Source organism: Hemitrygon akajei, chromosome 27, assembly GCF_048418815.1.
Source record: "Hemitrygon akajei chromosome 27, sHemAka1.3, whole genome shotgun sequence".
In the NCBI taxonomy this organism is placed as follows: Eukaryota; Metazoa; Chordata; class Chondrichthyes; order Myliobatiformes; family Dasyatidae; genus Hemitrygon; species Hemitrygon akajei.
The window spans coordinates 18,870,740-19,421,193 of record NC_133150.1 but is presented as its reverse complement, the minus strand read 5'-3'; the positions used below and the strand labels follow the sequence as shown (position 1 = coordinate 19,421,193).

Below are 550,454 nucleotides of genomic sequence, written 5' to 3'. Positions count from 1 at the left end.
ACACTGCAATTTGAATAAAACGCTGTCTCTATGTATAAAAGTGCTGCTCTGTCTATAGATGAGAGTAAGTAATTTAAAGTAATAATTTATTAGCTTTCATGGTGTGGCGTATAAAGATTGACAGCTGCTTTGGATACAAAGCTGTAACTCAGTAGAAGCACCTCCAAAGCCATCTCAGTTCTCCATGAGTTGGATCAAGTTTGGCAAGATCCCAGAATAGAACAGCAGCCTTTAATTTGAAGTGAATGTTAATGACAGCTGGTAGCTGAGTTACGATGCCACTTAAGAAAGGGTATGATTGATGGCTGTGCCAATTGTGAAGCTCAGTAATACTGCAGGGTTTACAGAAGAGTATTGAAGGTTGTTTGCAGTTATTTAGTATACAGTATTTAGTTTGGTAGCAAAGCGTGTGGGATCCATGATTTATTTGAACCTCTGAAGACTGTTAGAACATCACCAGCATGTTTTTATTATTTTGCCTGCTCAATATGATCCTTTATATTGACTATCAGTCCCTTGTTAAAAAGCTAAGCAAATGATAAGTTTCCAGATATTTCCCTCTGTCTGCTATGACACTGAGAATGATATTGAAAGTGCATTATTACATTGTAAGAACTGTGTTCTGCCAGTCAATAGAGAAGCTCTGGTGCAATGTATAATCTATGGATGGATCTTTTGTATATTCAGAAGGGAGCAGGGTGATTTAGTTATATCATCAAATGCAACATCCTTCAAACGAAACTTCAGACCATTGAAATGTGCTGTATAATCCATGTGCTTGCAATATGTTTACAGAATTGGTTTTAAATTATTGTGTTAATAATGTGCTAATTGCTCTTTGCACAGTCATTCATTTTGTAAAGTGCATTAGTGGATTGTTTTAGCACTTAGTAAGTTCACTAATAACTCTATCTGGCAGAAATTAGAATTGCACATTGCAGAGAGCGCCCTCCTGGCTCATCATCCTTGCAGGACCACTGATACGAAATACAAACCCAACCCAACTAAATTATTACGAACACAGTTTTTGAAATTGCATTTCGATGCTTTGTTTATTGATTCTGCGCACATACATTTGTTAGTCTCCAGAAGTTACGTCACTCAAGTACATTCATTTGCTGCAGACTGAAAGAAATTAACTAAAGGCAAAAATACTGTTGGACATTTGAGCTTCCAAGCATCGCCAGGGGGTAGTTGTCAACACAATCTGACTTTTCTTTTGTGGTATTAACATATTTAAAAGTAGTCTAAACTTCATTGATTTCTCTCTTAAACCTGTGGCTCTGAACCCCAAAATGATTGGAAAACTGCGGTTTCTGAAATAAATATGAATTTTATTTTTGTTGATTGCATTTCATTGAATCTTTATGTGTTGGTTCAAAAACATTATCCTTAGGTCCAAAATTGACTGATCAATCCATGTAACTGTATTTGTATGAAAATACAAGCATTGGATCCTAAAGTACCTATTTATATGTTCAAATTGCACAGGAAGACATTTTAGCCTGGAAATACATTCTATTTGATTGTATTCAACAAATGAATACAATCCCTGTTATCAGCAATTTTAACCTAAACAAGCTTCAAGAAGCTTTGAGAATGCTCTGCAAGAAAACGCTCCCTCATCAGTTAGCATAACAAAGAAGCAGTTTTACTTTTGACAAACAAAGAAGCCACTTTGATTAACATATGCAGTACATACACAAGGCAGGTGAAGGCCGAGGTCTCTGAGCTTCTTATTGAGCCTGGAGGGAATTATGGTGTTGAATGCTGAACTGTAGTCCAAGAACAACATTCTCACATAAGCATCCCTCTTCTCCAAAGTGTAAGCACAATGTGTAGAGCTGTGGGTATGGTTGGTTGTGTCGGCAGGTAAATTATAGGGAGTCCAATGTGGGCAGCCTGCTGCAGATGTGGTCCTTGACCAGCCTCTCAAAGCATTTGCTTATTATTGAGGTGAGTGCAACTGGATGCCAGTCGTTCAGACATGTTACTTTGGTCTTTTTGGGTACAGGAACAAGGGTGGATGTTTTGAAGTAGGAGGGCACTGTACACTTACGATGCTCCTTGAAAGGAAATAGGAACTGCAAATTCAAAGCAGTAGCAAATACTGCAAAAATTATTAACATGTATTTAAACCTATAAATAAAATGATTCCTTTATCTAAGTACAGTGAAACAATTTTCATCCACACTTTTAGAGTGTACGTTAGTAGTCCACTACACACTACCTCATTGCTTTTTCACCTCTCAGTGAGACGGATGCAGTGTCTCAACATCAGGCTAAATGTCACTGAGGTTCTCACGTTCAGTAATTTCCAGTCTGTTTCGTTGCTTTGAAAGGAGTTGGGCGACTGCACTGAAACGGTGCTGTTATGTTTTGCAACTTCAAATGATTAAATTAATTAAAAGGAAAGCACAGAAGTGTAAAATGTGAATCTCAATTCATGTTTACTTTAAGTGAGGAGCACAAATATCACATGGTACCGTGACGACGTATGCAACTCATGTATTTATACATACAACCTAGAATGAATTATTTAATTGAAAACAAATGCTTAATCCACTAATGTATATACAAAATTACTCAAATGTTACTGAAATATTGAATATGCAGCACTCCTCCCTGCTTAGCGATAAACCCCAAATCAATAGAGAATGTATCTTAACTAAATACACAGTATTTTATACAACTACTATATACAGATATGTAGAATAGTAAATTTTAAATTTTCCCATTCAGGCCTAAGGATTTAATCACTGTGGAGGATTTCTTACTCTTTTGGGATAACATCTTTGACCAAGCAGGTCACTCTGCTTGGCAGGTGAGACCTGAGGCTGTGGTGCAACCTCAGGCTCTAGGGCCTCCTCCATGGTGGTTGTAGGAGTTGACTCTGAGACTGCAGGAAGTGGTTCAGACAGCTGTGGACACCTTTCTTTCTCTTTTTCTTCTTTCTGGTTTGTACACCTTGATCTTCATTTAGTTCACTGGAGTATTCTTCTATTAATCCTTCTATTGTTCCCTTTATGATCTGATATCTCCTCTTGGTTTCATTATTGCCAGCATCCTCTGCTTTTGTATCTCCATTGACTCTTCCTTTCTTTTTGGCTTTCCACTCATTCAGCTGGGCTTTGTCCTTTAGATCTACTTTTATAAGCAGCTTTTTGTTTCCCACTCGAAGTTCAAGGGATAACCTTAATGCCTGCAGAGCAGATTCTGGTTCTTTATCCTCACAAAAACCAAATGCTTGCAACTTTCCTGAAGCTCCTTGAATTCTCTTCAAGCTTAAAACCAAGCCACATTTTGCAAATAACTGCTTGATTAACATATCAGAAGCTTTCTCAGATATGCTCCCTGCAAAAACTGTTGTAGTCAGACCACTGTTTTCATTACATTCATGCTTTCCCTGAGCAGCATGGCCCTTCCTTCATCCAATATGCTTTCCAACCAGAGGTATAGAGGTTGGCACCAACTCCGGTTTGCCCTCTGTTGGGTAACAGTTCATGGCGTACAGCATGGAGACAGCTGTGGTATCATCCAGCACCTTTCTTAATTTACCTTCAGTTGACTTTATTGCAGGGGGTCTGATATGCAAGTGGTTGACGGATCTCCAATCAAGTTGTAGTTGTAACATCTCCACAGTTTTGGTCCTCCTGTTTTTACCACAAACAAGCCCAATGTAGCTTGTTGGTTGCTGTTAAAAAGGCCGTTCCCACCGGAGTTATCTTTTCTCCAGTATAAGTTTTTAGTTGGATACCTGCAGGCTTCAGTTTAGAATGTTTGAAATGCCTTTTGAACTCACTTTGTGGACTGATGGAAACAGCTGAACCAGTAATTAATTTGCCGTTCCCTTCTGGTGTAAGCCATATTGCTTGACTTTGGGCAGTTTTTACATTCTAAATCTCGAGGCTACACAGTCCTGTGTCACTCTCAATCGGATTTTTCATCAGAATTGTGCAGGTTGCTGCTCTTTTTGAAACCGCAACTTGACTTTTTTAAAATCTTTTCCTCTTCTCTGTGCAGTCCATTTACTTTTGACGGCCCAAAATACTCTTTGTATGTGTCCTACGTTGTTGCATGTTTGATGAGTTTCGCCCTTAACCCTGCGTTAGTCTGGTGTATGTGAGCCCCTGCCAAAATGGTAACACAATTTGTTCATCCAGGCTGGTTTCTAATTAGGTGTTGCAATTTTGTTCATGCTCACATTCATTCCTGACTGCAACTCAATTATGTCTCTAGCTGCTGTTTCGATTGATACAGCTATTTTAACTGCTCTTTTAAATGCAAGCTGTGCTTCAGTTAGGAGCCATTTTTGAATGCTTTCTTGTAAGATTCCACAAATGAAACAATCTCTCTGTGCATTATCAAGCCCATTACGAATTGACAATGCTTGGAAAATCTCTTCAACTCAGCCACTTATGAGGAAATGGACCCCCCTTCATTCTGATTCTGTTCATGAAGCCTAAAGTGTTCTGCCTTCTACAATGGTTTCTGTTTTAAAAGTTCCTGCATTACTTTCACAATATCAACAAAGCTCATTTCTGCTGATTTATTTACAGCAGTTAAACTATGAAGCAAACTTTATGCCTTTAAACCCAGTGCTGTGAGCAAAATTGGTACTTGATTCTCATTGGCTATTTCATTTGTTGGAGGGGACCATGAAATAGCGGATAAACTGAAGAAGTATTTTTCATCGGGCTTCACTGTGGAAGACACTAACAGTATGGTGGAAGTTCCAGGAGTCAGGGCATGAGGTGTGTGAAGTTATAACTAGAGAGACTGTTCTTGAGAAAATGAAAGTCACCTGAACCGGGTGGTGTACACCCCAGAGTTCTGAAAAAGCTGGCTGAAGAGATTGTGGAGGAATTAGTGATGATCTTTCAAGAATCATTAGATTCTGGAATGGTTCTGGAAGACTGGAAAATTGCAACTATCACTCCACTCTTCAAGAAGGGGGAGAGACAGAAGAAAGGAAGCTATAGGGCTTTTAGTCTTATCTCAGTAGTTGGGAAGATTTGGACTCCAAGTACCCTGAGACCTTATTAAGGATGAGGTCTCAGGGTACTTGGGGGCACATAATAAAACAGGCTTAAGACAGCATGGTTTCCTCAAGGGAAAATCTTGTCTGACAAATGTAACAAGCAGGATAGACAAAGGTGAATTGGTTGATGTTGTGCACTTGGATTTTCAGAAGTCCTTTGACACATGCATTACAGGAAAGATTCTAGACTGGTAAAGCCGAGGCAAAAAGAGGGAATACATGAAACCTTTCCCGTCTGGCTGCCGGTGACTAGTAGTGTTCCACAGGGGTCTGTGTTGGGACCGATACTTTTTACATTGTATGTCAATAATTTGAATGATTGAATTGATGGCTATTTTGTAAAGTTTGCAGATGGTATGAAGATAGGTGGAGGGGCAGATAGCTCTGAGGAAGTAGAGAGGCTGCAGAAGGACCTAGACAGATTAGGAGAATAGGCAAAGAATTGGCAGATGGAATACAGTGTCAGGAAGTGTATGGTCGTGCACTTTGGTAGAAGAAATGAAAGGGTTGACTACTTTCTAAACAGAGAGAAAATCCAAAAAGCTGAGGTGCACATGGACTGGGAGTCCTTGTGCAGGATTCTCAAAAGGTTAATTTGCAGGTTGAGTCTGTGGTGGGGAGGGCAAATGCAATGCCAGTAGTCATTTCAAGAGGACTAGAATATAAAGGCAAGGATGTAATATTGAGATTTTATAAAGGACTGGTGAGGCCTCATGTTGTGCTGAAACTGGAGAGGGTTCAGAGGAGGTCCACAAAAACAATTCCAGGATTAAACGGTTTGTCATCTGAAGACCATTTGGTGGCTCTGGGCCTGTATTCACTGGAATTCAGAAGAATGAGGGGTGACCTCATTGAAACCTATCGAATGGTGAAAGGCCTTGATAGAGTGGATGCAGAGAGGAAGTTTACTATGATGGGAGTGTCTAAGGGCAGAGGACACAGCGTCAGAATAGAGGGGCATCCTTTTTGAATAGAGATGAGGAGGAATTTATTTCACCAAAAGTCCTTATGGGACTGATACTTTTTACATTACAATGTCAATAATTTGAATGATGGAATAGATGGCTTTTTTGTAAAGTTTGCAGATGATATGAGGATAGGTGGAGGGGCAGATAGTTTTGAGGAAGTAGAGAGGCTACAGAAGGACCTAGACAGATTAAAGTCTAAGTCTGTATGTATATTTAAGAAGGATATGGGGAAGAGGCAAGAGATTGGGGCTGAGAGGAAAATTGGATCAGCCATGATGAAATGGTGGAGCAGACTTGATGGGCCAAATGGCCTAGTTTTGCTCCTCTGTCTTATGATCTTATGGCCTAAAATACAGTTGAACTAGTTTAGTATACATGAGCCAGTTTCCACTGAGTTATTGAGTGCATTTATCTTTCTGTTGTAGCCAGCCATTTCTGCTTTTCTCATGATTATTATCTCCCAGTACTTACTGTTCAAGAACCTGTGAATTATTCTGTTTTCTGCCTTTTTCTTAACCCAATTGACTCTGCACATGTTGTGCTGTGCTGTGTTTTGAAATTGACCTTCCCTCGCTGCGCTTGTTAAAAAACTCAAATGCATACTGCACTTCAACAGGTCGGTAACCGTCTCAGGTTTACTTTAAAAATACCTCAAGCACTGCAATCAATAAAGGGGAAAGTTATGATGTCATCATTATTCTGTCTGTGCAACTACATACCGATTAAATAAAACCCACGCACGTTGTGCTAAGGGGAGTCATTGCTCTAAAAGAAATAGATCCGTACATTACAATCATAGTTCAAGGAAAGCCTGCCTCTCTGCCCGAAAGTGCATAAACTGGGACAGCGGTAGTTCAGTTGGGCTGTGGGATAGAGAAACGTGGAAACTAATTTTTTGCAGCCAAATTCTGGCGGTGGACGATATAGGGTATGCAAATAATTAGGGCTTAGAAATTTTTAAATGAGCAACAAATGCTCTGTATCTTCCTACCATCAAAGAAGCACCATCAGTTGCCCAAGCCATTCTCTTTTCCAGTGGCATACTGATATAGCTCTTAATGTCTTCAAATATAGTTTCACCTCTGTTATCTGTTTGAAGCTTTTGAGCAGAAAGCATTTTCGACACTAGCCTGATCATCATTCAAAAACCTATCATCGGAAGTGCTCACCGTATAATCAGTGATTTGGGAATGGATGTGAGCTCTCCTGGAGAGTGTGAATGGTTTGTGCGTGGTTGAGTGGGAGCGGTGATAATGAATGCAGTGCCACACCCCCCATACACATACACAAAGCTGCTTTGCTACCTCGTTTGTACCATCTAGCATATTTTCCCATTCACTTCATTCAGGGTTCCATTTAAATGACATGTATTAACTTTTATTTATATATTTTATTAATATTCCATTAAAACAGTAAATTGTCATGGCCTATTCGGAAACTCCTGTGTTTCCTGCAAAATTTGGCGTGGTCTCCTGTGAAATAGTGAACAGCAACAATGCATGGGCCAGGCCCGGAAATAACATGATTTCTTCAGTTCCGCTTTCTCATGATATGTCAAGTACTGAACTGTCATGTTGCTTTTCAACAACTGTAATGCGCTTCAACCAAAGTCTAAGAGAATGGTGGGTTAGCGAGAGATGGGGGTGCTTACGTGGCCATAGCAATCAATTGTGAGGCACTTTCATGCTTATAAGAAGCAATAACTTTGTTAAATTAGGTCTGTAATCCCCCCGCTGTCCCCACTTGCTACCGAGCTACCCCCACACTGCCACCTTTGTCTTTGTTACTCTCTCAGAAACTCCCACCGCTTCCAGGGGAACCACTGCTCTGGAGAGATTTAGATAGATGCTCTGCATCTGGTGATTCCCCAAACCAGAATCTCCACACTTGGTGCCAGACTGCTACCTACCAGTGCCCGGTGTAGGTTTTGTGACGTGTATTGCTCCTACCTTGTCTGCACATCCTTCACATTGCCGGTTCTGAGGTATCCTGTAGGGCGTTTGGCATAATGATACACAATGTCCTCTTTAATCAGCATTATCAACTCCCTCCATTTCTTCCTCCACTCTCCCTGTTTCTCTCACTCCATATTCTCAGCTTTTGCCGAGAAACCCGTGGGGCTTCCAAAAACATAGGTCTCCTCAATATGAGTAAAATGCTGCTCTTTCAAGAGCCATTCTCCTTTATGTGTGGACTTCCTGTACCTCCATGGTCTGATCTTCTGCCCCTGCATACCACCCCTTATCACACTTTCCCATGCAATCACAGAAGGTGTGATACCTGCATTTTCATCCATTTTCACCAACCAGAGACTCAAACCATCTGCTTAGGTGACTGACTTTCATTTATTCCAATTGTATTGCATTCTATGTTCAGAATTTGACCTCAGAGAAATCAAATGCAGTTTGGGTTATTGCTTTATGCTGCATCTGCACTCAGTCCACAGCAGTGACTCTGAGCTTTTTAATATAATTGATGTTTAGCGTGGTTAATGGGGAGTCAATCAAGTGGGCTGCTTTGTCCTAGATGCTGAAGGACCTCCTGAAAGTTACTGGAATTGGACTCAACACACAAAGTGCTGGAGGAACTCAGCAGGTCAGGCAGCATCTATGAAAATGTCAATGTTTTGACCCTTCGTCAATCCTGAAAGACCCAAAATGTCCATAGATGCTGCCTGACTTGCTGAGTTTCCCCAGCACTTTGTGTGTTTAGCCTTGGATTTCAAGTATCTGAAGATTTTCCCTTGTTTGTGGAGACGGACGCATCCAGGCAAGTGGAGAGTTTTCCATCTCACTCCTACCTTATAGATAGGGAAAGACCTTGGGGTGCTTTGAAGTTTGGACACATTATAGGGTACTTAGAATACTTTATAGCAATGGCATTTATGTGGGTGGTTTCAATGCATTTCTAGTCAATGGTGAATATTAATAATGATGGAATTGTGTAATTTCTTCTGCCAGTACTCAGTGATCTGGGGATTCTCAGTCCTGGAGCAGAATTCCTATACTCATTTCCTTGTAGGTTCTTCTAATAGATTCAACCCCCTCACCCCACCCACCGCACCACCAACCACTCACCACTACATCTCACCCTTCTAGCACATGGAACCTCCATCCTACCTTCCATCTCATTCACCAGGACTTTCATATCTATTTAAATCAGAGATTTCCAACCCTTTCTTTACGCCATGGGTCAATACCATTAAGCAGGTTTGTGAAGCCCTGATTTTAATCAATCTTGGTGTTTGCTGATGGGGCTGCTGTTTTAGCACAAGGAAACAGTGTAACCAATGGAAATAGTTAAATAATGACCTTACCTTGCAGTCCTACTAGATTGTTGCAGCAGATTGAATACCATGACGTTCCCAAAGAGTGCCCAAATATGACCACCCCCAAGGCCAACATGGTCTGACTTCTGAAAATGGTCTCAAAAGAACAAAGCAAGTTTACAGGTCAGAACCATGACTGATGAAAGAACATGCCCAGTTAATTTTTTTGAGTGATGGAAAACACCCTGGTCATGAAAAAATTAGTTTCATTTGGATAATGCCAAAACATCATGCAAATGGATTTTTAGGCAACGATATGTAGATCAATTTTCTTAAATCTCAAGGTGGAAACTGGTTCAGTTAAAATTTCCCCTTACTGTTTGCTACTACACTATTCCTCACTGGGATATTTACTCTAAATATTCAAACAACAAGCTCTGCGCTAGTCCCAAAGTGCTCGTCATATTATATCTTAATAAATGACTGCAGTAACTAATTCTTTGGCCCATAGCAATAATTTGGTTAGCTCCATGAGAGATTAATAAACGTAAGCATTGAAACATAGGACTTCGCGTAGTGTGCAGTTTTGGTCACTGAATTACAGGAAGAATATTAATAAGGTTGAAAGAGTGCAGAGAAAGATTACAAGGATGTTGCCGGGACTTGAGAAACTGAGTTACAGAGAAAGGTTGAATAGGTTAGGACTTTATTCCCTGGAGCGTAGAAGAATGAGGGGAGACTTGATAGAGGTATATAAAATTATGATGGGTATAGATAGAGTGAACACAAGCAGGCTTTTTCCACTGAGGCGAGGGGAGAAAAAAACCAGAGGACGTGGGTTAAGGGTGAAGGGAGAAAAGTTTAAAGGGAACATTAGGGGGGCTTCTTCACACAGAGAGTGGTGGGAGTGTGGAATGAGCTGCCAGATGAAGTGGTAAATGCCAGCTCACTTTTAACATTTAAGAAAAACTTGGACAGGTATATGAATGAGAGGGGTTTAGAGGGATATGGGTCAGGTGCAGGTCAGTGGGATTAGGCAGAAAAATGGTTTAGCACAGCCAAGAAGGGCCAAAAGGCCTGTTTCTGTACTGTGATATTCTATGGTTCTATGGTTCTAGTATAGTGGCTAGTGTTACATTATTACACTGCCAGTGACCTGGAATTTCCAAATTCCATTCTTGTCTAACAATCCAGGATGCCACAATACTGTAGCAGTTAGTGTGACTTTATTACAGCTTTCTGACATCAATTCTGTGCCATCTGTAAGAAATTTGTATGTTCTGCCTGTGACCGATGGGTTTCCTCAGGCTGTTCTAGATTCCTTCCATGGCCCAAAGATGTACAGGTTGCTAGGTTAATTGGTCATATGGGTGCATTTAGGTGGTGTGGGCTCGTTGGGCCTGGAGGGCCTGTTACACCATGTTGTATCTCTAAATATAAATAAATAAACAGCTTGTGTGTGTTGTGAAACTTTGCTGTAGCTGGGTAATAGGTTTCTCTCTTGTAGAAAATAGTTGTTAGAGAAGAATATTTTGTTTGGTACAAAGAGGCGCTGTTTCTGCTCATGGGACAATGCAGCTTGGTGTTCTGTTGCGACAGAAAAGGCACACGTTGAATGGCACAGCAATTGTTATTAGGGCCAATCCATGGAAGATTCTCTCACGCATGAGTCACAAAGCATTATGCACAATAGTCTTTGCACATTTAGCATGGCCATGGCTATTTCCATTGTTATGCTGGAGTGAACTGGTGACTGAGTGAGTGGTAAGTCACGGATAGTGCGACAGGAGTGACCAGACGATGGGGGGTGGGGGGGGGGGCGGGGGTTGACCATCAGTAATGGAAAGACATGAGAACCTTGAGGATTGGGTGGGAGACTGGTGCTGAAACATGCTTGAGGGGAAAGTTGTTATGGTAATTAGTGTTCCAAGGAGGCTTTGGTATCATGGTCGTGCTGAGGTACAGTATTAGCAGATGTCCAAAGGTGACCTGCAACAAAAGGTGGTTTCAAAGACTGGACTTTCCATTTATAGTCCTGGTCAAAAAGGTACCATCAATTCTAGCCTCATATATGTTGTGACATCCAATGGCTGCCTGAATTGACTAAGGCTGGATGTGGGATGTGCAATGCAATTTTCTACAAGTGGCCTCCAAATATATATCACATGTCAATGGATGCCACTGCAATATTTAAGTGTTATTCCGTACACTCAGAGAATGCGGTCGCAGTCTTGCAAACTCTATTAGCCACACCATGAATGCATGCCTGATTTTGGCAATGACTGCTCTGAGAAATTTTATCAGGTAGCTGAAATACAAGCTGCACTTTTCAAGAGGACCACCAGCATTTTTAATGAAGTTGAATGAGTAGTCCTTTAAAGAATGGGATTAATTCACTTTCTCAGCCTGGCCATTAGGGGGAGACAAAGAATGAAGGATGAATGCTGGTCAGCAAGCAGGAGATGGTGAATCTCCAAGATGTATTGATCGAGGATTGAAAAGGTTCAAAGTACATTTATTATCGAAGTATTTATACAGTATACAACCCTGAGGTTCGCCTTCAGCAACGAAACAAAGAAAACCATGGAGCTGTTTAAAGGAAAACATCAACCCCACCCCCCCAACCTGCAAAAAGACAAATCGCACAAATGGCAACAAAAAACGTCAAACCCCCCCACCCCCCCACTCCCACAAAGGTGGCAAAGTTCAGTAGTAATTCATTGATACATTTGTCAGTATCAGCAAGATATATTGAGCGGCATTTTGACTATAAAGAAAATAATGAAAGTAACTAAAAACTGGAAAATACTTTGTGTGTGAAAAGCAAATAATCCATTAAAAATTATCAGCCAGTATATAAAGTGTAGATTGTGGACAAACTGTAGATTTAAGGACAATCACAAAAAGTTTTAATCACGCTACTAACCATTGTTTTACCAAGGAAGGTTTCCATGACAACCTTTAGCAGTGCATGTTGTAATCTGTGCTCATAGTTGCCGTCGTTAGTCAGTCAGATTACCCACGAGGAGATACTGTGCTATATAATCTTATTGCTTCCAGCATGGAAATTCACTCATTACCAGGCCAAACTGGATTATGACATAGAGATTGGGTCCCTTGATTCATGGCCCACCTGGCAAAAGGAAATCACAAGAGCCACACCTACGCATGTCAGATTTTTCGATTGATTATTCAAGCAGATCTCCTGTTAATCAAGCAGTTGAAAATTACCACCTACATTTGGAAATAAAGGAAAAGTCAAAAGACAGAGCAACCACAAGGAAGATCATGAAAAATACCCCATACTATGCAAGCATCCTGTCAGTAACCCCATCTTGTGCTTTTAAAAAATATATTTATTTATTGAGATATGGCGCAGATTAGGCCCTTCGAGCAAGGCTCCTCAGCCATCCCCCAACTTAATTCCAAGATAATCATGGCAGAATTTACTATAACCAATTTACCTACCAACCAGAATGTCTTTGGACTGTGGGAGGAAACCGGAGCACTTGGAGGAAACCCATGTGGTCACAGAGAGAATGTACAAACTCCTTACAGCCAGCGACAGAAATCTGAAATAGAACATCTTATTCTTGATAGACATGCAGGATTGGAGCTACGTACAATACAGCAGAAGATGCAAACTTCCAAAACCTACCCACTGGTGCCTTCTACATCTGTCAAAAGGAGAAAAAAGATGAAAAAGTGGGACATGAAGTACAAAGGGACTACACATCTGCACATTACTTCAAGTATACTGTTCTTATCTTTATTGAAATACTTTATAAATAGTCATGCTGTAAAAAATTAATAACTTCTCATGTAAAATGTATGTTAAGAAAAAACAATAATGCAGATGTGGAAATCTTGAAATAAAATTAGAAAATTCTGGTAATGCGTAGTGGATTGGGCAGAAGCTGAGGCATCACAAGGACATTGGCTAGACAGATCAGTGAAGACCAATCAGCTTTTCATTCATGGGGCTTCCCCCCCGCCCCCCAGGAAATTCAGTAACACATGGACTTTCAGGCATCACTGTGGACTTTACAGGGTTATGTAGTGTCATTAGTTATGTTAGCAAATGGACAGTCTAGACTCCTAGAAGCCTTGCAGGTTCTCTGGACCTCATGAATTGAGAAAGCATTGATTCCATCCTAATGAACACATGGTTAATGTATACTAAGTTTTATGAGAATGTATCGAGCTGTTCTATACTATCTGTACATTGTGGAGTCACAAATTCTTATTATGAAAGAAAGATGAGGGGTGATTTGATAAAGGTGTGTAAGATGATAAGAGGCATAGATAGAGTAGACAGCCAGTGCCTTTTTTCCCCCAGCATGGCTAAAATAAGAGGGTATAATTTTAAGGTGATTGGAACTAAGTATGGGGGTGAGGTACAGATGACAGAGATAGGATTTTTTTACCCAGAGAGTGGTGGGTGTGTGGAATGTGCTGCCAGTGGTAGCGTTAGAAGCAGATCCATTAGGGATATTTAAAAGACTCTTAGATAGGCATATGGCTGAATGAAAAATAGAGGGCAAAGTGGGAGTGTAGCATTAGATTGATCTCCAAGATTGATCTTGGATTTGGTTAAAATGTCAGCATAACACCATAGGCAGAAGGGCCTGTGCTGTTCTCTGTTCTCTGTTCCGTGTTCTATAATCTAAACGGCGGAGACTCATAAGATTTCCTGTACTAAATGAATGCTGACAACATTGTAGAGTCAGCTATTTAATAATTCTCTTTCTATTTCTTTTGTAGACATTTAAAAATTTTTCTAATGGTTTGTGGATGTCCCTAGCAAGGCCAATATATTTTTTTTGTCCATTAACTCCCCTTGAACTCACTGAAAAGGCCATTTCAGAAGGGAGTTAAGAGTCAATTATTTAGCTGTAGATCTGGGATCATACGTTAGATAAATCAAGTCAGGGTGTTAGTCTTTCATTTTAAAGAAAGAGAATGATTCAGATGAATCGGTATTGCAGATGCTACTGGTGTCACTATTTCTTCATTGAAGATTTATATAATAAGTTAACTAAAAGTAAATTACCCAGCAATCAGTTATTGGATATGACCCACCCTCCCGTTACTACTCTGGGAATACAATCACTATACTGTTTTACATCGTATGATATGAGACAGGAAATGGTAATTGCAGCTTCTATGACAGAGTGGTGAATCCCACAGTCTTGAATTCCCTTTCATCATGCTGCGGAGATGTTGAAACATGTCGGAAAAATGTGCGCTGGATCTACCTTTTCAATAATACATTCCGCTATATTTAACAGTGGTTCACTATAATCTCTCCGTGGGACTATGCTGGGTGGCAGAGCTTCAAGAAGGGTCACAACCACCTCTTAAGGTCATTTAAGGATGGTCAATAATTATAGTCTTGCTAGCGATACTTGAATCCAGAATATGATTAAAAATAATTAATGATTTTGCCTTGGTGAAACTTGACCCATTGAAATAAATGTTGAACAAACTCTCTGTAAGGATTACACAAACAAAACGTACCATTATTGCCAGCTTTATCAATGTACTAATCAAATCAGATTACCTGGGGGGGTGAAAATAGCTTTGAGATGTAGGAAAACAACTCCATCAATTTAATGACACTTATCAACCAGCAGCCAAATATCTGCATACTTGAAGATAACATTTATAGATGAAAACTATTGTCACGTCAAAATACTTTTGGAATTATCTGGTCAGTACGTATTTAGTAGATAAAAGTTCCCCAACCTGAAAACCCCATGTATATAAACCAACCAACTGCAGATTATTTCCATTTAAGAAATGTTTTACTTTACTGTCTGACCACAGTATGGTTGCTCCTTACGCACAGATAGTGTACTCAAAAATCTGGTTTTTCAAGTTTGCTGCTCTGCTGCATTAAGAACACATGGTTCAAAGGTGCAGTACTTTGCTTCGCATGTGTCATCTTTTGAATAGTGCAGTCTTGGCATATTCCCAAATGCTTTTCACTCAACACATTGAAGTTTCCTCCACAGACTATGTATAAAAGAGTATGACTGCATTCTGAATGACTTATTGAAATAGGGCTGTTTAAGAAAATTGCTCATCTGTAAACCCTTAAGGGAATAATTGTTACATGTTCCCACAATGATTTTGTCAACATCTGAATAGCTTATGATTTATGATTTATTATGAACTCACAAAACTGAAGTTAATATTATAAATGCCAGTGTGTGATATGTGTAAAATTGCTGCGGTTAGTGCAATTGCTTTACAGTGCCGGTGATCATCAATCCAGGTTCGATCCCACCACAGTCTGTAAGGAGCTACTGCGTTCTCTCTGTGACTGCATGGGTTTCCTCCGGGTGCTCCGGTTTCCTCCCACATTGCAAAGTTGTTCGTTAGTTACGCTGGCCCCTAAGTATTGCAACACCTGTGAACTGCCCCCCCCCCCCCCACCCAATCTTTGGGCAGTATTGATCATTGACTTCAATTGAAGTCAAATAAGGCTAATCTTTATGTCTTTAAATACTCTTTTAGTGGTCTTTTGGTAACAAGACACAAGATTTAAACTCATTTCTGGGCTTCCGCAGGAATAAAGCAACCACAGAGACTTAGATACACTTACAGGAAATTTAACAATTCAGAAAAAGAACCATCTGGTGGTCTGCCTTTAGAGGCGCAGTTCATTTTGTAAGCAGCTCATTTGTGTGAGCATCACTTCCTGTACATAAACTGCCTATTACATCATTTCCTGCATGGGTTAATTTGAATTTAGAATTGAAGTACACATGGTAGAAAGACTTCAATCTGCATCCACTCTTCATTTGCCCTTTAACAGCAGTATTTACGAGCATTGAGCTTTTTAAATATTGGTAAACATTTAGTAGATATACTTTGAAGGAAGTATTATGTTTATCATTTATCACTAAGCTATCGATGCTCTGCAAATTCTCTCTGGTCTATATAGCACAGTTATGGAATGTTGCATTTGTTTATTACTTTGGTTAACAATGATTGTGAAAATCGATAGTATTAGTATCTCACACAAAATGATTGGGGAACTCAGCAGGTCAGGCAGCATCTATGGAAAAGAGTCAACCATCGATGTTTCGGGCTGAGACCCTTCTTTAGGACTGAGAAGGAAGGGAGAAGATGCCAGAATGAAGAGGTGGGTGGGGAGGGGAAAGAGGCTAGCTGGAAGATGATATGTGAAGCCAGATGGGTGGGAAAGGTTAAAGCTAGCCTCTTCCTTCTCACCCCACCCTTTTATTCTAACATCTTCCCCCTTCCACCTCAGTCCTGAAGAAGGGTCTCGGCCCGAAATGTCGACTGTTTATTCTTTTCCATAGATGCTACCTGACCTGCTGAGTCAGGACTGCATTTTGTGTGTGTTGCTTTGGATTTCCAGCATCTGCAGACTTCCTTCTGTTTGTGATAGTGTTAGTATATTCAGGCATCTCATGATTCTGTATTGAATCTAATACATGGTTTCATGTAACTTTCTGCAGTTTCATGTTTTTCTTATTAAAACTCCTGGAGAAAACTTACAACTTGGGTGATTTTTGAGAATGTGGTTAACTCCCTGTCTAGCTTTGTACACACACATTGTAAAGGCAGTAGACCTAGAAAATAATTAAATACACAAAGTCAAGTTTTTAATTATTTTAAATACATTTAGTGTAAAAATATATAAACTGGAAGTGACTCATTTATTTCTACCTCATCCTAATATTTATTTAAATATATTTTCCCTCTGGCAGTGAAAAATTATTATATGTCTTTCTCCCCATGTCCTTAATCTATGAATTATAACTTGTACAATAACTCAAATAACTACTGGAAAATTGAAAGGAGTATTTATTTGTTTGTAGATCTTTAAACTCAGAAATATTCAGCAACTTTAGTGGCATTGTATTAAAGTATCAATGATATTTTAAGTAGTTTTAAAGTGTGGTTATACAAAGCTGATGCATTCTTTCTGACATGTAACCAAATAGTAGCAAATGATTTACAAATTAATTTATTGAAGTGTTCCTAAGTTACAGTGCACTTAAATAATTTCCGATGTGATGTTAAGAAAAGGTTTGTGGTTTCATAAAACATAAAAACTGCAATTAACAAGGCTGGAATTCTTGTAAATGAAATAAGACAGCAGAGTAATTCAACATCTTAATTGAAAAAATGTACAAATTTAATGAAGTGCTGATGATTTCATGAAAGGCCATTTGACCCCCATGCTGCTTTCAAGCAGAGTAAACCAATTAGTCCAATTCCCCTTCATTTTATGTCGCTCTGGAAGTTATTTTCTTTCTTCGGCTCACAGGCCAACCAACTCCATCTTTTCTGATCGTTTTTCCACTTAATCTTATTTGGGGGTTATTTCTTCCTCCCCTGTCTCCCCCCCCCCCCCCCCCCACCATCTTATTCAGATTCTCCCCTTCCTTTCCAGTCCTGAAGGAGGATCTCGGCCTGAAACATTCACTGTTCACTCTTTTCCATAGATGCTGCCTGGCCTGCTGAGTTCCTCCAGCATGTGTTGCGGTAACCAATGTAACTACCAGTAATCTCTATGTAAACCCTCATTTCTTTCGTTTTAGGATCTGCAGCACAACTGATTTAGCTCTCGAAATCCAGTGGATGAAATGGCCACAGCTTGTGGACAAAGTACACTTGCAGATGTTTAAGCAGACAAAGGCCCAATTACAAAGGCCTATAGGTGTAATTGGATCCAGTGCTGGAGGACTTTGCATGAATTGGTGAAAAGTCTTGCATGCAACCTTGGTTTAACATGCTTTTTGATATGCAAAGCATTTCGAGCCAATCATTCTCCTGAAGATTAAACTATCTGTAATTGCAAACGCACACATGTTTACTGTGAAGCAGCTGTTAAAATGACACTGCAGGCCATATCTGCTTTAATTTCATTCATTCCAGGGGAAAGTGTGACTCTGGGAACAAAATGAAAAGCAGGAACATACGCTCAGTGGCCATTTTATTAGGTACACTTGTACACCTGAGCATTAATACAAATACCAAATCAGCCAATCATGAGGTAGTAACTCAATGCAAAAAAAGCATTCAGACCAGATTCACTGCTCCCGGAGGAAGTTGCCTGCATTTGACTGCGTGCGCTCTTCCCCATCCCCACTTTCTTGAAGCTGTCAGGGGACGGTGCTGCTGTCTTGGGTCTTGGGAATGATTTAATCAATGGTTTGTGGATTGGACAACTCTGTAGTTCATGTTATGGTATATTTCTGGTTTCTGGTTACTTCTATTTTGTATGATTTTGATTGGAGCAGGATGGCTCTGCGGCCTCCAGTCAACGAATGACATAGCGCTAAATTGAACTGAACTGAACTGAACTAAACTAAATATTCAATGTCTCAGTGACTCTTTAGTTTGATAATGCTGGAGGAACTCACATGGTCAGGCAGCATCTATGAAAATGAATAAATAGTTGACGTTACGGGCTAAGACCCTTCTTCAGGACTGAAAAAGAAGGTAGAAGATGCCAGAATAAAAAAGGTGGGGGGAAGGGATGGAGAATAGCTAAAAGGTGACAGGTGAAGTCAGGTGGGTCGAAGAGGTAAAGGGCAGGCGAAGGAGGAATGTGATAGGAGAGGAGAGTGGAGTGTAGGAGACTAGGAAGGAGGAGTGGACCCATTGGGAGGTGATAGGCTGGTGAGAAGAGGCCGGAGTGGAGATTAGAAGTTTGCATCAGAAGGAGAAGTCAATATTCAGGCCACCAGGTGGGAGGCTTCGCAGACAGAATATAAGGTGTTGCTCTTCCACCTTGAGAAGGTTCTCATCTTGTTACAGAGGAGGCTATGGATTGACATGTTGGAACAGGAATGGGAATTAAAATGTTCTGATTTTGGCAGATGGAGTGGAGGTGCTCGATGAAGCAGTCTCCCAATTTACAGCGGGTCTCACCAGTGTAGAGGAGGCTGCGTCTGGACACAATAGACAATCCCAGCAGGTGACGTGTTGCCTCACTTGGAAGGACTGTTTGGGGTCCTGAATGGAGTTGAATCAGCAGGTGTAGTACTTTGGCTACTTGCAGGGTAAAGTGCCCGGAGGGAGATTAGTGGGGAGGGACAAATAGACACAGAGGGAGCGATCCCTGTGGAAAGCGGAGAGAGGGGGGAGGTAAAGATGTGCTTTGTGGTAGGGTCCTTTTGGAGATGGTGGAAGTTGCAGAAGATGCTGTGTTGGATGTGGAGGCTTATGGGGCAGTAGTTAAGGACAAGAGAAATTCTATCACTGTTAAGTCAGCAGGAAGTTGGGAAGAATGTGGACGCTCGGGAAATAGAGGAGAAGCTGGTGAGGGCAGCATCTATAGTGGAGGAAGGGAAATCCTGTTCTTGAAGGAGAACAGGGAAAGGGAGGCTACATCTTGGGAACAGATGTGACAAGGCAAAAGAACAAATAAAAGGGAATGACATTTTTCCATCAGACAGGGTGGTAAGAGGTATAGTTTAAATAACTGTGGGAATTGGAAGGTTTATAAAAGATGCTGGTTGACAGTTTGTCTCCTGAGATGGAGGCAGAGAGATCAAGAAAAGGGAGGAAAGTATCAGAAATGGACCAAGGGAATTTAAGGGCAGCGTGGAAGTTAGGGGCAAGGTTGATCAAAATGACGAGCTCAGCATAGGTGCATGAAACAGCATCAATGCAGACATCAATGTAATGGAGGAAGGGTTGGGGAGCATTACCAGGGAAGGCTTGGAACATGGACTGGTTCTACATAATTGATAAAGAGTCAGGCATAGCTGGGACCTTGCAGGCGCTTTTTCAGATTCTCTGTTTTTCACTCTTTTTTTTTGCTGTTTGCATGATTTGTTCATTTTTTGTGCATTGGGTATTCGATGTTTTCTTTGAACAAGTTCCGTGGTGTTTCTTTGTGTTGTGGCTGTCTGTAAGAAGATGAATCTCACTGCATACATACTTTGATAATAAATGTACTTTGAATCTTTGAAACATCAGAATGGGGAAGAAATGTGATATAAGTGATTTTGCCAGTAGAATGTTGTTGGTACCAGAGAGGGTGATCTGATCATCTGAGAAACTGCTGATCTACTGGGATTTTCCTGCTCAACGTTCCTAGATTTTAAATCTCTGCTGCTTTGCAGCCATACCCACCCCTGGGAAAGGCTTCGGGAGCGCACCCTGAGGAAGAATTCCAGAGTTGGGGTCCCTCCAAACCTTTTTTTATGCCATGGACCAATACTATTAAGAAAGGGGTCCATGGACCCCAAATTGGGAACCCCTGCTCTAGAGCTTACAGAGAATAGTGTGAGAAACAAAAAAAAAATCCAGTGAGCGACATTCCCGTGGGTGAAAACACAGCAATGGGAAAGGTCAGAGGAGAATAACCAGACTGGTTCAAACTGACAGGAAGGCAACAGTAACTCTAACCAACAGTGGTATGCAGCCGAGCATCTCGTGAACACACAACTTGTCGAACGTTGAAGTGCGTGCGCTACAGCAGCAGAAGACCACGCACACTCAGTGTACTTGCACTTCCTCGAGGACTTGAGATGGAGTTCCTTTCAGCTGAACTGAAAACAGTCCCCAATGTGACTTGTTCAGGATTCAAGGTTCATGATTCTTTAAAGTCATTTCCACTAAATAAGTGTAAAAAAGAACAAAATACAAAAAGATAAAGAACACAATACGTATAAATACATGAGGGAGCTTGTATACACAGATTGATTGTATGGGACGCTATTGTGTCTGTATGTAAGCTGACTGACAGGGAAAGAGTAAAGTAGTGGTGGGTGATGTGGAATCTGCTGAGATTGCAGGGCTTGGCAATGAAAATACTGAAAAGATGAAAAATAGATTCGGCTAATTGGAAGGCAATGCTTGCTGAGCTTGTTCAAGACTCACGTGTGTCTCAATAGTCAGTCTAAGATCTGGAAGGCATCAGGCGTTGTTGCACTCTATAGCTAGATAAAGACTCCTCAGATGTTCAGGACTCAGAGGTAATTTCCTTCCTTCAGTCCAAGCATTATCCTGAACTGAGTCCCACCTATTCTGGAAAAACAAATCACCCCAGACAAGCTGGTCTCCCAGCATTTGGGCTATGCATCATCCAGATGAATCAATTCATTGAAGGTGGCTTGGAGAAGGACCATTGGTTGAGTTCTTAGCAACATATGGCATGTTCAATTGACAGGTTCCTAATGTTATCCAAGCCGGGGGTGGTGATGGGGATAAGCTCCCACCAACTATAAAGTACTCCAAGTAACGTGCGCCACTAACAGCCTCTGACAACCATCCAACTCTTGGTCTTTCACGTATGCCTTAGCTACTAGGCCTGGCGGAACTGTTTCTACGGACAAGAGAAGGGGCAAAGGTGGACCACTGGTGCCTCAAAACTATTTGCTTCGGGCAGGTGGGGCTCGTCATCCTTGGTGGCAGCTCGCCTCGGAGAAGGAAAGCTCTGAATTTAAACCTGCGCTGCCTTGCGACTGTACCCACCCATGGGAAAGGCCTCGGGAGTAAACCCCGAGGAAGAATTCCGGAGCCGGGGTCCCGAAGGCATTTTGATGTTGTTTACAACTTCACTCTGGCAACCTCTGCGACAGCACTGATGCCAATCTGTATCAGCACTTTCCCTTCCCTCCGACTACATCAGTGACATGGAGAGGGAGAACCTACTGCGTGAGCAACAGCCGCTTCTTCAAATCTTCCCACCCAGGCGTGTGCCCTGGAGAGGACACAGTCCACCAGAGGGGCAAACCCACGACCCCCTGGGATCGACGGGTGCCTACTAATTGACAGAAGTTGCTTTGGAAAGCATATGACATTATAAGACACAATTGCATAGTACATGGTAGACAGGCAATTGTGGAAAAATAGCATTCTTAAATCAAAGTCAGAGCTAGGTGTATTCACTACTATTTATAAGGAAGTCTATTAATATTGCTGTTTTTCAAATGTTTACAAGCCTGACCAATGCATCTAAAAACAAGTAACTTTACTTATACAGATCTGGTATTAGCTGCAGCGGTGGAGGAATCTACTCAAATCCAGTACAAGTTAGCAGCTGCACTGGTCAGGATAACTGACTACTATGTTGGTGATCAAATCCCAACAATTCATAGTCTGACTTCCCAAAGTGAAAGACAGCAGCTTTCCAAAAGCCAGAGAGGGCTGTCTGAAAGAAAAAAGGCACTAATGTGCAAAGTTTTAGAGATAAATGCTATACTTTTTGATGTCTATAATATCTGATGTCACCCCTGTTCCAAGTGATCTGAAAGACACCAGCTCTGTCCAAAAGCATTCTTGTTTTAGACGAAGAGCATCCTTCATTGTGCAAAGAGATAGCTGCAGGCATTGCTGCAAAACGAAATCATATCTCACCAAGAGAGATTGCTGATGTCATGCATGTCTCGTCATTATCCGTAAGCAAAATGTTGCCAGCTGTTGGACATAACATTCACCCCTTCAAAATGAGAGCACAGTGCATGACTGTGGAATCATTAAACTCGTCCTATAGCTGCAATGATTGCAGGTAGATGGCAATGCCAAGGCTTACATTATGTCAAGGATCTGAATCTCTGTTTATTGCACTTTCCTACTACTTGTCAAGAGATTCCTATGTGAAAGAAAGAAATATGAGGCTGTTCACTTGATGTGACTAAATATCTGTCCTGCTTACTCATTTATTTTCGGAGCTCCTCTTTCACCTGAGAGATTGAAAACAGCAGGACCAGGTGTCAGCGAGAAGCAATAGCTTCTGCAGAAAAGCAAGACAACACAGGCATCAGATCCATTTGTTGCAAGCCAGGGGACATGTCACGCTTCTGCCATTGATAATTAATTGTTTCCTCGGCAATGTCAATTTTTGCAATGACTTAAAATGAAACTCGAAGTCTCATGAGCGATTTCTCTTTGCTGAATGATTATGGACACTTTTGACCCCTAATACATCATCATAGGCACAGGATGCCAATTTGATGAATGTGTTTTATGAGCAGAATATAGTAGCCGTGCTATTACTCGAGTCGAGTATGACGTTCTGCAAAGCAGTTGTCTATTGGTGGTTCCTCAGATGGGTGTAGAGGCCAATGCACGAACCACATAACCAGAACCACATTGAAGGTTGATTCCCTTAATGGAGAACACCAGTATATGATTGTTTAACGTGGGGAGGCTGCTGCACGGACTGCCTATATATTGTCCTTGAGATCAGGGTCCAGTAGCATGCAGAGCAAGACAACTGGGGTCCCTTCACTACTTCAACCTTCCTTTGCTGCCATTATGATGCATCATCATCTCCTGCCAGCTCCACCATTGAGGTCTTGGTCGGATAGGAGCAATACACTCTGCTGCTGTAGCTATAGAAACTGTTTAGCTTCATCACTGGAAACAGAGAGACTGCAGATGCTGGAATCTGGAACAACAGTCTGCTAGAGGAACTCAGCAGGTGGTGCAGCATCCTCTCATGATAACATGGGACTCGCTGTGAGATGGCTTTACCAGATCGATTGCACTTCATTTGATGACCTTCACTGCACATTCAATGAAACTATAACACTATATTCTTCAGACTGTTATTGTTCTACATTTATGTGTGGAATGACTTGTCTAGGCAGCATGCAAACAAAGATTTTCACAGCATCTGGTTACACTTGACAATAATAAATCAAATACCAATTACCAATATGCTGGGGGAGAGGATTTGTTGCTGTTTCGGGTCCCAAAGCAGGGTTTTCCTTTCCCAAGCAGTGACAATTCCTTTCCCCTCCAACAGATCCAGCTGAGTTCCTGCAGCAGACTGTTTACAGCTCCAGCCACTACCAGTGATTGGCTGCAGTCAAACAGGTTTAACCAACAAAAACTGTTTGTCTCCAGGAAGCCAAAATTCCTTTTTAATTAGAATCAGTGATTCATTAGAATAACCTTTGTTACTCCAATTTCTCTAACTAATCAGATCTAGTCTAGATCTAATTAATACCAATTAGATCTAGACTTATTTAAAAGTTTACAGACTAAACTTCCCTTTTTACTTATCCCTAGTTAGTTAGAAAACCAAATATATTTCCTATTCTCAAGTATTATAGTTAACTTCAGTTTCAGGCAAGTTTAAATTCTAATTCAAAAATTATATATACACAGTTTAACACCCTTCATGCCAATTCTCCAACATCACAATTCTTAAACAAAGTAAATCTCAACAGTAACTTATCAAAGTCTTTGCAAAAATAATCAGTTCTTGCAGTGAATAAAATTCTGATTTTTAGAATGAAAATAAACTTATACATCTAACCGCATTAAATCCTCCGTATCATTACATATTTCGTTCCCGTGCTGGTTCGTCATCTTGGGTGGCTCGCCATCTTGGTTTGTTGGAATGAAATAGTTGATCATTCATGGAAAGTCAATTCACAAACTTGTGCAAAACTTGACCAAATGCCTTGGTATGATTTTGCAGAACTATTTCCCAACCTCACGGTAGGGATTTTGTACCCTGGTCTCTGCTGATAATGTCTCGTTACAGCTGTAGTTTCAATAAATTTTTTATTAGCATTGTCTCTCCTCCAGGGGTTTCACCCTGAGGGTTTCAAGTTAGTAAGGTTAAGATACACACCAATTCCACTCTTAACAGTTCATGTCTTCAACTTCTAATCATTGCTGCGTTTCTCTCCTTGTCCGTCCTGTGTCCAGCCTGCCCCTCCCTTGCATAGTGTTTGTTTTCAAATACTCCATTTTTAAAAAATCGGTAAACCTCGTTTACATCTTTCCACAGGTAGAACTTACTAACATTACAGCTTTGGATTTAATAAACCTGGTTTACACGCAACCACCCGAACATTGAGAAGGTGGTGATCCTACTTTGATGCAAAGCACAGAGTTATTAATTGGAACACTTATGGGCACATGTATCTAGTTCATGGTGCCCTGCCTTAATAACAGCTGACCACACCGACAGATTTGAGTGCCCGGAATATTGTTTGCCCTGAAGTGAAATCAATGTTGACAGAAATGGGAGACATGACAAAGATCTATTGCAGCCAGTTGGGGAGGTCTAGTGATGACAAAGCTGGGGGGAAAAATGGCCTTGACTTACAAAGAAAGTGGATGTGGTATGAGAATGTCGCTGAAGTTCTTCCCTCTGCATTCCATAGATCTCAGTGAAGATGAGGTCAGAAATCCTCTTCACTGGAGAGGTCCAGAAATGATGTTGTGTTTCTGAAGACTCTTGGGTACAGGCCTTCCACTGATCAGACAACCCATCTGAAATTAAAGAAGAAAATTGTTTGAAACACCCAGCAGGCCAAGACAGTGTCTGTGGAAAGAAAAACAGAGTTCAGAGATCACCTAGGCTGTTCATGTACCATGTGGTCAGCCAAGGAAAACTAATACCACCGGCAGTGGAGTGATGCCAGTGGTGTTGCTAATGAGGACACCATGAGATTAATATCTCAGTAGCCATCTTGGTGCAAAATGGCCCTCACTTTTGGCTGTAGTGCCTTATACGGCACATTTAATTACCTGCTTCAATGTTTTGATGTACATGTGACAAATAAGTCTAATCTTTAAAACATTTATATTGACATATTGAATCAAATACTTTCATATGCGGCAGGTCTTTTCACTTGGGCTTTGAAATGCAGCAAAAACACCTGCTGGTGTTCAAGACACTTGTCCTTCTGCTGCAACACAGGAATTCCTCACAGGAATCATTGTGAGCCCAACCAGGAATGTAGACCTTCAAGGAAAGGGGAAGCCTGGCCTCAATGCTAATTGAAGTGACAATTTTAATTTGACTTCCGTTAGAGATATTGTTTGGATGATGAAGATAGATATATCATTAGTCCTAAATTACACTGCTGATCCCTACCGAACATGTGAACTTGACCATCAAGAAGGACTACAACATCAAGCCTGTCATTGAATTGAATTTATTTCTTACATCCTTCTCGTACATGAGGAATAAAAATCTTTACGTCATGTCTCCATCTGAATGTGCCAGGTGCAATCATCATAATTTATAATCATTTATAATAAATAGAAAAGTCAACATAATATAGAGTATCAGAACATCATCACATGCACTATCCTGTTTGGAATACCCTGTTGTCTCTTCATCATTGCTAGAGCTAAACTTTGCAACATGGCATCATTTCACTGCAATGTTTTGATATTTTGATGTACATGTAACAAATAAATCTAATCTTCAGAACTTTAAAAGAATGCTACTGCTACAAGAGGTGGTTCAGCAATATATTTGCAATGAAACAACATTGAGCAATTAATACTGGGCTCACTAGAGATGCCCACTTTCTGATTTTGCATTCAAAGTCTTTCAAGATGGTTTCGCCAGCTGGTCTGATCTTTGTCAGGATATCTACCTTAGACAGACAGACATACTTTATTGATCCTGAGGGGAAATTGGGTTTCGTTACAGCCGCACCAACCAAGAATAGTGAAGAAATATAGCAATATAAAACCATAAATAATTAAATAATAATAAGTTAATCATGCCAAGTGGAAATAAGTCCAGGACCAGCCTATTGGCTCAGGGTGTCTGACACTCCAAGGGAGGAGTTGTAAAGTTTGATGGCCACAGGTAGGAATGACTTCCTATGATGCTCGGTGTTACATCTCAGTTCCACTGAGAAGCAGGATCTGCCCCAGGCACTGCTCCAGCCAAGTTTATCCCACTTCTTGCAGAACCTGTTAAGAACCATTTCATTAGAAGCATCCACTTTTGTGCATGATCACTCAGATACATAACTCCTGAAATTGATTGCATATGGAATCTGTGTACGACAGCATTAAAAGCTAAAGAATAATATTCCTTAATGCAAGACACCATGTCATGTACATACAAATTCAGTCTCGCATAGTGCTGAAAGAAGCTGGAAAAGGTTGAGCATACAGCATTGCTTTCAGTCTGTAACTATATGTGGGATATGATTCACAACAAGATTATTTCAATTAAAAATGTTGGTTTAAAAAGTTTAACTCACTCAGCTGAACATGGATGTATTTAAAAATAACATTTTAATAACATTGTCAATCTACTACTGGAGATTAAAACAAGCTCAAATTACCACAAGTGATTTTACGATATAGGTATAAAATCATTTCCTTGTTATTTTTGGATACAGCAGTTATTTTAAACAGTGTAATTGAAAAATAAAGTTGAAAGTAACACACACAAAATGCTGGAGAACTCACCAGGCCAGGTAGCATCTATGGAGAGGAAGAAAGAGCCAACGATTTGATCTGAGACCCGTCATCAGGTCCTAAAGTATTTTGTGTGCATGCTCTTGATTGAAAGAAAGTTAACTTTTTATTCATCTCCAGTGCCCATTTTTTTAAAAAAACTGCCTAAAATCCCACAAGTGAGTGCAATTATCAGAGTGCCTTGTGAACACAATGAAACCCAAGGCTGTGAAATGGACATGTTTGAGTGATGGGACAGCTTCCAGTTTTTAGTTATTCAGCTAGCAGGACTATCTTTGGAAAGAGTTCAATTTCTTCACTCATCAGTCACTCTCAAAGATCTAAACCTTGACATAAGGCTTTTGGAAGCTTTTGAACACAAATCTTTAATGCTGTAAGTCAAACACAGCTCTATTTAATGACAATAATATGTATTTTTTGATAATTTGGAGAATAAAGTGGGGTGCAGCTAATTTTCATTTTCCTCTTTTTTTAACCCTGGTACTTGTTTATGCATCAGTTTTTTTTTGTTTCACTTAATAGTTTAGTAATTTTCTCTCTGGCCTCCTTTAATGTTACATATTTTCTGTACCTCTGGTTGACATGTTTTCTAACTCTCCTTCACTAGTTGTTCTTATCTTGTAAATCTATACCAGTTTTGGCTAGCCAGCTGCTGACTTGGTTTTCCTCTGCCCTATCAGTTTTCTTTCTTCCTCCATCTACAGAAACATCCTTTAAGTCATCTAAACTGCTTCCTGCTTTTAAATACTGCTTTCTATTTTCCAAACTTATCACTCCTGAAATAATATATTGGTATTTTGAGCTCTTATTTTTAACTAAGCTGCAGATGTGCATTTTGAATGATAAACTGCTCTTGCTCAGACAATACTGTACTTGCCTCATTTATCTTTAAAATCAATATAAGTCTGGTAACTTAACACTGATCAACTCTACACTACCACCCTGTCCACTAATTTTCCATTTCACAGTTTACACCCTAATATATTGTCAACAACAACAATTTTGATGTGAGCAAAAAAATTTGAAGTTGTTTATGGAAATATAATCAGCAAAAAAAAATTCCACAAACTTACACAAAGAGGTGCTGGGCTGAATCATGCTGGTAAATAGCAGAAGTTCTTTTGTGAACAACCGCAATTTAATTGACCAAATGGCAGAAATTTGCGCTATCAGCTCAAGAGGATACAAGGGTACAAGCTTTGAACTATTTGACAAATCCTAACGGGTGTGGTTGCATGTCCTATGGGGGCATTAGAGGAAAAAGAAATCATTGGGAGGGGGCGGCAAGCGGCACCCAAACTTGAGGCACAAGGCTTGACCAAATGTGTCTACTCACTGCCACTGTCAACATTTGATAGACATTCCCAGTTGATGTTAACTTTTTATTTTAATTTAGCCCCGTTAATGAGGGATAAATGCATACAGCATGATCCCTATGAGTCTGAAGGCAGTGAAGCCTTGAATTCTAATCCTGCTAAGGAACAGAAACTACAGAAAGTACGTCAATACAATGTTACATACCTGGCGTATGGTTTTATTCCATCCCCATCAGATCAGCAACATCCCATGTGTCTTATTTGTAATACTGTATTGTCAAATGAAGCCATGAAACCATCAAGATTGCAGGAACACTTCCGTAAAAGACACTCTGAAAAGGCTACTTATGGTATTACTCAGTTCCAGAAGTTGAAAGAAGCATTTGAAAAGCATTGTACATTCGAGTCATTTGCCAGGAAAGCTATAGTGTGGAAAATCTCACACAATTGGTGAAAGATTAATGATGCCTGCTGTATCAGACGTGCACACCACTATTCTCAAAATGGATACCAGTATTTTATAATCAAATCTTCTGAGTAATAATTCCGTAGCTCGTTGCATTGACAGAATGAGGGAATTCACTGAGTATCAACTATGCACAGAGCTATAAAAAACAGGATAGAACTGAAAGAGTCAACTGTGTGAGACAATGAGGCATTGCTAATGGCATATGTACAGTTTATCAAAAACAGATATGTTTATGAAGAGATTTTCTTCTGTAAAAAGTTAAAATCAAATATCAATGGGGAATCAATCTACGACAAGCTCAAAATATATATTGAGGATAAAAGTATTCCGATTAGGAACATGATTTCTTGTGCAACAGATGGAGCACCACATATGACAGGTCGCCATGCTGGTTTAGTGGCAATTATAAGAAAAGAAATTCCTAGTCTATTTGCAATTCATTGTGTAATTCATCATCAATATGTTACAGCCAAAAACTTCAGCCAGTGACTTTTTTCAAGCATGACTCTTATGATATCTGCTGTCAACAAAATTAAAGCTTATCCATTAATTAGCAGAATATTTTGCCGGTTATGCCAAGATAACAGTGCTGAGTTTGAACACTTGCTTCTTCACACTGAAGTGCGTTGGCTTTCAAAAGGCTGCCGTTTCAAATGATTCCTTGATCTTTTTAACGCCGTGGTTGAATTTTTGCTCTAAGTCGACAAGAGGTTGGGAAACAAGGTTGAACTTCTATGTGGAGATGTGGCACACTTAGCTGATCTGTATGACAAAAGAAAAATTCTAAATATGAAACTGCAAGGTGAGAGTTTCAATTTAATCCAGGCAAAACTAGTAGTGTCCACTTATATCAGAAAGTTGGAAATATACAAGCAAAACATTGGAAGAAGAATGTTTCCACAGTTTCCCTGCATGGAATGTATGGCACTCTCTTTCACAGAAGGTGATTTGCAAGAGTACTGCTAACACCAGCAGTCTTTGAAGAAGGATTTTTGGAATTGATTCAAGAATTTGAATAATCTACAAATTCCAGACTAGGGTAATTAACCTATTTCTTTGCAAGGCGGAAGAACAGAAAGAGAGCTTGAAAGAAGAACTTTAACAAAATTCAGAATGATGAAGAAGCAAAAATGCTTTTCAAAAATGTTGGCTTTTCTGATCTGTGACTACACTCTCATATGAAGTTTTGTGGTCTTTGGAGAAGAGCCAAACTGCCTTTCATACCATTTCCATCCTCTTAACTTTTTCTTGACAGAGGCTTCAGTGCAGTGAATCACATACCAGTAACTGCTTGGAAATTAATATTTGTGGGGACTTAAGGCTTTTGTTGTGACAACCTGAACCGTATAGTTCAGCTTTTGCTAAGAACGATAAAGCTCAAGGAACACATGGATATCAAAGCTGCTGTACAGTGCGCAGGTACTGTGTAAGCTAGGTTTGAAGACAAATAAAATATTAAAACAGAATCATTTTTCTTATGTAGCATATGGTAGACATGTTTTTACACTATGGGGGCACTGGTAAGTATATTGTGCCTAAGATGGGCATTGGCAAGTATGAAGGTGCTTTAGGGGGGCATTTGCGAAGTATGAAAGTTCTTAAGGGGGACATTGGGATAAAAAAAGTTTGGAAACACAGTTCTAGATGGTATGGTCTCCTTTGATCTCTGCTTGAAGTCCAATAGTGGAGCAAAAAGTGAGATTGCACCTGACTTACACTGTGGAACCAGTTCACAGATCTTGCACCAAATTGCATAAGGAAGAAAATAAAGAATAACTTGCATTGCTTTTCCCCATTATTTGTGAGTTTTCCACTAATTCTAATCATTTAAATTCAGATAACATTTAAAGAAAAAACAAGAATGGTCAGAAGCATTCCAAATCAACTTTGTGAGATAGCAAATTGGGGCTTGGTTATACTTAATGGATGGGACAAGCTCTATCTCACTCTCAGGACCCACTTTTGTCTACTGGGATCCTAGTGTGTCACAACCATGAACTCAGCAGCGCAGAGGATACGGCAATTGCGTGTCAGCTAATTATTATTTAATTGTGATAGTATTTAACTCCATACTTGTCGTCGTAGTGCTTGTCGAGACTTGGACAGAGCACAGCAATGCTTCACTGCCTGTTTGCTTTTGGCCTTCCCTGAGAAATTGGACTTTTGAGTCAACTGACTTCGAAGACTAGCGGTAATCGTTTAATGTTTAGATTTTCTTTTCAGCCACAGTGTAGGCTTTGTTTCCCACTTGAGAGTTTTAGTTAACGGCCCTTTTTGGCCCAGCATTTATTGTTTAATTTCCCCTTAACACTGTTCGCAATAAAGTTTGTGAAATATTGACCTGCTTCAGTGTCTCTCACTCTGCACTTGGGCCATGTCCGAACCTGGTAACACGGTGCCTCTGGAGACATCACTGTCAGCTCCAGGATGGCCTTGACCATTAGGGACAGCATGGAGTCCAAATGACAAGTGTTGACTCACCAAAATCCAAACCACTGGGGCAGGACTGAAGATGCTCGAAAAATGAATGTGAGTGATAAGAAATAGGAGTGAGATTTAGGAAGGACTCCAGGGAATCTGATGTGGCTACCAAAGCTAAGCATGAACGAACACGAGGAAATCTGCAGATGCTGGAAATTCAAGCAACACACACAAAATGCTGGTGGAACACAGCAGGCCAGGCAGCATCTGAAGGAAAAAGCAAAGTCGACATTTCGGGCCGAGACCCTTCGTCAGGACTAACTGAAATAAAAGATAGTAAGAGATTTGAAAGTAGGAGGGGAGGGGGGAATCCGAAATGATAGGAGAAGACTGGAGGGGGTGGGATGAAGCTGAGAGCCGGAAAGGTGATTGGCAAAAGGGATACAGAGCTGGAGAAGGGAAAGGATCATGGGATGGGAGGCCTAGGGAGAAAGAACGGGGGAGGGGAGCACTGGAGGGAGATGGAGAACTGACAAAGAGTGATGGGCAGAGAGAGAGAGAAAAAAGGGGGGGAAATAAATAAATCAGAGATGGGGTAAGAAGGGGAGGAGGGGCATTAATGGAAGTTAGAGGAGTCAATGTTCATGCCATCAGTTTGGAGGCTACCCAAACGGTATATAAGGTGTTGTTCCTCCAACCAGAGTGCATGAAGCCAGATTCAGAGATATTGGAGGATAAAAGGGCATTGTGATAGCAGATTTTGACAAAAAGAGTATGTGAAGCAGCACATTCAAAATCAAAGATATGTTGTTCATGTGAGTAAACAGAAAAAGGGACGATGAGGAATTGAGATTTTTTTGCAAGTAAGGGTAACGAAAGTAGAAAGTTCAAACTTATTTAAGTATTTGTCCTCAAGAGCGCCCGGAGAAACCCATACAGACACAGGGACAATGTATAATTCATGATTCATTCCAGTCACTGGCTCTGTGAGACAGCAGCTCTACTGAATGCACCACTATCTCTGATTCTTTCAACCATGCCATCACTTATCACTCAGGCTATTTATCATTGCTCAAATATTTTGTTCTCTCCAGCCCTTTCCATTCCGCTTGTTTTAAACTTGTTTTAATTTCTCACTTTTCCCATTTCTGATACAAGGTCTCCTCCAAAGATGCTGCCTCACCTACCTTGGACTTCCTGAAATTTCTCTTTTATATTTTTGAGTTTAGCGTGTTTCATCTTGTAAGAGCTCAATGATATATCTTCAATACATAGAGCATGCAGCAGTGCTTAATCAGATACATGTCTTTTATACTTGAGCTCCAGGTTCTTTTTAATACCAGATCCTAAGGTCAGTTGAATTCTTAGAATTGTTATTTATCTCAAGATTAGCAGTTCTTTTTTAATTGCACAATTCTCCATTCTGGGGAGAGGCTAGGCTGTCAGTTTTAGAAAAGCCATTGAACCTTACTGAAGTTTTTGTTATTAATTTCCAAATTGTTACTGTTTTAAAAATACTTCAGGTAATCGGGGAAATCATGACGTATCTGTACTGATTCAAAGCCTTTACATAGATGATGAATGAAATTTGGCATGTGCCCTTTGACCTCATCAATTTCATTAATGCAGGAGAGAAAGCAACCTGTCTAGATTGGAATGGCAACTGCTCTGCCTGAGACTGAACATGGTTCAGCACATCACAGAAACCAGCTTCCCTTTCGTGGTTTCTCTTCTCACTGCCTCAGTAAAGCGGTAAGGATAACCAAAGACCCCGTCCATTCTGGTCAGTTTCTCTTTCCTCCAACAAGATACAAAAATCTAAAAGGATGTACCAACACACTCAAGAAAAACTTCCATGCAACTGTTATAAAACACTTGAAAAGTCCTAAGTACAATGGTTTTAATAATAAAGTTAGTTTCAATGATAAAAATGGTTTTGCACTGTTTCTGTATTAATTTGATGACAGAAAATCTCTGTGCAATATGCAGTGGATAATGCCACTCATCAAGTTGCACTGATCAGCAGCATCGTTTGGTGCAATTCTTTCCCCATTTTCCGAACCACAGGGGTGTGCATCAATAATTCTAAGAAATCTTGAACAGTTTCACAGGCACAATTTACATCTAACTAGTATAAACTTGCCACTGAATATTTAACGATGTAGGTCAACAGAGCATCCCCCGAGAACCTGCTTAATGGTTGGGATCACTCTGTCAAATTGCCAGGCAGCTATTATTAGACTCATACATAAATGTCACAATGACCCTCAAGAATATCATAGCAGGGCTAAGCAGCAAGTCTGATCAAGCCTCTTCAAAGTCATTCCAGAATCCCTCCTCGTGATAACAACTGGACCTGTTCAAAACTTTAGGAATTAACTTTTGTGTACTCCTTGACAAATTTTCTCTTGTAGTAGTGGTGAAAGGAATAACAGAGATACTTCTGCTGTCTCTAGGCCTGTACTTGAAGGTCAAGAAATGATCTTATAGGAACCTGAAGGACTCTGAAAGGCCTGGACAGAGTGAATGTGGAGAGGATGTTTCCACATTCTAGAATCAAGAATCCAAGGGCACAATCTCACATGAAAGGGATGTCCCTTTAAACTGAGGAAGAATTTCTTCAGCCAAAAGGTGATGAGCTTGTGGAATTTGTTGTCAAAGAGGGCCACGGAGGCCAAGTCATTGGGTGTATTTAAGGCAGAGATTGAGAGGTTCTTGATTGATAAGGAGGTTAAAGGTTACAGGGAGAATATGGTTGAAAAATAATCAGATTTGATTGAATGGTGGACTAAATGGCTGAAATGAATGGATTCTGCTCCTATATCATTCAGGTTGGCATTTCAGCAGGACTGGAAAGAAAGAGGGGTGAGAACATCATGAAAACTGGGAGGAAGGGGTAAATCCAGATGAAGTGGGGAGTGATAATTTCCAGTGACCACTCCCCTCAGTCACTTTTCTTTTTTGCACCTGCCCCTATTACCCTATCCTTTTCCCATCCCCCAACCTCTGGATCTACCCCAATATTCCTCTGGATGGCTTCTCTCCTCACCTTCTTCTCTTTATTCCATGTTTCACTGACCTCTCCTATTAGCTTCCATCTTCTTCAACCCCTTCTCACTTCCACCTATCACCTCCCAGGTTCTTACATCATTCCCACTCTCCCCTTCTCTCACCTGCCCATCAACCTCCTCACCTGGGTCAACCTATCACCTGTCGCTTTTTGCTCCACCCCTTCCTCTCACCTTGTTATGATATCTTCCCCCTTGTTTTCCAGCCCAGTGCTAATATCAAACAATTGACATAATTAAAACGGACATTTCAGTAAATCACAAACAAGGGAAAATCTGCAGATGCTGGAAATCCGAGTAACACACAGAAAATGCTGGAGGAACTTAGCAGGCCAGACAACATCCATGGAAAAAGTACACTCTGTTTGAATAAATCTACCAGTTAGCTGTCCAATCAAATCAAGGTTAAAACAACTCCAATAAAATGTGCTTTGCTTATTATTCAAATGAGCTGGCTTGAAGACTGAACTGGTTAAAAGGGTCTCCTGGATCCCAAATGGCAAGGACTATGAAATGGAGACATTTGCTTGCCTACTCATAGTCACCTGGATGGATCTGCACCCGTACAAGAAATGTGCGATAATTGCCAACTGTTTAAACTAGCATGCTCATTAAATAGTTTGAGATATTCCTGACATCCAGAAACATACATGGAATCATAGAGTAATGCAGTAATATAGGCCCTTCAGCCCATCTCCTCCATGCTGACCTGGTGCCCACCAAGCTATTCCCATTTGCCCACATTTGGCTCATTTCCCTCTGAATCCCCCTTTCTAACTATTTAACCACTATCTTTCAAGTATTTCCCCTCCCTCGACTGCTTCTTCTGGTAGCTCATTGCACATACGCACCACCCTCAGTGTGAAGAAGTTGCCCCCTAGTCCTTTTTAAATATTTCACCTCCCACCTTAAATCTATGCCCTTTAGTTTTCTCATCCCTTACCCTGGGAAGAGTATGTGCATTGATACCCCCCCCCCCCATGACTTTATGCACATTAGTACATTACCGAATTACATTACATCTAAAATTTTATGAACCTGCAGATAGTTAATATATGAAATACAAAGTAAATAAAGTTACATTAACCAGAATATATCTCAGTTTTCCTTTACATGAAGATTAGTAACCTCATTTATTTGATTGGAGCTGAGGGAGAACAGGGAGCTGGTTGAGTAGCCAGTGAAGAAATACATTTGACTCCTCAGCTCAGCTTCCGGAGCAGCACATTAGGTAGATGTGTATCTTAGCAACCGAACATATCTGACTCTCCCACTACAACGTACAGAAGGAGCAGTCAGGATTACCTCACCATGCACACTGGAATTTTCTGATAGCTTTCCCTGGACCTGGCTGTCAACACATTCCAGCCTAATAATGCAAGCGATTATTGAAAACCAGTAGCTTCTTTATTCTTCACATTATTCAAAGAGTCCCAAGTGGAAGTAACACACACAAAATGCTGGTGGAACAGGCCAGGCAGCATCCATAGGGAGAAGTGCTGTCGACATTTCGGGCCGAGACCCTTCGTCAGGTCTAACTGAAAGAAAAGGTAGTAAGAGATTTGGAAGTAGGAGGGGGAGGGAGAAATGCAAAATGATAGGAGAAGACCGGAGCGGTTGGGGTGAAGCTGAGAGCCAGACAGGTGATTGGCAAAAGGGATACAGAGCTGGAGAAGGGAAAGGATCATGGGATGGGAGGCCTAGGGAGAAAGAAAGAGGGAGGGGAGCACCAGAGAGAGATGGAGAACAGGCAGAGTGATGGGCAGAGAGAGAGAGAAAAAAGAGGGGGAAGAGAACTAAATATATCAGGGATGGGGTAAGAAGGGGAGGAGGGGCATTAATGGAAGTTAGAGAAGTCAATGTTCATGCCATCAGGTTGGAGGCTACCCAACCAGTATATAAGGTGTTGTTCCTCCAACCTGAGTGTGGCTTCATCTTCACAGTAGAGGAGGCCATGGATAATCATATCAGAATGGGATGCTGCCTGGCCTGCTGCGTTCCACCAGCATTTTGTGTGTGTTGCTTGAATATCCAGCATCTGCAGATTTCCTCGTGTTTGCCTAAGTGGAAGTGGTGCCTTCCATGTAGTACAATTTACCTTATGAGCTGGTCCCATTTTCCTGCATTTGGGATGTGCCCCTCAAAATGATTTCTATCAATGTACTTGTCCAACTTTCTTCTCGAGTCATAGTGTCAGAAACAGGCCCTTTGGCCCATCTAGTGCATTTAAACTGCCTACTCCCACTGACTTTCACCTGGACAACTGCCCTCCAAAGCCCGAATATCCACGTATTGTACCTACTCAAACTTGACTGACAGCTCATTCCACACTCTCATGGCCCTCTGAGTGAAGAAGTTTCCCCTCATGCGCCCCTTAAACTTTTCACCTTTCACCCTTAACCCATGACCTCTGGTTATATTCCCAGCTAACCTCAGTGGAAAAAGCCTGCTTGCATTTACCCTAACTGTACCCCTCATAATTCTGTATACCTCTATCAATCTCATCTTAATCTTTTATGTTTTAAGGAAAACCGATTCAATCTTTCCTCACAGGTCAGTACCTCCAGACCTGGCAACATCCTTGTAAATTTTCTCTGTACTCTTTCAAACTTATTTACTGTACATCTTTCATGTAGGTAGGTGACCAAAACTGCACATAATATTCCAAATTAGGCCTCACTAATGTATTATACAACTTCAACATAACATCCCATCTCTTGTACTCATTACTTTGATTTATGAAGCCCGATATGCCAAAAGCTTTCTTTACAAATCTATCTACCCATGATGCCTCTTTCAGTGAATTGTGGACCGATATTCCCAGAGCTTTTGTTCTACCACAATCCTCAGTACCCTACTGTTCACTGTGTAAGTCCTACTGGTTCCTATCGAAGGGAAACATCTCGTACCTGCCTGCCATAAATTCCATCCATCTGCCATTTTTCAGCCCATCTTCCCTGATGATCCAGATCTGTCTGCAAGCTGTGATAGCTTTCCACTACATACCCAACCTTGGTGTCATTCACAAATTTGCTGATCCAGTTAACCACATTATCATCTAGATTGTTGATATAGATAGCAAGCAAAATGGGCCCAGCACCAATCCTTGCAGTATACCACTAGTCATACGCCTCAGTTAGAGAGGCAACCATTTACTATAAATCTCTGGCTCCTCCCCAAAGCCAATATCTAATCCAATTTACTACCTCATCTTGAACGCTGAAAGACCTAACTTCTTGACCAAACTCCCATGTATGACCTTGTCAAATGCCTTGCTAAAGTCCATGTAGACAACACGCACTGCCTTCATCCACTTCCCTGGTAAATTCCTCCGAAAACTCTGTAAGATTGGTTAGGCATGAATTAGCATGCACAAAGCTATGCTGAGTATCCTTAATCAGTCCATCTCTATCCAAATACTTACATATCTGGTCCATTAGAATTCCTTTCAATAACTTTCGCACAACTGATGTTGGATTCAGTGGCCTATAATTTTCTGGTGTATGTTTAGATCCTTCCTTAAATAGCTCCAACAATGGCTATCCTCCAATCCTCTGGTACCTCTCCTGTTGCTAAGGATGTTTTAAATATCTCTGCTAGGACCCTGGCAATTTTTGCACTTCCCTCCCATCAGGTCCGAGGGATCATCTTGTCAGACCCAAATTCCACCCTGATTTGCCTCAGGACAGCAGACACCTCCTCCTCTGTAATCCCTATAGGGACCATGATGTTGATGCCCCTTTGCCTCACTTTTATAGATTCTGTGTCCATCTCCTGAATAAATACCAGTTTTGTCCCTTGCAATCCTTTTGCTCTTAACGTATCTGTAGAAACCCTAAGGATTCTCTTTCACCTTGTCTGCTAGAGCAGCTTCATACCTTCTGATTTCTTTCTTAAGTGTTCTCTTGCATTTCTTATACTCCATAAGCACCTTATTTGTTCCTATCTGCCTACACCAGCTGTGGGCCTCCTTTATTCTCTTAACAAGGGCTTCAATATCTCTTGAAAACCAAGGTTCCCTACCCTTGTTATCATTACTTTTTATTCTGACAGACACGTACAAGATTTGTACTCTCAAAATTTCACTTTTGAAGGCCTCCCACTTATCAAGAAAGCAGAATGTTCTAATCCACATTTACCATATCCTCTCTGATACCATCAAAATTGGCCTTTCTCCAGTTTAGAATCTCAATCTGCAGACTTGACCAATCTTTTTGCATATTTATTTTGAAATTAATTGCATTGTGATTACCAGATGCAAAGTGTTCCCCTACACAAACCTTTGTCACCTGCCCTGCCTCATTCCCTAATAGCAGATCCAGTATCACACTCTCTCGCTGGGACTTCTACGTACTGATTAAGGAAACTTTCCTGAACACATTTAACAAACTCTATCCCATCTCATCCTTTTACAGTATGGGAGTGCAGTCAATATATGGAATGTTAAAATCAACTACTTTAACAACATTATGTTTCTTGCAATAGTCTGTGATCTGCCCACAAATTTGTTCATCTAAATCCCTCTGACTGTTGGGTGGTTTGTAATATAGTCTCATTAATATAGTCATACCTTTCTTACTTCTCATTTGTACCATAATGCCTCACTAGATGAGTTCTCCAGTCTGTCCTGACAGACAATTTCCATGACATTTTCCTTGACTAGTAATGCCACCCATCCTCCTTTAATCCCTCCCACTTTGTCACATCTAAAATAACGGAATCCCAGAATGTTAAGCTTCCAGTCCTGCCCCTCCTTCAACCAAGTTGCACTAATGGCTACAATATCATAATTCCAGGTGTTGATCCCTGTCCTGAGCTCATCGCCTTTCCTATGATACTTCTTGCATTGAACTATACGCAGCTCAGAACACTAGTTGCAGGATACTCCACCTTTTGATTCCTGACTTTGTTTGACGTCTTACTAACATCTGCCTCCACAACCTCTCCTCCTGACTGTTCTGGCACACTGGTTCCCAACCCCTGCAACTCTAGTTTAAATCCCACCATGCAGCTTTAGGAAATCTTCCCACTAGGGTATTAGTCCCCTTCCAGTTCAGGTGCAAACCATCTCTTCTGTACAGGTCACACCTTCCCTGGAAGAGAGTCCAATGATCCAGAAATCTTATGCCCACCCTCACACACCAACTCCTAAATCATGCATTAAACTATAATCTTCCTATTCTGGCTCACCAGCACGTGGCATGGGTAGCAATCCTGAGATCACAATCCTGGAGGTTCTGCCCTTTAATTTAGCACTTCCCTGAACTCCCTATGTAGAACCTCATCCCTCTTCCCACCCATGTCATTGGAACCTACGTGGACCACAACTTCTGGCTGTTCACACTCCCACTTAAGAATTCTGAGGACTGGATCTGAAATGTCCCAGACCCAGGCAGCTGTGAGACAACATACTATTCCATCCCATAAGCTCCTTCCTGCTCTAACTAACAGATCCCCCTTCACCTCAGCTCACCTCTTCTCTCCCCCTCTCTTCTGAGTCACATAGTCAGACTCAGCACCAGAGACCCGACTGCTGTGATTTTCCTCTGCTAGTTCAGCCCTCCCAACGGTATCCAAAGTGATATACCTGTTGTTGAGGGGGATGGCTACAGGGGTAATCTGCATGGGTTCTTTAACCCCTTTGCCCTTCCTGACTGTTACCAACTTTTCTGAGTCCTGCACCTTGGTTGTATCTGCTTCTCTATGTGTCCTCTTTATCACCCCTTCAGCCTCCCAAATGATCCGGAGTTCATCCAGTTCCAGCTCCAATTCCTTCTCGCAGCTGTAGTTGTCAGGAGCACTGCAAGTCTCCCTGCCTTCCCACATCTCACCCAAAGGAGCATTCCACTACCCTGCCTGGCATGTCCCCTGTTCTAACTGAGCAAATGCAAAGGAATCTACCTAAGGTTTTTCTTTCTGCTTTCTCTGACTGAAGCCTTGTAGAGCTAAAGCCTCAAAAGCTCCACGCTGACTCTGTCCCCTCCAACGACGGCCTCTCTGCTTGTTGCTGCCTTACTTTAGTTTGTTTTTGCTAATCAATCCCGAATGCTGATTGGCTACTGGTCAAAGCATCAAACAGGCTGCTGTGAGTCGCTGCCTTTAATACTCGATCAGTGAACCTGAGTGAATTATGTCTTCTCAAGCTTCTGATCTCTCCAATTTAGCCCTTGTGATTGTGCCCACCTCTGCCATCCCCTCAGGTAATGCATTCAAAATTCCTGAACACCTCTAGATGAAAATGTTGCCCCTTAGTCTTCCTTCAAATCTTTCCATTCTCACCTTAAATTTAAGTGCTCCAGCTTTCGATTTCTCTACCCTGGGAAAAATACTTTGATTATGCATCTTATGTATGCTCCTTGTGATTTTATTTATCTCTATAAGATCACACACAGCTGTGAGTCAGGGAAGAAATCTCCATCTTATATAGTCTCCCCTTATAACACAAGCCCTCCAGTCCTAGTAATGATCTTATGAACCCCGTCTACCCCTACAAAATAGAGTGCTTGGAGGCACATGATAAAATAGGCCAAAATCAGCACGGTTTCCTTAAAGCAGAACCTTGCCTGACTAATCTGTCGGAATTCCTTGAGGAAATAACAAATAGGATAGACAAAGGAGAATTGGTTCTTTTTGTGTACTTGAATTTTCAGAAGGCCTTTGACAAGTTTCCGCACAGGAGGCTGTTTAGCTAGATAAGAGCTTACGGTATTACAGGAATGACAATAGCCTGGATAGAGCATTGGCGGACTGGCTGGAGGAAACGAATAAGAATAAAGGGAGCCTTTTCTGATTGGTTGCTAGGGGTGTTCCGCAGGTGTCAGTGTTGGGACCACTTCTTTTTATGTTGTGTGCCAATGATATGGATGATGGAATTGATGACTTTGTGTCCAAGTTTGCAAATGATTTAAAGATGGGTGGATGGGCAGGTAGTGTTGAGGAAGCAAGAAGGCTGCAGAAGCACTTATGGAGATTAGGGGAACGGGCAAAGAAGTGGCAGATTGAATACAGTGGAGGGAACTGTCTTGTCATGCACTTTGGTAGAAGGAAGAAAAGCATAAACAATTTTCCAAACAGGAAGAAAATTCAAAAATCCGAGGTGCAAAGGGACTTGGGTGTCCTCATATAGGATTCACTAAAGGTTAACTTGCGGGTTGAGTTGATGGTGAGGAAGGCAATTTGGAGAGGACTAGAACATAAAAACAATGATATAATGCTCCGGGTTTATAAAGCACTGGTGAAGCCTCACTTGGAATATTGTGAGCAGTTTTGGGCCCTTTATCTAAGAAAGTGTGCACTGACTTTGGAGAGGAGTCAAAGAATGCTGAGGAAAATAATTCCAGGAATGAATGGCTTATCATATGAGGAGCATTTGATGGGACTGGGACTGAGCCTGTACTTGCTGGATTTAGGAGAATGGGGTGGGGGGGGGGGGGATCTCATTGAAACCTTTTAAATGTTGAAATGTCTCGATAGAATGGATGTGGAGAGGATGAGTGAGGGAGTCTAGGGCCAGAGGGCACAACCTCAGAATAGAGGGATGTCCATTTAGAACAGAAAGGAAGAGGGATTTCTTTTGCCAGAAGGTGATAAATCTAAGGAATTTGTTGCTAGAGGTTGCTGTAGAGGCTATGTCATTGGATATATTTAAGGCGGGGCTGATAGATTCTTTCCCTCTCTACCCCTCTCCGCTTTTTGCAGGAATCGTTCCCTCCGCGACTGCCTGGTCCACACATCCCTCCCCACAGATCTCCCACCTGGTACTTATCCCTGCAAGTGTAAGTGCTACACCTGTCCCTACACCTCCTCTCTTACCACCATTCAGGGCCCCAAACAGTCCTTCCAGGTGAGGCAACACTTCACTTGTGAGTCTGTTGGGGTCATCTATTGCATCTGGTGCTCCCAGAGTGGCCTCCTCTACATCGGCGAGACCCGACGCAGATTGGGGGACCGCTTCATCAAGCACCTACGCTCCGTCCACCACAACAGACAGGATCTCCCAGTTGCCACCCACTTCAATTCTGCTTCACAATCCCATTCAGATATGTCCATATACGGCCTCCTCTACTGCCATTGTTACGCACGTGGCCCCCTCCTTTTTGAGAATCGCAGGATCGCTATTGATTCGAGTCAGGAGACCCAGGAAATGAGAGAAAGCCATGCAGAATCCACAAAGAGTTTGGAATGTGTCCTGGCCTCCGAAAGGCGGAACCATTGATAACGGCTATTGTCTCTTGGAGACGGAATTGTGTATTGAATCCTGTACGATGCATTGAAGCCCCCAGGCAATGAACCAAGGGGGGGGGGGGGGTTGGTGGAGGGATTGCATCATCCCACCCTGATTGACATCTGAGACCCTGTGAGTCAGGATAAAAGAGGGTCTGTGGGCACAGCCCCTTCAGACGCACCAGAAGAAACGCTAGCGATCCCGTAATAGCGAAAGCCGGTGGGAAGACCACGTGCGTCCTTTTCCATTTGCCCCAGAATCGATGGGCCTTTACCACGGAAGAACGGTTTTTAGATAACAACGGGGAAATCAACTCCCAACAACTCTCGAAGGATTGACATCATAAAAGGAATGGGCAAGTTTTAACCCGTCTTTCTCTCCAACCAAAAAGCTGCAGCTTGAATGAACTTGAGTGACTTTTATATTTCCATCAGACAATACATTATCCCCTAGACAACGATAGAGCTATTTCTTATTGATTATTATTATACCCGCGCTTTTAGATTTAGTATTGACGACGTATATTATCTGTATGTTTGCATTGATATTATTTTTGTGTATTTTTATCAATAAATACTGTTAAAAATAGTACCATCAGACTTCAACGGACCTCTCTATCTTTGCTGGTAAGTGACCCAGTTACGGGGTACGTAACACCATGATGAGGCCAAACTCATGTTGGAGGAGCAACACCTCATATACCGTCTGGGTAGTCTCCAGCCCCTTGGTATGAACATCGAATTCTTCAACTTCCGGTAATTCCCTCCCTCTCTCTTCCACCATCCCACTTTCACTCTGCCTCCTCTTCTAGCTGCCTATCACCTCTCTCATGATTCTGCCTTCTTCTACTACCCATAGTGCTTTCCCCTTACATTCCTTCTTCATCTCTCCAGCCTATCCCCTCCCTGCTTCTTTCCCTTGATCTTTCCTCTGATTGGTTTTTCACCTGGCACCTTCCATCCTCCCCCCACCTTCTTTATAGGGCCCCTGCCCCCTCCTTCTTCAGTCCTGACAAAGGGTCTCGGCCCGAAACATTGACTGCTCGTTTCAACGGATGCTGCCCGACCTGCTGAGTTCATCCAGTTTTTGTACGTATAGATTCTTGATAAGCCTGGTCATGAAAAGGTACAGGGAGAAGGTAGGAGAATGGGGTTGAGAGGGAAATGAATCAGTTGAGATCAAATGGCGGAGCAGTCTCAATGTACCGAATAGCCTAATTCTGCACCTCTGCCTGATGGTCTTATGGTCTTGCCACAGGGCATGGACATAATGCAGAGCTGGACTGAGAAGAGGCAGATTGATTTCAGTCCAGAAAAGTGTGAAGTGATAAATTTTGAAAGGTTGAATTTGAAGGCTGAACACAAGGTTAATGGCAGAATTCTCAGCAGGAGGGAGGAAAGAGGGATCATGGCATCCAAGTGCATAGATCCCTCAGAGTTACTGTGCAAGATGATAGGGTAGCTAAGAAGGTGTATGGTTTAGGCCTTCAACAGTTGTGGGACTGAGTTCAAGAGGAGCGAGGTAATGTTGCAGCTCTATTAAACTCTGGTTAGACTACACTTGGAGTATTGTTCCTTTCTGGTCACCTCAGAATAGGATGTGGAAGCTTGAGAGAAGGTGCGGAAGAGATTTACCAGGATGCTGCCAGGATTAAAGAGCATGTCTTATGAGGATAGGTTGAGTGAGCTAGAGCTTTTCTCTTTGGAGTGAAGGAGGGGAGGGTGAACAAGATGATAAGGGGCATAGACGGAGAGACCAGCCATCACTTTTCTCCCATGGCGGCAATGGCTAATAATAGAGAACATCCTATTAAGGTGAGTGAAGAAAAGTTTAGGGAAAACGGCAGGACTAGATTTTCTACTCAGGGAGTGACAAGTGGCTGGTATGCATTGCCCAGGATGGTGGTACAGGCTAATACATTGGTGACATTCTGCACTCTTAGACAGGTACATAGATGAAAGAAAAATGGAGGGTTGTGGGCTGTGTGGGAGGGAGGGATTAGATTGATTGTGCAGGATGGTAAAAGGCTGGTACAACATCATAAGCTAAAGGGGCCCTACTGTGCTGTACTCTTCTATGTTCTACATTTTCCCCACCTTTAACAATATCCTTCCTATGGCTTTCATTACGGGCTTCTTTGTCCTTTAAATGAATGGCCTTGAAGATCACGTGTCAGGTATAATCTGGTTCGGGTTTAACAGGTTAATTCCCCAGGGTAAATGCTGAGAAATTCACCACCATCTTAGTACATTTTCGGGACCTCTGTGAGGTCCAGGGCAGAGCCTAAACTTGCTGCAGTTTCAGAATCCCGGCATGTCCATGGATGACTTGAACATGAGGATAAATGCTGACAGTTTCATAGGGCCCGTGAAGGCCACATTTTTTTTCTTTTCCTGCAGCTCTAATGTGATGTCAGCGGGGCTGGTGGCAAACTGCACAACTCTTTTTCCACTGACTGCCCCACTGGGGTTCCAGTCTTGAGCTTACATCCTTTCCTAAGAATACACAGCTCGACATAAACTTAGGAGCAAGACATTGCCCAGCCTGCTGAATGGTTCCTGTATCTCATTTCAGAAAGTTTCCCTCCACCAGTTTTACTTCACGAGATCATCAGTTAGACACTAATCACATTCTACTGATCCCATCAGCTCTACAATGAACCACTTTTAAGCTTTCTTTGATCAGCTCAGTAAAGAATCAAGTCTGCATCTGAATGGGCCAGGGTTGGGTTTCAATACACATGTGGTGTTCCAGCATGTTTAATCCTCCAGCACAGTTCAAATTCTTTGAAATGATCCACAGGTGTAATTGAAAAAGAAGTCACTCACTTACCTTCTGCAGAACAATAATTATAGACATGGCTGAGGTCACTGCAGTTCTTTTAACTGAAATACAAGGTGCATATTTCCTGTGGTCAAATCAAACAGTGAGGAAAGATGTCGCCTGAAACTTTTCAGGTCCACTAAGATAATTTATTTTGCTGACACTAAACAGATGGTTCAAGCGGCTGATAATAGAAGCTATGCTAGGCAGAGATTGCTTGGGGCAGAATGACTTATGGGCACTATTTTATGAGAGAACGTTCTTGGCACAGAATTGTTTGAAATGTTAACTTGTAAAACTTGCTACACTGCGCCAGACTGGGTAGGAGGAATTTATTGGCTGTGATTTGAAGCCAGGAATTTTACTGAAGACTGTGCAGATCCTTACCAAAGGGAGACAGATGCAGCGGTGTTTCAGAAGAGCTGATCCAAGAGATTTGTTAGGGTAATGAAGAAATTTGAAAAACAGATTTATAATACCATAAGACCATAAAACATAGGAGCAGAATTAGGCCATTTGACCCATTGAGTCTGCTCCCCCATTCCATCATGGGTGATTTATTATCCCTCTCAATCCTATTCTCCTGCCTTCTCCCCATAACCTTTGATGCCCTTACTAATCAAGAACATATTAACTTTCATTTTAAATATACTCAATGACTTGGCCTCCATAGCTGTCTGTGACACTGAATTTTGAAGATTCACCAACTTCTGGCTGAAGAAATTCCTCCTCTGTTCTAAAGGGTCATTTGTCTGTTTTGAGGTTGTGCCCTCTGTCCAAGACTCCTCCACTACAGGAAACATACTCTCCACACCCACTCTATGAGTGGGGGCTGCAATTAGTGCGGGGCCAATAAAAAGAACAAAGTTGTAAGTGGAGCAGCCATTGTTGGAGTGGGCCAGTGTTCAAGTGGGTCAAACTTGGGCAAGCAGAGGCGTGAGTTCTGACTAAGTTTCTAGTAAGCTTTATTTTGTTAGTACATAGCTAGTGCACTGAGAATGGGTCCGAAGGTAGTGTTATGTACTTTGTGTGAGATGTAAGAACTTTGGGAGACCTCCAGTCTCCCTGATAGCTACATCTGTATGGCGTGCACCGAACTGGAACTCCTCAGACACCGTGTTAAGGAACTGGAACTGCAGCTGGATGACGATTGGCTCAGACGGGAGACTGAGGAAGTGACAGATCGGAGCTCCAGGGAGGTGGTCACCCCTAAGTTGCAGGAGGCAGGTACTATACCTGGGTGACTGTCAGGAGAGCGAAAGGGAATAGGCAGCCAGTGCAGAGTAACATCGAAAGGACAGACAAGTAGCAGAGGGGGAAAGGTGAAATAGGATTAGAAGCTGTAGAATCCTTATGGGTAGAGTTAAGAAACTGCAAGGGTACAAAGACCCTGATGAGAGTTACATTGCTGTTGTTCCCTTCTGCTCCCTGTAGCACATCGGGCGGAAACCTTGCCGTTTCATTAGCATCTGTCTGCATTTTTTACGAGGCCGAGTTTCTAGCTCGAAGCTTAACTCAGCACGAATGGAAAGCGTCCACGGTCAGATGGACTCAAACCCAGGACCACTCGTCTCAAAGTCCGGCGTGGATGCCACTGGCCAGCCATGGGAGTTATATGCAGGCCTCCGGACAGTAGCAAGGATGTGAGCTAAAAATTACAGCGGTAGATTGAAAAGGCATGTAAAATGGACGATGTTGCGATAATCGTGGGGGATTTCAATATACAGGCAGATTGGTTGGTGATGGATCTCAAGAGAAGGAATATGTAGAATACCTACAAGATGGCTTTTTTTTTAGAGCAGTTTGTGGTAGAGCCTTTGAGGAGAAAGGCCACTCTGGATTGAGTTGTTGTGTAATGATGCAGATTTGATGAGGGAGCTTAAGGCGAAGGAACTGTTAGGAGAGTGTGATGATAATATTGTGGTGCTCTGTGGGGGGGGGGGGCGCAGCAGGTGATCTGCAGCACGCCCCAGCATTCCGTGCAGCCAGTGCTACTTATTGTTCTTGTTTTAAAATGTACTCATGGGATTATGGTCCAATGTTCAAGCTCATTTGTTGTAACATTCTAGCTTGGGTGATACAGTTATTTGCTAGTGCATTTGTGGGTCACCCTGACTGTAACCAGGGTGTGTGATAATCACCTCCCCTGTCTGTATGAGACATAGCAGTTCTCTCTCTGGGTCATCATGCCTGGTCTGTTTTTGTGCTTATCAGAATAAAAATGGAAGTTGACATAAACGAGATGTTCTCGTCGGTCATCATGGACCAAATGCTCACCATATTGGTGTCATGAGTGGGATCAGAAAATGATGGGGAGATTGAATTGGATGGAGCACTTGAAAACCAGGGGAATAAGTCAAGGGACAAAGCAGCATACTTCCCCCGCAGCCACCCCGGTCAGGGCTCCTGAAGAAGGGATGCTGACCTGGGAACTGAGCATCATCCCTTCCCAGGGAATCACAACAGAGTGAGCATACCCAGGCTCTCCAACCCAAGGAATGCAGCAGAGCACGCCAACCACCTCCCTTGTGACTCACGCTGGGTAACCGAAAATGTCACAGCCATGGATGATGCACAACATGGCAGGCACCAGCAAAACTGCCAGAGTGAAAGGAAGACCAAACAAACTTTCTACATTCAAAATTTCATTTTTGGAATCTCCCCCCCCCCCCCCCACTTTACAAATATACTTTTGCCAGAAAACAGCATGCCCCAGTCCTTTCTGATATCATCGTAATTGACTTCGCTCCAATTTAGAATCTCAACTTAAGTTGCATTTGTCCTTGACAAAAGACAAACTTAGCATGGGTAAAACTAACACATATTTATTTACAGAAACTGGCTCCAGCTCAACATAAGCACATGTGACCAGCACACCAATATCACTTCTGGTTCGGGGTAAATCACCCACAGTGCACGCTGGGAACTACAGTTCTTTAATATGTACAGATATATTAACACATTTTCCTTGTTTATAGAAAAAACAGACACAATACTATGTCCTTATAAGCCTTCAAGGCACAATCATGCTTTCCAACAAAGATATTTGCATACTCTTCAATTGTAGTGAGCAGATATGGTCCTTTATTCATTCATCTACTTTCGATCCTTCTCTGTGGTGGTTTAATTATCCTTTTTGGTCTGCTATTTGTTTCCGCAGATGTATTGCTTTTATTTGCTGTATTCAGTCTCTGATCAACACATTCATTTCTTTGACATCCTTCTGCCAAGATCCCACCTGTTCATCTCCATTCTTGTTCTTGCTGTGTGACTATAATTGGCTCCACATGCCTCGTAATGGATCTCTGAACTACATCCATGTGTTCACTGAGTCTTTGAACAAGTTCCATCTGATTTGGTCTCAATTCACAGAACTCCTTCTGTTGATCTCGGTGTGTGAAGCTCAGCTAAATATTGGTCAAAGCTACCACCTTCTTTCTGGTCACGGGAAAGTAACTTGCATCTTTCAAAAGTGATGTTTTCACTTGGGACAAATTACTCCTCAAATGTCAAGGCTGTCTCATCAATGTATAAACTGTTATAGATGTCCAAACATCTTGCTATTTCAAGTGGAAAGATAGATGCTTTCAAGTTTTCATCTACACCTCCAGCTCTATTCGCTGCTAAATACATATTGAATCAATGTTTGAAATGCTTCTGGTTATCAGTTAGATTGCTGGTAAACATAGGAGATCCATTGCAAGGATTTTCAGCAACTCACACCTTAAACTGTTGGTGAATTTCTGGACATAATGTGCTCTGTTGCCTCGCTGGCCAATTTCACTTGCTGCACCTTCCCCTTCCCCCCCACCGCCCTGGTTGCAGCTAACATCTCTTTCTCAGTAGCAGACGATATTCATTTATGCCCCATGTTTAGACCTCAGGCTGACATCTGACACTATATTATGTTTGCTCTTGATAAAAGTCAAACTTAGCATGGGTAAAACTAACACACATTTATTTCTAGAAATGGCTCCAGCTTGACATGAGTGCGTGCAACCTGCTCGCCAACATCACTCCCAGTTCTGGGTGAACTGCCTGCAATGCACACTGGGAATTGCTGTTCTTTATTATGGTCACATCTAATAACACAGACCTTTCACAATATTTACTTCGAAACTAATGGGATTTGAACACTAGGTCCAAAGTGTTTCCCTACACAAACTTTTGTCACCTGCCCTGTCTTATTCCCTAATAGCAGGTCAAGTATTACAACTCTCTCTCGTTGGGACTTCTACATACTGATTAAAGAAACTTTCATTAATATATTTGTCAAACTCTGTCCCATCTAGTCCCTTTACAGTATGGGAGAACCAGTCAATATGTGGAAAGTTACAATCACCTACTATAAAAGCTTTATGTTTCTTGCAACAGTCTGCGATGTCACTTCAAATTTGTTCTTCTAAATTCCCAGGACCATTGGATGTTCTGTAAAATAGCCCCATTAACGTGGTCACACTTTTCTTATATCTCAGTTCCACCCATAATGCCTCACTGGATGAGTTCTCCAGTCTGTCTTGACTGAGCACTGCCGTGACATTTCCCCTGACTAGTATCGCCACCCCCTCCTACTTTAATCACTCCGGTTCTGTCTCGAGATGTAGAAATTTCTTTTAATCAAATGGTGCTGAATCTGTGGAAGCTATTGCCATAGACATTGGGTATACTTAAGGTGGAATTTGATATGTTCTTAATTCATCAATGCTTCAACGGTTATGGGGAGAAGGCAGGAGAACGGGTATGAAAGGGATAATAAATCAGCCACGATGGAATGGTAGAGTGGACTCCATGGGCCAAATAGCCTAATTCTGCTCCTAATCTTATGGTCTTATACCTTGGCCCTTCAATATTCAATAGTTTTCAATGAGATCCCCCCTCATTCTTCTAAACTCCAGTGAGTACAGGCCCAGAGTTATTCTGTTGTTTGATAGAGTAAAAAATTCTGTATCAGTTTATCAATGATTGTTCAAAGAGCTGGAGTTGAGACTTTACTGATGTTGATGACGTTGACTCAGGCCTGAGAGGCCGGCATCAGGCATTCTCATGCCTTACAAGGCGCGGAACGAGAGACTGTGTGGCACACCACCCCTCACACAGACATTTTGCAGTATTTTTTTCTTTATTTTACGAGGTCGAGTTGCGAGCTCAACACTCAACCCGGCACGGATGGAAAACTCGGGAACGGCCCGACTGGATTCGAACCTGAGGAACCTCCGTTCCGGAGTCCGGCGCTGATGTCACTGCACCACCAGCCGACATCACTGATAATGACACTTTATTGTCTGTAAATTCATTTTGGATCAGTTATACAGCCATGTTTTCCACATTTTCTTGCATCAAGTACATTGGATGTCAATCTCACTCCCACTTCTTTTCTTGCAAGCCATTCTCTGTAATATGCCGTTCAACTCTCCCAGAATCTCCTGATTAGTCACTCAACCAACGCCTTAACCACTTGACCACGCGCCACATCCATTCAATCATGGCTAATCCTTTTTTCCCCTCCTCAGCTCCACTCCCCGGCCTTCTCACCATAACCTTTAATGCCATGTCCAATCAGGAACCTATCAAGCTCTGTCAAGCACATGGTTGAAATGGATAGGAAATTCAGGGTGTGAGCTGAACAAGAACATGGATAATACTTTATTCCTAGGCAACAGCAAGCAAGGAGGTCATGCAGCTGCCCCCGTGCTCTTCTCACACATGACTGCACGGCCAAACACCTCAGTAATCACATTGTCAAGTTTGCCAATGACACAACAGTGGTGGGGCTCATCACCAACAACAATAAGACGGCCTTCAGAGAGGAGGTGGAAGTGCTCGAGGCCTGGTGCCAGGCAAATAACCTTTCTCAATGTCATCAAGACAAAGGAAATAGATATCAACTTGCTGAGAACTCACACCACTCACACCCTTCTTTATATCAGCGGCATAGCCATGGAAACTGCGAGCAGTTTCAAACTCCTGGAAGTGCACATCTTATCTTAATATGTTTTTTGTGTGCTGCATTAAATCTGGAGTAAAAAAATACTTAGTTCTTTACATTTTTGTATTGTAAATTACATTAAACAACTCTGAATGTGGATGTAACTTGTAGATATATATGCTTTATTCTGTCTAAAATGTCTATAGTAACATTTTAACCATAAGTGATCAATCTTCTGAAATCCCTGGAGATGTGATCAGCAGCATAAAAGAGTTCTATTCTCCCTTATGAACTTGTTCTAAAGGTACTAAGAGATTGATAGGACTCACAACAATTAAACCAACAGAAGATTGTAAACAGTTTGCACATTATTTTAGATGTATTGGTACATCTATTAGACTGGGAATACATTTTAATTAATTTTAAACAGGATTTTGTTCTAAATATCAAAACCTCTGGCTGTGAGAATATGCACCCTTGCGATACATTTTAGAAATACACTTTCTAAAAAAATCTCTAATATTAAAAACCCTGAAGAAAGCTTCTTGCTCAGGTTTTTAAACTCCCTGCCTCACTTGGTACGTGAGTTAGTAGACCACCCACCATTCTATGCCCATCCTATCTATGTGTTTTCTAACCATCTGTAAGAGCAAGGCCTCTGCCAGTCTGGGTCGAACATGGCTGTCTAGATACACAAGCCAGGGCAATACGATATGGAGAGCAAGCTGTTGCCCGTGTAGGAAGCTCCCCCTCTCCACGCATCTGATGAACCCAAAGGAACGGCAGAAACCAATATAGTTTTGGTACCGGCAGCGTGGCAGGTGTTGCGGCTCATCTGCCAGAACGTCTCAGATAATCCATCAAACTTACTCCTCTGCAATAATTCCTCATGGATATGTATCATTGCACAATTTCTCCTGCTGATACACTGAAATATTTTTGGAATTGGTTTATTATTGTCAAAAGTACTGAGATAGAGTGAAAAATTTGTCTTGCATACTTTTCAGACAGATTAATTACATAGTGCAGTGAGTTAGAACAACATAACAAAAAGATTGCAGAACAAGGTGTAGCAGGTACGGAAGAAGTGTAGTGTAGGTAAACAATAAACTGAGGATCAGTTAGACTGATGTCAAAAGTCCACCTTATCCGACGAGGGAACCATTTAATAGGTATCCGCCGTAGACCTGCTTTGTCAGTAGGCAAATTGCAGTGAGTCAAGGTTGTCTGTAAGGTTTGCATGACAAGCTTCTCAAAAATTTCATGATGGTAGGTGTCAGGTCCACAGGGTGGGAGCGGTTTAGACACATTACCTTGTTTTCCTTCGGTACAGACTTGATAGTATGTCTTGTATGTGCCTCAGGGTATTGAAATGTAGTTTGGCAGTTAGAATGGTGACAAACTGAAAGGCCATTTTTCTGGCTTTAGAAAAAGGTGTATTAGGAATCATCATGGAATTATAAAATTCTGCATTTACCTGATCATCGTCAGTTACTCAGTATCGTGCAATGAAGGCAAAATGTATACCGTGCCTTGTGTGGATACCGCAACATCAGGCTCCTAATTAGTAAGGCCTCTTAAAGTAGTAGGAGCATGCATGATTAAATGCCATCGCATTGGAGGGCCATTGAACGCTCCCATGAATTAGCTGAAGAATTTATTGGCAGCTGGGCTAAGACATGGCCCTTGGCTTTGCCAATTGGCAAAGCTGTGAATGATCAGACTATCATGTCAGTATGCGAGTTAAGTCGGAAGTCTAGACTGGGAGTAAATTGTCAAATGTCAAAACGACAATATCTTGTTTGTTTTTATGGAGCACATGGTTGAAATGGATAGGAAATTCAGGGTGTGAGCTGAACAAGAACATGGATAATACTTTACTCCTAGGCAACAGCAAGCAAGGAGGTCATGCAGCTGCCCCCGTGCTCTTCTCACACATGACTGCACGGCCAAACACCTCAGTAATCACATTGTCAAGTTTGCCAATGACACGACAGTGGTGGGGCTCATCACCAACAACAATAAGACGGCCTTCAGAGAGGAGGTGGAAGTGCTCGAGGCCTGGTGCCAGGCAAATAACCTTTCTCAATGTCATCAAGACAAAGGAAATAGATATCAGCTTGCTGAGAACTCACACCACTCACACCCTTCTTTATATCAGCGGCATAGCCATGGAAACTGCGAGCAGTTTCAAACTCCTGGAAGTGCACATCTCGCACAATCTGTCACGGTCCCAGAACACATTCTGCCCAATCAGGGAAGCTTACCAACACCTCTACTTTCTAAGAAGGCTGAAGAGAGCTGGACATCATCCTCATGTCCTACAGATGCGCAATAAAGAGCAGCTTAACATGCTGCATCTGTGCATGGCACAGAAGCTGCACTGTGGCGGACAGGAAAGTTCAACAATGGGTGGTCAAAATGGCCCAATGCATCACCAGCACCAGCCTGCCCACCTAAACGGACATATGAACAGAGAGGTGCTGGCAGAGGGCCAGCGACGTCGTGAAGGGTCCCACCTACACTGCCCGTGGATTGTTCGTCCCGCTCTCATCAGGGAGGAAGCTACGTAGCATCGACACCAGGACCACCAGATTCAAAAACAATTACTTCCCCAAGCAGTAAGGCTGATTAACACCTCCACCCACTAACCCACCCCTCCACCACCGCCTTATGTACAGACTGCCCTGTGCCTAGCATCACTTTATGGGCATGCAATCGATCTTTGTATATAAGCTATCTTATGTGATTTATTGTGATATTTTGTTATTATTGTGTCTTTTACCTTATTATATTTTTTGTGTGCTGCATTAAATCTGGAGTAAAAAATTACTTAGTTCTTTACATTTTTGTATTGGAAATGACATTAAACAATCTTTATATTGGAAATTAATCTTGAATGTGGATGTAACTTGTAGATATATGAGGGCTGATTGATAAGTTTGTGGCCTAAGGTAGAAGGAGTCAATTTTAGAAAACCTAGCACTTTTATTTTTCAACATTTTCCCCTCCTACATTTACACACTTAGTCCAGCAGTCGTGGAGCATACGGATCTTGGACCTCCAGAAAGTGTCCACCACATTGGTGATTGATAAGTTTGTGGCCTAAGGTAGAAGGAGATGATTTATACAGCTCTTGTTACATGCACATGCAGTTCAACTCTTTGAGTGATTAGGCAGAAAGTTTGAAGTTAATAACTCATGTTAATAACTGACCGGGGTGATTGGTAAGTTTATGGCCTAAAGTAGAATGAGATGAGGTAGAAAAAAGTTTTCTAAAATTGACTCCTTCTACCTTAGACCGCGAACTTATCAATCACCCCTTGTATATGTATTTTTCTGTCTAAAATGACTATTCTAACATTTTAACCATAAGTGATCAATCATCTGAAAACCCTCGAGATGTGATCAGCAGTAGTATAACAGTTCTATTCTCCCTTATGAACTTGCTCTAAAGGTACTAAGAGATTGATAGGACTCACAACAATTAAACTAACAGAAAATTATAAACAGTTTACACATTATTTTAGATGTATTGGTACATCTATTAGACTGGGAATACATTTTAATTAATTTTAAACAGGATTTTGTTCTAAATATCAACACCTCCAGCTGTGAGAATATGCACCCAGCTGATACATTTTAGAAATACAATTTCCAAAAATTTCTTTAATATTACACACAAGGAGATTTCTGTTGTACATGATAATAAAACACATGGATTGAGGGTCAGTCCCGTTCGGTTTGTGCTGACCATGCCAGGTTGCACATCCACGTTCTTCCTGACTTCCTGCTGCTTTCTGCTCATCTCTTACCTTGGATGCCCCCCCCTTATCCGCCACTCCCAGAGTTCCATGACCGCAATGAAGTGATATGAAAAGTGGTCAAAAGCAGATTGGCACCAGCAAAATCTTCTCTGCAGAAGTTGGAACTAGCTTCCAGAATTCAAACAGTAGGCGACAGAAGGCCCTGACAAACAGCGTCAATGTAGATCACTAACCATCCTTTCCAGAACATGGACTAATGTTAGCAGGGAGCGTAAATGTGCTTTGATCAAGACTTGACAAGGATGAAACAAAAGGAAGAGAATTAGTTTTACTATTAGAAAGAACTCCTAGCTGACTGGAATATGTGCAGCCTCATGTGCGTGATTACTGCTTCCTTCACTGGTGAGTGCGTCCCGTCTCTGTGGCAGAGTCTGCTGCTGTGACAGGGCCTTCCTCCCTATGCTCAGCTCCTGAGGCCCCAGAGGCTTGTGCCCACTGGAAATCCTGGATAGCAGACTTGTGCAGGATGTTCTGGGCCATACCCCTCCTAAATAATGAGGTACTGGACCCTGCCCCACACCTGGGAAGATGCCACGCAGAGTAGACCAGGGACACATCTACCAGGCGTGGAGGAAGGGAATGTTGGTGACTGGAGTAAGTGGGTGGGGTGAGGAATATGTCACCGGCATGAGCTGGGAAACATGGAACACTGGGTGAATCTTCATAGATGATGATAGACCCAGCCTATAGGAAGCTCTGTTGATTGCATTATGAATGGACCCATTTAGCGTGGGGCCCACTTTCGACTCTTTACTCTCAATGGAAGATCTCTAGATGCCAACCAGTCTTTTTCCTTGGCTTGATCGGCCTTGCCTGTGATCAGCTTGTTGGGCACGTAGACAGATCTGCTCTCGGAGTGTCAGGGCACTGAAGCAGGGACCCAATCACAGACCAAGTACTGTGCGCATATTTACTGAGAAGCAGATCCTGAGGGGCAAACAAAGTCAGCGTCAAAGTTCAGGCGGAGATCAAAAATTCCAGAGAAATCCAAAAACCAGAATCAGGAAACAGGCAGAGTCAATATTCAGACAGTGTGCTGCCTTTATGGCAGTTATTTAGTTTATAATATTTTCGCTTAGTAGATAGATAGATAGATAGATACTTTATTCACCCCCATGGGGAAATTCAACTTTTTTTCCAATGTCCCATACACTTGTTGTAGCAAAACTAATAACATACAATACTTAACTCAGTAAAAAAATATGATATGCATCTAAATCACTATCTCAAAAAGCATTAATAATAGCTTTTAAAAAGTTCTTAAGTCCTGGCGGTTGAATTGTAAAGCCTAATGGCATTGGGGAGTATTGACCTCTTCATCCTGTCTGAGGAGCATTGCATCGATAGTAACCTGTCGCTGAAACTGCTTCTCTGTCTCTGGATGGTGCTATGTAGAGGATGTTCAGAGTTTTCCATAATTGACCGTAGCCTACTCAGCGCCCTTCACTCAGCTACCGATGTTAAACTCTCCAGTACTTTGCCCACGACAGAGCCTGCCTTCCTTACCAGCTTATTAAGACGTGAGGCGTCCCTCTTCTTAATGCTTCCTCCCCAACACGCCACCACAAAGAAGAGGGCGCTCTCCACAACTGACCTATAGAACATCTTCAGCATCTCACTACAGACATTGAATGACGCCAACCTTCTAAGGAAGTACAGTCGACTCTGTGCCTTCCTGCACAAGGCATCTGTGTTGGCAGTCCAGTCTAGCTTCTCGTCTAACTGTACTCCCAGATACTTGTAGGTCTTAACCTGCTCCACACATTCTCCATTAATGATCACTGGCTCCATATGAGGCCTAGATCTCCTAAAGTCCACCACCATCTCCTTGGCCTTTGTGATATTGAGACGCAGGTAGTTTGAGTTGCACCATATCACAAAGTCCTGTATCAGTTTCCTATACTCCTCCTCCTGTCCATTCCTGACACACCCCACTATGGCAGTGTCATCAGCGAACTTTTGCACATGGCAGGACTCCGAGTTATATTGGAAGTCTGATGTGTACAGGGTGAACAGGACCAGAGAGAGTATGGTTCCCTGCGGCGCTCCTGTGCTGCTGACCACCGTGTCAGACCTGCAGTCTCCCAACCGCACATACTGAGGTCTATCTGTCAAGTAGTCCACTATCCAATCCACCATGTGAGAGTCTACTCCCATCTCCGTTAGTTTGTGCCTTAATATCTTGGGCTGGATGGTGTTAAAGGCACTAGAGAAGTCAAGGAATGTAATCCTCACAGCACAACTGGCCCCATCTAGGTGAGAGAGTGATTTGTGCAGCAAATACATGATAGCATCCTCCACTCCCACCTTCTCCTTATACGCAAACTGAAGAGGATCCTGGGCGTGCCTGGTTTGTGGCCTCAGATTCTGTATTATCAGCCGCTCCATGGTCTTCATCACGTGCGACGTCAAGGCAACAGGTCTGAAGTCATTCAACTCCTTTGGTTGTGGTTTCTTCGGTACCGGGACAATACAGGATGTTTTCCACTGTCTGGGTACTCTTCTCTGCTCCAGGCTCATGTTGAAGATGCGCTGTAGTGGTTCTCCCAGCTCAGTCGCACAGGCCCTCAGTAATCGTGGGGAAACTCCATCCGGTCCAGCTGCCTTGCTGGTACAGATCTTCCTCAGTTGACCTTCCACCTGTGCAGCCGTAATCCTGGGCATGGGCAAGGTCTCCTGTGAGTGGCTATTTTCCTGTGAGGGAAGTAAGCCTGGTGTGGATTTCTGCGGTGAGGATGAGATTGAGCTGTCGAACCTGTTGAAGAAGTTGTTCAGCTGGTTCGCTTTCTCCACATCTCCACTTATGTTCGCCCCCCGCTTTGCACCGCATCCGGTGATGATCTTCATCCCATCCCACACCTCCTTCATGCTTTTTTTCTGCAGCTTTTGTTCTAGCTTCCTCCTATACTGCTCCTTTGCCCCCCTTATCTGTACTCTGAGTTCCTTCTGAACTCTTTTAAGCTCCAACTGATCACCATCTTTAAAGGCCCTCTTCTTCTGGTTTAGGAGGCCTTTGATGTGACTAGTGATCCAGGGCTTATTATTGGGATAGCAGCGAACAGTTCTAACAGGGACAACGGCATCCACACAAAAGTTAATATAGTCCGTTGTGCATTCAGTGACCTCCTCAACGCCCCCACAGAGCCCCCCTTGCAGTACATCCCAGTTAGTAGTACCGAAACAGTCTCTCAGGGCCTGTTCAGCTTCAGGAGTCCACTTCCTAAAAGAGCGTGTGATAGTGGGATGCCTCATCACAATTGATTTATATCTGGGCTGTAACAAAACCAGGTTGTGATCAGCTTTCCCCAATGAAGGCAGTGGGGATGCACTATATGCCTCCTCTACGTTTGCATACAGTAGGTCAATAGTCCTATTACCCCTGGTGTAGCAATCCACGTACTGGGAGAAAGCAGGTAGTGTCTTGTCCAAAGTCACATGGTTGAAGTCCCCTGTAATTATCACCAGTGCCTCAGGGTGCTGTGTCTGAAGCCTAGCAACAGCGGAGCTGATGACGTCACACGCTACCGTTGCGTCGGCACGCAGCGAGACATACACATTCACAACAATGACGCTTGCGAATTCTCGCGGCAGGTAATATGGCCTCATACTCACGGCGATCAGCTCAATATCTCTTTCGTTGTTAGCATTTTTTAGTTAAAGTTAGGATTGTTTAAGTAAATTCATTTGTCTGTAATATATCGCGGCTGCGATGACGTCACATCCGGTTTCGCCGCGTCTTGTGGGAAAATACCGGTTTGGGATAAACGCAAGGGTGGGGGGCGCTCACATGTGGCAGTTCAGCGTGAGTAAGGTTGTTCTCTACGCACCAGAGACACAGTGAAAGCAACGCTGTAAGTCATCAGATAATCAATACGTTGAATTAAAATGTTAACGCTGATTCTGTTAAAAGTAACGACGGTTGATAAGGTTTATGTTTTCGTTAGTTAAAGAGTCGGGATAGTTTGTGTTGAAGTGTATTTAAAGCAGTCAATGGAGCAGGTAGATTCTGACTGTATGCTGCACTTTAATGTAATGTAGTTATTGTAGTTTTACCTTTGCAAGTATTCACGATGTAAATGTGATATTTAGAAAGAAACAAACACTGTACCAATCTTGTATTGTTTTATCAACAGTTTTCACCATACGTTAATGTGAAGAGTGAACAGTAAATGGTTAATCTTACTGCGACCTTGTTTTCATTGACTACGGTTTACCTCGACGTTTAATTCGGGTTCCGTCACACCCGAGCGAGAACGTTACAGACAGAGAGAGAGTACAGATACGGATGCTGGAAAGGCTTAGGAAAACTCACTGGCATAATCTGGCAACAAACAGGTGAAAACACAGGACTGAAATACACTGAGCAATAAACAGAGAGGCAGATGATAGGTGGAGCACAATGAGTCAGAAGTGACAGCCACACTGTTAATAATGAGAAACAGGTGAGAGGCAGAGTACTCAGTAATACAGGGGCTGGAATAGAGCAGGAGCAGGGGCAGGGGAAGGGGCAGGAGCACGAGCACGAGCGCATGGGGCATGAAAACAAACAAGAGCACATGGCAATACAAAACCACAGACTGACGGCTAAGGGGCAAACACACAAAAAGACAAAGTTCAACTGGAGGTACTGACATGGAGTGCCTGTAGGAACCCATTGATCCAAGTGTTTTGTCGAGAGAGCCAGGGAAGGCCAAGCACCAGCGGCAGTTCAGGTAAATGAATCAGATAGAAGGAGAGCTGTTCCCAATGGTTGCCCTCTTGGCAGAAGTGGACGGGGTCTTGCGTGTGCCCAGAAGCCTATACTTCTCTCTTCACTGTTGAATTGGATCTCCCATCTTGGAGCCTTAGAGATATCCATGTCGCTCCTGGCTGCCACAGAGTCAAGGAATACCAGAAGTTTATGGGTCAGAGACCCCCACGGCAGGAAAACTGGGAGCATTACTCAATTAGGGGAAGGTGCTTGCAGGGAGAATTGGCCTGTCAGAATTCCCCTTCTGACTGATGTGTCTCCTCTTTTACTGGGCACTTGGGAGATAATGCACAGGAACGTCCTGGAAAGCCACAGGAAAGACAGCAACTTGTTCTTATGCACTGATCTCATTTCTCCTGAGAAAGGTGTAGGCCCCCCACCTGCACGGGCTCTACCATGGACTGTGCACTGGGTGATGAGAAAGGGAATGAAGACAGACGCTGACCTGATGAGTCAGAGGCCCGGGACGTTCTCTCTCTGTGCCGCTCTGCTGCCAGTTATCTATTCAAATGACCTGATTTATCAGGTTATCCAAGCTGTCCTGTTCATCATGTGCTATGATCTCATGCCAGATCTCTCTGTGCTCACCCAACGCAGGAAAGCAGTGATGAGACATCTTTCATTACACTCCATCTCAACTTGGAGAGTGCAGAACTTTACTGCATAGTCTCTCACTGGCTCTCTCTCCTGGCGCATGTCCAGCAGTTGGTGGCAGCCCCCTGACTCGGTGCTGGAAGGTCAAGCACTCTTGAACTCAACTAAAAGTTGCTGGAAGAACTACACTGCAGGAGGACCTTGTTCACATAAGCCATTGACAGGCCGAGTGGGGGTCCGTGTAAGACATTTGCTGCAAAAGCCAGTTTCAAGTCAAGTCAAGTTACTTTTTATTGTCATTTTGACCATAACTGCTGGTACAGTACACAGTAAGAACAAGGCAGCATTTTTCAGGACCATGGTGCTACATGAAACAATACAAAAACTACACTGAACTACATAAAAACAACACAGGAAAAAAACTACACGAGACTACAGACCTACCCAGGACTGCACAAAGTGCACAAAACAGTGCAGGCATTACAATAAATTATAAACAAGACAATAGGCACAGTAGAGGGCAGTAAGTTGATGTCAGTCCAGACTCTGGGTATTGAGAAGTTTGATGGCTTGGGGGAAGAAACTGTTACATAGTCTGGTTGTGAGAGCCCAAATGCTTCGGTGCCTTTTCCCAGATGGCAGGAGGGAGAAGAGTTTGTATGAGGGGTGCGTGGGGTCCTTCATAATGCTGTTTGCTTTGCAGATGCAGTGTGTAGTGTAAATATCTGTAATGGCGGGAAGAGAGACCCCGATGTTCTTCTCAGCTGACCTCGCTATCCTGTGCAGGGTCTTGTGATCCGAGATGGTGCAATTTCCGAACCAGGCAGTGATGCAGCTGCTCAGGATGCTCTCAATACAACCCCTGTAGAATGTGATGAGGATGGAGGATGGGAGATGGACTTTCCTCAGCCTTCGCAGAAAGTAGAGACGCTGCTGGGCTTTGGAGCTGGTGTTGAGGGACCAGGTGAGATTCTCCATCAGGTGAACACCAAGAAATTTGGTGCTCTTAACGATCTCTACCGAGGAGTGTGGTTGCTCCGTGCCCGCCTGAAGTCAACAACCATCTCATTTGTTTTGTGGCTTATGTAGTTTATGTGCATCATCACTGAATTGAGACTGGTGGGCTTGGAAAGTCAGCTCCCAGTGGGTAATACAGTTTCAGGGTCACTGTAGAATCTGCCTTGTAGAGGAATGCTCAGTTCAGATTTGGGAGCAGCCAGGAGAATCAGGGCATTAACAGCTGAGGCTGATGATATTGCAATGGAGGAGCATGGGGGAGTTGCCAGTGCTGGAAGTGGGGTGGCCTGGCAGAGAACTGCTGAATGGCGACAGTGGGAGCAATAATGACTGCCACCTGATTCTGACTGTTCGTCTGGAGAGACTGATCTTTCTTTGTAAGTGCTGAGATTGTTCTTCCAGCTTGGACTGTGCTTGCTGCTGTCAGAGTAGTTGTCACACTGTGAGAGCCATTTCTGCTAACTCAGTCTTCACTGACTTTAACTCCTCCCCCACCTGACGAACAAAATTCACCTTCGACCTGCTCTGCTGCTCTCAGAGTAGTCACACTCTGAGAGCCATTTCTGCCATTGACTTTAACTTCTCCCCCACCTGACCAATGAAATTCAGGACTGATTTCAGCTGTTCTCACTCCGCTGGGCCCATTTTAATGATAAAACCTTGCTGAAAGGAATTTGATGATGGTCCAAGAGCAGTGGGAGAGGCACAGACACGGAATGAACAGTTAACTGAATTTTAATAAGAACTGTACAGAACAAAGAAAGATAATAAACATTAGACTAATGGGGTTACTAATTAAAAACACTCAAACTAACTACAATCCGTGACGCAAAAGCAGTAACCTAGAATTAAATTAATTTTGTCTGTCTAAATCACTAATTTTCTTTCCGGGAATGTTGATGATGGTAAGCAAGGAACATTGTCTTCGCTGTGCTTTGATCGAGACTTAGGCAAGCTGAAACAAATGAAAGGGAGTTCAGTACAATTACAAAGAAACCCTAATTGGCTGGAATGTACGCACATTCTCGCATGTGTGGTTGTCATCTTTCAGCTTCTTTCTGGCCTGTGAGAGCATCCAGACTCTGTGGTAGTGTCCTTAGTTGTGACAGGCCCCATAGCTAATGAAGTAACAATGAACAAGAAGTAGTTGTGAGCATAGGAATAATTTATGAGGACACATCAAATCAACAGTATGTGTAGCATGGTATTGCATTCTAATTGGAAAGAAAACATGAGAAGCAGGGAATAGTACTACTGAGGTTTAAGAATGCTGATACAGAGTGATACAGGGTGCCCAGGTGTGGAGACCAATCTATATTTGGTAGTCTACATGAGGTATTTAAACTTGAGTCATGGGGACATCTGTTTTTACTTGTTTAATTGTTCATCTTTCACTGTCACTGCTGAAATATTTGGGCATCTGCCACTAAAAGCAATGGCATAAGATATTTTTCTTGCTACTGGTTCGATCAGTTTGCATTTTTACCATTGCAGCGGAGGGTATGGGTTCTCTGAATAAAGTTATCAGTTCTAGAATACTCCTATGCGTTATTCAGATCAAGAAATACTCCAGCCTCTTGGGTGCTGCAGACTGCCTGCTAATATTCTAGACACTTAAAAAACCTGTCTATGCATATTTTGAATGTAGTGCAATCGGATATTATTTTAAAAGACACGAGGCAGAATGGCTGCTATTGGACTGCACGCCCACTTCTGAACCAATGATTGCCAGACAATGTCAGCTAAACAATTTCAACTTAGTTAATTGTAAAATCTGCTGTTCCAAATCTGTTTTGAAGCCATTAGAAAGTTGCAGAGGTCTATCTAGTTCATTGAGCCATACAGTTATACAGCCGCCCTCCACCCCAAACTCGCCCATGCCTCTCTGAGGAAGTCCGATTTGCCCGTATTTGTCCCATGTCCCTTTAAGCATTTTTGATCCATATAGCTGTCCAAACATTGTGATTGTACCTGCCTCTACCGCTTCCTCTGGCAGCTCATTCCACACATCCATCACCCATTGAGTGGAAAGGTAGCCCCTCAGAACCCTTTTAAATCTTCCCCTTCTCACTTTAAATCTACATCCTCTAGTTTTAGACCTCCCTACCCTCAGAATAATACTGTGATCTTATCTATACCCAATCATCTTTCTTTATACCTCTCAACTTCCTACGTTCCAGGGAAATAAGTCTGAGCCTATTAAGCCACTCTATGTAACTCAAGCCCTACAGTCCCAGTAACAACCCTATGAAACTGCACCCTTTACTGCTTATGTCTTTATGCTATTAATGTCCTTATAGGGAGGAAATCCACCATTGTGTCTTTAAATAAGTCAAGATCCAGAACGATGGATTTGATTTTGAAGAGCCACTGGCTTCAACAAGGAACATTCATAAAAACATCAAAATAAAACAAAACTCCTGACTTTGCCATAGCCACTAGATTTGCACAAGGAAAAATCATACAAAGTCAAGATGGTCCGACAAAATTCTGCTCAGCTACATCTGGTACTTAGGTTAAGAGAGGAATATGCTCACAACACTTCCTCAAGAGCAATTGGGGTGGGAAATAAATGCTATCTTGAGACCATTAGGCCACAAGCCATAGGAGCAGAATTAGGGCATCTGGCCTATTGAGTCTGCTCCACCATTCAGTCATGGCTGATTTATTATCCCTCACAATCCAATTCTCCTGTCTTCTCCCTGTAACCTTTGATGCTGTCATTAATCAAGAACCTATCAACCTCGGCTTTAAATATACTCAATGACTTAGCCTCAAATTTGTCTGTGCAATGAATTCCACATATTTACCACCCTCTAGCTCAAGAAATTTCTCCTTATCTCTGTTTTATAGGGATGTCCTTCTATTCTGACACTACTCCCTCTGGTCTTAGACTCTCCCACTATTGGAAATGTTCTCTCAACATCCACCCTACTTATGCCTTTCAATAGTTGATAGGTTTCAATAAGATACTCCTCATTCTTCTAAAAAATGCTCCACATACATTAATCTTTTCATTCCTGCAGTTATTCTTGCGAACATACTTCAGACCTTCTCCAATGCCAGCTTTTCTCTTCAATGAGGGGCCCAAATCTGCTCACAATACTCCAAATTTCTCATGACCAATGCCCCATAAAGCCTCAACATTACATGCTGGTTTTTTTATTCTCACAATGCTAACATTACATTTGCTTTCCTTACTACAAACTCAAATTGCTAGGTAATCTTTAGAGAATCCTGCATGTGGATCCCAGGTTCCTTTGCACTTTCAGATTTTCGGATTTACATGGCCAGATCCTATAAATGAAGAAGTTCTAAAGCTGTAAGTAACAATAACTTGAAGGAAGTCTCTTCAGGCTTCAATAAAATATTATCTTTCATGTGTTAAGCTCTGCTGCAAACATATTTATTTTCTAAAAAAAGAAAATGCACAGATAACCAGTCTCTTCATCGATAATCAGGATTGTCTAGACCGGAAAGAAACAATTTCTGTTGCTGACATGTTTTATTTTTATCTTAGTTCTATTCTGCCAATTCAAATAGTTCACCACCCAACAAACCAAACAATTGAATTATTAATCTTCTACGTTACCTGAGAATAAACTGCCTAAGCATGATTCATAAATCAATCTATTTACCTTGTGCAATACTGAAAAATACCTATATTCTCTGCAGAAATAACCTTGGGCCAACCCTTCCTACCATTAATACCAAACCAAAGGAAATGCATGATTCAGACACGATTAAGTAGATTGTTTTATACTGGGAAAATATTCTGTTGCTTCAAATGAGCAAGAATGGTTAAGGCATTGGATTTTTTTAACTTTACTTATATACTGCTTTTTTATTTTCTCACCTTTTGTTTGATCTTTATGAAAAAAGAATTTAATTAAATGGAAACCATTCAGTCTCTCAAGGCTGTTCCAGGAAACAAATAGTGAATGTCTGACCAATACCTTAATTTAATTTATATACTTTAACCCCTGATACCATTGATCATAAACAAAAATGTCAATATTAGTCTTTAGGATTGCAGTTAAGCAAGTTGTATCACATCTGCCGTGGAACCTGAATTTCAGATTCTGGAACCAAAGTTATCGATCTCCTTCTCCTTTATACATTTGCCAAACATTAGCTTGTTCTGCCATTTCAATAACAGAAGAACAGAAGATTCTGAAGAATTTTTGGGTTCGTTCGTGGTGATCTTAACCCTCCAAATTACATCTATTTCCACCTTGGTACCTCAGGAGTTTAGAAGGTCAGAAATTGTGATTGCCTGAACTGTCAGAACCCTCATTTTCAAACATTTGAAGTAGCACATTTTTCCTATTTGTTACTAATGGGAAGGAAGTCGCTCATAGATAAGTGCAAAAATGAGGTAAAAAGTGTGGCCACTTCTCTCTGCATACTCCCTTTCCTCTCCACCTTTTACACTGACCTGAAGCACTGCATCAAACTCTTGAGCAGCAATTTCAACAGCCCAGTGTGGGTGAACTTCTATGATTCAAGGGCAGATCTACAAGTTTCACTAGTTGAACACTAGAAAGTCCAAATCTTTTAGTTCATTTTGAGCACATGGTTTCAAAAATTACCCTGCTTGTTATGCTTATGTATCCAGTAACAAAGTAATAGTTGCATCCATTATAGATAGATAGATAGATAGATAGATAGATACTTTATTCATCCCCATGGGGAAATTCAACTTTTTTTCCAATGTCCCATACACTTGTTGTAGCAAAACTAATTACATACAATACTTAACTCAGTAAAAAAAATATGATATGCATCTAAATCACTATCTCAAAAAGCATTAATAATAGCTTTTAAAAAATTCTTAAGTCCTGGCGGTTGAATTGTAAAGCCTAATTGCATTGGGGAGTATTGACCTCTTCATCCTGTCTGAGGAGCATTGCATCGATAGTAACCTGTCGCTGAAACTGCTTCTCTGTCTCTGGATGGTGCTATGTAGAGGATGTTCAGAGTTTTCCATAATTGGCCGTAGCCTACTCAGCGCCCTTCGCTCAGCTACCGATGTTAAACTCTCCAGTACTTTGCCCACGACAGAGCCCGCCTTCCTTACCAGCTTATTAAGACGTGAGGCGTCCCTCTTCTTAATGTTTAATAAACATTAAAGGTTTCCTCTGCAAATGAGAACACGCTGTGCTTGTGAGTGCACATCATGACCAGAGGTATTTTTACCTGTTGCTGAAATGCACTAGAAATTAAGATGAATGACCATGGTTAAATGCATGACAGAGATTTTGGTTTCGTAATTCATTTGTTTAGATCCAATTGTGTAACTTTGTTCAAATTCTTGAAGGATCTGAGCAAAATGAACTGGTGAAATGCCCAATTGTAGTAGAATCAGGAGCCACAAAACACAGATAAGAAAGTAACGTCAAGAAGGCAACATCCATCATAAAAGAGCTACACCATCTTCTCACAGCTACCACCAGGCAGGAGATACAAAAGCTTGAAGCCCTACAATACCATTTGTTTCTTGAATTAACTGGGATAATCCTAATCATTACAGTTTAGCAACACCGTGACTAATTTGATCATTTTGCATTAAAAATGACTTCTAAAAATTCCAACTGTGTTTTTTTTCTTGTGAAAATTGTGTATAAGTTATATTTAGTTAATGTTTTCCTTGTGAATGCTGCTTATACGATGCTATGCCTCTGATGCTACTGCAAGTAAGTTCTTCATTGCACTGATGCATACTTGTATATACAATAATTATGTAATTAAATAATTATGTATGTAAGACAAAGTTGAATAGATTTTTGCATAGTATGTCAGGGTCCGATCCAGAACCACGTTCCGGGTTTTGATCCGGTCCGGGGGCTCCGGACTCCGGGTCCTGCAGTTGTCCCTCCCGTCACCCGTGATCTAGTTAGGACCCTCCTGGTTCAAGGAGACACACCTGTAACTCATTGAGCTGCAGGTGTTTATAAGGGGCCTTGGGACTGGGACCAGATGGGTGGTCGTTTTGTTCTGTTTCCCCGCCGGCTCCGAACTCGTCCCTGCATTCTGTTGTCCTGCCCGGGCTCAGACCTATTCTTCAGCATGCTTCTCTGCCCGTACCAGTACTGCCAGGTTGGTCCGCTCCCCCACCTTTCTTCCCATGCGCTGGTCCCGCTTCTCCGCTCGGTTTTGTGTTTCGCGCGGTTGCGCCGTCTGCCGGCCGTTTCCGAATTTTCCCGTTGTCGTGGCTGTTGTGTTGGTCAACCTGGACCTATGCCTGTTCCTACTCCTTGCCCCTGTCGGGCACGTCTGGCCGACCTGCCTCGGCCCAGCAGTGGTTCGGCCTGTTCCTATCCCTTGCCTTCATCGGGCGGCTCTGGCCGATGGGCCGTGGCCCAGCGGGGGTTCTGCCCCCTCCTTCTCTTCCGCCCGAACTCTGGGATAGTGCCTGCACCCGCCTAGGTGTCCGCGTCATGCCCAGGCCTCCGGTGTTTCCGCCTGGGAGGCGCCCCTACCCGGGATACATGCGGCCTGCCCAGGGAGGGCTCTCTGCTAGCCTATCGCCACCTAGACCTGTCTGTCTGCCTGCCTGAACCTCAAGGACCTGCCTGACTGAACCCGGGGACCTGTCTACCTGCCTGCCTGAACCCGGGGACCTGTCTACCTGCCTGCCTGAACCCGGGGACCTGTCTACCTGAACCCGGGGACCTGTCTACCTGCCTGCCTGAACCTGGGGACCTGTCTACCTGCCTGCCTGAACCCGGGGACCTGTCTACCTGAACCCGGGGACCTGTCTACCTGCCTGCCTGAACCCGGGGACCTGTCTACCTGCCTGCCTGAACCTCGAGGACCTGCCTGCCTGAACCTCGAGGACCTGCCTGCCTGAACCTCGAGGACCTGTCTGCCTGAACCTGGACTTCGGGAGCCGCTCCGCTCTGACTGCCTGAACTCTATCTGCCTGAACCCCAGCTACCCTTAAGTGCCATGGCATCCCCATCCTGTCCTCCCCCTAGTACTTCAGTGCCTGTGTCCTGTGTTTGGGTCCATCCGGCCCCTCTTGACATAGTAGGGAAATTAAGGGTTACAGGGAAAAGGCAGGTAGGTGGAGAGGAGCCTATGGCCAGATCAACTATGATCTTATTGAATGGCAGAGCAGGCTCGACGGGCCAGATGGCCGACTCCTGCTCCTATTTCTTATGTTCTTATGTTGTAATAAATTTGTCTTTGACTTTTTGCCTTTAGAGGTGATTGACAAAAGAATCAGGCTGAAAAGAAACTTTCTTATGCAGTGATCAGTGATGATCAGAAATCCACCGACTGAATAAGTAATACAGACCGTTTTGGTTAATGCTCATAAAAGGAAATTCGATAGTTAATCTGCAGTCAGAGAAAAAGAACTGTGGAACAGGACTGACTTGATTGCTCTTTCAGGGAGGTGGTGTGGTTATAATAGGCCAAACACCTGCTTTCCATGCAGCAAGAAATTATTTACTTTGATTATGAAAATCAAAGATAAGTTAACAAGTAGCTTTTAAACTATACTCCAGAAATATTCAAATATTTAACTTCTCTAGAAACTTAAACAAGGAAAAAAACTTCTGCTTCACAATTCTTCTTTACTATGATTGCAAATTTGATTCAAGCTGTTAGGTACACCTCAGAATGAGGTTAAATCTTGATCCTGTAGTGCAAATTAAAACAATAGGGTGTTTGAAAGCTGGAACACATTAATACTTGTGTTTTTAAAAAAAACTGATATATGATTAGTTGCTATTCTTAACTGGGCCTGCATTGAACGACTTGTAAACCAAATACACTTATGCAATATCTGGTTTGAAAAATAAGATCAACATTCCTGATTATTGTAAATAAAAGGCTATAACATGCCTTCACACATTCACATAATCACTCAGTGGCCACTTTATTAGGTACACCTGTACACCTGCTCATGCAATATCTAATGAGCCAACATGTGGCGGCAACTTAATGCACAGGAGCATGCAGACATGGTCAAGAGGTTCAGTTGTTGTTCAGAGCAGACACCAGAATGGGAAAGAAATGTGATCTAAGTACATTTGATGGTAGAATATTTGTTGATGCCAAACAGGGTGGCTTGAGTATCTCAGAAGCTACTGATCTTCTTGGATTTCCTCTTGTTAATAACAGGGGTCAGAGGAGAGTGGCCAGATTGATTCAAACTGACAGGAAGGCGCCAATAACTGAAATAATCGTTTGTTACAACAGTGGTGTGCGGAAGAGCAACTCTGAATGCACAGCACATCTAACCTTGAAGTGGGTGGGCTAAAGAGGCAGAAGACTATGAACGTACACTCCGTGACCACATTAATTGGTACTTAATGCAGTGATCACTGAGAATGTTTGTTGCAATATTCCTTCTCTGACTTACTTTAGGTCCATTCAAACATTTTTGATGTTGAGTTTCAGGGTCTCTCAATTTAAATAAACATTCCCATTCATTTATACTTATAATTTGATAATTTAGCAATTATCAAAATACTTCCTTCTTCAGGCTATGCTACTAAAACTCTTACAATGTCTGTCGTAATCTGAAACCTTGTGTGTCTTGGTTTCTCACAACGCATTCTGACAATTGGTACTAGTTTATGTAACTGCTTTTGGTCTGGCAAAGGGTATCACTACTAGGCTTTTGGATTAAGTGGGAGCCTGATAAACTCATGGTTATAAAGCATAAGGATCATATTAATAGGTGTTATAATTTTAAAGCACTAGATCCTTTTTCTTATTAATAGGTGTTAGGAACATAGGTTATGACCAAAGAGAAAATGGCTGGAGTCACGAAGTACTTTCGTGCAAGGGTGTTTATCAGGTGCGCCAAAAATCAAACTTGCAAAAAATAGTGAAAATTAGCAAAAATAATGAAAAGGAAAGTGCCAATAAATCCAAAAACATATCTACAGGAAAATACAAAATTAGCTCTGTATTATTCTTGACCGGTGTGAACTTCTGGCAGTCCCTATCTCTCTCTTACACTGAGGGCCATGAGCTCCTTTTATTGGGTACTAGGACAGATCATCTTTAACTACTAGCAAAGTTAACTTAAGACTACACATGAATTAGCATACGGTGCACCCTGCAATTTAGTTACAAGCATATTGCAAAATAAGCAGGAGAGTCTGCATTAAATTCAAACAACATACATACATTTTGCAAATCCCCATTAATAAAAAAAATGGAGTACTCTGCCATGCATGGGGGGTGGGTGGGGGGGGGGGGGTTGAAAGACATCATAAAGCCAACCCAAGTGCATGAGGTCAGTTTAGGAGCCAGTGGATACCACAGCACTGCAGGGAGACGATAGTGTAAAATAACAGAATGCTCAGTTAAGTAGAAATAAAGAATGAAATTAAACTAAACTTTGGAGTTTGACCTGTCTGTAGAGTGTGGAGGGAAACAGTAGATTAATTATGAGAATATACCCGGGAAGACATTCACCGAATGACAGCGGGGTGACGAGGCGATGTTTATGTGTGATTAAATGTGTGTGTGTAAGGAGCGTGGTTACTGAGTGCTCTCTGTCACACGAGGGGGAAGGAAAGTGCTTGTTGGGGGTCTTGACACGAAACACTGACTGTTTATTCCTCTCCATAGCTGCTGCCTGACCTGCCGATGTTCTTCAGCAATTTATATGCATCGCTCTGGACTTCCAGCATCTGCTGAATCTCTTGGGTTTATGATGAGTATGAGGGGAGCTTGTGCAGCCACTCTCCTGTCATGCAGGTGAAAGGATGCTTCCGACATCTGAGATCTATGTCATTATTGGACTGTACTTCATATTGGTTTCCTTCAGGTTTTCCAGCATTCTCTTTCTTGTGGGGGGTTTGGGGGTTTTGATACTACTGTCACTGTTTTTTTTTACTGCAAGTGAGGTCAGGGATTGTTATGGTCACTTTTTTATCTCTGCAAATGGGGATTGTTACTGTCACTGTTTTTTTCTGTGGGGAAGGGGGATTTTGATGGTATTGTTGCTGTTCTTTTCAATGGGGGGGGTTTGGGATGCGAGTTTTGTTTATGTTGTTTATCGCGCTGGGGTTGGGAGATGTCTTTTCTTTCATCAGCCCTATGGTCTTTTTGTATTTTGTGGCTATCTAGAGAGGACAAATATCAGTGTTGTATTGTACGTGTTTACCTTGACAATGAAATTAACCTTTGAACCTGTCTGTATAATCATCAGCATGACCTTGTTGCTCCTAATGACCTGCTTTTCATGTTGCCAAATGTGGAATCATGCATGAACAAGCAGAACTAGGGAAGATTTTAGAAGTAATAGTCATTAAAATATACTCCTTGATTTATATAAGATGTGAATGATGCAAATCCAAAACTTCAGCTAAAATATGCGTTTTTATTCAAGGAATAAAGGTGTAATGCGCAGAAAATGGTCATATGTTCATATGAACTGACTACTGATAACTATATAGAACCAGATGAAGTGTTTCAGCCAAAAGATGAACTATTCATTTTCCTACCCTAAATGCTACCTGACCCACTGAGTTCTCCATTGTTTCGTGATGTTGATATAGAATCATTTACTAGATTTTGCCAGTGATTTATCAGTGGTCAGTTTTTGAAGAAATTGAACAGGTCTTAACATTTAAAAGCTTTTGAAAAGTTTCTTATTGTTAACGTTGCAATTAATAAAAGCTAACAATCCTCCTGAAGACTGGGATCCAGCTGAATTAGCAGAAACTTTCCATAGTGACCATCTTAGCCAACAGGCAAAAGTTCTTTCTGTGAGTTTCCACTGCTTTGCATTTTAAGCACTATTAAAGAGTTTTGAAGCTTATATTTCACTAGCAGAATATTATGTAGGAATGGCTTGGAGGATTATAAATGAATTTTTCTAAAACCTGCCAGTCCACTTGAAATTAGAGCTAGATATGGTCATGTATTTCCTTTCCACTGCACTGTCACTCTTATACATTTCTCTTGTGTGCTTCAAATCATGTAAAATACAAGTCTTAACACAAAATGGAAGTGTTGCAAGAAAATAATTTCCCATTGATCTCAAAAAACAGTCATGAATGAGATGAAAGCTTTTCTGACTTCCAGGTGGCTGAAATACGTAATCCATAAAGAATTACTTCTAATCAACTTTGCATCATTGATAAATTCACTTTATGTGTCTGCCCTTGGAACTGTGCTGAAAGGAAGTTTTAGGAAGGAAAGTTGTTCAAACTAGTGACCTTAAGTCAGCTGCATACACACAGCTTCAATAAACTCCAGTTCCGCAAAGACAATGTTTTCCACCAGTTAAGAATAATTAGGTGAAACTGTCACAACCATGGATTCGGCAGCATAGCAGATATGGCAATTGTGCTCGTGATTAAGCACGTGTCAGCTAATTATTATTTAATTGTGACAGTAATTAACTCCATTCATTCTGTCATAGTATTTGTCACAGCAACAGAACACAGCAACACTTCGCTGCCTGCGTGCACTCCGCTTTGCCTGAGAAATTGGACTGTCTAGTCAACTGACTCTGAAGACTAGTGGTGTTCATTTTACTCTTAGTTGTTGTTTTCAGCTGCAGAGTAGGCTTTGTTTTCCATCTGAGAGTTTTAGTTAATGGTCCTTTTTGGCCCAGCATTTATTATTTTCTTTTCCCCTTTAACTCTGCTCGCATTAAAGTCTGTGAACTATCAGAATCAGAATCAGAATCTGACTTATTATCACTGGATGTGACGTGAAATTTGTTAACTTAGCAGCAGCAGTTCATTACAATACATAATCTAGCAGAGAGAAAGAAAATAATAGTAAATAAAATAAAAATCATAGTAATAATATATAAACAAGTAAATCAATTATGTATATTGAATAGATTTAAAAAACATGCAAAAACAGAAATATTGTATACTTTTAAAAAAAGTGAGGTAGTGTCCAAAGATTCAAAGTCCATCGAGGAATGGGATGGCAGAGGGGAAGAAGCTGTTCTTGAATTGCTGAGTGTGTGCCTTCAGGCTTCTGTACCTTCTACTTGATTTCAGTGAGAAAAGGGCATGCCCTCGCTGCTGGAGGTACTTAATAATGGATGCTGCCTTTCTGAGACACCGCTCCCTAAAGGTGTCCCGGGTACTTTGTAGGCTAGTACCCAAGATGGAGCTGACTAGATTTACAACCTTCTGCAGCCTCTTTCAGTCCTATGTATTAGCCCCTCCATACAGGACAGTGATGCAGCCTGTCAGAATGCTCATCACGATACATTCTACCAACCTGCTTCTACCAACTGAGATCCTATTGACCTGCTTCAGTGTCTCTCACTCTGCACTTGGGCCATATCTGCACTGGGTGACAAAAAACCTAGTGCAAGAAGACCAAATCCTGCTGGGGAACGTTGACATTGTGTTACAATCATCCAAGACAGAAGTCTGAGACTTACTTGTTCAGATTTATTTATTTCTCTAATTATTTAGTGATACAACATGGAGTAGGCCATTCTGACCCTTTGAACCAGGTCACCTCCGAAACCCCAGACAAACCCAATAACCCTAACCTAATCACAGGACAATTGACAATAACCAACTAACCTACACAGTATGTCTTTGGACAGTGAGAGGAAATCAGAGAACCTGGAGAAAATTCTCAGAATCCATGACTCCTTACAGAATGGTGTTGGAATTGTACTCCAATCTCCGGAACGCCCTGAGCTGTAATAGCGCCATGGTAACTGCTACGCCACCACGGCACCCAAGATCCAGATAACTGAATTTCCATTTATCAGTCTATTTCTTAGCTTGTGAAACCAATGGGTAAGTGTGCCTTCAGTTGTTTAGAACACGTTCCACCTGTGAATCTCAAATAAAATGAAGTCTGAAATAGGGAAAATTCTGCTGTATGTATTTCATTTAGAGCCATGTCTTAGATCAAGAGATTGTAAATATCAATTTACCGTTCTGAGAAATAAGCGAGACATAGGTTAGCAATTTATTTAGCTGAATTGTCTAGCGTAGATAGTGAAAACAGTACTAAAATATTCCTAATACTATTGGTATCAGTTTTGAGGTCTCAGCTGTTTATGTTGAAATGATCAAAAAGTAGAGTTGAGGGAGGGAGTGTCGCACATTTGCCTGCTGATTTTAACAATGCGAGATATGTAAAGGAAATGCAATGCACTCAGCATAGGATTCTGTATTCTTAATGAAAGAAGGATAGGATGTTATTATGTAAATAATACAAGATTGTTTGGAATAGCATATTGAGATCTAGACCTGCCTTATAGCAGAAGACATTCTTGAGTTTAACACTTGGTTTATGAATAGTGAAGTACTGGGTCTCAGATCTCACCATTGTGAAACTGATGCTGTGGCAGGAAGCAAACTCTTTAAACACCATGACCAACACAGTCCTGGTTTAGGTTCTTATGCAGCGCTTCAGTGGAAATCAGGATCAGTTCCCCGAAGGCTTTGAAAATCATGAGGGGACAAGAGAAGATCAGGAAATTAGGAGAGGGATGAAGGGCTGGGGAGCCTGGTTATTGGAATTTGGTGCTGAAATGAGGCTCAGCCACTGGGCCACGCCATGGATATTGGAGGCTGGGAATCCTGGATTGGAAGCTGTAATAATTTTAGTAACTACTCCTTATTTTAAGTTACAATGACACTTTAACCGCATATGTAAATGAGTAAAGTCTGACTTTTATTATGGATGGAGGGGAATGAAGTCACCCTTTCTCTGCCCTGTACAAATAATGTGTAAAACATGGCCAGGGTTTCTGCTCTACATTTCTCTATAAAATAAAGTTTTAAAAAAAGCTGGGTGAGGTTTTGAGAAACAAAACTTGCGGGTTTTAATCTTAATATTAAAGTGCTTTCCTCTGGAGAAATTTCTGAGAATCATTTGCTTCAGTAGTTGACTCTGTATCTTCCAAGTAATAATGTAATTACAGGATAATGAGTATCGAGCACATATTGCTTCATGTTTGCATGAGCAGGACTTGATAAGCAGCTGGTCTTTACCTACCCTTATTTGAATGAGCTGGTATATATTGATCTTCAGTTGAAAGTCCTGCAGGAAGTTAGAGATTAGATGAAGGATGGAATCAGAATCTGATTTATTATCATATATTGTATGTCATGTAATTTGTTGTTTTGTAGGAGCAGTACAGTGTAATGCATAAAAGATCTATAGTTACAATTAAATATATATATATATATATATATATATATATATATATATATATATATATATATTTAAATATCGATATTATATTGTATATTATATATAAAATTAAATTAGTGCAAAAACAGAGCAAAAGTAATGAGGAAGAGTACATAGATCCATTACGCATTGATGGGTGAGGGCATGTCCCGGATGGTGCGTGTCCTTAATGATGGATATCGCCTTTTTGAATATGTTCTCAATGCTGCAGGTGGGGGGCGGACTAGTCCCTAATAATCGATTCCAGCAACTTCCCAACTGTGAATGTCTCTTTCTGCTGCCTCCCACCCTTCTTTGAATAACGGAGTAACATTTGCAATTTTCCAGTCATCCGGTACAATGCCAGAATCTATTGATTTTTGAAAGATCATTGTTAATGCCTCCACAAACTCTCCAGCTAACTCCTTCAGAACCTGAGCATGCACTCCATCAGGTCCAGGAGATTAATCCACCCTCAGACCATTAAGCTTCTGGAGCCCTTTCTCAGTTGTAATTTTCACTGCACAAATTTCACTTTCCTGACACTCTTGAATGTCCGGTATACTGCAGATGCCTCCCACTGTGAAGACTGATGCAAAATATGCATTCAGTTCCTCTGCCATCTCTGTGTCTCTCATTACAATATCTCCAGTGTCATTTTCTATTGGTTCTATATCTACCCTCGACTCTCTCTTACCCCTTATATATTTAAAAAAGCTTTTAGTATCTTCTTTGATATTAGTCGCCAGCTTCCTTTCATAATTCATCTTTTCCTTCCTAATGACCTTCTTAGTTTCCTTCTGCAAGTTTTTAAAAGCTTCCCAATCCTCTATCTTCCCACTATCTCTGGCTTCCTTGTATATGCCCACTCTTTTGCTTTTACTTTGGCTCTGACTTCACTTGTCAGCCACGGTAGTGTTCTTCTTCCATTTGAAAATTTCTTCTTATTTGGAATATATCTGTCTTGCACTTTCCTCGTTTTTTGCAGAAACTCCAACCATTGCTGCTCTGCTGTCCTTCCTGCTAGTGTCTCTTTCCAGTCAACTTTGGCCAATTCCCCTCTCAAGCCATTGTAATTTCCTTTATTCCACTGAAATAGCAGCACATTGGATTTTAGTTTCTCCCTCTCAATTTTCAAAGTGAACTCGATCATATTGTGATCACTGTTCCCTAAGGGTTCCTTAACCTTAAGCTCTCTTATCACCTCTGGATCATTGCGCAACACCCAATCCAGCACAGCCGATCCCTTAGTGGGCTCAACAACAAGATGTTCTAAAAAGCCATCCCTTAGGCATTCTACAAATTCTCTCTCTTGAGGTCCAGTACTGGCTTGGTTTTCCCAATCCACTTTCATGTTAAAATCCCAAACAATTATCATGCCATTGCCCTTCTGACACACCTTTTCTATCTCCTGCTGTAATTTGTAATACACATCGCAGCTGCTGTTTGGAGGCCTGTGTACAATTGCCATCAGGTCCTATTACCCTTGCCATTTCTTAACCCAACCCATAGAGGCTCCACACCTTCTATGTCATCCCTTTCTAATGATCTAATACTACTTCATTTTTTTTTGTAATTTGAATTTTTATTATTATTTATTCTTATTTTACAAAGCAGCACAGCATATTATAGAGCAGATACAGTACAGCATATTTATACAGCCATCCCATGACAGGAAAACATATAAAACTAAGAAACAGAAAAAAAACCTTCTATTTTAAGTTTAAATTAACATACAACCAAAATTGATCCCACGTGCCTCGCACTTTTCTCTCACTGTTAATTCTTCCCAACATGCGTTCATATGATGAAATCTTAACCATTTCCTCAGTCCATTCCCTCACAGTGGGACATCTGGGTTTTTTCCAGTTTTGCAATATAATTCTTGCAGCTGTGATGAGACCCACCTTTAAAATAGTAAATGTGTCATTGTTTACATTAGGTATCATTGTCCTATCACCCAGGAGACAAAGCCGTGGGCACAAGGGCAGTGTAGGACCCGACTAATCCCCCAACAAATCAAGAACTTTACACCAAAATGGACGAACCATGGAACACTCCCAAATCATGTGAAAATATGTGCCCGCCTCATTTTTACATTTCCAGCATAAATGATTATCAACAATCCCCATTTTGTAGAGTCTGGTTGGTGTCCAATAATATCTGTGCACTATCTTATACTGAATAAATTTCCCCCTCGCTTCCCTAATAAGTCTACCCACATTTGAAAAAATATTTGACCACTCATTATCTTCAATATCGCTTCCAAGATCCTTCGGCCATACTGCTTTGAGATTGTTATACGGCTCACCCACAGAGTGCTTGGTGAAAATAATCAGTTTAGGCTGAGATCGTGCAGCTTTTGACAGAATGTGGAATAAAGTGCAGTTAGAAAATGGCCGAGCGTTATAATGAGGTAAATGGTGAGGTCGAGAGTCAACCCTGTCACACTAGGGGATCCATTCAATATTTTCTAAGAGTGGGATATCTGTTCTTGTGTCTGGAGGCATGTACTTTTGATCTTCTGCCCAATGGGAGAGGAGAGAAGAGAGACTTTCTAGGGTGGGTGGGGTATGTGTGAATGCTGGCTGCTTTATTGAGGCAGAGATAAGTGTAGACATAGTGATGGGGGAGTGGGGGGGTTTATTTCCTGTGATGTGCTGAGCAGTGTCCACAACTCTCTGCAGTTTCTTGCGGTCAGGGGCAGAGTAGTTACCACATTCTTTCGTCTATGTTCTCACTCGTCAACTGCCTCCGTTCACTCATTGACTAGATAACCTCATTTAAGCTTATACCCCCCAGTCACCCGAGTTTAACCCAGTCAGAGATATCTCCCCAACCCTCCCTGCAGTTTTATAAGGTTCTTTTGTCTCCTTTTTGGTTGTGGTGAAGTGTCCTTGACCTGAAATGTTAGATCTATTTCTCTTTCTGACCTGCTGATTATTTCCAGCATTTTCTATTTTTGTTTTACATTTCCAACCTCTGCTGTTATTTTTGATGGTCATGGAAAACACTGTTAATTGTTTAATAAATCCACCAGACTAGGAAAGCAAGTAACTCCAGAGGGATAAAGCAGGAATTTACAGCAGACGAGTACGTGGATCGAAGGGTTTTCAAGGATTACAGGCCAAATGTGGGTAGATGAGACCTCATAGCCAGCAGAGCTGAAGGGACAGTTTTATGCTCGATGTATAAATGATTCCATGGCTCTGCAGCCTAACCAGTTTTATAAAGAAGCAACTGATGCACCATCAATAACTCTCTGAGACGTGAGGTGAGATATTGGCTTTTATTGACTGGAAGAAAGAACAAGCAGCAATTGACCACCATATTACATCCTGGAGACTGAGAGGCAGGGCTCAGGCTCCAATTGCCTTTATACCGGGGTCCGTGGGAAGAGCCACGGTCAGTGGGAGGAGCCACAGGAGCAGTTAGCGGGGGGGGGGGTGTGTCCAGACAGGTATATGTAGTTCACCACAGCAACATAAACTCCTGACTCATAAAGTCAATGTCTCGACCAATAAAGGCATGCTGCTTTTACCACAATATCAACCAGTGCAGCCATTTTCAGGGAGCTGTGGAATAGGAGCTCAAGATCCCTCCCTACATCGACACTGTTGAGGGACTTTCCATCAAAAGTGCACTGTCCCTTTGGATTTGATCTCTCAAAGTGCAACCTTCACACTTGGCCAGAATAAACTCCATTTTGCATTTCTCCGCCCATCTATGACCTGCTGTATTCTTTGGCAATCTTCTACCCTATCCACTATACCACCAATTTATTTGTTACACCTCTCCGTATTTCTGAGTTACAGCATTTGATGGAGTAATTCCCTAAAACTATCTTGGTGAAAGTCGCACAAACACTGGTCACTTTAAATTAATCAACTGTTTTCCAGTAGGCCTGGAAACGTTCTATATTAATGGTAACTCAAAATAATTAATTGATTACATTAATTTAGCAGTTTTTGCCCATAAAAATATGTTTGTACATTATATCGTTTTGAAATATTTTCAGACTCAACCCAATTCTGCTTTACTCTTGCTGACGCAATGTCTGGAATCTGTACACAATCTGCAGCATTGCAGAACAGAAAATGCATAATTAGAAAATAAATTCTGGGTATTAGCGAAGTTTATAATTTCCTTCATGAAATCTGTGTGAGGATGATCTGGGACTCTGCATTATGATGTATATTGCAGAAAGGGTTCTGTGTCCTCAGTGAATAAGTGCATTGTCCTCACAAGCTATTAAGTTTTCAAGCTCTCTTTTGGATTAGCCGGAACAAATTTTTGGATGATACAAGTGGATTGAGCAAGCCAGGGTTGTGTAAAAACAATCAAGCTTCTTTTGCCTCTAATAACGTGTCAGTCTTGGTTGTTGGAGCATTCAAACACTGTTGATAAAGACAGAACCAGATTTCCCTTGCTTTACAGAAGAGGACACATTTCATTTGTATCGACATGTTTTTGACACTGGGAGGCTTCCAAACAAATTTATCCTGAACTGGATGGCAGGATTAATAGATTGAACTGAATAAAGTCAGGCCACAGGAAATTATTATCACTCTGGTATCTGTGGAAAAAGTGGGGCTAATGTAGATCAATAAGCAATGCTACAAACGGAAAGTCATGCACCAGTACGTGCACTCAATGGTCACTTTATTAGATACCTCCGGCTGGTCTAGCCCATCGACCTCAGGGTTCAATGTGTTGTGTGTTCAGGGATGCTCCTCTGCACAGCACTGCGGTAACGTGTACATATCTGAGTCACTGCCACCTTCCTACCAGATTGAACCAGTCTGGCCATTCTTCTAGAGTCCCAGGCTAGCACAGAAAGAAGCCTATCAGCCCATCCACACTATGCTAAAGCTGAAGCTGCCTATTCCCATTGACCTGCCCTCGGACCATAGCCCTCCATACCACACCTATCCGCATTTCTCTTTAATGTTGAAATTGACCCTCCATCCACCACTTGCACTGACAACTTGTTCCACACTCTCACCACCCTCTGGGTGAAGAAGTTCCCTATCATCCTCCCCTTAAACATTTCAACTTTCACCCTTAATACATGACCTCTAGTTGTAGTCCCACCCAACCTCAGTGGAAAAAGCCTGCTTGCATTTACCCTATCTATACCCCTCATAATTTTGTATAACTCTATCAAATATCCTCTCAATCTCCTACATTCTGAGGAATAAAGTCCTAACCTATCCAACCTTACCTATAACACAGATCCCCAGCTCCCAGTAATATCCTTGTAAATTTTCTTTGCACTCTTTCAATCCTATTTACATCTTTCCTATGGTAGGTGACCAAAACTGCACACAATACTCCAAATTCAGCCTCACTAACATCTTATACAACTTCAAAGTAGCATCCCAAAATCCTGTACTCAGTGCTTTGGTCTATAAAGGCAATTCTGTCATGGTCCGGTCCGTTAACTACTCATTTCAGTTAATTTCCTTTTCCCCATGTTCCACTGGGCTCCTTGATTAGGGCACCTGATCCTCATTCAAACCATCAGCATAAAAACTCCAGCTTTCATCTACTCACTGCTGGTTTGTCACCTGGGCAGAGCAGCTGTGCTTGTTCCGAGTCTGGGTTAAGTTCTGAGTCAAGTCAAGAGCCTGCCATCTGCTGTTCCTGGGTCGAGTCGAGAGCCTGCTGTCCAGCTGAGTTTTGCTGCTTCCTGTGCTACCCAGAGTCAAGATACGAATGGACTGTTGTTGTTTGTTTCTGTTGTCCTGTGTCCAGCTGAGTATTGCTGGCCGTTTATTGCTGTTCTGAGCCGCAATATGAATTGTCAGTTGTTATTTGTTTTTGTCGTCCCGTTTCCAGCTGAGTAGGTCCAGTTGTTTTGCCACTACTCTGAGTTGGGAATTCTGTCTTTTCGTGTCTAGCTGGAGATTGCTGGCTGTTTGCCGCTCCTCTGAGCCAAGATGCGAATCGTCTGTCTTTGTTTGGTGTTGTCGTCTCTGGTGTTCCAAGTTCCCGTCCAGTCAGGGCTCCAAGTTCCCGTCCGGCCAGGGCCCCGGGTTCCCGTCCGGTCCAAGTCCGTCTCCATCTCAAGTCTCCGTGCCAGTGTCCTGCACCACGGTCCACTTCCAGTCGCTCCAGCAGCCTCCTTGCAACAAATTGTGTCTGAAGCTTTCCTTATGACCCTATCTTCCTGGCTCTAAGAATAAGGGACTAGATATACAAATATTTGGATAGGCAGGGACTGATTAGGGCTTGTGAACATAGCTTTGTGCATAGCAAGTAGTGTCTAACCAATCTTACAGAGTTTTTCCTGCAAGTTACCAGGAAGGTGTGATGCCATTTTCTAGGAATAGTGGATCTGTATTCCCAGTTACCTCTGTTCTACCGCACTCCTCGGTGCCCTACCACTCTGCATTTAAGACCTACCCTGGTTGGTCCAGCCCATTTTCCCTCAGTGCCCTATCATTCGCTGTGTAAGTCCTACCCTGGTTTGTTTTTCCAAAATGAGACAGCTCACTGCAAGGTTTGATAGTCTTTCTCACTGCCTACACTCACCAGTGTTGGCGTCATCTGCAAATTTGCTGATCCCTTTCACCAGATTATAACATTAATGCCTTGTATATGAAACACCCTGGGTCCCTTGTCTGCATGAATCTAGGGAAGACAACATCCAGCCCCACCAAATTAATGAGATTGAGGTGTGCTTGATCCCACCCCAAACCCCAATTTGTGTGGATGCTGTGTCATTTCTATCCTGTTACAAATTAATGTCACAATATAACAGACAGTACACTGTATATGATTCAAGGAATTATATCTATGAATCTTAACTAAAGGGTTAGTAAAGAATAGCAAAAAGAAAATGGCCCATTCTAATTAAACAGTCAAATGTGCACAAGTTGGATCTCATCTTCAACTTCCCTGTCACTCACGCGCTGGGCCTTTGGCCAATGTGAAAGTACACTCCATCTTCCGAACGTCGCTCGCAATCCATCTCGAACAAGCGGGTCTCCCACCGGATCGTATGCTATGACCAGTTCTCCCCAGCGTCTTCTCTGTTCATCTCCTCTCGAACAAAAGCCCCAAGCCCAACCTTATCGTCCCTCACCAGAGAAACCTCCCCTTAATCCGACCATCCTAACTGGATGGTACACATTTCTCCTCATCTCTTATCTTCAACAGTAACCCAAACAAGCTGAAAACAGAACAGTCTCATACAGAACTGCCAAAATGAAATACATAACACAAAAAATATGAACTAGGGCATTACACATAATATTACTTTATTTATGTTTCACTCAATGTGAAATAAAGGGAAACATCATTCAGCAAATGCTGATCTTAAATAGGGGGGCTGGTTGTTATGAAACTGTCCTGCTTGCCGCAAGATGAATCTAACAGAAATGATCTTACTGAACACACATTTTCTGCAGAGACTGGAGGAAGCATTTTCTTTTGCACAATGCGGTGTGGAAGGAGTAGAAATAGTGAATGGTGTCCAAGCTGTGGTCAGAGTAAAATCAGACAAGAAGGATAAAATGAATCATCATATGATAAACGCAGCCTGTACAACATCACTACGAGCATATCTGAACAGAAATTTATAACAAACAGAAAGAGAGAGAGTGGACACTGACAACGCAAAACTAAGTTGCAAACGTGCCTTTATATCTACATTGTACCATGTTGTCCTGTCCTGCAAATATGCCAAGGTATTGTTTCTGAATATGGCCCTCAGGGTAGTGCTGTTGAAGGAATTGTTGATGTTGACCGGCCAGTCAGAGGAACTACTGTTGTGTGAACATCCAAGGCAGCAACATGGCACAGCTTCTGTGATGGCACCTCCCAAACTGGTGTTCCCTACCTTACAATAGGGGTAAGGTCAGCAGAGGAACGGAAATGACATTAGCTGCGTGTTCTCCTAGAGATCACACCCATTATCTCATATAGAGAGAAAGAAATCCTTGGCTATCCCATATTCTATCATTGGCTCAGAGTTATGGAAATCTCAAGCGGACAGCTTATTGTCATGATCTACAGATTACTTAAGACCTCAGAAATTTTAAAGAGATTTTTAAAAATGTCATATATCATTGTAAAAACTATTATATTACCAACACAATTTAAATTTTCCCCTAGATTTATATTTTCTCATTACACATTCATAAAGTTCACTGTGTGTGATGGGGGTAATTTGTTGGGATTGCAAATATAATTTCCTTCATTATTAGTGGGTAGAATTGATCTATTATCTTTGATGAGAGATGTTGAGATGATAAGAGATGTTGCCTTTTTGAGGCATCGCCTCCTGCAGATACAAGCAATGATGGGGATGGATGTGCCCATGAAGTATTGGGCAGAGTCCACTACTCTCTGCAGTTTTGTAGGCTTCTGCACATTTGAATTGCAAATAGGTAAATTTATTACCAACGTGCATACATGTCACCATATACAAACCTAAACTTCAGTTTCTTGTAGGCATTCACAGTAGATACAAAAACATATAATAGAATTAATGAAAATGTACATACAAACAATTGTTCCTCTACCTAACTGTTTGCAATACTATTCAAGATCCACCTGCCTGCTTTCTCCTATTGTCTTGTAATTTTCTCCCCTCATATCATCCTTTTTGAATACTATAATCAGAGCTTCTCAGATTTATAACAAAGAACAAAAAATTGCCCTGTGGCTCGATTGGCAATTATATTAAATTATGCTCTCTGGATACCAATCTCAATTTGTTTTGCAGATAAAATGCAGGCATAGTGGGAAGGAGGTTAATCTTTAGTCAATGGCAAGTACAATAAAAATAAAACTGAATAACTAAGTAATATTGTGTACATATGTTTTACAGTCCTTGAAAGTCAATCTATAGGTTTTGACAAGATGAATTCCTTCAGCGACATAAGTATGTTTTTTTGAATGAGTATGCTGACGTAAGAACATGTAATCAGGAGAAACTTCGAGGCAGTTCCTTCTATTTTGATGAAGCACACCACAGAAATTTGACAGGTTGATGAAAACTTTATTTACATATCTTTTTGCTAAGGGTATTGTTCGGACTTACTTAGAAAAGCAGTTAAGCCTTTCAAGAAGAAACTTGTTTTGAAGGAGGTATATTGATGTCGTTTGATCAATTAAAAAATAAATATAAAATATCAAATAACACTCTTTTCTGTTATTTTCAATTAAAAGCTTATTTACAAGAAAAGCTGGGTCAAACAATGTTGATGCCAAAGCCTAGTGAAATAGAAATATTAATTCAGAAAGGAAAAATTTAAAAAATTACATCTTGTATGTATAATTTGATTCAAAAACAGATAATTAAATCAGGAATTCATAAATCAAGACAAAAATGGGAATTTGATTTGAATGTTAAAATTGATGGAAAAAAACTGGTCAAGATTATGTTCTGATAGTATGAGAAATACAATAAATGTTCGACTTAGATTAATACAATATAATTTTTTACATCAATTATATATAACACCACAGAAAATAAATAGATTAAATTCAAATATGTCTGACCAATGTTTTCGATGTAATCAAGAAATTGGTACTTTTTTACATTCTACTTGGTCTTGTTTTAAAATTCAACCATTTTGGATAAATTTAAGACTTTTATTGGAACAAATTACTGGAGTACAACTCCCACATAGTCCAGTATTATTTTTATTAGGAGACATTGAAGGGACAATACCAAAACTTAAATTGAATAAGTATCAGAAAAAATTTATAAAAATTGCATTGGCAGTAGCCAAAAAAGTTATTGCAGTTACTTGGAAATCTGATTTATATTTAACTATGGATCATTGGAATAATGAAATACATAGTTGTATTCCACTTGAAAAAATTACATACAATCTAAGAAATGAATATGATATATTTTTGAAAATTTGGTTCCCATACTTACAAAAGAGAGGATTAAATACATAGGTCCTTTGAAGATAAAATTGTAAAGTAATTGGGGAAAGTAAAAATAAATATTAAAATTACTTTGAACTCTATGGAGCATGTGGGGAATCCTCCGATATCCAGGCAATCTTTCTCTTCTTTCCTTTTTTTCTTTCTTTAGATAAGGGTTAAGGGGGGGGGGGAGGGTTAATATTATTTTTCTTACTATTTTATCATCACATTTATTCTTTGTAATTTTCTAAAATTTAATAAATAAATAATAATTTTAAAAAAGAAGAAACTAAGACTGTGTTGAAGGTGTCCATTTCCAGGTAAAATTCCAGTTAAATGACTGTAAACCTTTAGCCTGCAGTGAATACCTAATAGGGCAGCTTAGTATCACAATAGAACACGGGGAACAGGATCATGAGTGTTTATACAGAAGTTAAATAATGCATTGCCTTTTGTGCTGGATTGCACAATTGCCTAAAACTGGTGATAAACCTAAAGACTAGCCAACTGCCAATGCAGTAACATATTGATTCTACTTGTATTAGCAGAGCATGAAGTACAGAATCAGAGATGTTATCTTTATTCTAGCAAATAGCTAGAATTTCTAGGAGCAGTTTGGAAAGTACAGCATACATACTTGCCAAAGAGGAAGAAGCATTCTAAAGGCAGGATGATACAACTGTGGCTGACAAGTGAAGTTAAAGCCAACATAAAAACCAAATATAATAAAACAAAAAATAGTGGGTATTTAAAGAATTGGGAAACTTTCAAAAACCAACAGATGTTTATAAAAAAGGCAATGATAGAATACAAAGTTAAGCTATTAAATAATATTAAAGAGGGTACCAGAAGTTTCTTCTGATATACAAGTGTAAAAGAGAGGTGATGAGTATATATTGGACTGTTGGAAAATGATGCTGTAGACGTAGTAATAGGGGACAAGGAAATGGCCAATGAACTGTATAAGTCTTTAGTGTCTTCACTGTGGACTAGCATGGATAAAGCAGTGGGTGATTGACAGGAGGCCAAGCGTTGGAATAAAGCAAACCTATTCTCGTTGACTGCTGGAGACTAGTGGTGTTCCACAGGGGTCTATGATGTGAACTGCTTCTTTTTATATTATATGTCAATGACTTGGATGATACAAAGGTAGTTAGAGGGGCAATTAGTTTTGAGGAAGTAGAGACAGTACAGAAGGACTTAGACAGGTCAAGAGAATGGACAAAAGTGGCAAATGGAAACAGTGTTTGGAAGTGTATGGTCATGCACTTTGGGTAGAGGAAATAAGTGCACAGATTATTTTCTAAATGGAAAGAAAATTCAAAAGTCTGAGGTGCAAAGGGACTTGAGAGTCTTGTGCAGGATTCCCTAAAGGTTAATTTGCAAGTTGAGACATTGGTGAAAAAGGCAAATGCCATGCTTGCATTTAGTTCAAGAAGACTAGAATATAAAAACAAGGATGTGATGTTGAGTCTTTATAAAGTATTGGTGAGGCCTCACGTATTGTGAGAAGTTTTGGGCCACTTATCCAAGAAAGGGTGTGCTGACATTGGGAGAGTTCAAAGAAGGTTCACAATAATGATTCTGGACTGAAAGGCTTAACCTCTACTCACTGGAATTCAGAAGAATGAGGAGTGACCTAATTGAAAGGCCTCTAGCAAGTGGGTGTGGAGAGGATGTTTCCTATGGTGGGGGCATCTAAGACCAGAGGACAGAGCCTCAGAATAGAGATGCATTCTTTTAGAACGGAGGAGAGGAGGAATTCCTTTCATCAGAGAGTGGAGAATCCGTGGAATTTGTTGTCCCAGGTGGTTATGGAAGACTTGTCATTACGTATATTTAAGACAAGAGGCTGCTTGATTTTTGATTAATCAGGGCATGAAGGGATGTGGGGAAAAGGCAGGAGATTGAGACTGAGAGGGAAAGTGGATTAGCCATGATAAAATGGCATTACAGACTTGATGTGCCCAATGGCCTAATTCTGCTCTTGAGGTCTTTTGGTATTAACCTCTATAAAAACACTGGTAACAGCACAACAAATTTGCAAATGTGCATACAGTACCTATAAAAAGTATTCATTGTCACCCCTCCGGAAGATTTCATGTTTTATTGTTTTACTACGTTGAATCACAGCAGATTTAATTTGGCTTTTGTGACACAAATCAACAGAAAAAGATTCTTTCATGTCAAAGTTAAAACAGATCCTTCCAAAGTGAACTAAATTAATTACAAATATAAAACACGAAATAATTGATTGCAGAAGTATTCACCCTCTTTAATATAACACACCAAATCATCACTGGTGAGCCAGTTGGTTTTAGAAGCCACATATTAATTAAATGGTGATCCGTTTTTGGAGACCTGTGTACACTCAAGGACAATCAAAGTGTTTCAATTGATTGTAGTAAAAATACCCCTGTATCTGGGAGGTCCAACTGCTGGTGAGTCAGTATCCTGGCAAAAACTACACCAGGAAGACAAAAGAACACCCTAAGCTTCTCCACAAAAAGGTTATTGAAAAGCACAAGTCAGGAGATGGATACTTGAAAATTTCCAAGTCACTGAATATCCCTTGGAGTACAGTTAAGCTAATCATCAAGAAATGGAAAGAATATGGCACAGCTGTAAATCTGCCTAGAAATGGCTGTCTTCAAAAACTGAGTGACCGTGCAAGAAGGAGACTAGTGAGGGAGGCCACGAAGAGACCTATGACAACTCTGGAGGAGTTACAAGCTTCAGTGGCTGAGATGGGAGAGACCGTTGCCCGGGGGCTTCACCAGTCGCAGCTTTATGAGAGAGTGGCAAAGAGAGAGCCAGTGTTGAAAAAAAACTCACATGAAATCCCATCTAGAGTTTGCCAGAAGGCATATAGGAGACTCTGAATTCAGCTGGAAAAAGGTTCTATGGTCTGATGAAACCAAAATTGAGCTTTATGGCCATCAGACTAAATGCTATATTTGGTGTAAGCCAGTAACTGTTGGCCTCTATTTTTTCAAGCTCCATGTACCTGTCCAGGAGTCTCTCAAAAGACCCTATTGTATCCACCTCCACCACGGTTGCTGGCAGCCCATTCCATGCACTCACCACACTCTGCGTAAAAAAAACTTACCCCTGACTTCGCCTCTGTACCTACTCCCAAGCAACTTAAAACTGTGCCTTCTCGTGTAAGTCATTTCAGTCCTGGGAAAAAGCCTCTGACTATCCACATCATCAATGCCTCTCATCATCTTATACACATCTATCAGGTCACCTCTCATCCTCCGTCACGCCAAGGTGAAAAGGCTGAGTTCACTCAACCTATTCTCATAAGACATCCTCCACAATCCAGGCAACATCCTTGTAAATCTCCCCTGCACCATTTCTATGGCTTCCACATTCTTCCTGTAGTGAGGCGATCAGAACTGAGCACAGTACTTCAAGTGGGATCTGACCAGGCCCTATAAAGCTGTAACATTACCTCTCGGCTCTTGAACTCAATCCGATGGTCGATGAAGGCCAATACACCGTATTCCTTCTTAACCACAGAGTCAACCTGTGCAGCAGCTTTGAGTCTCCTCTGGACTTGGACCCCAAGATCCCTCTGATCCTCCACACTGCCAAGAGTCTTACCATTAATACTATATTCTGTCATCATATTTGACCTACCAAAAGGAACCACCTCACTCTTATCTGGGTTGAACTCCATCTGCCACTTCTCAGCCCAGTTCTGTATCCTATTGATATCCCCTTGTAACCTCTGACAGCCCTCCACACTATCCACAACACCCCAACCTCTGTGTCATCAGCAAATTTACAAATCCATCCCTCCACTTCCTCATTCAGGTCACTTATAAAAATTGTGAAGAGAAGGGGTCCCAGTACAGATCCCTGAGGCACACCACTGATCACCGACCTCCATGCAGAATATGACCATTCTACCACCAGTCTTTACCTTCTGCGAGCCAGCCAAATCTGGATCCACAAAGCAAGGTCCCCTTGGATCCCATGCCTCCTTACTTTCTCATTACGCCTTGCTTGGGGTACCTTATTAAATGCCTTGTTGAAATCCATAATCACTACGTCTACTACTCTACCTTCATCAATGTGTTTAGTCACATCCTCAAAAAATTCAATGAGGCTCATAAGGCATGACCTGCCTTTGACAAAGCCATACTAACTATTCCTAATCATAATATGCCTCCCCAAATGTTCATAAATCCTGTTTCTCAGGATCTTTTCCATCAACTTACCAACCAGTGAATTAAGACTCACTGGTCTATAATTTCCTGGGCGATCTCTGCTCCCTTTCTTGTATAAGGGAAGGACATCTCCAACCCTCCAATCCTACAGAACCTCTCTTGTTCTCATTGATGATGCAAAGATCATCGCCAGAGGCTCAGCAATCTCCTCTTACACCTCCCAGAGTAGCGTGGGGTAATTCTCGTCTGGTCCCGGAGACTTATCCTACTTGATGCTTTCCAAAAGCTCCAGCACATCCTCTTTCTTAATGTCTATATGCTCAAGCTTTTCAATCCACTGTAAGTCATCCCTACATTCGTAGTGAATACTGAAGCAAAGTATTCATTAAGTATCTCTGCTATCTCCTCCGGTTCCATACACACTTTTCCACTGTCACACTTGATTGGTCCTATTCTGTCATGTCTTATCCTGTTGCTCTTCACATATCTGTAGAATGCCTTGTGGTTTTCCTTAATTCTGCTTGCCAAGGCTTTCTCATGGCACCTTCTGGCTCTCCTAATTTCATTCTTAAGCTCCTTCCTGCTAGCCTTATAATCTTCTGGATCTCTATTATTACCTAGTTTTTTAAACCTTTTAGAAGCTTTTCTTTTCTTCTTGACTAGATTTTCAACAGCCTTTGTACACTATGGTTCCTGTACGCTACCATCCTATCCCTGTCTCATTGGAATGTACCTATATAGAACACCACAGAAATATCCCCTGAACATTTGTCACATTTCTGCCGTACAGTTCCCTGAGAACACCTGTTCCCAATTAATGCTTCCAAGTTCCTGTCTGATAGCTTCATATTTCCCCTCACTCCAATTAAATGCTTTCCTAGCTTGTCTGTACCTATCCATCTCCAATGCTATGGTAAAGGAGATAGAATTGTGATCACTATCTCCAAAATGCTCTCCCACTGAGAGATCTGACACCTGACCAGGTTCATTTCCCAATACCAATAACACAAAAAATGATTAAAAATACATAATAAAAGACCAACAAATTCAAGATGATAAATGCAGAAAATGCCAAGGACAAACTAGTTACAATTCAACGCGTTCCAGGATCCTGTAGCAGTTTATCACAATCTGATTACATACACAGGCACAATCAACTGGCAATCAAAATCCTGTTTTAAAATACAAAACCATAAAAGAAATCATACCTTACTCTGAGTACAAGGCTGATCCAGTTTAAGAGGCAGATCCTACAAATTATATTACAACTGATTTGTTATTACAGATAGGACAGTCCATAATAACCGTCTGGATATAGTAATTCAGGAGAAACAAGTAAGAACAACTTACTTAATAGATGTAGCCACACATATCAGAATCAGAATCAGACTTTAATCGCCAAGTACCTATGCACATACAAGGAATTTACTTCCGGCAGATGTTGTCTCTCTGCTCATAACAATAATAATGATAAATATAAATGAAAATATAAATTGTACATACAGGTAGTGCAATCCAAGTAATAGTTAGCTGACAGTTAACCGGCAGTTAACTGTTCAGCAAAGTGACCGCAGTAGGGAAAAAACTTCTCCAGTGCCTATTAGTCTTAGTCTGGAGGGATCTGAAGTGCCTAACAAAAATAAAAACAACAGGAACATGCTGAATGAAAAAAGGAAATTGAATGAATTTGGAACATGAACAGGGTATAAATTGTCTCGACAGTAATATCTACAATTGGAGTCATCCTAAATGCACTACACAATAGCATTAAACAATTAGGGCAGCAGAGTAGTATTTATGTAAAGCTTTAGAAAACCACAATACTAAACACCACTTGAATAGTCTGAAAGTTCCTAGCCATTGAGACATGAGCATGCCTGGCTATGCCCACACCTCAGGTTTTACCAGCTTGAGCTGAGAAAAATAAGTACATAATAAATAAGTAAGTAAGTAATGAATAATATTGAGTATTTAAGCTGGAGGGTCCTTGAAAGTGAGTCCATAGGTTGTGATAAAATGATTTCCTTCAGAGCCGTAACTATGTTTTCTTGAATGAGAATGATGACTCAAAAGCATGTAATGAGGAAAAACTTTGAGGAAGTTCCTTCCATTCTGATGAAGCACACAACAGCAATTTGACAGATTTTATAAAACGTTGTTTACATATCCTTTTGCTAAGGGTATTGTTGGGCTTCCTCAGAAAAGCATGACGGAATTAAAACTATGTTAAAGATGTATATTTCCAGGTAAAATTTCCAGTTAAATGGCTGTAAGCCTTTAGCTTCCAGTGAATACATAACAGGGTAGCTCAATATCACAATGGAATATGGAGAAACAGGATCACGAGTGTTTCTACTGAAACTAAAGCATGCAGTACTTGTTGTGCAGGTTTGAATGATTTGTTTAAAACGGGTGATAAACCTGGATGCTAATCAATTTCTCATGATGCAGCAAAGAGATTAAAGTAACAAATCTGTTGGAATTTTTTGAAGAAATAACAAGCAGAGACAAAGGAGAATTAATTGATGTGTACTTGGATTTTCAGAAGGCCTTTGACAAGGTGCCACACGGGAGGCTGCTTAAAAAATTAATGGCCCATGGTATTACAGGAAAATTTTGAGCATGGACTGATCATTGGCTTATTGGCAGGAGGCAAAGAGTGAGAATAAATGGAGTCTTTTCTGGTTGGCTGCCAGTGTCAAGTGGTATTCCACAGGGGTCTGTGTCGGGATTGCTCCTTTTCACTTTATATGTCAGTGATTTGGATGATGGAATTGATTGCTGTGTGGCCAAGTTTGTGGACGATATGAAGATAGATAGCTTTGAGGAAGAAGAGAGACTGAAGAAGGACTTAGACAGATTAGGAGAATAGGCAAAGGAGTGGCAGATGGAATGCAGTGTCAGGAAGTGTATGGTCATGCAATCTGGTAGAAGAAATAAAAGCGTAGACTATTTTCTAAATGGAGAAAAAATTGGAGTAGTGTGAGTATCCCCTGATCATAGAAAGGATGTGCTGACATTGGAGAGGGTTCAAATGAGGTTCATGAAAATGATTCTGGGATTGAAAGGCACATCATACGAGGAGAGTTTGATGGCTCTGGGCCTGTACTCATCGTTATTCAGAAGAATGAGTGGTGACCTCATGTAACCAATCAAAAGTTGAAAGGCCTTGATAGACAGGATGTGGAGAGAATTCTTCCTATGGTGGTGGAGTTTAAGACCAGAGGATGCAGCCTCAGAATAGAGGGGCATCCTTTTAGAACAGAGATGAGAAAGAATTTCATAAGCTGCAGAGTGTTGAATCGATGGAAGTTGCTGCTCCAGGCGACTGTGGAGGCTAAGACATTGGTTATATTTAAAGCAGAGATTGATAGATTCTTGACATGAAGGGATGCAAGGAGAAAGCAGGAGATTTGTTCTGAGCGGGAAAACGGTTCAGCCATGATAAAATGGCAGAGCAGATTCAATGGGCCAATTGGCCTAATTCTGCTCCTATATCTATGGCTTTATGATCTTATAATCTCAACATCCTTAAAATGGAAGTCACAATATCCCTTTATAAAAGACCTGTCATGTTTTACCAGAAATGAGATAACCTGAGTTATAAGGAAAGTTGAGTAGGTTTGGATTTTATTCTGTGGAGCACAGGCAAATGAGGAGAGATCTTATAGAGATATACAAAATTATGAGGTGTATGTTTTTTCCCCTCAAGTTGGGTGAGAACAGAACTACAAGTAGTGGGCTTTGGTTGATTGGTGAAATATTTAATGGAGATCTGAGGGGAAATTTCCCCTTCAGTGTTTGGTGCAAATGTGGAACAAGTCAACAGTGGAATTGTTGGATGCGAGTTCATTTATGACATTTAAGAGAAGTTTGGATCGGTATTTGGATGAACAGAATGTAGAAGGCCGTGTTCCTGATGAAGGTAGATGGGACTAGGCAGGAAACTAGGCTGGCATGAGCTAGATGGACCAAAGGGCCTGTTTCTGTAGTGCTTGATGCCTTTATGGCCCTGATATTGATGTTAAGTGTTCCTTGTTTCTCCTTGCTTGACCTGCTGAGTTTTCCAGCATTGTCAGTCTTGTTACAGGCTTCAAGCATTGTCAATCTTTTACCTCTGCTATGATGAAAGGCTGCAGGATAGGAAGATGTTAACAAATCAGAGTGAGGCACAATATAAGCATTTGGAAACAAGAATGAGAATATTTCATGTTTGTATGCGGAGAAGAAATGACAGACTTAGTCTTAGTTGTGATATGGACATCAAAGTATCAGGTGAGCTTAAGGACTGATATTCTTTTAGTTCAAAAATAAAATTTCTTTACAATAAATACAGAAACATAGAAAATAGGTGCAGGAGTAGGCCATTCGGCCATTCGAGCCTGCACTGCCATTCAGTATGATCATGGCTGATCATCCAACTCAGAACCCTGTACCTGCTTTCTTTCCATACCCCCGATCCCTTTAGCCACAAGGGCCATATCTAACTTCCTCTTAAATATAGCCAATGAACTGGCCTCAACTGTTTCCTGTGGCAGAGAATTCCACAGATTCACCACTCTGTGTGAAGAAGTTTTTCTTCATCTCGGTCCTAAAAGGCTTCCACTTTATCCTTAAACTGTGACCCCTCGTTCTGGACTTCCCCAACATCGGGAACAATCTTCCTGCATCTAGCCTGTCAAATCCCTTTAGAATTTTATACGTTTCGATAAGATTCTCCCTCAATCTTCTAAATTCCAGCGAGTATACGATCCAGTCTTTCTTCATAAGAAAGTCCTGCCATCCCATGAATCAATCTGGGGAACCTTCTTTCTACTCCCTCTATGGCAAGAAAGTCTTTCCTCAGATTAGTGGACCAAAACTGCACACAATACTCCAGGTGTGGTCTCACCAAGGCCTTGTACAACTGCAGTTGTACCTTCCTGCTCCTGTACTCGAATCCTCTTACTATGAATGCCAACATACCATTCGCCTTTTTCACCGCCTGCTGTACCTGGATGCCCACTTTCAATGACTGGTGTACAATGACACCCAGATCTCGTTGCACCTCCCCTTTTCCTAATCGGCCACCATTCAGATAATACTCTGTTTTCCTGTGCTTGCAACCAAAGTGGACAACCTCACATTTATCCACATTAAATTGCATCTGCCATGAATTTGCCCACTCACCTAACCTATCCAAGTCACCCTGCATCCTCTTAGCATCCTCCTCACAGCTAACACCGCCGCCCAGCTTCGTGTCATCTGCAAACTTGGAGATGCTGCATTTAATTCCCTCATCTAAATCATTAATATATATTGTAAACAACTGGGGTCCCAGCACTGAGCCTTGCGGTACCCCACTAGTCACTGCCTGCCATTCTGAAAAGGTCCCATTTACTCCCACTCTTTGCTTCCTGTCTGCCAACCAATTCTCTATCCACATCAATACCATACCCCCAATACCATGTGCTTTAAGTTTGGACAGTAATGTCCTGTGTGGGACCTTGTCAAAAGCCTTTTGAAAATCCAAATATACCACATCCACTGGTTCTCCCCTATCCACTCTACTAGTTACATCCTCAAAAAATTCTAAGATACGTCAGACATAATTTTCCTTTCACAAATCCATGCTGACTTTGTCCGATGATTTCACTGCTTTCCAAATGTGCTGTTATCACATCTTTGACTCTAGCATTTTCCCCACCACCGATCTCAGACTAACGGGTCTATAATTCCCCGGTTTCTCTCTCCCTCCTTTTTTAAAAAGTGGGGTTACATTAGCCACCCTCCAATCCTCAGGAACTAATCCAGAATCCAAAGAGTTTTGAAAAATTATCACTAATGCATCCACTATTTCTTGGGCTACTTCCTTAAGCACACTGGGATGCAGACCATCTGGCCCTGGGGATTTATCTGCCTTTAATCCCTTCAATTTACCAAACACCACTTCCCTACTAACATGTATTTCCCTCAGTTCCTCCATCTCACTAGACCTTTGGTCCCTTACTATTTCCGTAAGATTATTTATGTCCTCCTTAGTGAAGACAGAACCAAAGTAGTTATTCAATTTGTCTGCCATGTCTTTGTTCCCTATGATCAATTCACTTGTTTCTGACTATAAGGGACCTACATTTGTCTTAACCAATCTTTTTCTTTTCACATATCTATAAAAGCGTTTACAGTCAGTTTTTATGTTCCCTGCCAGCTTTCTCTCAATCTTTTTTCCCTTTCCTAATTAAGCCCTTTGTCCTCCTCTGCTGGACTCTGAATTTCTCCCAGTCCTCAGGTGTGCCGCTTTTTCTGGCTAATTTGTATGTTTCTTCTTTGGACTTGATACTATTCCTAATTTCCCTTGTCAGCCATGGGTGCACTACCTTCCCTGGTTTATTCTTTTGCCAAACTGGGATGACTAATTGTTGTAGTTCATCCATTCGATCTTTAAATGCTTGCATATCCGCCATCAACCCTTTAAGTATCATTTGCCAGTCTATCTTAGCTAATTCATGTCTCATACCTTCAAAGTTACCCTTCTTTAAGTTCAGAACCTTTGTTTCTGAATTAACTATGTCACTCTCCACCTTAATGAAGAATTCCACCATATTATGGTCACTCTTACCCAAGGGACCTCGCACGACGAGATTGCTAACTAACCCTTCCTCATTGCTTAATACCCAATCTAGAATGGCCCGCTCTCTAGATAGATAGATAGATAGATACTTTATTCATCCCCATGGGGAAATTCAACTTTTTTCCAATGTCCCATACACTTGTTGTAGCAAAACTAATTACATACAATACTTAACTCAGTAAAAAAAATGATATGTATCTAAATCACTATCTCAAAAAGCATTAATAATAGCTTTTAAAAAGTTCTTAAGTCCTGGCGGTAGAATTGTAAAGCCTAATGGCATTGGGGAGTATTGACCTCTTCATCCTGTCTGAGGAGCATTGCATCGACAGTAACCTGTCGCTGAAACTGCTTCTCTGTCTCTGGATGGTGCTATGTAGAGGATGTTCAGAGTTATCCATAATTGACCGTAGCCTACTCAGCGCCCTTCGCTCAGCTACCGATGTTAAACTCTCCAGTACTTTGCCCACGACAGAGCCCGCCTTCCTTACCAGCTTATTAAGACGTGAGGCGTCCCTCTTCTTAATGCTTCCTCCCCAACACGCCACCACAAAGAAGAGGGCGCTCTCCACAACTGACCTATAGAACATCTTCAGCATCTCACTACAGACATTGAATGACGCCATGACGCTAGTTGGTTCCTCGACATATTGGTTCAGAAAACCATCCCGCATACATTCCAAGAAATCCTAGGCAGGAAACTAGGCTGGCATGAGCTAGATGGACTAAAGGGCCTGTTTCTGTAGGGCTTGATGCCTTTATGGCCCTGATATTGATGTTAAGTGTTCCTTGTTTCTCCTTGCTTGACCTGCTGAGTTTTCCAGCATTGTCAGTTTTGTTACAGGCTTCAAGCATTGTCAATCTTTTACCTCTGCTATGATGAAAGGCTGCAGGATAGGAAGATGTTAACAAATCAGAGTGATGCATGATATAAGCATTTGGAAACAAGGATGAGAATATTAAATGTTTGTATGCGGAGAAGAAATGACAAAGACTTAGTCTTAGTTGTGATATGGACATCAAAGTATCAGGTGAGCTTAAGGACTGATATTCTTTTAGTTCAAAAATAAATTTTCTTTAGAATAAAAATATCTACAAAAGAATACTTACAGGAGAGGAGATGAACAAACAGGCCAAGGGATTATCTGAATAATTTCCTCAAGGTCAAAGTGATCTTAGCTGAGGATTGGCAGTTGGTGCACTTAAAAGGAGTGGGTTGGACAATATTACAAAGATATTGCTGTAAGAGTGTGTGGCGGACCACCCTGACATGACAGAAATCATCAAGGGTGAACTTAATGGGAGATGAAAATGAAGATAATGTGGAATTTTTCCAGAGGTAAAAGGGATGTTTTTAACTTGCCCACCTAGACACACTGTTTTATGTTGCTGTCTACTGAGCCCATAATTTCGCCTCCTTATTCTACCAGTCTGATAGATAACTCCAATGAAAAACATAGTTCCAAACTGTGCTTAAATATTCTGATATTTCCCCTGATCGTGAAGCAAAAGTACCATTTGTTTGTGCATGGCATTTGGGAATACCCATCGGGGGCAACTTGGTAGAGCAGTGGTAAGTGCAACACTTTACAGTGCCTGTGACCCGAGTTCAATCTGTAAGGGGTTTGTACATTCTCCCTGTGACCATGTGGGTTTCCTCCAGATGCTCAGGTTTCCTCCCACGGTCCAACAACATACTGACTGGTAGGTTAATTGGTCATTATAAATTGTCTTGTGAATTGAATTGGGTTAAATCGGGAGTTGCTGAGTGGTGTGACTGGAAGAGCCTATTTCACACCGTGTCTCAATTAATATATAAATTTTAAAAAATTAATCTGATGGCTTCTTGAATACAAACCTTAAGATAAAAAATGAAGTCTTACTCTGAAGAGTAGAGGTGTCAGAGGACCTTTGTACCTATTAAGGAATTTTATCACACTGAGTTATGTATATTATCTACCCATTTCCTCTCTGAATCTTTGCAGTCTGAAATAACAAGTTGAGTAAGTTCATGTGTCTTTAAACTACCATGTGATTCATGCAGACGAAATTAGCTGAATAAGAAGCAAGATTAAGAGCGTCTTCTGGTAGGAAACTGGAACTGATAATAATAGATTAAAATGCACAACAGGAAGGCCTTCTGCTAAAATCAAGACATTGAGTAATTCCCTCAAACTTGACAAAGAGAGTAAGGGGAGATGTTGATTAGATAAATACGATCTCCAGAGAAAAATATTTTGAACTATCATCAGAAAGTGCCCGGACTGTACAAAGAAGCCATCTAAGAAAATAAAATCTTGCCTGTCGAATCTGTTGGAATTCTTTGAATAAATAACAAGCAGAATAGACAAATGAGAATTGATTGATGTTGCGTACTTGGATTTTCAGAAGGCCTTTAACAAGGTGCCGCCCATGAATCTGCTTAACATGATAGGCGTCCATGGTGTTACTGGAAAGATCCCAGCATAGATAAAGCAGTGGCTGATTGACAGGAGACTAAGAGTTGGAATAAAGCAAGCCTATTCTGGGTGGCTGCTGGAGATTAGTGGTGTTCCACAGGGGTCTATGATGTGAATTGCTTCTTTCTATATTATATGTCAATGACTTGGATGATACGAGGATAGTTAGAGGGGCAATTAGTTTTGAGGAGGTAGAGACAATACAGAAGGACTTAATCGGGTTAGGAGAATGGACAAAGAAGTGGCAGATGGAAACAGTGTTCGGAAGTGTATGGTCATGCACTTTGGGTAGAGGAAATAAGTGCACAGATTATTTTCTAAATGGAAAGAAAATTCAAAAATCTGAGTTGCAAAGGGACTTGGGAGTCCTTGTGCAGGATTCCCTAAAGGTTAATTTGCAAGTTGAGACATTGGTGAAAAAGGCAAATGCCATGCTTGCATTTAGTTCAAGAGGACTAGAACATAAAAACAAGGATGTGATGTTGAGTCTTTATAAAGTACTGGTGAGGCCTCACTTGTATTGTTAGAAGTTTTGGGCCACTTATCCAAGAAAGGGTGTGCTGACATTGGGAGAGTTCAAAGAAGGTTCACAATAATGATTCTGGACTGAAAGGCTTACCCTCTACTCACTGGAATTCAGAAGAATGAGGAGTGACCTAATTGAAAGGCCTCTAGCAGTGGGTGTGGAGAGGATGTTTCCTATGGTGGGGGCATCTAAGACCAGAGGACAGAGCCTCAGAATAGAGATGCATTCTTTTAGAACGGAGGAGAGGAGGAATTCCTTTCATCAGAGAGTGGAGAATCCGTGGAATTTGTTGTCCCAGGTGGTTATGGAAGACGTGTCATTACGTATATTTAAGACAAGAGGCTGCTTGATTTTTGATTAATCAGGGCATGAAGGGATGTGGGGAAAAGGCAGGAGATTGAGACTGAGAGGGAAAGTGGATTAGCCATGATAAAATGGCACTACAGGCTTGATGCGCCCAATGGCCTAATTCTGCTCTTGAGGTCTTTTGGTATTAACCTCTATAAAAACACTGGTAACAGCACAACAAATTTGCAAATGTGCATACAGTAGCTATGAAAAGTATTCATTCCTCCATCCCCCGGAAGATTTCATGTTTTATTGTTTTACTACATTGAATCACAGTAGATTTAATTTGGCTTTTTTGACACAAATCAACAAAAATAAGACTCTTCCATGTCAAAGTGAAAACAGATTACTACAAAGTGATCTAAATTAATTACAAATATAAAATACAAAATAATTGATTGCAGAAGTATTCACCCTCTTTAATGTAACACACCAAATCATCACTGGTAAGCTAGTTGGTTTTAGAAGTCACATAATTCATTAAATGGAAATCCATTTTTTGAGACCTGTGTACACTCAAGGACAATCAAGTTGTTTCAATTAATTGTAGTAAAAATACCCCTGTATCTGGAAAGTCCAACTGAGTTAGTATCCTGCAACTACAGCATGAAGACAAAAGAAGACTCCAAGCAACTCCACAAAAAGGTTATTGAAAAGCACAAGTCAGGAGATGGATACATGAAAATTTCAAAGCCACTAAATATCCCTTGGAGTATAGTTAAGCTAATTATCAAGAAATGGGAAGAATATAGCACAGCTGTAAATCTGCCTAGAAATGGCTGTCTTCAAAAACTGAGTGACTGTGCAAGAAGGGGACTAGTGAGGGAGGCCAGCAAGAGACCTATGACAACTCTGGAGGAGTTACAAGCTTCAGTGACTGAGATGGGAGGGACTGTGCATACAACAACTGTTGCCTGGGGGCTTCACCAGTTGCAGCGTTATGGGAGAATGACAAAGAGAAAGCCACTGTTGAAAAAAACTCTCTTGAAATCTCAGCTAGAGTTTGCCAGAAGGCATATAGGAGACTCTGAAGTCAGTTGGAAAAAGGTTCTATGGTCTGATGAAACTGAAATTGAGCTTTTTGGCCATCAGACTAAATGCTATGTTTGGCGTAAGCCAAAAACTGCACATCATCAAAAACACACCATCCTACTGTGAAGCATGGTGGTGGCTACGTCATGCTTTGGGGTTGCTTCACTACAGCAAGCTCTGGAAGCTGTGAAGGTAGAGGGTAAAATGAGTGCAGCAAAATACAAGGAAATGCTGGAGGAAAACCTGATATAGTCTGCAAGAGAACTGCAACATGGCGAAGATTTTTTTACCAGCAAGACAATGACCCCAAGGCATAAAGCAAAAGCTACTGAACTGGCAAAGTCAGAATCCAGACCTCAATCAGTCGAGAATTTGTGGCTGGACTTGAAAGATCTGTTCACTTATAATCCCCATGCAATCTAACAGCTCTTGAGCAGTTTTATAAGGAAGAATTGGGAAAATTAGCAGTGTCCAGATGTGCAAAGCTGATAGAGACCTATCCACACAGACTCAAGGCTGTAACTGCTGCCAAAGTACATCTACTAAATACTGAGTTGAAGGGGGTGAGTACTTATGCAATCAATTATTTTGTGCTTTATATTTCTAATTAATTTAGATCATATTGTGGCGATCTGTTTTCATTTTGACATGAAAGTCTTTTTCCGATGATCAGTGTAAAAAAACCCAAATTAAATCCACTGTGATTCGATGTTGTAAAACAGTAAAATATGAAAGCTTCTTGGGGGGGGGGGGGATGAACACTTTTTCTAGGCATTGTACATACTACCTTATAACACAACCATTTATACTGCTGTACTGTCATCCTGCAAATATGTCAAGTTAATGTTTCTAAATATCGTCCTCAGGATATTGTTGTTGAAGAAATTATTGATGGTCACCAGACAATCAAAGAAACCACTTACCCACCGTGGCTGTAGGTGAACCATTTACAAAATACAATGCAACAACATGGCACAGCTTCTGTGGTGGAACCTCCCAAGCTGGTGTTTCTTAAAAAAGGGTCGAAGTCTGCAGAAGAACTGAAATGCCATTAGCTGCTCGTTCCCTGGAAATCACACCCATTATCTCATGTAGACATAAAAAACATTGGATATCCCATATTCTATCATTGACTCAGAGTTATGAAAGCCTCAAGAGGACAATTTATCATCACTATTTACCAATTACCTAGGACCTCAGGAAGTTTAAAGCAATTTTTAATAATATGATATATCACAACTATAAAAACTGATATATCAACAGCACAATTTAAATTGGTTTACTTTGCATTCTCTAGATTTAGATTTTCTTATTACACATTCATAAAATTAGCCATCTGTGCTGGGAATAACTTGTTGGGATTACAAATATAGTTGCCTTCATTGTTAGTGGGTAGAATTGATCTATTATCTTTGATGAGAGATGTTACCTTTTTGAGGCATCACCTCCTGCAGATATAAGCAATGATGGTGATGGATGTGCCCATGATGTATTGGATGAATCCACTACTCTCTGCAGTTTTGTACGATTTTGCACATTTGCATTGTATAAGTTTATTACCAACGTGCATATATGTCACCATACACTACCCTGAGATTCATTTCCTTGTAGGCATTCACAGTAGATACAAAGATATACATTAGAATCAATGAAACCATACATTCATACAGTTGTGTCGTCGCAAGACTATCGAAGATCCACCTGCCTGTTTTCTCTTCTTGTCTTGTAATATTGTCCCCTCACATCCTTATCCAGTTCTTTTTTGAATGCTATGTTTAATCGGTTTCCACTATTCTTTTAGAGAACTTCTCAGATCAGAACAAAATACAATTAAAAAATCCACTGTGGCTCTATTGTCAGTTGTATTAAATTATGCTCTCTGAAGACCAGTCTCAATTTGTTTTGCTGATAAAATGTGGGCATAGTGGAGAGGAACTTTATCTTTAGTCAATGCCAAATACAATAATAATAATAATAAATACACATAATGTACAGAAATCAATAAGTGAAAAACACCAGAAATATGCTGAATTAAAAGAGGCAATTCAAAGACTTTAGAACATGAACAGGGTATACATTGCCCTGCTAGTAATATCTGCAAGTGGTATCATCCCAAAGTCACTACTCAATAGCATTAAATAATTAGGGCTACACAGCAAATCTTTGTAAATCTTCAGAAAGCCACAATACTAAACACCACTAGAATAGTCCAAGTTATTGAGAAATGAGCATGCCTGGTTATGCCTGGTTTTACCAACGTAAGCTGCGAAAGGAAGTAATTTGTTGTACCTGTATTAATGTGTTCTATAATATCTTGGTCTGAAACTGACCTGTAAATTTCACAAAGAAAGATCAGAACTGAAATGGCAAATTTCAAAAAACATTATGCATAAACGAGCACACTTAGATTAACACTACCTAGGACAGGAGGGGGAAGAGGAATAACAGACATTAAAAATCTACACAACAGTCAGATAAAACTTCTAAGGATATACTTCCATCAATGAAAACAGGATTCAGCATTCCATGTGAGCCTATGCAATTCTGATAATAAGTACACACCGCTAAACTTATATGAGAGCACAACTCAGAAAACTAAAGAGATTATCACTACTGAAGAAGAAGTAGTCCACTGGAAGAGCATGACCCTCCATGGAAGACATCGTCATGATCTGAGCAGAGCAGATGTCGACAAGGAACCATTGAATGCCTGGTTCAGCGTTGGAGACGTCTACCCAGAAAAAGAAGAGTTCCTTGTGGTAATACAGGAACATAGAAACATAGAAAACCTACAGCACAATTCAGGCCCTTTGGCCCACAATGCTGTGCCAAACATGTACTTGTTTAGAAATTGCCTAGGGTTACCCATAGCCCGCTATTTTTCTAAGCTCCATGTACTTGTCCAGGAGTCTCTTAAAAGACCCTATTGTATCCACCTCCACCACTTTGCTGGCAGGCCATTCTACGCAAAAGCTGTAACATTACCTCTCGGCTCTTGAACTCAATCCCATGGTTGATGAAGGTCAATGCACCATATGCCTTCTTAACCACACAGTCAACCTGTGCAGCAGTTTTGAGTGTCCAATGGACTCGGACCCCAAGATCCCTCTGATCCTCCACACTGCCAAGTGTCTTACCATTAATACTATATTCTGCCGTCATATTTGACTTACCAAAGCGAACTACCTCACACTTGTCTGGGTAGAACTTCATCTGTCACTCTCAGCTGAGTTTTGCATCCTATCAATGTCCCCCTGTAACCTCTGTCAGCCCTCCACACTATCAACAACACCCCCAACCTCTGTGTTATCAGCAAATTTACTAACCCATCCCTCCACTTCCTCATCCAGGTCATTTATACAAATCACGAAGAGAAGGGGTTCCAGTACAGATCCCTGAGGAACACCACTGGTCATTGACCTCTGTGCAGAATATGACCCGTCTACAATCACTCTTTGCCTTCTGTGAGCAAGCCAGTTCTGGTTCCACAAAGCAAGGTCCTCTTGGATCTCATGCTTCCTTACTTTCTCAATAAGCCTTGCATGGGGTACCTTATCAAATGCCTTGCTGAAATCCATAATCACTACATCTACTGCTCTACCTTCATCAATGTGTTTAGTCACATCCTCAAAAAATTCAATCAGGCTCGTAAGGCATGGCCTGGCTTTGACAAAAGCTTTTCTTTTCTTCTTGACCAGATTTTCAACAGCCTTTGTACACCATGGTTCCTGTACGCTACCATCCTTTCCCTGTCTCATTGGAACGTACCTATACAGAACACCACAGAAATATCCCCTGAACATTTGTCACATTTCTGCCGTACAGTTCCCTGAGAACACCTGTTCCCAATTAATTCTTCCAAGTTCCTGTCTGATCGCTTCATATTTCCCCTCACTCCAATTAAATGCTTTCCTAACTTGTCTGTATGTATCCCTCTCCAATGCTATGGTAAAGGAGATAGAATTGTGATCACTATCTCCAAAATGCTCTCCCACTGAGAGATCTGACACCTTACCAGGTTCATTTCCCAATACCAATAACACAAAAAATTATTAAAATACATAATAAAAGACCAACAAATTCAAGATGATAAATGCAGAAAATGCCAAGGACAAACTAGTTACAATTCAACACATTACAGGATCCTGTAGCAGTTTATCACAATCTGATTACATACACAGGCACAATCAACTGGCAATCAAAATCCTGTTTTAAAATACAAAACCATAAAAGAAATCATACCTTACTCTGAGTACAAGGTTGATCCAGTTTTAGAGGCAGAGTCTTACAAATAATATTACAACCAATCTGTTATTACAGATAGGACAATCCATAATAACCGTCTGGATATAGCAATGCAGGAGAAACAAGTAAGCACAACTTACTTAATAGATGTAGCCACACATATCTAACAAAAATAAAAACAACAGGAACATCCTGAATGAAAAAAGGAAATTGAATGAATTTGGAACATGAACAGGGTATAAATTGTCTCGACAGTAATATCTACAATTGGTGTCATCCTAAATGCACTACACAATAGCATTAAACAATTAGGGTAGCAGAATAGTCTTTATGTAAAGCTTTAGAAAGCCACAATACTAAACACCACTTGAATAGTCTGAAAGTTCCTAGCCATTGAGAAATGAGCATACCTGGCTATGCCCACACCTCAGGTTTTACCAGCTTGAGCTGAGAAAAATAAATACATAATAAATAAGTAAGTAAGTAATGAGTATTTAAGCTGGAGAGTCCTTGAAAGTGAGTCCATAGGTTGTGATAAAATGATTTCCTTCAGAGCCGTAACTATGTTTTCTTGAATGAGAATGATGACTCAAAAGCATGTAATGAGGAAAAACTTTGAGGAAGTTCCTTCCATTCTGATGAAGCACACAACAGCAATTTGACAGATTTTATAAAACGTTGTTTACATATCCTTTTGCTAAGGGTATTGTTTGGGCTTCCTCAGAAAAGCATGAAGGAATTAAAACTATGTTAAAGATGTTTATTTCCAGGTAAAATTTCCAGTTAAATGACTGTAAGCCTTTAGCTTCCAGTGAATACATAACAGGGTAGCTCAATATCACAATGGAACACGGGGGAACAGGATCACGAGTGTTTCTACTGAAATTAAAGCATGCAGTACTTGTTGTGCAGGTTTGAATGATTTGTTTAAAACGGGTGATAAACCTGAATGCTAATCAATTTCTCATGATGCAGCAAAGAGATTAAAGTAACAAATCTATTGGAATTTTTTGAAGAAATAACAAGCAGAGACAAAGGAGAATTAATCGATGTGTACTTGGATTTTCAGAAGGCCTTTGACTAAGTCCCACACATGACTCTGCTTAACAAGTTAAGAGCCTATGGTATAACAGGATAATTTTGAGCATGGACTGATCATTGGTTTATTGGCAGGAGGCAAAGAGTGAGAATAAATGGAGTCTTTTCTGGTTGGCTGCCAGTGTCCAGTGGTGTTCCACAGTGGTCTGTGTCGGGATTGCTTCTTTTCACTTTAAATGTCAATGATTTGGATGATGGAATTGATTGCTGTGTGGCCAAGTTTGTAGATGATATGCAGATAGGTAGCTTTGAGGAAGAAGTGATACTAAAGAAGGACTTACACTGATTAGGAGAATAGGCAAAGGAGTGGCAGATGGAATGCAGTGTCAGGAAGTGTATGGTCATGCAATCTGGTAGAAGAAATAAAAGCGTAGACTATTTTCTAAATGGAGAGAAAATTCAAAAATCTGAGGTGCAAAGAAAGTTGGGAGTCCTCGTGCAGGATTTGCTAAAGGTTAATTTGCAGTTTGAGTCTGTGGTGAGGAAGGCAAGTGCAATGCTAGCATTTAGTTCGAGAGGACTAGAATATGAAAGCAGGGATATAACGTTGAGGATTTATAAAGCATTGACGAGTTCTCTCTTGGAGTAGTGTGAGTATCCCCTGATCATAGAAAGGATGTGCTGACATTGGAGGGGGTTCAAATGAGGTTCACGAAAATGATTCTGGGATTGAAAGGCTCATCATATGAGGAGAGTTTGATGGCTCTGGGTCTGTACTCATCGTTATTCAGAAGAATGAGCGGTGACCTCATGTAACCAATCAAAAGTTGAAAGGCCTTGATAGACAGGATGTGGAGAGAATGCTTCCTATGGTGGTGGAGTTTAAGACCAGAGGATGCAGCCTCAGAATAGAGGGGCATCCTTTTAGAACAGAGATGAGAAGGAATTTCATAAGCTGCAGAGCGTTGAATCGATGGAAGTTGCTGCTCCAGGCGGCTGTGGAGGCTAAGACATTGGTTATACTTAAGGCATAGTTTGAAAGATTCTTGAGATGAAGGGATGCAGGGAGAAAGCAGGAGATTTGTTCTGAGAGGGAAAATGGTTCAATGGGCCAAGTGGCCTAATTCTGCTCCTATATCTATGATCTTATGATCTTATAATCTCAACATCCTTAAAATGGAAGCCACGATATCCCTTTATAAAAGACCTGTCATGTTTTACCAGAAATGAGATAACCTGAGTTATAAGGAAAGTTGAGTAGCTTTGAATATTATTCTGTAGAGCACAGGCGACTGAGGAGAGATCTTATAGAGATATACAAAATTATGAGGTGTATGTTTTTTCCCCTCAAGTTGGGTGAGAATAGAACTGCAAGTAGTGTGTTGATTGGTGAAATATTTAAGGGAAATCTGAAGGGAAATTCCTCCTTCAGTGTGTGGTGCAAATGTGGAACAAGTCACCAGTGGAATTGTTGGATGTGAGTTCATCTATAACATTTAAGAGAAGTTTGGATCGGTATTTGGATGAACAGAAGGTAGAAGGCTGTATTCCTGATGAAGGTAGATGGGACTGGGTAGGAAACTAGGCTGGCATGAGCTAGATGGACCAAAGGGCCTGTTTCTGTAGTGCTTGATGCCTTTACGGCCCTGATATTGATGTTAAGTGTTCCTTGTTTCTCCTTGCTTGACCTGCTGAGTTTTCCAGCATTGTCAGTTTTGTTACAGGCTTCAAGCATTGTCAATCTTTTACCTCTGCTATGATGAAAGGCTGCAGGATAGGAAGATGTTAACAAATCAGAGTGATGCATGATATAAGCATTTGGAAACAAGGATGAGAATATTTCATGTTTGTATGCGGAGAAGAAATGACAAAGACTTAGTCTTAGTTGTGATATGGACATCAAAGTATCAGGTGAGCTTAAGGACTGATTTTTTTTACTTCAAAAATAAATTTTCTTTAGAATAAAAATATCTACAAAAGAATACTTACAGGAGAGGAGATGAACAAACTGGCCAAGGGATTATCTGAATAATTTCCTCAAGGTCAAAGTGATCTTAGCTGAGGATTGGCAGTTGGTGCACTTAAAAGGAGTGGGTTGGACAATATTACAAAGATATTGCTGTATGAGTGTGTGGCGGACCACCCTGACATGACAGAAATCATCAGGGGTGAACTTAATGGGAGATGAAAATGAAGATAATGTGGAATTTTTTCCAGAGGTAAAAGGGATGTTTTAACTTGCCCACCTAGACACACTCTTTTATATTGCTGTCTACTGAGCCCATAATTTCTCCTCCTTATTCTACCAGTCTGATAGATAACTCCAATGAAAAACATAGTTCCAAACTGTGCTTAAATATTCTGATATTTCCCCTGATCGTGAAGCAAAAGTACCATTTGTTTGTGCATGGCATTTGGGAATACCCATCGGGGGCAACATGGTAGAGCAGTGGTAAGTGCAACACTTTACAGTACCTGTGACCCGAGTTCAATCTGTAAGGAGTTTGTACATTCTCCCTGTGACCATGTGGGTTTCCTCCGGATGCTCAGGTTTCCTCCCACAGTCCAACAACATACTGACTGGTAGGTTAATTGGTCATTGTAAATTGTCTTGTGAATCGCCTTGGGTTAAATCGGGAGTTGCTGAGTGGTGTGGCTGGAAGAGCCTATTTCACACTGTGTCTCAATTAATATATAAATTTTAAAAAATTAATCTGATGGCTTCTTGAATACAAACCTTAAGATAAAAAATGAAGTCTTACTCTGAAGAGTAGAGGTGTCAGAGGACCTTTATACCTATTAAGGAATTTTATCACACTGAGTTGTGTATATTATCTACCCATTTCCTCTCTGAATCTTTGCAGTCTGAAATAACAAGTTGAGTAAGTTCATGTGTCTTTAAACTACCATGTGATTCATGCAGACGAAATTAGCTGAATAAGAAGCAAGATTAAGAGCGTCTTCTGGTAGGAAACTGGAACTGATAATAATAGATTAAAATGCACAACAGGAAGGCCTTCTGCTAAAATCAAGACATTGAATAATTCCCTCAAACTTGACAAAGAGAGTAAGGGGAGATGTTGATTAGATAAATACGATCTCCAGAGAAAAATATTTTGAACTATTATTGGAAAGTGCCCAGACTATACAAAGAAGCCATCTAAGAAAAAATATCCGCAGTTTATACAAAACAATGGGAGGAGCAACGTTCTGAGGAATTCTTTGTAGGAGGAACTAAAAGAAAACAAATAGTGATTAATCATAAATTATTGCATTTATTTATCCGATAGATTCTAAATATGATAAAACAACATCCTCCCTGTGACTGAGTGTGTTTCCTCTGGGTGCTTTGGTTTTCTCCCGGAGTCCAAAGACATAACAGTTAGTAGGTTAATTGGTCATTGTAAGTTGTCCTGTTATCAGGCTAGTGTAAATATAATTAATTAATAATATTTGTAATTGAACATTATTCTTATACTATAATGATCATCAAAAATTTTGAGGCACTTTTGGAAATTTGAATTAAATTGCTATCAGAGGGACTGTTAAACACCAATATTATACACATAAAAACTTAACAACTTTAACACATATGTGCGGAAGCCTGAGAGGATAGCTGTACTCTGGAGTTATTTGATTACCTTCTCTTTTTGCTAATTTAACAGCACTTTATCAGCAGTTTTTATTTTCAGGGAGGTATGTTTTCTGACATCTCTGATTAAAATATCTGTGCTTTCACTTATTGTTGAATAGAACACATAAGATCGTCGGAGATTTTAAAAAAGATTAAATTCAATTTAATTCCCATGAACATGATCCAGGGGTGTACTGTATGCCAATTAATGATTCAGTTCAGGAAACAGGGCTGCAGCTGAAACAGTAATGAGATTTTTTTTGCCTATTCTCATGTTAGGTGAAACTTTTTAAACAATATTGACTTTACTGCGTAGCTGAGATCACTGATTGCTTTGTCGCTCTCGGCTAAGATAGCATTTTAATTAAATCAGATTCATGATTCTCCAGTAATAGAGTATTGTTTGCCTATGGCCTGTATTTTGTTAAAATTTATTGTGTAGAGTAATTATGAATTGCTTGTTACCATTTTTTTTAAACCAGCCAAGTGAATTACTAACACAAGAAATGCTGGAATCCAAAGCAATGGAGAAAAATTGCTGGAGGAACTCAGCAGGTCAGGCAGCATCAATGGAAATGAATAAACAGTACACGTTTTGGTCTGAGACCCTTCATCAGGATTGGAAAGGAAGGGGGAAGATGCCTGAATAAAAAGAGCAGCGGAAGGGGAAGGTGGCTAGCTGGAAGGTGATAGGTGAAACCATGTGAGTGAGAAACGTTAAGGGCTGGAGAAGAAGGAATCTGATAGGAGAAGCGACAGGACCATAGGAGAAAGGGAAGCGGGAGGTGATAGACAGGTGAAAAGATTGGGTAATGGAAGAAAAACGAAAGAGGAAGATGAAGTGTTGCCTCACATGGAAGGATTGTTTGGGGCCTGAATGGAGGTGAATGGGCTCTGAGCCCCTTGCAGGGATAAATGCCAGGAGGAAGATTAGTGGAGGGAATGGACAAAGGAATCATTAAGGGAGGGATCCCTGTGGAATGCAGTCGTAGGTAAAGATTTGTTTCATGGTAGGAACCCTTTGGAGATGGCGGAAAAAGCAGAGGATAATGTGTTGGAGGCCGAGGCTCATGGGGTGGTAGGTAAGGCCAAGAGGAAATCCATCACTGTTAAGGCAGCAGGAAGATGTGGTGAGTGTGGAAGTGGAGGAGATGCAGGTGAGGTCAGCATCAATGGTAGAGGAAGGGAAACACTGTTCTTTGAAGAAGGAGGACATTCTCAGGTGTCTTGTGAAGAAGGAGTAGGAGTAAATTACCATCATTGTTCCCTAATAATTGCCATGTTCTTCTCTCATTTTCTATGTAGAGTAATTAAAAACTCTCTCTGAAAATTGTTCATCATGAGTGTGGACATTCTCATTTCAAGAAGACCCTGACTGTATCCCTCTTGAATTCATATTCAATGACACGATCAGTTTTCTGTGACATCTCACTTTTCCTGCAGTAATTTAAAAACAGAATGCTTAGAAACTTCTTGAAGTGGTATTACTTGTCTCATTATTTACTACAATTGAAATTAGACACCGTATGTGTGTAAACTACATCTAATTATTTTTTTCTGGAATGGATTTGTAGCTCTGAAACTTGAGCACTTCTTTTCTTTAGTTCCATTATCGCACTATCCTCTTAAATGGTCAGAAGATTGGTTTAACTCACTAAGTATTTCTGTAAATTTTAGAAAAGTTAATCTGCTATTGTGTTTGAAAAGGCCTCACGGTGGCTGTGGATCCGGAGGGGGGATCCGTGGATTAGCGCGTCACTTGGACACAAGTTGGAGGCTGATCACCCCTGGATGGGTGCCCGGGCGAGGGTGTCTGATGATTAAAGACCTGAAACATCCTACGACCCCGGGTTCATCACTGGAGACGTGTCCAAGTAGCACCAGAAGGTGTATGCTACAACTACTGAAGATTTACAATCTTCCAAGTAACTTTCCAATGAGTGTAAAGTAATTTCTACTTGGTATTCATAATTTTAGCTCAAGCACATTGACCATGACTATTTCAATTCTGATTTTAGACAGAAAGCAACATGTTGCCTACCCTGGGAAGGAAGCACCAGAGGCAGCGTGGGAGATGTTCTGGTATCAGTGCTGGGTTGAGGGCTGGCCCCTGCCATTGGTGCTGCTCTCTAGTGCTAGCTCCGTGGACAACAAGATAGATTGCTTGTAGCTAGCGCAGGGCACAACAAGCTGGATTGCTTTCATATGTGGCCAACCTAGTGTGAATTGAAGTACTGTTGCCTGTTCAGTTTTGCAGAAACATGGCAGCAGAACAGCATCCCAGGCACCATCAATCTTCAAGCCATGCCACTCAGAGACTTACGCTAATATTACCAACACAAGTGCTACGTGCTGTGTGCTGTATATGACTGTATATATTGTGTTTTACACCTTGGCCCCAAGCAACACTGTTTCATTTAGCTGTATACATGTGTATATTTGAATGATAATTAAACTAGAACGTGATATTTAGAGAAGTTTGAGATGTAATTGCCATTTTTCTATACAAGAGTCATTTATTTTTTAATAATCAGCCCACAGGGATCATAGCTCTAAGAAAAGTGGTCAAAACTTGTTTTGTTACTACATCATTCAGAAGTGCACTATATTCTATGTGGAACAACTAGAAGTTACGCAAATCAAAAGTGAAAATATATCAAAGTATGTCTGTGTGGAGGCTACATATTTTCCTTATGATCACGTCTGGTTCCTTCTACATCATAATGTTGTGCAGTTGAGGAAATCGAGGAACACACACCAGTCCTCAACAAGAGATCAGCTGTGGAAAGGGGCAGCAGTTTCAAATGCCTGGGTGTCAATATCTCTGAAGATCTATTCTAGGCACAACATATTGATGCAATTACAAAGAAGGCACAACAGTGGCTATATTTCATTAGGAGTTTGAGGAGATTGGTATGTCACCAAAGTCTCTCACAAATTTCTACAGATGTACCTTGGAGAACATTCTAACTGGTTGCATCACCGTCTAGTATGAAGTGGTCACTGCACAGGGTTAGAAGGAGCTACAGAAACCAGCTCCATCATAGCCATTAGCCTCCCTAGTATTGAGGACACCTTCAAAAGGCAATGCTGCAAAAAGTCAGCGTCCATTGTTAAGGACCCCCATCACATAGGTCATGCTCTCTTCTCATTGCTACCATCAGAAAGGAGGTACAGGAGCCTGAAGACACCCAGTCAATGATTCAGGAACAGCTTCTTCCGCTCCGCCATCAAATTTCTGAATGGACAATGAACCCATGACATTACCTCAGTATTTTTATTCTCTCATGTTGCACTATTTATTTAAATTTTCATAGATACTGCTGATTGTAATTTACAGTTTTAAAAATTATTAATATGTATTGCAATGTACTGCTGCTGCAAAACAACAAATTTCACAACATATGGCAGTGATATTAAACTTGGTTCTGATTGTGATTCTGCAGGTTAATAGGATAATTGGTCACAATTAATTGCACCAGATGTGTAGATAGGTGGTAGAACTAAGGGCTGGTAGAGTAGAGTTAATGGGAATCTGTGCAGAATCAATAGGTCAGATGGCATAACTCTGCTCGCACGTCTTATGATTTTATGGAATAAAATATGTCTGGGTAGGATCAATATAAAAACCCTCAATCATTAACATTAGATAAAAATTGGATGGACAGGCTCAAAGTAACACCGTATCACTCAGGTTACTCCAGAAGATTTTTGCAGTAAACCTGAAAGAAGATGGGTGGTCACATGAAAGTGCCTTGAAACAGCCATATGGAGCAGGTAAAGTCCCATTTGGCACACCCAAATCAGAAAGGTGCTTGACGAGAAAGATAATTTCATGTGACCTTTTTCATGGAAGTGAAAGACCGTAAGAACATAAGATATGTGAGCAGAATTACATCATTTGGCCCACCTAGTCTGCTCCACCATTTCATCATGGCTGATCCATTTTTCCTCTCTGCCCCAATCCCCTGCCTTCTTCCTTTATCCAGGGATGAGAGGTGTATGGAGGGATATGGTCCAAGTGCAGGTCAGAGGGACTAGGCAGAAAAATGGTTTGGCACAGCCAAGAAGGGCCAAAAAACCTGTTTCTGTGCTGTAATGTTCTATGTTTCTATCCCTTCAAGCCCTGACCAATCAGGGATCTATCAACCTCTGCCTTAAACAGGCATAAAGACTTTGCCTGCACAGCTGCCAGTGGCAACAAATCCCACAGATTCACCACTTTCTGGCTAAAGAAATTCTTCCTCATTTCTGTTTTAAAAGGATGCCCCTCTATTCTAAAGCAGTGTCCTCGGGTCTTAGACTCTCCCACCATAGGAAACATTCTCTCCACTTCCACTCTAACAAGGCCTTCCACTATTCGATAGGTTTGAATGAAGTCACCCCTCATTCCTCTGAATTCCAGTGAATACAGGCCCAGAGCCATCAACCAGTCTACGTATGTGTGGTGAACTACATATACCTGTCTGGACGCGCCCCTCTGCTGACTGCTCCTGTGGCTCCTCCCACAGACCCCTGTATAAAGGCGATTGGAGGCACTGTTCCTCCCTCAGTCTCCAGGATGTTGTGTGGTGGTCTCTTGCTGCTAATCGTGGTCTCTTGCAGCTAATAAAAGCCTATCGTTCATCTCCCGTCTCCGAGAGTTATTGATGGTGCATCAGTATGACAAGCTGTTCAATCCTGGAATCATTTTCATAAACTCCCTTTGAGCTCTCTCCCTTTTCAGCACATCCTTTCTAAGATCAGGGCCCCAAGCCTGCTCACAATACTCCAAGAGAGGCCTCACCAGTGCTTTACAAAGTCTCAACATTACATCCTTGAAAGGATTCGGAGTCATCCCGGGTCTGACATGCTTTGATCTGTAGGCAAAATGAGTGAGTAGATTAAAATATGCTTGCTGAAATATAATGTGGAAAAATGAAAAAATGTTCCACATTGGCACGCAAAGGAGACGGTTAGCGACTTTAGAAGAACTCGTACTACTCACACCCCTTTTTAAATCAGCGGCCCAGCCGTAGAAGCTGTGAGCAGTTTCAAACTCCTGGAAATGCACATCTGGCACAAACTCTCAAGGTCCCAGAACACATCTGGCACAAAGAGGAAAGGTCACCAATGCCTCTACTATCTGACGAGGCTGAAGAGAGCTGAATGGTGCACATCAATACTCGTGACCTTCTACATATGTTTAGTAGAGAGCATCCTAACATGCATGGTACGGAAACCTCACTGAGGCAGACAAGGAGACTCTACAGTGGGTAGTCACAACTGCCCAATGCATCACCAGCACCAGCCTACCCACAATTAAGGAAATATAAACAGAAAGATGCTGGAAGAGGGCCAGTAACATCATGAAGAACCTCCAAACTGCCTTTGGACTGTTTGTCCGACTTCCTTCAGGGAATTGGCTATATAGTATCTACACCAGGACCATCAGACTCAAAAACAGTCATTTTCCCCAAGCAGTAAGGCTGCTCAACCCAGCCTTCCACACCCCCACTGCTACTTCTTTTCATTTCCTGTCTGTCACCTTACATATAGACACTCCTGTGCCTCGTATCACTTTATGGACATATAATCAATCACGTATATAAGCTATCTTATGGATTTATAATTATTTTGTTTTTTATTACTGTGTTCATTATCTTTTTGTGCTTTTGTGTTGCATCAGATCTGGAGTAACAATTATTGTATTCTCCTTTAGTCTTGAGTAGTGGAAATGACATTTAACTACCTTAAAATCTTGAATTTTAAATGAAGCATACTTTAACAAACTGAACAAGATGGTATGTGCCAATCATCACGCCAGAACTAAAATGCTTGTCTTTTTATACTCTAGGTCAGGGAGAAAACATGGAATGTGAAGGCAGAGTGTAGGATTTGCATCTGAAATATTCATGTTAATGGAAGTACTTGAGCCAACATAGGGAGATTGCCACAGCTAGCAGGTACTAGTGAATGTAAGTTGTTCCACATCTATCATTGGAAGAAAATTCATAGCAGAAAGTGAGTATCCCAAAGACAACTCTACAGGAGTGGAGACAAAAAATTGGGTTATTATGTGTCCGAAGCAGTTGGAAGCAAATAACAAATACAATATAATTAAGAATACGTCAGCCTTGTCTACATTATGGAAACTATGAACTGTAACAAGCTAAGGGATGGTATAATGCAAAGTGTCCTAGATCCCTTCCTTTCTGCATGCTTGTAATCAAGCACAATTGCTGAAAGTTGAGTCTCATTTTCCTTAGACCAGAAATAATTCAATATGCAGTGTAGAGTATGTAACATACAAAATAATGCAAAAATTGCATCAACATGCACAGGGCAGAAACATGGGTATATGTGTACCAACTAAAAACATTAGAAAGAAAATTAAGTGCTTGATATCATCTCAATTACACAATATCTAAGGGTTAAGAGGTGAACCTTTGTCACTATATAATATCTTTCCCTTCAATACATTACTGCTTCTTTGACCTCAATTCTGTTTCTCTCTCTTTTTAAAAAAAACTTTTATAAGTCAGCTATTTAGATTTTCAGTGGTGTAGAATATTCCTGAGGTTAAGAAGTTATGAGTGACGATCACTGGAGCAAAACAATCTTTGTAGTTGTGTAAGGATGAATTTGAACCCTCAGGTGTTCACGGGTTTCAGAGCAACTCTTTATCAAAATCGATTTCGGGGTAACAGATTTAGTTTGGTAGTAAGTAAGAAATGAGATATTTCAGCCAGTGAAATAGGAGATCACTTTGGAAATGAATTTTGAAAGTTTCTCTACCAGTGGCATCTTTTGGGGCAAAATACTCCAGTACAAGCGCTAGGATTAAAAAAAAATCCCATTGCAAAGTCACCCTGAGATTTGAAGAAGTTTCAATTAGACCAGTATTCAGCAGAACAGAGCCTTTAGTTTTCAGATGTGCAAAGGAGGAATGCTTTGGTCCTAAATTCCAGAAAACAATAACCCATTGACCTCAGTTTTTCACAACAGCACAACCCTCTCATTGGAAGAATCAATACTGACTCTTTGTTCCACCTCCCTGAAGTAAAAGTACAGAAAAATGAAGGAAACAAAAACTATTCACCAAATGCCAGTGCTTTTGTGTCATGATTTCATTTCTGCAATAAGGTTAATGTGTCATTTGCTTTGTGTAATTCTTTATGTAATTTTTGTAATTCTACACACAGCCCTCAAATAATGATGAATAGCGACATGTACTTAAAAAAGATTCGGCTTTCCTCTCTCATTAACAATTTCAAATTTTATACTTTTCCTCACGTTAGTTTCAATCTGCGTACCATCTTCTTATCCAAATATTGTACAGATTTTTATATTTCTCTGCCTTTGAGTTGATGTCCTCCATTATTTTGGGGCAATATGTTCCAATTTACTGTGTAACAATCTGTCTATGCACACAATCCCTATTCCTTTTGTCAGACATCTCCATTGCTCACCGTTCTTCCTGTCACTGGAACCTTGTCACATTGAAGTTTTCTTTCATTAAGGTTAAAGTCAGCCTTGGCATGTTTTGCATTCCTCTTCAGATTCACAGCAAACAGGAAAAGCTCTTTACCTGCTCCCAAAGAGCTCTATACTTGACTGAATATAAAACATCTCTATTTTTGTAGCTTTTGTTACCCTGTTTACTTGCTAACAAACTCTTGTGACACTAAATCTTCCCTTTTCAATGAAAGTTTGGTGAACTGAAGGAGACAACAAAGAAAACCTGCAGAGGCTGGAATTGAACACAAAAGGAAGAAATGCTGGAAGATCTCAGCCAACCAAACGACGTCTGTAGAAAGATCAGCCACTTCACATTGCAGGTTGAAAGTCCTTCAGCAGAAGTGAGGAACAAACATGGCGGTTCTCTAGAGCTAAGCAGATGGCACATTATTGGATATCAGTCTTTCTCATCTCTTGCATAATTGATTCCTCTGAAGTCAATGATGTCGAATGTCAAAGATGACTGCATCTGATAGCCCAATACTCAGATGTGTTTAGTACTGAAACACAAACACAACCACAAGCTTAGCTATTATTTCTCCTCCAAGGATATTTCCTATATGTGGTGATGCTTATTTTTCTGTCTGCATGTTTCCTGTGAAAAGGATAAATCATTTTGTTTTGGAATTATCCTTGCCAAGTCTGTGTTATCCCAGTTGGTAAAGGAGGGAAGTGCTTCAAGAGGAACTTGGCAGATTCCTTCAAATCAATGGTAATGTTCCAAAAATTGCAAAACATTACAAAAACTTTCACATAGAACCATTTACCCACAAGTATTATTGTTTGGAACAACCACAATACACGTTCTGGGCATTAATTGAATTTAATTTGCTTCAGGCTTCCACTGGAGCCTGACTTTTTTTTCTGAAGCAGGTGGCTGGTGCAGTATGTAGTTGGATAATAAATTGATGAGTTCTGTAAATGTATGATGTCTATGTGTGTTGGACGTGCACAAGTGCAGCGCTTTTAGAGAGTTGAATAAACATGAAGCACATGTTCCAGCAGCTCTGTTTATCGCTTCAATATTACCTGCAGTGTTCACAGTAAGTATATATGCACATCCGATACATCTTTATTCTTAACTCTGCTGCACTTTCATTAATGGTTCCCAAGTAAATCGATTCCTGAACCAATCTGGCTGAGGGATGACAGGTTTGTATGGAAATGCTGGCTGCTGGCCATTCGTGTAAGGCAGGTCTCGAATGTTTCCACGTGGTTGGTGCAAACAGAATCCTGAAACAACTTGGAGGTCAGATGCTATCACAACTGTCTTTCACTCTGCCCGGGAGTGAGGCACTGACTATTGAGGTCAGGGGACAGATGTAAAGTCAACAACGGTTTAATTGGCACACATAAAATGCTGGAGGAACTCAGCAGGTCAGGCAGCATCAATGGAAAAGAGTATGTGGTGAACTACATATACCTGTCTGGACACGCCCCCACCCCCCCCGCTGACTGCTCATGTGGCTCCTCCCACGGACCCCGGTATAAAGGCGATTGGAGACACCGCCCCGGCCTCAGTCTCCAGGATGCAGTGTGGTGGTCAATTGCTGCTTGTTCTTTCTTCCAGCCAATAAAAGCCTATATCTCACCTCACGTCTCCAAGAGTTATTGATGGTGCATCAGAGTACAGTTGATGTTTCGGGCCGAGACCCTTCAACAGGACTCTTCTCCATCAATGCACTCTTTGTACTCTTTCCCTGGCCTGCTGAGTTCCTCCAGCATTTTGTGGTTGCGTGTTGCTTTGGATTTCCAGCATCTGCGGATTTTCGCTTGTTTGCGAAAGGGTTTAATGGGGTCACTCTCCCTTTGGGCAAATGTCAGTGTAAGAAAGTGCTTGAATTATTTTACTTTATCTTAAATGTTTTAATTGTGATTTTTCTTTCATTTCTGAAAATTCTAAGTAGATTTTTTTATTTCTATATCTTTTAAAATAGTTTGTAAATGTCCCTATCTCAAGCTGCCAATGGCCTTCAGAATTTCTGAGGTGATAGTTGCAGGCTGCCCCTAGCACATCCTTGGGTGTGTTAATGCAAACAATGCATTTCACTGAATGTGTTGATATACATGTGATGAATCAGTCTGAATCCAAATTTGAGCCACTCCTATCTCAAGCTGTCAATGGCCTTTGGGACATTCTGATGTGAGATTCTTACTGATAGGCCTTCTGAGGCCCAGTCAGTGGTTGGGGTTGAACTGCATTCTTGCTTCCCAGCTTTGGATCATTAAGGCAAGTGTGGGCATGGACGTTTCTGGCAACAACTCCACAGAGTGGGCTGTTTCCAGTACAGTCTGACTCAGCATTACTAAGTCATTTAAAGAGGCATTATAGGCTCTGCAAAGCCTACACTGTGTTACTGCTTTATCCCCAACCAATGTCCTGAAAATATATTCCAAAAATGTCCTTAGAGAAACAAGTAGTACATTAATACTTGCTGATATCAATATACATATTAACTGTATTTAACATATTAATATATCATTTGACATATTTCATACTTCAAAAGTATCTTGTAAAATATAAAGTATAGCTTCAAAAGTGAACATTGGGCCAAAAATTGTTTCTGATTGAAGTATCCCACTGGTCAAGTGAAACCGAGAGATGATGAAACCAATGTAGAAAGCAGGGTAGGATAAGAAGCAAGCACAAAAACACCACCCAGGCAAAGAAACTTCTGTTGCAGTTTTGGTGAATTTCAGGCAACTGTGTGATAGCAATTCTGAGAACAATTAAATTTTGCATTAAGGTTGGAAACCGTGGTCCATAAACAACTCCAATAAATTTGAAAGCACAGATATTTAATTTTCGATGAAGTTACAATACTTTGAACATTCAAGCAATAGCACTTGTTATTTAGATGCTTGATTTATAGTGCAGATAAAGAAAATTTATCACAGATATAGCACTTAACAGAGGTGTCAATATCTCTTTTAACTAGGCTATTTCAAGAGACTAACACTTAGTCTTAGCAATATGTAAATAATATTTGCTGAATACACTGTTAATTTTATAGATGTCTTATCTTTATTTAAAAATTCTGTACTTCATTACAGTACTTTACTAAAAATGCAGTTTCAGTGTATTGATTGGTATATAATAGAAAAGCACATTTTAGAATGAAAAATAAAATACTAACAAGACATTTGGCTTAAATAAGCCATATAAGAAACACCAAAAACAATTTAAGAATATTCTTCGAACTCCAACATATTAGCACCCCAAATATAGAATCCAGTTGCATTTTGAATATTGGATTACTTCTCCTTCTAGTACCTTGTCAAAAAAAATATTTATTTTCTCTTGTGCAATATATTTACAATCTACATTAGCTTTATCTTTCATCTTCATCAATTTCCTCATTTTCAACTTCCCTATATTGTTTAATTTTTCAACAGCAATTATTATTTCATAAATCTCATTTAATTCTCTAATCACTTTTCCCTCCAACAGTTTACTGATATGTTTAAAGATTGGTGTTGATTCGTGATTTTAAATATTTCTACCAACTCTTGCAAGACCGGTAATGTCATTCTTTACCAGTCTACAGTAACAAGAAACTATCCTACTTCTGAATTGTACGTCTCACAAGACATAGCGGAGGAACTGGACAACCGTGCAGCACAATTTGGAAGGGAAATATATTGTACTTGTTTGTGCACTTTTCATTTTCAGGAATTTTTCAGAGTTCTTTACAGCCAATAAATTATATTTAGAAATGCCGTTCTCTTGAAAGAGACCACAATAGCCAACACAATACGGCAAGGTAGCTTATAACACCTACAGGGAAATGAATGGCATACCTGTCTGTTTGTTGGCTTGGAAAACAAGAGTTGTCTGCTTTAAAAAAAAATTAAAATGAAGAATCGATTCCATCCACTTTAAACCCTTAATTTAGTGTCATGTCTGATAGGTGACTCCTCTGACAGTGTACCTCTGCCACTAGATTCAGTAATGGTTCTGTACAGTATTAATACCCTCTGTATGTGGCTCCCCAACTTTAGTCACATATTTATCATGGCCAATCTTCATCAAAATGACTTTTAAAATATTTTACTTTATTTACCTTGATATTATATTCTATTGAATTTCCATAGCATGATAAAGAGATAAAAAGATGGAGGTAAAGATTAGCTTCATTTGTTACACGTACATCAAAACATACCATGAAGTATATTGTTTTCTGCAAATCAGATCAGTGAGGATTGTGTTGAGCAATCCACAAGTGTTGCTACACTTCTGGCACCAATATAGTCAGCCAAAAACTCATTAACCCTAACCGTATATCCTTGAAACACGAGAAGAAACTGGATCACCAGTAAGAAACCCACATGGTCATGGGGGAAAAATGCGAATTTTTTACAGACAGTGACGGGAATTGAAACCCCATCTTATCACTGGCGCTGTAAGCCAACTGCGCAAACCATTATATTACCGTGACTCTCTAATAATGTGGGGTTTTCTAATTCAGTTTTTTCCAAATTAGTTTTCTATAGATACATTTTTTTTCCTTGTTAAAATGAATTATATAGCTTTCTGTTAATCATCAGCAACATTTCAGAAGAATGGAAAAGCTCTGAGGACCATTAGCACCCGTCTGTGGACAGGGCCTTAGTAACGCTTACCCATGGCCATTTGAGGCCTGGTATATTTGAGAATGGCTGCTGCACTAAGAACTATGCCTTCAGGAATCCATAACGGCAATGCAGCCAAAGGCATCGTGTGATGTTGTGGGGCAGATCCAGCATGGCCTAATCTCTTAACCAACAAAGCTTCATACAGGGATGATAATTACAAACAGACTTGCTTGATTTTGTTTTCGTAGGACTCACTTAATAAGTTATAAGGGCTCTTGATGGCTACTGAGATTCCCCACTATATGTCCCCGACAGAGCTTAGGCCCTACTCACTGAACAACTTTTTGTGGGATACATGGGTCAGTTCTCTTTTCAATATTACTCAGTTCCCAATCCTTAGCTCTTCACAGTATATTGATCACTGTACTAGTGTAGGTGCTGCTTCCTCAGTTATACAGAATTCAGACAAATCATACCACCTTTGTGCCAATTCCCACCCAGCTCTTACACTTGGCCCAGTTGTAACACTTCCTTTCCCTTTATTTCATTCCTCTAACTTCACTTTAGGGGACAGATCAGCAACCAATATCCATTACAATCTGGAGCAAGAGTTCCCAATCTGGGGACTATGGTCCCTTCGGTTAATGGTAGAGGTCCATGGCATAAAAAAGGTTGGAAGCCCCTGATCTAGAGAGACAATCTGCTGGAAGAACAAGAGCTGGTCAAGCGACATCTGTAGGAGGAAAGGAATAGTCCCCATTTCAGGTTGTGACCTTGCATTAGGATGGATTTTTCCTTCAATCTTCACAGTTGCAGAAGTAAAACCCTAATCTGTGTAATGTCTCTTTGAAATTTAATCATTAGAGCCAGGCATCCTTCTGGTACAGTAAACCTACAATGCAGTTCATCAACTGTCAATCTTCTTAAAAAATGGTGGTTTTACCATACTGTGCAGGGCATAAAGAGGTTATACAGCTGTCACACAATTTCTTCGCACTTGTACAGTGGCATGCAAAAGTTTGGGCACTCCTGGTCAAAATCTCTGTACTGTGAATAGCTAAGTGAGTAAAAGATGACTTGATCTCCAAAAGTCATAAAGTTAAAGATGAAACATTCTTTTCAACATTTTAAGCAAGATTAGTGTATTATTTTTGTTTTGTACAATTTTAGAGTGAAAAAAAAGGAAATGAGCACCATGCAAAAGTTTGGGCACCCCAAGAGATTTGAACTCTCAGATAACTTTTACCGAGGTCTCAGACCTTAACTAGCTTGTTAGGGCTATGGCTTGTTCACAGTCATCGTTAGGAAAGGTCAGGTGATGCAAATTTCAAAGCTTTATAAATACCCTGACTCCTCAAACCTTGTCCCAATAATCAGGAGCCATGGGCTCCTCAAAGCAGCTGCCTAGCACTCTGAAAATTAAAATAAATGATGCCCACAAAGCAGGGGAAGGCTATACGAAGATAGCAAAGCGTTTTCAGGGAGCCGTTTCCTCAGTTCATGATGTCATTAAGAAATGGCAGTTAACAGGAATGGTGGAGGTCAAGTTGAGGTCTGGAAGACCAAGAAAACTTTCTGAGAGAACTGTTCATAGGATTGCTAGAAAGGCAAATCAAAACCACCGTTTAACTGTGATGCACCATCAATAACTCACTCTGAGACGTAAGAAGCGAGGTATCGGCTTTTATTGACTGGAAGAATGAACAACACTACATCCTGGGGAATGAGGCTGGGCAACAGGGCTCAGTCGCCTTTATACAGGGGTCTGTGGGAGGAGCCACAGGAGCAGTCCAGACAGGTATATGTAGTTCACCACAAACTGCAAAAGACCTTCAGGAAGATTTAGCAGACTCTGGAGTGGTGGTGCACTGTTCTATTGTGCAGCGACACCTGCTCAAATATGACCTTCATGGAAGAGTCATCAGAAGAAAACCTTTACTGTGTCCTCACCACAAAATTCAGCATCAGAAGTTTGCAAAGGAACATCTAAACAAGCCTGATGCATTTTGGAAACAAGTCCTGTGGACTGATGAAGATAAAATAGAACTTTTTGGCCACAATGAGCAAAGGTATCTTTGGACAAAAAGGGTGCAGAATTTCATGAAAAGAACACTTCTCCAACTGTTAAGCATGGGGATGGATTGATCATGCTTTGGGCTTGTGTTGCAGCCAGTGGCACGGGGAACATTTCACTGGTAGAGGAAAGAATGAATTCAATTAAATACCAGCAAATTCTGGAAGTAAACATCACACCATCTGTAAAAAAGCTGAAGATGAAAAGAGGATGGCTTCTACAACAGGATAATGATCCTAAACACACCTCAAAATCCACAATGGACTACCTCACGAGGCGCAAGCTGAAGATTTTGCCACGGCCCTCACAATCCCCTGACCTAAACATCATCGAAAATCAGTGGATAGACCTCAAAAGAGCAGTGCATGCAAGACGGACCAAGAGTCCAACAGAACTGGAAGCCTTTTGCAAGGAAGAATGGGCAAAAATCCTCCAAACAAGAACTGAAAGACTCTTAGCTGGCTACAGAAAGCGTTTACAAGCTGTGATACTTGCCAAAGGGGGTGTTACTGAGTACTGACCATGCAGGGTGCCCAAAATTTTGCTTTGGGCCCTTTTCCTTTTTTGTTATTTTGAAACTGTAAAAGATGGAAATGAAAAAGTAATCTTGGTCAGAATATTAAAGAAATGTGTCATCTTTAACTTTATGCCTTTTGGAAATCAGGTCATCTTTTACTCGCTTAGCTATTCTCAGTAACAGAGATTTTGACCAGGGGTGCCCAAACATTTGCATGCCACAGTATATTGCTGCTCTAGATTTAAAGACTGGCATTGCATTAAACTTTTTGCATATAGAGCTTTCTATATCTGTCTGTGATATTTTAATGATCCTAGTACATGTGTTGCAACAATTCTAAATGTAAATCCTTGATAAATCATTGCTATTATGCTTATTTATACTGTATCTCCACTAAATTTATATTATTTAACCTTTATTTTAGTGACCAGGATCCCAATGGAAATTATAAGTTGTGGGTTAGCAATATGATGCTACTGAATGTGTGCAATGATATGAATTGGCTTTGTTATTAATTGCTCTGTGAGTTATTAAAAAGGCTTTCTTAAGAAGAAAAGAGAGGCAGAGAGGAGATGTTTATGAAGTCTTTGTTGGAAGCTCTAAATGGAACGAAACTGAGTTAATCAGCCAAGCCTGTAGCATGGCAAATGGCCACCTGTTCTGTACTGGTTATTGGAGACTCTATGATGGGAAAAAACTTCCTGAGCACTGCAGCCTTGGCAGCGATAATCCATATATTGCGAGAAATGTGGGGGGAAAAGATTATTCTTTGGACTCATGCATATAATTGGAAAACTGTTCTCTGGGAAGGAGAGGTAATTGGCAAAGGCATACACTTCATGGTGAGGCATGGCAGCGTGGAGGATCAGCAAGAAAATAGGGTCCTTGTCCATAGGACACTCAAAGCTGTTGGGCAGGTTGACAGTATTGTTAAGAAGGCGTATGGTATGTTGGCCTTCATCAACCTTGGGATTGAGTTCAAGAGCTGTGAGGTAATGTTATAGCTGTATAACACTTTAGTTAGACTCCACTGGGAGTACTGTGTTCAGTTCCGGTCACCTCATTATGAGAAGGATGTGGATGCTATAGAGAGCGTGCAGAGAAGATTGACAAGGAGATTGCCTGGATTGGAGTGTGTGCATTTTGAGAATAGGTTGAGTGAACTTGGCCTTTTCTCCTTGGAGTGATGGAGGATGAAAGGTGACCTGATTGAGGTGTATAAGATGATGAGAGGCATTGATCGTGTGGATAGTCAGAGTTTTTTTTTCCCCAGGGCTGAAATGGCTAACATGAGGGGACATAGTTTTAAGATGCTTGGAAACAGGTACAAGGGGCACGTCAGAGGTAAGTTTTGCACACAGAGAGTGGTGGGTGTGTGGAATGCACTGCCAGCGAATGTGGTAGAGTCAGATACAATAGGGTCTTTTAAGAGACTCTTAGATAGGCACATGGAGCTTAGAAAAATAGAGGGCTATGAGGGAAAGAAATTCTAGGTAGTTTCTTGACTAGGTTACATGGTTGGCACAACATTGTGGGCCAAAAGGCCCGTAATGTGCTGTTGATTTCTATGCTTCTATGTAAAGGTAGATCAAAAATATAAATGAGAGGAATGAAATTTTGGAGGGAAGTTAGGATTTTGATCATGTTTCCTTATGTAGCCTGCAACTTATACTCAAATCCAGCATATGAGGTCTACACACTACAATTATGCCAGTGTGTCTAATACTCTTTATCTGAATTTTGTCGAGGAGTGTTTACTTTTAATGAGTTTACAGTGAACAAAGTTGATTCATATTGAAGTCATGATAACGATAGAGTACGCGTCATGAGTCACAATTCAGATTACCTAAAAAAAAGAGTCCATTGAAAGCAGATCAGATGAACCACTCCTATGGCCTTTGATGCACACAGGCTGAAGTTCAGTGTCTATTCATTAAGAACACTAAAGCAAACTTTCAAACAATTTCACTGCATGCGTTTCATTCGAGTTCAGTTAGGGTAGGAGCAATGAAAAAATAGCAAATGTACAAACTTTTAAAAAATTATGCTAATTGTGTATAATTGAAGAGTGATAACAAGGGAAAACACATGGAAGAGTCAAATAAAGCTGAGAAATATAAGTGTCTTTGGAACAGCCAGTATGTGAACAAAATGCCGTAGTGTAATGTCTTGGTGATTGATCGATTAACTTATTTTGCCCTGGGATAAATAAAGTTCAAATTTTAAAGTTGTTTTAGTTTAAAATAATAATATAATCAAATTCACGAGAACTTCTGCAGATGCTGGAAGTCCAAAGCCATGCACTGGAGGAGCGCAACAAGATCAGGCAGCGTCTCTGGAAAAGAGTTAACAGACAAAGTTTGGGGCCAAGACCCTTCCAGACTGAGAGTGAACGTCGGGGGGAGGGGAAAGAGGCTGGCTGGAAGGTGACCCACTCCTGGATTGCCCTATCACCCTCCAGGTAGCCTCTTTCCACTCCCCCACACTGCAACAATTGGATGTGGAATCGGCAAATTAATAGGGGGGGGGGGGGGAAACTTAATTACTCAAATCTTTTCCAACAGGAGTTAGAAACTTTGCAGATACATCCTAATATATTGGCGAATTAGTTATGTTTTAAGTATCGGATATGCACTTAGTAAACAAACTTGAGAAATAACATTCTGAAACTACCAACTTTTTGACTGTTTCTTTTGGGGCTTTAATATGATTATTTAGTTTTATACATTTCTCATTCATGATTAGTTATGTTTGAGTTCTATAACGTGGACAGCAATGTTTACTACATGGGCGGCAACTTCCATTGAAGCCAGGAGAGTTCAGCTGATAACAAGCTTCGTGGTTTGAGGCAAATGAAAACCACGGTGAAGCTGTTCTAAACGCCTTTTGCTTTTCCTTTTCTCTGAAAATAACCCAACTCAACTAGACGCGCACGCGCGCGCGTGTGAAGATGCCGGTGTACCCCCCCAAGATAACACTGATGTCAGTTTTAAATGTTCACTGCTCATTTGGTATCTTTTCATTTTGTTATAGCCCATACCCCTTGGACAACGCAGTTTTTAAATGCGATGGTTTCGGTGCAAAAGCATTGGTTTCACATTCGGATTTTGGTTTTCGCCGTAGATCAGACGGGGCTGTTACTATTTGCGGATAAGAAGTTGCAGCAGATACTGTAAAACTTCCTGTATCGTATTTCTGCCTTTCTATTGGACGCAGGTGGCCACATAGTCGGAGGAACGCTCATGCAAATATTCGCAGCTCAGTTTTGATCTCTGCCTCCCTCGCTGGATATTGACAGTGAAGTGGAGAGATGTCGGGGCGGCAGGCTGCATCCTTGCCTGCAAGAGTTTAAACTTCTGGTCGAAACTCTCGCTCCAGCTCATGATTTCCCCACGTGGGTTGCTGTGAATCTTCCAACTGAAGACAGCGGGACTGCACGGAGACTGGAGCGCAATGTCTGAAATGTCAAGTTTTCTGCATATTGGAGACATCGTGTCTCTGTACGCGGAAGGTTCCGTGAATGGCTTCATTAGTACCTTGGGGTAAGCGACCAGTCATTCTATTGCACTCACCGCGAAGCCCGGCCGCCTGCTGCACTCGTTCGCAGGCTTTCAAAACTTCAAGCAAAGTTCGACTACGATCTTTTCTGGGTGCATAGTTCAAGTGGAAGGGTTGTGTAGGTACAGCAAAAACTTTAGTTCAGTGACTCTGCTGGGTCCTAACGCCCGTCACTGTTAGTTAAATTGGAAGCTGAATGTTTGTCACAGATCAATAGGTTTAAGCTGAGAATTAAACAAATTCAAAAGTTATTTCTTATTGTGCCCCTGTTCTGGCGTTGGTCTACAGTGTATGTAATATATTTTACAGTTGTCCTGAAAATTTGCTATTCGAAATAATTCACTGCTGCTTACATGCTTACCTCCAGAACTTTCCTAGCATACGGACTTTTACATGTAATATACCACTTTGGATGTTCCAAGGATAAGAAAGGATGTTTTAAAATACTGTACCAAGATTTTCTAAATCTATTCTAATTTGCTATTTTCTTAGTTTCACAGTTTTTTTCCCATTACACTGCAGACCACCCCCTTCTTCCCCCCAAAAGCGGACACATATTTAACAGAGATGACCACTGAGAGATCTACCACACTGGTAGATCTTAGATTTTGAGGTGCAGCTGATTTAAAAAGGGGTATTTCTCCAAGAAAACGACATGGTTTTACAAGAGGCAGCCAGTGGGAATAAAGGGAGCCTTTTCTGGCTGGCTAGCGGTGATTAGTGGCGTTCTACGGGGGTCTATGTTGGGTCTGATTATTTTTACATTATATGTCAATAATTTGGATGATGGCATTGATGGCTTTGTTGCAGCGCTGGAAGACAATATGAAGACAGGTGGAGGGGCAGGTAGTTTTGAGGAAGTAGATAGGCTACAGAAGGGCATTTGGAATACATTGTCAGGGAGTGTATGGCCGTGCGCTTGGGTATAAGAAATGAATGGGTTGACTATCTTTTAAATTGAGAGAAAATACAAAAAAAGCTGAGATGCAAAGTCCTTGTGCAGGACTTCCTAAAAGTTAATTTGCAGGTTTAATCTGTGGCGAGAAAGGCAATGCAATGTTAGCATTCATTTCAAGAGGACTAGAATAATAAAAGCAAGGATGTAATTTTGAAACTTTATAAAGCACTGGCGAGGCCTCGTATGGAATTTTGTGAGCAGGTTTGGGCCCTATCTTAGAAGGTGGAGAGGGTTCAAAGGAGGTTCACAAAAATGATTCCAGGATTGAATGGCTTGTAGTTCAAAGAGTGTTTGATTGCTTCGGGCCTGTATTCACTGGAATTCAGAAGAATGAGGGGTGACCTCTTTGAAACCTATTGAATGGTGAAAGGCCTTGATAGAGTGGAAGTGGAGAGGTTGTTTCCTATGGGAGGAGAGTCTAAGAACAGAGAATACAGCCTCAGAGATACAGTGGCATCCTTTTAGAATGGAGATGAGGACGAACTTCTTTAGCCAGAGAGTGGTGAATCTGGGAATATTTGCCACAGGCAGCTGTGGAGGCCAAGTCTTTATGTACAGTATATTTAAGGAAGAGGTCCATAGATTCTTGATTGATCAGGGCACGAAAGGATACGGGGCGAAGGCAAGAGGTTGGGGCTGGGAGGAAAATTAGATCAACCATGATGGAATGGTGGAGCAGACACAGTGGGCCAAATGGCCTAATTCTGCTCCTATATCTTATGGTCTTACATTCGTTTGGAGAAAAGGCTGGTGTTCCTCTCATCAAAGTGGACCAGCTGCAACATTATCTATGCAAACAAGTAAAAATGTGGACCAAACTTTTAATATTTTGATACGTTAAAACTATAAGTTATGAAAAAGTACAAAAAAATTGAAGGGCACAGTGACAGTGCTTAGAAGGAAATTAGCTTTAAACTGAGAAATCATTGGGCATATCTTTTATTAGCTTAAATGTGTGAAATTTATACAATGCTAAATTGTAACATTTGTGATCATGCTCAAGAGATTTAACAGATATCATTGCAAACTTGTATTTGTTTTTTTTGTGTCCTTGGAATATTTCAATTTGAAATATCTTACTGGTACCTATTTTTGTAGGATGTGAGGCTACTCATCCACACACAGCAAGATCCAACTGAACAATAAAGATTTGATGTCTATTTAATTATAATCTTTTATTCCCCCCCACCCCAGGGATCTGTATCAGCCACTTAACATTACATCATATTTATTTGTTACTTGGATCAACAATAAGGAGTTTGTAGATGACTGTAATTTTGGAAATGTAGGCGAAGGAGTTTGCAAAAGGAATGGACAAATTATGTAGCTAGCACCATTGATTGTGCAATTAATCAATGCCAAGTGTGATATCATCCACTTTGTCCTCACGTAGATTTGATTGTTTTTTTCAAACAGTGAGGAATCAGAAAAAAGTTTAGAAAGCAAAGAGGGTTGGGAGTACAAATACAGAAATTATTGTAGGCCATTAGATATCAGAATCAGAATCAGGTTTATTATCACTGGCATGTGACGTCATATTTGTTAACTTATAGATAGAAAAAGGAAAAGATAGAAAAAGGAATAAAGAAGTGTATAGCAATAATGGCTTTTTCTTTCAAATTGCTGAAACACAAAAAAGAGATATTTATACACCAGTTGCAAAGAGCTTTAGACAGACTTTATCTGGAATTTTGCCTTCGCCACTGGGCAATGTATTGCAGGAACCTCATTCTTGATAATTATAATATTTTAGAAACAGCTTCTTCTCCATTCGATTTCTGAATGGTCCACGAACACTACCTCATTAGGTTGCTCTGTTTTTGCACTTTTAGAAATATTTCTTATTGTAACTTATGGTATTGCTGCCATAAAGCAACAAATTTCTTAACATACGTCGGAGATTATACAGCTGATTCTGATACTAAATGCACTGTCAATTGAAGTTAATAGAACTGAAATGTAGTGTTTAGTATTGCAGAATTTCTAAGCACTTGATGTTGTCTCAGAACAATACTGGAATTTAAGGGTTAAATTCTGAGGAAAGCTTGCCTGAACTTTGGCCTATTCCCCAGTGTATAGAAATTTGAAAGATAATGTGATCAACAAAAATGCTAATAGCATTTGCATTGCTAGATCCTGTGAAATGAATTCCTTTCAAGGGACTTAATGCAGAGTGGTATAGTCGGACCATTCAGTGGGAAATTTCCTCACACAGTTTTACAGAAATCTGAAGCTGTATCTGCCAATGGCTACAAATGAGGAGTCAAGTAAAGCTTTTAAGATTTATAATTTAACAACTTATTAAATATTCAGCGGGGGTTAAAATGTGGAGTGAAGTTACTACGTAGCAAAGATCAGTAACATATTCTGTTGTGTTATTGAGTCCTGTTGAAGGGTCTTGGCCCAGAACGTCAACTGTCTGTTCCTTTCCAAAGATGTTCCCTAACCTGCTGAGTTCCTGCTGCATTTTGTGTGTTACGTAGCAAAGATCAATACTTGTGTTTCTAGTTCCATCTTCAATTAATTAATTGTTTTTTTATAATGTTGTACTCAGCATCATATTCTCAAATTTGCAGAGGTCAATAAAGGGTGCAAGTTATGCTTGGGACCAGTGAATCATTCCAAAATATGCATTTAATAAAAAAACATTAAAATAGTAAAGATTGTAGATGCCTGACTCCCTTGAATACTATTTATTGATATTAACAGGCTGATTTCATCCACTTTTGACCTTCTGAATGTTCATTTGGACATGAGTAGTATATTGATGAGCTGGAAAAGTATCAGATGTTGCAGCCTTTTGATCTTTCTATGAAGTGGGTGGATTTGGCCCTCAGAGAAAATAGTAAAGTTGAAGGACTGAAGGAGGTTACAGAACAAAGCAGCGAGACCATATGTGAGAAGAAGGCAATAGGCCTTGAGATGTACAGTATATAACACAAGTAAGCTTATTAATGGCTTGAAACATGGTCAAACTCCCCTATAAAATCATTGTAAAGACATGAAAGAACATTTAACTTGAGCGCCTTCAGGAATTTTTCTGAGCTGGAGAGTTGGTCTGTGTAATTAAGAATGAAGGCAATATAGTTTGTTCATACTGCAATTACCCTTCTCCAAGAGTCCCTTAACAAGATGTTTGAACATCTTACCTAATTTTCAATGCTAGGTCTAAAATAACTTTCAACCCAATTGGTTTCTTGATATATTACTCTAGAAAAGCATACATATACACTTTATAAATTAATCTCCTACCTTATTGCTGCTTCTTTGACATATCCAATCTATATGAAAGAACTCAAGTCAAGTCAAGTCATTTTTATTGTCATTTCGACCATAACTGCTGGTACAGTACACAGTAAAAACGAGACAATGTTTTTCAGGACCATGGTGCTACATGAAACAGTACGAAAACTATGTAAAAACACAGGAAAAAAAGCTACGCTAGACGACAGACCTACCCAGGACTGCATAAAGTGCACAAAACAGTGCAGGCATTACAATAAATAATCAGACATTAGGCACAGTAGAGGGCAGTAAGTTGGTGTCAGTCCAGACTCTGGGTATTGAGGAGTCTGATGGCTTGGGGGAAGAAACTGTTATATAGTCTGGTTGTGAGAGCCCAAATGCTTTGGTGCCTTTTCCCAGGTGGCAGGAGGGAGAAGAGTTTGTATGAGGGGTGTGTGGGGTCCTTCATAATGCTGCTTGCTTTGCGGATGCAGCGTGTAGTGTAAATGTCAGTAATGGCGGGAAGAGAGACCCCGATGATCTTCTCAGCTGACCTCACTCTCCGCTGCAGGGTCTTGCGATCCGAGATGGTGCAATTTCTGAACCAGGCAACTGTGGAGATGTTTGACGAATATTTTGTCAGGTTAAGTTCAATGACCAAAGGGTGCAGGCAGGCACGTGGAAGAATTTGAGCAGAGCTGGTGTTGAAATCTTTTTCTACTGAACTTTGCAGAATATCTCTGGGAAGGCACTGTGGTACATGAGAGTATTCTGCTTAGGATTTCACTCTACACTTCAGGCAAGGATCAAGCCCAAAGAGAAAGCTGTTGCAGCATGGTTTTCCTGGGAAGGCTGCTAAACTATTTGGGTAGAAAAGGCACAACGTGCTGTGACTGTTACAACTTTGGGATGCCGTGTTGATTGCAACTGAATAAGGCATATTGCAGAGTGTATAGACCACTAATGCTTGAAGAAGGCAACTTCTGGTAAGAACATCTAGGGCTTGTTTGCCTTGGTTGCGAAGGGGTGAAGATGTAGAACACTCTCCTTTCGTACCATGGGCGAATGGACAGTAAAGATCAGAATTGTTATAAACCTGCAGAGGGAGTAACCAGTAACAGAATGAGCACCTCTTGAAGAATTCATGAAAAATAGAGTAGGTGAATTCAAACTGTTGAAAGTTAGTCAGTTATCAGGCCAGAATTTCAAGGGGCTGTTACTGGTCTGCTGTGGATTTGAACTACCATGGGAAAGGAATTGGAACCACAGGTTTAAGAAGGTGAGGTACAAAGCAATAAGTCAAAGTTAGAATTGTTATCCAAATGAATAGTGTTATGAACCCCGTAACTGGGTCACTTACCAGCAAAGATAGAGAGGTCCGTTGAAGTCAGATGGTACTATTTTTAACAGTATTTATTGGTAAAAATACACAAAAATAATATCAATGCAAACATACAGATAATATACGTCGTCAATACTAAATCTAAAAGTGCGGGTATAATAATAATCAATAAGAAATAAGCTCTATCATTGTCTAGGGGATAATGTATTGTCCGATGGAAATATAAAAGTCACTCAGTTCATTCAGTTCATACAGGCTTCAGCCTTTGGGGACCGCTGGGTTTTCAATTGTTGGAGAGAGAGAGAGGTTTTGAGAATAGAAACTTGCCAGCTTTCCTTTATCCGCTCTTGATCCGTATTCGTCCTTTAGTGAGGCCGTTCCGTGGAGGACTTGTCATCCGGGCAAGGATGGACACACACACAAGCCTCCACCTGTCTCATACGTTTCTCCTGGTGTGTCTGAAGGGGTTGTTCCCCAGACCCTCTTTTATCCTTACTCACGGGGTCTCAGATGTCAATCAGGTTGGGATGATGCAATCCCTCAACCAGCCCACTCTGGTCATTCCCTGAGGGCTTCAATGAATAGTACAGTACTCAATACACAATTCCGTCTCCAAGAGACAATGGCCGTTATCCGTGGCTTTGTCTTGCTGAGGGGCCAGGACACATTCCAAAACCTTGTGGATTCTCTCTCATTTCCTGGGTCCCAGACCCGAATTAATAGTGATCTTGCGATTCTCAAGAAGGAGGGGGTGACTTTGTACCCTTCGGCCCCTCAGAGTTGTGGCACATTCGTAACAATAGGCTGAAGAAGCAAATATGAGCAGTAGCTGGGGTCAAAGTACAGAAAAAATAGTGAAAGGGAAAAATTAAAGGCACTATATATAACTACACAGCACTGATGATAAGGTGGATGATTGCTGTTAGAAATGGATTTATGATCTCAGGATTGTTTATTGTCATTCATCAGTTCACAAGAGTACAGGAGAGGAAAATAATGTTACTCTGGATCTGATGCAACATAAAAAACACGGTAAGCATAACGGGCACAATAAAAACTATACACACACACACACACACACACACACACACACACACACACACACACACACACACACACACACACACACACACACACAAAAGGTTAGCTTATACACAGACTGATTGTATGTACATAAAATGACGCTGGGTATGGGGATATCTATCTGTACATAAGGTGATTCTGAGAGGAAATGATAAAATAGAAATGATCTAGTTGTTATTATGCAAATATGACAGCAGTTGACACAGAAGGTGGGAGCTGAATGTTTATGGGCATTTGATATTTAGGCAAAAATGAAAAGAAGTGATCATGTTGTTAGGATTCATATGTAGTGGGAAATGATCCAGTTTGAGCAGATTGTAATTTAAAATTAGGAATCATTTGATTGGAAAATTATGGTGGGTCATTTATAATATTATACACAGAGTTAATCAGGAAGTTAGAGTTGCTTGTAATACAGTATCTGAAACAGTAAACTTGGGTGACTTTAATCTTCATGTAGACTGGATAAGGCAAATTAGTAGTGATAAGGCAGAAGATAAGTTTATAACATGTATGTAGCATATTTTTCTAGAGTAATACGTCAAGAAACCAACTTGAGTGGAAGTTATTTTAGACCTAGCACTGTACAATTAGAGAAGATTCATTAACCAACTTGTATAGGACTGTTGGAGAAGGGTAACTACAGTATGAAAGAATCTTAATTTGGTCGACAGTATATCACTTCTATACTGTATCTGAAACTAAAGTCTTAAAATAAAACAATGGAAACTATAGGGTGTGAGAGGACAGTAAGCAGTGGTTGTCCACTAAACGCCTTTAAATTTCTGACACCGGACTTAGAGTTACTGCCTTATAGAGAAAGAATATATTCCCCAAGGGTACAAATACTTGCAAAGATGGTAAATTCATGAAAGATGATCCATTCATGTGTGACAGGGGAAATTAAACTGAAACAAAATAGATTTATAAAGTTCCAGAACTAACAGCAGGCATGGGGAATATGAGCATTTTAGAACTTGGGAAAGTATGACAATAAGAAGTGGAAAATGAGAGGAGACTAGTGAGAAACTTTGGCTAGAGCACCTAAAAAGAAGGGTAAATGAGAACAAACGTGCTACCCATGGACAGAGGTGGGAAAAATTGCAGTGGGGATTAAGGAAACATCAGAGTAATTAAATAAACTCCAAGTTGTCTTCACATATAAAAAATGCTAGAGGAGAACATCCAGACAAAATTAAAGAATTGAGTCATCAGTATATTTTAATGAGAGGCATTTTTTTGAGGGTCTGCTTAGTAGAATATATGAAGGAGAATGAATGAGTGTGGTGTATTTAAGAAGACTTGTGGTAAGTTGCTACACATCAAGTTGCTTAACACGATTAGAGGACTTGGAATTGTGATTGTTACCCTAGAAAGGATTAAGAATTGGTTAATAGATAGCAAGTAAAGAGTGGAGGTAGATCTGTCTTCCTCACTTTGGCAGACAACACCCAATGGGGTAACTTAGTTGATGGGACCAAATGTCAAATTCGAAGTTTGCTGATGATCTAAACCTTGGAGGTGTTGTGAGTAGAGAGAACGTTAAAAGGTCTCAAGGGGGTATAGAAAGCTAACCAAGTGGTCAGAACAAAGAAGATGGATTAGAAAGTGGATAGAAATTGAAATGCTTCACCAGATACAGGGCATGGTCCCATGGATGCTATTTGACCTGCTGGATTCCTCAAACACATTTTTCTCTCCAGATTCCAGCAGTTTCTGATGAAAGTGGCCTTGCAAGGTTTTAAATACTCTGTAATTTTTTAAATATCTTTATCAGTCCCTGGGACCAAGGATGGCTTGCTCCCTCTGATGTTTTGAGCTGCCTAATGAGGTGGATGTAAAATGTTTTAGTCTTTGTTCAGACCACACAAGAAGCTTTGTGTGCTATCTTGATGTCCTGGCCTTAGAATAACGTGCATTCCATCAAGCATCTGCACCGAAGATTCACCAACCTGCTTTTCAGTGTAGTGGCTTTGAGGAGAGATGGAGCAGACATGATTGGTATTCTCTCATTTAGGATAATGAGATGTTGTCACATTTAAGCGTGCAATTTTTTTTTTAATGAACTCACCAGAGTGGGTGCAGAGGCCATATTTCTCCTGGATAAGTCAAAAACCAAGAGTCATGGGCCTCAACATAGTGGGTAATCTGTTTAAGATTGATATGAGGACAAAATCCTTCACAATGACAAATATTTTTGAATTCTACATTCCAGAGGGCTGTGGATTGCAGCATTCAACAAATTCTTTGTATTTCCCATTCATGCTCTTAACATTCAAGTCTATTGAACTCCGATTTCATTCAAATCTGAGATTGATAGACCTGGATATTAAGGGATAGAGGAAACCGGAGCTGAGCTAATTGAACAGCTATAATCTAGAGGAATGATAGACCAAGCTTGGAAGCCCAAATGATTTATTCCTGCTCTTATATTTTTATGTTCTTGTGTTTCTGCTTTCTAACACATGCACTTAAAATATCTGAAGCATGTTTTGTTGTGGCAAAGTAAGCTTGTGTTAGTGACCTATGCAGAGGGGATTCTGCATAACCTGGTGTAGATTGCCGTACTACCAGTGAAGGGCGATGGGTTGCTCATGGACCAGAGCCATATACCTGAGATAAGGAACATAGTTAGACCAAATCACTTGAGTTGAGAGAGTACTCTTAAATTATCTGTTGCATTTGACATAAGATCCTAGCACCAAATGAGCTGTAGATACATTGGACCCAGCCAAGATGACTGTTGATCAGATGGGTTTGGGAGGCACCAGGAAGTTTGGATCTTACAAATGTAGTTAACCTGCATCTACTACTTACAGTCCTAACCAGGATGAGCTTGGAGAATGGAACACTGTTAACTATTCCTGTACAATCTCAGATAGAGAAGAAACGTATATCCATGGAAGAACATATGACAAAGGCAGGTGACTCCATCCAGAGAGCAAGTGCGGTGATCTTGGTATGGGTGATAAGAACTGATACTTTATAGATGAAGTCTAAGAGAGAGTCCATTTGAAGAGGAATATATGGGTTAATAGTTTAGAGAAATGAAGAATGAGTTTTTTCAAGAACAGGAGAGGTAGAACATGGTCAGTGCATTCCAAAGCTGCATACATGGGACTAGTAGAAGATCCAAAGGTGCAAAGGTAAGGGTCAAAGTGGAACTGCATGATGCAACATGGGACAATGGTACTATCAGGCCTGACGTTTTGATGATCTCCTAGAGTATCAAAGAAAAGATAATTTATGGACATATGATCAGAAGGTAGAGCAATCCAATATGGTATTTAAAGCCTATTGCCCATCTCATGTCAATGAGGTAATGGCTGATCTTTTATCTCAGCACCACTTTGTTGCACTAACCCCTTGACTCTTCATTACCCAACAATGTATGAACCTCAGTCTTGAACATCCTCGGCTTTGGGTAGAGTATTCCAATGATTCAGCATCACGTGGGGGAAATTTTAAAAAAATCTTCCTGCCTGTGCTCTTTGAAGCAAATCACATACTTATTGACCCCTGGCTCTGTTGTTCCAACCAGGAGAAATTAGCCCTTCATCTACCATAAGTTTTTAAAGAAATTTTAAATTAAAATAATACAATTAGTGTTTTTTTGAAACTTGGTCATCATGCCATGTTGGGTTTGAACCATTAGCAAACAAAGACTGCAGGGCAGCAAGTAAAACAGATACTGCAAATAGTAATGAGAGATTTGCACAGAAAGAAGCTTCGAGAGAAACTACCTCAAGGTAGAAATGAATAGATATGGAGCACTGTGTGATGAGACTAAAAATGAAGATCAGGGTGATGTCATGGAGTGGCGAACAGCTTGAGTCTAAGCTGTGGTGGGGAAGGTGATGTTGCATTTACTAGGCAATGGGAGTAGTTACATTCCTTGTAATGAACAGATTAGAAGTGAATTTGGTGTTTTGTTTTGATGTTTCATTAGAGAGTTGAGTTGAGGTAACAGCATTGTCAACATCACTGTGAGAATCCACCATCAAATGTGGAACTTGACATGGGGTTATGTAGATAGGCCGTTTCAGTCAAGTCAGTGGTAGAAGGAATTGCAGAGCCTAGAAAAGGCAGATTATCTACAAGACTTCTGTTGTTCATGGAGCCATTAATTAATCTGAACCAGACTCAGATTTAGTGAGATCCCTAGCTATTGTCTAGCTTTGTGGATGTGATCATGAAAAATTTAAATGAATGATGCTTCCTCAGGCCTGAACCTCAGGAAGAGCGAGGTCCAGAGTCTACAAGATAGATAGATAGATAGATAGATACTTTATTCATCCCCATGGGGAAATTCAACTTTTTTCCAATGTTCCATACACTTGTTGTAGCAAAACTAATTACATACAATACTTAACTCAGTAAAAAAAAATGATATGCATCTAAATCACCATCTCAAAAAGCATTAATAATAGCTTTAAAAAGTTCTTAAGTCCTGGCGGTAGAATTGTAAAGCCTAATGGCATTGGGGAGTATTGACCTCTTCATCCTGTCTGAGGAGCATTGCATCGATAGTAACCTGTCGCTGAAACTGCTTCTCTGTCTCTGGATGGTGCTATGTAGAGAATGTTCAGAGTTATCCATAATTGACCGTAGCCTACTCAGCGCCCTTCGCTCAGCTACCGATGTTAAACTCTCCAGTACTTTGCCCATGACAGAGCCCGCCTTCCTTACCAGCTTATTAAGACGTGAGGCGTCCCTCTTCTTAATGCTTCCTCCCCAACACGCCACCACAAAGAAGAGGGCGCTCTCCACAACTGACCTATAGAACATCTTCAGCATCTCACTACAGACATTGAATGACGCCAACCTTCTTAGGAAGTACATTCGACTCTGTGCCTTCCTGCACAAGGCATCTGTGTTTGCAGTCCAGTCTAGCTTCTCGTCTAACTGTACTCCCAGATACTTGTAGGTCTTAACCTGCTCCACACATTCTCCATTAATGATCACTGGCTCCATATGAGGCCTAGATCTCCTAAAGTCCACCACCATCTCCTTGGTCTTGGTGATATTGAGACGCAGGTAGTTTGAGTTGCACCATGTCACAAAGTCCTGTATCAGTTTCCTATACTCCTCCTCCTGTCCATTCCTGACACACCCCACTATGGCCGTGTCATCAGCGAACTTCTGCACATGGCAGGACTCTGAGTTATATTGGAAGTCTGATGTGTACAGGGTGAACAGGACCGGAGAGAGTACGATTCCCTGCGGCGCCCCTGTGCTGCTGACCACCGTGTCAGACCTACAGTCTCCCAACCGCACATACTGAGGTCTATCTGTCAAGGAGAGGAAATGACAATTGGATTGTGAAAATGAGTGTGCATGGGATTATTAAGGAAAAGATCAAGTTAGAAATTGAGAGGATTGTGATTATTGCACTTGGAAATATTTTTCTAATTATTTTATTTGAACCTGTTAAGATTAGGGGTTACAATTACATTTAGAAAGGTACGGGGTGGCACAGTAGCATTGTGGCTTGTATAATGCTAGTAAAGCATCAGAGACCTGGTTTCATTTCCTGCCGCACTCTGTTAGGAGTTTTTATGTTCTCCCTGTGACTGCGTAGGTTTCCTCTTAGTGCTCTGGTATCCTCCCACATTTCAAAGATATACGAGTCAGTCGATTAATTCATCACCTGTGTAATTGTTCCACCAAGGGCCCAAACGCTTGACTATTGCTATCCACCAACAAAGATGCCTTTTAAAGTATCCCTTGTCCATACTTCAATAAATCAGACCTGCAGGCTATGTTTCTACTCCCTGCATTCAAACAGAAGCTGGAATGGGGGGGTGGGGGGTTGTTCCAGAACAGAAAGTTGTTCAGTGCCGGTCTGAGGAAATGCATGCGATTCTACGTGACTGCTTTGGGTCATTGTTCAAAGAGTCAGCTGCCAGTATGTCACTGCCATCACAGACTAGCTATGAGTATGTTGAGGACTGTGTATCAAAGAAGAGGCCTTTGGTACACAGTCTGGGTGTTTCCAAACCAGAACCCATGAATGAACCAGGAGATCCATTCTCTTCTGAAGCCTTGGCCTCGAGCATTCATATAACCACATAACAATTACAGCACGGAAACAGGCCATCTCGGCCCTTCTAGTCTGTGCATTCAAATTAAGAAATTCTGACCTTTACCAGATATTAACATATGACCTCTGTAAAGCATTATGGGAAATTGTGGTAGGCACACAACACCCTCCATAACTTTGGAGATGCCTGTAGTATATTGAAGTTAAGCTAAATTTATAGTTGTGGGCAGTGTATATATACATTGTGCATTTAAATATGTATGTAAAATGAACAGATTAGTTTCATGTACACTTATTTATTTCTTATCTTTAGTGAAAACTGTGGTATACTGTTCTTAAAAGGTACATACAGATACACTACACTGGATGTGCACTGTATATATCCTTTAAGATTATGTACACGGTGTTATTTGTTTTATGATGCATTGGCGTATCAGCTTCTGTTTGGTGTGGTGAATGCTGATAAAGGATGTTTGTTTAGCAGCTTTAGCCTTTGTCTTTGTGAACAGAAATGTAAAAAAAACCCTGTGTTTACCAGTGTGCAGTAATCTGTAGATCTGGGTCCATGCTTGTGTTTTCCGCAATGGAGCTGTTAAGTCCACACTGGTCAAATTTTGACAACAGCCAACGCTAGCAGTTGCTTGTGTGATGAGCGATAACTTCCCACTTATGGACTAAATAGGCTTATTTGTGTTTTGTAAGAGGTAAGAAACTTAGGTTCACATCTGACTGACCATGCCTGTCAATCTTAATTCTACCCGTGTCTGAAACCATGCAGAACCACATAACAGAGCTTCTCATAGGCTTACTTTGAAAAAGTGAAACACATTAGAGTAGTTGGTAAATAGACAGTAGGTGCAGGAGTAGGCCATTCGGCCCTTCTAGCCAGCACCACCATTCACTGTGATCATGGCTGATCATACACAATCAGTACCCCGTTCCTGCCCTCTCCCCATATCCCTTGACCCCGCTATCTATAAGAGCTCTATCTAACTCTCTCTTGAATGCATCCAGAGACTTGGCCTCCACTGCCTTCTGGGGCAGAGCATTCCACATATCCACCACTCTCTGGGTGAAAAAGTTTTTCTGCATCTCTGTTCTAAATGGCTTACCCCTTATTCTTAAACTGTGGCCTCTAGTTCTGGACTCACCCATCAGCGGGAACATGCTTCCTGCCTCCAGAGTGTCCAATCCCTTAATAATCTTATATGTTTCAATCAGATCCCCTCTCATCCTTCTAAATTCCAGTGTAAAAAGAGCAGCTTAATAGCTAGATGATGAGTTTGTTGGTTGATCTTCCAGCCACCTATGCAGGCTAGTATCTTAGAAACATATGCTCTATCATCAATTATATGTGATTATCTCTATAAAGGTATTGAGGGGGTGGAGATAGTTGCATCAACAAATAGAAATTTGCAACCCGCCATAAAATTCCTTTTGGTGGATTAGGATTTGCATTCCATATCTCCATATATATCTAGCAACTGGAGTCTCTTAAATGAGGCATTGTGTCTGAGTCTAATGTAGCTGGCTTACTCATTGATAAAACTTCAAAATCTTAACATCCTGCATTGTTTGATGATTATTCAACTTCCTGAATATGTGTGATCATGCAGCAGTTTGCTTTTCCCCCAGTAAGAACGAAAGGTTTGAAAGAAAGATAAAGGCTATATTTTATGGAATAAATATCTGTATTGATGCAGTGCATTTGAGTCATCACGTACAGAATTTGTTCTCTGTCATTCAACATGAATGCTGGGTTTATTGAATTACTTAGGATTATTCTGTGAGCCATCAAGTATTAAATTGTATAAAGCCACTATTCCAGAAAAGAAAAATGTGAACTACAGAACTGCCTTGTTTCTGCATTTAAACAATATTAAAATATTGCAACTAGCAGGATCCAGCTGTCAGTTTTCAGACCCAGATTTTTTGAAAGGTTCTTTTATGAACAGCATATTTCTAAGGAAAGATTATTAGCAAATGTCTCTGCTAGTAATTAATTCTTGCGGGAAAAAGCCTCTGCTCTAGATTTAAACATCTGTGTAAGTTATGAGTGTACAATTGAGAAGTTTATTTCTCCCCACAAACGGAAAGTTGTGAGATATGTTGATAATGTGTCATGGTGTACAATGTTTACTCAGAAATTGAATAATTTGAATAAATGTAATTTCTAGCTATATATATAGAAATTTGCTTATCAGTTTTGAGGTTTTGCCAACTACCAAGGACAAGTAGACTTAATTGTCTTAATGAGTCTATGTTGAATTAGCTGTCAGGTAAAGAGCCTTGGATGTTGGTCTTTGTGTGTACGTTTTCATTGATTTTATTGTATTTCTTTGTTCTACAGTGAATCCTTGCCAGAAAATAAATCTCAAAGTAGTATATGGTGACATACATGTACTTTGATAATAAATTTACTTTGAACTTTTAAACAAAGACACTTTAGTGTTCATGTCTTTTATGCCTCTGTTGCATAGATCTTTACAGCCAATTGTGCAGTTTTAGAGTCATAGAGTTTGAATTTTGAATTCAATTTATCATTTTAATATGCCAGCTAATTTATACATGAAATGTTACTATAAACAATAATAACATAATGACCTGAGAACCTTATTTTTAACAATGATGATTGAAGAATAAATATTGTCCAAGACACTTGGATTCATCATCATCATTATGGGCTGTGCTGTGTGACATGGGTGATCATGATTTTATGACGATAATTGTTCTGGGCAAACTTTTCTGCAGAAGTGGTTTGTCATTGCCTTCTTTTGGGCAGTGTCTTTACATGACAGGTGAGCCCAACCATTAACAATACTCTTCAGAGATTGTCTGCCTGGCATCTGTGGTTGCATAACCAGAACTTGTGATATGCACCAGCTACTTATACGACCATCCACCACCTGCTCCAGTGGCTTAACATGACCCTGATCAGAGGGGCTAAGCAGGTGCTACACCTGGCCCAAGGGTGACCTGCTGGCTAGTGGATGGAAAGAATGCCTTACACCGCCTTTGGTAGAGATGTATCTCTTACTTTCCACCCACTCCTAGATTATTCAAATAAAAACAGAAAACTCTGCAAACGGTCAAGTGGCATCTGAGGCAAGGGTAATGTAAGCTGTCAGTTTGTTTTACTGTTTCCCATTGAATTGTGCCAGAAGGTTCATATGCATAGATATCAGGTGAGGCCAATATTGGACTGAATGAAATTCATATAGTAGTGATCGAGACCAGTAGGAAAAGTGGAGAAAAAGAAAAATTATAATGAAAACAAACCAGGATTAATGTTCATTACAGTGAAATTGTACCATGTGATCTCTTTTGCCATCGGTCTATAAGCATAGCCAAAAACAGATTTATTGATCCCAAAGGAAATTATAGTTTCACAGTAGCATTACAAATGCACAGATAGATAAATATTAAAAGGGAAGTAAGAAAGAATAAAAACTAAGTTATCTCAAATAGTCTAACAGGAGGGGGTTATCACTCCCTGGCTATAGGTTGACTTATTATAGAATCTAATGGCCAAAGGTAAGACTGACCTCATATAGCGCTCTTTGGAGCAGCACAGTTGCCTTAGTCTGTTATTAAAAGCCCTCCTCTGCTCAACCAAGGTGGCATACAGAGGGTGAGAAACATTGTCCAGAATAGGGCAGGATTTTCCTGAGGGTCCTTTGTTTTACGACAGCCTCCATTGTTTCCAGTTTGACTCCTATAACAGAGTCAGTCTTTCTAATCAGTTTATTGAGCTTGTTGGCATCACCCACGTTGATGTCATTCCGCCAGCAATTTGCTGCTGGTTGACAACATTGCTTCAAGCAAATTAAACTATGAAGTGCAACATGTCACTAAAGATTTATTTTCTGCATACCTGTTTAGACTTCTAGCCTGCAAGTCTTGGCACTGCCAGTGACGAGCGTGGTGAAAGGTTTCACCAGGACATTGCGGTCACGGAGAAACAGTATCAGGACAACTGGAATCTATCAGTGCCGGCTGATTATTGTTTGACGCTTAAGTGAGAAACCTCAGACACTGAGCACAACTGAAAATCCTCATCAACACATTTTTAGATTAGTTGAACTATTGCAAAGCATAAGCACCATTTTGCAATTAAACACATTATATTAATTTCTCGTTTCTTCAAATTCCTACGTGATACAAGTAGTCTGAAATCATATTTGTGTTCAGTTTCAAGCCGTCTATCACAAACAAAAAAAATCTGAGGAAGCAATGCTTTAGAAAAAAGTTGTTGTCTATTGAAATTATTCAAGTCAAGTTTATTGTCATTTAACCATATACATGATATAACTTATATAATCATGTAATGTCTATAGAAATGAAACAATGTTTCTTCAAACCAAGGTGTAAAGTACAATAGTATACATAACACACATCACACGTGATAACTTATGAAGGTATGGATAAAAACTACAGATGAATCACACATAAATGACAAGCTAAAGAGCATTAGTTTTAAATATTGGAAGGTATGGAACAGATTAAACAGTGACACTTTGAATACTATGCAGAAGGAAGTTCAGAAGCCAAATGCCCGGAGAGAAGAAGCTGTTCCCATCCTGACCATTCTTGTTTTTATGCATCATAGTCTCCTGCATGATGGTAGAAAGTCAAAGAGGATGCTAGATGGATGGGTGGGATCCTTAATAATACTAAAGGCCCTGTATGCAGCGCTCCTGATAAATGCCCCAATGGATGGTAGGGAGCTGTCTATGATCCTCTCAGCTGTTCTAACAGTGCTTTGTAGGGACTGCCAGTCTGATGCTTTGCAGCTCCTATACCAGATGGAGATGCAACTTGTCAGGATGCTCTCAGTGGTGCTCCTGTAAGATAGAGGGTGGGAGCCTTGCTTGCCTCAGTCTTCATAGGACATAGAGGTGTTGCTGTGCCTTCTTATTCAGGGAGGTGATATTCATGGGACCAGATGAGGGCATCTGTGATGTGAACTCCCAGGAACTTTGTGCATGTAACTCTCTACAGTGGAGCCATGTTTTCGCGGAGGGAGATGGTTTGTCTGCACCTTCCTGAAGTCTACAATTATTTCCTTTGTCTTGCCAAATTCAGTCTTAGGATGTTCTTATCACACCAATTGACCAGTCGCTCCACTTCCTCTCTATACTCCGTCCCGTCATCGTTCCTGATGAGGCCAACCTCTGATGTGTCGTCTGCAAACTTGGTGACGTGGTTTGAGCTGGATCCTGCGACACAGTCATGCATCAGCAGTGTGAGCAGCAGCGGGCTGAGCACACAGCATTGGGGAGTGTTAGAGCTCAGCATAATGGGAAAAGAGAAATTGTTTCCCACACGGACTGACTGTGGCCTTATTGTTAAGATGTCCAGTATCCCATTTCAGATGGAGTTATTGAGACCCTGCGAAGACAGTCTCCCAGTTTTTGGGGGTATGATGGTGTTTTCAACGCTGAACTGAAGTCTATAAACAGCAGTCTGAGACCCCATTTTCCAGGTGGGACAGGGCAGAGGTTATCACATCATCAGTGGATTGATTTGAGTGACCGGGAGAAAGGCTTTCATCCGCTCTATGATCAGCTGCTCAAAGCATTTTATAATGGTTGATGTTAATGTCACCAGATGATAGTCATCTCAGCAGGTCATATCACCGTCTTTGGCACTGGAATGATGGTTGCTGCCTTGAAAACCGAGGAGACAATGGATTGTTCCTTAGAGATTTTGAATATATCCATCAGCACCTCTGTCATCTAGACTGCGCAGACTTTAAGAGCCGACCTGGTATATTATCCGGTCCCGCAGCTTTGCGTGGATTGACTCTGGCCAGGGTCTTCCTCACCTCAGATTCAGCCGGAGAGAGTGTCTGCTCTCTTGGGGGGGCGGGGGGGGTGCCTAGAAGACATTCAGCCACACAAGGAGTGAAGCATCCTGGACACCGACGCACAGGGTAGACTTGTAGTCTGTAAACCACATGCACCTCTTGTCGCTTGCTATTGCAGAAGCTGTATGAGGGAACAAGTGTTGGCACACATTTTTCTCTGTCATTTGTTTCTGGCCAATGTGAAGTACTTTAAGTGGTGTCAAGGACTAGGAATAGTGGCTGTTTGTTGTCAAAGAGCAGAAATATGGTGGAATGTCAAATCCTTGCCAAGGGAAGGATGGAAAGCTCATATGCAGGAAATACACTTATTTAGTTTGGATAGTAAATTCATAACAAGGGACGAATGTTATAAAAATTAAACAAGCTTCAGATATGACTTCAAAAGAGGTAATTTCTACCCATAAGATAGTTGGAATGTCCACCAGAATAATGAAACTAATTAATGCTGTTCCATTTTGGTGCTGGTCTGAACGTTTTTAAAGCAATTGCAGAAAAGGATGAATGGATGTTTTGTAGAAGATATGTCCTTAAGAAACTGGGACAATGTAACAGTAAAATAAAACTGAAACTGGACTAAATGCAAATTACTGAAGCAGGAGGAAAGTCTTTCAATAGATGGAAGTTGGCCCATTCTGTGTTAGATTACTTAACAATTTGTATGCCCTTATTTCTATTTTTGGTTCCTCACTGTTTACCTAGATACTTTAATTCCTTTTGCCACTTCATTGAAATCTAAAATTGTTATAACAGTCAGAGAGGATCTAGGACACACTTGATTTCTCTCTGGAAAGAGGCGGAAGTACGAAGAAAGTTTTACAAAGTTTTTTCTCAGCAGCTGACCTTTTGACTTGTATTCATACTTTATTTTAAGCAATCAAAATTAATATACAAGTTCATTAAAGCTATTTTATGTCCTACTTGATAAAAATTGTTAATTAGTAAACTGGATAACATGGCTTATTTGGATTTCTTTTGAAACTGCTTTATGGAGAACTTGCTTGATTTCTATAGTTCTATTCCAGTACTCAATATATTAATTATGTTGAAAACCATCTGTTCCTTCTTAGCATTCTTCTCCACACTTTCCAGCCAGTTTTCTGCGATCATCTTTTTTTAAATGATATTGTTGGCTTAATTCCTGCCGAAGTGTCTCAGCCCCGATACGTTGAATGTACTCATTTCCATAGATGCTGCCTGGTCTGTTGAGTTCCTCCAGTATTTTGTGTGTGTTGCTTAATTAACCTGCTGCTCTGATTTCCTATCCAGAGGACTGATTTTACTGGATTGGCATTTCAAGTCTTAACACTAGCACTTTTGAACCTCGTGAAAATTGTTCAGGATATGACTGATTCAAGTTCTGTCACCTGTGCCAAAAAAAGAGGACAAAGAAAAAAAAATCAGCAGATTCCTACATGTTTCTCTGATGAATAAAATTTGAGTTCATTGAGATGTCTTAGATACAGTTTACCTAAATTTAATGTTTTGGAATTGAAATTAAGTACTGTATAGTTGTAGCCTATATGCATTTGTTGCTGACTCATCATCACCAAAATATGTGTCCTATTACATTGAGTATTTGACTGCAAATTGAAAACTTCTCATTTCTAAACATATCTTGGGTTCAGAGCAAAGAATTTTATATTAAAAAATAATGTAAATATGTTACAAAGCAGTGAAGTTTAACATCGGAAGTTTAAGTCCACTTTAAATTCTTGCAAATATAAAAAAATCTAATTCCATATTCTCAATATGGAATTAGTTCCATATTGAGAAATAATAGAGCCTTCTGTTTCAGAATTATTTCATTGTTACTATGACAATCAAATGAGGGATAATGAGGCTGTGGATAACAAGGTAAACTGGACAGCAATTATACATCTGAGGAACTAATTTACACTCATGAAGAAGTTTAGTAATTTACCTCCGGTTTATGTATTACTTGTAATCTGTGCGCTATATATATATACACACATATATAGTATACACCTTAACCTCCAAATTACTTTGCTCAACTCTATTATAAAAATGTGAACATTAGAATATTTTTAATGTGAGGAATAAGTCATTAAGATTTACTTGTTTAATACTTATGTAAATTAGTGGACGAAGAACTTTGTTTTAAAAAAAGAAAATCTTCAAATAATAGTTTTGCTTATCCTAATGTTCCAAGATTATGATATTAATTTGTTAGAAATCACAAATGATGTGTCCAGCAGAATGCCATATTAAATATGGAAGTTATTTTGCCTTTGTTAATCTGGTCGACTACTTATATGTATGTAAACCTTTGTGGCCAAGCAGAAACTAGGTGCATCCTACTATATGAGTTTTTGATTTTTTTTCCATCCAAGACTGTTAACTCAGTTTACATTGCCATTTGATTTCAGTGCATTCTAACATTTGGCCATATATTTACATAATGCCTCCATAAACCTCAAAAAGCCACACCACCATTTTGGTATCTATCAAGTCTTGAGAAACAGCAAAGTCCTCTCTCTCCCCAGTAGGTAATGCAGTATTTATATTTTAAATGTAGCCTTTTCTTTCAGAGTTAAAACCATGAAGGGCTTCACGGGATTGACCTTAGAATCGGTTAAAGTGTCAGCACCATCGTGGACTGAAGGGCTTGTACTACATAAACTTTAAGAGTACTTATTACTTTCTTACTCCATTTCTGCTATTGTTGTTTGGTATTTCTTAATAACTTCAATATACATAGTACTAGTACATAGTACATAGTATATAGTATACATAGTACATATATATGTACATAGTACAATATACATAGTACATAGTGTGTTGGCGCGTGGCCTAGTGGGCAAGGCATCAGACTAGTAACCTGAAGGTCACTGGTTTGAGACTCAGCTGAGGCAGCGTGTTTGTGTCCTTGAGCAAGGCACTTAACAACACATTGCTCTGCGACGACACCGGTGCCAAGCTGCATGGGTCCTAGTGCCCTTCCCTTGGACAACATCGGTGGCGTGGAGAGGGGAAGGCCTGCAGCTTGGGCAACTGCCGGTCTCCCATACAACCCTGCCCAGAGCCCTGGAAACACCAGGCGCAGATCCATGGTCTCTTGAGACCGACGGATGCCACCATACATAGTACTAATAATATATTCAAATTGCTGGGTACATAAGATTTCAAAATATGACAATGACATTATTGGATAACTTCATTTTATTGCAGGTCCGTTGTAATTTTTCGTTTGTTGACTGGCATGTTATTTGTATTGCTGTGCAGTAACTTAAAACAAAATTTTACATCAATAAAAATGTTTTCCTTTGCACAGCTGTCATTTACTTTGGATGTTGGTACAGAAGGTTCCCAGAATCTGTCAGCATTCAGCTGTGTGGAGAAATGGCGTCTGTAAAATTCAAATCATGTTAACATATGTAAATTGGCCAAGAGCTTTTGTTTGGAAAATATGGTCATATTTGGCATGTTGGGGAGGAAGCATTAAGAAGAGGGACGCCTCACGTCTTAATAAGCTGGTAAGGAAGGCGGGCTCTGTCGTGGGCAAAGTACTGGAGAGTTTAACATCGGTAGCTGAGCGAAGGGCGCTGAGTAGGCTACGGTCAATTATGGATAACTCTGAACATCCTCTACATAGCACCATCCAGAGACAGAGAAGCAGTTTCAGCGACAGGTTACTATCGATGCAATGCTCCTCAGACAGGATGAAGAGGTCAATACTCCCCAATGCCATTAGGCTTTACAATTCAACCGCCAGGACTTAAGAACTTTTTAAAGCTATTATTAATGCTTTTTGAGATGGTGATTTAGATGCATATCATTTTTTTTTTTACTGAGTTAAGTATTGTATGTAATTAGTTTTGCTACAACAAGTGTATGGGACATTGGAAAAAAGTTGAATTTCCCCATGGGGATGAATAAAGTATCTATCTATCTATCTATCTATCTATCTATAACACAGAATCATTTTTGTGCAGGAAAAAGCCATTTATCTATTCCTTTCACAGAACACTCAAACAGGTTAAATCTGCAAAATGGCTTGATAATCTTATCTAATCATCACATGAAACTCCTCTCCATTGTAAAAATTCTCCTAGTTTTCCCCATCTACTGTTTGTAGTTTTTTCTTCTTTTTCTCAGTCTCTTCACTGCTATGTCCCTTGTTAATCTTTGTCTGTTCCTCTAGATTTGGTTGTGACTAATGCCTTCCTTTCTCTTTCAAAATACTCGCCATCTCCTTCATTCTGACCCATATACATTAAATTTCAATGCTCCTTTTCTCTTCAGAGTCTTGTGAATCTTTACTTGCACAGAGTCATTCATGTATCCATGTTGCCCTGCACTTGCTGGCCATCTGACTCAGTTGTTTATTATGCTTGGCCTGCTACACCTATAAAACTCATTCCCCAAAATCCTGCCTCTCTTTTGGCTGCAATTCTCTGATTAGAAATTCAGTACGAGTGATGTATCTTTAAGAATCAGGACCCTTAGTACTTGGGTTATACACAGCAGTCTTTGTTGTGAATGCCCAAGATTTGACAAGTAAGTTTCCAGATGATACAACACCATCTGTTTTTGTAGATTGTGAGGAAAGTTGTCCAAGGCTACATACAGCATGTTAATTGATTAGGTGGAAAGTTTGACAGAGCAATGGAAAATGGAATTTAGTCCTGAAAAATCTGAGATGATGTAGACAAGGGTAATGCACAACAAGTGATCGGACAACACATACAAAGTGCTGGAGGAACTCAGATGGTCAACAGCATCTCTGGTGAGGAATAAGCAGTCAACTTTTCAGGTTAATACTCTTCATCAGAATTGGAAAGGAGGTGGGGGGGGGGGGGTTGCAGAAGCCAGAATAAGGAGAAGGGACCTCCTCGACTGTCACAAATGAGGTCAAGATCAGGTTAGATCAGCAATCCCTCATACTTCATCTGGGAGCCTTATCTTGATGGCATGTCATTGATTTCACCAACTTCCAGTAATCTCCCCCCACTTCTATCCTTCTCTCTTTTTCCATCCCTTCTCTGCTCCTCACCTGCCTTGGAGAGTGTTGGTGAATAGAGAGACACTGGGGAATAGCTCAGTGGATCCCAGAAATTGGTAGTGTGGCAGGATAAGGTGGAGAAGAAGATATACGGGATGTCAGCATTCTTTAGCCATGGCACAGAATGTAAGGATGTCATGTTGCAAGTTTATGACACATTGTTTAGGGCATACCTGGAGCATTGTGCGCAGTTCTCATTGGAGAGGATGCAGAGGAATTCACCAGGATGATGCTAGTATCAGAGCATTACAGTTATTACGTGAGACTCAGTAGGCCGGTTTTGTTTTTCTAGGGGTGGGGAAGTCTGGGGGTTACCTGATAAAGGTGTATAAATTGAGGAGAATAATCTTCTCCGATGGTGGTGGTATCTAAGACAAGATAGGATCTAAATGGGAGTCTTTGTACATGGAATGTGGTTGGTGCCTATATAAATGCCTGAAGATGTTGTGGAGGTGGATATGCTCAAGGCATTTAAGAAGCATCCGGGCAGGTACTTGAACTGCCAAGGAATAGAAATTACGGATGTCATATGAGGAAATAGATTTACAGCAGGCAGCACGGACATGATAGGCTAAAGGACCTGTTTTTATAGTGTATGACTTTGACCCCCTTTGCTGTTTATCTCCACAAATGTAATTCCTTGAGTACAAATTGGCATGTGGCACATACTTTCTTTGCTGTTGGACCAGAAAATCAACTAGTCTCAGCAGTAATTGGTATTACAATGACACTTCAATAAAATTGAAAATAAATATCTAAATCTGGTAAAATCAGAGCTATAAATATACAGAAGAAATTATTCCTCTCTAGTGATTTATTCTTTTCTGAAAATACTTCAGTTTACTTCCATTAAGAAACTTTCAATTTGAGTTGTTTTAAAATAATCATTTATGTAAAACCAGGAATAAGATGAAAGGCATATTTTCTCTAGTAAGTTGTATTCATCTTGGCAACATCCTTCCATTATTGTTTAGTCACAGCAGAAGGCTATTGAATATAAAGTAGACTTTGTATTTGCAAATCTGTTACGTAGGTGAAATATGAAGTATATGAGGACTTAAGAGGATATTCTGGCAAAGTAGACAAATTGGCAATAACTCTGAACACAAGAAAGTCTACAGGTGCTGGAAATCTAGAGCAACACTGACAAAACGCTGGAGGAACTCAGCAGGTCAGGCAGCATCCATGGAAAGGAATAAACAATAAATGTTTTAGGCCAAGACCGCTTCTTCACCATATTAAATGGTAGTTTGATGGAGGGAATGTTTCCCAATCACACCATGCACATTCTTTTGTTTCTTCTGTCAAGTGGATATGTCTCCACTTACTTCCATGGTATTGTACTGGTAGGCATTAATTCTATTTTGGATTACTTGATTACTCCTGTTTTTGTTATTTGAGATACAATACATAATTATACATCCAACCATTTACCCAATATTCCTGTGGTTGCTAACTGTATTGAATCTACCAATACTTGCCTTTAGAAACTTGAAGCCATGAATTCCAATTCTTCAGCTCTCTTGCTCCTCATAAAATCTATAACCTTCTCGAGGTATCCAGCACCCTGGGTTCATTTAATATTTCTTACTTGTAGATCAGCCATTCTCTTCAGCTGAATGCTGGAGAGAATGAAGTCAGCTGTAAAAACACTTTACAAGGAATGTCCTCTAAACCCTCTTAAATACCACTCTAGTATCTCATTCTTTGCTTTTGGACAGTTTTGTTCAAGATCACTCCTGTGCTCTTGGGAAATATTCCCACTGTAAAGCTGCCATGTAATATACAGTTGTCAATGATTGAGATTAGATTACAACAGTACTTGCCTAGAACGTGCAATGGTTTCCTGCCATGAATCCTTTTTTAATCATTATGGTAATGTATGAACAAAAATGACTATGCATTAGATTTTATTAACAAATACATTCAAGGCAAAGTAGTGAGAACAATTTGTGATTACCTTTGAAATCAGCGAACTTGATGAACATAGTTTTGTGATAATTATAGAGAAGGATAGGACTGGTCCTTGGGTTGAGATTCAGAATTGGAGAAAGTCCAATTTTGGACTTTCAATTTCTCCAAAAACCTTGGTTCTTGAGGGATATTGAAGCCCTGGTTAAAAAGAAGAAGGAGGCGCAAAGCAGGAAAATTTAGCAAGGAACAAATGAAGTACTTGAGCACTATAGAGTATGCAAAAGAACATTTCAGAGAGAAATTGGGAAGCCGGGGATTGGGTGGTGGTGGTGCGAAAAGAAGGCATGAGGTTGCTCTGGCAAACAAGGCGAAGAAGAATTTCAAGAGTTTCTATAGCTGTATTTAGAGCAAAAGGATAAGAAGGGACAACATTGATCCATTGAACTCAGTGTGGTCATTTATGTATGGAGCCAAAAGAGATAGAGCAGATCTGAAATGGTTGCATCTGTATGTTTTCAGGAGACACTGAGAGAGTCTATAGAACTGAGGCAAACCTACAGTGAGTTTATGGACCATATATAGATTGCAGAAGGGAGGTGCTGGCTGTATTGAGGGAAATTAGGATGGACAAGACTGCAGGAACCTCTCTAGGTGTCTCCTTGGACCTCGTGGGATGCTAGTGCAGAAAATGTGGGAGCCCTGGCAGAGGTATTTAAAATATCTCTAGCTATGGGGGAACGTCCCAGAGGACTGGAGGATAGATAATTTTGTTCCATTGTTCAAAAAAGTCTCTAAGAATAAGCCAGAAATTTATAGGCCGGTGAGCTTGACGTCAGTAAGGGGTAAATTATTGGAATGCTAAGTGACTGGATATGTAAGTATTTGGATTGACAAGGAATGATTAGGGATAATCAGCATGGCTCTGTGCATGGTAGATGGTGCCTAACCAAACCTATTGAGTTTTTCAAGGCAGTTGCCAAGAAAATTGATGAAGAAAAGGCAGTGGATGGTGTCTACATGGACCTTAGCAAGGTCTTTGACAAAGTACTGCAAGGGAGGTCAAGAAGCTTCAGCCACTTGGCATTCAGGAGTTGACAGGAAATTGGGTTTGACATTGGCTACACAGGAGAAGCTAAAGAATGGGAGAAAATGATTGCCTGTCTAAGTGGGGCTCATGATTTGCGGTAGGTCACAGCAATCGGTGCTGGGTCCATTGTTGTTTGTCATCTATATCAACAGATTTGCAGATACCTCCAAATTTGGGGATGTAGTGGACAGCAAGGAAGGTTTTCAAAGTTTGCAAAGGGATCTGGACCAGCTGGAAAAGTTGGCTGAAAAATGGTAGAATGAATTTAAAGCAGACAAGTATGAAGTGTTTCACTTTGGGAAGATAAATCAGGCTAGGACTTTCACTGTGAATGTAAGGGCACTGAGGAGTTTTGCTGAACAGAGGGATCTGGGGATTGAGATACATAATTTCTTGAAAGAGGTGTCAGAGGTAAATAGGATCATAAAGAGAACTTTTGCCACATTGTCCTTCATAAACCAGAGTATTGAGTACAGAAGTTGGATGTTGTGCTGAAGTTGTATAAGACATATATGAACCTAAATATGGAGAATTGTCTGCAGTTCTGGACACCTACTTACAATGAAAGATTAAAATAAGATTGAAAGAGTACAGAAAAATATTACAAGGATGTTAGAGTCGTAGAAACTTAGAACACTACAGCACAGAAACAGACTTTATGGCCCATCCAGTCTATGCTGTACCATTAATCTGCCAAGTCTTATTGACCTGCGCCTGGACCATAGCCCACCATCTATACACCGATGCAAATTTCTCTTAAATGTTGGAATCAACCCAACATTCATGACATGCTGGCAGTTCATTCCATACCTCCACTACCCTCTGAAGAAGTCCACCCCCCCCATGTTCCCCTTAAACATTTCACCATTCACCCTCAACCCATGACTTCTATTTGTGGTTTCACCCGACCTCAGTGGGGAGAAAAACCTGCTTGCATTTATCCCATCTATAATCCTCATAATTTTGTAAATATCTATCAGTTTCCTCCAGTCTTTTATGTTCTAGTGAATTAATTTCTAACCTATTCAACCTTTCCCTATAACTCAGGTCCTCAAGTTCTGGCAGCATCCTTGTGCATTTTCTCTGCATTTCTTCCATCTTATTTATATTCTTTTCCCGTAGGTAGGTGACCAAAAGTGCACACGACACTCCAAATGTCCTGTACACTTTCAGCATAACATCCCAACTCCTGCACTCAATATATTGATTTATGAAGGCTAATGTATCAGAAGCTTTCTTTATGATCGTAGCAGCCTGTGATGCCTTTTTTAAGGAATTACGGATTGGTATTCCCCAATCAATCTGTTTAACCACACTCCTCAGTGCCCCACCATTCACTATGTAAGAGATACCCTGGGTGGTCCTCACAAAGTGCAGCACCCCACACTTGTCTGCATTAAGTTCCATTTGCCAGTTTTCAGCCCATTTTTTGAGCTGGTCCTGCTGTAAGCTTTGACTGTCTTCCTCACTGTCCACTACACCCCTAGTCTTGGTGCCACACAAATTTGCTGATCCACTTAACCATGTTATCATCCAGATTGTTGATATGGATAACAAACAACAATGGTCCCTACAGCACTCCATTAGTCACAGGTCTCCAGTCAGAGAAGCTAATATCTATTACTGCTCTCTGGCTTCCCCTGCAAAGCCAATATATACCCCAATTTACAACCTCATCTTGACTGTAAAGTGACTGAACCTTCTTGACCAACCTCCCATGCGGGACCTTGTCAAAGGCTCGTTAAAGTCCATGCAGATAACATCCACTGCCTTGGCTTCATCAACTTTCCTGAGTAACTCCTGAATAAACTCCCTCAATAACTCTCTCAATGAACACTATATGATTGGTTAGAAACGACTTACCATGCACAAAGTCATGTTTACTATGTCGATTCAGTCCCTGTCTATCCAATCTCTTAGAATACCCTCCTATAACTTTACTACTATTGATGTCAGGCTCATCAGCCTGTAATTTCCTGGCTTATTCATAGAGCCTTTCTTAAATAACGGGACAACATTAGCTATCCTCCAATCCTGCACCACCTCACCCATGGCTAAGGATGTTTTAAATATCTCTGCTAAGGCCCCTGCAATTTCTGCACTAGCCTCCAACAGGGTCCAAGCGAACACCTCGTCAGGCTCTGGGAATTTATTCACTGAAGTTTGCCTTAGGACTGCAAACACCTCCTCCTCCTGTAATCTGCTAGAAAAGCCTCTTGTCTTCTATTAACCCTCCTGATTTCCCTCTGAAGCGTTCTCTTGCATTTCTTATACTCCTCAAGTAACTAATTTGCTCCTATTTGTCTATATTTGTTATGATCCTCCTTTTTCTTAACCAGGTGCTCTTGAAAACCAAAGTTCTTTAAACATGTCATCCTTGCCTTTTATTCTGACAGGATCATCCAAACTCCGTGCCTGCCAAAGTTTCATTTCTTAATGCTTCCCACTTACCAAGTACACCTTTGCCAGAAGAGAACTCATCCCAATCCACACTGGAAAGATCATGTCTGATACCATCAAAATTGGCCCTTCTCCAATTTGGAATCTCAACCGTATCCTTTCCCATTATTACCTTGAAACTAGCAGCTTTATGGTCACTAGATACAAAGTGTGCTACACAAATCTCTGTCACCTGCCCTGTCTCATTCCCTAATAGGAGATCTAGTATTACACTCTCTCCAGTTGGAACTTGTATGTACTGGTTAAGACAACTTTCCTGAACACATTTGACAAACTCGTTCTCATCCAGCCCTACTACAGTATGGGAGTCCATGTCAATAAGTGGAAAGTTATAATTACCTACTGTCACAACCTTATGTTTTTTGCAAGTCTGCGATCTCCCTACAAATTTGCTCCTGTAAGTTCCACAGGTTGTTGGGTAGTCTATAAAAAAATCCTTTCTTATTCCTTGGCTCTACCCATAAAGCCTTACTAGACGAGCTCTCCATTCTGTTCTGTTTGAGCACTGCTGTGACAATTTCCACCGCTCCCACTTTTTCCTTCCTGCCCTATTGTGTCTAAAACAACAGAACCCCGGAACATTGAGATGCCAGTCCTGCTCCTCCTGCAACCAAGTCTCACTAAAGGCAACAATATCAAGTCAACATGCTGATCTATGTCCTAAACTCATCTACCTTTCCTACAATACTCTTACATTGAAATATACACAGCTCAGAGAAATAGTCCCACCTTTTCATTCCTGACTCTGTATATAACTGTTATGGTCCGGTCCGGAGCCCGCATTCCGGGTCTTGAGCCGGTCCGCGGACTCTGGACTCCGGGTCTTGTAGCCGTCCCTCATTTCACCCTTAAGACCAAATAGGATCAATTTGGCTGAAGGAGGTGCACCTGATGCCTATCGGCTGGCAAGTGTATATAAGGGGCTCTGGGACTGAGTCTAGTTGGGGCATTGTCCTGTTCATCTTGTATGTGCTGGTCCTGCTGTTTAGCCTTGATTGTGCTGTTCGCCTGTCTATCCTGTTTTGACCCCGGCTTGGAGTACCCACTGTTAATCTAGTTCTGTAAGTCTGTTCTTGTAGTCACCCTGGACTGAGCTCCCTTCTGATCCCTTGCCTCTGTTGGGTAAGCAGGCTGGACTGCTGTTGCCCGGTGGGAGACTCTGACACTTTCCTACCCCTCTCTTCTGATGGGTTGTGCCCCGCAACCTGCCCAGGCCCCTGTGTTCCTGCCTGGGAGGCAGCCCTGCCCAGGAGCTATGTGGTCTGCCCTGAGGACTCTGACCCTTTCCTACCCCTTGTTTCTGACAGGTTGTGCCCTGCAACTTGCCCAGGTGCCTGGTGACCTGCCCAGGCCCCTGTGTTCCTGCCTGGGAGGTTGGGCCCTGCCCAGAAGTAATGCGGCCTGCCCAGGGGTCTATCCTCCCAGCATTCCTTGTCCCATAGACCCATCCTTTAGCCAAGCCAGGGTCCTGTCTTTGCCATGAACTCTCTGAACTCCAGGATCACTGTTGCATGCCACGGTCTCCCCATCTTGTTCTATCCTTTAGTTGTTCCTGTCCTCCCCTTAGTACTTCAGTGCCTGTGTCCTGCATTTGGGTCCAGTCTCCATGTCCCCTTGTGACAATAACATCTTTTTCTACAACCACTCCACCATCTGTTCTGGCACTCTGGTTGTCATCCCTCTGCACTTCTGGTTTAAACCCCTTGTGCAGACTAGCAAATCTTCCGGCTGGGACATTAGTATTCAGAGCATATCATGGCAATTCAAAGTGATTTTTGGATGTCAATTTAGGCGCTGGGCCAGATTGTAAAGGTCAGGGGTCTGGGCCGGAGGAGATGGACGTGCCAGTTTAGATAGCTGCTCCATGACTTGGCTCTGTGCTGAACTACTGGACTCTCTTTGCAGACACTATTTGCTTGAGGTTATTGTTTGCTTGATGTGTTTTTAATCTCTCTGTACATTGGGTGTTCGATGTTCTTTTTTTAATATAGTTTCATTTGCTTTTCTTTGGTTCGTGTCTGCCTGTTGGGCGATGAATCCCAAGGTTGTATAATGTCTACATACTTTGATAATAAATGTACTTTGAACTTTGATTAGTCCACCTCTAGTTCAGGTGCATAGGTCCAATCTTCCCTGGAAGACAGCCCGATGATCCAAAAATCTGAAGCTTTCCTTCACTATTTACTTAGCCACGTATTAAACTTTATGATCTTCCTTTTTCTGACCTCACTAGCTCGTGGCATGGTTAGCAATCCTGAGATCAAAACCCTGGAGATCCTGTCCTTTAACTTAGCACCTAAATCCCTGAACTCCCTTTGCAGAACATTGTCGCCCTTCCTACTCATGTCACTGGTACCGATGTAGAGCATGATCTCTGGCTGCTCACCTGCCTGATTAAGAATGCCGTGGGCTTGATCCAGGATGTCCCCGAACCTGGCGCCTGGGAAGCAACATACCATCTGGGAATATTGTTCTCATCCACAGAGTCTCCTTTCTGTTCCCCTAACCAAAGAATCCCATGTCACTACAGCTTGCCTCCTCCCCACTGCTCTTCTGAGCCACAGAGCCTGACTCAGTTCCAGGGACCTGACTAAGCCTTCCTCTGCTGGGTCATCCCCCCCACCACCAGTATCCAAAGCAGTAAACCTGTTGTCAAGGGGAGCAGCCACAGTGACTGCCTGTCTTCTTTCCACCTCCTGATGGTCACCAAGTTACCCATGTTTCTGCACCCGGGGTCTAACTACCTCCCTGGATGTCCTGTCTATCAACCTCTCAGCATCGCGAGTTATCCAGAGTTCATCTTGTTCCAGCTTCAGCTCTTTAACACGGTCAGTTAGAAGCTGCAGCTGGATGCGCCTCTTGCAGGTGTAGTCGTCAGGCAGGCTGGAGGCCTTGGTCACACTTCACTACCCTGTCTGGAAAACCCACTGCTCTATGTGTAATGAGGAAGAAAGAAAGAATAAATAATAGGGGGAAAAAGTCTACCTGTGGTCTGTGCCTCTCCTCGCGGAAGCCTCGATGGCCCAAAGCCTCAACTCCTCACTCTAACACTGGCCCACTCACACATTGGCCGTTCCAACAATGGCCACTGCTCTTAAACCTAACTTTTTATTGGATCCTGCTGAGTCTAATGCATCGTCTAATGTCTCCTCAGGAAGTGCCAACTGTCCCTGCTGGCTTCTTTTAAACTCACCCTCTATGCAATCTAATGCCACCTTGTGAACCACGGTGCAAAAAATGTGCCGACTGCTTGTCACTCCTTCTAAACTTGCTCTCCCTCTACGACAGGAGTTCCCACCCTTATCTTATGCCATGGACGTCTACCGCTAGCCATTGGGAATCTCTGCGCTTTGCAATTCAATGTCTCCTGGAGAACTGTGGCATGTGAAACGTTGCTGGGACTTGAGGCCCTGCATTATAGGGAAAGGTCGAAGAGGTTCGGGCTTTGGTCTCTGGAGGTTGGGAGACTTGCTAGAGTTTTATGAAATCATGAGGGATATGTTGTAGATTGGGTAAATGCAAGCAGGCTTTTTCCACTTGGATAAGACTGGAATTAGAGGTCACATGCTAAGGGTGAAAGGTGAAGTATTTAAGGGAACATGAGGAGGAACTTCTTCACTCAGAGGGTGGTGAGGATGCTGGACGAGCTGCCGGTATAATTGGTGATTGCAACAGTTAAGGAAGGTTTGGGTAAGTACATGGATGAGAGAGGTATGGAGGGCTCTGGTCCAAGTGTTTGCGGGACGAGCCAGAACAACAATTTCACATGGACTAGACTGGCCAAAGTCCTGTTTTCTGTTTTCATGCTCTATGACTCTATTTGATAATATCTTCTATATTTGCAAATTACTATGCAAGTTATATGTATTGCGATAAATGAAATCAGCCTCGTGCATATGACTAGTTCCACGGACAGAAGATATTTATATCACAGCTAACTAATTCTAGAAACAGTTGTAAAAGACCACTCTTTGTCTGATTCTCATTGCAGCTGTTATACTAAGTGATAATATAAGTAAATGTATAACACCTTAGATAGTACAAGTGAATAATTATTACCATTAGTTATATATTAGTTCCACCCAGGCTCGACAGGAAGCTCAGAGACCTTGGCCTTGACCCTGCCTTGTGCAGCTGGATCCTGGACTTCCTGTCAGATCACTGACAGGTGGTAAGAGTGGGCTCCCTCACCTCCACCCCTTTGACTTTCAACACAAGAACCCCTCAGGGTTGTGTACTAAGTCGCCTCCTTTACTTCCTGTATACCCACGACTGTGTCGCCACCCACAGCTCTAATCTGCTAATTTGCCGATGACAGGACATTGGTTGGCTTTATCTCAAACAATAATGAGGTGGCCGAGAGGGAAGAAATCATCTCTGACGCAGTGAGGTTAAGAAAAACCTCCCCCTTAATGCTGCAAAAACAAAGGAGCTGGTTATGGATTACAGGAGGAATGGAGACGGGCTAAACCCTACTGACATTAATGGATCTGGGATCTTGGCATCACTGAGAACCTTATGTGTCTGTACACACCAGCTGTGTGGTGAAAAAGGCACAACAGCACCTCTTTCATCTCAGACAATTGAGGAAGTTTGGTGTGGGCCTCCAAATCCTAAGAACTTTCTACAGGGGCACAATTGAGAGCATCCTGACTGGCTGCATCACTGTCTGGTATGGGAACTGTACCTGCCTTAATTGCAGGGGCTGTGTAGAGAGTGGTGCAGACAGCCCAGTGCATCTGTAGTTGTGAACTTCCCATGATTCAGGACATTTACAAAGACAGGTGTGGAGAAAAGAGCCCGAAGGATTATTGGGGACCGGAGTCACCTCAAGCACAATCTATTCCAACTGCTACTATCCAGAAAGTGGTACCACAGCATAAAAGCCAGGACCAACAGGCTCTGGGACAGCTTCGTCTACCAGGCCATCAGACTGATTAACTCGCGCTGATTTGAGTGTATTCTATGTTACATTGACTGTTCTATTTATTATAAATTACTATGATTGCACATTGCATATTTAGATGGAGACATAATGTAAAGATTTTTACTCCATGTATGTGAAGGATATAAGAAATAAAATCAACTCAATTCCAATCTCATTGTGTGGTTTGCCACCTACTTTGTATTTGGACAACATGAATGCATTCTGCAGAAGTACATGCTGCTGGGAGTGTGTACTGAAGTCTGGTGTGGATCCCATGAAGGTGTGGTTGGAATAGAGTCCTGGTATTCTACAGCCACCAGAACTGAATGCGTGGTATTGTGAACACAGAGAAAGAGATGTCCTGATATCATTTACTGCAAATATCCTGGAAAAAAATATTTTTAGGGGGAAAAAAAATCCCTTGTACCTAGAGGAGAGGGCAATCCATCACCTCATGGATTGTCTGTAGTGGTCCTCTTCAAGATTGGTCCAAAGCAGCTGCTCTGTTTGATGTTCCCATGCACCACCTACTGAGAAATGTATCTGAATTAACATGCAAGAAGATCAGCAACTCAGTAAAAATGTTGTTTGATCAAATGGTAGGGCACTGAGGAGTGCAGTAGAACAGAGGGATCTGGGAAGACAGATACAAAATTTCCTAAAAGTGGCGTCGCAGGTAGATAGGGTCCTAAAGAGAGCTTTTGGTACATTGGCCTTTATAATTCAAAGTATTGAGTATAAGAGTTGGAATGTTATGGTGAGATTGTATAAGGCATTGACGAGGCCGAATTTGGAGTATTATGTGCAGTTTTGGTCACCAAATTACAGGAAGGATATTAATAAGGTTGAAAGAGTGCAGAGGTTTACAAGAATGTTGCCGGGACTTGAGAAACTGAGTTACAGAGAAAGGTTGAATAGGTTAGGACTTTATGCCCTGGAGGGTAGAAGAATGAGGGGAGACTTGATAGAACTATATAAGATTATGATGGGTATAGATAGAGTGAATGCAAGCAGGCTTTTTCCACTGAGGCTAGGGGAGAAAAAAACCAGAGGACATGGGTTCAGGGTGAAGGGGGAAAAGTATAAAGGAAACATTGGGGGGGGGGCTTCTTCACCCAGAGAGTGGTGGGAGTGTGGAATGAGCTGCCAGAGGAAGTGGTAAATGCAGGCTCACTTTTAACATTTAAGAAAATCTTGGACAGGTACACGGATGAGAGGGGTTTGGAGGGATATGGTCCAGGTGCAGGTCAGTGGGACTAGGCAGAAAAATGGTTCGGCACAGCCAAGAAGGGCCAAAAGGCCTGTTTCTGTGCTGTACGTCAACTGGTACATTCCAAGGTGCAGGAGGATGTACGGAAGCTTGGTGGAGCCACTCCAAAGGCTTGCCAGGAATAGGTTACAGTCTCGACTTGTTCTGCCAGTTTGTTTTCTGCCAAATGTTTTATTGAAGTTTTGTTTAAAGGTGAAACATTAGTGATGTTGATATATAAGTGCAAGAAAATAATGACATGTTGATTGTGTCTCACGATGCAATATGGTTAATGTGTAGTTTAGGTTTTAAAACTGCTTTGACCTTTTCATTTTCCCAGAGTTTCAACGATTCAATTTGCATGATCTTTCTGCTGAACTAAAATAAACTTCATTTGAAGATTGCTTTAAGTAGTTTTCACAAAAGAAAACTATTGGTTACTGCAAAGACAACCTGCAATTCTGCGGCTCTGCTCAGATGATAAATCTTCCAGGGCAGTGGTTGGCAGTTCATTGAAAGAGGCATTGGATCAGAAATCCACCCCGCTAACACTAAGTAACACAAACACGAGCAAGTCTGCAGATTCTGGAAATCCAAAGTAACACACTCATAATGCGGGAGAAACTCAGCAGGCCGGGCAGCATCTATGGAAATAAATAAACAGTACACTTTTCCAGTTGGCACCCTTCAACAAGGCTGGAAAAGAAGATGGCTGAATAAAAAGGTGGAGAGGCAGCAGAAAGACGATAGTTATAAGGTAATAGATGAAGCCAGGTGGGTTGGAAAGGTAAAGGGCTGGAGAGGAAGAAATCTGACAGCAGAGGAGAGTGGAAGTGGACCAAGGAAGAGAGGGAAAGAGGAGGGAATCGAGGGGGAGGTCATAGGCAGGTGAGAAGAAGTAAGAGGTCAAGGTGGGAAATAGGAAAAAAGGGGAGGGAGAGGGAATTTTTTTTTTAACTGGAAGGAGAAATCGATATCCATGCCATCAGGTTGGAGGCTACCGAGATGGAATATAAGATAGTGCTCCTCCACCCAGAGGGTGGCCTCGTCTTGGCACAAGAGGAGGCCATGGACCAACACGTCAGAATGGGAATGGGGATCGGAAATAAATTGTTTGAACATTGGGAGGTTCCGCTTTTGGTGGATTGGGAGAAGGAGTTCGATGAAGCAATCCCTGTGGAAAGCAAAGAGGGAGGGGGTAGGTAAAGAACTTCTGGTGCAGATGGCAGAAGTTGCAGAGGATGATGTGTTGGATGTGGAGGCTCATGTGGTGCTAGGTAAGGATAAGAGGATCTCTATCACTGTTAAGGGAACGGGACGATGGAGGAGATGTATGAGAGGGCAGCATCAATGGCAGAGAGAAGGGAAAACCTTGTTCTCTCCAGGATGCAGCTTTCCATTCCAGGAATTCAGAGATGTTCCCCCACCTTTTTATTCTGGCATCCTCCCCTTTCCTTTCTAGTCCTGAAGAAGGATCTCGGCCTGAAACATCATGGAGGAAGCGATCCCTGTGGAAAGCAAAGAGGGAGGGGTTTGTAAGTTTGCTGTGGTAGCACCACTGTTGTGCTATGCCTACAAAATTCATTCTTTTGGCATCAGTGAAATGAATTTCAGAGGCACTAAAAACCTGGGAGGAATCTGTGCAGAATTGTTATTTTGGGATGTTTTTCAGTACCTAGAAAGTTTGATCTTTGTTCGTGTTTGTGATAATGCATCTAATATAGGATGCAATTATGTTTTTAAAAACTGGTTGGCAGAAGGAGATATGATGGTGACATTTAAAACACACTTATATAGGCACAGGCAGAGAAGGAAGGATATAACCCATGTGCACCCAGATGGGATTAGTTTACATTGGCATCATGGTAGGATGTTCTTTGTATCTTTAATAAAAATCTCAATGGTTCTTTATTTGCACTTGACCGCAGATTATTGATCTTTCTAAATGAAATGCCTTTCTCACATAAATACTTTCAGAAATAGAGTTTTATTTCATGTGTCTGGATTTTGCTTGAAAGTTGTTTGGGACTTAAGTGCATGCATTATTTAATGCAGAATTCTGAAACTTGTCTGAACCTATAATTCTCTGAAGCAGAGGTCCACCTTGTTGAGATTGCCTGTACTAACGGAAGACTTGTGAGTCCAGTGATATCACGGGAGGTTATAGGATCTTGGAAAAGAAAGCAGAAAGGGGAAAAAAGTATTTTATTTAATTACATTGTCTTTGCTTCATGATTTTAGCCAATTATATTTTTAAAAGTTCATGATTAAAATATTTCATTTTTTAGTTTCATTCTTCTACAGACTTTATACATTCCTGAATGTCAGAAATATAGGGTTTATTTAAAAATGGGGTTTTGACAGCCAGCATTGCTGAGAGGATGGTTTTGATGTTCATCATAGCTTTCAGGGCCATCTGAGGGGTATGACTTCATCAGTTCTTGGGGTAATTAGTACTGGTATTAAGCTATTCCAGCTGGATCTGACCTCTTAAAAGTTCTCTTTGTTTTTCAGTTTGGTGGATGATAGGTGTGTTGTCGAGCCAGGAGCTGGAGACCTGGAAAATCCTCCCAAAAAATTTAGAGGTAAATTTGGATCATGGCTTATTACTGTATAAATGATAAAGGGTCAGATAATTTGTATGTTTTTGGTTTATTTTGGTAATTTAAACTAGGAGAACAAATAGTATCTGACTTTAAAATATCCTTTGAAACATAAATATTAGCTCTTATAAAATTCTAAAATTTGTTTACAGGTATTTTTGAATTTATTATTCAGCCTTAAATAAATGGACAATTGTCACAATACTAAGGCAATAGAAAGTAAGTTTATTCTGCAAATGTTAAGATAGATTCCTTAAAACATTTTCTTGCAGGGTATTATTTTTTTCAGAAAGTATATCAGATCTTCCTTTATGCATTTTTATATATTCTTGAAGATGGATCTCTGCTAAGTATATTTAAGATTTATGTGTGCCTAAACTATAGTTTCATTTTTGAAATATTTTTATAATGTTGCCTGAGATGCTGTTTCTAGCAGTTTTTGTTCTCAAATAAAGTCTCAGCCCTCTGATAACATAATTTTCATGAGGTTGCTCAGCTAGCGTAATAACTCAGCCCTGAGCCGTTGTTTCTGGCCAGTCATAGCTCAGTGTTTCATATTTGTTTTCCTGAAATTCAGTCATATGGTTTAATGGATTTATGTCCTTTGATTTAATTGATGCCTTTAGCATTTGGAATTCTTTTCTCAATATAACACGCTGAATGGTACTTAGAAAGTAGAGGAATGGTTATTTGTCAAACCTTTACCAGTTCTTTTATAATTATGATCATCTGAACTCCGATGCTTTGTTGTTTACATACTCTTGCACGCGTGCTGAATCCACCACGATCAATCTTGAAGTGTACCACCCAGATTCAGTGTGTCTGTGCTCTGCACAAGAGGGCATTTGTGGTTAAATGTCCCCGAGGGGCTGTGGACGTAGCCACTCAGGAATAAGTGACATGTGCTGCGCTGATATCTTAACACAAACAGTGATTTCCTGTTGTGGTGCACAAAGTGAATCAGAGGATATGGAAGTTAATGGGTGACCAGTTTCTTTTGTACGGAGGTAAAATGAGGAAGGTGTGGTAGTGTGGGTGTGGTCACTTGGAGACATAAGCAAGTCATAAGCTGACTTTGTTGTTTTCTATGTCAGTTTATGATGAGCTGCTTTTGTACTCTGTTCAGTACTTGTGCAAAGGTCTTAGACATCCTTCGCTAGGGTGCTGAAGACTTCTCCGCAGTACTGTATTTGTCAACAGGAAGCTGAAAGCGAGTTTGTAAATCTGGCGGGAGCAAAAGATGTTGGGAATGGCGAGGGTGGAGCACCATGGGAGAAGTGTGGGACAGGAGGCAGAGAAGGAGTGCCAGGGGCGGGAGGTGGCGTTGGTGTAGACACACTCAGCCCTGAGGCACCAGGCAAGGTCATTTGATGCAGAACAAGTGGTTTATTGATTGTTACAGGATGTCTATCTGTTGCTTCCTGCTTCCTCTTCTCTCCCTTCCCCTTTTCCCAACCGTGACTCCTCTCTTCCTGCATCTTTCCTACTCTCAGTCCACAACAGGTTATCATTCACATACAATATGAAATTAGGTTTTTTTTTTGCAGCAGTACAATGCAATACATAACACTACTACAGTATAGTACTATCAATGTGACACATTTTATAAACCTGTATGCTTACTACGTCCCTTCTCCTTCAAAGATCTATCAGTGTGAATCCCTAAGACCTTCTCACTGCTCCTGTACACTCTTTAGACCTGTACCAATTTGTCTCAATTGCCTTCCCTTTTCCCTTCCTCATTACAGTTCCCACTTTGCATTAATCTCCATTTACCCTACGTCAGCCTATTTTGCAAACGAACTTACACTCATTGGCTACTTTACTAGATACACCTGTACATTAATGCAAATATCTAATCGGCCAATCATGTGGCAGCATTCAAAACAAAACAGTGGGCTGACCTAGTCAAGAGGTTCAGTGTCATTCAGGTAAATGTCAAAATGGGGAAAAAAACAGAAAAAAATATTCAAGGAGTGGCATTTCTGTGGTCAAAAATGCCTTGTTAATGAGAGAGGTCAGAGGAGAATAGCCAGACTGGTTCAAGCTGACAGGAAGGTGACAGTAACTCAAATAACCACACGTTACAACAGCGGTGCGCAGAAAAGCATCTCTGAATGCACAGCACATTGAACCTTGAAGAGGATGGGCAACAAATATACACTCAATGGCAACTTTATTAGGTACCTACTGTATTATTTACGTGTATTTGTCAATTATTTGGGGAGGGAGGGAGGGAGAGAGGGAGAGAATCACTCGAGTACAGAGGCCGCCTTATAACAGCAGCACACACCGATTGTAGTCTCGATGTTTCAGTCTCCCACGACATTTCAGTTGGCGAAATTGGTGAGGAACCAGGACATCTACTTCCTGAAGTTGCATGTCTTCCAGGCCATACATAGGTGGAACAAGTCATTAGGAAGCTAAAAGGAATGTTAGTTTTAATTGCAAGGAGTAGAAGTTTAAAAGTGGGGAAAACATGCTATGACTGCGGATGCTGATAAGACCACTTGTGGAGTAATGTCATAGAGCCATAGACAATAATATGGCTCTATTATTCGGCCCATCCAGTCCATTCCAAACAATTTAAATTACCTAGTCCCATCGACTTGCACCTGGACCATAGCCCTCCAATTCCCTCCCCTTATCCAAACTTCTCTTAAGCATTGAAATCAAAATCGCATCCAACGCCTGCACTGGCAGGTCCTTCCACACTCTCACTAGCCTTTGAGTGAAGAAGTTTCCCCTCATGTTCCCCTTAAATGTTTCACCTTTCACATTTAACCCATGACCTCTCACCTTACCTCAGTCGAGAAAACATTTGAGGAATTGTTTCACAGGTTGGGCCTATGCTCAGTTTTGAATGTATTCAAAGCTGAGATAAGCAGATGTGCAGTCTATTGGGGAAACAAGAATGGTGGTGAAAGAGCAAACAAGTAGAACTGTGTTCAAGGTCAGATTCGCTGTGATCTTAGTGAATGATGAAGCCGGCTCGAGGGGGCCATTTGGCTAATCCCAATTCTATTCCTTTATGACATAAAGGACATAAATAATCTTCTGGAAATAGTAAGGGACCGAGGGTCTAGTGAGATGGAGGAACTGAGGGAAATACATGTTAGTAGGGAAGTGGTGTTAGGTAAATTGAAGGGATTAAAGGCAGATAAATCCCCAGGGCCAGGTGGTCTGCATCCCAGAGTGCTTAAGGAAGTAGCCCAAGAAATAGTGGATGCATTAGTGATAATTTTTCAAAACTCCTTAGATTCTGGATTAGTTCCTGAGGATTGGAGGGTGGCTAATGTGACCCCACTTTTTAAAAAAGGAGGGAGAGAGAAACTGGGGAATTATAGACCGGTTAGTCTGACATTGGTGGTGTGGAAAATGCTAGAGTCAGAGATGTGATAACAGCACATTTGGAAAGAGGTGAAATCATCGGACAAAGTCAGCATGGATTTGTGAAAGGAAAATCATGTCTGACGAATCTTATAGAGTTTTTTGAAGATGTAACTAGTAGAGTGGATAGGGGAGAGCCAGTGGATGTGGTATATTTAGATTTTCAAAAGGCTTTTGACAAGGTCCCACACAGGACATTAGTGTGCAAACTTAAAGCACACGGTATTGGGGGTATGGTATTGATGTGGATAGAGAATTGGTTGGCAGACAGGAAGCAAAGAGTGGCAATAAACGGGACCTTTTCAGAATGGCAGGCAGTGACTAGTGGGGTACCGCAAGGCTCAGTGCTGGGACCCCTGTTGTTTACAATATATATTAATGATTTAGACGAGGGAATTAAATGCAGCATCTCCAAGTTTGCGGATGACACGAAGCTGGGCGGCGGTGTTAGCTGTGAGGAGGATGCTAAGAGGATGCAGGGTGACTTGGATTGATTAGGTGAGTGGGCAAATTCATGGCAGATGCAATTTAATGTGGATAAATGTGAGGTTATCCACTTCGGTTGCAAGAACAGGAAAACAGATTATTATCTGAACAGTGGCCAATTAGGAAAAGGGGAGATGCAACGAGACCTGGGTGTCATTGTACACCAGTCATTGAAGGTGGGCATGCAGGAACAGCAGGCTATGAAAAAGGCAAATGGTATTTTTTATCCATTCATAGCAAAAGGATTTGAGTACAGGAGCAGGGAGGTTCTACTGCAGTTGTACAAGGCCTTGGTGAGACCGCACCTAGAATATTGTGTGCAGTTTTGGTCCCCTAATCTGAGGAAAGACATTCTTGCCATAGAGGGAGTACAGAGAAGGTTCACCAGATTGATTCCTGGGATGGCAGGACTTTCATATGAAGAAAGACTGGATCGACTAGGCTTATACTCACTAGAATTTAGAAGACTGAGGGGAGATCTTATTGAAACGTATAAAATTCTAAAGGGATTGGACAGGTTAGATGCAGGAAGATTGTTTCCGATGTTGGGGAAGTCCAGAATGAGGGGTCACAGTTTAAGGATAATGGGGAAGCCTTTTAGGACCGAGATGAGGAAAAAACTTCTTCACACAGAGAGTGGTGAATCTGTGGAATTCTCTGCCACAGGAAACAGTTGAGGCCAGTTCATTGGCTATATTTAAGAGGAAGTTAGATATGGCCCTTGTGGCTAAAGGGATCAGGGGGTATGGAGAGAAAGCAGGTACAAGGTTCTGAGTTGGATGATCAGCCATGATCATACTGAATGGCAGTGCAGGCTCGAAGGGCCAAATAGCCTACTCCTGCACCTATTTTCTATGTTTCTATGATGTCACAGTTTTATGAAAAGCAACCATTTATCAAGACTTTCTGTTCTTAACCAATTATAATAGCCATTTATCCAAAGTGATTCAGATTCAGATTATTGTCATTTAGAAACCACAAATGCAATGCAGTTAAAAAATGAGACAACGTTCCTCCAGAATGATATCACAAAAGCACGTGACAAAACAGACTACACCAGAAAATCCACATAACGTTTGGCAATACCCAATCCAGAGTCCGGAGAGGCTGCTGCTTATTAATATCGCGCTACCGTCTTAGCGTGTTTCCCGGAAAGGAGCTCCAAATCCACCAGACAAAACAAGACCAAAAACTAAAGCTACAGGACCTGCACAAAACCACAGAGTTACAACATATAGTTACAGCAGTGCAAACAATAGCATAATTGATAAAAAAAAACTGACCATGGGCACAGTAAAAATAGTCCAGAGATGTTAAAAGATTATAAGTTCGAAAGAAACCACCACACAGTTTCCTCACGTCCTCAGGGTCCCGATAGACTCGTCATTCCACGCAAGCGGCAGAAGGGAATACCCCCGCTATGGACTTCCATGGCGTTGCCGAACTCAGCCTCACAGACGCAGCAGACAATGAAAGCTCCGTAGAACCCAGCCTCGCACTTCCCTTTACTTCCCTTTCTGTTCCATGAACTTCAGTTAAGTTCATCAGTCTTTTATATGGTACTTCATCAAATACTTTCTCATAATCCATGCCAATTGCACCCACTGGTATCCCTTCACTGTCCTTCTATGTTATTTTGTCAGAAACACCTGCCTTCTGCAAATCCATGTTGGCATGTGTTAGAATTGACCGAGTTTCTTGTTATTAATATATCTGAGCACTGTTATTAAATTGAATGGTCTATTTATTGGAAGTGTTGTAATCTTCCTGTTTAACTTTTTCATCATTTGCACATCAAAGTGTGCATATTTTGAACCAATAGCAGCTGTGCACAGAATACTCACCTCAACAGGATAGGTTCCAAGCTGGAGCCAAAAAAAGGTAAGCAACTCTACTGGTTAGGTAACAGTGATGTCACACGATCAAGCCGCTGTATTATGCAACCATGCAAACCTGGCAAAATGTGGGGAAAGCCCTCATCTGTGATACATTTGGAAGGTGCTGAATCCCTCATTTAATAGAAATAGTAATATTTTATTGAGTAATAATATTATCATGATAGCGTAACATTACTACAGCGTCAGTGACTTGAGTCCAGTTCGGCTGTTGTTGCATTCTCTCTCTGACCGCACGTGTTTCCTCTGGTGGCTCCAGTTTCCTCTCACATTCCAAAGATGTACCGGTTAGTTGATTAATTGGTCACATGGGTTTAATTGGGCAGTGCAGGTCTGTTACTGTGTCGTATCTCTAAATGGAACAAAAATAAAATATGTAACTGTTGAACAAGTTAGTGCTCAACAAGGGTTACTGAGCATCAAAAATCATTTGTGCATAATGACCAGGAAGTATAGATCTTAAAGAGCAAGGCTAGAGAATAAAGTAACTTGGTGACAAACTTGATTCTAACAGCTTTTATTTGGATACTGGAACATGGGCTGTGCAATTTTTGTTCTGTATTGCTTTTGGAAGCATTGCTTAAAATGTTCACTGTTAGCTGTTCAATAACAACACTTTTTACCATCCTCTCTCTAACTTTTATCTCTGTGGTTGTTGTACCATTTGCTGCAGCATCATAGCTGAGGTTTGGGAAGAATTATCTTGTGACAGTCAATTCCTCTCCAGGTAAAGATCGTACAATAATATCTAAGAACCCTCTCTTCTTCGGGATCAAGTATGAATTGTTTTAATGCTGGTCTTGTGGATTCTGAATTGGAACATAATGGAGGTGGGAACTGTAGGCTCTTCTACAATGGAGAAAGAGTGGTCTGAAAGGACAAGCTTAAATGCTTCCTGACTTTGAATGGTTATAGGTCAGGTTATGGCATTTCTTCAAGCAGACTTTGAACGCATATTTGAGTCTTTCCCACTGTTCATTTGGCGGTGTCCTTCCATGATGAATCTCAGCCTAGAATGTTTCAGGAGTTTGGTGTTGAGAATGCAAAAGATGGAATCTCTCATCGCTGCTGGCCAAGTGTGATGTGAGTATCAATGCTGTGATGTTGGTACAAGAGAAGCCACTGATGTTGGTTTGCTTATGCTACTGCTGAAACCAAGTATTAATCAGGCTTCTTTAGCTTATGATCAGGGATAAAGCATTTCCTGACTGGTATCAATTAGCTATTTCTCCCATATACTCTATACAGTATCCTTAATGCATAGCTATTCCTTTCCATATTATTTATATTAAGTATCTGCATGGAAGTGCCTTCTGTGCTTTAACAGCTTATATTTATTTAACCAAAAGGACTTCCCCTTTTATTTCTTCCTATTTCCTCAGCTGATTTTCCAAGAATAGAAACAATCTTTGAATGGCTTCATTGGTTTAAAACGCCTACATGGTTCATAGTTATTCCTGTGCAAACAGCTCCAATTCAAAATTTTGTTCATGTGTAGAGGCCGAAAATTCCTGCTGTGACTGGCTGACTGCTCTAAAGATAAAATTACTTGTTAGGGTGGGCCAGGAAATAAGACAGCTGCTGAAAGAAGTTTATATAAATGTTGTCAGTTGTACTCTTCGGAGAATGTGATTCGCATTACAAGATTTTGATTGAATGCTGTCAAACTTGAACAACTTCCTGCATTCTAAAATTTTACCAAGAGAGGAAATATAAGCTTTATTTTTGCAAGGTGAATGTTTTATTGAGGTAGATGAAATTAGCAACTTTATTACATTAAAATCAAGCTATATTCATTGTAAAACAGTGACTGACATGAGACATTAGCTCTGTTTCTCTCTCTACTGTTGTCTGAATCAAAATATATTTTCCAGCATTTTCTATTGAAATTTCAAATCAAACTAATGCTGCATTTTGCTTTTGTATTATGCTCTGTTGTCTGTACTATCGAGAAATTATTTATATGCAGTAGTATATTTCTTTGAGTGCAGTAGTGTCACAAGTGAAGTCACAGCACTGTTAAACAAAATTTCACATGGAAACATAATAACAGATTATATAAAAGTTGGTGAAAGAGCTAGAATTTAAGGAATATATTTGTGGAAAAAACAGTTTGAGAAATTCCAGAGTTCAGGATTTAAACAGGAACCATTGTACTTCTGTGTCAATATCCAGCACGAATTAGTAGTCTTGTGACCAGCATTCAGTGAATAGCTGTCAAAGTGGCTTCAAGCTATCACTAACATGCATTTACTTAAACTAGGACAACATCTATTCAAACTCTTTCAATAACAATGGGTTAATAAACTTTGCCAGGTTTTGTAAAGATGAGTTGGATTTGTTCACAGATCAATGTTCTTTTATCGTGTCCTTGCCTGCCATGACATCAAAAAGGAAGCAACATTTTTTTCCTTGTCCTATTTTCTTGCATTTTGTTATTTACCAGTAGGTTAGTTGTGTTGATTGCTTTCCCCAAATAACCATGTTAAAGACAATCTCAGGAAGTGATTTTTGAAATTGTCAGCTCATGGACCAACTCTGTTCTCTGGTAATGTCCCAGATTGAACACCTTGTAAGCGTAGTGTGACTGTGATTGGAAACAGATATAGTTTTCTATTATGAAATAGAGAAATTTTGAGGTTTGCATTATTACCTTTCAGGTTAAGATGGACAAATTTATCACTGATATGTTATGTACCAGATAGGGGCTTAATGAATTTCCATCCATCATAAACCAATTTGGCATGAACTTTTCTCAGGACAACAAATTTATTCAAAAGTGTTGCTTCCTCAGAATTCTTTTTGGTTATGATAGACTGCTTGAGGTTGAACGCAAATATAACTTCAGACTACTCGTATCACATAGGAATTTGGAGAAACAAGTAATTAACTTTTATTGAATATAATGCATTTAATTGCATAATGATGCTGACACTTTGCAATAGTTCAACTAAGCTAAAAATGTTTTGTTGACAATTTTCATTAGTACTCAGTGTCTGAGGCTTCCCGCTTAAGTGTCCAACAATAACCTGCCAGCATTCCAGTTGTCCTGATATCTCTATGATTGGAATGTTCTCCATGAAACCTTTCACCATGCTGACACTGACAGTGCCAGGATTTTCAGGGAAGACATCTAACTGGGATTGCAATAAATGTGAGGAGCCCAGGCTTTGTCTTGGTCACCAATTTTACACCAAAGGAAAGCTCATAGGAGGTCTTCGTAAGAGGAGTTATGCTCTGTCTTGAGATTTAAGCATATACTTGCCACAAATATAACAAAGTGTTGTTGCCGTCGCGACATTGGTGAGACATTTTGCTATCGCGAATATACCTGTAAATAAAATTATATTGAGTACACACAATATGCTATGAGTGTAGAGCATGCGCATCAATGTGATCACAAACTGATATACATGTAAACATAATGTATAGAACAGTGTGCGCGTGATGTTTTTATGGCCTTTCTGCAACCTGCCCTACCATGCAGCATCCACTCTGCCTAAGCATGGCTGGGCAAGATAGAAAACCTCAGCCTGCAACATGGGCAGCATTTTAATTGAGTTGAATTATGAATTGAAATAACAAACATAGATTACCAAAAAAAATGGTGTATGATAGGGAAATGTCATGGTGATTTTAATGATCAACAGCCCAAAATCCATTAAATACACCCAAAAGTATTCAGGAAGCAAAATCTTTGTTGTCCTGTGCTACTGAGATACAGAACGGAATAGTCCCTTCTGAAGCTTTGAGCTCCGCCGCCAAGCACCCCCTGATTTAACCCTAGCCCAATCACCGGACAATTTACAATGACCAAATAACCTCCTAACTTGTACGTCTTTGGACTGAGGGAGGAAACTGGAGCACGTGGAAGAAACACACATGGTCCTGACATACAGCGGTGGGAATTGAACTCGGATCGACTGTACCCTAAGGTGTTGTGTTACCACTATGCTACCATGCTGTGCTTGAAAGACATTGAACTGTATTACTACCTATATCAGTGCTGAGATGAACCTTGGGCATGTCTGGCAATATGGTCTATCCACTTGCAAAGATTGGATGCAAACATTTGGCAGTGAAGTATTTGGCTGTCAATGTCATTGGCTGAAATGGATCCATACCTCTATAAATGGAGGACAAGTAGCAGGGCAGATAGTGCAGTGAAATAGAATTTAGGAGCCGAGAGGTAATGTTGCAGCTATATGGGACCCTGGTCAGACCCCACGGAGTACTGTGCTCAGTTCTGGTCATCTCACTACTGGAAGGATGTGGAAGCCGTAGAAAGAGTGCAGAGGAGATTTACAAGGATGTTGTCTGGATTGGGGAGCATGCCTTATGAGAATAGGTTGAGTGAACTCGGCCTTTTCTCCTTGGAGTGACAGAGGATGAGAGGTGACCTGATAGAGATGTATAAGATGATGAGAGGCATTGATCATGTAGATAGTCAGAGGCTTTTTCCCAGGGCTGAAATGGTTGCAACAAGAGACACAGGTTTAAGGTGCTGGGGAGTAGGTACAGAGGAGATGTCGGGTAAGTTTTTTTATGCAGAGAGTGGTGAGTGCGTGGAATGGGCTGCCGGCAGCGGTGGTGGAGGCGGATACGATAGGATCTTTCAAGAGACTTTTAGATAGGTACATGGAGCTTAGTAAAATAGAGGGCTATTGGTTAGCCTGGTAATTTCTAAGGTAGGGACATGTTCGGCACAGCTTTGTGGGCTGAAGTGCTTGTATTGTGCTGTAGGTTTTCTATGTTTCTATGCTGTAAGTGCTGTGGATGACACAATTTGGGACGGCACAATGGTGCATGAATTAGTGCTGCTGTCACACAGTTCCAGGGATCTGAGTTCCGCACTGACCTTGGATGCTGTCTATGTTGTCCTTTCATGATCTCCTTGTGACCACTAAAGGGATTACTCTGAGGGAACATACCACATATTCCATTTCTGCAGCTGACAATCTCTGAATGTTGATTTTTAAAAAATTTGTGTAACACACATCCCGTCTGTTCCGTTCTGACTCCTATCGGTATAGTTGATCCTTTCTCCTTCTTTTCACCTTCTCTCCCCCTCCGCAGACTTGGTTCCTATTTGGCACAGACTGATCTTTAACTTTAATTCCGTTCAGTAATATTTCCGAACCACACTTTGGGCTCAGGGAGTAAAGAAGAGTTTCCATGTAATTGTGGTAATGAAGGTGAACTGCTGATGTCAGTGTTGACATTGCGGTTAATCATTCCTCCATTTCTTGTGATTACACTTCCTTTTAAATGATGTCTGCTTCAGTAATCATATGGTGAATCATCCTGCTGCCCAGTAGCATTTAGTTCAAGAGCCCTTTCTCTCTCATTCTCGTCTAACTCCTCTCTCATTCTTCAGTGGAACTCATTACTCTATGCCCTCATTTCCTATTCACCCACCAGTGGAAATAATATTTCATAATTTACTCACAATGACATCTGCAGTCTGTATGTCCCTTTTGTTGTCAACATCTCTCAGAGCCACTCTTACTCACTGTTGCTGCCCACAGCCGTGTAGATTTCGATCCCCACATCCACTGCATTTTCAAGTGTTTCTCCCTCTTGAACCCCATTGACTGACCACAAGACTATTAGATATAGGAGCAAATTTAGGCCATTTGGCCCCATCAAATCTGTTCCACCATTCAATCATAGCTGAATTGTTTTAGACACTGTTACTAATCAAGAACCTATCGACCTCCACTTTAACTGGACCCAATGACTTGGCCTCTACAGCTGTCTGTGGCAATGAATTTCACCACCCTCTGGCTAAAGAAATTCCTCCTCATCTCTGTTCTAAAGGGACATTCTTGTATTCTGAGGCTGTGTACTCTGGCCCTAGACCCGCACACTAAAGGAAACCACCTCTCCATGTTCTCACTGTACAGGCTTTCCAAATTTTCTGTGTGTACAGGCTTAAAGCCATCAAATGCTCCTCACATGTTAACCATTTAATTCCTGGAATCATTCTTGTAAACCTCTCCAATGCCACAGCACATCCTTTCTCAGATAAGGGGTCTAGAACTGCTCACAGTACTCCAAATGTGCTCTGACCAATGCCTTAACTTTTAATCAAGTCAAGTTTATTGTTATTTAACAATATACATGCACTGTAAATAACATATATAACCATATAATGTATATAGAAATGAGACAATGTTTCTCCAAACCTAGGTGTAAAGCACAGTAGTACACAACATTTAATCCTTGTTTTTATATTCTAATCCTCTCAAAATTGCATTTGCCTTCCTTACTACTGTCTCAACCTGCAAGTGAGCATTTCGGGAATCCTGCCCTAGTATTCCCAAGTCCCTTTGCGCCTCCAATTTCTGAATTTGCTCCCTGTTTAGGAAATTTTCTACACCTTCATTCCTTGTGCCAATGTGCTGGCTGATATGCTTCTTTACACATGATTCCATCTGTCACTTCTTTGCTCATTGCTCGAATCTGCCCAAGTGTTTCTTGCTTCTTCAACACTAGCTGCTCTCCACCTATATTTGTCTTACCAGCAAACTTGGCCACAAAGCCGTCAGTTTTGTCATCCATAATTAACTTGTAAAATGAGAAGTGGCAGACCTAATAACGACCTCCGCGGGACACCACTAACTTACTGACAGACACCCAGAAAAAGCCCCATTTATTCCCATTCTTTGCCTTCTGCAGTCAGCCGATCTTCGTACTGCCTGAGCCACGATTACTCTAAATGTTGGTTCATTCCTCACAAAATCTGCAACTCTGGCTCTCTTTCTTGGTCTTATTCTTCTGTTGATCTCACCAATCGTTATTTCCCTCTTTCCTCCTGTGAAGTCATCCCTCCCTCTCACTCTATCACCTCATTTTTTTGTCAGTCATTTACTACTCCTCAGTCTACCTGCACGCTACACACCTTCTTGTGAGATACTGTATCATTTAATGCTAGATTTTATTGGAGCGGAGTAAGGTATTAAGTTAATTTAAGTGAGTAAATCATCTCAGGAATATTGAATATTATTAAGGTGGTACAGTTTCTACTGAATACTAGTTAGACACAGGTTGAAATAATTCTGGTCACAGGAAGAACGTGATTGGACTGGACAGTGCAGAGGAGATTGACAAGTGAGTGGCCAGATCAAAAATGAAATAGCTGTGAGGTAAGATTGAATAAACCTGAGGTAATTTTCTTTGGAGCAAAGAAAACTGAAGGGAAACTTACAGTAAGTGAGGCATATATACAATTGAGGGGTGTAGGTAGAGTAAATAGGCATGAGCTGATTTTCCTTTGTAGATGGGTCATCATTCATGGGGCATACATGGTAAGAGGACAAGGTGGGTAACTGGGAGCAAGGGTGATAGGGATGTGGAAACATCTGCTAGGAAAGGGGAGGTAGAAGCCTCCTACAGCTTTAAACAGATGCTTGAAGGGCTGCAAGTCAGGAGCTACAAGGTGGAAAGTAATTAGGTGACTCATTCTCTCTATATTGTAAAATTAAAAAAAGTACCCAAGAATAAAATAACCGTGGGTATCACAGAATTTTTGTCTGAACGAGAATTAAAATTTTGCAAAAAGTGTATAGAATGCATCTTCACAGCAATGTAAACTGCTTTTGCTGTGGAAATCCTATGGTGATTTTAAATGCCAATTTAATAGCCGAAAGGTCCATTATTCTTGGAGGACGATTGCAAAACGAACCAAGTCGACGAAGCAATTTTAAGTAAACAATTCGGTCTCAAAGAATTCAGGCCTCTTAAAATCTTCACCTGAGTTGTTTTGGTCCATGTTTTTCGTGTGGATCCAAAATAACACACTCACCGCCCATCAGACCATTCTAAAATGGAGGTTGTTTCCCTTGCAGGTACTAGAATGGCAGGACTGCAGTTTATCCTCTTTCTGAGCATAGCAGGCATGCTGTACTCGCACTGAAATAGGTGGCAACAATTGGACGCTGCCCCCAGCCTATCCTTGGGTGTATTGGTTGTTAACGCAAATGCCACATTTCACAGTATGTTTCGATGTACAAACGTACATATGATAAATAAATCTGGATCTGAGTCTGCCCTTTCTCTTAATTGGACACCATATTGTCATCTTTGTTCACTTCAGTTAGCAATATGCAGCAAGAAAAATGCACATTTCAACAGCGGAGGGATTTATCTGAGATGAACACGTTAACACTATTTGCGTCTGGTGTGCTAACGGCTAAGTTACTGAACTTCATTCTGGAAGCCTGGACAGTTGTTCCAAAGACAGAATTAAAATCTCATTGGGGCATCTAGCAAATTTAAACTTGCCTTTAAATAAATCCGGGAATGAAAAAATCATGCAACAATTAAATTATTGTAAAATCCCATCTGCTTCATTAATATCCTCTAGGAAAGGAAATCTGTATTCCATACTAGTCTGGCCTAAACATGACTCCAGACTCTTTTGAGTTATTCTAATTTAGTGTGAAACAAGACAAAGCCAACAATTGCTGGTGCTGCCAATGGCACACATTTCATAGGAAAGAATACAAGATCAGATCATTCTCAAAATGATCTCATGCATCTGCTGGAGTTTATTTGATATCTGACAGATGTTGAATGGAATATGAAAAGGCTAGAAGTGGACCACTGTGTTGAATTTCAGATAGCATTTCCTCTATATACCAGCCACTGGGGCAGTTTCAACATCTTAAACAATTGCTAAATATTCTGGGTAGTCTCCAGCCCCTTGGTATGGACATCGAATTCTCCAACTTCTGGTAATTCCCTCCCTCTCCCTTCCACCATCCCACTTTCACTCTGCCTCCTCTTCCAGCTGCCTATCACCTCTCTCATGATTCTGCCTTCTTCTACTATCCATAGTGCTTTCCCCTTACACTCCTTCTTCACTTCTCCAGCCTATCCCCTCCCTGCTTCCCCTCCCCCACCCCTTGATCTTTCCTCTGATTGGTTTTTCACCCTCTCCACACCTTCTTTACAGGGCCCCTGCCCACTCCTTCTTTAGTCCTGACGAAGGGTCTCGGCCCGAAACATTGACTGCTCGTTTCAACGGATGCTGCCCGACCTGCTGAGTTCATCCAGCTTGTTTGTACGTGTTGATTTGACCACAGCTTCTGCAGTGTACTTTGTGTTTGCTAAATATTCCAAACTCTTTGTTTTTAATCTGTACACTTTTCCGTAGCCAATTGAAGGTTATTTTTCAACCAGTTAAATAATGCAAGTTATTATGCAGTTAAAAATTCAGTAACTGAATTTTGCATAATAATGAATAACTGAATAATGCAGTTAAAAATTCTACTTTTTAAGAAGAGCAGGAGGACTTCTAAGCCAATGAGATACTATGTTGTGCAGCAAGAGGCATAGAGGGAGAAACTTCAGGGTACACATTTATTGAGGTTTTTAACTAACCAGAGGCTCATACACAAATGATGGATTTCGAGATACACTGGACTTTGAGGCTTCCAAACCTCCATCATATGATTGGGCTGCCGCATTAAGCTTTGAAAACTAGTTAAGATTTTTTTTAAATGCCTGAGAAGTATTGTTAAATGAGTATTTTTACATTTAGTGAGCAGCAATCTCTATTTTCATTGTTGCTGCATGTGAAAACTCTCTCATTAGAGGCACCAAAACAGGCCCTTCAGCCCAACTCATCCATGCTGACACATGTCCTTACCTGAGGTAGTCCCATTTACCCGTGATGGCCCATATCCCTCTATACCTTTCCTATCCATTTATCTGTCCAAAACTCTTTCAAATGTTATAATTGTAACCTCCCCTGAAGTTTCCTCTGCCAGCTAGTTCCACATCATCATCATCATCCTCAGTGTGAAAAAACTTGTTCCTCAAGTGGCGTAGTGGCATCAGTGCTGGACTTTGGGGCAGAAGGTCCCGAGTTCAAATCCAGCTGGCTCCCATGCACGCTTTCCATCTGTGCTGGGTTGAGTGCCGGGCTAGCAACTCGGCCTTGCAAAAAAGAAATCGCCTGCTACAGAAATATCAACAGCAAAAAGTTGATCTATGCTCTCTCGTGAGTTGAAAGGCAATTTCTCTCTCTCTTCTCTCAAGTAGCCAATAAGTATTTCCCCTTAAACTTCTGCCCCTCCTGGTTTTAGACACTCCTACCCTGCAGGAAAAAAGCCTGTGACCATTCATCTTAGCTATGCCCCTGATGATTTTACAAGGTCACCTCTCAGACTCCTACTCTCTAGTCAAACATGCTGATCTAAGTACTGATAAATTGCCTTTGGCCTGAAACATTAATTCCCTTTCTCTGTTCATTGATGCAGCTGGGGTTGCTGAGTAATTTTCATCATTTTTGCTTTTATTTCAGATAAAGACATTTCTAAAATTTTCATGCTGTTGTTCTAAATCATTGAAGTGACATATTTCACCCCGTGTATAATGGGTGACCAGTCTGATAGTCCTAACCCCATTCTGCATCACAGTCTGAGATGACTTTTTAATGTTTGACTTTTCATATGCCTATTTAAATAAAAGTAATGCTCTCTTAACACTTGACTCTAGCACAAACCAGTCAAAAGGAACTTGCTCTCCAATTGAACCATGTTGTCCATTTGCATTTAGATCTTGCACATAACTTATTGCACCCTGGCCATAAAGATTTTGTGCAGAATGTCCTCTGAGGTGCAGAAGGAGGCTCTTCGATGAATGAATTCATTTTGGCTCATGGGTAGAGCAATAGAATTAGTCCCATTCCCTTGCTATTTCCCCACAGGCCTACAGTTCATCATACCCTTCAAATGTTTATCCAATTCAAGTTAGACATTTACTGTGGAAATTGGCTTACACCATCCTCTTTGAACAGAACCTTCCAGATCACAGCTTGCATCAACACTTCTGTCTCTGCAAACAGTTTATCATTTACTCTTTGATAACTATTCATGATTGCAAGTGCTTAAATGTAGCTTCCTGTTATCTGTTCCTATCGCTCAGGAGGCTCGCGAAATAATTCTGGAGGTTTCTGTTTGTGTAAAGAATGCAGGATGGTAATCTATTACTGGTGTCTGCTACTTCAGTTAATTTGGATGTGAATCTGCACATGGATGAGAAAGGTATTTGAGCTGACATCCTATTATAGTGCATTGTGCCCACTGCAGTGTACAGAGCTGCAAACAATTATATAAGATTTATTGTACATCTGCTGGCATGTTAAGGTTGTACAATGACAAATTTACACTTCATATCACTCTGTAGGTATCTTTTACTCTACGTCTAATCAGGATGCCATCACTTTTTGCCTGTTCTCCATCTTCCTCTGGTGCTCCCCTCCCCCTTTCTTTCTTCCAAGGCCTTCCATCCTATGATACTCCCCCTTCTCCAGCCTTGTATCCCCTTTTGCCAATCAACTTTCCAGCTCTTAGCTTCATCCCTCCCCCTCCTGTCTTCTCCTATCATTTCGGGTCTCCCCCCCTTCCCCCTCCCACTTTCAAATCTCTTACTATTTCTTTTTTCTGTTAGTCCTGATGAAGGGTCTCGACTCGAAACGTCGACTGTACTTCTTCCTGTAGATGCTGCCTGGCCTGCTGTGTTCCACCAGCATTTTGTGTGTGTTGCTTGGATTTCCAGCATCTGCAGATTTTCTCGTGTTTGCCATCAGGAGTAGTGTATGAACAATACTGAGAAGCCAAGTTCTGAATTGGATCTGTTGCTTTTTCTAACCTGTTGTTGGGCCAGAAATATTGCTAATGCCTCCTTCAAAGTTTAAAAGTTCAAGTAAGTTTATTATCAAAGTACATATTTTCTTGCGGGCATACTCAATGAATCTGTAGGACAATAACCATAACAGAATCAGCTAGGGCTTTCAACCAGTGTGCAGAGGACAACAAATTGCAAAAAAAGAAATAATAATAATAAATAAATAAGCAATAAATATAAAGAACATATGATGTAGAGTCCCTCAAAGTGAGTCTCATGAAGTTATCTCCTTTAGCTCAAGGGCCTAATGATTGAGGGGTAGTAACTGTTCCTGAACCTGGAGATGTGAGTCCTGAGGCTCCTGTACCTTTTTCTTGATGGAAGCAGCTAGAAGAAACTTGTCCTGGATGGTAGGGGCCCCTGATGGTGGATGCTGCTTTCCTGCGACAGCATTCTATGTAGATGTGTTCAATGGTTGTCAGGGATTTACCTGCGATGGACGGGGTTGTATCCACTACTTTTTGTAGGATTTTCTGTTTAAGGGCATTTGTGCTTTCATACCAAGCTGTGTTGCAACCAGTCAATATATCCTCCACTACATATCTATAGAAGTTTGTCAAAGTTTTAGTTGTCATGCCAGATCTGCACTAACTCTTAAGGAAGTACAGGTGCTGCCATGCTTCACGTGCTGGGCCCAGGACAGGTCCTCTGAAATAATAACACCTAGGAATTTAAAGTTGCTGGCCCTCCCCACTTCTGATCCTCCAATGAGGAGGTGGCTCATGGACCTCTGGTTTCCTTCTCCTGAAGTCTACAATCAGCTCCTTTGTCTTGTTGATATTGGGTGAGGAGTTGTTGTTATGATACCACTCAGCCAGATTTTCAGTCTCCCTCCTATGTGCTGATTCGTTACCACCATTAACCGTGGTGTCATCAGCAAACTTGAATATGGCACTGGACTTGTGCTTATCCACACAGTCTTAGTGTAAAGTGAGTAGAGCAGGGAACTAAGCACACAGCCTTATGGTGCACCTGATGGAGATTGGGGAGGAGATTGTCTGACTTGGGTCTTCAAGTGTGGAAATCAAGGATCCAATTCCACTAGGAAGTATTAACCCAGGGTCTTTAAGCTTATTGATTAGTTTTGAGGCGATGCTGGTATTGAATGCTGAGCTGTAGTCAATAAAGAGCACCCTGATGTATGCATCTTTGCTGTCCAGTTGTTCCAGGGCTGAGTGAAGAGCCAATGAGATGGCATCTGCTGTGGACTTGTTGCTTCTGCAGGCAAATTGGAGCAGATCTAAGTCACTTCTCAGGCAGGAGTTGATATGTTTCATCTCCAACATCTCAAGATGCTTCATCACTGCTGATGTAAGTGGTACTGGCTGATCGTCACTGAGCACTGGTATAACTGAAACCTTGAAGCTGGTGGGCAGCGTGCACTGCTGAAGCAAGAGATTAAAGATTTGCATTTGTCTAAAGTTCATTCTGTGAACCGAAGGTGACGATCTCCTTAAATTTCAGTAAAACTCACTGAATCTATGTACTTCATAGATAAAGGGAAACTCAGTCAATGATTATCTTCCCTTGTTCTGAATTGTTCATTGTAAATGAAAATGGTGGCCTCCATTTGGCCTCTCTGTCCATCGTGTCCTCATAAGAGGGAAAGTACTGCCACAGAAAAGGAAATTCTCTGTAAGAGTTTGTCTTTGTAAAGAGGTGCCTTAGCTAGCTCTGACCTGCAATATTATTTGTTTATTGTCCTTGTTATAGGCATACATACCCAGAATATAAACAACATGGAAACTAGCTCATGTAGATAGATAGATAGATAGATACTTTATTCATCCCCATGGGGAAATTCAACTTTTTTTCCAATGTCCCATACACTTGTTGTAGCAAAACTAATTACATACAATACTTAACTCAGTAAAAAAATATGATATACATCTAAATCACCGTCTCAAAAAGCATTAATAATAGCTTTTTAAAAGTTCTTAAGTCCTGGCGGTAGAATTGTAAAGCCTAATGGCATTGGGGAGTATTGACCTCTTCATCCTGTCTGAGGAGCATTGCATCGATAGTAACCTGTCACTGAAACTGCTTCTCTGTCTCTGGATGGTGCTATGTAGAGGATGTTCAGAGTTATCCATAATTGACCGTAGCCTACTCAGCACCCTTCGCTCAGCTACCGATGTTAAACTCTCCAGTACTTTGCCCACGACAGAGCCCGCCTTCCTTACCAGCTTATTAAGACGTGAGGCGTCCCTCTTCTTAATGCTTCCTCCCCAACACGCCACCACAAAGAAGAGGGCGCTCTCCACAACTGACCTATAGAACATCTTCAGCATCTCACTACAGACATTGAATGACGCCAACCTTCTTAGGAAGTACATTCGACTCTGTGCCTTCCTGCACAAGGCATCTGTGTTGGCAGTCCAGTCAAGCTTCTCGTCTAACTGTACTCCCAGATACTTGTAGGTCTTAACCTGCTCCACACGTTCTCCATTAATGATCACTGGCTCCATATGGGGCCTAGATCTTCTAAAGTCCACCACCATCTCCTTGGTCTTGGTGATATTGAGTTGCACCATATCACAAAGTCCTGTATCAGTTTCCTATACTCCTCCTCCTGTCCATTCCTGACACACCCCACTATGGCCGTGTCATCAGCGAACTTCTGCACATGGCAGGACTCCGAGTTATATTGGAAGTCTGATGTGTACAGGGTGAACAGGACCGGAGAGAGTACGGTTCCCTGCGGCGCCCCTGTGCTGCTGACCACCGTGTCAGACCTACAGTCTCCCAACCGCACATACTGAGGTCTATCTGTCAAGTAGTCCACTATCCAATCCACCATGTGAGAGTCTACTCCCATCTCCGTTAGTTTGTGCCTTAAGATCTTGGGCTGGATGGTGTTAAAGGCACTAGAGAAGTCAAGGAATGTAATCCTCAGCACAACTGACCCCCTCTAGGTGAGAGAGTGATTTGTGCAGCAAATACGTGATAGCATCCTCCACTCCCACCTTCTCCTTATATGCAAACTGAAGAGGATCCTGGGCGTGCCTGGTTTGTGGCCTCAGATTCTGTATTATCAGCCGCTCCATGGTCTTCATCATGTGCGACGTCAAGGCAACAGGTCTGAAGTCATTCAACTCCTTTGGTTGTGGTTTCTTCGGTACCGGGACAATACAGGATGTCTTCCACTGTCTGGGTACTCTTCTCTGCTCCAGGCTCATGTTGAAGATGCGCTGTAGTGGTTCTCCCAGCTCAGTAGCACAGGCCCTCAGTAATCGTGGGGAAACTCCATCCGGTCCAGCCGCCTTGCTGGTACAGATCTTCCTCAGTTGACCTTCCACCTGTGCAGCCGTAATCCTGGGCTTGGGCAAGGTCTCCTGTGATTGGCTATTTTCCTGTGAGGGAAGTAAGCCTGGTGTGGATTTCTGCGGTGAGGATGAGATTGAGCTGTCGAACCTGTTGAAGAAGTTGTTCAGCTGCAGCAGCACAGTACATTATAAACATGATGAATATAAATTTCATAAACTTGAATTAACATAAATTATACTTAGTGCAAATGTCAAAACTAAACAGAGTAACATTAGTGAAAGTTGAACAATTCCCTGAATTTCCCCACTTTCTGTTTATGCGACCAATCATCTTTTAAAGGACCATGAAATCAATCGGACACAAGGGGATTAATCCAGTTTTATTTATGGATTATGGATCAGTTGATACCGATCATAAATATAAACTTAGGATACCTTTCTTCCTCCTTATACAGGAAAGTGTTTGCCAGTTTTGGTAAAGTGTTAGTTTAATTAGAAAAGGCAGAGAGAGAGAGATACAGCTCCCAAGCAGGACCTTTGGCAGACTGTCCACACAGACCATTAAACACCCATTTACACTATTATTATTTGCATTCCATCGTATTAAGGTTACGGTTACGGATCTCAGAACCCGCCTGGGCCACAGGGCTGCTGTACAGTTGAGCGCTGCACCAGTTGCTTCCATCTCTCACGGTTGCCGGTGAGTGCCTGGGTTGTAGCAAATCTGTCTCTGGTCCTGTCTGCCCATTTCTTCTTCTTTTCGCCTGCCCCGTTCCCTGAAGGATGGTCTTCCCGAGTCCACTTGATCTTGTTATGTAGCCATGCCATCTCAGTTTCCTCTTCTTTACTGTGGACAATAGATCTTCATAGTGTCTCATGCGCTGGGTGATGGTTTTACATACCTCGTCGTTTGAGACATGGTCTGTATAGAAGATGCTGAGGAGCCTTTTGAAGCATCTCATTTCTACTGCCTGGATCTTCTTTTGCAGTTCTGCTGTCAAAGTCCGTGACTCGCATGCATACAAGACGATGGAGAGCACAAGTGCATGCAGGAGTTTCAACTTGGATCATACTAAGTATGAACATGTTTTTGTATTCCCGTTAATCCCCACCCCCACTGGATAATAGTGGCAATTTTCAGTGCCCAGTTATGCTAGCAACTTCCAGCTGTGGGAGTGTACCTGCTTGTCAACCTACAAACTCCATGCAGACAGCACCCGAGGAGTGAACTTGCGTCTCTGGCATTGAGTGGCTCTAATCACCGTGTCACCGCAGCAGGAATTTACTTAGATGGCATCTTTGAAACCTGAGGCCTTCTGTAGGAAATACCACTGGACTGTAGTTAATGTGGAAAGATCGGAATGTTCCATTGTGGTTTATAATGTGCACTTTGGGAAAAGAAGTGTGGTGAATCATTTCATTTGTGTACTGACATCCAATGAACATGGCACGTAGGCCAAGTGAATATGTTTCCTCTTTGTCGCATCCATCAGCACGTATGTTAAGTACCTTCTTGGATTAAAAAGCACCGGAAACTCTGCAACAAGATTGAAAAATGACTTTAAGGCTGAACGTCAGCCATGATTTTGTTGAATGGTGGACCGAGTCTCAGAGGCCAAATGCTATACTCTTCCTCCTGTTCCTCCTGTTTTTAACATTAAGATTTGGTCCTGCCTTCTCATGCTGAATGTATACTGGTAATGTCCAGCAACTTACTTGGATGTGCAGGATAGAAAAGGGTAGATTGGGGTTCAGGGAGGGGGGAGAACCTGGAAGTCCCTGGGGATTAAAATAAACAAAATGAATTTCTACACCTGCTGATGTAGAGTGGGAAGGGTTGACAATCACAGGACACAACTACTAACCACTGTGTTTAGAAGAAGAAATCTGAAGCCGCAGTTCTACCCCAGACTCACACGGGATGTTGGAGGGAATGGCATTTCATGAACCAAAGGCTTCTACATACTCACCTCTAGTACAGGTATTCCCCGGGTAACGTTCCTGGCAGATGTTAGATTAAAATTAGACTCTAAAATGACTTGTGGGGATAACTGACATTGATTTATCGAATGGCCCTACTGCTCACAAGCTAAATAAATGCATGGTATCTTAACCAGCAGCTTTAAAATGGCAGTGGATCCGGTGGAGGTTTATGTTGCTTTTCATATAGTTCAGATATAGTTCGGTTATTTGCCGCCTTACTTCATCTCTGATAATATGAGTGATTAGAATTAACACCAGCGAAAAAGATTGAATCAGACATGAAAGACCCAGTATGGAAGAAATTAATGTTATAGAAATTAAAGTGATTTGTGTAAGAGTCATCAGAGTGGCCTACATTAATTTTCTCTGTGCAAACTAGGGCTTTATTGATGCCTTATTAAATGATGTTAACTCATAATATAAAATTAAACTTAATTAGATATGTTGAATTAGATTTAAATCAGCAAAAGTTGATAAGTCTGGTCTCAGCATATGTTTAATCACACTGAATTATCAATGCATTGAATAGATTTCCTGGATGATTAGTTTAAAAAAATGATAACATTAAAAGAATTGAATTGGAATTAGAATTATGACCTTTCTGGCAGAACATGTTTGAGTGACAGAGTGGCCTATTCCTTTCTCTAATTCACCTTTATGTACATTTCTACATTCCTCTGTGGGGCTGAATGCCTTTGTTCCTTCCTCTTGCCTTGTCCACGATGCCCAGCTCCTGCTTTTTTAATGATAATCTCTGTAAACTACTGGCTGGCAACTTGACGACCTGGTGCTATGCCTCACCCATGCTAACAATTTCTTACTCCATTCCTTTGAAATCAGCTTTCATCGCCCTCCTCAAAACTGGAACCCCTTTTGAAATGTCTATCCTTGTGAACTTGCATCCAGTTGCCAGGATCCTTTCCCTTCCCAAATTCCTGCAATCGATTATGGTTCCCAGCTGTAGCTACCTTGGTCACAATGCCAATTAAATCTCCTAGACTGCGTTTTTGCCTCTTCCACAGGTGCAATTGGAGTTACCAACTTTGTATAGTTGTAACCTTTCCTTCTCCTTCTCTGTCTAGCATGATTGACTGCACACTCTCTTCCAATGCCTAGCAGAGTAGGACTTGCGATCCAGCATTTCACAGACCAGTATTATTACTTTTAAAGTTCCCTCCTCCACCCCAAGATTCAATCTATGGACTGCACCATTTCTAATAACAAGTTGGTTCTCATCTTTCTCCATAGTTATAGGAATGTCTCTTATTTCCACATTGCCAGGGTTTTCCTTGACCCCAAAGCTACCTTTTATTACTGAGTTTCCTGTCTGACATCCAACTTTAATAAACAGTAGACACCTCTTGATAAGTGGTTGGAATGACAAAATACTGAATATTGATGTTCTGCCAGATATTCTGTCTCCAGTCACCAAATCTGCCTCCTTTCCAGCCATGATTTTTATAAGCCCTCAGAAGTCTTCTGCTTCCGTAGCTTGGTTACTTCCCAAAGTCACAGCTTTTTTTTAAAACACACTGTTCCTCCAGGCTTTTATGGATCCCATCGTCTTCTCTCCACTATTGCCAACCTTGCTGAAATAACCAAGTTGTAAACTCTAAAGCTCCCTTGCTAACTCATTTGGTCTTTCCATCTTGTTATGTTCTTTTAAAATAGTTCTTAAAACTGTGATTTCAACCAAGCTTCGGTAATCTGTCCTGAAGTCATGTTCATTAATTTATTTCATCTCCCTTCTGATTGTGCTTCAACAAAATAGCTCTGCATGTTTTGAATACTCATCGCTACAGATGCTGGAAACCTGAAATAATATTGGAAGAGACTGGAAATTCTCAGCAGGTCAGGCAGCATCTATGGAAAGAGAAGTTGCATTAACATTGAACTAGACAGTGGATCTTCAACCTGAAATGTGAACTTCCTTTCTCTTTCAGTATGCATGCCCACCTGCTCAGTATTTCGAGCTTGTTCTGTATTTTTTTCTTTGTAATCTTTTAATCAGATAAAAAATCAAGGAGTTCATCCCTGATGTGTAACACTAAAGACACTGTTTTTATATGGCAGTGTGTTGGACTCTTCCTCTAAGTTAGACTTCAGGAGAATTGAACCTATGAGTCACAATCTAACATGGTATAGCAACTGCTGAATAAGGAAGAATTCCAAGCAGTAATGTCTTATTTTGCTGTAAATGCAAAATGATATTGTAAGCATCTAGTAATCAGCATGTTTGCAAATATTGGTTGCAGTCATTTTCAGAAAATTGCCTGTGACCCCTGGCTAATGTAACCTGGGTAACATGAATAAATTAATATTATTCTGATGGGACGAGTGCAGCAGTACATGGTCTTGTAATCAAATATAATTTAATTTGAATAGCAATTTGCTTTAACAGACTGATGTGCCATTCGACTATTTCCAGTCCTCTCCACACATCTCTCATATGTGGTGTGGGCGAGTTGAAATTAGTCAGCTTGACAGCATAGTGTTCTTGAGGAAAAATTATTAAAACCTCCAGGCATATATAGTGTAGCATGTAAGTTGCTTAGAATTCAGTACACTGATTATTTCAGAGAACTGTCTTGCTAACCAATCTTCATTACAAAGAATACATTTTCATTTTCTGCATAACCTATCCAGATTTTAAAGTACTGATTGTGTTGCAAAGGTTTCAGTTGGAAATCGCAAAAAGAAAGTGGTAATATATTAAGCTCAAGCAAGAGAAAATCTGCAGATGCTGGAAATCCTAAGCAACTCACACAAAATGCTGGAGGAACTCAGCAGGCCAGATAGCATCTTGGAAAAGAGTACAGTCGATGTTTCAGGCTAAGGCCTTTCACCAGGGTCCTATCCCGTTACATCAATTTTTTTTTCTTTTGTGGGTTGGACATTGAGTTTTCAACTTTTTGGTGAGCTGTGTTTAATTTTGCAGCTTTACATCTAAGGAAGCGGCATCATGCCACAGAGTGAATTCCATTGAATTCTAAACACAATAAGATGTGGACTTTTGCAACACTTGTTGATTGTTGTTCCATAAAATATTATTATTTTGTCAGTGACACCTTGACTTAGAAATAGCTCACTTTGCTATTTTGTTAACCCACACATATTCAGCCAGAGCATCTGCTGTGTCAAACTCACTACACATTGTGTGAGCATGGGTTTTAATTCATCTTCGATCCCACAGTCTCTTCCACAAATGAGACAGTTTGTAGGGTGATGTGCACTTGCCACTGTTGATAAAGTACATGAGTGTGCCTCTGATACGTCGTTTTGAGACTCTCAAAACCACCCCAAATGCTTCTTCTTCACTTCAGTCATAAGCCTGTGGCAGCATTTAGGAAGAAATTAGATGTAGGACGTAAAGGAAGCTATGGGGATCAACAATCATATAAGCTCTGAAAAGATGAGAAATGACTGAGGATATGCATTCAATGAATACTTAATTAAATTGCCAGCTTTTCTTACGGACAAGATAAATAAATATTAAAAAATATAAAATATATAAATATAAAAATATTTTTAAAAAAATGAACTTTTAGAAATGCTGGGGTTTTTGGTGTCTAAAAAACACAAGGGAAATATATTTCCTGGTCATGTGGTATCCTATGTTGATGCTTGAACCATTGACTGTAAAGGAAATATGTTTATTATTACGTAATTGCTGTGGAATTATATGCTTGGCTGTCTAAAAGTGGTCATGAATGGAATAATTTCCGGCAGAATTTCCTACTGAATTATTTGCATTTTTTTTGCAAAAACAATGAGTAATTTGGCATTGTGTGCATTTTATCTGCAGTTAATGCTGACAAAGATCATCTGAGGAAGAAGATCTTGATATTTTTTCTTGTTGTACCCATCAAGTGAGCTCTATTGAAATTTACCATACACTCAGCCTCTATTTTGGTGACACACGTGTTGTGGAGAGGCCATAATGTTCTCCAAACTTGTCTAAATTGATAAAGGAGTTGTAGGCAAGGCCAGTGTTTGAAGTCCTTAACTGCTGTTGAGAAGGAGCCAGTGAGCTGCCTTCCTATTCTACCCCATCGCAGTGCTGGTAGCAAGTGCCACAGTAGACTCCACAATGATGAAGGTTTGGCAATATAGTCCCTAATTAGAAGGATGTGTGACTTGGAGGGAAATTTGCATGTTATGGTGTTCCCAGTCATCTATAGCCCTTGTCTTTCAAGGTGGTAGTTATTGCACTTCCTTTGAAAAATGTATGCTGGATTTGCTGTAGTCCATCGTGAAGATAATGGCTGTAGTGTGCCGATTGTGGGAGAACACATGCCTCGGATCAAAGATGAGGTCCTGATATGCAAGTCAGATACTTACTCATTTATTTTAAATATCAATATTGCAGATTTCTTTGAGACCAAAGTCAGCAGTGTCAGAGTGGCAATGAGATGGAGGAATAGAGTGACTGGGAACTGAAAGCTCAGGGCTACCTTGAGGAGGAAAGCACAAAAGTAAAACAATCTCCTGCAAGAAGTGCAGCTGAATCATAGCGGAATCAGGAGCGTTTGGCACTCTAAGTGGTAAGAAAGGAAGAGGTAAAGAGGTGGGTGTGGCACCTCCTGTGGTGCATGGCAAAGTAGGTGTTGGTGGTGATTGAAAATTGAACCAGGCAGTTGAAGAGAGTAGGAGGATTTCAGATACTGACAGAGGAGGCAAGTGGAGGATATGAGTAGATGTGGCACCAAGTTGAAGGAGGCAAGATTACAGAACATGATCTATTCGTTGTGGAAAGGGTGGTGAGTGGGACAACTGAAACTCTGTCCTCTGGATCGTAAGAGAATGAAGAGAGTGAGAAATGTGCTTACACAGATGAGAGTCCTCTCAACAATGGTGAAGGGGAATTTGGAGGGCAGACTGAAGACTCGTATGTCAAAGAAAAAGAAAGAAATGCACCTCAGAAGCACTTTTGCAGAAGATATGGCGTAGATGGAGAATCTGGGAGATTAAGTGCAAGGTCTTTATAGGATGGAAAAAGCGAGAAGTTGCACTTACATAACTGTTGTCTGAGATAGTTTTACTGAGTTTATTATATATTTTAATATAAACCATGTTCTGTGAGGTATTTTTACTGATAAAGGTAAGATGTGTACAGAATATGACTCAAAAATGAGTCATGGCCATATGACTATAGAATATTAATCTGCATCTATGAAGATGTGTTTAAAACCAAAATTTTACACAAGTTTTAAACGTTTCCAATGAGCTAATGGGTAACAAAATAGATTTAAAGATTATTGAGCCGTTCACAGTGTTCATGAAGACACAGTAGCCTTTTGGTTATAGTACTAATCTGGGAATCGAGTGCAAATCTGATCCCCGTGAAGCTAGACACTGTAAAACCTGCTGATATGTGCATGGGTCTGAAAGAAAATTGTTCCGAGGTCTCTGAATTGTTGCTTAGAAACCAAACTGGGTCACTGCTGTCCTTAAGGAAAGGCTGAATTATGATTTCTGTCTGTGTTGCTCTGTAGGTGAGTTGAGTTCCAGATTATCTGAATTACCCTTTAGGTCCTAAGGACATCCAGGGATGGGCAATAAATGCCGTCAAGCCAGCATTGCCCATTTCCCAAGGACAGATACTATATTGAATGATTCTGACTTAAGCTAAGAACTTTTTAACTTGCTCCTGACTATAAATAAACGTCTGCAGTCAGGCTGCGAGGGCATGGTATCGAATCAAACATTCATCTCACAGCACTGCCTGAGCCACCAAAGTGGTGGATCAGAGGTACCTGATATATGGGACAAAATCAACTGGACTCTGCTAAATTTCCAATGTTGTTTATAATCAATTTTCACAGGGTCAATATCAACAATAAAGAAACTTTGTGAAATGCTTTCAATGGAGCATGTGACAAATAAAGCAAAAGAAATACCAAAAATGTGTAAGACAAAATAACTTAAATTTTTATGACCCTTAACAACCATTAATAATATCCACATCCATTGAATTATTATTTGGAAAACTTAATTATACAAAATACTGGACAATATTTTTCAAGTCAAGTCACTTTTATTGTCATTTCAACTGTAACTGTTGGTACAGTACCTAGTAAAAATGAGACAACATTTTTTCAGGACCATGGTGTTACATGACACAGTACAAAAACGAGACTGAACTACGTAAAAATCAACACAGAAAAAAAAACTACGCTAGACTACAGACCTACCCAGGACTGCATAAAGTGCACAAAACAGTGCAGGCATTACAATAAATAATAAACAAGACAACAGGGGAGTGAAGTGTCAGTAGGTGTCTTTTTTGAAAGAGTTGCTTCCTCAGAACCTTTTTTTGTTTATGATAGACTGCTTGAAGCTGAATACAAATATAATTTCAGACTACTTGTATCACGTAGGAATTTAGAGAAACATGAAATTAACCTCTTTTGAAAATAACGTGTTTAATTGTGTAATGGTGCTGATGCTTTACAATAGTTCAACTAAGCTAAAAATGTTTTGTTGATAATGTTTGTTTGTACTCGGTGTCTGAGGCCTCTCGCTTAAGTGTCCAACAATAATCAGCCAGCATTGATGGATTCCAGTTGCCCTGATACCGTTTCTTCGTGACCACAATGTCCTGGGGAAACCTTTCACCATGCTCATCACTGACAGTGATTTGCAGGGTAGAAGTCTAAATAGGAATGCAGAATATGAATCTTTAGTGACAGGTTGCACTTCATGGCTTTGTATGCTTGAAGCATGCTTTCAACCAGCTGCAGGTAGTTTGGTGCTCTGCAGATGACAAGAAACTATTCAACATCCTTGAATGCTTTCCATGTAATTTTCTTTGGTTCCACTGAAAATTCTTCAAATTGTCTGTTTGATTTGTGGACCAACTAAAAATGCCTTCCTTAATCCCTGAAAGTTGCCTCACAGGTAGATAGGATAGTTAAGAAAGCTTATGGGGTGTTAGCTTTCATAAGTCGAGGGATAGAGTTTAAGAGTTGTGAGGTAATGATGCAGCTCTATAAAACTCTAGTTAGGCCACACTTAGAGTACTGTGTCCAGTTCTGGTCGCCTCACTATAGGAAGGATATGGAAGCATTGGAAAGGATACAGAGGAGATTTACCAGGATGCTGCCTGGTTTAGAGAGTATGGATTATGATCAAAGATTAAGGGAGCTAGGGCTTTACTCTTTGGAGAGAAGGAGGATGAGAAGAGACACGATAGAGGTGTACAAGATATTAAGAGGAATAGACAGAGTGGACAGCCAGCACCTCTTCCCCAGGGCACCACTGCTCAGTACAAGAGGACATGGCTTTAAGGTAAGGGGAGGGAAGTTCAAGGGGGATATTTGAGGAAGGTTTTTCACTCAGAGAGTGGTTGGTGCGTGGAGTGCACTGCCTGAGTCAGTGGTGGAGGCAGATACACTAGTGAAGTTTAAGAGACTACCAGACAGGTATATGGAGGAATTTAAGGTGGGGGGTTATATGGGAGGCAGGGTTTGAAGGTCGGCACAACATTGTGGGCTGAACGGCCTGTAATGTGCTGTACTATTCTATGTTCTAATCTTGGCACCAGTTATTCTGGGAAGCATCTACATCAAATATTGAAATCCTTTACAGAAATATTTGTGCCTGATTCCATCCTTGCAGAATAATTCCAGTAATTCTGCTTTTGCAAACCCAAGTCCCTGAGAAGGTCATTTAACTCAGATTGAGTTATCAGATGGTGCTCACTTGAAATAAAGAGTTCAAAATCTACATCATTATTAGCGTCCATTTCCATTTCTAGCTTGTGCATTGAGCCATCTTTGACTGCCTCCTCTAGACTCCATGTCCTGCCTAAGCATGCCCAGGTGTGCTTGGACAAGATATAAAACCTTTCAGCTTACATTGTGGGCAACATTTTAATTGACTTGAAATATGAATTGAAATAACAAACACAGGTGATTTTTTTTTAAAACAAGGTGCGGTGATTGGAAAATTTCATGGTGATTTTATTTCATGATCAGCAGCCCAAAATCCATAAGATACACCCAGAAGTATTCAGGAAGCAAAACCTTTGTTGTCCAGTGAAATCATTGACGTCAACGTTTAATTGTACTTCATTTGTGTTGTATTTCTGCACTAAATTCTCCCTCATCAGCATTCACAACCTCACAGATTTGATTTCAAACTTTAGGCAGCCTTGTTAAAAAAGTAATGGGCTCTGGCATAACATTAATCTTGTTAGCATTTCTACTACTTGAGGCTTGAACGTTTCATACTGATTATAGTCTACTGACAATTTGATCATTTTCTGTACTAAGAATATAAATTTGTTGATATGTTAGCAAACTGTAAATTGCTTAGAAGTTGAGAAATTAGTGCGAAAAGTATTGAGTATGTAAATATTAACCAATGCTATAATTCTATGGACACTCCAGCCAGTAATAAAGTAAACATATCTCATTACTTTTTAACACCCAACAGACATTAAATATTGCTTTTGCAACAGTAAGATCAAACAGACAGATCAAGAAATGGAAAAGAAACAAGTTGATACAAAGCCCTGTAAGTTAGATGTGAAGATTGCAACTTGAAACCGGCAGGAATCAGTTTTGGCACTGAATAAAATGTACCTTTGTGATGGTATCACCATTTAACTACATCTATTGGAAACTTCATTTTTTATTGTGAAATACAGTAAGATGCATCACTGTGGCATCAAAATATTCTCAGTATACAGCGTAACTATTGATCATTTGAAGATTTGCATCAGCAGAGTGTTCCTGGTAAAACAAAATCTGTGAAAACTGAATGATTATAATCCAGAGCAACAAATAAAGGAATTTGGAGGGCAGGCTGAAAACTTGTATGTTAAAGTGAAGACTTTCTTAGTTCTTCAAAGAAAAGAAAGAGGCAGAATGGCTTTGGGTGCAAATTGCCAAGAAGAAAGGAGTAATGCTAACTGGAGACAAGAAAATCTGCAGATGCTGGACATCCAAAGCAACACACATAAAATGCTAGGGGAACTCAGCAGGCCAAGCAGTATCTTATGGAAAAGAGTGAACTGTCAACGTTTTGGGCTGAGACCCTTCATCAGGACTGGAAAGGAAGAGGAGAATAATACGGTGGGGGAGGGGGCGGGGAAGGGAGGAAGAAGTACAAAGTAGCAGATGATAGGTGAAACCGGGAGAGGGGGAAGATTTCCCCCATCTCCAGCCCTTTTCTCTTTCACCAATCAACTTCCGAGTTCTTTACTTCATCTCCTCTCCCTGTTCCACCACCATGTATTTCTTCCTCCCCTTCCACTACTAATGCCAGGCTCACAGGCTGATAATTTCCGTATTCTTAGAGCCTTGTAGATTGCATATTTGCATATTGGCCTTTGTAGATCAAAGTATTGAGCACAGGATTTTGTTGAAGTTGTAAAAGATGTTATTGAAACTTAATTTGGAGTATTGTGTGCAGTATTGTTCACCTACCAACAAGAAAGATGTAAATACAATTGGAAGAGTGCAGAGAAAATTTACAAGGATGTTGCTGGGTCTGGAAGAGCTAAGTTATAAGGAAAGATTGAATAGGTTAGGACTTTATTTCTTAGAATATAGAAGACTGACAGGAGATTTGATAGAGGTATACAAGATTATGAGGGAACTAGATAGGAGAAGCATTTTCCATTGAGATTGGGTGGGACTACAACTAGAGGTCATAGTTTATGGGTGAAAGGTGAAAAGTTTAAGGGGAACATAAGGGAAAACTTCTTCACTCTGAGGGTCGTGAGTGTGTGGAAGGAGCTGCCAACACAAGTGGTGCATGCAAGCTTGATTTCAACACTTGAGTGAAGATTGGACAGGCACATGGATGGTAGGGGCATGGAGGGCTATGTGTCACAACCACGGATTTGGCAGCGCAGTAGATACGGCAATTGCACTTGTGAATTTGCACGTGTCAGCTAATTATTATTTAATCTTGATAGTAGTGAGCTCCATACTTGTCATCGTAGTACTTGTCGAGACTTGGACAGAGCACAGCAACGCTTCACTGCTGTTTTGCATTCGGCCTTCCCTGAGATATTGGACTTTCAAGCCAACTGACTCTGAAGACCAGCAGTATTCGTTTAATGTTTAGATGTTCTTTTCAGCCGCAGTGTAGGTTTCGTTTTCCTTTTGACAGTTTTAATTAACAGCCCTGTTTGGCGTAGCGTTTATTGTTTTATTTTCCCTTTAACACTGTTCATATTAAAGTCTGTGAACTATCGACCTGCTTCAGTGTCTCTCACTCCGCACTTGGGCCATATCCGAACCTGGTAACGCTATGGTCCTGGTGCAGGTTGATAGGAGTAGGCAGTTTAAATGGTTCAGCATGGACTAGATAGGCTGAAGGGTCTGTTTCTATGCTGTACTTTTCTATGTCTATGAGTTTGAAGAATTCATGTGAAAGTGATGCTGAAACTCTCATCCACTGATTAGAGGGAGTGTATTTTGTAGAAGCCAACGTGAACATTGATCCAGGTGTGGGAGTGTAGATTACCTGTGGAATCAAAAGGAATTACTGAGTTTGGCTTCAACAAGCAGCCAAGTAGGTGGTGAAGTGTGCCAGAAATAAACCTTGCTCGGATGACAGGTTCAATATCCATGATAGTAGAAGCTGGAACATGTCAACGTGTTAAAAAAAGGAATCAAATGCCAACTATACGGAGGTCGTATTTAATGTTATTGAGAATCATGAGGAAGCCTGAAAACATTATGCTTCAAAGGCTGTGCGTAAGTGATGAACAATTAGGTCAAAAAGAAACGGGAGAAAAAAACTTTTTGATGAGACTTAAAAGGGGATTGGGTTTGCTAGTGGCAAGATGCATTATGTTATTACTGGGGTGCATTATACTGTATATGAACATATATTGTCTATGATCAATTGCTATAACAAATGACTGGCAAACAATATAACTATGATGTGAAAATGCCTAGGTAGTCAAATTACATAGGTGTCTGATTTAGGTGAGAGCGTCATTAAAATATATTTTATGGGATGAACCTCCAGCATGCCTCTTCCTGATAGATGGGAGTGCTGGAATTCAGATTAAATTTAGAGTACCAACCAATGTCAGCCTGTAAGTCTATAAACCCTGTTAGACAAATTACAGGGGAGTTGCATTGTGCTGCAACTGAGGGACAGGCATTCAATATTAGCATTACACAGGGGAGAGAGGGTTCTATGGTTTTCCAGAGCTGTGCTTAAAGCTTTGGCACAGGAGATGAAAACGTTTCTATAGAGGTGAGGTTGTCCTCAGAGGGCAGCCGTAGCCAGGAGCGGAGCCCTGAGGACCTGGTGATTCAGGTGTCTTCAGATTTATTTCTCTCATTGCCCCCTCACCCTGCAGCTTCTGATTTACAAACTGTGGCTGTTAGTTTGCACTCCTCATTGCTTGCCACAATCCATCAGCCTGGCAGGGCAGCAGTTGGAAAGTAGGAGGTGAGTGAAAATGAAAGAAAGCCTTTTATTTGGGACACCAACTCCCACACTGATTCCTCGTGATTGGGAGCTGATGGTGGAGGAGGTCGCAGGACATGATGAGCCATCGGAAAGCTTGGCCAAATGCCTAACAGAGATACCAATCTGAGAAGTTGTTCCTGCACTGCATGTTATTTGAGCAAAAACAAAAAAAAAAATGCAGCAGCTGGAGCCTGAAATAAAGACAAAAATTGCTGGAAATACTCAGTAGCTTGGTTGGCATCTGTGGAAAGAGAATTAGTTAACCTTTCCTGGCCGGGACTCTTCATCAGAATTCCCAAGCTCCTCATTGAGGACTGAACACAAGTTCCTGTAACTGTGAGGCAATTCACAAAGTGATTAGACTATACCACTTGCTGTGTTTTTAAAGCAGGTCACTCAAGATTACACTGGCAGTGCAGAGTGTATTTATTGTGGAGGTTGCTATCTTCATTAAAAAGGGCATTGAAAGAGATTACTGTTGAAACGGAAAATTAAACAGCTGTGATTGAATGGCAGAACAGACTCAATGGGCTGAATGGTTTAATTCTGCTTTCGTAACTTACGAATTTTTAGACAATGAAACAAACCAGAAATATCTTTAGTATGCAGTGAAATATTTGTATTTAGCGTTGAGGAATTATGACAGTTTTCAGGAATGAATGTTTCACTTCTCTGACGGCAGCTTTTACCTCAGCAACTGCCGGACGATGTATTTTTGTAATTAACTGGTTTTGATGTGTATTTAATATTTGAGTAATATTGTAAATATATTGTGTGATTAATCATTCTTTGTTGCTTACATAATGCATTGCAGGTTATATGTAAAAATACATAAATGGCATATGCCATAATATGTTGCCACGTCTTACATAATATGTCTTGGTTAAAGTAAAAACAACATTAGACATGCATTATGGACTCTCTGTGTTTTTCTTTCAATTAATTTTTATATTTTGGAGTTACAAAACAACAAGTTCTCCTGTCCTGATTGCAGTAACTATGGCTGTAAAGTCCCACTTTTTAAGTTAAAAGTTCACTGCCACAAAACAGTTGGATCTGCGATTCTCTTTGATTTCGACACTTTCTTTTCAAGCTCCTTCCCTTTGACCTAAGCTGAAAACCATTTCCCTTCTCTCTTTTCGTGTCTCAGCTGGTTGTTAGAATTTTTACAATCTTTCTTCCTCTCACTCCAGCATTAAAGTTTTAAGTTGCTTGCTAGGTGACCCAATACAATTTCAATCATTTTAGTGGTCATTTTAGTGGTTCAATGTTTTGGGGGTGAAAGAATGGTTCTAAAGAAATGTGCCTTTGTAATGGGAGCACACTCCAGGTGATAAGATAAGCTTTGAAATTTCAAACACCTTCTTTGAAGTGAGCGAGTGACATCAATGTACTAAAAGCTTCTGGAGACAAAACCCACATATCCACAGAGTCTTTTATGACATTGTATTGTCCAAAGTAGCTCTTTGGAAACACCATTACCGTAGGTGGCCAGACTTCTTGCTGCTTATTGACACCTAGCTGTTCAGTTTCTTACAGCCCACAACCTACAGTGTGTGCCTTCTAAAGCTTGGCTGCCTTAGTGTATGGTGGGAAGAGAACTACAGTTCTCTGACAAGTCCCACTTGCCACACAACTTTAGATTTTTTTTAGATATAATGGACTATATCTATCCATTAGTGTAGATATAGTCAGCCCGTTTTCAAACCACTGTCATTTTATTAGGAGTTATTTAACATGACCATTTGATCCAATTTCAATTATAAAGGAATTAAACTGAGGTGTTTATGTTGATGGCTTGGCTTTGAGAGCAGGAGAGAAATGAGAGAACCTACCTTAGTGTGAATCATAGCTAGTCCCACTTTCCTGATGTAGGCAAGATTTCAACGGGAAATGGCGTACTACCTTTTCAATATGGCCACAAACACTTTTACTGTGGCTTTAGGTATTAGAAATTAATAGATTGGATTTCTCAGCAGTCATCTTATGTAGTGTGATCACTTGGGTTGGGAATGATGATTTCCGAAAGGGCTAGGGTGGATTGCCTTAATGGAGAGAACCTGTGCATGACTTTGTTTAACGTGGGCAGCCTGTTGACAGGCAGCTACCACCCTGTCCTTGACAGATCGGGGTCAGGATCCGCCTAGGGAGTCTTCACTGCTGCAGCCTTCCTCCCCACTCATTGCTGTTGTGAGGTGTCATCATTTTCCACCAGCTCCGTGGTTGAGGCCTTGGTTGGATCACTATCTGTCTGCATCTTCCCCATTGACCTTACCACCATTGGTGACCCTTCCAGGAGCTAGCACCAGATAGCTAGTCTTCAAATGGCATTGCTCTCTGGATTTCAGGAACTCAAAAGCCTCTTCACCTTCAAAGTGAGGATCAAGGTGATGATCCTCAGGGATTTGATCTCATGGAATTAATGAGGGGAAAGAAGCATAGAATTTAATTTTTATCAACTCTAGTTTCTAGATTCATGTGCAGTTGATCCAGAAGATTGCAACAGAGCCCATTTTCTGTGAATACAACCCATCTTATAACATAGATTAGTGTATCAGTAGCATTGAGACATTAGTCTTTATAACATCAATGCAGTGTGAAAAAATCTGGGCTGAAACGGCCTCCTGTTGATTCACCATTGTAAAACCTGTTGTAATTATTCCAAATATGTATGTCTCAAGGCCTTAGTAATTTTTCTCCTCAAATCTTCTCCAGGCAGTTTTAATCAATTGTTCCACTAAATCTCAAGATTACCTGGGAAGGTAGATGTATGTGTCACTTTTATCACCAATCCCAATTGCTCTAACATCAGTCCCAGCATGTAACTAAGTGACATCATCACTCACTCATCCACTTAGTCACTAACTTTTCATTGTTTAAGTTGTCCTTTGTGGATTTGAATTGAGAGTTGAAGATTTAATATATTTTTTTAAATACCATGGCAGAAACTGACCCCTTGAAACCAATGCTGAATCAGATATGCTCCATAAATTCCATTTAAGCAGGCTGTGACGAAGGTGGTCCTCACTGGATACGCTGGCACATAAAAGCTGGAGATCCATCTACAGATTTCCCTCACAGGCAACGAGGCAGTTCTTGGGCAATGATGCACAGCTGTATGTTACGTGGTTTGAGGATTACTGGGTACATGGAGATTGACTAGCTGGGATCACCTATGCTAAGTGCAGCAAACCATTTCCACTTGGTTATCCATGGCATATAAATCATATCCAGGCCTCACAGTACAAGTGTTTAGGAGAATTATCTTTTTAGGGCTTTGAATGTGCCCGACACAACTTCCAGAGCAACTGTAGTCGACCTACCACTGCAGCACTAAGGACATTGAAATCGACATTAACCATCTGCCTCCCCATGAAACAAAATGCATGATAATGATGCTACACAAGTCTTGACAGAAATGAAGGAGCATCCATTCATAGCTCTTTCACTATACTGAACAAAATAAAAGCATTTCAGGCAGATGTGTGCATGTACGTCATCCGTTATTGTCATAGTTTAGTTGAGGGTTGTAGCACAAATCCTCATGCTTCAGAATGTTCTTGCTTGCTGGAAGAGTCAAACATCCTCATTATTCCTTCTGCACAAGCTCTACTGCCCTTGCATACACACCCAGGCTGAGAGTTAAACACCTCAAAAATCACCCGAGCTGGAAGCTTTCTTTGGGTTTTTGATGAGAAACTACTGTGAAACTGCAGAAAGGTGAGTAAGATACCTATTAGATTCAATACAGAATTGCTGTGTTCCCAAGTATACAAATATTATTGATTATTCTCACGATCAGCGTTAAACAATGCAACGTTCTGTAGCTATGCCATGGACTAAAGTGAACTCATGGTGCAATGTCAATTTAATAGTGACGAGCAATAAACATAATACTTCTTTAAAAGTACTTCTGCTAAGTGTTTACCAATATTAAGAAAACTTAAGAGTCACAGATATTGCTGTTTCAAGGGCAAATAAAGAGTGGATGATGATGATTGTCTATCATTTTGCTCCAAGTCAAAATCTAAATGAACACATTCAGGAAATAATATTAAAAAAAAGCTTACGACCGGGAAATGACGGTTTACAAAATAAACTGCATACATAATGAACAGCGCCTCTAGAGGCAGAACACAATCCATATTTCACAGCGCAAACATGTGGAATTCTGCAGATGCTGGAAATTCAAGCAACACACACAAAATGCTGGTGGAACGCAGCAGGCCAGGCAGCATCTATAGGAAGAAGTACAGTCGACGTTTCAGGCCGAGACCCTTCGTCAGGACTAACTGAAAGAAAAGATAGTAAGAGATTTGAAAGTAGGAGGGGGAAATCCAAAATGATAGGAGAAGACAGGAGGGGGTGGGGTGAAGCTGAGAGCCGGAAAGGTGATTGGCAAAAGGGATACAGAGCTGGAGAAGGGAAAGGATCATGGGACAGGAGGCCTAGGGAGAAAGAAAAGGCAGAGGGGAGCACCAGAGGGAGATGGAGAACAGGCAAAGAGTGATGGGCAGAGAGAGAAAAAAATGGGAGGGGGAATAAATAAATCAGGGATGGGGTAAGAAGGGAAGGAGGGGCATTAACAGAAGTTAGAGAAATCAATGTTTATGCCATCATGTTAGAGGCTACCCAGATGAAATATAAGGTGTTCCTCCAACCTGAGTGTGGCTTCATCTTGACAGTAGAGGAGGCCATGGATAGACATATCAGAATGGGAATGGGACGTGGAATTAAAATATGTGGCCACTGGGAGATCCTGCTCTCTCTTCCTCCTCCCCTTCTTACCCCATCACTGATTTATTTATTTCCCCCCTCCCTTTTATCACTCTCTCTGCCCATCACTCTTTGCCTGTTCTCCATCTCCCTCTGGTGCTTCCCTCCCCCATTCTTTCTCCCTAGGCCTCCCGTCCCATGATCCTTTCCCTTCTCCATCTCTGTATCCCTTTTGCCAATCACCTTTCCAGCTCTTAGCTTCATCCCACCCCCTCCGGTCTTCTCCTATCATTTCACATTTCCCTCTCCCCCTCTTACTTTCAAATCTCTTTACTATCTTTTCTTTCAGTTAGTCCTGACGAAGGGTTTCGGCCCGAAACATCGACAGCACTTCTCCCTATAGATGCTGCCTGGTCTGCTGCGGCATTCCACCAGCATTTTGTGTGCATTGCCATATTTCACAGATTCCTTTACATAATCTTTGTGTCAATATTTTTGCGTGTTATCTGTACCACTTTTCCCTTGAATTTATTTACCTTTTGTTGGTTATTGTGCACACTGAACAAGTGTTTACTTTTGAAAGCACAGTCAATTTAGCAATAGATTATGCAATGTAACTATTTATTATGGGGGATGCAGCACAAATCAGAATGTCATCTACATTGTGAATATTCATGGCCTGTGTGTCAATTAGTTTTCATTGGCTTTGCAATGCTGGTGAAAAACTGTAATCCTGAAAAGGAAAGGCTTCCCAAAATCAGCAGTTTGGTTTGTAGCATCCTTGTCCAGTGAGGACTGAAAGTGGCACAGAAAGCCCATTATGATGTGCATTTTTATTTGAGTGCGTAATCAAGTGTGCACAGTCCTTGTGACTGTGGATAATAAGGAATAATGAGGGCCTGAGGTTTAGAGTGCAGTAATGGAAAGTGTGCGAGTTAGAACGTGGAAGAGTACAGCACAGTGCAGGCCCTTTGGCCCGCGATGCTGTGCCAGCCCTTTAACCTATTCCAAGATCAATCTCACCCTTCCCAGTTTTTCTTAGCCTCTGAGTTGGATCTGTTCCATCTGTGGAAGCACTTATTCAGATCTGTTGGAACACTGTAAAATGCTACACGTTTGCTCCTTAGGGGGGCTAAAAACTCCAGATACATACTAGGAAGACTGTCTTTTCACAAACTCATTCTGCTCAGGAATAAACTGGCAATGAGGAACAGTTATCACTATTTTGAAGCATGTGCATTTTTTCATAGGAATCACTGTAAATGCAGGCCCCTGGATCGACCTTTATTATACTGGGACATTGGAATGTCTGGTTGTTTATCATTTTGTTCCCTTTTCCAGGAGAGTGACTGATGGACTTCTCATTTTCCTTCCTGTATATTTATTGCACTCCACACACAACCATTGATACAAGTGTTTACAGATCAGAGCATAGAAACAGGAGAAGATTTCTTGTTTCTGAATCATTGTTCTGATGGTTCAAACCTGCAATACTTGTATTGAAGCCTTCATGGAAGCAAATATCAAACAGTATTATTTACAATCGTGAACAATTTAATTGCATTGCAAATATTAACTGCACTTTTAAGCAACACGCACAAAATGCTGGTGGAACACAGCAGGCCAGGCAGCATCTATTGGAAGAAGTACAGTCGACGTTTCGGGCCAAGATCCTTCGTCAGGACTTCTCATTCCTACACCTTTAAGAATTGTCTTTGTTAGAGTAGTTCCCAGGGATTCAATTGACTTCAGTTTTGTGGATTCTGAAGGTTTATATATGAACTATAGAAATGTTTATATGTCAGGAAATGGCTGACAGGACATCTGATGGGTGGTTTATGTGGAGATAACTCCGTTCTCGCAGCCCCCAGTGCCATTCTTAATGCATCTTTTCCATTTTGAGCATGGGATGCAGATTCACAGAAGTCAGTGGGGAGGGTTCATTCATCAATGAGAGTTTCAGTGCATCCCTAAATCTTTTCTTTTTTTTCCCCATGATAGAGCTCAGAAAAGAGTGTCTGTCGCAGAACTCTGGTGTTGGCATGAGGCACGTGGTGTGTCCTATGTAGGCAGCAGGTTGCAATTAACGTCTCAGTTCTGGGTCAAAACTGGTTTGCCCATCCTTCCATTGTGTTTGAAGGATTTCGCTGAGAAATCAATATGCATTGAATCTGAGCTAAGTTGGAAGATGAAATTCCAGAAGTTGCAAAGTAGCCGCAAATAAGACAAAATAAAAATTACAGGGAAGTAATATTGACTTTTCATTCATAAAGTATTTCGCAAAGGCAGTAAAAATATTCATTTTCATTCCTACTCTTAATGGTGCTTTCTTGTAGTCCCTGTTGGCAGCCAGACTGGGAGAGAGGGAATGATACAAAGCAATGATGGCCTGATCTTTGGGACTGTTTTACATCATTCTGCTGGGGAAGGTGTGACTCACTCACCTTGATCCAGACTGACACACACACACACCCCACATTCTGTCCCTCTCCTTTTCTGTCTGTCTCCCTCTTTCAGTGTGTGAGAGAGAGAGTGCATCAAATTGTGAGTGAGAGAAAGAGTTTACGAGGAAGTAGCATGTGCAGATGTGATTTTTTTTTTTCTAACCCATCGACTGAATGGTTCATTGATACTTTGCAAACCTATGGCCAGACCACAGAGCCTTATGGGATACCATGAAACATAGAAACATAGAAAATAGGTGCAGGAGTAGGCCATTCGGCCCTTCGAGCCTGCACCACCATTCAGTATGATCATGGCTGATCATCCAACTCAGAACCCTGTACCTGCTTTCTCTCCATACCCCCTGATCCCTTTAGCCACAAGGGTCATATCTAACTTCCTCTTAAATATAGCCAATGAACCGGCCTCAGCTGTTTCCTGTGGCAGAGAATTCCACAGATTCACCACTCTGTGTGAAGAAGTTTTTCCTCATCTCGGTCCTAAAAAGCTTCCCCTTAATTCTTAAACTGTGACCCCTCGTTCTGGACTTGCCCAACATCGGAAACAATCTTCCTGCATCTAGCCTGTCCAATCCCTTTAGAATTTTATATGTTTCAATAAGATCCCCCCTCAATCTTCTAAATTCCAGAGAGTATAAGCCTAGTCAATCCAGTCTTTCTTCATATGAAAGTCCTGCCATCCCAGGAATCAATCTGGTGAACCTTCTCTGTACTCCCTCTATGGCAAGAATGTCTTTCCTCAGATTAGGGGACCAAAACTGCACACAATATTCTAGGTGCGGTCTCACCAAGGCCTTGTACAACTGCAGTAGAACCTCCCTGCTCCTATACTCAAATCCTTTTGCTATGAATGCCAACATACCATTTGCCTTTTTTACCGCCTGCTGTACCTGCATGCCCACTTTCAATGAGTGGTGTACAATGACACCCAGGTCTCGTTGCATCTCCCCATGAGTCATATCCTGTTAATTAGTCACTTTTCCTATCAGTGGTGGCACAGTGATTAAGTTACTGAACTAGTAATCTACAGAGAATATATAGAGTGTATATATATATAGATGTATAGATGTTCAAATCCTACATTGGCAGCTATGGAATTTAAAGTCAGCTACTCATTAACAATAGCAATCATAAAGCTAATTGATTGTTGTATAAAAAACACCTTCAGTATTGTCTGTCAGGGGAGACGATATGCTGTGCTGAAATGTGCAAGTGAAGTTACAAGGTGGCAAGGATCTGATTCTGATATGTTACTGAGTCCCGATGAAGGGTCTTGGCCTGATATGTCGACTATTTGTTCATTTCCACAGATACTGCCTGACCTGCCGAGTTCTTCCAGCATTTTGTGTATGGAGCTGGTAGAATTCTTCCTTTTAGGGTGAACACATCACAACTCATTCTTCTGTCTGAAAGATATTGCTTTGCTTGCTTTCATTTATTGATTGGGTTTAGAATGACGTGTGTGGATATCTGCCTATTGTTTTCACTGAATGCAATTATAAATTATATAGATTGAATCAAGATTCTGAAGTTGTTGAAAGTCCCCTGGGCAATTGCTTTGTTATTGTCATTTAAAAATGCTTCATATTTGAAAGATCTCTGCAGAGTTAGTTATTGTGAAGCCATGCACTTACTCTTTTATGAACTAAGAATGTGATAGATATTCGCTTCCAGGCCCAGTGGGTCTCGTGTTTGCTAAGCCTGCTTTCTGAACACAGCAGTTACCACTTGTAAGATAAACGTTTGTAAGTAAACTTCCAACTGATATTGCTTTGTTTAACTTCTGGTCATGAATAGGAATCAGCTGTCAGTTCTTAAAATGCAACTTGCAAGCAGCAATCATCTTGAAGTTTAAAAACAACGATGCAAACATGCTTTGTGTATACAATAGCAGATGTTCTACCCGTAGAAAGCTGATGTAGCTCATTACACCTGGTTCATTACTGCTTAAAGAGATGCAGTATAGGTTGTTTAATTTGGCTTGTTTGAAAACAGACTAGCTGACTAAATTGGTTATTTCAAGGAAGCTTGCAGACCAGATGCTTACAATCATTTAGCATATCAAATAACTTATGTGTTTATATTTGGGACTTTATGCACACAAAGAAGTTAGGATTACAGCATTACTGTAGCTGGGATCTGTGTCTCCAAGAAGCTATTAGACCATTTGTGTAAAAGGAATCATATACCTGTGAGTTACCCAAGTGGCAGAAAGAGGATATAAATGTAGAAAGCAGTTCAGGCTTAAAAGGAATAGGGTAAAGGAACATCAAGAGGAAAGATCGAAGAAACATGGGATGAACTAGAATCCATTTCTCTGGTTTTGGTTTCTGTGATGAACAATTTGTTTGTTTGCATTGTTGGTATGTCTTTTTACTTTATAGGTATTGTACCTGTGTTTTGGAAATTCTTTGTGTTTTAGAAATAGTTCGTAATTTGAAAATCTTTGAGATGGAAATCCTCTATGAGTTTTAAATGTGCTTTAAGAATGTCGTTTGGATATAAAGTGTATCACTAAAAATAAATAAACTGTGTTTTAAACTACTGTGATAGCTGGAAGTATCTTCTCCTTGGTAGGGAGAGAAGACCCACACTCAAATAGTAGGTATTGCCTGCTAAACACACCATGGAGAATAATCAGGTTAGTAAACTACTCTTTGAACACAGGGTAGTTACAGTATCATCTCCCTTTAGTGAGAGTACTCATGGCTATTGGTATCTGATATGACTGTGCAGTCAGCAAACCCAGTACCAACACAAGAAGTTGACGCTAGTTGACCCAATGTGACATTAGATTCCATGCAAAATAAAGTGGGAATCTTCATTCATTAAAAGTTGTTGCTTTGAAACTTTGTTGTTGAATTGTCTTTTAAGATTAATGGCTAAGCAATGATTGTTGCGGTCACGCTTCTCGGTGCACCCAATGTCAAATCAAATCACTTTTATTGTCATTTGGACCATAACTGCTGGTACAGTACATAGTAAAAATGAGGCAACGTTTTTCAGGACCATGGTGTTACATGACACAGTACAAAAACTAGACTGAACTACGTAAAAAAAAAACCACAGAGAAAGCTATACTAGACTACAGACCTACACAGGACTACGTAAAGTGCACAAACCAGTGCAGGCATTACAATAAATAATAAACAGGACAATAGAGCAAGGTGTCAGTCCAGGCTTCGGGTATTGAGGAGTCTGATAGCTTGGGGGAAGAAACTGTTACATAGTCTGGCCGTGAGAGCCCGAATGCTTCGGTGCCTTTTCCCAGACGGCAGGAGGGAGAAGAGATTGTATGAGGGGTGCATGGGGTCCTTCATAATGCTGTTTCCTTTGCGGATGCAGCGTGTAGTGTAAATGTCCGTGATGGCGGGAAGAGAGACTCCAATGATCTTCTCAGCTGACCTCACTATCCGCTGCAGGGTCTTGCAATCCGAGATGGTGCAATTTCCGAACCAGGCAGTGATGCAGCTGCTCAGGATGCTCTCAGTACAACCCCTGTAGAATGTGATGAGGATGGGTGGTGGGAGATGGACTTTCCTCAGCCTTTGCAGAAAGTAGAGACGCTGCTGGGCTTTCTTTGCTATGGAGCTGGTGTTGAGGGACCAGGTGAGATCCTCCGTCAGGTGAACACCAAGAAATTTGGTGCTCTTTACGATCTCTACTGAGGAGCCGTCGATGTTCCAGCGGGGAGTGGTCGCTCTGTGCCCTCCTGAGGTCAACAACCATCTCTTTTGTTTTGTTCACATTAATCTGTTAAGGAAGGTCATTAGAATGAAAAGAACCATAAATGATTCTTACAGACCTGCTTCTTTTTATCTTTCAAATGTCTTTGAACTGAGAACATCAGTGCCTTATTTTGAAGTTCTAGAGTCTGTTGTGTTGTAATTAGTTGAACAGGATACAAGAAAAGCATGCCTGCACAGTATATTTGTGCACGGTGGAGAAATGATTTTTTTGGCTACTTTTCAAGGGAGTATCCAAAGAAGGATGTGCCTGTTGTGTGCGAAGTGGTTGAAAGAAATCAATTCACACTAAAAGAGAAAATGAATTCTTTGGCTGGAATGTGGGAGAGGTCGCTGTTGTAATTGAAAGGATTTCAGAAGACATTTGAATGGGTTCTCTTTAATCTTCTGGTTATGTGGCCACTGGAAAATAAACAAATAAAATTTAATTGCTAACTTGCCTTTATCAGATAAATATTTTGGCTTGGTGTACAGCACCTAATCATTCATCACAGGGAGGGTAAAAAACACTGTCTTGGTGCATGGCTTTGTAAATCACAGGCCCTAAAATAGCCAGACCTCTCAGATATGTTCTTCTTTACGATCTATCCTGTTTCAAAGCATTCGATTTTAAAATGTTTCAAGGAAGTGATTGAAAGGATTGACCAAATGCTCATTGAAATGTTCTTGGTTTTAATGAGAAAACTGGTGGACAGAAGGGTGGGGATGGTGGGGGTGAAGGCAAGGAACTGTAGACTTCAAAGTTGAAGGAAAATTTATTATCAAGGTCACCATACACTACCCTGAGATTCATTTCCTTGTGGGCATTCACAGTCAATACAACAGAATATAATAGAATCTATGAAAAAATGCACATAACAAGACTGACTAAGAACCTATGTGCAAAGGGCAACAAGCACTGCAAATACAAAAAGAAAAAAGTAAACAAAATGATAATAAATAAATTAACAATAAGTATCAAGAACATGAGATGAAGGGTTCTTGAAAGTGAGTCCATAGGTTGTGGAAACTGTTCATATTTGGTGTGAGTGAAGTTATCCACTCTGGTTCAAGAGTCTGATGGTTGAGGGGTAATAATTGTTCCCGAACTTGGTGGTGTGGGTCCTCAGGCTCCTGTACTTCTATTCTGGTGGCTGCAGCAAGAATGGACCATAGCTTGTATGGTGGTGTCCTTAATGATGAATGCTGCTTTCCTGCGGTAGTCTTCCTTGCTGAGATGCTCAGTGGTGGGGAGGGCTGTACCCCAGACAGGCTGAGCAGTATCCATTAATTTCTGTAGGCTTTTCTGTTCTAAGGCAGGAGCTGTTCTATACCAGGCTCTGATGAATACTCTCTACTGCGTATTTATAGAAGTTTGTCAAAGTTTTAGATCACATGCAGAATCTTTGCAAACTTCTAAGAAAGTACAGATACTGCCGTGCCTTCTGTGTAAAGGTACTTAGGTGTTGGTCCTAGGACACATTGTCATTAGTGATAATGCTGAAGAATTTAAAGTAGCTGAACTCTACTCTGATTTCCCTCAAAGACGTCCAGTTTCCTCCTCCTGTAGTCAATCATCCACTCTTTGGTTTGCTGGCATTGATTGAGAGGATACTGTTGCAGCACCATTCAACCAGATTTTTCAATATCCTCCTACTTATTGATTTGTCACCAACTTTTGTTCAGCAAATGACAGTAGAATCATCAGAAAGTAAGAACAGCCCCTTGTGGTCCATCTTTGTGGATGGTGATTGTGGAGGAGATGTTGCCAATCTGAACTGACTGGTTTCTGCAGCGAGAAAATCAAGGATCCAGTTGCACAAGAAGGTATTGAGGCCCTGGTCTTGCCGCTCAGTAATTGGATTTGAGGGGATGATAGGATTCAGTGCAGAGCTGTTTTCAATGATGAGTATCCTAATGTATGCATCTTCACTATCCAGATGACCCGAAGTTGAATGAAGAGCCAGTACAGCACCTGCTGTAGACCTGTTGTGACAGAACGCAAATTGGACCAGATCCAAGCCACTTCACAGGCAGGAGTTGATACTTTTCATCACAAATTCTTGAAGCAATTCATCACAGTGGACGTAGGTGCCATTGGACAATAGTCATTGAGTCAGGTTACCACGTTCTTCTTGGGCACCAGTATAATTGAAGCCTGCTTAAAGCAGATGGGTATTTCAGATTACCAAAGATATCAGTGAATACTCCAGCACGGGTCTTCAGTACTTGGTCAGGTAGCCCTTCTCCATCAGAGGTACAGGTGAACTGAGAAATTGTAAGGGCAAAAAGACCCTAATGGGAGTTATCTACAGGTCTCCAAATAGTAGCCTGGATATAGGGTGCAAGTTGAATCAAGAGTTTAAATTGGCATGTCGCAAAGGTAATGCTACATTTGTAATGGGGGATTTCAACATGCAGGTAGACTGGGAAAATCAGGTTGGTACTGGACCCTGTTACGTTCCCCAGTAACCGGGTGACTTATCAGCAAAGATAGATGGGTCTGCTGAAGCCTGATACTACTATTTTCAAACTTTTTTATTTATAAAGGGGCACAAACGCATGGTTAATACAAAACGTTCAGATCATGTACGTCGTCACAACTCAATCTAAAGCACAGGTATGGTAATAATCAATCAGAAATAAGCTCTATTGTTGTCTAGGGGTAATGTAGATATATATTGTTTACTGGATATCTCAAAGTCTTTTTGCGGTCACTGCAGTTCCACCCGCTGCCGTTGTCGTGGCGCCGCGTTGGTGCACTTTTGTTAGAATGAGAGAGGGAGAATGAAACATTTACCCGACAGGTTTTCCAACCTGTAGGAGGTAGTCGGAAGTCTCGTTGGGGAATGGACTCTCATCTGTGGCTTCCCCTGTAGCTAGGCCGTTCTTCCGTGGTGAGGTCGCCAATCCCAGGCAAGGAAAAGACGCACACGAACCCCACCACCGGCTGTTGCTCTCCAAAACGCTGTCGCAGGAATTCTTGCGTATCTTCTGGTGCGTCTGAAGGGGTCCTCCCCCCCCAGACCCTCCTTTATACTTCCTCACAGGATCGCCGGTGTCAATCTCTCTCTCAGCCAGCCCGCTTTGCCCGAGGGCTTTACACGTGGTCTTCATGAGACAATAGTCAAAGAGTCGCTTTATTCTGCTTCCTGGGGGAACGTGGTCTTCAGCACGTCTCCCTTTCTCTCTTGGGTCATTTGACCCCCCCCTTGACTAGGGCTCTTGCGAATCTCACAAAGGAGGGGGCTGGGGTCATAACAACCCCAAGAAAGGGAGTTTGTGGAGTGCCTCCGAGATGGATTCTTAGAGCAGCTTGTACTGGAGCCTACCAGGGAGAAGGCAATTCTGGATCTAGTGTTGTGTAATGAACTGGATTTGATAAGGGAACTCGAGGTAAATGAGCCATTAGGAGGTAGTGACCATAATATGATAAGTTTTAATCTACAGTTGAAAGGGAGAATGGAAAATCGGAAGTGACAGGTTTACAGTTGAACAAAGGAGACTATGGAGCCATGAGGGAGGAACTGGCCAAAGTTGACTGGAAGGATACCCTAGCAGGGATGACAGTGGAACAACAATGGCAGGTATTTCTGGGAATAATACAGAAAGTGCAGGATCAGTTCATTCCGAAGAGGAAGAAAGATTCTAAGGGGAGTGGGGGAGACAGTGGCTGACAAGGGAAGTCAAGGACAGTATAAAAATAAAAGAGAAGAAGTATAACATAGCAAAGATGAGTGGGAAGCCAGAGGATTGGGAAACTTTTAAAGAGCAACAGAAGATAACTAAAAAGGCAATACAGGGAGAAAAGATGAGGTTATGAAGTTAAGCTAGCCAAGAATATAAAGGAGGATAGTAAAAGCTTCTTTAGGTATGTGAAGAGGAAAAAATTAGTTAAGACCAAAGTTGGGCCCTTGAAGACAGAAACGGGTGAATTTATTATGGGGAACGAGGAAATGGCAGACGGGTTGAACAGGTATTTTGGATCTGTCTTCACTAGGGAGGACACTGACAATTTCCCAGATGTAATAGTGGCCAGAGGACCTAGGGTAACGGAGGAACTGAAGGAAATTCACATTAGGCAGAAAATGGTGTTGGGTAGACTGATGGGACTGAAGGCTGATAATTAGTAATCATTTTCCAATGTTCAATAGATTCAGGATCAGTTCCTGAGGATTGCAGGGTAGCAAATGTTATCCCACTTTTTAAGAAAGGAGGGAGAGAGAAAATGGAATTATAGACCAGTTAGCCTGACATCAGTGGTGGGGAAGATACTGGAGTCAATTATAAACGATGAAATAGTGGCACATTTGGATAGCAGTAACAGGATTGGTCCGAGTCAGCATGGATTTACGAAGCGGAAATCATGCTTGACTAATCTTCTGGAATTTTTTGAGGATGTAACTATGAAAATGGACAAGGGAGAGCCAGTGGATGTAGTGTACCAGGACTTTCAGAAAGCCTTTGATAAGGTCCCACATAGGAGATCAATGGACAAAATTAGAGCACATGGTATTGGGGGTAGGGTACTGACATGGATAGAAAATTGGCTGGCAGACAGGAAACAAAGAGTACGAATTAACGGGTCCTTTTCAGAATGGCGGGCATGACTAGTGGGGTACCGCAAGGCTCGGTGCTGGGAACGCAGCTATTTACAATATACATTAATGATTTAGATGAAAGGATTAAAAGTAACATTAGCAAATTTGCAGATGACATAAAGCTGGGTGGCAGTGTGAAATATGAGGAAGATGTTTGGAAAATGCAGGGTGACTTGGACAGGTTGGGTGAGTGGGCAAATGTATGGCAGATGCAGTTTAATGTGGATAAATGTGAGGTTATCCACTTTGGTGGCAAGAACAGGAAGGCATTACTGTCTGAATGGTGTCAAGTTAGGAAAAGGGGAAGTATAATGAGATCTAAGTGTCCTTGTTCATCAGTCACTGAAAGTAAGCATGCAGGTACAGCAGGCAGTGAAGAAAGCTAATGGCATGTTGGCCTTCATAACAAGGGGAGTTGAGTATAGGAGCAAAGAGGTCCTTCTGCAGTTGTACAGGGCCCTGGTAGGACCACACCTGGAGTATTGTGTTCAGTTTTGGTCTCCAAATTTGAGGAAGGACATTCTTGCCATTGAGGGAGTGCAGCGTAGGTTAATTCCCAGGATGGCAGGACAGTCATATGTTGAAAGATTGGAGCAACAGGGCTTGTATACACTGGAATTTAGAAGGATGAGATGGGATCTGATTGAAACATATAAGATTATTAAGGGATTGGATATGCTAGAGGCAGGAAACATGTTCCTGATGTTGGGGGAGTCCAGAACCAGAGGCCACAGTTTAAGTATAAGGGGTAGGCCATTTAGAACGGAGTACAGGAAAAACATTTTCACCCAGAGAGTTGTGGATCTGTGGAATGCTCTGCCTCAGAAGGCAGTGGACGCCAATTCTCTGGATGCTTTCAAGAAAGAGTTAGATAGAGCTCTTAAAGATAGCGGGGTCAAGGGATATGGGGAGAGGGCAGGAACGGGGTACCGATTGTGGATGATCAGCCATGATCACAGTGAATGGCGGTGCTGGCTCGAAGGGCCAAATGGCCTACTCCTGCACCTGTTGTCTATTGAAATGATTTCCAACATCTGCAGAATCTCGTGTTTATGATTTATGAGGGAAAGAATTATGGAATGATTACACTGAAGTGCCTGAACAAACGGGTACAGAGAACAGAGTCAGCATGGGTTATAGAAAAGAAATGGTCATAAGGAAGAGTCTGTGGATGATCAAATTTTAATTGAATAAATACACTTTACTTGGCACACCAATACACCTTGTTAATGCAAATTTCTAATCAGCCAGTCATGTGGCAGCAACTCCGCAAAAAAGCATGCAAATATGATCAGGAGTTTCACTTGCTGTTTAGACAAAACATTGAAATGTGGAAAGAATGTGATCTGAATGACCTTGACCGTGGAATGATTGTTGGTGCCAGATGGAGTGACTTGAGTAGCCTGAGATTTTCCTGATCTCCTGAGATTTTCACACACAAGAGTTTCTGGAGATTGCAGATAACAGTACAAAAACAAAAAAAAAAATCCAATGAGTGGCTGTTCTGTGGGCAAAACTTCCTTGTTAGTGAGAGCGTTCAGAGGAGAAAGGCAAGAGTGGTTCAAGCTGTCAGAGAGATACGACAGTAAATGAAATAAACACACGTTACAACGGTGATGTGCAGAAGAGCATTTCTGAATGCACAACACGTTGAACTTTGAAGTGGATGGGCTACAGCAGCAAAAGACAATCTTTATTAGATACGTCCTGTACCTAGTAAAGTGGCCACTGAATGTAAGGTGATAAATTTGAAGTCAAGCATGTTGGCAATGAGACAATTTTTTTGATTTGCCAAGAATTCTAGCAGGCTGCAAAACAAGAAGTAAATTCATATCTCTTTTCAAGGAAAACATTCATTGACAAAATATCGATTTGGAAATAAACATGAATTAAGCTGGAAGCTGAATTTTTAAAAAGCTTAAACTATTTTAAAATGACTGAAGTCTTGAAACATTAAATTACAAATGAGTCACTTCCAGAAAGTTATTCAGGCATAATTATGTCTTTGTATCTCTTTGAAAATGTGAGAAGAATATGTAAAATATGAAGTTCTGGTCAATTGATTGAATCAACATTAATTGCCTCAGAGGAGGCTGCAGATTGCACACTGTTAAGCCAGGAATCACTAATAACAATTTCTTGATTTCTATATTTCATGCTGGTTGCATGGCCTACAAAATTGTTCATTAACTGCCTCCAATATTTGTTGATAGTCTTGTTATTGCTTTCACATAAATTCCAAGTCAATGTATTTTTTATTTGCCAAGATCAGAATCAGATTTAATATTACTGGCATATGTTGTAAGACAGCCAATTAGAATGCTCTCCACAGTACGTCTGTAGAAATTTGCGAGTGTTTCTGGTGATATACCAAATCTCCTCAAACTCCTAATGAACTATAGCAATCGTCTTGCCTTCTTTATAGCTGCATTGATATGTTGGGTCCAGGTTAGGTCCTCAGAGATATTGACACCCAGGGACTTGAAATTGCTCACTCTCTCCACTTCTGATCCCTCTGTGAGGACTGGTGTGTGTTCCCTTGTCTTACCATTTCTGAGGTCCAGCATAAGCTCTTTGGTCTTACTGATGTCGATAGCAGGTTGCTGCCATGACACCACTCAACTAATTGGTACATCTTGCTTCTGTATACCTTCTTGTCACCATTAGAGATTCTGCCACTAATGGTTGTATCATCAGCAAATATATAGATGGCATTTGAGCCACATGGTCATGGTGTAGAGCAGTGCGCTAAGCCCACATCCCACATCCCCGAGGAGTGCTGGTGTTGATTGTCAGCGACGTGGAGATAATACTTCCAATTCGCTTCAGTTGTGGTCTTCTGGTTATGAAGTCAAGGGTCCAGTTGCAGAGAAAGGTACAATGACCCAGTTTCTGGAGCTTTTCGATTTGGATTGTAGGAACAGGTATATGTGTTGTCCAAGTGAACAAAGACCGTGTGGAGAGCCAGTGAGATCACGCCCAGGTCGTTGCTGAGGCAGGGGTTGGTTCTAGCAGTAACCAACTTCTCAAAGTACTTTATCACCATAGGTGTGAGTGCTAGTCATTAAGGCAGCTCACACTGCTCTTCTTGGGCACTGGTATAATCGTTGCCCTTTTGAAGCAGGTGGGAACTTCCAACTGTAGCAAAGAGATTGAAAGTGTCTTTGAACACCCCCACCAGTTGGTTGGCACAGGTTTTCAGAGCCTTACCAGGTACTCCATCAGGGCTTGTTGCCTCTGGTCATGTTTCGCAGACTGATGTCACTCTGCGTGCCTTCTGGCCTCTGTGTAGGATTGGATCAAATATTCCAAAGTCAAGTGCTCATGCACAGCTTTTGATAACATTCACACAAAAAGGTTATGTCATTTAAGGGAACTGCTCAACCGCAGGCGCTTTTTTCTCGTCTCCTATGTTTGGAATGATGACATAAGCTACCAAAGCCAGTCAATGTCCCAAAGCAAATAAAACAGAAATAGTTCTCTTGACACATTGTTTAAAATTATGTGCTTGGACCCCGACAAATAAAGCAACAATATAGAAATCTAATGACCTCCCAGATTCCTGGTTGGTCTAAGAATATAATATGAAAGCCACACAGCAGAGGTTACATGTTACCAGTTGAATATTATTTGCATTTGAAGGCATGAATGTTCACGATTAGAAGAATTTCCTTTGGCGCCTCAAATCCTGAAAAAAAAAGGGTTCTGCGGTTAATTTGTAATTTTTTTCTAGCTATGCAGCTTTTCTGTACAAGGGTTTAGATGGTAGTGATAGGCCTTCCTGTTATAAAAATAATCTTATTAGCTAAGAATAACTGTGAATTCATAATGCACACGGAAAAGGTTGGTCCTTTCTATTTTTTGCTATGAATAAGCAACTGCAAACTCATAAAAACAGCCATCTGATTCTTTCCTGTTACAGTGCAGCTTCAGAAAGAAACAGCTTTGTGAAGATTTAGATAACCATTTGCTTTTCTGCCCTCAGACAGAAGGAAGTTCTAAACTAGTGTGGAAATGAGAAATTCAATAAATTGTATCGGTTACAGTCATGCTGAAGGGATGCATCTCCTGGGAAATGGAAAAGCTTTAGGTGTTAATTGATGCACTGTTAAAAATGTATCTCAGCAGCAAGCAGATTGTGGAAGAATGATCTGATTAGATAAGTTCAATATCTTCACTTGTTGAGAGTGAATTTGGTTTGCATCATATTTACACCTGTAAAATCATATTCATCAGCTTCTTGTCCTTTTTTTGCATTCCCAATGCTTTTAACTAAAATGGGTAATGTTACATCAACACCATTAAATGAACAAAGTGAGATACAGAAAGACATTCAACTCAGTGAGACCATGTTAGCTCTGTGAAAGAGCCGTCTAATTACCGTAGATTCTGGATTTTAAGCCGCTACTTTTTTCCCACATTTTGAACTGCTTTGAACTTTGCGGCCTTTAATACGGAGCGGCTAATGCATTATTTTTTTTCATGCCGCCTCGTAAACATTTTGCCTCGTAACAGTAGACCAATAAAATTGATGAGTAGTTCACAGAGGTCCAATGAAATTGTACAATAAATCAAGCGCACTTTCACAATTAAATTATTGTAAATCAGTCATTTGTACTCACCCTCATCAACATAGAAAACACTCGAAGAAAAGCATTGTGCTGCCTTTATGGCAGTTATTTAGTTTATAATATTTTCGCTTAGTAATTCATTTTCTAGTTAAAGTTAGAAGAGTTTTAACTATATTTGTTTTCTGTACTACATCCCGGGATGCTATGACGTCACACCCGGTTTCGCCGCGTCTTGTGGGATACCAGTTTGCGATAAACGGAAAGGAGGGGGGGAGCGGCGGAGCCAAAACGCTGCTTTTAAGTTAAAGGCGATCAATAACTTTTCCTGGTAGGCTGCAGTATATATATTTTTTACCAGTCGTTAGGAGATATTGGAATGTTGTTCAGTAAAGAAGTATACGCAACGTATATTTAAAAGTAGCCGCGTTACGGGCACGGTTTGAAATAAAGCATTTGCAATATGTATTTGTTTTTGTTACCATATGGATTTAATTAAAAGTTAAAAAATCCTCATGTGTAATATCTTTCTGTGTAAATATCTCATATTACAACGTGGGCACCTGCGGCCGAAAATCCGGTGCGGCCTAAAATCCGGTGCAGCCTTTACAAGTAAAAAATTGATTTTATTTCTAAAATTAGAGCCAGCGGCTTTTAATCAGGTGCGCTCTGTAGTCCGGAATCTACGGTAGCTTATTTCTTTTGTTCTTTCTCAAATTTCTTCCTTTGAGTGAATTCCTTACGCCTTTACATTCTAAAATTTTATAACATGCTGTGCTTAAAAAGAATTCTTCTCCCCTCTTCTTTAACTCCTTGGGTTACCGATCCTCCTCTCAATTTTAATAGTTTCACTTGATGTACTTCTACAAATTGCTTCAGAATTTTGCTCAATTTGGTACTTGTCTAATGCCCTTCCATTTATTTCATTTGGCATCTTATATTGTTCTCATTATACTCTCATTTTGCCTGATTAACAGGTGAAATGACAGGCTTTTTGAGCAATTTCCTCCTGGAAAAGGAAGGAATGACAGCATTCTCGCAAGAGATGAATGACTGAAATTCATTGAATTTAACTTCAGAAAGAAAAAAAGTTGAAAATGAATGGTATTAAAGACCATGAATCCTGAGGATTTGATGATTCCCTCTGAGGATTTTAAAGGATTTTCTAAAAAAGATGCGGTTAATCTAGCCATAATCATTCAAAACATCCAAGGCAAGTCAAGAACCGTTGTTTTAGACTGGGAAATAGTGAATTTATCTCCATGCATTCAGAAAGCAACACTAATCTAGGAAATGATAGATCCTTTTGTCAAACATATGTTGATGAAGTTATTTGAATCTAATTAGGAACAGAGACTAAGCATTGCTACAGGTTTGAAATCTTTTGGAAGAGTTAACATTTATTCATTAGGTTAAAAATCACACATAAAAACAAGTTAATATGTGTTAGAATGCATCAATAAACTTTCCTGTGTAGGATCATGCCTTTTGAGAAATTGGCTTGGTTGCTTCCAAGCATGATACATATTGGAACACTTGTCTTTTTTATGGTATCAATTATTAACCAATGTTCCGTTGCGCAACCACATTTCCTCTTTGATTGGCATAATTTTTGGGTGAATCTAGGAATAGTTGCAGAACAGCTATTAATGCATAGTGCTCATCCTTTGACATCAGTAAGTCCAATTGGAACTCACCACAAAATCGCATTCCAAGGTTCACAGAGTGTGCTTAGAATAACAGGGAGTGCTGTCTTTTGTGTCCATAAGACCATATGAAATAGGAGCAGAGGGAGGCCATTGGGCACATCGAGTCTTTGTGTTTTAACTCCTGAGTTGCTCATTCAATGGAAGCCTCACTGGTGATACTGCTGGCAGCACTCCATTGCTGGAGAAGTTCATAAGGAAATAATGTGCCCTGGTGGTTGACTTGGGAACCCTGGTGGGTGTGTGTGTGTGTGCGCCCTTAACTCCTGGTGGAGTTGTCGGGGTGCCGTCATGACAAGGTTTTTGCACCGATCTTTTTGGTGATTGCTCATCATACAGCGTGTCTTGGGCATCTGAAACCTGGCGGAGCCCATCCCTCTCCAGGTTAGGGTGTGAAGACCCTTTGCAAAATGACCCTTCCCATAGGGTCTTCTGAGATGCTACATTTTGTATGAACCTTTCTGAAGAATAATGTCTTCACAGTCTGAGATTTTCCATGATTGCCACAATATGTGCATGGACCTTTGTCCACACTTTCATGCCTCCCATCCCATGATCGTCACCATTTAAGCAGCTGCAGTGCAGACATCTTGTTTCATAGCCAATGTTCTGTTGCGCAACTGAGATGAGTTCAGATATTTTGATTTTGGTATTTAACAGGGAACATCTTTGGTTTTGTGATTTGTCAGCACTTCTGGCTTCTCGTGACTGCAGCTAGCTGTCGGACTGGCCCCTTAGGGCTTTTCATGAGCAAGCAAAGTTTCTGTTTGCTCTGAACATTAGGCAGCAATAGTGTTGCAGCCTCTCTGCTCTGGAGAGCCATGTTTGAACACGTTCTCTGTTGCTGTGTGGAGTTTTTGCTTCTTCCTGTCAATGTTGCTTTCCCTGGCCCTTCCTGTTTCCCTGCTCCTCTACAAAGTATCCTGGTGGGCAGAGAAATTTCTCCCTCCTGCAGGTTGGTGGCGGGAAAATCAGGGTGAAGCTGACATACCTCACGTTAAAAAAAGAGGAAAGGTGACAGAGAAGAGCTACTGCGTCCAGGATGTGGCCTGCCACATCCATGCTGACCATTGGGCACCATCTGTGTTAATCCAGCACTTGGACTGTAGCCTTCTCTTGCTGGTTGATTTAAATGCTCTCAGCAGCTCAGTTTCCACCACCCTCTCGGGCAGTGCGTTCCAGACACTCACCACTCTGCACGAAAAAAGTTCCCCTTAGATTTCCCCTTCAGAGTGTTCTTACTATTTTCTGCATTTATTTCAGATCTTAAATATGTTGCTTTTGTATTCCCCCAAATACGTTGGAAATTAATCTAATAAGTTTGTTATATTGCTTCTCAAAAAAAAATTCATCTAATCAGTATGTATATAAATGCTAAACCTCCTGAGGCCTATTTTAGTACCTTCAGACAGATACATGTTCTGGCAATTAGCAGTTATGATGAAATTGTCCACAGGAACAAACATTTCGGTCAGTCAACTCCCACCCACTCCCAGATTCTGTCAAAACACTATACACTAAGAGCAATTTACAGTGGCTAATTAATCTGTATGTCTTTGGGGTGTGGGGGAAAATGTGTGCACTGAGAGCAATCCCATACAGTGACATGGAGGAAGTTCAAACTTCACAAGGGGAGCACTGGAAGTCAGAACTTGAATCCACATCTCTGGCGCTGAAGCACAACTGTTGGATTTTCTGAGGGCTATCAAAAACCTCGATGGGCCAAATGGCCACCTTCCATGCTGTAAGGAAAAATTGATAAAATAAAGACAATTATTACTGGGACTTCATAGAAAGGATTTAGGTAGGTTATGATGTTGAAAGTGGATCATTGCTGAGTTTGCTGTTGTTTTGAAGAAACATGTAATCTTACTTTGATGAGTTAAGCAGCTGTAAATGAGCCCTGGGCACACTTAGTAGAAGACAATATGTCATAGGAGCAGAATTACATCATTCAACCCGACGAGTCTACTCCACCATTCCATCATGGCTGATTTATTATTCCTCTCAATCCCATTCTCCCGCCTTCTCCCCATAATCTTTCACACCTTTACTAATCAAGAACCTATCAGCCTCTACTTTAAATATTCCTAAGGACTTGCCCCCGCTCCCCCCCCCCCTGCCAAAGCCATCCATTGTAAGGAATTCCACAGATTCACCACCCTCTGGCTAAAGAAATTCCTCATCATCTCTGTTCTAAAGGGATGATCTTGCATTCTGAGGCTGTGCCATCTGGTCCTAGACACGTCCACTGTAGGAAACATCCTCTCCATGTTCACTCTATCCATGTCTTTCAATATTCCATAGGATTCAATGAAATCCACCCCTCTTATTCTTCTAAACCCCAGTGAGTACATTGTCGTTGTACAATGTACCGATGGAAGGGCAGAATGTGGTTGTGTTCAACACATCTTTCAAAATAATAAAAATTGTCTTATTACAGTTGATTGCTGATATTTTTATGTTCATACACCAGGAAATGCAGAATGCAATGTATTCTGTGTTAGTCATGAAGAGAGAAGACATCCCATAATAAAATCCTACAAGTATCATAGGGCAGCAATTTTTTAGAAAATAGTTCTCACAATTTAATGGTTTGGTGGCACTGAATTACATCAGCTGCCAGTTTTAGCCACAGCTCTGTGGTAACAATCACACCTCTTTGAAACAAATTTTAAGTTACAGTTCAGAAAGCTGAGCTAAAAGTTTGGTTTGGTACCCTGCTGCAGTGACAGCATTTTAAATAACTTTTTTTCTGCACGATCAGAGGAGCATTTCCTTGAAATACATCCATTTTGTTAACACTAAAAAATTGGGCATGAATTTCGTTTAAACAGTTTTGAAACAATGTGATGTCGAAAATTCACTTAAACTAGGGATTAGCAAATTTACACAATTTGGCTATCCTTGTTCCTGCTAGGAATTCTTTCTAGCATTTTGTCCCAGTGTAAATCATTCCAAATGACAATGTAAATTGTTACATTATTCACAGAACATCTAGAATTTATGAACCTGTTTCTACTGAAACTTCATTATTTAAAGGATAACAGTCAAATTGCATTCTTTGTGATTTCCTCGGACCTGAAGTAGCAACCTCCCATGTCTGCTCTGACTACAGAGTTTGGTTTTGGTTCTCCATGGCTTCCTAAATGTTGGATCATTCTAGGGTGCTGTGCAGATCTCTGTCATATCTCAGAATTTGCTGCTTATCTGCAGCAGGAGAAAGGTCACCCAAGCTCCACAATCAAAGAGAGCAGACTTATCTAATTCCACAACCTCCCCACCCCCAACCCACAGTGGCAAGGAAAGTGGGCATTTCATTTGCCTGCATTGCAAACTTGCCCAAAGTTCAGGCATTCAGATGCTTCACTCGTTTCCCTAAGGAGCCCCTGCCAGTAGCATGACTGTAGCTTTGAGTGGTCTTCATAGCCTGTTGAAACACAAAGAACATCCCTCTCCCATCCTCTGTTCCATTGTTACAGCACTTCATGAGTGAGGAGTGATGCATCTCCATTGCTGGAAGAAGGATGTAGATGGTATGTGTCTTTAGGAGCTGGCTGCAACGACTATGCGAATAAACAGCACATCAGTAAGAAATGCCACCCCAGTTTTAGCACAGTGTTTTAAAGATGGACCTGATAGCAATGTTCTGTGAACCCTTCAGTTGAAGTTCTTATTCTTTACCCAATGTGATACCAAGTGCTGCTTTAACATCAACAGAAGGTGTGGAGTGGTTCCTTGGCTCCTATATTAGAGTGTAAATGAGTTGCAGTTTGGAGTCCTTCAGCCTGCCAAATCCACAACAACTGATTTAATTTCCCCAATAATCCCTTTTTAAAAAATTCCCATTAAATCCTACGAGATTCTGCCACCCATTTACATACTGGGGCAATCTAGGTTGCCCAGTTAACTGCCCAATCCCCACATCTTTGAAATCTGGGGGGATCTAGACCACCTGGTATAAGTACACAGGGAAGCCATGCAAATTCCACGTGGACAGAGCTCAAGATCAGGATGGAACCAAGGTCCCTGAGGCCATGGGGCCTCAGTATTCTTTTGCTGGTGTTCCATTTCCAAAATATGGTCCCTCAAATCCATATTTAAAAAGCTATGGAAAGAAGTGGTAAAGTCAATTGTACAGAAATCATTATGCCGTCTGAGTAATTAATATGTCAATAACCCTGACTTGAAAAATATATTAAACTGTGAAGCTTTGTGATGGAATTGCTTAACTCACAATTTACTCACTGTACAAAGATGTATGGCTTTGCAGGTTTTCTGTTCTGGGTAGTCGAAGGTTAGAACTGTGTATGTGAGGCACCTGGATAAAAACATTGTTCTCTCATGGCCTGACATGATAACGGCATTGAGTGTTGTTATATTTAAAAAAATTGAACTGGTACCAGACTGCTTAACCCAGTTCTTTTGGCATGAGATTGAGAGATAACCTGGTGGCACTGTGGAATAGGAACACAATTCTCCCGTTGCAACTGGTATATAGGCCTCAGAATTTAAATTCTGATAATGCACAACTGTTAGTTATAACACATTGACAGCACAACAGCGATACCAGTGAAATCTCATGGAAACAGCTTGTTTATTCATTAAATGTGAATTGACTTCCACTCTTGTTTCCTGCTTGAACTCTTGTTTCTATGGCAAAGAATACACAGTAACAACCTGTTTAGAAAGTTTAGGAAGAAAAACCCAAATGTGGATGCAGCTGGAAGTGTATGTATATGTAATTTAGTGATGTTAAATTAGTTTCCTGACCTTCACTGAGAAGGGGGGGGCGATACCCAACAGTTCAATATTTCCATAAATTAAGCCAGCTGAGATTTGTAACAATATTGAGAAATATTCCTTCAAAGTTTCAGTGATTCTTTTAGATGTGTTAATTATCTAAGTTTTACTTTTGTGTTTGCAGATTGCCTTTTCAAGGTATGTCCTATGAACCGTTACTCAGCTCAGAAACAGTACTGGAAAGCAAAGCAGGCAAAGCAGGACAAAGAGAAATTTGCAGATGTTGCATTGTTGCAGAAGCTTCAGGTGAGGTTTTAATGCCTTATATATTTCTGATGCATCTTTATTTTTTGAGCACCCTATTAGAAACATAGAAAACCTACAGGCCCTTAAGCCCACAATGCTGTGTCGACTCTGTACTTACTTTAGAAATTACCTGGGGTTACCCATAGCCTTCTATTTTTCTAAGCTCCATGTACCCATCCAGGAGTCTCTTAAAAGACCCTATCATATCTGCCTCCACCACCGTTGTCTTCGGACAAATAATTTGTGTTAATGGTAGATATTTATGGAACTTTGCAAAAATATGATATTTCTTATAAATTTATTTGGTGTATTATGTACATGTGACTTTAATATCACCCTTCTTGGTGAATTACCATCTGAATCTAGTCGGAAACCAGCTTTAAATTTTTGGAGAGGGTTCACATATTAGATGAACCGTTCTGGGCCAAGCACGTAGATGCAGTCACAGGAAAGCACACTTGTGCCTTCACTTAGGAGGTTAAGGAGGTTGAACTTTTCATTGAACTCGAACAAACTTTTACAGCTGTACTGTTGAATATATCCCAACTGGTTACATCGTGGCGTGATACGGCAACTCAGATGCACGGGAATGTAAGAAGCTGCAGCCAGTAGTGGACACCGCCCAATACAACATTTCATTTCACTCACTTAGACACTACAAGAGATGCTACTTCAAGAAGGCAACGTTTATCATCAAACATTCCCATCACTTGGACCATGCCATCTATTTGCAACTGCCACCAGGCAACAGGTGCAGAAGCCTAAAGTCTCACATCATCAGGTCTCACCTCCCTTCAGTCCTTGGTCCTTGAACCAATGAGCAAAGTTCTAATCATCACAGCTTAGCAACACGACGATCACCTTGAACATTTTGCTCTAAAAAGGACTTTTTTTGTTCCAATTGCATTTTCTTGTAAAAATTGTTTATAATCATGAATATCGATTAGTCCTTCCAGTGAACAATTCCCCCTCCCCATTCCTCACTCTGACCATTCATTTCCTCTCACCTGCCTATTACTTCTCCCTGGGTCCCCTCCTCCTTTCCTTTCTTTCATTCCCGCTTTTTTTCTCCTATCAGATTCTTTCTTCTCCAGCCCTTGACCTTTCCCACCCACCTGGCTTCACCTATCACCTTCCAGTCAGCCTCTTTCCTCATGGCCTATCTTTTTATTCCAACATCTACCCCTTCTTAGTTCTGAAGAAGGGTCTCAGCCTGAAATGTCAACTCTTTACTCTTTTCCATAGATGCTGCCTGACATCTTTCAGTGTTTTGTGTGTGTTGCTGATACTGGATTTATGCTTTTCTTGTGAATGCTGTTTATGGTGTGCTGTATGCCTCTGATGCTGCCCCAAATAAGATTTTCACTGCATCCGGATATGCATGTAATTGTGGATTTAACAATAAACTGGCCGAAATTTTAGCAAATGTTTCGCACGCATCATTGCATCACACCGTCATCATAAGGATTCATTCATGGTGTGCCATCCTTTTCCACTTTCAAACTATACTGTACATGCCCTGGCCACTTGAGACTTGATCAACTCCCTGCAGAGTTGACAAACAATGGAATCAGCTACAGTCCAATTATGTCATACAGTGTACACTTTTAAGAATACTGCTGGCTGGTAATAGTGGATAGGAAAACACAACCACTTAACTTAGAACTAATTACACTACCTACTTAACTGTTCTATCTCAATTTCTGTAAGTTTTAAATACATAGCAAGATAATGTTCTACCACTGGAGAATGTGACCTTTGGCTTCTGCTTCATACCTTGAGGCCATCCATTTATTGAGTAAAAACCTGACTGACTACTCCCTTTTTCTTTGTTTCTATGCTGAAACATTGTACCATGAACCCATTTTTCAATCTTATCTCTCTCACTCCTTTGATGGCCCAACTGATGCAGACATAGTTCAGGTTACACCGATGAATAATTTGAATTTTCTGTTCTTTGACTTTTATAAGAAAGTAAAATAAGGTTTATGCTTCTGAGTCAGGATGCTTTAAACTTGTGGGGACTCTTAGTTGGTGATATTTTGGTGTGACTGCTGCCGTTGTCCTTCTCAATGGAAGATGGTGTAGTTTTGGAGCTGTTATCTTAAATTTCACTGTAGAGTTGCTGCAGATTACCTTGCAGATGGTACACGCTGTTACAAGGTGTGTTGGCAGTGGAGGGAATGAATGGTAAAGGTGGCTGATGCAGTGTTAGTCACACTGCTTTCAGGATAATGAGATGCTTAAGTAGTTGCAACTGCTTAAAGGCCTAACACGGCTGTTTCACATACTCTCAAGTACTAGGAGTTGGCTTAAATATGTAGGAGCTATGAAGGCCTTGTGTTATCAAGGCATTGATAGAAGATTTACACTGAGTCATGAGAATCCAGATTCTGGGCTACGTTGGTGAACACCTTGCTAGCAGAGGTGAGGTACCCTTTGTGACAAGGTTGCAGCTCTTCTGAATGAAAAAGGCATTGTTGTTCAGGAAGCCAAGGTGTGGGGGAGAGTAAACAAGGCACACATAAATCACTTGCGACTTGTAAATCAGGACGGTATGTGCTGAGAGGTGGGGTAGGAGAAGGTGGATGAATAATGATGGTTCTATTATTTTTGATTATTTATGCCCTGTTTTTGGCAAAGTGTGTATCAGTAATAGCCAACCCTATGCTCTCTTTGGGAACTGGAACGTGTGGTGATAGATTGCCTACATATTTCTTAACAAATAGAAGGGGACCATTGAGTCCGTGTCGGCTCTCAGAACAAATGCATTCCCCAGCTATTTCCTTGTATACGTTTATCTCACGCATATACAGTATCTTTTACCACTTCCCTGCTTCTCTGATCTGCAGTTGGGACTATTTGCACTAGCCACATAACCTAGCTAAACTTTCAGATTTGGGAAGAAACAGAGTAGGGGAGAATGAGCAAAGTTTACACAGAAAGCCCTGGGGATCAGAATCGAACCCAGGTCTCTGGCGCTGAGACGACTGAACGGCCTGCCTTGCCACTGTGTTCCCCTTTAAGTCTCTTTTGGATGAAGGCTGACTCTGAGTAATGCAGGCCAGGTTTAGGCAGTGATAGTCACCCACTGCATGGTAGGTAGGTCAAGTCTAACTGATCTTCTCGAGTTCTTCGAGGAAGTTACCAGGCAAGTGGATGAAGGCAAGGCAATGGACGTTGTCCACATGGACTTTAGTAAAGCCGTTGACAAGGTCCCGCATGGGAGGCTGGTCAAGGAGCTTCGGTCACTCAGCATTCAGGATGAGGTAGTAAATTGGCTTAGACATCAGCCTTGTGGGAGAAGCCAGAGAGTGATAATAGAGGGTTAACTCTCTGACTGGAGTCCTGTGACTAGTGGTGTGCTGCAGGGATTGGCGTTAGGTCCTTTGGTGTTTGTCTTCTATTTCGGTGATCAGGATGATAATGTGATTAATTGGATCAGCAAATTTGTGGAAGACACCAAGATTGGGGCTGTAGTGGACAGTGAGGAAGGCCATAGCAGAGGGATCTGCATCAGCTGGAAAAGCAGGCTGAAAAATGGTAGATGGGATTTAATACAGGCAAGTACAAGGCTTTGCATTTCACTAGGACTAACCAGGGTAGGTCTTACACAGTGACCGGTAGGGCACTGAGGAGTGTGGTAGAACAAAGGATTTGGAAATACAAGTACATAATCCATGGAAAGTGGTGTCACAGGTAGAGAGAGTCATAAAGAAACCTTTTGGCACATTGGCCTTCATAAACCAATGTACTGAGTACCAGAGATGGGATGTTATGTTGAAGTTTTATAAGACATTTGTGAGGCCTAATTTGGAGTGTCGTGTGTAGTTTTGGTCACCTACCTACAGGAAGGATGTAAACAAGGTTGAAAGAGTGAAGAGAAAATTTACAAGGATGTTGCCAGGTCTGGAGGACCTGAGTTATAAGGAAAGATTGAAAAGGTTAGGACTGTATACTTTAGAACATAGAAGATTGAGAGGAGGTTTGATGGAGGTATACAAAATTTTGAGGGGTATAGACAGGGCAAATTCAAGCAGGCTTTTTCCATTGAGGTTGGCTGGGAGTTAAGCCAGAAGTCATGGCTTAAGGGTGAAAGGTGAGAACTTTAAGGGGAACATGAAGGGAAACTTCTTCACTCAGAGGGTCATGAGTGTGAAATAAGCTGTCAACACGAGTGGTGCATGCAAACTCAATTTGAATGTTTAAGAGAAGTTTGGATAGGTACATGTGTGGTAGGGGTATGGAGGGCTGTGGTCCAGGTGCAGGTCAATGGGAGTAGCAGTTTAAATGGTTTTGGCATGGACTAGATGGGCCAAAGGGCTGTTTCTGTGCTGTACTTCCCTATGACTCCATGACTGTTTTGAACTCCCATCAATCAAACAAGGGATTAGTGCTGAAAGTCCAACAAACGTCAGGCACTGGAAAGTTGAAGTGAAAGCAGAAAATGTTGGAAAAACTCAGCAGGGTCAGCGGTATCTGTGGAGAGAGAAATATAGTTTGCATTTCAAGTCCAAAAACCTGTGTCAAAGGTGAACATGGCATTGAGCTCTTCTCTGCCACATCCATTCTTTGCTATTACTTTGGCTAGGAGTCTGCTCTTCAGAATCCCTCAATCCAGTTGGTCTATCCCCTTGGGCTTCCTGTCATCTCTTGTCACATTCTTTGCTAACTGCCGACACCTTAATTTTTCCACCTCCCTTATTTTGCTCTAACTTATGCCCTGAAGTAAAAACAGAAAATGCTGAAAACAGTTAACTAGTCAGCAGGCACCTGCAGAATTGACATTGAAGGTCCAAGCCCCTTCATCACAGGGACCAGTTTTGACCAGGAGTGACGATCATCATGAATTGTAGGAACACAGTGCTGGTGTACGACTTGCATTGTACTAAATGGCATCAATTAATTGACTTCAGTTCAAAATTTATTTAATGCCAGGCTTGTTTAAGGACTCTTGTATCAAGAGGCTTTGTACTGTGTGGAGGTATAATTGTTCCGAAGTTCTTGGGAACAATTAATTGTTGGGATATAGATTGCTATGGGAGGTTTAATGCAATTTCTATTGTATTTAAAGTCATTATAAACCTTAGACTGTTAAATTGATTGTAGATAAAAAGAAACATTGAACCCACTCAACTTCCCCCTGTTTTGTTTTTGCAGCATGCAGCTGAGCTGGAACAGAAGCAGAATGAAACAGAAAATAAGAAAGTGCACGGAGAGGTGATAAAATATGGCAGTGTAGTGCAGGTATGAACCAATGATAATTAATGCATTCATTTACATAGCACCTTGAGCGAAAGGAAACATGGCGGAAAGAAAATAAATTAATGCCAAACAGAAGATGGATTGTTTGAAAGAATTAACATATTTGCAATAAAGATGTGAGTTAACAAGTTAACAAGATGTGAGTTAAAAGGTGGAGGATTTTTTTCGGGAACGCATAGTGGCCGACTTCACTGACGGCATAGCAATACTGTCAGGAAAAGAGGGATTGTTATACACAAAGTAAACTTCCAGGAACAGAGATTTTGGGGCAGGGTGTGTAAGGGTTAAGTCGTGGATATTCAAAAATAGAAACCAAACCATGGAAGTTTTAAATCCCAGGATGTAAGTGTAAAGTTCAGGTACTGGATACTTGAAAGGCAATTCAGCCTGTAAGACTGCAATGATGAACTACAGCACTTGGTACAGAATAGTGCTTAAAGATGGCATTTTGGATGCAATGATATTTATGTTGAGCTATGGCTGGATGGTGAGGGACAGGTATTTTAGAAGCTCAGGGACGGAAACAATATGAAGGCAGGACACAAGGCAGGTTTTACTACGAAAGTGGAAGTAGGTAATTTTTTCGTGGAGAGGATGTGGGATTATGGTTAAGCATATTTTAAGTTTTGACATTATGGTGGAGGATGGAGTTAGAGTCAGAGAAAAGTCAGTCTGGCAAAAGTTGATTTAATGTTTAGGTATCTTAGTATAAATCTGCCTCGTCTAAGACTGGTGCCTGACAAAGAGATTGATCATGCAGAGGCATTGTAGAAAGTGTAAGATGGAGCAGAGAGTTGGAGCTAGATGTTACCAAGGCACATATGAAGAAATAGATGTAAGTGCTGCTGTTACTGTGAGCTTGAAAATGTGAAGGAGGGTGAGGGTGAGGGTGAATCATGGAATTACATTGGCATTTCTGAAGATGGATTACTGTTGCTAGCTTCAGAGGAGGGGAAGGGGAGAGGGAGAGAGACAGACAGACAGAGACACAAAGAGAGTATCTGAGACACAGATAGAGACAGAGACTATGCCTGAGAAGAAGGAATCATTTATGAGTCATCAGGCCTAGAGCATGATAAGATAGACCTGGTGGGAATTGGGTTCATTGGCAATAATAATGATGAGGCAAAAATTTTTACCAGAAAAATATGGAAAATCAAAAATAAAGCTGGAGAAAGGTGTAAGATGGAAAATTTGGGACTGCAGGAGTTTTTTTTATGCAGACCATGTTAAAGTGGAGTTGACTAATTAAATAGTCTCTTTTGACAGATAAAAAATCCCTTGCCAGTCAAAGGAAAGACAATGGATCAGGTTTTTAACAAGTATTTGATAATAAAAAATTGAAACTGGGATTAGCTATGCACTTTGTAACATCAATTGCAAAGAAAAGTGTGATCCAGCATGTTTTAATATGGTTCAGTTTCTTAACAAAACAGTTGCTGAGCTGTGACATTTAAATCATTGGATTGTGAAGAGATTTCAGCATTGGGTGCCTAAGGGAAGATTCAGGAATCTTGTTCAATTCTCAAGCAATCCTTCTCTGCTGTCTCAGCACTGTTTTATAATGGTCAGTTGGTGAATATTTATTACAGGTCGACCTTCTATAATCCGGCAGCATTGGGACCTGAGGAGTGTCGGATTAGTGAAAATGCCGAATTACAGAAGGATCACATTAAGCAATAGCTAACTACCTCATCATACCTTTAAAATATCATGTAAATCAGTACAAGTTAGATAATAATGAAACAGAAATAGTAAATGAGTAGCAAGTGAAATTTTAATAAAGTAATATACTGTACAGGCACAGATAAATAAAGGGTACGGGTAAATGTACAGGAATTAACTTATACAGAACAGTTGAGCATTTCCGCTTCTAAAGTGAGACGTTTGATATACCTTCAGGCAAAGTTACATGTCTGCAAGTTTGAGGTTGTCAGGATCAGCCACATCTTCATCTTGAAAAATGAGCGAAGCATCAGGAACTGGTGCTGAAACTGGCACAACAGTTTCTTCAAAAACTGTTAATGTTGGTGGCAGCACATCTGGGTGAGCAGAAGCAGAAGTCGGAGAAAGAAGGTCTCCTATACACCACATTTCACGCGACCACTGTGGTTCCTGTCCCTTTTTCCTGATGGCAGCAGTGAGAAGAGAGCATGACCTGGGTGGTGGGGGTCCCTGATGATATATGCTGCTTTCCTGCGACAGTGTTTCATGTAGGTGTGCACGATGGTGAGGAGGGCTTTACCATGAGGGACTGGGCCGTATCCACTGCTGTTTGATTGATTTTCTGTTCAAGGGTATTGGTATGGGAAAACCAATTCTATGAAATTTTATGATAAATCAGCAAAGACTCAGAGAAGGGTCAGTAGATTACACAGGGCTTTGCTTATTAATATGTGGAATGCTTGCTTCTCTTACCCCTTGATGAACTTCACAGTGTTTTGTATAAGATAGTTTATTTGCAGTTAGTAGTAGAATTGCTGATTATAGTTATAACTGCCAGGAATCTTATGTTACCAGCATTTTCCATTCTCGTGAGGCTGGCTTCCAGCTGATTCTGCAGGATTGAGGAATCACCTGTACATGCTCTTCCTGTTGGTATTCTTTCCCCAAAAATTCATTAACCTCTCTTGACCCTGGATGTTTCAGCTTTTCAGTTAGGTAAGACTAATGTGCCCAAGTCTGACTAATCCTGATCTTTTGGATGTAAAATGACAATATTGAAATCCCATTCAAACATTTTGACATTTATAGCTGCCGAATGTTACCTGGAAGATAGGCGACTGGTAGTAATAACATTATTTTCCAAAGCAGAATTTATAAAATGCAACAAAAATTGAGATAAACTTTTCAGAGGGATGGTCACTATCTAAATTTATTTAAAAAACCAAGATGATTGTTTTCAGATATTTTCAAACTCACTATATTTCTGCTCCTCCTTAAATATTTTACTAACTTGTTGAAAATGTCAATGTATGTACAGTTTTGTGCAAAAGTCTTAGGCACATACTGTATATGTTGCTAGGGTGTCTAAGACTTTTGCACAGTACTGTAGTAATTTTATGTATTGCACTGTACTGCTGCAAAAGAAAACAAATTTCATAACATGAGTGATGATAAACCTGATTCTGATATGGGTCTCTATTGTGGACTGAGAGTGGGAAGGGGTCAAGGAGAGGGGAGGGAGCAGGAAGCACCAGAGAGACGTTCAATAATGATCAGTAAACCAATTGTTTGGAGTCAAATGACCTTGCCTGATGTCTCAGGGCTGGGTGAGTTTGCACCCACACCACCTCCTGCCCCTGGCACTCCTTCTCTACCACCTGTCCCACACCCCTCCTGTGGCACTCCATCCTCGCCATTCCCAACATCCTTCACTCCCGTCAGATTTACAAACTCGCTTTCTGCTCCACGTTGATAAATACAGTACTTTGCAAAGGTCTTAGGCAAGCCTACGACTTTTGCACAGGACTGTGGTTGTGCTCAGAAATAACCTAGACAGGTATTAGACATTGGTTAGCTGGAATAACTGGTTATCAGAAGACCAAAAGTAATTGGGGTGGTAGAAGATCCTTTGGATCCTCAAGCCTGCTCTGACTTTCAATAAGATCATGTCTGATCTTTGTTCCAACTGTCATCCCTATATTAAACTAAATCAAAATTTTGTATTATAGATCCAGACTTTTCTCTGTTTCTTTACAACTGAAGGGGCTTTCCCTCAATACTGAACACTTGGAAAACTGGCCATGTCCTTTGGTGAATGCATCAGTTATTTGGGATAGCAACAGTTGGAAGTTGGGGAAAAAAAATCCCAAAATATTCATAGCTTATATTTTGCAGTGGAATTCTCTTTGAAAACATGCCATGCTCTTGAGCTTGTTTGGCAGGATCTGAATAATTTAAAATTGTAACCCTTTATGTATCAATTGGTCATAAATATTGAAATCTATAAAAATGATCAGGTAGGCACCGTCCTTTGGCCTGCACTGTGTTGAGCATGAACTTACAAAAGGAACAGGAGAAGGAATAAACTATACAGGTGTCTGAGCCATTCACTGAGGTTGTGGCTGATTTGAATTTGGCCTCAACTCTATTGTTCTGCCTGTTGCCCATAATCTTGATCCATCTATTGACTAAAAATTGGTCTTTCTTGCCCTTGAACATATTCAGCATTTCATCTACCGTTTCTATCTGGAATAGAGATTCCCAATTCTATGAGAGGAGAAATTCCTCCTCATGACCCCTCATTCTGACATTATGACCCCTAGTAGTAGCTTTGCACAAGCAAGTCCGAATTCATGCTTTCCATGCCTTTCAGAGCTGTATGGTTTGTTACAAGCCCAGCCTATTCACTCTAGGCGTCCCAGGAGTCATTCTGAACTGGGCTCTAATGCAAGAATATCCCTCTGAAAATTAGGACTCCCAAAGTGTAACGATGATGTGTTTTTACCGATGTTTTAATTGGCGTATAAATTGAAATCTATAAAAATGATCAAATATCAAACATTTGCTGACATCCTTAGACCTGCACGGTAATGAGTGAGAGTTTAAATAAGAATTGCAGGCTGGTGGCGTAGTGGCATCAGCACCGGACTTCGGAGCGAAGGCTCCCGAGTTCGAATCCAGCCGGCTCCCTTGCACGTTTTCCGTCCGTGCTGGGTTGAGCGTCGAGCTAGCAACCTGGCCTCGTAAAAGTAAGAAAGCCTGCTGAAAAGCGTCATCACGCCGGCGTCCGGATGACTCCACTCAGAGTTAAGGGCTTTCTTCTTCTTCTTCTTTAAATAAGAAGTAGGAGAAGGAATATCTTTCTTTCTCAAGTCGTCAGTCAGCTGATAGCAGCCCCGATTCCAGAGTGTGGAGGTCTGCCTTGGGCCTGACGTGATTGCATTCCCCAGGTCATACTAAAGTTCCACTGCAATGCCTCAGGTGCTCGAATGCAAAGTTAATGCGCCAGAGCGGGATGAGGATTTATCCAGTTGTCATTTTTTATAATTAGTTTATATTTCAAGAGTGAGGATAGATTTATAATTTTAAAAGAAAGGAATTTCATACAGAAGCAAAATAAATAAGTTGCAAGTAGACATGCGTGTCTTTGTGTAGCTGGTCTGTTCCCAGGTGTGCACTATGTCAGTTTGTTTTCAGAATACATTTTCCTGGAAACCAAATTTGTACTTACATTTTACTTTGCTGTGTGATTTAGTTTCTACAAGAACGTAATGCGATTGGGAATCATGGACTACTGTGCGGATTAGGAAATTCTCCTTGTCTCTGGTGTGTTAACACAGAGAAAGTTAGTTATGCACAGTGGCATTAAAGTGTGTAAAGCACGTTTGCATGCTACCTTTAGAGTGTTCATTGGTTTGTTTAAGGCTGCACTGCACAAGGGGAAAGGCGATTGTAGTGCTGGGTAAGTCTGCTTCATCAATACCCAAAGGAGATTTACTTGAGCATGCCCCGGTCTGTAACTCAGGCTGGTCCTTCTGAAACAAGTTACTTACCCTTGTTACGAAAACCCCGTAACCAGGTAACTTACCAGCAAAGATAGATGGATCAGCTGAGTCTGATGCTACTATTTTCAAACGTTTTATTCAAAAAGGGCACAAACGTATGGTTAATACAAAACATTCAAATCGTCAAAACTCAATCTAAAACACCGGTGTAACCATAATCAATCAGAAATAAGCTCAATCGTCGTCTAGGGGTAATGTAGATTTTATATCGTTCACTGGATATCTAAAAGTCTTTTAGATCACGGCAGTTTCACTTAGTTGCCGGCGGAAGTGTCGCGTTGGTGCGCTCTTAGTTAGAAAGACAGAGAACATGAAGCATTTACCCGACAGGTTTTCCAACCTGTAGGAGGTAGTCGGAAGTCTCGTTGGGGAAATGGACTCTCATCTGTGGCTTCCCCTGTAGCTAGGCCGTCTTCCGTGGTGAAGTCGCCAATCCCAGGCAAGGGAAGGACGCACACGAACCCCACCACCGGCTGTAGCTATTAAAACGCTGTCGCTGGATTTCTAGCGTTTCTCCTTCGTGTGTTTCCTTGGTGCATCTGAGGGTCCTCCCCTCAGACCCGCCTTTATACTTCTTCACGGGATCGCAGGTGTCAATCAAGTTGCAGGTAATGCGATCTCTCTCTCAACCAGCCCACTTTGCCCGAGGGCTTTTCAGGTGGTCTCCATGAGACAATAGTCAAAGTCACTTTTATTCTGCTTCTTGGGAGAACGTGGTCTTTCGCACGTCTCTCTCTCTTGGGTCAGTTGACCCCCCTTAACTAGAGTTCTTGCGATTTTCACAAAGGAGGGGGCCAACGGCATAACACCCTGCTCTCCTTCAAGTCTGATCATCTGCTCCAGCCAATAACGTACAAGTCTCACACCTTTGTTAACCTGCTCTAACTCCTGCCAAAGCAGATTCAGCTGACCTGTGGCTGACCTCCCGTACTTCCTCCACACGCCCGGTCACTGCACCTGCTCCTTCAACAAAAGGATTTGTGCGTGGGTCTCCTTACTAAGAATTGCTGCGGGTACCTTTACGTAGGAATAATTTGCTGCTTAAATTAAATGCTACAAACTCTTACATTTAGCCACATCTTTGCTTGATAATAGAAACATAGAAACATAGAAAATAGGTGCAGGAGTAGGCCATTTGGCCCTTCGAGCCTGCGCCGCCATTCAGTATGATCATGGCTGATCATCCAACTCAGAACCCTGTACCTGCTTTCTCTCCATACCCCCTGATCCCATTAGCCACAAGGGCCATATCTAACTTCCTCTTAAATATAGCCAATGCTTCTGAAATGTGTCCAAGGAAGTAGCAGGTGAAAAAAAGGGTGTGTTGGCCTTTGTTTGCTCTTTTCAGATAGCAATCTTACACTGGAAAGTAAATATGCCCTTCTCAGCACAATGCAGAACAATGCAAATATAATTGATGAAGTAAAGCCTCTCCTGTCTTTGTGTTAACACATACCACTTGACCAGGTCTGTGTCAATTTCCCTTGCAGCTCCCTTCCCCGCCCTTTGACCTGACCACTCAGCAAGTTCCATTACGCTTAGTAGGTTTTGTGCGAACAGAGGCCTGTCCCTGCAAAGTCTGCCAGTGCAAGGCAGGTGAGGAAATGGGTTGGTCCAGCCCGGCGGGGCGACAGAGAAAATGTGTGGGAAGATTCACGGGTGGTGGATCGGGAGTTAGACGGAGAATTGGGAGTGTGTGGTGTGAGGGGATTGGACACCGAGTTGGCAGAAATAATGAGAAAACTTCTATTCCAAAAAGGAACTTAATAATTAAAAATTGTACAAAGTACAAAATAAACGTTTGAAGAAGACTTACTTGGCAGATACCGGACACACAATGGATTCCCCAAGTAGCATTAGCAAATGTCATGGTAGGCCTCAACTCTCCAGATTGGTCAGTTTGATGAAACACGTCAAAGCATGCCTTGCTTATTATTTGAGGCATGTCAGATGGCTGTAAGAAATACACGCCAAAGGCTTGGAGGCCCCAATACCAGCTTGTACATTATCTGCCCCCCCCCCCCCCCGGTGAAACCCCTTTTTATTTGGCACTTCTGGAAATGTGGCTTGTTAGCCCCTCACTAACTGCCACTGGACTCTGTGATGAGAAACCCACCTTTCTCAGGCTTTGTATGGCCAGGATTTATACAACATTGGTCCCACCAGAACCCTGAAGTTGGGATGTCTCGCCACCCAAACCCCACTTTGTGTGAGTGCTGTGTAATTTACTGCCCCCAGCAATTGCCTGTCAGCAAGAAATAGCAGATCGTACACTGCATACAGCTATAAGGAGGTACATTTAAGAATGTTAACTTAAAGCAAACACTTACTAAAGGAAAGAAATAATCACAAAAAGGGCCTCTTATTCTTAAACAGTCAAATGTGTACTTCAGTTGGAGCTCACCTTGAACTTCACTGTCGCTCACGCGCTGGGTCCTCAGTCTGTGTGAAAGCCCACACCGGCTTCCGAATGTCACTCGAAATCCATCTCGGACAAGCGGGTCTCCTACGAGAGTATTGGTCCTTCCTCCGTGAAGCCATTCATCTGCACAAAGCACCTTGTGCAACAGGGATGTCAACCTCAGCCAACTTTCCTCCTGTCTTCTCCCAGCTCCCACCAAACAAAAAAGACTTCTCCACACCAGTATTCTCCAGAACCTTCTCCCAGTTCCACTGTCCTGATTGGCTGACAGCACATCCCTAAGATGCACAATAAAGCCCTTTATCTCAGCTCAAACCCAAGCCAGCTGAAAGCAGAACTGACTGCTCTAACAGAACTGCTAAAATGAAATATTAGCATAGCAGTTAAACCAGCGCTTCACACAGGATTTTATAAAATCTTGTTCCACAAATTGCAAAAATGTTATGCAACATGATTGAATATATAGGGCAAGTAGAACCATGTCCATCTTTCAGCAGATATTAATGTGGATGGTGTTTAGCTTGAAACTAGCGAGATAACATCAAACCTCAGAGCACTGAAATGACGGAGAAAATAAACTGCAGTGGATTCTGGTTAATTGGGACACATCAGAACCAGTACATTTTGGCCTGATTAAGCAGTTGCCCCAATTAGCTGAAGTTTCATGCCAGTAGTTAAAAAGGTATAAAAAAAAGACAAATTGAGCAACTAATTATGTATCTGAATAAAATACAGAATAATTCAGAACACTACCAATGGTAGTTGCAGGTTATTCTTAGGCAAGGTGTAGCACCTGCTTAGCTCCCCCCCCCCCCCCCCCCCCCCCAGTTAAAGTCATGTGAGGCCATGGAAGCATTTGGTGGATAGTCGTATGAGCGAGCAACTGGTGCATATCACAAGTCTCGAGTATGCGACCACTGCTGCCAGGCTGGAGTCCAACCGTCTGTAAGGACACTGCTCAGGAGAAGGCAATGGTGAAACTCTTCTGTAGAAAAATATCCTATGAACAATCATGGCCAAAACCCATGATGGCCCATGTCATATGACATGGCACATAATGATGATGATTAGTTCCTCATAGTTGTTAACAGAGGAATTGATCCAGTGTATGTAATGAACACAATCAGTGCAGACACCTAGTGCAGATACTGGACTGCCTTCATACAATGCTATTGACAGATGCATCCTCCAAGTCATTATTTTTGTTCTAACATTCAAGATGATTGTCAATACCTTCAAATTTTTTGTAGTTTCTAACTTGTTGAAGTAGTAAGATCATTTCATTTTCACTCCTGGCTGTTTCTGCATCACAAATCCTGAATGCTTGAAACCGCAGTGAGCAAAACAACTCTAGGTTGACTTACTAGTTATTTCTCACCAACTATCAGTGACAAAAATCACTGCGTTTTGATGCTACTTAAAAGCTGTTTGCTGTAAGCAAGGTGTAGCATCTAAAAGCCACACAAGTGTGCGTGACTGACTGTAGTTAGAACCTGTTTGACACTAGTCCCCTGCACCAATTAAGACAGCATAGTGTCCCAAATAAACAAAGGGAATCCCAGCTATTTTCTTGGTTAGTTTTTTGTTCTTTTAGAGTTGTCCCAATCAAGCAGCTGCCCTGATTAAATAGTGGCACAATTAACTGAATTCTCCTCTACTTTGTTTAGCCCTGTAAATGGGCAAGCATCACAGTTCAATGGAGTTTGTCTCCTTTACGAGCTTCAAAGCACTTACAGTGTTGAGTATTTTCATGCATACAAGAATAACTTCGTAGAGTGAGCTTGGAGAAGCAAGTGGTTGCTGATTACAGCTAACATTAACAAGAGAAACGTTAAATATTTGAGCACAAACCAGAGAGAGAATCCAAGTGTCACATGAAGTTTGTGTGTTGTTTGAATAAAGGAGCCACTTCCTCAAAATATGTAAATAAAAGGAGCAGCAAACTGATATGAAGCCTCAGCAGACATTTTCAATGCAATGCCTGTGCAGGAAAGCATTTGCATTGGCAAAATGTCAGATTTTAACCACCAAAGTCTATTTATAATCACACTTTAGTAAGCTGTGCTCACCCAATGAATGAGGTTATGCTACTTTTGCAGATGACTCGTTTTGAAAGTATTGATCGGAAGTGACACAGCTCACACAAATTGATTCTCTTCTGTGAAGTTTACTTCTGATTTATGTGACGGTAAACAGGAAAGCTGCCTTTCAAAGATCCATCAATAAGAGAATAATGTAGGCTATGCTTAGAGACTAATTAGAGTAAACACCAACAGCATTTAAAGTTGTTATTGCATGTTGTGCACTTCCATTGACTGATGATGCCTTTTATGTCTGTAAGTGCACTTCAAAAGCACAGACTCCATATCTGCAACAGACACAAAATGCTGGAAGAACTCAGCAGGCCAGGCAACATCTATGGAAAAGAGTACAGGTGACATTTCGAGCCGAGACCCTTCATTGGGACTGGAGAAAACAAGATGATGAGCCAGAGTTGGAAGGTGGGGGAGGGGGATAAAGAAGCACAAAGAGATAGGTGAAACCGGGAGGGGGAGGGGTGAAGTAAAGAGCTGGGAAGCTGATTGGTGAAAGAGGTACAGGGCTGGAGAAGAGGGAGTCTGTTAGGAGAGGGCAGAAAGCCATGGGAGAAAGAATAGAGGGAACAGCACCAGAAGGAGGTGATGGGCAGGAAAGGAGGTAAGGTAAGAGAGGGAAAAGGGAATGGGGAATGGTGAAAGGGGCGGTATTACCGGAAGTATGAGAAGTCGATGTTCATGCCATCGGATTGGAGTCCACTCAGATGGAATATAAGGTGTTTCTTCTCCAACCTGAATATGGGCTTATCATGACAGTAGATGAGGCCATGGACTGACATATCTGAATGGGAACAGGAAGTGGAATTAAAACGGGTGGCCACTGGGAGATCTTGCTTTTTCTGGCAGATGGAGCGCAGGTACTTGGTAAAGTGGTCTCCCAATCTACGCCGGGTCTCACGGAGATACAGGAGGCTACATTGGGAGCACCAGATAGAGTAGATGACCCTAACAGAATCACAGCTGAAGTGTTGGGGTCATCTAATATATCCAGTGCTCCTGGAGTGGCCTCCTGTATATTGGTGAAACCCAACGAAGATAGGGAGACTGCTTCGTCGAGCACCTACACTCCATTTACCCGAACAAGCGGGATCTCCTAGCGACCACCCATTTAACTCCACTTCTCGTTCCCATTCTGACATGTCAGTCCATGGCCTCCTCTACTGCCATGATGAGGCCAAACTCAGGCTGGAGGAGAAACACCTCATATTCCTTCTGGGTAGCCTCCAGCCTAACGGCATGCACGTTGATTTCTTGAACTTCTGGTAATAGCCCCCTCCCTACTCCTTTACCATTCCCCATTCCCTTTTCCCTCTCTCACCTCATTTCCTTACCTTCCCATTGCCCCCCCTTGGTGCTCCTCCCTCTTTATCTTTCTTCCATGGCCTTCTGTCCTCTCCGATCAGATTCCCCCTTCTCCAGCCCTGTATCTCTTTCACCAATCAGCTTCACAGCTCCTTACTTCATCCTCCCCCCTCCCCACTCCTGGTGTCACCTTTTTTCTTCCTCCCCACCCCACCTTCTAACTCCGACTCCTTTTTTCCCAGTTCTGATGAAGGGTTTTGGCCCAAAACGTCAACTATACTCTTTTCCATAGATGCAGCCTGGCCTGCTGAGTTCTGCCAGCATTTTTTTGCGCTTGGATTTCCAGCAAGTGCAGATTCTCTCTTGTTTGTGATTGGACTCCTAATCTGCAGCTGTTAAAGTGGAGATACTCATCTTATCAAGCTATCACAACAGAGTATGTGATCATGTGGTAGTGCTTGATTGATTTTCTCCCTTTTTCCATGTATCTCTTGAAGATTCTGGCTTTTAATGGAGTGCAGCTCAATGGTTAACATTTACCATCGGGAACATTGTTCAAATGAGCATAACTTTAACATGTTGTTCATTTTTTAATGGACCATGCAAGCAAAATCTTAAATAAGAGTGGAGATTGTAGAAGAAAGTACGCATTCCACTTGATTTCTTCGCAGCACAATAAAATGAAACAGGGTACCACTTTTTAATGGATCCATGCAAGCAAATTATTTAATGTGAGTGGAGAACTGTGGAAGATAGCTCACCTTCCACTTGGTTTCTTTGCAGCAGGTTGCTCATAAGTTGGGAGCAGGGATTTGATCCGTGCAAGTAACTTGCAGGAAATGGACACGGAAGTGTTGCAGAAATCCATATTCAGCTTTCAGTGGTTGCTGTTCCACGAAGGCGTTTGGAGGATTTTGCTGAGAATGGGAAATAGTGGTCTTAGAGCCTCATTCAAGGATTGTCTATTCATTGCACAGTGGACTGGTAGAACCACCAGAAGGACTAGAAGATTTTGTCCATTCTGCTCCAATCATAGACTTCTTGAACAGGGGTCAGAAACAAGAAGTACCCATTCCTCCTCACTGATCTTGGGGGAAAAAAAAAGATCCTAATAGACTGATTGCAAAAATCATTATCACTGGTAAAGGATACTGGGCTGAAACAGAGGATGAAACTAAATGACCCCACCAGCAATGAAAAGGCTTACCACAGATGTCAGTTGTTCGACTCTTTATGAATGATTGACAATACCATGCTTTACCTCCTCCCATGATGCTGTTTCTTCCTGTTATTATTATCAGTCGTTGTATTAATCAAGTATATTTTCCACCAAGTCTTCTAAAATCCTGGCCTATTTTGTCTTCTCCCCATTTTTAGTAATCAAGAAGTTAATAGTCCCAAAAATCAAAGGCTTTGGTCATGTCAAAAGAAGACCAGTAATAGTGGGTGGTGCTACTCCCTGTATTTGTCTTGGAGCTCTCACATGGCGTGGATGATATCCAATGTGGCCCTGGATTCAGTGGCCACGTGGGTCAATTCTTCCACAGAGAGATACCTCTGTAGTTACTAAGACCAGACTTGTCTACACTCCTGAAGGTGGGATTGATTCTTGCATCTCTGAGGATCCCTTGAATATCATTGTTTACCCCTAGATGAGCATTTCAATGGGGATAATGTCCGCCCTCTTGGCTTTGTTATTTATGAACTGGGAAAGGACCTTTTCAAATACTTGTCAGTCAAGAATTAGGGACCAAACCCAACTCCTGATGATATGTGACATTTCCAAGAAAAATGCATAGAGCAACACCACCTGCTATCCCTGACCTTTTTGACATGATAAAAGCCATTGATTTTCAAGGGGGAGGGATTGTTGAACACCTAATCAAATTCAGATGCCCACTGAAACTATCTCCACTTATACTTATGGATTCATGCCAAGTCACTAACCAGTGTATCTACCACAGTTAATCTCGGTGAAGACTGTTGTGAAGCAAGGCTGCTTAATGGCTCCCACGATATTCTCAATCATTTAATGTCCAATAAATGTCCTATGGCTGTGGAACTAATGCTCAGAACCAATGGGCTCTGTTCACCTGAGCCTCAGCAGTCAAGGTACAGTATGCAGATGAAGCTCCTTGGATCTGCCCATCCTCTGAAGCCAACCAGCTATGCTGCCACGGAAACAAACAAGAACATGGCTTTGTATTGAGTATCTGCGAGACAAGGTCCACCAGTAACCTTCGACTGCACCATTATGCTTCCACAATGAAAGTTCATCTGGAAAATGTAGCCCATTTCTTTTTATCTCAATAGCCACCTCTTGGCAAAGGCAGACGTCAGTGGACCAATACAACCTTCAGCTGATTGAGAAAAAGTGTTTTGAAAATCAGGACCTCAGACTGAGCACAGCACTTGTGATCTATAGGGAAACAGTGAGCTCTGCTCTTCTTTCTGCTTCTGAGAATTAGAGTAGGCATCTCAGGCTACTGGGGGTGGGGGGAGACAAACAGCTAGGCTCTGCAAGATCCTCTAAATTCAATGAATTCAATGGAAGGATCAGAGAACCAACATCAGCTTCCTCTCCCTGGCCAGAATCATTGGCATTGAGGTCCAAGCGACCCTCAGTCTCTGAATGCCCAGCAGCAGACTTCTGGACCGGACATTCGGGCGTGAGCTTTGTCAAGTGAAGAAGTTACAGGGCACGTGGAAGCAAGGAGTCAAAGATGTGCTAAAAAAAAACTTGAAGAAGCACAACATTCCCACCGGCTCCAGGTGGTCTCTGGCCCATGATCACTCAGAAAGGATTTGGAACGTTTGCGATGGTATTGAGAGAGTTGAAGCCATGCAACATACAGAGAGCTGCTTTTAGATTATGAAAAGATGGTGTGCAGGTGGCAGAAGGAATGGAATATCTCACCAACTACCCACAGCCTCCAACCCTGACAGTCGTCTGTGCAAGAGCCTTCAGTTCGTGCACTAGTCTCATCACCGTTCATCAGTACCACTAAACCGGAATGCAACTCAGCCGTCCTCGATCCCACGAGACAGCCGATCCTGATGTTGGAGGACTGTCTGTGTGTGAGTGAGGAGGTGGAGAGGGTTTGGTCAGCTGTAGTTATTTTGTTGCTGCTATTGTGGTGCTGTGGTTATTGATCCTGTTGCTCTGCTGATTATTGTGAGCATGCTGTGTTGGCACCAGGATGTGTGGTGAAACTTGTGGTTTGCCCCCAGCACCTCCTTAGATTTCATTGGTAGTTAACGCAAACAGTGCATTCACTGTATACTTCGAAGTGCTGTACATGTGACAAATAAATTAATCTGAATCTGAATCTGCTTAAGAAGAAGATAGTTTTTTTGTATAAGCGATTTACTACAGCAGCTCGTTTACTTTATTTCCCCGCACTCCCAACCTTCTGCAAAGCCCTTTGCATCAAAAGGCCTCAAGAAGGTAGCAACCATAATTAAAGTTCCTCACCATCTAGGTCATGCCCTTTCTCATTACCACCAGCAAGGAGGAGGTACAGAAGCCTGAAGACTCGCACTCAACATCTTAGGAACAGGCTCTTCTGATTAGGCCATGAATCCATGAACACTACCTCACTATTTTGCTTGCTCCTAGTTTTTAAATGCTCTTGTAGTTTATAGAGTTTTTTTATGCATTGCACTGTAATGCTGCTGCAAAAGAACTGATTTTTTGCTGCAAGTCAGATTCACTAATCAGCTGGCAGACATTGTGGAAGCTGCAAGGCTTCGTGAAGATTAGGCCTCAAGCCATGGTGTTGCCTGTATACATCTGCCCAAGAGAGAGGCACTGGAGTCGGTGCGCTCCACTGGAGATGCTGTGGGTCGGCACCCAAGCTGGAGTCGTTGCTGCACCCCAGTGTTAAGCTGTATTGTGTTCGACTGCAGACTCCTGGACTCGGAGTCTTGGACGATATTTTGTTTTCTTTGGCTGGTATCTTGTGTGTGCTGTAGGCGCCTTCTGCTGGGTGTAACTGTTGGTATTGTGTTTTGCACCTTGGTCCCAGTGTTATGCTGTTTTATTTGGCTGTATTCATGGGTACTCACATATGACTGAATGACAATTTTACTTGAAGTTGAACTGTTGGTATTGTGTTTTACACCTTGGTCCCAGTGTTACACTGTTTTATTTGGCTGTATTCATGGGTACTCACATATGGTTGAATAACAATTTTACTTGAAGTTGAACTACACTCAGTGATCACTTTACTTTGTGTACCTGTACACCTTGTCCTTAATGCAAATATCTAATTTTTTTTATTAAACAAAATATACTTTATTCCAAAATAAAATTATATACAATAACCATTCAAAGACTTTCAATTCTTTACAGTTGGTACCATTACTGTCTTTACATTTTCAAAGTTCTAATGTTTTGCCACCCACGTGGCACTTTATTCTTTCATATTTACATTCAGGGGGTATACCCCCAACTCCTCACACCTCAACTCCCTCGGGAGAAGGACCCTAGACTGTGGTCCTTCCCCACCGGGCCCTTGCGGTGGCTGCACCGAGTTTGAGTGCGTCCCTCAGCACGTACTCCTGCAGCCGAGAATGTGCCAGTCGGCAGCATTCCCCCACGGACATCGCCGTGTGCTGGTAGACCATCAAGTTTCAGGCCGACCAAAGAGCGTCTTTGACCGAGTTGATGATCTGCCAGCCGCACCGGATGTTGGTCTCGGTGTGCGTCCCTGGGAACAGCCCGTAGATCAGAGAGTCCTCTGTTACGCAGCTGCTGGGGATGAACCTCGACACTGCCCCTTCCATCCTCCTCCACACCTTCTCCGCGAACCCACAGTGTGCAAAGAGGTGGGTCATCGACTCCTCCTCTCTGCAGTCCTCCCGTGGGCAGAGGGGTGTGGAGACGACGTTCCGGGCGTACAGGAGGGATCGGACTGGGAGGGCCCCTCTCACCGCCAGCCAGGTGAGGTTTTGGTGCCTGTTGGTGAGGTCTGGCGATGAGGCATTTTGCCAGATGAACTGGACGGTCTGCTCAGGGAACCACCCCACTGTGTCCATCTCGTCCTTCTCCTGCAGTGCCTGCAGGACCTTACGTGCTGACCACTGCCTGATGGCCCTGTGGTCAAAGGCGTTGACCTGAAAGAACTTCTCTACGAAGGAGAGGTATGGCGGCAACGACCAGCTGACAGGGGTGTTGCGCGGGAAAGGGGCCAGACCCATCCTTGCGTAGCCAGGGCGACAGGTAGAACCTGGGCACGTAGTGGCACTTGGTGCCCATGTACCTGGGATCCACACACAACCTGATGCAGCCACACACGAAGCTGGCCATCAGGGTGAGGGCGACATTGGGGACATTTTTGCCCCCGTTGTCCAGGGACTTGTGCATGGTAGTCCGTCTGACCCGCTCCATCTTGGATCCCCAGACGAATCTGAAAACGGCTCGGGTTATTTCCAAGCTGAAGGAGCGGGGGACTGGCCACACCTGCGCCAAGTACAGCAGCCCTGAGAGCACCTCACACCTGATGACCAGGTTCTTGCCCACTATCGATAGGGAGCGCCCTCCCCACAGTCCCAGTTTCTGTTTGACCTTGGCAGCCCGCTCCTGCCAGTTCTTGTTGCACGCCTCGGCCCCTCCAAACCAGATCCCCAATACCTTCAGGTGATCAGCCCTGATGGTGAAGGGGATGCTGGATCGGTCGGGCCAGTTGCCAAAGAGCACGTCTTTGCTCTTCGTGCGGTTGACCCTGGCCCCTGACGCCTGCTCGAACTGTTCGCAGATGCCGATCAGTCTGCGAACTGACCCCGGATCAGAGCAGAAGACGGTGACGTCGTCCATGTACAGGGAGGTTTTCACTTGGGTCCCTCCACTGCCTGGCAGCGTCACCCCTCTTATGCCCACATTCCTCCTGATGGCTTCGGTAAAGGGTTCTATGCAGCACACGAACAAGACAGGGGAGAGAGGGCAGCCCTGCCTGACTCCAGACCTGATGGGGAAGCTGTCTGTTTCCCACCTGTTGACCTGGACTGCGCTACAGATGTCCGTGTAGAGCAGTTTGATCCAATTCCGGATTCCCTCCCCAAATCCCATTTTGGAGAGTACATTCGTCATGTACGTATGCGATATCCTGTTGAAGGCTTTCTCCTGGTCCAAGCTGACCAGGCAGGCATCCACCCCCCTGTCCTGCACGTAGGCGATGGTGTCCCTCAGCAGCGCGAGGCTGTCTGAGATCTTCCTGCCCGGTACAGCACAGGTTTGGTCCGGGTGGATCACCTGCTCCAGTGCAGACTTGACCCCGTTGGCGATAGCCTTGGACAGGATCTTGTAGTCCACATTCAGGAGTGAGATGGGCCTCCAATTTCTAATGTCTTCCCTCTCCCCCTTCTGCTTGTAGATGAGGGTGATGATGCCCTTCCGCATGGATTCTGACATGCTGCCTGCCAGCAGCGTAGCGTTGTACACTTCCAGCAGGTCGGGGCCCACCCGGTTCCACAGAGCCGAATACAACTCGACCGGTAAGCCGTCGCTTCCGGGAGTCTTACCCGACTCAAAGGAACGGATGGAGCCAGTCAGCTCGTCCACGGTCAGTGGCTGCTCCAGACTCTCCCGCTTGCCGTCGTCTAAGGCCTGCGTGATAGACGACAGGAAGCTGCGGGAGGCTGTGGAGCCTGTGGCCTTTTCTCCGTACAGACTGGCATAGAAGGACCTGCAGATCCTCAGTATGTCTGTCTGCGAGGACGCGGCTGAACCGTCCTCTTCCTTGTTGTGGATCACAGAGCTCCCCCGTGCACCAATTAGCCAATCGTGTGGCAGTATCTCAATGCACAAAAACATGATCAAGAGGTTCAGTGAGTGGCAGTTCCGTGGGGGGGAAATACCTTGTTAATGAGAGCGGTCGGGGAGAATGGCCAGATTCCCGAAGAAAAAGGAGCCAAATAAAGTTGTCACTGAATGTATATCAGTAATAATCAATCCGATTCTTTGGGATGTGGGAGCTGTGGGATAACTACTTCTGCCATTAGACAGGATCAGTAGGAAGAGAAAATGGGGGTGGGGTGTTACCACCTGTCAACAGCTGTTCAGCTTGTTAAGTCCCAGTTACTTGCATACTGGGTATTACTAACTGCACAGACCTGTTTATTGCAAAATATCTCTGGCAGCTTATATATTAATGTGAATTTATTCTCCACTTTTTGCAATAAATACTATTAAATTTTGCTTCAGGAACAGAACACTGTGAACGGATTTGTAAAAACAGACTTGCATTGTTATGGTGTCTTGTCAAACTTCAGGATGTTCCAGAGTTTTTTGCAGCTGGTAAAGAACCACTGCAGACATCCCACCTCTCCCGGAAGTTCTGGGTTTCCCGCATATTGATAGCGGCTGAGAGAGGTGGGGGGGGAGGGGGGAGAAGAGGGGAGAGAGGGAGGGAGAGAGAGGGAGAGGGAGAGAGAAAGAAAAAAATGGCAGAGTGTTCCAAAAAAATATTTAAAACGTACTTCACCCCAGACTACACTGAAGCGTACGCCTGCCTAATATGGGTCAAAAATAATGAGAGTGTTGCTTGCTTCACTGTGTACAAGAGTGACTTTTCTATTGTCCATGGTGGGTTAAAATGTAAAAGACATGTTGAGGTGAGTTTAACAGGTGTCATTCATTCATTAGCATAGCTAATGTTATTTAAACTAACTGGCTAGCTGTTAAGGAGCTACTCTATTGCAGACATCCCATTTCTCCCAGGAGTCTCCTGTAAATTGATGGTGCTACCTCCCTGAAATGAGATTTTGCAGGGTGGGATGTCTGTCATTGGCAACAACTGGTGTGATCCAGGATTGAATTGGCCATGTAAACGGGACATTGCAGTCCAATTAAGGTTAAAAATAATGTTCAGCACAATGCAGTCACTTTATCTGCAAGAAATAAAAAAAAACAAATGAGGAACTATTTTTCTTACATATCAATTGTTGATGAAAGCATTTACATCTAGCTCACTCAGCTTATTAAACAAAAAGTTAATATCTCTGATCTTCCAGGATATATCTGTTCTTACAAAGAGGTATAGTTCCAGGTATCATTGTGGTCCTGATATGCAAATGACTCAGTTGAATCCCAGCGTGGACTTATTAACTTTAATGTGAGTTAACCTGTGGCTTTGTAATAATGGGCTTTATTCTTGTGAGATGCATTGTGGCTGAGATTGTTCTGGATACCCAAGACAGTAAACTTTGTAATAATGTAAAAGTTAAGTTTGCTTTGAGGTTCTTTCAATCTTCCTCGAAAGGTGTCTCGACGAGCCCTTGAATTGTGTTGGCATAGAGGGCTGTGGGCCAAGTGCAGGAAGAAGGCTGAAGATGGATGGTGCCCTCGGGTGGGAATGAACATGATGGAATGAATGCCACGGTTCACTGTTATATGACTTCATGATCCCATCACACAAACCCAGTGTTGCACACTGCAGTAAGTTGGCATATGACGTAATGTTTGGTGGAGTTAATGGTGCTGAGGTTGTCTTGGTCTACAGAGTGATATCAATATGTTGGTGAAATGGCTGTTGGAGTATTATCCAGATAGATATTAGATGGTTCAATTTGGAACTACTGCTGAGGATAGGACATATACCTTGGATGGTAGGGTCCTAAAAAGTATTAAGGAATAGAAGGACCTTTGACCAAGTCCACATATCCCAGAAAGTTGACAGTGCAAGTGGGTAACATGGTTATTAAGAATTTGGGATGCTGGTCTTCATTTGTCATGGCATTGGATGGGTAGGAAGGTCATGCTCCAAATTTACGGACCTTTGGTTGGAGTGTTGTGTGCAATTCTGGTTACGACACTGAAGGAAGGATGTGAGTGGGCTGGAGAGGACGCAGAGCAGACTAATCAGGATATTGAATGGAATGGAGCCTTCCTGTAATGAGATTAAAGAGGTTTGCTCTGGCTTTTCTCTAGAGCAGGAGGGATGTGCTCCAGTTTATAAAACTGTTCCTCATATCAGAGGTGGATAAAACAATTGGACATAGGTTTTGGGTAAACTATAAGAGATTTAGAGGGGATCTGAAGGGGGCGGGAGGGTGCTGTTTCACACAGAGAGTGTTGTGTGCCTAAAACGCACTGCCAGAGTGTGGTGGGATCAGAAGACCTTGCAGAGTTTAAGAGGTGTCTCAATGATCACTTGAATAACCCATTCATAGTGGGGGTGATCATTGTTCAGCATGGACTTGGTGGGGTGCGTGTCTTGTTTCCCTGCTCTGTGACTCTGAAACCAACAGTGGACAGCTTGTACAAACACTGTGTGCTTCAGTAATAGACGGCCAAAAGCCTTCACAAAGTTCACACCTAACCAGTTTAGAGGTCGAAGGACTAAATGATGAGAACAGGAGTAAAACTTTATTCTCCTCTATACCCCATGCAGACAACACATTAAAAATAAAGAATACATACGTTAATAGACAAAATCATAATTAATTATGGAAAATTGTTGAAACATTTACGACTCTTAAATGTGTAAAACACAAAAATGCTGGAGGAACTCAGCATGTTTGGCAGCATTAATGGAGGGGAATGAACATCTGATGTTTCTGGCCAAGCCCCTTCATCTGGATTGGAAAGAAAGAGGAGAGAAGCCAGAATAAAGGGATGGGGAGAGCCCCTGGGCTTCTGCCCTCTTTCTTTCCAGACCTGATGAAGGGTCTTGGCTCGAAACATCGATTTAATTAGTCCTTCCATAGTACTTGCTGATTCCTCCAGCATTTTTTTGCATGTTGTTTCAGAGTTTCAGCATCTGCAGTCCTTCCTGTGTCTTTTAATTTGTAGAATATTGAAGGACAAACCCTGTTATGCACAAGTAATACATTTTCCTAAGGAATATCACATACTGATAATAAATCCAAAATGCTCTGTCAGGTGAATACACCTAAGAAGATTTGTACTGTAATTCTGAACAACTTCTGGAGAAAAGCCAGCGTGATCTTTCTGGACTGTTTTCCCTCTTGACCACTTGGGTCGTTCCTTGAATTTGAGTTTGGTTGGGAAGATTGTTACTAGTCCATTGATTATATTTATATCATACCAGGTTACACCATCCATGTTTCACTTTTATACGTTACAACTGCCAGTGTGCTTATGAAACTAAGTTCATTTCTGAATGGCAATAAATTTTAAAGCTGCTTTTTGTTTAGTAAAATATAGTGTGGATAAGTAAGTTATGATTTTATTTGAGGTTTTCTTGCACTCTTATGCCAAGGTGCTGTCATTCCCTTTCTGTTTCCTTCATTGCCTGTCTCTCCTTGGGAGCAATATGATGTGTTCATTAATTCATTACTGACGCTTTTGTATATTACTCACCAATAACATTCCCTCAGAAGTAGGACCAGTTCTATCTCATTGTTTTTCTTATTATGGGACACGACAGCGTGTACCTGTTTGTCAGGAGCTGATTACTGCTGAAGTGGGAGGCGCAGGAATTTGAAATAACTGCTTGTCAATCTCAGTGCAAAATATAATTGAAATCTTGCCTGTTTTAACTCTTTGGTAAGCGTTGAGAGTGATTTGCTTGCCTTTGCAACAGCAAATTATCCCACATATCCTCCTGTTGCATTGAAATTGTCAGTGACATTTGTAATATGCAAATGTCCTAAACCAGGCATTTGGTAGAAAACAAGGGTAAAGTGTTTCAGGCAGGAACAACTTCTGCCCTACTCTTAATCTGTCCTGAAAATATTTTTGTGGGAAGTTATGTATGCTTAGGTTTGAAGAAAATTGAACCAAATTTTTTTTGGTTGTTTCACCAGTTTGAAACTCCTCTTGTACAAATAAACTGTATGGTGACTACCCATAATTACAATGATTTAATTATTTTAATTTACTCTCTCTGAGGAGTAATATACTGTCACTTTCAAAATTGTATTGAGACATTATGTTGCACATCAGGATTACAACACAAGTTTGTGAACTGTAATCTATTAAGGCCCTCTTCGTGAACTTGACTGAAACAAGTTAGCATTGTTCATAAAATGCATAATTTCTAAATCCTTTAGAGCTTATTAGAGACTACATTGATAGATCATTTGTCTGCTCACCCACAGTGTATTCCACATCACTTGCTGTTGAAGCCTTTTATTTGAAATAAAAATGAGTGGGTGGAGGGTTTAGAAAGATGCCAGTTAAAATTGCTTCAGATTTGCATGCCATCATGAGTAGGGGTACAACAGGGCTGTGTTCTCTGTGACTGTGCTTTGAAATACATGAGGGATTTAGTAAATGCTAACTTGCTCTTGTTTTTTTATGCTGCTAAAATCCTTTTCTCTGCAAACATGCTTGACATAGGCTCACAATAAATTTATTGTCAATAATCAGGCTATTCAGAAAAGAATTGAAATCTCTGTGAAGTGAATAAGATGGCATTTTGCTGATCATCCATTAACTTTTTCTCAGCTGCCGATTTTGCATTGAAGGTTCCATTATTTCTCATTATTCAAAAGCCAGACACAGTGCACTGTCAGACCCAGATATTTTACTGCCAAATTTATAAGTGCCAAGTTAATGTCATAATATAATTTCACAGAAACATAAAAATATCTCAAATGAACTCTTGAACAACATTGAGCAATCATAGGTTTCATGGACAATTTCTGTGGAAGAATAAAATAGTGTAACAAATAAAGCCCACTTCCACCACTCCCATCACTCCAATCCTCTCGTATCCAAGTTTAAAAAACTGCTTCTGTAACTGAGCTTCATGCATGATATCAATCAGAATTACTTTTGGGGAAATAGGGTATTTATGTTAACTGACTGGTTTCCTGTTAAGTTCATTCCTTGTGATATTTGGCCAAGTTGTAAATATAATATATTGACATTTTGATATGCTAAAGAATACCTTGATAACCATCAACAGTAAAGAAGAGGTCCTCTCTGCTTAATTTGGAACATCCACTTTAAAATGTTGCTGTCAGAGAGTGGTGTCCTGTATTGAAATGGTAAGGTCAGTTAATGTAGTTTGACATTTGTCAGGTACAGTGATAATGTCATCAGTCTGGGACAGAACAACACGTGATGTGAGGGAACATGGAAGTGAGAATGAGAAATAAGGACATGTTCAGAGCACGAGGCATCGAGTCCTGATATATGCACTATCTGATTCAGTACTAGGATAGATTGCAAATGCACAACTATGGCAACGGAGACACAGGCTTTGCAAGTAAGTTGAACATTAGTGATGAGAATGGAGAGATCCGGGATCCTACACTATCAATATTTTATGGAGCCAGCTACGCTAGGCCCGAGTTGGACATGGTGGCTCAACTCATTTGAACTTTATGCTGACGGTGAAGGACTGATAGTGGACAATAATGCAGCAGATAAATACAAAACAAAGAAGGAGAGCAGTACTTTTGCATCTTGCAGGACCAGATGTGCAGGATATATTCTCAACACTACCAAACAAGGGACAAGTCACAGGCGACATTGCAGAATACAAGATGTGTTGAATGCTTACTTCGTACGCCAGGTCGATGCTATGTTTACCCAGCAGCATTTTCATCATCTTGCCCAAAAACAAGGTGAGACGGTTCAACAGTTCTCTACTCGCCTTCTGCAGGCAGCAAAAGACTGTAATTTTCAAATCGACACAGACAACCAAATCAGCGATGCCGTTGTGGGAAAATGTAACTGAGACTATGTGCAGGGAAAACGACTGGAGAATATGCAGGGCCTAACACTTGCCCCTACGCTGGAAGTAGTAGAGGAATAAATATCAGCCATGTCACTCCAAGTGAGACAGCTAGAGTCTGTGTGCCATGTTTCACACTGTGAGGACACAACAGGTGGCAAAAAGACAAGGAAGAAGAAAGTCTGCTAATGCAAATGAAAGGAAATACAACGGAAGTGAAAACACAGATCAACCGGAAAGAGATTCAAAGTGTCCAGCTCATGGACGGACATGCAGAAAATACACTGTAGAGAACCACTTTGCAAAAATGTGCCAGAAAAAAGGATTAAAGACACAAAAAGTGAACGATGTTGAGGATGAACAGAAGGAAGTTGCATTTGTTTTCATGGGACAGTCATCTGGGAAAATTATTTTTTGTGTAGGTGGTGTAAATCTGTGCATGTTGGTACATTTAGGAGTCAGAAGTAACATAGTGAGTGAAAATGTGTGGGAAAAACTTAAGTCAGGAAAGTCAAAATTTCAAGATGGCGGTGCGACGCAGCTTGCAGCGGCCACTCCGGATCTGATTATCTGTTATTTGTGAAGTGGGGTGCCGTGCGCAATCATAATCGATTGAAAACGGACGTGGGAGCACGGAGGAACATCGGGAAATCTCCAGGAAGACCTTCTTCATTGCTGCTGCTGCTGTGAGGTCCAGGACTCTGCTGGGAAGAACAGGCCCCCAGTCCTCAGTGTTGCGTTGCCGATGGCCATTGGCAGGGCTGTCTTAATACGCTCGGCAGAGGATGGTGCTCGGAGAAGCTGTGCCAGGGGGGATAGTCGTCAGCTCGGAGGTTTGATGGACTCGGAGTCCGCTGCAGCCAGGTCACTTTCGGTGTGTGCTGCGTCTGCGAGGCTGGGTTCGATGGAGCTTTCATTGTCTGCTGCGTCTGCGAGGCTGAGTCAGGCGGCGCCGTGGAAGTCCATAGCGGGGGTATTCCCTTCTGCCGCCAGCGTGGGATGACGAGTCTGTCGGGACCCTGGCAACTTGTGGAAACTGTGTGGTGATTTCTTTTGAACTTATAGTCCTTTAACATCTTTGGACTATTTTTACTGTGCCCATGGTCTGTTTTTTTAATCAATTATGCTATTGTTTGCACTGTTGTAACTATGTGGCTTTGTGCAGGTCTTGTAGCTTTAGTTTTTGGTCTTGTTTTGTCTGGTGGATTTGGAGCTCCTTTCCGGGGAACGCGCTAAGACGGTAGCGCGATATTAATACACAGCAGCCTCTCCGGACTCTGGATTGGGGATTGCCAAACGTTACGTGGATTTTCTGGTGTAGTCTGTTTTGTCACGTGCTTTTGTGATATCATTCTGGAGGAGCGTTGTCTCATTTTTTAACTGCATTGCATTTGTGGTTTCTAAATGACAATAAACTGAATCTGAATCTGAATAAGGAGTGTCGTTCATATATTCCTTTGCAAAAGAGAAAGCTGTACCCATATTCATCCAACACATCACTGGAGGTTGAGGGGGTGTTGGAATCTGAACAGACCAGCCAGATTTCATCGTGATGAAGTGCAATGGTGAACCACTCCTAAGCAGAGAAGCAGCTACAAAACTGGGTGTGGTAAAGATTGGAGAAAAAGTGCCAGTAGTGACAGATATTAAGGAGTTACTTAAGCTGCAGTACGCAAAAGTGTTTTTTTAAGGGGTAGGAAAGCTGAACACTTAAGGAGGTCAGTCTGTATATTGATCCAAAGGTAAAGCCTGTGGCCCAGACACTCAGGTGTGTACCTTCCGATTTAAGGGAGGCTGTTGGGAAAAAAAACTGAACAGCTAATGAAAATGGACATGATTGAGAAAGCTGAAGGCACAACTCTTTGGGTTAACTGAGTAGTAACTTTACCAAAACTCAACAAGGATGTCAGAATGTGCCTAGACATGAGAAGGGCAAATGAAGCAATTGGGAGAGAAAGATATCCTATTCCTATTGTAGATGAGATACTACAGGGTATGAATGGAGCAGTGGTGTTTAGACTTGAAATGGGGCTGTCACCAGCTAGAACTAACTCCAGAATCTAGGGGGATAATCACATTTGCTGTGCATAATGGAGTGTATATGTAAAAGAGACCGTTATTTGGCATGTCATCAGCGAGTGAGCAATTTAGCATGAGATAGCAAATGCTTTAGCTGGAATGGAAGGAGTTGAGCACACCTCCGATGATGTGATTGTGCATGCGCTTAACCAAAAACTGCATGATGAGAGACTGCAGGCTGTTTTGAAGAGACTCGCAGAGTGTGGACTGACACCGAACCTGGAGAAATGTCAGTTCAACATGGACAGACTAGATTTCATGAGAATTCTCTTGTCACAGAAAGGCATTGGACCAACTGAAGAGAGCAGTAATGGAGGCTCGTGAACCACAAAACGCCACAGAAGTGAGGAGTTTCCTAGGTCTTGTTGGCTACAGCTGCAGATTCATACCACAGTTTGCAATTTCGTCAGAACCACTTAGACGATTGACCAGGAAGAACACCCAGTTCAAGTTCAGAGAAGAAGAGGGCCGCGCATTCAAAACCCTAAAATAGGAGCTAGCAAGAGCAGGTTCATTGGCCTACTTTGATAAAGATGTGCCAACTAAAGTAATAGCAGATGCTAGCCCAGTCAGACTGGGGGCAGCACTTATACAGAAACAAAATGAAGAAATGGTACTTGTCTGCTATGTGAGCCATAGCCCCACAGACTGTGAGAATAAGTTCTCACAAATAGAGCAAGGAGAATTCACACTGGTATGGGCATATGAAAGACTTCATCCATATTTGCGTGGGAGAAAATTTGACCTGATCACAGATCACAAGCCTTTGGAGATGATTTATAGCTCAAGTATACGCACGCGTTGAGCGGTGGGTCTTAAGATTGCAACTATACGACTACAGAGTCATACACATGCCAGGAAAACAGAACATTGCAGACCCACTGTCCAGGCTGCTTGGGAGAGACTGCTCAAAAAGAGACACAAATATGATTCGGAGGAATATGTCAGGTTCATAGCTGTGAGTGCTATGCCTAAAGCCCTGACAACACGAGAGGTGGAGAGTGCCACAGGTCCAGAGTTGCAGGAGCTGTGTAAAGCCACCATGAATAGACACTTTGAGAGCTGTAAGGCATATGCACCCATTGCAAATGAGCTGCGTACTCATGGCTGTCAAACTGTATTTGGACCCGACCCTCCAGAATCACTAAGACTGAGATTGTTACCGGATGGTCCTTGGCAGGAGGTAGCTGTTGATTTGCTTGGACCATTACCAACAAACCATTCCAATCTAGTAGTGGTTGATTAATACAGCTGATTTTATGAATATTGCACTTTGACCTGTACCACTGAAGAGAGAGTTATTGACAGCCTGGAGAGCATTTTCAGTAGACATGGACTGCCGGTATCTATCAAATCAGATAATCAATTCAGATCTGAGCAGTTCAAGGAATATTATGAGAGTAATGGAATCAAATGCCTGAAAACAATACCAGAGGGGGCTCAGGAAAATGGCAAAGTGGAGCACCAAAATGCATCACTGATGAAAAGGATCAGGATTGCTCAAGCAGAAGGACTTGACTGGAAATGTGAAATGCAAAAGTATGTGACTGTGAACAGATGTGTGGAACCTGCCACTGCAGGAACTTGTTCTGCTGAACTTCTTTACAATCGCTAAAAGAAGGGAAGTTACCAGACTTCAAGGAGTACACACAGCAGACCTGGAAGTACAAGATTGGAATGCAGAACCAAAAGTAAATTACAGGCTGTATGCAGACAGTCACAGAGGAGCACAAGACTCTACTGTAAAAGTTCGGGTCACTGTGCTTATGCAGCAAGAAAAAGTGGACAAATTCACCACACCTTCCAACACAACACCACACAGGGTGGTGAGAAAAACAGGAAATCAAATGGTAGTTGAAACTCCAACTGGAGTGCAGATGCAAGGAACACCACACATGTAAAAAAAAAGTTCAACACAAGAGAGACTTTTGACAAGCAGGAGAAAATTCAGGGATTTGACAATGAGGTAATGGACAATATGGTGGACAGTTACGGACGAGCTCAAGTTTACAATGTGCAAAGGCCATTAACAAACATTGAAAGCAAAGAGAAACCAGTAGAAAGAACTCAGAAGGTTAGAAACAACCTCTAAAGTTTAATGATTCTGTATTGAAGTAAAGCCTTAAGTTGAGGGTTTTGAAACAAGGAAAACTGTTGTAAGTTGAAAATGAAGTTTTTGGTTCCAGAGTAATCGAAACAGAAAATGTGTTGGTTATAGTAATGCATATCAGAGAATATGTGTTGAATTGAAATGGTTAAATGTGTTCTAAAACATTGAAGTTCATTTCTCAGGAAAGGAGGGATGTCATATATTGAAATGGTAAGGTCAGTCAATGTAGTTTGACACTTGTCAAGTCAGTGATGATGTCATCAGTCTGGGACAGAACAGCAAGTGATGTTGAGGGAGCATGGAAGCGAGAATGAGAAATAAAGACATGTTCAGAACATCAAGCATCGAGTCATGATATATGCACTATCATAGATAGATTCCAAATACACTGCAAGAAGGCATATTGTTCTTGTACATTGCAGCAAAATACCTCCATTTGGTTCATGGTTTCACAGAGATAAAAAAACTAATAAGAGCTTTGGACCATGTTTTGAAATGCCTCCATTGTTATCCTTGGAAACCAACGTTGAGGGTAATTCCCAGTGCAAATCAGAATCCCATCGATGTCATATAACCTGATTTTCAGCTTAAGCTATGGTCTCTCATCTGAAAAAGAGCAGGAACTCAAACCACTGAAAAATCTCTATTAGGATGGTCATGGCTGGTATGCTGGAAACGAACCAAAAGCTTTTTAGATCACCACTGGTTTAGTTTTTGTCAGGCACACATACTTCACTGGAAATTAATTCATTTTATCATTGATCAGATTATGGAAATCATTGGAATAACCAGGGCATAGTTGGTGACAACTGATAGCAAAATAATAAGTCTCATTCGGTTTATTTCAAAATATTACCAACTCTACTCTGAAACATAAATGCAAATTTTGTGGATGTCTCTGATCAAAACATTTGAAAAGTAAATAGCCTGAAGAAGAGAGAGTATTAGTTGTGGAGAAATGAAGAGAGGGAATGTGAAAGGTGGGATTGCTCCTATGACATCCATCATGGAGTGTTTATTAAGTGAGTGCAAATCTTCCATCTTCACCCAGTCTGGCCTATATGACCCATAGCTCAATCATCATCATCATGCGCCATACTCTGCCAGAGCCTCAGCGACCACTTTCTTCCACTGAGATCTGTCGGCAGTCAAACCTCTTGCATGTCTGGCAGTGAGGCTGGTCCACTTCTTGATGTTGTCATTCCAGTTATCTTCTGTCTGCCTTGGGAGCAGCTTCCTTCTACTTTGCCTTCAAGCACAGTGCATTCTATTGTGTCATCAGTTCTTGAGATGTGTCCAGAATAGCGAAGTTTCCTTTGGATAACGGTTTCCAGAAGTATTGGTTTTATGCCAACCTTTGCTAGGATTAAATTGTTGGATCTCCTTTCAATGTACGATACCCTGAGGATCTGTCTGTATGTCCACATCTCAAAAGCTGTCAACTTCTTTTCATCAGCTGCTTTTAGGGTCCATGTTTCACAGCCATATTGGGTTACTGGCCAGACGAGACTCTTGAGGAGGCGTATCTTGGTGTCATTACTCACAGATCTATCTTTCAAGATGTTCCAGAGTTTGGTAGTGCTTGTGCGTGCCTTTGCTAGCCTTCGCCTTATTTCCTTGCTGCAATCGTTTGTGTCATTTAGTTCTGCACCAAGGTTACTTGTTCGATCTTGTCAAGGTTACTTGTTCGATCTTGTCATTCCTGATGTAGATGTCAGCTTGAATTGCAGTTTTGCTTATCACTATAACTTTGATCTTTTTGCCATTCAAATTCAGCAATCCAAATTCAGCAGAAACTTTTGGAACATTATTGAGTAGTGCTTGTAGGTCTTCTTCTGTTGTGGCTAGCAGGGCTGTGTCATCTGCGTATCTCAAACTACTGATGGTTCTTCCTCCTATTTTAATGCCAGTGTTGTCTGGATTTGCCAGTCTCATGATCATCTCAGTGTAGATGTCAAAAAGGGATGGAGAAAGGATGCAGCCTTGGCAGACTTCTTTCCCATTGCAGAATGATTGAGTCTCACCAGATGTGGCCCGAAGGCTGGAGGATTGTGTAGTTCAATAGTTGATTCTTAAATTTCCTTTGAAATAGCCAGCAATACATAGAGTTCAGTGGCAACTAGGCCTGGATGTCAACCACTGAAATAAGTTCTGGGTGTCTATGTGCCAACAATAACAAATTTAAAAGAAATAGATGATAAGGATTTTTAGGCTTTAGCTAATTTGCTTTATTGCAGTGACTCAGTTGTGTTGTAGTTACAGTAAATTTAAACATGGGAAGCACTCTTCTTTCATTAATAACACTAAATGTCTGTGAGAAATCAACAGCCGGTAGTTATACATATCCCTGAATTTTGGATTCTGTTGATGCCTATGGGACTGAGTGAGTTGAGATCACTATAAACAATTCTGACACTGTTTCAGATATTTTGTATTGGCTACTGTTATGTTTTGTAATTCCAAAACACTAATTGCAAGAAAAACAAGGGAGACTGGTATACAAGTCAAACTTTGTTTTTACTTTAAGCAAGACACACATGTATGATGTGGTGGCGTAATGATGTATGACGTTTTGGTATTTTTACATATAATCTGCATTGCATTATTTAAATAACAAGAGTGCTTAATCAAACAATATATTAACAATATTACTCAAATATTATTGAAATATTAAATACGCTACAGTTCTCCCTGCTTAGCTGCAATCTCCTACTCAATATAGAATGCATCCCAACTTAGAATGCCATCCTTGAATATTACAACGACATCATCCAATAACTTGCTGAATTCGCTTTCAGTTGATACTTTTATAGGGGATGTATCATGTGGTGGATGGATCTCCAATGAAGTTGTAGTTCTGTCTGCCAGTTACGACCCCACAATGCTGGCCCTTCTGTTTTTACCACGTAGAAGCCTAATCTAGCTTGTTGGTTGTTGTATTTCACTATTACAAATGTCATTCCCACAGGAATGATCATTTCTCCAATGCAAGTTCTTAGCTGGATACCTGCAGGCTTCAGTTTAGTATCTTTGAAATGCCATTCAATCTCATTTGTGGATTGAGTACAACAGCTGAGCCAGTCTCCAATTCCATTTTAATTAATGTGCCGTTCACGTCTGGTGTAAGCCACATTGCTTATCTACTGTAAGTTTCACAATGTAACTCTCAAGGCGACTCAGTCTTGTGTCACTCTCATCAGATTTTCCATCAACAACATGAAGATTAGTGCTGTTCTTGAAGCTGCAGCTTGAAGTTTTATCTTGATCTCTTCCCTGTGATGTCCATTTATTTTTGTCTGCCTGATATATTATGATCACTTCAATTCAATCATGTTTGCTGAAATGGACTCCCTTTCCTGTTGATTCTGCTTATGAAACCTAAAGCATTCTGCAATTAACAATTATTTTGGTTCTAAATGTTCCTGCATTACTTTCATGATTTCAGAAAAGCTCCTTTCTGCTGGTTTGGTTGGAGCAGTTAAACTTATAAACATAATGTATGCATTTAAAACCAATGTGATCAGCAAAACTGGTATTCACAACTCATTGACTATTTCATTTGCTTCAAACTATGCTCAATCCTATACAAAATCCAGTTTTTTCTTGTACAATTCAATGCATCTAATTTTCCGATGTAGCAGCCATTTCTCCTTTATTTATTATTCCTATCAACTGGTACTCACTGCTTATTATCCTGTGAATTTGTCCATTTTCTGCTTTTTTAAAATACTTGACGATTTCTCACCCTCCCTTCCAAAGGGACACGTGTTGTGCTGCTTTTTTTAAAATCCTAACATCTCACTGTTCTTTTTTGCAAAATTGAACTCGCTCCACTTTAACAAGTAGGTAGTCAGCTCAGGTTTGTTTAAACTTCCTCATTGCTGCTGTTAGGTTTTGTAACTCTGAAACATAAAACTAATTGTAAGAAAAACAAGTGAGTCTGGAATGTGAGTCAAACATTGTTTTTACTTTCAGCAAGACACAGATGTCTTGACATATGCCATTTACATGTTTTACATGTAACCCACAGTACATTATTTAAACAGCAAATGATCAACCAAACAATATGTTTACTATATTACTTAAGTATTACTGAAATGTAATACTACAGCTACCAAACCTGAAAACCTGAACTTCTTGAACTGAAATTTGGAAATAATACCGACAAACTTTTCAAGAGTTCTAACTATATTTGTTGAAGTAAACTATTTTGAAAACTGAGATGTTACTTATCAAAAATGATTTTGTCTCTTTTAGTGACTTAGTTTGATTGTACACTAATACTCTTCCAGAAAATTCTCACCGTACTCCAGGAAGATGACAACCAAACATGGACAATGGAATAAGGAGCTGAGCAACACATTTTGAAAGCTTAATCATTTTTTGGTTCACATAAATAATCAAGAAAGGTCATTTTAATTGATGGGACAGGCTAGCTGGTATGGAAAGGGGATTATAAAGAAACAATGTTGTATTTTGTGGTAATGCCACAAAAAGGAGTCCTGCCATGTGCAGAAGTTCGCTGATGACACGGCCATAGTGGGGTGTGTCAGGAATGGACAGGAGGAGGAGTATAGGAAACTGATACAGGACTTTGTGATATGGTGCAACTCAAACTACCTGCGTCTCAATATCACCAAGACCAAGGAGATGGTGGTGGACTTTAGGAGATCTAGGCCTCATATGGAGCCAGTGATCATTAATGGAGAATGTGTGGAGCAGGTTAAGACCTACAAGTATCTGGGAGTACAGTTAGACGAGAAGCTAGACTGGACTGCCAACACAGATGCCTTGTGCAGGAAGGCACAGAGTCGACTGTACTTCCTTAGAAGGTTGGCGTCATTCAATGTCTGTAGTGAGATGCTGAAGATGTTCTATAGGTCAGTTGTGGAGAGCGCCCTCTTCTTTGTGGTGGCGTGTTGGGGAGGAAGCATTAAGAAGAAGGACGCCTCACGTCTTAATAAGCTGGTAAGGAAGGCGGGCTCTGTCGTGGGCAAAGTACTGGAGAGTTTAACATCGGTAGCTGAGCGAAGGGCGCTGAGTAGGCTACGGTCAATTATGGAAAACTCTGAACATCCTCTACATAGCACCATCCAGAGACAGAGAAGCAGTTTCAGCGACAGGTTACTATCGATGCAATGCTCCTCAGACAGGATGAAGAGGTCAATACTCCCCAATGCCATTAGGCTTTACAATTCAACCGCCAGGACTTAAGAACTTTTTAAAAGCTATTATTAATGCTTTTTGAGATAGTGATTTAGATGCATATCATATTTTTTACTGAGTTAAGTATTGTATGTAATTAGTTTTGTATGGGACATTGGAAAGAAAAAAAAGTTGAATTTCCCCATGGGGATGAATAAAGTATCTATCTATCTATCTATCTATCTATCTATGTTACCAATTACTGTGACATTCTTTAAAAAGATCATTTTTGCTTCATTTGCCAAATGAATTTCATTGTTGACTTTAGATGAGTTGAGCTGAAGGGCCTGTTTCTGTGATAACTCCATAACTCTATCTGTTTTCCTTTTCAGCTGCTGCATATGAAAAGCAACAAGTACTTGACAGTGAACAAAAGACTACCAGCCCTGCTGGAGAAGAACGCCATGCGAGTCACCCTGGATGCCACAGGGAACGAAGGTTCTTGGTTATTCATTCAGCCATTTTGGAAGCTACGAAGCAATGGAGACAATGTAAGGATTACCACTACAGGGTTAAATTCTGACAGCAAAAATATACGTGTTGAGTACTTACATTTTGCAAAACAGCCAGGATCCTGTTAGACAAAAAAAGTTCTTTTCTTCACCACACCTCTTTCCAGTGTACTCCATCTTCACTAATAATGATGAATGAGGGAGGCATTAAGTACTGAAATCACCTGCTTTCTCAGTTCACACCTCCTTCACTCCTAATGATGAGCTTCTCCCTGTCACATGCCCTACTTTCTTCTTTCCACGTTTTTTATTCTCCGAGCTATCGCCACGATCTTCCCAAGTTCAATGTATCCCTAAAATCATCTCCCTAGTCCATTAAACTTTTAACCACCTATAATCTATTCCTGGTTACTCTTCTAGATGACCTTACCTGAAAGTATTTTCAAAACTGCTGTTAGCTCCTTCACAGAATTCCCCCTCTTGATCTGCCAAAGCTTCCATCATGATAGGAAATGGGAAACTTCTCTATTGGAAATGTGCAAATGGTGAAAAAAAGGGAAGGGAATTCAAGGAAGGAAAGGAGACCAAAGGAAGAGAGACAAATCTCCCAAACTCTGGCGTAGTAGCAGTTTCTTCCTTGTTACTTTTGTGAGCAAGGTGAGTTCTTTGTGTTCAACAGGAAGACAAAAAGCAGGCAGCTCCCTGCTTTCTTAGAATTAGCAAGTCTTTGAAATCTGAACAGGATACAGTGTTTTCAGGATCTCATCTGCATGTCTGAAATTAAATGCTTTCCTTTAATAATTTGCTGGGGGTGGGCGATCAAATCAGGATATATTAGAAATGCAAATATTGTCATGACAAATGATGTTTCAAAGTTAAAAGTTACGTTTAAATTTTAAGGTACTCTTTTAATAATATGTATAATATGTTAACTCTACATTTCAGGTGGTGGTTGGAGACAAAGTAGTGTTGAATCCAGTCAATGCTGGACAGCCATTGCATGCAAGCAATTATGAACTTCTGGACAACGCAGGCTGCCAGGAGGTAAGAGCCCAACAGAAGAAGAAGGTTGCATCAAAACAGGGAGTAAAGAACTAATTCAACAAGACTGTGAAAAGAACCAAAAGACAGAAATAGAGAATGTAATTTATGCTGAAAGAGAATTAAAAGATAAAGAGGACAAAGAATGGTATTTATAAAGATCCAAATAAGTTTAGCGCACCTAGTTTGTGTAGGAGTTCCATTTTGTAGTTGCTGAACTGTATTTTGTTCAGTTGAAGGGTTCTATGGCCATAGAAACAAATCTATTTGACCGTCCTCTCCACCTCAGGAAATACTTGCACAGATATGAAATATGTAAGGATAAATTGTATTCACCTCTATTAACAATGCAACAAAGAATACATTTATAATCATTTTAGAAATACTAAAAGAAAGTTATTTGTTACAGCAGATAGTTGATAGGTTGTCTACAGAAGGTATTTGTTTTCTCTTCAATATTATTCCATTTTTAACCTTCCAATTCTAGGTAAACTCTGTAAACTGTAACACCAGCTGGAAGATAAATCTCTTCATGAAGTACAATGACTACATGGAAGATGCTTTGAAAGGGGTATGAAATACTAGTTTATTGTATTGCTGATAGAAAATATTGATAATGTGCAGGCCATTAAGGTAGAAATTCAGAGCACTAAAACTTAAGTTGGACACAACATGCTTAAAACTTATTTTATGCCCGTCAACTTTACAGGGCTATTCTGAAGTTTATTTGTTGTGGATAATGCAGTAGGTTTTCAAAGCTTGCAGAGAGATTTCGGCCAGTTAGAAGAGTGGGCTGAAAGATGGCAGATGGAGTTTAATGCTGATAAGTGTGAGGTGCTACATTGTGGTAGGACTAATCAAAATAGGACATACATGGTAAATGCATGTATGGTAAATGCATGGTAAGGGCACCGAGGAATGCAGTAGAACAGAGTGATCTAGGAATAATAGTGCATAGTTCCCTGAAGGTAGAATCTTGTGAATAGGGTGGTGAAGAAAGCTTTTGGTATGCTGGCCTTTATAAATCAGAGCATTGAGTATAGGAGTTGGGATGTAATGTTAAAATTGTACAAGGCATTGGTGAGGCCAAATTTGGAGTATTGTGTACAGTTCTGGTAACCGAATTATAGGAAAGATGTCAACAAAATAGAGAGAGTATAGAGGAGATTTACTAGAATGTTACCTGGGTTTCAGCACCTAAGTTACAGAGAAAGGTTGAACACGTTAGGTCTTTATTCTTTGGAGCGTAGAAGGTTGAGGGGGGACTTGATAGAGGTATTTAAAATTATGAGAGGGATAGATAGAGTTGATGTGGATAGGCTTTTTCCATTGAGAGTAGGGGAGATTCAAACAAGAGGATATGAGTTGAGAGTTAAGGGGCAAAAGTTTAGGGGTAACACGAGGGGGAAATTCTTTACTCAGAGAGTGGTAGCGGTGTGGAACAAGCTTCCAGTAGAAGTGGTAGAGGCAGGTTCGATATTGTCATTTAAAAATAAAATGGATAGGTATATGGACATGAAAAGAATGGAGGCTTATGGGCAGAGTGCAGGTCCGTGGGACTAGGTGGGAGTAAGCGTTCAGCATGGACTAGAAGGGCCGAGATGGCCTGTTTCCGTGCTGTAATTGTTATATGGTTATATGGCTTATTTAAAATGGAGTGTGAAGATCAATGTAGAAAAAAGAGTGGCAAAGGTTGGATTTATCTTGGAAAGACCTGGAAGAGATGCAATGGGGCAAATCGTCTCCTTTTGTGCCAGAAAATATGTGTTTGCATAGTTTCCCTGAACTTTGCCTGTTTGAGCTCCCTCTCTTGCACTCTTTTAAACTTCTTCAGAATCATACGTTGACATTGTAATTGTGTGCTCTGTCCATTGGATTGAGTTTCATGCTTTAGGGATTGTTATATCAGGAAAATATAAGGAGAATGGGCCTCTATTCTCTGGTGTTTGTTCTCATTCTCCATTCCTCCACATGTCTGATAGCCATTAGATCTCCTGGAACCGAATCTTCCCAGCCATTGCCCAACCTAAGACACAGGACTCTAATTCCTGTTCCTCTTTACTCCCCAATGCTCCCCAGCTTCCATGACTACGGCAGTGGGAAATGATATTCCCTATACTGTGCACCTACAATACCACCACCTTCTGGTCCACAAGCGCTGCTGGTAAGGCAGTTATTTGTTGCTACCAGCCAATATCTCCAATTGTCATTTGTCACCCTTTCTGAAGCCAAGAATCAGCCCATTGGCATAAGAATGTATCTCGGAACTTGCTTCTAGTGGGTTTGTTGGATTGGAATTAAACTGGAACTCATTCAATTGGAACTCATTGAAGGTTAAGTAGGTTCAGGTTTCTGAACCTTTATATTGTTAACCTCCATTCCAGGAAATGCAGTCTCTTTGCCCTTGTAGGTTATTTGATCAAGAGGCTGCCAGCATTCCTTTAAGCTCATGGTTAGACCATGGGTGAACCTGTAAAACCAGTTAGACTTTGCAAGCATTGACATGCTTAAGCAAGCTTATAAAATGAGCTCTGGAGCTGCTGCTGTGCCCTTTTCTCAATGCTAAAACTAACTTTGCACCCACGGGTCTTGAAAAATGTTTCCACTGATTTCAATGGTGGCCTGAACACAAGTATTAACAAGGCATAAGACTGACAACAGAGCTGATTATATTTACACCCAGTTAATGTTCTTGTCTCCAAGCCATTTGCAGGAATGTTGTCAGCTAAATAGGTAGCAAATAAAACGAGTACTTATTACTATAAGTTTGAGGGGGTCAGTGACAAAAGATAGGTTGTATATTTGTAAATATTATTTGCTTAGATGGATTTCACAGTTGACAATCCTGCCTGAAAGTTATTTTCTAACAACTTACAAGTTAATTTTTTTATAGTATGTATTTATACATATATAAACAGCAGCAATTCAGCATAACTGAAAATAGTTTTGATTATTTGAGTTGCTTTTGTTTCCTTGTCCCACATAACTGAAAAGTTTCCACTTCCTGCACCTACTGTGGGATGTAACCAAGACTCATAGTAATTTCATACTTTCCCAGATGCAGGAGGGCACAAACCCCCATAATCTTTTCCTCTTCTACATATTTTGACTTTTAGCAACATAAATCTGTGACCTTTGTTTTTTTTAATTTAACTTGTATCGTGTATGCTGACCCTTGTTTTCATACTTTGAAATGGATATGTAACCCATTGCAGTAGGGTATTGAAATATTCCTGCATGGGACATCTTGAGGTTTGGTCTATCATTTATGAACGTTTAGGTTATAAAACATTTTTGCACATTATGTCATTGACTGCGGGAGATGACAACGTAGTAGTGAGAGGAACAGGGTAGAGTGCTGAGAATAATCAGTGTTGTCCCTTAATTTTGAAATTTAACATTAAATGGGATCTGTACAAAAACTTAGAAGAGGGTGAAATTGATTTCTTAACTTCACCGCTGAACAGGATACAGAAGGAGAAATATAAGGGTAGATGAGTTAGGAGAGAGAATAAAATACCTTTAAAACTTAGAAAATTGTTGTCAAATAGACAAAAGGTGCTTCTCCCAGTGATGGCATTGCTAACTGTGCCCAGTCTGAGGACCAGTTGATATCCAGATGTACCCAGTCTGTGAAAGCCAAGGTGAAACCAAGAGTGGGACATTGTTTTGGAGATTCCACATAAGAGAGTCGGCAGGCTGTATTGTTGAACAGCTTCCAACAACTTGCTGGAAGTTGTTGGAAGATGTTCTCATTCAGACAATGTATGCCATTCAGACTTTGCTATTCTTTTAGAAGAATCAGGCAGAAAGAAAAAGGTTCCTCAGATGAAAATCTACTGGATGAATGCAGAGCTTTCTTAAATGTGACTAGTTTATTCTTATCCCTTTCAGGGTGACGTAGTAAGGTTGTTTCATGCTGAACAAGAGAAATTCCTCACATGTGATGAATACAAATCCAAGCTGCATGTCTTTCTGCGTACAACACTACGCCAATCTGCCACCTCGGCAACCAGCTCAAATGCTCTCTGGGAAGTTGAGGTAATTTTGATTATATGGAAAATGTTCTTATTTATATTGCACAATGTCATATAAATGTCATTTGCTCCAATAGATCATCACGAGGTAATTTTGATTATATGGAAAATGTTCTTATTTATATTGCACAATGTCATATAAATGTCATTTGCTCCAATAGATCATCACAAAATTATACATTTATAATTAGATTTATTTAACACAAATAAAATAGTGTAAAGAATCACCAAGATTCAGTAGACTCAGAATCAGAGCCAGGTCCATTGACGTTGACATATGTCATGAAATGTATGAATATGAATTTTATTTTGTGGCAGCAATTCAGTGCAATACATCACAATTATGATAAATTACAATAAGAATATATAAAAGATAAATAAACAGTGAAAAAGAGAGCAAGATAGTGAGGTAATGTTCATGAGTTCATGGACTGTTCAGAAAATTGATGGTGGAGAGGAAGAAGCCATTCCTAAAACATTGAGCGTGTGTCTTCAGGCTGCTGGCCCTTCTTATTGATGGTAGTAATAAGAAAAGGACATTTCTTGGATGTTGTGGGTCCCTCCACAAAGGTTGCCGTACACCAAGCGGTCTGTGTCACCACGCTCCTTTATAGCTGTGAAGCTTGGGTAACCTACAAACCCTTGGGGCGCTTCCACATAAGCTGCCTCCAGCGCATCCTGGGAATTACCTGGCGTGAGCAGGTGCCTCACACTGAAATACTCGTAAAGACCAACTGCAGAAGTATTGAGGCCATGATCACCCAGTGTCAGCTGCAGTAGCTGGGGCACGTGATAAGGATGCCCCCATGTCGGCTACCCCGCAGAGTGTTATACGGCCAGGTACATCATGGTCGACGCTCAGCTGGAGGGCCGAAGAAGCGCTGTAAGGATTAGATGAAGAATGCTTTAAGGAAGTGCCGGATCAGACCTGAGGACCCGGAGGATGTTGCTGCTGACCGTAACAATTGGCGATAGCTGTGTAGGGATGGGGTTCATATTCTGGAGATGGAAAGAATAACCAGAAGAGAGCAGAAGAGAGCCAGGAGAAATGTAGCAATGGTTGCCATCACTACCACCACTACCACATATACATGTCCCACCTGCAATAGAGCTTGTGGGTCCAGGACAGGACTGTATAGTCATCAAAGATCTCACTGTTAAAAGAGTGGATGTCGTCAATAGATTCCGATGGACAATTGAAGACGAAGAAGAAGGGTCCTTAATGATAGATGCTGCCCTCTTTAGGCATCACGTTTTGAGGATATTCTCAATAGTGAGGAGGCTAGTGACCATGATGGAGCTGGATCACCAGTCTTAAATGCCACAGATGTAGCCCTCAGCAGTCTGTGAATCTCCTGGTTCATCCACAGCTTCTGGTTTGAGTATGTCTGGTATGTTCTGGAATGCACATGCTCATCGGCACAGGCCTTGATGAAGCCAGTGACGACCGTGGCATATTCATTCAGATGCGAAGATGAATCCAGAAAGCTGAGCACAACAGAAATAAATGTGAATCAAACAGTATTTATCCCAGCACAGTTTCTTAGAGAAAAGTATCTATTTGAACTGGAGCAAGTCCTAACTAGCTGAATCTCATTTTCAGTCTCATGAGATATATGTGAAAAATAAACAGAAATCCTGCACTAGGTGGATAGATAGATAGATATTTTATTGATCCCAAAGGAAATTACTGCTATGATATACTCCAGCCTGAAGAATTGCTTCCTCAGGGAACATTATGAGAGAGAGCTTTGGGTATTGACAACAACTGGTGGAGAAGAAATTCCTTCTGCCTGTCTTGTCAAAATGGAGGATAGCACAGAAGGAGGCTGTTCAGCCCATTGAGTCCATGCTGGCTCCTTGAAGAGCAATTTCATCGATTATATTCCCCTGTGCCCCTCAGGAGCTCAGCTGCTCTGTGACACAGGCCACAAGCCAAATGCAGACATGTTTGAGATAAATAGTCTGTTGAAGAAATGGATGACTGCTCACTTAAAAAATAAGTAAAATGCTTAATATCATCTTATTACTAGATGCACTAGTAAATTCAAGTGAGTGTATGACAGCATTTAGTAATTCAAGGTTACCAAACTTTTTCACAATTGTATTGAATTTGAGACCTACAGCGTGTATCTATGATTTACCTGTGGAGCACTTCTTAGTTATCAGTCAGGACAAGTTATTGCCACTTTCTTTTCCTTCTTATGCATGTCATACATAATATATTTAAACAACTTTAATCTTATTTGGAGATAATTGTTGCACCGTCTTGTCATGTGACTTTGTGATGTTGCTTGCTTCCTTCTGCAAATGATGTGCAGTCACTGAGCTAAGGCATCCATTGTTCTGAACAATAACCGAGCCCATTCTTCTTGCAGGTTGTCCACCATGACCCTTGCAGAAGTGGCGCTGGCCACTGGAACAGCCTCTACAGGTTCAAGCATTTAGCTACAGGCCACTACTTGGCTGCTGAGGTATGATGCAATACTCTTTTCCGTTCTGGTTGTCTCATTAAGGGAAGGATGGAATGCATTGAGTGAGGGTGCAGAGGAGATTTTCCAGGACTTCTGTCTGGATTAGAAAAATGTCTTGGCCGGGTAGGTTGAATGACAGACTGGCTTACTGGCATTTAGGGCAGGAATGAAGGTCCTCCATCTCTGGCGATGTTCCGGGCTTCCTTCATTGCGTCAGTAGCTTCCTCTTGATTTTCACTACTGTCAGTCATGCAAGTCCTGGTTGGAGACTCAGGAATACCATCAGACTCAGATGAAGAATGATTCTTCACTGCTGTTTCTGTAACAGTTATGTTTTGCCGGTCAGATTTGTTAGCCCTGAGCTGAACCCCCGAACCTGGAGGACCGGTGGACCACTGTTGATCTGTTTGGCATAGGTGGACCCTACCAAGTGTCAAAGCACAAAGCCCTGACTCCAGCCAACATGGCTCTCCTGCCATTGAGGCATGCAAGCCTCTAAACCACGACAAGATTGTGGTCCTCTTGGAGGATATGTTGAGAGAGTTAGGGCTTTGTTCCTTGGAGTGACAGAAGATGAATGATGAATTTTTGGAGCCGTTTAAGACTATGAGAGGCATAGACAGAGCAGACAGCCAGCACCTTTTTCCCAGGATGCCAATGGTCAGTACCAGAGGACATCCATGTAAGGTGAAGGAAAGATAAGTTTTTTTTTACACGGAGAATGGTGGGTGTATGGAATGTAGTGCTGGGATGGTGGTAGAGGGTGATGCAATACGAATATTTAAAAGAGCCTTAAGTAGGTACACGGATATATGCAAAATGGAGGGTTAATGGGTTATGCACACAAAATGCCCGAGGCAGTCTGCAGGCCAAACAGCATCTGTGGAGAAGAATAACGAGCCGAGACCCACTCCTGCCCAATCACCACCTCCTTCACCACCAAACAGGGCCCCAAATAGTCCTTCCAGGTGAGGCAGTGCTTCACCTATGAATCTTTTGGGATTATATAATGTGCTCCTGGTGCAGGCTCCTTTACTTAGGTAAGAGCCGATGCAGATTGGGGGATTGCACTGTCGAGCACATTCCTTCCATCTGCAGCAAGCAGGATTTTCTGGAGGCCTATTATTTTAATTCTACTGCCCATCCCATTTTGACACGTTGGCCCAGGCCCTCCCCTAGTGTCACAATGAGGAAACTCTCGGACTGGAGGAGCGACACCTCATATTCCATCTGGGTAGCATCCAAACCTGACTGCATGAACATCAATTTCTCAAACTTCTGATAATTTCTCCTGCCTCCTCGTCATCTGTTTTTTTTCCATTCCCCATTCTGGCTCCCCTCTTACCCCTTCTTTTCTCACTTGCCCATCACCTCCCTCTTTTGCCTTTCTTCCTTACCTTTTTTCCATGGTCCAATCTTGTCTCCTATCAGACTCCTTCTTCTCCAGCCCTTTACATTTTCCATCTATCACCTCCTAGCTTCTTACTTCACCCCTTCCCCCTCACCTGGTTTCACCTATCACCTTCCAGCTTGTCCTCCTTTCCCTCCCCTACCTTCTTACATCTGGCTTCTTTCCCTTTCCCTTCCAGTCTTGATTAAGGGTCTCAACACAAAACATTGGCTTTTATTCCTCTCCATAGATGCTTCCTGACCTGCTGATTTCTTCCAGCACCTTGTCTGTGTTACTCTGGATTTCCAGCATCTCTTGGGGTTATGGGGTTTGTATGAGGGAAGGGTTGGATTGTCTGTTGAGTAGATTTATGTAGATGGGCACAACATTGTGGGCTGAAGGGCTGTACTGTTCAACATATTTTCTAATACGTCAAGAGGCGAAAATCTCAATTCCTGGATCTTTCTGAGAAACTGTGAGCACGTGGCTTTTTTTTTTACAAACTAGTATCGTATATCAAATTGAATCTTACCCACCTTGGTATAAATAACAAAGTTATTGATACAAGAGCGCAAAACAAAATGGGCTCAATGTTAGTTATAATTGGAAGACTGAAAAGAATTCTGTTTCATGTTGCCATACAAATATTGGACTAGCGATTTCTTCCACTGCTTTTCACTTATTCTAAGTATTGTGAATGACTTATTGGAATAATCTGAGTGGAAGATCCAATACAGGAGAAGAATGTATTCCACTGTGAACACTGATTCAATAAAGGTTGTTTGAATCCCCACACAGGGTAGCCATGCCTATGACAATCAATAACTTGGAAATCTTTTTATCTTTGTTCAATCACACATCGGGCATTCTCAATATCTGCAATAATAAACCTAAACTTGTTCTCAATAACTGGACTGCAAGTGAGAAGAGAAGGGGTAAGAGGGGAGCTGGAATGGGAAGAAAGAGATGACGAGGAGGCGGGAGAAATGATCAGAAGTTTGGCACATCTTTTTTTTATATTACATGATTCAACTTCATGATAAAAAACACATAAAATAAGCTTGCACTTCGTGGCCAACTGCAAGAAATGCACAATATTGATTCTGACATACACTGAGCCTGAGTATGGAATATACTTGCAAATTTGTAAAATGCCACAATAGGAAGTTCCAGCTAGAATCAAATCATGTAATCGGAGGAACAGTTGATGAGGAAAAGCAAGAAATCAAACATTATTCAAAGTTCAAGTGCCAGTTGATAATGGAGAAAGAAACTGAGAAGGTAAATTCTGCTCAAGGTCAGAGACTGACTTTCATTTTCTGAAAATAATTTTGATGAACACTTATTACATGTATCAATGGACTGAGTGTGTTATGTGTAATGCTGTTAGAATATGAGTTATGTTTTTGAGAGCTCTGTGTCTATGGTAAGATTCTGTAAAATATCAGAATGACAGATAGAGGAAGATACAACTTCACGATTTAATCACTCTTAAGCAAACATGGCTTCCAGTCTGTAAGAATAAAAGGCAAGAGAATGTTACAGTTGAGTTGAGGAACTTATAGAGGCCTTAAGTGAGAGTGAATAGTTTTATACTGGAACATTATGCCTTTTCTGATGAGTTCATGACTGCACTTTAAAGCTAGAGGTGAATAAACATGACAGCTTAGAAATTGGTTTCATTTGCACACATTTTCCATGCAAAAATCATGCATAAAACATTTTTGTCTGCATTAGCATATGCTGGGGATCATTCCCAAGTGAAATCACACCAGTTGGGAAATTAGATCGTATAGTTCATGGTGTACAGCTGACATTTGACCGCTGTTAATCATGCAGCTGAAGATTTTCATGTGTAAGACACTGCAGGAGCTCGTCCTTGTGTAAACTAGACTTTTTGGCTATAACCCTATGACCTTTGCTAAACACTCAGAACAGAGTGCACTGCCAACGTGTCATAGTGCCAAGATTCAAGCCTGACCTTAGACCTTGCCTGTGTGGAGGTGCGTGGTCTCCCCGTGACTGAGTGCATTTCTTCTGGGTACTCCAGGTACCTCCCCCATCCCAAAGGTGTGTAGATTGGTAAATTAATTTTGCTCCATAAATTTCCCTTCCATTCACGGTCCCCTTTATTCATTTCCAAGGTCTACTGTTCGCATCTAATTATTTTTGCAGCACCGTCAATGCATGTTAAATCCAGACTGATTAACAAAAATTTAAATCGTGAAAGACTTCAGCTGCTGGAAGTATTAAATGAAAACAGTAAATGTTGGATAAAAAATACTCAGCTTGACAGGTATTATTTATGGAAAGAGAAACATTAATATTTCATGTTAGAGTCCATTCATCAGAACTGAATTATTCACCGTGTTCTGTCTTGATTAAAAGCCACATCCACCCATCCTCTGCAACACAGACAAAATGCTGCAGGAACACTGCAGGCCAGGCAGCATCTGTGTCGACGTTTTGGGCCGAAACCCTTCAGCAGGACCAATCCTTTTCCCACCAGTAGAGAACCTAATGGAATTCATGCCTTTAAGTATGAAGACAGTAACTGCTGCTAATGATGCCTTGTATGGTAGAGCTGTACGTAGCGGCCTTTATTGGTATTAGGTAAATTATGACAGAGATGTAGAAGTTTCTCTTAGGGTTCTAATGATCAAAGCATTACAATCTAGATGGCTGTTTTTGCTTCAGAGACAATCTGCATCAAAGATACAGCAATAATCACCTAGCTTGTAATGTGGATGAGCACCAAACACCTCAGGCCTCTCCATTTTGAATCCTCTCATCTCTTGTGTACACATAAGGGTGTCCCTCACAAATTTGGCCTGTCATAGTACTGTACTACCTTGTGTGATCATCTGTCAACCCTTCATACATGGTCCTGGCACCCCTGGTAGCAGGGCAGAATGAAACATTTCTTGTTTTGCCTTGGCTGCAATATGATGTGCGTCCAAAGGCTTTTTCACAGCTTCTTATATTGATCATTGGAGATATTAGATATTCAGTCTGATAGAGTGCCCATTTGCACGTGCAGTGGGAAGAATTGTTGAGCGGAAATGAGGGAGGAGAGACGGTGTATCAGTCACTGCGAGTTTATGGGAAGAAAAATCCTGTCTTAGTTCCTGCAGCTGTCTTACAAGCAGATGAGGTTTCTTCTCCAGCAAATGCTGTTAGAGATTTCTTAGCCAGCCATAGCCTTGCAATCCAGGTTTAATGTTAGCGTAATGCTGTGTATCATTTGCTGAAGGACACCTAATGGAGTTTTACTGACAGGGCAAAATTTTCCAAACAGTGACCCACAAGATTCTGCAGATTCTGTAAATTTTGAGTAACAAATAAAATGCTGGAGAAACTCAGCCAGTTAGGCAGCATCTTTGGGGGGGGGGGGGGGGAATGGAAAGTCAACCATCCCTGTTGAAGGATCTTGCCCTGAAACATTGACTGCCCTCCTCCAAGGGTGCTGCCCGACCTGCTGAGTATTTCCCAGACAATGGTTGGAACAATTATGCAACATACCTTGCATCTGAGTGAAGTATGTGTTACATGTTTATCTTCTATTTTGATCTATTTTTTAAGTTATCCACCGCAAAACATGGTATTTTGATCAACAAATAAAAGGAGTAGAGGCTGCATTTATGTACCTTTATAAAATGGTGTTGTGATTTAATTGACATAAACTCTCTGCATATAAATTTCACTTCTGGTACTGCTCTGTGGGTATCTACACAGCATTCAGAGAGTAAAGTATGATATTGCCTTTGCTTTCTGTACCATTAAATTGAATAACTACTTTGGCTATATGTGGATAGACAAAACACTTGGAATTTTCACTTTTTATTAAAAGAGGTTTTTTTTAAATGGGGAGAAATCTCCAAGGATAAATAAGCACTTTTATTTAATTTCCTAAGAGTATATCATACTATTGCAAAGGTTCTGCTTGGTCTGGGAATTACTGCTGCACTGTTGGCAAACAAGCTTTCAACTTCATTATATGGCGTTATGTATTTTACTGGAGCATTTCAAAACCTCTTCCAAAAACAACGTGCAGGTCAGGCAGTATTTGCGAGAAGGGAAACAGATATAGCTTCAGTTGTGTGAACCGGAAATGAAAAAAAAAACACAAGGTTGGGGGGGGGGGACAATTTTTTTGTGGAAATAGAAATATAGTTAGCTTTTCAGGTTGGAGAAATTTAATCAGCTCCTTCTCCAGACTGGAGAAACAGTCTGCTTGTTGGAGCATCTGCACTTGGTCTGCAGGAGAGATGGAAAACCGATCTGTATGATGTAGCTAAGAAGGTGGGTGGAATAAATAGAGCATCTCTGACAAGGTGAGATTGTAATGTGTCAGCTAAGGAACAGTTACAGTCAGAGTAACATTTCTGTGTCTGGATAATATGTTGCTTATAGACTGTACGGCATGACCAACGAAGTGTAGAGAAAAAGAAAATCTGAGCCAAAATGATGATGACAGGCAAAAATTCCAGTTTTGATACAAGCAGGAACAGAGGGTTATTGGAAGGTGGAGAATTATATTTAAAATCCAACATATTTTAACATGCCCAGCTCCTTTGCCTTGTGTTGGGTTTTGTTGTGACAGTGCAGGAGTCCACAGGCAGAAAGGTCACTGTAGCAATGAGATTGATGAAACGAAGCAGCTCAGAGTCACCCCTGCAGACTTCTTCAAAGGTGCTCTTCAAAGTGATCATCAAATCTGCTCACAGTGGAGAGGCCCACAGTGTGAGCACTGAATGCTGCTCACAAGACTGGAAGAAGTGCAACTAAACTGCTTGGGACCCCGGATGGTAGGAAGGGAAGAGGTGAAAGGATGAACATTGCATGGAAAAGTGCAATATGACCTGCAGTTCACATCTTTAATTACACCCTTTCTCCCACTGGACAAAGCAAGAACCTGGTTCTCATCTTCCACCCCTTCAGCCTCTGCATTCAACAGATCATTCTTCACAATTTCAGCCAACTCCAACAATAATACATCACTATTCATATTTCCTTCCTCTTCATCAGCATTTCAAAGGATCACTCCCTTCTGAAATCCATGGTGCACTCTTCTTTTCCTTTCCTGTCCAATGGGTAGCTTCCACAAGATCCCCACTGCTGCTTTTTCAACCATCTCTAGCCACCCACCCCAGTCCTGATGGTCTAACTCTAATTCCCATATTGATCATGTGTTCTTTAAACTTCCTGCCCTAAAACAATCCCACTTTTTTCTTCTGGACTGATGCAATTCCTCCCCTCCTCACTCCAGCCTGAGGTTTCTCTCATAGTTCCCTTTACTCCTTCTCTCAACCTGGCCTGATGTTTTTTTTCTTTCTAGACAGCTCATGCACCACCTCCACACTGCCACGGTCTGATCTCCTCTCAATCAGACGTCTCATCCCTCATCTCACCTTCCCTCTGACTGATCCTGATCTCTAAGTGGTCTTCTTTTGCTTACCCATGCAACTTCCTCTCTACCCCCGGATTCTCTCACTCCTAAAGCCCAGCTGATTTCCTCTGCAAGCAGAGATACTTTATGGACAAAAGGTGTTTCTGTGCAAGGCCTGTGCCACTCTGTTCAAAGCCTTGGCTGTTAAATCGCTGGTGAAAACTCATGCAAAACTGACTGAGATCTGCCCCTCAATGTGGCAGCACTCTGAGTGGTACTGCCTGCACCCGTGTTTACAAAAAATTGTGCCAAGGGATTTCTGCTGAATGTCCCCCAGTATTGACCAGAAGAGTAGTTGCCAATTCCTGGAAAGATCTGGGGAATCTTGAAGGACTTTCATCCATATATTGGTGATAAGAAATTGAACAGTCTCGTTACATTTCAATGCACGCCGCACCTGGGCTGAGACAAAGAGGCATATAAAAGTTCCTACTAGCAACCGTGCTCCCTACATTCTATTAAATTCAAAAGTCCAACAAATCCACCTATGTTCATTCCAAAAAATGTCAAAACTAGTTTCCTTTCTCTTCTCCATTTTTGGTAATTGTTTTTCCTTATCAGTTTTATATATTTTTAATGGCATTTTTTGCAGAACTGTTGGGATATGTTGCCCAGATCGAGAATTTTTTGCGTATTTCTGTCTTTTGGACAAAATCAACTTAACCAGTTAAAACAGAACCTATTCATTACCCAGGGGCAGCCTCTATCCATAACTATAGGAATTGGTTTATTGTGAGACGTGAGAGAATAGGACCAATCAAGTGTGACAGTGGAAAAGTGAGTATGGAACAGGAGGAGATAGCAAAGATACTTAATGAATACTTTGCTTCAGTATTCACTATGGAAAAGGGTCTTGGCGATTGTAGGGATGATTTACAGCAGATTGAAAAGTTTAAGCATATAGACATGAAGAAAGAGGATGTGCTGGAGCTTTTGGAAAGCATCAAGTTGGATAAGTCTCTGGGACCAGTCAAGATGTACCCCAGGCTACTGTGGGAGGCGTGGGAGGAGATTGCTGAGCCTTTGGTGATGATCTTCACATCATCATTGAGGACAGGAGAGGTTCCAGAGGATTGGAAGGTTGTCCATGTTGTTCCCTTATTCAAGAAAGGGAGTAGAGATCGCCCAGGAAATTATAGACCAGTGAATCTTACTCCAGTGGTTAGTAAGTTGATGGAAAAGATCCTGAGAGGCAGGATTTATGAACATTTGGAGAGGCATAATATGAATAGGAGTAGAGAGCATGGCTTTGTCAAAGGCAGGTCATGCCTTACGAGCCTGATTGAACTTTTTGAGGATGTGACTAAACACATTGATGAAGGTAAAGCAGTAGATGTACTGTATATGGATTTATAAGGTACCCCATGCAAGGCTTATTGAGAAAGTCAGGAGGCATGGGATCCAAGAGGACCTTGCTTTGTGTATCCAGAGCTGGCTTGCATACAGAAGGCAAAGAGCAATTGTAGACGAGTCATATTCTGCATGGAGGTTGGTGACTAATGGTGTGCCTCAGGGATCTGTTCTGGGACGCCTTCTCTTCGTGATTTTTATAAATGACCTGGGTGAGGAGGTGGAAGGATGGGTTAGTAAAGTTGCTGATGACACAAAGGTTGGAGGTGTTGTGGGTAGTGTGGAGGGCAGTCAGAGGTTGCAGCGGGACATCGATAGATGCACAACTGGGCTGAGAAGTTCAACCCATGTAAGTGTTAGGTGGTTCATTTTGATAGGTCAATATGATGGCAGAATACAGTATTAATGGTAAGACACTTGGCAGTGTGGAGGATCAGAGGAATCTTGGAGTCTGAGTCCATAGGACGCTCAAAGCTACTGCCCAGGTTGACTCTGTGGTTAAGAAGGCATATGGTACATTGGCCTTCATCAACTGTGGGATTGTGTTTAAGAGCAGAGAGGTAATGTTACAGCTATATAGGAGCCTGGTCAGACCCCACTTGGAGTACTGTGCTCAGTTCTGGTCGCCTCACTATAGGAATGATGTGGAAATTATAGAAAGGGTGCAGAGGAGATTTACAAGGATGTGGCCTGGATTGGGGAGAATGCCTTATGAGAAAAGGTTGAGTGAACTTGGCCTTTTCTCCTTGGAGTGGCTGAGGATGAGAGGTGACCTGATAGAGGTGTATAAGATGATGAGAGGCATTGATCATATGGATAGTCAGAGGCTTTTTTTTCCAGGGCTGAAATGGCTAACGCGACAGGGCACATTCTTAACGTGCTGGGAAGTAGGTACAGAGGAGATGTAAGGGCTACGTTTTTTATGTGGAGAGTGGTGAGTGTGTGGAATGGGCTGCCGGCAACGTTGGTGGAGGTGGATATGATAGGGTCTTCTAAGAGACTCCTGGATAGGCACATGCAGCTTAGGAAAATAGAGGGCTATGGGTAACCCTACATAATTTCTAAAGTAAGTACATGTTCGGCACAGCTTTGTGGGCTGAAGGGCCTGTATTGTGCTGTAGGTTTTCTATGTTTCTATGTTTTCTATCAGTGTTACATGTAACAAAGTACCGTGAAAACATCTAGGCACAAATTTGAGTAGATAGAGATTTATTTTGTTATCTTGCTACCTACAGATAAATTCTGCATAATTCTACAATAAGTTTACCAGTGTTACAGTGCAGTGTAGTAGGTTATGTGAAAGAAAATTGTTGTATTGCTTGTTGCAAAAATGTTGATGCTTTTTTCTTTTATAAGCAGGAAGTAATTGTTTCACAATGTTGAATATCAATTTTATTTAGGAAAACGCAGGTTACAAAGGAGATGCCTCAGATTCAAAAGCTGCGGTAAGTTTTATTTACTGTGAAATTAATTGGAAGCCGAATTTGCCTAAGGTTCCATACTTGGTTAATCTGAGCCAGATTGATGTTATATTGTTGGATATATTCTCTCTAGAAACTGGGGTAGCCAAGAGGATATCCTTCATACACAATTTTTTTTCTTTTCTTCCACCTGTTCTCTATCATCAATCCAATTGGAAATAGAAGTGGTCCCCGACATGACATATGTTAACATTAAATAATAGTGATTCATTGTCCTGACACAGGACTGATAATAAAATGTGGAAAAGAATTTAGATCTTAAAGCATAGAGAAAAGGAAGGAACCTGAAAAGGCCTAGAGCAGGAGTCCAGGGCCAAGCATCTTGCTTACCTGATACTCTTGTTCATCACCCTAAGCATTTGCCCATTCCACCAAGAGTACAATGCTGTGTCATTGAGTGAATGGGAAAGCCTGCCAAGTATAGGGAGAAGGAATGGTTGAGGTAGGTACAGCGGTATCATTTGAGAAGCACTTGAATAGGTACTGGGAGGGTTGGGGCTTGGAGTCATAGGGGTCGAGCACAGGAAATTAGGACTAACTGAGTGGACACCATGGTTGGCATGGATTGGTTTGGCTGTAGGCCTTGTATCTGTGCTGTGCTGTTCTATAACTCATTCTACCACGTGTTTTATGGCAACTGATCAGATTTTTGACCATTGCACCTGAAACCGTAATCTTTGAAAGTTAATGGGATAGGAGCAGCAGGAATATAGGAACACCATGACATGTACCTATTCTTCCAAATTGGACGGTCAAATTCCTAAGTCAACATCCTGGATCTCTCTACCTGACAGCATTGTGAGAGCACTTTTACCACTGTTCTGCGACTCTTCAAGAAGGTGGCTCAAATTAATGATGGTGACTCACCCACAGCATCACAAGGGTAAAGAGACATGGGCTGTCTCACCCCTTGAATGAATATTTTATGAAATAGTCTGAGATGCTGCATGAGAGATTCCATATAGAATAAACACATTTCTATTCTTTATGGTAAGGTCACTTGGGAACCAGACTCAGAATCAGAATCAGACTTAAGTTTATTATCACTGGCATGTGTTATAAAATTTGTTAACAGTAGTACAATGCAATACATGATAACGTAGGAAGAAAACAAAAATAAAATAAATAAGTAAATCAAACCATGGATCTTATCAAGTTTATTCCCATTGGCATGTGTTGTGAAATTTGTTAACTTGCAATGCAATACATGATAATATAGAAAGAAAACAAAAATAAAAAAGAAGTAAATCAAATCATGGATCTTATGAACATGTGCAGGAGCCCTACTTGATAAAAGGTGGGAAGTTGTAAGTTGTGAGCTGATGGTTAGAATGAATTATGAGGTAAATCAACACTACTTGCAGGAGAATGTTGCTTTTTTCTGCTCTTCTGTCGAATATCCACTGACGTTTACAGAGTAATTGAACAAATCGAGTCTTACAGTTTTTATAGACCGTTCCACAGATTGCAAGCACGATGTGACTACGGTGATTTAGAGGTGATGAACGTGCAAGGAAATGTTCCAGTCTGGATTTTCCACTCTCTCATTAGGCAGAACCTAAAGCGCTGAATCGATCCAGCAAGAGAAAAGGAGGGGAGAAGATCCGGTACAGACTCGTGGCCGTTCCACATGGAAATGACATTGCAAGTCTGTTTGAGCAAGATCCAACTACTCTGCAGAAAAACGATTCATTTGTTCCCAGGTACTGTATGAATAATAGCAGGTTGCCTCTGCTGCTGAATTTCCTTCACCTCACTTCTTCCACTCACCTAGTCACGTGATACATTTCAATTTCAATCAATCTTCGCATTACAAAATGTCTGGAGGTTTAAAATCCTTGTCGTTTAATAACTATTTAAATTCTTATCTCTAAGTCTGAATTAGTGTATATGTAGATTGCGTGCTTTAGTCTGGAATGGATGCCTTTTTTAGTAAGACTTTTAATTGTGTTGATTGAATGTCCCATTTGGTAGTTTCCAAGTTGCACTAGCTCCTAAATGGTTTTGAATGAAAAAGGAATGACATTGTGCCCCAAGGTAACAATCGACATCTCTTGAGAAATTAAGATTCAGGTTTAGATTTATTTATTATGGAACCATGCATTAAAATGCGTCTTTTGTGTTAACAACCAACATGTATAAGGATGTGCTGGGGGCATTCTACAGGTCTTGCCATACTCCAGTGCCAGCACAGCATGCTGACGGTACTTGGCAGAACAACACAGAACACAGCAAACCAGAAAACAACAAATAACAAAACAAGCCCCTTTCCATCCTTCCACGCTCCCTCCCTCCCACACACCTGTACTTCAACTCCCGAGCTGGCCTTCAGTCTCCAGGCTTTGGCCATAAGCGCTTTGACTTCCAGACTGCCGATCAATCTTCGGGCTTCAGTCTTCAGTTTTGTCCCCTAGACTAGGCAATGACAGGGACCCTTGAACTCTGGGCTCATTGAGTGACTGGCCCTTATTCATCATCGTGCTTTCTTGTGCCTCCTTGCTCGCACAGACATCTGATCTGAGGACCCTCTGAACTGGGACATCAACAGATGTCCTCTGTGACCTGTCCATGTCATTGACCTTCATCTAGAGTCTTAGACTCCAGATCTCCTTTGTCACCACGTCCACACTGCTGTACTTCGAGATGAAGTCCTTTTAAATTATCCTTTTGATAAAGAGTACTGTCTCTAAATTTAGATTTCACATGTATTTGGTGTACCAGACAGGTAGTGCGTTCAGTGGTGATGCTGAACAAAGAAACTCCCTAAAATAAGTTGTAAAATTAGTAAGATTTCCCTTTAATAATGCGTAGGTTGCTTTTACCTTGAATGTTGCCTGGCTCCCAGGTCACTTTCATTGCAGTTAAAAAGCACGTTAAAGCAAGTCAGAGCCCAAAAGGGATCATCCTGACAGGCATTAGCTATTAAAACTGCGGCAGTGTCAGCTTAAAATGCAGGGCAGGGGTTGCGTGCATAGCCACATCAATCCTTTACTGTCAGTGGCCAGATGCCAGAACAAGGCACAGGCTAATAATTCTGGCAGAGTATCTGTGCCCTGGCAGAGTTTTGAAGTTCTGTTTTAGAATTTTGAGACAAAAAGTATGTGGACCCATGTAAGCTTAGACAGGCACATACAGAGAGGAATGCGTTGGCATCATTAATTGATGAACCCAATTTATTTTGTCACCCGGTTTGCTGTGTTTCACTGAGATTGAAAGACAAAGGGCATAGGCTGCCTATTATCGCTACAATTTCTATTGGTAATGCCGAGATGAGTATTGTGCACATTGATAATGTCATTAAACTGTGGTTGGTTTTAGCACAGATGCCAAGACTTCATCCTGATTTTTAAACGCAGACTTCTGAGGACCTTTAAAAATCGATTAATTGAAATGTTGAAGGTGTTTTTACTGCTGTGTCAGAATATTCAGGCGTTGGTGGGAGTTCCTTTCTCATCAGACTATCCATTAGCTTCTTGGGAGGTTTTGAGTGCAGACCAGAAATGAGATGGACAATTAACCTGATCAGATGAGTTGTTGTTTTCATCTCCTTTTCTGAGTAGGCAGGTTTCTGTGACATACTGTATGTGGCATAACTGGGTACCTGTTTCAGTAGATCTACCAGTGGACCAGTCCGAAGCAACAGCATTGATGAAAAGAAGCCCATCTGAAGTACAAGCAACAATTCAATAAAGGTCACTAGCAATTGAAGTGTGACTGCTTTTGTAGCTAGGACATCCCAGGATGTCAGGAACTAACAGATAATTTGTGGCAGGTCCTCTGATGCCAAATTAAATGGAAATTTGTCATAATCTTTGTCCAGACCAAATCCATAAAATATTTCTGCTATGATAACAATGTTATTCTGAGGCAATCTTTTGGTCAACTCTGAAACAAATTACTAGTGCAGTGAGTTTTAGTGCCAATGGCTATGGGCCAGACTCTCTTTTGCATTTTAGAGCCTGGACCTGCACTCCTGTAATTGTCCTATTTGAATGTCAATGCGATATTTACCTATTTCAACATAATAATCACCAGCTGGCAATCTTATGCAAGGAGACATCTCTGTGCAGAAGAATAGGTGGAAATTACAACCAAATTTTATTATTTATCTTCAAGATTAAGAAAAGTAAAACAAATCCTCAGTAGAATCACAGAATTTTATAGTAAAGAGAAATATAATTTATCCCCTTTGTTACTCCTTAATATGCCATTACTTCCCTTTTCATATTTAAATATTCTCTCACATAAAATTACATTATCATGAATTAAGGGAATAACATCAGTAATTTTGTGGGAACATTTGGAGCTGCTAATATTATGCTACTACAATGCTTGACTCTAAAACACAATATGGTTCAAACTCTTACCAATGATGTACCAAAGTTTGTGACTGAAACAAAAGACTTCTCTCAGATCAACAGTCAATTATTTAGAGTATAAATTCTTATATACAGTATAATAATGTCTCCCCCTCCCCTTCCTTGGTCAATCAGCTCAATTAGTTTTATTGCCTTTTAGAGAAGGACAATCAACGGCTATCTTGTCTCACTTCCTCTGATCCTGATTCTGTATGCTGAGCCCCTACACTCTCCCCCTTTCACAACCACTCCAAAGTCACCATCCCTCCTCCACTCCAGCCCCATTCACCTTCTTCAGCCTTCTCCCCTTCTTGCCCCCTTTCTCTATCCCACCCTATAATTTCTGTGAAGCAAGGAGACATTAGTAAACTATTTAGAAAACAGAACGTTAGGAAAATTGCAAACCCTGATGGTGTCTCGCCTGGTACTCTAAGGCACAGTACTGATCAGTGAAGATAGTTACCACTTCCCTGGTCCTGGACTGTTTCAAAGGTATTATAATCATTCCACTTTCCAATAAAGAGAAGCTCACTTGACTTAATGTTTATAGGCCAGTTGCTCTGGGTCCAGTTATTAGAAAAACCTTTGAATGTCTGATGTTGGCCTACTTTAAGTCCATTACTGATCCTCTTCTTGACACGCTGCAGTTTGCTTATAGAGCAAATCTCTCAGTTGAGGATGGAGTTAACTTGTGCCGTCATTACACTCTTCAATGTTTGGAATCCCTAACACCACGTATGTGAGAATCTTGTTTGTGGATTTTAGTTCCACCTTCAACACTATTGTTCTGGAGTTGTTCCACGAGCAAGTTAATCCAGCTAGTACCCTACAGTATCTGTCCATGGGTTACAAATTTCCTAACAGGAATGAAGCAATTCATAAGGCTGTGCTCCTACTTAACTGATCCATTCTCTGTAAGACCAGGTTCTCTCCAGAGCTGTGTTCTTACACCCCTCCTGTCTCACTTCATACAAATGACTGTACCTCTACAGACAAATCAATTAAAATCCTAAAGTTTGTAGCTGACACGGCTGTAGTTGGTCTCATCTCTGATAACGATATGACCTGCTATCGAAGGGAGGTGGACCATCTTGCAGCATGGTGTGCTCGTAATAACTTGGACCTTAATGCTAACAAAACAGTGGAAATGAGGATTGACTTCTGCCAACAAACCCCTACCTGCTCCCAACTGACTTAGAAATTAATAGTCAGGCTGTTTTTGTGGTTGAGTCATTCAAGTTCCTGGGGACTACCATGACCAATGCATGCATTGAAGTGGGACAATCATGTTGCACTCATCATTAGGAAAGCCCTGAAGAGATTGTTCTTCCTAAGCCAGCTTTACATCCCAGGACGTATCCTGATGAATTTTTACTCAGCCATCATTGAGAGTGTAGTGACCACCTCTATCACCGTTTGGTTTTCCGCCACCTCTCTCCCCAAGTCCAGGTTGCAGCGAGTGGTCCATTCAGCGGAGAAGTTCATTGGCTGTCAGCTGCTGACATTTGAAGACCTGTTCATCACCAGAGCAAAGAAAAGAGCTGAAAAAAAATGACTGCTGAATCCACCTACCCTAGCAGTCACCTATAAACCAAATTGCCATTGGGCAGATGCATCAGGACTACACGTCATCTCCTGTAGCTATCCAGCTTCTCAACAAAACTCTCACAGGTGTAATATCGTAACTGTCCCTGCACAGCATCCGTTATATAACCTTTCCTGCTCTCCTTGTCCTGTTTAATTATCGAGTCTGTTTACATACGTCCATTTATTATGTTCGATTATTGACGTTTGCGCATGTGGCTGTTCTGCTCACGGCTGTTTGCACTATTGTCTTGTAAATCGTGTTGTCTGTTGTGGTATTGCCCTGTGTTTTACGCTTGGCACCGGACCACAATCAATTCTGGTATGTTTCACATACTGGCAATAAAGTGATTCTGATTTAGATGTGTGTGTGTATGTATATATGAAAACTGTCCTTTTCAACTTCTACTGTTTTATTCAATATTTTAGGAATTCCTTTGTGAGATTACGGCATCTGTGCACCAACACATGGATTCAGAGCACAAATATTCCCATTGATACCGATGAAGAGAGACCGATCAGACTTATGGTATTTATTGAATTCTGGTTTCTCTGCCTAATTTTACCATTCAAGTTTATTTTGTAATAAATGTCCAACAATGGAGTGTTCGTATTAACCTATATTTAATCTACATCTGGTCTCTTTGTGCAGATGACCTGGTTTGATTAATCTTGTTGATTCAGATAAAAATACTGGATTTGTTAATATTTGCTTAAGTATACAATACTGTGCAAAGATCTTAGGCGCGTGCACACACACACACACACACACACACACACACACACACACACACACACACACTCACACACACACACAGATAGAGAGAGAGAGCACAATGCTGTATTTGTCAATGTGGGGCAAAGAGTGAGTTTGTGAATCTGGTGGGAGAAAAGGATGTTGGAATAATGAGGGTGAGACTGTGGGAGGGGTGTGGGGCAGGTGCCTGGGAGGGGGGTGGCATGGATGCAGACACACCCAGCTCTGAGGCACCAGGCAAGGCTATTTGGTTCCAAACAATTGGTTTATTGATCATTACAAAATGTCTCTCTGGTGCTTCCCACTCCCTCCTCTCTCCCATCTCCTTTTCCCAACATGATTCCCCTCCCCCTGTCCCATTCCAGCTCTTAGTCCACAATAGAGACTCATATCAGAATCAGGTTTATCATCACTCACATACGTCATGAAATGTGAAATTTTATTTGCAGCAGCAGCTTAAGTGTAAGATAAATTTTACAGTCTATCCCATCATTCTTGTGTGTGGGGAGATTTTGTTGCAAAAGTTGAAATGATATTCTATGTCCATGGGATGTAATTATACCTAGCAAAGAGGCCTATTATTGAAGAATGTCTTGCATTCCCTTATATTGTTCATTTCAATTTATGAGGAATTCCATGTAACAGGGTATGATTAAGTGAATCTGAATTGGCTCATTAGAGTTTACTGAATAATGATGAGAGGATGTGATATAATACCTTGGGAGAGATTGGGACATTAGTGCTCAGTGAGAAACAAGGCCTCAGGAGCAGACATCATCATTACTGAATTTCTAAAGCTTAGTGAAGATGAATTTCCATCACAGACTCATAGCCTGACCACCCTTTGGGAGGAGGAGGACACATCAGGTGACTTTGAAGATGCAGTAATGATAATTATCTGAGAGAAAGACAGAGCTCATAGTGGGTAACTATAGAGAGATCTCCATGTCTGTTGGGGTAAAGCACATTAGAATCATCAACCTCAACAATACTCAGAGATGGAGCAGAAACAAAACTTTATCAACCCCTGGAGACAAGAAAAGTGCTTTGAAATTCATTAGGATAAAACCCAATACTATGTGGTTTATGGATTTACTGTTTTTTTGTAATTTGTTTTTTTAATACCTGTTGTGGGGCTTTTTCTTCTGGGATGAAAATTGCACATTAGAAGTTTACATAAGGCCTTTAACTTCAGTTAACTAGGAGCACCAATTGAAATATCTTAAGTATACAGTTACACTTGGGTTGTATCCATTGAAAAGTTATCATAAAAATTTTGAAAATGTTGTATTTATTTGCAGCTTGGAACATGTCCCAGCAAGGAAGATAAAGAAGCTTTTGCCATCGTCTCTGTTCCAGTTTCAGAAATTCGAGACTTGGACTATGCGAATGATGCCAGCAAAATTTTAGGAACAATTGTTGAAAAACTAGAGCAAGGAACCTTAAATCACAATGACCGAAGGTAATTTTGAAACTGGCTTCCTACGAGGTTTATAGATGTCTTGTTTACTTGATTGCAGGGCTGTAGCCTACTCTTGTGAGAAAAAGGAGAAAACTCTCAAGATAATTAGCAGTTCAGATAGGGTCTGTGATGAAAGGAATGGAGCTGATGTTTTAGATCAATAACTTTTTAAATTAGTAATGGAAAACATTGGAGATGACAAAGTTTTAGCTGCAAAAAGTGCGAAAAGAGACAATCAACAAGCTCTTGGAAGTAATGAAATGCAGGGGAGGTTGAATGATGGAAAAAATAATAACGAGCCCTATGCTCGTTATTAGCTGGTTTATACCAGGGGAAATGTTGGTTAGATGGGAGAAGATGGAATAGTGAGCAAAATTGGCTGGAATTATGGAGCTCGATCTGAGAGCCAGCTTAACAACAAAAGCATTTTGTATTTAATATCTCATTCACTAAAAACTTGAGGTAATGCAGATTAGTTCTTTAATCTAGTCTTAAAAGCTAGGGCAAGGGAGATAAGATAAATTGAATGTTTAATAATTGGCTAGCAGCAAAATAGGTCAATTTATCTACATTAACCCAGACAAAGCTAAGCATCTGTCCTAAAGTGGGATAACATGCTTTCCAATTATTTTGTCTCTCGGAGCAATCTGTTTCAGTGAGCATGTTGGGTGGGGTAAGGCCAAAGTTGTATAAATGTGAAAAAAACAATTACAGTTCAGTATGCAAATTAGGTTTTTTTTGTCACCTGGAGCATTTTGCAAAATATTTTTATGCTGAAGTACATCTGTGCTGGATTTCACTGTTTTTCTGTGGTGATGATGATTAAGATTCCAAAATAGTTGGAATAAACTAAAATGGAGAGTAGGGAAATTAGGTACCAGCTTGTGAGAGCTGAGGAGGGAGCTGAGTGCATTATTTTAGTGAATTTTACATTAATGGTGAACATGTGGGGAAGAGCTGTAGATTGAACTCTGAATTCAGTCTTGATAATTTATCAGATGGTCTTCATTGGATTCTGTTTATCCTCTGCATGGGGTAAGCTTGAACACTACATGTTCTTTTTAAGTGCAAATGATGTTGGTGCTCAGATCATCACGTCCCCCTGAAGCAGGGGTTCCCAACCTGGGGCTCGCAGACCCCTCGGTTAATGGTAAGGCTTCATGACTTTGGACCGTAACAGGTATCCAGAAATCCAGAAGAACTTCACTTTTTTTTGTGCCCCTTCCATTATTTAAAATGTAGAAAATATGACTGTTGTGATCACCATTTAACAAATAATAACATTTTCATGTTGACTCCAGGCTGCTTGAGAAGTGATTTTCCTCTTGGTTGATGAGGCAAGTGTTAGTTGGGTTACGTAGGGTCACGCTAGATCAAGTATTCCCAGCCTGGGGACCGTATTAACGGTAGGAGTCCATAGCATAAAAAAAGTTGGGAACCCCTGCGCTAGATGAATGACAGAAATGGGCATTCAACCCAACCAGAGCATGCCAGTGTTTATGCAGCACATGATCCTCCACCCGCCTTTCATCATGTAAATTTCTCCATGATTTTCCCCAAGTCCCTTCTGTATTTTGTTATCCAGCTACATTAAGAAATACTCTGAAAGTCAGGTATACGGGGGGTGGCGGGGGGGGGGGGGGGGGGGGAGGCTCCAAGGGTTATGAGTCACCTGACTTATGGAAATCGGACTTTCTGCTAATTCCTCCAAATACTGTAAAGTATTTTTCAAGCTAGTAATAATAATAAAATGTTTTATGGTAGTTATTACTGACTAGATATGGGAAATGTTGGGATGATTGTTCAATGAAATGAAAGAAATATAGTAAGAAGACATGGAACAATACAATCTAGGTAGCCACAGAAAACAAAACTTACTGACTGACGAAGAACAGTTCTCTGGAATGGAGCCCTGGCCTAACGTAGGGACTACCTGCATAGTGTTAGGTTACAGATAAGCAATGTTAGTGTTGAATGATGGGCTGGACTAAAGAGGGTTACTGGGCGACTATGCTTCTTACATTATCAGCTGTTCTCACCTTTAACAGTTGCAGGAAGAGTTAAAACTGACCCTGCAAGAAATTTTGAAGACTGGAATCCTTTCCGCTGTTAACTCTCTTAACAGCTGAGTGAAGCCGTGAAGTAAATGGGAGAAGCTTATAGTCTGCAGTTTGTTGTATCATTTCCATGTTTGTCATAGTCTCATGCATTGGCTATGATAGTGCATATTGATATTCTCAAGTAACAAAACGCATGCAAGCTGATTCTCAGAGCAATCACAATCCTTGTAATCTATTCTGTCTCACATTGCCGCAACACCACTTGTACTGGGGGCTAATTCACAGCTGGCAATGAACCTTACAATCAGCAGGCCTTTGGCAAGCCGGATGAGTATCTGGGGGATGAAAAAATCCCCCTGAGTTTGAGGAGGGACTGCAAATGCCACATAGCGGAAGAGGTCAGAATCGAACCCAGTCTCGCTGGAGTTGTGAGACAGCTGCACTACCTGCAGTGACGCCGTGTTGACACTGCTGTGCTTACACCACACTCGCAGACTCCAAACTTTGTGCCTCACATTCCTGCATTTTACGCTGACTTGGGGAACAACTGATCATTTGCTCCCTGTGGCCTCTAACTTGCTCCGTTTTGCCAGCCGCCGTCGTCAGTGTGGAAATGCCGCCACGACGAGTATGGTGCGGGCCTGACCTCTATCTGAGTCAGGGAAACACGATTTCTCGCTGTCTTTGAGCTTTCTTACCTTCAATGAGTGACGATGATTTTGCATTATTATTTGTTTGTTACAGGTTTGCAATTAAATTATTGGAAGATCTTGTATTCTTTGTTGTGGATGTTCCCAACAATGGTCAGAATGTTCTGGACATCATCATGACAAAACCCAACAGAGAAAGACAAAAACTGATGCGAGAACAAAATATATTGAAGCAGGTATTTAATCAATACCATTAGTAACAATAAAATGAACTAGGTTAGACTAAACTATAATTACAGTAAAGACAACTGCTTTAATTTGATAGCATCCAAAGTAAACACGTCAAGTAAAACCGATACACTCACTTTACTCTTTTATTAATAGTCACTATGAGACTTTATTTAAGATTATTCTACAGTCATTCAATAAATTTGCTATAATTGCTACTCGAAGTTTTCTTTATAATTTCCAGAAAGGTCACGCAGTTTCCAGCTTTCCTTAATTAATAAGAATGTAGGTCAGAGTAGTTGTTACCTGTATACCTGTGAGAAAGAGATAACTCCATTGATAAGTACAATATTCTCCCAATCTTTCCATTTCTTACTGCAAGCAATTTTGGCTTTGACCCTACAATGCCTCACCGGATCCTTGGGTAATGATCTGTGGTCACTTTCTCTGGAGGGGCGTCTTCAACCTTCAAGTGAACCTACAGAACTTGATTACTTCCCAGTCAGTCTCTTACAGCACTGGCTCTCAGCTCCTCCTGTTGACGTGGTTAATTTGGTACATTTCCTCATCTGATAGTTACCCTGTTAAGGATTTGAATTGCATAGATGTATCTTTGGGTAATTTTGAAGGCCTAACTGCAAGTAACTGTCCTGTCAATAAGAATCAGTGCTAGCAGAAAAGAAATCGGTGTGACAGTTGGAATTATCCATAAATAGCCTGTCTGAGATGCTTATCAGAGACATTAAGTGATACAGCACAAATCATACCTTTGCCAACTGTTAAGTATCTGTCTATACTAATTCACATTAATTAGAACTTAGTCGTAGCTTACTGTGCCATAGAAACACAGCAAACCTACAGCACAATACAGGCCCATCGGCCAACAAAGCTGTGCCGAACATGTCCTTACCTTAGAAATTACCTAGGGTTACCCATAGCACTCTATTTTTTTCTGAGTTCCATGTACCTGTCCAGGAATCTCTTAAAAGACCCTATCGTATCCGCCTCCACCACTGTTGCCGGCAGCCCATTCCGCGCACTCATCACTCTGCATAAAAAACTTACCTCTGACATCTCCTCTGTACCTGCTTCCAAGCAGCTTAAAACTGTGCCCTCTCATGGTAGCAATTTCAGCCCTGGGAAAAACCCTTTGACTGTCCACACAATCAATGCCTGTCATCATCTTATACACCTCTGTCAGGTCACCTCGCATCCTCCGTCACTCCAAGGAGAAAAGGCCAAGTTCACTCAACCTATTCTCATAAGGCATGCTCCCCAATCCAGGCAACATCCTTGTAAATCTCCTCTGCACCATTTTTATGGTTTCCACATCCTTCCTATAGTGAGGCGACCAGAACTGAGCACAGTACTCCAAGTGGGGTCTGACCAGGGTCCTATATAGCTGCAGCGTTACCTCTCGGCTCCTAAACTCAGTCCCACAATTGATGAAGGCCAATGCACTGTATGCTTTCTTAACCACAGAGTAAAGCTGCACAGCTACTTTGAGTGTCTTATGGACTTGGACCCCAAGATCCCCCTGATCCTCCACACTGTCAAGAATCTTATCATTAATACTATATTCTGCCATCATACTTGACCTACCAAAATGAACCACCTCACACTTATCTGGGCTGAACTCCATCTGCCACTTCTCCACCCAGTTTTGCATCCTATCACTGTCCCGCAGTAACCTCTGACAGCCCTCCACATTACCCACAACACCCTCAAACTTTGTGTCATCAGCAAATTTACTAACCCATTCCTCCACTTCCTCGTCCAGGTCATTTATAAAAATCACGAAGAGTAGGGGTCCCAGAACAGATCCCTGAGGCACACCACTGGTGACTGACCTCCATGCAGAATATGACCTGTAAACAGCCACTCTTTGCCTTCTGTGGACAAGCCAATCCTGGATCCACAAAGCAATGCCTCCTTACTTTCTGAATGAGCCTTGCATGGGGTACCTTGTCAAATGCCTTTCTGAAATCCATATACAATACATCTACTGCTCTTCCTTCATCAATGTGTTTAGTCATATATGATTGAAGTGCATCTTAAGTGTCGTTGAAGTACCTCCCTCCACAGCTTTCCCAGTGGCACATTCCATATTGGAGTGCCGTGGTAGCGTAGGGGGGTCAGCCCAAAGCTGTTACAGTTCCTGGGGTCAGAGTTCAGAGTTCAATTTTGATGCCGTAGTAAGGAGTTTGTATGTCCTTCCTGTGATCACGTAGTTGTTGTATGCCCATAATATTTTAATATGCCTGTAGTGGCTGTACAAAGTATAAATCTGGAAAGCTGTGGGAGATTTTTTGTTCTGCATTACTTGAATAAGTACTGTCTCATTGGTTAACTTGGTATTGCAGTATTGAATAAGTGCTTTACAATTCTTATCTGTAGATTTGAATGGAATTTTCCTTACATCTGTGGTATAAAATAGCTAAAAACAAATTAGCGCCATCTTAATCTTCTTAGTTCTTTAACCTTAACTTTCTCTTCACTAATAGACCCCTATCACTGTCTGTTCAACTTCCCTCTGTTCTGTGAAGTCTTAATATAACATTGTGTGAAGCAATGATTTTTATGCCTCTTTCCTGACTTCTAAAAGAACCTTTGGGCAAAAACGCCAGAATCCAACAGGCCTGTCCCACGCTGTATCTAATTAAATAACTAAATATTGCAACCATCCTCTGGCTGAAATAATTTTTTTTTGGGATCCCTTCAAAACCTTTTACTGTTCTTTGCAAAACCTATGGCATCTAGTCTTAGACCCCTCTGCCATTTCAAATCTCTTACTATCTTTCCTTTCAGTTAGTCCTGACGAAGGGTCTCGGCCCAAAACGTTGACAGCGCTTCTCCCTATAGATGCTGCCTGGCCTGCTGTGTTCTACCAGCATTTTGTGTGTGTTGTTGTTTGAATTTCCAGCATCTGCAGATTTCCTCGTGTTTGATCATCCAGCATTTGTTTGCATTGCAGATATTTGGAATCCTGAAAGTTCCTTTTCAAGATAAAGGGGAAGGGCCGATGTTAAGGCTGGAGGAGCTGGCTGATCAGAAGAATGCACCGTATCAATACATGTTCCGTCTCTGTTACAGAGTGCTCCGGCACTCACAGGATGACTACAGGAAAAACCAGGTATGGCACATTGAGTCTCCGTCATTAGTTCAGGCCCAAATCCGAAGCATGAGCTTAAATGGGAATCAATTTCTGTATTTGACCATTAGTGATGCAAAAGTATAAAGCGAACTCAAGGCTTCGGTGAAGAATTAATCACATTTTCTGGAAAGAGAGGTGAAGGCAAAAGGCAGCATAAGCTGCTTTGTGATGATATCTGGTGCATCCACAGAGCTGGTGTCCATTGTCATTGTCACGAGGCCCTCTGGTTTAATCAGCTTTCTCATAGATATGCCAGGGAGATATTTTCATACGGGAACGCAAATGGTAATTTACAAAGGAAGCAATGGGAGGTGGTTTGACTAAGCAAAGTAACACTAATTACTCTAATACACAAAAATAAAAACACAGGACTTAAAGATGCCATGAGCTGTAGTTTCACTATTTACATCATCATCATCATCATCATCATCATGCGCCATACGCTGCCAGTGCCTCGGCGACCACTTACTTACACTGCGATCTGTCAGCAGTCAAACCTCTTGCATCTCTGGCGGTGAGGCTGGTCCACTTCTTGATGTTTTCGATCCAGGTTGTCCTCTGTCTGCCTCGGGAGCAACTTCCTTCTACTTTGCCTTCAAGCACAGTGCATTCCAGTGTGTCATCAGTTCTTGAAATGTGTCCAGAATAGCAAAGTTTTCTTTGAATAACAGTTTCCAGAATATTGGTTTTGTGCCAGTCATTTCTAGGACGAAATTGTTGGATCTCCTTTCAATGTACGATACCCTGAGGATCTGTCTGTATGTCCACATCTCAAAAGCTGTCAGCTTCTTTTCATCAGCTGCTTTTAGGGTCCATGTTTCACAGCCATATTGGGTTACTGGCCAGACGAGACTCTTGAGGAGGCGTATCTTGGTGTCATTACTCACAGGTCTATCTTTCCAGATGTTCCAGAGTTTGGTAGTGCTTGTGCGTGCCTTTGCTAGCCTTCGCCTTATTTCCTTGCTGCAATCGTTTGTGTCATTTAGTTCTGCACCAAGGTTACTTGTTCGATCTTGTCAAGGTTACTTGTTTGATCTTGTCATTCCTGACGTAGACGTCAGCTTGAATTGCAGTTTTGCTTAACACTATAACTTTGACCTTTTTGCCATTCAAATTCAGCAATCCAAATTCAGCAGAAACTTTTGGAACATTATTGAGTAGTGCTTGTAGGTCTTCATCTGTTGTGGCTAGCAGGGCTGTGTCATCTGCGTATCTCAAACTACTGATGGTTCTTCCTCCTATTTTAATGCCAGTGTTGTCTGGAGTTGCCAGTCTCATGATCATCTCAGTGTAGATGCTAAAAAGGTGTGGAGAAAGGATGCAGCCTTGGCGGACTCCTTTCCCATTGCAGAATGATTCGGTCTTGCCAGATGTGGTCCGAAGGCTGGAGGATTGCACAGCATACAGTGTTTCTAGAGGAGCCACTAGGTGTGGTGCTACGCCCAGTTGAATCCACAGTTTGGTGCATTGGGCACAGTCAAACGCCTTTGAGTAGTCTATGAAGCAGATGTACGGGGGGGTATTGACCTCTCTCATTTTCTCCATTACTAGGTGCATCTTGAAGAGCTGGTCCCTGGTGCCTTGGCCGCTCGTGAAGCCAGCCTGGTCAAGTGCAATTTCTCTATCTACGTAGTTCTTTAGTCTCTCAGAGATGATTGAGTAGAACTTTGCTGGCATGTGATATCAATGCGATTGTTCTGTAATTACTGAACTGCAGGAAGTCCCCTTTCTTGGGAATTGGAATGGAGACAGATTAGCACCAGTCTGTTGGCCATTTGCCAGTCTTCTAGATGGTGCAGACAATGCGGTGCAAGACGTGGGCCATTGAGGTGCTTGTTGCTTTCAGTAGTTCTGCTGGTATGTTGTCTGGACCAGGTGCTTTATTCTTTTTAATCTTCTCGATTGCTGTTTCTACTTCTGACAGTAGTGGTTCGAGTTCATGTTCCAGTGTTGTCCAGTCAATGGCTTTGTCATGGTTTTCATTCTCGTGATTTTTATAGAGTTTCTTGGTGTGCTTCGAGCCAGTTTCCCTCACATCTGCATCTTCGTCATTTTTGATTGCACCAATTCTTGGTGTGAAGGTGCCGGTAAGTTCTTCTACTGCAGCATCAACTATCTTGCTGTTGCCTTTGTTGGCCTCATTTTCCATGTTGGAGCAGAGGCGTTGTAGGTATGCCTCTTTGTCAATCCTGCAGCGTCATTATACTTCACACTTCAGCTCCTTATATTCCTTACTTGTTCCTTTCTGACCTTTCACCAATCTCTTCTTTTCTGCTGCATACAGTTTTTTCATTTGTGATTCATTCTGTGCCTTTGTGCTTGTGTCGCTTTGGAATGTGTTTCTCTGCTGCTGTTGTCAATGCATCTCTTGTTGCGTTCCATAAAGGTCTTCTGGTTCGACCTCTTCTTGTAAGTTCAGCAGTGCTTCAAAGCTGTTGCAAACCTCTATGCTGAGAGAGTCTGGTATGTCTGAGAGATTGTATCTGACTGGCGGTTTTGCTTGTTTTACATACTTAACCCGGAGCTTCATCTTGGCCAACAGCAGTTGATGATCAGTATCACAGTCAGCTCTCGGATATGTCCTGCATTTCAGAATATTTGATTTCCATCTTTTGTTGATGAGGATAAAATCAATCTGGTTCCTGATTTTACCATCAGGAGCTGTCCATGTGCATTTGCCCCGAGGGTGTTGATCAAATATTGTGTTCGTTATACAGAGGTGGTTTTCTTGACAGAACACAGCTAGTCGTGTCCCCCGTTCATTTGGTGTTCCTAAACCGTTGTTTCCCATGACTTCCTTATTCAGAGATGTTGACCTGCTTTTGCATTGAAATCACCCAGAATGAGCACAACATCAGTTTTCGGAGTATCATCAACGAGGCCTTGCAACTTGGTGCAGTGTCCCTCAAGCTCTTCCTTCTCTGCCTCACTAGTTGTTGAGTGGTTGACAATGAGTGTGATTGGGAAAGGCTTGCATTGTATATGGATGGACATTAGTCGTTCGTTCAATAGGTTGTAGCCTAGTACTGCTTTAGCTATTTCTCGCTTCAAGATGAACGCAACACCTGCTTCCTTTTTCAGATTCGGAGTATTTCATTATATAGCTGTTCTTTGTTGTAAAATGACCTCTGTCAGACCATCTGATCTCTGTTGTTCCAATGATATCGCAGCCGATTTCATCGATGAGGAGGTGAAGTTTCCCTGTGCTTCTTAGAGTGCGAACATTCCAAGTGCCAGTATTATTATAATGTTTGTTAAGTCTGAGGGTCTTCGTTCCAGCACTGGTTGTGTCAGATTCTGGGGTTCCTGGAGGAGGATTTCCCCCAGTGTCGTCATTATGACCAGAGGAACTTGAAGTGCTGTCAGCCTCTTCCCCAGTAGCATTGTTACCTGCAGGTCCCACTACCCACGGAATGGTTTTTGCTATTCATTGGTCCTGTCATACAGTGAAAGTGGTTGTCTTGAAGGAAAGAGGATTCTGTGAGTGGTCCCCCACATCCTCACAGCGCAGTGGTCACTCACTGACCAAATTGCCCAGCCGTTGATGCCATCATGGCATGCTTCCACTTGCGCAGTTGACATGATTTCCATTGACTTGCTGAGTTCCTCCACCAGTGCAGTCATCCAACTTCCTAAAGGCCAATTCTCTGGATGCTTTCAAGAAGGAGCTAGATAGGTATCTTATGGATAGGGGAATCAAGGGATATGGGGACAAGGCAGGAACTGGGTATTGATAGGAATTGATCAGCCATGATCTCAAAATGGCGGTGCAGGCTCGAAGGGCCGAATGGTCTACTTCAGCACCTATTGTCTATTGTCTATTGTCTAACACCCTGCTGCCAGTGTCTTCACCGTAACCCTGGTGAGGGAGGCTAACAGGTGCTAGTCCTTGCCCAAGGGAAACCCGGGGGTACCAGCAATGGTCAAGAGGCACTCCATCATCCTCATAGCCCTTGCGGACCCCTGCGCGTGGATGCAGTTTTACGTCTTACTCTAGCCATAATTAACAAGATTAACCCACTATTTACAAGATAGGAGAATCAGAAGTCCATTTCATCCCGTAAGATGGAATACTGAAAAACCACCAACAATACTCAGTGCTTTTGAAATATTTCATTTTGAAGGTATCTTGTGAATCTCTTAGCCAACAGGATAAAAGGTTTCCTCAGAGGGACAGGTCTGCGGGACTTTTCTTTCGTTCATGAACCTGCTGCTCGAACATAGGAACACTTGTTGTCAGCAGTAAGACTTTTCTTTTGCAGCCTTAAGTGCGGATTCCACAGGTACAAGAGTCTTTTCAGTTGACTGAGACACAAGGATTGCCTTCACATTCTTCTGCCGTCTCCAGCTCCCAGCGTTCAGGGTTAGAAATGAAAGTGCTTTGTGATTCCCTTCTGCCTACTACTTTGGCACGACTTGTGATATTGTCTGAGGCGTGCCAGCCTTCATGCCCGAGTTCCTGCTCGTCACAAATAGTGCTGTGTCAGAAGTGATCATTCATAAAACCTCCCTCTGAAAGAACACTTAAGTCAATGATTTTATGAGCCATTTGGCTCTTCTGGAATGTTGTCTTGATGAGGGAGGAAATTATAGTAAGAGGAGTTGAGGTGAGAAATGGTTTGGAGTGATATTTTCCTGTTGTTATTGTCCTAGGAACACATAGCCAAACAATTTGGAGTAATGCAGTCTCAGATTGGTTATGACATCTTGGCTGAAGACACAATCACAGCTCTTCTCCACAATAACAGAAAGCTTTTGGAGCAACATATCACAAAGACCGAGATTGAAACCTTTGTCACACTAGTGAGGAAGAACAGAGAACCTAGGTAAGATCTTTTCTTTGTGTCCATCTACTTGAGCTTGAGCTCTTTCCATCAATAGGCACAATGCGAAAGTTCGCAGATCAGTCTTGGCCTGATTCCAAACAGTGGAATCCTCTCCCTTAACACTATGGCAGGTGTGAGATGTTTTTAAAACAGCCCCACTTCATTATGTCAGTGAATCTCATCATTTGCTGATAGAACCTATCCAGGTAGGGTGATCCTCATTCATTTTTCAGGCCAGCTCATTCAACCCAGCCACTGTGTAGTTTCTGTTCATTTTTGTCAAAAATTCCAAGACAAACTTCATAGAAACTTCTACAGAGAGAATGTCCATTAGACTCCAGGGATTGGGTTGTATTGTGAAGAAGTAGGTTACTTGCCTGTCAGATGAATATAAAACGTCCTGTGACACTGCTCAAAGATAGGGAAGTTCTCCATTGCTTCACTCAGAAGTCTTTCATCAATCAAGGTCATCAAATAAAAATGAGGTGAAATAGCTATGATAGGAGTTTCATTCCAGCTTTCAAGATGTTATGGATCCAAGTTGATAGTTATGTATAAAATTTACTATGCTCCATAATAATTAAATGCGCTTTTTGCTTTACGAGATGGCTGTACTTTGAACTTGGTACTCACTCATAAAACTAGCAGCGTGAATTAATTTGCATTTATTTCTTATGTTTCTATTGATTTAACCTCATTCCCTGTTTTGGTTCTGAAATCCAATATGAACAAATCGCAATATTGTCCTCCAAGGAAGATCATTTACCATTTTTAGTTCGTCTGGTAACTTCAGACATCCAGCACTGTGTGTCAACTCTTCATAGGTCACTGATGTGCAAGACATAATCAAATGTGACCGTGGCAGTAATGGCCATATCCTGTGAAAATTAAGAATGCTTTTCTTCAGTCTGGCCAAAACAAGTGGCAGGACATTAAAATAGCAATAATCAATTTTTCAACAATCAGAAATCCAGATGGTTTGACATCTGGTTCACTCAGTAATATTTGGCTCACTCCCTTCCCACCCACTGGGGCCTCAGTTCTTATATTCCTTACCCACTCATCAAATTCTGGTAGTTAACCTGTTTATTTAGTATTTGTTATAATATTGTGTAATATCCTTAAAAGAAATATATTTAAAGTGTTTGAAGTTATTCAAACATCCAATAGTTGGACAAATCTAGTAATCCAGTAGATTGTTGAAGTCTTATTGTGATGATAAATAGCTAAACACTTATTCATTTTTTGCTATTGGAAAATTACAATGTATGATATTGTAAATAGAAGAAGCATATGTTTCTGTGATTACTTCCCATTAAATCTGAAAGGGAAGGAATGTAAAATAATACTAAAGATCATTTTTCTCATGATGAGATAAAGTCATGTAAAATTCAGTCTTTTTGAAATCCCTGTGCAAAGACGCAATGTTCAAATTTACTGTTTCATTTCAAAGCATCTTGCTTGATGTATGCAGAATTATTCGTTCGTCATTTAATGAGATCATGGCTGATCTTTGAACCGTATTCATTGTAGATTCTATTAATAAATACTTATCAACCACAGGTTAAAATTGACCATTAATCTAACATTGTCACTTTTGAAATAGTATTCCAATTATGAGCTACCTTTGCATATAGTCATATTTCCAACTTTTCTTCCTAAAGGCTTGGATGCAATCTGTTGAGTGCAACTCTATTTCTAGACTCCTTAATCAATGGAAATAGTGTGAACAGAGAGAACTTTCAAATTCCTTTTAATATCTTGAAAAGGTTGATCAAACTACTCCCTAATCTTCCAGATTCCCAGGATGGCACACCTAGGTTGCATAGTTTTCTCTTTGAGGGTCTAGTAACTCTTCGTTTGGTGTTTTTAGTCAATGATATTGGTGGAATTTCAGATATATGTCGGCCAGACAAGGTTAGAATATCAGATTCCCTTTTCTAAAAGACATTACTAAATATATTAAGTTATATGCCACTAGACTAGAGCATCTTTCACAGTTTTGTGAAAGCACCTTTGCTTTCTTTTGAAATGAATGTTTTGTGGGTTAAAGTAAAAAGACCAATAGCATGAAGGGATAAATGAAATAAACTTTTTTATCAGTGTTCCCTAATTGTACTTTTTCGATAGATTTCTAGATTATTTGTCCGATCTCTGTGTGTCAAATCACGTTGCCATTCCAGTAACCCAAGAGCTAATCTGCAAATGTGTGCTGGATCCCATGAATGAAGACATTCTCATTAAAACTGAGTAAGTTAATGATATTTTCCTAAATATGAATTAATACTTTTGTAGGGTAATGTTGATGATGTTAATTAATTCTGCTTTTTTTTGGTACGTAATCTTATTTAATTTGTGAATGACACCAAAATGGCTGGGCCGATGGGCAATGAGGAATTTGTCTAATGTTACAACGGAGCAACATGCACAAAAAGCTGGAGGAACTCAGCAGGGAAAGCAGGATGTGGGAAGCTAGAGAAAATACAGAAAGCATTAACCAGGATGTTGCTGGGACTGGAGAGCTTGAGTTAGGAGACACTAGGTAGGTTGGGATTGTTCTCCCTGGAGTGAAAGAGGCTGAAAGGTGATCTTACAGATTTATAAAGTTACGATGGGCATAGCTAAGGTGGATGGCCACTGAATGGAAGGTTGTTCGCACAGTATGGTGGGTATGAGGAATGAAGTGGTAGGGGAGGGCACAGTTTCAACATTTAACAGACATTTGGATAGTGAGAAAGGATCTAGTGCTTTCCTGGTTGATGAAGATAGCAGAACTTGTCATCGAAACGTCTGTCATAATCGATACCCGTACCAGGTTGAAAGCCCGAGAAGCGTTTATTCGACAATTGGATTGGTTTACTGTGACTGCTGAACTGGGCCAGATGGAAACTGTAGCTGAGTGACATAAAAAGTCTTTATTCAGCATGTAGATTTTGTGGAGAGGTATTCTATTTCCCCTCTCCTGACAAAATGTTTTAATCTATTTCAACCTAAAGACAATATAGTCAATGATTATCTACACTTCCAATCACTCTGATTACCGTAGATTCCGGACTACAGAGCGCACCTGATTTTAAGCCGCTGGCACTAATTTTAGAAATAAAATCATTTTTTTAAATGTAAAGGCCGCACCGGATTTTAGGCCGCACCGGATTTTCGGCCGCAGGTGTCCCACGTTGTAATATGAGATATTTACACAGAAAGATATTACACGTGAGGATTTTTTTAACTTTTAATTAAATCCATATGGTAACAAAAACAAATACATATTGCAAATGCTTTTTTTCGAACCGTGCCCGTACGCGGCTACTTTTAAATATACGTTGCGTATACTTCTTTACTGAACAACATTCCAATATCTCCTAACGACTGGTAAAAAATATATATACTGCAGCCTACCAGGAAAAGTTATTGATACCTTTAACTTAAAAGCAGAGTTCGCTCAGATCCAAAGCCGCTCGCGTAATCCGCTCCCCCCCTCCTTTCCGTTTCATCGCAAACGGCATTTAAAAGCAGATTTCGCTCGGATCCAAAGCCGCTCGCGTAATCCGCTCCCCCCTCCTTTCCGTTTCATCGCAAACGGCATTTAAAAGCAGATTTCGCTCGGATCCAAAGCCGCTCGCGTAATCCGCTCCCCCCTCCTTTCCATTTCATCGCAAACGGCATTTTCCCACAAGACGCCGCGAAACCGGGTGTGACGTCATAGCATCCCGCGATGTAGTACAGAAAACAAATATAGTTTAAACTAAGTAGGGTAGGTAGCACAATGCTTCGAGTGTTTTCCATGTTGATGAGGGTGAGTACAAATGACTGATTTACAATAATTTAATTGTGAAAGTGCGCTTGATTTATCGTACAATTTCATTGGACCTCTGTGAACTACTCATCAATTTTATTGGTCTACTGTTACGAGGCAAAATGTTTACGAGGCGGCATGAAAAAAATAATGTATTAGCCGCTCTGGATTATTGGCCGCAAAGTTCAAAGCTGTTCAAAATGTGGGAAAAAAGTAGCGGCTTAAAATCCGGAATCTACGGTACTTACTTTAACATTTTCAGCATAGACAGATAACTTTGTAGAATTACATATTTATACTTCCTAACTAGCAGAACCCTTGGAATAGTCAAATACTGGTGCCTAGTCCAATAGTTTCTGATCACAAACTTACAAATTATGCCTCATCTCTTACAATGTTGAAGGATAGCTCCCTGAGTATGCAATTAGCCAGAATATTAAATGACAAACAGTCATGTCGTGAACTGTGCATTATATAGTTGAATATCTCTCTCTATCAATGTGCCAATGTGAGAAATTTCACTTCATGCCTTCCCTAACTTCATCCTGAAGTATCACAAAGTCATCTGTTGTCTTCCATGTGTAGTTTCAATGTTTACAAAGCAGAATGTCCCACGCACAATGATTTGCTTTGACGGCCTTGAAGTATCAGTTAAAATTGAATTATGAACCAGTTTTATCTATTGAAGACCGTTCTTATTTTAACTAATATCTGTTATTCATGGTTTCCTAACTCCTGAATATTTCCTAACAGGTTCATAGATAGGATTTTGTTAATCAATTTGGTGATGCTCTTTTAAAACAATATCAGCTCTGTGCGCATTACCCATTTATTTTATTCAGAACTTCTATCTTTATTTTATTATAGTGATAGAGTTATGCCATTTCGATGAATAAGAGACAGAGGTGCAAGGAAGAGAGGAGGGAAGCTGCCTTCTTGATGAAGGAAGGCTGTCATTGGAGAGGATATTCTTGGGGGACCACTCAGTGAGACCAGATGGGTAGAACTTGGAAATAAGATGGGATGGTCACTCCAATTGTGTTGTACTTTGCACTCCATTCCCCATGACATTAGTCAATTAAATTTGTAGAAGGTATGTGGAAAAATTGCAGATAGCTACAAACATAATCAGAGATTATCAGAGGATTGTTAGTGGGAACTTTAATATTAACAGAGACAGCTATTGTGTAAATGGCTGTGCCCAAGAAACCTTACTTTATCAATATATAAAAGGGACAACAGAAGCCAGTGCAATACTGAATCTTCTCCCAGGGATGAGCCAGGGTAAGTGGTGGAAGTGTCTGTAACTGAGCACTTTGATGATAATTCTGTTAGTTTCTAAATAGATATGACTGGTTCACAGGAAGAGTTCTTGAACTGGAGCAGAGAAAGTTTTGGAACCATTAGGCAGGATCTTATAGTGATTGATCGGGTGAGATTATTTGCAGGAAGATGATCTTCAGACAGATAAAAAAAAGATAATCCAGACACAAGATAATCTGCAGATGCTGGAAATCCAAGCAACACACACAAAATGCTGGAGGAACTCAGCGGGCCAGAGATCCCCGAGAAGTATAACGTCAGAATGTGCTCGACAAATTTCCGGAGAAATTTGGGATCACTCTCTTCAAACGTGCACCTTAAACCTAATTGCAGTTGATGGAATTAACAGCATTTCCCAACGAGATTTCCCAATTATGATTCTGCTTATTGATATTACTCTTACTTCCGAGATCAGTAATTCTACTGCTTTCTTTATTTAAAAAAGGGACAAAAAGCAAGACATATTGTATCCATCACCAAACAGCTGCAATTACTCTATGAGAGAATGAGACCCTTCATCAAGACTGATGTCTCGGCCTGAAACATCAACTGTTTACTGTTTTCCATAGATGCAACCTGGCTTGCTGAGTTCCTCCAGCATTTTATGCTTACTGCAAAGATAATCCAGAGCCTGAATTAAGTACATAGGTTTTGTGCATCTGGACTGGCACTCTTATAAAAGAACATGATCAAAATAAGCAGCTCTCATAATTTGCCCATTGTTCAGCATTCAAAGTATTCTTCATTACTTTGAATTGTGGGGCTTTAGCGATCTTCTTAAGCGTGTTGTATTTTAAACATTTCAATACGTATGCATAGTGTAATTGCAGCTGTTTGGTGATGGATACAATATGTCTTGCTTTTTGTCCCTTTTTGAAATAAAGAAAGCAGTAGAATTACTGATCTCGGAAGTAAGAGTAATATCAATAAGCAGAATCATAATTGGGAAATCTCGTTGGGAAATGCTGTTAATTCCATCAACTGCAAGTAGTTTTAAGGTGCATGTTTGAAGAGAGTGATCCCAAATTTCTCCGGAAGTTTGTCGAGCACATTCTGAGGTTATACTTCTCGGGGATCTCTGGCAAGGAAGTGTGTAAGTGCTGCAGTTGTCCTGCAATTATGTTGGGAAGTCTATCTACTGAAGCTGTGCCGGGTTAGATCAGGTGAAAGAAGAGCAAACTCATTCATTTGACTAGAGAGAAATAACTATGCAGGACCCGGATAAGTGCAAGTTTAGTTAAATTTTTTAATCAAATAGAATGGGCTTACATATTGTTAACAGTTGAAAGTTTTTTAAGTTTTCCAAAATTTTTTAAAAAATATATCCTTAATTGTTTCACTGATTTGTAAGAATTTTCAAATATTTATGATCATTAGTCACGTTCAGAGCCACCCAAATCAGTTCAAAGTTCAAAGTACTTTGTATTATTTTCAGAGCCACCCAGAATGCTAACAATGTTACTGTTTGAGAAGGGAGATAAAGCTCAGACAGCTGTTAAATGTTTTCCTAAATTGTTTGAGGGTGTGACACACTACACAAGGCCTCAATTTTCAGGCAGCAATAACATTGATGCATCTGGGGAAGGTAAGTTTGAACTTGTGTTCATCATTGGCTGTGAGATCTTGTCTGAAGTCTTTCCAGAAGTATTAGAATCTAAAGGAGGTAGAGGTGATCTTCTGTTATTAAAGATCGCAGTATGCATACAAGTGAAGTTTAGAGTAGTAATCACTATTCCAGAGATAGTATGTGTGAAATCAATACTGTCACAGCAGGGAAAATGTTATGCATTTGCTTTAACTGAATTAGAAACTGGTAAATTGCTGAATTGATTTATTGTTATCACATATAATGAAGTTCTGTAAAAATCTTGGTACTGCAGTTGCACATTCATTCCTTAGTTGGGAATCTCCACAGAAAACTGAGACAAAGCAATGTGAATATATTATTTAATCCAGAGCTTTACATTATTTCATAAGCAATTCAATATGGAATGCCACTTTTGGCTAATGGAATAAACAATGGACAATGCCAATAATCTCTCCAGAGTTTAGAAATGCCAACTGAAGTAACAGGGAATGAAGTGAGTATTTATTAGGGAGCCTGCTATTCAGTCCCTTGTGCTTGTTTCAATCTTCACTTTGACTGCGTCTGATCAATATCCTAATTGTTCCTACTGTTCTTGCTTTGGTAGTTCATAATACACTGAGAAATATCCTGTTGCTGTGGTAAAATAGAGCATTCCAGCTAGCTATTCTTTATCGTCTCATTACACTTGGCCCAGAAGTGTAGAACAGTGAGAGTTTTGTATATTTTCTTAAAAAAAGGGTTCAAAGGTTCATTTACAAGAGAAATCTGAAGATGCTGGAAACAAATCACAAGAGCCTTGCAGAAGGGTCTTGGCCCAAAATCTCAACTTTCTTTGCATTGATGCTGCCTGGCCTGCTGAGATCCTCCAGCATTTTGTGTGTGTTTCACAGGTTCATTTATTATCAAAGCACTCTGAGATCCTTCTTCTCCAGACAGCCACGAAACAATGAAAAGCCATGGAAGTAAGTTCAAAGAGAAACAGCAAACTCACCCCCCCACACAAAAAATGAATGGCAACACAATCACGATCCCCTTCTCCACGCCAAATGATGTGGTTAAGATCAAAGACTATTAATTTAATAATACCTCACACTTGCTTCACATTTGTAGTATAGAAAATGCTGCAAAATAAATAACAGAATGAGAAATTTAGGGAAAGGGCACCGCCTGGTAACACGTGAAATGAAAGATTTACAAAACCACTGAATATAATATGCAGTAGCTATTTGAAAATGAGGAATGTAAAGTCATACCAAAGGCATTTTTACGGAGTTTTACAGAGGTAAGAACAATGCTTAAAAGTTGGACCCAGGGATGAATATGCACAAATATTAGAAAGGGAGTGGTTTACGGTTTATGAGTTGGTGTAAGGGCTTTAAGACATCAAAATGATAGGGTGGAGTGAAGAATTTATAAACAAAGGCTAAAGTTTTGAAATTAGTTGTTTGGAGGAAACCCAACTACTAGTGATCTGCAAGTAAATAGATAAATGTCCGTAAAAACCCTGCATTGTTTTGTGAGAATGGCTTGAGACTCTTTAAGAGATAAAATTTTTGCCTGCTGAACTGAAGTGGTAGTGGGAAATGATCTACTCATTAATGGTATCTATGGGACATCTTCCTTGGGTGATGGCGCATCCAGGTCTGTCAGGAGCTGAAGAATTGTAATCCTATATATTGAGGAGATCCATGGCCATATTCAGAGGCAACCCAACAGTTCAACTATCCTGTGTATCTAGGCCAGCATTGCCCAGCAAAACTAAAGTTCTTATGTAGGGCCATGAGGAGCAATTACAGTCGGCCCTCCTTATCCACGAGGGATTGGTTCCGGGACCCCTCGCGGATACCAAGATTCGCGGATGCTCAAGTCCCTTATTCAACCTGTCTCAGTGCGGTGGACATTAGGACCTGGCGGTGGAGCTCTGAATCTGCAGTGTTTCTGTTCACAAAAATGATCACAATAACGATTGAGAATAAAGTGGAAATAATAAAGCGATTGGAAAGTGGTGAAACGCCATCGGTCACTGGAAAAGCGTTAGGCTTTCTCAACTCGGTCAACGATCGGAAAAATTGTAAAGGATAAAGAGAGAAAGGCTCTGCCCCGATGAAAGCTACAATTATTACTAAGCAACGCAGTGGTTTAATTATTGGGTTTTGGGGTTTTGGGTTTTTGATCCTCCACATCAACCCGGCACGGTGGAGAGCACACTCGGGAGCAATCTGTCACTTCCGTTCCTGAGCCCGGCACTGAAACAAACGTTCTTAAGCATTTTATATGCATAGGAAGTTAAAATATATACTATATACTAAAACAAATGTTTGACTGACTGACAGTGAATAATACCGGATGTACCTGTTCTGACTTACTTAGTAAGAGAACTTCCGATTTTTTTTGATCCCGATCCACGATAACCCACACACATCCTCCCGTATACTTTAAATCATCTCTACATTACTTATAATACCTAATACAATGTAAATGCTATGTAAAATAGTTGTTGTACTGCCTTGTTTAGGGGATAATGACAAGGAAAAAGAAGTCTGTACATGCTCGAACAACAAGTGCTAGAAGAGTACTTCCTTTCGCGATTCGCAGTTGGTTGAATTCGCACATGCGGAACTCGCGGATAAGGAGGGTCGACTGTATGTCTCCACTAGAGTAATGATGCACTCAGTTACCTGGACATCTACTGACATCTCCATAATTGTTGTGACATCACTCGTGGGAGTTTGTGAGCAAATTGGCTGGTGTGTTTTCCTATACTTGGCGATTATGCTTTGAAAATTTCAGTTGATGTCAATTAAGTACTTTTAAAAGTGTATAAGCAACCTTGGAGGTATGGGTTGTTCCAGTAAGTGCACAGATGTGGTAGACATTAATGTGGTGAACTACATATACCTGTCTGGACACGCCCCCCCCCGCTGACTGCTCCTGTGGCTCCTCCCACAGACCCCGGTATAAAGGCGATTGGAGGCAGTGCTCCTCCCTCAGTCTCCAGGATGCTGTGTGGTGGTCTCTTGCTGCTGACGGTGCTTTCTTCCAGCTAATAAAAGCCTATCTTGACTCGTGTCTCCGAGAGTTATTGATGGTGCATCAATTAATATGAAGTTTGGTTTGGGAAGAACACTGAGAATGTGCTTTTAAGTGAGAAGCTTAGATAAAATGAAGGTAATGAGGTTTTAATGACAGCAATTGAAATTGCCTCCAGTCTTGCCACTCTGATGTCAGGACAAGTTCTGATTCATTTGCGTAATGTTGTTGATTCAGCAGCTGCTTGGAACAGCCATTCCATTGGGAGCGTCTGTATAGAGGTGGAGTCCAAAGCTGTTAGACCCTAATTGTACACAGCTTCTTTGATAATATTACACAATGCTTACAGATTAGGAGAATGAGAAAACCAGTGATGGATCACTTGGGTGTAGTGATCACTGAGAAGTGGAACATCAAGGAGAATCAACACACACAGCCGTGCGGACACTAGAGTTAGCGGCTAAAGAAACCTTGCAGTTGGAACCGAGATGCAAGCAATCTGAGGAATTGAAAAAGGATTGATTAAATGCAGTCTTCTGTGCTCCCCGTTTTAATTCAATATTTTTCCACTTGGAACTTTAGATGTGTAGTTCTAGAAACCCTAGTGTGGAAAATTGGTGCACTTTCTGGTGAAGTTTTTTTGTAGTTTAAGCTAAATAGTTTCAGTTTCAGGGCTAGAGTGAAGTGTTCACATCTGTGAAAGAGTAGTTTGAAATCCTGTGTTTAATGGCACTTGTTTAGACCATAAGTCAAGACATAGGAGCAAAATTAGGTCCTTCGGCCCTTCCGGTCTGCTCTCATCACTTGATCATGGCTGATTTTTTTCCCACTCTTAACCCCATTCTCTTGCCCTCACCCTTTAACTTTGACAACCTTACTAATTAAGTACTTAGCTTTAAATATATCAAAATGACTTGACTCTGCTCTAAGGATTTGTAAAGTAATAGAGAATAATTGCTTGAAACATGCTGTTCTGAAGTGCTGTTTAGTCAGTCTCAAGTGAAGCACATGTCATTGCTTGCAGTCATTTTTATATCTCCATTACCTCAGCTTGTCGCAACTTTTGAACAATATATCTCAACCTCTGCAACGGATATCAGTTCATATAATCACAGACTAAGGAGTCAGGCCCGTTCACCCATCAAGTCCGTGCTGACCATTGAGCACTCCGTTAAGCTAAAGACATTTTATTTGCACATTTCCATCAACACCCCTTTTGATTTTACTATTTGGCTGTACACTGAGTATTATTTACATTAGCCAATTGGGATGTGAGAAGAAATGGTATCTCATGCAATGATAGGAAGAAAGTGCAAACTCCACAGGGATGAGGATCAAACTGGGTCACTGAAGCTGTGAGGCAGCAGCTACAGTGCTTCTACAAATGTGACACAATGAATGGAGAGCCTTTGATTTATACAGCTCAGAAACAAGCCCAATTCTAATCAATATAGAGATGCTCTAGTATTCCAAATAATATTTCATATTGTTGGTAACCCGTCTGTAAGTGGAAGCACACAGCCTGGTCAAGGGCTTTGATTAAAGCATCCTTCAACACAGTGATAATATATTTGTAACACACAGTGATAATATATTTGTAAAAGTTGAAGCAACACTGTATAGAACTACAGATGAAGCCTTAAAAAGAGCAGGCCACAAGTATCTGATGGGACAATTTCATTGTTGCATGAAATCAAAAATGAATTGTGTCTCACCATATCTCATTGAGTCACACATAAAAATGAAGTGGTTGTCATGTTGTTCATGGGGATTAATTCCTGGTCCTATTTCCAAATAAGATCAACTAACAGATAACACGTTAAACTGAGGGCTCAGCTACCTTCTCAAGTGGATATAAAATATTTCATGTCGCTGTTCAGTTTTGAAATCCTGATTAATGCTCCTGCCTTGAATAACACATGTTCATCTGTTTATTTGAAATGTTAATCGTGTTTTTTCTCACAGATGCTGCCTGACTTTCTGATAGTTTCCAGTAATTTCTGTCTTTGTTACCCAGCGTCAGCAGTATTTTGCTTTTAATCTGAACAAACGCTCATTGACGGTTTGTGCACCTGGCTGCCGTGTTTCCTTGCATAACAGCAGGAACTGTCATTTGCTCCTTTTATTTTTCACTGTGCATCGTAAAGAGTGGCAAAGTTCAAATCTCCGTTGCATCCTTTTCTTTGTAGGCTGAGGCCAATGAAGGAGATGGCAACACCTTCAGAATACATGACCATGGAGGAGTTTGAAGATGAAGTTTGGCTAATCTGGACAGACAAAACTAATGAAGTTCAGGAGAAGAGCATCAGGATGCTTGCTCAAGAGGCAAGAAATGGCAATGTTCATGATCAAAATGTCTTGACTTACTACAGGTAATGAGCAAACAGCTTATTGATAGAAGGGGTATTACTGACTAGTGTAGATCAATCTAATTGCCTGGTATAGATCAATTGTTTTCTTTGTTGTCATTATATTTCAGAACAGTACTTTATAGAGACACGGAGCACTGCAGCACCCTTAGACCTAACCAGGCCATGGCAACCACGGTGCCTACCCAGACAGTACCAACTTCCTGTGTTCAGCTTATGCCATTCTGAACCCTGCCCCTCCATGTACCCATCCAAGTGATGCTTAAATTGTACTGTTATACCTGCCTCAACCACTTCCTCTGGCAGCTCCTTCGATACACTCACCACCCTCTGTGGGGAAAAAGCTGTCTCGCACTTGTGTTTTAAATTTTTCCTTTCTCACTCTAACCTTGTACCTCAGGGTTTTGACTCCTTTAGCCTGGGGAAAAGTCTGCCTTCATCCACTGTATCTATGCTTTTGGTAAGTTTAAGCACTTGCGAAAGATCATCCCTTATTCAGCAGTGGAATGAAATGAAGATGTAACCTGCCTAATCTCTCCTATAACTCAGGCTCACTAGTGCTGGCAGCATCCTCATAGGTCTGCTCTGCACTCTTTCCAATTTAACCACATCTTTCCAATAGCAGATAACCTCCGGCTAGCTGTGACGCACCTATATGCTTGTACTGCTAGGCCCCTCTGTTCTAACACACTCCCTATCCCTTATCTTTCAAAGTAAAATATTATTTTATTTAAATTTTAGAGATACAGGCCCTTCTGGTTCACCGTCCTGCGCCACCTGGCAACCCACCAATTTAACCCTATCCTAATCACAAGACAATTTATAGTGAGCAATTAATCTATGAACGAGTATGTCTTTGGATTGTGGGAAGAATCCAGAGCACTGGAGGAAACCACATGTTCATGGGAAGGATGTACAAACTTCCTTTCAGAGGACGCTGGATTTGAACTCTGAACTCCAATGCCCAAGAAGTAATAGTGTCATGCTAACCATTGCACTACTGCAGAGCTCGAAGTCTGACTGCAGTTTGACTTTGTAAAATGCATCACCTACACTTACATGCATTGAAATCCGTTTGTAAGTTCTCTGCCTACCTTGCTAACTAATCAAGTACTTCCTAATTTCATGTTATCCACAAATTTCCCAATGCAGCCTTATGAATTTGCACCCAAGCCATTTCTTTAAGTAACACATAACAAGGATCTCAATAGTAACCCAAGCAGCACACCAGTAGTCACTGACCTTCCTTCTGAGAAACAACCTTCAATCCCCATTCACTGCAACACACACAAAATGCTGGAGGAACTTAGCAGGCCAGGCCTCTTCCCCTTCCTTTTCAGTTTTCAGTCCCGATGAAGTGTCTCAGACTGAAACTTCGACTGTTTACTCTTTCCCATAAATTCTTCCTGGCCTGCTGAGTTCCTCCAGCATTTTGTGTGTGTTGCTTTGGATTTCCAGCATCTGCAGATTTTCTCATGTTTTCAATCACCACTCTACTCTAAGCTAGTTTTGACTCCACCTAAATAAATTCCCTTAGATTCCGTGGGACCCGACTTTCCAGAAAAGCCTTTTGTAGAGGACCTCATTGAAGGCCTTGCTAAAGTCCAAATAGACAACATCCACTCCCCTATCCACATCTACCCTTTTGGTTACCTCTTCAACTATTCTGAAAGTTTTGGCGAGCATAACTTTCCATGTACGAATCCACACTGACTCCTTATCAGACTGGGTCTGTTCAAATGCTGATACCTCCCTGCATCCATAAAGAGCATTATGTAAAACTGAATAATTAATACTTCCAGTACTCTTGGAAGATGTTGGATCCTAATGTTTTTAATCCAAGGTTTTTTTGTAAGTCAGGAAAGAGGCACAAAACATTTCATAATCATTTTATTAAGCATTAGTACAACAAAGATAATTGAAAAATAGACAGTGACAGGAGAAGAGGCTTGAAGCAGAATGGAGAGATAAGCAAACAGATGGCAAAATTTTGTGGTCAGCTCTTTTTATACCCTGTGCATAAAGAACATTCTATTCAAATCCACAGATCAGAGTCAACTGATTAGATAGCCACTATTCAAATCATGCAGCACCAGAGAAGCTTCCAGAGCTTTCCAGAATCATTACAAATGCAACCACTAGAGGCACACTGAGAAACTACATCAGTGTGGCCACAAGGAAACATACTAAACAGTTTCATGTACAGTATATAAGTGGTTATAAAAATATTAGCAGGCAATTAATTATAAAACTGCAAAGAAAATAATAATAAACCATCTAATCCAACAATTTTCCCTCTCCATTGATTCTAAATCACACATTTAGAATCATTACATCTGAAAATTTGGATGCAGAAAAACTTGTATCTACAATAGCTATAAAATAATCTGAGACTAGCTAAGTTATGGGAAGTATTCATAGGATGATATTATGGTTAGGCAGATTCGTTGGCACACTTGCAGAATTTTGAACTATTCTATTAATGATTGCACTTCAACAAGTAAAAATATTAGATTATGATAAGGCATATCGGAATAAATATTATGGCTCGTCATATTGCGTAGCCCCAACTTCCAAGACTTAAATTAATCTAATCAAGGAAATCCCATCCATCAGATAATGTATTTTATCTGCTGCATTATGAATATGATTAGCCAAACTTATCAGATATATAAGTACAAAACTCATTAACAATAACTGTATATGTTCTCCCCTTAACTGGTAAGAGAAAATCTATTGCCATACAATTTTGAAGAACCATTCCTACCTGCCCCAAGGCTTCATAGGGTCATTGCTTACCCTTTCTAAAGCTGCAGCAACACTTTTAATCTTTCATATATTCTTTTTAACACTGTAAAATGGGGGAAAAGTTGATGCAAAATCATCTTCTGAAATGTTTCATCTGCTTCTAGACTTGGGAGGTAAATGTAAGGTCTGTGCATATCGTGTGGCAGGAAAGGCCTACAGGTACCCTAAATTCAAGATACCAATTGCAAGAGAGGTGTAGGTTCCATTTCTGCTCAACAGGAGCCTTGTTGAATTGCAATATTTTTCTGATAGATATTGTCAATGAAAGTTCCCGAGACATTGCCCCATTTAGAATAATGTAAAGTGTAATTGCATAACCTATGCCCTACTGGAATGGTACGTTCTGAACTCAAGTAAAAGGTAGATGGTAACTTATGAAAAGATACAACAGCTTTGTCATGAATATTAGATATAGAGATATCTCAGGATAAGACATGAATAGGTTCGATATGATATGATACTCTCAATCATGTTGATTATATTTATTTAAATGATCTAGTTTAAGACAGTATGCATGTGGGGGGGAGGAATCATCATATATTTATGTCTCCCTTGGGATTAATAAATCATAATGTCAACATTGCCATTGCTAAAATGTTTAATAAAGAAAGCATACACTTTTTCTGGATCTGCAGGAATGCGGATATTTTGAAGTGTGTGGTATACTGTATATTGACATACCTGACAGTTAGAGGCGTTAACAGTATCAACAAATTTCTCTCAAGCATGCATTATGAGTCATCTCAATTGGCACATTGTGAGTAGGAAATACTGGAAATTATGTGTGTGTGGCATCCGTTAGTCTCGTGAGACCATGGATCTGTGCCCTCTCCAGGGCGCAGGCCTGGGCAAGGTTGTATGGAAGACTGGCAGTTGCCCAAGCAGTGAGTCTCCCCTGTCCACGACACTGATGTTGTCCAAGGGAAGGACAAGGGCAGTTACAGCTTGGCACCGGTGTCGTCGCAGGAGTTGCCAGAACGAGGTTGAAGGCAACATCAGACTGCCTTAGGGACGCCAGCTCCAGATTTGTCCTCAGGATTTACTCCCAAAGCCCTTTCCATGAGTGGGTATGGCCGCAAGGCAGCAGAGGTTTGAAATCAGAGTTTTCCCTCTCTTAGATGGACTGCCTTCCCAGGCTGACAAGCTCCATCTACCCGAAATATATAACCAATATTTGGCAAATATATAACAACAAATAATAATATTAGAATAAATTTCATGATGTCCCGTAGTTGTGGACTTGCTTGATGTCTTCTGGCTGGTTAGTGATTTGCTCACTGTAGCCCAGCAGAATGGGCACTGTGTCAGTGGTTACTAGCACATTAACCGCAGTGCTTGTTGTCCTCGACAGGTACTGCGGTAGCTCGCTTGCAGTGGCTGGCACATGTCACTTACTTTTACCTTCTACTTCCACTGCTGAGTTGGTAATTAATACCAGTTGATTAGGACCTTCCCATCCAGCTCCCAATGGTTCCTTATGTGGTTTCTTAATTGGGGCCCACTCATCTGGAATCAGAGTGTATCCTCCTGTTGAATCACTCCAAGAGGCATAAACCTGTTGAAAAGCAGATTGTACAGCTTGAGTTAATTTCACACAATCGTTCACTAGACTGTCTGCCATAATGTGTATATCAGCCTCTCTGAGATTGAAGGTCCTGTGGTGACACAGGACACCCTTATACCACCTCAAATGGACGTAGTTTAGTTTTCTTGTTTGGGTTTGGGTTTATTCTGATGCTAGATAAGACCACTAGAAGAGCAGTAGGCTATGGAACATCTTCCTCCTGATACTTAGTCATTACTTGATAGCTCCATTCATCTGTTCGTAGTATCTTTCAAACGTTTGTTGAGCTTGTGCCCTGAACTTTAGATTTCACCACCATTGGAAGAACCTGACAATCATTTTTTGGCATTCCGTTGTGTCCGAGAGAAGGTATCTGCTGTGCCAGATAAGGAATCAATGTAGTTGGAACTACCAGTTTATGATTATTGCCATATCACCATACACCATCACTGTATAACTTCTCACCATTCTCCATCCAGAACCAGAAGCATTGACTTACATCTCTCGAATATCTTGTATGTTTGACTGTGATACAGATTCCAACTTAATTTTCTTAATTCCAGTTGTGAAGTTCACTGGATATGTTCTTGGTATTTCTTTTACCCCTTCCCATGCTGCCCTTTTTACAATTTTACCTGCGAATGCATTTCCACAGCTTTCCATTGCAGTCACTTTGGAGGCAGTTGTGCAACATGCATGAATTCTTGTCCTAGTTGACCGTTCTTGATTGGAAGAAATTCTCTTTGTTTCCATAAGTTTTCAAAATCATGAATAACTCTAAAAGCATATCAAGAATCAGTGTAGATAATAGCAGATCTTCCTTTGGTCAGCTTACAGCATATATGTCAAACTCAAGGCCCGCGGGACAAATCCGGCCCGCGGTGGAATTATCTTTGGCCCGCGAGATAATATCTAATTACTATTAAAGCTGGCCCCAGTAATCGAAGTGCCTATGGCGTATGATATGGCTAATGCTGAGTTTATTCAGGTACCAGGTTTTCAGGGTTTTTAGTGTTTATTCGGCAGTCTTGCTCGGCAGTCTTCTTCATAAGAAACGGGATTTGTAAAGTGAAACACTTTGTAGTTATAGCAGAGACTGAGACACATGAGAGCAGGCTGAAAAAACGGAGGCAACGAAAGCTGCGTTCGCACGCGTCCGACTGATCTGGCCCGCATGAAGCTGCATTTTGCTCAATCCGGCCCGTGACCTAAAATGAGTTTGACACCCCTGGCTTACAGGCTTGAGTCAGAGCTTTTAGTTCTTCCTGTTGCACATAGGTACCAGGAGCCATTTGGATTCTTCTCTCAATCATCAAGAAGCCATCATAAAGAGGTCATGTCACTGGAAGCGTCACTAGCAGAATCACTGGTAGGAATGCCCACTGGTCTGGCAGAAATACCCACTTGAGTTCTCTACTTGACTTGGTGAAATTGACTCAGTCTGCTTCGAAGCTCCATACACAACACTTAAATTTGATTATCATGTTGTTCTTTCACTCGTTTGGCCTATGCCTACTGTATTTGTAGTTTATCCCAAGTTTATTCGTGTTCCTTTCCCAATTGATTAATAAAACTCTTTACTTGCCCATTAACTTTTTCATTCACTCCCACACTTGAACAAACCGACCACGTGTTTTTATCAAACCAACTGACCATGTGTTTTTATCTTTAACTCACACGTTCCAAGTTTTGATTTCCCTCAGGCAACCTCTGGATCTTATCACATGCTTTCTTAGTAAGCTTAACATTGTTGGTATTTTTCATCTGGATTTTTTATCATTAATCTTATCAAACAGAGATATTTTATTCCTGCAAGAGCTCGTAGTGGGTCTCCTGACTTTAGCCATCATTTAGTTTTGATCCCTATTTGCATATACTTTTTTATTACTTTGATTATTTTTGTGATCCCGAAATATCAATAGATTGCAACTGAAATTTTAATAAGTTGTTCTGCTACCCAAAATTTTCTCACGTACTCCATTGGTTTGCAGGGACAGTATCATGCTCCACAGTTTGTATGTATTTAATTTTTCATACTCCACTGGCTTCTACGTGTCTCCACCACTTGCACATATTTAATTAGTGCTCCATCAACTTGTGTATTCAATTAGCACTCAATGAGCATGCGTATTTAAATTTTGCAGGTTTGTATTTTTTCAAAATAGCAATGTAGTAGTTCCTCACTCCTACTTTTATCTTATGATGTATTGAAGTCAAATCTAAAGTTTCTCCCAGACAATTTGGAATTAGAAATGAAGCTGTTACCTCCTGTTTAGTTTAGGTGCCAAAAATGTTCAACTTTGGCTATGATTCTTCCAAGTCTTTAAATCTTCACAACAGTTTTTGCTGATGACACCAAATTGTTGGATTTTGATGTTTGTAATCCCAGTTTGTTTTGGAAGTCAGGAAAGAGGCACAAAACTTGTTACTTCATGACTCAAATAATGCAGCACCAGAGAAGCTTCCAGAGCTTTAAGCTAAATGTTGCTTTTTAGGAAGTTGTTCTGATGTCCAGATCAAGTCTCATTATATTTATTTAGCCCTAGAATGGACTTTCGTGGCAGTACTTGTTGTTATAGAGTGGTAGTTGGTAGTAATATGTTATGGGAAAATATGATTTCTTTCTTGAAAAATTAGAATTATCTTTGTTTGCATTGATCCAGCAACACCTTTTAGTGGTAGATGCAGTGTTGTTGCAGTTTAGTTTCACAATAAAATTACTAGATCCAGCTATAGTTTAGGTCTTGTCAGGATTTCAGTAACGTGGTCAATACAGAATTTATTGGTAGTCAAATATAATTGTAAAGATATTTTAGATGTTCTTACTTATCAACATATTTTGACAACCAAAAACTCTTGTAGACCAATGTAGAAGCATAAAGAACTACAGCACAGAAATAAGCCCTTCGGCCCATCTAGTCCATGCTGATTTGCTATTCTGTCTCCTCCCTTTGACCCACATCAGCATCATAGCCCCTATACCCCTGTCATCTACTATATGTTCGAAGTTCAACATAAATTTATGTCACCATATTATTACCTTGGGACTCATTTCCTTGCAGTCATTCACAGTAGAATAAAAAATACAATATAATGTAGAAAAAGGTTTCCTTCCCTAAGATGCATTAGCTGATCTTCCTTTTAATGCAGTAGCTTCCAAGAGTGTTTATTGAATTCCTTTTCACATTTTACTACAAAAGTTTGAACTTATGGCCTTGATCTGTAACTTGTGCACTGCGACCAGTAGAACTATATTTATAGCACACGGGGAACCAAATTTCTCATCATATCTGTGTCAATTATTTGTGACTGCAATCCAGAACTACTCCTGCTTTCTCTTCAAACTGTCTATTCTTATTAAAATATTTATTCCCTTTCTCTTCATGTGTAATTTGCCATTGCTTCTGGATCTAGCCTTAAAGGCAACGTGGTCTTTGCCATAGTTACTCTGTCTGCAATTAAAATTCAGATATAAACTACTTCATATTTTAGCACCTAATTGCCTTTATTTTATTCATATGAGAACTCTTCTGCACTGACAAAGGTGCCATCATGCATATGAGATGGATGTAAATTAATCCATTCACAGTTTCGGAGAAGAGGAATTAATGCCAGTGACATGGCCAATGCTCATGACTCAGTCACCTAGAACAGACATATTGACATATGAATCTTGTTAAAGTTAAAGTCTGTCCCGAGCCTTATAGGCTCATCAGGCCTGTGCTTATGCCGGTGTCCATGGAGTGAAGTGACTGAGAGTACGAGTCTCCCCCCCCCCCCCACCCCCCCCACATCCGGATAGGATGCCAGCATTTTGCTGGTACCCATTTTCAGGTGTGTGGACTGAGCAATATGTGGTTAAGTGCCTTGCTCAAGGACACAACTGGGGCTTGAACTCATGACCTTCAGATCGCTACTCCAACGCCTTAACCACTTGGCCACATGTCACATATTAATCTTGATGTGAACAATATTATTGGCATGTTTCTAAAATTATAGCAGTGAGTATTCTCCTTTGGACTTTGGGGCATAGAGCTCTTAACTCTATTACTCAAATACAATGCTTCTTTGTAAGTTTCCCATCTCTGACGTATTTCCAGTGCAGCTACAGTGTATTCTGTCTATTATTTCCTTCTCCTTTCTTTAAGCAGAATGACACTGTTTACAACAAAGAAGAGTTACTGTAATTATGTAAAGAGTACAGATTCTCTGTGAACAATCACAAGTAATTTTCTGGTGGACATACCCTATGAATGTAAAGCTCCCTCTAGCTGAATAATGTTTGCCAGTCTTACAGTGAGAGGCTATTGGCTGATGTGGAGAAAATGGAAGCGGATAGTAAAAGAAGGTGCTCAAGAATCCAGGGTTCATTTCTGGCCCTGTGTGATCTCTATGTATGCACGTCCTCCCTGGGACTGTGTGACTTCCATCCAGGTGCTTCAGTGTCCTCCCACATTCCAAAGTTGGTGTTGGTAGGATAAATGGTTCCTGTAAATTCTCTTTAATGTTGGAAAATGGCGAACTATATTGAATGAGAATTGATGGAGGGGTTGAGAAATAAACAGAATAGATGGGGTTATTTTGCTGGGAATCAGTCTGCACCTGCGGGGCTACAACACCTCCTGTGTTACAATGTGCAAGTACTTTGCAACATGCTGGAGGAGGTTGTTAGAAGATTCCTCAAATCATATGTTTGATATATCACAACATTTCTTTTTCAGGTATCAGCTGAAGCTCTTTGCAATGATTTGTCTGGATCGTCAGTATTTGGCGATTGGTGAAATTTCCAAGCAGCTGAGTGTGGAACTGATATATCTGTGCATGGCTGATGAACTGTTGCCTTACGATATACGGGCTTCATTTTGCAATCTAATGTTACATGTGCACGTCATCAGGGACCCTCAGGAGCTGGTAACGCCAGTAAAATTAGCTCGGCTGTGGACTGAGATTCCAACATCAATCAATATCAAAGAGTAAGACTTTTTTTTGTTATTCCACCAGAATTAGTTCAAGTAGATAAGACCAGAGTATAGTACAATGCAGGAAGAGGTCTGATAACCTATGATGCTCTGCCATTCTAATTAAGCTAATGGTGTCTCATTAACATGATTCTTTCTGCTGTGGTCCATATCCCTCATCCCTGTATGTTCATGTGGCTGGCTAAGAGCCCCGTTAACACCTCTATCTCCGCATCATCCGTGACAAAGCATTCCAGGTAACCCAACACTTCGTCTTTTTTTTAAAAAGGTAGCACAATAGCGTAGCAGTTACCATAACGCTTTACAGCGCCAGTAATCAGAAGATCGGGGTTCAATTCCTGCTATTTCTGTAGAGAATTTGTATATTCTACCCATGACCTCATGGATCTTTTCCAGGCACTCCCATGTTAAAAATGTATGGGTTAGAGTTTGTAAGTTTGGGCATGTGATGTTGGTGCTGGAAGCATCGTGATATTTGTGGGTTGCCTCCAGCACAAACTTTTCAATGGGAAATAAAAAAGGCATGTAATAAGAGCAATGTTATGATAGTCATGGGGGATTTCAATATGCAGGTTGATTGGGAAAATCAGGTTGGTGCTGAATTTGAAGAGAGGGAAATTGTAGAATGCCTACGAGGTAGCTTTTCTGAGCAGCTTGTAGTTGAGCCCACTAGGGGAAATGCAATTCTGGATTGAGCACTGTGTAACGAACCAGATTAGATTAAGGAGCTTAAGATAAAGGAGCCCTTAGGAGGCAGTGATCACAAACAGCAGAGGTCCCAGTAGGAATACCTGCAGAACACCATTAGTTATGGATCTCCAGCCAGAATAAGACCCATCAGGAACTCGTCTGTGTTTTCTATGGGCCAGCCAATTCTGATCTGAAGCAGCCAAGTCTCTGTGGATCCCATGCATCTTAATCTTCTAGATGAGCCTTCTAAAAGAAAATAGAATGAACTGGAATTAAACCAGGCAGTTAAGTATCAAATTAAGAAGTGCATCCAGCTGCAGCTTCTAATATTCCGCATTAAGAAATTGGAGCTGGAGCTGAATGAACTCCGGATCATTCAGGGGGCTGAGGGGGTGATAGATAGGACATATATAGAGGTAGTTACACCCAAGGTGCAGGAGACAGGAAACTCGATGACAGTCAGACAGTCGGGAAAGGGAAAGGGGTTAAACAGCCAGTGCAGAGTTCTCCTGTGGCCATCCCCCTCAATAATTGGTATACAACTTTGGATACTGTTGCGGGAGGAATGACCTAGCAGAGGAAAGTCACAGCGGTCACGTCTCTGGCACTGGGGGCACAGATGCTACACTTGGAAGGGAAGGTGGGGGGGAGGAAAAGGCACATTGTGGTGATAGGGGATTCATTATTTAGGGGAACAGAAAGGAGGTTCTGCAGATGAAAATGAGATTCCCAGATGGTATGTTGCCTCCTTGGTGTCAGGGTCAGGGACATCTCATTTTGAGTCCTCAGCATTCTTAAGTGGGAAGGTGAGCAGCCAGGGGTCATGGACCATGCAGGTACCAATGACATAGGCAGGAAGAGAGATGAGGTTCTGCAAAGTGAATTCAGGAAGTTAGGTGCTGAATTAAAGGGGAGGGCCTCTGGGGTTGTGATCTCAGGATTGCTACCCATGCCACATGCTCTTGAGGCCAGAAGTAGGAAGATCATACAATTGAACACATGGCTAAGGAGTTGGTGTAGGAGGGAGGGCGTCAGATTTTTGGATCATTGGGCTGTCATCCAGGGAATGTGGAACCTATACAGAAGGGACGGTTTGCATCTGAACTGGAAGGGGGAAATAATATCCCAGCATGAAGGTTTGTTAGTGCTGCACAGAGAGGGGTGGAAGTTTAAATTAGAGTTGCAAGGGATAAGAACCAGAGAGCTAGAACAGAGAGCAGAGAGGCTGTGGACACATGTTGTTAAGGCATCGGAAAAAGTCAAGAATGGAAGGGCTGAGCATGGTGGATCTAATATCCTGAGCTTCGTATAGTTCAATGCAATGAGTATTGTAGGAAAGGCAGCTGAGCTCAGGACAAAGATCAACACCTGGAACTATGATATTGAAGCCATTAGTGAGACTTGGTTGCAGGAGGGGCAGGACTGGCAGCTCAATACTCTGGGGTTCCATTGTTTTAGACACGACAGAGCAGGAGGGAATTGAGAGGGGGTAGTGATACTAGTCAGGGAAATTGTCATGGCAGTGTTCAGTCAGGACAGACTGTAGAGCTCATCTAGCGGCTAGAACTGAGGAATAAGAGAGGTGTGATCACATTAACAGGGCTATTTTACAGACCTCCCAACAGTCCGAGGGATTTGGATGAACAAATTTGTTGAGAGAGCGCCTGTCATGGTTCCGGTTGGCCGTTCCCCTTTAATACTTCTTTCTCCCTGATTATGCCCCAATTTCAGTCAATTGCTGCTAGATACCCAATTACCATACATCTGGCTTTCATCAGAGACTGAGAAATAAATATGATGGCGACTCTATCACAGTTTGCCAGTTCGTTGGTCAATTCTCGTGTGATACTTTGTTCCCTGTTCTGATTAGAACCGGTAGCTCTAAGTTCCGCTGTGGTTTCTAGAGAGTCCCTGTGAATCCCGTCTCCTTGTCAAGATCCCTCTAGTTTCCTGCCTCTATGCCAGCCTCCCCAACTGAGTCGACGTGCCAATATCCTGCACTTGGGTTCTCCTCTGTCGCCCCCGTGTAACAGCGCCGACCTTATACGAAAACGTAAGGTTGTTATAATAGGTGATTTTAACTTTCTGCATATTGACTGGGACTGCCATTCTGTTAAGGGACAAGATGGGATAGAGTTTGTCAGATGCATTCAGGGAAGTTACCTTAATAAGTGCTTAGAAGTCCCGACGAGTGAGTGCGTGATAATTGATCTGCAGTTAGGGAGTGAGACAGGGCAGGTGACAGAGATTGTGTAGGGGAACACTTTCGATCTAGTAATCATAATACCATTGGTTTTAAAGTAAATATGCAGAAAGATAGGTTTGATACATGGGTTGAGATTTAAGTTGGAGAAAGACCAATTTTGATGGTATGAGGAAGGATTTGGCAAGTGCGGATTGGGACAGGATAGAAGGTGTACTTTATAAGTGCATTCTACAGATATTTAAGGGCAAGCTTAGGATGGTAATCCATGCATGGAGCCAAAAGAGATTGGGGAGATCTTAAATGAGTTTTTTGCATTTATATTTACTCAGGGGACAGACACCAAGTCCATAGAAGTGAGGCAAAGCAGCATCAACTTCATGGACCCTATACAGGTTACAGAGGAGGAGGTTTTGCTATCTTGAGGCAAATTAGGTTGGATAATTCCCCAGGGCCTGACAAGGTGTTATTTGGACCATTTGGGAGGCAAGTGCAGAAGTTGTCAGGGCCCTAACAGAGATATTTAAATCATCCTTAGCACAGGTGAGGTACTGGAGGATTGGAGGATAGCTAATGTTGTTCTGTTGTTTAAGAAAGGCTCTAAAAATAAACCAGGAAATTATAGGCTAGTGAGCCTGACATCATATTAGGAAAGTTATTGAAGGTTCTCAAAGGAACCAGATATATGAATATTTGGGTAGTCAGTATGGCTTCATGAGTGGTACGTTCGCGTCTAACCAACCATATAGAGTATTTTGAGGAAGTAACCAGGAAAGGTGATGAAGGCAAGGCAGTGGATGTTGTCTACATTGACTTTAGCAAGGCGTCTGACAAGATCCTGCATGGGAATTTGGTCAAAAAGGTTCAGTCGCTCAGCATTCAAGATGAAGTAGTAAAGTGGATTATACATTGGCTTTGTGGGAGAAGCGAGAGAGTGGTAGTAGATGGTCGTTCTTCTGACTGGAGGCCTGCCACAGGGATCATTGCTGGGTCTGTTGTTGTTTGTCATCTATATCGATGATCTGGATGATAATGTGGTTAGCTGGATCGGCAAATTTGAAGATGACACCAGGATTAGTGGTTTAGTGGACAGTGAGGAAAACTATCATGGCTTGTAGCTAAATCTGGACCAGCTGGAAAAATGGACTGAAAAATGGCAGGTGGGGTTTAATGCAGGCAAGTGGAAGGTGTTGCACTTCATAGGACCAACTAGGGGTAGGTCTTACCCAGTGAACGGTAGGTCATTGAGCATGGTAGAACTCAGGGATCTGGAAATACAAGTCCTGCGTTATAAGGAAAGATTGAATAGATTAGAACTTTATTCCTTGGAACGTAGAAGACTGAGGGGAGATTGATAGAGGTTTACAAAATAATAAGGGGTATTGATAGAGTGAATACAAGCAAGCTTCTTGCACTGAGGTTAGGTGGGACTACAACTGAAGGTCATGGGTTAAGGATGAAAAGTGAGAAGTTTAAGGGGAACATGAGGGGAAACTTCTTCACTCAGAGGGTTGTGAGAGTGTGGGGCAAGCTGCCAGTGCAGGTGGTGCGTGCGAGCTTGATTTCAATGTTTAAGAGAAGTTTGGATAAGTTAATGGATGGTAGGGGTATGAAGGGATGCAGTCCCGGTGCAAGTCGATGGGAGTAGACAGCTTAAATGGTTTCAGCATGGACTAGATAGGCTGAAGAGCCTGTTTCTGTGCTGTACTTCTCTATGACTTTATGCTGATAAGAGAAAAGTTGATTTAAAAGAAACTAATTTTATTTTGTAGTTATGATTCAAATTTGAATGGCTCACGGGATGACAAGAAGAACAAATTCACTAATACGATGGTATTTATGGAAGAATACCTCAATGTTGTGGTGAATGAGCCACTTCCATTTTCAGATGATGAGAAGAATAAACTCACATATGAGGTAATTTTTTTTGTTCCCCTCCTTGTGATTACTTATAATTCCGACTTAGTGTAAGTAATCCTGACAATCTATTGAAATCTTCAGTGCTACTTACACCAAAGGCTATTATTTTTCAATACATTTTCTACAGCTGACACATCATCTCTCAGCATGACCATGCTGAAGATCAATATTCTTTAAGCAGCCGCTCTATTCTTCAATGACTAGTTACATATATACACATTGTCATTAATACTAGGTACAGTAGATAAAATCTAGTTACTCAGCTGTGCATAGCTAACTCAACCTGCTGTGGAATTCTCTCCATATTTCTTCTACTTTCCCTTGTCTTTCACGTTGAAAAATTGCTTGTATCTGATTATTTAGCCTTCCAGTCACTTACCTCTCAAACTTCATGCTGTTCTTTTCTGCTTTAATGTATTAAATTTATTTCTCACTCCTCTCCTCCTTTGGTGTACTCACCATGCCAGAGAGATAAAATTATTGGTGCAAACTCAAGGTCCCCTGCATGTCTTTGTTTCATCATAGGCCTGTCATTTGGATAGTTAGCATAACAGGTAAAAGTTTGTTATTTCCGGCTGGTATATGTAAATTCCGTATGTATATGACCTGATGTATTTATTTAGGATATAGCATGAGGAAAAGAACATAAAGACATAGGAGAAGAAGTAGACAACTTGCTGCCTTAAGCCTGCCAACTATTCAATACGATTGCAACTCATCTATGCTGGCCTCATCTTCTATTCTGTGTTAGATCTCTATAGCCCTGCAAAAAATATTGACAGTTGTCAAAATCATGGTCTGCCTGTTGTGAACGCCAGTAAGGATGATGAATGTGCTCAATGTGTATTTGGAAAACATGTAGAGCTATTAAATACCGAAGTTGATTACTCTTTCGCAGTCAGCATAGAGGCCTGTGTTGGAGCATGATTGGTCAATTGTTTGCAATGCCTGCCAGCAAGTTTGAGACTTGTGTTCACAAAGAAGGACCAGACTTCCTGTCACTTCCGATGATGAATTTTGGCAGTCAGGAATGGAACACTTCCCTACAAGTTCCAGTTGTTTGTTTTAAAATTAATAAGGAAGTAGGTCAAAGTGTGTTCCGCATTGAGTAATAAGCAAAAACTGATGAAGCTGTGGTTGTAAGGAAATAACTTATAAACTGCTAATTGTGTAGCTCCCTGGTCTAAAGTTCCAAAAACACACTGTCTTGGCCAATCAAGCAGAATGATTTCATCTCAGCTATTACATACTGAAAGAATCCCTGTTTCTAGAACACCCTGATGATCTTTGACCGCTTGCTGCCTTCAAAGAATTTGGAATTCCTTCTAAATTTGTCCAATGATTATAGAACAAATGAAATAATTTAAAAGGATTTAAGTAATTAAATAAACTTATGTTAAAAATGCATGTAAGCAAACTATAAATATTACATGGAAAAAGGGAAAAAAAAAGCTATACTTCTCCACTTACCTTTTCATTCATATGATAGGGTCACTCTCCAGATGCCAGCCATATGCTGAGTGAATTCAGATTCTCAGCTTATCATCCTTTGCTCTGTGTTGGTCTTATTGAAAAGTCCAATGGCAGAGCTAGAATTCATAAGGTTCATACAGCATGAAACAGGCCCTTAGGTCCAACTGGTCTTTACTGACCAAGATACTTGTCTAAACTAATCCTAAATACTGGTGTTTGGCCTGTATCCCACTGAACCTCTCCTATCTGTATACCTGCCAAAGTATTTTTAAAATGTTGCTAATGTACCAGTCTCAACACTTTCCTTTGACCATTCATTCCAAATATTGACCACTGCCCTGGGTGAAATTGTGGCACCTCAGATTCCTATTAAACCTTTCCCCCTTAACCTTTAACATTTGCTCTCTAGATCTTGATGATTCCCAAACTCTGGGTAAAAGACTCTGCATTTATCCTATCAATGTCCCTCATAATTTTATGACCTCCATAAGAACACGCATCATTCTCCTCTACTTTAGTGAAAAAGTCCCAACCTGCTCAACCTCTCTGCATCTCGCAGTCCCGCCAGTCCCGGCAACATCCTGGACGTTTCCTAGTTAATGGCATCTTCCCTACAGCAGAGTGACCAAAAGTGAACACAAAATTCTAAGGTGGCCTCATGAATGTTGTCTACAATTGCAACATAACGTTTCAACTTATATTTTCAGTGTTCTAACTGATAAGGGCCAACAGGCCAAAAGCCTTTTTCATCACCCAGTCTAACTGTGATGCCACTTTCAGTGAGCTTGGACTCCTTGATCGCTCTGTTCTCCAACACTCCCCAGCATCCTTTTGTTAGCTGTAACTGTCCTATCCTGATAGTTTTTTTCTCCAAAATGCAGTACCTCTGTCTTATCTGAATTGAACTCCATTTGCCATCGCTTGGCCCACTCAGCCAGCTGATCAACTTCTGTAAGTCTGATAAAGTCTTCTCTGTCAATGAAATCACCCATTTTAGAGCTATTGGCAAGCTAAGTAACCATGCCTTGCCGATTGCCAAATCATTTATATGGATCACAAATAACTTTGGACTAGCACTGAGCCATGCAGAGCACCATTAGTCATGGATCTCGAGTCTGAAAAGCAACCTTCCATCATCACCCTCTGCTTCCTACCATCAAGAAAATTGTGTCTCTAGTTAGCTAATACACCATGGATCCCATGCAAGCTAATTGCCCATGTAAATTTATTGGCATCTATTCTACAGTTTTTTTATTCTGACTTCCAAATGTCATATATCAGTGTGGGAATCTGAAATGAACTGAATCATGTACTGCAGCTAACTGGGCATTCTGTACGAAACAGTAACTCATAGTGAGCACAATCTGTCCCCAAATTGATTAAGTTTGGCAATTAGTTATGAGAAAAGTGAGGGCCTTAAAGTATGTCCAAGTTTGGAGCAGTCAGACTGAACTATGGAAACAAAGAGAAGCAATAAAAAAACGAACAAGCAAAGGCTCTATTTCTGCATTTCACCCAACAACAGGAGATTCCAGTTAAATGAAAGATCTTGGATAAATGCAAAGAATATTAAATATCTGATAGAAGTTTGAGAAATAACAAACAAAGTAATAAAACTGATAAAGATATGTGAACAAATGTAATTGTGAGACTGGTTTCTAATGGCCAGAGCTTCCAGCAACCTGTGTCATTATTGGTTCGTGCCTTAGCCAGCATTTACTGATGTTAAAAATTCTGTGAACCCTGTAAAGTTTTCTCTATTTCTGCATAAACTTGACCTAAAATGAAACCAGACCTTCACATAAGTCTAAAACTAGATAAAGAGAACCCAATTAAATAAATAAAACAAAAACATTATATTTGTTCATTAACTTGTTATGAAAACTTATCCAATATTGCATGAATGTGCTGGAAAACATAAGTGAACCGTTACTTTCAGAAACTGATGGACCCCTCTTATACAGCAATAATGTCAACCAAATGATTCCAGTAACTGTTGATCAGTCATGCACATTGGCTTGGAGGAATTTTATGCCATTCCTCCTTACAAACGGCTTCAACTCTGGAATGTTGTTGGGCTTTCTTGCATGAACTGCTTGCTTCAGGTCCTTCCACAACATTTCTATAGGATTAAGGTCAGGACTTTGACTCAGCCATACCAAAACACAAATTTTCTTCTTTTTAAACTATTCTTTTGTTGATTTACTCTTGTCTCTTGGATCATTGTCTTGTTGCATTATCCAATTTCTGTTAAGCTTCAGGTGATGGACTGCTACCCTGACATTCTCCTATAAAATATCTTGATACAATTTTGAATTCATTATTCCCTCAACTTTTGCAAACAGTCCAGGCCCTGAAGCAGCCTCAAACCATGATGCCCCTTCCAGCTTACTTCACACTTGGGATGAGGTTTTGGTATGGGTATACAGTGCCCTTTTTCCTCTGAACATAGCAGTGTACATTTCTGCCAAAAAGTTTAATTTTTGTCTCATCTGTCCATAAAATATTGTCCCAGAACCATTGTGGAACATCCAGGTGGTCTTTTCCAAACTTGAGATGTGTAACAATTTTTTTTGGAACACTGGTTTCCTCCATAGTGTCTTTCTGTGAACACCATTCTTATCAGTGTTTTTCTTATGTAGGCCTCTGTTAGTCTCGATAGACCATGGATCTGCACCTTCGAGAGTTTCCAGGGCACAAGCCTGGGCAAGGTTTTTTTTTAATGGAAGACCGGCAGTTGTCCAAGCTGCAAGTCTCCCCTCTCCACGCCACCAATGTTGTCCAAGGGAAGGGCATTAGGACCCATACAGCTTGGCACCAATGTCATCGCAAAGTGTGGTTAAGTGCCTTGCTCAAGGACACACACACAAGCTTCAGCCAAGGCTCGAACTAGCAACCTTCAAATAACTAGACAAATGCCTTAACCACTTGACCATGTGCCAACACGTTTTTCTTATAGTGACACATGAACAGAGACTTTAGCAAGTTCTAGAGATTTCTGCAGATCTTTTGTTGTTACCCTTGGATTCTTTTTAACCTCCTTCAGCATTGCACATTGTCCTATTGACGTGATCTTTGCTGGATGCCCACTCCTACAGAAAGAAGCAACAGTAGTGAATTTCCTTCATTTGTAGACAGTTTCCCTTACTGTGGACTGATGAACACTCAGATCTTTAGAAATGTCTTGGTGACTTTTTCCAGCTTCATGCGTCTCTACAAGTCGTCTTCTAAGGACCTCTGGAAGTTGCTTTGTTCAAAGCATGGAGCAGATAAACAGATTTTTCTTGAGAAGACCAGAGCTCTGCCGAAAACCTCATTTTGTGCGTCTTTTTAATAGGACAGGGCACCTCTACAACCCGTACCTCCAATATCATCACATTGATTGGAACACCTGACTCCAAATAGCATTTGTAGAGGGCATTACCCCAGAGGTTCACATACTTTTTCTAACAGATACATGTAATATCAGATCATTATTCTCAACAAATAAATGAACAAGTGTAATGTATTTCATGGTTTTTAATTTAATTGGGTTCTCTTTATCTAGTGTTAGGACTCTCATGAAAATCTGATCACATTTTAGGTCAAATTTATGCAAGAATAGAGAAAATTCTACAGGGTTCACAAACTTTCTAGCACCACTGTAGTATGTTCCCCATAAAATGTTGTGTAGTTTATCAATGACATTACTTTTCAGGTTGGTAGAGACCTTACTTAGACCAATGGCATGTTGAAGTTGTCAAAATGTATTAATGTGTAGTGAAATCAAAGAGGCAGCATGTAGCAATATTGGCAAGTGAGTAAAAGAATCCCCAAAAGTGTTTTGCAAGAGCAAAAGGAAAACTTAGGAATGAATAGCACCAATTTGATCCAAAAAGATAAACTGTGTGTGTAGCTGAAGGATGTTAGAAAAGTTCTTTATGACTTTTGGTGGCTCACTTTGCACGAGGGAGGGATGATACTGAAGTTATAGTTAAGGCAAGGGAGTGCTAAGTATTAGATAAACACACATTTAAGTGTTTAAGAGCAAGGGACTTGTTACATTAATAATAGGTAGATTATCAAGCTCAAGTGAAGTGTATTCCCCAACTATTAAAGCAAGCATGGAAGGATATCAGGGGAACTCGGATAATTCTTCATTGAATGCAGTGGTGCTGAAGGACGGATGGATTGCTAATGACATAGCGTTGTTAACAAAAGGATGTAGGAATCAATAAAACAATTACTGGCTAGTTAGTTTGTCTTTGGCATTAGGCATATTATTGGAATCCATTCTGAAGAACAGTATAAATGTTGAATTCAAAAGACATGGATTAATCAGGGACGATCAGTATGAATTGTTAAGTGAACTTGATTGAATTCTTTGATCTGACAGTGAAAAGCACAGAAGAAAATTATGCATTTACCAAGGCTTTTGAGAAGGTCCTACCTGGAATAATACGCCATAAAACCCAAGGGAAGGAGGTATATTTGATCTAAATTTGGCCCAGTAACAGGAAGTAATGAGTAATTGTTGATGGGTGTTTCAGTGAATGGAATGAAGTTATGTTTATGTCTGGGTTTGCACAGGGCTCAGTAATTGGTTTTTCTTTTAAAATAAATATTGTCATGACTAGGACCTAAAAGTAGCAGGCGTGATAATAAAAATTCTAGTTAATGCAAAAATCGGTGCCGTGTTTGACAATAGTGACAAAAGCAGTGGACTGCAAGAAGAAGTTGACGATCTGATTGGCTGGGCAAAAGAGCAACATACAGAGTTTAATCAAGCAATGTGTGAGGTAGTTTATTTTGGGAGGTTCAGCAAGGCAACAGAATATACAGTGGATGAAAGAGTATTGGATGGTGTGAAGGAACTGAGGGATCTCGGAGTATTTGCACATAGATATTTAGTGATAGCAAAGTGATCAATGAGGTTGGTAAAATAGCATGCATTGTGCTGTTCTTTATTAGATGACATCACAGGTGGATGGGGTTGTAAAGGGAGGTCTTGGCACATAAATCAAGGCATTAAGTACAGGAATTGGGGTATTATATTGAAGATGCATTGTATAAAATGTTGTTGTGAAATTGAGAGTATTGTGTGTGGTTCTGGTCACCATCCTACAGCAAGGATGTCAATAAGCTTGAAAGAGTGCAGAGAAAATTTACAACAATGTTGCTGGGAGTTGAGGATCTGAGTCATAGAGAAAGATTGGACAGGTTAGAACTTGAGTCACTGGAGCGGAGGAGAATGAGGGGATATCAATATTAATAGAGAGAGAGAATGTATGCAAGCTGTTTCCTTTCAGGTCGGCTGAGACTAAAACCAGAAGTCATGCGTTTAGGGTAAAAGGTAAAATATTTGAGATGAGTCTGAGGGAGAGCTTTTTCTCTCAGAGGGAGGTGCAAATGTGGGAAGAACTGCCAGCAGTTGTTTTCGATGAGGTTCAATTGGAACAATTTGAGAGAAGTTTGGAATAGGTACATGGATGATAGGGTATGGAGGGATACAGTCTGGGTATGATGGAATGAGGCAAAAGACTGGGTCAGCATGAAATAGATGGGCCAAAGGACCTCTTTCTGTGCTGTAGTACTGTATCATTTAATGTCTATGAGGATTAGACTATAACAGCAGAGATTTGGTTCTAGGGTTGTATACAACACTAGCTAGGCTACAGATTAAATACCCTACCCAGGTTTTGATACCGCAATATAGGAATGATGTTTTGAACTGGAGAGAGTGTAAACAGGTTTTGTGGTGCTATAGGGACGCAAGAGATTGCAGAATTTCGGGTGACCAGAAGATGCTGGAGGAACTCAGTGGACTAGACATCATCTATGGAGGGAAATGAAGTCAAGGTTTTGAGTCAAGACGTTTTCTGGTTTTGAAAACTGTAGGAAAGGTTGGGTTGTTTTGAAAGGAGGCAGAGAAGCATTTTAAAATGATGAGAAGACTACATTGAGAAAATAGTAAAGTCCAGGTTTCCCAGAAGAGGATTAAAAAACAAAGGGCCATAGATTTAGAATGGTTTATTAGATTAGAAGGGAGATGGGGGAGGGGGTGGAATGGGGAAAGGGAAAAACAACCAAGTGTGGCTGCATTTGGAACTCACTGCCGGAAAGGATGGAAGAGGCTGTAAAAACACATTTAAACATTCCTAGGATATGTAACTGAAGAATTCTAATCTCCACACTACAGACTAAAAGATGGAAGGTGGGATTAAGCCAGTATCTCTTTTGTGAATGTCACAGTCATAGCCGGAGCTGTTAATTTTCTCTGGTTCCAGTATTTACCACTGATTGTAAGGTTTTGTCTGTGAGCTTCTGAATACTTGCCTCCATCCTCTTCACAATAGACCTTATGACTTGAGATAATAATTGCCTCACATTTGTTCAGTGAGTGTTGCAGGGACCTTTCCTAAATTACTTTTCCAATTTATAAAGTTTAACAGTGCACAGACTTTTATGTATATTTTTTATGTTCTCTTCTTAAGCGAATATGCTTTATTTCTAATTATCCATTATCATCCATCAGCTTTTTTCTTTGGTAGTTGGCAGTGGGTTGACTTTTTTATATAAAAAAATTATTTTATGATGTATGACCTATCTTTAAATTTTTGATTACAGAGTGGTATACCTTTATGTATTATGCTATAACATTTTGATCAATTTTATCACAATATATGAATGTACACAAGTTATGTTGAGATGTATCTATGTGTTGCACTCTGTAAATCTTGTTTTTTTCTTCTGAATAAAAATATTGTAAAAAGAAAGAAAGAAAAGAGTGTTGCAGATGAGGCCAGAAGCCTGTGCACAGTAAACACCCACAGATAGCCAATACCTCCATTCAGGCATCTCTTGTGCTCCATTGTTGAACTTGATGTTCCAGTTAATCTCCTTCAATAACCATAGACAACGAAGGAACTTCCCCACTATACTATTAAATGCCATGTTTATTGTCATGTGGACAAATATGGTGAGATGCAGTTCTAATGGAAAACTTGTCAGTTTTGAGTTAGTTACTGGATGATTTCTACTAGTTGTTGCTACAATTCTTTAAGTGTTTGATGCACCCAACTATTGTTGTACTATTAGGTGCTCCTTCTGAAATGCAGTCAATACTGGTAAAATAAGCAACGACTAGTAGAAACACAGACCAAGATACTTTGATGTAAGAATGAGAGAGGGAAGAAGAGTTCTTATGAGGCAGCCAAATTGGCACAGGAATGTAAAGAAGGAAATTCTCCAAACAAACATCAGTGAGGAAGAGTGTGGGAGATGCTTTGTTAAGGATGTTATGATTGAAAACTTCGATCTACTGCATCCACAGCCTCAAAATCAGAAGAGGACATGGATTGCTTATTCAGTAGCCAGCAGGGTGCATTAGAGCGCAGGCACATTTCATTCTTTGACATCTTATGCTTCACTCTCCACTTTTGGTTAAGGAAAGTTATTGATGCTCTTTGTGGAAGAATAACTCTGTTATTCTCAGTGAAAACTTTGCCATGTTTTATCACTTGCTAACATTAAATTCAAACTCAACTGGGAAGTTTCCATTACCGCTACTGCTCTGTGGCCATAGTCAGTGAACCCAGGGATACTTAACCAGATTAGTGTTGCTTTCATCGTTATGGTTCCTCTGTCCTATTTTATTTGCAATTAATGGGTAGTATTTGTATTACCTGCTGATGTAATGACTTCCGAAGCCCGTGTGCACCTTGTTTGCTGTTGAGCAACAAACGTGTAATGAACATCATTCTGACATTAGGATTGTAATACAGTTGGAATTCTGAATCAAACCATGCATTGCTGCAATTATTAATCTTGTGCATTACCTGCCTTTGTTTGACCTTTGTCTCTCATACTATTCCTGGGCACTGCTATCTACGAGTAAAGCAAGCCTGATGGAAGACATGACTTTTCATGGGTGATCTTGCAAACACTCCTTCATAATATTTATTGTATTGATTGATTGATTGATTGATTAAAGTACTTATTAACTGAGCAGGGTAAGGAATCTAGTCTTGTTTTTGTTGTGTGCATTCAATATCACCGATCTTTCTGTTTTACTTTCTATTCCAGGTGGTCAGCTTGGCTAGACATCTGATTTACTTTGGTTTCTACAGCTTTGCTGAGCTCTTAAGGCTGACCAGGACAATCCTCAGTATAATAGATTGTATACATGATCCCAGTGATACAGACGTGATGTATCAGGAAGAGAGCACCGGTAGGCCTTTCAAGTGAATAGTTTGGTTCAGCGGTTGTTTATTTTTGATGTGGTGCCTTTCCCATCAGGCAATAGGTAAAAACTGCAAACAAGTTCACTATTTGCATCATGAATACACCCTACTGGAAGTTTTATGTTCCTGATCCCAAGACCAACCTTCTCTGGTTTTGGGCTCAAGAACAGTATGACTATTTATATTGTTCGGCATTCCTGATAAATCTGTTCTCCTCATCCATTGTTAATTCAGGAATGTAGCAGATTTATGCTGCATCAATTATTGACCTACATCTTTGAGTGAACTTCCCACCTGTTTCTCGAGGGGAATTCCTTTTCTAGAGGGGAAATTTCACCTGTCTCAGGACCTCAGTCAAAATGGTGACAGGAATATCAACAGTAGATAGTGGGAAGTCAAGTCAAGTTGCTTTTATTGTCATTTCAACCATAATCGCTGGTACAGTACAGAGTAAAAACGAAAAAAAAATATTCCTCCAGGACCATGGGGATGATAATAAAATATTCGATATTGGATAGACTTTTTCCATTGGATGAATATTATCATCTTGTATTTTGAAAAATTGTAATACCTCAGTCTTATAGTCTACATAGAATTACAGAGTTAGGCATTAATATTTTTAGTATGTAAACATCCACTGATCTAGTTTGGAAATAAGAGAACAGTCCTTTACACAGCTAAAGATAGAAACAAACCTCTGTTATAACCATATAACAATTACAGCACGGAAACAGGCCATCTCCGCCCCAGCCCATAACCTTCCATTCCTTTCCTGTCCATATACCTATCCAATTTTTTTTTTTAAATGACAATATCGAACCTGCCTCTACCATTTCTACTGGAAGCTCGTTCCACACAGCTACCACTCTCTGAGTAAAGAAGTTCCCCCTCGTGTTACCCCTAAACTTTTGCCCCTTAACTCTCAACTCATGTCCTCTTGTTTGAATCTCCCCTACTCTCAATGGAAAAAGTCTATCCACGTCAACTCTATCTATCCCCCTCATAATTTTAAATACCTCTATCAAGTTCCCCCCTCAACCTTCTATGTTCCAAAGAATAAAGACCTAACTTGTTCAGTCTTTCTCTATAACTTAGGTGCTGAAACCCAGGTAACATTCTAGTAAATCTCCTCTGTACTCTCTCAATTTTGTTGACAGCTGTCCGATAATTCGGTGACCAGAACTGTACACAATACTCCAAATTTGGCCTCACCAATGCCTTGTACAATTTTAACATTACATCCCAACTCCTATACTCAATGCTCTGATTTATAAAGACCAACATACCAAAAGCTTTCTTCACCAGCCTATACACATGAGATTCCACCTTCAGGGAACTATGCACCATTATTCCTAGATCACTCTGTTCTACTGCATTCCTCAATGCCGTACCATTTACCATGTAGGTCCTATTTTGATTATTCCTACCAAAATGTAGCACCTCACACTTATCAGCAGTAAACTCCATCTTTCAGCCCACTGTTCTAACTGGCCTAAATCTCTCTGCAAGCTTTGAAAACCCCACTTCATTATCCACACCACCACCTATCATAGTATCATCTCCATACTTACTAATCCAATTTACCACCCCATCATCCAGATCATTAATGTATATGACAAACAACATTGGACCCACTACAGATCCCTGAGGCACACCACTGGTCACCGGCCTCCAACCTGACAAACAGTTATCCACTACTACTCTCTGGCATCTCCCATCCAGCCACTGTTGAATCCATTTTACTACTTCAATATTAATACCTAACGATTGAACCTTCCTAACTAACCTTCCGTGTGGAACGTTGTTAAAGGCCTTACTGAAGTCCATACAGACAACATCCACTGCTTTACCCTTGTCATCTTTCCTAGTAACCTCTTCAAAAAATTCAATAAGATTTGTCAAACATGACTTTCCACATACAAATCCATGTTAACTGTTCCTAATCAGACCCTGTCTATCCAGATAATTATATATACCATCTCTAAGAATGCCTCCCATTAATTTACCCACCACTGACGTCAAACTTACAGGCCAATAATTGTTAGGTTTACTCTTAGAACCCTTTTTAAACAATGGAACCACATGAGGAATATGCCAATCCTCTGGTATCAACCCCGTTTCTAATGACATTTGAAATATTTCTGTCAGAGCCCCTGCTATTTCTACACTAACTTCCCTCAAGGTCCTAGGGAATATCCTGTCAGGACCAGGAGACTTATCCACTTTTATATTCTTTAAAAGGGCCAGTACTTCCTCTTCTTTAATCATCATGGTTTCCATAACTACCCTACTTGTTTCCCTTACCTTACACAATTCAATATCCTTTGCTTAGTGAATATCGAAGAAAATAAATTGTTCTAAATCTCCCCCATCTCTTTTGGCTCCACACATAGCTGTCCACTCTGATTCTCTAAGGGACCAATTTTATCTCTTACTATCCTTTTGCTATTAATATAATTGTAGAAACCCTTTGGAATTATTTTCAACTTACTTGCCAAAGCAACCTCATGTCTTCTTTTAGTTTTTCTAATTTCTTTCTTAAGATTTTTTACATTCTTTATATTCCTCAAGCACCTCATTTACTCCATGCTGCTTATATTTATTGTAGATCTCTCTCTTTTTCCGAACCATGTTTCTAATATCCCTTGAAAACCATGGCTCTCTCAAACTTTTAACCTTTCCTTTCAAACTAACAGGAACATAAAGATTCTGTACCCTCAAAATTTCACCTTTAAATGACCTCCATTTCTCTGTTGCATCCTTTCCATAAAACAAATTGTCCCAACCCACTCCTCCTAAATCCTTTTGCATCTCCTCAAAGTTAGCCTTTCTCCAATCAAAAATCTCAACCCTGGGTCCAGTCATTTCCTTCTCCATAATTATATTGAAACTAATGGCATTGTGATCAGTGGACCCGAAGTGCTCCCCAACACCTACCACCGTCACCTGACCTATCTCATTCCCTAACAGGAGATCCAACACTGCCCCTTCTTTAGTTGGTACCTCTATGTATTGCTGCAAAAAACTAACCTGCACACATTTTACAAACTCCAAACCATCCAGTCCTTTTACAGTATGGGCTTCCCAGTCTATGTGTGGAAAATTAAAATCTCCCACAATCACAACCCTGTGCTTAATACAAATATCTGCTATCTTCTTACAAATTTGCTCCTCCAATTCTCGCTCCCCATTAGGCAGTCTATAATACACCCCTATAAGTGTTACTACACTTTCCCATTCCTCAATTCCTCCCAAATAGCCTTCCTAGACGAGCCCTCTAATCTATCCTGCCAAAGCACCGCTGTAATATTTTCTCGGACAAGCAATGCAACACCTCCCCCTCTTTCCCCTCTGATTCTATCACACCTGAAGCAATGAAATCCAGGAATATTTAGTTGCCAATCACACCCCTCCTGCAACCATGTTTCACTAATAGCTACAACATCATATTTCCAGGTATCAATCCATGCTCTAAGCTCATCCACCTTTCTTACAATGCTCCTAGCATTAAAATAGATGTATATAAGAAATTCTCCACCTCTTACTGTCTGTTTATCCCTAACGGTGCAAACAATTTTATTTAATTTTTCTTCCTTCTCCCCTACATCTTCGGTCTGAGCGCTCTCCTACTGTTTCACCTGCCTATCCTCCCTCATGCACTGTCTACTAGCTTTCTCTATTTATGAACCAACCTCCTCTCTCATAGTCTCTTCAATTTGATTCCCCTCCCCCAACTATTCTAGTTTAAAGTCTCCCCAGTAGCCTTCGCAAATCTCCCAGCCAGGATATTGGTCCCCCTGGGATTCAAGTGCAACCCGTCCTTTTTGTTCAGGTCACACCTACCCCAAAAGAGGTCCCAGTGATCCAGAAACCTGAATCCCTGCCCCCTGCTCCAATCCTTCAAGCATGCATTTATCCTCCTGCTCATTCCATTCCTACTCTCACTGTCGCATGGCACAGGCAGTAATCCCGTGATTACTACCTTTCTGGTCCTTCTTCTCAACTCCCTATATTCTCCTTTCAGGACCTTTTCCCTTTTCCTACCTATGTCATTGGTACCTATATGTACCACGACCTCTTCACTTTCCCACTTCAGGATATCTTGGACGCGATCAGAAACATTCCGGACCCTTGCACCACGGAAGCAAACTACCATCCGGGTCTCCTGACTGCATCCACAGACTCACCTATCTGACCCCCTAAATATCGAGTCCCCTCTTCCTTTTCCTTCCCTTCTGAGCTACAGAGTTGGACTCTGTGCCGGAGGCACGGCCACTGTTGCTTACTCCAGGTATTGTTGTCCCCCCCAACAGTACTCAAACAGGAGTACTTACTGTTAAGGAGTACAGCCACAGGGGTACTCTCTAGTACCTGACTCTTCCCCTCCCCCCTCCTAACCGTGACCCACTTGTCTGTCTCCCATGGTCCCAGTGTGACCACCTGCCTGTAACTCCTCTCTATCAACTCCTCACTCTCCCTGACCAGACAAAGTCATCGAGCTGCAGCTCCAGTTCCCTTCCCTTAGGAGCTGCAGCTCGGTGCACCTGGCGCAGATGTGGACGTCCAGGAGGTTAGGAGACTCCAGGACCTCACACATCTGACACCGAGAACAACAAGCTGCCCTCACACTCATACTTCCCTCTTTCCTCAAATAACAGGAAAAATTGAAAACTAAACCTACCTTGCCTCACCCATTTCTGCCTAAGTCCGTTGAGCCAAAGCCCTTAAACCTTTGCTCTGCCTCCGGCTCACTCAGCTGCATGCAAACAACGCTGCCCATTGTATAAGTCTGTGTTCCTTTTAAATCTTCCACACTTCACTGCCCAACGTCACACGCCTGCGCAGTCCCGCCTCTCTTAACTCCGATGAGAAGAAAAAAATATCGAAATGGCTCCCGCCGCACTCCCGTTCTGATTCTCAGACTTCCTTCTCCAATGTTTTCCTGTTCATTTTGCATTCTATTTATACAAAATTATGCAAGTATATCTGTATATCATGTGCCATCAAGGAAAAAAAAACACTTTTGAAGTAATTCTGCTTGTATGAAGAAAGAAGAATACATAAGGTTTTAGGAAGCAAGTTTCAGTCATGTCTCTTGAGAGCTTTGAGGCAGCCAGCAAGAAACTTAATAAGGGACTTAGAAAAGCTAGAAAGGGACATAAGAAATCCTTGGTGTGTAGAACTTAGGAAAACCCCAAGGCATTCTACATGTACCATACATGAAAAACAAGAGAATGAATAGAGTGAGGATAGGATTGTTCAGGGATAAAAGAGGAAATGCGCCTGGAGTTGGAGGAGTGAAGAGGTTCGTACTGAATACATTGTTTCAGTGTTCACCAGTGAGAGGGACCTTAACAAATGTGAGAACAGCTTAGAAGAGGGGATCCTGTCAACTTTAAGAACTTTTGTAGAACATTAGGTTAGATGAGTCCCTGGAGCTGGAAGAGACACACCACAAGTTTCTACAAAAAATGAAGGAAGAGATTGGTGCACCATTGGCGATGATCTTTGCGTCATCACTGACCACAAGGATAGTACAAGATAATTAGAGGGCAGCAAATGTTAGTCCTTTGTTCAAGGAAGATAATAATCCTTGGAATTATAGACCAGTAAGTTTTGCGTCAATGTGGGAAAAAATACTAGAGGGGATTCCTTGAGACATGATTTATGAGCATTTGGAGAAGCATAGTCTAATTAGAGATATTCTGCTTCACTTTGAGAGAGGCTGGTCATGTCTTACAAGCATGATTGAATTCTTTGAAAAGTGACAAATGATGAAGATAGAGCAGAGGATGTGGTATATACATATTTAGGTAAAGTATTTGACAAGCTTCTCTCTGGTAGGCTCATTCAAAAAGACAGGAGGCTTGGATCCAGTGAAACATGGCTGTGTGGATTTGGAATTGACTTGTCCACAGACACAGACAGATAGTGGTAGTAGATGGAGAATACCTGCCTGAAGTCAGTGACGAGTGGTGCTCCACAAGGATCACTTCAGCGACCGCTGCTCTTTTTGATTATAAATGACCTAAGTTGATGAAGAAGTGGAAAGGTGGGTTGGTAATTTTATAGATGTCACAAAACTGTGTGTAGTGTAGGAAGTTGTCTTAGGTTACAACAGGACATTGATAGAATGCAGAGCTGGTCTGAGAAGAGGCAGACAGAGTTTATCCTGGAAAAGTGTGAAATGAGTCACTTTGGAAGATTGAGCTTGAAGTCAGAGTACAGAATGAATGGCAGTGTGGAGGAAAAGAGCGAGCTTGGGATTCTCATCCATAGATCCCTCAAAGTTGCTGCACTAGCTGATGTGGTAGTTAAGAATGTGTACGGAGTGTTGGCCTTCATTAGTTGGGGGATTGAGTTCAAGAGCTATGAGGCAATGCTGTATCTCCATAAAACCCTGGTTGGAACACACCCATAGTAGTGTCACAAACAACAGAAAATCTGCAGATGCTGGAAATCAAAGCAACACACACAAAATGTTGGAGGAACTCAGTAGGCCATGCAGCACCTATGGGAAAAAATACAGTTGATGTTTCTGGCTGAGACCTGCCGAGCGATCTCGGCCCAAAATGTCAGCTGTACTTTTTTCCGTAGATGCTGTGTGGCCTGCTGAGTTCCTCAGCATTTTGTGTGTGTTGCTCAGAATGTTGTGTTCAGTTTTAGTCACCTTAATGTCGGAAAGACGTGGAAGCTTTTGGAGGATGGAGAGGAGATTTACCAGGATGCCACCTGGTTTAGAGAGTGTGTATCATGAGGTAAGGTTGAGGTAAGCTCGGGCTTTACCTTTGGAATGGAAGACAATGAGAGGCAAATTAGTAGATTTGTATAAGATATTTTTTTAGCGTGTCGCACCGGATAGTCAGCCATTCTTGTCTGGCGCGTGGTGTCAGGATTGGTCTCCTTTAGGATTAGCCGGGTCACGATACGAATGTTGCTGACTCGACCCTTTGTTTTTTTACGAGGCCGAGTGGCTAGCTCAACGCTCAACCCGGCACAGATGGAAGGCATGCTCGGGGGTGTCCCAACTTGGATTCAAACTCAGGAGCTTTGCTCTGGAGTCCGGCACTGATGCCATTGTGCCACCAGCCAGTCTATGTATAAGGTGATGAGGCATAGATGGAGTGTCCTTTTCTAGGACAGAAATGGTTAATATGAGAGGGCATAATTTTAAGATGATTGGAGGAAGGTATCGGTGTACTGTTTTTACACACACAATGGTGAGCATGTGGAACATGTTGCTGGGAAGATGGTAAAGGCAGATAAATTAGGGATATTTAAGAAACTCTTTGATAGGCACATGGATGAGAAAAATTGAAGGGTTATGTTGGAGGGAAGTGTTATAATAGGTTAAAAGATCAGTACAACGTTGTGGGCTGAAGTGCCTGTACTTTTTTACATTCTACAAATGTCACTTACAATTCAAATCTAAGTCTATTAAATTTAACCACAGTTTTATGTAACTACTTTCATGAATACTGGAAGTTTATAGAAAGATCAGTTTTCAGGGGATAAGGAATAAGGTGAGTTCCTGAGCACAATCATCAGGACTATACTATTTCGGTGTTGGCATAAATCTTCACTTTTAATCATGAATGCATTAATATGCTTTAGTAAACCCTTGCTCCTTTTTAAACCTATTTCTATTAAACAGATCAGTATCTGGATCAACCTAGCAGAACATCAGGCAAATATTTTGCCACAAATATTAAATGCATGATTTCAGCTAACAACTATAAAATTTGATGACTTACCATTTAAGACAAATAATCATGTCTTTCATGTTCTAGCATTCTCACTTATAAATATAACTTTTTAAAAACTTTGCTTTTAAGTGTATTGTACCACACTAACAGGCTCATGCAATTTATCTGCACTTTCTGCAGGTAGATTGTCAATAGTGAATCAATCTCTTTGAAAACTAAAATAACTTTATATTCTATAATAGCAGGATACCAAACTTAAGAGAGAGTGAGAACTCAATGATGACATAACATGAAACATTTCCTTAACTCCTAAACTGAAGATTATTTTAAAGATGTTCAAAATCCTTCCACTGTTGAAATTTGACTCAGACCCACCAGAAGCGATCAACAATTTTTTACAAAGTAACTGATAACTTTACAGCTTCACTAATTCTCGGTATTTTTTTTAGGAAAGAATAACTTTTCAGTTGAAGAGTGAGGAAGAAATGTAAAAGAACTATGTTATTACTGTTCAAAAAATATTGTCTGGACATTTATAGATTTAGCATGCATAAGGTACTGTTTATGATTAGTTTGTTACCCATTTCTGCCTCTTCCCCATATTTATTTTAGGAAAAAGTATGAAGAATTCAATCCATGGAGTTGGACACATTGTATCCACTATGGTTCTGTATAGAAAACAGTCTATTTTTAATCCTGCTCCAACTCCCAATCCCAGAATAGAGCCACCGATAAAGTCAAAGGATATTCCTGACAGTAAAAACATCACTGTTATGGATGCAAAACTGAAAATCCTGGAAATTTTACAGGTATGAAAGACCATTGTTCCTATGTTGATTTTTTTTTTTCAAATTTATCCACGGTCTTAAACCTAAAAGATTTGAGTAGAGTATATCCTACTTCAGGCCAATAGAAAAGGAAATTGTAAATCTAAGAATATATCAGAAGGAGCAAGTTGCCATGTAGTACACAGGAATTATTTTTGCCAGTAATTTTTGTTTTGAAATTTTCAGCCATTCAACCCATTGAGTTGGAGGATTATCAGTGCAAGATTTTCAGTAATTTGAGACATTACACAAGAAGCAAAACCCAAACTAGTCAAGACAGAAAGCAAATGCTTTCTCACCTTCTACCATTTTTTCTCCCTAACAAAGAAGGATTCTCTGAATTAATTTTATCTCTTTACCTTCCAGTTCATCCTTAACGTCAGGTTAGACTTCCGAATTTCATACCTGCTCTCAGTGTTTAAAAAGGAATTTGATGACAGCGAAAGTACCTCAGAGAACACATCTGATAGTCCTACCAACCCATTCCTGGAATCTACAGGTAACTAACATAACTCACCTTTCAAAAATATTTGTTGTGAAATTCCACTGAAACAGAATTTTGAGTGCTGTGCTGTAGTTTTGACACTGAGTTCTACACATATGTAGGAAACTTTTCTGCAAACATTCTGAGATGGTGCTGAAATATTTTTTTTCTGTTACAATTATTAAATGCACTCTTTAGAAATATCTGCACATTGAACTTTCGTTCTGGAATGTGATTCCATAGACTTTAGTAGAACCAAGTTTCAATTGCAGTGTTTAATGTAGATTTGTAACTACATTAAACATTGAAAGGAATAACATTTCACAGTGTTTCTGAAAAAAATACTGTGTGTAACTAAAAATAATTCCAGAACCATACTGTAATAATTGTAGGAAGTAATGGCCAGCTTGATGCAATCTATAATTTTTATCTGACATTTTGTTCTCTGTAAAAAATGTGAGATGATTATTCAACAGCTTTAAAATGAATGTTTTATAGCTACTATATCTCACTGCTTTTCTCCCATTTTCTAACTCCTTTCCTATTCTGTTACCAGTCTCACTATTCTTTTCTACATTTTTGTTTAGAATCTGTAAGTTTTCTTCAATTCCCTTTCTTACTGTCTCATTCTATTCCTTCCTTGATGTTGTCCTCTCTCTCTTCAGTTTAGTGTATATCTCCCTGACCGTTTATGACAGTAGTTTTGTATTTATTTCATCAGCTAGATAATGCCTCCATGTACATCCTCACAAACTTTCTCGTTGTAATATTTGTATATGACTCATTTTTCTTATTTTCATCCTACTCACCACAGAATCCTTGACCAACGATTGCAAGAGCTCAGGAAAAGCAGTTGCTTTCAGGAGTTTTTAATATAAGCTCACTTTTTAAATATATATTTTTCTGTTTTTGCACGATTTTTAATCTATTCAATATGAATATACTGTAATTGATTTACTTATTTATTGTTTTAATTTTTTTTCCTTCTATATTATGTATTGCATTGAACTGCTGCTGCTAAATTAGCGAATTTCACGGCACATGCCAGAGATAATAAACCTGATTCTGATTCTGAGTTGACATCCGGATTTGAGGAGTTAGGGCGGGGAAGCTGTTACAGAAAGGATTGGAATGCCAGATCAAAGCTGAAATTGGAGGCAAAAGGATTAGTGGAACGATGAATCTGAGGCAATTGTGTGCTGGCTATATTTATCGTTATTGTGCGACGAATCTTGCTTCGTTGCATATTGATGAGTTCTGTTTTCTGATCTTTGATGGCTGATATCAGTGCTGTGGGTTGACAGTTTTCTAGTTGCTTTGGCTGTCGTCATTGTTGAGTGAAAATGAATCCTGAGACTAGGGCAGGCTTACCTCTCTCCAGCAAGGTGGGAAGGCAGAGACCAGGAGATGGAAGATAGTGGCTTTCAGAGGTGTGAAGTTCCGAGTCATTCCAAAACAAAAGTTAAAGAATGTCAAATGGTACAAATTCAGAGTAACATTGCTGGAACAACAGCTAGTTATGCATCACAGCCTGGTATGGAAACACCCATGCCCTTGAAGGGAAGATCCTACAAAAAGCAGTGGATATAGCCCAGTCCATCACTGGTAAAGCTCTCCCAACTATTCAGCACATCTACGTGAAATGTTGTCGCAGAAAAGCAGCGTCCATCATCTGGGACTTCCACTGCCCAGGCCATGCTCTCTTCTCACTGCTGCTATCAGAAAGAAGGTATAGGAGCCTCAGGACCTGTACTAACAAGTTCAGGAACAATTACTACCCCTCAACCATCAGGCTCTTGAACCAAAGGGGAGAACCTCACTTAACTACACTTGCCCCATCATTGAAATGTTCCCACAACCAACCAATGTTCCCTTCATCTTATATTTTTGATACTTTTTGTTTGTTTGTTTATTTATTACTATTTCCTCTGTTGTATTTGCACAGTTTGTTGCCTTCTGCACTCTGGTTGAACGCCCTACTTAATGGTCTTCCATTGATTCTGTTATGGTTATTATTCTAAAGATTTATTGATTATGTCCACAAGAAAATGAAACTCAAGGTTGTATATGGTGCCGTATATGAACTTTGATTTGTACTTGTATTGTACGTATATGAACTTTGAACCAGAAGGGAAAGATCATGAAAGGAACAAAAAAAGCTCAATAATCTTTCATCTGCACGGATTTCTTTGGCTTAGAGATGTAGATTCAGGCCTTGAAATGGTGGTCACTGTTCAAAAGATTCATATTCTGTTTGCTCGTTGGAGATGAAATTTGGATGTAAAACTCTCAAGGATGGGTTTCATCTTGCCTTATATGAAGTTCCAATGTGTGGGAACTTTGTAAATGTTATTCTGTAGATGACCGAATGGCGTTATCTAATCGACACATTGTTTGCTGCAGTGGGGGTGGGAGCAGGGTTTACAGTGGGATCAGCTGGACACAGGTCAGGAAATCGAAATCAGTAACCCAGATCAGGTGGGTGGTATTTCTTGTGGAAAGAGAAAGGGATTGTGTAGACCTGTTCATAGGTGAGATCGTGGTAGAGAGGAAGGGAATGGCTTACATTGCAACTGAGACTTGGAGAAGTACATTTCCTTTTCATCACATACGGTTCTGATTTTATCCTGCTAGAATGATTCCAGCATCTATTTAATTTCTGATTCTAGTATTAAATAGATTGAAACATTTTTAAACATTTTTATACATTATTGAAGAAACAGTAGTAATTATTTTGACTTTGTTGATGAACTATTTACAGCTGTCAATGTGCAACGTTTCAGTGATTGACAGCACATTATAATTGATGTTGTTACCTTGAGCCATTGTTTCTAACTAGCTTTGTAATTGTTGAAAAATCAGTTCAACTAGGTTAGCCACATTGCAGCTCCAGATATCTGTCTCCTGGCATGAATAACCAAGCATGCATTATGAATAGAATTACAATTCTTCTTTTACTTTGGGCAAGTTTGTTTCAGTTATTTTCATTGCACGATGAAACCCTGTATTTTTAATTATTACAACAGTCCTAGGCAAATGTATCAGTTGTTGGTTTTGATCAGAAACTGCAACTTCACTGAAAATGACAATAAAATAATATCCACAGACTTAAAGTCAGGCAGCCATCCACATTAGTATTAATTCAGTTTATTTTCCATCATTATCCACTTGCGCCATTGGTTAGCACATTTAATTGTGTATTAACCAGCAAATTGTTATTTGCTCAAAGTCCATGAATAATATCAGTATATTAAAATCAGCACTCTTAAAATAAAGTTTGATGCTGCCAAAGTGGTTGCACAAGCGCAAAAGATAGGTTAGAATTTTTTTTTTGGCTTTTGCAATTCATAGTTGGTTAAAAATGAAAAGTTTAACAGTTAATTATCAGCCTGCTTTTGTTTCCTTACTGGCTTAAGCGATTATACTTACTTAAATACTACATTTCTGTTACAGCCTCGACAGTAAACCTTGATCATATCAGCGAGAAAGCAGAATATATGTTTGAGGTTGGGTAAGTGTCTTGATGAGCATTTTGATTATATTTTCTTCTAAGATTGCAGAAATTAGAGCTGTAACTATGAAGATAAAAAAGAGGGTGCCTGGAAAGTTGCAATATATGTGGTTAAGTGCAACACATCAGGATTAGTACATTTTGGTAACATTTAGTGGCTGTCCCGATGAACTGAAGCAGGCTGGTTGGTGTAGTGGCATCAGTGTCAGACTTCAGTTCAAATCCAGCTCTCTCCAGAAACCTGGAGAGGGATGGGCTCCGCCCGATTTCAGATGCCCAAGACACACTGTATGATGAGCAATCACCAAAAAGATAAGCGCAGAAAGCTTGTCATGATGGCACCCCAACGACTCCACCAGGAGTTAAGGGCGCACACACCAATTAACTGAAGTTTCATGGAAATAATTAAAAAGATATAAAAAAGACAATCTAACAAATTAAGTGTTTAAATGAAATACAGAACAAAGTAGAATGCTACCGATACTACTACATTACTATAAAACTGAGCGTTAGTTCTTAATAGTTATCATCAGAGAAATTCATCTCTCTCGTTCTTTTGATTGTAATTGAATGAAATCACCGCAGACACCTAATGCAGATGATAGACTGCGTTCATGCAAAGCGATCGACAATGACACCCTCCAAATCATCAGTTTCATTGTAGAATTCAAATTCTTCATAGCTTCTGATTTGTTGAAGTAGTGAAATTGTTTTGTTTTTACTCCCGATCATTTCAGGCATCTCCAAGCCTGAATGCTTGAAATGACAGTGAGCAAAACTGTTGTGAATTGGCTTACTGCTTATTTCTTGTCAATAATCAGGGACAAAAATTGCTGATTTTTGAACACACACATAATTGATGCTATTTAAAAACTATTCACTCGAAGCTCAGGGTTGTGTCTGATAGCCATGTACAGTTCATGTCAGAAGTTTATATACACCTTAGCCAAATACATTTAAACTCAGTTTTTCACAATTCCTGACGTCTAATCCTAGAAAACATTCCCTGTCTGAGGTCAGTTAGGATCACTACTTTATTTTAAGAATGTGAAATGTCAGAGTAATAGTACAGAGAATGATTTATTTCAGCTTTTATTTCTTTCATTACTTTCCCAGTGGGTCAGAAGTTTACATACACTTTGTTAGTATTTGGTAGCATTGCCTTTCAATTGTTTAACTTGGGTCAAACATTTTGGGTGGCCTTTCACAAGCTTCTCACAATAAGCTGCTGGAATTTTGTTCTATTCCTCCAGACAGAACTGGTGTAATTGAGTCAGGTTTGTAGGCCTCCTTGCTCACACATGCTTTTTCAGTTCTGCCCACAAAATTTCTATCGGATTGAGGTCAGGGCTTTGTGATGGCCACTCCAATACCTTGACTTTTTGTCATTAAGCAATTTTGCCACAACTTTGGAGGTATGCTTGGGGTCATTGTCCATTTGGAAGACCCATTTGCAACTGAGCTTTAACTTCCTGGCTGATGTCTTGAGATGTTGCTTCAATATATCCACATAATCTTTCTTCCTCATGATGCCATCTACTTTGTGAAGTGCACCAGTCCCTCCTGCAGCAAAGCACACCCACAACATGATGCTGCCACCCCCATGCTTCACGGTTGGGATGGTGTTCTTCGGCTTGCAAGCTTCACCCTTTTTCCTCCAAAATAACAATGGTCATTATGGCCAAGCAGTTCCATTTTTGTTTCATCAGACCAGAGGACGTTTCTCCAAAAAGTAAGATCTTTGTCCCCATGTGCACTTGCAAACTGTAGTCTGGCTTTTTTTTTATGGCAGTTTTGGAGCAGTGGCTTCTTCCTTGCTGAGCAGCCTTTCAGGTTATGTCGATATGGGACTCGTTTTACTGTGGTTATAGATACTTGTCTACCTGTTTCCTTCAGCATCTTCACAAGGTCCTTTGCTGCTGTTCTGGGATTGATTTGCACTTTTTGACTTCAACCTAAGTGTCTGTAAACTTTTGACTTCAACTGTAAGTGCTTGCAACTAATGCTAGTTAGAAACTGTTGGTAACAGTCTCCTACCCCCATTAAGAGGCATGGTGTCCCAAATAATCGAAGGATTCCTGGCTATTTTGTCAATTAGTTTTTCTTCTACCCCGATTAACTGATGACCCAATGAACCAGAATCCACTGTAATTTAATCAAAATTGAGATGAATTGCTGACAAACAGTACTTTTGATATTCAGTCACTTTCACCTGCATACGAATTTTAAAATGTGCTTTCATGTTAAAATTCACACATGTACAGTGTATACTAACATAACTCATTGTTTATGGCTGTCCTTCTATTTGACATGAGGAAATGTGATAAACCTCATTAATAACTTCTCTCAGGATGCTTTTCCACCATCATTAATGCTGCCAATTTGGTTCAAGTCACAGGATTCATACAGTCTAACTACAAATAGCACATAAAGTTGATTGCAAAGTGTGTGCATTGAGGATTCTGAGACTCTAGTGTTGGCTCCGAATCTATAGATATTAGCTCTGAAATTGTAGATATTAGCTCTCTGCTGGAAGTGCTGAAAGCAAACTGTAGTGAGAACACAGCATTGCCCTCCACTCGGAAAGTGAATTCTGTTGAGTTTGATTACCCTGAAGCAGAATACATAATGCATGCGATCCCTCCATTCCTCTGATTGTTTGAATTAACACAAGTGACCCGATACAACTTTCTCTTCATTACATTCATCAGGTTCATTCTTTTGAATAGTCTTTGCATGTGAACCTGTTTAAAGCTCAAATAATCCTCATGGACCCACTCTTTGTTTAGCACTTTTATTCTCTCTCAATTAAAAGAGTTGTCTAGAAAGCTTAGTTCTTTGATGTATAGAGTTTACATATTTTACACCAGTGGATGGTAACAGAGGAATCATTCATTTACAATGTCGATACTGAGGTGTTTCTGCTCTACTAAGGCCACCATTTCCCTGAGTTATTTGAAACCATTTAACAGTGTCCCAGTACCATGCATGTCCTGCAGCACTGATTCATCTGTGTACAATCTTGACTATAATTATTGCATCAAAAAGTATGTGCAAGTTTAACTGTGTTCACTTTAGGCCCCTTTTTATTTAATCCAAATCAGAATCAGTATTAAGTTTAATATCACCGGGCATATGTTGTGAAATTTGTTAACTTGTGGCAGCAGTACAATGCAATACATGATAATAGAGAAAAACTGTGAATTATAAATGTGTGTGTGTGTGTGTATATAAAAAATAGTCACATTAAATAGTGCAAAAAATAGTAAATTAAAAAATAGGGAGGAAGTGTCCATTCAGAAATCTGATGGTGGAGGGGAAGAAGTGTTCCTGAATCATTGAGTGTGTGCCTTCAGGCTCCTGTACCTCCTTCCTAATGGTAGCAATGAGAAGAGGACATGTCCTGGGTGATGGGGGTCCTTAATAATGGACTCCGCCTTTCTGAAGCATCGTTCCTTGAAGATGTCCTGGATGCCAGAGAGGCTAGCGCCCACGACAGAGCTGACTAACTATACAAATCTCCGCAGCTTACTTCGATCCTGTGCAGTAACCCCTGCACACCAGTTGATGATGCAGCCAGTTAGAATGCTTTCCATGGTACATCTTGTTGTTATCAGTCGCCTCTTTGCTTTACTCTGGTCTTACCTTATTTAAGCAAAATTTAGTTCAAAGGGTTGTTTAGCTGTAACAGGGGTCACTGCTGAGCTTCTGACTACATACCGACAAACACCGAATAAAGATCAACTCCCTCATCCTGAGTCAGCTTTGTTTGAATCCTTCAAAGCCATGGCCACTTAGTAGTTCTTTTCTATGGTCCATCCTTGTCATATAGGAACCCAGTATCTATCCAGGGACCTGCCTTTTCATGACCTTGTTTTGATTTTAATATCTTAGCTCACAAGACTTTTTAAGTAGGTGAACAGCTCCTCTTGTGACGTAACACAAGTTTCTTCAGGTTGGTAGTCCGTGTCTGGCGTTAGCACTTTAGGAAGATGAAGATTTGTTGCATGGAACTCTGAAACGTGCAGTGAAATTTGGTGCTTGAGTCAATAACCAACATAGTTTAAGGATGTGCTTGGGGCACCAACATAGTATGCCGGCAACCTACTAACCTGTGCGTCTTTTGGCATGTGAGAGGAAACTGGAGCACCTGCTGGTCACAGGGAAAACACGCAGACTCCTTACAAACAGTGATCGGCATCAAACCCTGATCTTCCAAATGCTGGTGCTGTAAAGTGTTACGCTGCCAATGTCGTGCATGGGAACAGTGAGTGCACTAAAGCATCTCACTGTTTTACTGCTTCTGTTCAATGATGCACTTCACTTTCTTTCCCACAGTAAAGGCTCCAATGCGCTGGAGGTGGACGACGAGGGCGGCAAGATGTTTCTACGAGTGCTCATTCACCTGACCATGCACGATTATCCACCGCTCGTGTCGGGCTCTCTACAGCTGCTGTTCAAACACTTCAGCCAAAGACAAGAATTGCTTGCCACGTTCAAACAGGTGAGGAATGCCATTTGAAGAACTTGTAATCTTGGACTTCTTAAGGCAGTGGTCAGACTGCATCTGGAATATTGCGAGCAGTTTCGCACCACATATCTAAGAAAGGATGTGCTAGTATTGGAGGGAGTCCAGAGGAAGTTTGAGAGTAATCCTGGTACTGTAAAGGTTAACAAATGAGAAGCATTTGATGGCTCTGGGCCTGTCCTCACTGGAGTTTAATAGAGTGAGGAGGATCTTATTGAAACCTATCCAATATTAACAAGCCTAGACAGAGCAGATGTGCAAAGGATGTCTCCAATAGTGGGAGAATCTAGAACCAGAGGGCATACCCTCTGAATAGGGGACGTCCCTTTAGAACATAAATGGGGAGGAAGTTCTTTAGCAGAGGTTGGTGAATCTGTGGAATTCATTGCCACAGATGGCTATAGTGGCCAAGTCATTATGTATATTTAAAATGGTGGTTGATAGGTACTTAATTAGTAAGGGTGTCAATGTTTATAAAGAGAAAGCAGGAGAATAGGGATTGAAAGGGAAAATAAAGCAGCCATGATTGAATCTTAGGGCAAATTCGATGGGTCAAATGACCTAATTCTGCTCCTCTGTTTTCTGGTCTTATGGTAATGCAGCAGTTCTGGAGTCATAGATATTTAGCCTAAGGTTGCATTGTGCAGCTTTCCAGTCTGAATGTAATTTACTCTAAGTGCTCTCCTGTGACAGGAGCAAAGAGCTGTCATTCTTCACACCGAAGAAGTGGTGGAAGACTTAGTTCCCCTGATTTTGATAGAATGGTTAGTTGTGGTGCAGATGGCAAATGCAGGGAGGCTGGGATCACTATTATCAGTGATCCATAATCAAATCCATTATCTAACCAAAGGGAAAGATCAGTACAGTCAAGGAGCAACAAACGATTTGCTAGAAGTGTTTGTGGGTCTAGCAACAGCTGTGTGAGGGAAGGATTTGTCGACATTTTGGTTCGATACCCTGCATCATCAGGACTGAGAGTCGAGAGGTGAGCTGGTCAGTATAAAAAGGAGAAAGGGAGTGACAAGAAAGGATTCCAGTGTGATTGCTGGATTGTGGAGGGGTGTGAGATGACTAGCAGGTAATACAAGTAGGGGAAGTGAGGCAGGGTGGAGTTTGTTGACAGTGGACGTGAATGATCGATTAAGGGAGAGACAGAGGAAAAAGTAGATTGAGCAAGATGAGGGGGAAGCAGTTTGAAAATGAGAGCCATTTGCTGGAAGGAGATAAGCAGAAACACAACATGTTTCTGGCGCTGGATTCTGATAAGTAAGGAGGTGAGAATGGGAACCATTAGGGGAGAGGTGAATGACATTAACTTAGGGTTAATGCGAGTGATGGTGGTGTATGGAGTCAGGCGGGGAAGGGGTGTGGGGGATGTGTAAGAAATGGGAGGGCCAGAGGAGGATAAGAAATGGGGGAGGGGGGTAGGGAGGAGGGTGTGCAGTTAAGGACCTATTTCCAGGATGTATTCCTTGGAGTTAAATGAAGGCAAAGCTGGAGTAGTGTAGGTGGGTTATGGAGCCTGGTGTAAGATTTCCATTCTCCCAGCCTATAAGAGGACATAAAATTCCTTTATAAAATTTACCATATGAGGCTTTTTATACAAACTCCTTCATGAATATGATTGGCCTAGTATTTAAGTTGCCACTGCTTTAATTTTCAAGCACTCCAATTAAAATTGCGAATGTTGTCCTGTGGACTTTGAACAAGAACTATCTGTGTAGTTCAACTGGATCCAGCAGGTGGAGTTAAAACAGAGGCTTTTAAGTTGAAAGCACAAAGAACATTGTAAAAGAACAGCATAGGAACAGGACCTTCAGTCCAATATGTCTGTGCTCTCCACAATGCCCAATTAAATTAATCACATCAGTCAGCAAAAAGCCTATATTCTGTGTCTGTTTGCATCTCTGCCTTTTGTACATTGCTACCATATTGACCACCCCCGATAGCAGATCGTTGCACACTCTGTAAAAAATAATAGCTTGCCTCGCAAATCTCTTAAACTTCACCCTTCTCACCTTTAACCTATATCATTTCCATCCTGGGGATAAAAAAGACCTCACATTAGTACAGAAAGACAACTGGAGGTGGGAATATGTCAATGACAAACACATGTTTGTTGAGGAAAAAAAACTACAGTTTAGATGTTTCCTAATTCCCTTAACATATCAATGATAAAGAAGCCTTCTCTTTTTTTCCCCACAAAGGTTAGATAATTCAAATTAACATTAACCTTCAGTATTATTTTCATTATTATGGATGTTGCAATGGCTACCTGCTAATTCTTGCCACTCGGAATCCACAATTGTATAATCCTTTCCTGTCAGTGCTTGATATAATGGTTAGTCATTGTACTGCTGAATGACATGTCTTGTCAATACAGCCAACATGGATTTAAATTAAAATTAATGAAAAGAACTTTTGTTTTATTACATATTTTCATCTGCTATGTTAATGTATCATTATGTGTTGTCAATATATATGAAAGCTATTTCTTTTTTCTCCATCATTTCTTCACATCAGTTTAATAGCGGTAATTATGGGAAATGGATTTATTTATTTGTTCTGCATTCTGCTAGTTAATTTCCAGCTCAGAAACTTCCACAAATCATTAAAATTTAATGTTTTAAAAATGCATTTGCCAAAGAATTCTGAATGTGATCTTGTAGTTTTCATTTTACAGGATGTTTTAAGCCAATCTTTACACTGGTGTTTTGTTAATGGCAATGTTCACTTGCATGTCAATGGATTTAGAAATGCAGTGGGAGAAGTAGTTGAGGCATTTTGGCTGGTATCCATTTCATAATAACTTAATTCTTTCAAAGTATTTTGGCTGTTTTTAAACTTGCTCCCGTAGTTTAATTCTATCTGATGTATTACAACTTCCTTCATCTTTTAAAGTATTTCCTCTTTTTATATATGGATAAACTATTGATCATTTCTCTGGTGATTAAAAAGGGATAATTATGTTTGGTAACTGCTATTAACTACAAGACTCTGCTATGGATCTTTAGATTTCACTTCAGAAGTTAAAGAACAGATTTTAAATAGCATTGGCTCAGATATTGCTTCCAAGTTTACTGCATTCCAAGATATCAAGAAAATGATGTAAGAATGCACAGTGCGTCTTTGAAACAATGAAGTTGTGTGTTCATTTGGAACGTCTTTAAACCAATTTACCACAGATACAGCAGAATATGAGTGATATTTAATGCCCATATATTATTGGTAATTTCCATGTATGTCGTATTTGTTTTCATCAATACCAATTTTATCAAGTGGCATTATTCCCCCACCCTCTATTTTCCTGTGATATTTCTCATAAGTCATATTATTCTCTGATGCCTCAAATCAATAAACAAGTTTAACCTCTTAAATATCCTTTCACCTCTTGCTCTGCAGGATTCCTTCACATATTGACAGTTGTGTTAAAAGAAATTTGCTTCCAAACTGATCACAAGCATGGTTCAAGGATATGAAGCCGCTTCCATGGTCAAAAAAAAGTTTTCATACATTTCCTGGATCTAAAAGAGGGATACTAACTAAAGCCTTCCTAGTTGGGATTTCTTTGACATAATCAAAGTAGGCCAGAGAATGAAAAGTAATTCACAGCATTCTTGAATCACTCACAACTCATTCCCTTCACTTGAAACAGCATTTTATAACGTGATTGAGTGAAAATGATGTTTTTACTCTTTTCCCCTGTTAGGTCCAACTTCTTATATCTCCTCAAGATGTGGAGAACTATAAGCTGATCAAATCTGATTTGGATCGTCTACGTACAATGGTGGAGAAGTCAGAGCTGTGGGTGGTGAAGAAAAACAGAGTTGGAGTTGAAGGCAAAAAGACTAAATCAGAGGTAACTTCCCTACATACTATCTATTTAAGTGAGAAGTTCTTTTGTGAATGTTCTTTCCGTGAGCTTGAATGAGGGCTGTCCAAACGATTCCTGAAGCTTAATACCATGCTGGACTGAGAAGCACACTTGTTTGCTCTCCATTCATGATCCAAAACTTTCAGCATCGCCCCAGTACATAACATCTACAAAATGCATTGCAACAACTCACTGTGGCCTGTTGGATAGCACCCCATATCTTTGCTGGTTAGAAGAACGAGGTAGCAGGCATGTGGAAGTGTCATCTTTTGCAAGATTTCTCCATATCAGACGTGCCTCAATATAGGTAGAAGATGGAAACTTTTGAGTCCAGGCAGCACCCTGGTAAATCTCCTCTGCACTGCCTCTAGATCACGTCTTATGAGGATAGATTGAGTGGGCAAGGGTTTTTCTGTTTGGGGCGATGAGAGGTGACTTGATAGGGTGTAGAATAAGATAAGAGGTATAGATTGAGTGGATTACCAGAGATTTTTACCAGGACAGGAATGGTTAATCCAAGGGAGCATAGTTTTAAGGTGATTGGAGGAAAGTATTGGTGGATTTCAGAGTTATGTGTTTTACACAGAGTGTAGTGAGTGTGGGAAATATCTACCAGATATGGTGGTAGAGACAGATACATTTGGAGCATTTAAGAGTCTCTTACTCAGGCATATAGATGATAGATATATGGAGGGCTATGGAGGAGGGAAGGGTTAGATTAATCTTAAAGTAGACTAAACTTAGATTACTCTTAATCTAAGTTTGGTAGGCAGCATGGCAGCATAGAGGTTAGCACAAAGGTTTACAGTACAGGTGACCCAGGTTCAATTCCCACCACTGCCTGTAAGGAGTTTGTACATTTACCTACCAAACGTTGAAAAGACTAATCAGGGTCGATGCGGAGGGGATGTTCCCTACAGTGGGGGTATCCAGGTCAGAAGGGCACAGCCTCAAAATAGAGAGGTGACCTTTTAGAACAGAGGCAAGGAGGACTTTTTTAGCCAGAGAATAGTGAATCTGTGGAATGCTCTGCCACAGACTGCGGTGGAGGCCAAGTCTGTGGGTATATTTAAGGAGGAAGTTGATAGTTTCCTGATGGGTTAGGGCATCAAAGGATATGGCGAAGCAGGCAGGTGTGCTGGGTTGAGTGGGATCCAGGATCAGCCAAGATGAAATGGAGCAGACTCGATGGGCTGAATGGCCTAATTCTGATGCTAGTCTTATAGTTTAAAAGGGTGACACACCATGGGCTGAAGGGCCTGTACTGGTCTGTAATATTCTATGTTCTATATTTCTGAGCTTATAAAAATATCACCAGTACTTCACTATCATTGCATTTTAAATTGTGGAATTGTGTACCAATGACAAAACAGGACTATCTTCAAAGGACTTCAGTGGTTCATGGCAAGTTACCACTATCTTTGTAAAAGCACTTTTACTGGGCTCAACAGTTGTTCTTGTATCCTGGAAGCAAACATAACAGTTTCTGTGTACCTATTAATTGCTTGTGCAGTCACAACTTGATTTTAAAATTTAAATTAGTATTTTCTGTCTTATACTTGGTCTCTCTCTTTTCCCTTTGGTCATGACAGCATCAAGCTCTACAGTCATCTTTTCACCCAGATCAGGTTTCCAGTATTGAACTTGTTGCCCATGGATGGCCATCCCTCAGCAGCCAAGGTCCTAATTGAAAAATATCTCTTCAGCTTGCTAACACGAGGAAATCTGCAGATGCTGGAAATTCAAGCAACACACAGAAAATGCTGGTGGAACGCAGCAGGCCAGGCAGCATCTATAGGGAGAAGCACAGTCGACGTTTCGGGCCGAGACCCTTCGTCAGGACTAACTGAAAGGAAAGATAGTAAGAGATTTGAAAGTAGAAGGTGGGGGGGAAATGCAAAATGATAGGAGAAGACCGGAGGGGGTGGGATGAAGCTGAGAGCTGTAAAGGTGATTCACACCACCCCCTCCGGTCTTCTCCTATCATTTGGCATTTCCCCCTCCCCCTCCTACTTTCAAATCTCTTACTATCTCTCCTTTCAGTTAGTCCTGATGAAGGATCTCAGCCCGAAACGTCGACAGTGCTTCTCCCTATCGATGCTGCCTGGCCTGCTATGTTCCACCAGCATTTTGTGTGTGTTTCTTCAGCTTGCTATCTTGCTTTACCTCTTTGAAGATGATCCTTAAATCTTAACTCTTTGAACATCATTTTGTTTTGTGCCAAATTTTAATAATGAAAGCAGGAATTACCTTTTTGATATTTTATCTTTCTGAAAACATGTTTTAAATGCAAGTTGGAAGAATGCAGCAGGTCAGGCAGCATCCATGGAAAGGAATAAACAGCTGATGTTTTGGGTCAAAACCCTTCGCTTGCCAGTGATTTTTTCCCATTCCCCCACCACCTTCTAACTCCTTCCCCCTTTCTTCCCAGTCATGATGAAGGGTCTCAGCCTGAAACATTGATTGGTTATTCCTCTCTATAGATGCTGCCCGACCTGCTGAATTCCTCCAGCAATTTGTGCATGTTGCTCTGGGTTTCCAGCACCTGCAGAATCTCTTGTGTTTAAATGCAAGCTGACGTTTTGAGTCAAAAATAATCATCCAGGGCTTTTTTTCTGTGAAAAATATCAAACACCTGAAAATGACATCTTTCACGTCTCAATAATTGATTAACAGGAACTACATGGTTCTACAATATTTTCTGCTCAAAGAAAGAAGGTGCTGTGTTAATAAAATGACTGATCTGGTAATTTAAATCTTTGCAGCAGTATCATTGGCAAATGAGTTAGTATAAACTCAGATGTTCATCATTTAAGACAGATATTGTAAAGTTTATTTCAATCTGATCAATAATGCTATTAAAACTGGGAATTTAATGCCAATTTATTTACCAGTGCACTGTTTTGCAATCAGCTATTTCAGCATCAGAGTTCTATGTCCAGCCAATTATTAAATGATATCCTTTTACATTGAGTAATATTTCTCATCTCTTCAAAATCTTACTCATTCCAGTTTTTTATGAGAAGAGCCAAAATTCACTGTTCATGACAAAATGAATTATGTTAGAAAACCACAGGCAGAGATTTCAACACCATCTGTGTCATAAATACATTTGTTAGTGACTTTTATGCTTACTGCTGGGAAATTACTCACAAATAGAAAATGTTGGAATTGTTCAGAAAGGAAACCAGCTTCTGTAGAGAGTGAAAAACGGAACGGCAGTTCCAAATGTTCACAGAGAGGATATTTGTTCACGGAGAGACCTAGTTTTGATTGTTCTGTAGCTTTGGAACACACTTTGAAATTAGCACTTTTGGTGAGAATTTAGCATTGATGAGATTTTTAAAATAAATTCTAACCAATTTTTTACTTGTAAAGCTATGGGAATTTTAACCCTCTTGTGAAGGATGAGAAGTGAAAAGGATGTAATTCTGGAATCAGAAAGCATACTCTTTCTCCTGCCCACTGGCATCTAGAATGAGTTGGAACTAGAGCAGATAGCCACTCTACTTTTGAGAGTCTACTTGGTCACGGAGTTCTGTAAATATGAGACGATACCCTTCCAGTCTGCCCCACCTGCAATAAGATCTGGCTAATCTGTGTGTGGCCTCAGTTCCTCCTCTATACTAGTTGCTCAGCCCTCAATTCCTCTGCCTTTTAAACAGTGATATACCTTCTCTTCTGTTGCTTCCAGTGAACTGGCCTCCATAATCTTTGGGATAGAGAATTCAAAGGAAGCTGTGTGCTCTCCTTTGAATATGGTTCTGAATTTTAACCCACCCAGGCCTCAAGAAAGATGATGTTAAGGGCCAGTTCTATCAGGTAATCAGTACTCTGGGCCAGCAGGAGCATAGGATTTCCTCCAGGCTTCATATGGTTGCATATCCGCTAAGTGTCACCACAGATGAGGCTTCAACTCTCTTCAGATCCACATCATCAATCCTTCCAATCCTTCCAACCATATTTTAACCCGTCGCCTGTGATCTCTGCTTCCATTTACCATGAAATTAATTTTCTTTCTGGTGGCGCATTTGTGCCACAGCATTTCCCAAATGATAGCCTTCTATACCTGTCTATCAGTATGTTTTTGAGGCAGGGAATTTAATCAGAAACAAAACATCCATGGCTTACAATTAAAGCGCATCACTCATCCTCACTTTTAAGTTTTAGCCCTGTGAACCGAGGCAAACCTCATCGCCGCAGTATTGAGCCTAAAGCAGGTGACTTTGAAATTTGTCATCACTTGATGTGTGGTGAGTTGTTTTTTGTAGAGATACATACAGATAGAAGGTCTGATAGCCATGATAAAGAATCGAGAAAAACATAATCATTATAGGCGGTACGATAGCGTAGCAGTTAGTGCCAGGCCTTGGGTTCCAATCTGCCGTTTTCTGAAAGGAGTTTGTATATTCTCTCCATGACTGAAATAGGGTTCCCTGGGTGCTTCCGTTTCCTTCCACGTTCCAAAGATATATGGGCTAGTACGTTACCTGGTCACACAATGCAGGTGTACTTGGGTGATGTGGGCTTGTAGCTCAAGATAAATGAATAAGGGAAATTCATTTACACTCAAAATGTAAAGATCCTAGAAGCCATGCAGTTCATTTACTGAGCTCACTGAGTAGAAAAATTAACTCCAGGTCAAGGATTTGGTATGAATCATAATGATCTTTTATTATCTGTGTTTTTGGGAATGAAACATACACATCTTTATTTTAATTAATAAGCAAAAGGGAATGAAAACTGTGGGTGCTGGGAATATGAACCAAGAAAAGAAAATGCAGGTAATATTCAGAAGTTCAGACAGTATCTGTGGAGAGAGAAATAAAGTTAATATAGCAGGTCAATGACTGCATCAACAACTCCAGAGTATTGGGATGTAATCCTAAAAGATGGAAAATTCTAGAAGTGTACCCCTGATTTCCTGGTCTTAGTACAATCTTAGGAAATAAGCTGGTTTAGCATTTCCTAACCACTTCTGATTTCTGATGTATTAACAAAGAACAATTACATCATCTTGCTAAACAAAACAACAGTTGTGTGTGTAAGTATTGCGGTTGCATTTCTCCATGTAAATTTTCTGATTCCAAGATTGCAATAATCATGTTGCAGGAGACTGCTGATGATGCAGCTGTTTTGCAGGACACATCAGGAAGAAAAACTAGTGGGGATTACCAAGAAGTCAAAGAGGTGAGTTGTTTTATTTTAGAAGAAAAGTGGACCATGATAAGAATGGATCTGCGAGCAACACACACAAAATGCTGGAGGAACTCAGGCCAGGCAGCATCTAGGGAAAGAGTACAGTCAAAGTCTCAGGCTAAAACCCTTCGGCGGGGGGGTGGGAGGGGTGATGTGTGTGTGTGTGTGTGTTGCTTAGATATCCAGCAACTGCAGATTTTCTATTGTTGTGTGAATGCATCTCCTCATGTTCCCTGATCTCTCAGCATCGCAGGTGGATAGTAAGTTAGAATCTAATCACAAATGAGCTTCATTTCATTTCAGGACATAAGATATAGGAGCAGAAGTAGCCCATTTGGCTCATCAAGTCTGCTCTGCCATTTCATCATGGCTGATCTATTTCCCTGTTGGCCACAATCACCTGTCTTTGACCTGTAAAGTGACCATTTATCCAATTATTTCCCCCCCCCCCCTTATTCTGTGGATTTAGCATAGCAATTACTGTTTTCTCTTCAGTAATATGTCTAAGTTGTGATATATAGATAGATAGAATGGAGGATGCACACAGTGGCCACTTTATTCAGTACACCTGTACCCCTCGTTAACACAAGCGGTTTGTTGTTCAGACCAAACATCAGGATGGGAAAGCAATGTGAGCTAAGTGATTTTGACCACCGAATGATTGTTGGTGCCAGACAAGCTGGTTCGAGTATCTCAGAAACTGCACTACAGTTTCCAGAGTTTACAGAGAATGGTGCGACAAACAAAGAAATGGCATCCAGTGAGTGGCAGTTCCATGGGCAACAATGAGAGAAGTCAGAGGAGAATGACCAGACTGGTTCAAGCTGACAAGAAAGCAACAGTAATTCAAATAGCTACACGTTACAACAGTGATCTGCAGAAGAGCATCTCTGAATGCACAACACATTATAAAGTGGCCACTGAGTGTATAATTTTATGTCAGGGATAATTCACAGAGAGAGAGAGAAAGAGTACACATTCCTGATCTCATGCCAGGAACATGAAGGTCCGCACTATCAGTGCCACATAAATTTATCCATAATTTCAATCTTTCAGATTTTGGAGCGTCTGAATAAAATGTGTGGTGTTGGTGAACAAGTTAGAAGGAAACAGCAGAGGCTGATGAAAAATATGGGTGCTCATAAAATTTTACTGGATCTTCTTCAGGTGCCATACGAAAAGGTGAGAATGTTGGCACATTTGTGATAATGACAGACAAACAGAAATAAATTCATAGCCATAGAAGACAATGGTTGGACAGTCAGTAGTTATTCTTTACATTGTAATGTGTAAACCTTTAGCTTCATTTTATTCTAAGCTCTTTACCCTTGATTTTCTCTGTCCCTTTGGGAAATCTTCAGCCCCCAGAAACTGATGGATTTGGATGGGCTTCAAGAAGTAATTAAGAAAATTTGAAACCTTCCTCTAAATGACAAACTTATGACTTTTACAAAAATTGTGCTGATTTTGTGGACCTCAAAACCTACCAGCACTTAACCAGGATAAGCTGTGTCTCCTCGGCTTTAGGAATTCTGTTGACTAATGTTGTACTTCCAGGGGAATCACGATGGGTCTGGAACTTACAAAGTCCAAGTCCAGTTTTTTGTCTTATGCATAAGTACACATGCGCATAGGTCCAATGACAAACTTACTTGAAGCTGCATTACAGACACTTAGCATCTGATACACAATATTCACAAGAAAAACATAAATGGAAATTATCCAAAAGTTATGCTGGAAAAGTTGAAAATTAGGACAAAAGAGTCTTTTGTAATTCAAAGTGGTCACAATGATTGTAGTTAGCTGAGTAGTGATTAGGACTGGTCAGGTGGGTTCATGAATCAAATGGTTGATGGGAAGTGGTTGTCATTGGAAATGGAACTGTGGGAATTGGGGCTTCTGCACCTGTTGCCCAATATAACTGTGAGCACATGGCAGAACCTGGGTGATGGGGGTCTTTGATGAGAGATATTCCTTTGTGAGGCATCAGCTCATGGAGATACGGCCAGTGGTGGGAAGGGACGCACGTTGATGTATTGGCTTGAGTTTGTTGCTCTTTGCAGCTTCTTATGCTCCTGTATATCCAAGCTTCTGTACCAGACCATAATGCCACCAGTCAGAATACTCCCTAGTGTTCGGGCATCAACTACCTGACCAGGTTCACAGGGTCTTTACTCTTGTGTTCTTCCCTCTTTGCTACAATTCAGCATCATTAAATTTGCACCAAAATATGCCTAGTTGGCAATGGAATTCCAATTGTTGCTTCTCCAAAGTTTGCAGATGAGCATGGAATCTGAAAATTCATGTCAGCCTCAACTATTTTCTAAAACGAAGTATATAAAGTGTTAGGATTGTTGGATGATATTATTTATTTACTTAGCCATTTGGCATGGAGTAGCCATTTTTGCCCTTTGAGCACGCCGCCCCAGCAAGCCCACAACCCCGAATAACCCGAGCTTAGTCACGGGACAATTTCCAATGACCAGTTAACCAACCCAGTATGTCTTTGGATCATGGGAGGAAACCAGAGCACCTGGGGAAAAGCCATGCATTCCACAGGAAGGACATACAGAGACTTCTTACAGAGGAGCACCGGAATTTTGGAATGTCTCTGAGATTTTGAAAATCTCTGAACTTTGGAATGCCCTGAACTGTGATGGTGTAATACCCCAACAGACAATAGTAGACCAATGAAATTGTAAAAATTCAAGATATAAAGTTGCTGTATATCTTGCTTTTTAAGACTCTTTCCTTTGCTGCAGACCAGAAACACAGCACTGTTGCATAGTGGTTAGCGCAGCACTTTACAGTATCAGTGACCCAGGTTCAATTCCCTCCACTGCCTGTAAGGAGTTTATACATTCTCCCTGTCACCACGTGGGTTTCCTCCCACAATTGATAGGTTAATAGGTCATTGTAAATTGTTTTGTGATTAGGCTAGCGGCTTGTAGGGCAATGTAGCTCAAAGGCCCGAAAGAGCTTATTCTGAGCAGTACCTCAATAAGTAGACAAACTCGGGCCAGTGGACATCATTAACTAGGTGATTTATTCTTGTAGGTTTTCTGATTACGTGTGTTGTACCCATTCTAAGCTGTTGCATCTGCATATATTTGTTGAAATATTCTCAAACTTGTTTCTACAACTTTGAAGAAACTTGTAAATGTGAAGTCAATGCAAGAAATGCTTGGCAGGACAGGCATCATCTGTGGTGTTTCCCTTTCTGTTGACACTGCCTTGCCTTCTAAATATCCCCAGTATTTTAGTTCCTAATTCGGGTTTCCAGCATTTGAATTTTTATTTTGCTGTTCAAACTTTGTAAGAGTGGTTTCTAACCCATTTCAAACTTAGTTTTTGCAATGAAACAGCCCCTGTGGAATTTCCAAACATTATTTGAGGCTGGCGCATTGTGCATCTCCTTCATGCATCACTGTGTATATTATTGGATAGGTAATATTGTCTTAATGTGCAATCTCAGAGAGCTCATTCATTTAACTTGTACTATTTAATAAATCTGCAGGATATTCTTAGAGGTGTTCTGAAGTGAGAAAAGTACTGCTCTATTCTAATTATACCACAAAACAAAATTGGACTTGCTCGTTAAGTCCAATGAACTCTTGCTCAACATAATATATTTTCTGAAAAATTAATGAACCTTGTGTTTTATTGCAGAATGATGCAAAAATGTGTGAGATTTTGAAGTACACACATCAATTCCTTCAGAAGTTCTGTGCAGGAAGTCCTGAGAATCAAACTCTACTTCACAAGCACTTGAACCTTTTCTTAACTTCTGGAGTAAGTAATCAACTGTCCACGTGATCGTGCAAGGCTAAGATTAATCAACGTGCAGTTTTAACCCTCCAGCCATAGAGTTTCTGTTAAGTTAATGTTGACAGTCTTTCATAAAGGAATGTCAACTTGATATACGTAATTAAAAGTATAACCTAAAAAAAGACTGCTACAATTCCGTATCAAACCAGATAAGCAGGTTCTAAAAAATGTAAAGAAGGGTTTGGAAATGCTCAGCATTAGTTTATATTTCCGGAAATAGTAATTATTTGTTTTTATTTCAGAGTTATAGCATCTACAGTAATTTGCTTCTGATAGAATTTCAAGTTTGCCCAGGTTTTCTTGCGTGGCCAGCTCCACTATAAGTACTGTCACTCAGAACACTGGGTTTGTTCCACTAACCTCCTCAGGATGTATCTAGTTATGGAACAGGTCATGGTGAGCTCAGAAGATAACCAGATAACCATACAGGGAAGTGGGAGACTTCGTGCAGTTGAAAATATAACTACCTAATTGTTATCTCAAGCTGCTGTCAAGCTTAATATTGAACTCTAATTGTCTACTAAAATGCTTACAGAAAAGATAGGGAATGTAATTGACTCTGATGCATCTCCACAGTGGTTGCTCTTGTATGTACATCTGCCTTTGATTAGGGTTACCAACTCTGACTTGCCCTCTTTCTGCCCTTCAGTAAAATCATGCCTGATTTGATCTAGGTTTCTGTTTTTCACCCTGATCCTCAAAATCCTACCTTCCTTTAGAATCAAACTATTGGATCGACCTCATGAATTTATGAGGCAATTCAGCCACTGCCACACTCAGGAGTAGCAAGTTCCAAAACCTAGATAAGGATGAAGAATTCGCTATATATTGTTAAAGGTGTTATATTTGAGTGCGTGCAGCATATGGAATAGGACCAATGAACCTATAGCACTGTTACAGACTCACTTTTAGTCTGACTTCAGTGGTTGGGAAGATGTTAGAGTCGATTTTTAAGGATGTGGTTGCGGGATACTTGGAGGCACCTGATAAAATATAGTTGGCATGGTTTCCTCAAAGGAAAATCTTGCCTGACAAAACTGTTGGAATTCATTGAAGAAGTAACAAGCAGGATAGAACAAGGAGAATCAGTTGATGTTGTGTGCTTGGATTTTCAGAAGTCCTTTGACAGGGTGCCACCATGAGGCATCTTAACAAGCTATAAGCCCGTGGTATTACAGGGAAGGTTGTAACATGGATAAAGCAGTGGCTGGTTAGCAGGAGTGAAAGAGTGGAAATAAAGGGGGGCTTTTGTGGTACTGCCAGTGACCAGTGGTCTTCCACAGGGGTCTGTGTTGGCACCAATTCTTTTTATGTTATATGGCAATGATTTGGATGATGGAATTGATGGCTTTGTTGCAAAGTTTGCAGGTGATATGAAGATAGGTGGAGGGGCAGGTAGTTTTGAGGAGATAGTGAGGCTACAGAAGGACTTAGACAGATTAGGAGAGTGGGCAGAATATTGGCAGATGGAATACAGTGTCAGGAAGTGTATGGTCATGCACTTTGGTAGAAGAAATGAAAGGGCTGACTATTTTGTAAATGAAGAGAAAATACAAAAAAGGGATTTTGGAGTCCTTGTGCGGGATTCCCTAAAGGTTAATATACAGGTTGAATCTGTGGTGAGGCAGCCAAATGCGATGTTAGCATTCATTTCAAGAGGGCTATAATATAAACACAAGGATGTAATGTTGAGTCTTTATAAAGCACTGGTGAGGTCTCACTAGAAGTATTGTGAGCAGTTTAGGACCCCTTATCTTAGAACGGATGTGCTGAAACTGAAGAAGGTTCAAAGGAGGTTCACAAAAATGATTCCAGGATTAAACGGCTTGTCATATGAAGATCACTTGATGGCTTTGTATTCACTGGAATTTTGAAGAATGAGAAGTGACCTAATAGAAACTTACCAAATATTGAAAGGCCTTGATAGAGTGTTCCTTATGGTAGGAGTGTCAAAGACCAGAAGACACAGCGTCCTTTTAGAACGGATATGAGAGGAATTTCCTGAGCCAGGGAGTGATGGATCTCTGGAATTCAGCTGTAGATCCCAGTATTTATGTATAATTAAGGCAGATATTGATTGATTCTTGATTGGTCAGGATGTGTAGGGATACAGCGGGAAGGCAGGATATTGGGGCTGAGAGGAAAAATGAATCAGCCATGATGAAATGGCAGAGCAGACTCGATGGGCCAAGTGGTCTAATTCTACTCCTATATCTTATGGTCTTATGGCATTAACCTGGAAATTACAAACAAATCTGGATAGCCAGACTGGGGTACAACCTCAAGAAGAAGATGGATTAAAATTTCCAGCCAGATCTGCTTCTATCGAAGTGGCTTATCCAGATCATCAATGAGTGTCTGACTTACCGCTTTTATTTCAGTCATTTCTATTGCCATGCAGCGAGGGTAAGAAACATCCGTGTTGTCTTTCAGATCTTGGAAGCCGAGACCATGCAGCACATCTTCATGAACAACTACCAGCTGTGCTCCGAGATAAGTGAAACAGTTCTGCAGCACTTTGTGCACTGCTTGGCCACGCACGGCCGCCACGTGAAGTATCTCGAGTTTATGCACACCATAATAAAAGCTGACGGGAAGTATATCAAAAAGTGTCAGGATATGGTGATGACAGAGGTAAAAACAACTTAAAGCTCTTACAGTATTGACTGTTAATCACGTTGACCATGAATATCTGATTTATAGCTGTTAGAGAAGGACACCTTCAAATTTGAATGATTTGTTTTATATCGATAGCTGACCAGTGCCGGCGATGATGTTGTTGTGTTCTACAATGACAAGACCTCTTTTGTTACCATGTTGGAAATGATGAATGCAGCTAGAGAAGATGTAGAAGAAAATAGCGCCCTTGCATATCATATCTCGCTGGTGCAGTTGCTTGCAGCCTGTGCTGAGGGCAAGAATGTTTATACGGAAATCAAATGTACCTCCCTGCTGCCTTTGGAGGACATAGTACGAGTGGTTGTTCACGAGGACTGCATAACAGAGGTATTGCTCATTGTTTCTGCGTTCTCCAAAAATATCAATATCAATTTCAAATCTGGTTTAGCTGTTTTTTTATATAAACAATGAAATAGATTGAAACTCAAGAAGAATGAGGAAAATGACAAAGAGGAACTATTTTTAATTTGTAACTCGGGTAAAAAAAATAGACGCTATAAAATTATGACGGAATCAGAATAAAACAGGCAACAAGAGGATATTGTTTCTGTTACTGTTCACTTCCAGATAAACTAGTGCTGGCATGCACGGAATTCAAGAGTAACAGCACAAGGAGTGTGGGCAAACAGAGTAAACTGAAGTATTGCTTGTATTACATATGTTTTCATATGTTAGCAATGCCTTTATTCATGCTATCCCTCCAGAAGTATTTTAATATTGACTTTGTTTTTTTAAATGCACAAGGCAGTGGTGCACATAATGTGGGCCTGAGTATTCACCCTCATCATGTGTATATAGCATTTGGAGAATAGAGCACTTAGAGGAAAAAGAGCTTCAATGGGTTTTTTTTTGTTAAGAAGAGTATAAACAGAATGATGGTAGTGATTTTGTTTATTTAATTCCAGGGCATTTCAGTGCACTTTCCATTTACAACTGTATGTCTTCTCTGTAACAGGTGAAAATTGCCTATGTCAATTTTGTGAATCACTGTTATGTGGACACAGAAGTGGAAATGAAGGAGATTTACACCAGTAACCACATCTGGAAAATTTTTGAGACCTTCACAGTGGATATAGCACAGGTAGGTGAAAGGTGTGTAACATGAAAGGCACAGTGAAACGTAGAACATGAGCTACACGTTGAGGAAACTGAGGTGAGATATTGCTGATTAATGTGCTGGGACTGAGGCTTCTGTCTTTATGAGATGCTGGTCGAGCAATTCGCTGACCTGGATAAATAAGCTATAAATAGACCATAAGATATAGGAGCAGAATTAGATCTTTTGGCCCATCGAGTCTGCTCTGCCATTTCATCATGGCTGATCCATCTCTCGGCTCCGATCTCCTGCCTTCTCCCCATATCCCTTCATGCCCTAACCAATCAAAGGTTCAAAGGTCCAATTTAATATCAGAGAAATGTATACAATATACATACTGAAATTCTTTTTCTTCACAACCATCCACGAAAACAGAGAAGTTCCCCAAAGAATGAATGACAGTTAGATGTTAGAACCCCGAAGTCCACCTCAGCTCGCCTCTCCCGCGCGTAAGTGGAGGCAAGCAGCTATCCCCCCTCCCCCCACGGCAAAAAAAGCAATGGCACTCACCACCAAGCACTCAAGCATGAGCAAAGCAGTAGGAAAGAAACCGACTTGCAGTTACCCAAAGACTTTGTATTTCACCCGGTATACAACATACCACAGGCTCTCTCTCTCCCTAACAAGAGAGAAGGAGGTGTCTCCGTTTTCCCAGCAAGCAGGGAGACATAACAAACAACTCGCTGGTTTACGATGTTAAAAGTCCATAACTTCGCTTTTATCGAGCTCTGTGCCAGAAGACCTCAAAGATCTTGGGTCTCCAGGTACACAGCCGATATCCTCACTCCCCCGATGACACATGGGTCTCCTGCCGTAACACTGACCCTCGATCCACCTGTCTCCAGAGCCCTGAGATCCTGGGCTTCCAAATCCAAGCCGGACTCGTAGGCCGAGCCCTCAGCGTGCCGAACAACCACGGTCGGTTATGAAACCCCGAGAGCGGGTTCCATTCCCGCAAAGAACCAAAGTCAGCGTGTAACTCCTGGTCAGGGTCTTCCAAAGAACCCTGAAAGGGAAAAATAAAGATATTAAAGATGGAAATAGAGCTATTTCCAATGATGCAAGCAAAGGAGTCATCGTTTAGCGCCAAGGATCTATCTACCTCCACAGCCGCCTGTGGCAATGGATTCCACAGTTTTACCACTGTCTGGCTAAAGAAATTCCTCCTCATTGCCATTCTAAAAGGTCACTCTTATATTCTAAATCTGTTCTCTGGTCCTAGACTCTCCCACCATAGGAAACATCCTCTCCATATCCACTCTTGCAAGGCCTTTCAATATTCGATTGGTTTCAATGAGGTCACCCCTCATTCTACTGAATTTGAGTGAATACAGGCCCAGAGCCGTCAAGTTCCCTCAAGTGACAAGTTGTTCAATCCTGGTTTCATTTTTGCAAACCTCTTTTGAACCCTCACCATTGTCAACACGTTGTTTCTAAGATAAGGGGTCCAAAACTGTTCACAATACTCCGTGAGCTCTCACTAGTTATCTTATAAAGCCTTAACCTTACATCCTTGCTTTTATATTCTAGTCCTCTTGAAATGAGTGCTAACATCGCATTTGTTTTCCTCACCACAGACTCAACCTGAAAATTAGCCTTGAGGGAATCCTGCACAAGGACTCCCAAGCCCTTTTGAAGCTCAGATTTTTTTATTTTTCTCCACTGATCTGCCCCTGGTTCCCAGCAGCCATGCTAACATTTCCTGTCCTTAGGGATCAAATTGAACTAAAGGAACTGTAGCTGCAACCCTCCCACAATATGAGCAACAGCCCTCAACCCTGGGACAGAAGTCCTGATTCTGAACAGTTCTGTAGGCGTTTTGACATCTTTGAGGGAATGGGACCCGCTCTCGGGGTCTCCCAACTGGCTGCTATTTGTTATACCAAGGACACAGACTAGAAGACCAGTGTGCCTTCCAGGTTCTGGGACTTCGTGGCTCTGAAGGCGGGCGGACTCGGTCGGTGTCTCCATGGGACACGGAAGATCGAAAGCAGCAAGCTGGCTGTTTGTTGCGTGCCCAGAGACCAAAGTTCTTTCGGCACAGAGCTCAGAAAAAGCGACGCAACAGACTTTTAACATCGTAAATCAGTGGGTTGTTTGTTATGTCTCCCCTCTCGCTGTGAAACGGGGACACCTCTTTTTCCCTTATTAGGGAGTGGTCTTTGGGGTACTGCAAGTCTGTGTCTTTATTGATGCTTTGTTGCACGCTTGAGTGCTCGATTGGGGGGGGGAGGTGTTGATGCTTCTTTTGCTGGTGGGGGAAGGGGGATCGTTGCTTATGCATGGGGGTGGGAGCTGGAGGGGCTTTGGGGTTCTAACATTTAACTGTCATTCATTCTTTGGGGCACTCCTCTGCTTTCATGGATGTTTGTGAAGAAAAAGAATTTCAGGATGTATATTGTATACATTTCTCTGATATTAAATGTGCCTTTGAAACATCTTGTGTTGATAAAGGTCTTTTCACAAAGTTTTTCTGATAGTCACAGCTATTTAAAAAAAAATTAAATTATTAAACAAAATTTAAAAAGTTAAAAGTAGCAATTATGAAGCAACTCTTCCCAAATCCATGGGTTCACAAAATACAATCGAACCAATTATTAAGAAAAGCAAACTGCATGGAGTCTTGGGGTCTTGGATAGCTGGGACTTAGAAAGTGTTATAGTTGAGAAGTACCATCACTGCCAAATCCCATCCTAAAAATGACTATCATGTGACTCTTTACATAGAATAACATAAAAGTAGTTTAATTACATTTTATCAGTTCATGAAGTTACTTTCCTAAAAAGAAGGAAAATTATTACAACACAATCAGCAATTTTTCTATTCCGTAAGACCTTTTGACAAATTTGAACCTCAACCTATTTTTTCTGAATGCTATTTAAGCTTAGGAGAGACTAAATGCATTATATCAAGCATTATAACTTGTTGGAATTTATTTTGTGAGATCAATGTTGACATGCACCGTAATGTATTACAGTTATTCAATTATTTAACATTTCATTTCAAATGCTGTGAATGATAAAGTAACAATTAAATGTAATTGCTTTAAGCAGCTCAATGCTGTTGTTTAGCCAGAATACATTTGAAAAATCTTGTGATTTTGTGTATATCCAAGAAATAATTAATCTTACATATTTTCATGTTTTTAATCAAAGAGTTAAATGGTACTTCATTTAATGCAACTGATCTTTCCTTTCAATTGTACAAGGTTTGCAACAAAAGGGAGAAAAGACTTAGTGATGTTACTCTGGAGAAATACGTAGTCAACGTTGCCATGGAGATCATGAGTGCCTTCTTTGGTTCTCCATTCTCTGAAAACAGCACATCACTGGAGGTAATTCACTGGGAAGTCTTCATCATTAACCGGCAGATGAAACAACACATATACTCTCTTAAAAACATTCCCTGTCTTCTGCACCAAGAGTTTTTGAGCACCAAGATATGGTGGGATTTTGTATACCTCTTTCAAATCTCCTCTCAATCTAATACATTCCAAGAAATAAAGTCCTATTCAATCTTCCCTTATAACTCAGGTCCTTCAGTCCTGGCAATATCCTTGTAAATGTTCTCTGTACTCTCTCAATTTTATTTAAATCTTTCCTGTAGGCAGATGACTAAAACAGACACAATACTCCAAATTACTACAAATAAGCTGGATGAACTCAGCAGGTCGGCCCGAAACGTTGACTGCTCATTTCAACGGATGCTGCCTAACCTGCTGAGTTCATCCAGCTTGTTTGTATGTGTTGATTTGACCACAGCATCTGCAGTGTACTTTGTGTTTACTATTGTGTCATCTACTACTACTACTCTCTGGATTCTCATACAAAGCCAATGTTGAATCCTTTTTAATATCTCATCTTGAATGCCAAGACTCAGAACGTTCTTGACCATTCTCCCATCCAGGACCTTGTCAAAGGCCTTGCTAAAGTCCATGTAGATAACATCCACTGCCTTGCTTTCAACTACTTTCCTGATAGCTCCTCGAAAAATCTCTATAAGATGGCTTAGACATGACCTACCATGCACAAAGCTATGCTGACTATCCATAATCAGTCTATATCTATTCAAATATTTCTATATCCAATCCCTTAGAATACCTTTCAATAACCTTCCCACTACTGATGTCACACTCACTGGCCAATAATTTCCTGGTTTATGTTTCTTAAACAGTGGAACAACATTGGCTATCCTCCAACCCTCTGTACCTCTCCTGTCACTAAGGATGATTTAAATATCTTTGCTAGGGCACCGGCAATTTCTGCACTTGCCTCCTGTAGGGTCAAAGGGAACACCTTGTCAGGTCTTGGGGATTTATCCACCTTGATTTGCCTCAGGACAGCAGGCATTTCCTCCTCTGTAATCTGTACAGGGTCCATGAAGTTGATGCTGCTTTGCTTCACATCTATAGACTCTTTGTCCTTCTACTGAGCAAATACAGATGCAAAAAATCCACTTAAGAGCTCCCCCATCTGTTTTGGCTCCGCACATGGATTACCATTCTGATCTTCCAGAGGACCAATTATGTCCCTTGCAATCCTTTTGCTCTTAACATAGCTGTAGAATCCTTCAGGATTCTCCTTCACCTTGTCTGCTAGGGCAACTTCGTGCCTTCTTTTAGCCCTCCTGATTTCCTTCTTAAGTGTTTGCTTTTATTTCTTATACTCCATAAGCACCCCGCTTGTTCCTATCTGCCTACATCTGTTAGGTTCCTCCTTTATTTCTTAACCAGGACCTTAATATCTCTTGAAAACCCAGGTTCCCTACACTTGTTATCTTTACCTTTTATTCTGACAGCACGTATAAGATTTGTACTCTCAAAATTTCAGTTTTGACAGCTTACCCTTTATCAAGTACTCCTTTTCCAGAAAACAGTCTGTCCCAAACAACACGTATAAACAAGCTAGAGGAATCCAGCAGGTCGGCAAGCATCCGTGGAAACGAGCAGTCAATGTTTCGGGCCGAGACCCTGTCCTGACAAAGGGTCTTGGCCTAATACGTTGACTGCTCATTTCCACGGATGCTGCCCGACCTGCTGGGTTCCTCTAGTTTGTTTATATGTGTTGATTTGACCACAGCATCTGCAGTGTACTTTGTGTTTACTAGTCTGCCCCAATCACTTGCCAGATCATTTCTGGTACCATCAAAGTTGGTCATTCTCCAATTTAGTATCTCAACCCGCAAATCAGACCTATTGTTTTGCATATTTACTTTGAAACTAATGGCATTGTGATCACCAGATGCAAAAACGTTCACCTACACAAAAGTATGTCACCTGCCCTGTCTCATTCCCTGATAGCGGATCAAGTATCACACTCTCTCGTGAATATGATACCTCATGCGTGGATTCACACAGAAAAATAATTATATTAATAACTTTCCTTATTCACATTTTTAATGTTGACATACAAAAGGGAGTAAATTTTTTTCTATTTTAACCTGGATGCTGTCTGTCTGCTCTGCTTGTCTTACAGAAGCACCAGTCCATCATAGTGCAGTTACTGCAGTCCACATGTCGACTTCTCGATTGTTCATGGCTCACACAGCAGCAAAAGGGCCCAGTGGAAAACTGTATTAAGACACTAGCTGCAATGGGTAAGGTGAAGGAATTTGCTGGAAAAATATCAGAATTTGACATAAATGGAGCACCCTGCCAAATAACTAGGAAAACGACTGTTAACGGAAAGGAGTTTCTTTAGTCTTGGACATTAAAACAAATCCTTACATCAAAATGAATTGTTTTACAGTTGATTAACTGGTCATATTATGTTTTCTGTTACTTCTTAGGCTGAAGTGAAGCTTACTTTTGATTTTTGTGGTTTGTCTCCATTCTACATATTTTTATCAAATGGGCTACAAAACAAGCTGTCAATTCACAATCGCCCATCACCCATTACTCCCGGTCACTAGCCCCGTGAAAATCCTCTGTCATCCCAGTAACAGACAATATCAGGAGAGTTGTTCAGCTGACCAGCTATATTAACAGGCATTGCCAATACGGCAACACCAACCAACAATGGCGGGCATTGTGCTGCGAAACTCCACTCTGAATAAGCTGAATATATTTTATTTATTTACAAAGTAGTTCATTTGGGTATTATATTTGTCTGCTTGAGTATTTTAGCGATCGTGTACATTTTGTGTTGGTTGAATTTGTGTGTTCAAATCAGAAGGCCCCAGGTAATTGTAAAAGCAAGTCCATTGAGCAGGTCACCTGATTTTACAAACCAGTCGGAGAAGCTGATCTAATTGTTATGGTTTATGATTTCAGCAAAAACCCGTTCAGTACACCTTCCGATGGACCTAGATACTCAGGTTGGTAATGTGTTAAGCAACCATCTACTGGCGCTTCAAAGAAATGCTCCAAGCATCAAGGCAAATCCTCGAGCTTTCCCTCGTGCTGGAGTTGCACCGCAACAGTTGGACTACAAGAATATCATTGAAAAGCTGCAGGTGTGCTATTTGTTCTTCTTCGATGTAGAGAAATTTCAGACCAGGCTTTCAGCTTCACTGGGATTCTGCCATCTTTGTGATTGGTGTCAGTTTCCACCATGTGGTATCAGAAAGTTATCAGTAAGGCTTTGCAGAGATTGGATGAACACTATCCAAATGGGTGTCCTTCTCTGCAGCCCACCAATCACCTCTGAAATATTCAAATCTTTGACAGTATCTTCACATTTTTCAAGCAGAGACTGATGGTGGGTGAGACTTTGAACCAAATGTGCATTCTGGGAAAATGACTCCTTTTATTTATCTGTAAGCTTTCAAGCTAATATTTTTGTGACCTGCATTCATTTTAAAATAAAGCGTGCTGCGCAGAGTTGTGGGTAAATGAACTTGAATAGTAACTTCTATCTCCTGTGGAACACAAATCAGAAATTTAGGTGATTGTTTTGTGGTTTTCCAGTACTGAACTGATGATTCCAATCTTTGTTAATGCTGAAAGCATTTCCTTTGCTTTGCTTTCAACAGATACCACCAACTTTCCTCTTATACCTGATTCTCCACATTAGAGTGGGATCATTTTGTACTCACTTTTGTCTGTGTTGAGAGATTTCATCTCCAATTCATTTCCCAGTCTGTTCATAAAAGTTCAAAGTAAAATTTATTATCAGAGTACATACACATCACCACATACAACCCTGAGATTGTTTTTCTTTTTTCTATGGGCATGTTTAGCAAATCTGTAGAACAGCAACTGTAGATACAGTCATTGAACAACAAACTGTACAAATGCAAATATAAATAAATAGCAATAAATAACGAGAACATGAAATAACAAGATAAAGTATCATTAAAGTGAGACCATTGGCTGTGGGAACACCTGAAGTAGGATGAGTATAGTTATCCCTTTTTGTTCAAGAGCCTGATGGTTGAGGGGTAGTAACTGTTCCTGAAGTGGTGCTGCGAGTCCTGAGGCTCCTGTACCTTCTACCTGATGGCAGCAGTGAGAAAAGAGCATAGCCTGGGTGGTGAAGAGATTTGATAGATGCTGCTTTTCTACGGCAACATTTCATAAACAAGCCAATATGGGTTTTATTTTTGGCAGCTGGAACAATGTGACTTTGAGTTGGTTTTTCACAAATTTGTTAACTCATTTGAACTTAAAAGCAATACTTTAACATAACTAACTTGACTAATCTGCATTATTTCATGTTCCTTTACAATTGTCTCCTTCCAGCGTTGTTTGCCAAGACCACAGTTGAGTAAAATTCTGAGCCTACTTTTCCCATGAGGACATCTTCTGTGAAGTCCGCTTATTTGTAGTCAGATTGCTTCATGAAACCACTTATTAGATGTCATAGTTATCAAAGCAAACAGCACCAAAAAAATGGACCCTTTTTGTTCACCTCATCCATGCCAACCATGATGCCACTGGGCTCATATCCATGTCCTTCCTATTAATGCACCTGTCCAAACGCATTTTAAACATTGTACTATTATCCGCCTCTATTATTTCCTCTGGCAGCTCTTTCTATACATTCTCTAATCTCCGTATGGGAAAAACCTAATCCTTAGAGTTCCTTTAAATTTCTTCCTCAAACCTTAAGTTGGTGCCCTCTAGTTCTAAACTCCTGCCCTGGGGAAAAAGAATTCTGCCTATCTATCCTATCTGCGCCCGTCATAATTTTATAAACCATAAGACCATAAGACACAAAAGCAGAATTAACCCATTCAGCCCATCGAGTATCCTCCACCATTCCATCACAGCTGGTTTATTATCCCTGTCAATCCCATTCCCCTGCCTTCTCCCCGTAACCTTTGATGCCCTTACTAATCAAAAACCTATCAACTGCCACATTAAATATACCCAATGACTTGGCTTCTACAATCATCTATGGCAATAACTTCCACTGATCCACCATCCTCTGGCTAGAGAAATTCCTACTCACCTCTGTTCTAAAGGGACATCCCTCTATTCTGTGGCTGTGCCCTCTGGTCCTAGACTCCCCAACTATAGGAAACATCTCCATATCCACTCCGTCTAGGCCTTTTAATATTCAATAGGTTTCAATGATATCCCCCTCATTCTTCTAAACTCCAGCGAGTACAGGCCCAGAGCCATCAAATGTTCTTCATACATTAGCCCTTTCGTTCCCTGGATCATTCTCATGAGCCTGCTCTGGACCCTCTCCAATGCCAGCACATCCTTTCTTAGATAAAGGGTTCAGAACTGCTCATAATACTCCAAGTGTGGTCTGACCAATGCCTTATAAAGCCTCAGTATTACATCCTTGCTTTTATATTCTAATCCTGTTGAAATGAATGCTAACATTGCAGTTGCTTTCCTGATCAATGAATCAACATGCAAGTTAACTTTTAGGGAATCCTGCACGAGGACCCCAGGTCCCTTTGCACCTCTGCTTTCTGAATTTGTTCCCCATTTAGAAAATAGCCTATGCCTTTATTCCTTTTACCAAAGCACATGACCATTCACTTCCCTGCACCATATTTCATCTGCTATTTCGTTGAGCATTTTCCCAATCTATCCCAGTCTTTCTGCAGCTAATTCCAGCCTCTCACGTATCTCCTTTCTCAATATTCTCCGTTTTGCTACCAATTACATCCTGCAGCATGTGGACCAAAATTACGCATAGTACTACGGGTGTGGTCTGAACAATATTGGTCTTTATTTTCCTTCTAATTCTGTTATCGATGTTTGTTTGATTTTTTGTAGGATATCGTCAGCACTCTGGAAGATCGGCTGCAGCCACTGGTGGAGGCTGAGCTCTCTGTTCTAGTTGATGTCATGCATAAACCAGAGCTGCTGTTTGCAGAAGGAACAGAAGCTAGGGAGCGCTGTGAGAGTGGAAAGTTTATCTTTAAGTAAGTACAAGAAACAAGGCCTGATGGAAAAGAATAAGTGAACTTTCTACAATGTCAGCACAAAACATTCCTAGCAATGGAGAATGTTTGTTTTCATACTAAAAGTAACATTATTCTCCTCCAAAAATTAATTAGCATTTTAATATAGATGATGTGATACTAATGGACAAGATACTTTGCTAGAATCCTTAAAGTTAAAAAGCATAAATGAAGATTTTTCATTAAAATCAAAAGAGAAATATTTTTTGATATTTTTGAAACATCCTGCATGTTTCAATTTTCAGAACTTTTGGATCAATAAGTGGAGGATATCAGAATTGAATGAAAGAACATTCCCATTCCACTACTGACTGACCTTTTGTCTCTCATATTTCTTTGTGCCACTGCCTAAGGGGGAACTAACATTTTGCATAAAACCTTGTTTTCTGCATATAAAAGTATCTAACAACACGTCAGAAATTGGACGGGAATAATTTCTCCTTCCCTTCGCATTCAATAAGGTCTAATCGCTGGTCTCAGCTCCACTTTCCTGCCTAACCCTAACAACCTAGAGAATTCCAAAGACCTGCAAGACTTTCTACTCTTAAGCTAGATTCACAACTTGTCCAAATGTAATTCCACCTGAACTCCATTTTATGTTTCTTCTCCCTCACTTGGACACTGGTCCCTGATTTTAGAAATACCCCACTATCTCCCCCAACACTGAAACATCATCAACATTGTGTGCACCCTTTCAAATCCCCTAACAATTTTACATTGTTCAATGAGACCACCTCTTGTTCATAGCTCCAGAGAGTATGAATCCCATTTAGAGCACACTCAAAGGCACTATCAACTCAGCATTTACTTTTAACATTATTTACCAAGGAAGGGCAACAGCGAAGTTCTTTAATAACTCTTGAAACATTTTTTAATTATTTTGGGTGGTGGGGGAAATTTAGTCCATTGAAGAATGTTAGACAGGTTAACGAGAGAATGGAGAACCTGCCTCAGAGCTCCACGGTCCAGAAGGTTGCTTCTTCATTCTTTGCCCACATAAGATTCCATTTGGTGTTTTGGGCTTCCTCACACATCTTAAAGACGTGTTGTTTGGCTAAAATGGATCCTGTAAATTACTCTTTGTGCAGATAAGTAGCAGAAGTATCAAAGGACTGTCATGGGCAGGTGAGAGGGAATTGGCTGCAGGTTAAATAAGGAAAGGGGGATTGTCCCAATGGAATTGCTCTGCCAGAGCTGGTGTGGATTTGGTTGGTTGAATGACTGTGTTCTGTGTTGTAACATTGAAGTTAAGTGTTCGGTATTATTATGGGAACTCTTGAATACTCATTGACAGGTAAAAGGAAAGTCTGTGCTTCTGACAGTCTCACATTCCTTCAGTGTCTTATTCTGGGTTGATGCTTGAATCAACATAAGAAAACCAAAATACTCCTTGCCTTTAATGGAACAAGTTCTCTGCAAGCAGGAAACCTGAAAAATATAATACTGATGCCAGCCTTGTTGGCAAGGCAACAGGTTTTCGTCCTAGTGACTTAGCACTGGATAAAACAAAATGTTGCTGAGTTAGACTCTGTTCTAATGATCAGTCACAGTTTGGAAGCGATAAACTTACAGGCAATAACTCATTTTAACATGACCATTATTTTAAGTAATATAGAGTCATTGCTTTTGAATGGCCAAGTAGTAATAGTTCTGTAAAGTCCGTAAAAGTCTTGCAGTGCCCAAAGACTTGAAACAGCCACTGTCTTTGAAGCAGGTAATCTTGGTTAGCCATATATTTGCTGGAATGATATTCAAACAGCCAGTGTAAATTGATTCCTCATTCCATGGTCAAATATGCTTCATGTGAAGGTAGATAGACTGTGAAAAATGAAACAGAATTTGGAATGTAGCCACATTTTTTTAAAGTTGTGTAATTTCCTTTAATTTACTAAACAGTACACTTAAGTAACAAAGGAACGAAAACAAAACCTTTGGAGTCCTGATGAAGGGTCTCAGCTCAAAACGTCGACTGTTCATTCCTGTCTATAGATGCTGCCTGACCTATTGAGTTCCTACAGCCTTTTGTGTTTCTACCTCTGGCTTTCCAGAATCTCCTGCTGCTCACAATCTTCCACAGCACTACAGAACCTAGTTGTGAAGATCCATTGGCAATGTGGAAATAAAACGAATTCTGAGGATGTCTTGGTTGAAATATTGACGCCGTTGGTGGCACCCTCTATCTGTTAACTAGTCGCCTACCGTGTTTGGTGGATCGCTTGTCAAAGTCGGTTGCTGTGTTTGCCCATTTGACCCCAAAGCTGTGGAGTACCATGAGATGTGAATAGCAATATGAATAGTTAACACTTTTAGTTTATTTACTTGGAGATACAGCACTGTAACAGTCCCTTCTTGCCCAACAAGCCTGCACCACCCATTGCACCCATGTGACCAATTAATTGACTTTAGAATGTAGGAGAAAACCAGAGCCCCCAGAGGACAACGATGCAGTCACGGGGAGAACGTACAAATTCCTCACAGACAGTGGCGGGAATTGAACCCAGGTCACTGGTGCTACTAACCACTAGGCTTCCATGCCACCCCATGAAAAGCCGACTCACTGACACTGTTGTCACAGCTCATATTCAGGTCTAGAGCTAAATACTAAACAGAGGAGGCAGCAGTTGTTGTAAATGAATGCGATACCAGGAAGGAACATGGTCTGGTGGTGATTGGGTTGTGTCCCATGATGAAGACTCTTCAATTGATATGAGTCATGCCTGACATTAAAGATGCTTACAATTGTTGCAGGGCTCCGGGACCCTGAACTGGAAGTTGAATGATGTTTATCCAATCATCTTCAACTCTTATGCTGGTAAAATTAAGTTGTTTCTGTGAATGGTTCCACAGTTTACAGATCTGTTAATAAAACACCTAGTCCCACATCGCTATAACATGGCAGGGCTGTTAGGAGCAGGTAATATTTGTGCTACCTAAAGTCTTAACTGAAAAAAGCCTGGACACTTTGTCTTGATCTTCAATTATAGCATCATCATTATGTTCCGTGCTATCGATACCACTTTGACCAGAAGTGGAGAGGTTGTGGAGACAGATGTTGTTAAGATCTCAAAGTCAGGAATCAAAAGGTTGAGCATGATGCGACTATTGTCCTAAGCTGCGTATATTTCAATGCAAGCAGTATCATAGGAAAGACAGATGAGCTCAGGGCAAGGATCAACACGTGGAATTATAATATTGTAGCCATTGGTGTGATTTGGTTGCAGGAGATGCAGAACTGGCAGCGGGGTTTGCATTGTTTCAGACATGGCATAGCCGGATGGATTAAAGGAAGAAAGGTGGTGTTACTAGTCAAGGAAAATGCTATGTCAGTGCTCAGTCAGGACAGACAGGAGAATTTGTCTAGTGAGGCATTATGGGTGAAACTGAGTAATAAGAAAGGTATGAACAGGCTAATGGGGATATATCACAGGCAACCCAGCAGTCTGAGGGATTTAGTGGAACAAATCTGTAGGGAGATGGCAGACTGTTGCAAGAAACGTAAAATTGTTATAGTAGATGATTTTAACTTTCCACACTGGGACTCCCATCCTGTGAAAGGACTAGATGGGATAGAGTTTGTTACATGTGTTCAGGAAAGTTTTCATGATCGGTACAAAGAAGTCCCAATGACAGAGTGTGCAATGTTTGACCTGCTATTAGCAGATGAGGCAGGGCAGGTGACTGAACTTTGTGTAGGTTGTCTGCGGTCTGAGATTCTAAATTAGAGAAAGGTCAGCTTTGATGGTATCAGAGAGGATGTGTTAAGTGTGGATTGGGACACTGTTTTCCAGTAAAGTTGTACTTGGTAAGTGGGAGGCCTTCAAAAGTGAAATTTTGAGAGTATGAAGCTTGTATTGCTAACTGGTAATGGGTGCTAGGTGTGATTTTTAGCAGCTTTACCTGCACTCTTGGATGAAAAGATTTTTTCAAATCTGTTTCAAAACCACAAAAACTGGATGACCATCTTTCCTACTCCTGTTTAGAGTCTAGCTTGAAGTGAGTTTGAGCAGAAATTCATGGCAAAAGCAGAAGAGTCATTTTAAGAGGCATTTAGGTACATGAACAGGCGGGTAGTGTTAGTTTAGTTTTGCCTCATGGTTGGTGCAGACGTCATGAGCTGAAGGGTGTGTCACTTTTTCGAACTGTTCTATGTACGGACACCTTAGTGTAGACTATCACCAGCTAAGTGGCGAATTACCATTAATGATGTTGAGAGTGTTTCAAACTTATGTTGAGACAAAAGGGAAGACTTGTTAAGAGAGGACTGAAAACTTAATCATTTGCTGCTTGCCCTTGTGCTCAATGCCAAATGCCTCTGCTTTAAAAGAATTGCTTTCCACTGTATTGCCAACATAACTTGTAGTGTCTGCATACATCGGAGATATCAGGCCTCACATTTCAACACAAGCTGGAAATGAATGCTATCAATCTTTATTTCTCTAAAATCTTACTTATCCACTTATTTTTCTAGGCTAATTGAACACACTAAAAACCTGATGTCAACAGAAGAGAAGCTTTGCATTAAAGTTCTCCGCATCCTTCGAGAAATGTTGGTCAAAGAAAGCGACTTTGGAACTCGGGTAAAAGCAAAATGTTCAAATGTGTCTCTTGTGGCTTATACCAGATACTGCAAAATGCACCCCACCAATACCACAGTTTTGTATGTAGCTGAAACAAATAGAAAATGGTGTTCAGCTTTTGGATAAAGAAAGAGTTAGCATTTCATTGCAACACGGACAAAATGCAGGAGGAACTCAGCAGGTCAGGCAGCATGTATGAAATGAATAAACAGTGTAACAAAAATTATTTTAAAATTCATTGTGCATTCTTTCCTCATTCAGCTCAGGGTATTTGCATATGCCCGCAAACAAAGGAGACACTTTGCCCGTATTAAACCACAAAAAAACACCTTATTAGAACTAGCACAAATGCAATGCAGAAAGAGAAATCAAGTGTCTACAGTTGTAGCCATACAGCAATTGAAATAATACTTGTCATTCATTAAACAGGCTGATCTCTGCAGTATCAGAGGTAAGCCACAAATCCTACAATCTTACACGCAGTCTGCTTTCTCTTTAACACTGACACTGGCCCAATGCACTGTTCTCTATCTCAGCACTGGCACCAGCCAACATCTAGTCTAAAAGAAAGCTCTTCCCCCTTGCAACAAAGAAAATGTCCCTTTTTATACCCTTCATACCCCCTTACATTAGTACTTTTCCATCTTGGAGGTACCAGCTGAACCTACCCCACCCCCGCCCTCATCTCTTACGACTTTCAGCCCAGACAAACACGTTTTTCGCCACTTTCCACTCTTATGGCTCCATACTTGTACTTCCTTGACTTTCTCAAAACATTGCTGTGGACTGGTTCTCAAAACCTGTGCTTTCTTGGCAGCACAGTAGCATAGAGGTTATCACAATGCTTTATGGCACTGGCAGCCCGGGTTCAATTCCCGCAGCTGCCTGTAAGGAGTTTGTACGTTCTCCCCGTGACCGTGCGGTTTTCCTCTGGGTGTTCCAGTTTCCACCCACAGTCCATAGATGTACGAGTTGGCAGGTTAATTGGTCATTGTAAACTGTCCTGTGATTAGGCTGGGGTTAAATCAGGGGATTGCTGGGCAGAAAGACTCGAAGGACCAGAAGGTGCTTAATCTTAATGAATACATATAAATAAATAAAAACTACTGATGAACGGATTGGTTGCTTTTTATGATGGGGACCCACAGAGAAAAAAATCAACAATGTATCATTTTGATATGAAGTACTTGTAACTTAAGCCACATTTGATTTTGGTGAAAAAAAATCGATTCTCCAGTAGACTAACATTTCTGAAAAGAATTTGGCTTGTAAGAAATTACTTTGATATAAAGGTATCAATACAAAACAGCAGACAGGATACTCCGCAGCCCTGGACTGAGAGTGTTCAAAATTATATCAAATCATGTTCAGCCTTTCAAATTTAAAAGGACATTACTGTTAAGATGACACATTAACTAATCCAGAAGGGGTGACTGAAGTGGCTGCAAGTGTGTTTGAACTGTTAACTTTAGTGCCTCATCTCTCGATTCTTTTCCCACAGGGAGATGAGTTGAGAAAAACTCTCCTTAACAGCTACCTTTGTTACAAGAAGTCAAGCTCAAAAAATGACTCCAACGATCCTTGCTCTGCAGGTATTTACAAAATACAAACTGCTGTCACTCAATTAAGTCGAACTTCTGTTGTGATCCTACTGCAGTGAATACTTAGTTATCCGTCATAACAGAATGGATGGTCTAGACTATCCAAACTGTAGTTCTCTCTGTTCAAATTGGTTGGCCTCCAACCAAAAAAATGAGTAGAAAAATAGCAAAGTACAAGAAAAATTGCAAATGAAGCTTTATGGAGTCTTTTCTTGCTGCACTCTGGAGTGTTGAAGAATAACACTGCAAAATTGCTACACTGAGGCAAGGTTTCACAGAAAATTGATTCAGTTTGAACAACAACTTCACAGAAAGAGAGGATGTAACCCACAGCTGTGCTTTTGAACAAAAATGGTATGTCATCTCACAAAATATTTGGTGACAATTCTACATTGTTATGTAGGTTGGGTAATTGTGGCTCCATTGTGCTTATTAGATTGTAAATTATATTCCGAAGGGGAATCAATATGGAATTACCCAATATAACTGGATGAGGACTTGCAGTCATTGGCCATGCTATTGGGTACCTCTTGTACCTAATAAAGAGGCCACTGACTGTAAGTTTGTGGTCCTCTGCTATTGTGGCCCGTCTACTTCAACGTACAACGTGTTGTGCATTCAGAAATGCACTACTGCACACCATTGTTGTAATGCATGGTTATTTGAGTTACTGTTGCCTTCCTGTCAGCTTGAACCAGTCTGGCCATTCTCCTCTGACCTCTCTCATTAACAAGACGTTTTTGCTCACTGAACTGCTGCTCATTGGATGTGGGTTTTTTTTTGTTTACACACCATTTTCTGTAAACTCTAGATACTGTTGTACATGAAAGGACCAGATTAGCAGTTTCTGAGATACTCAAACCATCCCATTTGCACCAGTCATTCTACCATCAAAATCACTTAGATCACATTTCTTCCCCATTTTCACATCTGGTATGAACAACATTGAACCTCTTGGCCATGTCTGCATGCCTTTATACATTGAGTTGCTACCACATAATTAGCTAATTAGATATTTGCATTAATGAGCAGGTGTACCTAATAAAATGGTCACTGAATATAAATTGGAATAAATCGATTAAAATTTTTCATTACCATTAACACCAAACTAATGCTATTGTATTGGTACTCACTGGTTCTCCTCCTCTGTAGATCCTTCCTCAGGGTTGAAGGTTATTAATTTCCAATAGCGATCCAAAGTTTCTGAGTTGGCTCATGAAACCAATGGGACAGTTGCAGAATCTGCCACAGGAGGGATAGACAGTTCCTGACAGGGTGGATATGTGGGAACCCCTTACACATTTTCCACCAGACTTCTTAATTTTCCCAATGATTAGATGAGGTTCTTGGTGCCATCTTCATTTTCCGTGTCCAGGTATGCCCACCAAATGGTCAGAGTTTTATACTTTCGTAAAGATTCCATAATAACATCTTTACAATACTTCTGCTGTCCTCCTGTTGATATCTTGTGATGGAATTTGGAGGGGGGCATCGTTCTCATGGTGGGAACAATGTATTCTGCTTGAGTCAAATTGCTGGAGAGGTGTTGATCTCGGAGGGATCACTGATAATGCTTTGCTTAGCCTGACAGTAGCTTTGAAAGATTTTGCAGAAAAGGCATTGGTGACAGTTCTACATGACTTTAAAGAGCCTGCTGTAAAAGGTTCTTGTCTTTGCTGCCTAGAAGAGGATGTAAAACAAACCAGACTGAATTCCAGTTTTGATACTCAGTTCCATCACCTTCACTGATTGTTGGCAGAGGAGAAGAACAGAGACTAATTTTCCCACACCTGTTTAGCACAATTGACCAACAATGAGTTTCTACATTGAATACCAGTTGCATTCTGATTCTCATATGATGACAACTAATTGCAAAACTTAATTTTCCAAATGGAAATGTATTCTCCAAATGATTCTGTCAGATTATTTCTACTATAATACAGCAAATGTGTGTAGTTTCATTTCATATATTTACAAAGAATATTAATGTTCAATTCTATTCTTGTTTAAGATTCTGATAATCCAATAGCCCATATCCAGTGCCGTCTTGATCGAGGAGGAGCCACAAAACTAGTTTCAGATCTCATTATAAGCTCCAAAAGTGACAAGATTTTCTATGAGAGTATTTTATTGGCCATTGCCCTGTTGAATGGAGGAAACACAGAAATTCAGGTACTTGAAATAGTCTCCATAACAGTTATAAATACCTCTGTGCCTCAATATAAATTGAAATAATGAACTTTCATTCATATAAATTAGAATGTGATCGATAGTGACAGTGTATTTTCATAGGTTAGAGTTATCAGTATCATTCCTTTCTCTCCCGTGTGAACTTGACTCTTGGCAGTGCAGTAACATCACCTCCCAGCATCTTACATCTTTTCCTCTCCCCTTCCTCCACCTACCTATCCTCCCCTCACCTGGATTTTCCTATCACCCACTACCTTCAGCTGCTCTGTCCTCACCACACCCTTTTATTCTGGCTTTTGCCCTCTGCCTTTCCAGTTCTGGTGAAGGGTCTCAGCCTGAAATGCAACTATTCATTTCGCTCCAGAGATGCTGCCCGACCTATTGAGTTCCTGCATCAGTCCTTGTGTGTTGCTTGAGTAAAATGGAATTGTTCTGTGGTAGATTTTACTGTACCTGGTTGAGCTGGAGTACAGACAAGCTGAATGACTCGTGCATCCTACACGCCACACAGTAGGTATTTTCAAATGACTCTGCTCTCTCCTGCCCTGGCTCTATCTCCCTGCTCCTCTTTGTCTGCCTCCATCAATCATCGACCTTCTTCTGTCTCCACTCCTCCCCTTTCTACTATCTGACTCAATCTGTCTTTCATCCTCCGTATTACCCCCCTCAGTCTACCAGTCACCTCTGCACCTGTCTCACTACCCCCCTTTATACAGGCTATCTCCACTCTCTCTTACTTCAGATGTCGAGCTTTGACGAAACACCAGCTACTCCTTTCCTTGCCCACTCTACCAGCTGAGTTCCTCCAGAAGATTGTTTGTTGTTCCAGATTCCAGCATCCGTGGTCTTTTGTGTCCAACAAATTATATAATCTGTTTAAAATATGTGAATTTTATAACTAACTTGGTGCTTGTTAGGCATATACTGTATATCCTACACTCCACCTCTTCATGTGTTATTTTTTCAGATTCAGATTCATTTATTTCTCACATCTACATTGAAACATACAGTAAAATGCATTGTTTGTATTAACAGCCGACATCACTTAAAGTTGTGTTGGGGACACATATTCCAGTGCTTGATCATGATGTTCTGCAGAACAACGCAAGCAATAACAACAGAAAAACAGCAACAAAACAACAACAGCAAAACAAGCCCCTTTCCACCCACGCACACACACACAGGTAGTACTGAACCGCAGGACAGACTGCCTCCAGGCCTCCAGGTTCCAGTGGAAAAGTGGGCTCGCAAACATCAGCTCTCTGACTTTCCCCAGTGGACTCGCAGACCTGAAGACCCAGGACTTTAGCCAATGGGCCTGGACTCTCAGGCTTCCATTCAATTTGGCATCAACCCCAGCATTTGCTGATGATGGGAGCCTAAACTCCAGGCCTCAAGGTCCAGACTTTGTGTGCTAGGGGGATGCAGGCCCTCAGCATCCTGCCAGCACAACCTCCGATGCTGGGACCTGCCAGACTGGGTAGGCACACTGATCGGAAGGGCCACCAACCCTTATCTTGCTAGACACCCTCCACAGCACTTTCTAGCCCCATATCCTTCACCACACATCGACATTGCTGCCTTCGAATGTGAAGCACAGAGCAGAAACTTGCACTTCAATGATGATGACAACTCGGGCCTGAGAGGCCAGCGTCAGGCATTTTCATACCTTACAAGGCACTGTGTGGCGAGCCACTCCTCACACAGACATTTCGCAGTATTTTTCTTTATTTTATGATGGCGAGTTGCGAGCTCAACGCTCAACCCGGCACGGATGGAAAACTTGGGAACGGCCCAACTGGATTTGAACCTGGGAACCTCCGTTCCGGAGACCGACACTGATGTCACTACGCCACCAGCCGACCTCTAAATCCCTTGTTTCCCCATAACTAAACCCTACCCTGATCCCCAACTCCCCTCTTTGTCCCCTAAACAGTCCCTGCAAACTTAAGAAATATTAAGTCTATGCATGGCCTTGCCAGGTACTGCAGCGTGGCACCTTCTTGAGTGCAAGTCAAGACTTTTATCAGCTATTTAAATATTAGCTTTTCTTCAGAACATTCTTCCATTCCTTGAAATTACATTTCTGATATTTTCATGTAGGAATTTGAATTCGTCTTTCTTCCAGCACTCAGCCATATCACTATACAAAAATGACCTTTTGACTTTAAGGTTATTGGCGAGAAATTTAGGCACAGTTATCAATGCTATAAGCATGGTGTTGTAGCATCGGTACCTTGAAATGTATCTCCCATTGGCTTCAGTGAAATTAATTTTAGATGCAGAGTATGTAGCATTTTAATGCTATGGACAGGGAATTAAATTTGAAGTCAATGACCTTTATCATTTAATCTGTGGGACTTCCAAAAGCACGTTTGCTAATATACATGTATTTCGGCTTCAGAATTCCTTCTATGCTCTAATGACTGGTGACAGTAAATCAGAGAAATTTTTTAAAGTGCTTCATAATCGTATTAAGGCTGCTCACCAAGATATCAAAGCAACCGTTTCGGTCAATATGAATGAGCCGGGAAGCAAAATGATGAAGGATGCACACGACAAAACACAAGCCATCCCAGGAGGTGTTCAGAAAGGTTAGAGGTTTTTTTCTGACATTTAGTTTTCTGTTCTGTTGGTCACTAAAGATCATCATGAATGTGGTCTCTCTGACTCAAACACTGTTTCTCAGTGAAGGGATATCTGAAGCTTCATACAGTTTATGTAGATCAGCCAGTGACATTTGAGAGAAAGGGGGAAAATAAATTCTAATTAAGTGTTATTTCAGAAGGGCTTGACTGCTTGGAAGTTTGATTTCAGTGTATAATGTTGGTCGCAATTTCTGATCACCATAATTTGAATTCACCTGCAGGTATAAAACAAAGATCTGCAGATTTAACATTTGAGTACTGATGAGATAGAGTTTTGTGGAGATACAGATGCCACTTCACATAAATTGCTCTTCATCAGCACTGTAATGTATGGTGTTTGTTGCTAGCCACAGAGTAGTAGGTTTCAGACTGGCTCACGATCCTAATAGCAAGCAGTGCTGCTTCTTAACGTAACTCTGGAGGGGGCAATGGACAAAGTGGAGGAATACCTCTGCAAGCGGTGACACTGTCTGATGTCAGGTCAGAGTGCAAACAATTGACGTACGCCTAGATCAGCAACTTGAACTTCCCTCTAGAACACCTATCTTCCCATTCTTTAGATGATTTGGCCCTCCCTGTTCCAAATTGGACTGAGTACAGCATTTGATCCCATCTCCTGATGTTATCCACTCTGGGTGATATTCTTTTAAGAAGAGAAGTGTTGTTTTTAAACTAGGGTTATTTTCTTTGCTCGATTCAAATCATCAGGAAAGTATCAGAAGCTTTAGAGATCTACAAAGAGTCATGGGTTACTTTGGCATAAAATTTTGGCTTAGTGAATAATATATCAATCAGGATTGCGATGACAACACATTCTAAAATGTCTATGTTTACCACATGATAATTGCTTTGTTTTATATTTAATGTCTCTGTGGTTGTCAAAAGTATCATAATAAAGGAAACATAGGGGATTCAAATAAGTAGCATCATAAAACTTCTAAGCTATTCACATCACACTGTGCAAAATTGAGAGCACATTAACACCTTGCATCACCCCAATGTTTGCTCTTTTAATGAATCGTTCACATCTGTTCTCACAACAAATAAAGACATTTCATGCAATATGTAATGCGCTTGACACTAATGCTGCACCGTGGCAGTAATTTTATTGGTGATGAATTTCAGTCATTTCTTGTTTCCCATTTAGGAAAAGATGTCCATGCTTTGATGGCAACTGCTCATAACAGATCACCAATGAAAAAATCGGTAGATAGTGAAGACCAACAAAAAGAAAATGAAATGAGCCCAGCAGTGGCAATAATGCAGCCCATCCTACGATTTCTACAGCTCCTGTGTGAAAACCATAACAGTAACCTTCAGGTTAGATTACAGAGTGTCTTATGTCACCATGCACAGATTCTAACATTGCAAATGATTTTTAAAGTATTTTTATTTAGATATACAGTTTTGTAATATGCCCTTCCAGGCCAATGGCCCACACATCTCAATTACACCCATTTGACAAATTAACCTACTGTTCCTTTTGTTCTTAATAAAGAAAAGCTTGGCATGGATTTACATTACATTTTATTACAGAACTGCTGCGCAACACTGAGTGCATGCGACCAGCTCACCATTGTAGCTTCCGGTTCCGGGTGAGCCGCCCGCATTGCCTACTGGGAAATGAAGTTCTTTATTATGCACTCATAGTGAAGCATCTTCTAACCATTCTGTATTGGAAACAGGAGCATGTGGAGGAAACACACACAGCCACCAGGAGAAAGTACAAATTCCTTACAGACAGCAGTGGGAAATGAACTGGTGTCGCTGGTGAAGGACAATATGACCAAGTTTGTTTAGGAGGTTTTAATGTGTATGACAAGAGCAGTGCAGAACATGTGGTTTAAGTAGGCTTTGGTACGGCCTTTCACAATATGCCACATTGGAAACTGGTCCAAATGGTTAGTGTCCAAGGGATCTAGGGTAAATTGGCAAAATAGTTCCAAAATTACCGTAGATTCCGTACTACAGAGCACACCTGATTAAAAGCCGCAGGCTCTAATTTTAGAAAGAAAATCAATTTTGTACTTGTACAAGCCGCACCGGATTTTAAGCCGCAGGTGTCCCACGTTGTAATATGAGATATTTACACAGAAAGATATTACACGTGAGGATTTTTTAACTTTTAATTAAATCCGTATGGTAACATAAACAAATACATATTGCAAACGCTTTTTTTCGAACCATGCCTGTAACACGGCTACTTTTAAATATACATACGTATCAGTAACACACAAATTACGTTGCGTATACTTTTTTTACTGAACAGTGCACGAACAACATTCCAATATCTCCTAACGACTGGTAAAAAAATATATACTGCAGCCTACCAGGAAAAGTTATTGATCGCCTTTAACTTAAAAGCAGCGTTCTCGCGCGGGTCTAATGCCGCTCGCCCCCACCTTCCCGTTTATCGCAAACCGGCATTTTCCCACAAGACGCGGCGAAACCGGATGTGACATCATAGCATCCCGGGATGTAGTACAGAAAATAAATATACTTAAAACACTTCTAACTTTAACTAGAAAATACTAACAAATGAATTACTAAGCGAAAATATTATAAACTAAATAACTGCCATAAAGGCAGCACAATGCTTTTCTTCGAGTGTTTTCCATGTTGATGAGGGTGAGTACAAATGACTGATTTACAATAATTTAATTGTGAAAGTGCGCTTGATTTATCGTACAATTTCATTGGACCTCTGTGAACTACTCATCATTTTTATTGGTCTACTGTTGAGGCAAAATGTTTTTGGCGGCATGAAAAAAAACCATGTATTAGCCGCACCGTAGTAAAGGCCGCGGTGTTCAAAGCTGATCAAAATGTGGGAAAAAAGTAGCGGCTTATAATCCGGCATCTACGGTAGCTTGGCTGTAGAAAAGGGAGAAGGGGTTAAGATAGAGAGTTGTTTTTGTGATCAGTCACCAGCAACTGGGTTTCAGTGATGGGATCCTTGCAGCTTGCAATGCATCTGAATGCTGTGGAGATCAATATCGATGGCATAATCAGTAAGTTTGCAGATGGCATTAATTTTGGTAGATTTGTTAACAATGCGAAGAGAAGTTTTAGGCTGCAGATCAATATTTACGAAGGTGAAATGACAAATGGAATTTAACCTTGATAATTGTGAGGTTATATATTTTTGGAGTACTAACGAGGTCAAAATATTTACCATAAATGGTAATGTCCAAAGAAGTACTGAGAAACAGAGAGGCCTTGGTGTGCATGTCCAAAGACTCTTGAAGGTAGCATAATTGATGCTAACCTTCATTAGTCATGGCACTGAATACTAGAGCAGGGGGTTTGTGTTCCAACTGTATATAATAAGGAAAATATATGAAGACCTCAGTTGGAGAACTGCATGCAGTTCTAATCACTACACTGTAGGAAAGGTAATACAGCACTGGAGATGTCGCCAAAGGGATTCAACAGGCTGTTGCCTGGGATACAGTGTTTTAGTGATGAAGGGAGATTGGCTCTGTTCTCCCTAGAGGCGAGGAGGCTGAGTGGATATGGTGTGTAAAATGATGAGGAGTGTAGATAGCACAGATTGTAGCCATCTTTTCCCTTATCATTGGTGAGTAAAACTAGAGCACATAGACTTATGGAGAGGGGTGGGAAAATTAGAAGGAACTGAGAGGCCTATTTCACCCGGAGAGAGATGGAAGCATGTAAGAGATGTTGAGACGAGCAATTGCATTGAAGTTCATAGGCCATTTGCAGGAAGATTGGATTAATACAGGTGGGTGTCTACTGGACGTGGTAGGCTGAATGGTCTCTTTCCGTCCTGTATGATTCTGTCCACACATTCTGTGATTTGTTCACATCACTCATAGCCTAATTCAGAATGTCTATGTTGCACAATTTTCCTTCAAGGTCTTTGTGCATCAGACATACCAAAGCAAAAAGGACCACAGCTCAGCTCCTTGACAGGAGGCAATAAATGGGGTCCTTTTCTGGTTGGTAACTGGCATCTAGTGGTGTGCCACTGGGGTCAGTTGTTGAAACCACTTCTTTTCACGTTATACAGTATGTCAGTAATTTAGATGACAGAATTGGTGGATTTGTGACCAAGTTTGCGGACAATATGAAGGTAAGTGGAGGGGCAGGTGGTGATGAGGAAGCAGCGAGCCCGCAGAAGGTCTTAGACAGATTGAGAGAATGGGCAAAGAAGTGGCAAATGGAGTATCGGGTAGCGAAGTGTATGCTCATGCAGTTTGGTAGAAGGAATAAAGGTGTACAGTATTTTTTTAAATGAGGAGAATATTAAAATTTCAGAGGTGCATAGGGACTGGGGAGTCCTCATGCAGGATTCCCTAAAGGTTAATTTGCAGGTTAAATTGATGGTAAGGAAGGCAAATGCAATGTTAGCATTCATTTCAAGAGGGCTAGAGTATAATGGCAAGGATGTAATGCTGAGGCTTTGTAAGGCATTGGTCAGACCACACTGGGAGTATTGTGAGCAGTTGTGGGCCTCTTTATTTGAGAAAAGAAAATAAATAGGGTTTCCAAGGTCATGGGGAGGAGGCAGTGGACATAGTTACTTGGATTTTCAGAAGGCCTTTGACAAGGTGCTGCACATGAAGCTGCTAAACCAGATAAGAGTCCATGGTATCACACTAAAGATACTAGCATCGATAGAAGGGCGGCTGTAATAAAGGGGCCCTGTTCTGGTTGTATACCGGTGACCAGTGGTGTTCTGCAGGGGTCAGTGTTAGAACAGCTTCTTTTCTCTTTTATTTGTCAAAGATTTGGACGACAGAATTGATAGCTTTGTCTGCCAAGTTTACATGTGATACAAAGATAGGTTCTATGGTCTAAAATGCTTGAATTAGTAACATTCCAGAAGTAGAGGGTATAGATAGGCAAAAAGCAAGCTGGTTGTTTACATTGAAGTTGGATGAAACTAGAACCTACTTAAAGGACAGAAGATGGAGGTTAACCAACCCCAAAGTGATACTACAAATATCAGGCTGTGATCATACCCACTACTTTCTAAACAGCCAAAATATATTTTTAAATATCAAAGTTGCTCGGACAAAAATCCCCAGGCATTAAAATCATTGAATGCTTCTGCATGCACTGACCTCCTGAAGCCCAACAGCCAGGTTTCCCGCATTTACCCCATGGATATGCATGAAAGTGTTTATGATGTTACTAATTCAAGCAGCTTAGACCGTAGGACTATAAGAAATAGGAGCAGAATTAGGCCATTTGGCCCCTTGACTCTGCTCTACCATTCAATCATGACTGATTTACTATAATGATTTCATTATGAATGAAGCATTTCATACAAAGGATGAATGTACCATGTCATACAGGTCACCTAATCCGGTTGCTGTTTTCTTGTGCAATTCTTGCCGGCATCAGACTTCACATTTTGTTTTTGTTGCTCGGCTCTTCGCTTCTATTTTTTGATCATTGGTGTACTTTTCCTCGACAGAACCTCCTCCGCTGTCAGAACAACAAGACGAATTACAACCTGGTGTGTGAGACACTGCAGTTTTTGGACATTATGTGTGGAAGCACGACTGGAGGCCTGGGGTTGCTTGGACTGTATATCAATGAAAACAATGTGCTTCTTATTATTCAAACACTAGAGACACTAACAGAGTATTGTCAGGGTCCTTGCACTGAGAACCAGGTATGCATCATAGTACCTACATCATTTCTAGCTAATTTTGAAATATTGGTATAGAGCGGTTATCTTTGACATTGAATATAAAGTAGAAGTGTGATGTCACTCCTTTTTATGTATTCTCCTACATCAGGGTTATCAGCTTTAAATTATCAAAGCTCAGCAGAAGGAAACATGAGCATGAGATTTTGAAGAGAATGTTGTGTTAGAGTTCCTTTCTCATTTTTGAAGCCAAAGCAACTATTCAGCAACTAACCGCTGGAAGATCTTATTGGGTCAAGCAGCATTTGAGTAGGCAAAGGGATAGCTGGCATATGGGTCAACACGCTGCATGAGGTGCTCAACCCAAGGGTTTTGCACCAGTTTTTCTTTTGTTCCAGTCTCCAGCATTTGCAGTCTTTTGTGTCTTCAAGTATTTATTAGAGCTTAAGACCTTTAGACATACTTTAGGAGTATAATGAGTCTATTTGTCCCATTGAGTCTGTTCCGCAATTCTATCATGGTTGATTTATTCTCCCTTTCAACCCTGCCTTCTCCCCATAACCTTTGATGCCCTTCGAAATCAAGAACCTATTCAATTCAAGTCAAGACCTTTTACAGGTGTAAAAGTTTTCTTGTGGGATAATAGGTACAACTGTTACAAAAATACTACAAATCAGGAGAAAGAAGAATAAGGGAAAACAGTCAGCAGTCCAGGCGCAGTGAGATCAGCGCCAGTCTCGAGAACAGAGATTCCCGAGTTCGATCCAGTGATAGACCGCTCCCGAGCGTGCTTTCCATCCATGCCAGGTTGATGGCAAGCTTGCAACTCAACCTCGTATAAAAAGACACTGCCACCTCCAGTTTAAATTCCCACGTGGAATATTGTGGAGGATCAAATACCCAAACCCAAACCCAGTTCAGGTAACATCTATGGGGACATTGGAACTCAATATGTGGAAGTTTGTTTACATACTGTTTAAAGCTCTCAATGGACATCTGTTTAAGCACAGAATCGTTACTTCTTTTAACTGCAATTTTACTGGTTTTTATAGGACTGTGAGGACGGGCTTCCCTCTCCCATGGGTGAAAAGTTTTTGTAAAGTCTTTAAAAACTGCTTGTATTGATTGATGCAACTTTACTAAGTCAAGTACTTTGAATGGTCTCCCTACTTACTGCCTTAAGACATTTTGGTTTGATTTTGTTTATTTCCTAGACATGCATTGTAACGCATGAGTGTAATGGCATTGATATTATTACTGCATTAATTCTGAATGATATCAGTCCGCTCTGCAAGTACAGGATGGACCTGGTGCTACAGCTAAAAGTAAGTAGAGCTTTGATCAAATATATTCCAGATTCCAGGTTGTAAAATGTCATTTCCTGTACACAAGAGTAAAGGATAACAAAATAATTATTACTCCAGATCCAATGCAGCGCAAAATCCCCCCTACAAATGATAAAAAGCACAATAATAATAAACTCACAATTAATATAAATATATTGCCAATATACAGAGATTGATTGTACTGTATGTCCATAAAGTGATGGTCAGCCAGGAATGTCTGTACATAAGGTGACTGACAGGAAATGATAAAGTAGTGGTGGATGGGGTGTGAAGGTAAATGGGTGGAGGTGTTGATCAGCCTTACTGCTTGGGGAAAGTAGCTGTTTTTGAGTCTGGTGGTCCTGGCATGGAGCTACATAGCCTCCTCCCATGAGTAGGGTAGGTGGGATCCTTCATGATGTTACTGGCCCCTTTCTATCACCTTTCTGTATATACATCTTTGTTGGCTGGCAGGCTGGTGCTGTTGATGCTGTGGGCAGATTTGACTATCCATTGTACAGCAGCAGATTCCATCCACAGAATTAAATCTACACTGTGACGTGATTGTTGTGCAGAATTTGAATGATTTGAATCAATGATTTGATTTTAATTATGTTTAATGTCTTTTCAGATAATTTTGACTGGTGTTGACAGTTAAAAATCCCATTTAGAATCTCCCAAAAATATATGCAATGGATACTGATTATTAAGCTGAACTAGGTCAACTAGCAATGTGTGGTATGTGTGAAGGTGATTGATGGATAACAGGCTATCCACGTGTATTCTTATGATGTATTGCTGAATGAACCAGGAAAATACAAAGAAGTATAATTCAGATTAACACATCAAAAACAGATTCTATAGTAATTTAGAAACATGAATATCCACAATAAATTCCAAGGAGGAAGTTTTGCAGATCAAGACCAAATATCAGAGTTTATGAAAGTAGTTTTGCTTTGTGAAGGTGTCAGGACTAACATAATTGTCATTTTTGCTTTTGTAATAGGACAATGCTTCCAAGCTTTTACTTGCACTTATGGAAAGTAGGTATGACACTGAAAATGCCGAAAGGATCCTCTTCAACATGAGGCCCCAAGAACTGGTGAGTGTGTTAACGGTTACAGTTGTGTAAAATTAGTCAGAAATCAACAGCTTAAGTCTATCACTCTGCATGAGTTTACTGCTGAGGATTCCTGAATTTTGCTGAAGTGGGTTAGCTGTGAATTGGAAGTGAAAACATTGTAAATGTTCAGCGGTATGTGGACAGCAAAAGGTAATGCTAAGCTTAGCTGTTGACTTTTTGACTGAATCCTAATACCTGACAAAAGATAATCCTCTCTTTGATATGTTGTTTGACCAGCTGGAAGCTTCCAGATTTTCTATTTTTAATTTAAGGTTTCTGGGACATGTACTATGTTGCCATTCATGGGGCATAGTTTTGTGTAACTTTTTTTCCCAGGAGGTTATTACCAAGGACCATCGACCGGACAATAAAATGTTTTATTTCAGACATGCATAAACAAATGATACTTCTGGTCATTGTGTTGTTCTCAGTGCTCTTGCACTGTCTCTTCCTAACTGGCTCTCTGCTATCTTTCTCATTGTTCCCCTCACTAACTCTCCTCAAAGTCAATGCTGAGTTTATTGTCACATACACAAGTACGTGTATCCACTGGAGCAATGAAAAACTTACTTGCAGTAGCATCACAGGCACAGACCACCATATAATCATATAGCATCATACTCTCTGCTTCACTCGCTGTATGGCTCACTTTAAATTCCAGTCCTCCCTGTCCCAGATGCCACCAATGCACTGCTATCTTGCTGCCTGACATTTGGCTCCACTTGCAACCCCATTTGCCCCATCCCCACTGCACCTTACTATTTTGCTAAAGATGTCAGTGTTCCCCCCCCCCCCCCAGTTTATTTTCCAAATTACGTAAACTTCTCACTGATTAGTGCATGGGGACACTTTTATTTGACTGGTGCCTTTATAAATTCAAGTCAATGCGCCTCAGCAGAGCTCCAAAGGCTGTTGTACTGTGGAGCCAAGTGCCAGAGCATCGGACTCCCTTCAGCGGGACTGTTCAAATAGAAAGTGATTCAAAGACCAAACAAAACTGGAAGATTAAAACAATGAGCATTGGAGCATGGAAGTGTAGGCCAGTAAGAAGCCTCGGGGGACAAGGGCAAACCATGTGGAGAGGCTGGCTGGGTGCAAGGCGGGACAGAAATGTACCTTGTGGGGCTATGGAGTGGTGAGGACAAATGAATTATTGGATCCATCTTTGAGAGTGTCTTGGGCGGTATGTTGTGCAACACTATAAGACCATAAGATATAGGAGCAAAATTAGTCCATTTGGCTCATTGAGTCTGCTCTGCCATTTCATCATGGCTGATCTATTCCTTCTCAGCCCCAATCTGCTGCCTTTATAAGACCATAAGAAGTCTAATTAGACACAAGTCTAATTCAGTAACTGTAATTAACATATATTGGAAAATAGTTAAAAGAAATGTAATTCAGTAGTATTGAAGAATGAACTTTTATTTGTATAATCTTTTATGATCTCAAGACAAGGCAGGATCTCCCAGTAGCTATCCATTTTAATTCCACTTCCCATTCCTATTTCAATATGTCTATCCATGGCCTCTTCCACTGTCTTGATGAGGCCACACTTATAATCCATCTGGGTAGCCTCCAACCTGATGGAATGAACTTTGATTTCTTGAACTTTCAGTAATGACCCCCCCACTTCCCATCCCCTTTTCCCTCTCTCACCTTATCTCACTGCCGACCCATCACCTCCTTCTGGTGCTCCTCCCTCCTTTCTTTCTTCCACGGCCTTCTGTCTCTTTCACCAATCAACTTCCCAGCTCTTTACTTCATCCCTCCCCTTTAAGTTTCATCTATCACCTTGTATTTCTCTTTCCCCTCCCCCCACCTTTTAAATCCACTCCTCTGCTTTTTTTCTCCGGTCCTGCCGAAGGGTCTCAGCCTGAAATGTAAACTGTACTTTTTTCCCCATAGATGCTGCCTGGCCTGCTGAGTTCCTCCAGCATTGTGTGTGTGTTGCTAAATCACTTATACTCAGTTATTTAAAGTGCAGTTGCTGTTATATGCACAACCACTGCAGCCAATATTAGTTGCAGCAGTGAGGTTTATTGTGGGCCTGGAATGTGAGAAATGTTATTCAAGAGATTAAATATTTTTTTCTCATAGTGTCTGACAGTTGTAACATCCACCTGAATAGGTGGGTGGGAAAAGTTCAATTTATACAAAAGCTGCAGCAATTCATTGTGTGTATGGATAAAATATGTGTTTAAATCACCACCTTCTCACTCAGGATAAAATTTCTAATACAGCACATATTTTACCAGAAAAAGCTCCTGATAGGTACTGTAATACATATATTTTGCTTGATAAAAGCTCATGTCAATTGAAGCTATGTATTATACTAACTCATACAGAGCAATCCTTTTACTCATAATGTGCTTCAACAGCAGGGCAAGCTCTTGAGTGTGTTAGTTTGCACTAAAGGTAAACTTATTGGGATTCTTTTCATGGAGTGAGCTAACAGAACTGTGACTGGCTTTATCAGAATAATTGCGATATTTATAGTCATAGAGTAACACTTCATGGAAACAGGCTTCTCCGCCCATCAAGTCCATGCCATCCCATCATCTTCCCATCTGTCCACGTTCAGCATTTAACCCTCCAACTCCTTCCCTTCATGAATCTATTTAAATGCCTCTTCAATGCTACAATTTAATTTTCTACCAAATCTATTGCTACACACTGCCCCTTGACTCACCTTTTATATTTTCCATTGTCATAAGAAAGTTATGTTCTGATGAGACCAGAAACAGACTTCAGGCATTAGTATTTACTTGCCCCTTTAAGGTTGATGTTATAAAGAAGGCCTACAACCAAGAAGAGGAATGCGAGAATTCAGAGGTTTCGCCAAGAAGCGTGGGACACAATATTTACATCTTAGCTTTGCAGGTAACGCTGATTGAATTTTATCTTTTAATCGTCATTTTTTTCATATCCTCCTCCTCACCTTTGAAGCTTTCTTCTTTTACTCAGAAAAGAATGTCAATATCATTATCATCACTGGAACCATTTCAGAGACTCATAAGGGCAGATAAATTAGATGATGGCCCATTATCCAAATGACTATTTGGTCAGCTAGCTAGGAAAATCCCAGATGCAACATATATGCTCTAATTGCAGTGTTGTAGTAACCTTCAGCACCCTCAAGTTATCCAAAAATTTGTTATGGACATTGAAGAATTTCTGAAGGATAGTCATTCTTGTAACGAAGATAAGGCAACACCGAAGTGATACAGAGCAGAATCCCAGAACAACATCATGATTATGTCCAACTGGTCTGTTTATCTGACATAGATTAGCCAGATCACTGAAAATACATCCCTGCAGTTATTCAAAATAATATCCTGGATTATTTTAATGTACAACTGAAAGAGTATGAGGCCTTAATTTAACATCTTGTCCGAAGATGTTTCACTAGTAGTCTAGGATTCCTTCTGTACTGTCAGACTTTAATGCTCAAGTTTCTGGTGTGGTACTTGAACTTACAACCTACTAAATATCTTGTTCAAGTGCTGTGAGCTAAATCAAGGTTATGCTTTTAAAAAATTTAATGAATGCAGTAAAACTCCAATAATCTAGCTTTAGTACTCATATTTTGTGGCAATGGTGCTATATCCATTGAGGCACCAAAATACATTAAATTTAAATAGAATATGTTCCCCCCTCGTGAATCAGGTAAGTTTAAATGCAGTGCAGGAAAAGGGGTTCGATGAGTGGGCGTAGAGTGCAGCAGGCATCACCTGGTGAGTCAGGTTGTGAACCATTGGGATTTCCAAATAGTTGGATCACATGTTTTTGGAGTTTTACTCTATGTATGTTTGTTCATGAAAGAGGCTGAATCATTTCCTGTGCTGTTAGTAATTTTGAAAAAAAAAATTAGTCTTCAGAAAATTTGTTTTGGATGGCAGAATAATATAGAGCATAATATAGAACTTATTACTGCAATCGGGCTGCAGAACCTTAAAAAATTAGGTAGCACCTAAAACATATTGTTCACAAATTATTAAGTATTGGTTCATCAGTTGCCATTTCATATTTATTTACCCATGACAACATCATTGTTACCCTATATCAATACTGCTTTCATGTGGAAATAGATATGAAATGACAACTTGGGTTTTGCACTGGTATTGTCTTACACTTCTCTTTGGAGCCAACATTGAATGCAAAAGGTTTTTCCAAAGTCAATATTGTCTTCCAGTTGTCACGCCATAACAAACTGCTGCAGCAGCTACTGAAGCCAGTGAAACGGGTACAAGAGGATGTGGAAGAAGGCATTTCAATGGTGAGTCAGTGAATAAGATTGATTACACTATTAGAATGATTCCCCTTAGTAATAACGATCAGTTAGGCACAAACAGAATCTGTATTTACTGACAAGTACCTTCATTGTCTCATTTCACAAACACGTGAATTTGCACAGCCGAACACCTGTGAGAAGATATACTAAGTTTCCTTGACCCTGCACGAACAGTTAAAGAGTAGAAAAGTAATACCTGGGAAGAAGTGTCTACGTTGGCCAGGCATTCCTTGTGCTCCTGATGTAATCTCCATGTGTCCAACGTGGAGTCCTCCACATCCGTGATAGTTGGTCACTGCCTGTGCTCCCAAAATCCTTCTCTTTATTCCTTCTCTTATCAGATCAATTTCTAATGTGTTAGTTTTGTTGGCTCAAGGTCAACTGACTGACCTGTGTCAGATCTCATTGGATATAGACCAGGGCTATAAGCAGTATTGTTTTATGCCCTTTGCCTCCTACTTCGTGCCTGAGGTGACAAATTTTGTTCTATTCAACTCTGACTAGTTCAATCCAGTCAAACATGGTCACCCAAACACTGGCCTCAGGTGACAAGATTACCTCCGCAAACATGCCGTTTTACAGGATGAACAGCTTCTTATCTGAGAATGGTCTCAGGTTTAGCAGATCATTAGCAGAAACTGCTTGTGCCCATGTTCAATTGCTGTAATTGCATTACCCCAGAGCAAAGATCAGTTCATCAAACTATTCACAAAATGGTGGCTGCAAGGACAGTCTCACCAAATGGCCACATCACTGATCTGGCCAACAACACAACATTCTTGATGAAGTACGTGTATTTACTGTACATCAGAATTGATGTTAATCGCCATCATGATGAGAAACAGCAAAGAACATTCCCCATGCCCAAGCACCAGAACAAAATCCATCCTACAAGAAGAATCCATCTACCTCCCCTTAAGGTGCAGTAGCATTATTATCACTATATATCTCACAAGCAATGCTGTGGGATCACTTTTGACCATCAGCTTAACTGGCCTAGTTGCAAGAGAACTGTAACTATAAAGCAAATGTAATGGTTTGATATTCTGTGGCAAGGAGCTCATTTCCAGATGTACAAAGCCTTTTCCACAGTCTACAAGGCTCAAGTCAGGAGGGTGCTGGAATTAAGCATCTTTTCGGCTGAAGTCCAAAACTAGGTATATGGTGCATCAGTCAATATTATGCTTTTAATTCTGTTAAAAGCAAGATTTTAGTTACAAAGGTAGGCAGGAATTCTCCCATTCTTCAAGGCAGTAAATGCTGGAAACACTTGGCAGGTCAGGTTGCATCTGTGGGAAGAGAAACAGAGTGCAAACTCTTCTGGCTGCCTTTATATAGAGTTACAGATTCAAAGACAACTACAGCAGAGCAACAGGCCCTTCAGCCCCTCTAGTTCATGCCGAACCATTTAAGCTGCCTAGACCCATTGACCTGCACCTGAACCATAGCCCTCCATAGCCCTACCATTCATGTACCTATCCAAACTTCTCTTCAATGTTGAAATCAACATTGCGTCAACCACTCACACTGGCAGTTTGTTCCACATTCCCACCACCCTCTGAGAGAAGTTTCCCTCATGTTTCTCTTAAACATTTCACCTTTAATCCATGATCTCTAGTTGTAGTCTAACCCAACCTCAGTGGGAAAGACCTGCTTGCATTTACCCTATCTATACCCCTCATAATTTTGTAAACCTGTACCAAATCTCCTCTCAATCTTCTGCGTTCTCGGTGAATGAGGTCCTATCCCATTCAACCTGTCCTTATAACTCAGGTCCTCCAGTAAATTTACACCATTCATGTAAATTTTCTCTGTACTCTTCAACCTTACTTGCATATTTCCTGTAGGTAGGCGACCAAAACTGCACACAATACTCTACATTAGGCCTCACCAATGTCTTATACAGCTCCTTTGTCCTGAAATTTTAACTATGTTTCTTTTCCCAAAATACAGCCTCGCCGGCTGATCAAATTGAGCATATTTTGTTTTAATTTTAGACTTACAGCATCAGCAATTTCATTTTGGTTCAATTCTGCCATTTTTCATTGGGTGATGAATGCTGGTCCCCACAAAATCAGTAACAAACATATTACTTGGTAGGATGTTTATGAGCTTCAGCACAAAAGTAACAACTCTAATGTTATAGTAGCTTTAATATTCATTGAAAAACAGCCCAAAGAATTTTACAGAGGGTAAATGAGAAATAAATGAATGCTGTGCCAAGACATGTTGCTACAAGGGGAGTTGGAATGGAGGGCCCTTGGGAATTTCAGACATATCATATGAAATATGATGTCAACAATATCAACAACTGCAGCTATTAAACATGAACTCAAATTCCCCAGATGGGTGAAAACCTAGGTATAATTCAAACAATTCTATGAAGATCAGACCCTTATCATTAAGGTGACACAAAAATTAATGCAGATGCTGGAAACCTGAAGCAAAAAGAGAAAAGGTGGGAACATGGAGCAACGTAGTCAGCTTCTGGGAAGAGAGATAGTCAATGAAGCTTCTTCATGCCTGGCTCATAACAGACTATTCTTGCTTTGCAATCTCAGCGGTTTCTCTGCAAAATGTTATATGATAGAAATGTAAATTCTGTGTTGTCTATTCGTAACAATATCATGACTTGATATTGGTTGGTTGGTTGGCATCTGTCTGTTCCAAAGGATAATGGGCGATGATGTTTCAAGTAGACTCGAAATTAACACCACTTTCAGATAGGATAATAATTAAAATAACTGTTTAAAAGGTTTTAAAAACTTTTTGAAATTTTTAAGCATTTGAGATTTGGACTGTTCCAGCTTTGTATAGAAATGTGTTTCAGCTGACTATCAAAGTCTTCTCCTCATTTTACATGTGCCATTCAATTTGTGCCTCCTCCTTACTATACCTCTCCTTTTGATTTGGACACCTTTATTGTTACACAGTACTTTGTCATTTTGAATCTTCCCAGTTTTTCCTTGAACTTGTCACTGGAAAAATGACAAAAAGGCCATCTTTCTTCATCAAGATTTCCAAGGAATATGCTAAAAATTGGTGTAATTTCCAGTCTCTTGTAGCAATAAATTTATTCAAAGTCATCTAACTCAAACTGAAATTTTTATGCAGCAGTATCATTCTGAAATAAGGAATCATTTTCTTATTACTTCTTTAAAGAAACATTAACGTAAATATAGCCTCAGACTTTCTAATGCTTCCAGTTGTTACCTTGGAATGTTTTTATGTGTTTAAGTTGTTATGTAAATTTATTGTTATTGAATGTTGTTGGCAGCCAGATGCAGATGAACTTCACAGGCTCAGATCCAGATTTTTAAAAATCTTATATGAATGTCTTAATTTGATTTGACTTTTAAATTGCATAATTTAATGGTTTGTGATATGCACAACTCTACAATTTACACAAGTTCAGATCTAGGAATTACTTTTAAAGTTATGAGTAGCAACATGTGCACCAAATGGCATCTTAACATTTTGTGATTTTCATCAGATTACTGAATAAACCCCATCGATAAATCCAGTGTTTCTTGACTTAATGGATTTTTTTTTACCATTTTCCAGCTTATGCTCAATAATATGCAAATGTTGAAAACGGGTCATCAGCCACCCCAACCAGAGGAGGATCCTTTGACTTACTACTCAAAACACACAGCACAGATTGAGGTATGATCCTAACAACTTTAAGGCTGGGTGGTGCTTCATACCCATTTGAACAGCACAGATGAAAAGATCTTGAACAATAGGCCTCAGTATTTGTCTGAAGATTCCATTGCTCAAAAAAACCTTTGGTGGTGTGTGCAATAGAACAAGCTTTCTATGAATAAAAAATCCAAAGGTCTTTTCTCTCTTCCTGCTGCCTTTGTGGAGGAAAGGGGAGGATGTGATTTGCTGCTGGGGAGAAGGTTGGGACTGCAGCAGAATGGGATGGGTGGTGAATGTTTTGGTCAGTGAGGGGACATTCAGTAGGTTGTGCATGGAAGCTGCTAGGATTAACTTTTCTACTTGGACACAACTTACCTAAAGACGGCTCTAGGTTCCAGAGCCTGAATGTTACTCAGAGGTTTGTCTTGTTTTAAGTTTTGCTGAAGCAGGCTTCATTTTAGTGGGAAAGGCCTGCTTCTGTGCAATTTGTGGAAAGGCACCTTTAAATGTGACTGAAAAGCGAGGCCTGTCAGCATATTGTACATGAAGAAGAAGGAATAATGCTGACTAACTGGCTGTCCCTGATTTGAGTTAGTGCTTTTTTTTTCTGTTTTTCTTACTAAATTAATTCATATTATGCTACATAGTCAAATTTTTAGACCTTCACTCTTGTTACAGAGTTGAAACAATAATATGAGCATATTATGTGTCAGGAATGGACAGGAGGAAGAGTATAGGAAACTGATACAGGACTTTGTGATATGGTGCAACTCAAACTACCTGCATCTCAATATCACCAAGACCAAGGAGATGGTGGTGGACTTTAGGAGATCTAGGCCTCCAATGGAGCCAGTGATCATTAATGGAGAATGTGTGGAGCAGGTTAAGACCTACAAGTATCTGGGAGTACAGTTAGACGAGAAGCTAAACTGGACTGCCAACACAGATGCCTTGTGCAGGAAGGCACAGAGTCGACTGTACTTCCTTAGAAGGTTGGCGTCATTCAATGTCTGTAGTGAGATGCTGAAGATGTTCTATAGGTCAGTTGTGGAGAGCGCCCTCTTCTTTGTGGTGGCGTGTTGGGGAGGAAGCATTAAGAAGAGGGACGCCTCACGTCTTAATAAGCTGGTAAGGAAGGCGGGCTCTGTCGTGGGCAAAGTACTGGAGAGTTTAACATCGGTAGCTGAGCAAAGGGCGCTGAGTAGGCTACGATCAATTATGGAAAACCCTAAACATCCTCTACATAGCACCATCCAGAGACAGAGAAGCAGTTTCAGCGACAGGTTGCTATCAATGCAATGCTCCTCAGACAGGATGAAGAGATCAATACTCCCCAATGCCATTCGGCTTTACAATTCAACCGCCAGGAGTAAGATATGTTAAAGTGCCGGGGTTAGGACTCAATGTATTTAAGTAAACTACTTAAGAACTTTTTAAAAGCTATTATTAATGCTTTTTGAGAGGGTGTTTTTAGATGCATATCATATTTTTACTGAGTTAAGTATTGTATGTAATTAGTTTTGCTACAATAAGTGTATGGGACATTGGAAAAAATTTTGAATTTCCCCATGGGGATGAATAAAGTATCTATCTATCTATCTATCTATAGCAGAAGACCACTTTACAATTGAACTTCGTATATCATTGACCACAGTTAAGGGGACCAAAAATTACAATATCAAAAACAGCCATAGTTTTTCCATTGAGTTGCCCTTAGTTTGTCTTATCACTATGATGTCAAAAATGAATGATGTTCATTTGAAAATATTTGTTTACTCATTCAAATACAAATACGCACAATGACATGGTTCTAATTCCTCATATCTCTCAAATTCCACTCATGTTTAATACAGCAGATGCTTCCTGGTTCTTCAGTCCATTCAAGTTGATCTATGCCAGTCAGAAATATATTGCAATGTTAATTGTAGACATCATTAACCAATAATGAAAAGTACTGAACAACATAAAATATGTCTCTTGTGATTTGTACAACTTTGTATTCACACTTGCTTGGCCAATGGGATTATTGATTATAAGTATCAATTGTGATAAGTTTCTACAGCTCTTGGACACCTGTGAGAGGATTCCACTAAAAGTAGTCTATTATTCCTGTCTCAGTGGAGGGAGTTAAAATATACAATGATATGAAGCCTAAAACCCAACACAATGTCTGAAAACTTTTTATGTTTTGGTAATTTTATTTATACATTTCTGATGATTAGTAACACTAAAATTGCATGTCGCTTCATCCTTTTATGATATTTTTCAGAGAAAAACTAAGCTGAATGCTTGGAGTGGTTAGTATTATGCAATATAACACAGCAGGAACAAATGAGGCAAGATTGTGGTATTCATCACTGCTAAGCCTGTCAGTGATCCACAATTTAAATAGGGCAGCACTTAATATAGTGTTTAGCACTACTCTACTACAGCACGTGTAACCTGGGTTCAATACTTGCTGTTGTTGTAAGGAGTTTGTATGTTCTCTGTTTACTCTGAGTGCTCCGATTTCCTCTTGCATTCCAGAAATGTATGGATTAGTCAGCTGATTTATCACAAGGGTGTAATTGGGTGGTATGACCTCAGTTGTTGGGCCAATAGGGCCTATTACTGTACTTTTATCTCTAAATTAGTGGTCGCCAACCCGTCGATCGCGATCGACCGGTTGATCTTTGAGACTATCCCAGCAGATCCCGAAAAAAGAAAAGAAAAATAAATACACAAATACTGTGGAGAGATTGTTTCCGGGTGGCGGGGTTTTAGTTCCGTACTTTCTGCCCAGTGCGCATGCGTGTAGCTCCCCCGCACTACACAGTGTACTTCAGTGGTCCCCAACCACCGGGCTACGAGGAAACGATATGAGTCAGCTGCACCTTTCCTCATTCCCTGTCACACCCACTGTTGAACTTGAATACACGCAAGGTCATCAGTCGCCTAAACGCAGTGATACCCTCGCGCCAGGGATCACTGGTTGGCCTCGGGTAACCGGTCACCTCGTGCAGCCGGTGGGAAGTGCCGTTGGTACTGGCCCGGAGCGCGGACAGATGGGTGCCGCCTCTAAACCTGTTTAGCACACCGAATGTTCGTGGGGAACCCGGTGCTAAAATATTCGCAGACAACCTCATTCAGACTCAGGGTTTCATAAGTAGCAGAGCAGTACTGTGCTGCGATCTACTGAAACAGACTTTTGTCGGCCAATAGACCCTACAAGGCGGGTTGGGCACTCCTCACTCAGTTGGTCGCTCTCTCTGGACTGCGACCATTGCGGCCCCGGCAAGGGGACCTCTGGCCCTTGTTCTCTTACCCCACCCACAACCAGCCGCACCTGGCCAAGGCGTTTGGCGGCGGGTGGGCAGGAGGTTGTCTAATGAGGCAATGAAGCACTCAAAACTGCTTCAGTACCCGGACTCCAAGTACCTTGCACTTAGAGACAAACCCATTGAGTTTTTTCAGCAGAAAAATTGTGAGCAAGCGGGATAGAAGCTAAGTGCTGAGAGCCACGAAAACTAAACTGCGGAATAGACTAGACATAGGAACCTGCTTTGAGTATCGCTGTAATCCCGTCATGTTTAACCCACCCCCGGTCAGCCGGTCCGCAAGAATACTGTCAATATTAAACCGGTCCGTGGTGCAAAAAAGGGTGGTGACCCCTGGTGTCCATACATTATTTCTACTTCTGGGTTGTGGGGTTTAACTTCCGGTCTTTTCTGCCCTGGTGCGCATGCGTGTAACTAATCGATCTGGGGTCGATCTCGCCTTTCACTAAGGCCGAGGTAGGGGATCTTGGGCTTAAAAAGGTTGGTGTCCACTACTCTAAGTAATATATATATAAGTACTTAAATTCAAATTTAAATTCCAAGGCTTCTTGGTGGTAACAATTACTGCTCAAAGTACATCCAGTGAATTAGTCTCATTTGATCATTTGGACTGCAGAAGTCATATCTGAAGATATGTTTATTAGCAGTAGATAATATTCATGCAACCTCAAGGTATTAAAACTGGTAAGACTACGTAGTGTCGGTTTGTTTTAACTGCTTCTCTTCAACTGTGTTTTGTCTTTTGTTAGATTATTCGGAGTGACCGCAACATGGAGCAGATTGTATTCCCCATGCCAGACATTTGCGAATATTTAACAGCTGAGTCAAAGCACCGAGTCATCAACACCACCGAACAGGATGAACAAGGCAGCAAAGTCAGCGACTTCTTTGAAAAAACCCACTTTCTATACAATGAGATGCGTTGGCAGAAGAAACTCCAAAGTAAGGGCATATTTCAAAGCCAGAGCTATTTAGTATTCACATTAGAAACCATTAGAGAGTTAGATTTAGATGAGAAAGGGTGGGAAAAGATTTGAGCCGTGTAAAATGCCAGCATGGACTGGATAGACTGACTGTTGTGTTTGTTACATCTGATGTAATACTGGACAGTGTGTCAAAAAAAGATGGCAAGGGATTATCCTTTTGCAGTCAACATGAAAGAGCAACAAGGAAATTACTCAAAATAGGAATTAAACGACTTAAGTTATAACCTTGTGAGTCAGTAAAAACTAACATAGGTCTAATATCTTCATTGTATCAATTTTCGTGGTATTTTTTACTTGCATATTTGAACACCCACATTAAAATATTTAAGATAGTACAGATATTTTTGCAAAGTCATTTACTACGCTGTGTTAAAGATACTGCTCAAGGAAATTTAGACTCAAAAGCGTAGCAGTGATTTAAAAAAACAAAATGGAATGCCTTTCTACCAAATAATATAAAGAATGGTGAAAAATTGTCTGAGGTTGAAGGTAATTAACACAAAATCTATTTATGTAGGCATTGCTCTCAGTAGTTGAAATTCAACTCCACTGAATATTGGAATTAGAGTACAGTATATCTACAATAATACATTGCATGGAATTGAGGACATATTTCTTGACTCGCTGAAAGAATAGAACTATTTTGTTGAAATGTAACATTTTGTTCGAAGTTCAAAGTAAGTGTATTATCAAAGTACATGTACATCATCATATACAATCCTGAACTTCACTTCATTGCGGGCATGCTCAGTAAATCCAAGAAACATAATGGAATCGGTGAAAGACTGCACCCAACAGGACATTCTGACAACCAATGTGCAAAAGACAACTGTGCAGATACAAAAGAAGAAAGAAAGTAAGAAATAAGCAAGCAAGCAATAAATATTGAGAACATGAGATGAACAGTTCTTGAAAGTTAGTTCATAGGTTGTGGGAACAGTTCAGTGATGAGGCAAGTGAAGTTATCCCTACTGGTTCAAGACATTGATGGCTAAGGGATAATAACTGTTTCTGAATCTGGGGGTGTGGATGCTAAGACTCCTGTACCTTCTCCATAATGGCAGCAGTGAGAAGAAAACATAGCCTGGGTGGTAGGAATCCTTGAAGATACTTGCTGCTTTCCTGTGGGGGCATTTTGTGTAGATGTGCTCAATGGTGGCAGGTGGGGGTAGGCTTTACCCGTGATGGGCTGGGCTATATCCACTAATTTTTGTCGGATTTTTCACTCAAGGGCACTGGTGTTTCCATACTAGACCATGATGTAACCAGTCTCTCCACCACTCATCTATAGAAGTTTGTCCAAGTTTTAAATGTCATGCTGAAATTTTGCAAACTTCTAAGGAAGTAGAGGCGCTGCCATGCTTTCTTCATAATTGTACTTGCGTGCTGGGCCCAGTTCAGATCCTCGGAAATGATAACACCAAGAGATTTGAAGTTGCTGACCCTCACCACCTCTGATCCTCTGATGAGAACTAGGTCATGGACCTCTGGATTTCTCCTCCTGAAGTCAGTAATCAGCTCCTTGGTCTTGCTGACATTGAGTGAGAGGTTGTTGTTCTGACAACATTCAGCCAGATTTTCAATCTCCCTCCTATATGCAGATTCATCATTGGTGTTGACTGTGCAGGCCTAATATCTGTGCAGTATGATTCTAATGATCATTATCTAAAATTGAGTAATTAAGCCAAAATGCCCTTGTGCATTTAAGGGGATGTACAAAGAGATCTGGGAATTGAAAGGCTTTGCAGAGTAAATACTGTAAGTATAGTAGGAAGAAGCAGTAAATTTTTGCACAATCTCAGTTTAGATGGAACTACTTCCAACAAGTGTTACTTATTGTTTGTGCTGTATCCTTTACGACAAAAGGGGATCTACTTGGAATATTTATGTGCGTAAAGGTCACATGGAGCATAATCTGAAACAAACGAGGAGCTTTCCATCTAGGACTGAGATGAGGGGAAGTTTTCCTTACTCAGATCATTATGCATCATTGTCCTCTCCATTTCAGTGGGCTATGGACAGCTTGTTGTTGAATACATTGGAAGCTGAGACTTGATAGATTTTTGTGCACTGAGGTAATTGAGGGATTAGGCAGGAAAGTGATCTTCATTCGAACAGGGCAGCACACACAAAATGCTGGAGGAACTCAGTAGGTCAGGCAGCATCAATGCAAAGGAATAAACAGTCGCTATTTCAGGCTGAGACCCTTCATCCTGAACAGCTATGATTATTTTGATTGGAGAAGGTTAAAGATCCATTTGGCGTACTCTTGATGTTTTTAGTAACAACTGTCATTTCCTCTCAGGTATGCCTCTGCTGTACTGGTTCTCCAGGAGGATGACTCTGTGGGGCAGCATCTCCTTCCATCTCGCTGTGTTTATCAATCTTGTCATTGCCTTTTTCTATCCGTATGGAGAAGCAACTTCAATGGGTAGGCAGTTTATGGATTATTTGCTGCTGAAAATGTTCATCTGTATGAATGATGTCGTGAATATTTAGTCCAACAATTAATGAGATACCTTACCTGAGTTGAACTTTAAAAAGTGAAGTTCAAATATTTTGTCCTTCAGTAAATTATTATGGTGTCGTGGAAAGGTACAAAATTGCAACAGCATTTGGTTCATTAAGTCTGCACTGACTATTAACCACCCTTTTACACAAACCCCACATTAATCAAATATTCTTTTTATTTTCCCAACCTCATCATCAACCAGCCTTGTATCCCACCACTGCCTACACACTAAGGCAAATAATGTGCCAACCTTCATGTCTTTGTGATGTGTCATGAAATTGGAGCATCCAAAGGTGACCGGAATTATTGCAGAGAGAAGGTGCATATTCCACACAGGCAGAACCCAAAGTCGGGATCAAAACTGGGTGTCTTGCATTATGAGGCAGCAGCTCTGCTAACTGTGCCCACGTGTTGTTAGTCTTACCCTTTATTAATTCTAATGTCAATCTACTATGAAACTCCTTAGTAAAGGTGAAATACTGCCAATGACAGTGGATAACAATGGAAAATCATATCGATTTAAAAACTATATGAGCTAATTATACAGCAATTATTGACAATACCTAAATCAGAGACTAGTATTGAGATGCTGAGGTGGAGAAACGTGACACTTCTCCAGAACAACATAAAGGAAGAACAATGGCAAGCAGAGGCTACGAGATATCACGACTAACTTTGGTCACTCGAATTACTTTGACCTAAGGAACTGGTTCCTTAGCTTTGATAGCACATTTGATTTGGAATTACAGTCAAGCAAGGTCTAGTTGATTGATACAGAAGTCATGATGCCGGCTTCATTCAGGCATCAGGCATTGTCTGAAGACACGTTGCAATGATTCATAAAAACACATTTATATTCATGAACAAAATCTAGAAACATAACATTAATCGGTTTTCTTTTTTTTCCCCTTACAGGAGCCTTTGATTCATCCTTTCTCTCACTTATCTTTTGGGGTGTAATAGTCTTCTCAGTAGCTTCTTTGTTTATCAAGAGATATGATCTCAGACCATTAATGATAGCACTGACAGTTCGATCTATATATTACATTGGAATAGGCCACACGTTGATAACACTGGGATTACTTAATGTAAGTATAAAGTTGATAATCAACAAAAAGTATATTGAAATGTGTAAAATATACATTGCTAGTTCCACTATTTTGTCCCTGTGGCTAAAAAAAAATCTGTTTATCTGTAAAATGCACCTTTTCTGTTAATTTTTTTTCAGTTGCCTTATTTGTTATTTGGTGCAGTAATTGGAGAGTTATCCAGAGAATCATTTAAAAAAATACAATCAGCACAAGGAGCCCTCACTCAGTAATCAGCAGACAAATGAATAGTCATGGCAATGACATCTAAAAGTGATGCTAGTATTTAATCATGGTTGACAAAAGACGTGACATTTTCAGTCTGCTTTTGCTATAATAAATTGGCAAAATTCCACAATCCTCGTGCGCCATCTCTGTTTAATTTATTTGTAAATTAGCTGACAATTGCCGAGATATTTAGCTATGTGAAAGTTTTGAGAAGTTAACGAGAAAGAGATGCATTCCATATGAAAGGACAAATTAAGAGATATGCATGTGTCTCAGGCCTGTGCAGTCTAATTATACCAACATTTAGAGAAGTGGATGTAAGTGAAATGAGTTAGTTTTGCAGTCACAGACTATCCACACTACACATCACCCAATCACCTTCTCCAGTTTCTTTCTTAACTATCCAGTCAGCCATATATCACCTGCAATCATCTTTTCTTGTTCCTACGCCAATACCGCTAATGTACCCTAAGAATCTATCCAAAAAGCACACCCTGTTTCTTAGGTAAATGCTGTAGTTTGGGGCATTAACCAAAAAGAAAGCATTTCCTTCTACTAGCTCGAAGACTACCTCAACATTAGCTGCCTTGTCACCTCCACTATTTTCAAACTAACAAATCCTCATCCGCACTGAGGAGCAGGAATTTTCTATTTCTAGGCACTGGAAGGACTAGAAGGACTACATGGAAGGGCTAAAGCCATTGTCCATGGCCCCCAAGTACACTTTCTGTTATTGTGCTCTAACTCCTTCCATCTGCATGACCACTGCCTGGAACAACTAGCTTGCAACTAATGTACTTCTTCATGTTGAGCTGAGCTGTGGGTCACAAATCTCTTACTGTGGCACTAGAACTGTTCACAGTACTCAGACACAGTCCAAACGAGATCCAGAACAAGTTTCAAGCTACTTAGCTGCTTTGAATTCCTGTGCTCTGCTTGACTATCTCTTAAATATCGTACTGTTGATCTGTATTGTTGCTTTGAATGATTATCTGCCTTGCGTTAGCAGCTTCTGTTACCATAATTAAATAGGGGCTAAGTGATATTTTACAATTACATTGGACCTTAGTAAGCTCACACTTGTAGTATTCAGTACAATGCTGGGTGCCTTACCTTAAAAATGATATTCTTTTTATAGTTGAAGTGCAGTAAAGATTCACCGGGATGGCTTCTCGGATGACAGGTCTGTCACAAGAGGATAGATGGAGTAGGCTCGATCCCTGTTCTTTAGAGTTTAGATGGATGAGCGGTTTTCTCATTGAAACATAGAAATATTCATCAAGGACCAAAAAGGATACATACAAAGATGAACACACAGAAAAGGCTGGAGGAACTCAGCATCTATGAAGAGGAATAAGCTGTCCATCTTTCAGGCTGAGACCCTTCTTCAGCACTGGAAAGGAAGGTGGGGGGAAAGAGGAAGGATTACAATCTGACAGGTGATAGGAGAAGGGGGAAGGTGGGTGGGGAGGGAGGATGAAGTATGAAGCTGGGTGATGATAGGTGGAAGAAATAAAGGGCTGAAGAAGGAGAAATCTAATAGAAGAGGAGAGTGGACCATGGGAGAAAGGGCATGCGTAGGGCACAGCATTTTGTGTGTCTTGCTCTGGACCTCTTGCATCTGCAGAGTCTCTTGTGTTTGCATACAAAGAGGATGTTACTTTTGGCTGACAAATCCAAAACATGATCTCATAATAAGGGACAGGGCAATTAGTACCGAGGTAAGGAAATGTATGTACTTACCTGTGTGGGACAGAGCATTTGGAATTCTCTAGCTTGGAGGGCAGTGGAGACTTGGTTATTGACTGAATTTAGAACTAAGATTATTAGTTTCTGTATATTAGAGCTCTCCCCTGACTGAGCAGGAAAATGGTGTTGTGGTAGATGATCAGCCAAGATTTTATTGAATGGTCAATGGGGTATTCCTGTTCACTCCAAAGTATCTGTTCTTCCTATAAAAAAGCAAAAAATTGAACCTATCAATGTCGAGGTAAATGTTCTATGTTCATGTCCATTCCACAAATATATTCATCGCTCCCTGTCTTTTGTTGCAGTCTTCTCATGTATTAATTCCCTCACCCTACCCTACTTGCAATCCAAAAAACTCCAGAGTTCTTTTTCAATTTGCTGGTCCATGGGGCTCACAGAAAACATAACAACTGCACATTCTCCTATTATAACTTTCAAGTACAGTAAAATTCTGATCATCTAGCATCGCTGATTTGAAAATACTGACATTCTGACAACTTGAGCTGAGATTCCAGAGAACAAAGCAGAGCCAGCTTCGGAGTGCTTCTATGTTTCCTGCTGTCTTTATCCTCATTAGAGTCACTGGAAAAATTATTGTATTACTAGGTGACTTAAAAAAAACTGTGAATTAAAAGTGCTTTGGGTATTAACATTCAATAATTTCAAATCTTCTAGACCCAAGTGCACCAGATTAGTGAAGTTTTGATGTAACACTCTTGTTTTCTGCCATTTTGCTGGTTGGTTCTACATTGTGTTACTTCTATCCGTGCATGTTCTACAACATGAAACCTTACTGAAGGCTGATCAGAAATAAGAAGCCTTTTAGAAAATACAAATAATTAGTTTAGAAATGTATTCTATAGGAATGTGAGAAGAATAGGGTGGTGTAAGTCATGATGGGGGTGGGGAATCACGTTTTAATGCCAACAACACATTTTATAAAAATAATGATTGTATTCAACAGTAACTTACCTTATCATCCAATAGAATGTCACTGGTATATCAACAGTACAGAAATGTCATATTCACCAGTAAAGAAACAGCAAATATCCAGTGGCAAGTCCACTTTATTCAGCAGTTATCCAGCATCACTTTCCGTACAAGTGGTAAATTACTGTCAATCTGCAGAAACACTACAATATTCTGAAAGTTCACACAAACTTCTTTGCCATCCACAATGAATGTTGGAATAGTTTTGCCGTGTACTATTACGCTAATAATCAATTTCCTTTCATTTCTGTTAAATCCAGCTCATCAACAAAGTTGTGTATCTGGTCAGTTTTGTGGGCAATGGTGGGAAATTTATCATTGGATACAAGGCTATGATCATGGACATGGAGTTCCTTTATCACATTGGATATATAATGACAAGTGTGTTGGGACTTTTTGTGCATGAATTTTTCTACAGTATCCTGGTATGTATATTTTTATTTATGAGTATTTTATTGAGAGATATTTTCGCAGAATAATCAAAGAACTTTCTCACTTCTGTTACATTTTAAAAAGAGCTCAGTTGCTGCTTATAATGTAAATCCTCTAAATATTGGGATTTTTGTTGCAGAGAATGCAGTGTTATGTGGTACTGTATTTACTAAAGTGAGAACCTAGATTGTGCAAACTGATTTTTGCACTTCATTCACCATTGCTTACCAGCTGATTATTTTTGAAGTATTTCAGTCTAAAAGTAGGTTATAAATCAATGATGTGATAATTTGTTAATCTAGCTATTTTAAGGTTATATTTAAAATGGAACCAGTTAAGAATAATACATTCTATTAAGATAAGTTGTACAATTGTTGACGAGTGGTTCCTCTTCCCAGTTTGTCATACGGTCAAACTGAGGAAACCCCTGATCGGAGATAGTTCCACTTGTTAACATTCCTTTTGTCGATTTCACTGTAATAGCCTCTATAGCTTCCAGGATTGGAAGTAAATTATTCCTGCTTTTTAAGTTCCAAAAAATGAATTCTTGTTGATAGAAATTAATAAATGCCTACAAGAAAAGAAATCTCAATGTGGAATATGGTGATATATGCGTACTTTGATTAAAAAGAAATTATTTTGAACTTTGAATTGTGGGTACCATCACACCCTGAAAGCCAGATCATGTAAGAATTGGATTATGATTTCTCAGCCCCAATAGAAGTTATATTTTTCTGCGATGAATAAAAAAGAGAGGGCTTTCATACCAACAGTCTGATTATCCAAGGAAGAATGTATGATACAAATCAGTCCTTTATTTAAATTACCTCATTAGTTACAAATTTTGGTTTATGTAAAAGTCTAGGCTTACTAGATGTAAGATTCATGTATTTTTTGAACACTGCACCAAATAAATTTTGATTTTGACTTATCAACTGTCATAGTGAAGTGCAGAAACAATTTATGATTCAAAGTTATAAAGTCCAAATTCATTCACGCATAGTTCCAGAACTGACTTGTGAGAGTTGCCGTACCAGGCTATTTTTCAAGATTATAGCGTAAAAAGTATGTGATAAAAAAAATTAATAGATCTAATCTTGTCATTTATCTAATTCTGCATTTCAGCTGTTTGATTTGATCTACAGAGAAGAAACTCTGTTTAATGTCATAAAAAGTGTTACACGTAATGGCCGCTCCATCCTCTTGACGGCTGTGCTCGCTCTCATCCTCGTCTATCTTTTCTCAATCGTGGGCTTCCTCTTCTTAAAGGATGACTTCATTTTAGAAGTTGACAGATTACCAAGCACAACCTCTTCAGGTACATCTAATTTGGCACTCAACCACTTCGAAACAATGAAGTTGATTGTTACTAAAATGATGCTGCTGCGACTTTTGATTTGTCACGATCATACATTGAGGTTTCGCCCTTCTGCATTTGAAAAAGACTTAACTTTATGGACTGGCAGCATAGAAAAGAGACACAGTCACTTCATTTGTATGCAGACTGTCTAGAGTCTTGGACAAAGAGCCACAATAATATTTGTAATTTAGAAAAACTGTACTTTGGTAAAGTAACATTAAGGTAATAATTGGGCAATTAGTAAAATTCATTTTATATTAATTTTCTTATTTGGATTAGATTAGAGAAATTGAATGTGACAGCACAGAGATTAAGGGATGTTTTATGCTTAGTTCCTAAATCTCTCTTTTCTTGAATCCTGGATATTGATTTATTAAGACTTTCGTCAATGGCCAAGCATGGCTTAGTGACAGCATTCTTGCTTCTGAACCAGAAATTTCAAGTTCAAGCCTCAGCCCTGAGATCGGAACGTAGAAGTCCTGGTAAAGCAATACAACATTAAATAGGAACGGCATTGTCAGAGAATCTACTTTCAGGTGCACCTATTGGTGCACCTACATTAAATGAAGGCCATACTCACTCCTATGTGGTGGGACAATACAGCCCTGGGGCTATTTTGAAGAAGATCAGGGTGTATTGACCAGATTTCCGGTGTGTTGACTAAAATTTAAATCACCAAAACAGATAATAGGGTCATTTTCACATTGCTGTTTGTGGAAGTTTACTCTGCACCTATTGGCATGAGAACATCCTTTGACTCAAGAAAATCATTTTCCTTCATAGATGCTTTCCAAGTCGCAAGTCCATGGTCTCTCTCGAGACTAACGGCTGCCTATTATTGTTATTTCTAGAGCTAAACATGAGTCTAACGCTCCTGTTTATAACCAAAAACCATATTTGTAACAAATATGTTTGTAACAAAACCATAGCAGGCTCTGGAAAATGCTTTCATTTATTTTGATAACAGTGGTTGTTCCTTTGCGGTTGTTAATAGGGTGATTTCTGTCCGCCAGTGCTTCAGATGTTGTAAGTATCAGGTGTATATACTAGGAAGTTCTATTAACAACCAGTGAGGGACAGAATCAAATCGGTTTTGATAGACAATGTAACATTGAAAGATTTCTGCTTTCCCTAGGCTGATATAGAATTACATAATCTATTATCAGTTCTTCCTTAAATCCATTCATACCATAACAGTATTCTTTCTGCTCTTCTGTAAGTATAATGTGGTTGTCTAAGTGAGTGGTTATTAAATACGACATGCACAATGTTACAATTTTAAATATAAGATTGTCTCATTATTATTAATAGCCAATAATAACATAGTACATGACCATTCAATTGTCTTATAAATGCAGACTTATAGCTGTCCTTTTGGCTGGCGGTGCTTACAATCAGCCTTTTATATCTTCTGCCACATGGGAGTATGAGAAGAGAGAATGTTTGACGTGGGTTAGGGTTAAGGAAACAAGGTTTTGTGTGGGGGAAGCAGTGTTTTGCTAACTAGATGGAGTTCTTCCAGGAGGTGACAAAGACGATGGATGAAGTTAGACATGGATATTTTCTACTTGGATGTTAGCCGGGTGTTTGACAAGGTCCCACATGGGAGTCTCATACAGAAGATTAACATGCTAGGGAACTTTGGTGAATTACGTTTTACGATTCATAGAAGACAGATGGTAACGAGACTTAACCTGGCTGGCTCTCTTTGACCAGTGATGTTCCACAGGAAGTTACACTGGGATAGGCAAAGTATACAGATATGTCACTCATCCCAAGATTGGCCTCAAAACCTACCCAACATTGCTCTGGGAATTACTTTACCAGAAGGACCACTTTGCCAGAAAGCAACCCCTCCCACCCTACCCACTCGCCTATTTCAATTTAGGATGGGAATAAATGTTGGGAGGGTCAGTGAGTCTCGCTTCCCAGAGATGCTCTCTCCATACTGGCGAATACAGTTCCCCTGATTCAGAAATGATCTCTTATCCGGACAGCTGCATTTCCTACAATACACATCCTGGAAATCCTCAGAACAGGTAGTGCATTTCCTGTCGTGGGGTAATGTGTGCCCAGCTACATCACAAATACCACACCAATACATTTCCCCTCTCCCCTGACTGACCCTCCCAAAAGGAATCACATTTACCCTCCTCCCTGCCACATTCTGTGAACATATCACCCTCATACTTCACTCACTCGCTCCTTGCTGGGGGCTTGACAATTCCATCTTTAAAGAGCCAATCGCCTCACTTGTGCCGGTTCCAGGATCCTGATCAGTGTCTCTGACGTCACTGTCTCTGGTCTGAATTTGCTCCTCCTCCTCTGCGGCTGGACTGCATTCCATTGGGACATCGCTCTCAATCTGACCCTGCTTTGGTACCTTGCTTCCCGTGTCCCAATCATCTTCTCTTGTTGAAGGGCCTGGTGAATATCTTCCACTTACTTTCTGTAACTGATTTGAATTCCCACCTGAAATAAATGACGAATTGCAAGTTATTCTAGAGTGATTTAGAGCCGAGCAAAAAAAGGATTCGCAATGGGTAGCTGCAATAAGAACATGAGAAATAGGAACATACTTAGGCCGTTTGGCCCATCGAATCTGCTCCACCAGTCAATCACGGCAATAATTAATAATTAGCATTAATCAATTATTAATTAATAATAATAATTACATTAAGGTAATAATTGGGCAATTAGTAAGATTCATTTTATAATTTTCTTATTTGGATTAGATTGGAGAAATTGAATGTGACACCACAGAGATTAAGGGATGTTTTATGCTTAGTTCCTAAATCTCTCTTTTCTTGAATCCTGGATATTGATTTATTAAGACTTTTGTCAATGGCCAAGCATGGCTTAGTGACAGCATTCTTGCTTCTGAACCAGAAATTTCAAGTTCAAGCCTCAGCCCTGAGGTCGGAACGTAGAAGTCCTGGCAAAGCAATACAACATTAAATAGGAACGGCATTGTCAAAGAATCTACTTTCCGGTGCACCTATTGGTGCACCTACATTAAATCAAGGCCATACTCACTCCTATGTGGTGGGACAATACAGCCCTGGGTCTATTTTGAAGAAGATCAGGGTGTATTGACCAGATTTCCGGTGTGTTGACTAAAATTTAAATCACCAAACAGATAATAGGGTCATTTTCACATTGCTGTTTGTGGAAGTTTACTCTGCACCTATTGGCCATTGTATTTAATGTGTGACACGAGTGTCTGCATTTCAAAATTAAATTATTGGATATAAAAAGTGCCTGAGACATACCAAAACTATGATGTGCCAAATCAATGCAATCTTTCTTATTTTCAAGAACTAAAATAAGGGATTTCATAAACATAAATAAAATATGTTCCAGAAAGAGGCTAGTAAAAGTAGATGATAATATTTAAAACAAGAATTTTCTAACAGGAGTAAATGTAGAGAATAGGAAAGCAAAGCAGAGAGGGGTACATAAGGCAACAATTTTAAACAGATTATATGTGAATTGTTTTATTTTTATCAATAGGTGCCTTTGAAGCCCGAGGAATTGCAATGAAGGATATCCTTAATTCTTGTGCTGCTGATGATATTAATTGCTCTGCAGGCACCCAAGACAATATGGCACAAGGTCAGCATTTTCACATTCAATCCACACAAACCACGTGTCCAAACCTGCACCTCTTCTTACCAATATCATAGGCCAGGGCACAACGGAGGATGTACAGGATTGATTTAAGATGGTTCTTAGCCCTTTACTCCAATTCCTACCCTCAAAAATTCAAAAGAACTAATTAGTTTCCATGCTCCTGGTAGCTCAACCAAGTTTTTTTTATTTTATTGATACACGGCTGGCAAGAGACTTAATTTCAATTTGCTTTCCTAACTGATCTCACCTGATGCCTTTCCTTTGTATTCCCTTCAGCAGTGTCCACACTTTGGAAGCTTTTTCCACTGCTGCTTTAACAATGCAAGTCTATATTTTAGCATAGTATTAGATGTGGAAATGTATGGATATTCCCATCCTGAAGTTACTAACTTTTTGCCTGTTGTGCCTTCTGGCATTTAGGGCAGGAATGTAGGTCCTCCATCTCTGTCTGTCCTTGGCCATCTTCATACCATCACACACAGATGTGGAAAGATTCTTCATTGCTGTTTCTGTAACAGTTTAGTTTGACCAGTCAGGGTTGCTGGCCCTGAGCTGAACCAACCCCCGAACTTGGAGGACCAATGAAGTACTCTGAGTTTGGCCTCTACCCTTTGACCTGTTTGGCATGTGTGGCCCTACCAAGAGCCAAAGCATAAAGCCCTGACTCCAGCCAGCACGGCTCTCCAGGTCATTGAGGCACACAAGCCTCCAAAACATGACAAAGTTGTGTTCCTCTTAGAGGGTTCTGAAGTTAGGGTGGCTGAAAGTGAAGGTATTGCAGACCAGGATGACCAGAATTAAATTCAGAACATTTTTGGAATAACCCATTACCTCAGGTAGTATATTTTAGGGACCAATAGTTTGATAATATTTAGTCAAATGCTTGCAGATATACAGGAATGAGAAATGAGAAGTCAGAAATCAGCATCAAAACTGATCTTGAATGATAATGGAGATGAACTATTAAAGAAAGACTTGCATCTGATATATTTGTGAAAAGCTTATGTGCAATTACATAAATGCTCAATGGACAAATGAGGCATTGTCTTTTGTGCAAAGTAAAGTCCTCCAAACAGCAATGATACGTATATATCTGCCTGTGGTTGTTGCCACTTATTAACAGCAAAGATTACTCCCTACTTTTTTTAGATAGACATGTTGAGGAAAGGAATGTTGGAAAACAGGTATATGGGCCTAAATTTGTCTATAAAAATTAGCCAGTGTGAACTTATGGATGTATAAATAAGCATGTGTGTCACTTCAAAACCAGCCAATTTAAATTCCTGTGTAAGTTCCTGAACTTGAACAACACCATTTGATGTGAAATTCAGTAAGGATGGCACTTCGCTGATGTATGGGAAGATAGCTTTGGTATTCCATTCAGCATTATGTGAATGCTAGCATTAAATCAATTGGAATGAATTGTTGGTTTTGACAGTGAAATTAAATTGATTGGAAAATATTGATTGCTGAGTTCAGATGGTATGGATCATCTGACAAGATGCAGTTCTTCTCTGAAACTTCTCTGTTTGGTGGTGACTAATGTGAGCCAAACAATAATTGAAAGATACAAGGTGTTTTTTAGCAGAGCATGGGATTATCAGGGAGTGTAACAGTGTAGTGGTAACATTAGTGCCCTAGTATCCAGGAGTCCTGACAATTGCTCCACATTTGAATCCCATCGTGGCAGCTGGGGAATTTAAATTCAGATTAATAAACAATTGATAATGGTAGCCATGAAACTATTGAATTGTTGTAAAAACCCATTGGGTTCACAGACTTCCTTTTGGGAAGGACATTTTGCCTCTGTGTGATTCCAGAACAACCAATGTGTTTGACTTTATCACAGCTCCTCGGGCAATTAGGGAGAGACCAAAAATGTCATCATTACCATCAATCTCCATATCCTGTGTACAGTTAAACGTTTAGAATCCTTAAAATGACCGTTCAGATTTGTAGCATTGGCAGTAATCAAGGGTAACCTGTCACTCCAAAGTCAAAATTGAGTTTATGATCACATGGAATCTGATGCACGAGGGATATCAGAGAACTAAAAGCTGATGACTGGAGTGACACAGTAAAAGTGAAATATCTCTGTGAAAGCATTCCATCTATTGGAAGCCTCAAATGATCATAGAACTTGGAAGATTACAACACTGTACAGGCCCTTTGTCACGTGATGTTGTAAGATCAATCTAACCTTCTCTCCTACGTAGCCCTCCTTTCATCTATCACCCACGTGTCTATCTAAGAATTTCTTACAAGCCCCTAATGTATCTGCCTCTACCATCACCTTGGTAGGGGATTCCACACACTCACCACTCTCTAAAAACACTTACTTCCAAGTTTGCGGATGACACGAAGCTGGGCGGCGGTGTTAGCTGTGAGAGGATGCTAAGAGGATGCAGGGTGACTTGGATAGGTTAGGTGAGTGGGCAAATTCATGGCAGATGCAATTTAATGTGGATAAATGTGAGGTTATCCACTTTGGTTGCAAGAACAGGAAAACAGATTATTATCTGAATGGAGGCCGATTAGGAAGAGGGGAGGTGCAACGAGACCTGGGTGTCATTGTACACCAGTCATTGAAGGTGGGCATGCAGGTACAGCAGGCGGTGAAAAAGGCAAATGGTATGTTGGCTTTCATAGCAAAAGGATTTGAGTACAGGAGCAGGGAGGTTCTACTGCAGTTGTACAAGGCCTTGGTGAAACCGCACCTAGAGTATTGTGTGCAGTTTTGGTCCCCTAATCTGAGGAAAGACATTCTTGCCATAGAGGAAGTACAAAGAAGGTTCACCAGATTGACTCCTGGGATGGCAGGACTTTCATATGAAGAAAGACTGGATCGACTAGGCTTATACTCACTGGAATTTAGAAGACTGAGGGGGGATCTTATTGAAACGTATAAAATTCTAAAGGGATTGGACAGGCTAGATGCAGGAGGATTGTTTCCGATGTTGGGGAAGTCCAGAACGAGGGGTCACAGTTTAAGGATAAAGGGGAAGCCTTTTAGGACTGAGATGAGGAAAAACTTCTTCACACAGAGAGTGGTGAATCTGTGGAATTCTCTGCCACAGGAAACAGTTGAGGCCAGTTCACTGGCTATATTTAAGAGGAAGTTAGATATGGCCCTTGTGGCTAAAGGGATCAGGGGGTATGGAGAGAAAGCAGGTACAAGGTTCTGAGTTGGATGATCAGCCATGATCATACTGAATGGTGGTGCAGGCTCGAAGGGCCAAATGGCCTACTCCTGCACCTATTTTCTATGTTTCTATGTTTCTGACATCCTCCCTTATATTTCTTCCAGTCACTTTAAATTATCATAACATTTTCATAAAAGGTTGTCTTGAGAATAATTGGATGGAGCATACAGTCTAATTAATAATCATTGCAATTCTCAAGGAGTGCTGAAGGCCAGGTGTAATTTACTTCTGCTTCTACTTCTGTCAATACAGATGAGGAAGAGAGTGACAAAGAACGTGCCTGTGACACTCTTTTGATGTGTATAGTAACAGTATTGAATCATGGTCTGCGTAATGGAGGTGGTGTTGGCGATATACTTAGGCAGCCTTCAAAAGATGTAAGTAAATCTTCACTTCATAAAGAGACAGATGGAAATATTAATCTGTCGCATATGCAGTTTAAAGTTTAAAATCTTGCATGCAGTTACCACAATACAATAGCTTGCTGTCATATAAAGAAATGCCAGGATTTAGGGGTTGCATCATGACTACTTTAGGGAACTTCTCAACAGCTGCCTGTCTGTAAGTACCTTTCACACTTTTTCACATTATTTCAGTGTTATTATAATAAGAATGACTGAAATATAAAACTGTATGGGCTGTTCTGTTTCTCTACTCTACACTTTGTATAATTGTTTTAAAAAGTACATATAGATTAGGATATATGTTAAGAAAAGCAACATCAATATGTATCAAGCAAAGTAAAAGTTAGATTTTTCTTCAGCTCCTGACAATTTCTGTTTTAAAGCTTGTTGAATGTAATCCCTCCCAATGTCTTAACCTTAAGGATTTCCATGTCAACTTCCATTTCCTTTCGCAAGAGGAATGAATTGTAAACTAATTGCAAGGCAATATTAGTGTGACTCATGAGTCAGTAAATGTGCCAGGAGATTTAAGGCCTGATATTATCCTATTTCCACTGTGAATTAGCCCTTGCTGTTCTTCAGCATCTGCTCCAGTGGCACATAATGAAAATAGTCAAACTAATGGTTCCCAGTGCACTTTAAGCATTGTTTATATTTACAATTCTAAATATTGCATTATGACTAGCAGTAACTTCTCTTTCGACTTGTGTGGAACACCATGGGTTACATTAAAAAAAAATGAATGCACATACTTGGGGGGATAGGATAAAGATAAAATATATTTCTTGTAATACGTTTTTCATGTGGTTTGAAATCTAATTAGAGAGCAAATGGAATTGGGAAAAAAGATATCAATATCAGGATCATAAACTTTTATTTAGAAGTATCAATGCCAAAACAGAAAGAAAATATCCTTAATAATTGGCTGAAGATGTTAATTTATTTTAAGGAGACCAATCAACTAAAGGGATAAATCAGGTGATAGATACAAGCATAAATCATACAATCATAAAGAAAAAAACAGCTAATGTGTAAGGCAGCAGATGCAGCAAATAATATTTTTTAAAACTGAATGGTCAGTGGTAATTTCTTTATGAAAATGTACAGTAGAACAAGCTAAGCAGGCATGGAGGGTCAGGATCAAGAGTCATGGCCAGGAGGCATAAAGGACAAAGAGCATGCCAGTGTAGTATATATGACTATATTATTAAGAATTTATATATCTTGTGGTATGCTTTTGGAGACATTGTTCTACCAGTCATTGCTCTTATTTGAGAGTGATGATGCTTTGTTGGTGCACATAGTACAAGCAGAGATGTTGAAATTGGGAATGAGCCTGGCATGTATTATACATCTTATGAGCTGGATATGTTGGGACCTTCAAAGTCATTATGTTGATTGAGAAAGCACATTGATACTGCACATGTTAATATGATTTTGGAAACACGTCTAACGCTTTCTGCTGAGCCTAGTGAATGTTGTTAGCGGAATTACTTCCGGGGACTCAGCAGTTCATTTTTTAAAGCCTTGGGTGTTTGACAGTCTTTGTTTTATGGGTTCTTTTGTGTTTTGTTTTTGTTTTTCTGGCTGTCTGCATGAAGGCAAATGTCAAAGTTGTTTATAGTATTCATAGTTTGATAATAAATGTATTTTGAACTGTGAACAACATGAGTTCAGTTGTTTCTCAGAGTGGTAGGCCAGGAGTGTGATCACAGGCATAGATCAATTTAATTACTTGCATTTAGGGACGATGGTTGAAAGAATGTTTGCAGTGGAAGATGGAGAAATCTAGGGAGGACTAGTAAAATTTATGATTGATTACATTTAAAACCTTGTAAATGATCAGTTAACTGTATAGTTTCAGATTAGTAAATAGTTTATTACTGGTGTGGTTAATATATGCCGATAGTTGATGTTTTCTGTGGGTTTACTTCTTTTACAAGAAAGCAATATTGTTCCCTTATTCAATAAAGGAAGTAGAGATAGCTCAGGAAATTATAGACCAGTGAGTATTGGCATGTGGCCAAGTGGTTAAGGCGTTGGTCTAGTGATCTGAAGGTCGCTAGTTTGAGCCTCAGCCAAGGCGGTGTGTGTGTCCTTGAGCACATTGCTCTGGGCCCTTGCCCTTCCCTTGGACAACATCAGTGGCATGGAGAGAGGAGACTTGCAGCTTGGGCAACTGCCGGTCTCCCATACAACCCTGCCCAGGCCTGCGCCCTGGAAACTTTCCAAGGCGTAAATCCATGGTCTCTCGAGACTAACGGATGCCTATAATTTTGCATGTGTTTTTTAAACTGACTTTTGATAGATTGCACTAGTCATCACTTTTAATTGAGAACTATGCCTTCAGTAAAGTAACACACAGAAAATGCTGGAGGAAAATCAGCAGGTCCAGCAACATCAATGGAAAGGAGCAAACAGCCAATGTTTCAGGCTTAGACCCTTCATCAGGACTGGAAGGGAAGAGAAGTCCAAGTAAAAATGTGGGGGGAGGGGAGGAAGAAGCACAAGGAGGCAGGTGATATGTGAAACTGGGAGAGGCAAGGGGTGAAGTAAAGATCTGGAAAGTTGATTAGAGAAAGAGATAAGCGGCTAGAGAAGGGGGAGCCTAATAGGAGAAGACAGATGACCATGGAAGAAGGAAGAGGGAGGAGCACCAGAGGGAGATGATGAGCAGGTAAGGAGATAAAGTAAGAGAGGGAAACGGGAATGGTGAAGTAGAGGAGAGGGTGCCTTTATCGGAAGTTCAATGAATTGATGTTTATGCTATCAGGTTGGAGGCTGCCCAGATGGAATATAAGATTTTGCTCCTTCAGCCTGAGTGCAGACTTATCCTGGCAGTAGAGGAGGCCATGGACTGATATGTCGGAATGGGAATGGGAAGTAAAATTGAAGTGGGTGGCCACCGGGAAAGGATGTTCTCTTTTGACTCTATATCTGTTATTTGTGTCTGTAAGCAACCAAACGAAAGAGCCTACAGGCACTGCAGTCAGCAGGCAGAGAAGGAGAGGTTGCAGAATCAAGTGTGACATAATTGCAGGGAGAAAAAAGAAAAGACTTAGATGATGAAAAGGGACTTGTGAAACTGTGGTAGCTCAAATATGGAAGATAGATACACTGTAATGGAATTCTGGATGGGAAAGATTAATTTGAAAAGTGAACAAAACAGGGTAGAAAATATGCAATGAATAATTGAATCATGTAAGAAATATCAGCTTACAAAGTAAGAAATGCACAAAAATAGTTGAATTCATTCTGTACTAAAGACTGGAAACACTTGATTGGAAAGTACTTCACAATAGTTAACAGATGAACAATAAAATTCCTGTGAAATTTTCAAAACCTTTCCTTGCAAGCTCCCTGAACAATTATTAATTTTTGTAATATTTATTCGTATTATACCTGTAAGAATGTAGCAAGTGATTAACTGCACTGTGCACTGGCTGGTTCATTCCAGGAGGCACTGTTTCCTGCACGTGTCATCTTCGATCTGCTCTTTTTCTTCATTGTTATCATCATTGTGCTCAACCTGATCTTTGGGGTTATCATTGACACATTCGCTGATCTGAGAAGTGAGAAACAAAAGAAAGAAGAAACCCTCAGGTCGACCTGCTTTATTTGTGGTATGTACCCACTGCAAATACTTGTTCAAGTAAAGTCAAAGCAATCCATAGGCAATTAACTCTTAACATTGTAATGCCTAGTCCTTTGGTGCAATGAAGCACCTTCCAAGCAACAGAAGGCTATACAGAGAAGAATGTAGAGACTCCTTACAGATGACACCAGAATTGAACTCTGAACTCCGAACTCCGACGCCCCAAGCTGCAGTTGTGCCATGCTAACTGCTATGCTACCATGGCGACCATCATCTATGGTCATTTCTGTACGCCATAGGTACTACATAAATGCAAATTATTTTGAACTACATCCTGACTCATGAACAGTAGTGATTGGAGAACCAAGTATTTATGGACATACACAAGTATGTGTAACAGAGCTCTTGCTAAAAAAGTGTATATGAGGAAGTATGTTGTAGTTGAAGGGATAGGGGACAAAGGGATTTACAAATAAGCAGAAATAAAGATGATATTCTGTAACACAGTTTAATTTGGCAGAATGTAATTGAAAATGTTATCATTGTGGAGTGAAACATGATGATGAACTTTTCCAAGCCATTTTGTGTCACTCAGATATTTGATAGGCCATTTCCTGGTATGAGTTGCACTAGCACATTAAGTCACATTGTTCCCCTTTAGGACCAAGTTTTAGCAAGAGTATGCATTAGGATACCCACAAGAGTATTCATAACCCGATTACTAATTGTAATTAGTACCTAGCTGAGGCACTACCAAGATAGGTCCCTAAACACCTGTTACAGAGCCACTGTGGACACCGCTGGTTTACAACGGCGGTTCCAGCAATAAACAGCATGTTGCCTCTTACAAAAATAAAACCTCCTTCCCACACTAACTGCTTTTGTTTCCCTTCACAATAGACATCAAAATATACATTAACATTTGAGAGAGAAGTTTATAACCAGAATCAGGAATAACAACCAATATAAACAATTCAAAGTAGAATTAGGCAGAATAAAAAGTACTTTGGGAATCTTTCGTGTTGCTGCCACCATTCAAACATCAGCAGATGGCTCATTTATATTGAGAAGCCTTCAAGAATGTTCGTGATCATAAAAAAAAGAGTCAAATCCTTTGTCACTACTTCTGGTTGCAGATAGCTCTGGAGTTCTCTTAGAGTCGTAGAGAAGTACAGCACAGAAACAGGCCCTTTGGGCCATCTAGTCCATGCCAAACCATTTAAACAGCCTACCCCCATCAACCTGTACCTGGTCCTTACCCCTACTATCCATGTACCTCTTCAAACTTTTGAACATTGATATCAAACTCGCATGCACCATTTGCGCTGGTTGTTTGTTCCACCATCTCATGACCTTCTGACTGAAGAAATTTCCCCTCGTGTTCCCCTTAAACTTTCCACCTTTCACCTTTAACCCATGACCTCTAGTTGTAGTCTCAGTGGAAAAAGCCTGCTTGCATTTACCCCAGCTATATGCCTCATAGTTTTCTATGCCTCTATCAAATCTCCTCTCAATCTTCTATGTTCCAAGAAAAAAAGCCCTAATGTATTAAATCTTTACATTAAAACTCAGGTGCTCCAGTACTGGCATTATCCTTGTAAATTTTCTCAGTACTCTTTCAACCTTTTTTACACCTTTCCTGTAGGTGGTCGACCAAAACCGCACACAATACTCCAAAATAGGCCTCAACAATGTCTTTTACAACTTCGACATAACATCCTATCTACTGTACTCAATACTATGATTTATGAAGGCCAAAGTGCCAAAGCTTTCTTTATGAGCCGATCTACCTGTGATGCCACTTTCAATATATCATGTATGTGAATTCCCATATCCCTTTATTCCACCACACTCCTCAGTGCCCTACCATTCACTGTGTAAGACGTACCTATCAATGTGCAACACCATAAGACCAAAAGACATAGGAGCAGAATTAGGCCATTCAGGCCATCTAGTCTGCTCCACTATTCCATCATGGCTGATCCTGGATCCCGCTCAACCCCATACACCTGCCTTCTCGCCATATCCTTTGATACCCTGACCAATCAGGAAACTATCAATTTCTGCTTTAAATATACCCATGGACTTGGTCTCCACCACAGTCTATAGCAGGGCATTCCACAGATTCACTGCTGACTGGCTGAAAAAAAAAAATTTCCTTCTTACTTCTGTTTGAAAAGGTTGCCCCCTGAATTCTGAGTCTGTGCCCTCTAGTTCTGGATACACCTACCTCGCACTTGTCTGCGCTAAGTTCCTTCTGCCATTTTTCAGCTTGTTGATCCAGCTGGTCCAGATACAGCTGCGAGCTCTCATTGTCTCCCTCGCTGTCCACTACACCACAAATCAGTCATAATTCAGGAACTGTTTAGTTGAAGGGTGCTGCCCTTTTTGCAGGCTATGAGTAGATTGAAACTAGGAGACATTTTCACAAGGTTACAATTGTGACCTGACAGAGCACCCCTCCGCTGTTGCTGCTGATAATCTCCATTCCATTTTGCAAGATGGCGTTAAAACATACATGCATAGATCCAGACATGCCCCAACCGAGTTCAGTAACTTCAGTTTTTTTTTCGTCTCATACAGGCCTTGAACGGGACAAGTTTGACAACAAGACAGTGTCATTTGAAGAGCACATTAAACTTGAACACAACATCTGGAATTATTTATACTTTATTGTGTTGATACTTGAGAAAAATGAGACCGATTACACTGGGCCAGAAAGCTATGTTTATCAAATGATAAAGGTAACATTTTAGTTAAAGGGACACTCTTGTATTCAGTTTTATCCTATCACGTGTTCAAACAATTTCTTGCTATGTAAATGTGTTTGATTAATAAAACAAGTGGCTGTACCTCTGATCCAGCGCAGACCAATGATGGCACCTTTCCTCAGTCATCTGAAATGCACCTATACGCTGTCCTCCAGAAAAAGTGGGGTCTTCCAGTAGCCACCCATTTCAGTTCTACCTCCCATTCACATCCCAACGTGTCAGTCCATGGCCTCCTCCTGAGTCCACACACACCTTAAATTCCATCTTGGTAGACTCCAACCTGATGGCATGAACATTGATTTCTCAAATTTCCGGTAATTGCCAACCACCCTCTCCTTCACCATTCCCCATTCCTGTTCTCTCTCTCACGTTATCTCCTTATTTGCACATCACCTCCCTCTGGTGCTCCTCCTCCTTCCCTTTCTTCCATGGTCTTCTACCCTCTCCTATCAAGCCCCTGCTTCTCCAGCCCTGTATCTCTTTCACCAATCAACTTCCCAGCTCCTTACTTCACCCCCTCCTCCTCTCCCAGTTTCACCTATTACCTACCACCTTGTACTTCTTCCTCCTCCCCACTCCCATCTCTTTTTTTCCCAGTCCGAAATGTCGACTGTTTACTCTTTTCCATTGATGTTCCCTGACCTGCTGAGTTCCTCCGGCATTTTGTGTGTGTTGTTTTGGATTTCCAGTATCCACAGATTTTCTCATGCTTGTTATTCCTGGTATATTTGGTTTGTTTCAAACATTGGAGTGCAGCTGGTCCAAATATCTGCACGGTTCTTTTCAGAATTGGAAATGGAACTTCTCTCACTTGGGTGGCATGGATTGGTTGCAACTGTATGTTAGTGTAATCCTCTGCCCTTGAATTTGAAAGATTAAAACTTACTGTAAAAAATAGGCAGCTAGTCTGGATAGATAATATGATTCAGTGCTGCAGGACTGTTCCAGTATTGGAGATGATGTGTCCAGGAAGATTTAAAAGATTCCCCTGGCTCTATTCAAATAATAATTAGATCAATATTGCTATTAATGTAGGTTATCTGATGAAAGTCACTGTTGTCTTGTTGGTTCCTTTGTGCGAATAGGCTGTATTTTGTAATTAATTATGAAGCCTTTGTATTGCCCAGAGAAAGTAGGAGGAATATTGTAAATACAGTTTCTTAAACTTATTCTCACTTCCACATTTTTTTGTTCATGGTGAAGAATTAACTAAATGACGTATTGCAGATTTTGGTCCATTGCCAAAGATTACCTGATCATTGTTCCCTTTTACTTGCTGTAGACCAAAGACTTGGATTGGTTTCCACGCATGCGTGCTATGTCCCTGGTCTGTAATGAAGGGGAAGGGGAACAGAATGAACTTCGAAACCTGCAGGAGAAGCTATTCTTGACGATGAAGCTGGTAACAATTCTCACAAATCAACTTACAGATCTAAAGGAACAGGTAAGCATTTAAAGCATGGGCACTTCTTGCACTTTGCCGGTCATAGAGCCAAAGAGAGATACAGCAAAGAAATGGGCACTTTGATGCACCTCCACATGGAGCATCAACCCCTAATTCTATACTGATCCCACCTTTTATTCACCCTGTATCCTGTCAACACCCCCAGATCTACCACTCACCTGCACCCTGAGGGCAATTTAGAACGGTCTAGCAATCTGCATGATTTTGGGATGTGGAAGGAAGCTGAAGCAATGGAGCAGTATACATGGTTGCAGGAAGAATGTCTTAAATCCACAGAAGTGGCACCTAGAATTGTGCTTTAAACTGAGCCTCCGCCACTGTGAAGCAGCTACTAGCATGCTAAAATGATGAATCTGCCAGCGATCCGTGTAGACAAAGCAATAGTCGACGTTTTGGGTCAGAATCTGTCGTGGGATTTCAACCCAAACTGTGAGCCATCCGTAGCCTGCATAGATGCTGCTAGACCCAATGAGTTCCTTCAGCAGTTTATTCCTTGCTCAGCTTCCAGCATCTTTAGCTTCTTGATTTTCCACAGCATTTTGTTCCCTTTTTGGCCTTGATTTTTGTTTTCTGCCTTTCCTGAAGGCTGTTTGTCATTACAAAGCAATAGTTTTGTTTAAGCATTTAGGTTTTAAGCCATCTGAATTTAAATTTAGTTTCAGTGGTATACTGCGTCCGGTGCTCCCGGTGTGGCCTTTTATATATTGGTGAGGCGACATTTCACCTGTGAGTCGGCTGGTGTGGTATACTGCGTCCGGTGCTCCCGGTGCGGCCTTTTATATATTGGTGAGACCCGACGCAGACTGGGAGACCATTTCGCTGAACACCTACGCTCTGTCCGCCAGAGAAAGCAGGATCTCCCAGTGGCCACACATTTTAATTCCAAGTCCCATTCCCATTCTGATATGTCTATCCATGGCCTCCTCTACTGTCAAGATGAAGCCACACTCAGGTTGGAGGAACAACACCTTATATACCAGCTGGGTAGCCTCCAACCTCATGGCATGAACATTGACTTCTCTAACTTTCGTTAATGCCCCTCCTCCCCTTCTTACCCCATCCCTGATATATTTAGTTTTTTTTCCTCTCTGCCCATCACTCTGCCTGTTATCCATCTCCCTCTGGTGCTCCCCTCCCCCTTCCTTTCTCCCTAGGCCTCCCGTCCCATGATCCTTTCCCTTCTTCAGCTCTGTATCCCTTTCGCCAATCACCTTTCCGCTCTCAGCTTCACCCCACCCCCTCCGGTCTTCTCCTATCATTTAGCATTTTCCCCTCCCCCTCCTACTTTCAAATCTCTTACTGTCTTTCCATTCAGTTAGTCCTGACGAAGGGTCTTGGTCCGAATAGTGCTTCCTATAGATGCTGCCTGGCCTGTTCCACCAGCGTTTTGTGTGTGTTGCTTGAATTTCCAGCATCTGCAGATTTCCTCGTGTTTGAATTGAAATGAGTCGTTGTTCTCTTGTACAGATGACGGAGCAAAGGAAACGAAGGCAGAGAATGGGATTTGTGGATGTACAAGGCAACCCAACTAACATAAACCATCAGATGGCTAAAATATGAAAAATTCCATAGCATTGTGAATGGTGTCCGTAATATCACTTCCTAAGATGTCCATTATTGACATCTTATTTCACAACAAAAGAATAACTGTATGGTAAATTATAATGAAAAAATAGAATATTTCATGAGTCATGGAAGGAGTGCTAAGATAAGGAAACTACATTTTGCAAACTACATGTGAATTTAATAATTTGTAAATTTAAACTGTGTTTAGTTCTTGGGGAAGGTATGTGGTTTGATATTACAGGTTTTGGTGATGATGTCAGGTGCAATACTTTATGTTAAAATATGTGACTATTACTGTTTTCTTACTGAGGGTTTTATGTGTTTTGAAAGCTTGTGATGTACAAAATTATTAATTTCTATGTTTTACATTTTGGTAAAATTGGAAAACTTGAAGAAATCTGCTGATTGTTGTCTTAGACAGGGAAACATTACCACTTTATGAATCTTCCACTACTAACTTCCTCTGGTTGCTGTACGATGTTTTCAATCAAAGTCATTAAACTGCAAGATCTAGACCCACAGGTTTAATACTGGAATAGGGGATTTAACAGTGTTGCCTCATAAGTTAATTGCTTTCCTGGGAATGAGCTTATGTGTGTGTCTCCCTCTAGCCAAGTCTAAATATGCATATACAGTGGCAGTGCTAATATTGTTGCATGCACAGAATACATTGGCTACACTACCAGGGAAATTAATTCTCAGTATGGAATCTACAAAATTGTCAGTGTCCACTTGAGAGCGGTATTCTAATAAACTTCATTTTAAACTATTTATTGCAAATGTGAAGTATTTTGTAACAATTTTGTGCTCTAATGAACTGTGAGACAATAAAACACATTCCGTCTCTGTAAAATGTCTCCAAGTACTCCACAATAAGTGCCTCACTATCCTGCTGTTTGTACACAGATGGACTTAATGAATATAATTTATGTTGCCCTGAAACATAAAGGTATTTTCAGTTTTCTAATGTTTTAATATGTCATCTGGATGAATGAGGAACCTCATTATCAATGAGCAGTGATGTCAGTACATTATTAAGTTCTACATGCACTTGATTTTAAGGCAATAACTGAGGATGCAATGTCTCACATCTACACACTCACGCTAGTTATATAGCTACAGGGTTGTCTAATACTTTGTTTTGTGTTACAACTCTTGGTTAAAATGGGTCAAATCGGTTCAGGGGTTTGTAATCAAGCACAATCTTATTCACTGTGGTTGAAACACAAGGTTACTTTCTTTCTAAAGGTTTTCTATGAAGTAAATGGGTTCTGAATGTACTGCATCTTCTGAAAATGTAAGCATGAAAGCAATGAATACCAAATATCAATAACCATAAGGGCAGATCAGTTAATTTTTATTATATTCTGTTTGCTCCTTTGATAGGAGAATTTGTTTAATGTTAAAGTAAGTCTTTGCTCTGTAGACAGGAACATATTAACAATGAAGTAGTGTAAAAAGTTGATGCATGTATGCAGTTTGAGAATTGTTCAGAAGTATTTCTACTATCAGCTTCAAGGAAAGGAACTTCAGGCACTTCTAGCTCAATTTGTAAATATGTTTGGTGGAGTGAGGCGGGTGAATGGGGCGGAGGGCCCAGGATTACCGAGGCGGGTAATCCTCAGCCAGCAGCTCGGAGAGTGTCTGTTTGCAGCTATCCGGCTGGGCCAGGGCTGAGGGCTGCAGTCCGACCGTAGGATGTGGAACCCTCATGGGCAGCGGCCTTCCTTACACTGCAGCTGTTGGGGGCTTCTGCTGTCCAGTAATTGACTCAATGAAATGGGACTAACTTGGGCTTCTTGGACAGTATGGACTAGGTTGGCCGAATGACCTGTTTCCAAGCTGAAGGACTACAATAGTGGGCACACAGTTCATCTCTTGCCGCTCTTTTCCTAAATTCAAATGTGGTTATGATGCTGAGATTAATCCTAGGATGCCCTGGGACACATCGTCAGTAATATAACCTGGGGTTGTTAGGGGTTTCAGGTCTTTCACCATCAGACAACCTTGCCCAGGTGACCCAGTCAGGGTTGATCAGGCCCTAGCTTGTGGTCCCAGCAGCACTGGTTCACAGGTTACACCCCTTGATCCATGGCCGTCCAAAGGCTCACTCTGCAATTTTTGTGACAGTGCTGATGGCTCTTTTCTTTACAGCCCCCATAATGGTTCTGCCGAGGGGCCTTGTCGCGAAACATCGACTGTACTTTTTTTCCATAGATGCTGTCCGGCTTGCTGAGTTCCTCCAGCATTTTGTGTGTGCTGCTTGGTTTTCCAGCATCTAAAGAGTTTCTACGTGATGAGATTCCAAGGAGAGAGTAGGTTCTGCACAACGAGCAGCCAACAAAACCTCTACACATCATCTCTAATGGCTCATGCCATGCCCTCCACCCGTCTGTGGCTTTGCTCTATCTGCACCTGGAATTTGACGATTTAAAGGCAGATTTATTAGTTATTTTCAACCATGCCGATGAGAGGCATTGATCGTGTGGATAGTCAGAGGCTTTTTTCCCAGAGCTGAAATGGCTAGCTGGAGAGGGCACAGTTTTAAGATGCTTGGAAGTAGGTACAGAGGAGATATCAGGGGTAAGTTTTTTATGCAGAGAGTGGTGAGTGCATGGAATGGGCTGCTGGCAGCGGTGGTGGAGGCGGATACGATAGGGTCTTTTAAGAGACTCCTGGACAAGTATATGGGGTTCAGAAAAATAGAAGGCTATGGGTAACCCTAGGTAATTTCTAAGGTAGGGACATGTTCAGCACAGCTTTGTGGGCCGAAGGGCCTGTATTGTGCTGTAGGTTTTCTATCTATTTATGCTTCTCTCTCCCCATTCTCCCCTACCCCCCCCACCTTTTAAATCTATTCCTCATGTTTTTTTTCTCCAGTCCTACCAAAGGTTCTCAGACTGAAAAGTCAACTGTACTTTTTTTTCCATAGATGCTCCCTGGCCAGCTGAGTTCCTTCAGTATTTTTTGTGTGTTGAATATATTTCAAAAGTTCAAAGTAAATTGATTATCAAAGCATATAGATTACCCTGAGATTCATTTTCTTGCGGGCATACTCAATAAATCTATAGAACAATAACCATAACAGGATTAATGAAAGACCGCACCAACTTAGGTGTTCAACTAATGTGCAAAAGACAATAAGCTGTGCCAATACAAAAGACAAAAAGAAATAATAATAATAATAAATAAATAAGCAATAAATGTTGAGAAAATGAGATGAAGACTCCTTAAAAGAGAGTCCCTATGTTGCAGGAAAATTTCAGTGATGGGACAAGTGAAGTTGAATGAAGTTATCCCTTTTGGTTGAAGAGCCTGATGATTGAGGGGTAGTAATTGTTTTGAACCAGATAGTGTGAGTCCTGAGGCTCCTGTACCTTCTTGCTGATGGCAGCAGTGAGAAGAGAGCATGTCCTGGGTGGTGGAGGTCCCTGATGATGGATGCTACTTTCCTGCAACAACGTAGCTGTGCTCAGTGGTAGGGAAGGTTTAACCCATGAACAACTGGATCGTTACTAAATGCAAGAGCAATGATTTTAAAGCATCAGTAATGGACAGTCTTTAGTTGAAAGTGGTTTAATTTATAATCACTTTTTTTTTCCAATGGTAATTCTTTATTTACAAATATTTTGTAAAAAGCAGACAGTTGTCTTTACTATACAAAGGATACATTCAAACCAAAGAACACACACAAAACTATCAAAAGACTGTAATCTGAGAAGGAGTGTTAAAGTTTGGACTCTTAATTGATGAGGAATTGCAGGTTAATGTAATATTATTAGCCTCTTGTTAATCAGGCGCATATAGTGTAATGCACATACAGGTTTACCTGGAAAAAGTGTCACAAGGCATGGTCACAATGAAAAGTAGCAGATGATTATATGTTTGGGTTTGATAGAAAGGGGATGTTCTGTTTTAAGTCAGGCAGGTCACCTAGTCCATCTTAGTTATCTGCATCTTCTTTACAAAATAAATTTGTACCACATTTCCAATTAGTGGCAATTTTTGTATTTGCATTATTATTTCAATGTGTGCACGCCATAAACTGAACATGGGCAAGCGTGTTGGTGGGGAAAAGAGATAGAAATAGTCTGTCCCAGTTATGATAGAAATATAGAAAACCTACAGCACAATACAGGTCCTTTGGCCCACAAACCTTCAAACTACTTGGGCTTACCCAGAGCCTTCTATTTTTCTAAGCTCCATGTATCCATCCAGGTCTCTCTTGAAAGACCTTATTGTTTCTGCCTCCACCACCACCACTGGCAGCCCATTCCACACTCACCACTCTCTGTGTAAAAAAACTTACCCCTGACATTTCCTCTGTACCTGCTTCCAAGCACCTTAAAACTATGCCCTCTCATTCTAGCCATTTCAGCCCTAGGAAAAAGCCTCTGACTATCCACACAATCAATGCCTCTCATTATCTTGTACACTTCCATCAGGTCACCTCTCATCCTCCGTTGCTCCAAGGAGAAAAGGCTGAGTTCACTCAACCTATTCTCATAAGGCATGCTCCCCAATCCAAGCAACATCCTTGTAAATCTCCTCTGCACCCTTCCTATGGTTTCCATGTCCTTCCTGTAGTGAGGCAACCAGAACTGAGCACAGTACTCTTAAGTGGGGTCTGACCAGGGTCTTATATAGCTGCAACATTACCTCTTGGCTCTTAAACTCAATTCCACGATTAATGAAGGCCAATGCACAATATGTCTTCTTAACCACAGAGTCAACCTGTGCAGCAGCTTTGAGTGTCCTATGGAATCAGAGCCCAAGATCCCTCTGATCCTCCACACTGCCAAGAGTCTTGCCATTAATACTATATTCTACCATCATATTTGACCTACCAATATGAACCACTTCACACTTATCTGAGTTGAACTCCATCTGGCACTTCTCAGCCCAGTTTTACATCCTATCGATGTCCCACTGTAACCTCTGACGGCCCTCCACACTATCCACAACACCCCCAACCTTTGTGTCATCAGTAAATTTACTAACCCATCCCTCCACTTCCTCATCCAGAATGTGAGAGAGGATAGCGAGAGGAAGAATAAAGGACAGGTGGGGACTACACGTTTCGGAAATATTAAGTGTGTAGTAGAGGAAGGTGGGGTGGAACAAGTGATAAGGAGGACTCATGTACAGAGGGATGGTCTGACGGAACATGGAGTTAAATGTGTTGAAAGAATAAGTAAATTTAGGAAGGACAACAAAATCCTAGGGGCGTATAGCCCAATGGGAGTTCGGGGAGCTGGGTTAAGCACAATCGGCAGTGATTCAAACAGAGAGAGGAGAAATGGGTTAAAAATTCTATATCTGAATGCGCGAAGTGTCAGAAATAAGGCGGATGAGCTTGAAGCCCAGGTGCGAATGGGTAACTATGACGTTGTTGGGATAACGGAGACATGGCTGCAGGGAGATCAGACCTGGGAAATGAATGTACAAGGGTATACATGCTATCGTAGGGACAGAAATGTGGGCAGAGGGGGTGGGGTGGCCCTGTTGGTGAGGAATGAGATTCAGTCCTTTGCAAGTGGGGACATAGGGTCAGGAGAAGTAGAGTCTGTGTGGATAGAACTGAGGAGCAGTAAGGGCAAAAGGACCCAAATGGGTGTTGTCTACAGGCCACCAAATAGTGGCATGGATATTGGGTGCAAGTTGGAGTTAACATTGGCATGTGGCAAAGGTAATGTTGCAGTAGTTATGGGGGATTTCAACATGCAGGTAAACTGGGAGAATCAGGTTGGTGCTGGACCACAGGATAGGGAGTTTGTAGAGTGCCTACGGAATACATTCTTGGAACAGCTTGTACGAGAGCCGACCAGGGACAAGACTATTCTGGATCTAGTGTTATGTAATGAACAGGATTTGATAAGCGATCTTGCAGTAAAGGAGCCATTAGGAGGTAGTGACCATAATATGATAAGTTTTTATCTGCAATTTGAGAAGGATAAGGGCAGATCGGAGGTGTCAGTGTTGCAGATGAACAGGGGAAACTATGGAGCCATGAGGGAGGAGTTGGCCAAAGTTGACTGGATGGATAGCCTAGCAGAAAAGACAGTGGAACAGCAATGGCAGGTATTCTTGGGAATAATGCACAAGGTGCAAAATCAGTTCATAGCCCAGAGAAGGAAGGATTCAAAGGGGGGAAAGGGGTCACAGTGGTTGACAAAGGAAGTCAGAGATTGCATAGCATTAAAAAAAAGGAAATATGACAGAGCTAAGGTGAGTGGGAGGACAGATGATTGGGAAGTTTTTAAGGAACAACAGAACTTAACTAAAAAGACAATACGGGGAGAAAAAATGAGGTACGAACGCAAGCTAGCCAGGAATATAAAGGAAGATAGCAAAAGCTTTTTTAGGTATGTGAAGAGAAAGAAGATAGTTAAGAACAATGTTGGGCCCTTGAAGAATGAATTGGGTGAAATTGTTATGGGAAACAGAGAAATGGCAGAAGAATTTAATGAGTACTTTAGATCTGTTTTCACTAAGGAAGACACAAGCAATCTCCCAGATGTATGGATGGGCCAAGGACATAGGGTAACAGAGGAAATGAAACAGATTGACATTCGGAAGGAAACGGTGATGAGAAGACTGATGGGACTGAAGGCTGACAAATCCCCAGGTCCAGATGGTCTGCACCCTAGGGTACTAAAGGAGGTGGCCCTGGAAATTGCGGATGCATTGGTAATCATTTTCCAATGTTCCTTAGATTCAGGATCAGTTCCTGAGGATTGGAGAATGGCTAATGTTATTCCACTTTTTAAGAAGGGAAGGAGGGAGAAAACAGAGAACTATCGACCTGTCAGCCTGACATCGGTGGTGGGAAAGACGCTAGAGTCCATTATTAAGGATGAAATAGTGGCATATCTAGATAGCAGAGATAGGATTGGGCCGAGCCAGCATGGATTTACCAAGGGTAAATCATGCTTGACTAATCTGTTGGAGTTTTTCGAGGATGTAACCAGGAAGTTAGATGGGGGAGATCCAGTGGATGTAGTGTACCTCGATTTTCAGAAGGCATTTGATAAGGTCCCACATAGAAGATTGGTGGGTAAAATCAAAGCTCAGGGCATTGGGGGGGGGGGGGAGGCATTGACATGGATAGAAAACTGGTTGGCAGATAGAAAGCAAAGGGTAGCGGTGAATGTGTGTTTCTCGGAATGGCAGGTAGTGACTAGTGGGGTGCCACAGGGCTCGGTATTGGGACCACAGCTGTTTACCATTTACGTTAGCGATTTGGATGAAGGCATAGAAAATAACATCAGCAAATTTGCTGATGATACTAAGCTGGGTGGCAGTGTGACATGTGATGAGGATGTTAGGAGAATACAGGGTGACTTGGATAGGCTGGGTGAGTGGGCAGATACTTGGCAGATGGCGTTTAATGTGAATAAGTGTGAGGGTATCCACTTTGGGAGTAAGAACAGGAAGGCAGATTATTATCAGAACGGTGTAGAGTTGGGTAAGGGAGAAATACAAAGAGATCTCGGAGTCCTTGTTCATCAGTCACTGAAGGTGAATGAACAAGTGCAGCAGGCAGTGAAGAAGGCTAATGGAATGTTGGCCTTTATTACAAAGGGAATTGAGTACAAGAGCAAGGAAATCCTCTTGCATTTGTACAGAGCCCTGGTGAGACCACACCTGGAGTATTGTGTACAGTTTTGGTCTCCAGGGTTAAGGAAGGACATCCTGGCTGTAGAGGAAGTGCAGCGTAGATTCACGAGGTTAATTCCTGGGATGTCTGGACTGTCTTATGCAAAGAGGTTAGAGAGACTGGGCTTGTACACGCTGGAATTAAGGAGATTGAGAGGGGATCTGATTGAAACATATAAGATTATTAAGGAATTGGACAAGATAGAGGCAGGAAATATGTTCCAGATGCTGGGAGAGTCCAGTACCAGATGGCATGGTTTGAGAATAAGGGGTAGGTCATTTAGGACAGAGTTAAGGAAAAACTTCTTCTCCCAGAGAGTTGTGGGGGTCTGGAATGCACTGCCTCGGAAGGTAGTGGAGGCCAATTCTCTGGATGCTTTCAAGAAGGAGCTAGATAGGTATCTTATGGATAGGGGAATCAAGGGATATGGGGGACAAGGCAGGAACCGAGTATTGATAGTAGTTGATCAGCCATGATCTCAAAATGGCGGTGCAGGCTCGAAGGGCCGAATGGTCTACTTCTGCACCTATTGTCTATTGTCTATTGTCATTTATAAAAATCACAAAGAGTAGGGGTTCCAGAACAGATCCCTGAGGCACACCACTGGTCACCGACCTCCATGCAGAATATGACCAGTTTACAACCACACTTTGCCTTCTGTGGGCAAGCCAGTTCTGGATCCACAAAGCAATGTCCCCTTGGATCCCATGCCTCCTTACTTTCTCAATAAGCCTTGCATGGGGTACCTTATCAAATGCCTTGCTGAAATCCATATACACTACATCTACTTCTCTTCCTTCATCAATGTGTTTAGTCACATCCTGAAGAAATTCAATCAGGCTCGTAAGGCACAACCTGCCTTTAACAAAACCATGCTGACTATTCCTAATCATATTATGCCTCTTCAAATGTTCATAAATCCTGCCTCTCAGGATCTTCTCCATCAACTTACCAAACACTGAAGTAAGACTCATTGGTCTATAATGTCCTGGGCTTTCTTGAATAAGGGAACAACATCCACAACCTGCCAATCCTCTGGAACCTCTCGCAAAGATCATCGCCAAAGGCTCAGCAATCTCCTCCCTCGCTTCCGACAGTACCCTGGGGTACATCTTGTCTGGTCCCGGTGACTTATCCAACTTGATGCTTTCCAAAAGCTCCAGCACATCCACTTCCTTAATATCTACATTCTCAAGCTTTTCAGTCCACTGCAAGTCATTCCTACAATTGCCAAGATCCTTTTCTGTAGTGAATACTGAAGCAAAGTATTCATTAAGTACCTCTGCTATCTCCTCTGGTTCCGTACACACTTTTCCACTGTCACACTTGATTGGTCCTATTCTCTCACGTATTACCCTCTTGCTCTTCACATACTTGTAGAATGCCTTGGGGTCTTCCTTAATCCTGTCCACCAAGGCCTTCTCATGGCCCCATCTGGCTCTCCTAATTTCATTCTTAAGCACCTTCCTGCTAGCCTTATAATCTTCTGGATCTCTATCATTACCGAGTTTTTTTGAACCTTTCATAAACTCTTCTATTCTTCTTGACTAGATTTACAACAGCCTTTGTACACCATAGTTCCTGTAGTCTACCATCCTTTCCCTGTCTCATTAGAACATATCTATGCAGAACCCCACGCAAATATTCCCCTGAACATTTGCCACATTTTTTTTGTACGTTTCCCTGAGAACATCTGCTTCCAATTTATGCTTTCAAGTTCCTTTCTGATAGCCTCATAATTCCCCTTACTCCAATTAAACGTTTCTCTAACTTGTCTGTTCCTATCCTTCTCCAATGCTATGGTAAAGGCAATAGAGTTGTGATCACTATCTCCAAAATGCCTTCTCACTGAGAGACCTGACACCTGACCAGGTTCATTTTCCAATACCAGATCAAGTACAACCTCTCCTCTTGCAGGCTTATCTACATATTTTGTCAAGAAACCTTCCTGAACACACCTAACAAACTCCACCCCAACTAAATCCCTCACTCTAGGGATATGCCTCTAGGGAATCCCTCACTCTAGGGAAGGATGTGGAAGCATTGGAAAGGGTACAGAGGAGATTTACCAGGATGCTGCCTGGTTTAGAGAGTATGCATTATGGTCAGAGATTAAGGGAGCTAGGGCTTTACTCTTTGGAGAGAAGGAGGATGAGAACATAGAACATAGAGCAGTACAGCACATTACAGGCCCTTCAGCCCACAATGTTGTGCCGACCCTCAAACCCTACCTCCCATATAACCCCCCACCTTAAATTCCTCCATGTATCTGTCTAGTAGTCTCTTAAACTTCACTAGTGTATCTGCCTCCACCACTGACTCAGGCAGTGCATTCCACGCACCAACCACTCTCTGAGTAAAAAACCTTTTGAGAGTATGGATTATGATCAGAGATTAAGGGAGCTAGGGCTTTACTCTTTGGAGAGAAGGAGGATGAGCGAAGACATGATAGAAGTGTACAAGATATTAAGAGGAATAGATAGAGTGGATAGCCAGCACCTCTTCCCCAGTGAACCACTGCTCAGTACACGAGGACATGGCTTTAAGTTATGGGAAGGGAAGTTCAAGGAGGATATTAGAGGAAGGTTTTTTACTCAGAGAGTGGTTGGTACGTGGAATGCACTGCCTGAGTCAGTGGTGGAGGCAGATACACTAGTGAAGTTTAAAAGACTACTAGACAGGTATATGGAGGAATTTAAGGTGGGGGGTTATATGGGAGGCAGGGTTTAAGGGTCAGCACAACATTGTGGGCTGAAGGGCCTGTACTGTGCTGTACTATTCTATGTTCTATGTTATAATATTTGCGAAATTAAAATCTTCCACCACAACAACCCTGTTATGATTATTCCTTTCCAGAATCTGTCTCCCTATCTGCTCCTCGAAGTCCCTGTTACTATTGGGTGGTATATAAAAAACACCCAGTAGAGTTATTGACCCCTTTCTATTCCTAACTTCCACCCACAGAAACTCGGTAGACAACCCCTCTATGACTTCCTCCTTTTCTGCAGCCGTGACACTATCTCTGATCAACAGTGCCATGCCCCCACCTCTTTTGCCTCCCTCCCTGTCCTTTCTGAAACGTCTAAAGCCTGGCACTTGAAGTAGCCATTCCTACCCCTGCATCATCCAAGTCTCTGTAATAGCCATAACATCATAGCTCCAAGTGCTGAACCACGCTCTAAATTCATCTAGTTTATTCATAATACTCCTCGCATTAAAATAGACGCACTTCAAACTATTGGTCTGAGTGCATCAGTTCTCTATCACCTGCCTATCCTGCATTCCGCACTGTCTCCAAGCTTTCTCTATTTGTGAGCCAACCTCCCTTTTCTCTGTCCCTTCAGTTTGGTTCCCACATCTCAGCAATTCTAGTTTAAATTCTCCTCAATGATATTGGTCCCCCTCAGATTCAAGTGCAACCTGTCCTTTTTGTACAGGTTACACCTGCCCCAGAAGAGGTCCCAATGATCCAGAAATCTGAATCCCTGCCCCCTGCTCCAATCCCTCAGCCACGCATTTATCCTCCACCTCATTCTATTCCTATACTCACTGCCACATGTCACAGGCAGTAATTCTGAGATTACTACCTTTGAGGTCCTGCTTCTCAACTTCCTTCCTAACTCCCTGTAGTCTGCATTCAGGACCTCCTCCCTTTTCCTACCTAAGTCATTGGTACAAATACTATATGTACCACAACCTCTGGCTGTTCTCTTTCCCATTTCAAGATATTGTTGACACAATCAGAAACATCCCGGACCCTGGCACCCGGGGGCAAACTACCATCCACATTTTTTTCCTGCATCCACAGAATCGCCTGTCTGACCCCCTAACTATAGAGTCCCTTATCACTGCTGATACGACTGGATGTATTACAGCAGTTGTTGCAATAGTAAATATTTAAACAATTCTGTGAATATTAAAATAATATGAAATTAAGAGAATGGGTAACGAAAGGTACCATTAATATTAAGTGGTAAAAGCAAATTGTGGAAATATTGGGCTGAAACTTACTGGAAAAATGCCAGTGATTCTGCAGTTTCTCAGAATAAGTGTGTTCAGGATTTCCATAATGATCCCAAATTTATGATAGTTCTTTACTCTTGATTTCTGAATTGCTTCAATATTGGCCTCTTATTGATTAACTCACGGCAAATTCTCATGAAATCTGCCTGCTGAATCCAAACCAAGTTAGAGATGACACAGAAGCTGCCGGTCAACTCATTTGAATGGAGATTGGGTGAAAGGATTTCATTGAGTTTCTGTAAATGCCTCCGATTGTTTAAAATCATCTCTAGCTTCTTTACTTCAAAAATTATAAATTTTCAGTTATTTTAATGTTATTAATTTGAATAATTTTAAGTAATGTTAGGAACATTCAGAAACATTCAAAATACTGGACAGGTTTGATGTTTGGCTAAGCCTAGAATAATGATTTAGCTAGTTTTCAAATGCTTTACTGCTGTCTTGTGACGGGTCTACGCTGGACTGCCTATACTAAAATTTCTACCATTCAAGGCCTTGCCATTTGGGACTGGGATAGCTTCAAGCAGCAAGTCAATACTGACCTACCTGGAAAAGCTTAAGTTCACACTTACCGCAGGTCAGCGGTCAGTTTAGGCAATTTACAGCTGGAAATGAGTATCGGTCCATTAATATAAACATAGAAGGATGGCAGAAAGTCTAATATCAAATGCTGATTTTAAGGTTTCTAGTAATCAGACACAAATAGAGGTGCTCAAGCACAATGGTGAGATGGGAAATCTGGCAGCAAGTCATTTTGTTATTTCATCATTATTTCTGGAAGAAATGTTGTTGAATGTTTCACACAACTAATTAAATGTGGACTAGTGCCTTATTGATTATATTTATTGTAAATTGTGCTACAAGATTGCTGGCAACCAGCATTACTGTGGATTCTTTGTGCGAGTTAACTTAAAAAAAACTTTTAGCTTGGTAAAAGGATTAGACTGACTGTATTGATCTAATGATGACATATATTGCTCCAGAATTGTTGCAACAGCTGCACATACTCTACTTATGTAAATTACTCGGAACTCATGACACTTTTTTTCTTACTGTTCTGCATTTAATAGCAAACTTACAAAGCTCCTAAATCATGTTGAAAGCAAGAAAATTTCATCCAAACCTTGTCACTGTCCAATTATCCACTTTGAGTTATTTTTATTCAGCATGAGCATCACTAGAAATATTAATGATTATTTCTCATCAATCATTGTCTCGAAGAAGATTCAGAGGAGCCATCTTCTTCAACAAGGTACAGTAGTCTAATAATGTGCATAAACTTACTCAGTGTTAGGAGTGTAGAAGGAATCTACCCAGTAGTTATGAAGGATTGTTTAATAGAGTAGTTGTCACATGTGCTTATCCCTTTTGGTGACAGATCTATAATTTTACTGATGCCTTTTAAAAAGAAGCAAAAAATAATGTTGGATCTGATGCTGAAAATCTGAAACAAATTGAAATTGCCAAACAGCTTGTGTAACATTCAGAGAAACAGTGTTGATGTTTTAGGTTAATAATCCTTCATGACTTCTGGCTCCCTGTGACAGTCCTGGATGATGATAACAGGCAATTCACCTACAATATTGCATTGAGGATAGTCAATGCTTCAGATTTGATCTGCTATATGACAAGGAACATTTGTATCTACCAAGCCTGATGTTGAATATGCCTTACTCTAGGAAAACAGAGACCGTTTATTATCTCCGCTGAATCAGAATCAGACTTATTAACGTTGATAAATGTGAAGTTTGTTATTTTGTGGCAACTTCTGTGCAAGACATTAAATATTACAAAAGATAATTTTTAGCTTGTGACATAAATGTATCTTGTTTGTTAATTTACTTGAGGTAATAGTATTTTATGTGGTATAGGTGTGAGTTATATGTACTGTGTTGTGCATCTTGGTCCAGGGGAATGTTGTTTCATTTGGAGGTGTATGTGTATATGGTTGAATGACTGAATTTGAATTTGAATAGCAAGGTAGTGTTCATGGACTGTTCAGAGAAGCTGTCCCTAAAACATTGAATGTGTGTCTTCAGCTCCTGTACCTCTTCCCTGATGGTAGCAATGAGAAAAGGGAATGTCCCAGATAGTAAAGGTCGTTAATGATGGTTGCCTTCTTCTCAAAGCACTGTATTTACAATGTTCTCGATGTGAGGGGAGGCTTCTGCCCATGACAGCTGATTGAGTCTGCAGCCTCTTTTGATACTGAGCGCTGGAGCCTCCAAACTGCACAGCCAGAATGCTCCCCACCGTACATTTGTACAAACTTGCACGTCTTTAGTTACATATCAAATCTTGTCAAGCTCCTAATGAAGTATAGCCATTGGAATGTCATCATGATTGCATCGATATGCCTGGACAGATACTGTGATATTGACACCCAGGAAGCTGAAGCTGCTCATCCTTTCTATTGCTGAACCCTCAGTGAGGACTGGTGTGTGTTCTCTTGACTTCCCCTTAATAAAGCCCATGATCAGATCCTTGTTCCTACTGACATTGAGAGCAAGGTTGTTGTTGCACACCACTCAACCAACAAATACATCTCAATCCTGTCCACCTCCAATTTGCCATCTGAGATTCTGTCAACAACATTGGCAAATTTATAGATTATGTTTGAGCTGTCAACAATAAATGCAATTGTTTTAAAATCATAAGAACTCCACTTCAAATGCACATCTTACCATTTGAGCTCCTGTAACATGGGTAGGGGCTAAGATGATCATCCTCTAATAACCAGAAGCATATTCTTTTATAGTAAGTTTTTGTTAAACTTCAGTTTTATTAAGTCTCCTTGATGGTACATTTGGTTAACTGCTGCCTCCATGTCTGACCTCTGGATTTCCCCTTTTTTGTTCTTGTATATTGCTTTTCCCAAACAAGAACTGGGGGTCTAAGGTCCAGGAACTTACACAGACAAAGCAAGGTATTGGAAATTACAATATGACAGTAATTCATGATTGACAGGGCAATAATCAAATAGATCAGTGTTTTAATGGTTATTTTTGGTGTCAGCTTGTGTGGTTGGTCCCAGACACAAGAAGATAAAGTCAAATTATCTGAACAATATCTTGTGCTAAGAACTCAAGAAGCAAAAGTAATCTACTATGAAATTTTGGCTGAATGGCTTCTAACACCATGCCAGGTACCATGAGTCTTCATAGAATCTATCAGCAATATTGAAGCTTTACAGTGCCACTTCCTGTTTCCTGTATCAGTACTTCTGGCAATGTTGTCCTGCTGGTTGGATTATGCTGGAGGACTACAGAATATTTTCTAGTAAATATGATGCTATGTACAGATTGTCACATTATTATAATATGAGCAGCCTGTTTCACTGTTGGCAAAATTCCAGATATTCCTGAGGACAACAACAGTATGACTAATGCTTGTGTTTAAGAATCTAGCACTTAATGCTTATTCATATTGATTCAATAAATCTTAGCTAAACTAGAATTTAAATCTCCTATTTCTATTGTTACAAATAATTTCATGATTCCAGATATTGAACCTGGAATTTCTTAGCTACAAACATAACCAACATGATCGCATGCTTCTTTAGTTTCTTTAAAACTGCTTTTATTAAAATATTTTATGCTGTTTTACAAGTAATCCTTTCCCTGGGCATGGTAACTCTGAATATTATAACTACTTCATTAAAGAAAACACAGATTTCCAGTACATTTTAAAATATGAACTTTCGTATTTGAACATGTGTAATAGTATATTTCAAATTAAACTTTCAAATTACATAGATTTTTCCATAAGCATATAGTCCAAAAATAATTCTAGAAAACAGATGTTTATTATTTGGCAACCAACATATAAATACAAATTGCAGTTTCAGTAAGATGCAACAGTTAGACATATTCCTTGGTAACATTATCTGGCTTCCCTGTGAACTTCTCTCGCAGTTTTTTCCACATACCTTTCTTCATTTCTTCCATTTGTTTCATATTATCTATCAACAAAAATAAAACAATGATAAACAGCATTAACAATGCCATGTGGGAATACTACAATCAGAAAACATGAAATCACTTATAGTACCTGAAATATCAGAATAAATATGTTAAGTTAGCTCAGGAAAGATAAGGAATAAATTATATTACTTCACTGAATTGAAATTCTGGTAATATAATAGAAGAAAGTTCATAGTACATATCACCATATTTAAACTTGAGACTCATTTTCTCGCAGTCATACTCAGTAAATTGAAGAACCATAATAGAATAAATGAATGACCCCACACAACAGTGCAAAAGACAACAGTGGAGAAACAAAAAAAAACAATTAGTTATCTAGAACATGTAATGAAAACTACATAGGTTGTGGGAATAGCTCAGTGATGTGGTAAGTGAAGCTGAGTAAAGTTATCCCCATGGTTCAAGAGCCTGATGATTGAGGGATAATAGCTGTTCCAGAATCTGTGGTGAGTGTCCTGAAGCTCCTGTACCTTCTTCCTGATGGCAGCAGAGAGAAAAGAATGTGATCCAGGTGGTGAAGGTCACTGATGATAAATGCTGCTTTCTTGCAACAACACTGAGTGTAGATGTGCTCAATTGTGAGGAGGACTTTACCTGTAATGGACTGGGTTGCATCCACTACTTTTTGTAGGTTCTTCTGTTCAAGGGTATTGGTATTTCCATACCAGGCAGTGATGCAACAAGATATTATATTTGCAACCACAGATCTTTATGTTTTTCAAAGTTTGAGATGTGATGCCAAATCTCTGTAAACTCCTAAGGAAGTAGAGGCACTGCTATGCTTTCTTTGTAATTGAAAAGGCTGTGCCTAGGACAGGTCCTCTGAAATGATAGCACTGAGGAATTTAAAGTTGTTCACCCTCTCCACCTCAGATGCTCCGATAGGACTGGCACATAGACCTCTGGTTTCCTCCTCCTGAAGTCAATAGCTCTTTGGTCTTACTGACTTTTAAGAGAAATTATTGTTGTGGCACTACTCAGCCAGATTTTCAATCTCCCTCTGATATGCTGATTTGTCACCACCTTCGATTCGGCCAACAGCAGTGCTGTCATCAGTAAACCTAAATTATGGCATTGGGGCTGTGCTTAACCACACAGTCATAAGTGTAAAGTGAGTAGAACAGGAGGCTAAGTAAACAGCCTTGTGGTACACCTGTACTGATAGCGATTGTGAAGGAAATGTTGTTGTCAATCCAAAATGACTGGGGTCTGCTAGTGAGGAAATCGAGGGTTCAATTGCATAGGAGGTATTGAGACAAAGGTCTTGAAGCTTATTGATTACTTTTAGATGATATTATAACTAGTTAAATATTAATATCTCAAGGACTTCCCCAAGGCAAAATTTGACAGCACTCCATGAAATATAAAGGCTGATGACTTTAGTTTTCATGAACATCCTAGAGGATGATAAAGGAGCAGATGCTCAGGAAAGAAATCCCTGAATTTGGTCCACAGCAACTCAAAATATATGGCAAAGTAATTAATAAACATAAAAGATACTGCAGATATTGGTGAGACCCGCCGCAGTCTGGGAGACCGTTTCGCTGAACACCTACACTCTGTCCGCCAGAGAAAGCAGGATCTCCCAGTGGCCACACATTTTAATTCCACGTCCCAATCTAATTCTGATATGTCTATCCATGGCCTCCTCTACTGTCAAGATGAAGCCACACTCAGGTTGGAGGAACACTACCTTATATTCTGTCTGGGTAGCCCCCAACCTGAAGGCATGAACATCGTTTTCTTTAACTTCCGTTAATACCCCCCTCCCCTTCTTACCCCATCCTTTATTATTCCCTCCCCTTTTTGTTTCTTCTTTTTGCTCTCTCTCTGTCCCTCTCACAATCACTCCTTGCTTGCTCTCCATCTCCCTCTGGTGCTCCCCTCCCCCTCTTTCTCCCTAGGCCTCCCGTCCCATGATCCTTTCCCTTCTCCAGCTGTGTATCCCTTTTGCCAATCACCTTTCCAGCTCTTGGCTTCACCCTTCCCCCTCCTGTCTTCTCCTAACATTTCGGATCTGCCCCTCCCCCTCTCAAATCTCGTACTATCTCTTCTTTCAGTTAGTCCTGACGGAGGGTCTCGGCCCAAAACGTCAACTGTACTTCTTCTTACTAGATGCTGCCTGGCCTGCTGCGTTCCACCAGCATTTTGTGTGTGTTGCTTGAATATCTAGCATCTGCAGATTTCCTCATGTTTGTGAGATACTGCAGATGCTGGAAATCTTGAGCAATGCACACAAAGTGCTGGAGGAACTCAGCAAGTCAGGCAGCATTTATGGTTGGGAATAAACAGTCCACATTTTGGGCCAAGACCCTTGAAGAGTCTCAGCCTGAAATGTCGACTTTATTCTCCTTGCATAGGTGTTGCCTGACTTGCTGAGTTCCTCCAGCATTTTGTCTACCAGAGTAATTAATGATCTATAGATATCAAATGTGGGTGTGTACAACTTCATATGGTTGTAGGACTTAGTTAAAGCTTGGGAGGGACAGGGCAATGCAGAGATTTCAACATACATGTGAGATGATTTTGAGCACAAATTCTGATTCAAATTTGATAAACAAACATAAAATAATGGATGAATGAAGATTGGAAGTTGGAACACAAGCTGACTTTTGTGTGACCATGCATTTGCAGAGCGTAAAAGAAAGCTGACAAATAGAGTACATGTCATTATCAGGCTTGGAAATAAATAAAGCTCAGAGATTTACAAGGCCAGATGAGTCTTAGTCAACCTGATGGGTCAACAACATTTTCCTGCTATTTGAATAAGTTTAACCAACAGCAGCAACATGTTTTAAAAGGAGGTAAAGACAGAACACACAAGATGGTGGAGGAACTCAGCAAGTCATGCAGCATCCATGGAAAAGAGTAAATAATCGACTTTTGGGCCGAGGCCCTTCCTCAGGATAAAAGACAGTAGTCTGCGTTCTTTCACATTTATCTATTCTCCTGATTAGTCACTCATTGGTATCAAGGACACCAAGTTTCCAAAGAGGGAAAAACATATCTGAAGCACTGCAGATGTCCTTCAATGCAAGACAACATAATAAGCCAATATGTTGGCTATTGAATGCTGTTCATTCTGTTTAGCAACTGATGAATGTGTCATTTTTCAACCACAAGGGAGGTTTTATTTGTTTAATAGCAATTTTCTTTTAAATGAGAATGATGCTGCATTTTATTCTGTATGAACACAGAAGAGAAAACCATGTTGAAGTATGAAAATCAATGCTCCTCCAATGGTTGAAAATCTAATCCATCATAATGCCTCAGGTTTATTGTAAATCTATTTCAAATTGCTTTTTCCACAATCAAGAGAGGGTAGAGCACTAACCTCAGAATTTTTAGGTGAAAGGAAAATAGCTGGGACTCCCACTCAATATCTGACAACTTAGGCTGGATAAAATATTTTGGGACTGGATCAATTGGTGACAGAGAATCTACCGCGTCAGCACACATACAAACACTAAAAACAGACATTTAATTTTGTAGAAATCATAACCACAATGACTTTGAGAGACGCCTCAAAGTAAATCAAAGCTGGCTTTCTATGCCCACTTTGAAAGGGAGAATACAACTACAACTGTGAAGATCCCTGCTACACCAGATCTCCATCTCAGAGACTGATGTTAGGTTATCTTTAAAATGAGTGAACCTTTGCAAGGCAGAAGGTCCCGATGGAGTACCTGTGCCAACCAACTGCGGGAGTATGCAAGGACATTTTCAACTTCTCACTGCTACGGGTGGAAGTTCACACTTGCTTCAAAAAGTCAACAATTATACCAGTGCCTAAGAAGAATAACGTGAGCTGCCTTAATAACTATCGCCTGGTAGCACTCATATTCAGTGATGAAATGCTTTAAGAGTTTGGTCATAACTATACTGAACTCCTGCCTCAGCAAGGACCTGGACCCATTGCAATTTGCCTATTGTCACAATAGGTCAACGGCAGACGCAATCTCAATGGCTCTTCACACGGCTTTAGAACACCTGAAGAACACAAACTCCCATGTCAGGATGCTGTTTATCGACTATAGCTCTGCATTTAATTCATCATTCCCACAATTCTGATTGAGAAGTTGCAGAACCTGGGCCTCTGTACCTCCTTCTGCAATTGAATCCTTGACTTCCGAACCAGAAGACCACTATCTGTGCGGATTGGTGATAATATCTCCTTCTCGCTGACGATCAACACTGGTGCACCTCAGGGGTGTGAGCTTAGCCCACTGTTCTACTCTCTCTATACCCATGACTCTGTGGCTAGGCATAGCTCAAATACCATCTATAAATTTGCTGATGATACAACCATTGTTAGTAGAATATCAGGTGGTGACGAGAGGGCGTACAGGAGTGAGATATGCCAACTAGTGGAGTGGTATCACAGCAACAACTGGCACTCGACGTCAGTAAGACGAAAGAGCTAATTGTGGACTTCAGGAAGGGTAAGACGAAGGAACAGATATCAATCCTCATAGAGGGATCAGAAGTGGAGAGAATGAACAGTTTCAAGTTCTTATGTGTCAAGACCTCTGAGGATCTAACCTGGTCCCAACATTTCAATGCTGTTATAAAGAAGGCAAGACAGTGGCTATACTTCATTAAGAGTTTGAAGAGATTTGGTATGTCAACAAATATACTAAATATACTCAAAAACTTACATAGATATACCATGGAGAGCATTCTGACTGGCTGCATCACTGTCTGTTATGGGGGGGGGGGGGGCTACTGCACAGTACTGAAAGAAGCTGCAGAGGACTGTAAATTTAGTTGGCTCTATCAAGGGTACTAGCCTACAAAGTACACAGAATATCTTCAAGTAGCGGTGTGTCAGAAAGGCAGTATCCATTATTAAGGACCTCCAGCACCCAGGGCATGCCCTTTTCTCACTGTTACCATCTGGTAGAAGGTACAGAAGTCTGAAGGCACGCACTCAGTGATTCAGGAACAGCTTCTTCCCCTCTGCCATCCAATTCCTAAATGGACATTGAACCATCAGACACTACCTCACTTTTTGAATAAAGAGTATTTCTGTTTTGAATGATTTTTAATCTATTCAATATATGTATACTGTAATTGATCTACTATTATATTTTGGTTTTTTTTCTTCTATATTATGTATTGCATTGAACTGCTGCAAGATAACAAATTTCACGTCACATGCTGGTGATAACAAACCTGATTCTGATTAAAGATGCAACATAACTTGCAGATCCATGCCTGTATGGTGCTTCTACTATTGGAAACAAAGGTTTACAGTATACTTGTTTTGTACCTATCTCAGGAAGAAATGCAATGTACATTTATGGTAGCCATGTAACTTTGCTACTAAGAAACAAGAACAGGATTAAGTTTCTGCTTTCTAAAAAAAAAGTATGAGATAATATAACAATACTTATATGAAGAACAAACTATAGTAAACGAACTTCTACTTCTTTCAGCAAGTCATGTAGTGCATGATTAACATGTTTTCAAACCAGATAGGACAACACAGTAGCTCAAACCCCTCACAGCCTCAAAAATCCCTCAAGGTCGCTGCACAGGTTAAGGTAGTTAAGGAGGCCTATGGGATGCTAGGCTTCATTAATAGGGGGATTGAGTTCAAGAGTAGAGAGGTCATGTTGCAACTCTACAAATCTCTGGGGAGACAACACTTAGAGTATTGTGTTCAGTTTTGGTCACCTCATTATAGGAAGGATGTGGAAGCTATGGAGAAGGTGCAGAGGAGATTTACCAGGATGTTGCCTGGATTGGAAAACAAGTCTTATGAGGCAAGGTTAGCAGAGCTGGGACTTTTCTCTTTGGAGCGTAGAAGGATAAGAGGGGACTTAATAGAGGTTTACAAGATTATGAGAGGCATAGATAGGGTAGACAGCCAGTACCTGTTTCCCAAAGCACAAATAGCCAACACCAGAGGCATATATACAAAGTTAAGGGAAGGAAGTTTAGGGGAGACATCAGGGGTAAATTGTTTTTTTTTTAAAAACACAGAGGGTTGTGGGTGCCTGGAATGACTTGCCAGAGATGGTGGTGGAGGCTAAAACATTAGGGATATTTAAGAGCCTCTTGGACAGGCACATGGATGAAAGAAAAATAGAGGGTTACGGGTTTAGTATTTTTTTTAAAGGAATATATGGGTCAGCACAACATCGAGGGCTGAAGGGCCTGTACTGTAGTGTTCTAGCTCCAGCAACACTGGATTAAACCAGCCCTTCAGTGCTGCCTGTGTGGAGTTTCCACACGGCCCTATGATTGCGTTTTCCAGTTTTTAAATCCCCATACATCCCCAAGATGTGCGGGTTACTAGGTTAATTATTGTAAATTTTAACTTGTACATTGTAAATTTGGGGAGATCTGATGGGATTATTGCAAGTGGGTGTGATAGTCAGTGCAGATTTGGTGTATTGAAGGCCTAATTCCATAACTTTATAATACAATTTTTATTTCACCACATTCCATTCTACAAAACATGTCCTAAAATTCCAACATACATCTGTTTATAGAACATATAATAGTACAGCACAATGTTGTGCCAACCCTCAAACCCTGCCTTCCATATAACCCCCCACCTTAAATTCCTCCATATACCTGTCTAGTAGTCAATGATTAAGTTTAATGATCAAGTCTGGAATGGTTACCTGTTGCAAGAACCATTCGACATTCTTCCGCTGACACACCAGTAAAACTTGTGTTTCTGAGACGAGGGTACTAAAATGAAATAAGTTTTGCACTTAAGTATTGTTTTTAAACCAGTTTCAAGCATAATACTGCTGATATTTTGGCATTTTAGACACATTAGAACATTTTGCATTATTGAAAGAAATCAGTTTTAATGGGTCACGAGAGCGCAGAAAATGGATTCGAAAGAGATGAATAATTGAAGGCTGTGATCAAATTTCTCATTAATCATAAAATCAATATACTGTATACTTCCACAACTGCTGGCATTACATTATTGCAAAATTAATTTTAATTACAAAAGCCTGTTTTAATATTTCTTATTCTATTCTTTCAGTAACTTAAATTTCCCATATAACTTCATTGTGGACTAAACAGATAAAATTTAGCATGGAATCAGATACACAGATGTTAATATTATGGCCATGTTTATTCCTGGTAGATTCCACCTTGTGGCAATTTTCCCTATTGATATTATATAAACATTAAGCTCCAATAATCTGGTACACTCAATTTTAGGTAACATCATACCATTGAAATGCCCAGATTTTTGAATGTTATTATTATACACAAACTCTATTTTGGCTATTACACATTATAATGAATCTAGTAATAGCCAACTGAATCTAGTAATATTTAGACAAAGCACAGCAGGATTAGTCCAAATGAGTGAGAAGGGGGGCCTAGGCAGACATTACTCAGTCAGTTATATGCTAAACCATTAGGGTTTCTGAATGGTTTGACTGCAGGTTATTGGAACTTCACAGTTGTCACTTTATATATCCATACTTTCTATCAACTCAGAAACAAAACAAAGATTAAATTCCTTTTCAGCAGCACACACAAAATACTGGAGGAACTCAGCAGGTCAGGCAGCAACAATGGAGGGAAATAAATTGATATTTTGAGCCAAGGCCCATCATCTGAAAAATTCTTATTCCCTTGTAAATCTTATACTCAAAATAAGAATGTAAACTCAATGTAAACTTTTAATCATTTTCAAAACAACTAGTTTGGTCTTTTTACTAATTCTCTCCAACTATTCTCCTTATTATTTCTCTCATGATATCAATCTTTATTTAGATCAGATGTTACCTAACCTATTTCCCTTTGATCTGGTTGGGATATGAAGGGAAGCACTTAAACTGTCAAGTTGCAGGTACCTTTTTTTTGTAATAAGCAGAGTTGATTCTAGCTAAACTTTCATACATCTGGTCACATTTCTCTTGATCTGCAATCTGAAAGAAAAATATAGAATTAAGCAAGCACACAAATTCGTAACCGATGCAAGAGCAGTACACATTCAATAGAAACTATTCAATTATTATGGGAAGGTAGAGAGATCCGATTAGAAAATCCTTAAGTGTAGGTTTTCTGAATGATCTATTTAAATTAACAGTGGAGAAACTTTTAAATATCAGATTTCTCACTCAACATCTAGGCCAAGTGCCAGATTGTCTGTCTGTGCAACTGAAAAGCCCATATCACCACTGCTTCTCTTTTTGCGCAAAATCTTTGAAAGCAATAATATGATTCAATGATGTTGAATAATCATAGTGCAGGAAATACGCAAGCAGTTATATAACATCTGACACATACTCAATGCCAAATGTATTTCATAACCAATTCATAGCCCTGAATTTCTAGGGCAGCACAGTAGTGTAGCTTCTAACACAACACTTCACAGAACCAGCGACTGGGATTCAATTCCAGCCACTGTCTGCAAGAAGTTTATATATTCCCCCGTGACAGTGCGGGTTTCCCGAGTACACGGGTTCCCTCCTACCTGTTTAAAGACATACACATAAATAAAGGTTAGTAAGTTGTGGACATGTGATGTTAGCATCAGAAGAATGGCAACACTTGAGAGCTGCCCTGAGCACGTCCTCTGACTGTGGTCATTGACATAAATGACAATAACACAGCATGTTTCAATGTACACGTGACAAATAAAGCTAATTTTTAGATCTTCAATCAAAGCAGGCAAAAGACCCACCTGTTTCTTGTTAGCTCAGGGAAGGTTAATTTAATCAACTAAACAATTTTGTCCACGGGCAGTGGAAAATCAAACATGGAAGCACCATATCTGCCAGTCGTGAGAAAGGCAAAATGGGATTTGATACAATTCCTGAAGCTCATCATTTCATGTGGCACCTCTTGTAGCCACTGCCGGATGTCGTATCATGTGCAGTTTTAAGCCTCACTCTAACTAACTTGCAAGCTTTCTACTGTACCCATCACTGGAAAATATCTTGGACTTTATACTGTAGCCCAAATGCAACAACGGTCTATTTTAAGGTGTGGAAAACAAACCTTTGGAGGAACTTTGGATGAAGCAACACCCGTGGAAGGGAAAAGATGCCGGATTTTCTTTTGAGTTAATACCCTTATCTGGATTCAGTCAGGTTCAGTCCAGATGAAGGATCTCAACCTGACACAATGGCCATTTCTCTCCGTCAACGCTGAGTTCCTCCAGCATTTTTGGCTCCAGATCTCAGCACCTGAAGACCCTTTTGCTTCCAGGGCACTGTTTAATGTTTTGCCAGAGAGAGAAAAAAAAGTTTCCTCCCAAACCATGGACTTCCCTACTAATGGGGATCAAAGATAACTCATCCTCAAGGATGCCTCATCCTGGTGGGAGGATCAATCAGGCCCGCTTCCTCTCCTCTCCCCCCCACCCCCAGTAGATGCTCCCTGACTCATTGAATTACCCCGCATTTGAATGGTGGCACAGATATGAAAAGGACCCCAAAACACTTGGTATGGTTTGGTATTAGCATTAGTTTATTATTGTCACATGTACCGAGATACAGTGAAAACAAACTTCTCTTGCATACTAGATCAAGCCACTACAATGCATTCAGTTGGAACAAGGTAAAACAGTAACACAATACGGTAAGTGCAATGTGAACTCAAGAATCTGCCTTATCGTGGAAGAGCAGCGTAGAGACCATAGTTTACATTCAATCCTAGAAATCAGGTTTCTCTCACCAATGACGCTGCACGACCTATTGAGTGTTTCCTGTTTTTTTTAATGTCAAATTTCCGGCATTTAAAAGGTTAACCCCACCTCCCAATGTTTGACTATCAGCCGCTGCCTAGCTGGGCTCGACCCCTCCGTCTCCCTCAGGCCCCGTTCTGACCGCAGGCTCCGGTCCCCGGCGTTACCTGGGTGTTCTCGCCCTCTCGGAAGGCCAGCGCCACCCGCTGTCGCAGAAAGGCGCCGAGATCGCGGCCCTTCTTGGTGTGATCGAGCGGCCATTCCTCACAGAGCCGGAGGAACCGCCGGTAACGCGTCACCGCCATTTTAGCGCGCGCTCGCGTCCGCCCACCACGGCGGCGCTGACACAGCCGTCCGCGGGCAGTTGTGCGCACGCGCGCCGCGCGGTCGGCGGACCACCCGCCAACGTGCCCGCGGTTCCTCCCGTGTCAATCAACGAGAGCTCGCTGAGAGCCGGCCATGAGCTGCTCGCCGATGGATTTCGGTCGCAAAAACCTTTGCCGGCTTCGTTTAATTTATTTCAAGTAAAAGGCCATTTAACCCCGGTCAATCCTGGAATTGGATTCTACGGTCACTCAATTACTGAAGCATTACGTCTTGGAATGGTCTTAACAGGGTGGACGTGGAGAAGGTCTTGTGGGAAAACTTAGAACTAAAAGGCTCCATTTAAACGGCAGAGTTGAAATTTTATCTACTATAGTTATGTAATCTTGATTAAGGCAGTGAGTGCTGAACTTTTTTCTGAAAGGGGCAAGAGTCTGGAAATTTTTCTCAAAGGACAGTAGACAAAGAGCAGGAATATTTTAAGAGTGAAAATTAGAATCATGATAAGTGAAGTTGTGAAAAGTTAAAGTTGAAAGTAAATCTATTATCAAACTACATATATGTCACCATGTACAATCTGAGATACATTGTCTTGCAGGCATGCTCAAAAAATCCATAATAGAATTAATGAAAGATCAAGCCAACTTGGGTATTCAAACAGTGTTCAAAAAAGAACAAACTGTACCAAAAGAAAGAAGTAATAATAAATAAACAATAAACATGTGATGAAGAATCCTTGAAAATGAGTCCATAGGTTGTGGGGAAATTTCAATGGTGGGCAGTGGCGTATCTAAGGTATGGCACATGCTTGGAGGGGGGACGCCAATGAGCTGTTTCTATTAAAGTCAGACAAGCCATCCTCAGATAGTGAAAAAAAGAATTTTCTTCAGATGTATGATTTGTCTTTGATTATCATGGGTGAGAAGCACTGGGATGGCCTTATTTCAGAGCATTGTGTAAGAAGACCGTGAAACGTTTCTTCATGAAGAAGAAGGAAAGTGGAGCTGAAGGACGGAAGAGATGAAAGTTGGAGGCGGAGGAAGCCAAGAAGTTGAGCAAGTTCTTCATGCAATTCTTTGAAAAGCCCGGAACAAGTAGTTAGACACGTTCCATGGAGTCGCCTGCACCTGCTACAAGTTTGTTAGAATCCGAAGGTAGATCAAGCACAAATGCATCACAAGCCGAGGAGGAAGTCAAGACAGATAAATCTGAGTATGACGAGATTAAGGGTGAGGCTGCCACAGAGAACGTGGACATGACAGGAGGGGAAGACAGTGGTGGTGGTGGTGGTGATGAGTTTATTGACAAGATTTTACCTGACAACACTGAACCTAGTGAACTGGATGGTGTCAAAGAGCCTCGAACTGTCATACTAGAAGTGATTGAACAGCATGACATTGGACTTCTGAAGTTCAACAAGGATACTGGAAAAGCAATTCTGCCTGACGCGTTGAGAACAGAAGTAATAAAGCTGGGTTGAAAGTATTTCCAGAACAGCAAGGGGCCTTTCCTACCAACAAATAACCACTCAATGAACAAAACTTGGTTCAAGAGGAAATTGGGAAATGGTGAGGAAGTGACTTGCTTATGGCTGGTCTATTCCCCTTCTAAAAAGTCTGGATTTTGTATTTGTTGTCTTCTCTATTTCCGGTCAGACCCATCAATCCTCACTGGAGCAGGAAAGTGGATTCAACCAGTGGAAAGCACCCAAAAGGATTAGTGTTCATGAAAATGCCAAGAATCATCGGGAATGCTTCACACAGTAGTAAGAAATGGAAAGAAATTTAGCTGGAAACAGAGGAGTTATTGAGGCTGCAGGATCCTAGCATGAACTTCCATGACGCTGCCCTGGATTTGAAAGCTCTCCGAGATCATTTTTATGATGAAAGAGAAGTGTTGGTCAGTGAGTCACTCAAAGAAGGAGTCGGTCTCTGTCAAGAATGGAATATTGAAGTTGAAAGACGTCAGGGATGAAAGAAACAAATGGCTTATGAGAACTCAAGAGACTCTGGGTTAACAGCTAAGGAGGAAATGGAAAGAATCATAAAGGGAACACGACTGTCTTCACAGAGAAATGGACGAATGGTTCACTCACTTGCACGACACTGATGCCAAGTTTGGGTTCCTTCTCGATGTTGAGGGATTGTGTTACGGTGCCGACAGAGCCTCCATGGGTCAAAGCAGACTCTGATCTTGCTCTGCTGAGTGTAGAAAGAGAAGTAACTGAAAAAACTGACTTTGATCACATCATAGATCAATTTGCATCAGTGAAAGCAAGGAAGGTGCAGTTATAATTTTCATGTTGTGCCATAATTTGTTAATTAAAAGACTAACGAGCTTGACTTGTATTTTTGAGCTGATATTATGGTAAAGTTATCTCAAAGATGGGTGTCAGGTGTCTGGACAGGGGCACAATTTCAGTGCTTGCTGTAGGGGCTATTTTCCATAGATACGCCCCTGATGGTGGAGCAAGTGAAATTATGCCCTTTGGTTCAAAAGCCTGATGGCTGAGGGGTAATAACTGTTCCTGAACTTGGTGTAGAGGGACCTAAGGTTCTTGTAGCTTCTTGCTGATGACAGCAACGAGAAGCAAGCATGTCCTTGGTGGTGGCGGCCCCTGATGATGAGTGCTGCTTTCCTGCAATAATATTTCATGTAGATGCGTTCAATCATGGGGTGGTGGGGGGGGACTTTAGCTGAGATGGTCTGGGCTGTATCCACTCCATTTTGTAGCATTTTCCATTCAAGGGCACTGGTGTTTGGGTACCAGGCCGTGATGTTACTCAAGGGAACTGGGGAATACAAAGTTTACAGTCAAATAAGCAATGATATTAAGGAATAGGAGGGCGTGCTCTTGCTCCTGTTTTTGTGTTTACCTGTAGGCAAATGATGAGTCATTAGCAACATATCCTTAATCTTGTTACTGCTTCTTTAGCTCTGCTTTTTATAGGGTTTTCTTTGTGTTACACTTTTGAGTAAACATAGATTAGAATTATAGAGATATACAGCCAGCAGAAGCAGAGGGACAGCCTATGAGAAAAGTTTCCAAAGATAATCTTCATCCAGCCTGTGAGGTTGTGGGACTAAACCTACTTTCTTGAATACTTCTGAGGAATTATGCAGAAGGAGGTTCGGTTTCATCAGGCAGCATACTGGACCAATAAATTATGCATAATCTCTATGTGACCATTTATAAAGCCACCTAAGATCATCTATCCATGTTCTCCCTGGCAAAGAAAACATGCACATTTACTAATGGATGGATGCCAAAGGAGTAGGAGAGCCCTGGTGTTTACAACTGTCATGATTCCAAAGTCAGAATAAAATAAAATGAGCCAGTGACATTTGTAAATTGTAAAATCTTACATTCTGATGAAGTTTAAAATCTCTATAAATCCTTGTCGAATAGAAGTCTCCACATTTTTCATGGCAGTTGTGGCACTTGTCCCATTTTTCTTTCCAACCAGGAATATCAGAAGATGCTACTTCTTCCCAACTGCAACTCATCTTAGTATAATGCTGGTGCATTAAGTGCATTAGGACCAACAAGAATCTTATAGAGCATATTATATTTTTAAAGTAAATTTCAGCTAACTAGCTGCATCTGGTGTTCCCTGTTGTGTGCTAAAGACAAAGAAAGCCACAGTATTACTATCCGCTCTAACTTGGCAGTGCAAAGGACTTTGGGGATGTTTCAACACAATAATATGAGGGATTATCTGAAGCAGAAAAACTAATTGAAGGTGAATAAAGAATCTCAAGAATAAAGACTTCCAGCATTCATTGTTGGTAGACAAATAAGAAGAAATTAATAGAGCTGTGCTTTTGGTGGCGTTCTGCCTTTGATCCTTTCTTTATAAAATGCTGAAGAGGCAGCTGAATGTTCTCATGCCCTCGATTTGTGCTGAAGAATTCACCCAATCTCTATGCTAATAACAGTCTGCCAATGGAGCATATGAATCTGTAATTAAACGAACTGCAGACCACAGTTACATGTCTAGTGAAGGAGTTACATTTTATTTTCAGCACATTGTTGTAGTCAAGTCTTTTGCCAGCCTAGTGATCAACTCAGTGTTTTCCACAACACCTACTGCTCCAGGACAATCTCATCAGTACCTTCAGCAAAGTAGCAGAAGGCTATTCAGGTCAATACTCTTAAGATCAAGGAACTCAGAAGGATATATTTTGTACACCAGCCATCTTGTGACCTTTCTGAGTCTGCCAATTAATGAAACCGTCTCAGGTATTGTATGCTATTGCTGGCAGATAGTAATATTATATTTTCACTTCCCTGAGGCTTCTCGTGAATTTCGCTCCACCAAAAAGATGTGGCCCTTTTGGAGTACATTATTATTTGAAAGGAGATTTTTTTTTGTCTTTCTACTGGTCTTCCAGTTTCAATTTAACCTGTTCCCCTCCTACTTTTACCCCCACACCATCAATGCAAGAGCTTCGAATGGGCTGAAGTAACTTTGGAGTCTTTCTAAAAATAGTTTAACAGAAACATCCATTAATGCTATCATTTGCTTTTACACATTTAAAGTTTAACTGAATTTCCAACCATAAACCTGCACTAACACTGCATTTGTTTGGTTTCCCATGGAAAGCTAATGTGATGATATTGGGTTTGCTGACCACAAAAGTTCTAAACTCAAATGAAGATCTTAAGCCTTAATCAGAAATAAATAGCTATGAGTACTCTTAATAAGTGGAAATTATACAACAACTATCGAACTTCAAAGATTAGTTTACTTCCCTGTTTATGCTCAATGGCATGTTTTAGCTGCCAATAACCACTATTTATGTGGTGGGCTCCCTCTCCCTATCAAGAAGATACTTCCAGCTAACAAGTAGTTTAAGCACAGATCATTTATTGTTTTTCAGTGATACATGTTTAAATCCAAACAACATTCTTAAAACACATTTAAAACTCACAGAGGATTTCTATCTACAAGATCTCCAAATTACAAACCATTTCTTAAGCATAAAACATTCCTAAAATACAAAGGACAAGCATTTCCAAAACACAGATACAATTCCTATAAGCTAAAAAGACATAATGAAGATGCAGGTGAACAAACCATCCATTGGAGAAACCAAAGCCAAAGGAATGGATTCTAGTTTCACCATGTGTTTCTTCCATGGCTCTTGATTTTCCTTACACCACTGCTAATAAGCTTGACCTGCTCTCAACATTTATACCTTTACTCTATTACTTTTGTGACTTTATTTTACCTTACTGTCACCAAACAATTGATAATAGAATGTATAATCATCACAGCGATATTTGATTCTGTGCTTCGCGCTCCCTGAAGTACAAATCAAATTAGATATAATAAAAATTTAAATTATAAATCATAATTAGAAAATAGAAAAAGGAAAGTAAAGTAGTGCAAGTCAGGTCCAGATATTTGGAAGGTATGGCCTAGATCCGGGTCAGGATCTGTTCAGCAGTCTTATCACAGTTTGAAAGAAACTGTTCCCAAATCTGGCCATATGAATCTTCATGCTCCTGAACCTTCTCCCGGAGGGAAGAGGGACAAAAAGTGTGTTGGCTGGGTGATTCGTGTCCTTGATTATCCTGGCAGCACTGCTCCAACAGCGTGTGGTGTAAAGTGAGTCCAAGGATGGAAGATTGGTTTGTGTGATGTGCTGGGCTATGTTCACGACCTTCTGCAGCTTCTTCCAGTCTTGGACAGGACAACTTCCATACCAGTTTGTGATGCACCCTAGAAGAATGCTTTCTATGGTGCACCTATAAGAATTAGTGAGGATTTTAGGGGACAGGCCAAATTTCTTCGGCTTTCTCAGGAAGTAAAGGCACTAGTGGGCCTTCTTGGCTGTGGACTCTGCTTGGTTAGACCAAGTCAGGTCATTTGTGATAGTCACCCTGAGGAACTTAAAGCTTTTGACCTGTTCCACCTGTGCACCACTGATGTAGATGGGATCGTGCGGTCCGCTACTCCTTCTGAAGTCAACAACCAATTCCTTCGTCTTGCTGACATTGAGGGATAGGTTATTGTCTTCGCACCATGCCACCAGGTTCTTAATTTCCTCACACGTATGTGATCTTTCTTCAGATATCCTTTAGCACAAATGGTCTAAAAGCATTTTGCAGACATAGAGCCCAGTTTAATGTTCACAGTGAATGCTGTAAAGCTAACTTTCTTGAGTACATAAACCTTTCAATGACAAACACATCAATTATTTGATATACTAAATGACATTATTCATCTGGTTCTGAAACAAGCCAAATTAAACAACCCATTGCCTGTCAAGCAGCAATAAACCAAGTGTAGTGAGCTAAATATTGCTTCTCACAGAGTGTCTACTCTCAGAGCCTGTTTGCAAAGCAATTCCATAGTATTTGTTTTAGCTTCAAGCTGATTATTGCATGCCACTTACATTTTAAGAACTTTATGACCAGAAGTCAAACAGCTGTTGGTTGAAAGTTTACTTACAATTGTTTACGATCTTAAACCTGGTAACTGCTGTACTTAGCAAGCAAAATCAGCAAGCAACCAAGAGGCCTACTGGCCAGGAGTGAATATCCATCACACCAAGAGAGCAAAAATAAACTATTACAAACATAGAAATTTGATTGATAACTTGTTTTATGCTTCTGGTCACCTTTCATCATCATTATCATCAATATATGTCATGTCATATGATGTGGGTGATCATGGTCAAAGACCACGATCGTTCTTGGCAGATTTTTCTACAGAAGTGGTTTGCCATTGCCTTCTTTTGGCCAGTGTCTTTACAAGACAGGTGACCCCAGCCATTACCAATGCTGTCCATAAATTGTCCGCCTGATATCAGTGATCACATGACCAGGACTTGTGACATGCACCAGCTGCTCATATGACCAATCCTCCACCTGCTCCCATGGCTTCACGTGAGCCTAATCAGGGTGCTAGGCAGGTGTTACACCTTGCCCATGGGTGACCTGCAGGCTAGCAGGGGGACCGAGTGCCTTACACCTCCTTTGGTGGAGAATGCATCTCCATTCCCCGCCAACCATGGTCACTTTTACACTTATTAATAATAAATCCATTATTTATTTTTATTTGATGATGAAATTTTGTTTTATTGTTATTCTACTTTTGAAACAGTGCTAAAATATTTTAGGTACAAAATTTGTATTTAGCTAAATTTTCTTTTCAGTCAGCATTACTTCAGGAAATGCATTTCTGCTAATTACAATTTAAAGTTAAATTGCCAATATTGCTATCCATTTTAGTTACAAAGTTTGTATTTTTGCAAGTGTTTTCTCCTTGGAAGTTATGCCATTATTTAGAACTATTTACTGTCAGCAGTATTTCCTGATGTAATGGGGGATGGGGTTTGAGTTATATTCAGAAAGGATGTTAGTTGGTTCCAACCAAGCAGCTGTTCTAAAATATCAAACAGTGATGATAGATTTGGGAGATATTCTCTGTTACTTATAGCATTAACAACAGCACTAGACAATACATTTTTAATCTATTTGATTTTGGAGAATTAAAAATATAGAACAGAAAATTTCACTTTGTTTAATGCAGAGATATCATATGACAAAGTGTGCTTGTCTTAAACGGGAATGTTGTGTCGATCAATTACCCTTATTCCTTTAGGTGTACTGTTGATTTGCTTTCCCTGTAATGGATAATATAACTGGATATATGGAAGATCAGCAATTATTGCTTAGTCAGGTTAAAATGTTGCATCTTTTTCTACATATGTATCATTTAGGTTTTAACAATTCTGTAAATGAGGTTGAAATCAAAACTGGAAATGATCTGCAAATATTTTATCTGCAATGATAACATTACATTATTTTCTTTCGTGACTCAATGTAGATGGCATATTTATTCTGAACAAGGAAATTGCATGTTGATCAAACAATTTGCAAGCATAATAATTTTCTATTTAAGATGTTGAATCAAATCTCTATTGCCTAGATTTTACTGTTCCATGTGTACTGCTTCAGATTATGTACCATTTCTCTCTCTGATATATAAACATCTGCAAATTATTAATATTTTGTGTGCGGGTACAACATGAGTGGGTATTACCACAAGGCAGTGGAGGTTTGAGATCAGAGTCCTCCTTCTCCAAGATGAGCTTCCAACCACAGCCTTTGAGTCCTATCTGCCCAAAGCAACTGGTTTTAGGGTGCCAATGATCCACCTTTGCCCCTTCTCCTGTCAGTAAAAATGGTTCCACCAGGCTTAGTAGTTAAGCCACAAGTGAAGGCCAGAAGTTGGACTTGGTTGTCAGAGACTATTTGAGGTGCACACCACTGGAAAAATTTAATAGACAGTGGGAGCTTATCCCTACTGCTTAATATTAATACGGTTGTATTTAATCAATATATAGAAGTCCCAACTGGAAAGAGTAGTTCTCTTATTAGGGAATGAGACAGGGCAAGTGACAGAAATTTCAGTAGGGGGCGCTTTGCATCCAGTGATCATAATCAAGTTGAGTCAAATCAAGTTAATTTTATTGTCATTTAACTATATACATGGATATAATGTATATACTCATACAATGTATATAGAAATGAGACAACATTTCTCTGAACGTGGTGTAAAGCACAGTAGCACACATAACACATATAACCCACGATAACTAATGAAGGTAAGGATAAAATCTACAGATGAATCACACATAATTAACCAACTAATGTGCATTAATATTAAGTATTGTAAGGTACAGAACGAATTAACCAGCGACACTTTGAATAAGTTGTGGCAGGGAGCTCAGCAGCCTAATGGCCTGGGATGAAGAAATTGTTTCTGATCCTGATCGTTCTTGTTTTTATGTATCATTGTCTCTTGCCTGGTGGTAGGATGTCAAAGAGGATGCTGGATGGATGGGTGGGATCCTTAATAATACTAATGTGATTAGTTTCAATGTTATTATGGAAAATGGTAGGCCTGGCCCTTGGTTTGAGATTCTAAATGGAAGATAGGCTAATTTTGATACTATCAGCATGTAGACTGGGACAGTTTGTTTTCTGGCAAAGGTGTACTTTGTAGTCTGAGGTGCCCAGCTGTTTCAATCAGGCTTCAGTTATGCCGATGCTGAAGAAGAATGTGGTAAACTGCCTCAATGACTATTGTTCAGTAGCACTTACATCCGCTGTGATGATGTGCTTTGAGAGGTTGGTGATGAAACATATTAACTCATGCCTGAGTAGGGATTTGGATACACTCCAATCTGTCTACATTCACAATAGGCCAACAGTAGACTTCATTCCATTGGCTCTTTACTGAATCCTGGAGCATCTGGACAGCAAAGAAGCATACATCAGAATGCTCTTCATTGACTACAGCTCAGCGTTCAATACTATCATCCCCTCAAAATTAATCAATAAGCTGCAATACCTAGGCCTCTATACCTCCTTGTGCAATTGGATCCTGGATTTCCTTACTTGCAGACTCCAGTCAGTTTGCAGTGGCAACAATATCTCCTCCACAATCTCCTTCAGCACAGGTGCACCATAAGGTGGTGTGCTTAGCCCCCTGCTCTACTCGCTTTACATTTATGACTGTGTGGTTAAGCACATCTCCAATGCCATATTCAAGTTTGCTGACACTGCCAATTCAAAGATGCTGATGAATCAGCATATGGTGGAAGATTGAAAATCTGGCCGAGTGCAGCCATGACAACAACCTCATGTGAGGGTTTGGCATGTCACCTAAAAGTCTGACAAACCTCTAGAGGTGTTTGGTGAAGAGTACTGTATATTGACTGGTTGCATCATGGTCTGGTATAGAAATATCAATGCCAATGTATGGAAAAGCATACAAAAGGTAATGGATACAGCCCAGTCCATCACGGGTAAAGGCCTCCACACCATTGAAAACATCTACATGGAGTGCTGTTGTAGAAAAGCAGCAGCCATTATCAACGACACCAACCATCCAGGCCATGCTCTCTTCTCACTGTTGCCAACTGGAAGAAGGAACAGGAGCCTTGGGACCTGCACCAACAGATTCAGGAACAGTTACTACTCCTCAAGCCTCAAGCTCTTGAACCAAGGAAATTAACTCCACTCAACTTCACCCACCCAGTCACTGAATTTTCACCTTCAAGGAATTTTTATCTCATGTTCTTGTTATTTATTGCTTATTTATTTATCATTGCTATTAATATTATTTCTTTTTTGCACATTGTTTGTTTTTGTACCTATTGGCTGCAGTCCTTCATTGATTTGTAATTGCCTGCAGTAAAATTATTCTCAGAATTTTATATGGTGCCATATATGTACTTAGAACTTTCTTTTAAAACTTTATTTTTATTATTTTGCTGATAACAGAACAAACAGGATAAAAACAAACAGACAGGGTCAACAAAGGTGAAGTGAAATCTGTATCTTATAATAGAACTATCTTAAAATGAACTGTGAAATGGATTACTTAGCTGTATCAAGGTTAACCAAACACTTATGTCCATAATTGTCCTTCAAAGTCTCAGGGGACCTTAAGATCCATGACTTTAAAGTCCATTCTGCAGGTTCCCTCATAGGAAGAAATAGAACAAAGTTCTTCAAACCAAATAAATGTACGGTGAAGATGTCATTTCAGGTTCAAATAAAATGTCCAATTTTCCCACTTTGAAGCTTTTTTTCTGTGTTGTAGTGTTCTGTGACACAATGACTATGACTTTGATGAGGGTAAATTTGAAGTATTGTGTGCATTACTGGAAATATACCAATAAGATTGAAAGAGTGCAGAGAAAATTTACAAGGATGTTGCCAAGACTTGAGTAACTGAATTATAGGAAAATGCTCAATAAGTTTGAACTTTTTTTTTGGGGTGCAGCAGAATGAGAGATTTCATTGAGGTGTACAGAAATGGGATATGTATAAATAAGGTAAATGCAAATGGGATTTCTCCCCACTGAGATTGAATGAGACTGGAACTAGAGGTCATAGGTTAAGGATGAAATGTGAAATATTTATGGGAAACTGGTGGGGTACTTCTTCATTCAGAGGGTTCTGAGAGTGTGGAACAAGCTGCTAGTAGAGGTGGTGGAGGCAAATTTAATCTTTTGCACATTAGTTGTTTATCAGTCTTTGTGAGATGTGTGTTTTTGTTGATTATAGTCTTTGTTTCCTATGAATGCCTGCAAGAAAATGAATCTCAAGGTCATATACAGCACAGTATATGTACTTCGTTAATACATTCACTTTGAATTTTGAACATGAATGGAAGGGGTATGGAGGATTATGGTCCAGGTGTGGGTTGTTGGGACCAGGCAGAATAACAGGTTGTCATTGACTAGATGGGCTGAAGGGTCTGTTTCTCTGCTGCAGTGCTCTATGACTCTACACATGGGTTACTTATTGTAAACTATAATCTTAATTCTGAAAAAGATTAGTGAACTTTCTTTCGTCTGTGAGATGTAATTTTCTAGAGATGAGGTATTTTCCAATTGGAATCTTCATGTGTTAAATTTCATTATTTTTTATCATATCCAAGGATTAAGAATGACTTGCTTCCACTCCAGTTTTGTGGGTTCTGTTGTGAGTGATGAGAGCAATATGGGAACTGCAAACTCTTTCATATAGCAGATGGAGCAGAGATATCTAATTTGTTGCTAAGTGACTAGTTTATGAGGTGGTCCACCTTTTACAGAGGTCATCATCCTTGGCACTGAAGACCATATTAAATTCAATTAGTTATGTTGGGCAAAGGAATTAGGGGTTCCTTCGTGTTCCCTATGAATAGATTTCAATTCCTAATACCACCCAAATGGGGATTCATTTTGAGCTGCCACGAGTTTCTCAAGATTCAGATGAGTTGTTATATAAGGGGCTTACCACACATCCTTGAATGATCTCCTCTGTCCAGTGATAATCTTTTCTCGGCAGAGCTTATGCATAATATGGCCTACTCATAGAGCCATTCAAGAGATCTTCATTTCATAAAGTGTATTTAACATTAATTTTCTTACCTTGAGTTTGGACTATTTTGCAGAAAAAGCATTTGTAAAGTTTTTTTTCAGTGCCTTGGGGTACCTGCTAAATGTCAAAGCATATAAGAAGACAAGGGAACACTGTGGTCCAAAAGACCATGGATTTTGCAGGAGGTCTACACAAAGCAGTGCCAATGCATTGAAGGCAATACTGAATTTAATCATCAATGTCTGCTTTCACTGAGAGGTAGTTCCTGCAATAAGGGAAGTGATTTTTTCCTCTATCTGAAATTTAACATTGTCAGAGTGCAGTGTGGCACAGTGGTGAGTGGAGGATCTTTGCATTGTGGATGATAAGTGTAAAGTCCATTCTTTTAACTGCCTGAGTAAATGTATCATTAATGTCTTGGGTTGTGACATACAAGTAGCCACATCATTTATTTACTGTGACCTGCCTGCTGGGGTTGGACTGAACTCAGTTCTGCATGGAGTCGCTTTTGACTGAACATTCGCAACATTTTAATAATTGGCAAGTATCTAGTTCTTTCTCATGAATCAACAAACTTTAGGAATACTCAATAAACAGCAACATTTAAAATTCTAATGTTTCATTAACAATAACATATAAAATTATAATCTTTTCATGCATAGAATATGAATATATAATTTTATTTAAATTTGTTTAATTCAATGTTACTTTCTAATATCCTATTGTTAAAAAAAGTAAGGGGATAAAGTCATCAGGAGGATGACAGAATTGATGCAAACTGGATGTAGGAAGTAGTGTAAGGAGAGTAAGTAGAGTTTGTTAGTGGTCATTGTTGAGTGTAATTATTGACAGTGATCACGTAAAAACAAGAGCATCAAAGGAGAAGAATCCAAACTAGAAGGTTCAGGAAACTAAACAACATAACTTCAATATCTGAAAAGAGCTGCTACTGAGGTTAGACCCAAACTCATACATTCCTGTTAATAAAAAACACTTAAGCACAGTTAACAGCATCTGCTTGGGCATCAAGCAACCTCAGAGTGTCAGCACACCAAAGGTGAAAAGGAATTTTGTTCAGATTTGATCATGTAAGGCATAAAAAAATGGCACACAAGGCAATTTGATTAAAAGGCAATTGTGTTCCTGTAAGATAACTAGACTTTAAAATTTCCATGTAACATTTTGTAAATCTAATAAATATGGGTTAAATTTTATTTTGATCCTTACCTAATCCTCTTATTCCCAGTAATGTAGTATGCAATAAAAGGATTGATAATAAATGAATTTTCAAATATAGTTTCTATATATATATATATATCCTCTACATAGCACCATCCAGAGACAGAGAAGCAGTTTCAGCGACAGGTTACTATCGATACAATGCTCCTCAGACAGGATGAAGAGGTCAATACTCCCCAATGCCATTAGGCTTTACAATTCTACCGCCAGGACTTAAGAACTTTTTAAAAGCTATTATTAATGCTTTTTGAGATAGTGATTTAGATGCATATCATATTTTTTTACTGAGTTAAGTATTGTATGTAATTAGTTTTGCTACAACAAGTGTATGGGACATTGGAAAAAAGTTGAATTTCCCCATGGGGATGAATAAAGTATCTATCTATCTATCTATCTATCTATCTATCTATCTATACTGTATATCCTATAATACCCATTGATGAAATCAGATGTTCATTCTTTTTCAATCTTTTTATTATTATTAATATCAACATAATAAGATTAATACATAGATAATGAGATTACAAACATACACATTTCAACTGAACATGAAAGAATACATAAGCAATAGTTACAATATAAATGAGTCTTCCCAAATCATGAACGATACAAGTAACATATAAACAAAGCAAACCTAGGTATATCATAATATATATTAAAAAAACAGAAAAGAGAAAAAGAAAAAAAAATTATGCAAGAAAAACTAATCTAACAATCTAATAGCTAATAAGGAAAAAAAACGAAAAAAGAAAAAAGGGGAAAAAATGAAAAAAAGGGTTGTTTATAATATCTAACAAAAATACAAAATCATCAGTGTCGTCAACACCAATCCTCTCAACATATGTAAAATCAAAACTGGAAAAACAAATAGGCTTGGAACAGGGTCACATTACATCATATGAAAATATTGAATAAATGGTCTCCATATCTTTTCAAAGTTAATAGAAGTATCAAATACAACACCTAATTTTTTCCTAAATTTAGACATAACATAGTTTGAGAAACCAATGAAATACGGTAGGAGGATTAATTTCTTTCCAATTCAACAAAATAGATCTTCTAGCCATTAATGTAAGAAATGCAATCATTTGACAAGCAGAAGAGGATAAATGGACTGAGTCCATCATTGGTAAACCAAAAATTGCAGTAATAGGATGAGGTTGTAAATCAATGTTCAATACCGAGATGTTTAATCTGGTTAATACCAATTTTGTGACGTTGGTTGGAAAATTAGTACCTGTACAAAACCAAAATCATTGTTGAAAGTCCGTGTGTTTCTTCAAGGACCTGTATTCTTTTCTCAGTTATATCCATCAAGGTTCATCTTGCAGCATATGCAAATTTGCCAACTGTTCAATCATAAAATTGTGAGCAACGTTAAATGAAAAAATTGATGCTTTTTCATAAATATTCATATCAAGTGCTTACTTAGTACAATTGCTATTCTTCAACACTAATGTATTTTCCTAATAAACATGTTTTATATCACCCATGTAAACTAATCTACAAAGCAATATATATTTAAAACATAGTTCAAATTTCAAAGAGACATATTATTGTCTGAAAAAACTTTGTTCAGTTGAAACAAATGGCATAGATTTCATAGACAAGCAATCAAGTTGAACTTCAGAATGTAATTGTGCTATTTATGTATGTATGATTTGAGGCAATGAATCCACAGATTTCAATACAGCAATATGCAATCCTCAATGATTTTCTAGAAGTAACATTTTAGATTGGGTTTTTTTTTACTGCTTTTTGAAAGAGAACTTATGTTTAGTTGTTTTAACTAACTTTTTGAAAAGAGTAGACTGATAGCTGCAGATTATAGGTGTGGTGTTATCTGCCTTTCTATTTTTGAAGTGCCAGAAGGGCCTATTCCACTGAGTATCACAATAAATAAATAAACAAACAAACAAATTCGCCATGACATCCAGATTGTTCAGAAATCAACAAAAGTTTTGATAATGTATTGTTTTTAAATTACAAGAAATGTCTTTGGTAAACAACATTACTCCAATTTATCGTATCTGCATTGGTACCCTCCTCCTCCTCTTTAGTGGGCTGGTGGTGCAGTGACATCAGCGCTGGACTCCGGAATGGAGGTTCCCAGGTTCGAATCCAGTCGGGCCGTTCCTGAGTACGTTTTCTATCCGTGCTGGGTTGAGTGTTGAGCTCACAACTCGACCTCGTAAAATAAAGAAAAATACTGCAAAAGGTCTGTGTGAGGACACAGTCTCTCGTCCCGCGCCTTGTAAGGCATGAAAATGCCCGACGCTGGCCTCTCAGGCCTGAGTCAATGTTATCATCGACATCCTTGATAATGTTCATAGCAATTCAAAAGAAGAGATGTGTGAAATTGCTTATGCAGGAGTCTGCTTTAACAGATGAACTCATGCAACCTCTTCCTTTGTAAAAGCAAATTGTTAAAACATGTAATCCTGTACCTATCAAAGTGATTTTAGTACAAAATAAAAAAAGGATGATTGGAGTGGAAAGGTTTTGCCATACGCAATATATCCAGCACATAGTTCTGTGGAACTTCCGCCATCTCCAACAGGATTCCACCACCAAGCATATCATTCCCTTCCCCCACTTTCTGCTTTCCACAGGGATCGATCTCTATGCGACTCCCTTGTCCATTCATCCCTCCCCACTGATTTCTTTCCTGGCACTTCTCCTTGCAAGCAGAGTAAGTGTTACACTTTCCCATACACCTTCTCCCTCACTACCATTCAGGGCCCCAAACATCCCTTCCAGTTGAGGTGACACTTCACCTGTGAGTCTGTTGGGGTCATATGCTGTGTCCAGTGCTCCCAGAGTGACCTCCTGTATATCAGTGAGACCCGACAGAGATTGGGAGTCCATTTTGCCGAGCACCTACGCTTCGACCGCCAGAAGAAGTGGGATCTCCCAGTGGCCACTGAATTTTAATTCCACTTCCCATTCCCATTCCAATATGTCAATCCATGTCCTCTTCTGTGTCGTGATGATGCCACACTCAGCTTGGAGGAACAACATCTTATATTCTATCTAGGTAGCCTCCAACCTGATGCCATTAATATCGATTTCTTGAATTTTCGTAATGCACCCACCCTTCCCCCCTTCACCATTCTCCATTCCCTCCCCCACCTTATCTCTTTGCCTACTCACTGCCTCCCTCTGGTGATCCTCCCCCCCTTTTCTTTCTTCCATGGCCTTCTCTTCTCTCTTATCAGACTCCTCAAAGGTAGTAATCTCGGGATTACTGCCTGTGCTACGCAACAGTGAGAATAGGGATAGAATGAGGTGGAGGATAAATGAGTGGCTGAGGGAATGGAGTAGGGGGCAGGGATTCAGATTTCTGAATCATTGGGACCTCTTTTGGGGCAGGTGTGACCTGTACAAAAAGGACAGGTTGCACTTGAATCCCAGGGGGACCAATATCCTGGCGGGCAGATTTGATAGAGCTGTTGGGGAGGGTTTAAACTAGTTTGGCAGTGGGTTGGGAATCAGAATGTGAGTGCAGGGATTAAGGTAGAAGGACAAGGGCATGATGCTAAGAGTTCTGAGTTGATGAGGAAGGACAGGCAGGGGACGAAACATAATTGTAGCCAATTAAAGGGGTTGAAATGTGTTTATTTCAATGCTAGGAGTATTAGGAACAAGGAGGATGAACTTAGAGCATGGATCAGTACGTGGAACTACGATGTTGTGGCCGTTACTGAAACTTTGTTGGAGGAAGGGCAGGATTGGATGATGCAGATCCTGGGATTCAAGTGTTTTAAAAGGAATGGGATGAGAGGTAGAAAAGTGGGGGGGTGGGGGTGGGGAGTGGCATTACTGGTCAGGGATAGTATCACGGCTATAGAAAGGGAGGACGCTGCAGAGGGAGTGTCCACTGAGTCGGTCTGGGTGGAAGTCAGAAATAAGAAGGGATCAATCACTGTGCTGGGAGTAGTCTATCGGCCCCCAAATAGCCCTCGGGACACCGAGGAGCAGGTAAGTAGGCAAATTTTAGAATGGTGAACAAAATACAGGGTAGTAGTTATGGGTGATTTCAACTTCCCTCATATTGACTGGCACCTCCTGAGTGCAAGGGGGATAGATGAATTTGTCAGGTGTGTTCAAGACGGATTCCTGACACAGTATGTGGACCGGCCAATGAGAGGAGAGGCTATACTGGGTCTCGTTCTGGGTAATGAACCTGGTCAGGTGACAGACTTCTTGGTGGGGGAGCATTTTGGTGAGAGTGACCACAACTCCCTTAGCTTCAGCATAGCTATGGAAAGGGATAAAATCAGGTGAAATGGTAAAGTGCTTAACTGTGGAAGGGCTAACTTTGAAGGGATGAGGCAGGAACTAGTAAGAGTAAATTGGAAACAGATGTTTAAAGGGGAAAGCACAGAAGTAATGTGGGAGAAGTTTAGGGACTACTTGAGCTGGGTTCAGGATAGGTTTGTCCCATTGAGGCAAGGAAAAAATGGTAGGAAATGGGAACCGTGGCTGATGAAACACGTGAGGCAACTCGTCAAGAGGAAATAGGAAGCATATGTTAGATATAAGAAGCATGAAGTAGGAGGGGCTCATGAGACATATAGGGTAGCCAGGAAGGAGCTAAAGAAAGGACTTAGGAGAACTCAAAGGTGGCATGAGAAGGCCTTGGCATGTAGGATTAAGGAGAACACCAAGGCGTTCTATGTGTATGTGAAGAACAGGAGGATGACGAGAACGAAGGTGGGACCGCGAAAGGATAAAGAGGGCAATATGTGCCTGGAGGCGAAGGAGGTTGGGGAGGTCCTAAATGAATACTTTGCTTCAGTATTCACAAGTGAAAAGGATCTTGATCAGGGTGAAGTCGAAATAGAGCAGGCCTGTGTGCTGGACAATATGGAGATTACGGAAGAAGAAGAGCTGGATCTTCTCAAAAACATCAAGATTGATAAATCCCCAGGGCCAGATATGATACATCCCAGGTTGTTGTGGGAATTGAGAGAAGAGATTGCTGGAGCATTAGCTATGATCTTTGAATCCTGTTTGGCTACAGGGGAAGTGCTGGAGGATTGGAGAATGGCAAATGTAGTTCCCTTGTTTGAAAAAGGTAATCGGGAGAAACCTAGGAACTATAGACCAGTGAGTCTTACGTTGGTGGTCTGCAAACTACTGGAAAGGATTCTTAAGGATAGGATCTATGAGCATTTGGAGAAGTACCTTCTACTCATGGGTAGTCAACATGGCTTTGTGAAGGGAATATCGTGCCTCATGAGCCTGATTGAGTTTTTTGAAGAGGTAACAAAAGAAATTGATGAGGGTAGGGCAGTGGATGTGGTCTACATGGACTTTAGCAAAGCATTTGACAAGGTCCCTCATGAGAGACTCATTCAGAAAGTCATGAGGCATGGGATAAGTGGAACCTTGGCTGTTTGGATAAAAAATTGGCTTAAAGGAAGAAAGCAGAGGGTAGTTGTGGAAGGAAAGTATTCTGCCTGGAGGTTGGTGACTAGTGGAGTGCCACAGGGATCTGTTCTTGGACCCTTGCTATTTGTGATTTTTATAAATGACCTGGATGTAGAGGTGGAAGGATGGGTGAGTAAGTTTGCGGATGACACGAAGATTGGAGGAGTTGTGGATGAAGCTGCAGGTTGTCGAAGGTTACAAGAGGATATAGACAGGCTACAGAGTTGGGCAGAAAAATGGCAGATGGAGTTCAATCCGGATAAGTGTGAGGTGATGCATTTTGGAAGGACAAACCAGAAGACTGAGTACAGGATTAATGGTCAGTTACTTAAGAGTGTGGATGAACAAAAGGACCTTGGGGTTCAAATCCATACATCCCTCAAGGTCGCTGTGCAGGTTGATAGGGTAATTAAGAAGGCCTATGGGATGCTAGGCTTCATTAAAGGGGGAATTGAGTTCAAGAGTAGAGAGGTCATGTTGCAACTCTACAAATCTCTGGTGAGACCACCCTTAGAGTATTGTGTTCAATTCTGGTCACCTCATTATAGGAAGGATGTGGAAACTATGGAGAGGGTGCAGAGGAGGTTTACCAGGATGTTGCCTGGTTTGGAGAACAAGTCATATGAAGCAAGGTTAGCAGAGCTGGGATTTTTCTCTTTGGAGCGTAGAAGAATGAGAGGGGACTTGATAGAGGTCTACAAGGTTATGAGAGGCATAGATGGGGTGGATAGTCAGTACCTGTTTCCCAGGGCACCAATAGCAAACACTAGAGGGCATATGTACAAAATTAAGGGAGGTAAGTTTAGGGGAGACATCAGGGGTAAGTTTTTTACACAGAGGGTTGTGAGTGCCTGGAATGACTTGCCAGGGATGGTGGTGGAGGCTAAAGTATTAGGGGTTTTTAAGAGCCTCTTGGACAGGCACATGGATGAAAGAAAAATAAAGGGTTATGGGGTAGTGTGGGTTTAGTACTTTTTTTTAATGATTATATGGGTCGGCACAACATGGAGGGCTGAAGGGCCTGTACTGTGCTGTAATGTTCTATGGTTCCCCCTTCTCCATTCCTGTATCTCTTTCACCAGTCAACTTCCCAGCTCTTTACTTCACCCCTCTCCTTCTCTGTTTCACCTATCACCTTGTGCTTCTCTCTACTCCCCCACCTTTTAAATCCACTCCTCATCTTTTTTCTCCAGTCCTGTTGAAGGGTTTCATCCCAAAACGTCAACTGTACTTTCCCCCATAGATGCTGCCTGGTCTGCTGAGTCCCTCCAGCATTCTGTCTGTGTTGCTTGCACTTTTAGGATACTGCATTGAGTTTGAATGAAGTTTAGTGATAGAGATGTGCATTTGAATTGTTCTGAGCTGAGCCAAATGATGTTATTTGCTGGTTTCCCAAACTGACCATTCCTGAGAAGGAGTGAGAATGAAAGCCAAAGTTCCAAAGTGTAAGAGCACAAATTGGCTGCTTTGAAGAGAATCCATCCATTGCACACACACCAGTTTAAAATGGCAGATTATTTTAACCACCACAAGTTCACACCTTGCAAGCCTGACACCACTGAAAGCAGGTACAGTCATATGAATTCTTCAGAAGGATGCCTCAGAGACAACATCAACGTAGTATTGAAACCATTGGGGAACTGGATTTATTTAGTCTTTGCAGCACCAGTGGCAATGGTGAAAAGCAGAGTGCTATCAAAATAAAACAATGGTTATGTGGTTAATGTACGAAAGCAGCAACTTCAGTATTTCTTAAGCTAATATTTCATGACTACCCATCCAAATACTAGAGACACAGAGTACAGTGAATTTGAAAGGATATACAGACAAAGTACTGAAGACATTTAGATCAGAAGAAATATTTAGTGCTTCACAAAAATCAATGGTTGTAGATGATGATATTAATCAACATTGATGGACCAAGATTGGCCCAGAAAATTGGAAGAGGTGTTGACATACACTACTGCACAGAAGTCTTAGGCACATATATGTAGATAAGGTGCCTAAGTTGTTTGCGCATTACTGTATTTGTCAACATGGAGTAAACCTGGTTGGAGCAAGGAATGTTGGGAATGGTGAGGGTCAAGCACCATACGAGGGCTGTGGGGCAAGTGGCAGAGAAGGAGAGCCAGGGCTGGGAGGTGGCAAGGGTGCTAACACAGCCAGCCTGAGACACCAGGCAAGGTCATTTGATCCCAAACAATTGTTTCATTGATCATTAAAGAATGTCTGTCTGGTGCTTCCCGCTCCCTCCCTTCTCCCTGCCACCTTCCCACCCTTAGTCCCCAAAAGAGACCCATATCAGAATCAGGTTTACCATCACTCGCATGCATCATGAAATTTATTTATTTTTTTGGCAGAAGCAGTACAGCGCAGGACGTAAAATTAACACAGTACTGTGCAAAAGTCTTTGGCACCCTGGCTAAATACCTATCTGTGCTTAAGATGTGCACAATATAGTAGATAGGCAAAGTCACACAAAGTTCTGTTATTAGGAAAGTATGCATCAAAGTCCAAGTATACCTTCACAATAATGATTGTATTGCATGGTCCTTTCTAATCTGTTGTCAAACCATTCAATTCTAAGCTTTGAATAACCAAGTGAAAGAAGAAATAGACAAATCAGACTGAAATAGACTTTTGCCAAAAATAATCAAGAATAACTAGGCAATATCAAAAACTGAAAAGACTATATCACTGTTTGTTGAATACCATGTAAAATTAGATCAACTGTTGACACAAATCATACCTGTGGCCTACTTTTCAGAAGTGATATGTAGAATTGGTAGAAGACTAAGTTTTCACTTGACTGGATCTAGCCCATGCAAAACTTCAGCTGAAAGTGGAAAGGATGAGTTGGTAATACTTGACAATCAGTATGTTAAAGGATTTTTACTCTTGAAGGTAACTGTCTTTTGATACAAAGTCACCAATGAAGATCTTTAAGGCTACCAGGAGGGAGGAGCCTGCAAGGCATAGGTTATTGTCTACAATCATGGCAGTGTAGCAACAGACACAAGTAAGAGTGACAAAAAACTTATTTTAAAAGTAGTATCTTAAAAGCATTCAAACTTCTATTGTTAATGTTCAGAACAAGTAAGTGTGCATTTGAACAGAAAGACAATGGTGTACTACAAACTAAAATTACATGCAACTATATGGAAGCAATGTGAAATTAAGAAAAAAAGAAAACGCTGCAGAACGTTGGTAATTTGGTAGCTTTGGTAACTTTGACTGTATATAGAAGAATGCAAGATATTCACCAGATCTTGCATTAGTATACACTCTTATTACATCAGTTAGTGAAGAAAATTGACCAAAAAAAAAACTGGGGTAAAGAACAGCCAATGGCATATGATCTCTGTCAGATAATCCTTGGAAATGAGTCATTGTTGGTTCATTATGAGACATGTTGAAACTTGCATGTGGTACTTTTTAATTATGAACCGGGAGATGCAATAAGTCATTTTGCGTACAATTGAATTTGTATATAGGTGAATGGTGAGATATTATGCTCAGGCTGAAGAAGAGGACCATGGATTATTTTTGAATTGGAAAAGTTTTATTGATCCCATCAGGCAGGCCTTTTAACTTGGTTACTGTATTGTTGTGGGTCAGGCAAGTGAGGCAGAAAATACTGACTTCAAATAAGTATATTAATCATTTATTTACAAACAGAAAAAATTCAACCAACAATTAATGTTCCTCACATTACAGAAACTACAAAGCTAAATATTCAACAAACATACACATATTTAACGAACATACTTAGTTAAAAGCGCGCACCGAGCATACCTTCCCAATGGCTATGTACACCACTTGCCTTAAACAAAGGAAGAGAGAGAGAGAGAACTTCTCACATGTGCGCTTCATATACTCAGGATATTTGAAACTGGACACCAGGCAGCTAACCAATGGGAAACCAGCTGCTATTTCTAAACTAACCAATCACAACAAAGTGACTCTAGATAATCAGAATAAGGCACGTGCCCCACAGGGCAGCTACAGTCCAAATTTTTTCCCTGTTACTCTTGGTCCTGAGTTAGCAATAAAGATAGTGGCTGTGTCAAGTGCTTTCTCACAACTCATAATACACATGTGATGCACCATCAATAACTCTCAGAGACGTGAGTCGAGATAGGCTTTTATTAGCTGGAAGAAACCACCGTCAGCAGCAAGAGACCATCACACAACATCCTGGAGACTGAGGGAGGAGCAGTGCCTCCAATCGCCTTTATACAGCGGTCTGTGGGAGGAGTCACAGGAGCAGTCAGCAGGGGGGGCGTGTCCAGACAGGTATATGTAGTTCACCACAACACGTGAATATAAAAGTCTGAAAGAAAAGGTTTTGCAGGCCTGCTCTCACAGTGCATATGGACGAAGCTATGTAGTGAGGCAAGCACCTCTTCTAAAATCACTCAAGATGGAAGCTTTCTTCAGGGTTTTTAATGAGATCTTTTTTGTGAAACTGCAGAGTTACGTAAAATGCATATTAAGTTCAATACTAGGTCATTGCGTGCCTGAATACATGAATACTGCTGATTATTCTCACAATTGATGTTAACCAAGGCAATACATATGCACTACACTCTGTAACTATACTGTATAAACAAGAGTAAACTCATGGCACAACAACATCTTAATAATGGCATAACGTCAACTTGATAAATGATAAACATACTACTTCCTTCAAATACAGTATATCTATTAAATATTGACCAATATTAACAAAGAGTTAAGATTTACCGCTCTTGTTGCTTCAAGGGAAAATAAAAGAGGGAAGAGGGATGGATGTCTTTCCACTGTGTGCTTCTAATTGATTTAAACTTAACCCACACAAGAAATGGTATCAAAAACAGCTTATGTACAGGAAGTGATGTCCATACAAAATGAACTGTGCCTCTAGAGGCCAGAACAGCAGGTCAAGATGTAGGTCAACATTGTCGTGATGTACCAGAGGAGAAATCAGATATAGGACATGAAAGCATGACCTCGATATTGAAAATGGTAGACAACGAATAATTTTCTGGTTAGACAATGGAGATAGGCAAAAATAAACAAGAATATTCCGTTCTAAAATGAATATATGAAGGAGCTTCAAATGGATCGATTGAATCAAAATGTTCGGATGAAGAAATTAGACTTAACTATAACTGATTATCTGAGCTACAAACAGAACTTGTTTGTGTCAAATGAGAACACCAAGCTGTTGTAACAACTGCATTGAGAAGAGTAATTTTAATAGAACATGACACTGAATATTCTGGTATTGTGAACAAGAAGGCAATAGCCAGACATTTTGTTTGATGACCAGAATTAGATTAATGAACAAATAGCCAGAGTATAATATCTGTCAAGATTGTAGAGCCAATATAATAAATACACATACCGTATAATGACAGCCAACAAGCCTGTCAAAGAGTACATATTGATTATTATGGGGGGATTGATAATTTCATAGTACAGTAGTCATAACCATCCAGATGAATAATAAATAAAATGAACATAGGGGCCATGTATCTATTTCATTCTGTCTGTATTGTATTTTGTGTTGTGCGTCTATTGTGGATCATGGTAATTTGTCATATGGGTTGGGACGTGGCAAAAGCATATGAGTGTAGTCGCATATACTCTCTTTGTCTTTGTTACTTAGTTTAGGTTGGTTAGAAGCAACTGTGGACATAGTTGGTTATTTTTATCAATTGTTTAACTACACTAATTTGCACGCTAATTACATTTATTCTGCTTATTTTGTTATCACGCTAATTTTAGTTTTGTTAATTTCTAGATCTTTAGGAGATCTAGGCCTCATATGGAGCCAGTGATCATTAATGGAGAATGTGTGGAGCAGGTTAAGACCTACAAGTATCTGGGAGTACAGTTGGACGAGAAGCTAGACTGGACTGCCAACACAGATGCCTTGTGCAGGAAGGCACAGAGTCGACTGTACTTCCTTAGAAGGTTGGCGTCATTCAATGTCTGCAGTGAGATGCTGAAGATGTTCTATAGGTCAGTTGTTGAGAGCGCCCTCTTCTTTGTGGTGGCGTGTTGGGGAGGAAGCATTAAGAAGAAGGACGCCTCACGTCTTAATAAGCTGATAAGGAAGGCGGGCTCTGTCGTGGGCAAAGTACTGGAGAGTTTAACATCGGTAGCTGAGCGAAGGGCGCTGAGTAGGCTACGGTCAATTATGGAAAACCCTGAACATCCTCTACATAGCACCATCCAGAGACAGAGAAGCAGTTTCAGCGACAGGTTACTGTCGATGCAATGCTCCTCAGACAGGATGAAGAGGTCAATACTCCCCAATGCCATTAGGCTTTACAATTCAACTGCCAGGACTTAAGAACTTTTTTTTAAAGCTATTATTAATGCTTTTTGAGTTAGTGATTTAGATGCATATCATATTATTACTGAGTTAAGTATTGTATGTAATGAGTTTTTGCTACAACAAGTGTATGGGACATTGGAAAAAATGTTGAATTTCCCCATGGGGATGAATAAAGTATCTATCTATCTATCTATCTATCTATCTATCTAATGTGACAATAAGACTATTTATCTTTGCACGTTTCCTAATAAAGGACTGAAGTTATGCTTTTTCAACTTGGGACTCAGTTATGTGGAAGCACATCTTCCAGTGCCATTTCTCATAGTCAGTCTTTTGGTTTGTTTTCAAGTAACCCACTACAGAGAAACCAAATTACATTAGTGACACAACTCTTAGGTTCCATTCAGACACACCTGGAACATTGTCTCATTTGGTGATATAAATGTGTATGGTTGAATATCAGTAAGTCTGAACTTCAACTTGAACTGTTAGTTTGGGAAACAGCTTCTGCCCCAGGCCATAAGACTAATGAACTCCCTGCTACTATCCAGGAATCATCATGTATCAAGAACCAGTAGTGTTATACTGTTTACTTTTTAACTTGAAATGTATATTCACCTTATTATTTGTTAATGTGTTTGTGGTAATACTGTACTGCTTTATGTGTTAAGTGTGTAAGTTATATGTACTGTGTTATGCACCCTGTTCCAGAGGAACATTCTTTCGTTTGGCAGTATACATATGTATGGTTGAATGGCAATAAACTGAACTTGAACTTGATCATCTCAATAAAAAAAACTAAATCAAGCAAATCAACATCCACTTGACTAAACTGCCCCTTTGGTGTTTCTCATCCATGTACTTTAAAATGCAGTTAGCTTGACGCTATTACAGCTTGGGGTGTCGGAGTTCAGAGTTCAATCCCAGCATCCTCTGTAAACACGTCCTCCCAGTGGAAAGCATGGGCTTCCCCTCGGTGCTCTGGTTTCCTTCCACAGTCCAAAGACATACTGGACAGGTTAATCGGTTACTATAAATCGTCCAGTGATTAGGTTAGGGTTAAATCAGGGTTGTTTGGTGTTGCTGGTGTGGCACAGATTGAAGGGCCAGGAGGCTCTACTCCGTGTTGTGTTGGTAGAACGCTACTTCAACACGACAGTCTCCTTTGGCTGCATCCAGGTAGTTGCTCCTGAGGAGTAATTGGCATTTTTTCGCACTAGGTGACTGTGAGCAAATCTGGACCTTAATGACTTCAAATGAATCTGCACCTTTCCCTGTGAGTGGTAACCTGGGCTTCTTGGCTGATAGGCAAGAGCTAGCAGACTGTTGAAGGGGCAGGAATGTTGATATGACAGAGGATGACTAGTTTGCACTCCAAGGAGCCATGGTCACTGCCAGGTCACTGGATTATTTAGCCCAGCAATCTGCTGCAGTACAGATGGCTGCAGTCCCTTGTCACTCTCAAAGCCCAAGTTATAGTGGAATTCAGATTCATGATGGCAGCAAGTTGAGCTTTGATGCCAGAAAGATGTCAGAAGTTTCCCAGGATCGCTTGTAAAGTTCTGTGAGAAGAGGCAGAGGCCTAAGTCTTGGAGGTCATTTTGGATCAGCCGTTATGTGAGGAGCTGATGCACAAGTCCGAAGTCTGAGGCTTTGGCATTGGCATTGAGGCACAAGTGAGTACCAAGTAATATCTGGCAAGGCTTTTTTTTTAATATATAGCACCTAACTAAAATATACCAAATTACAACATAGCTATATGATGTGAGAGCTGGTGGACCCCGTGTAATGAACCAGCTATGGATGCTGTGAACCCAAGTGCAGGGTGAGGTCCAGAATGCAGTCAGACTCAGACTCAAAATAAACAAGGTGACACAAACAAAATCCAAAGGCAGAAATCACAAATGGCTGTACTTGGAATGGATCTCATCCGATTGAACGTTGAGTGCTCATCACGAGGCCTTTAAATACAGACTTTCCATGAAGGGATTGGCAGTCTGAGTCTTGAAGGGACAGCAGCAGCTAACCATACTCTGGGGAATTGGAGTGCCATCCCGTTGCAACCATGACACCCCACTGTGGTTTCTAGTAAGTAGCAAGTGTTGGTTGCTCGAGAAAATCAGGCTCAATGTTGCTGACCTGGAATCTGAGCTTCAGACGCTGCAGTTCAACAGTGAGGTGGGGAATTGCCTGGACATGGTGTTTCAGGAGGCATTCACACCCATTAGATTAAGTATTTCAAATTTGGTCTGTGGCCAGGGACGAGAGGGTGTGACTACGAGAGAGGAAGTTAGGTTGATCCAAATGGTAGTGCTGGAGTTGCCTCAGCCCTTGAACTTGCCCAGCATATCTGAGGTAGTTGTTGCCCGTGAAAATGGGAGTTGAGGCCGTAGGAAGAATGAATAACTGTACCTTGGCACCATTGTTCAGCAAGGCATTCATGAGGGAGGAGAGAAAAGAAATGTAGATAGCGTAATCCGGGGAATAAACACAATTTCCTGTCACAAAGATTGAGAGTCCCAAAGGTTGTGATGTCTGCCTGGTGCCCTGGTTCAGGTCATCTCATATGACCTGCAGAGGAATTTGTAGTGGGAGAGGAAAGATCCAGTTGTCATGGTCCACGTCAGTATCAACGATGTAGAAAGAATAAGGAAAGACATTCTGCTGAGGGAAGCTGAACTGCTGGGACTAAATTAAAACACAGAACTTCTGGATTGTTACCTGAACTATATGTAAATTGGCACAGGGTTGACAAGATCTGGGAGCTAAATGCATGACTCAAAGGTTGGTGTGGGAGAAGTACTGGGGAAGCAGGAATCTTTACCGATGGAACTGGCTCCACCTGAACCATACTGGGACCAGAGTCCTGGTGAATCACTTAGCTAGGGTTAAGGATACGGCTTTAAACTAAATAGTTTGGGGTGGGTTCAACAACTTGGAAACGCATGGATAAAGTAAAACTGGAGAGTTCAGGAGAGGTTGCAGAAGCCTACTAAATAAAGAATTAGACAAAAGATTAGAAAAGTATAGGAATTTAACTTCAGGTAACATAGAGCCAAAAGTAAAAAGTGAATACTGGACTGAAGTTGTTATTTTTGAATGAATGTAGTGTACATAATAAGGTTGATAATCTTGTAGTGCAGGTATGACATTATAGGTATTATTGAGTTATAGCTGAAGGAAAATCACAGTTGGGAGCTTACCATTGTGTTGAAAGAGCAGGCAGGTGTACAAAGTTGGTGGGGTGACTTTGTTGGTAAAAATTGAAATCAAATCCTTACAAAGAGGTGACAAAGGATCAGAAGGTGTAGAATTCTGGTGGGTAGAGTTAAGAAACTGCAAGGGTAAAAAGACCCTGATGGGAGTTATTCACAGGCCTCTGAACAGTAGCCAGAATATAGGATACAAGTTACAAAGGGAGAGAGAAAAGACATGTGAAAATGGTCATGGGGTATCTGAAGATGCAGGTAGATGGGAAAATCAGACCACAACAGAAGGAATTTGTGGAGTGCCTACAAGATTTTTTTAGAGCAGGTTGTGATTGAGCCCGCTATGGAAAAGGCTTCCCTAGTGGGCTTAATCACAAAAGCTTCACTGGATTATGTATTGTGTAATGAACCAGATTTGATTCAGGAACTTAAGGCAAAGGAACCTTTCAGATGCAGTGATAATAATATGATTAAATTCAGTTTGAGAAGATGAATCTAAAATCAGATGTATTGGTAATGTTGTTGGCCAAATATAACTATAGAGGTGTATGGGAAGAGCTGGTCTAAGTTGATTGGAAAGAGACACTAGCAGGGATTATGGTAGACCAGCAATAGCTGGAGTTGGAAAGCAGGGAGAAAGCTTTCTGTGGTTGGGATGTTTGGAATGAGCGGTTCACAGTTTCAGGCTATAGGACAAGAGATTTAGGATTGAGATGTGGAAAAATACCCTTACTCATGATACAATCCTGTAATTCCACCCTGCTTCCATGACTTACAACCTTCTGCAGCTTATTTTGGTCCTGTGCAGAAGGCACTCTATACCAGACAGTGATGCAGCCTGTCAGAATGCTCTCTATAGTACAACTATAGAAGTTTTTGAGTGTATTTGTTGATATGCCAAATCTCTTCAAACTCCTAATGAAGTATAGCCACTGTCTTGCCTTCTTTATAACTACATCGATACGTTGGGACCAAGTTAGATCCTCAGAGATCTTGACACTCAGGAACTTGAAGCTGCTCACTCTCCCCACTTCTGATCCCTCTATGGGGATTGGTATGTGTTCCTTCGTCTTACCCTTCCTGAAGTCCACAATCAGCTTTCATCTTACTGATGTTAAGTACCAGATTGTTGCTGCGATACCACTCCACTAGTTGACATATCTCATTCCTGTATGCCCTCTCGTTACCACCTGAGATTCTACCAACAATGGTTGTATCATCAGCAAATTTATAGATGGTATTTGAACTATGCCTAGCCACACAGTCATGTGTATATAGAGAGTAGAGTAGTGGGCTAAGCACACACCCCTGAGGTGCACCAGTGTTGATTGTCAGTGAGGAGGATATGTTATCACCAATCCGCACAGATTGTGGTCTTCAGCTTAGGAAGTTGAGGATCCAATTGCAGGGGGAGGTACAGAAGCCCAGGTTCTGTAACTTCTCAATCAAGATTGTGGGAATGATGGCATTAAATGCTGAGCTATAGTCAATGAACAGCATCCTGACTTAGGTGTTTGTGATGTCCAGCTGGTCTAAAACCATGTGGAGAGCCATTGAGATGGCATGTGCCATTGAACAATTGCAGCGATAGGACCAATCGAACCAAAATTTACATTCTCCTTCACAGATGGATGGTGTCTATAAAAGGAGCTGGACACTCACATTGGTGGCTCTCTGTCACTCCATTTACCCAAGCAACAAAGTTGTTAGCAATGGCTGGGGGTTCAAATCATATAAACAGATTTGGTGTCTGCATTGTTTTGTTCCTATTCTTTCCCTTTGGATATTTTCTAATTTAAGCCCCTTTAATTGTCTAATTTTTATCATCATTTCATGTTTTAGAAGATAATCAGAATCCTATAATTTAATAATTATAAAGATGTTTGAAGGTACTCAAAATGCAATTTAGGCAATTCATAAACATTGAATGGCAATGTATTTCTTTACTGAACAGAAAATAATGATTGGAGAATCTTGTAGCTCTAGTTAGGTGCATAGTGCTATGCCTGAAATCTCTGACAAATAATCTGCATTGATTTTCACTGACAGGATTGTATCTGCAGTAGGTCCACCAGAAATACATGCACGCAAAAAGTTTAGAAGTTTTGTATTCTTCCAGGCCAATTGTGTGCACTGTGCAGTTTATACCCCTCTTTTATTTCTGGTGTTATTTTCCTTTTGTATTATCAGGCATTATTTTAGACATAAACAAAAATATGAACACAAGTTTTCTTTTCAGAACTTTACAGGAACTCCACAGATAAACTATGATTCTTGTATTTCATATATTATCAATTAACAAATTAATCACCTACTGGTAATATTTTTACTATTAAATATTCTGTATTTCTTAGTTACCAACCAATAATGTTGTCCTATTCTTATGTTTATCTTATGAATGAGTCAGGCTTGTGAATCAGCAAGTTACAGCAATGCATGACATTTTAATGAAAGACAGGACAGCATCAATTAACACTCCAGCAAACTTCGATGATATTTTTTTATTGAATACTCAGCCTTTGTATTGTTGTTGAGGTCTGTCTCTAATGAAAGGCACATGGCTTCATTGTACCCTAGAAACAGTGGTTATAAAAACCAGCAATACCCTTCCTTGGTTGTTGTGACTTGTCTGGTGTGGTAGTGTAGTGGGTAGTGCTCATCGCTCTCACTTCCAGCTTTTACCACTGGCTAGCAAAAAGGAGAGCTGAATGTGTAGTCTCTCCCTACCAGTCCATAGCCTGTCCAACAGCAAGCCTCATGTATTGCCTCCTTACTGGCGACACACGGAAACAGAGCTCCTTTTGGACTCAGGCTGAACTACAGAGGATGGGGAGGAGGTCTGGTCTCTGCACATGCAGCGTGCAGGCCCACCGGTGTGTGGACAGCCGTGGTGAACCAGATCCCCAGCTACGGGCAAATAGCCCCACTGCCTTGTGAGCTGCCTTGGGAGAGACGAAGGCTACAGGAGTAAACCCAGACTGCAAATCTGGAGTGGAGCCTCTAAGGCGGCTGGACGTCATTGAACATCCTTCCGGCAGCTCCTGCAGCCGAGCCCGTGCTAAATGTACTGCTTCATAAGCTTTCATTTGGACTACACTGGTGAGGCTGAGAGGGGAAACTTGAAGACTGGGCACCTCAGGATCTCCATACCTTATCCCAGGCTTGTGATGTTGATCATCATCACCCATTGTCCTTAAAGACACAAGGATGCCAACCATCCATTCTTCCTTTGATTTCTTTCTGACATATTACTTCAAACAATAGCTTTTATACTTGCATATTTTAAACTAAATACCTTGTGGATAATGATGGATTTCTGCAGTAAGTTTGGGCACACATCATTTGTGGATGCAATAGTTGACCAGCCAAGTGCAAATCACTAAAAAGAACTCAGTAAATCAGCCAACATCTTAGAAGAAAGGGAATTGACATTTTGGATTGATGATCTTTCTGGGAGGTATTTGCATTTAAGCAAATTAACAAGACTGAACAGAGTTATGGGAAAGACTGAAGGTTCCTGACTGGCAGTCAGGGAATGGTTAATGACAGAAGTAGTAGTGTGAAGAAAGAAAATAATAACAAGAGAAATGGAAGCTCCATCCTATGCCCGAGAGATATACAATCTCTTTAACACTAAAGGCATCAAGCACAGATTGGATTATCACTTTTCTGTTCACCATCCGTCCATGCAGAAGGAAAAACACCGTTTTTGGTCTCGTATCTCATTAAATTACTGATCCATTTCCACTCTGATTTTTCTGTTCTTGTGCTCTCCTATGTTATGCTGTCAAACTCAATGCAAGCTCAGTTATGAGCAACACATTTTACAAGGCTGCACTTTACTCTTTCTAGTATATACATTCACTTTCACACTCTCATGGCCGATTGGTGCTAGGAATTTAAAATGGGTTTCAGAAATTTCAGCAGTTGGGAGCTTTGTGCTATAGATGTTAGTCCTCCATCTCTAACAGGACTGCCCATGGGGCTTGCATTGGCTGCTCTCACATGGCTCTCTCATCCTTTAATTCCTAGGCCCTCTGAACTTTCTGAACTTTGATAGATACTCTATGTATTTTCCCCCTGTTCTGTGGTAACTACTGACAAACCATTAGGCTCCTGAACCTGCATGATTAACTCACATGCCTCAACTCTGAACTGAGTCCACAATCTATGGATTAATTTTCAAGGACTCTTCAACTCATGTTCTCAGTATTAGTTATTTATTTGTTTATTGTTTGCACTGTTTGCCTTCTTGAGCACATTGGTTGCTTGCTTGTCTTTGTGTGTTTTTTTTTTCATTTGTTCTATTGCATTTCTTTGCTTTCCTGTGAATATCTGCAAGAAAATGAATCAAATGATTCTCAAGATAGTGTATGGTGACACATATGTACTTTGTTAATAAATTTGCTTTGATCGTTGAACTTCGAAATGGTCCAAATAACAGGAAAATCTAAATTTAGCCATTGCTATCAAAATGACTTAATAATTTGTACTGTATCTCAAAGAAATGATTGTAACATTGCCAAAAGAAAAAAAGCTGCAGGTTTGGATGCAGTAAGATTCAGAATTCAACAAGACATTGATAGGGAAAGAAAATTGGAGCTTTGACATATAACAGATGTTATAAAGCTTGCATAGTAATGGGAAAAGAAACAGATCAGCCGAAGTTGGTGCAGATCTTTACAGCCTGAGAAAAAAGAAATTACATTGTGAAGTTTAAAAAAATGGAAGGGAAATTGAACAAATATGCTGGAACTGAATTTCTGGAATAGGAAAATGGAACTGTCTTACCCCACTAAGTAAATAATAGCAGGACCGATTAGAATCAGCATGGATTTATGAAAGTGGAGTTATGGTTGGAAAAATTAGTCAGTGTTTCGAGATTGTGGCCAACTGAATAGAACAGGGGATACTAGCCTGTCTTCTAACTAGACCCTCAGGAAGGTGACACATGAGATTAGAGTCATGGAGTGATAGAAGGATATGGCATGGATTTAGGCCCTTCTGAAGACCAAGTCCACATCGACAAATATTACACTATTCCTACAGTAACTCCATATTTCTTTATTCTCCCCACATTCTCAACAGTATTGATTAAAATTCAGAATGCATGATATTGAAAGTAATATATGACTGGATAGAAGACTGGTTGGTTGAAAGAAAACAGAGCACGAGTAAACGTGTCATTTTAAAGTTAGGAGACAGTGACCATTGGCATTCTACAAGGATCAGTGCTAGGACTCATTCAGATAAGCAAAGTCCAGTTGGGTGGACTTCTGAAGAACATGCTCAGCTTAAGTGGATTCATAAGGAAAGGCAGATGAAATATAATTTGAAAAAAAAACTTAGAAATCATTCACTTTAAAAGAAATGTGGAACAATATTTTAAATGGAAAGAGACTGTAATATGTTGGAGTTCAGGATGATCTAGGTGCCTTTGTACACAAGGTAATCTAGGTCCCTTTGTACATCAATTACAAGAAGTTATTAGACATAATAGACATCCGTTAGTCTCGAGAGACCATGGATTTGCGCCTTGGAAAGTTTCCAGGGCGCAAGCCTGGGCAGGGTTGTATGGGAGACCGGCAGTTGCCCAAGCTGCAAGTCTCCCCTCTCCACACCACCGATGTTGTCCAAGGGAAGGGCAAGGGCCGATACAGCTTGACACTGGTGTTGTCACACAGCAATGTGTGGTTAAGTGCCTTGCTCAAGGACTCAACATGCTGCCTTAGCTGAGACTCGAGCTAGCGACCTTCAGATCACTGGACCAATGGCTTAACCATTTGGATTGTAACCTTGATTATGATCTTTTTTTACAATCGCAAGGCAAAGCTGAATGTTAAGAACTTCAGATACATCAGGTCCACCCATCAACGAGCAGCTCGTTGGTGGAGGAGCTGGAGTGGTGTGGATCGGAGTCAGTGCGCATTGCGCAGTCCAACAGCGAATGACTGCCTTGAATGTTGCTCTCACGATAGCAAAACCCTGCTGGATATTGATAATGTAAAATGTTGCAAGTCCATTTTTCTTGTTCATTGACGAGACAGATAATGAGGGAGTTGTGTGGCCTCGGTGGTCGTGAGTACTAGGCCTCAAGCCACAGGCTTGCCTGTTGCAACAGCCCAGGATAGTAGACACCGCAGTCATGCAGTGAGGCATCCATGCTGCGTTGAGGGCTGGCTTGTCTCGTTAGTGCTGCCCAATGTTCCATTTTGGTGGAAGACCAACTGGATTTCCTGCATGTGTACCTTCCTCCTCAGACTGCAGAGAAATGCTTGCTCTTGCTGATAACACCCATGCACAATCAACTTACAGAACATGTCACTCAGGGGCTTGGGCTAGATATAGGTTATTTTGTGACTGTATGTTTACTTGCTATCTTATATGTACTATACGTGTCTTGTGTATGACTGTTGGTACTGTATTTTGCACCTTGGACTTGAAGGAATGTTGTTTCATCTGGCTGTATTCATGTATGCCTGAATGATAATTAAACTTGAACTTGAAAATAATTTAATTGAGAGACGTTTGATGCCACTTATGCAATGGTATTTGGAACATTGTGTATTGGTCTGTAATTACAGTCAAAGGAAGGATATATTTGTAAATATTTGCCAGAATTATTCCTGGGATGGCATGTTTGCTGTATGAGAACAGATTAAGCAAATGCTTGAGTTTATAAGAATGAAAGGGAATCTTTTTGTATTAGACAAATTTCCTACAGGGCTTTACAGAGAAGTTGCAGGAGATAAACCATAGATGGGAAGAAATTTCTTTACCTGGAGAATTTTTGGAATTTTCTAAAAGCTACAGAGTTTTGGTTGCTGAGTATATTCCAGAGAAATATCAATAGGTTTTGGATACTTTGGGATTCAAGGGGCATGAGTTAGTCCTGGCAAGAGGTGACAATATAAGAAATCTGCTATATTTTTGAGTGGTGGAACATTCATAGGGTACAGACGGCTTAATCCTGTTTGTACAATTTTTAAACTTTCTTTTGTTATTGTAACCATTTTTATTTTCTCTCATTATTGGTACGGCACCTATAGAATCCAAGTCCCTAGGATCTTGAGCCAAGCACCAATACCCACTGAAACCCTCCTTGCCCATTTGTCTCCTCAGAATTCCTTGTGGTCTTTGAACCTTCCTGCCCCTAATACTAATAAGAAACGGAGAATGAGGTCAGGTGATACTGCAGATGATCTGCCGATTGTTATTTCTTCCTATCTATCATTTTATGCTGAATTTTAATTTGGGACAGGAAAAGAATGGAGGTGTGAAAGGAACTTTAGCAGGTGCATGGTGTCAGTACAGTTCTGGCCATAGACATACACTCAGTTGCTGCTTTATTCGGTACATGTGTACACCTGCTTGTTAATGCAAATATCTAATCAGCCAATCATGTAGCAGCAAATCAGCACATAAAAGTATTCATTTGTTGTTCAGGCCAAACATCAAAATAAGAAAGAAATGTTATCTAAGTAACTTTGGCAGTGGAATGATTGTGGTTTGGGTTATCTCAGAAAACTACTGATCTCCTGGGATTTTCACACGCATTCATCTCTGGAGTTTGCAGAGATTAGTGCGATAAAAAAAAATCAATAGCAGCAGTTATGTGGGTGAAAACACCTTGTTAATGAGAGAGGTCAGAGGAGAATGGCCAGGATGGTTCAAGCTGACGGGAAGGCAACAGTAACTCAAATAACCACACATTATAACAGTGGTGTGCAGAAGAGCATCTATGAATGCATGACACATCAAATCTTAAAGTGGATGGCCTACAGCAGCAGAAGACCATGAACATTCACTCAGTGGTCATTTTATTAGGTACAGGACATAACTAGTGAGGTGGTCACTGGGCATATGTCTAGCTGTTTCTTTGACCGTGTTGTGAACTGAGTGCCTGGTTCCCTTTGAGGTCAGAATAATGGTGTATGACAGCAGCTGTTAGAGAGCATGATTACAAGTTATTTCAAAATGACTGTATGATTCCTAGAATATAAGAGGTAGGATCCCCTAATTGATGACAAGATTCTTCACAGAGTCTTTGTTGAAATCAGTTGACAACTTGGACATGGTCACAATAAAACAGCATTGTAAATCTGCTTCACCATGAAGTCCAATACAGGAATATTCGAGAAGCTGAAAATCCAGAAGAAACAGGAATTGCAGTAAAAACTCTGCAGGCTAAACAATCTACAACAATAATGAGTCAGGATTAATGTTTCTAATGATTTTTCATTCAAACTCTTCCGTTTCTCGCAAAGTTAGATGTCGCTTGACCATTGAGCATTTCCTGTACTTTCAGCTTCCATTTAACTTAAAATGTTTGTCTTGAATTTGCAGCCATAACCACATGATGGAGCTGTTAACTACTTTTTGTATAAATGTAATTACTATTGGATGAATTTATCTGCCTGCCAACTACAGTAGCACTAAACGTTAATTCATAGCAGGCTGTAATATTTTCAAAATGGCTTTGTTAAAGTATAATCACACATGACTCTTTATCAGAGCAATTTTAGTGGAGTTGCAAGTGTATGAGAAGCATTTTCCTGCTGCATTTTGATTAAACTGTGTTGTCTATTCACCCCCTCCAGCCTGTTCCACCATTTAATTAGATCATGTCTGATCTACACCTCCACTCAATTATTGACTTTGCTCTGTATCCCTTGATACCAATAAAATCTTTCCATCTCAAGCTTTAAAAGCTCTAATTTATTTCCACCAGCTTCTCAGTTAGAGAATTCCAGAATGATACTACCCATGGTGAAACAAATAGGTTGTGATTCCTGACCACTAAGTTCTAATTTTCATTTATGTTCCTTTGCTAATGTTTCTCCCATCAGAGTAAGCAACCTCCTCCTATCAACCTGATTAATCCGTTCTACAATCTTGAACATCATTTCATCTAAATCTTAAGCATTCACAGGAATACAGGTGTTTGCAGTTTGTTCATATATATATTAACCCTCCAAGTCTCAGTATTATTCTCTTGCTTTAATTACATAATTTTCCAAGGCATGAAACCTAAAATCAAACTCAATCCACTCCTATTTCTTTGAAGGAGCAGAATGAGGGACCCTACAGCAAAGCAGTAGAAAAATCAGAAACGAGTCAAAGAATGATTCCCAAAAGACTATTTTTATGATCAATTTAAGTGAGTTTTTCTGAAATATTGTCAATGTTATAGACAGCATCTATACCCAGGTGAACTCATTATAAGGATAATAGTCATAGAGTCATACAATACGGAAACAGGCTCTTTGGGATAATTGATCCATGCTGACAAAGATGACCAATGAACCTAGTCCCATTTGCCCATATGTGGCATATACCTGTATCATTTCCTATCCTTGTATGTATCTGACTGTCTTTTAAAATTTGTTATTTTACCTGCCTCAACCATTTCCTCTGGCATCTCATTCCACATACGTCTCAAATGATAGTGCCTAGAACATGGGAAAGTACAGGACAGTACCTTTCAACTTGCTCCAAATCAGTCTAACCCTTCCCTCCCACATAGCCCAACATCTTTCTTTCATCCATGTGCCTAAGTGTCTCACTAAACATTCAAATTAAACATTTGACTGTTTAATTAGAATGGACCCTTTTCTTTTTGTTATTCTTTACTAACTCCTTAGTTAAGATTCATAAGCATAATTCCTTTAATCGTATGCAGTGTACTGTCTGTTATTTCATGGCACTAATTGGTAACAGGATAGCAAATTACACAGCATCCACACAAACCGGGTTTGTGGTGGGACAAGGCATCTCAATCTCTTGAGTTTAGTGGGACTTAAGAGTGTCTTCCCTCGAGTTCTGCAGCCAAGGAAACCAGGGTGTTTCAAAAACCCACCTCTGATATCCCCCCTATACATTTCACCAATCCCCTTGAAATTGCACCCTTCTGTATTAGCCATTGCCACCCTGGGAAAAAGGTGCTGGACGTCCATTTAATCTATCCCTTTATCATCTTATACACTTCTATCAATTCACCGCTCATCCTTCTTAGCTCAAAAGGCAAACAGCCGAACTTGCTCAACCTTTCTTCATAACTCATGCTCTCTATTCCAGGCAACATTCTGTTGAATCTCCGCACCCTCTCTAAATCTCCCACATCCTTCCCATGGTGAGGTGAGCTGAACGGAACATAATATTCCATCTGTGGATGAATCATAGTTTTATAGAGCTGCAGTGTTATCTGGTGGCTCTTGACTTCAAACCCCGACTAACAAAGGCCAACATACCACGTGCCTTCATAACAACCCTATCAACTTCCATGGCAACTTTTAGGCATCCGTCTGCTAAGAATCCTGCAATTAACCAAAAGAAAACAATAAATGCTAGGCTAAACAGGACCATTAACTAAATCTCTCAACTGAAAAATTACATGCCAACATCGTGGCTGAAGAGAATTCCTAAATATAAAATAAATACCACTAGTCCTCAATGTCAGTCAACTCGACAGTCCATTATTTTCAGGCAAGGCTGAATGCAAACAGGCAGTGTAATATAGCTGTGCTTTGCTCAAGTCTCAACAAGTTCTACAACGAAAAGGAGGAAGTTTTATATAGCCATAATGAAATAATAATGATCTGACACATGCATATTCACAAATGCAATTGCTGAATCTGCAGTGCAGCCGAGTCCATGGTTGTGGCATGTAGTGCTCATCAACAGGCTGTGATCTACAACCTTCATGATTTACAGACTATTAATCAAGAAGAATCCGCACAGCAAATTGGCAACCATGTATGGTTTAAAAAAATTTTTAAAAATTAGTTTTTCAAAACATTTTACAAATTAAAAACCCCAAATCCCAATGAGGAACATTAATACAGTGCAAAATTAAGCATACAATGACAAAATGCTACAAAGGAAGAGAATCTGACAAAAAAGCACCTAAATTGAAGACAAGTAAACTTAGTATCCTCCCCAAGCCCCACAACACACAAAAAAAAACAACTCCAGACCAACCACAACACAATATAGAGAGTATAAATCAGGACAATCAAACTCCCAGACTGTGAATACACTTAGCAACAGAGGATAATAATGCCTACTACCAGAAAAAAAAGGGAGCTGAAAGCAAGGGACCGAAATGAAAAAAAACTCTAGTCAAGAGGAAGGTTATGAAAGTACTCGATAAAAGGTCCCCAGACTTTATGGAACTTTAGATCCGAATTAAGAACTGAATAATGAATTTTTTCGAGGTCCAAGCAGGCCATAATGTCGTTAAGCCATTGCGCATGAGTGGGCGGGGCAACTTCTCCATCTAAGGAGGATCAAGCGTCTAGCCAGGAGAGAGGCAAAGGATAATATTCGGCATTTGGTCTGACCCAGACATAAATCTGTCTCGCCCCAAAAACCGAACAGAGCAATTAAGGGGTTTGGTTCTAGGTGCTGATTCAGAATACACGATAACGTAGTGAAGACATCTTTCCAGAATTTCTCCAAGCTAGGACAGAACCAGTACATATGGATGAGAGAGGCCACGCCCCTCTTGCATTTATCACAGAGCGGACTAATGCTCGGGTAGAATCGAGATAGTTTAGATTTAGACATGTGGGCTCTATGAACAATCTTAAACTGTAAAAGGCAATGGTGAGCACAAAGAGAGGTTGAGTTAACCGATTTGAGAACTGAGTCCCAGCTCTCCTCGGATAAGGAGATATTTAAATCCTGCTCCCAGGCCATTTTAATTTTATCCACAGGGGCCCATCGTAAGGCTGCTAGTTTATCTCGGATAATTGATATTAAACCTTTACCTAGTGGATTAATGGAAAGAAATAGGTCCATAGCATTTTTCGCAGGCACTTCAGGAAAGTTAGGAATTAAAGGAGCAATAAAGTGTCGGATTTGGAGATATCTGAAAAAATGAGCGTTAGGCAGATTGAACTTAACAGAGAGCTGCTGAAAAGAAGCGAAGTGATTATCAATGAAAAGATCTTCAAAATGTCTAATGCCCTTCCTATTCCAAACATGGAATGCTGAATCATACGTAGTAGGTAAAAAAAGGTGATTATGTGCGACAGGGCTGGAAACGGAAAACCCCTGGAAACCATAGCATTTCCTGAACTGAGCCCATATACGCAAAGTGTGTCTAACAAGAGGATTAGCTATTGATCTGGGCAGACTACTAGGGAGTGCAAAGCCAAGAAGTGCAGAGATAGATAATTCTTTAGTGGAGCTCAACTCCATTGCCACCCAGTTAGGGCACTCGGGTTGGCCGTGGAAGAAAGACCAAAAGGTAGCACAACGTATATTAGCTGCCCAATAATATAAACGAAAGTTAGGTAAAGCCATGCCACCCTCTTTTTTAGATTTTTGGAGATGGATTTTATTAATTTGAGAGGGCTTATTCTGCCACAAATCTGACAAAATAATAGAGTCTAAGGAATCAAAAAAAGATTTAGGAATAAAAATTGGGATAGATTGAAACAAGTATAAAAATTTGGGGAGAACATACATTTTAACAACATTAATACGACCTACCAAAGACATAGATAGAAGTGACCATTGTACCAGACTCTGTTTTATAGCATATGAAAGATTGGCAAAGTTTTCCCGAAAGAGATCTTTAAACTTCCTTGTGACTGTAATTCCAAGATAAGTAAATTTATTATGGACTACTTTAAAAGGGAGACCACGAAATGTTAGTTCTTGTGCTTCTTTATTAATTGGGAAAAGTTCACTCTTATGTAAATTAAGTTTATAGCCAGAGATCTGGCTAAACTGGTCAAGAAGTGAAAACATTAGAGGTAAGGATGTAGACAGATTTGAGAGAAAGAGTAATAAGTCATCAGCATAGAGAGAAACTTTATGCTCAACACCCCCTCTCCAAGTCCCGGTCAATTCAGGACAGTTTTGAAATGCTATCGCCAGAGGTTCTATAGCCAAATCAAAGAGAAAGGGACTTAAGGGGCATCCCTGACGGGTGCCACGTTTGAGATTAAATACTTGGGATTTCTGAAAATTGGTTACAACAGAAGCAGTAGGACACAGGTACAGCAATTGGATCCAAGAGATGAAACTTTGGCCAAGGTCAAATTTTTCTAAGACTGCAAAAAGGTAGTTCCACTCTATACGATTAAATGCTTTCTCCACATCGAGGGAAATAACACATTCAGGAATCCCAGTTGGAGGTGAGTATAAGATATTAAATAAACGCCGAATGTTAAAAAAAGGGAGACGGTTTTTAATAAAGCCTGTTTGGTCATCAGAGATAATGGAGGGAATAACGGTTTCTAGTCTATGAGCCAAAACTTTAGCTAAGATCTTTACATCAACATTGAGCAGAGTGATCGGCCTGTACGAGGAACACTCTGTTGGGTCTTTGCCCTTTTTTAAAAGAAGAATAATAGATGCCTCATTGAAAGAGGGTGGCAATTTGCCGTAACTAAACGAGTCAGATAATACTGAAAGTAACTGAGGAGAAAGAAGTGAAAAGAATGATTTATAAAATTCTACAGGGAACCCATCAGGTCCAGGAGATTTCCCTGAGGACAGTGCAGAAATTGCAAAAGATATTTCTTCTGATGATATAGGCGCATTGAGTTTGGCTTTGAAATCAGATGAAAGTGAGGGGATATTCAGATTCTGTAAAAATTGATCAACAGAGATATTGTCATTCAGAGATTCAGAGGAATAAAGCCGAGAATAAAAATTTTTAAATGCGTCATTAATTTCTAAATGATCCAATGTAAAGTCTCCGTTCTCCTTCCGGATCTTTGTAATATGTTGTTTGGCTTTGGTACGCCTCAGCTGATTGGCTAGGAATTTACCAGACTTATCCCCATGAATGTAAAAGCGACTCTTGCTTTCAAGAAGTTGGCGTTCGACAGGTTGTGTGGACAGAAGGTTAAATTTAGTTTGGAGTTCAACGCGCTTCTTGTATAATTCAGGGTTCTTAGTTTGGGCATATATTTGATCCAATTCTTTAATCTGGTTAATGAGGTCTAATCAATCTGCACAGGATCTTCTGTTGAGATTTGCTGTGTAAGAGATTATTTGACCCCTCAGATATGCTTTCATGGCATCCCAGACAATCTGGGATGGCATTTCAGGTGATGTATTAGTGTTAAAATAAAAGGTTATCTGATCCTTAATAAATTTTTAAAAATCATCATCTGATAATAAAGTTGAATCAAACCGCCAGTGTTTATTCCTCTGAGGGAGACCAGGAAAGTTCAGAGAGAGAGTAATTGGGGCATGGTCAGAAATCAGTATACTCTGATAGTCACAAGAGTGGGCAAATGGAATAAGTTGGTTATCGAGTAAGAAATAGTCAATTCTAGTGAAGGTATGGTGAACATGTGAGAAAAAAGAATAATCTCTCTCCGTAGGATGGAGGAAACGCCATATATCAGAGATACCAAAGTTAGAGAGAAACGATTGGATAGCTAAGGCAGATTTAGTAGGTGATCTAGTAACAGAGGACGATCAATCCAGATTAGGATCCAACCAACAGTTGAAGTCACCACCCAGTATAAGACAGTATGAGTTTAAGTCTGGTAGTGAGGAAAAAAACCGTTCAGAAAAGTTAACATCATCAAAGTTGGGGGCATACAGGTTTGCTAGTGCAACTTTAGTGTTATATAGTTTACCAGAAACAATAATAAAATGGCCATTTGTATCAGATATTTTATTATGGAGTTCAAAAGGAATATTTGGGTTAATAAGAATGGAGACTCCCCTAGCTTTAGCGGCATAGGATGAATGAAAATGCTGACCTGCCCACTTTGACAGAAGCCGGGAGTTATCAAAACAACGAATATGAGTTTCTTGAAGGAAAGCAATGTCAGCTTTGAGTTGTTTGATATGTGAGAATACCTTCCTCCTTTTAACAGGGTGATTCAATCCCTTTACATTCCAGCTCACGAATTTAAGTGCACTAGCCATTATCAATTACCAATGCATAAAAGGCAGCAGGTATATAAAAAGTCAAGCAGTACAATAGCAGTCTGGGAGCAGAGATGTAAACATAGATTCGTAAAATCAAAACATATACATGTCCTGAGCAATAAAGAGAAACAATAAATACAGTGAGTGATGTTGGAACTGGAAAATTCACCCCACTCACACAACCCAAAACCAGACGGCTACCAAAACAAGTAGCTAGCTCTACCAAAAAAATTAACCCAAATACAACTTCCAGATCTGTGTCACTAACAGCAGTTCCATATAAATACTATAGCAAATAGTAACTAGTTTATGCACTAGAAAACATAACTACGGATTAGAACACCTTCTGCAGAAATATAAAACTTAATACAGAGAAAATCAGAAGAAAACCAAAACTAACCTACCCGCAAAAAATTATAGAAGAATAAAGTAAGAGAAAGGGAGAAAAGAAAAGTAAAAAAAAGAGAGGAAGGGGAAAATTATAAATTCAAGACGAGTATTTATCAACCATTTACAGAGAGGAGAGAAAAAAATTCAGATTAGAAAAAAGGAGTGAAGAAAAGAAAAAATAAATAAATAAATATAAATAAAAGGAAAAATAAATCAGCAGTTAAGCTGTGAACCAACAAACAGGGAGGCCTTCACTAAAGACTTCAAACCTCCAAAACAAGTTAGAGTCAGTTGTAGAACTCTGTAGATAAAGTTATACAAGAATGAAAATAGATTACACACACACCAAATCCAGGGAGAAATTGTCAACAGCCCTTAGAGTTTCAATGAATAATGTCTGAGTGATTCAAGTAAAGTCTGAGTCCAGAAAAAGTAATTTTACTACGGGAAGTACTTATCCATCGTTTTAGGAGGTCCGATCGGGTTCCGAAGATGACTGGATAGCCGGAAGACTTGCCACAAATGCTTCAGCTTCCTTCACTGATTTGAACCATTTGTATTTTCCAGTATTAAGCTTGATTCATAGATCAGCAGGAGTAGGAAGAGAGGGTTTAAAACCACGATCAAAAAGCACTTTCATTGCGCCTTTAAACTCAGCGCGCATCTTTAAGGTCTGGGGTGCAAAATCTTCCACAAAGTGCATGGTTGTATCCTGGAAAGTAAAAGAACCTCTGCGACATGCCTCCACAATCAGACTGTGTTTTACCTGGTATTGATGGAAGCACAAGATTACTGGTTGCGGGCGGGAGCCCAGAATTCCGGGGGGAATGTAAACCCTGTGTGCCCGTTCGAGCTCAGGCGGGTTCAGAAGCAAATCTTTCCCGAATATCTCACAGAGAAACTCGGCAAAAAACTTCACTGTTGATCCCTGTTCGGTGGCCTCTGGCAATCCAAGAATTCTAAGATTGCAGCGTCTGCTGCGATTTTCGAGATCCACCATTTTGGAAAGGAGTTTGTTACATTTTTCCTCTAAGCTGGAACAGAGAGTCTCCAAGTATCGAACACGACTTTCTAAATCTTCAGAAGTCGAATCAATGTGAGATAGGTGTTCAGCATGTTTGTCCACTTTATCGTTGATCCGATCCAGTTTATCTTCCAACTGTTTGAAAGCGGTTTTAAATTCCTTTAAAATTTCGTCTCGGAGCTGTCCGAGCGCAGCCCGGGTCTCATCTGAGAGAGCCGTAGCTTCCTTTCTCCCGGATTTAGAACTCTTGCTAGACATTGTAAGTTAGATATGTTCACAGGCGTAAGAGATTCCGAAAAAGTTCCTAACTAAGGTTTAAAAAATGGAGACATTTAGTGCAAAGATAGCGACAGTAACGGAACAAAAGTTCGGAGCAACTAAGCGATCACCATCTTACCCCCATGTATGCTTTAGCTGGACATTGCTTTTGCAGCCTCTCAGTTTTCCACATTAATTTTTGTGTGCCCCTCTTTAGCCCACAGTGTAAGCAAGTGATCCTTCTGTTGTCTCTGGAGCTCCTGATGCGGCTTCCTCTACACTGGCAAGACCCAATGTAAACTGGGGAACCACTTTGTTGATCATCTCTGCTCCATCTGCCAAAAACGGAATTTCCCAGTGGCCAACCATTTGAATTCCAATCCCCATTCCTGTTTTGACACACTGGTCCATGGCCTCCTATTTTGCCATGATCAGCCAACTCTCAGGATGGAGGAACAACATTTTATATTCTGCCTAGTTGGCCTCTAACCTGATGGCATGAACATCGATTTCTCCTACAGTATTTTCTTTTCTTTTCTCCCTTCCCACATCTTTTATTCCCTACTCTGGCTTAACTCTTCTCACCTGCCTATCACCTCCCCCTGCTGCCCCTCTTCCTCCCACGGTCCACTCTCTTCTATCAGATTCTGTCTTCTCCAGCTTTTTATCTTTCCCACGCACCTGGCTTAACTTATCACCTTCTAGCTTGTCCTTCTTGCCCTAGCACCAGCGTTCTCTTCTGGCATCTTCCCCCTCCCCCTCTTTTCCAATCTTGATGAGTGGTCTTAGCCTGAAATATCATCTGTCTATTCATTTTAGTGGACGCTGCCTGAGATCCTCCAGGTTTTGTGTGTGTGTGTGTGTGTTGCACTGGATTTCCAGTATTGTGGAATCACTTGTGTTAATGATCCTCACCTCTTCCAGATTGTCTAATTCTTAAATTTGGCTGGAACCCATCCAGATGGAGAAAAACTGGTCAAAGCTACAAAGCAGAATCAATCAATAATTCTTTAATAGTTAATTGTTCTTAAAAAATTCTATAGAAGCACAAGTCTGCTGTGTCCTTTAAGGCAGTATTACCCTCAATAATAAATCTTCGCATGTTCATTTATTTTTAACTCCACTCGATTTTAAAAACAACTTGTCCTGCAGTCATTCGGACGGTTTATTTCCATGAGTGCAGACTTATAATGCTGTCAGCAATTACCCTTACAATATGTTCTAGTTTGCCTGAACGATTCTATAAGATTCAACAATCATATCCATGCTAATTGGATTGACTAAATACCTGTTTGACTGTACTTGATCAATTTTGCTCGTTGTCTGTCCTTGAATTTGTCAATTTTGTGAACTGATCCATGATTTTCAAGGAAATGTCTGTATTCAATTGCTCTGAAACAACACAAATACTTTGATAGGAAAAGCTCTGAGGTTAGCAACATGTTGAAAGGTTTGGTGAATGTATTTTACTCTTGTACAATCTAATGTTGATCACATTGAAAGGCTGTTGGAGACCAATCCTAACATGTTTGAACCATGGCTGTTACTTCTGTGTCGATATGTCGGTCTTGTGGACAAAGAGATCACAGCTTTTCAGATAAAGAAACAGTTAAATTTTAACAGGTACCTGTTACTGTATGGTGTAAGTATTTTCCATCCTGTTCAGGCCCATTTACTTGCTTACTCACTACTGTTTAAGAAGTCCCTTGTTTCCCCTTGGCATGGTGCATAATGAAACTTTGTCATTTTTTATGTGCAAAAATATGTTTTATCAGTGCAGACATTTGTCTCTGTTTAACACTGGTTTGCTTTTAATTTAAAATATCCCTGCTCTATGTTTGACTATACACTGTAAATTCACCATCAAGTCACTAATGTCCTGATTCTCCAGGGACTCATTCACTTTCATTCCAGTGTCTACTGCTCAGGCTGAACCAAGACCTTACACATTAACTTTTCCTGCTTTCTTCCCTGTTGTTATTGTTGCTCTGTTACCAGCAATTAACCCAAAAGAAGAGAATAATCAATTGAGACACAACCCACACAAGACACAATTCTCAGAACCTTTTGCTATGTTTTTTTTTAAGCTTGATGTTGTGGTGATGAATTAGTTCTTTTTCAGGATTGAGGGGATTATTTTGTGGGCAGCAAGTGGAGTTAGGGGAGGAGTTACAGTTTAGGAACAGTGATGAGGGGAATTAGAGGTAAGGGACAGTAAAGGAAGAGTCTGGGCAGGAGCTGGAGTCCAGGTCAGTGCAAGTCCATGATCGGCAAGTCCTGATGTCAATACAAAGGCTGAAGCCTGAAGGTCAAAGAGGTCAAAGTTTGGAATTTGAGACCCAATGGTCGAAGCCCCTGGGACTTCATGACTAGTTGTCCCCTGGGATTGGTGGCCTGTCTGTGTGTGTGAGTGGGTGAATGGGTACGAGGGAGAAAAGAGGCTTATTTTGCTATTGTTATTACTTGTGTTGTTCTGCTGAACATTGTAAGCACGCTATGTGGCTCTGGAATGTTTGGTGACACTAGCGGGTTGCCTGCTGCATATTCTTAGTTTGTAGTAGTTGTTAACGCAAACAACACATTTCACTGTAGGTTTTGATTTACATGTGATAAATAAATAAATTAAATTAATTCTGAGATTACAGGCAGAATTCCAATAAAGTATACATGAGGTATTTTTCCCCTTTTACATTGTAGCAACATCTATCTGATCTAAAATTTCATTCAATATTTATGACCCTTTCAGGTACCTACACTAATGCATATTATTTATTTTAATTATCTATAAAATGTTATGTGTGTAATATTTCAAAGGGTAACTTATTATCAAAGTATGTATGCAGTATACAACTCTGAGATTCATCTTTTCCAGGTAGTCACAAAACAAAGAAAACCATGGAAGTCATTCAAAGACATACATCATCAAGCTCCACAGGGAAAAAAATAAATCTCACAAACAGCAACATGATCATCAACACCCCACCCTTGTGAAAAAAAATCATGCATACATGAAATAGAATTTACCCAATAGTTTGAAAGTTTTTAAACATCAAGAACTTCTGAAGTTCAGTCTGCAAACCTTCCTCTCTGCAATTAATCCTTACCTTTCTGACCAATAGAACATAATCAGTAAGGACAGGCAGCAACAGTTGTGATTATTCTCAAGCTGGTGCTCTACAAGGTTGTGTTCTCATCTTTCCTCTCTACTCCCTTTATGCTCATGACTGCATGACCAGATTTCTATAACTCCCATCTGCAGATTGTAGATGGAACTACCTTAATAGACCATATCTCAAATAAAGATAAGTCAGTGTGCAGAAAGGAAAGAGGAAGAGCTTAGTAACATAGTGTTGTGACAACAACCTTTCCCTCTTTATCAGCAAAACAAAAGAACTGGTCATTGACTTCAGAAAGGAACTTCAGGAATGTTTCTGTTTTCATTAATGGTTCTGAGATTGAGATGGGTGAAAGTTTCAATTTCATAGTAGTGAACATCAGCAATAGCGTGTTCTGATCCAGCCACTTGGACTCCACAACCAAGAAGGCCCACCGATGGCTCTACTTACTCAGGAAGCTAAAACAATTCAGCATGCCCCCATCAATCATTACCAATTTTTTTCAATGCACCATAGAAAACATCCAACCTGGATGAATCACAGCTTGCTATGGCAAATGCTCTGCCCGTGACTGCAGGAAACTGCAGAGAGTTGTGGACACATCTTTGCACATCACAGACACCAGCCTTCCCTCCATTAACTCTGTCAATCCTTCTTTGCTCCCTCATTAAGGCAGCTAGCATAGTGAAAGAACCTCCTCCCTTCCCCCACTTCCAACCCATAAATTCTCTTTTTACCCCTCGCCCTTTGAGCAGAAAACACTAAAGGCTTCTGTGCTTTTAAGCACACATCACCAGGCTCAAGGACAGCTTCTACCCTGCTATTATAGGACAATTAAATGGTTCCCTAGTTTGATAAGTTGGACTCTTGACCTCACAACCTTTCCTGTAATAGTATAAATTGAATTTAAGGAAAACTCTGCTTTGTGTTGAATGCAGCTGTTCCACTTTATTCTGCGGTCTCTTATAGTTTTACCTTGTGCTACCTCAATGAATTGTGTAATTAATTGATCTTTATGAACAGTATGCAAGACAAGCTTTTTACATGTAACGATAATAAACCAATTCCAGTGGAACAAAAGATGGGCAAGCCAAAAGGAAATGGAATGACTTGCACTCAGTTGCTGATTCATCGTGAGATCGATTAAATTGAAGTTTACATTTATAACATATGCAGAGTATTAGATGAACATTCAGAAATTTCAGTGTCTTTGAATTTACCAGTTTGCCAAAAGTGCAGTCTATTAAATGTTCTGTTCTAGTGTCTTGAAACATACAATATAGGCAATTATGCAGTCGCTGCAACAGCTCCATTAAAAAAAATAATATAGTCCGTACATTAATGCATCCATTGCGTGAGGAAGTCAACATCAATCAGTACTTAAAACATCATTGAACATCAGTCTGAAAAGTACAGTGTCTAGATATAGTCATAGAGAAGTACAGCACAGAAACAGGCCCTTTTTCCATCTAGTCCATGCCAAATCATTAAAACTGCCTACTCCCATCGACCTGCACCCGGACCACAGCCCTCCATGCCCCTCATACCCATGTACCTATCCAGACTTCTCTTAAATGTTGAGCTCGAGCTTGCATGCACCACTTGTATTTGCAGCTTGTTCCACACTCTCACAACACCCCGAGCGGAAAAGCTTCCCCTCATGCTCCCCTTAAACTTTCCACCTTTTACCCTTAGCTCATGAGTTCTAGTTGAAGTCCCACACAACACCAGCGGAAAAGCATGCTTGCATTTACCCTATTTATGCCCCTCATAATTTTGTATACCTCTATTAAATCTCCTCTCAATCTTCTATATTCCAAGGACTAAGGTCCTAATATATTCAATCTTTCCATATACCTCAGGTCCCCCAGGCCAGACAACATCCTTGTAAAATTTCTCTGTACTCTTCCAATCTTATTTACATCTTTTCTGTAGGTAGATGACCGATACTCCAAAGAAGGCCTTGAAAAGGTCTAATATAACTTCAACATGAAACTCCATCTCCTGTACTCAATCCTTTGATTTATGAAGGCCAATGTGCCAAAAGCTTTCTTTACATCTCTATCAATCTGTGATGCCATTTTCAATGAATTATGGACTGTATTTCAGATTCCTTTGTTCTACCATATTCCTCAGTGCCTACCGTTCACTGTGTAAGAGTTATCCTGGTTGGTTCTACTGAAGAGCAACATCTCACACTTGTCTGCATTAAATTCCATCTGCCATTTTTCAGTCTGTTTTTTCAGCTGGTCCAGATCCTGCTGCAAGCTATGATAGCCTTCCTCACTGTCCACTTCACTCTCAATCTTACTGTCAACTGCAAGTTTGCTGATTCAGTTAACCACATGATTATCCAGATCATTGATGTAGATGACAAACAACAACAGACCCAGCATAGATCCCTGAGGCACTCCAGTAGTCACAAGCCTCCAGTCAGAGAGGCAACTATCTAGTACAACTCTTTATTTCTCCCACAAAGCCAATGAATTATCCAATCTGCTAACTCATCTTGAATGCCGAATGACTGAACCTTCTTCACCAGCTTCCCATGTAGGACCTTGTCATTTGCCTTGCTAAACTTCATGTAGACAACGTAAACTGCCTTGCCTTCGTCAACTTTCCTGGTAACTTCCTCGGAAAACTGTAAGATTGGTTAGACACGACTTTCCATGCACAAAGCCATGCTGACTATCCCTAATCAGTCTATTTCTATCCAAATATTCATATATCTGATCCCTTAGTGTACCACCTACTACTGATGTCAGGCTCACTGGTGTATAATTTCCTGGTTTGTTTGACGAACCTTTCTTAAACAGTGGAACACCATTAGCTATCTTCCAATACTCTAGTACCTATCCTAAGGATGTGTTAAATATCTCTGCTAGGGCCCCTGCAATTTCTGCACTTGCCTCCCATGGGGTCTGAGGGAACGCCTTGTCAGGCTTTGCGGATTTATCGACACCGATTTGCTACAAGACAGCAAACACTTTCTCCTCTGTAATCTGTGTCGGGTTCACGACTTTGATGCTGCTTTGCCTCACTTCTAGAGACTCTGTGTCCATCTCCTGAGTAAATACAGGTGCAAAAAATCCATTTAAGATCTGCCCCATTTCTTTTGGCTCCACACTTAGATTACCATTCTGATCTTCCAGAGGACTAATTTTGACCCTTACAATCTTTTTGCTCTTAACGTATCTATAGATAGAATTCCTTAGGATTCACCTTCATCCTGTCTGCTTGTGAAACCTTATGTCTTCTTTTTTGTTTCTTCAGTGTTCTCTTGCATTTCTAATGCTCCATTAGTATCTCATTTGTTCCTACTTGCCTATACCTGCTATGTACCTCCTTTTTTTTTCTTAACCAGGGCCTCAATATCTCTTGAAATCCAAGATTCTCTAAACCTATTATCTTTATCTTTTATTGTGAGAGGAACATACAAGATTTGTACTCTCAAAATGTCACTTTTGAAGGCCTCCCATTTATCAAGTAAACATTTTTCAGAAAACAGCCTGTCCCAATTCACACTTGCCATAATCTCTCTGATACCATCAAAATTGGCCTTTCTACAATTTTGAATTTCAACCCATGGACCACACTATCACTTATTTAATTTGAAATTTGTGGCATTATGATAACTAGATATTGGGAGCTGGATATTTATCATCCAATAAAAAGCACTGATCTAGCAACTGTTAAAAAGCAAGGACTTATGAAATATGAAGCTTCAATCCCTTTTCATTTTAATGAGAATATTAGGGAATAGCATCCAATGAGAATAGCATGTTAACCTTTGAATATTTAATATTACCACAGGAAATCTATATTTGTATGTGTATGTATATAAATATATATAGACAGATACATATAGATAGATACATACACTTTTGGAACAAGGTCATTGTTGACAATATTAGATATTATTGTCCATCCATCCCTAATTATTCTTAACCAGTCATGGTGAGCTGCCTTCTCAAAACATTATCATCAGTGTATTGTATGAATTCCAGCAACTGGATAAAGAGTTACAGGGTTTTGACCAACTATATCTGATGATTATTTCCAATTCAGAAAAGATTTTGGAAAGAAACAAACCTTCCAATATTCCTATGTACCTGCTGCCCTTGACATTCCTAACAATAAATGTTACTGCAATGGAGCTTCCTTATCAAACCTACAATAATCTGAATATGGTAAAGATGGAATGAGCGAATGTTGAAGATGAACATATTATGTATTGGATATATTGGTTTATTCAGATTCAGATTCAGATTCAGTTTATTGTCATTTAAAAACCACAAATGCAATGCAGTTAAAAAATGAGACAATGTTCTTCCAGAATGATATCACAAAAGCACATGACAAAACAGACTACACCAGAAAATCCACATAACGTTTGGCAATCCCCAATCCAGAGTTCGGAAATGCTGCTGCGTATTAATATCGCGCTACCCGGAAAGGAGCTCCAAAGCCACCAGACAGAACAAGACCAAAAACTAAAGCTACAAGACCTGCACAAAACCACATAGTTACAACATATAGTTACAACAGTGCAAGCAATACCATAATTGATAAAAAGTATTATTGTCACATGTACCAAGATTCAGTGAAATGCTTGTCTTGCATACTATTTATATACAGTGATCAAAGCATTACCTAGTGCCCTTGACAGCCATGCTCCCACTGACACCTCCCAGCCTGAACCTGTGGGCACTTTCCAGTCTTCACCTAACTAATGGGATTCACATGGCACTCATTCTAGTCTCATCATATGCAGTCAATTTTACCCCAATTCTTATCCACAGTTCTTGTTCACTCATCAAACCAGCTATTCTGATTGACCACCATGATTGCAGATGTACATCAGTTCGTTGCTGACTGTCCTCAGTGTATCCAGTCCAATTCCTCCAACCAATGGCTGTCTGGGGTCCTGCAGACTATACTGGTCCCACATTACCATGGAATTCATCATGGGTTTGCCACCTTCTGATGGTTATTATGACATTGCTCAACTAGTTTTCCAAAGTGGCTCAACTCCTTACCCTCTCCAAGCCGCTGTCAAATGCTGAGATGGTGGACCTGGTTCTCCAATATGTAGTTCACCCGTATGGCTTCCCTCAGGACATTGTGTTGGACTGGGCCCACAATTCATTTCTGCCTCAGGTAAGCCTTCTGTTCCCTCCTCCGCACCTCAGTGAGTTTGTCCTCTGTCATCCACAGACCAATAATCAGTCAGAAAGAGCCAAACAGCAAGTGGAGAAGTTTCTGCGATGCTTTGCCACCTCTAACCCTTCCACACGGAAGAAGTACCTGCTCTGGGCTGAACCGTACAGCTCCAATACCTTATTTAAATTTACTGATGACACCACTGTTGCTTGCCAAATCTCAAAGGTGGCAATGAATCAGTATAAAGGAGGGAGATTAAAAATCTGGTCCAATGGTGCCATCGCAACAATCTTTCACTCAATATCAGAAAAATAAGGAGCTGATGATTGAATACAGGAGGAAGAAAGTGGTCAATGAAACAGCCCTCTTTAGGGGATCAGAGGTAGAGGGTAACTTTAAATTCCTTTGTGTTATCATTTCAGAGGATCTGTCCTGGGACCAGCATGGAAGTGTCAAAACAAAGAAGGCATGGTAGCGCATCTACACTCTTAGAAGTTTGAGCGGATTCAGCATGCTACCTAAAACCTTGACGAACTTCTATAGATGCGTAATGGAGAGTATCCTGACTGTTTGCATCACAGCCTGGTATGGAAACCCCAATGCCCTAGAATGGAAACGCCTACAATAAGTAGTGGATACAGCCCAGACTATCCCAGTAAAAGGCTTCCCCACCATTGAACACACCTAGAAGGAGTACTGTACGAGAAAGCGGCATCCATCATCAAGGACCTCACCATCTAAGCCACTCTCCCTTCTTGCCACTGCCATCGGGAAGAAGATATAGGAGCCATAGGTTCCACACCACCATGTTCAGCAAGAGATATTACCCTTCAACCATCTGGCTTCAGAACCAGCGTGAATACTTCACACATCTTTGAACTGATTCTGCAACCTATGGACACTTTCAAGGGCTCTTGATCTCATGTACCCAGTATTATCTATCTATCTATCTATCTATTTGTATTTTATTTGTTTTTTTCCCATTTACATAGTTTGTCTTCTTTTGCACATGTTTTTGCAGTTTTGCTTCTGTGTAATTTGTCATTGGCTTTGTTGTACTACTTTGTTCTTCTGAGAATGCCTGAAAGAAAATGAATCTCAGTGTGGTATATGGTGACACATATGTTATTCTACTAAAAACTTACTTTTACTTTGAACTAATGTGTAAACATTACCAAAAACGTACAGTGCAGATCAGCGATAAAGCAAGATCATAGAGAGAGAGAGATTGTGAGGCTAAAGGTTCATCTTACTGCTGCACAAGAGGCCCATTCAGAAGTCTGATAACAGTGGGATAGAAGCTGTCCTTGAGCCTCATGATATGTGATTTCTGTCTGATGGGAGAGGTGAGAAGAGAGAATGTCGCAGTTTGGTGGGGTTATGTTAATGGCTTTACTGAGGCAGTGAGAAGTATATTGTAGACAGTCCATAGAGGAGAGGTTGGATCCTGTGATGTGCTGATATGTCATCCAAATAATGTGGTTCAGATCAGGTTGGCTATTTTGTCTTGAGCAGCACCAAGCCTTGTGAATGTTTTTGGAGCATTACACTTCCAATCAAGTGGAGGATATTCTATCACAATCCTGATTTGTGCTTTGCTGATGATGGCAAGGCTTCAGCGAAGTGAGACATAACAACATACAACTACTTGATTTCCCAACTCAGCGATCTTTCCTTGAATACATTGTTGCTGTGAGAAGAGGCTAATCAATGCTACTTGCCAATTTTCATTACAAAGCTGAATGTTCGTCCTCATGCAGACATGGAAAGCCTCATTGTTAAGAGCTGAAAAAGAAATGAGCAGAGTGCACTATCAGCAAACATTCCCTCACATATGGTTTGGGCACATTGCATCCTTTGGGATTACATATTGAATTCAATAACTGGCTTCATCAACAGCTTATTACCACACCAATGCTGACTCTACTCTATCAAAGATATTCTATTTTGTCCTTTCTGCCTGCCTCCTACCCTCTCTGCAGCTTAAAAATACCTTGTTTTCTCTCTTCCCTGAACTTTTCTTCCTACAAATAGCACCTGAGCTTTTTTCTCTCCAGCATTTTCTGTTTCTATAGCAAGGGATTAATAGCTCTGGATTATGGAGGGTGTGCTCACAATGGTGTTCTAACTATGGCAGTGGGAACCTGCAGAGACAAGCTTTACCACTATTCCAGGGCCACAGGTAATTTGTGAAGATGGTGTCAGATAATAGCTTCCTTTGTTCTTATTCCCCATTCCCTGATTCTGTAGAAGGGTCTTGTCTCAAAATGTTGACTGTTTATTCATTTCCATGCTCCCTGACCTGCTGAGTTTCTCCAGCATTTTGTATGTGTTGTTTTGGATTTCCAGAGTCTGCAGACTTTCTCGTGTTTATTATTCTCTTATTACCTGCTTTAGACCTGGTTTGGCAACTTGGACTTAAAAAATAAGTTTTCTCAGCCAGTGATGAGGTGATAGAAGGTGGAACTGCCCTGCAAAAACTGTGAAAATCTGGAACATTTGCCATGATTGTAATCATACCTGATTGTTGCCTGGATAGCCTCCATGAAAATTCTTTCCCTATGGGACAAGTTCATGGATGTTTATGAGGAGCACGGTCCAAAATTGTCCAGCTTAAAATGTTTTTGTTGTGCCTAAACTTGCGGTGAGGTGAGCGAAATGTTCTATTATTATTCCCTTTCTTTATTTTTGGTAGTGGTTTAGTGTAATCGATTTGTCCCCTGAACCATTTCAGAGGTCAACTAAGAGTTGAGCACAACGTTGTGAGTTTAAGCAAGGTCAACAGATTTCTTCCCTTAGGACATCATGAACCAGATGGGTTTGTAGACAATCTAATTGTTTCATGGATACTGGCACTGATACGAGTTATTTATTTGATTACTCATTTTAATTTAGAGATTCATCACAGTAATAGGCCCTTCTGGCCCAATAAGCCTGCATCATCCAGTTACATTCATGTAACCAATTAACCTACTAACCCATTAACCTTTGGAATGGGGGGGAGAAAGAGCACCAGGAGGAAACCCACATGGTTGTGGTGAGATTGTACAAACGACTTACAAATAGCAGTGCAGTTGAACCTCTTGTCTTTCACACTGTAATTATGTTATCGCAACTGCTATGCAATCGTGCCAGCCCTAGTTTTAATTTTCTCTACTTCACTGGAGGGATTTGAATTCATGTTTCTGAATCAGTGTGGTTTGTAATTCTCCAGCACAATCGAATACTAGCATTCAATTATTTTGCACGTGTGCAAGCACAGTTCAGGAAGCAAAATTCCCCAGACAGGATACAACATGAAACAAAGACTTTGCCATATTTTCCCTGAAGAATTACAAATAAATTAGTTTGGTTTATATCAAAGGGAAACAAAAATTGTTTTAGTTTTATCATGTGGCCTCAAATCACACTATATGTAGATGGATTATAATTACAAACATTATCAACATGGATCTGAGAGCAGAAAATTAGATTCATAACAGCTGTCTCAGAATGAGTATTTTCTGTTATTTTAGCATTAATTGTCAGTAATCTCATTTCAAACATGTACTGGTTTTGTTATCATTCTTTCATGGATAGAGTGTGACTGAAAAGATAATATCTGCCATCAGTATGTTATTCCTAAAATGAGGAACAGGAGTGCACAGATAATTCGACAATCATGTTTAAGAACAAAATTTATTTTTAATGAAAGTGTGATTGAAAAAGGATTGTTGTTTTATATTGTAACCGATAGTTCTACATTCATATATTATTTGATGACTTATCTAACTTGACTGAGTTTCAACAACTTCCAGGTGGTTTACTTTTGGGAATAAAACAGAAAATGTTGGAGATACATGGCAGGTCAGGCAGCAAAAAATTGAAGCTACAATCGATGTCCATTAATTTAAACTGAAAACACAAGAAAATAGACATATTTTGGATTACAGAGGTAAGTAAAGATGGAAAGAACAGGGAAATGTATGTGATAGGATAGACACCAAGTTTATTTAGGTAACATAATTGCTTTCAGAAGCATTTAGTTTATCAAATCAAGTTTAATTATCATTCAAACCATACATAGATACAGCTGAATGAGACAGTTTTTCTCTGGGGCCAAGGTGCAGAACATTCAAAATAGTGAGTAACATAATTCAAAACAGTGAGCAAAGAAGAATATTCACTCAGAAAATATCATATATATAGTTCAAGACCCTGAGTGACAATGTCTGGCAGTTAATGGTACAGTCTCCCAGCAGTGTGCAGATGCACGCAAATTATAAGGACAGGTGTGTAAAAAGGGCCCATGGGATCATTAGGGACCCAAGCCATCCCAAGCACAATCTATTCCAGCTGCTACCATCCGGGAGATGGCACCGCAGTATAAAAGCCAGGACCAATAGGCTCCAGGTCAGCTTCTTCCACCAGGCCATCAGACTGATGAACTCAGGCTGACTTGAGTGTACTCTATATTACATTGACTGTTCTATTTATTATAAATTTCTATGATTGCCATTGCACATTTAGATGGAGACGTAACGTAAAGATTTTTACTCCTCATGATTGTGAAGGATGTAAGAAATAAAATGAATTCAATTCAATTCATTTCAATCTAGGCTGTCATTCCATTGCTTGAACACAGGAGGGCAGCACTGACGGGAGAGGCCAAGCCCCAGCCGAGCTCAGATGCCATGCGGTAAAGCTTCTGCGTCTTCTCACCTGGTCTGCAGCAGCAAGCAAGCACGAGGCTTGAGGCCTAGTCCTTGCTACAACCGAGGCTGCACAGCTCTCATGTCGTCTGTCCCGCCACCAGTCATGGATAACAGGCCTGCGGCAACTTACATTATCACTGTCTCGCAGAATCCTGCAATCAGAAGTGAAATGATCATTTCTCATCTGTCCGGACTGGTGTAAGTAAAAGGAGCTGAGTGAGAACAGCATTCTAGATATGTGGGATGTCGCACAAGGCAGCTGCTGGATACAGTATGTGAAATCAGACTGTCAGAAATACTCAACAGGGCAGGCAGCATCTGCGATGAGAGGGAGCTGAGTTTATGTTATAAGAGCAAAACACAGGATAATGGGGGAATTTGATGGGTCAGGCAACATCTGTGGAGGGATGTGGACAGCTGATGTTTCAGTTTGAAACCCTTAATCTTGCATTAGAACTGGCCAGTCTGTCACAAACAGGAAAAGGCAATTACAGGAGGTTGTTGAATTCAATAGATAGAAGGCAAGGTACTGTTGTTCAGGATTCTTTTTTGGACAGTACGAGATTCCAAAGACCAAGAGGTGGGAGTGTGATGGAGATTGAAAGTGACAGGTTCAGTGTCTTCAGGATAGAGAAGTAAAATAACAGGTAGTGGTATTCTGCAAAAATGGTCACCCAACCTACATTTGGTTTCTCCACTGTAGAAGGGACCACAGAATTCAGTACACTAAACTAGAAAAAATCCAACTGATTTGCAGCTTCACTTGTATTATTGAAACTTCAGCTGTTTCCCTCTTCAAAGATGCATTTTGACTATTTTAGTATTTTCTGTTGATTTTTTTTTCAGATTTCTAGAATTTGCAGTAATTTTTGGAATACCATGTATTTTTAAGAAGTGCAGTTCTCAACTCAGGCCACACAGTCTTATGCTGTGAAGAATGAGGGAGAAAACCATTTGTGTCTTGAACTTGCCTGAATTACCTCAGTTGTAGCCCAATCATGGACCAGCATTGACTGTGAAGGTCATGTGCAGCTCAGATCATTTTACTCTCTAAGTTAGTGGCAGACCTGCATTTCAGAAATATAGTTTATTCATAATAATATATACAGTTCACATCTCATTTTACATTCATTGATCCATTAAATTTATACATTCTATTTACAATGTTTGTGTGTTTCCTCTTTAAACAAACACCCATACACAGGTGTTTAATGACACAGGTTACAGTCCTGAGCTCCAAAGTAAACAAAGGCATTTCACTATGAAACTGTTCTAATTGATGTGTAGTAGCATAAAGAATTGATGCTATTGCTTTCTCTTAGCATTTATCTTATTTTCCCAAATGAACTGCAAGTGTTGCTCTCTTTATAAGCAACATTATCCTGTACATAGCCAGAAGGAAAAAGACAGGTTCATGTAAAGGACTGGTGACATCAAACTTTAAAGCCAGAATATTATTGGCTATCTAACAACAGCTTTCAGTTAAGTCAATAGGAGAGATTTTAATTTAAACTGCCTGGCAGGGAAATAGTAGTTTTGGGCAAATGGACTGACAAAGTCATTTAACACTCCATTTGTATTTCATTGACATGCAGGAAATAAGGCAATCTTAATATCTGTTTTTCAAATTCTGAAAAAGAACTGTCAGTTCCTGCCAAGATAAGGCTAAAGATAAGGCTACTTTATTAAATAAAAGGATAGCTTACAGTTTCAAGACATTATTTTCTTACTGCGTCTTTCTTCATCAGCCACTTCATTTGGAATGTTCTATGAGGCGCAGTTAGTAGAGCTGCTCGCTCACAGGCTAAATGGCTGCATTTCAATCCTGACTCCAGGTGCACATTCTGCTTGTGTCTGTATGGGTACCCTCTGGGTGTTCTGCTATCCCCCTCTATTTCAGAGATGTACAGGTCAGCTGGTTCACTGAACCTTGGTGTTTGTGAGTTGTAGAATCTGGGGATAGTTAATGGGACTGTGGGAAGAATAGGTTGCAAAGAAGATTAGTGTGCAACTAGGACTGTTCTATTGAGCCTGCATTAACTTGCTAGGCTGAAATGGTATCCTTCTACATTGTATGGAAATATCAACAATAGTGCTACTAGTCTTCAAACATTAGTCACCATAACAAACAATTGGATTCATATCAGTCATATATTTTATATGATGCATTGTCCATAGTCTGAATTCTTGACAGTACTTTTACAAACCTTAGAGACTAAGATTACCTTATTTTTTCACATTTCAGTGAGAAGGTAAGATATGGCAACTACTGTCCCTGCAACTGGATGGTTTTACTTAAGTTGAGTATGAGAATAATGGCGGTTGTCCATCACGTCCGCCGATGACAGGAAACCTGTGTGAAAGGGGTTTTAAAGTGGAAAAGCCATTGCACTGGGGCATTTCCACTCTCTCAACTTCAGAAGTCTGGGTTCGGTGATACAATCAAGTGTTACAAACTGGGGTCTTCCCTGGTTGCAGTGGATGACCATGACATCTTCTGTGCCTTGTCATGCACTTCACTCTCCACGGAGTTTTACAGTGCTGCCTTCCTGGCTGTTGGATCTCACTGTAGATCTTATTCACCTAGTCTGTGGGGGCTGACTTTGCATGCTTGAACAGTCACTTCCCTCTCTCACTGGGGTGTTAGACTGCCGGTGTTAGAATAATAAAAGTAATAAAAATATCATATTTTTCTTATCTAAAAATGATATAATTTAAGATATTTTGCAGTGTTAAAGATTCTGTATGTACAATATCTTACTGACTTGATACTAAGAGAATAAAGATGGATTTGCCATTGATGCCCATGCGCAGTAACGATAAAAAAGAACTCACATAGCAAACTCAAAATTCACTTTTCTGGAAGTTAAAAAGAATGCAAAGAATGTGGAATGTCTGGTTCATTCTCAGTTCATTGCTTAATTCTCAAATGGTTGTGAGACAGAGGAAAGACAAAGGAACATATTTTGTCTGGCAGATGGAAGGCCAAGATTAAAAATGCAATATGAAGTTCCAGTAGGCTTTACCTGATAAGCTGGCAATTTTATTTATTTTCATTTAAAATAAAAGATTAGTTCAATTTTTTAAATCCAAAATTAGGTACTGTATACGACATTTATTAATGTTACCGTTGACAGTACAGCAACAAGAATTTGCAAATCACTTAAAATTTATTTCCAAGCAATAACTTATTTTCTAATTACCCAGTTTGTACTGATGTTATTTTCTTTGAGTGATAAATTGAAACATTTACCTGTGATATTGCCATGTCTTTCACATTAGCATGCTAGAACAAGGCAGGCTGTTTAGCGACTTGACGCTGTGCTGACAATCAATAAGATCAAAGCAGATCTGTGAACCATTTCAACATACCGGTACTTGTCTTTTTCCCAAGCTCTGAAGCTGGAGTTTCTAGCTCTGAAACCAACAACCTCATACTTTAATGTTAGGAATTGCTATTTGTGGAAAAGTTTTATATTTTATATTGTAGTGTTACATTACCACTGTTTCAGGATGCCAGCAATAACTTATCTCCACTCGTGTTTAAAATTTCAATTATTTTGCAAGTTATCTGACTATATTTGAGGAAACCATGAGTTTTCTATCTTCTCTCACAATTTCACTTTGAATTCAATTTTCATCTTGGCACCTCTACATCATACAGTGTCCACAACCAAAATTTCCTTTTACTGTGTTGTATCCAGATTGATTCATGGTTCCTCAAGTATGGATGAAGCAGAAAAACTTTTGAGAAGCTAAATAACTTTTACTTCTTTGTATACTGGGTGTAAGGGCCTTAGTTCTGTTAGTCTTCTTGATTAGGTTAATTTGAATATTTTTAAATATATTATCTATTAGAGACATTTAAAACATTTCAAAAATAAGCTTTGACAGACAGCAAACTAACAGGGATCTGGCAGTAGGACCTCAGGATATGACTCTTAAGATCTACATGGAGCATGGAGACTTGTATGTTGTCTGATGTGTGTTGATGTGGAAGATTTTTTCTTTCAACATTCTGCATTTAGAGAAAGTAAATGTGGGTGCTGGGGTCTGCAGCTGGTCAGAAAGCCAATACTGAGATAATCCAGCTTGGTAGAATCCTCATGTTTAATAGAAGTAGAAAGTTGCAACTAAACTTTGAGCATCGTTTGGTAACTATGATTTATGAAAGTAGCTATTGATCTTGAAGTTCTTTTAATGGCGAGATCAAGGTTTCAAGGAAATTGTAATACTGCCTTGTGAGTATTTATTCATCTGAATATGCACTTTTGAAAGGAAAACAGGCTAAAAAAGTCAATTTGACCTTCCTCGAAAAGATGACTGATTAATTACAATGATATGTTCAAAAAGTGATGCAGTGAGCAAAGCACAAGGATTGAGGAAGTAAAGATAAATAAAAATCAAATTATTCATTTGATACCATCAACCTGAACAGTACTCCCTTTGTTATTTCCCTGGGGTGTATGAATAAATTATCTTATAGACCTTGGTCGCCCAAAGGGTAATAGGAAAATTAATGAGTAAATAGTCATCAAAACAACAATTTATACAACTGTTTGGCTGTAAAATAAAGTGTTGGTTGAAAAGGAAGTTGGTTATGATTGTATCTCCAGATACATCAAACCCCAATGAGAAGGGAGAGGCAAAATGGTTAAGATTTTAATTCAAAATTCTTAATTTGTGACAATTCTATTTGAATTTAGAAAAGACATGTGTCCTAGGTAATTGTACAAAGTTAGCAATGTTGACTCAATGTTGACCTGTTGAGCTAGACCCTGATATTTGTGCAGGTGACTGATGTGATGGGAGTTGTTCTGTTCAACCATCCAAAATTAATTTCTGATCCTTTGTTTACACAGGACAGATGAAGTAAAAGATTGAAAACTGATGAAAATGGAATGGGCTGGAATGAAACTTATTCTGATGAACGGTCTCAACCTGAAACATTAACTGTTTTCCCTTCTACATATACTGCCTGACCTTGAGTACTTTTCCCAGCATGTTCTGTTTTTATTTCAGAAGTTAAATCTTACTTTAAGCATATATTTGATGTACAGGGAGCACAATGTTCTGTCTAAATTTGTGTGAAGAGGTAATGGGAGCTAGCAAAGGCTCAAGCTACACCTATGTAGGATATATGGTAGGCTTATTCAGAAAGTCAGAAGGCATGGGATCCAGGGAAGTTTGGACAGGCGGATTCAGAATTGGCTTGCCTGCAGAAGGCAGAGGGTCGTGGTGGAGGGAGTACATTCAGATTGGAGGGTTGTGACTAGTGGTATCCCACAAGGATCTGTTCTGGGACCTCTACTTTTCGTGATTTTTATTAACGACCTGGATGTGGGGGTAGAAGGGTGGGTTGGCAAGTTTGCAGACGACAAAAAGGTTGGTGGTGTTGTAGATAGTGTAGAGGATTGTTGAAGATTGCAGAGAGACATTGATAGGATGCAGAAGTGGGCTGAGAAGTGGCAGATGGAGTTCAACCCGGAGAAGTGTGAGGTGGTACACTTTGGAAGGACAAACTCCAAGGCAGAGTACAAAGTAAATGGCAGGATACTTGGTAGTGTGGAGGAGCAGAGGAATCTGGGGGTACATGTCCACAGATCCCTGAAAGTTGCCTCACAGGTAGATAGGGTAGTTAAGAAAGCTTATGGAGTGTTAGCTTTCATAAGTCGAGGGATAAAGTTTAAGAGACGCGATGTAATGATGCAGCTCTATAAAACTCTAGTTAGGCCACACTTGGAGTACTGTGTCCAGTTCTGGTTGCCTCACTATAGGAAGGATGTGGAAGCATTGGAAAGGGTACGGAGGAGATTTACCAGGATGCTGCCTGGTTTTGAGAGTATGGATTATGATCAGAGATTAAGGGAGCTAGGGCTTTACTCTTTGGAGAAAAGGAGGATGAGAGGAGATATGATAGAGGTGTACAAGATATTAAAAGGAATAGACAGAGTGGATAGCCAGCGCCTCTTCCCCAGGGCACCACTGCTCAGTACAAGAGGACATGGCTTTAAGTTAAGGGGAGGGAAGTTCAAGGGGGATATTAGAGGAAGGTTTTTCACTCAGAGAGTGGTTGGTGCGTGGAATGCACTGCCTGAGTCAGTAGTGGAGGGAGACACACTAGTGAAGTTTAAGAGACTACTAGACAGGTATATGGAGGAATTTAAGGTGGGGGGTTATATGTGAGGCAGGGTTTGAGGGTCAGCACAACATTGTGGGCCGTAGGACCTGTAATGTGCTGTACTATTCTATGTTCTATATACAATTGTTCTTGTTTCAGTCCTTCTCAGGCCTCTCTCACTCCCCTCTTTGTTGAGTATTTTCATGACTGAAAATCTCAAAAAATGTACTACTTCTGTTGTCAATTGTTCGTAGCTTCTCATTGACCCAGCTCTGACTCTTCCCTTCCCTTTCTGGAACTTTCTGTCCCAGAGACTATGTTAGCCACACATATCCATTAAAAGGTCTCGCACTGAAAGATGGACTGCTTATTCCCCTCCATCGTTGCTGCCTGACTTGTTCAGTTCCTTCAGTTCCTTGTGTGTTGCTCAAGATCCCCGGCATCTGCAGATTCTCTTGTGTTTATGATTTGAGCCTTCCCGTTCAGGTGCTCACCCTTCTACATCTCAACAAAATTGTATGGCCAGATATGTATTCCTTCCCTTTTCGGCATTCAAAAGGAAGCAATCCTTTCCAAACCTCCTCGCCCACTCTTCTGTCGCCACCCTTCTCATGACGCTTTGCCAAGCAACTCCAGTGGTTGCAACACCTCTCTTTTTAACTCTTCCCTTCTCACCACGTAAGGACCCAGACAAACCTCTCGGGCAAACCAGTTTTCCCTTGCCCTATTTGCAATTTAGAGTACTGCAGCTGGTTCTCAGAGTTGTGGTCTTCTCATATTGGAGAAGCCAAATATAGTTCATTGGCCAGTTTACAACCGTATTGCAAACCACATTTATCTCTCCACAGGGGCAACCCTGAGCTTTCAATTGCTTGTTACTTTAAGTTTCCAAGGAGGTATAAGAGACTGCAGATGTTGTAGCAGAACAACAAAATGAGCAGACAGAGGAATGGGTCAGGCATAATTGCAGGAGAAAAAGGATGGTCGCTGGTTTGGTTGGATTGAGGGTTTCCATCCACACTGATATAGCAGAGGAAAGTTAACTAGTATCAAAGAGGTGAAGGTGAAGCATGGGGCAAAAATCAGGCAAATGATAAGGGTATTCAGGTGAGGGGTAGGGGAGGGTGTTGTTGATTGGCAGATGGAGATGGAGGCAAGAGAAGTGTGAAATAGAGGTAGAGGAGATGACAGGAGGAGGCAAACAAATGACCAGAAAAGATGGCAAAGCATAGAAGCAAATAAAGGAAGCAGGGAGAGCAAATGGGAGCCATGGGTGGGGTGAGGTCAGAGGAGAGGGCCCAATGGAATGTATGGATGATGAGGCGATGGGGTAGGTGGGAAAGGGGAAAGAATCTGGATGATAGGGAGCGGGGGGGGGGAAGGGCGGCTAAATTTGTGAGAGCATCAGGTGGAGAGAAAAGAAGGCAGGATGGAGTGGGATATCTGAAAATGGAAAAATCAATGTTTGTGCTGTTGGGTTGGAGACTGTCCAGGCTGAATATGAATTCCTCTAGTTTGCCTTTGGCCAAGTTGTCATCCGGTCTGCACTTGGACTCACTGATGTGGAAGAGGCCACATTGGGAGCACTGGATGTAACAGATAAGGTTAGAGGAGATGCAAGTGAATGGTGGGAGAGGAGATGTAGGGTCACGTGTTAGTCCTTGTAGAGTTGTAGGGGAGGGTTTGAGATCAGTGGGGAAGGATGAGTCCCACTAAGAGTGGTCACTGTGGAAAGCAGAAAGAAATGAGGAGGGGGAGATATAACTAGCCATGGGATCACATTGTAGTTGGTGGAAATTCCAACAAATGATGCACTAGATGCAGAGGCTTGTGGAGAGAAAGGTGAGGTCCATTAGAACCCCACCCCTCTTCTGCTTCAGGTGAGAGCAGAAGTGTGGGAAGTGGAGGAGATTTGACTGAGTCTTTCATCAACCACAGTGGCTGTTAAGTTTCCATCCCACTTCACTGCTGGTCTGTCAGCTGGTGCCTCCTGTATTGTTCTAACAAGGCCCAGCATGAACTTGAGAAGCAACTTTTTTCATTATGCACATTAGAGCCCTCGGGACTTTATATCAGAGTAGGATTGTGCAGCTAACTCAGTTTCTCTCTCCAGATAAGACTGATCTGCTGGGAATTCCTGCAGCTCTGCCAGCCTTCCATTGTTCTTTACATATTCCTTTGTTTAAGTTCTCTCTAATTGCCTTAGCTAATTTATCAACTTTATGGCTAACTCATCGCCAAGGCAATTCTGCAGTCACAATATATTCCCCCTTTCCCATCCATTCCTCCCCTATTCTCTCTGCAACTTACAACAAACTGGTCTTTTCTCTTTCTTCAACCTGAGATGTTTACTCTGATTATCTTTCCATGGTCATAGTCTGATCTGCTGAGTGTTTTCAGCATTTGCAGTTTTTAGATGTCCTTTTCCTAAATTTGGGTCAGCTGAACAAGAAGTTGGTGAGATTGCACTCGGAATACTGTGGGTAGTTTGGGTTTCCTGGGTATAGGAAGGATGGCATTAAGCTGGAAAGGGTGCAGAAAAGATTCACGAGGAAGTTACCAGGACTGAAGGGCTTGAGTTATCGGGAGAGACTGTATCTGCTGGAACAATCTTCCGTGGAGTATAGGAGGCTGAGGGGCGACTTTGTAAAATCATGAGGGGTATTAGGTGAAAGGCACTGTGAGGGTAAAGGTAAGAAGCAGGGTGAGGAATTATAAAACTAGAGGGCATAGGTTTAATGTGAGAGGAGGGAGATTTAAAAGGAACCTGAGAGGCACACGGAAGGTGGGTATATGAAAAAAAATGTTGGAGGAAACGTTAGGGCCAGGTACAAATACAATATATAAAAGGCATTTAGATAGGAATGGTTTAGAGGGATATGGGCCAAATGCAGGGAAATGGAACTAGCTCAAGTAGACAGCTTGCTGGGTATCGATGAATTGAACCAAATGGCCTGTGTCCATTCTGTTATATCTCTATGATTCTGATTCTTTTGCAGACACATTAGGCACACAAAGCAGATGCAAAATTTGATGCATATTTATTAGATGACTGTCCAGAAGGACACTTAAATTCATGACATTAAATCAACCTGAAATAGGAAGCTCCTGGAGCTGAGAGGTGATGTAACAGAGTCTAAAATTATGAGTGGTACAGATAGGATAGAAAGCCAGAAACGATTTTCCATGGTAGGGGTGTCTAAAACTAGACAGAGGTTAAGATGACAGGGAGGAGGCTCAAAGGAGATGTGAGGGGTTCTGTTTTCACCTGGTATCTGGAATAATCTGCAAGAGGAGATGGTGGAGGCAGAAACAATAGCAACATTTAAGAGGAATTTTGACCGATACCTGACTGAGTAGGACATAGAGGGGTATAAAATTAATTCAGGCAAGTGGGATTAATATTGATAGGAGTGATTGTCACCATAAGCACAATGGGCTGAAGGGCCTTTTTCTATGTTGCCTACCATGATTCCATTGTAGAACTGATCATGAAACGATCCAATTCTTATCAATAACCCACCTAGATCAAAAATGTCTGTGAACGTTAGTCTGTTGTCAAGCCCTTTCGATTCATTACCAAAAAAATAGGGTGCCGTGAAGTCCTAGGGCTTAGCTTCTGCAGGTCTTCATCTGACTCATTTTAAGAGAGAAGTTTCACTATCTTTGGATGTGATGCGAGGATAAGGGAAAGCTGATTAAGGTGAACTATCTGTTTATTTGGTCTTTTTTCCTGAAGGTGAGATAATTTCCAGCAATTTTCTGGAAGATGCCTTTGCCAGTTAAGAGATGATGAAGAGCGGAAGGATTAGAAAGAGCATACTGAGAGAAGGTGCATTTGCAGCATGAACATGTTAGGCGCATATCATGTTTAAGACAGGCTGTGATTCAGGAGCTGCCATGAAAGTAACTTATAACTCACATGAATCCCTTGGAATGTTGAAGTGAGTGGAGCAAAGATCATTGTACACATGAATGATTTTTTAGATTGGGCTCTTGAAGGAAATCTTCCAGTGAAGAGGAATTACATTTATGTGGGTAGATCTGTTCACTTTGGAGGTGAGATGGCTAAAATGAGATTTGATCATGATGCTTATGTCAGTTTTGCATTTAACACTATTGTCCAATGGACCTTGGTGAAGAAAACTCCTCGGTATCTAAATGCACCAGTCTGCAACTGGTGTTGGATTTCCTAACCAACAGACCTCAGATAGTCAGAATGCATAACTGCTCTTCCCTCCTCATCATCCTCAACATGGGTTCCCCCCAGGTCTGTGTGCTGCGTACACTCTGCTCACACCTGACTGCACGGCCAAACACACGAGTAATCCCATTGACAGTGGTGGGGTTCATCACCAACAACAATGAGATTACCTATAGAGGAAGGGAAGAGCTTGAGGCCTGGTGCCTGGCAAATAACCTCTTCCTCAATGTTGACAAGACAACGGAGATGGTTGTTGACTTCAGGGGAACTCGGACCACTCACACCCCTCTTTCCATCAGTGGCACAGCGTGGAAACTGTTACAAACTCCTGGGAGAGCTTGTATCTCGCAACCTCTCATGGTTTGGGAACACATTATACAACATCAGGAATGCTCACCAATGTTTCTGCTTTCTGAGGAGGCCGAAGAGAGCTGGATTATGCACATCATTCTGCAGATGCACAGTAGAGAGCATCCTAACAAGCCACATCATTGCGTGGTATGGCCACTGTACTGCACTAGACAGAAAGGCTCTACAACAGGCAGTCAAAACTACCAATGCATCACTGTCATCAACCTACCCACCATGAAGGATATTTGTTTATTTATTTATTTATTTACACTGGAAAGTGCCGGAAAAGGGCCAGTAAAATCATGAAGGATCTCACCCACTCTGCTTATGGATTTTCTGACCCACTCTCATCAGGGAAGAGGCTATGTAGCATCCACACCAGGAACAATAGACTCAAAAACAGGTACTGTCCCCAAGCAGAAAGGCTTTTCAACCCATCCTTCCATATCACCAACAACCAACCACCACTACTTCATCATTTCCTGTCAGTCATCTTATGTACAGATACTCCTGTGGCTAGCATCAATCCAATATATATCAGCTATCTTATATACTTCTTGTTTTTAATTATTGTTTTGTACTTTACATTATTTCATTTATTTTGTGCTGCAACAGATCTGGAGTAACAATTATTTCATTCTCATTTACACTTGTGCACTGGAATTAATATTAAACAATCTCTAATTAAATTCATGAAATCATCAGTTCAAAAAACTCAGGGGAAACTGCTTCTAAAATGGAAGAACTAACTGCAGATTGTTGCCCAAATAACCAGAAGCATTGAAACTGTTCAGAATGCAATGGCTGTGAGAATGGTGGCTGCAGAATCAAGTCGGAATTAAATTTGAGCGAAGGAAAAGAAAATGCAGGGAAATATGAAAAAGCTGGCAAAAGGATGGATTTATGTTACTTTTCTGATGTTGATGTGGAGTCAATAGCCTGAGTGGAGTACTTCTGTGCTGGATTGATGGAAAAACATTCATTTTAAAACAACCTTGGTTTTGGAGTCAGTCAATCACAATATGTGTTATTCTGAAGTACTTTTCATCTGCCGGTTATTTTTTCCACTTACTTGCACTGTGTTGAGCATTTGATTCCATTATCATCTTCATTATCAGAACTGACTACAGTACCAAACAGAGGGTCTTTGGGAAGTGGAGAAATTAAAACAACTGAAGAAAATCTTATTTTGTCACAAGGGAGTGTGCAAACTCCATACAGACTGCAAGGGAGATGAGGATTGAACGTACGTCAAGTCTCTGGTACTGTGATACACTGCCTCTGCAAGCTATACCAATGTGATGCCTATTTCCCTATTTTTCTTTTGTGTCAGATTTTGTGTGGTAATGCATCTGAGAAATGCCTTGGGATACTTTACAGTGTTGCTTCCTAAATGGAAGTTGTTGTTATTGATAGTGTTCTTGCTGCCTCCAACACTGACATTCTACAGAGACAGATGAGAAGAAGCTCATGCCCCATGTTCCTTGTCTCAATCTTTATCCACTTTCAACTCTTACTTTTACCGTTTTTGTCATTCCCATTAATGTCCAAGGCTTCTCTGTTTGCCTTTTAAAAATATACTGTGGTACCATTTGACCTTTACATCATTAACTCTTGTGCATTTTATCCAAGCCATAGAGTCTTATACCACTGAAAAATAACCTTTAGCCTGCGGAGTCCACATTGACTGTCAACAACCCATTTGCACTAATTGACATTAGTTTCCTCCCCCCTCCCCCAACATCACCACCAGCCGTCCTCAGATTCTACCACTCACTTACTCACTGGGGACAATTTACAGTGGTCCTTTAAGCTTCCAACCCACGTCTCTATGATAATGGGAGCAGCAACCGTCACTGCACAATTGTCGGAAGAACAACAGCACCTGGAATAATGGTTAGGATTGAGTCTGGATCTCTAGTGCTCTGAAATGGCAGCTCTACCAATTACATCACTGCTACACACAGGTGTGTGCACATCTCAGTAAGCATAGTTGGATACAAGTGTTAGGTTCTTACAGAAAGACAAGCTGTCTAATGCACTGAATGTACAAGGTAACAACCAACATCCTTTCAGGATTTCATTTTTATTTCAAATGGTTCTCTTGCATAATTATTTGAGGAAAGATAAAAGAAGGTTGAATTGAATGTTTCAGGCTGGTAAACAAAAAATGAATAAAATACTTTAGAAATACATTTCTTGATGAATAGTTAAATTTTGCATTGAGCATAAAGTAGAATAATGGGACACATTTTTTCTAGCTGATAGCTAATGTGCAAAATTATTGGAAATCAAGTAACAGAGCAGAAATATAAGGTTCTAGTTGGCACTAATCAGTGTGAGTCATTCCAGCATTGACACAGACAGTTCTTCAGAAGACGCCTGCTTTACTATTGAACTGAATAGTAAATGGTCAACTGGGAGTATGCTTCATGAGTGTTACAGATCCAAGCACCACTTGGAATACTTGGGGGATTTCAAAGTCACTTTCAGCTGTCTTTGCTCACAACATGAAGTAGTAATTGGAAGTAGCTGCAACAAAATTGCATTATTGGTGTTTCTGTATTTTGTTATCTATTGCTTCTGACCAACTAAAGTTGCATTATAACAGCTAAAGCTTGTGAATAAGAGAATGCACATCTGCACAGTATGTTTTCACTCTCAAACTATTTGCAAGTTTAAGAAGTAAGGGCTTTGAGGAGTAAGTTGTAAGAGTATTCTTTATAGTCTTTAAGTAAATCTCAAGCATGGTAATCAAGTCTAGTGCCTTTTTATATTCTTGCAGATAAGATGGGATGTAGATTCTTGTAAATGAGCTATTTTGGAGCTGCATCCATTGTATATCAAAGTCTCAAGTAAATTTAATATCAAAGTATGTACTGTGTATATCACCATATACTGCCCTGAGATTCATTTTCTTGCAGACATTCACAGTAGAACAGGGAAATACAATAGACTCAATGAATCAATGAAAAACTACACACAAAGACTGCCAAACAATCAATGTGCAAAAAAAAGAGAGAAACTCTGCAATCAATCAATCAATCAACAAATAAATAAATAAATAAATGGACAAGTAACCCTAAGGTCATCAGTTCTAGAATCCTTTAAAGTGACTGGGAGTCCTGTTACCTTTCTATTGAAAACAAGTCGAGTCTGCTGACTCTCACTCTCACACTATTGTTTGCAGTTTTGAGAAGGGATACTCGGAATCCACAATGGCCTTCAGAATACGGGCTTTGGTGAGGATTGGGATCTTGAGAGTAGCGCCTGTGAAGAATCTCAACACTATATTTTGGTTGAATAACCATAGGTGGGGAGTTGGGCCAAGTCTTTTCGGAGGCACTTACAGTACTCGAGAGGGTGAGCTGCTCGGTCAAGTGGAATGCCCATCCTGCCCCCAGAGGAGATCATGGATGCTCTGAGCATTCCAGCTGATCACATGGACTCCAACTCACGTGGTCTCCAACTTCAGTGACTTGAGCTCTGTCTTCAGAGGCTTGAACTGCAACGGCAGCACTGTTGGGCATCTGGGTGGCTGAGAACTTTGTGGTTAGTGTATTTGTGGTAGTCACGCTGCAGCTTAAATACCTGTAGGCAGGTAGTGCATGAGTTCACCCTCTAGTAGGACACTACTGAGGAGATTATTCCTTGGAGGAGAATGGTCAGATGTGTGGTCCCATGGGTGGTTTAACTGTTCTAGACAGAAGGAAGAAGAGTGAGAGAGCAATAATACTCATAGTTTCAATAGTCAGAGAGCCAGAATGGCACTGAAATACTGCAGAAGATTCTGAAAGAGGAGGGTAAATAGCTGGATGTAATGTCCCTTATGATCCCAGTGATACAGGTAGAAAAAGGGATGAGATCCTGCCGACAAGATTTAGGAAGTTAGAAAAGAGTCTAAGTACAGTGCTATGTGCCACCAATAAATGAAAGAGGAACAGATGAGTGTGTGGCTGGAAAGATAATGCAGGAGGAACAGCATGCGATTACGAGGCAGAGGAATTGTTCCTGGTTCAGGTGTGGCTTGTACAATTGGGACGGTTTGCTCCTCTGTAGAGCTGGGACCAATAGCTGTTTGGCAGACATTGGAATTCAGGAAAGGGAGGAACAAAGCAGAAGGGGAGGGTTAGATCAGTTGTGAGTCTGAACCAGCCAATCAGCAAAAGGAAGGTCAAAGTACTGAGAACTTGTAAAATTGCATGTATCTGAATGCTTACAGCTTTCACAACTGAATTAACGCCACAAAGAGAAGGAAACTTGTGATTATGTTGCATTATGGAAATGTGGTTGGATGGTGACCAAAGCTGGAAATAAATATTCTAAGGTATTTGACATTTTGGAAAGACAGGAAATAAGAAAAATGGAGCATTAATAAATCAATGCAGTGGTGACAAATGAATCATAACAAATGACCAGAATCAATTTTGGTAAAGCTAAGAAGTGGCTAAGGGCAGAAAACATTGGTAGAAATTATTTATAGTTGACCAAATGGTAGCTTCAATACTGAGCACATCATAAAAAAGGAAATTAGAGCTGTTCCTGTATTATATGGGAGTGTATAACCTATTTAACAAACAAAACACATCAACTTTGCTGTTTTAAGGTGGAAAGTCAATTTCTGGAATGCATGCATGTTTCTCTGGCTCAATATTTTGAGAAGATTACTAGGAAAAGTTTTGCTCTTAGCTTTGATGCTGAGAAAGGGATTAATTGATAACCTTGTTGTCAGAAGACCCCTGGGGAAGAGTGACCATAATTTGGTAGAATTTGACGTTGAACTGCATCATTTTGAGACTCAATGAGAGATCATGATCTTCAAATTAAAGAGAGGAAAGCTACAGGCATGGGAGAGAGAAAGAGAGATAGCTAGGGTTGAAAGGCAGAAAAAGTTGAAATGAATGATTGTGGAATGATAGAGTTTAAAGAAATGATACAGAAGTTACAAGAAGTATATATTCCTTTACAGAACATTAATCCAATAAGTGGTTCATCTGTTTCTGACAAGAGATATTAAAAATAGCATTAAATACAAGGAAGAAGCATATGAAGTTGTCAGAATTAATAGTAGGCCTGAGGCCTGGGAACATTTTCTATCTCAACAATGGGAAAACAGAAATTGTTAGTGAAAGGGATGACAAAATAAAAGAGTAAACCAAGTAACACAAACATGGACCATTAGAGTTTGGTACATAAAACTGAAAAGTCTAGTCAAGGAATGCGTGGCCCTTTACAGATAGAGACAGGAGAACTTCGAATGGGGAATGCCAGAGGAATTAAAAAATTACTTTGCATCTGTCTTCAGGGATGAAGCAAAGATATGAGAGAAAAAATGTCTGGGAAGAATGAGGAACAAAATAATATAAGTATTGATCAAAAAATAGCACTACAGAAATCAGAAAATTTGCAAGCTGATAAATCTCAGGGATAGAATGATTATGCCGCAGAATTTTGACAGGTGGCTTTAGAGATAATGGACGCTTTGGTTATTATCAATTTTTATAGATTTTGGAATTATTGGAAGTGTATAGAACTCTGCTGAGACTACATCTGTGGTATTTTGTGAATTTTGTTTTCCAAAGTGGAAGTGCAGTCTGGATTTACTGAGCTGGCTTCAGGGATAGCAGGTTGACTTTTTTTTGCGAGGTTGAGTAGAGCAGGTCTGTACTCTCCAGAGTTTACGGAAAAGATCTGTTGAAACGTGCAGAATATTTTAAAGGCTTGGCTGTCTAGAAAGAGGGAAGTTTTCTCACTGGTTGTAGATTTGAGGAATGAGGCGCATAATTGTTCAAATTTCGAAGTTCAATATGACGTGTTTCCTTTTGGGCAACCATTTTAATTCCTAACTCCACTCCTGTTCCAACATGGCCTCCTCTTTTGCCACGATGAGGCCACTCTGAGGAGCAATACCTCATATTCTGTCTAGGTAGCCTCCAGCCTGATGGCATGAACATTGATTTCTCCTTCCAATAAAAATTATTTCGCACGCACCCTCCCCCCCCATCTTCTTCTATTCCCCACACTGGCCTCTTATCTTTTCTCCTCTCCTGCCTGTCACCTTCCCCTCTTGCCCCTCCTTCTTTCCTTTCTCCCATGGTCCACTATCCTCTCCTATCAAATTCCTTCTCCAGCCTTTACCTTTCCTATCCACCTGGCTTCACCTGTCACCTCCCTGCTATCTTCCTTCCTCTCCTCACACCTTTTTTTTTCCCTGGCATCTTCCCTCTTCGTTTCCAGTTCTGAAGAAGGGTCTTGGTCAAGGGTTTATTCATTTCAATAGATGCTACCTGACCTAGCGAGTTCCTCCAGCATTTAGTTTCTGTTGCTTGGATTTCCAGCATCTGCAGATTTTTTCTTGTTTGTGAACTCCCCTCCACCCACCTTTTTACTTTGACTCCTCATCTTTTTCTCTCCAGTCCCGATGAAGGGCCTCTGTCTGAAACGTCGACTGTTCTCTTTTCCGCAGATGCTTCCTGGCCTGGTGAGTTCCTCCAGCATTTTATGCGTGTTGTTTGGATTTCCAGCATCTGCAGATTTACTCTTGTTTCAAAAAAAAACACGTTTTTTTTACAAAGCAGGTGAAAAAGACTAACTGGGCTATTCCTAGTCACATTATTTTTTTCAATATACAAATGTGAGTATGCCAGTTTACCTTACCCATCTATCTTTGAGATTTGGTTAATTGAATAGAGTGAATCAATAAAGGAAACATAACGTTCTCCATGATAATGTGCTTCATGAGAAAGTCCTTCTACTGTCCAACCTGTAACTAATAGTTCATTGGTTGTTTGTGTAAAGCATGTTGACACAGAAATGTCGTAATGCAGGCTTCATTTCAGGGCTGCAAACAGGATTCACTCTGGTAAGTACAAAGTGGATGGTCATTACTAACTGGAGGAAGCAAAATATAAATTTCTTCCCCTAGTTTTCTGGAGTAATTAATTGTAGAAAACAATTGTTGGTGCTATAAATGTTTCCCTTCCCTGCAGACAATCCTTTGAAAGGAAATGCCTTGGACTTTGTGCTCAGGGTTGAAGTAGATATAGTGATGTTCTGATATACAGAGAACAATCTTTAATTGTAATATTTGTACAAATATTTTGCTGTTGTTATTGATGCACCATCAATAACTCTCTCTGAGACGTAAAGACGAGATATCGGCTTTTATTGACTGGAAGAAGGAACAAGCAGTGGTTGACCACCATACTACATCCTGGAGACAGAGAGGCCGGGCTCAGACCTCAATCGCCTTTATACAGGGGTCTGTGGGAGGAGCCACAGGAGAAGTCAGCAGGGGGCGTGTCCAGACAGGTATATGTAGTTCACCACAGTTATTCAATAAAATCCTATGCTAATTGAGATTTAAGTTTTAGTTGCATTGACATTGGGTGATTGAAACAATTCTTTTCTGCCTCAAAATCATTAATGTGGCTTCTCCAGAAACGTATATATTCACAAATAAAACATATTTCCGTAATGTACTAGAGTCAGGTATTTTTTTAATCCACAGATAAAATGTTACGATGTTACAACTGTTTAATCAGTTGCACTGACAGCATAGAAGGAGATGTTCTCCATGTGTTATCAGTAGATAAGAGACTGAGGAGATAATGAGTCAGAGACCTGCCTTTGGCTGGTGCTAAAAGCCCATAACATTATCACCATTGGTCATACTCATTTCCTGCACTTTCACTTCTGCCAAAGTTGCTGAACACACTTTTAAACCATAAAGGTGAGCAAAAGGAGATCAATTCCTCTCCAAGTCAAATCAAGTCTATTATCAAAGTACATATCTATTTCCATATATTATTCTGAGATGTATTTTCTTGCAGGATAACAAAGGAATAAAATAGAATTTATGAAAACCTATAGGTCTATAAAGAATGACAAACAACCTAATGTGCAATAGAAATTGTGCAAATAAGAAGATAATACTGAGAACATGAGTTGTGGAGTCCTTGAAAATGAATCTGTAGGTTGTGGAAACAGTTCAGAGTTCTGACAAGTGAAGTTATCCATGCCAGTTCAGGAGCCTGATAGTAGTAGGGCAATAACTGTTTCTGAACCCGCCAATGTGGGATCTAAGGCTCCTGTTCTTCCTTCTTGATGGTAGTAGTAGGAAGAGAGCATGGTCTGGATGGTGGGGGTCCTTGATAATGGGTGCTGTTTTCTTGTAATTGTGCTCCATGTAGCTATGCTCAATGGTGAGGAGGGCATTGCCTATGATAGACTCAGCTGTATCCATCACTTTCTGTTCATTTTTTCCATGCCTGGGCATTGGCTTTTCCAAATCAAGCCGTGATGCAACTAAATAGGGTACTCACCACTGTGCATCTATAGAGGTTTGACAAAATTTTAGGTGAGATGCCAAATCTACACAGTCTTCTAAGAAAATAAAAGCACTGCCTTGCTTTCTTTGTGATAGCACTTGCGTGCTGGTCCCAGAAAAGATCTCATATGATAAAACCAAGGAAGTTAATGTTACTGAGCCTCTCCACTTCTGATCCCCTGATGAGGATTGGCTCCTGGATCTCTGGTTTTCTCCTCCTGCAGTCAATAATTAGCTTATTCTTTTTGCTGATGTTGAGTGAGAGATTTCTCTGGCACCATTCAACCAGATTTTGAGTCTCCCTCCTATATGCTGATCTGTCAACACTTTTGATTCAGCCAGCAACAGTGATATTGTCAGCAACCTTAAACACGGCATTGGAACTGTACTTAGACACACAATCATATTACATCAATATGAATCATTTTATAATTTGGGAAATCACTTCTGCTAACTGAAGTCTTGTAGGTGTTCCTTACCATGCCTTGTGGGCGGAAACCTTGCTGTTTCTTTAGCAAGGTTTTTTATGAAACCAAGTTGCTAGCTTGACACTCAACCCAGCACAGATGGATAGTGTACAAGGAGCCGGCTAGGTTCAAACCTGAGTCCACCCGCCTCGAAATACAGTACAGATGCCACTTCACTAATGGCTGGTATGCAAGTGGAAGTCTAGGAAAAAGAAATTGTAGTCTGAACTGTAGTATCAAGTGATCTTTAGGAGACCTTTATCACTTTAACACACAAAGACTAGTTGAAGATTATGTTTCCGTTCTTGCTCATATTAATTGTTAATTTTAAATATACAACTGGTAACCTTTGTTGACAAAACACGGTTTATACAGCAAACCAGGTTATGTGGAATTAATCACAAAATATATGTATAATCTGATTTATTAATAGAACATAGTTATATAGTGCACCATCCTTACATATTCTTGTACTCTATGCTTATATGCTTAACAATTAAATTGAACATCTTTGACTCAAGTAACTGTATCAGCAATGTAACCTGCCCATGCATCTAAAATATGGGCAAGTTGTTTTCACTCTGTTAAATTATTCTTATTAATTTTATCTTCTCTAATGCATTAAAGATACAATCCAAATGTTCTTAGTAAATACAGTACATTATGTGCTGGAGATCAACTTTTTTAGGAATAGATAAATAAATTACAATTATTTTTGAACTTTTAATAGAAACATAGATCCTAATGGCAGAGAGAGAGAAATAAAACAATTGGTTCATTCAGTACCAAGCAGTTGAATAAACACTATCCGATTATAAATGGCTTCAGAGCTTGTGGTCCAATGTATGTATGTTAAGGCACATCAAATGTTCATCCAAGTAATTTTAAAGTAATTCTACCCTTAAATGTAGAGAGCCCCATGACTTCCCTCATACGTTGGGTGAAATATCTTTTAATCATTACCTTTTCAATATTTTTCTGAAATTCTTTTCCTCTAGATTTTGATTTCTCTGATCAGGGGAAGTGTACTTTCATACTATAAAACTAAACATCTCTCATCTTGTCCAAATCATTGTTGTGCCTCATTGTTTTCTCACATCCCTACTACAAAGAGATGGCCAGACTGTCTCTCTACAACACACCACAAGTACATGTGTAAGTGAGCCAAGGAACACTAATGAATAATGTTGCAAAATGGAGTTAGACTGCACTGCAACAGATATAGTTCTGCTGATGATATTAGGTGCTTAAAAAAACTCTGATAATAACTGAATAAACCTTCCAAGTGGTAAAACCTTCTGCAAAACCTTTACTTTACGGTGATATGGTTGACTTTCCATTCGGTATCTCTTACCACCGTGTCCAATCATTTATTTTCATTTTGCCTTGCTTTCATTGTAAGCTGCCATCAGATGTATGATGCAGACATTTTGATATTGAACATTCTTTGAGATTATATAATTTGAATTTTCCTTGACTTTGAAGGTAAAATATTAACAGTTGATCAATGGAAGATTTCATCATTGACCTATTGATCATCGACCACCAGCCTCATCTGCTTGGTGGAACTGGTTCCAACACAACTTCTCCTTTGGCTTGTTCGTCTTTCTCCAGACCAAAGGTGAAGCCATGGGAATTTGCATCTGGCCAGCTATGCCTACCTTTTTGTTGGCAAGATGGAATCATTTATGTTCCAAACCTGCACTGGTAACACTCCTCAACTTTTCTCCACTACAGTGACAACTGCATCGATGCTGCCTCCTGAACTAATGTTGAACCTGTCAGTTTTATTTACCACCACCAACATATACCCACGCACTTAAATTCATTTGGTCCATCTCCGACACCCCTTTCCTCTTTTTTTTATCTCTCTGCCTCCATCTCCAGAGACAGATTATCTACTGACATCTTTTACAAACTCACTGACTCCCACAGTTACTCTGACTACATTCATTCCCTCACTGTCACTTACATGGATGCAATTCCCTTTTCTTAGTTCTTCTGTCTCCACTGCCTCTGTTCTCATGATGGGATTTGCCATTTTAGGATATCTGTGATGTTCCCTTTTATGATAAAATGAGGTCTCCCCACCACTGCTATCAATGCAGCCCTCACCCAATCATTATCCACGAGACTGCACATCCAACATTCGTTCTCTGTAACTCCCACCACTAGGAATATTGTCCCCTCCACTTTCTGTGGAGATTGCTCTCTCTGCAACTCCCTTATTCCTATGACCCCTTTACGCTTTCTTTTACCCTTCACCTATCCTCACAACCTACTCATCATACCTTCCTCACTCTGGTTCCCCACCTCCTTTCCTTTATTACATGGTCCACTGTCCTCTTCGGTCTTATACCATCTTTTTCATCTTCTTCCACTTATCACCTTCCAGCATCTCACATCATTTCCACTTGACCCCTCTCTCACCTTCCTGTCTTGTCCATCTCACCTGAATTCACCCATCACTCACTAGCTCATGCTTTGCTCCAAGCCTTCCCCCCATCATTTTATTCTGGCTGCTGCCCTCTTTCATTCCAGTCCTGATGTAGGATCTTGACCTGAAATGTCAACTGTTCAGTGCTGCCTATCCTGCCGAGTACCACCAGCATTGTTGTCTGTATTGATCTATGATCATTGCTGCACCATACAGAATTAATCACCTGAATGCACTTTGAGTTGGGTGTAAATGAACATGATGTTCAACCTGAAAACCTTAGGAATAGAAATGGATCTCTGACTTTCTTAAATGCACCTTTGGAACAAGCATGAACTAAACTGTGCATCAACTCTGGCCTGGCCAATGAAGAATGGAAAACAATGGCCATTGATGACAGGCTGTTGACTTGAAGTAATAACACTTGTTTCTGACTTCAGATGTGGCTTGATCCAATACAAATATCCAGCATTTCCTTTTTAAACTGATAACAATCTGGAAACAAGCCTGCAAGTGAAAAAAAAAATTATAGGGTGAATTGGAGGAAGATGCTTGTGTGGGTAATTTGTTGCTCATAACATTTACAATAGGTAAATGGAAGTGACTGTATACAGAAAGGAATTGACCAAAGCAAAGTTGTCCTTTGGCTTCAAATTCATCTTCTGGCCAAGCTGTAAGTGTCTGTTGGATTTTCATAACCAGTTCTCTTTATGAGAAGTTTAATTTTTTATATGTAATTTGCAAGAGTATCTTTTCAGTTGTATAGCACTGAAACATGCCCACCATATCTCCACTGACTTCTAGGCAAGACGATTGATCTGAACAAGCCCATCTCCTGCCTCATTAATTTGAACAATTCTCCTCAGAAACTCTTTCAAGATGCAACAGACTACAGATCTATATTAAATAGGCCTACTACATGACATAGCCTCTGTTTGGGAAACTTTCATGGCAGCTGATTCAAGGATTTGGTAAGTGGAACAGAAGTCACAGATTGCAAGTAAGCACATTACCTATTTACTTCTAAACAAACAGTGAAACATTCAACAAAGCATCTGAGTCAAACAAGCACTTATCTAAGCCCTCCCTAAGTTGCAAAAACTATGACACTAAACATTCAGTAACACTTCTAACGCGAACAAGTACATTGTTGAGTCCCAAGTTGCACAACTACATACTAACACTCAACAAACAAGTACTTATCTAAGTGTGCACATGTGCCCTCCAACCTGCAGCACCTTTTTACAATGGTGCTTCACCATTGGTTGCAACCCGGTCTAAAGGGAGCCCTTAGCGAAAAAAAAAGAGAAGCTAGGAGCAGGTGCTGTTGAGCAAAATCTAGCCAAAAGGACAGAGCTGGCAGATGCTTTGAATGAGCTGGCATACTGGAATTGGATTTTAATCAGCAAGTAAGTTAACCCTTCACGTTACCTTCCCCCCCCCCCCCCACCCTGACAGAAGCAATACTGTGACAATTTGACCCTCGGACTAGTATTACCTCCACAAATGTCCCATATAAAATGTAAAACTACAGAACCTAGTACTATAAGCCCAATAGTCACTACCAATGTACCACTGTAGTCCACCAACCTCCTAGCACCCCAAAAGTCCACCAACTTTCCCCTGGAGTGTAATAGCTTTGGAATTGGTCCCCCTCTTCCTTAAGCAACACACACAAAATGCTGGAGGAGCTCAGCAGGCCAGGCAGCATCTATGGAAAAGAGTAAACAGTTGACTTTTTGGCTGAGAACCATCCTGAAGAAGGAGACAGCTGCTGTGAGGGGTGTTGTATGCTTATTCATTGTGCGCCATGTTCCATCTCTCTTCAGCCTGTACCATTTCAGGTGCATGGGAAGGGGTGGGTGAGTGATTATTTTGAAGGAGAATCATAGAATTCTGGTCTACTCAGTCTTTGCCATCAGCGCAGATATACCGATTCTCCCATCTGTTGGTATCATCTGCCCATTGCATCAAGCCTCAGACCTTAACATGATCTGGTTGTCATTGAGATGCCTCTAATTGCTTCCTTTTCAGTAGCTCACTGGTTGTCTCCATACCCTGGTCTTCTAGCTCTTTGGCCCACATCTGTGTTGACTGGGCAGTTTCCATTGTGATACAGCACCAGTACAGCACCTCCACTCATTCTTCAGACTTGCTGTCTCCTGCTCTCTCTCTGTGATCATCTCTTGCTGGTGCTATACAATGGCTGTGAGCAACCCCTTATCTTCCCTTCTCATCTGCAATTAACACAGACACAATGTGGTATCTGATCTTCTCCACGTGGGAGTCCAACTTGTCTGAACAATCCACCGGTGTATTGTGGCCTACCAGTAGATTAGCGAGACTGGTGAACCCAGCACTGTTGTTGGTTCATCTTGGTACTGCATACTGCTCATACGAGGGGACCCTTTGCTTTGCTATTACCCCTGAACGTTTTAAATTCCTGTTACACTCAACAAATCCTGCCGACTATGCCAAATGTTCTTTTAGATGCAGATTCATGGACTCAGGAAGTAAGACAGAAGACAGTGATATTGAGTAAGCATGTCAATTATTTATTTACAAACAAAGTTTTGTGCTTTTGCTGGTGCAAGGGGGAGAAGGGGAGGGCAGATGCTTTTGCATGGGATGCGGTAGAGGGAGCTTTGCATTTCTGATATTTTCATTTTTCATTCCTTGGGGTTTTATCTGTTTTGTAGATGTCTGCAAAGAGCAAGAAATTCAGGTTGTATACTATACACATTCTCTGATATTAAACTGAACCATTGAACCACTGAAACAGTGAAACACTTCAGTGCCATGTTGCAAAAGCCAACCAGTGACTGGCGCAGTCAAAGCAGCTTTTGAATTGTAAATAAGTTAACTCTTTGTGTTACTGAAGCCACAAACTCTTCTTTTCTTCTTAATTAGAACTATTGCTGATGTTTCTGGGTAACAAGGTTAAAAGTAAATTTGGAGCCTTAAGTGATGTGTAGGTAGGTGAGTTAGATTGCTTTTAATTGCAAACATATATATTGCTTTATATTCTAACTGATTACGAAAAACATTCATTCAAAGTTAATATTAATAGATGGAAAAGTGAAATTCTACCAGGCATAGGCATAATTTGGTTAATTACTTAACTAGTAGTTCCGTGATATACACAAAGAGTGTTATATTGTGAATCCTATCAACTGTGCTTAAACAGTGGTTTGATACTTTGCAGTTTATTGTGTGCCATAATTCTCCAATAGCATCCTCACCGATTTTGCAGTAGTGCTGGGAGTTTGTGAATGGCTCTTTGGTGAATTGGATAAATTAGATTTCCAAAGATCATCCGTGTATCTTGGTGCTTTATATCCTCCGATGATAACTTGCCTATTACATGTTTATATCAGAATTTGTCATAATAGAACTCAATTGCCTCCCCTCCAGAGCAATGACTGAGCAAGCTGAAGCCATTGTTTTATGTTAGTCTGTTTCTTTTAAATCAAAGTGCACACATTTTTTTACCAAAATAATTTCATTTTCTGTGCTAATTATAAATCAAAAAATGTTTCCGTGGAGACTAATTAAGATAGCTCCAAGATGAGATGAATGTGCTTCATATTTGTTGCAGAAAACAAAATAGTGCTTCAATTTTGCAATTGTAACAAGCACATTCTTCATCAGTCCTGATGAAGAGTCTTGGCCGGAAATGATGACTGCTTATTCCCATCCATAGATGCTGCCTGTTCTGCTGAACTCCTCCAGCACATTGTCTGTATTCTTCTATATATCTAGAATCTGCACTGCTTCTTGTGTCTATAATCATATTCTATTGCTACTTGAGATTCTTTCTGGGTTAGATTTCAATAAGTGTCGTTGTATTAAGTCTGTCAGCACATCTAACTGTCATTAACTGAAGAGTGTGAAATGTACTAACACAAGCAAATTGACTGAGGGAAAAATGTTCAAGTAGGGCAGTGCTCAAGGCACCTGCTACTATGTGAGAGTTACTCCTTTCTTTTTATGTAGTCCATTGGGCCTGGGCTGGAGCTGAGGGATTTAGGATTGAAAGGAACTTGGGGTGAGAGAGGTTTACAAATATAAAATTGTTTAGGGTCTACTGGTGCAAAATGGGAATAGGTAATGGTCCTTTCTGTGGAACTCTCTGTGGGTAAAAACAGTAGGATTAATTGTCGATGAGGGTAGGATAAATATTCATTGAGAACACATTGTGTGATCATTGATTGTCCAGGTTCACTTGAGTGTCTGGGTGGGTGGTGTCAAGTCAAATCTGGTGATAGTTGCAGCCTGATGGAAGGTTTGACTTGGGGGGGGTGGTAATTGGTGGCATGGAAGAGTCTTTCTTTTCAAATCTTTTTATTGTTATTATTATTATTATTATTATTATTATTATTATTATTATTATTATTATTATTATCCAAAATAACAAGAGTACATCAAAGTAAGTAACACTTACAATGTCTCAAAAGGAAAAAAATGATGTTTAAAAATTGAAAAATATGGTGACTCAAAAAAAAGAAAAGAAATAAACCCCTACTAAAGCAAAGAAAAGTGAGGGAAAAAAAGCCCATTAGGTGTTCAACCCCGGAGTCATGCATCATACAAAAAGCTTCTAAACATAAACATCAAACAGCCAGAAAAAAAAATTATACCAGAATTTACAATTAGATCATGGAGGAAATATATCAATTAACTCAAATGGTAGTAACGAGCAAATGAACCCCATCTTTTCTCAAAATCAAATATAGGTTCGAAAGTTCGACTTCTAATTTTCTCCAAACTAAGACATAACATCACTTGAGAGAACCATTGTGACAGTGTGGGAACTGACGTATCCTTTCACTTCAACAGAATGGCCCTCCTAGCTATCAATGTAACAAACGCAATAACATGTTGGTGGCATGGAAGAGTCATGCTATTCCTTACCTTTTAAAGGTTCAACTTCATGGCCAAGAAGGTCTTCTTTGTATTATGCAGAAATAGGCCTCATAGGTGTTGTGGAGTTCAACACCCCTGAACATGTCTGTTGACCCCTGTGCCCAAGCAGCTAACATCAAGTGTTTTTTTATATAATATTTTAATTTCCTGTTGAAATTGAAAAACAAAAAATATGTGGAAATTAGGTACTATGGAATAAAAATTTTTTGATGATTATTTATTAGTTATTGCAAGAAAGTTCCAATAAAATCATGCAACGTTATGTTGTGGAACCATATCATTTAATTCCACTAGCGTTTGAAAATGTCTGTGTCGGAATGGTGGATAGTGTGTGAGTGTAGGTGTGTGTGGTTGGGAGTTGTGAATGGGAGGGAGGGAGGAAATTGATCCATTTTGCTACTGTTGTTTTAATGCCAGGTGTGTTCTGTTCAGTACTTGGGGCATCCTATGTTGTGCGACGGTGGCACTTGCAGGCTTCCTCCATTCGGTTGTGTTGGCTGTTGAAATAATGATGTATTTCACTGTATGTTTCAATGTACATGCAATAAATAGATTTTCCCTCCACATGAACTATGTAATGTCTCACGTTCCTTTTCTTCACTATCATTACCCTTAACATTATTTTTTCAAACAAACTTTTTTTAAAAGAAACTTATGGATTTTAATTCATGTGACAGAAAATTCCATACTCCAAGAGAGTTTTTGTACTCTCTTTCAATATCCCATATTGGTCTGTCTGTTAAGTATACAAATAACTATTCGTTTTCTGAAAATGATCACAATTAATTACTTTGCAACAGATGAACAGCGCTTAAAGGCAAAGCATCTTTCAAAAGGCACCTGGGACCTGAATGAGAAAGTATGAATTAGAATAGTTAATTTAATACCAAATGATGTATGGAAAACAAAATAGAGAGGAGAGTAAAGAGATGGAAACAAAAAGACTACTTTGCCTTGTATTTCATAATATTCTGTATTAATTATAATTTGAAAGAATAAAACCATGCTTGTAAAAATTAATCTTCCAGAGCTTGTGTGGCAGAAATGAAATTACATTCTTATTGTTCACCATTTAAATATTCACCAGCACTTGAATGGTTCATACTTGTCTTCTCTTTTCTATTTAGTATCCATTACATTGTAGTTTAAATTGTTTTTCTATAGCAAAACATGTAATATTTTTGTATTTTTTACAATAATCTGGAAAAATTATTGTTTGAAAACTTTGTCCCACCTTACCAAATTTCTGCATTCTTTTAGCTTTTCATATATTCCTGTGCACAGGGCAGGCCTCTTGGTAAGATCTTGTAATACCACAGCAATCATTTTATGAATTTTCACTCCTAGCTCTGTATGTCCAAATGATGGTCAATTTGCCCTTTAATAAAGTAGATACTTTTATCAGTGATTCCATATCAATAATTATACTAGCTCTGTGACCCACCAGCTGTGTGTTTTTGTCACCAAAATGCTTCAGCAGCAAAACTCAGGCTTCTAGAGCTGTCTGAATGTAAAACTTTCTGTTAATAGGATTTAAAAAATAGATCCATAAATAAAATATGAAATGATTCTCCTAATAGTACATCAAGAGGGTCTAGAACACACAAAGATGGCTTGACACTATCAATCACTAATTGCCTTATTAGTTTTTGAAGGGTTTTCCTTTTAAGTTTTTTTTATTAAATCTGAGCCACCTTCATCAAACAGAAACAATTAAAATCAACTGCATTGCCTGTAGAGATGCAGGTTAGATTTTATTATTTTTGGCCATCAAATTTCTCTCCTCATCTTTGTAAAAGGTGTTGCTATTTTGGAAGGAGATGATTCTTCTTTCTGCCAATTTTGCACACAAATTTTGACTGTGTACGTTTGCATGTTTCTTGATTGAGCTGTTGACCACAGCAGACTGCATTCTGCCCTCGCACAAAATTTGCACTCAAACATGCTAAGTGTGCAAACTAGTGAGGGAACACTGCTCAGCGGCTAGAAGCAAGAATCATGGTTGATTTCCACCTGATAATGCAGGAAAATATAGACAAATTCTGGATGTTCTCCTACTTTCCCCTTTTAGCCCCAACTGAGACCATCTCATCTGCCACAGGCCAGGGTTAACTAATGTTACTTGTGATCTGTAAGACTCTCCTTTCTACTGTTGTAATTCATTATTTAAGGAAGGTAAATATTATACTCAATATTGTCATGTTCCATACCTTGAGAATGTTGAGATCTCATGATATTTGGTCGGTGGGGGTGAGGGGTTGATGGCAGAAAAGTGGGTGTAGAAAAAAATCATCACAAAACTACAATGAATAGTAAAAATTTTCATTGAGGTGTAAGGATCTGATAACTTATAAACAACTTGAGTTAGTTAACTAACTTGATAAATCTCCTATGCATACCCTCTAGTCATTATATGGATATGCAACATAAGCAAGATAAATTAAACAATTAACACTTTAATCCATTTCTTATATGTGTTAAAAAATTACTGAAAATTAAATGCATGGAAA

At 40.7% G+C, this 550,454-nt stretch overlaps 2 protein-coding genes across 4 annotated transcripts; one reads left to right on the top strand and one right to left on the bottom strand.

The window, feature by feature from the left end:
• Nucleotides 1–127,686: 127,686 nt before the first annotated feature.
• On the top strand, nt 127,687–438,549 carry itpr3 (inositol 1,4,5-trisphosphate receptor, type 3). Of its 3 annotated transcripts, none has more exons than XM_073030432.1 (58): nt 127,687–128,215; nt 165,926–165,996; nt 226,882–227,003; nt 232,164–232,250; nt 265,975–266,133; nt 267,040–267,138; nt 267,623–267,706; nt 271,030–271,176; nt 273,551–273,646; nt 283,236–283,280; nt 284,868–285,019; nt 289,688–289,787; nt 291,317–291,477; nt 294,282–294,423; nt 297,390–297,548; nt 302,223–302,395; nt 304,526–304,645; nt 314,322–314,504; nt 323,595–323,846; nt 328,518–328,662; nt 338,203–338,347; nt 346,679–346,875; nt 347,260–347,392; nt 350,831–350,888; nt 355,227–355,392; nt 359,126–359,275; nt 364,433–364,480; nt 365,546–365,671; nt 368,159–368,281; nt 370,751–370,951; nt 371,072–371,323; nt 371,952–372,077; nt 375,301–375,426; nt 377,567–377,687; nt 378,364–378,545; nt 381,271–381,419; nt 385,927–386,035; nt 387,537–387,627; nt 389,648–389,808; nt 392,231–392,420; nt 393,622–393,794; nt 397,921–398,121; nt 399,312–399,422; nt 400,429–400,524; nt 403,324–403,425; nt 404,738–404,821; nt 408,401–408,502; nt 412,548–412,740; nt 415,090–415,215; nt 416,212–416,384; nt 419,612–419,776; nt 420,909–421,101; nt 424,657–424,758; nt 428,232–428,356; nt 431,841–432,006; nt 434,562–434,722; nt 436,032–436,193; nt 437,682–438,549. In XM_073030432.1, the coding sequence occupies exons 1-58, from the start codon at nt 128,127–128,129 to the stop codon at nt 437,772–437,774; spliced, it is 7,968 nt and encodes a 2,655-aa protein (XP_072886533.1). In that variant the 5' UTR covers nt 127,687–128,126; the 3' UTR covers nt 437,775–438,549. The 3 variants fall into 3 exon arrangements, with proteins under 3 accessions (XP_072886533.1, XP_072886532.1, XP_072886534.1); XM_073030431.1 differs by having other exon boundaries at nt 364,403–364,480; XM_073030433.1 differs by lacking the exon at nt 424,657–424,758 and having other exon boundaries at nt 364,403–364,480.
• Nucleotides 438,550–453,246: 14,697 nt separating this feature from the next.
• Nucleotides 453,247–463,485, bottom strand: uqcc2 (ubiquinol-cytochrome c reductase complex assembly factor 2). The gene is made up of 4 exons (XM_073030434.1): nt 463,293–463,485; nt 461,288–461,362; nt 460,085–460,154; nt 453,247–453,424 (listed from the first exon to the last, which is right to left on the bottom strand). Exons 1-4 carry the CDS (start codon nt 463,428–463,430, stop codon nt 453,324–453,326), a joined length of 384 nt encoding a protein of 127 aa, XP_072886535.1. The 5' UTR covers nt 463,431–463,485; the 3' UTR covers nt 453,247–453,323.
• Nucleotides 463,486–550,454: the final 86,969 nt, after the last annotated feature.

What these genes read in the sequence shown, in the direction of transcription:
- itpr3 (XM_073030431.1), top strand. Translation starts at nt 128,127, where the DNA reads ATGTCTGAAATGTCAAGTTTTCTGCATATTGGAGACATCGTGTCTCTG. An exon ending in ACCATAACAGTAACCTTCAG is followed by an intron (nt 393,795 to 397,920) that starts GTTAGATTACAG and finishes TTTCCTCGACAG; the next exon opens with AACCTCCTCCGCTGTCAGAA. An exon ending in TGGAGAAGCAACTTCAATGG is followed by an intron (nt 415,216 to 416,211) that starts GTAGGCAGTTTA and finishes TTCCCCTTACAG; the next exon opens with GAGCCTTTGATTCATCCTTT.
- uqcc2 (XM_073030434.1), bottom strand. Translation starts at nt 463,430, where the DNA reads ATGGCGGTGACGCGTTACCGGCGGTTCCTCCGGCTCTGTGAGGAATGG. An exon ending in GAGAGGGCGAGAACACCCAG is followed by an intron (nt 461,363 to 463,292) that starts GTAACGCCGGGG and finishes TTTTTCTTTCAG; the next exon opens with ATTGCAGATCAAGAGAAATG. An exon ending in TCGAATGGTTCTTGCAACAG is followed by an intron (nt 453,425 to 460,084) that starts GTAACCATTCCA and finishes TTTTGTTGATAG; the next exon opens with ATAATATGAAACAAATGGAA.